Below are 576,716 nucleotides of genomic sequence, written 5' to 3'. Positions count from 1 at the left end.
GTTTGATCACTTTGCAGTCCAAGGGACTCTCAAGAGTCTTCTCCAACACCACAGTTCAAAAGCATCAATTCTTTGGCACTCAGTTTGCTTTATGGTCCAACTCTCACATCCATACATGACTACTGGAAAAACCATAGCTTTGACTAGATGGACCTTTGTGTGCAAAGTAATGTCTCTGCTTTTTAATATGCTGTCTAAGCTGGTCATAGCTTTTCTTCCAAGGGGCAAGCATCTTTTAATTTCATGGCTACAGTCACCATCTGCAGTGATTTTGGAGCTCCAAAAAAACAAAAGTCTGTCACTGTTCCCATTGTTTCCCCATCTATTTGCCAGGAAGTGATGGGACCAGATGCCATGATCTTCGTTTTCTGAATGTTGAGCTTTAAGCCAACTTTTTCACTCTCCTCTTTCACTTTCATCAAGAGAACATGGGTTTGGGTGGACTCTGGGAGCTGGTGATGGACAGGGAGGCCTGGTGTGCTACAGTTCATGGGGTCGCAAAGAGTCAGACATGACAGAGTGACTGAACTGAACTTATGATGTCTATAACATACATGAAAATAAAATGTATAAAAGCAATAATATAAATGTGGGGGTGGCTAAATGGAAGCACCGGAAGATTCTTGAATTATGCATGGTGTAGTATAGTAACACCTGAAAGTAAATTGTGACAACTTAAAAATGATTATCATAAATCCTAATTCAACCACTAAAATGACAAAATAAGGAGCAATAGCAAATAAATCATCAAATAAACAAAATGGAATAAAAATAATTAGTCCAAATAAAGAAGAAAAAAGGAATAATAAAGAAGATGGGACAAGACAGAAAACAAACCACACAATGATAGATTTAAACACAACCACAGCAACATAAACTGTAAAAGTTCTAAATATACCAGTTAAAAGGGAGAAAATATGATTGTCAGACTGGCTAATAAAATAAGACTCAACTATATATATGCTGCCTACAAGAAACATACTTTAAATAAAAAGGCACAAGCAGAAACTGACTCACAGATATACAGAATAAACTAGTGGTTACCAGTAAGGAGGTGGAACAGAGGAGGGCAAAATAAGGTCAGGGGATTAAGAGGTGCAAACTACTAAGCAGAACATAAATAAGCTACAAGGATATATTGTATAGAATGGGGAACACAGCCAATATTTTATAATAACTTTAAATGGAGTATAATTTAAAAAATATTGAATCACTGTGATGTATACCTGAAACTAATATTGTAAATCAATTTACTTCAACTAAAAAAATGAAAATTAAATAATAATTTTAAAAAGTAAAGATGGAAAAATGCATTAGCCAAAGACAAGCTGGAAGGAGTATTAGAATATGCCAAACTAGGTAGATTTAAGAGCAAAGAATATTAATATAGAAAAAGAAGGTCTACTTTGTGGGAAAAAAAGTGAATTCATCGAGAGGACATAACAATCCTAAATGTTTATGCTCCTAATAAGACTTCAAAATACATGAAGTAAAAATGAAGAACTATAAGGAGAAACTGACAAATCCACAATTATATTAAAAAATTTCAGTAACTCTCTCAAAAACTGATAGAACAAGCATACAAAACTAGCAAGGACAGAGTGGCCTCGAGTCACACTGTCAAGCAACCTGATGCGGCAGAGCATCTATTCTTTTCAAGCGCACGCTGAACATTTACCAAAACAGACCATTTCTAGGGCATTAAAAAAAGTCTCAACACATGCAAAAGGGTTCAAGTCATAAAAGTTACAGAATTAAATTAGAAATCAATAAAAAAAAACTCTGGAAAATTATCAAATATTTGGAAACTAACAGAGTTATATAAAACTCAGTGTCACATAAGAAATCAAAAGGAAAACTGGAAAGTATTTTGTACTGAATGAAAATTAAAACACAGCATACAAAAATTTGTGGAATGGTGTTAAAGCAGTACTTAGGGGAAATTTTATAGCATTAAATGACTATCTTAAAAAAGAAGGGCTCAAATCAATGACCTAAGCCTTAAGAAACTACCAAAAAAAAAACCCAAAATGAAACAAATTAAATCCAAAGTAGGCAGCAGAAAGGAAATAATAAAGATCAGAGTGGCAATCAATCAAATAGAAAAGAGCAAAATATTACTCTTTACATGATAACATGTTTAGATAATTTTCTATGTAGAAAATCTTACGGAATCTACCAAAAAGTTTTCAAACTTCTACAAAGTTAGTTTAGCAAGGTTGTAGGATACATGATTAGTATGCAAAACTCAATTTAATCTTTCTAACCTATCAATGCACAGAAACTGAAATTTAAAACACTATCTTAAAATGCAATAATTTTCTAAAAACCCAATCTCAAAATGGGCAAAATAGCATATTATTCACAACAGTCAGAATGAATCAAGACAACCTGGATACCCATTGGCTGAATGATAAACAAAACATGGTATATCCCATAGAATGAAATATTATTCAGCAATTAAAAGCTATGAAGGAATGATACATGCTACAACATGGATGAACCTTAAATTATGCTGAGTGAAAGAAGCCACATAGTGTATGATTCCACTGATTTGAAATGTACAGAATAAGGAAACACAGGGAAAAAGTAGATACTGCCTAGGGCTGGGAAGGATGAGAGAGTTGGGGATAATGAGTAAGGGACTAAGACCAACAAAAATGTTCTATAATTAATTACAGCAATGGTTGCAGGACTGAAAATATACCAGAAGCCAACTTGAATTGGAAGTTGTAAATGGGTGAACTGTATTTAAAGTGAGCTATATCTCAATGAAGTTGTTAAAGAAACAAGCAAATGAAGTCGCTGTGGTCTCCAAGGGGCAGGATTCCCAGGAACTGGTCCTGAGCCATGAATCACCATAGAAGCCATGGATGAGACCCAGTTGATGTTTCCTCCCCTTTCAACCTCCCCATCCCTCCTTTTCCCTCCATGACAAGCCTCAGAAGCCTAGGTGTTAATAACTCACCACCCGAGCCCTCAAGAAGGTGGGTGGCAGCTTCAGATCCTCAGCACAGTGCATCAGAGGAACTTGCTGGCAGACGCTCACACCGCAGGAACCAAGCACTTCAGTCCAGTGATGAAGCAGGATTCTCCGAGAACAGGCAAGGAAATCACATGCCTCTCCTTCCCCATGAGCCAGTCATCCGATGTGCAGTGCTGGCTGCCAAGCCAAGATTACAGGGAAGGCCACTGGCCCCCATTACATACAGTGGAGCACATCAGCCAGCCTGACCGTTGCTGCCTGGGAGAGGCTGGGGTGCAGCAACCTGAGATAGAGGCGGGGATGGAGTGTTGCCCCCAACATGCTGAGAGCAGAGTGGGGAGCCCATGGTACCTGCAGGAGATGTGGGGTAGCATACGAGAGAAGCTGAGGCATTCTGACAACTTCTTGAAGTTGGAGCAGGCTGACCCACTTACCCATGTGGCTGCCTGGAAGCCTTTCTAGGCAAGAGCCCTGCCTCACGGGTAAGCAGAGAAGGAATCGTGCATCACCAGGCCATCTGGGAGCTGACGGGAGAGCACTTTCCCCCATAGTCCTTCCTAATTTTAGGTGCTGTTTTATACAGTAGAGCTCCGGCCATCTTCTCCTCCCAGGAACCCAGAGGGAGCAGAGGTGGCTGCCCTGAGATGATGGAGCACTTGGCCCAGAGCAGGCCCTCTACCCCTGAACCAACACGAGGGTCTTCCTGGACTCTGGTGAAGTGACTGCTGTCATCAGGACACGGACAGCCCCAGAGCTCCTGGCACCCACGAGAGGGGACTGGCTCTGAAATGTCAAAACAGGCATTAGGAATTGTGGAAGTAACTGGGAACTGTGGGACATTTTGCACAGAGAAAACAATTTCTGATCAACCCCTTCCAGTGATATGTAGCTTGTACTCAACTACTCACAGAAGACTGTTTCAAGGACTTTATTTTAAATTGATATAGAATCTGTTCAGTTACAAAAGCCATTTATTGCATTCTCTCCATTTCATAGCTGGAATTCAGTGTTAAGATTCGATTTACTCAAGTGAAAAAAAAGATCAAGAAATCATCTGTAAGAGCTATTTCTGAAGAACATGCCCAGTATTTTATTGTTCTGTGCCTTTAGATTACAGTACCAACGTCCTGCTTCCAGTAAAGTGTGAGACATGGGTCTAGCTAAGGACCACATGAAACTTCGGCAACAAGCAATCATGTAACAGCTGTGACATGGGTGCTGGCCTCCAGGCCTTGTGAGTTAAGACACCCTGCTTGCCTTTCCAGAAACACAGTGGCTCTGGACATCTCAACTAGTCCCTATGGTAGAGGGATTGAAGGATCCTTTTCTGAACTTGGCTTCTCCATGAAAGAGACAGGAGAATGGCTTAAATATTAATATATCCTGAAACTTACAAACAAAAACAAACAAATCTATGTCTTCTGCAAAGCTGGTGAACATGTGGATGCCAGTGTTTTTAGAGTGAGATGTTTTAGGGGCAGTGGGTAACTGACTGAGGATGCTGTGTAAAATTTTTTCTTTTCCTGGAAAGGCAGAAAAGACTGAAAATCAGTTAAATGTAACATTTAGAATGTAACATCTTCACTTGGGAAATTTATGAATATGAAATCTACACGGCAACAAAACACCATCTTCCAATGACTGCACTGGCAAAGTCACCACACTAATTTCTGTTCCGCTTATTTCTTGGCTCAAGCTCAGCACTTTCAGCTGACCTTGTGCGACGATTCTGTCCAAGACTTATTTCTGTGTCTTGAAGATCATTTCTGAAAATGGAAAAAAGAAAATGCCAGCTTAGAAAATGATGATTATTATTTTACAGCAGTTTCTGGTTTATAAGTGCTTTCCCATGTGTTTTTATGTAATCCTCCAAATAGCCTTCCACTCCACTGACAAGTCTACTATGATAATTCTTATTACTTTTATTATTATTTCCACTTTACAACTGAGAAAACAGTGACTTAGCAAAGATCACAAATCCTAAATGATAGAGTTAAGAACTGAATCTCCTTCTTCTCAACCAGAATCTAGCAGTTTTTTGCTTCTGCTTCACATGCAGAAAGCTGCAAAAAAAGTGCTTCCATCGCAACAAGACGAAGTCAGAGAGTCTTAACAAAATCATAACTTATCTCGTCAGAGAGCTGAGGTTGTAAGGGGACCAAGAAAATAAAGTCCCCTCCCAACAGAGATGGGCCATGCACATCCCCTCACTTTGGGCAGAGCGCTGGGGGAAAAGAGGTGGCTGCCATTCAAGTAGGTGGGAAGACAAAAGCAAACTTTCTCTGGATTCTGGAGCACATGCAGAGACCAAACTACATAGAACAGGCTCCCACACTACAAGGAAAGAGAGAGAAGTCCAAACATCTCAGTGGAACATGGCCTCCATCTGCCCTGCCAGTGGGCTATGTGCCACATAAATGACCACCCGCAGCCTGAGGCCAGCCCAGACTGAAGAAACAGAAGCAAATAAAATGGCTGTGGTTTAAGCTTCTAAGTTTCAGGGTGATTTGTTACATGGCAATTAAAAAACTAAACAGAAACTACTTTTGTTCAATTCATTCTGCTTATCTACCACTACATAACCACCATTCTCAGGAAACAAAACAATTGTTTATTTGGTCGTGATTCCAGATCTGGGCAGGGCTCAGAACAGACAGCTGAACTGAGTTTGGAGGATTCACTTCAAGGACGGCTCACTTGTCTACTGGCAAACTGGTGCTGGCTGCTGACTTGAAAACTGGCTGGTGAGAGGGCTGCCCCTCCCCATTCTCCTCCAACTGTCTTCTCCCCATGCCCAGGGTGGGCTTCTCACAGTGGAAGGGCTGGGTCCAAAGGGAAGAATCCGAAAAGTGAGCATTCTGAAAGGACAAGCCCCACTGTGCAAACACTACCCAAGCTTCTTCTCATATCACATGACCAAGTCCAGAATCAATGTGGGCCTCGAGAGTGTGAGTACTGAGAGGGTGTGATTCACCGCACCCACCAAAATAACCCTAACCCTGGATATATTCAGTTGGAAAAATCCATCAAGCTGTACACTTAAGATGTGTTCACAATAACAGTTCTTAATAAATAACAATGAATAAAGTCCCCTCCTCCAAAAAGAGACAGCCAAATTTTCAAGTCGTCTCTAGAAAATATGTTGGGATCATTAGTGTACTGCAAATGACTTCTCATGGGGTTAGGATGAAATGCAGGTTACCAACAGAGAAAATGATTCTTCCTTTTCTGATTTTATAATATTAGAAAAAGCTATTCCCTAAAAAAGGAACTAAAAGATAAAGCACAAGAGATAAAGAGTTAAGAAAAGACTTTTAAGTGGCAACCCTTATTTACCAGGGAGTGTGTTCAGATCCAAAGAATGCTGACTGGCATATTCAATCACTCATATGCCTACTGAGTGCCCACCATGAGACTCCCCTCCCCCAGGCACCCTGCAGGGTGCGGGGCCTAACGAACATCCTCTCTAGGAAGCGAGTCGGGTTTAAGTGCAAACAGAGTGCTGCCAGATCAGGGGAGCAGTCAGGGGCTTCTGAGCAGAGCTGTCAAGGAAGGAACCACAACTCCTGTGTGGATGAAAAAAGGAGAAAAGGCAACCAAGGTGGAAGCAACAGCAGTATAAGGCAGTATGACTCTGAAGCAAAGATGAGTAGCTCAGCTTGGCTTAACAAGGAAAGAGGGGTGGGGAAGGACAGTCCAGGAGCCAGTGGGCAGGCTGGGGCCGTAGCTCACGAGTCCCCACAAGACTTCAAACTACCACAGAGAACACGATGTCTTTCAGGTCTCACTAGCAGAATGAAGCATACTGGCTAGAGGCAGAGAGACAGCCAGCCAGCCAGACGGCTGTCGCAGGAAGCCAGAGAGAAAACAAGTCTTATGCAGACTGTGGCACAGAGGGGCTGACAAGAGATAGTTCAGGGGTCGCCCACAGCCCCGCTCCTCAATGAGGGGCCCCAGAAGCAGCATCAGCAACCACGGGGAGTGTTAAAATGCAAACTCCTGCACCCCAGCCCAAATCTCCAAAATCTCAATCTTGGGGTTCAGTGGAGCCCAATAATCTATTTTAACAAGTCCTCCAAGTGATCTTGATGTACATATAAGTCTGAGGACAACTTATCCATAGGGTTTTGCAATCAACTGCATCTGAGACGTAAGAGAGAGTGAGAAGTTGACAATGATTCTTCAGTTTCTGGCTGCAGCAGTGGGGAAGACTGTTAACACCACTGCTCACTGAGGGAGGAGACGGTGGAGGGGGAGCAGGTCTGAGAGAAGGGACTCAGATTCCTGGAGGCAGAAACATTTCCTCCACAATTTCATGTGGAAACTGAAAGCTGGAAACATGAAACTTGAAATGATTTACCTGGACCATTTTTCTTCCTATTTTCATCCTCTTCAATGTAAACATATCCTGTAGCTCAAACTGGTAAGATGAACCAATAATCACAGATAGAAGAAGCTGAGACCAACCTACAGAAAGCAGGGTCTTGTTTGGGGTGGGGTTTTGTTTTTTTGTTGTTTATGAAAATACTGCTTTATATGGGGCACTGTGTTACTAAAAGAACCTCTCAATCATTTATGGAATTAGAAGAATGTACTGGGACTGAAATAGCATGTTCTAGGACTAGTATCTCAAATATGTCACTTGCAGTACCACAAAATACCTATAAGTTTTGTTGTTATTGTTCAGTCACTGTCGTGTCCAACTCTTTGTGACCCCATGAACCATAGCACGCCAGGCTTCCCTGTCCGTCATCATCTCCTGGAGCTTGCTCAAACTCATGTCCATTGAGTCAGTGATGCCATCCAACCATCTCATATTCTGCTGCCTCTTTCTCCTCTTGCCCTCAGTCTTTCCCAGCATCAGGGTATTTTCCAATGACTTGGCTCTTTCCATCAGTTGGCCAAAGTACTGGAGTTTCAGCATCAGCCGTTCCGATGAGTTTCAGGGCTGATTTCCTTTAGGACTGACTAAGGTTTGATCTCCTTGCTGTCCAAGGGACTATTAAGAATCTTCTCCAGCACCACAGTTTGAAACTGTCAATTCACTGGCGCTAAGCCTTCTTTATGGTCCAACTCTCACATCTGTACATGACCACTGGAAAAATCATAGCTTTGACTATATGGACCTTTCTCAGCAAAGTGATGTCTCTGCTTTGTGTTGATATCTCAACACTGTCTAGGTTGGTGATAGCTTTTCCTCCAAGGAGTGAGTGTCTTTTAATTTCATGGCTGCAGTCACCATCCGCAGTGATTTTGGATCCCGAGAAAATAAAATCTGTCACTGTTTCCACTTTTTCCCCATCTATTTGCCATGAAGTGATGGGACCGGATGCCATGATCTTTGTTTTTTGACTGCTAAGTTTTAAGCCAGCTTTTTCAATCCCCTTTCACCCTCATCAAGAGGCTCTTTAGATCCTCTGCACTTTCTGCCACTAAAATGGTGTCATCTGCATATCTGAGGTTGTTGATATTTCTTCCAGCAATCTTGACTCCAGCTTGTGAGTCATCCAGCCTGGTATTTCGCATGATGTACTCTGCATATAAGTTAAATAAATAATATGCAGCTTTGATGTACTTCCTTCCCACTTTGGAACCAGTCCATTGTTCGTATCCAGTTCTAACTGTTGCTTCTTGTCCTGGATACAGGTTTCTCAGGAAGCAGGTACAGTGGTCTGGTATTCCCATCTCTTGAAGAACTTTCCACAGTTTGTCATGATCCACACAGTCAAAAGGCTTTAGCATAGTCAATGAAGCAGATTTTTTTTTTTTTAATTCCCTTGCTTTGTCTATGATCCAGCAGAGATGTTGGCAATTTGATCTCTGGTTTCCCTGCCTTTTCTAAATCCAGCTTGAACATCTGGAATTTCTCGGTTCACATGCTGTTGAAGTCTAGCTTGGAGGATTTTGAACATAATTTTGCTAGCATGTGAAATGAATGCAACTCTTCAGTGATTTGAACATTGTTTGTCATTGCCTTTCAGATTAGAAAACTGAACTTTTCCAGTCCTGTGGCCACTGCTGAATTTTCCAAATTTGCTGGCATCTGGAGTATAGAGAGCACTTTAACAGCATCCTCTTTTAGGATTTAAATAGCTCAGCTGGAATTCCATCACCTCCACTAGCTTTGTTCATAGTGATGCTTCCTAAGGCCCCCTTGACTTCACACTCCAGGATGTCTGGCTCTAGGTGGGTAACCATACCATTGTGGTTATCTGGGTCATTAATACCTGTTTTGTACAGTTCTTCTTTGTATTCTTGCCACCTCTTCTTAATCTCTTCTGAATCTCATGAACACTATGAAAAGGCCTATAAGCTTAAGATACATATTTGCAGAGCTATTATTTTGTTGAGACGTAAAGCCGTGGGGTCCTTTCCTAATTGTTTCTTTTTTTCCATTCTGATTATTTTTTAAATATAAATTTATTTTAATTGGAGCTTAATTACTTTACAATATTGTATTGGTTTTGCCATACATCAACATGAATCCGCCACAGGTGTACACGTGTTCACCATCCTGAACCCCCCTCCCACCTCCCTCCCCATACCATCCCTCTGGGTCATCCCAGTGCACCAGCCCTGAGCATCCTGTATCATGCATCGAACCTGGTCTGGTGACTCATTTCACATATGATATTATACATGTTTCAATGCCATTCTCCCAAATCATCCCACCCTCGCCCTCTCCCACAGAGTCCAAAAGACTATTCTATATATCTGTGTCTCTTTTGCTGTCTCACATACAGGGTTATCATTAACCATCTTTCTAAATTCCATATATATGCGTTAGTATACTGTATTGGTGTTTTTCTTTCTGGCTTACGTCACTCTGTATAATAGGCTCCAGTTTCATCCACCTCATTAGAACTGATTCAAATGCATTCTTTTTAATGGCTGAGTAATACTCCATTGTGTATATGTACCACAGCTTTCTTATCCACTCATCTGCTGATGGGCATCGAGGTTGCTTCCATGTCCTGGCTATTATAAACAGGGCTGTGATGAACATTAATGCACGTGTCTCTTTCAATTCTGGTTTCCTTGGTGTGTATGCCCAGCAGTGGGATTGCTGGGTCATATGACAGTTCTATTTCCAGTTTTTTAAGGAATCTCCACACTGTTCTCCATAGTGGCTGTACTAGTTTGCATTCCCACCAACAGTGTAAGAGGGTTCCTTTTCTCCACACCCTCTCCAGCATTTATTGCTTGTAGACTTCTGGATAGCAGCCATTCTGACTGGCGTGAAATGGTACCTCATTGTAGTTTTGATTTGCATTTCTCTGATAATGAGTGATGCTGAACATCTTTTCATGTGTTTGTTAGCCATCTGTATGTCTTTGGAGAAATGTCTGTTTAGTTCTTTGGCCTATTTTTTGATTGGGTCATTTATTTTTCTGGAGTTGAGCTACAGGAGTTGCTTGTATATTTTTGAGATTAATTCTTTGTCAGTTGCTTCATTTGCTATGATTTCCTCCCATTCTGAAGGCTGTCTTTTCACCTTGCTTATGGTTTCCTTTGTTGTGCAGAAGCTTTTACTTTTAATTAGGTCCCATTTGTTTATTTTTGCTTTTATTTCCAATATTCTGGGGGCAGGTAGAGGAGCCTGCTGTGATTTATGTCGGAGAGTGTTTTGCCTATGTTCTCCTCTAGGAGTTTTATACTTTCTGGTCTTATGTTGAGATCTTTAATCCGTTTTATTTTTGTGTATGGTGTTAGAAAGTGTTCTAGTTTCATTCTTTTACAAGTGGTTGACCGGTTTTCCCAGCATCACTTGTTAAAGAGATTGTCTTTTCTCCATTGTATATTCTTGCCTCCTTTGTCAAAGATAAGGTGTCCATAGGTGTGTGGATTTATCTCTGGGCTTTCTATTTTGTTCCACTGATCTATATCTCTGTCTTTGTGCCAGTACTATACTGTCTTGATGACTGTGGCTCTGTAGTAGAGCCTGACGTCAGGCAAGTTGATTCCTCCAGTTCCATTCTTCTTTCTCAAGATTGCTTTGGCTATTCGAGGTTTTTTTGTATTTGCATACAAATTCTGAAATTTGTTCTAGCTCTGTGAAAAATACCGTTGGTAGCTTGATAGGGATTGCATTGAAACTATAAATTGCTTTGCGTAGTATACTCCATTTCACTATATTGATTTTTCTGATCCATGAACATGATATATTTCTCCATCTATTAGTGTCCTCGTTGATTTATTTCACCAGTGTATTATAGTTTTCTATATATAGGTCTTTTGTTTCTTTAGGTAAGTATATTCCTAAGTATTTTATTCTTTTCATTACAATGGTGAATGGAATTGTTTCCTTAATTTCTCTATTTTCTCATTAATAGTGTATAGAAATGCAAGGGATTTCTGTATGTTGATTTTATATCCTGCAACTTTACTATATTCATTGATTAGCTCTAGTAATTTTCTGGTGGAGTCTTTAGGGTTTTCTATGTAGAGGATCATGTCATCTGCAAACAGTGAGAGTTTTACTTCTTTTCTAATCTGGATTCATTTCTTTTTCTGCTCTGATTGCAGTGGCCAAAACTTCCAAAATTATGTCGAATAGTAGTGGTGAAAGTGGGCACCCTTGTCTTGTTCCTGACTTTAGGGGAAATGCTTTCAATTTTTCACCATTGAGGATAATGTTTGCTGTGGGTTTGTCATATATAGCTTTTATTATGTTGAGGTATGTTCCTTCTATTCCTGCTTTCTGGAGAGTTTTTATCATAAATGGATGTTGAACTTTGTCAAAGGCTTTTTCTGCATCTATTGAGATAATCATATGGCTTTTATTTTTCAATTTGTTAATGTAGTGTATTACATTGATTGATTTGCGGATATTGAAGAATCCTTGCATCCCTGGGATAAAGCCCACTTGGTCATGATGTATGATCTTTTTAATGTGTTGCTGGATTCTGATTGCTAGAATTTTGTTAAGGATTTTTGTATCCATGTTCATCAGTGATATTGGCCTGTAGTTTTCTTTTTTGGTGGCGTCTTTCTCAGGTTTTGGTACTAGGGTGATGGCAGCCTCACAGAATGAGTTTGGAAGTTTACCTTCCTCTGTAATTTTCTGGAAGAGTTTGAGTAGGATAGGTGTTAGTTCTTCTCTAAATTTTTGGTAGAATTCAGCTGTGAAGCCGTCTGGACCTGGGCTTTTGTTTGCTGGAAGATTTCTGATTACAGTTTCAATTTCCGTGCTTGTAATGGGTCTGTTAAGATTTTCTATTTCTTCCTGGTTCAGTTTTGGAAAGTTGTACTTTTCTAAGAATTTGTCCATTTCTTCCAAGTTGTCCATTTTATTGGCATATAATTGCTGATAGTAGTCTCTTATGTTCCACTGTATTTCTGTGCCGTCTGTTGTGATCGCTCCGTTTTTGTTTCTAATTGTATTGATTTTTCTCCCTCTGTTTCCTGACGAGTCTGGCTAATGGTTTGTCAATTTTATTTATCCTCTCAAAGAACCAGCTTTTGGCTTTGTTGATTTTTGCTATGGTCTCTTTTGTTTCTTTTGCATTTATTTCTGCTCTAATTTTTAAGATTTCTTTCCTTCTACGAACCCTGGGGTTCTCCATTTCTTCCTTTTCTAGTTGCTTCAGGTGTAGAGTTAGGTTATTTATTTGACTTTTTTCTTATTTCTTGAGGTATGCCTGATTTGCTATGAACCTTCCTCTTAGCACTGCTTTTACAGTGTCCCACAGGTTTTGGGTTGTTGTGTTTTCATTTTCATTCATTTCTATGCATATTTTGATTTATTTCTTCTGTGATTTGTTGGTTATTCAGCAGCGTGTTGTTCAGCCTCCATATGTTGGAATTTATTTAATAGTTTTTCTCCTGTAATTGAGATCTAATCTTACTGCATTGAGGTCAGAAAAGAGCTTGGAATGATTTCAATTTTTTTGAATTTACCAAGACTAGATTTATGGCCCAGGATGTGATCTATCCTGGAGAAGGTTCCGTGTGTGCTTGAGAAAAAGGTGAAATTCATTGTTTTGGAGTGAAATGTCCTATAGATATCAATTAGGTCTAACTGGTCTATTGTATCATTTAAAGTTTGTGTTTCTTTGTTAATTTTCTGTTTAGTTGATCTATCCATAGGTGTGAGTGGGGTATTAAAGTCTCCCACTATTATTGTGTTATTGTTAATTCCCCCTTTCATACTTGTTAGCATTTGTCTTACATATTGTGGTGCTCCTATGTTGGGTGCATATATATTTATAATTGTTATATCTTCTTCTTGGATTGATCCTTTAATCATTATGTAGTGTCCTTCTTTGTCTCTTTTCACAGCCTTTGTTTTAAAGTCTATTTTATCTGATATGAGTATTGCTACTCTTGCTTTCTTTTGGTCTCTATTTGCATGGAATATCTTTTTCCAGGCCTTCACTTTCAGTCTGTATGTGTCCCTTGTTTTGAGGTGGGTCTCTTGTAGACAACATATATAGGGGTCTTGGTTTTATATCCATTCAGCCAGTCTTTGTCTTTGCATACTGAGTGCAGCACTTTCTCAGCATCATCTTTCAGGATTTGAAATAGCTCAACTGGAATTCCATCACCTCCACTAGCTTTGTTCGTAGTGATGCTTTCTAAGGCCCACTTAACTTCACATTCCAAGATGTCTGGCTCTAGATTAGTGATCACATCATCACGATTATCTGGGTCATGAAGATCTTTTTTGTACAGTTCTTCGGTGTATTCTTGCCACCTCTTCTTAATATCTTCTGCTTCTTTTAGGTCCAGACAATTTCTGTCCTTTATCGAGCCCATCTTTGCATGAAATGTTCCCTTGGTATCTCTAATTTTCTTGAAGAGATCTCTAGTCTTTCCCATTCTGTTGTTTTCCTCTATTTCTTTGCACTGATCACTGAAGACGGCTTTCTTATCTCTTCTTGCTATTCTTTGGAACTCTCCATTCAGATGCTTATATTTTTCCTTTTCTCCTTTGTTTTTCGCCTCTCTTCTTTTCACAGCTATTTGTAAGTCCTCCCCAGACAGCCATTTTGCTTTTCTGCATTTCTTTTCCATAGGGATGGTCTTGATCCCTGTCTGCTGTACAATGTCATGAACCTCAGTCCACAGTTCATCAGGCACTCTATCTATCAGATCTAGACCCTTAAATCTATTTCTCACTTCCACTGTATAATCATAAGGGATTTGATTTAGGTCATACCTGAACGGTCTAGCGGTTTTCCCTCCTTTCTTCAATTTACGTCTGAATTTGGCAATAAGGAGTTCACGATCTGAGCCACAGTCAGCTCCCGGTCTTGTTTTTGTTGACTGTATAGAGCTTCTCCATCTTTGGCTGCAAAGAATATAATCAATCTGATTTCGGTGTTGACCATCTGGTGATGTCCATGTGTAGAGTCTTCTCTTGTGTTGTTGGAAGAGGGTGTTTGCTATGACCAGTGCACTTTCTTGGCGAAACTCTACTAGTCTTTGCCCTGCTTCATTCCACATTCCAAGGCCAAATTTGCCTGTTACTCCAGGTGTTTCTTGACTTCCTACTTTTGCATTCCAGTCCCCTATAATGAAAATGACGTCTTTTTTGGGTGTTAGTTCTAAAAGGTCTTGTAGGTCTTCATAAAACCATTCACCTTCAGTTTCTTCAGCGTTACTGGTTGGGGCATAGAATTGGATAACTGTGATATTGAATGGGTCCTTGTTAAATCTTTCTTGCATCTTCTCAATCCTTGTCTCTAGGCTATTTATCTGTGATTCCATTTTGTTTTCAACATTTTGGATCATTTTCACTATCATTATTCAGAATTCTTTATCAGGTAGATTCCCTATCTCTTCCTCTTTTGTTTGGTTTGCTGGGCATTTATCCTGTTCCTTTACCTGCTGGGTATTCCTCTGTCTCTTTATCTTGTTTATGTTGCTGTGTTTGGGGTGACCTTTCTGTATTCTGGCAGTTTGTGGAGTTCTCTTTATTGTGGAGTTTCCTCGCTGTGGGTGGGATTGTATGGGTGGCTTGTCAAGGTTTCCTGGTTAGGGAAGCTTATGTTGGTGTTCTGGTGGGTGAAGCTGGATTTCTTCTCTCTGGAGTGCAATGAAGTGTCCAGTAATGAGTTATGAGATGTCAATGGGCTTGGAGTGACTTTGCGCAGCCTGTATATTGAAGCTCAGGGTTGTGTTCCTGTGTTGCTGGAGAATTTGCATGGTATATCTTGCTCTGGAACTTGTTGGCTCTTGGGTGGTGCTTGGTTTCAGTGTATGTATGGAGGCGTTTGATGAGCTCCTGTCAATTAATGTTCCCTGGAGTTAGGAGTTCTCTGGTGTTCTCAGGATTTGGACTTAAGCCTCCTGCTTCTGGTTTTCAGTCTTATTTTTACAGTAGCCTCAAGACTTCTCCATCTATACAGCACCGTTGATAAAACATCTAGGTTAAAGACGAAAAGTTTCTCCACAGTGAGGGACACCCAGAGAGGTTCACAGAGTTACACGGAGAAGAGAAGAGGGAGGAGGGAGATAGAGGTGACCCAAGTTAGACGAGGTGGAATCAAAAGAGGAGAGAGCAAGCTAGCCAGTAATCACTTCCTTATGTGCGCTCCACAGTCTGGACCGCTCAGAGATGTTCATGGAGCTACACAGAGAAGAGAAGAGGGAGGAAGGAGACAGATGTGGCCAGGTGGATAAAGGGGGGAATCAAAAGAAGAGAGACAGATCCAGCCAGTAATCAGTTCCCTAAGTGTTCTCCACAGCCCGAAACACACAGAGATTCACAGAGTTGGGTAGAGAAGAGAAGGGGGAGGGAGGAGATAGAGGCGACCTGGTGGAGAAAAAGAAGAGTCCAAAGAGGGAGAGAGCAGTCAAGCCAGTAATCTCGCTCCCAAGTAAAAATGGGTACTGAAGATTGGGTTCTTAAATGTACAAAATTTATAACAACTACCAAAAAGCAAAGATTAAAAATCTAGAGTACAGGTTGGGTTTTCAAAAATACAATATTAAAGAAAAAAAAAGTCACAAAAATTATAATATATATATATACATGAAGTTTGCTTTAAAAAATAGGGTCTCTCTTTCTTTTGTTGCAAAGTAATAGCAGGTTATAAAAATGAAAATTAAAGGTATAATAGAGGGCTTAAAAATTTTAAAAAAATAAGGAATGATAGTAAAAGTAGTAAAAATATATCTAGGACTTTCTCTGGTGGTGTTGTGGGCAGTGTGGGGTCAGTTCATTTTTGGATAGTTCCTCGATCCAGCTTATATTTCTCAAGATCTATAGGTCCCTTCCTATGTAGTCAGTACAGGGTTTTAATCTATTGAACCTGTCACTCCCAAGGCGGTTCTGTCTGTTTTAGCTTCTTCTGTTTGCTGGTCGCTTCAGTGTCTAATTTCCGCCCTGACAGAAGGGGGCGGTGGTGAACCCTTTTTTAGGCTCACTTGTTCAGTCGTGCTGTAGGGAGGGAGGGACGCTGCAAACAAATAACACTGGCGTGTCCTCGCAGTGTCTCGGTCACACTGGGCTTGCCCCCACTCACGGTGTGTGTACTTTCCCTGTCAACACTGCTTAGGCTGCTCTGCCGGGAACTGTCTGAGGCCGGCCCTGGGTTGTATGCACTTCCCAAGTCTAAGCCGTTCAGGTTCAGGTACTGGGGTAGTCCTCAGAGGCACAGACTCGGTTGGGCCTGTGTTTTGTGCCCTTTCCAGGTCTGAGCAGCTCAGGTGACCACGTGTTTGGTGAGCGCGGTCGCTGTGACTTATCACCTCCCCCGTCCCTGCCGCTCGGTTTTCTAGGTGTACAACTGGCGCACCTTCTCAGGTGGATGTTGGCCGTCCAGAATTCCAAGAAGTCTTAGTTAGCAACGAAAGCCTGCTTGCAGTTCGGTAGATAATGCCTCTCTGGGGCTGCGATTGCCCCCTTCCTGCTCTGGCTGCCTGTCACCAGAGGGGGATGGTCTGCAGCCTGCTAGCTCTGCTCAGTCATTGTTCTGAGAGCGGGCCTGGTGGTGTCTTAGGTTAGGGCTTTTCCCGTGGTAGCTATCCCACAGTCTGGTTTTGCTAGCCCAAGTTAGTTCCCTCAGATTGCCCTCAGGGCATTCAGGCCAGGTCCTTACTCTAAGCAATGCAGCTGACACCTCCCTGCCCAGCCCCCGCTTGCTAGTGGCGGATGCAGATATCTGCTGCTTCTCTGCTGGGGGAGTTACCATTGGGCATGTAATCTGTGGGTTTTAATTATTTATTTTTCCTCCTGGTCATGTTGCCCTCTTTGGTTCCAAGGCTTGCCACAGACTTGGCAGTGAGAGTGTTTCCTGGTGTTTGGAAACTTCTCTTTAAAGACTCTCTTCCCAAGACGGAGCTCTGTCCCTACCTCTTTTGTCTTTTTGTCTTTTATATTTTTTCCTACCTCCTTTCGAAGACAATGGGCTGCTTTTCTGGGTGCCTGATGTCCTCTGCTGGCATTCAGAAGTTGTTTTGTGGAATTTACTAAGCGTCCAAATGTTCTTTTGATGAATTTGTGGGGGAGAAAGTGATCTCCCTGTCCTATTCCTCCACCATCTTAGGCCAGCCTCCCTGACTGTTTCTAAAGCTGCACTGTGGCATAAGCTGGTTCAAACTGCTCCACATCCAGCTGAAACCAGGAAGCCTGGAATCTTACCCCAGCAGCATCACTAACTAGCTGTGAACCTTAACTCTGTCAGCTTACCTCTCTGGAGCTCAATGTCCTTCCCTATAAAATGAAGGGACTGGACTAGACAAGCACTCACATCCTTCCAGATTTAACAGTGACTGTCTGTGAGGATCAGCGATGGGATCTGTTTTCTAAGTGCTTTCTCATAGTAATGACTTTAAGAGGTTGGTTTTCATTGCCAAAAATGGGCTTAGACTCAGGAATTCTGGGTTTAAGCTTGTCACAGCCATTGATGTGAGGGTTTAGTTTAGCAAGAACAGGGTGATTCATGGCACAAGAGGAAGCAGTTAGCTAATGAGTGGTCTCTTCTCCCAAAATTCAAAGTTCAGAAATGCTCAGGTGAAAATAAGGCAGCCACAATCTCAAACATTCATAAGACACTACTGTTTGAGCCACCAAATACCTTTTCCATTCTCCCAGTGATTCAACTATAATACTACAAAATGTCAGCACCATAAGCCTCATTCTTGGGACAGACAATTTAGCTTAATGGTCAAAAGAGCTGAATTTTGACATGTTAGATTGAAATCTCAGTTCTACCACTTATCACTTATTATTAACTGACCTTAGGGTAGAGATTTACCTCTTTCAGCCCCAGAGAGGCTTTCAGAAACATGAAGACATCAAGAGCATCAGATTCCACTGAGAAGTCAAAGGAGATGCAGCCTAACAAGTTGTTCTTTGGACTTGGACACCTGGGTTTGATCCCTGGGTTGGGAAGATCCCCTGGAGGAGGGCATGGCAACCCACTCCAGTATTCTTGCCTGGAGAATCCCAGAGACAGAGGAGCCTGGCAGGCTACAGTCCATGGGGTCTTAAAGAGTAGGACACAACCAAGTGACTAAGCATAGCACAGTATAACATGGTCTTCAATGACTTCAGTAAAGGCTATTTCAGAAGAACTGATATGCCTGGCTGAGGATGTTGACAAGTAAACGAGAAATGAGGAATGCAAAGTGCAAGTAGAGGCTGCCTACTGAGAAAGGCAGGAGAGACACAAGAGCAGCTGCAGGAGAAAACTGAGTGAGAGGGGAGGCTAAGTGTTTATCTGGTTGGTTTCAAGTTGGGAACAATTCAGGCTTGCTGAAAACCCAATGAGAGGACTTCCCTGGTGGAGCAGTGGATAAGAATCCACCTGCCATGCTGATGGCCTGACGGCTGAGTTTTTTCACTCCTCTTATTTTGGGTGTTGCTAGTCGTAGCCAATGGGATTTGTGGGCTGGACCAGTGGCAACAGGGTTAGAAAAGGAAATGTAGGAATCTGGCTCTCAGAGACAACGTTTGCAGACTTGCAACAATTCCAAGATTTCCTAGAATGAAATAATTCCCAACTGATTTTGAAATTGGATTTTTGTTTAGGATCAAGATTAGGACAAGAATAGGTATGCCTCTTTGGATACATTTGTGTAACTTAAAGAGTGCCATCAAGCTTTTGGTCTCTTGGTAGCATGTAAATATCATAGTAGCAGTGTCCTTCCTGAAATCTACACGTTTAAGATCTTTTAAGTATGTAAACAGTACAGAACCACTGGTCTTAACATATCTTAAGTACAAATTGTACTTTTTTTGCACATTGGATTAGTTATTTCCATCAGCAACAAACAGTCTGTTTTTAACCAATATTAAAAGATTGTTAGACCAAATGCTTATATTCTTGAGTATATTTCATCATTGGTTACAATTTTAAGTGGAAGATGACTGCCTTTTCATAGCCATAAAGTGAATTATAAGCGCTGTTCCAATTCCAACATTTCTTAAGCAATATATTGAAATACCAACAATGGTTTGAATTATGTTCTATAATAAAGTATCAGTTCTTTTACAACGTAAAAAAGAAAAGAAAAGAAAAAAAGAAGCTGCCTGCCAATGCACGGAATACAGGTTCGATCCCTGGTTTGGGAAGATTCCCATGTGCTGTGGAGGAATGAAGCCTGTGTGCCTAGAGACTGTGCTCTGCAACAAGAGAAGCCACCACAATGAGAAGCCCAAGCACAGCAATGAAGAGGAGCCCCTGCTCGCTGCAACTAGAGATAGCTCGCACACAGCAATGAAGACTCAGTACAACCAAAAATAAATTAAATTAAAAAATAAATTAAAACAAAAAACAGTGAGAGAGAGAGAGAGAGGAGAAGCAGAAGTATCTCAACAGAGCAGAGAGAAGAGGTAATGTTCCTGACAAGAGGGCAGGAATGAGGTAGGAAAAACTGGACTCTATAATACAGGGACAATCCTTTATTATAAAATGAAGGAACTATAAAAGGAGGAATAAAATATGTGCAAAACCAGGCAGATTTATACATTCGATGTTGGAAGGGTGAGGATTCCCACACAACAGCTTCTATTTTCCCTACAAAAGAAGAGACAAGGTCTTCAGCTAGGTTTGAGCCACTGAGAACTGAGAAGGGTGCAAATAATCTCTGTGAAGAATAAGACAAAGAAATAATCACAGAAACAGTAACAGTGCTAGGCAGCTGTGAGGGCCCAGTTGAGGTGTGTGATTTTCCTGAAACTGCAGTGGAACAAATCTGCCTGAATGAACTACAATCTTATGACTAGTAATATTTAGGGAAGGATTAGAAGTTTTCTAAAGACCCTAAGCCAGTGCTTAAGGCCTGACTGTTAAGTTCCGACTGTAAGTTGCCCACTGGAACAATTTATCTTTTGAAGAACAACTTCTGACAAGTAACCAGAGTTATTAAGCTAGGATTCCATTTTTAAGCAGAAATATATAGAAACAAGTAGCGAACCAGAAATCTTTATCTTGAGATGCATGAATTATTACTTTAAGTCAGTAAGCACAAATATTCTTTGGTTTGCAAATCAACTGTATAGAACCATAATTTATCAAGTTAAAGTACATGACTATTTAGTGATGACGAGAACTCACTTATGTGATGCTTCCCAGGCTTCTTCTTCTTCTAGAAGATCTCTTATGATGTCTGAACTGGAACTAAAAGGATATGTAAGTCAATACTGCCTGATAATAAAAAGACTGTGCTTCCATTTATATAAAATTCTAAAAAATGCAACCTAATCTAAGGCGACAGAAAGCAAATCAGCAGACCAATGTACCTGCAGGGGTGGGCAGGGAGGGACTACAAAATGGCACAAGAAAACTTTGAAAATGATGGACAGGTCATCATCATCTTTCTTGAGTAGATGACATCACAGTATACATGTGACAAACTCATCAAATTGTGTGCTTTAAATATTTGCAGTTTAAAATGTCCATTGACAGAAGAATGTATAAAGAAGATGTGGTACATATATACAATGGAATATTACTCAGCTACTAAAAAGAATGAAACCATGCCATTTGTAGCAACAGGGATGGACCTAGAGAGTGTCATACTGAGAAAAGCCAGACAGAGAACAAAAACACTGTATGACATCCCTTATATGTGGAATCTAAAAAGAAATGATACAAATGAACTTACAAAACAGAAACAGATTCAGAGACTTCAAGAAGGAGCTTATGGTTGCTGGGGGGAAGGATGGGGGAAAGGGATAATATGGAGTTTGGGATGGACTGCTATATTTAAAATGGATAACCAACAAGGACCTACTGTACAGCACATGGAACTCTGTTCAACGTTATGAGGCAGCCTGGATGAAAGGGGAGTTTGGGGTACATGTATTTGTATGGTTGAGTCCCTTGCCATTTACCTGAAATTATCACAACATTGCTTGTTAATAGGCTATATCCCAATAAAAAATAAAAAGTTAACAAAATAAATAAATATTTGCAGTTTATTATACATCAATTCAATGAAGCGGTGTTAAAAAAATTTAACTAGTAATAATAATGAAAAAAAAATCACTAAAGCTTAAATAAATCCCTTAATAAAAAACCTGAATTCAAATGGAATATAATCATGATCCTTTTTAATTTCAATTTATGGTAACCAAAGATCAAAGTATGCTTTAAAAATTGCATTTTAATGATGAAATTCAGAAGAGATATTAAGTTCCTTAGTGGCTGTTAGTCCCTTTATAATCAAATAAAGTACAGTGTAATTAATTTGAACTGTACTTAAGTAATCAAATAAAGTATAATGTAATTAATTTGAACTGTACTTATACTGTAATCTCTTATAATGCAAACTAAAGTGCTGTGTAATCTTTGGCTGATCTGTGCAGAGGGGCCAAATCAATAGAGTAGAGGGGGCATGTATTATTTCTTTAAAAGAAAAATGCTTTGAGGCTTTAAGCCTACCAAATATATATAAGATGTACATGAATATAAAAAAAAAAGCATTTCTTTAGACATCCAAGACAAAGAATGTCATGGGCATTGTATGAGACAAATTAGAAATAGTCATCACAATCCCCAGAATAGAGAAGGTTCAAACAAAGGAATAACTCTCTCTCAGGCAAGACACAACAGGTGTGGAACACAACAGCGCCAGTCTTACTTCTAGTGATATTCTCACAGATAACAAAAGTTTAAAAATTATGAAGATTTAAAGTGCCAATGAATCAGTCTCAACCACTTCTGACAAACTGCTTTGAAGCAGTGTTTGCCTATGATTCCTGAACAAAAAAAAAGGGGGGCAACAGGCAATAAACACAGCTCTGTACCAAATATTTTACTCAAGGGGTTTCCCCAATTCAGAAGACACTCAAGGAGCTACACACAGGGTGCCCCTGACTGTCATTTGTCACCCAGCACTATCCCCCAACCAATTCCCACCCACTAGGTGGCAAAATCGCTCCTACTGAGAACTCAGGAGCCCAAGGAAATGGAGGAAAGGGGTGGTCATATGGCTGTAGGTCCTTGTAGGTATCACATCACTAGAAAAACAGTAAAGTCGGCTTCTTGCTGACATCCTCTTCCCAATACACACAAACAAATTTTTTTTTAAACAGGAAGGTTACAAAGCATCCCCATTACTCCAGCTAAGCAAGCAGGATGGCCAAGCCTGTCAAATAACATACTAGTCTGTGATCAATTTACTTCTGGGCTTTCAAATCACCAGCACAAATAATTGATTTGTTGAAGGAAAATATCTGCAGTGTATTAATGATACAAACCTAACAGGTTTTTGCTATACTACCTCAGTGAGAACAGATGGTGGAGGAGGCGTACAAAACACACATCTCAGAAGTGCTCCACAATCTCTTTTTCCTCTGCTACTTTATGACCACCGACCAACATCATGCACGGCTCCTTGAATTCCTCAATTCTCATACCTTTCCTTCTATTCCAGCTTGTCACTAACCTGATAATAACCAAATCACTCAACTGAATGATACGAAATTTGGGAGGTCTGATGTTTACCTAAAATGAAGTTTCATCCTATTTTGCTGTATCTGCTGCTTCAAGTCACCACTACTAAGAAACTGCGAGTTGATGCTGACTAGCACAATTAAAACAGCAGACAGAAATGTCCATTCCTTTTGAAGAAAATGTGCATGCATGCTCAGTCATTCACTCCTGTCCACCTCTTTGCAACCCCATGTACTACAGTCTGCCAGGCTCTTCTGTCCATGGAATTTTTCAGGCAAGAATACTGTAATGGGTTGCCATTTCCTACTTCAGGGCATGTTCCTGACCCAGGTATTGAACCCACATTTCCTAGCATTGGCAGGTGGATTCTTTACCACTGTGCCACCTGGGAAGCCCCCTAAGGTAATGTAGTTAGTATATTCTACTCAAAAGCCACATTCCTGAAATTAAACACAAAGTTTCACAAACAGGATTTTACAAAGAGACTACTGGGTAAAACAGGCAGTGTTACTAAAATGACCACTCCCAATCTCCTCCTTGTGGACAGCAGTAATTAGTGTCTTTGAAATCTTAGTCATTTTAATATGGCTTGGAGATCAAAAATTCCTTTCACACACGTTCAAGATATCTAAACAACCCTCCATAAGAGAAAATAACTACTCACGCTGGTATACCCAGAGTCAGGGCATGCACAAGCCTACAAAGCTGTAGTTCTTAATTCTCAGACAAGAAATTTTTTCAGAGTAAACTTCAGATTCCCTACAATTTGAATTTTAAACAGTCCAATAGATAATGATTTAGAAGCCAGATGAATGTGGAGTCTGGACCTTGAAAGTTACAGCTCACTGTGGAAGGGTATTCAAATCATGCTCTGATATCACCATCCAGACAAGACTAGAGTGGATATGATTATGCAAACTAATACACAAGACAAAGATTCACAGGCAAAAAATATGAATCCTGAATTCTATGGAATCCCACCCCCTATTTGGGAAGAGCCTAGTAGATCTATTTGAAACACCCACACTTAATTTTTCATAATTTTTCTTTAGACTTCATTTTCAGCTCAAACTTTCAAAAGCATAAGCTTAGCTATTTTTTGTTTGCTGGCTGGTGGTTGGTCTTTATCCTAGTTGGTCTTCCTATAATTTATTCTTGTCATTCTCTGATCAAAAGTAGTGGCATAACATCTTACCAGGTGAAGGAAATAGTTTCTTTGCTTATTTTTCTGGCAGCATCTTATCTCATTCTACCAGTGAAGGTTTACACCAAGGCTGAAAAGTAACATACCAAATACCTCTGGCAAAAGTATGACTGGTCATACTACACAGAAGAAAAAAAGTCACAGATTTACGTATTAGACAAAGTTAAGGTTTCAGTCCTACTTCTGTCACTTAGCATGTAACCCTGGGCAAGTTACTTAATCTTTCCTCAATATTCTGGTCTCTAAAGTCAGGATCAAAAAAACAGTTTCAACTCTTTATGACCCCTTGAACTATAGCCCACCAGGCTCCTCTATCCAAGGAATTCTCCAGGCAAGAATATTGGAGTGGATTTCCATTCCCTTTTTCAAGGGATCTTCCCAACCCAGGGACTGAACTCGAGTCTCCTTCATTGCAGGCAGATTCCTTACCAACTGAGCCAGCAGGGAAGCCCATATATAGTTCACAGAAATACTATAAAGATTAATCAGTACTATAAAGATGAATCAATCACAGGAATACCATAAAGATTAAAACATAGAATGTTCAGTATACAGCTTGGCACATAGTAAGTGTTCAATAAATATTGAGTCCATTTTCATAAAGCAGATGGGGGTCTGAATTACCTAAATAGCTGCCTCAGCACCATGCTTCAATCTGCCCTAGGAGACCAGATAACTGTGTGCTGTTTTAATCTTTGATTTCTACTGTTTCTATGACATCAGGGTGCAAATTCATCAAAACTTGATGTTTATCCACCATGGCAGGTACACAAGGTACTGTGGGGTAGATAAAATGCAAACATCTGCTATAAAAGTCCTGTGGATTAAAAATTAATTACAAGTGGAATTTTTCTATTATCTAATAGCTGCTCTCCCTCAATTCCCGCCTCCCTCTCCAAGTCTCTGCTTATAATTGTGGCATTAATTTGAGCATGGTTGAATACATTCAACTAAAACTAAAACAAAAACCTCTTTAAGGGCCAATCATTGGAGGACCAATGAACTGCATAAAAACCCACCATACAACAGAACTTAAATAAAAGCTACCAGCTCCACGAATCCTTTCTCAAACCCCCTTTTCAAACAATCTGTTTTGTAGGGTAAGCAACAGTTTATGTGCTGAATATTTTAGCAGCTGGCTAACAATATTAGAATAGTAAACATTCTAGGTTGAAAAAAAATCACTCAGTGACAAAATCAAAAATTACCATTTTGTTAGCAACTATTACTACTTCTACAGATCACTGTGATGACTAGATTATATAATTAGCTTTAATTCATATTAGAACCATAGGTTTCTCTCTAATTGACAGATGGACAAAGGTTCAGATAAAGAGAACAGAGGGATGTTTTCATGCTCTCCACTAGATCTAGAAAAAGATAAAATGAAGAAAGCTTCAAATTCAGATACAAGAAAACGAGAATATCAAAAAGAATTTATTTATAACGAAATACAAGGAAAATCCTTAATAAGAGATGAAACCAAACCATAAATAAATTTATGTTCAATTTACAAAGACTTCGCAATCTTTAATCACCTCATTTGCTTTTCAGAATCACCCAGGGAGAATGGCAGGGCACCAACACTATCATTCCATTTTATCAACAAAGAAATTGAACCCCAGGGACAATGAGTCAATAATGTGCCAGGAATCCTTCTAAAGGAACAAAGCCATGACTGAGCTGATGAACAAAGACGATGCACAGCTAGGAACAGGGATCTGATGGACACGTGTAAATTTCAAGGACTTGATGTCATAGTATCTGAGAAGATAACACTGCCCCAGAACAACGCCTGAGGACTGTAGATCTCATGAAAGTTCCTAGAAACTTTCAACAGTCAAAATTCACCACATGGAACAAGACGAACCATTTAACTTTCAGGGGTATTCTGAAGTTCAGAAATGTTCCCGGGGTTGGGGTGGTGGGGGGAGCTTCAGGGGGAAGGCTGTAATAAAATAAAAAACAGTAATGCATATTAGTGGGAAAAGTATATTATGTAGCAACAAAAATGGGTACTTTGTGGCAACATTAAATTCATTCTACAACACATTGTTACAGTTAAAAACCAAATGTGTTAACCTTCCAAAGCAATTAAAATTTTTTTAAATAGCAAAGCTATCACTGAATTGTAGTAAGATACTTAGGATCAGTTACTTTGATAATGTTTTCCTTAGATACTGTTTTTTTTTAATTTGAACAGAACCTATTCAACAGTTTTCCTAATAATCCTAATGCCTCCTAAATTACAAAATCCCATTACTATATTTGTCTTACCTTCAGTTCAGTTCAGTCGCTCAGTCGTGTCCGACTCTTTGCGACCCCATGAATCGCAGCATGCCAGGCCTCCCTGTCCATCACCAACTCCCGGAGTTCACTCAAACACATGTCTATCGAGTCAGTGATGCCATCCAGCCATCTCTTCCTCTGTCGTCCCCTTCTCCTCCTGCACCCAATCCCTCCCAGCATCAGACTCTTTTCCAATGAGTCAACTCTTCTCATGAGGTGGCCAAAGTACTGGAGTTTCAGCTTTAGCATCATTTCTTCCAAAGAAATCCCAGGGCTGATCTCCTTCAGAATGGATTGGTTGGATCTCCTTGCAGTCCAAGGGACTCTCAAGAGTCTTCTCCAACACCACAGTTCAAAAGCATCAATTCTTCAGCGCTCAGCCTTCTTCACAGTCCAACTCTCACATCCATACATGACCACAGGAAAAACCATAGCCTTGACTAGATGGACCTCGGCAATGTAATGTCTTTGCTTTTGAATATGCTATCTAGGTTGGTCATAACTTTTCTTCCAAGGAGTAAGCGTCTTTTAATTTCATGGCTGCAGTCACCACCTGCAGTGATTTTGGAGCCCAACAAAATAAAGTCTGACACTGTTTCCCATCTATTTCCCATGAAGTGATGGGACCGGATGCCATGATCTTCGTTTTCTGAATGCTGAGCTTTAAGCCAACTTTTTCACTCTTCTCTTTCACTTTCATCAAGAGGCTTTTTAGTTCTTCTTCACTTGCTGCCATAAGGGTGGTGTCATCTGCATATCTGAGGTTATTGATATTTCTCCCGGCAATCTTGATTCCAGCTTGTGTTTCTTCCAGTCCAGCGTTTCTCATGATGTACTCTGCATAGAAGTTAAATAAGCAGGGTGACAATGTACAGCCTTGACGTACTCCTTTTCCTATCTGGAACCAGTCTGTTGTTCCATGTCCAGTTCTAACTGTTGCTTCCTGACCTGCATACAGATTTCTCAAGAGGCAGGTTAGGTGGTCTGGTATTCCCATCTCTTTCAGAATTTTCCACAGTTTATTGTCATCCACACAGTCAAAGGCTTTGGCATAGTCAATAAAGCAGAAATAGATGCTTTTCTGGAATTCTCTTGCTTTTCCATGATCCAGCGGATGTTGGCAATTTGATCTCTGGTTCCTCTGCCTTTTCTAAAACTAGCTTGAACATCAGGGAGTTCACGGTTCACGTATTGCTGAAGTCTGGCTTGGAGAATTTTTAGCATTTCTTTACTAGCATGTGAGATGCGTGCAATTGTGCGGTAGTTTGAGCATCCTTTGGCATTGCCTTTCTTTGGGACTGGAAGGAAAACTGACCTTTTCCAGTCCTGTGGCCACTGCTGAGTTTTCCAAATTTGCTGGCATATTGAGTGCAGCACTTTCTCAGCATCATCTTTCAGGATTTGAAACAGCTCAACTAGAATTCCATCACCTCCACTAGCTTTGTTCGTAGTGATGCTTTCTAAGGCCCACTTGACTTCACATTCCAGGATGTCTGGCTCTAGATGAGTGTTCACACCATCATGATTATCTGGGTCATGAAGATCTTTTTTGTACAGTTCTTCTGTGTATTCTTGCCACCTCTTCTTAATATCTTCTGCTTCTTTTAGGTTCATACCATTTCTGTCCTTTATCGAGCCCATCTTTGCATGAAATGTTCCTCGGTATCTCTAATTTTCTTGAAGAGATCGCTAGTCTTTCCCATTCTGTTCTTTTCCTCTCTTTCTTTGCACTGATCGCTGAAGAAGGCTTTCTTATTGTTAGGGACCAAACGACGGTCTCTAGGACCTGAGTCATGTTTACCAGAAAGAGACAGGATATGCGCTCATCCTGCCTGGCCAATCATGTAACGCCAGCTACTCCTGTAACTGAGACAAAGAACTGCCTGTATATAAGCCGCCATACTCCTTTGTTCGGGGCTCTTATCGGATTCCCTTGTGTAGGATGAGACTTGGGCCCTAGCGCGCTAGGAATAAACAAACTCCCTTCTTGCTTTTGCATTACTGTGGTGGACTTGCTCTCTCGGTCGGTTCGGAGATACGGGCTCGGAGCATAACACTTATCTCTTCTTGCTATTCTCTGGAACTCTGCATTCAGATGCCTATATCTTTCCTTTTCTCCTTTGCTTTTCACTTCTCTTCTTTTCACAGCTATTTGTAAGGCCTCCCCAGACAGCCATTTTGCTTTTTTGCATTTCTTTTCCATGGGAATGGTCTTGATCCCTGTCTCCTGTACAATGTCACGAACCTCATTCCACAGTTCATCAGGCACTCTATCTATCAGATCTAGGCCCTTAAATCTATTTCTCACTTCCACTGTATAATCATAAGGGATTTGATTTACTGCCTGCATCACCAAACTTCATTAACCAGTTTATAATAATGACACTGGTAAAGATGATGACGATTTCCAAAACTTTACTATAAAGTACTTACTCTTTTTTTTTTGCTAGAGTCAATTAATAATCTTTGCATGTTTCAAAATCAAAATGACATAAGAATATGTAAACTGAGAGGTCTCACTTCCTCCTCTGTCTCCTGCCAATCTGTTCCCCTCTATTTCCAACAAATAATCACTTAATAGTTTGTTTTTTTTTTCTTCTGATGTTTCTTTATGCAAAACCAAACAAACATAAGTATATCCAGTTTCTCTCCTTTTAGAAAAGAAACAAAACACTATCTATGCCATTCTGAATTCTGGTCTTTTCACTTACAAACATACCCTGGAAATCTCTCCACGTCAGCATGCAGAGATTCTCCTTTTAGAACTATCACATAGGATCTCATTGTGTGGATGTACTGGAGTTAAATCAATCAGCCCCCAATGATGAATACTCAAAGGGGTTCCCAGCCTTTTGTTATAATGAAAAATGACTTAATGAATAACCCTGCATGTAGTCATTTGTACATTGCAAGTATACCCATAGCACAAATTCATGAGAATACTGTGTAAAAAGCCAAACAACAGGACCTTTGGTTGATCTCTCCAGATTCCTCTCCTTAGGGACTGTATTATGCAGCATTTCAACCAGTAATAATTGAGAATGTGTGTTTCCCCATAGCCTTACTGCAGAGTCTATTATCAGCAACAACACAATCCCAGAAAAACAAACAACCTAATCAAAAAGTGGGCAAAAGATATAAACAGACATTTCTTGAAAGAAGACATACAGATGGCTATTAAACACTAGAAAAGATGTCCAACATCATTCATTATCAGAGAAATGCAAATCAACCTACAATGAGATATCACCTCACACTGGTCAGAATGGCCATCATCAACGAATCCAAAAACAACAAATGCTGGAAAGGGTGTAGAGAAAAGGGAACCTTCTTGTACTGTTGGTGGAAAAGTAAACTGGTAACAGCTACTATGGAAGACAGTATGGAGATTCCTTAAAAAACTAGGAATAAAACTACTATATGACCCAACAATCCCACTACTAGACATACACTCTGAGGAAACCAAAAGTGAAAAAGACACATGTACCCCAATGTTCACTGCAGCACTATTTACAATAGCTAGGACATATATATATATATATATATATATATATATATATACACACACACACATATATATGGAATCTAGAAAGATGGTACTGATGAACCTATTTGCAGGGCAGCAATGGAGACGCAGACATGGAGAACAGACTTATGGACACAAGCGGCGGGTGGAAGGAGAGGGTGGGAGGAACGGAGGAAATAGCGTGGAAACATATACACTACCATGTGTAAAATAGATAGCCAATGGGAATTTGCTGAATGACTCACGGAACTCAAACCAGGGCTCTGCAACAGCCTAGAGTGGTGGAAAGGAGTGGGAGGTGGGAGGGAGGAGCCAGAGGGAGGGGACATATGTATACCTATGGCTGATTCATGTCAACGTACGGCAGAAATACAATTTTGTAAACTAATTATCCTTCAATTAAAAATAAATTTAAAAAATTAAAAAAAAAGAAGTTTGCCAACCTAACATGTAAGAAATGGATATAATTTGCATTACTCTTTGGGCAAACTGTCTGTTCAAGACTTTTGCCCATTTTTCTTTTCTGAGTTTGTGGTCCTTTCCTTCTCAGTCTCTAGGTGCTCAAAAAGAATATAAAAATCTTGTATGTTTTTTTAAAAGTTTCTACTAAACCTCTACCCATGAGAAGAAAATATATTAGCATGGCATCTTTCACTGTCAAAAACATTTCTAAGTTAACGTTTGAAAGTTATACGTTTGAAGTTTTTCTTAGTTGATGAATAAGAATTCCAGAGCAAGCATCTACTCTATGGGCAATCCTCACTATCAGGTGATGCTACAAAGCTTAGAATCAAAATGTTCTGTTTCCCACTCTCAAAGACTCACACCTCAAATTGCCTACCCGCCAACCCACCCACACTCTCCGCTGGTGGAACTGCCTCAACCATATTAAGAAGGTAAAAGCAGGGGAGTTCCCTGGTGGCCTAGTGGTTAGGACTCTGGGCTTTCACTGCCAAAGCTGGGGTTCAACACTTTGCTGTTGAACTGAGATAGAAGCCATGCAGTGCAGCCAAAAATTTTATAAAGGGAAGAGGGACAGATAAAACCAATCTGGCAGGCACTTGCTGCACCTGCATCTGAACCTATCCTGTTTTCCTTGCTGTTTCTACGGGTGAATCAACCCTGCTCACTTGCTCCCACCTCGTGCCCTCTCAGGACTTTACTCAGGCAACTGGCACCCACTCCTCATCACTGTCCCCTTCTCAGCCACACATTCCCATTGACTCCTCTGTGGTTCCTCCACATCCAGGCCTAATCTCCACCACCCTGCACAGCAAAGTTCCTGAAAGCTGGCAGTAGGCATCCCTACGATTCCCCTCAATGTACACGAGTCAGGCTTCCAGGGAACCCTTCACTTGAGACCACTGCCAAGACCTTCCTGCTGCCCAAGCCCACAGTCCCTGCTCCAGTTTTGTCTTATTTGGCTTCTCATCTGCTTCCTTCTGTCCACTTCTATAGCATCGCCATGTCCTAGCTCTCTTCATCCCCCACTAGTCTTTTTCTCCCTGAATCTCTCTCGCTCAGTCTTTTCTAAACGTTTCTACTCTCTACGTCAGAGTGAGAGAGGGTTCAGTCCGCAGTTCCTTTTTCTTTTTCTGCACACCTGCACTGTTGGCTCTCAGCCAATACCCTGCCTTTACATGTATCTTGAACCCTGATTTTTTCCCTTACTCCAACTCCTTGTTTATCTCTACTTGGTTATCTCACAGGCCTAAAACAAAACCCCTGATTACCAACATTCCCTCCACCCCAACCTCTGGACAAACCTTCTCCTACCCTTTCTCAAATTTCCCATTTTACTTAGTAAGGACCACCGTCCACCCAGCTGCCAAAGCCAGCATGTAGGATTCATTCTCAAGGCTGAGCTTTTCCTGTCTTAAACCACCTACACATTCTGTCTATCCAATCTCCAAAATATAGGCTCAATCCCACCTATTTCTAATTTGACTATGATTGTCCCAATCCACTCTACCATGAACCTTGGAATGGACTGGAAAAAGCCTAACTGGTCTCCCTGCTGCCACCTGTTTCACCTCTAATCCCCATCCACTCTTCACAGCATCTAGAGTCATTCTTTTAAACCATAAAAGTACTGCATATTTTTTTTCAGGGAACAAAAATTAGGTTAATTCTAAACACTGGAGTCTGTTTGGCCCTATGGAAAAAAATTCCATTTCAAAATACAATCAAACATGTGTGCTTATGTTTAACTTAAGGGAAAAAAAGAAAAAGAAAAATGAAGATATCAACTGTGAGAATCTAATGTAAGGAAAAAATTATTTTAATTAGCAAAATTTCCACAGCTACAACTAGATACTGAATCAAAATCTGAAGTTAAGGGGCACAGGGACAAAATCATGATGCTTCATTTTGTTCTGACTCAACTATTAGCAGCATAAAGGGCTGACATAAATAAAACCCCAGTACTAGAAGACAAGGAGATCATATAGTAACAGGTTACAATACTCAGTCTTGTAAGGAGAAACCAATTAAAAGACACTATCTCAAAGACGAAAATTTCCTCTACACTTAAGAAGCATTCATTTGATTACAAGTTTCTTTGCTAGTAAGAGGCAGAGAGTAAAGCTCATGACAGAAGCAGCATGTCCTCTGCTCAGCCAAGCCAACCTCTACATCATCTCACACGGCTGCCCACCCTGAGGACCCATGTTCAACTGTGCAAACATGGGGTGTCTGGCCAATACCAACCACCAAATCATAGAAACCCAGTATCAAGTTAAAGTTCAGGCCATAAAACTCTAGTCTCACAATCTGTTCAGGGAGAAGGAGAATTTTATACTGTAGGACTTTAGGCAGTGGACACTGAACTGCCCTATGTTTCAAAAATGAGATATCAAACCAAATGATATAGTATATGAGAATTACCCCCCAACTATACTTACTCCAAACTTTAATGCTGATAAATTTAATTTTTTATTGTATTATTACCCATACTGCAATAACAAGATGTAAACAGCTCTAACAAAAAGTGCTTACCAGGGCAAGGTAAGCATAGTAAAAAGCACATATTAATGAAATCTTAAGGCTTCTACAACTGAATTCTGCAGAATTACCTAAAACAAATAATAAGCCTCTGCATTTGAGGCCCATCATATTTCAATGCCTGACTCTCTCTGAGATACAAGAACAATGTGTACTACTTATGTGGTAAAATCAGTAGGAGTAAGTAAAATCAGCAATTCAATATGTACCCATGTTCTAGAATGTGACTATTTGTGTGGGAGTCAAGAGAAGAGGGGAAGAAGTGCAAATTAACACTGCATGTCCTTCTTATGGGGCTACTATATACTCCACCATCTAAACCCAGACACACCTGGGAGAGTGGTACAGAATGCTTCTAACAGACACCAAGAGAAGAAGTGAAAATCAGCTGCTCTCAGAGAAACCAGAACACTTGGCCATTCTGTGTCTAACTCACATTTTAAATAATTCCCTTAAAGTGCTATGCTACTAATGAAGGAATCAATGGTGTCCAAGATAAAAATTCTGATGCAACTCATGCTATAATGGGCAGAAATCTGGACTGAGAATTACTGACTTCACCTCTATTCAGTGAATGACTTGAGATAAGTCATATCACCTCTCTAGGCCTCTGTTTCCTTACCTGTGATATGAAGCTACTATATTGAGTGATTTCTCAATGTACCTTTGAAATTGAAAATGTTTATATTTTTATCCTAACATGCCTTTTTCCCAGGTTCCAAAGGTCTCCAAGGAGATCTCATAACATCTGTTCTGATAACTTAAAGGCACAGACGGTATAAAATAAGAAAGCAGGAAAAACGCTCTGACTTTAATTTTCAAGTTGACTGTAACAAATTGTAAACTTGATCAATCACTGAAAAACAAAATTCCAATAACTTGATGTGAACATTACGTATCATTTCTAGTCCATCCAATTTCATTCACCAGAACAAGGCCAAAGGACTCTGATTCTGACATTTTGTTTTAAACTAGAGAAAGCTCCTAACTGGCTGCCTGTATCTGGGGGGGTCTTGGAGTGCTGATCCAAAGTAATTATTGATTGCATGTCTAACATTTAGAAAGAAAAGGTAGTTCCTTCAAGGGCTAATACTTACTCTGCACCAAGCATTCTGAAAAATACATTCTCATCTACTGCTTTTTTTTTTTTTTTTTTTTTTTAATGAAGAACTAAATTCTGAACAGGTCAAGATTATACTGGAGTTTTATGAATCAAGTCAAACACACACATAAGTATATCAGACAAGAATTCCCCTATACTTTAGAAAATGTCTGAAAAACTAAAAAGGAAAACACACTTTAAAAAACTTCAACCTTAAGCAAACTGCAGGTATTACTGTGTCATGCCAACTCAAACTCTCAGCATTACAGTCATCACACCAAACCCTGGGTGATAATCAAATACTGTGTGAGCTATGACAATGAATGCATCATGTGGTAAGTGTGGAACCTGGAAGGAACTGCCAATTTCTACAAGCAGTTTAGATACACAAGTTATCATCCACTGTGGAATTGTAAAACTCTCTCCTCAGACAGAAAACTGTAGGCGCAAAGTACAGAGGATCTTTATATCATGGCAGTTCATGAATTTGGTGAAAACAGAGAGTATCTGCCACCTAGGACTGATTCAGAATGCTGAAAACACATGAATGTATTATAAAACAAAAATGTAAAAGGCTGCTACAAAGAAGTCCATCAGATCATCCAATGAAAATGCATGATAAAAAAAAAAACCCAAAAGGTGTCAACAGGAAATGTCTGAGAGTAGAAGAAAACCTCATTATGTAACAGCAAATATCCTTTGCCAGTGAGAACTGGAGAAAAGATAAAAAGTATCTGTACTTTCACATTGTTCTGGGAGGATCACTATTCAAATCACTTGTACAAGTATATTTTCACTAATAAAAAATGGTAACTGAAGAAGACAAGGTCTATTGTAAATCGTCCACGTTTTCTCTTCTGATGAAATGTAAAGGCTGAGTGGGCTACATCCTCTGAGGTGAAATCACTCTGTAAAGTGAAAACATTAGTATAAGAAAGGAAAGCTGGCAAAACAAGTACGACAACAGGAAGGAAAACAGAAATCTTCTTTCATGCTTCATTTTACTTCCTTAACCTTTCCTGTGCCAGGATTCCAATCAGGACACCACATTACATTTAGTGGCCACGTCTCCTGAGGTGCCTCCAGATGGTGACAATCTCTCAGACTTTCCTTGTTTGTGATGACCTTGACAGTTTTGAGGCGTGCTGGTGGTCAGGTTATTTTGCACAATGACCCGCAACTGGAGTCTGTCTGATTTATTTTCCTCACAATCTGACTGAGGTTACTGAATTTTGGGAGAAAAGACCACGGAGATAACGCGTCATCCCCAGGGCATCCCACTAACAGAACACACGGGTGTGACGCTGATGTTGATCTCCTGCTGAGGTATGTGTGTTAGGTTTTTGCTTTCTCTTCTCCTCCCCTCCTTTTCCCTTTCCTTCCTCTCCTCTCACTTCTCTCCCTGCTTTCTGTCTCTCTCCTTCTAGCACTTCCTAGCTCCCTGCCCCACCCCTGGTTCAACCATTTCTCCAAGAAGCACTGGTTCCTTCTATTGTAGAATGTTACTAGAAACCAAGATCAGGGCACGAAGTATGTCCTGTGAAACTGTGCCACCTTGCTTCTGGGCTCTGGCAGCTCACAGAGAAAGGAAACATATATGTAAACTAGCTCACTTACCCACAGAGATCTGTAAGTATTTCTGTAAGTATCCATCTGAATCTATGTTAAGCTGAACAGAAATTTTAAGGTCTCCAATTTTAATCTAGTATCACATGGACAGTTTTAGCCTTGCCTGTAATCTCCCCTCCAATAGTGAGAAACCTGAATCCCATTTGTCATCCATTTTAAGACAAAGGCAAATAATATATATATTTTTTTCATGCTAAGCTACAGATGGTTAAGGTTAGACAAAAGTCTTTCGAAATAAGTCAGGGAGAAACTTCCACAAAGATTTATTAGAGAAACATTAAACGTTCACACATCCATGCAATCAAGCAGTTCAGAGACATATAATTGAAAATATTTTCTAATTCTTAAGCATGAAGAAGCAATTCTGTGTAAAAAACACTTAAAATAATTACCATTAAGTGTGCCAAATGGAAGGTTGGCTTTTTCTCCCCTTCAGATCCACAGAGGGTTCAAAGGCACACACGATTGTCACCTACTAATGAGGGTCTTCTAAAGACTTTCCCCAAAAAGACCAGTAGGTTTATGCCACCACACCAGGGAGAGGACATCCACATGTACCTCAAAGCCCATTCACAGCGTGCTCTAGTCGCTGCCAAGGAGAAACAAACCAGGACCATTAGGAAATATTCGTGATAAAGAACTCTAGGTTCTGGGCTTGTGATTTTTCTGCCTGAGACCCAGAGATTTTTATTTAGCATGTTGGTGAATTTCAGTTTGATGAAAGATTATTTCATGTTTCAGTTCATTATCTATTAATACAAGATGGAAAAGCAAGCAGTTTCTCATCAATAAACAACATTTTCTCCCATCAGTTTGTGGATCAATGCATTCGTCTCAGTGCTTTCTAGATAATCTGTCCCGTCCTCCCCCTGGCATCTGCTTGTCTGCCACTTGTTCAGACATCCCTCCCATATCCCTTCTGGGAAGCAATGGCCAAGTGAGCTTGGCAAACAAGGGCTCAGAGAGTCAGTGAGCTCTGGGTCTCCCCCACCAACTAATGCATCTCTCAGGCTAGAGATACAGGCAGACATCCACAGCATTACCTTATATTAGCAAAGCCAATGGAACACCAGACCATCTCCAACCTCAGCTGGAGTCACTGTCTTAGCAGATCCCACTGGTGCTCCGTCCCTTTCCTCTTGCCTTCACCCAATGTGCTTGACCTGACTCCCAATTGTCAACTGCCAGTGCCTCTGCCTGCCGTGCTAAAGCCTGCTCTGTCACCAGCATGAAAGGCTGGAAGCAGCAGCGAGCAGCCCCCAACCAAACAGGTAATATCTTTGGCCCTTGCCTTGGGTGGGACAACTCAGGAGAGTGTTTTAAAGCAGTTCCCAGTTGCTTACAGTGACATGTGGTTTGATAACCCACCCCTTAAATGCTGTCCTCCCTTTCCCACTTCCTACAGTTGTTCTTTCACCTTCCAAATTAACCACTTCCACTCAGATCCCTGTCTGCTTTTCAGCCCAACCATTTTAAGAACTGTAAGTTTAAAACTCTTTCAAGAATGTGAAGCTCTATCTGGCTTGGCCATAATTATTGTCAGTCAGGAGACCTTGGGCTCTGAGGTCATCTGGACCTGGGTTCAAATCCTGGTACTGCCATCCACCATGTATATAACCCTAAGCCACCTATGTGACTCCTTCAGCCTTTCATTTCCACTTCTGTACAGTGGGTTTCCCTGTGGACTGAGTGATGTGACGCTGAACTCTCCAAGCACTCACATAACATCTGTAGAAAACCACAGCACCCACAGCAACAAGATTTTACCATCTACTATTTCATCAACATAACTTGACTATTCCAAGAGACTCTTGGAGAAGATAAAAGTTGTGAATAACTTTTGTTGATCCAAAAACTTCCTATAAAACCCACCAGCTTTTCAACAGGAAGTATCAAAGGACATATCCCCAAGGACTCTTTGAATCTCCCTCCTCAAAATCCTCATCTGGCTCTACTCACCAATTCTGAACTGTGAGGTTTACCCAATCCTAACCAAGACCTGTGGGCTTCCCTGGTGCCTCAGTGGTAAAGAATCCACCAGCCACTATGTGGGTCCAATCTCTGGTCTAGAAGATCTTCTGGAGAAGGAAATGGCAACCCACTGCAGTATTCTTGCCTGGGAAATCCCTTGAGCAGAGAAGCCTGGAGGGCTACAGGGCATGGGGATGCAAAAGAGTCAGACACAAATTAGGACTAAACAACAACCAAGACCTGCACTGAAAGAACTGACTAAAACCGAAATGGTAACCTTAATACACAAATCAGCCTAGTCCCTCTGGCTGAGAGACTACTTTGCTGCTACAGGTCATGTTTCCGGTTCCTTTCAATAAGCAAAATAAGTTCAGCACGGTCTTCACAACAGGCAGATGGTGCCACTGTTCTACATTCCTCAGATGAGCGTCACAGTGGCATTTTTCTCTCAGGATTTCCCCATCATTCTCCAATTTTACATATAATTTAACAAAGAATAAAACTGAACTACTCTTTAAAATTTCCAACAAATGGTAGTCAAGATTTCTTCACATATTTCTAGGGTTTGTTTCAGCTTTCTTGCTCTTAAGAAGTTTGGACAGATAGCTCTCCAGAAAATGTCTGAAAAGTGAGAAAAAGTTGTACCAAAATTTATTAAATGCATGGTTGAAAATAAGCCTTTTTGCCAAAGTTTTCAGTGTTCTGTGCCTATGTGTGTGTTGGACTTCTATACAAATATGCTGCTATTGACTTAGCATCAGAGAAGAAGTGATGGTTTTGGCCAGGAACTGTGAAAAGTTAAAACACATTCATTCACACCTTATCTGACCCAGGTTCTTTTATAACCAACACTTGGCATCTGCAAGAAGGTTCATGTAAGTTACTGTTTGTTGCTGTTGTTAAGTTGCTAAGTCGTGTCTGACTCTGTAACCCCTGCAGCACGCCAGGCCTCCCTGTCACTCACTATCTCCTGAAGTTTGCCCAAGGCCATGCCCATTGAAATAGTGATGCCATCCAACCATCTCATCCTCTGTCGCCCTCTTCTCTGTTACTGTTACCAAGCAGTAAAATTAGCTGGTCTCTGTGATACTCTTTCATACAGAAATCACAATGTCTGCTTCATTAGGCCACACTCTCCTACACACCAAAGCTGAGATAACCATGTCGGATTGGTCCTGAACAGACTGACTGAAATAAATATGGCTTCAGCAATGGAAAAACCATACTCGGCATCCCATGTAGACTCCTGGCTACAACTATCTTTGGTCAATAAATCATAACTATAAATCAAATTTCCTTTAGAAAATCTTCTGGTGTAAATAAACTTTTTTGACTATGGGCAGTGAGTCTTTTCAATAATTTTTTTAATTTTAAAATTTCATAGTTACCAAAAAAAAAAAAAGACTCAGACCAGTCATCCAGATTTTCCAGTTGCTAACATTTTGCCACATTTGCTTTCTCACTCTCTGTGTGTATGTGTGTCTGCATGTCTGTGAGTGTGTGTGTGTACCCACATACATGTAAGTTATTTTTTTAAGTACTGAGAGTAAGTTTCAGCCATCATGTCCCTTTAACCCTTTAGTGTGCATCTCCTAAGAACAAATATATTCACTTACATGATCTTAATAAAATTATTAAAATCAGGAAATTGAATACTGATATAAGAAATTATATTATCTATGACCTTATTCAAGTTTTTCCAGTTTAAAAAGTCTCTTTTTAATTAACACTGCCTAGAATTCAAGTACAGAATTTTTTTTTTTAAATAATGACCTAAAGATTCTTCCAAAGAATAGCATGAGCACTATTCATCTCTACATGAAGATAAAGCTTCATCTCTAGGGTCACAATCAAAAGCATCTTTTCTTGTAAGTTAGCACTCAATAAAAATGCAGTTTTCTCTGCTTGCCAAAACTCAGAGAACAAGGGCCCTCTCTCCTTATGAAGAACAATAAGTTAATTTACAGAAATTTGGACAAGTCTCTTGAACTCCTGGAAACTGTCTAAGAGGTGTACAAAAATCTAAAATTCTTATCAACTTATTTATCCTCTGTCTTCATATTGGCAAGAAAGAAGCAATATAACATTAATAATTCAAACTCTAAGAGAAGTACTTATTTAAGAGCTGAGAATCAGATTAGCAACAAACAACATCCTAATAATTACATGGATTGGATAAATCTATTGGAACGTAAAATAAGATTATTCTCATCTGTCAGTCCGGCATATTACATAAAGTTCAAATACTGCTCTAACAGAAAGAAAAGCAATAGTTTATTCAACGATATAATAGTAAGATCTATAATCTGTATAACAGCACGACTGCATGAATTAAAAAACAAATCGCAAAATAGTTACACTCACATTAAACCTAAGACAATATGTCTTGTCTCTTAAAAAGAGAAAAAAAGAAGCATAAAAATTATGCTCTGTTTTAAAAATGCTCCTCTATCTATGCATCTATACCACTATCTTAAGAAGGATGTACATACAAAGGTGTTAATATGAAAAGTCATTTCTGGCTGATAAAATTATAGAATTTTACTTTTTATTTACCTAAACTTTCTATTTTCATGATAAATATGCATAACATCTAAATGAAAAGTACTTTGGAAAACTCTGTACTTTAGAACAAAAGGAATAAAACTTTCATTAAAAGAAAAAAATGAGAAAATTTTTGCAAAAAATAAAAGAAATAAAGATAGGAACACCTCAATATACAAGGAGTAAGTCTGATTCTAGAAGGTTGATTCATGGTCTGAAATGAACAAGTGGTAAAAAAAAATACAGATATGTACCAATGATTATTATGCTTGTCAAAAATGACAGTATTAAAGAATTTCACAGTTGGAAAAGATCTGAACAAAGTCACTGAGTGTTGTGCCCCATCTTCCTTCCAACTGATGTCTGAATATTAAGGAAGATAAAAATTGGACCAGACAAAAACCACTAATCTCTGAAATGCTTTGATTCTACCAAAGGCATTTGGTTGTAATGGAGGAAGTGGAAATTACTTCCTGCATTGTGGGAAGAATAAGAGAAGGCAGAGATAAGAAGAAGGGCTCAGAAAAAGGAGACATCCGAGAGCAAACTTAGGGAACAAGTGATGGAGGAATGTCTTAGAGGAGGTGGATGAATTTGTCTTAAGAAAGAATATGTCTTTAGAAATGACTTAGAAAATATATCTTTCTCTTACAATTAACAGGAAAGAAGAGGTCAGAAAGAAAACTTAAAATGGAAAGGAAAATCTGGAGACAGGTCAGATGACCTGCCTTGGTGAGCTGGGAGACAAGATATTTATTCAAAGTGAGGAAATAGACATGGACAAATGGGTTGGAAATGCAACAAGGAATAAAAAGAAGACTGTGTCTCGATGGTAAGTACCCAGTTCAGTTCAGTTCAGTTGCTCAGTCGTGTCCGACTCTGCGACCCCATGAATTGTAGCACACTAGGCCTCCCTGTCCATCATCAACTCCCGGAGTCCACCCAAACTCTCGTCCATTGAGTCAGTGATGCCATCCAGCCATCTCATCCTCTGTCGTCCCCTTCTCCTCCTGCCCCCAATCCCTCCCAGCATCAGGGTCTTTTCAAATGAGTTGACTCTTTGCATCAAGTGGCCAAAGTATTGCAGTTTCAGCTTCAACATCAGTCCTTCCAATGAACACCCAGGACTGATCTCCTTTAGGATGGACTGGTTGGATCTCTTTGCAGTCCAAGGGACTCTCAAGAGTCTTCCCCAGCACCACAGTTCAAAAGCATCAATTCTTCGGCGCTCAGCTTTCTTCACAGTCCATACATGACCACTGGAAAAACCATAGCCTTGACTAGACGGACCTTTGTTGGCAAAATAATGTCTCTGCTTTTGAATATGCTATCTAGGTTGGTCATAACTTTCCTTCCAAGGAGTAAGCGTCTTTTAATTTCATGGCTGCAGTCACCATCTGCAGTGATTTTGGGGTCCAAAAAAATAAAGTCTGACACTGTTTCCACTGTTTCTCCATCTATTTCCCATGAAGTGATGGGACCAGATGCCATGATCTTCGTTTTCTGAATGTTGAACTTTAAGCCAACTTATTCACTCTCCTCTTTCACTTTCATCAAGAGGCTTTTAGTTCCTCTTCACTTTCTGCCGTAAGGGTGGTGTCATCTGTATATCTGAGGTTATTGAATGCCCAGTTGAGGCCAATTAAATGAATTTTCAAATGAACTAATTAAGCCAGGCTTATAACTTTCTAAAGTTCAGAACAGAAGTAGGGGAAAAAAAGATAAACTGTGGAATTTACTCCTATGATACAGCTTAAGAATTAGAACGAAGGAATTGGGGACTATGAAAGCATTTCTGAAATATTCAGTCCTAGAAGCTCAAGTTTTCCAGTATTACTGAAGAAAATTCAGTTGATTTGATCTTTATCAAACTAGAAATAATCACCATATATTTATCAAAGACTCTTATTACATTTATTATCTCATTCCACCTTCCCAAAAGATCTGAGATAGAAGTTATTTATATATGCTTTTTATAGCTATGGAAATAGACTTCAAAGATGGACTCCAAAATCAGCCAGCAGACCCTGACTCGAAGCCAGTCCTTTCTGGCTGCACCACCGGTGCTTCCCTTGCTCACTTCCTCCTTAACAATCTCCAACGGACTCAGCGGCCCAGTGGCCTGCCCTGGTATCAAACCAAATACCACTTCACTCACACCGTCCCTTAGCTTTAGTTTGTAGATTGTATATAAGGAACAATCTTTCAAACTTAAAAATCTTAATCTGACAAAATAAAAGGGCAAATGAAAAGAAAGACTTATTCATAACTTGAGATAGAAGTAACAGACACTGACTGCTTTCTCAAGGTCACCCAGGCAATCCTTATATTCGGTCTCTAGAACCAAGGTTCCAAAGTTTGCAAGTAAAAGTCAGTTACTTTTTTCCTTGCTAGAGCTGCAATCAGAAACAACCCAAATGTCCATCAACTAATAAAAGAAGAAATTAAATGCAAATCCATACAATGGAATATTATGGAAACAAAAAGGAATATAGTACTGAAACATGATACAAAATGGATGAACCTTGCAGCCAATATGCTAAATAAAAGAAGCCAAGTTACAGAAGACCACACATTATATGCTCCCATATATATGAAACGTCCAGACAAGGCGAGCCCACAAAGACAGAGTAGATCAGTGATTGCCAGGAGAGCTGGGAGGAAACAGAAAGTGATGGCTTAATGGGGACGAGGTTTCTTTTGGAGGGTGATGAAAATGCTCTAAAATTGTGGTGATGGCAGTGTAGTTCTGGAAACACTAAAAACCACAGACTGTCACTTAAATGAGTGAACTGTATGGTATGTAAATTTTGCCTCAATAAAGTTGGTAAAAATTTGCAGTTAGCAGGTAGTTTCACTGGTCATAGTGTATGGGTGAATGTGTAAACATACATACATGCATTAAATTATAGAAGAATATAAGAGCTTACTTTAAAAAAATTTTTTAATGGTTTAATAACCCTCTCACAGTTCAGACAAACATGAATAAATTTGTCTGAGACCAAGACTGCCAACAAACTCTTCCTGTTTTCCACACTCTCACCAGTAGATAAAAATCCACCTGGCTGCCATATGCCTCCCCTTTCACTCTCCTCCATTCGCCCCACTACAAATTTATAAAAATGTCCCATTTCATCCTGGCATTTCAGAACTTTCAGGGATCTCATGACTATGCTTAAAAACTCACTCTTCTTTCCCAGGACTCAGTTTCTCTTCCGTTTCTACCCTGTATTTTGGTAAGTTTTGTGTTTAAAAACAACAATACCTACTGACCCAGAACTGTCCATCAGTGCCAGGTCTTGGAAAAACTCAGGCTACCATGTGTTCCACCCTTACCCAACTCAGGATGCAATGTTTCTGTATGCTCAGAGCAAAATGAGAAGATTCTCCATTCCTAATACTTGATTCTAAATAACCTGAAGCTGTTTCCCAAGAGCCCTAAGAAAATAGAGGATCTTTGGGTATATGCTTATAAAAATTTTCTTCTTAATTTGGTATTTTAGATGAGACAGAATCTACCGTTCTAGAGTACTGTTAACAATTTTTAAATGAACAAATAGCAAAGATCAAATAATTTCCAAGACACATTCACAGTGTAACGTTGCTATTACCATTTCAGATTGGTAGGATTTATTCAAAAGGCAACAACACCTACCACTGTCAAAACGATGCGAAAGATATTAGAAACAAAAGTTTTCTATAGGAAGAGCTCTACCACAGCTTTAGGTGTATAACAAACACTGAGAAAAACGTACAAACCCAATAGAAACTGAAAAGTTTGATCAATTATGGCACAGAAACCCAAGAGAATGCTGCACCCACTTGAACACAAAACGGTAACAATACACAGCTTAACACTATGTCATCTTTCAAAATCACATCATCTTAAATTGTCTTTTAAAAAACCACTTGGAAAAATGACTCACATTCAAATCTCTCATTTAAAAAAGGTTTCCCATCCATTTTATTTGCTCAATTAAATTATTCTTTTTGTCTTTCTTGTCATCTCTACTCTCTAGTATAGTTGTCTTTATCTCCTTCACCCATTCTCTTGATAAAAATTTTTACTGTCAATCATGCCTTCTTTTCTAACTTTAGGAAAAATATCTCTGTAAAGGCTATATTTACAGCAACATAGATGGACCTAGAGACTGGCATACTGGGTGAAGTAAGTCAGACAAAGACAAATACCACATGACAAACTTATAACCTTAAAAAAGCATAAAAATGAACTTATCTACAAGAGAAAGAGTTACAGATTTAGAAAATAAAAATATGGTTACCAGAGGGTAAGGGAGGGGGGATAAATTAGGAAGATAGGGACTGACATACATATTACAATATACAAAAGAGATAACTAATAAAGACCTACTGTATAGCACAGAGAATTTTACTCAATACTCTGTAATTGCCCATGTGGGAAAAGAATCTAAAAAAGAGTGGATACGTGTATATGTGTAACCAATTCACTTTGCTGTACAGCAGAAACTAACACAACATTGTAAATCAACTATATTTTAATAAAAATTTAAAAAAAAATTTTTAATTAAAAAAGAAAAAGGCTACAGAGCAGAAAACGAAGTCCCCTGTGATTGCAATACACACCCTCTACATTCTGCCCTGCTCCCTTTGTGAACCTTACAAAGTGGCAGGAGATGCTGGGAGGAGAGGAGGAACGGTGTCAGGCCTCAGCATTTTCTGGTTAATTTTGCCTGTCTCTTAGCATGCACAGAAAACAGAAATCTAAAATAATCAACTACTGCAAGTTTCTTACCTTTTGAATGAATCTGATTCTGATGAAGAAAGAGTTTCCTCTTGAATATCAGTACAACTGGAAGAATCATCTTGTCTGTCACGCTCTAGTTTCCCTGGGGAGTCCAGCTTTGATTGAGGGAAGCGGTTTGTTTTTACCGAGGGTGTATCTGATAGTTTCATTTTATTATCTTCCTGTCCTACAAAAGAAAAACGAAAGAAAGGAAAAAAAAAGAAATATTTAAGAGTACCTTAAAATTTATAACCTCTGTATATTTATTATTTCCACTACATTTAATATTGCTATTTGTACTTGGTAAAATAGAAGTTTATGTAACACTGACTCCAAAACTCTAGTTTTGGAGCCAGAGAATAAAGAATGAGCACTACACTTGTACCATTTGCTTATACTGTCCACCCATGCATTTCCAGATTCATTAATTCAAAAATAAAATTTTCTTTGAAATCAAGAGTAGGGAGAAACTTATAATTCTAATGAGGCTTTTATTTACAGTGAAAGTGAAAGTGAAGTTGCTCAGTCGTGTCCGACTCTTTGCGACCCCATGGACTGTAGCCTACCAGGCTCCTCCATCCGTGGGATTCTCCAGGCAAGAATACTGGAGTGGGTTGCCATTTCCTTCTCCAGGAGATCTTCCCAACCCAGGGATCCAAGCCGGGCGTCCTGCATTGCAGGCAGACGCTTTACCATCTGAGCCACCAGGGAAGCTCAAGAATTCCTGCATATTTCATAGATCAGAGAATAGTGATAAACATAGAAAAAATTACAAAAAAGGATTAAAGATTCAATTAGCAAGAAAACCACAATCTTTGTCACTGACTGCTGTATGGTAGTGAATCTTTCTGGTCATTTTCCTAAATCTGTTACACAGAATCTACAATTCACTGGAGAAAAGAAAAGCTAATCAGACATAACCAAGGTATCTGATTGATCCAACACACATCACATTTCTACTCACCCCTTGTCATATTCTAATTTCTGAGGTCTCTTATTGAAGATCAAGGCCCAGGACAGCTGAGGGGATACAGACAGTGTTTGCCAGAATGTGACCTGCAGGTGTGACCAAAGGTCTGCAAACAGGAGGGCAGAAAGTCATCTCCGTGCAGGAGTCGTAGGTGTGCAGACCCTCCCTCGCCATGTATGGCAGGGCTGTGCTGGGACCTCAGCTGTGCTGGCTTTAAGGTCAGGGACTGAGGGAGCACCTGACCCCCTTGACATGTGCCATGAGGACAGAATCTCCTCTCGTGTGTTTGCTCACAGGGAAGCAGAGCTTTTACACACCACTCATGCACTTGTGGAGACAAGTGACCTTTCACAAAGGACACCAACAAGAACTGTCAAAGTTTTGTTAATAAGGAGAAAAATTACAAAAAAGGAGTGAGACATATTCTTCAAACAAACAAACCTTCCCAACTTCACATGATCAAGATTTTTCCAAAAATAAGTATAACTTTTTGTTACACTGGAGAATAGCATACATCACACAAGAGTATAATTTCTAAAACTAAGCTCCTGATGTTGTCTGGCTTTCACTAAGCCTGCTCATTACGAATACAAGCCATATCCTCTAAAGTTTATCTGGGAAAATGATGGAAATGAGCAGCTAACTAAGACAGGATTTCTAGGATCTTCTTTTGCAAACAGACACCTATGACCAGGTTAAAAGGACACAATGACCCACTGAACCCAGGTGACTCTATCACTCAACTTTCTGGGCGAATACAATCAAGTTGGTAATCCAGGGAGAAGGAATTTAACATAACAGTATCTTTTATTTTTACACCTGATTTATATTCTCCTCTTACTTCTTTCACGTAAAGAAGATTTTAATTAACGTCTGTATTTTTGGTGTGCCGGGTCTTTGTTGCTGTGCAGGCTTTTCTCTAGCTGTAGCGCAACAGGCTTCTCTGCAGTGGGTTCTCTTGTTGCAGAGCACGGGCTCTAGAGCATGCAGGTTTCAGCACCTGTGGCTCCCGGGCTCTAGAGCACAGGCTCAACAGTTGTGGCACATGGTCTCCACTGCGCCTCGGCATGTGGGATCTTCCTGGACCAGGAACAGCATCCATATCTCCAGCACTGGCAGGCGGATTCTTTACCACTGAGCCACCAGGGAAGCCCCTTCCACTCTTAACGTAAGCTTATATAGGATAAGTTTCCTCTTGAGGACAAGCATCATTCAACAAGCATGGGCAGTGAAAGTCAGGATCTCAGGAAAGAACTCCAAATAAAGCCGAACGCATGAGGCCCCAACATTAAACTTCCCCAAAGACACGCATCAAAAACAGATGAAGGTTTTACTTAAGAAGACATATACCTCATGCACTTATGCTGGCACTCTGATGAGCCAATTATTGTAAAGAGCAAACGTTACACTGGCTGTATGACACTATGCAAAGCCCAACCTTTCAGCCTGTTCCATTCTCTCTCTCTCTCACACTCCCCACTCCTCCCAGACACACGCATCCACACACAGCAATCTATCGGCAGTGCTCATCTCTGAACCCTAGAGAGAGTAAAAGTCATGCATACGTACACAAAGAACATGTAACTCCTGAGTGCAAGCAGTCAGTCATCTTCAAAAGACAGTCAACCAATAAACAAAAACATTCTCTTTATCTGAGATATTAAGCTGGATTTCCTCAGGGATTAAACTGCTTTCTGACAACATATTTTAATAACAGCATGAACTAAGTTGCTGACAAAGACCACAAAGAATATACCTAAAAAACCTTGTACTCAGTCAGCAATCTTCTACACAACACCAGGAGAGCAGAGGACAAAAATAAAGAATGCGATAGCACCAAAAGGATAAACTACTTTGACGTCAACTAACCAAAGCAATCCAGCAATACAATGCAATCCCAATGGATTATTTTTTGACAGAAATAGAAAAATCCACCTCAACATTCACATGGAATCTTAAAGGAATCAAATGGCCAAAACAACCCTGAAAAGGATGAATAAAGCTGGTGAATTCATATCCTCTGACTGAAATTTATTACAAAGTTATGGCAATTAAAACAGCATAGCACTGGTATAAGAACAGATATACAGACCAATTAAACAGACACACAGTACAGAAATATGCCCTCACATATACAGTCAACTGATTTTCAAAAAGGATGCCAAAAGCATTCAATGGGGAAAGTATAGTCTTTAGACAAATGCTATTCAGAAAACTGGATTATCGACATGTGAAGAGGATGAAGCTGGACCCTTACTTATACGATATACAAAAATTAACTCAAACTGGACCACAGACCTAAATAAGAGCTAAAACTATGAAACTCTTAGGAGAAAACATAAAGGAAAACTTCATGACACTGATTTTCCCACAACTCCATGAATATAACAACAAAAGCATAGGCAACAAGAGAAAAAACTGATAAATTGAACTTCATCAAAACAAAGCACTTTTGCTTCAAAAGATACTATCATGGAAATAAAAAGACAACAGAGAAAAAGTTTATATAATGAATTAATATTCAGAATATTTAAAGAATTCCTAAAACTCAACAACAACAACAAAAACCAAGCCAATTAAAAAATGAGCAAAGGGCTTAAACAGACACTTCTCCAAAGAAGAAAAACAAACGGCAAATAACTATATTAAAAAATCTCAATCTCATTAGTCATTAGAAAAATATAAATCAAAACCACAATGAGATACAAATTCATATCTACCAATATGGTTTCAGTAAGAAAAACGAAAAATAACAAGTGATGAGTGTACAGAGAAACTGGACTCCTCAAGCACGGCTGAAGGGAATGTAAAATGGTGCAGCCACTACAGAAACTAGTTTGGTGGTTTCTAAAAAGGGAAACAATTATTTTAAGAACCAGAAATGCCACTGCTAGGTATTTACCCAAGAGGATGGAAAGCAGAGGCTTGAACAGATAGATACATGAATACCAATGCACACAGCACCATCATTCACAGTAGCCACAAAGTGGGAAAAAACCATTACAAATGAATGGATAAACAAAATATGGCCTATAGAGGCAATGGAATATTATTCAGCCATAAGAAGTAATAGATTTCAATATATGTTATAAAATGGGGACCCTGAAGACATTATGCTTAATGAAATAAGCTGATACAGAAAAAAAAATAATACATGATTTCACTTTTATGAGGTACCCAGAAGAAGTAGATTCACAGACAGAGAAAGTAGACCAAGGATTATACTAAGGGCCAGTGGGGAAAGTGAAAGAGTTATTATTTCACAGGTTAGTTTTGAGTGTAATAGTGGTGACGGTGACACAGCATTGTGAATGTATTTACAGCCACTGACTTAGGCTACCCACTCCAGTATTCTGGTCTGGAGAATCAGAATGCAAGTCCATGGGCTTGCAAAGAGTTGGACACAACTGAGCGACTTTCACCTCACTTAAAGTCCTGGCAATATAAATATAATATTAATTTCAAATGTTTACATGGGCTAAAATTAAGGAATGTGCGATGTATTAGCTTTAGATATTTTAGCAAAACAGCCCATCCAAAGTAAATACCAGTGAACTACAGTAGAAATAATTTATTCTCTGTAGGATATTTGAGGATGGGCAGCAATAAATCCTATACCTCAAGCTTAAACAACTAAGAAACTTCTGATTTATCATGAAAGGAAGAGGGATTTTTAGAAACTGTATCTTCAGGACACGCCCCCACTCATTTATTTTTGGAGTAATAAATCTGGTTTACATCCAACAACTGCTACATGTCTAAATATACTAATAAGTCCAAAGTAAAGTCTTTTGATTTTATTTTATATTAAAAATAGTAAAATTCAATATACTTCTGTTTTTAATTAAAGTCTCTTACCCACACATACAGAGGATAGTTTTTCTGTAGATTCATCTTCTCCTTTTGTTGCTTTTCTTTTGGACATTCCAACAGTCTTTCTGTATCCTTTTTTGGCTTGATCCACCAGCAGATGAAATTCATCCTGATGTTTTTTACCTGAAATTCAAAAGAGGTCAGTAAATCAGGACTATAAAAACTACATGCATGTCTACAATCGACAAAGTGAACATCAAGAATAATCAAGAAGAACATAAAGGTGCTCAAGAACAGCACCCTTTGAACTAATTTACAATGAATTTAAAAGGCCTGGGGTGGGGCAGGGGTCGGGGGGATGCTGTGGCAACCTTCTTTTATATTAGTATCTTCTCCTTTTCTCAGATACAGACTTGAAACATAACATTCCTAGTTTTTATCTGTAGGTTTCTTCCTACATCCCATACTCTTTTTTTTTTTTAATTGGAGGTTAATTACTTTATTGAAATTCTTTTTTTTTTAATTTTAAAATCTTTAATTCTTACATGCGTTCCCAAACATGAACCCCCCTCCCACCAAGTTTTTTGTTAGAGCATGAAAGAGGCTGTTTTCTTAAATATTTCCAAAAGACACCAGTCTAACTTCTAAGATATAACAGTACTAGAAGGAAGAATATTAACTGAGTTTAAAAGTAGAAGTTTCTAGGAAAGATGGATAAAAACAAAGAATACCCACTTTAATTCCCCCTTTTCCTTCACATTTCTTGCCTGTTTTCTAACAAAATCCCTTTGATAATCTAAGACCCCCACCACCATCAATCTATCTTGGTATATTATAATTAATCAATCTTAATTTACTAATATTTCAAACACCTCTGAAGATAATTTAAGCCTGACCTCCAGGTCACCACTATTAATGTATATTAATTTACTCAATAAAGAGTAGCCACTCATTGTTAGAGCATGGATTTGAGGACATCTATTTTTGATTCTGAACCAAGGTTCAAACAGCTGAGGTTGCACTTAAACACTGCTGCTAAGTCACTTTAGTTGTGTTAGGCTCCGTGCGACCCCATAAACAGCAGCCCACCAGGCTCCCCCGTCCCTGGGATTCTCCAGGCAAGAATATTGGAGTGGGTTGCCATTTCCTTCTCCAATGCATGCATGCATGCCAAGTCGCTTCAGTAGTGTCTGACTCTGTGCGACCCCATGGACAGCAGCCCACCAGACTCCTCTGTCCAGAGGATTCTCCAGGCAAGAATACTGGAGTGGGTTGCTATTTCCTTCTCCACTTAAACACTGTAGCAACCTTAAACACTTAAGTCATGGTCTAAAATGTTGTTGTAAATTCTATACAATTTTAGAGTCATACTGCAAATAGTTAAAAGTTTTTAAATTGTTTTCATCCAATAATCACCATTTTCTCTATAGTGAAATATCATGAATAACTAGATTTAGGGGGAAATTTGTGCTTCAGTTGAAAAACAATGCATTTTCTAAACCTACCGTTCCATATTTCTAGTCATCCCCTATGAGCTATGTTCAGCTCTGTAAATTGTAAATAACTAATGGTAATGGAAAATAATTCTTGCATACAAGTAGAATTCTGTCTGGTGAAGGCTTGACTAACTTCCCTCCCCTATTGTGGAAGAAGCTAGTTTTGCCTCTATTTGCACATTCATTTCAGTATTCCCTGATCTATATATGTGACTGTTCCTTGGACATTAGGGAGAGACTGTTCCTAATTCCAACATATTTATGTGTATGGTATGTGTATGCAAACTCCCAGTGAAACTAATGTGTTGGGCTGTAAAGTGTCTGGTAGGTTTTAAATAAGAGACTGGCTAAAATTTCAGGAACATATAAGTTGCCCATAAAGATTATTAGGAAAACTGAGCTCTTCAGAAACAGGTGAGATCTTATGCTTAGGCAAGGGTAACAGCACTATGGGGTCTACATAATCTAATCAGCTCTGTTAACAAGTCTCCTCCACTGTTAACTTATGGATTATGGATTTAAGAATTACTCAAGAAACTTCCTAATGTAATCTCGTAACAGTTAAGAAGGCTTAATGACTTTGTCTTCTGAAGGAATAAAATCCCAGGTTTAAGAAAGAGATTTTCTTTTTAAATCTAATTACCCCTCCAGCTAGACTAGAAACAAAAGTAAATGGCAACCACTACTGCAACTTTGGCCCAAGAAGTCCAACAACTCCTGCTCAAAAAGTGAACAATGCCAAGAGATTATGACTGATAAAATCATTCCTACTCATTTCTCCACCTCATTTTAGGAGCACTGCCATTTGGCAAGGAAAACTACAGAGTTTAAATTAAATGCCCTGAATTTACCTCTTTAAAGTTTTAAGTGGATCAGATAGTGGCAGGAGCAGATGAATAAGCTCCCATGCAACCAAGTCATATTCTTCAAGATTTTTAGTCCTTGAATCATACCTTCCTGCTTTGCCAAGTGGAAATATACTATTCTCCAGTGCCAAGTCAAGTCCTTCATGCCCTGACCACCTTCACTGCTCTTTTTAGAGCATATTTTACACCCAGAGTATCTCTGAGTCTGCCCATGAACCCAGGGGTGTACCAAAACCAGGATCCAAGAGTGGCACAGACTCAAGCCTGTACAGTGACACCAATGAGATACATACTCCTCTACTTCATATCACAGAAAGAGTTTGAAGTCAGGGTTTCCCAAAATAAAATTTCATGTCTTTTTTTTCACCAACTGGCTATGACATTCATGCAATGAAACATGGATGAAGAACAGATTAATAGTAAAAGCTAACACTCATTTTGGGATTATTCATTCAACTGTGAACTGACTAGCCTCACTTTAAATTTATGATCATAAGTCTCAAACAAGCACTCAGCACTATCATACAACTTTTCTACCTTTCTCCAGTAAACTTTTACAATTCTCAAAAATGACAACTTCACACTTCCGCCAAAACTGCAACGCTTGCTTCTCAGCTGTGCTCACATCACTCTGAAAATACAGATAAATTCTAACAGGAACTCTGACATCTTACAACTACTACTACTTCATCTGTGCACACATGATCTCTCTTCCCTCGCAGTGAGCATGCAAAGGCTGTCCTTGCTGCATTTAAGGACCAAGCTCTAATTTATGCTCTGGATTCCATTAAGGCCTTCTCAAGGATGCAATTATCCTTTCCTGTACCACCAACTTCTCCTCTCTTTTGAATCTTTCCCACTGCATACAAGTAAGCTTGGGATGGGATTGTGCTTTTGAAAGTGAAAGTGTGGGTTATGAATACAACTTAGTAGGTCCAGATCAGCATGTTTTTCTTAGTAAAACAAAAAGGATAGGATAAAAAGTGCCCAAGTGCATTAAAATGGAAAGAGGAAACAACCAAGAGGTCCTTCAGTAGGTTAACAGATAATCAATCAAACTGTGATATATCCAGAAAGTGGAGTGTCAACCAGTTCTGAAAAGAAATGAGCTATCAAAGCATGAAAAGACAGAAGAGCCTTACACGAACAGTACTAAGTGACACAAAGGGCTTCCCAGGCAGCACTAGTGGTAAAGAGTCTGCCGGTCAATGCAGGAGATGTAAGAGACATGGGTTCTATCCCTGGGTCCGAAAGGTCCCCTGGAGGAGGGCACAGCAACCCACTCCAGTGTTCTTGCCTGGAGAACCCCATGGTTAGAGGAGACTGGCAGGCAATAGTCCATGGGGTTGCAAGAGTTGGACATGACTGAAAAGACTGAGCAGGCACGCACATAAATGAAAGAAGACAATCTGAAAAGGCTACATACTATATGATTCCAGCTATACATAGGATATTCACAAAAAGGCAAAACTATGGAGACAGTGAAAAGATCAGGGCCTGGGGTTGAGGATGGGGAAGGGAGACGAACAGATGGAGCACAGAGGACTTCTGGGGCAGTGAAAACACTCTGTATGATATTATATTGGTAGATACACGTCACAAATTTGTCAAAACCCATAGGATGTACAACACCAAGTGAGAACCTAGAAGTAAACTACAGACTGTGTGTGATTGTGAGTGTCAATGTAGGTTCAACAACTGTAACAAATGTACTACTCTAGTGTGGGAATATTGGTATTTGCAGAGGTTATACATGTGTGGAGGCAAGGAACACACAGGAATTCTGTAATTTGTCCCGCTTTTAAAAATAAGTAAGATCAGTTATGGTTTAGATAAGCATAACCAAGTGGCTTTGGAAGTCAATTATCTCACTACTTTTATTTTTTCAAAGTCACTAAAGAAATTCTAAGAAAATATGATGGAAACCAATTTTTTCTAATGTTGGAGACAGTCAAGCTCAAGGAGGGTGCACAGGAACATCATCTGAAAATATCTAAATACAACCTTTTAAAACATGAAAAGATTAAAAACTATTTTGCAAAATTTATTTCAGTAATATGTGTGCATACAGGTAACAGTAATATAAGATAAATTTTTCACTGTGAGTGGCAGTAAAAACAGATCAGATAACCATTGGGTTAAGTATCTTCCAACTTTGAAGTGAAGGTGAAAGTCTCTCAGCCATGTCTGACTCTTCGAGACTCCATGGACTCTAAAATCCATGGAATTCTCCAGGCCAGAACACTGGAGTGGGTAGCCTATCCCTTCTTCAGGGCATTTTCCCAACCCAGAGATCGAACCAGGGTCTCCTGCATTGCAGGAGGATTCTTTACCAACTGAACTATCAACAAACAAAACCGTCCCAGGACCCAGCACCCACCTCCAGCTTTGACTTCATTTCTCACTCTTACTGACACAGCGAAACTTGCCCTAAGAGTTGTCTGCCTTCACAGCTCCACTTCCTCACCTCAAATTTGGTCTCAATCAATTCTAAGCGCTTCTGATGTCTCCTCTCCTGTGAAATCACTCTTGCCACAGTGTATTGTGAAACATGATTCATGAAATCAATTACCTGTCTCAGAACCTGGATACTTTTCATATATTTTACCTAAAACAACACATGACAACAGTTTAAATACAGAAGTTAATGTGAGTGAGAGTCAAGATGTCTCTAGTAATTAAGACATTAAAGAGATTTGCAAAAACAGAAAGGAGTCTTATTCTTCTCACTAAATTTTTAGGATCAGACTTACTGAAAAATAATTTGCACAAAAAATGTTTTAAGTGGACAATCTGATGCCTTTTAAAAGAATGTATAGTTGTGTTATCTACCAACACAACCATGAAACAGAAGATTTAAATTATCCACAGACTTCCTTTGTAGTCAGTCCCTGCCTTTTTCCATCTGTAGCCCCAGGCAGTACCACTTTGCTTTCTGTTACCATACTTCTGTCCTTTCCAGAAGGGTACAGAAGTGGAATTATACAGGGTGCTACCTTTTCAGTTGGGCTTTTGTTAGTATAATGTTTCTGAGATTCATCCTGTTGTTTCAAATATCAGGGGTTAATTCTTTTTTGAATATATTGCAATGTGTTTATCGATACTGAGATTGTTTTCAGTTTAAGATAGTATGAATAACCTGCTGTAACATTTATCTGTAACACTCATCAAACTGTTTACTTATAACTAATGAACTTTATTTATCCGGTCCCATCACTTCATGCGAAATAGATGGGGAAACACTGGAAACTGTGTCAGACTTTATTTTTTTCGGCTCCAGAATCACTGCAGATGGTGACTGCAGCCATGAAATTAAAAGACGCTTACTCCTTGGAAGAAAAGTTATGACCAACCTAGACAGCATATTCAAAAGCAGAGACATTACTTTGCCGACTAAGGTCCGTCTAGTCAAGGCTATGGTTTTTCCTCTGGTCATGTATGGATGTGAGAATTGGACTTTGAAGAAGGCTTTGCGCCGAAGAATTGATGCTTTTGAACTGTGGTGTTGGAGAAGACTCTTGAGAGTCCCTTGGACTGCAAGGAGATCCAACCAGTCCATTCTGAAGGAGATCAACCCTGGGATTTCTTTGGAAGGAATGATGCTAAAGCTGAAACTCCAGTACTTTGGCCACCTCATGAGAAGAGTTGACTCATTGGAAAAAACTCTCATGCTGGGAGGGATTGGGGGCAGGAGGAAAAGGGGACGACCGAGGATGAGATGGCTGGATGGCATCACGGACTCGAAGGACGTGAGTCTGAGTGAACTCCAGGAGATGGTGATGAACAGGGAGGCCTGGCGTGCTGCGATTGATGGGGTCGCAAAGAGTCGGACACGACTGAGCGACTGAACTGAACTGAACTAAACTGAACATCTTGACAAATCTGATTCTAAAAATCTGGATGTGGATATATGCTTTCACTTCTCTTGGGTAAACAGCTAGGAGTAAGTAGGTGCACGTGTCAATTTATAACAAACTACTAAACTGTTTATTTAAATGACTGTATCTTTCTGCAGTCTCACCAGAAATGTATAAGAGTTTCATGTGCTCTACATCCTGGTCAACACTTGGTATTGTTTTTTTCTTTTGTGTCGTTAAAATAAGCGTGTAGTATTATTTTACTGTTATTTTAATTTCTATTTTTCCAAAGATTCGTGACTAATGACTAACAAGACAAACGATATATTTTTATGTAGTTATTTGGCATATGAGTATTTTCTTTTCTTGAGGAATCTGTTGAAATATTTGCCCTTTTAAAAAATACTGGGATTGCCTGGCAGTCCAGTGGTTAGCACTCTGCTCTCACTTGCCCTTTTAAAAAATACTGGGGCCATCCATATGACTTCTTTGGAGAAATGTCTATAGTTCTTTGGCCCATTTTTTGATTGGGTCATTTATTTTCTGGAATTGAGCTGCATAAGTTGCTTGTATATTTTTGAGATTAGTTATTTGTCAGTTGCTTCATTTGCTATAATTTAGAAAGATGGTAATGATAACCCTGTATGTGAGACAGCAAAAGAGACACAGATGTATAGAACGGACTTTTGGACTCTGTGGGAGAGGGAGAAGGTGGGATGATTTGGGAGAATGGCATTGAAACATGTATACTATCATGTAAGAAACGAATCGCCAGTCTAGGTTCGATGCAGGATACAGGATGCATGGGGCTGGTGCACTGGGATGACCCAGAGAGATGATATGGGGAGGGTGGTGGGAGGGAGGTTCAGGATTGGGAACTCATGTACACCCGTGACGGATTCATGTCAATGTATGGCAAACCAATACGGTATTGTAAAGTAAAAAATAAAAATAAAAGAGCACACGCACAAATAAATAAATTTTAAAAATAAATAAATTTAAATTAAAAAAATAATAATAATAAATAAAAAATACTGGGGACTGCCTGGCAGTCCAGTGGTTAGGGCTCTGCTCTCACTGCTGGAGGCTTAGGTTTGATCCCTGGTTGGTAAACTAAGATACCAAAAGCTGTACTGCTACTGCTAAGTCATTTCAGTCGTGTCCGACTCTGTGCAACCCCATAGATGGCAGCCCACCAGGCTCCCCCGTCCCTGGGATTCTCCATGCAACTCCACACTGGAGTGGGTTGCCATTTCCTTCTCCAATGCATGAAAGTGAAGTTGCTCAGTTGTATCCGACTCTTAGCGATCCCATGGACTGCACCCCACCAGGCTCCTCTGTCCATGGGATTTTCCAGGTTGTACAGTATGGCCAAATAAAAAAATAAAAAATACCACCTAGAACATATTATTGAATTGTAAGAGTTCTAAATAAAATATAGATTCTAGCACTTTGTCAAATACAAATTTTACAATATTTCCTCATAATCTATTACTTGCTTTTTCATTTTCATATCCGTCTTCTGAAGAGTAAAAGTTTTTATTTTAATAAGACAGAATGTATCACTTTTTTCCTTTTCTTTTATGATTCATACTATTTGTGAAAGGTGATCATGTTTACTGTGAATAAAAAGTCGCATTTCTTCCTTTTACTCTGAGTATTCTTTCTATTTCTTGCCTTATCACACTGGCAAGAATCCACAGTACAGTGCTGAATCCACAGAACAATGGTAAGAGAAAAGAAGCATTCACTATTTCACCATTAAATATGACATTAGTTGTAAGTTTTTCAGATCTCCTAAACTGAATTGATGCTTTCAAATTTTGGACTCTTCAGAGTCCCCTGGACTGCAAGGAGAGCAAATCAGTCAATCCTAAAGAAAATCAACCCTGAGTATTCATTGAAAGAACTGATGCTGAAGCTTAAGTTCCAATACTTTGGCCACCTGATGCGAAGAGCAGAGTCACTACGAAAGATCCTGATGCTGGGAAAGATTGAAGGGGCGGCAGAGGATGAGATGATTAGATAGCATCACTGACTCAGAGGAAATGAATCTGTGCAAACTCCAGGAGTTAACGGAGGACAGAGGAGCCTGGCGGGCTACAGTCCAGGGAGTCGCAGGGTCTGACACGACATAGTGACTGAACAACACATACAGGATTAATGAAATTCTTGTTTAGTAAGAGTTCTTTTAATTACTGACTGTTCAATTTTGCAAATGCTTATCTATATCTACTTAAAAAATTATACAGTGTTTTTCTTCTTCAGTCTATTAATGCACTGAATTATGTTGATTAATTTTCTAACATTAAACCAGTCTTGCATTCTTAGAATAAGTGAAGTCGCTCAGTTGTGTCCGATTCTTTGCGACCCCATGGACTATAGCCTCCATTCATGGGATTTTCCAGGCAAGAATACACGAGTGGGTTGACATTTCCTTCTCCATCTTAGGATAAATCCCTTGGTTTTATAACTTGGTTATAATGCATTATCCTTTTATGTAATGTTGGAATTGATTTACCAAAATACTGTTAAGAATTTTTGCATCTATGTTCATGAAGAATACTGGTCAGAACTTTAAGGTAGGAAGTATTCCTTCCTTTTCAATTTTTTAGAAGAATTTTTTTAGAATTAGTATTATTTCCTTCTTTATGTATTTCACAAAATTCACCACTGCAGCCATTTGGATCTGGAATTTTCTTCCTGGGGATGCAAATTCAATTTAGTTCCCAGATGAAGGAATATTCATGCTTATCTACTTTTCCTTGACTAAGGTTTAGTAATTGGGTCATTACGAAATTTGTCCATTTCATGTATGTTCCCAAATGCATTGCCAGTTACCTGTAATACTTATTAATTACAATAAGATACTTAGTATCCTCCCTCTTTTATTCCTGATACCCACAATTTGTGTTTTCTCTCTTTTAGTCCTAATCAGGGTTGCTAGAGGTTTCTCAATTTTGTTGATCTTTTCAAACAACCAGCTTGAGGTTTCATAGATTTTGTTATTTTCCTGTCTTCAATTCCATTGATTTCTGCTCTTCACTATTACATTCTTCCTGCTTGCTTTGGATGGAATTTACCCTTTTTTCTAGTTTCTTAAGATGAAAGTATTAATGATAAATTTAAAACCTCTTCTCTAATTTTCTAGTATCAGCATTTAATGCTACACATTTCCTCCTAGGCACTGCTTCAGTTGCAACCCACAGTGATATGATGCATTTTCATTCAGTTCAATTTATTCCCTAATCTGCTTTTACTTCATCCAGTACATTTTCCAATTCAAGTATGTTTGTCATCTAAGGAATTCCATTTGGTCTTTTTTATAGGGTCCACTTCTCAACTCAGCAGGATCCTCCTTGATTCTTCCTTTTTGACATAAGGAGCGTATTTGTAAATGCTGTTTTAACATTCTTATCTACTAGTTTTACCAGTTCTGTCATTCCTGTGTGTTAGTTGCTCAGTCATGTCCGACTCTTTATGACCCCAAGGATTGCAGCCCACCAGGAGCCTCTGTCCATGGAATTCTCCAGGCCAGAATACTGGAGGGGGTTGCTATTCCCTTCTCCAGGGGCTCTTCCTGACCCAGGGATCAAACCCAGGTCTCCTGCATTGCAGGCAGATTCTTTACAGTCTAAGCCACCAGGGAAGCTCTGGTTCTATTAATTGATTTTTCTCTTTTCTAGGATCTTTTCTTTTTTTGCTTCTTTGAATGCCTGGTAATTTCAATAGGATACTGTTAATTTTATATTGTTGGTGGCAAAATTTTATTCTATCCTTAAACTGTATTGTAGTTTATTCTGCTGCTGCTGCTAAGTTGCTTCAGTTGTATCCGACTCTTTGTGACCCCACAGACAGCAGCCCACAGGCTCCTCCGTCCCTGGGATTATCCATGCAAGAATACCGGAGTGGGTTGCCACTGCCTTCTCCAATGCATGAAAGTAAAAAGTGAAAGTGAAGTCACTCAGTCGTGTCCGACTCTTTGTGACCCCATGGACTACAGCCCACCAGGCCCCTCTGTCCATGGGATTTTCCAGGCAAGAGTACTGGAGTGGGCTGCCATTGCTTTCTCCAGTGGTTTATTCTGAAGCACACCAAACTAGTTGGAGTCAACAAAATTATTTCATGCTTTGCTTTCAAACTTTATCAGGGCAAATTATCAAGAGAAGAGAATAAGAACACAGCCAAAGAAAGACTGGATAAAAATATCTCCAAAAGACGCAACTGGTAAAGGACTTATTCAAAATATATAAAGAACTTTTAAAACTCAGTAAGAAAATGAACACCACAATTAAAAAACAGGCAGAATATCTGAGCAAAAAAGATTTACCAAGGAAGATATGTAGATGGCAAGTAAGCATAGGAAAAGATGCTCAGCATCATGTTGTTAGAGAATTGCACATTAAAACAATGAGATACCACTCTACACCTAACAGAATGGCAAAAATCCAAACACTAACACCACCATATGCAGTGGGAATGCAAAATGGCACAGACACTTCCAAAGATAACTTGACAGGTTCTTAAAAAACTAAAGGTACCTTATGACCCAGCAACCACATTCCTTAGTATTTACCAGAATGAACTGAAAACTTATGTCCACACAAAAACTTGCACATGAACATTTAATTATAGCTTTTCTCATAATTGCCAAAAGAGGCAACCAAGATATTCTTCAGTAAGGGAACTGGTCATTGAACTCTGGTACATCCAGAAAATAGATTATTCAGCTCCCAAAAAACAATGAGCTATTAAGCCATGAAAAAACTTAGAGGAAGCTTAAATGCATTACTAAGGAAAAGAATATATACTGTATGAATCCAACTGTATGACATTCGGGAAAAGACAAAACTATGAAGACAGGAATAAGGTAAGTGGTTGTCAGGGTTAGGGATAAAGATGTGGCACACACAGGATTTTTAGGGCAACGAAACTATGCCTGTGTACCGCAACAGTAGAAATACAGCACTGGATGTTTGTCAAAACCCACAGAATATATACTACTAAGAATGAACTCGGGATAAACTGTGGATTCTGAGTGGTAACAGGTGTCAATGTAGGTCCATCAGTTAAAACGAATGTCCCACTCTGGCGTGGGGTGTCGCGAGCAGGGGAGCCTGTGCCTGTGTCAGATCAGGAGAGACATGGAACTGTCAATACTTTCCACTTAACTTTGCTGCGAACCTAAAACTGGGCTAAAAACCAGTCTATGAAAAAAATCTTTTTATTAAGGAAAATTAAAGCACAAGTAGCCTAGAGCAGGGATCGGCAAATAATAGTCCAAGGGTCAAATGCAACCCATGGCTAATTTTTGTATGGTCCTCAAGCTAAGACTGGTATTCATATTTTAGAAAGGATTATAAACAAACAAGAACATTTGACAAAGACCATATGTAGCCTGCAAAGTCCAAACTATGTATTATCCGGCCTTAAGGTAGTTAAGCTTTACTAATAAAGCAGTAATATCTTTCTGAGGCTTCTGCCTAATGCTTTACTTCTTACTAAGAAGTTTTTTCAACTGTGCCTGGCAGCTGTTGAAATTCAAGCTGTTTCCTGTCCTGTGTGAACTCCAGGAATTGTTCTGGAACTAACCTTTCCAAGTTTTTCTCTGGGCAATTTTCTCTCATTCAAGGCTAGAAGGCCAGGTAGCCAAAGACTTGCCCAGATCTTTCTATAGATCTTTAGAGCTCTGTTCTCTCTGTGGATCCCTCCCTTCTGAGACTCTGTCCTGTCACCCTGGTCTCCACAACTTTGATTTCTGCTGTACCTATTCAGTGATACAACAAGATAATTTTGGGCTCCCCCCACCCGGAGCCATTAAACTGCCTGCCAGCTGCTGGAGCTGTAAGGCTCATCATTTTATTTGTTTTCTTTCTCTCAGGGATAACAGTCCTGTGCTACCTTTTTTCCAATATCTGAAAATCCATTGGTTTATATATTTCATCTGGTTTTCTAGCTTCTAAGGGGGGGGAAAGTAAGTATAGTCTATTATTCCATCTGGGCTAGGAGTAGAAATCTCCATTTACTTTGATTTTTGTGTATTGGGAAAGTGTTTTTTTTTCTTACCAAAATATGATTTTTTAAAAAAAATTTTATTTGACTATAATTGTTTTACAATGTGTTAGGTTCTGCTGTACAGAAAAGTGAATCAGCTACTATTGCTAAGTTGCTAAGTTGTGTCTGACTCTCTGTGACCCCATGAACTACAGCATGCCAGGCTTCTCTATCCATCACTGTCCCCCTGAGTTAGCCCAAACTCAAGTCCATTCAGTCAGTGATGCCATCCAACCATCTCATCCTCTGTCGTCCCCTTCTCCTCCAGCCCTCAATCTTTCCCAGCATCAGGGTCTTTTCTAGTGAGTCAGCTCCTTGTACCAGGTGGCCAAAGTATTAGAGCTTCAGCTTCAGCATCAGTCCTTACAATGAATATTCAGGGTTGATTTCCTTTAGGATTGCCTGATTTGATCTCCTTACAATCCAGGGAACTCTCAAGAGTCTTCTCCACCACCATAGTTCCAAAGTGTCAATTCTTTGGTGCCCAGCTTTCTTCATGGTCCAGCTCTCACATCTGTACAAGACTACTGGAGAAACCGTAGTCTTTACTATAAGGACCTTTGTGTGCAAAGTGATGGTTCTGCTTTTTAATATGCTGTCAACGTTTGTTACCATGAGAAACGCTGGGCTGGATGAAGCACAAGCTGGAATCAAGATTGCCAGGAGAAGTATCAATAACCTCAGATATGTAGATGACAGCACCCTTATGGCAGAAAATGAAGAGGAACTAAACAGCCTCTTGATGAAAGTGAAAGAGGAGAGTGAAAATGTTGGCTTAAAGCTCAACATTCAGAAAACTAAGATCATGGCATCCAGTCCCATCACTTCATGGCAAACAGATGTGTAAACGGTGGCTGACTTTATTTTGGGGGGCTCCGAAATCACTGCAGATGGTGACTGCAGCCATGAAATTAAAAGATGTTTGCTCCTTAGAAGGAAAGTTATGACCAACCTAGACAGCATATTAAAAAGCAGAGCCATTCCTTTGCTGACAAAGGTCTATCTAGTCAAAGCTATGATTTTTCCAGGAGTCATTAGGGATGTGAGAGTTGGACTATAAAGAAAGCTGAGCACTGAAGAATTGATGCTTTTGACCTATGGTGTTGGAGAAGACTCGAGAGTCCCTTGGACTGCAAGGAGATGCAACCAATCCATCCTAAAGGAAATCGGTCCTGAATATTCATTGGAAGGACTGATGCTGAAGCTGAAACTCCAATACTTTGGCCACCTGATGTGAAGAGCTGACTCATTGGAAAAGGCCCTGATGCTGGGAAAGATTGAAGGCAGGAGTAGAAGGGGACAACAGAGAATGAGAGGGTTGGATGGCATCACCAAGTCAATAGACATGAGTTTGAGTAAACTCTGGGAGTTGGCAATGGACAGGGAAGCCTGGCATGCTACAGTCCATGGGGTCGCAAAGTCGTACACAACTAAGCGATTGAAATGAACTGAACTGATGTTTGTTGTAGCTTTTCTCCAAGGAGCAAGTATCTTTTAATTTTATGGCTGTAACCAACTGTCTGCATTGATTCTGGAGCCCAGGAAAATGAAATCTGACACTGTCCCACATTTTCCCCATCTATCTGCCATGAAGTCATAGAACCAGATGCCATGATCTTAGTTTTCTGAATGTTGAGTTTTAAGCCAACTTTTTCACTCTCAAGCTCTTTCCCTTTCATCAAGAGGCTCTTCAGTTCTTCTTCACTTTCTGCCATTAGAGTGGTATCATCCGCATATCTGAGGTTGTTGATATTTCTCCTGGCAATCTTGATTCTAGCTTGTGCTTCATCCAGCCTGGCATTTCACATGTATACTGCATATAAGTTAAATAAACAAGGTGACAGAATACAGCCTGGATGTACTCCTTTCCCAGTTTTGGATCAGTCCATTGTTCCATGTTTAGTTCTAACTGTTGCTTCTTGACCTGTATATAGGTTTCTCAGGAGGCAGGTAAGGTGGTCTGGTATTCCCATCTCTTTAAGAACTTTTCAGTTTATTGTGATCCACACAGTCAATCCACACATTGTCAATGTGTCAATCCACACATTGTCAATGTGTCAATCCACACACTGAATCACTTGAAAATATACATATACTCTCTTTTTCGGACTTTCTTCCCATTTAGGTCACCACAGGTCATTAAGTAGACTTCCTTGTGGTATACAGCAGGTTCTCAATAGTTGCCTATTTGATACATAGTGTCAATAGCACATATATGTCAATCCCAATCTCCCAATTCTCCCCACCCCCCATCCCTCTTGGTATCCACATATTCGGTCTTTACAGCCGTGTTTCTATTTCTGCTTTGCAAATAAGATCACCTATTATCATTTTTCTAGATTCAACACAGAGAATATATGATTAAAATACATTACTTATGATTGACGTTAACATACAGTGAATTCACTGTTGTTTATAAGTGAGTTAAAATATTTTTGAAATTTCCTGGTTTTAATTTTTCTTAGACCCATGTGTTATTTGGAACTGTATTATTTAGTTTCCAAATTATCTGGTGACTTTACAGAGGGCTTTGTTACTGATTTCTAGTTTGACTTCATCTTGGGGTAGAGAACAGACTCTTTGTACTGAACGGATTCACAAGGTGGGCCTTCTGCACATCCCCAGGGCTCGCCCTCTCTGTGCTACTTTCTCCTCTCCACACTCTATCTTGCAAACTTTAGCTCCGTCAGCTTCCCTGGTCTTTCTTTCTCCTTAACTCAAGAGCCCACCAGGCTCTGCCTGGGAACCCCTGCTCTCAGCCTAGAAACTGTTACAGTGCTTGTCTCACTTTTTCATATCTCAGATATTCCTGTCCTTTGTTATCGTTGTTTCTAACATCCTGAAAACTATGTCATGTGTTTTGCCCATTTAGGAGTGGTTGTTTTTTGGGGAGGGTGGAGAGGGGTATATACCAATTATTCTGTCCTAGCCAGAAGCAGAACCCCCTAAACTCTAATCTGTAATATGATACACACTGACAACTATAACCCACATAAACAAAAGTTCTTTGGTGCACTAGACAAATTTCAAGAGTGCACAAAGGCTTAGAGAACTGAGAGAACTGTTGCTCTAAACTTTGCAGTGTCCCAGGGCTTAGTTTTAGGCTTTGTTCCCCACAGCACTCTCCTCCCAGGTAATTTAGGTATACAATTTTAAATCACTCATCTTTTTAGTTAGGTAGATTAATCCATTCATACTTAATTCTCTTTTCCACTTAAATATCCACTAGAAACCCAAATTTAACATAGCAAAATAGGAATTCTGATCCCTTTCCCTATCCACAATCCTTGCCCTGTGAATTGTCAATTTTAGTTCTATGACCACTCTAGAAATGCCATATCTCTGGCCTAATTTACTAAAACAGCCTCACTTCCTACAGGTCTCTCACCTACTTAAGGGAATCTTCCTGGACCAGCAGCTTCATCACTTTCTACCCCTACCTGAAGTCACTTCATAGCACATAAGACGAATCTGACACATCTTATTCACTTGTTTACTGTCTGACTATTCCCAATATAATGTAAGCTCTGCTTGAGCTGAGACATTATCTGCTTTCTGAATGTTATATTCCTAGTATCTAGAATATTGTCTGGGATACAGTCACTCTAGGCGATCTTCCCAACCCCAGGATCAAACTCAGGTTGCCTGCACTGCAGGTGATTTTTCACCATCTGAGGCAAATAGAGGGGAGGCAGAGACCTTTTCTTTCTGCTGCTTCTCAAATGCCTTCTCCTCAAAGAAATATGCCACAGTGACATATTCTTGGGAAGCGGCATATTCTGCTACCCTTCACAACCACAGTATGTATGCTGCCTAGTTCAAACTGTATACCAACCTTATAAAAAAATTAGGACAATATTCAGAGATTGAGAGGAAAGCGAAGAATCATGATTTAAAATGGAGCTAAATTTTCATTTTTCAAATTAGGACTTCAATCAGTTGTTAACAGGGAAAACTGAAAAATTCTCCAAGAAATAGCAGAAAGAACAATCATTTATAAAAATGAAGGTAATTATTAAAACAAAATCCCAAAGGTTTGACAGTTATTAGTTCAAGGAAATGGAAATGGAAACAGGTTGGTGGTGGAGGAGGCAGATTTTTTAATATAAGCCTAATAGAAATGTGATCTAAAAAAAGTTTATTAAAACATTTTAAAAAATGTTTAAAAAAAAAAGAGCTATCAATGGCATATTTAGATTCTGATACTAAATGAAAATGTGACTAAAACTATAATGATAATAAGCACTTGAGCTTTAGTAAGTGTCCCCAAAGGTTTTTTTTTTATTATTATTAAAGTATAAACTGTGGAAAATTCTGAAAGAGATGGGAATACCAGACCACCTGACCTGTCTCTTGAGAAACCTATATGCAGGTCAGGAAGCAACAGTTAGAACTGGACATGGAACAACAGACTGGTTCCAAATAGGAAAAGGAGTACATCAAGGCTGTATATTGTCACCTGGCTTATTTAACTTCTATGCAGAGTACATCATGAGAAACGCTGGACTGGAAGAAACACAAGCTGGAATCAAGATTGCCAGGAGAAATATCAATAACCTCAGATATGCAGATAACACCACCCTTAGGGCAGAAAGTGAAGAGGAACTAAAAAGCCTCTTGATGAAAGTGAAAGAGGAGAGTGAAAAAGTTGGCTTAAAGCTCAACATTCAGAAAACTAAGATTATGGCATCTGGTCCCATCACTTCATGGCAAATAGATGGGGAAACAGTAGAAACAGTGTCAGACTTTTATTTTTTGGGGCTCCAGAATCACTGCAGATGGTGATTGCAGCCATGAAATTAAAAGACGCTTACTCCTTGGAAGAAAAGTTATGACCAACCTAGATAGCATATTCAAAAGCAGAGATATTACTTTGCCAATAAAGGTCTGTCTAGTCAAGGCTATGGTTTTTCCAGTGGTCATGTATACATGTGAGAGTTGGACTGTGAAGAAAGCTGAGCGCTGAAGAATTGATGCTTTTGAACTGTGGTGTTGGAGAAGACTCTTGAGAGTCCCTTGGACTGCAAGGAGATCCAACCAGTCCATTTTGAAGATCAGCCCTGGGTGTTCTTTTGGAAGGACTGATGCTAAAGCTGAAACTCCAATACTCTGGCTACCTCATGTGAAGAGTTGACTCATTGGAAAAGACCCTGATGCTGGGAGGGATTGGGGGCAGGAGGAGAAGGGGACGACAGAGGATGAGATGGCTGGATGGCATCACCTACTCGATGGACATGAGTTTGAGTGAACTCCGGGAGGTGGTAATGGACAGGGAGGCCTGGCGTGCTGCAGTTCATGGGGTCGCAAAGAGTCGGACACGACTGAGCGACTGAACTGAACTGAACTGACACAACAGTGATGTGCTCACATCTGGGACCTGTGCACTTCCTCCCTCCTCCCCACAGGTCACAGTTGGACCTGCCCCTTCAAAGTTTAAAAAGTGAAAAAAGAAAACAGTTCTCTTAGCACAACTAAGACATAGCATTTATGGGATACTTAATCAGCAAATATTAACTCTCCACCATTGGCCGGGCACTTTAAATGTAAATTTAAATTGGAAACAAACCAACCAACCAAAGAATAAACAGCTACCTAATTGACAAAACAGTAACGTGGTCACACTGGGAAAGATACATACAAACGTCATTAAGGAAAATGAAGTGATAAAGTTGGGAAGCTGGTAATAATGAATAAAATGAAAACTATTTTTGGCACAAATTTGCAAGCTACAGAGTACTGAAATTCTTTACAGAAAAGTCACTGTGTAGCCTGAGGTCAGGATGGTAAGTCAGGAATGTTTCCATTTGAATCCCATTTTCTTCTCACAGTGATGCTTTGACAGCAACTAATTAATATCTGCAAAATGCTTAGTGATGAGCTCAAAGTATAATGTGAGTCACAAATCAAAGAGCAGGCACATTTGACAAAATTCAGCACCCATTTATAATTAAAACTCTTCAAAAAACGGGCATAGAAGGAAACTACCTCAACATATTAAAGGCCATATATGATAAGCCTGCAGCAAACATTATTCTCAATGGTGAGAAACTGAAAGCGTTCCCCCTAAGACCAGGAACAAGACAAGGGTGTCCACTTTCCACCACTATTATTCAACATAGTTCTGGAAGTCCTAGCTACAGCAATTAGAAAAGAAAAAGAAATAAAAGGAATCCAGATAGGAAAAGAAGTAAAGCTCTTACGTTTTACAGATGACATGATAGTGGACATAGAAAACCCTAAAGATAGTATCAGAAAATTACTAGAGCTCATCAGTGAATTTAGCAAAGTTGCAGCATACAAAATCAACACACAGAAATCACTTGTATTTCTATGAACTAACAATGAAAAATCAGAAAGAGAAATTAAGCAATCAATCCCAATCACCACTGCAACAAAAAGAATTAAATATCTAAGAATAAACTCACCTAAGCAGACAAAAGAACTGTTTAGAAAATTATAAGACATTAATGAAAGAAATCAAAAAGGATATAAACAGATGGAGAGATATTCCATATTCCTGGGTAGGAAGAATCAATATTGTGAAAATGACTATACTACCAAACCCCATCTACAGATTAAATGTGATATCCCTATCAAATTACCAATGTCATTTTTCACAGAACTAGAACAAAAATTTCACAATTCATATGGAAACACAAAAGACCCAGAATAGGCAAAGCAATCTTGAGAAAGAAGAATGGAGCTGCAGGAATCAACCTTCCTGACTTCAGATTATACTACAAAGCTACAGTCATCAAGACAGTATGGTACTGGCATAAAACCAGAAACAGAGATCAATGGAACAAGATAGAAAACCCAGAAATAAACCCATGCACCTATGAGTACCCTATTTTTGACAAAGGAAGTAAGAATGTACAGCAGGGCTAAGACAGTCTCTTCAATAAATGGTGCTGAGAAAACTGGACAGCTACATGTAAAACAATGAAACTAGAACACTTCCTAACACCATACACAAAGATAAACTCAAAATGGATTAAAGACCTAAATGTAAGACCAGAAACTATAAAACTCTTAGAGGAAAACATAGGCAGAACACTCGGATGACATAAATCAAAGTAAGATCCACTATGACCCACCTCCTAGATTAATGGAAATAAAAACAAAAGTAAACAAGTGAGACCTGATTAAACTTAAAAGCTTTTGCACAGCAAAGGAAACTATAAGCAAGGTGAAAAGATAAACCTCAGAATGGGAGAAAATAATGGCAAATGAAACAACTGACAAAGGGTTAATTTCCAAAATATACAAGCAGCTCACACAACTCAATACCAGGAAAACAAACAACCCAATCAAAAAGTGGGAAAAAGACCTAAACAGACATCTGTCCAAAGAAGACATACAGATGGCTAACAGACACATGAAAAGATGCTCAACACTGCTCATTACTAGAGAAATGCAAGTCAGAACCACAATGAGAAATCACTTCACACTGGTCAGAATGGCCATCATCAAAAAGTCTGCAAGCAATAAATACTGCAGAGGGTGTGGAGAAAAGGGAATGCTCTTGCACTGTTGGTGGGAATGTAAATTGATACAGCTACTATGGAAGATGGTATGGAGACTCCTTAAAAAACTAGGAATAAAACCACCATATGACCCAGCAATCCTACTCCTAGGCATATATCCTGAGGAAACCAGGGTTGAAAAAGACACATGTATCCCATTGTCATTGCAGCACTATTTACAATAGCTAGAACATGGAAGGAACCTAGATGTCCATCAACAGATGAATGGATAAAGAGGTTGTGGTACATATACACAATGGAATATTACTCAGCCATAAAAAGGAACAGATGAGGTGGATGAACCTAGAACCTATAAAACAGAGTGAAGTGAGTCAGAAAGAGAAAAATAAATATCATATTCTAATGCATATATACGGCATCTAGAAAAATGGTTCTGAAGAATTTATTTACAGGGCAGCAGTGGAGAAACAGACATAGAGAATAGACGAATGGGCATGGGGCGAGGGGAGGAGAGGGTGAGACATATGGAAAGAGTAACATGGAAACTTACATTACCATATGTAAAATAGATAGCCAACAGGAATTTGCTGTATGGCTCAGGAAACTCACAAAGGGGCTCTGTACCAACCTAGAGGGGTGGGATGGGAAGGGAGACGGGAGAGAGATTCCAAAGGGAGGGGATATATATATACCTATGGCTGATTCATGTTGAGGTTTGGCAGAAAACAACAAAATTCTGTAAAGCAGTTATCCTTCAATAAAAATATAAATTAAAAAACAAAACAAAACTCGTAACTCATCAAAAAAAGAAAAGAGCAGGCACATACTTGCAAAAAAAAAAAAGTCACTGTCTAAATAAACATTCAACCAAAATTCAGTCTCTTAAATAATATTAACAGGAAAGTTTGCACTGAACATTAATATACAAAACACATTTTTTAAAAATTACTTAAGATCAAAAACTGCAAGCCAAGTCTTTCGCAAATAAAGTGTAGTATAACTTACGATATTTACTGTGAATTTCATCTATTTCCTTTTCTGTTTGGTCCTTTGTAAAAACCATTACCTATAAAAATGAAATATTCTTAATTAAAAATTTTTTTAAATGACAAAAAAAGTAGTACAGTAAACTTAAAAGTCTCTAATGTGGATGTTTAAAATTGAGGAAAATAATCTCTCATCCCTGTTTTATATAGACCAAGAAGATTAACTCCTATTTACTTCTTTTAATACTATAATTAATATATGTTTTACTTACATCAGTAGAAAATGCAACACTGATTCTACTAGAATATATAAAGTATTAACACAAAAATCAATTAAATTTCCTATGTTCAATATTTAATTTTTTCACATTTATCAGTACAACAGGTTACACAAGACTGAAGAGACATTTAGTAGGTCATTAATAAGGCAGATCTCCCTGTTTGTCTTCTATCTTTTCCCAATCTAACTCCCAAGTCTACCACAAAGGTAATATGTAGAGAAGATGCAATACAAGACTTCATATGTTAAATTTCTAGTTCACTTTTTAAAATATTAAACTTCAAAGATCAGAAACGTACTGACACAATTCATTATAGTTTCCCTCTTATAGTCAGCACACGGGTAATACCGAAATCAATGAAAATCTCATTTTTTTCCTATCTGATTATAAACTTACTTGCCTAAAGTTGCTGCTTTCCTTACAAACACACTACCAATGGCCTAGAAAATGTCTACATGGGAGAGCCCAAAACACTTCCTCCAGTGTCAAAGGACACAATGACTATTTTCTTCTTTGATACCCTTTCCTTAAGTTTTGGACCATCAAGCTAGAGGAAGGCAATAGTGAAGGAATTTAGGTCTCTGATTCCCTCAACAAGCTCAACAGATGCTCAATCCTCGTCAGCTCTTACAATTACTTGACTTCTCAACCAGTATAATCATAGAATTGCAGAATGCCAGCACTAAAAGGGGCCCTCAGAGATCATACAGTTCAACCCCTGAGTCTTACAGATGAAGATCCTAAAGGTCACACAGGTTAAATGGTAAACAGCTTATTAAATGCAACTGCCAGAGAAAGGGTCAATACCAAGGTTACCTGATGTACAGGCACATGACTTTCCCAAAAAACTGTAATTCGCTAATAAACTCTACGTTGGACTGATTTTGTGCCAGAAGACTGCTAAATACATTAGAATTCTGTACTAAAAATGAGCTGTAAGTGAATCATAATACATTAAATGGAAAAGTATTCTAGTACATTTACCACTGAACAGATTCAATACCAGTTTGCTTTAATTTCTAGGGTATTCCACTTTTCTTTCCTTCATTTTTACCAAGATACTTAAAAAGACCATCAACATACAGTTTCATTGAGTTTACTAGCTTCAAAACGCATCCGAGTCTTCTCCATATTTTCAATTTCTTGAACTATTTCAGCAGCTATTAAAACAAGGACATACAGTCAGTATTAATTACATGACATGGCTCAATGTACTCTAGTTATATGATCTATTAACACTGAAGCTAGATGATGGGTATACGTGAACTCCCTGTTTGGTCTTTATAAATATTTTTCTGTAAGTCTAAAGTTATTTCAAAATAAAAGGGGGAAAAAAAAAAAAGAACACAGAGTTAAAACATTTAACTTTTACACATGCAATTAGTTTAAAAAGTAACCAGAAGAGACAGCAAAGTCATTTTGCTCTTTCTGTTGAGTAAACAGATATAAACAGCAGTTCCAATGGAATACGAAAATTAATCTGTTAGTGTGAATTCTGTTCTTCTGGGATATCCACTCTAATGCCAATGTACAAAATGTTATAAGAAGGTACTTTTCAAAGAAAGTCAAAGGTCTATAAATAACAGGGGGGGAAATGTCCCAGACTCCAGAATTTTTGTCAGTACGTGTAGTTACCAATCATATACATCAAAGAGATCTGGAATATGCTCCATCTCATATGTAAATACCTTTGACTGCAAATACCATGAAATTTACCAATGCTATCTTTCTGCCTACTAGGCCAACACATTAAGACTAAAGTACATATAGTATAGGGGAAAGAACCACAAGCCCTGACACACAATTTATACATAAAAGGATACTATGTCTAGAAAGGAGTGTAAATGATGGACAACAAACACCATTAGGCATGGTTGACACTGTTTAGGCTGGATAACTGGTAAACAGGGGAAATCATCATATTCTTCACCATAAGAATTTAAATGCTATATAAATTTATACAAAATCCCTATTTAAAAGTTTCTTACAACACCCACTGTCCTTGAGAGGATCATTTAAGAATGCAATTATCTCAATTCAAAGTTTATTTTTCAAGGACTGAGAGGTACCCCTTGCCTCCCTAATATCATTAAAACCAGTAGAAACAATGTAAACAGTCTCTATGAGCTGAACAGCTAACATAAATTTACTGAATCATGGTATAACAGAAAAGCAAAGGGACCACTTGCATTCTGCCCAATCCACTCACCCAAGTATCACTCAAGATAGCATCTGGCATATTGCTCTCTTCTAAGATATTAAGGAGATTGTATTAGGACTAGATGCAACTCAGGAGCTTAAATCTTTCAGGGGGACTTCTGATTCTGTATAAGATATAAAGACCTGGATATAGTGTCACTCACACCCTAGTAACAAGAAGAGCCTGAATAACTTATAAAACTGTAACTCTTCTTGAATCCATCAGAGCTAAGCTCACAGAGAAACCAACTAGCTGGAAATCTAAGTCAAATGCTTCCGAGGAGAGGGTCATGAGTACTGGCTGACATAATTAAAACAAGGATCATCCTACTGCTGGGTAAGAAGATTTCAGACAACCTTTCCGATGGATTGTAAAAGGCCCAGGGTGAACCACCATAACTGCACAAAAATCCTGGGAAGCTTAGATGTGGGGCTCACACCAGATTCAAGGTTATTTTCTACAGACTTTACTGGGTATTCTCAAGAACTCCTGAAGGAAGGGTGAGAATCAGAAAAAGTATCCCTCCACATCCAAGCCTGGGAAAGGAGAACAGCCTCCACTGCAGGAAGGACATGAAGCCCTATTCCTCTAACCCTCTAACCCTTAGGAAACAAAACCGTTAAGCCACTGAGGGAAGGCCAGCAAAACTGAAGACCCCAGAGCACAGGTAAATGGAGACAGGAAACAAACAAAACCCTCTACTCTGGCAGAGAGGTCAGGAAACCCCGGGCCCTGATCACTATAGGACCCTTGCCCCTTGGGGAGGCACAGGGTCACTGAGAGCCCCACCCAAGACCCAGCATCAAGGGCCTGCCTAAGACAGAGGCTATGCTAGAACAACAGAGAACAACCTCATGCCCCCTACCATGAACAGGACCTCCATGTGATAAGTAGCTGTAATCAGCCACTGGAAGAGAAGTGAGCATGGAAAGAGACTTTTTCAGGTACAGGTTCACAGGGAAAACCTAAGTGTGAATGAGGCAGGAACATTTTAAAAACAAACTTCTGATAACTCAGGCACCAACCTAAGCACAGGGGATATGAAACTGGTGGTCAACTATAGATAACTACAGCAAAAAAAACCCTAACCAATGAACCACACACACAGTGACGTCCTAGCAGAAGAGGAGACAAGTCCATTTTTCAGTCATTCACACTATTTACTTCAGTATTTAGCATCTCAAATATTGTCTGCTTTTAACCAAAATTTACAAGATATATGAACAAGCAAGCAAATAACAATAACAAAATCAAACTCAGATATCACCCAGATTTTAGAACTACCAGCAATGAAATTTAAAATAACTATGATAATATGCTTAAATATCTAGTGGAAAAGATGAACAACATGCATTAACAGATAGGTCATTTTAGGAGAGAGATGACACCATCAAGAAGAACAAAATCGAAATGTTAGAAATAAAAAAAAAGTTTACAGAGATAACTTGACCCAGCTAAGGAAAGAATTGGTGGACTTGAAAATGAGATTGATGGTATTACCCAAACTGAAACAGAAAAAAGGGGGAGAGGGAAACACACAGAAAAAAACAGGAGTATCTAAAAACTGAGGGACAATATCAAATGGTCTAATAAACATGTAATAGCAACCCCATAATAAAAAAGGGAGAAGAAATATTTGAAGACCTAATGGCCAGAATCTACTAAATATAATGATGATATCAAACCATAAATGCAACAAGCTCAAAGCATATCAAGCAAAATAAATAACAACAACAACAAAAAATAACACAACAAAAACACAACAATATAGACAGAGAAAATCTTGCAGCCAGTCAGAAAAAGGGATTTACTATACAAAAAAAGGCCAAGTATTACATCATGTTTCTCATCAAAAACTATTCAACCCAGAAGAAAATGGAATGAAAAATTTGAAATGCTGGGAGTGGGTAAGAACCCACTGACCCAGAATTCTAGGTCAATGGAAATATGTTTTAGAAGTTAAAGAGAAATAAAAACTGAGACAAACAAAAACTGAGAGAATATATTATTAGCAGACCAGTACCACACTGAGTGTTAAAGGACATTCTTCAAGCAGAAGAACTATAAAACCAGAAATTCATCTCTATAAGAAGAAACAAAGTGCTAGAAATGGTAAAAATGAAGATAAATAGGAAATATATTTTTCTTATTTTTAACTCCAATACTTTGGCCACTTGATGAGAAGAACTGACTCACTGGAAAAGACCCTGATGCTGGGAAAGATTGAAGGCAAGAGGAGAAGGGGACAACAGAGGATGAGATGATTGGATGGCATCACCAACTCGATGGACAAGCTCCAGGAGTTGGTGATGGACAGGGAAGCCTGGCGTGCTACATGTAGCAAGCGGTCACAAAGTCGGACACAACTGAATGACTGAACTGAACTGAACTGACTCTTAACTGCTATAAAAGATAATGGTCTGTTTAGAGGAAAGTGTCTTTGTTCAGATTTCTTACTAGGAGTAAGGAGGAAACTACACAATGAAGACACTGACAAGGTGATCAAAACTGCCATCACAAAAGAAGGGCACAAAGATGTCAAATCCCTCTAGATGAGATGTTCTGGGAAGGACAAAACATCACTTATATAGTATTCTGGCCACAAATGCCAACCTGAATGTAATTATAACGAAACACAGGGCAAAGCCAAAATGAGAAACATTCTATTTGGGAAAAAACCCAACAATAACAAAGACTGTATTCTTTTAAAATGCCAATGTCATAAAAGACCAAGCAAGGCTTAGGAATTGTTCCAGAATGAAAGAGATTGAAAGGATATTACAACTAAATTTAATATTGTGATTCAAACTGGATCATGTACTGGAGTGGGGAAACAAAATCTATAAAGGCCATTTTTGGGTCAACTGCTGAAACTAGAATAGAGATGAAAGTTGATACTTGTACTGCAGCAATAAAAGAGAACATCTCTTTTTCTAGGAAATACACAATGAAGCATTTAGCAGACAAGATTATACGCCCTATTCCCAGTTTAAGAGAAAAATATGTGTAAATAAAGAAGCACACACACAAACACATATACATTAATACATACAGCAAATGGGACAAAATGCTAATAGGTGAATCTGTGTGCAGGGTATCTATGTATCCTTTATGATAATGTTTCAAATTTCCCATACATTCAAAACTATTTCAAAATAAAGTTTTTTTAATGCTAAATTAAGACTTTCAGACAAATAAAAGCTGAAGGAACTTGTCTCAACAAAACGTGTGCAATACAAGATTAAATGAAGATTTTCAGGCCAAAAGAAAATGACATAAGATAGAAACCTGGTTCTAAGCAAAGAAATGAAGAATAACACAAACAGTGAAAGTATAGGCATATAAAGACTTTCCTTCTCAATTTTTAAAATCTCTTTAAAGGAAAATTGACAGTTCAAAGCAAAAATGGTAAAGTATGATGAGATTTATAACAAAGAAGAAAACTCTATGACAATAAAACCGGAATGGATCAAGGTTAAAATGATGGAACAGGAGGATCTGGGGTCTATTCTTCCCCTACATCAAGAATACAACTACAAGTGGAAAAATTTGCACAGAGCACCTGCTGAACACTAGTAGAGGACCTCAGACACCTAAAACCAAAGACGGAAGGAGTGAGGTCCTTATGTCACACACATAGTATGTTATTTGAATGTGGACTATGATAAGTTGAAGATGCAAATGGTAAACTCTAGAATAAACACTAAAAGAACAGAGATATAGCTAATAAACCAATAGTGAAGATAAAATATAGAATTAAAAAATAATCTAGAAGAAAGCAAGAAAATAAAGCAAAAAAACACAAATGGACAAGACAAATAGAAAAGAGCAAGTTGGTAGACTTAAACCCCACCAAACAGATTAAATGAAATGAAAAAGTTCTAAACTCTACAATTTAATGGCATATCTTGCCAAATTAAATTTAAAAAGCAGATTCAAACCATATCCTGCTTACCAAAAACCATAGTTTAAACACAATATGTTTAAAGAAAAAAGTGAAATAAGGTTATTACTCACGGAATACTACCAGAGACTAAAACGACTATTTAATTATAATAGATTAATTCATCAAAGACACACCAATACTAACTGCACAGGCACCTCAAAAATGTAAAGAAAACAGAATATACTGAAAGGAAAAATTAAAAACCTATAAATATCCTTCGAGATTTCAATAATGTTCTCAGTAAGTGACAGAATCACTAAACATAGCATCAGTAATGATGTAGAAGACTTGAGTATGATACCTTAGCAACTTTACATAATTAACATTAGAGATCATTGAAAAATAAAGCAAAATTTTCCAGGGTCTAAGGAACACTTACCAAGGAAGACCTAATGCTGCATTATAAAACAAGTCTCAATAAATGTAAAGGGCCCAAAATCATACAGAACTGCTTCAATGGAATCAAATTACAAAGAATAAAAAAAAGATATCTGAGAAATACTCAGATATTTGGAAATTGAAAACACTTCCAAATAATCCATGGGTCAAAGCAGAGATCACAACAAAAATCAGAAAATATTTTAACTGAATGAAAAGGAAAACGCAAGAGAAATAAAAGCATATGGCTACATACAAATCTATAAGCCCATGTTCATAGTAGCTTTACCCAGAAGAGCCAAAAACTGGAGTCAAGTCCAGTTGCCTATTAGTAGTCATTTATTCATCATTTCAAAATCTAGAACATTTCCTTTACCCTCTAAAGTTCTTCTGCCCAGTAAGTTCCCTCCTCCTTACCCTTAAGCCCTGGGACATACTGATCTCTTCTATGCCCCCAAAGTTTTGTCTTTTCTAAAATGCCAGATAAATGTTTTCAAAATATACAGCATGTAGTCTTTTGTATGTCAATGCTTTTGAAATTTATCCACATTGTTGCATTTATCAGTAGTTGATTCATTTTTATTGCTAAGCAGTGTTCCATTGTATGGTTCCATCACAATTTGCATACAACCATTCACCTATTAATAGACAATCTCAATAAACAACAAGACCTACTATAAATCACTCATTAAATAATTAAGACATTGCAGTAGTGGCACAAGGATAAATAAATGACCCAATGGAACAAAACAATGTTCAGACCCACACATAACACAGCTGATTTTCAACAAGAGGTACTAACAATTCAATGTGCAAAGGATGCTTTTTCAATTAATGCTGCTACATCAATTAGCTGATCATATGGAAACAAAAAAAGAATCTCACCTCTCACCATGCAACATATGCTTAAACCAATTTCAGATAAATTGTAGGCTGAAAGGTAGATGCAAAAAGAATAATGCTTTCAAGGGAAAAAAATGATCATGTGGTAGGCAAAGACATAGAAAGTAGTATCCAATAGAAAAATGCAACAAATTGGATACAAAATTTAAAATTTCTACCTCTCAAATGAAGCCATTAAGAGAGTGAAAGATGAAAGGAGATAAGCAAATATACACACCCAGGAAGATTTGTATCCAGAAAAACTCATGTAATAACAGAAATAAATTAAGAAGCAATAGATCCACAACATAGAAAAACTGGGCATAAAACTTAAATGGATATTTCACCCAGAAGAATATCTAGATGGCCAATTATTATATAAAAATATGGTGAACACTATAAGCTATCAGGGAAGCAAAAATTAAAACCATAAGGAGATACTGCCATGGACGCACTAGAATGGCCAAAAAGGAAAACTCACAACACTGATGATGATAATGATGTGGAAAAACTGGAATTCTCATACCTTCCTGATGAGAGCATACATTGGCACCTGGGTTTCTATCTGTACCCAGGAAAGCTAAACGTCTGCAAAAACAACAATTTCACACGTAGGCATACGTAATGCCTAACTCTGTGTGCCTATGACTATCAAGAGACCTGTGAAAGATTACTCATAACAGCATTATTCTTCAAGAGCCAAAGAGTGGAAAAACCCAAGCGTCCGTCAACCATGGATATTTGTGTAATATGTCATATTCATATAATGGAATACGCTATAGCAACAAAAATTTTTAAAAAATCACAACTGTACACAAAAACATGGACAAATCTTATAAACATAATGTCATAGAAAATTAAGCCAGACTCAAAAGAATGTATAAGCTACTTATTATTCCATATTTAAGATAAAATATAGGCAAAATGAATAAATGGTTTTAGAAGTCAGGAAGATGGTCATCTGTGAGGATAAAGGTAGCAACTATTGGGAGGGGTAGGCTGGCCTTCTAGGATTCTGGCAGGGCTCTGAGGAGTTGTTACAAAGGCACCTTCCCTAAACTTTGTGATAACTTGTGTAATTTTCTGTTTGTATATTACACCTTAACTTTTTTAAATCAGGCAATTCTATCCATATGTTAATAACTGAAAGAACTCCAAAATTTGTGTGAGGTGAAGTGGAAAGAACAAACTATTAAGTAGTGTATCTGTAAAACAAAATTTTGATGAAATAATAATAACCACATTTATTTCTGGGTATAACAATCTTAATAATCTAATGGTAACATCTATCCTATGCTAACTACCTGCTAAGGTACAATGCTAGGACTTTATAGGCATTTCATCATTTAGTCTGCACAAAAACACTATGACCTAGGTAGTATTACAACCCTTACTTAATGGGAGAGAAAACCAAGGTCAGATATAAGTAACTTGCCCACAGTCACCCAGTCATAAAGCTGCAAAACTAGGACTATCTTACAGCCATGCTCTCTCAAGAAACCCTCATACACATAAGAAGCTGGTAGCGGTGGTCGCCTCTGAAAAGAGAAGGTGGACAGAGAGACGAGCTGAGAGAAAGGTTGGCTTATCACAGGACACTCTAGATATATTCCAAAGGAGTGTATTTGAACGTCTTGGCTATTATCAAAAATGTGTTAAAATTTTCTCTGTGGTTTATAACCTCTGAGTCATACAAAACTGCTTTATCCAGAGGGTAAATAAAATTCATTATTTTATTACTTTACCTGATTTAGGATGCAAAGCATCACACTGGGCATTGTACATGTGTACAAATTCTTGGTGTCTTTTAATGAGCTGCTGTTTATTTCCTTGAACAGATAATCCAAGCTGTTTTAGCTTTTTCTTTAAATCTCGATCTGAGAGCAAGTTATATACAATTTTAGGCAGCGGCTTCCTTTTGTGAACAGAACTGAAAAGGAGGAAAAAAGGGATCACTGAGGGTCACTGTGAATTATTAAATGCTTTTTACGTAAAACAGTCATTTACCACCTGCTCAATAGCAAGGTGACTGGGAGAATTGTAGAAACATTAGAATAAAAATGGAAAAAAGAAGCATCAAATTTGTGAATCAAATTGACAGTATTTGCCTGACAGTGATGCATCTGAGGTGGTGGTGGGACACTCAGACAGAAGGGTCTAGGTGGCAGCCAATACTTGGAGAGTCAGGTCTCAGAGAGAGATCAGGCCTCAAGATGCAGACCTGGGACTCATGCAGAAGACTATGGACTAAATGCTATGAGAGCGTAGCATCACACTTATATGAAATCATTCAACTCTTCACCTCTTTAAAACATGTTTTTCCTAAAATCTGCCCATGGTTTCTAGGGAAAATCTTCCATAAAAAGCTAGCTATCTCAGGTAATTAAGAGTACAAATGCTATCAAGGGTCAAGCTATAGATTTTAGAATATTATCATACACAGCTTTCTTAGAAAAAAATCTGATGCTTAGGCAAAACTGCCCTCTTAGGCCCAAGGCAATCAATCATTTTACAAAAGCACTAGATGAAATAAAAGACCTGTTGGGAGAGTTAGGTTTACCAAACTTATGCCCATGAAAGAAAAGCATTCAGAGTTGATGAGTGCATAGTATTCTTGTGGGATCATCCTCAAAAGAAGATAACTTTAATGGCAAGAAACACAGCAGTGGTTTTTTTTCAACTTCAATTAGTTATATTAACAAATGCATAGGCATTATAAAAAGTGTATTAGCAAATGTAATACAGGGAGCCCAGCCTGATGCTCTGTGACAACCCAGAGCAGGGATGGGGGCATGGGAAGGAGGCTCAAAAGGGAGGGGATAAATGTATAATTATGGCTGATTCGAGTTATATGGCAGAAACCAATGCAACACTGTAAAGCAATTTTTTCCTTCAATTAAAAAATAAAAAAAGAAAAGAATAAGTGTATAAGCAAAATCACCACCTGGGGACTTCCCTGGCAGTCCAGTGGCTAAGACTCTGCTCTCCCAATGCTGGGGGCCCAGGTTTGATTCCTGGTCAGGGAACTAGATCCTGCATGCTGCAACTAAGATCCAGCACAGCCAAATGAAAAATCAGTAAATATATATTTTTTTAAATTGCCACTTGGCTCTTCATTGTATCTTCATGATGAACACAATGATAAGCACTGAGCTATAATTATAAATATAACAAAGCCCAATCAAATGACTTTCTTCTACGCCCTCCAAAAAACCAATTAATAAACATTACTTCTTTCAATGGAATATGCAGAAATCAAGCTACCTAAGAATATTAATGACTTGAGAAAATGTTATAGACAGGAACTCCTTGACGAATTTTAATCGATCTGATTATAACCTAGCTGAGTACATCACTTGGCTCAATGCTATAGCAATTAGGTGCTTAATAAATATGTATTCAATGTAGACACTACAACTGCAATCATTTTTAAATGAAATATCAAAATTTCAGGCAATAGTTAAAAGAAACTGGACAATAATATGCTTATCCAAAAAAAAAAAAAAAAAAAACAACAACAACAAGATTTTACAAAGGACTTGCATATACCTAGTGGGCACAAGGCCATGCTGCTCAAACTTTAAAGCATCTCAGAACCATCTGGAGAGTTTATTAAAAATGCAATTTTCAATCATTTTGCCACAGCAACTACCAATTCTGACTCAGCTCAGCTCTTAAATGGAGATCTAAAATCTCTATTAACAAGGTTCCACATGGAAATCTAATACAAATGGTCCATGACCATACGAGAGAAAACAGCTGAATACAGACTGAAGACAATCAAACATTTCTCCATTAACCAATACCACCATTTCCTGGCAAGATTAGTTCTTTTATGCACCATCAATAAAGACTAAAAGTCAGAAATAACTGTTTAATTGCAGAAAACCCTTAAAACCCTCAAGAGATTACATTTTTCTGAAGAGTGTTCTTATAATGACAGCCTGCCTACTGGACTCACTGATTATAGTAACAGTATAAGTCGCACAGACGTGTCCAACTCTTTGGGACCCCACAGACTATAGCCCACCAGGCTCCTCTGGCAGGCAAAAATACTGGAGCTGGGTGCCATGCCCTTCTCCAGGAGATGTTCCCAATCCAGAGATCAAACCTAGGTCTCCTGCACTGCAGGCATATTCTTTACCGTATTATAGCTGAATAAAAAAAATCACACGAGGTAGCAAGTCCTAAAAAACATTTTGAAGGAATTTATACAAGAATACTGTAAAGGACAATTCATTAAGTCTATACCTAAAACATGTATTTTATTAAGGATACATGATTAAGCTTATGACTGTGAAATTCTAATGGAAAACTATTTGTTCACTGGCATTTACATTGAAAAGCACTAGCAGAAATCAACAATTTCTGTCAAGAATTTTAAAATATGATGTACACACTGCTATATTTAAAATGGATAACCAACAAGGACCTACTGTGTAGCACAGGGAACTCTGCTCAGTTGTTATGTAACAACCTAAATGGGAAAAGAATTTGAGAAAGAACAGATACATGTATACGTATAACTGAATCACTTTGCTATACACCAGAAACTATCACAACACTGTTAATCAACTATCTTCCAATATAAACTAAAAAGTTTAAAAAAATTTAATATGAAGTCTGATAAATGTTTCCTAAAACATGAAAATGACACTGATCTTTCTTCTATGATTTGGTGAAACAGTAATTCATTTAAGGGTTCTCAAAATCTGAGGACAGCAAAAGGAAAAGTATTCTTTGATCACCTCTGATATGAATCTACCAAGGATGGGTTAAGGGCTATCATCCACATTAAGAAATGACCTGTTGGGATAACTGTGGAGAAACTTTTTTTAGTATCGTATACTCTTTTACATGACCAGAGTCCAAGATCAGGATGTCACTAAGGAGAAAGGTGGTTCAATGTCTCCCTAAGTGTATCTTCACAAATGCAAACTTTGTAAAATGAGTTATGAGAACAAAAAGGTTTTAGGGTTAAATAAATTTAGGAATTACTGGATTAAACAAAATCCAACAATTATGTTTGATATAGGAATTCTCAAAGACTTCAACACACTAACTTGTACAGTGAACCTTCCTGTAAGAGAGAGAGACAGAAAACGGTGCTCCTAAGTTGTGCTAGAGTAACTGGCAGGATTACAGTAATTCCACAGAGCTCTTCAGAACCACAGTTGGAACCTGAACTTAATTATACATGGCTGAGTATACCTTTAGATAAACTAACGAGCTAAGTGTGTGAGAATATGATGGATGCATCTAGAAAAAGAGCAGTGCAAGCAAAATTATCAGTGCTGATTCCTTACTCTTCAAAGAGAAAATGCCCAGCTTCTATATTCCCAACTCATTCTTTAGGGAAAAAAAATTTCTAAAGAAATTAGAAATTAAAAGATTAATCAAATGAATTAGAATGAAAGAGTCTTCATTAGACCATTAGATTCTCACTGCTTATGGGAAATAATCCTTGTAATGATCCAGTTTCTTTATCCCAAATCTCAACCAGGCAGCCTAAAAATCTATTCTCATCAACAAACTTACCCACTAGGGGTAAGTACTGTGCTTATAAGACCTCACAGACATCTGTCGCAAGGAGCTGAGGACCACAGTGGCTATCAGACAGGGATGCAGGGAGAAATGGGGGATGGGGACAGCACAATTCTCCATCTCCACTTTAATGGGCAGGGCCAATTTTATCTGTTCTATATGTTATGGTTCACCATTTTCACTTGAAAACAAGGTTCTAGGAAAAAGGTTAACTATCATGCTTAAAAACACCAAAGTAAGAACTGTCAATTGGTGCCCCTCACTGTAAATCAATAAAGCACTGCTGTGCTTTATATGTCAGCTTTTGTAAATTGTAACAGCAAGAGTTTGTCCCTCGGAACCTGCATTCACTGTCGATTTACTCATAAAATCCAAGCGACACTATTTTACCTTTAATCACACACACACACACACACACACACAAAACCCAACAAAACAGTCCTACCTTATCAGCATGGTTTCTGGAAAATACTCTTCCAAGTTCTTCCAAACAAACCAGACATGAGAACCAATCATTCTGCTCATTCCCACATCCCATTAATTTCTCCCATTTCCTCCCTCTCCTCCCCAGATCTCTGAATTATCACCTAGTCCCTCCTCTTTCCATCCTGTTTCAGAAGAAAGGCTCTTTCTGCATGTCAAATACACTTCATTACTGGACTTTTGCTCTCTTGCTCCTTGTATCATCTGCCCTCTCCCTGGAGATAGTATAAAGAAGGAAGTTAAAGGCTTATATAACTTCCATTCTAAAAAATAAAATCTTCCCTGATCTTGCTCCTTATTCCTTCCCCAAACTGCCGTCTCATCTCACGTCTTCCCTTCAGCATCAGACTCATCTAATTTGTGGCTTCAGCTGCCTTATTATCTTCATTATCACAGATTCTATAACACCTTGCAAGGTAACTTTGATTAAAATTTGATTAACTTACACGTGTAACAATAATGATCAAGTTTAATAACCTATCGTGATTTTGATATATAGGGGAGGCAAAGTAGCGTGAGCTTAGGTAAAAATACTGGGTTGACAACTTAAATTATCTCACCCGGGTAGTTGGCAGGGGACATACACATAGAGATGCGCGCGTGCGTGCGTGCGCGCACACACACACACACACACACACACACACACACACACACTGTATTTCACACATTCCCTTTTGAATCTGCCCCACAGACAAACTATACAACTGCAAACTTACACATTAACAATCACCAGGGAAAATCATTGCCTTCAAAATGCAAGCCTACTGATTACATCCTTCCAGGAAAAAATGGGTATTAAGGGAAGAGTATCTGATTTTCATTCACCAATGCTTAACAGAGCCTGGTACATGGTTATGTGCTTAATAATTATTTGTTGAAAGAATAAATGATTCTGTATTTTCTAAAAAAAAAACCCTTCTATATTATTTAATGTCATGTGAGAAGACAATGGCACCCCACTCCAGTACTCTTGCCTGAAAAATCCACGGACGGAGGAGCCTGGTAGGCTGCAGTCCATGGGGTCGCTAAGAGTTGGACATGGCTGAGCGACTTCACTTTCACTTTTCACTTTCATGCATTGGAGAAGGAAATGGCAACCCACTTCAGTGTTCTTGCCTGGAGAATCCCAGGGACAGGGGAGCCTGGTGGGCTGCCGTCTATGGGGTCACATAGAGTCAGACACAACTGAAGCGACTTAGCAGCAGCAGCCGCAGTACACAGTATATCATGTGTATACAGTAATTATTCAGAATTTTTGAAAAGTTAGATTTTACTAATTTAAACTTATAAGATTCTTAAGAACCAAAAAAACATTTGATGTGTTCTATATTCAGAGTCTAGCCTTGCTTTCTCGGGCCAAGGGCTTTATGGTAGTTCTAAAATTCTAAAAGAAGAAAATAAGCCTAAAAAGAACTGAATTCTAAATCAAATTTCTTATTAAGTCAAATTTATTAGCATATAGTAAAGTTAACTATATTTGGCAAGGTGGGAGTTGTGGAAAGAACAAGGAGAGAGAATGGACAGTCAGCTAATATTTTTAAAAGCACAAGCTAAAGTGACTAATGTGGCTCAACAATCATGCTCCACTTTCTTACCTTCTGAGGCTTTCTTTCTTCTCTTCACGTGATAAACAGCTGTCCAAGTGCTTATTAATATGATTTTCTGGAATTTTAACCCCACAAACAGGACAATCCACTGTATTTTTCAAAAAGAGAAAAAGATTTTATTATTTGTAGAAAGAGTAAAAACAATACAACCAGGTATCTTTCAACAACTAACATTAAAAAATGAAACCCAACCTTAACATGCACTTAGAAAAGCAGAAGAGAAAAACAAGACACCTCAGGGCAGCAGGGGGGAACAGACTGCTTAAGTGGAACAGCCCTTACAAGGGCTACATTGTGGAAAATCACATAATTAGAATCCTAGCCTAGAAGAAGAGATTTCAAAGAAGTCTGGAATTACTTTTATTAGAAAGTGCTTTAGTTAAATCTTTTGTACCAAGGCATGACCAAGCTATAAAACTAATCTTGAGTTTATACTAAGTCTTAGGAACCATTCATGTACAGCACTGAAGCAGTCATAACAACCTGAGTAAGATAAAAATATTTGTCAGAGGAGCAGAGTTGGGGAAGGGTATATAGAGCTGATAGAAACATGAACTGGTTGGACCAACTACTGTTCAAATTATTAATGACTACAAATGTGTTCATTTAGCCCTCATTTGTAATGAAAGGCATACCTCATTTTATTGTACTTCACTTTATTGCACTTTGCAGATACTGCATTTTTAAAATTTTTAACAAACTGAAGATTTGTGGCAACCCTGCATTGCCAGATGGTGGTCAACATTTTTTTTTTTAAATTGAAGAACAGTTGATTTACAGTGTTGTCAGTTTCTGGTATACAGCACAGTGATTCAGTTGTGTGTGTGTGTGTGTGTGTGTGTGTGTGTGTGTATATATATATATATACATACACACATATGCCTTTTAATGTTACTTTCCATTATGGTTTGTTACAGGATATTGAATATAGTTCTCTGTGCTACATAGTAGGACTTCATTGTTTATCTTTTTTATATTGAATAGTTTGTATCTGCTGCTACTGCTACGTCGCTTCAGTCATGTCTGACTCTGTGTGACCCCACAGATGGTAGCCCACCAGGCTCCCCCATCCCTGGGATTCTCCAGGCAAGAACACTGGAGTGAGTTGCCATTTCCTTCTCCAATGCATGAAAGTGAAAAGTGAAAGGGAAGTCGCTCAGTCGTGTCTGACCCTTAGCAACCCCATGGACTGCAACCTACCAGGCTCCTCTGTCCATTGGATTTTCCAGGCAAGAGTACTGGAGTGGAGTGCCATTGCCTTCTCCGAGTTTGTATCTACTAATCCCAAACTCCTAATTTATCCCTACCGTACTCCCTTCACCTTTTGGTAACCATGTTTGTTTGCTACATCTGTGAGTCTCAGAAATAAGTTCACTTGTGTGTATTTTAGATTTCACACATAAATGATATTATAGGGCATTTGTCTCTTTCTGATGTACTTTACTTAGTATGATAATCTCTAGGTCCAACTATGTCGCTATAAATGACATTTCACTCTTTTTTATGGCTGTGTAATATTCCACCGCATACATGTATTATACCTTCCTTGTCCATTTATCTGTCAATGGACATTTAAGTTGCTTCCATGTCTTCCATGGTCATGGCTATTATCAACAGTGCTGATATGAACATAGGGGTGCATGTACATTCTTGAGTAAGAGTTTTCCCTAGATACATGTCCAGGAGTAGGATTCCTGAATCATATGACAACTCTTTATTTTGTGTTTACGGAAACTCCATACTGTTTTCCATAGCAGTTGCATCAATTTACTTCCCACCAACAGTGTAGAAGGGTTCCCTTTTCACACACGCTTTCCAGCATTTGTTACTTGTAGACTTTTTAACAATGGCCATTCTGATCGGTGTGAGGTAGTACCTCATCCTAATTTTGACTTGTATTTCTCTAATAATCAGCCTAGAACCCTAAGTCCTAAAAGATGATGGTGTTAAAGTGCTGCACTCAATATGCCAGCAAATTTGGAAAACTCAGCAGTTGCCACAGGACTGGAAAAGGTCAGTTTTCATTCCAATCCCAAAGAAAGGCAATGCCAATGAATGCTCAAACTACCCCACAATTGCACTCATCTCACATACTAGCAAAGTAATGCTCAAAATTCTCCAAGCAAGGCTTCAACAGTACATGAGCCATCAATTTCCAGATGTTCGAGCTGGATTTAGAAAAGGCAGAGGAACCAGAGGTCAAATTGCCAACATCCGTTGGATCATCAAAAAAAGCAAGACAGACCAGAAAAACTTCTACTTCTGCTTTATTGACTATGCCAAAGCCTTGACTATGTGGATCACAACAAACTGTGGAAAATTCTTAAAGAGATGGGAATACCGGACCCCCTGACCTGCCTCCTGGGAAATCTGTATGCAGGTCAAGAAGCAACAGTTAGAACTGGACATGGAACAACAGACTGGTTCGAAATTGGGAAAGGAGTACATCAAGGCTGTATATTGTCACCCTGCTTATTTAACTTTTTTCCAGAGTACATCATGAGAAATGCTGGACTGGATGAAGCACAAGCTGGAATCAAGATTGCCGGGAGAAATATCAATAACCTCAGATATGCAGATGACACCATACTTACAGCAGAAAGTGAAGAAGAGCTAAAGAACCTCTTGATGAAACTTAAAGAGAAGAGTGAAAAAGTTGCCTTAAAGCTCAACATTACGAAAACTAAGATCATGGCATCTGGTCCCACCACTTCATGGCAAACAGATGGGGAAACAGTGGGAACAGTGGCTGACTTTATTTTGGGGGGCTCCAAAATCACTGCAGATGGTAACTGCAGCCATGAAATTAAAAGACGCTTACTCCTTAGAAGAAAAGTTATGACCAACCTAGGTAGCATATTCAAAAGCAGAGACATTACTTTGTCAACAAAGGTCTATAGAGTCAAACCTATGGTTTTTCCAGTAGTCATGTATGGATGTGAGAGTTGGATTATAAAGAAAGCTGAGTGCCAAAGAATTGATGCTTTTGAACTGTGGTGTTGAAGAAGGCTCATGAAAGTCCCTTGGACTGCAAGGAGATCCAACCAGTCCATCCTAAAGGAAATCAGCCTTAAATATTCATTGGAAGGATGGATGCTGAAGCTGAAACTCCAATACTTTGGCCACCTGATGCAAAGAACTGACTCATTTGAAAAGACCCTGATGCTGGGAAGGATTGAAGGCAGGAAAAGGGGATGACAGAGGATGAGATGGTTGGATGGCATCACCGACTCATTGGACATGAATTTGAGCAAGCTCCGGGAGTTGGTGATGGACAGGGAAGCCTGGCACGCTGCAGTCCATGGGGTCCCAAAGAGTCAGACACGACTGAGTGACTGAACTGAACTGAGTAATCAGCCATTTTGAACATCTTTTCATGTGCCTACTGGCCATCTGTATGTCTTCTTCAGGGAAATTTCTATTTAGCTCTTCTGCCTATTTATTGATCCACTTGTTTGTTTTTTATTATTGAGTTTTATAAGCAGTTTGTATATGTTGGAAATTAAGCTCTTATTGGTTGCGTCACCTGGAAATATTTTCCCCTAGTCTGCAGGTTGTCTATTTGCTTTATGATTTCCTTTGCTGTGCAAAAGCTTATAAATTTGATTAGGTCCCATGTGGTTATCTTTGCTTTTATTTCTGCCTTGGGAGATTGACTTAAGAAAACTAGTACATTTTATCTACGTTTTCTTCTAGGAGTTTTATGGTGTTGTGTTTCATAGTCTTCAAAACATTTTGAAATTACTCTTGTGTACAGTGTGAGGGTGTGTTCTAATTTCACTGATTTACATGTGGCTGTCCAGCTATCCCAACACCACTTGCTGAAGAGACTGTCTTTCTCCTACTCTTGCCTTCTCTGGTGAAGAGTAAGACTGTCAGCATTTTTAAGCAATAAAGTATTTTTAAATTAAGGTGTGTACTTTTTTTTAGAAATAATGCTACCGCATACATAACAGACTACAGTACAGCATAAACATAACATTTATACACACCGGGAAACAAGAAAGTTCAAATGACTCACTTTATTGTGGTATCGGTCCTATTGCAGAACCAAACCTACAATTTCTTCAAGGTATGCCTATATAAGTGTAGCATTAAAAAGCAGAAACTGATAGAGCTTCAGGGACCTTTGGAGGTGCCTCAGGGCCTAGAGGCCACCATGGATAACAGGCAGGGATATCGGGGAGTTGAGGCCCTCCATCTCCACTTTAATGGAGCAAAGCAAATTTTATCTACTTTACATGCTATGGGTTCACTACAAGATTTCAGGTTCTGCTCAGGGAAAAATGTTATCTACTTAAAAACACTATAATAAAAACTGTCAACTGATCAAAAACTGACCAAAGATAAAATATGCTAGGAAATACAAGTGAAAATTCACGTATCTATATGAAATGTAAACACTCAAGTACTAACGAATTAATTTCAACCTGAGTTTGGTAACCACTAACAGCCCTGCCGTCTATGGGGTCACACAGAGTGGGACACGACTGAAGTGACTCAGCAGCAGCAGCAGCAGCAACAGCCCTGCACTGTGTGGCATCTTTGGCATACCAAAGATGTCTAAGACAAGAGTTTCTGCCTAAAGGTGTTCTGAACTTCACTGGCAATAAGATATGGAAACAAGAGGTTAAACAAGTTGACCTAGTCATCAAAAAGCTAAGTAAACTGTCCAGAAAACAAGTGCCACCACACTTTAGTGATGTGAGAGACCAATACTATATAACATAACTGAAGAATGGTTAGACCTACAGAGTCTGGAAAGGCGGAATGGGGTTGGCAGACATTTTCAGTCAAGGCTCAGGTAGCAAAGATTCAGGCTTTTGGGGGCCAGATGGTCTCTGACCCAGTCAACAAACTAAGTCATTAGCGTGAAAGCAGCTGTAGACAACAGGTAAACAAATGGGCATGGCTGTGTTCCAGTGAGGCTGTGTTTATAAAAACAGGTGACAAGCTATAGGTTTTTAATCCCTGAGCATTTTCAAGGAATAAAGGGGAGATCAGCTTGGCTAGAGCAGAAGGATTTTTGAGAGGAAGAGATGAGAAACAAGGATGGACAGGCAGGGTAGCAGTCAAACTGTCCAAGGCTATATAAATTCCAGTCAAAACAGCTTGGAAATATTCAAGTGATGATATAATAAGATAAAAAGAGCTCTTCAATTTTAATGGAGCTGACATGAAGGATGCAGGGGGGAGAAAAGCTGAAAAACACAAAGCCATATGTGAAGCATAAACTAACTAAAAATGCTTACTTTTTCCTGCCATCAGCCTGAATTCCTATTCTATGAGGAGAAAGAGAACGTATCTGGAAGCACTGCCTCCATCCATGTGCAAGGCTGTTACGAGGTCTGCCCTTTCCCATCCTTTCCCCGCAAAAATCCTGCTTATTCATTATATCATGCGGGATAGGAAGGTTTCCACTAAGAAAATAAAACATGTGAAGATAATTTCCTACCTTTAGTAGCCTGTTTCAAGGCTGATGTAGAGGGTGTCTCAGGAACACTGTACTCTGAGAAACCTGGAGCTGACTTTTCTGCAGAAGGAGTCCCTCTGGTCTTCGCAGGAGAGCTCGGCTTTTTCTGAGGGCTTAATTTGCTTTCATTCTCTTTTATCAACAACTCTGACGTAGAACCACCACTTTCTCTGATCAAGAAATTCTCCATTAACTTGCTTCCTTGTTTTAATGAATGTCTGAAGGCTACAGCAGTGTCTGTTTTGGTGGCCAGGTTCTTTGAAGAGGAGGAAGCAGCAGAGATGGGTGGTGACTCTAAGGCAAACTGCAACAGACGATTCCTTGAAGCACAGAAAACACAACAGATAATAAAGATGTCAGCTTACATATACACAACTTAACTGACATAAGCTGTTTTCTCAATTAACATTTGTTTCTGTGAAATACAGAACTTACTGCATAATGGCAATCAGTGTTTCTTCTAGAATAAAATACAAAGCAATAAATCTGACTTTAAAAGCAGTTAATCTGTCTATAAAAGATAACAAAGGGACCTGAGTTTCTGGCCATGGAGAATAGCTTGTATGAGACTTACTCTCCAATCACAAATAACTTTAAAATTTCAACAAAACATACAAAACCATTTATAAGCATAATCTATAATCAACACAAGGCTACTCTCCCTGAGAAAGAAGAGAAACTTGAGGTGATCCAACATTTCCACAAGAATTTCCCATGGAAGCATGCTCTGGGAGTTGGGTATTAAAGTCAAAACAGGGACCACAGATCTCTCTGGGTAGAGGGAATAGAGATTAGAGCTCTGGACAAAAGTTGCTAGGACTGGAGGCACAGGGTGCTGAGCAGGGAGCAGCCACAAAATACCCTAAAAATCTGCTGAGAAATGTTCCTTAATTATTGATCATCTCCAGGGCTGCAGAAGCATAAGACGAAGTCACAGAAGACCTGACAGGAAGCAGATGTCACGAGGCTAAGATTCTCAAGGTCAGTACAGGGAAACTGTTGGAATCTGAACCCAGCCAAAGTCGAGAGACTCTGGTAAAGATTCTAGACATTCAGTTGAAACCCCACAAAGGCTACACCTTAAGAAGAAGGATCCTCCTCTAGAAATAGAAACAAAAGTGAAACAGAGCAAATCCAACAGAAATTAAACCAGGGCTTGACGGAATAAGTGAAGAGCTAGTAATTTAACCTGTCAGAACAAAATTCAACATCTTTCAAAGGAAGACAATTCACAGCCTCTATAACATTTCATTCATAATATTCAACACACATTTTAAAATTACTAGGCATGCAAAGAAGACATTAGCCACTAACTAAGAGACAAAATAATCATTAGAAGCAGATCCAGAAGTGATCTGAGTAGCATTAGAAGAATTTCAAAAGAACTCTGACCAATATGTTAAAGAAAAAAGAAAAAATAGGCAAATGAATAAAATAACGTATACTCTAAGAGGGAATTAAAATCCATCCCAAAAGGATAAACAAAGAAAATGAAATCTAGGCAAACATAACCAAACTACTGAAAAAAATACAGAGAAAATCTTTTAAACAACCAGAGAAAAATAAGATATACTACCTCTAAGGCACAGTTCCTCAACCTTGGCGTTATCAACACTGAGTCGAATAATTTTTTGCTATAGAGACTTTTCCATGCCTTATAGAAATGTCAATAGCATAACACCCCTAACCTCAGACTAGGACAACCAAAACATGTCCAGACATTATCAAATGTTTCCTGGAGAAAGAGGTAAAAAGAAAGCAAAATCATTCCCAGTTAAGAACAATGGCTCTAAGGAAATAACAGTAAGAAATATCACTGACTTGTCAACAAGACTATAGAAGAAAGAAGATAACAGAATGTCATCTTAAAAGTACAGGTAAAAAAATCAAACTGAATCCTATTCCTATTGAAAATATTCTTCCAGAAGGAAAGCAAAATACATTCTCAAGCAAACAAAAGCTGTAAGAATTCTTCATCAGCAGACAAGAAATACTGCAAGAACTGTTATTGAGCATAGAGAAAATGATTATAGACAGACGCATATAAAGTGTCCACAAGAATCAACAGCTCCAGAAAAAGAAAATATGTGGCTAGACCCAACAGTATTTATTGACTTTTAAAATACACTAGCGATGTCTTAGGGAATTTATAACATACATGGAAGTAAAATAACTCAAGACAGTAAAAAAAGAGGAATTAAATAATGCAAAAATATTACTGTGACCAATTAAATACAATGATACATACTCCAACTGAAAGACAAAACTTGTCAGACTAGATTAAAAAATAAAGTAAAATGCAGCTATATACTATTTAAAAGAAACCATTTTTAAAAGATGCAGAAAGATTCGAGGAAAAAGGATGAGAAAAGATGTACCACGTAAATAAATACAAACCAAAAGAAAGTCAATGTGACAACACCAACAACAGACAAAATAGATGTTAAGGCAAAAGCACTGAGAAAGAGGTGCATCTCACTTTGACAAAATGATCAATTTAATTAGAAGCCATAAACTCATAAACTTTATTCATTTCATAGCATAGCTTCAAATGTATAAAGCAAAAATTGACAGAACTAAAGAGAGATATAGCCAATTCACAATAATCGTTGGTTTAAATAAAAGCACATATGCATTTAAACACATCACTCTAACAAAACAGACAAGAATCAGTAAGAATACAGAAGATCTGAACCAATCCAATTAACCAAATTGATACAATTAACAAATTAAAAACATCACATCTCACCAATGGAGAATATACAATATTCTCAAGTATACAGGGCACATTCATTAGCATAGATCATGTTCTGGGCCATAAAGTAAATCTCAAGAAATTTACAAGGAATGAAATAATTCAGTATATCTTCTGTGACCACTGTGAATTCACATAAAACTCAATAATGAAAAAATAACTAGAAAATCTCCAAATGTTAAGAAATGAAGCACCACACTTCTAAATAATTCCTTAAGTCAAACAACAATGAAGATCAGAAAATATTCTGAAGTGAACAACAGCTTTGGAGTTCACCAAAACAGTCATTAGTGAACAATTTATAAGTTAATAGAAAAACTGAAAATCAATGTCCTAAATTTCCAATATAAAAGGTTAGGAAATTAACAGCAAATTACACCCAAAGAAGATAGCAATAACAGATACTAGTGAAAAAGTAAGCATACAAAAAAAAACTGGTAAAGCCAAAAGCTGGTTCTGTGAAAAAATGAACAAAATTAGGAAAGCCCTAGCAAGAACAAGCAAGAAAAATGAGTAAAAATACAAAACACAAAAGCAAAGAATTAAAAGGAGATATCACTAAAATCCCCACAGAAATTCAAAGATAATAAGAGGATATTATAGACACTTCATACCAATAAAGCTATAATTTTAGATGAAATGGACAAATTCCTTGAAGAAGACTACTCATCAAAGCCAACAAAGAAACAAACAGAAACTTGAAGAGTAGTATTATATATTAAAGAGATTCAGATATAATTCAAAACATTCCTACAAAGAAAATACATCTTTGTGACAAAACAGAAATAAAGTAAAAATAAAGAACTGCAATCATTACCAGTCCTTCTCTTCTAGGATCTGGGTTTGGTTCAAAGAAGGTTCTCAGAAAAGCTTTCATCTCATTATAACAAAGTAAAAGGCACACTATTCAACTGCTGGATAAAACTGTCACGGATAAATCACTTCCAAGCTACTACAAGGATACACCTGTCAGCAAAGTGTCTGTACTAGAGAGAACTCAGATGCATCTTTCTCTTCCGATTTGCTCTCTTACTTCAATACATACCAAAAAAATAACGTGGCAGAGAGTTGCACCATGGCAATAATAACGTTATGCCTCATGCTAAAGTCAAAATTCATTAACTTTTCCATGTTCCTGCTTATTTCAGCAGTGGAAATATCATAAAGAACAAAACAGTTTCTATACTTTATATATATGTATACTTTACTATAGTAAAGGAACAGCGAATAGACACTCTCAACATAGGTAAAAAGTACTATAGGGTGGAAAAAAAGGAAGCTGACAATGAGGAGGGGATGATACTCTTTACAGGATGGTCATAGAAGATCTCACTGAGAAGATGCCTATGAAAAACAGAGTCCAAAGAAAGTGGAGAATTCAAGGATGTGAACATCTAGGGAAACACTGTTTCGTTTTTTAAGTACAAAGTCTCTAAGATCAGAGTGTGATCACCATGTTTGAGAAGCAGGGAGAGGTCACTGTGACTGGAGCAGAATGACCCAAGTGGAGACAAGCAGGTGAATAAGTCAGGGAGCCTGCTCTGTAGGGCTGGGAGGACTCCCACAGAGACAAACAGGGTTTTTACTTCAACGAGACAGGAAACCACCTCTGAACAACATGCAGTATGACCTACTTTTTATTTTCAAGGATCACTTAGGTTTCTGTCCTTAAAAGAACTGAAAGAGGACAAAAGAAGAGTTAAGAAGGCCACTAAGAAGTTAGCATCGTACCGAGGCTGACGCTGGCTGGGAGAGGATAATGTTGGCACAGTGAGGGAAAGTTGTCAGATTCTGCAGCGACAGCGAAGATAGAGCCAATGGGATTTACTGATGAAACAAAAGAGTGAGTGTGAGAGAGAGGGGTCAGGAACGACTTTAAGGTTTTTGGCCTAAGCAAATTAAAGGAGGGAGCTGCCATTTACTAAGAAAAGGAAGACCATGCAGCAGCAGATTGGGAGTGGGGTTTGTGGGGGCAGCAGATGGAATTAGAGTTTAGTTTTGGTTTTAAGAGGTCCAAGCAGAGGCAAGTGAGACAAGCAGTTGGATACATGAGGCTGATATTTTGGAAAGAGATCTAGCTGAGGAGCCATTCATGGCTTCCAGCCATAAATCTGGAAGCCATGAATGTTTAATGGATATTTATAACCATGAGACTGTTTATGGCAATTTACATAACTTATAAACGAGCTGTGTGAAAATATTAATTCCAAAACTGATACTTAAAGTTGAATTGCTAATCTTTCCTTCCATCTCCATTACTCCTATATATTAAATTGAGTTGGCATTACAACACCTCACAGCATTCATCACTGACATTCAAACTGGATGAATTGTGGACTTTCAAAATAATTGTGACTCAATAAAATATAGGAAAATCTTGCCTGTTAGTTAACTATACAATAACTTCACCTTTTCAAAATGTGGCTAAGAATCAAAAGTGAAAACAGGTCTCTGGGTAAACATGGGCAGTCATAAAACCCATGCAATCAAGTCCGTGGACTTTGGTAACTAGTCAAAGTCCCTGCAAATACTTGTTATAACCCAGGACATGCAACCTGGGACCATTTGGTTAAACAGGCAGAGGCCCACCAAGCACAAGTTCTTACCAGCTCCACAGGGCGTGCACATACATATATCAGAGCAATACAATATAAATATATAAAATACATAGGATAGTAATGATAGGAACAGTTTCTTAGGTTCCTCTGTTTCAGATACAGTACTATGCTGGGTATCTTTTAATATATCTCTTCATTTCTAATCCTTACAGCAATTCCTCAAAGTGTGCACAATAGTATTCCCATCTTTCAGATGTGGAAAAGAAGCTAAAAAGGCTTAATATCTTGATCACACTCATATCAAAACTAGTAGGGTCTGAAGTCTGTGCTGATGTATGGTAGCACCCATCACAATATTGTAATTATCCTCCAGTTAAAATAAAATTTTAAAAAAAATCAAGTAGGATCAAGATGGAAACCTAGTTCTACCTGAATCCAAACCCAGTCTGCTTTAAACTATACTATAAGGAAAGGTGAAATGATATTGTACATCCTCTTTGTTTAAATTTTTAAACTTGAAATAAGCATCTGGAGAAAAATTCATACCTCAACAGTGGATAAACCAAAGCAATAAATGATGCTCTACATGCTGAAGCTATAAAAACTATAATACAAATGCAGACTGGCTGCTATGCAAAAATACAAAAACAACATTTTCTTACTTAGGTCAAGAATAAAGTCCCACTTAGACAACCCAATATTCTAAATAAATTTCCAAATAAATACATTCTAAATCTATATTTAAAAATCTAATAAATATATTCTAAATGTTTTCTTAAGAATGTTATTTTAAATAAAACTGAATCACAGCGGGGAACAAACTTGTTCCTTGAAAATAAAAGGTAAAAGAAGAAAATATAAGATCTGCATGTCAGCCCTGTTCCCAAAAACCTCTGGAATTATTTCCAATACTCTTCTGGTATTTGGTTTAGAAGATTAGATTTTCAAAAATCATAATATCATAAAATGGCAATGACAGATGGGAAAGAGAGGAAGAAATAAAATCAACAAACTATAAATATCTTAGATTTTATTCATAAAATTAAACTTCCTCCCTCACTGATCTTAATCGAGATTTCAAACAAGTAATGAAACTGAATAGCTTGAATTTTATCCCTACTAATTTTACAAATGAAGTACCATAGCACTTTAGATATGACAAATGTCCAAGAAATGTTCACCATGAGGAAATTCCAAGAAGGCAGACGGAGAAGCAAATGATAAAACCCATCCCAAATCTACAGAGAGTGCTTCCTACCTCACCAAACTCACTATAAAGAATACTTAAATACCCTATTTCTTCAGGGAGGAGAGAAGAGACTGCAATCATTCCAAGGCTTCCTTTAAGTTACCAAAAGATCTATGAACCCAAAGATATCAATAACTTCTTTTCAAAACAGACGCTATTCTTTGTAACACTCCCTGTTTCCTAGCAGGGAGGTTAAGCTTTCAATATCAGCTGAGGAAAAAAAGAAGCCATGCGATACAATTTTACCATATGAGAAAAAAGCAAACAGTCCATCAATTCCTTTTCTTTTTTAATCCCCAATCAGTTCCTTTCTAAATATACAGCTCCATCTCTTCTCATTGACCTCACAAAATCTAACCGATGAATGACTTTGAAATAAGAAAAGCAGGACTTCCTGGATGGCTCAGTGGTAAAGAATCTGACTGCCAATGCAGGAGACATGAGTTCAATCCTTGGTCCAGGAAGATCCCACATGCTGTGGAGCAACTAAGCCCACGCACCACAACTATTAAGCCTGTGCTTAGAGTCCTGGAACTGCAACTATTAAGCTCACATGCCACAACTACTAAAGACTGTGCATCCAAGAAGCCAGTGCTCCACAACAAGAGAAGCCATCACGATGAGAAGTCCACGCACTGCAACTAGAGAGCAGGCCCCGCTCACCACAACTAGAGGAAGCCTGTGCAGCGACGAAGGCCCAGCACAGCTAAAAATAAATAAAAAGGAGCCCAGCACAGCTAAAAATAAATAAAAAGGAGAAAGGCTATCACTTTAATTATGAGCATCAGAGAATCTCAGAGTGTCTTAATCTAGGAAAGTATACCATCTTCTCATGATTTTGCTTAAGGAAATAACCAGCCAGTCAATTTCTAGAATGCCACATTAGGCAAGTTCAAAGGAGTAAATCTGATCATCTTTAGGATGCAAACCAATGAAAAAACTCGCAATTCTATTGAAAGAAATTTCTCTACAGTTTTGAGAGCAATGTAATGTACCTCTAAGAATATTCCAACAAGCTTGGAAGTCACTGAACTTAAGTATGCAGCCACCTAGCCATTAACTAAACACAGTACATTTCTACTAAAATTTCTTGCTTGGCTTGAATGATTAAAACTAAAAGTAAGTCAACATATCATCTGATAAAACATGCCTTTTTAAATTCCTCTGGGTGACCATTCACTAAACACCATCAAGCATTTGACAGTTAAGAAGTAAAGCTACACATCATAAAGCACCAGCAATTACATATTTCACATTCCACATCATTTTATACATGCTGAGCAAATCAGAGTAAGAATTAGTGGATTAATATATAACAGGCCCAGAAACCATAAAACATACATGTGTGTACACACACACACGCATATGCCACCCAGCTCTGCCCACTGAGAGGGTTTAGAAGCAATGACACCCCAGTAGTAATGAGCATTCCCAGCTCCATCCAGATCCTGATTTCTAAATACCATTCCCCAGTGAAAGGAACCAGGGCTCCTTGGGAACATGGCTGATTCTAATGCTGGGCACAAAAAACAAAAGATGAAGCTGAAGCATTTCTGAACTACTCAAAAGTAAGTGCCCAAATTTACATTCTAACTTGTTTTTTGACTTTCTGTTAAGTAAAAGAAGAGACTCTTATTATGATCAGATTGTTCACATGTGATTAACAACTGTGGTCGAATCCTTTCTTTTACCCCTAATTATGCAACACTGCATTCCCTAATCCTCAAAAGCTCAAAGAGCAAAGGGAGGAACACATATCAAAGGCAAAAGCAGTTAGGGATTAGTCACAAAATTAAATCATACCGTGCAAAATTCAAGCTTTTTACCAGTTCATCTAAAACACGGTTATTTTTCAGGTCCGGCTCTGTAACTGTCTAGAAAAGAAAAACAACAGATGGAAAAAGGTCAGCAACAATAATTAACTTGTCATAATCTCATTTTTGAAAATGTGTGCCCCATCCTCCTGAGACTCCCCATCCCACTAAGTCTTCCAGGAAAGCCTCAAAATAAAGTTCATTTATCTCATACTAATATGGAATTTTAAAACAGTGAATCACTATCTGCTGACTGGAAGTCTGATTCAAAACTCTCCAAAGCATCTGGTAAAAACATATGCACTCTGTACTGCCTAAAATAAAACCTAATATGAGCAAGAATCCTTCTTCAAAATGGCAGCACTGTTTCCCTCAAAATTTCTCCTTCAAAGAACAGAGATGCTCTTTTAAGCAGTAATGCAGGAGGAACCTGAGGTGCTCAAAGAGACTTTAAAAACAAGACTGGTTTTCAGGAATGCAAGAGGAAAACAATAAACCCAGTAGTTATCCAGCATGAATAATGAACAGTATGAATATTTTGCATACAGTTAATCTGTGTTGACACCACCTTGAGGACAGCAGCATCCCTCATTGTTGTAAAGAGATTAGACTTGAAAGCAGAGCGAATTCAATGACATCCTGACACCAACAACCTACCAAACTAGAACTGAACCCTTTAGCCCCAGTGTCCTTTCCACCAGATTCTATGACTTCTTTTTCGTTCTTTACTCCTACCTCCATTTCCTTTCCCTTTTTACCTACCTTTTCACCTATTTCAACTACATGGAATGTTTTGGAAACTTTAACAAATTTTCTGGTGTTTTCCCTGAAGGTCTGATTTGGGCAAGAGGTAAGGGGCCAGTTAAATTAAATCTTTGCCTGCTGCACAAATACTAAAATATCAATCCTTTGCAAATAAATGATCCTTCCATCAGATTTTCTACCCAAGTTGAGAAATCTTTAAAAATGAGGAGCCATAAAAAACATAGTTCATAAATTTAAAGTGTGCTATATCCTGATCTTAAAATTAGCTTTTTCTTCCTAAAAAAATTTAAGTTATCAAAAATCTTAATGAACAGTTGAACAAACCCCAGTTCTCCACATATGTATTTTAGAAGTCTTTTCTGAAAATGTTTTTGATATAGCTTAATTCAATAACCATGCATCTTCCCATGGCTTATGTGTATACATAAAGCAGAAATATCTGTACCAATCAGTTAGCTTTAAAGGAAAAAATGAAAAGAAAAAAACTCACCACACAACAAGTCGGACATTGTGTTTTATAGGACAGAAATTTTCTTATACAAAGAGAACAGTCTGCAAAAACACAAATGCAACATAATGAGTTAGTTAAGCTGTATAATAATATTGGAACCGAACTTCTAACGTATTTACATGGTGGCTCAGACAGTAAAGTGTCTACTTGCAATGAGGGAGAACCGGGTTCGATCCCTGGGTCAGGAAGATCCCCTGGAGAAGGGAATGGCAACCCACTCCAGTACCCCTCCCTAGAAAATTCCACGGATGGAGGAGCCTGGTGGGCTACAGTCCACAGGATCACAAAGAGTCAGACACCACTGAGCAACTTCGCTTTCACTTTCAGCTTCTAATAAAAGTTGATTTAAGCCCTAGAATATTTCCACCATCTAAGGTCTATCATTATAATCTTAAAATTCTAGTACATGGACTCTTAACTATACACAGTTGCAAATACGACTTAGTAGCATTCTTAGGAAAGGGATACATATCAAATAATAGTAATCAAGAGTCCCTAGCACATCACAACTCTATAAGCAACATGTATCTCTCTCTGTATCTTCCATCTGTAAAATGAAGGAAACATAAGGTAAGAACTAGGATAGTTTTGTATAAACAGGTCAGATATCTCCACTGCCTAACATTCTAAAATATAAATTTTGAAACAAGATTTATACATGTGTTAAGAAATAATATATACCAGATTATCGAATTAGGGATTTCTACATTCTAACTCTGTAAATAATGTCCTTCATCCTGCATTTAACAAATACTCTTGTAGCAAAAGCTGTTATAAGAAAAGGTTTTTGACCTCAAGGAAAGCAGTGAGGCAATTACATATAATTCAGTGTATTAAGAACAATGCACTAAGTTTTAACAATTGAAGTAGAAATTGGCATGAACTCAATTCTTCACACCCAAGGCAGTGTAAAATTATCTCCCCAAGCCTGATAAATTGAATGGTACTGTACTAGTAGCTAATGTGTTAATAGCACAAATTCACTTTAGTGAAGGGGATCCATAGTGGCTCAGGCAGTAAAGAATCTGCTTGCAATGCGGCACACCCAGGTTCAATCCCTGGGTCGGGAAGATCCCCTGGAGACGGGAAGGGCAACCCACTCCAGTATTCTTGCCTCGAAAATCCCATGGACAGGTGAGCCTGGCGGGCTACAGTCCATGGAGTTGCAAAAAGTCTGACATGACTGAGTGACTAACACACACACACCCGCCCCTTAGTGAAGTAGTCTAATAGGCTCTATTCCCAGTCGTACTGAATCAATGAACTGTGACCAATAAATCACATCCATAGTATGTGATTCTGATTGAATAACAATTATTTTTTAAAAATTAATAGTTTTTGTTACTAGGATGAACCATAAGAAACTTTATGGTAAGTCAAAAGAAAAGAGACAAATATTGGCAATTTCATTAACATAACATTGTGCACTTACTGCGTGCTCTGTTTAAAGCACGGTAGATGTAGTAACACTTTCAATTATTACAGCAGCTCTGAATCCCATTTAATAAGAAGGAAAACACAACATAGAGCTTAGCCAACTTGCCCAAGATCATGGTGTTAATAGGTGGCAAAGGCAAGTATCAGAGTCCATGCTTTTAACATACTTCTAACTAATTATTTAATATATTATAATCTGCTTATAACACATACTTATTATATATACCTATATAGTATCAGTAAGTATCTAATCAGTACCTCCACGTACTAGAGTATGTAAAATGAGGCCACTTCTTCCTCTTCTGCATAATATGATATGTGCTTTCTTCTGAAATATGGAGACCAGACACTAGTCTAAAGTAGATGAAGCTCTTGGCTTACTTTCAACTTCCCGGTCTACTACCAAATATGTGCTGGTGAACTGCAGACCAGCATAATTTATTCTCCAGTGAGCAACCACATTTCAAAATAGAGCAGCTGAAGACCTTCAAACAATGTATTCCTAGGCGGCTTTATTTAAATCACCTGTGAAGTGTTTTTCCACCCCAACCCCCCCCCACCCCCACCCCAAAGCTCAACTGTGAGCCATGTGTATAGGGTGGAGGAGGGAAGAGTAAAACAATGAAATACAGGGTCGCTTCAAAGAAACAAGCAAGCCCAGGGAAAGAGGTATTTCTCATCTCCAACAGGATACAGCCATCTGCTGGCTTTTATGCATCAGAAGAGCATAGCATCCTGACAATAAAAATCAAGTTTCTAAAACCTAAACCAAACCTTTGGCATGTGATCTTAAGGATTTTATGAGAAAATAAACCATCTCAAAAATAATTCTGAAGTGTCCAATTAAAAAAGAGAAAATCCAGTTCCAAGTTTGAAAGGAATAGGAGATCCTTTCAAAGCTGACCTCTGCCTCCAATTCCAGTGTTAAGTGACCAGTGAGCTGATAAGAGAATAACATTCTTTCAACCAACGACCAGCACTGCAGCATTTCTGTAAGTGTGGTTCTGTATAATTGCATGTCCTTTCCGTATATGTAACTCTCTCTCTTCTCCCCGTCTTGTTTCACAATGCTGCCTCATAAGAATGAAAAAGAATAACACTGATTATTTGTCTGAAAGAATATTACATTCCTCCTAATTGAGCAAACGTCAATAAATGGAACACTTCAAATTTCTTTTTTTTTTTTTAGTAAAATTAAATTGCTTTTTATTCCAATATAAGCCTCAATTAATTTAGTGAGTCAAAATTCACAAAAAGAAAAGAAAAATGGCTGCTGGTTCATCTCTAAAATAGTGGTAATTTAATAGTACCTAAAAGCGAATGATCTCATCTAGCAGTAAATATTTGAGCCTCTCCCACTATCAAGCCAGAAAAACTGTGCAACTGCAAAGCAAACAGGCACTTGAGCAGATCAGTCTATTAGCGAGAACATTTCTCACTTAATGGTGTTTTATGGATTGGAGTAAGCCCAGGCCCTCTCCCCGCAAAAGTACTCTTTAACAACACGAATTTGGATCAATTGCCCCACATTCTGCCACTGCACCTCACTCAAACCTTAATGGCAGCAGATATGCAATGTAGTGTTTGTTACCCATACTGGAAAAGCTAAACATAGGAAAACAGAATAAAGGAATTTAAAAAGACAAATCCTGAAATGTTTAAGGACCAGCAAAGTGGCTAGGATTCTGGGTCACTAATTCCAGTCAATCCAGGATGACAGCAGAACACGACAGCTGTCTGGCTCCTACTACGCTCTGGGGGCCTTTGTGTCATTAACACAATCATAGACCCAGAGCAACTTTTAGTCTTGAGGGAACCTGTGACAATGGGTGATTAGCAGAAAAGTGTACTGAATCATGACAGGTAGAATATGAAAAACAACCACTCATAAAATAAATTATCATTATTGGAAGTACTCTCCACCGACTTCTTGGATAAAGAATGACATCAGTGATAACTGTATGTGACAAAGAAACAAGAAAAAAAGAGAACAGAAGTAAAGACCAGTTTTTCAGCTAAGTAGGGTTCACGAAACTAATTTAGAAAGTCATCTTTCTTTCCTAAAATGACATAATTAAAATCTACAGAGTAGACTTCCATGTCTGTCCAAGAGAAAGTAACCAATATTCAAAGTTACTCTCCTTCTACAAACAACTAAAATACTGGGGGGAAATATGAAAAAAAAATTCTCTATTTTCAGACTTTGGACAACTATAGAAATGAGAGAAGTTCAACCACAGCTCAAGATACCTGCCCATAGGCAATTTCTTGACCACATAGGCAATTTCTTGACCATAGCACAGGAAGGAAAGCCAAAAGCCCATCACTCTTGCTAGTTGAGAAAACAAAGATCAGAGTTCAGGGCAACCCACGCAGCTATAATTCACACAGCAGTGTACCAAAAAGAAAGCTACATATATGTAAAGACCTCCAGAAACATGCATACATCTCTACTCAATTCTATGACCAAACTTAAATCTGCACATATACAGGGATCCATGAGGCTAGATAAAGATCAACTTCCAGGGAAAGAACCATAACTGGAGTGGTTACAAAGGGCCAAGAGTTCATAAAATTTCTAGCAGCCCCTTTAGAGAAACCTCATTAAACACTTGGGCGTTGAGTAGACACCCCAGAGCATCATACCTTAGTATGAGAGAAGATTAGCCAGAGCGAGTGGGTGATGTCAGAAAGATGGCAGAACAGGAAGCCAGCCACTGTTCTCCCCATGGTAACACAAATCAGCAAGAAAGAAACCAACTCCCTTTATGAGAAATACGGATACCAGTTCAGATGCTCACATACCCCAAGACAAGCACAAAATCAGCCACATCAAAGCTGGTAGGAAATATGTGGCCCTCACTTGCCAGAGTTCCTATCCCTGGCTCAGCACCACATAATCAAAGAGAGACTCACAACTCCTAGCTTTTCCCAGGGGAAGGAGAGAGAGAAGACTGAATCACAGATGAAATGTTCAGACTTTTCATGGGGATGCCCCAGGAACTGGTTTCTACCATGCCTGAATCAAAGCACTGATAAGAAAAAGAACCAGGTCTGAGTCACTGAGAACAAAGGTTTGGATGAGGACTCAATCATTCACCACTACTCCTCCCCTGGGAGTAGAGAGGAGGAATTCCCAGCTCTCGGCTTCTCTTCAGGGAAGAACATGCATCCAACATTCCCACTTTTCAGCAGGCTGCCTAAGAGACTTGTTTCTATCTCACCTAACCCATAGTACTGAACAAACTTAGTCTAGAAGCTGGGAGACTAATCAGAAGAGAAAAGAGCAGGGCCGCTGCTCCAGAGGACCCACAGTACAGATGGAGCCTCATACAGCTCAGTGGCTTCTCCTTTGGAAAGAAAGAGAAGAGAGAAGGATGCGACCAGTATCTCAGCTTCTCCAGAGACTGCCTGAGGGACTGCTTCTACTTTGCTGACTCAGAGTGCTGATGGGTGCCTGGGGGCCACCAAGAACAAAAGATAGCTGGACAGTTTGCTGCTGTTCCAGAAGCTGTGCAGTACCACAGATATAAGAAGAAGCAAAAGATTATATATTGAGGACAACACTGTTAAGATGTTCAGTTCAGTTGCTCAGTTGTGTCCGACTCTGTGACCCCATAAATCGCATGTTAATTATCCTTAAATTGATCTCTAGATCTAGTGCAATCAGGAAATGGCAACCCATTCTAGTACTCTTGCTTGGAAAATTCCATGGACAGAGGAGCCTGGTAGGCTACAGTCCACAGGGTCACAAAAAGTCGGACACGACTGAGCAACTTCACTTCACACTAAACATCCCAGCAGGCTTTTTTTTGGAAAGAAACTGACAATCTGATTCTAAAATTTATATGAAAATGCATACAAAAAGCAAAGATCCTAAAAGAACCAAAACAATGTTGATAAAGAAAAACAAAGTAGGAGTAGTGACAATACCTGACTTGAAGACTTACTAAAAAGGCTACAATAATTAAGACAGTGTAATTCTGGCACAAGGATATAGACATAAAGAACAATAGAACAGAGGAGAATCCAGAAACAGATCCACACGTAAATTCCCTGGGGCCATACTGATTGACATGGAAAGAACTCTATCTAGTGACAGAAATGTTCAAGCTTAACCATAATCATCATATGGTATAAACATTATGTTCAATACAGGATACAGGATGCTTGGGGCTGGTGCACGGGGATGATCCAGAGAGATGATATGGGGTGGGAGGTGGGAGGGGGTTCATGTTTGGGAACTCATGTATACCCGTAGCGGATTCATGTCAATGTATGGCAAAACCAATACAGTATTGTAAAGTAAAATAAAGTAATAATAAAAATTAAAAAAAAAAAAGAAACTTACTGACACTTGTACACTTTACTGCGCACTTGAAATGGATGCCTTTTGTTACATGTAAATTATATCTAAATCAAGAAGATTTTAACACAGATTTAGAAACAATCCCCAAAAACTTCTGTTGGTTCCTAATACGAATCTACCCTAGAAGGAAACTAAGACTTATTAAGGCCCTATAATGTGCCAGACCCTGGACTCTCTACATCTGACTCTCCCAATCATCTCCTAAGGCAGGAACTACTCTCTGAAGTTTCACATTTGAAGAAATGACAGGCATTTGCAAACTCACCCACCTAGTAAGTGAAGAGCTAAGTCAAGCTTAGCTTCTCTATCAAGCCCATGTTGCTACCATAAGTCTTCTTTATGGAAACTTTTCCACCAAAGCTACTGCTACCCACTAAAGCCATTTTTAAGCCTAAATTTTTTTTTTTAACTTTCCAACACAAACCAACTCAAAGATAGAGAATAAGAAAATCATAAGCCTAGATAAGCCATAAACTGGACAGCCAGATACTGAACAGGACAAGTGCACCTCTGTGTACTAAATACATCGAACTACAGCATAAAAAAATGCGTACATACTAGACTCACAAAGAGAAGTACAGACACATTTCAACATGTGAGTCTTTCCACCATCACAAAGCAAGTTAAGTGATAAAACTGTCTGTAATACTCTTCAGTGGGAGAACTTGTCCACCAAGGTTTTTAAACTTTAAAATTCTACACCAAGGACTAGTTGGTTGAACCACCTATCTCTTACCCTGTCAAAAACAAAAATTATGAAATTTAAAATCTAAAAAGTGCTGGACAAATAACCATATATAGTGATCAAAATCTTCATTCCCATAAATGTTATAAAAGGCTTAAAGTATCCAAGAGGGAGATAGTGGAAAGACCTTCCAAAACTTCAACACAAAGGGGCTAAAGTTGTAAATAAATATGTGTACTTATCTTCGGTGTCAAATTAACACTACGTTATGTAAAAATCACATTTTTCTAACTCAGAGAAACCATGCATACTTACAGTTATGTGAACACTGAGGAATCATCATTGCAATGTTGAAATATTCAAAGCAAATTCCACACCGCAGCAAATCATCTACTGTCTGAAATACAAAAAAATTTATATATACCTATCAGAAAGCCACCAAGATTGGAACATCTGCCACCTGGAACATCTGCCACAGAATTCTTTCTCCATCCCCTAAAAAAATAAGTTAATAATACTTCTGTGTCATATATATTAATTTAAAAGTTGCTGCTGCTGCTGCTACTGCTAGGTCACTTCAGTCATGTCCGACTCTGTGCGACCCCATAGATGGCAGCCCACTAGGCTCCCCCGTCCCTGGGATTCTCTAAGCAAGAACACTGGAGTGGGTTGTCATTTCCTTCTCCAACGCATGAAAGTGAAAAGTGAAAGTGAAGTCGTTCAGTCATGTCTGACTCTTAGCAACCCCATGGACTATAGCCCACCAGGCTCCTCCATCCATGGGATTTTCCAGGTAAGAGTACTAGAGTGGGGTGCCATTTCCTTTTCCGATTTAAAAGTTAAGTCCATGTAAAGTGCAAGGTAGAGAAAAACCTCCTCCATATGACTTATTCAGATTCCCACTCCATACTGCCAGCCCTTCACAAAAAAAGAGGCCTACTCTCTTCTTGTTCCACTTGCATGCGTTTCCAGCTTCTATCCCAAGCCTTCTCCTCTTCAGACCCCACTCCCAGGCCTACAGTCACTGCTGGGTGAAAGGTCCTCAAATCAGGGAATACTACAGACAAACATCAGAAAGTATCCAATTAAAACCCTTGCTTCACAAATGAGTCAACATGTATCTAGAGCAGGCTACTACACAGTGCACATCAGCCAATCAGGACTAAACTTCCAGCTTCCCTGCTGCCTGTCAGTCCAGTGCTTTCTGCACGGTACTACATGGTGGAGTCCTAACTGCTCCATCACCAGGCAAGCCACTGTTTCACATACTTTTTGAAACATGTGAGTGTGTGACCTAAATTTAAAAGTTGTTGTTAGTTGCTAATTCATGTCCAATTCTTTGTGACTCCAGAAGCCCGTCAGGCTCCTCTATCCATGGGATCTCCCAGACAAGAATACTGGAGTGGGTTGCCATTTTTTCTCCAAGGGATCTTCCCAACCCAAGGATCGAACATGCTTCTCCTGCTTGGCAGGTGGATTCTTTACCACCTGGAAAGCCCAAATTTAAACGTACAGACAAAAAGATTAATTGAAGAACAAATATACAACAATAATACATAACAACAGAACTATGTATTTTAATATCTTAGGAGGTCTATAGCATCCATATGCCAATTTTACAGATGAAGCCTATAGAGATTACAAATGGAGTCAAATCCAAGAAGTTGACTCCACGGTGATTCCAAATTTTAAATACATATACACATTGTGGGTATGTGTGTGCATAAGCAGACATGAGAAAAACTGAAGGACAATAAGAGAAAACATTAAACAGTGATTCTCTCTGGATAGTAGGATGCTACATAACTTCATTTTTCTCCTTTATCCCACTCTAAATTTTAATTTGTTCTACTATCTACAAACATCTATAATCTGTCAAAAACAAATTTCTGGAACACTAAAGCAGGGAAATAAACATTCAAATGCCCAAATCTACAATTATTTTGGGTGGTAATCTACCACTGATGCAAAACGCTAGAGGATTGTGCTAAAAATCAGTTAAGAGCAGAGGCAGAACCAGAAGCCAAAGACCTGGTACCTGGTCTATTTGCTTCCTTCACTATTGCCATCCACTCCTAGGAGTGGTTCTGCCAGATGTGCTGAGCAAGATCCATGGAAGGTGAACCACATCCGAGGAGCTATAACATTCCGGTACAAACATCCAGTTCATTGGATGCCCTAAGATTTCCTCAACCTAAGAGAAAGTAGAAGGGGGAAGTACAAAATAGGTGAGAAGACTGAATCATTCAAGCAATGGTTCTTAAGTTTTCTGGATCACAGATCCCTTTGAAAAATAAATGAAAATTGTGAATTCTCTTCTTTTAAAAAAAATACATACAGAAAACAATATACCAGTAATTCCAAACACCAAAGTTTTTCCATGGATCCTCAGTTAGGAATTATGGATTTGGGGTCTGATTTCTATTCATTATAAGAAAGAACTCCAAATAGAGCTACTTCTGGAAACAGCTAATTCTTTGTCCCTGGAGAAGTTCAAGCAAACACCAGGAGAGAAATGGATGGACACACTGTAAAAGGAATTAGAATAGTGGGGGGTGGGGGAGGGCTGGCTTTCCAAACTTCAGATTCCATGATTCTAATATGGGCTCAGTCAGTTACACCACTGAACACTCTCTGGTACTGAATCCTACTCAGGCTGCTGTGCGACAGCCAACCCAGAGACATGGAACCTGCCACTAAAGGAAACTGTGGAAGTTTTGTGGGAATACATAAAACATGCTTAAATCTACAAAGCAGGCAGCTTTACAAGTTATAGAGCTTTCACTTCCCTTACTCAATTTATAATCTTTATGACAACAAATAAAAAGCAGGGGGAGAAATAACACATTATGTGTTGATAATAATAATAAAGATATATTAATTTAATGCTTACTACCTTCTAGATGGTCTTTCCAGATGGCTCAGTGGTAAAAGAATTCACCTGCCAATGTAGGAGACGCAGGCTCGATCCCTGGGTTGGGACAATCCCCTGGAGAAGGAAATAACAACCCACTCCAATATTCTTGCCTGGGAAATCCCATGGACAGAGGAGCCTGACTGGCTGTAGCTCATGGGGTCACAAAAGAGTCAGATACGAATTAGCGACTAAACAACAAGAAAACCTTCAGTCGATAAGCAAACAATTTTTGAGCGTCCACAATGTGCCAGGCATTGTGTTAGGCACCACGAATAAACCAAACAGGATCCCCATCCACATACATCAACTCATTTCACCAACTATATGAACTATTTCTGTCTCCAATTTATAGATGAAGAGATTCAGGCTCAGCGAAGTTAAGTAACTGAATCAAGGCCACACAGTTAAATAGGAGGCAGAAACTAATTTAACACAGAAGCACTGGAACTCAATATACGCTCTTCTCCACTGTACATTGGTGCCAAGGCCACCACAAACGCAGAACCACAGCTTTCCAAAATCCTTCCACGATGTCAGCTTTTCACTATGGGGAGATCTCAAGTCACCAGGCACTTCAGATGATACTGAGGACAGCAGATATTAACCTCTTCTAAGTCCCTTCACTTTATCCTCAAACTCATCTTATGAGTGAGTGGGGCAGATACCATAATTCCTAGTTAACAAAATGGAGCAACAGGAGAATGTGATCCTGCTCAGTCACACTGAAATAATCACAGAACAAGGAGAAAAACCAGGCAACTGATTCTTAGCTAGTACAGTACAGTGTATTCGCTCTCGATCAAACACTGTACGAATCCAGGACTCACTACTATTGTCCACGGAGCAAAAATGAATGTTATTTAATAGTAAAAGACTTCAATAAAATGAAAGGCTGGTCTAAGTGAGAATCCAGATTTGTTTGAGAGAGAAAGTGATGCACAAGAGTTAAGAGTTAGAACACAGTTAGGGAGGACTTAACGCAAATTAGCACTAGGCTTCTTGAGCGTAATTAAAAGAAATGAGACAGCAAAAGAGACACAGATGTATAGAACGGACTTTTAGACTCTGTGGGAGAGGGAGAGGGTGGGATGATTTGGGAGAATGGCACTGAAACATGTATACTATCAGGTAAGAAACGAATCGCCAGTCTATGTTCGATACAGGATACAGGATGCTTGGGGCTGGTGCACGGGGATGACCCAGAGAGATGATATGGGGTGGGAGGGGGGAGGGGGGTTCAGGATTGGGAACTCATGTACACCCGTGGCTGATTCATGTCAATGTATGGCAAAACCAATACAGTATTGTAAAGTAAAATAAAGTAAAAAAAAAAAAAAAAGAAAGAAAGAAAGAAATGAAAGAAAATGTAAAGGAGACACCTGCTTTGCTAGGTGATTAAATAAATGTTTCTTGATGCAAGATCCACCCAAACTCTGTCCGGTGTCACTGTGGGAGATTCTCCACTAAAGTACTGGGAGAGTTTACATAATGCTTGACACGCCATGAGCTCTAAGAAAAGATTAGAGCTCTGTTGTTAGATTAGAGCACTGTTGTTTCCACTGTTTGGAGTAATGTTTCTCTCAGGATCATTGTTGTTGTTGTGACTGAACCGCAGAGTATCCCGTTCCACACGACGGCCAATCTCGGCTCACCATCAGTGACCGAGGCCTGTTCCCGGCACTTGCCGGAGGAGGAAACAGGCCCAGCGTCACGCGATGGCAAGCAGCGGGGCAGGGCAGAGTACCCTGGCCCAGCTGGCCGCTGGCGCCCGGTTCTTTCCCCTCAAGGTGGGGCTAGCCTCCCGCGGTCGCCCAGACGGCCCCGACCTCCCCAAGGCACTCACCTTCATGACTGCCAGGGCCGGAGGCCACCGGGGCTCGACCAGGGAGTCCATGGTCTCCTCTAAAGAAACTGAGGGGGTCCGCTACCCGCTGGTCTCCTGCGCTCCTCAGCCACTCGAAATTCCCCGCGCTACCGGGCTACGTCATCAGTCCGCGACGCGCCCGACGCGTTTGCAGAGCATGCTGGGAGTTGCAGTACGTGGGCGGAGCGCAGCCCGCCCTTATTGCTCTTATTGCTCAAGCGCCAGGCTCCCGCAACGGCTCTGTGCGCACCTATGCGGTTAAAAAGCCCGCAGGCGGGTTTTGTAGTACACGCTTACTAAATGAATGCCTGTTGAATTTTAGAAAAAGACAGCCTAGAATCAAACCGCATCCAGGCCTTGTCAAACCTTTCCAAGTCTAGGCTCATGCCTCCTCATTTCGGTCGCCCTCTCTGATTGCCATAAAGATCTGTCCCTTCTCACTCCATCACAACATTGTGAGGTGAGTATTATCATTATTAGTTTACGCAGGAGAAAACTTCGGCTCAGAAAAAGTGAATAGAGTTTCTTTGAGTTACACAATGTCTTTGACCTGGCTACAAATAGAGCCTCTGGACTGAAAATAGGAGTTCTTTTCTCACATAGGATGGTTAACCTAATTTAACATCTTACCTTTGGAGCATAGCCTTCCAAATATTTCCTGTGCAGAAACACAGATACAGTGGGTTTTTTTGCCACAAATGTTATTATATTAAATGCACACCTCTGTCAACTTGAATTTTTGTTTGTTTACCTACAGACATCCTGAAATTTCTCCATGTTAATACATATAGATATACCTCATTCCTTTTGCTAGCTATGTAGTCCGTAATGCAGATGTACCACAATTTATTTACCTATGCCCATCTGACAACCATTTAAGTTGTTGCCAGTTTTTCATTATTACAAACAGTTGTAATGAACACATTATCTATATAAATCTTAGCATACCTGAGCCAGAATATCTGGGGATAATTTCCTGTAAATGGAACTACTGAGTCAACTTGTGTGCTCTTTTGACACTACAATAGCGAGCACCATATGACTTTCCGAAAAGGCTGAACCGATACATTTATACTCTCACCAAGTGAGTATGAGTGCTTGTTATCCAAACATGAAGCACTGACCAGCACATCACCCAGACTGTCTGCTCAACTCAGCACTCATGGATAGGCTGCCTGATGTGTGCCTCACACATGAGATCTCATGAGCAGCAAGTCAGCACGGTTATATTGCTCAGGAAGACCCCTGCGGCTTGCCACTGCCACCACATGTGGTCCATGCATCCATTCTTGCAATCATTTTTTGAAGTGTTTACCATTGGCCAGTCACAGCTTCCCTCTGAAGTAGGCAGAAGTGAGGCTGCCATTGCCTTTTTAAAGACAAAGACACTGAGGCTCAGAGAGGTTAAGGCTTCACTACTTTGGACCCTCTTCATAAGAAACTCTGACCAGAGTTTGTATTTAATTGAGCCAGAGATGTACTTAATGATTTTTCCCAGTCTATGCCCAAAGACTCACTAGGCAGTAATGATATTAACAGCATTTGGACAGAGGACTTTAATATCCTTTATAATAATAGCTGACACTTATGAGACCCTTGTATACAAAGCACTGTTCTAGATGTTTTTACACATATTGACTTATTTCAGGCTCACTCCAATCAAATGAGGAAAGGGAAATATACAGGTTAATTGACTTAGGGAATTCCGCTAGTAAGTGGAAGAGGAAGGACTTAACTTGGCCAGTCTACCTTATGAATCTCTATTAATCAGTACAGAATATTCTCATAAGGCCCTCATCATAAGAATTATTCCCCTTTTATAGATATAGGAACTGAGCCTCAGAGAGGCAAAAGGACTCATTCAAGATCACACAGCTCATCAGTGGCATTCTCATCTTGAATCTAGATCTTTTAGCACCAGAGCAGAAGGGATCACCCATTGACACTTTATGGAGGAATAACTGAGCAGACAAGGCCTCAGGGCAGAGATCTAAGAAACCCAGGATGCTGGACCTAGTGGGGCTCCAAAAGGAAGATGGACAGTGGCAGGTTAGGGGGTGCAGTGGGTTTGTGTCAGCCAATCAGAAAAGGGAATGTAAATGAACTCCAGGATGCACTGGATACATTGGATCCAGGCTTCTTTGGATGCACTGCCTAGTTCTAGATGCAGGGAGAGAGGGTAGGCTTGGGAAGATAAAGAAAATGAGACCAAGAGCAGATCCCAAGTCTGCATCAGTAATTGTTCCTTTATGGGACTAGTTGGTTACACAGTTTAAGGTAGCAAAGCACTGAGGAGGTGAGAAAAGGATAGAGAGGAGATGAGAAAAGAAAAAAAGGAATGGGGAAGGAAGGGGAGAGAGAAGACAGAGAAAGAAATGCACGCTTCCCGTTCAACTGGGCTTCCCTGGTGGCTCAGATGGTAAAGAAACTGCCTGCCATGCAGGAGGCCCAGCTTTAATCCCTGGGTGGGGAAGATCCCCTGGAGAAGGGAATGGCTACCCACTCCAGTATTCTTGCCTGGAGAATCCCATGGACAGAAGAGCCTGGCAGGCTACAGTCCATGGGGTCGCAAAGAGTCAGACTCTTCATTCAACTATGAATACAGATTTTAAAGCAGGCATCACTTGTTGAACCTTGGGGTCCAAATCCACCCACGGCTCTGAAGAGCCTCCAGGGCAGCACCCAATGCCATTCACCTCTGAGTTCCTGCCACCAGCTGCTTGGTGAAACTGAATGACTGAGTGAATCACCGGAATAAGTGCACATTCCCATAAATCTCCTCCCTGGCTGAGCAGTTCCCTTCCCACCCTCTTCCACAGCACCAGCTCAAGCCCACCTCTGAGCCCAGGGAAGGAAAGTCCACATGAGGCCACAAGCAGGTTCTGAAAGCCACTTTGAGTTCAGGAAAAAAAAGCATCTGTCTTCCCTCCCCCCATGGTATTTACCTACCCGTGGGAGTCAATCTCCTATAACAAGCTGCTGGTTCCACAGACATTCTCCTTCTATTAGATCAATAAAGAGATGATCTAAGTATTCCTTATTCAGAAGTAAAGTAAAGTATTCCTTATTCAGAAGTAAAAACAAAATGTTCTGTACAAAAAACTCAAGTCAGTGCTCAGTAGACTCTCCTATTGTGAGGATCGGGACAGGGTTGCCAGATTAAGTACAGAAAGTGAAAGTGGCTCTACCGTGTCCGACTCTTTGTGACCCCATGGACTATACAGTCCATGGAATTCTCTAGGCCAGAATACTAGAGCGGGTAGCCTTTCCCTCCTCGAGGAGATCTTCCCAACCCAGGGATTGAACCCAGGTCTCCCACATTGCACGTGGATTCTTTACCAGCCGAGCCACAGGGAAGCCCAAGAATACTGGGGTGGGTAGCCTATCCCTTCTCCAGCAGATCTTCCCAACCCAGGAATTGAACTGGGGTCTCCTGCATTGCAGGCAGGTTCTTTACCAACTGAGCTATCAGGTCAGGGAAACCCTTTTAAATATAAGTAGATCCTAAACATGGCATGTGACATACTTAGACTAAAAAATTATTTACTATGTATCTGAAATTCAAATTTAACTGAGCACCTTGTAGTTTTATTTGCCAAATCTGACAACCTTAGTCAGGGGAATATCTTCCAGCTAAATACAGGGCCTGGTCTGGTTATATCTTGAGAGGTCTTGGCCCTCTCTGCACCTTCCTTTTTGGGGTCTCTCTTCATCACACTCCTCTCTGTCCCCATTCTTCCTCCAGGATCCCTGCCATGCCTCGAATGAGGATGTGTGGATCACCTGGCCCGGAGACTCTGGGACACAGACAGTCCCACAGCAAAGCTAGGGACCACTGGAAGGAGGCAGGCTGGGAATCACTCAGGACAGAATTCTCTGTTGACTAAAGGAACAAGATTCAGAGTCACACAGACCTCAGTTTTCATCCACGCTCTGCCACTGACCAGGTGATTTGGATGGGTCACTTACCTTTCAGAGCTTCAGTTTCCTTTTTCGTAAGATAAGAATATAATGCCTGTGTCCAAGGGCTTTTAGAATAATTTTGTTCTTTAAATGTTTTTTAAATGTTGGGAGGCACCTACTAAGGTATCTGACACATTGTGAGTGGCTGGTTATGGCAGGAGGAGTAATATAATAAATATGACTATTATTATCATTAATACCCATTGTTAACCAGAGGGCAGAGCGGTTAAGAGTACCAGCTCTGAAGTCAGACTGCCTGAGTTCAAGTCTCAGCCCCACCATTGACTAGTGCACAGGTTGGGGGGTCCCTAAATACTGTCCCCATGAAGAAGAATAGGGCTCCTTGGAAACGTGGCTCATTTTAGACCTGGGGCAGAATAGGAGAGGAGCCTGGGAAATCTTATTGTGCCCAAATGAGAGAGTTGCCCAAAATGAATGGAGCCAGCTTAAAGCTTCCCCTGCTGACCTAAGCCACAAAAAGAATATTGACTGTAACTCACTGGAATGCATTGACTGTTTTAAAATCCAGGAATTTATAATGGGTCTCAGCAAAAACAAAGAAAGTCCTCATTTTCTGCCAATGGAGGTAGGGATTGTACTGGTTTCTTACTCTTAAAGTTGATAAATAAGGAGAAAGAATTAAGCATTTATTCTTCTCTTCCAGAATGAACTGTATTTTAAGCAAATACTAGCCTTTGTTGATGAGAATTCTAATTGATCAATGCAGAAGAAATAAAATTATAAAATCATTGTAAGACCATTGGGGTTCTTGGGGGGTGGGATACTTGGTTCCAAATGATCAGGCCACAGTGGAGGGCTGAGGGTGAACCCCCCTGGACCTACCGACCCGCCTCAGCAATCCTGAAAGGGAGAGCCAAACAGCACAGAGCGCTCGATGTGACATGATGTGGAGAACACACCCTCCAGGAAGCGTTGCTGCCCGGAAAGGGGGAAACTGGACCTAATCAAACGTTGAAACCCAACTCTCAAGTTACAAGACTGAATTAGATGAACTATTTGGGGAACACTCAACTGCTCCCTACTGCGTCTCTCTTGCCCCGAGTTTCCTTCACTAGACACACAGGACACTTCACTTTGTACACTTCTGGTCACCAAATGTGTGGGTTTTCCTCACAATAAGCAATCCTCTACAACCCCTGTAGAGTGTCCTACAAGTCGACATAGTTCTGGCACTGTCTACCCAGAGATGATGTCAGATCCTGAGGGTTTAGTTCTCCCAAGACTCCCTCCCTTCAGATGCCAATCAGAAGCTCAAGTGATCATCACCAGGGCTCTTGACCAATAAATAGCCTTAGATCAGAGACCATGGATCCCACCTGCTATTTTACAAATGGCCACATGATGGCAGTAGGGTATTGAGCTGGATGTGGGCCCAAGCTTTGAGGAGGAAATGCAGAGGCGAAATCACCCCATGTATTCCACAAGTATTTATTTCATCTGATCCTCGCATTTAATCGAGCGTTCACTAAGGGGCCTGTGCTGGGCCTCTGAGCATCAAAGCATCACATTCAGCCCTGATCCTGCCATCCTGCAGCCACTCGTCTAAGTAGTGTCTGTGTATCTGGGGGCCACCAGGAATCTGGAAGGGTCCGTACAGACATGGGTGTCTATGTGTTTGACATTGCTGAAGTGGATACCTAGGCTGGGCATATTGGAGGGACAGGGATGGGGGCCCAGGGGGTAGCCAGCCACCTCTGTTGTTTTGAGTTGGCCTCTTCCACAGGTATTCATGTTTACCGTTTTTCAACTGTGTGCTCTGCAGAAAGTAACTACTTCTCTGAACCTGATGGGGCTTAATAATAGTTAACACCCTATAGTTTCTCTGTGGGAGGAGAATGAGATCGTCCATGTGAGTTGCTTAGAATGGTGCGTGGCACACAGGAAGTGCTCGGTACAGATGTTTTATAAACATGTATGTTCTCATTTGGGGCCCTGCACTAGAAGCAGTCAGTCAGCTTACACAAAGGCCCCAAGGCCCATTGTGGAAACGGACAAATTTGGCTTTGGGCCTGGGGCACTGGAATTAGGACTCTCCAGAAGGAAAGATCATCTTTATAGCAGTTACATGTATTGAGAGTTTTCTCTGTGCCAGGCACTGTCCCAAGCACGTCTTATGTACTAACGTACCTACTTCTGACAACAAGCCTCCGCAGTAGGTACTGGTACTGTCCCTGCTTTAGAGGTGATGAAACTCAGGGGCAGGACTGTAGAGAACTTTCCTGAGGCTTCTTGGCTGGTAAGGAGGGGAGGGCCAGGCGATCTGGCCTTAAAGAGTCCTCATTCACATGGATGGGGATGGCTGTACTCTTCTCAGGCCATGGGTGCTGTGGGGAGGCAAAGCGTTTACCTAGAGATGGGGGTCAGGGGAGCAGAGCAGATATGGAATCCTGGACTTAAAGCCCTTGCACGTGACCCTCCTCATGTGTCAGATAGGGATGCTCACAGAAATGACCCCTGTGGGTGGTCTTAGGTGTTCAGGGAGGTGGAGTATGGGAAGTATTCTGCACTGTGTTCTGGGAAGAACATCCAGCATATGACCGATGAGTATTAGCTTTATTATGTACTAATGCTAAATGCAAAGTTGGAATGTATCTACATGAGCATTTTTCTAGTGTATCAGTTAGCTATTGTTGCGAAACTAATCACCCTACAACTCAGTGACCATTTATTATTTACCACGGTCTAGAGTATGAGGACAACCCCCAGGATCTCCTGATAGATAGAAAGTATGGGTGGGGTTGACACCACCCTGGACATTGGGGCTTGCTTACCTCTAGCTGCTTCAGGGATGACCTGCAGGGCAATTCTGACTAAGGTGAATTAAACTTAAGACTTTCCTTGTGTTGAAGACGAGGAGGTGCAGGCAGGGGGAGCTTCTGTAGCCATCGGGCAGTCGAGAGATATCAGAGTCCCTAGGCTCTGTTTAAGCTAACAGGCAGAGCTCAGCAAAGCCCACCTGAGAGGAAGGGATGGTGGCTAGAAGACAGCACCACGCTCCGAACATCTGTGCCTGGACCTTGTTCTATCTAGCCTGGAGTTCCCAGCTGTGTGGGCCAATATATTCCTTAAGGCTGTTTGGGTTGGATAGTTGGTCATTCACAGAATCCTAAACGGACATGCCCTGAAGTAAGCAGTCCAGCAATGGACTGCTTTTTGGCTGGCAAAGCCATCAGGCAGCTAAAACATGCCTTTTCTTTGTGCCTCTGTGGGTCAGAGATGCCATCATTTTGAACACTGTCATAAGGAGCCAAAGTTGATTTCAGGATTCTGGAGTGATGGTCTTGTGCAATTAGACTGTGAGCAACCTTAGGGTAGGAAATGGGTCTCATTCATCTGTTTCCCCAGCAGCCAGCTTGGGGCAAGGCTCACACAAAGGTGCTTCCCACATCCTTGCTGAATGAATGAGAGGCTTCTGCTTTGGGGTTCTCAAGTGAGCATGGTTGCTTTGAGCCAGTAAACAGATTACAGAACGCACCCCAAATCCAGCCCCTCAGCAGGTTTCACCCTGTCAGAGCCTGGAATTAGCTAGAGGCCGCCACGGAGTGTTGAGTAGCTATGAGGTTACTGATGGACTCCCTGAGGCTGGCAGAAGATCTTGTTCTCTTCAAAGTCAAGATCAGAGGGCTCATGGGAAAGGCAAGGCCCTGGAGACTTCCTGGACTTACGCCCACAGAGAACTACCTTAATCATGGGAGTCTGCTGCTAACCCTGCTATGATGAACTTGCTCCAGGGCAGGCAGGACAATGAATGTATAAGGCTGCAGGGTTAGATGGACTGGGCTTAGATGAGGGCTCCTTCACTTCCTGGGCTTCCCTGGTGGCCAGGGAAAAGGGTAAAGCGTCTGCCTGCAATGCAGGAGACCTGGGTCCAACCCCTGGGTCAGGAAGATCCCCTGGAGCAGGAAATGGCAACCCACTCCAGTGTTCTTGCTTGGAAGCATCTGCCTGCAATGCAGGAGACCTGGGTCCAACCCCTGGGTCAGGAAGATCCCCTGGAGAAGGAAATGGCAACCCACTCCAGTGTTCTTGCTTGGAGAATCCCATGGACGGGGGAGCCTGGTGGGCTATAGTCCACGGGGTCGAAAAGAGTCGGACACAACTGAGCAACTTCACTTCACTTCATGCTGGGAGCCGGCGTGAGGAATTCCACCCGTGACAAGGTCATGCGGCAAGAGCTCTGATGGCAAGGCTAATCAGACCTCAGGTTTTCCCCCTGGAATTTCCTGAGCATCCAACCCCCCAAAAATAAGAATCTGCTCTGCTTTTCCACTTTTCTAATATTCTGTGGAAAAAGTCAACTCAGGGCTTTAGTCTTCTGCATTTGAAAGGGATGTTTCAGTTAACCCCCTCTGATTGCTCTCTAGCTTGCCTAACAGGTTCCCCGGACCTCTTACAGCTTGTGAACTGCTTACAGTCCCCCAACCTCGAGAGGCACAAAGCTTGAAAGCATCTTAAAGATACAGAGCCTTTTCTAAAGAGTTAAAAATTATATTGGTAGAGGGTTTTCACTGTTGACTCAATGACTGCTGCCAGGCCTCCATATTCTTTATCTTTTAGGCACCTGGAAGGATGTTACTCAATTTAAGCAGGATGTAGAAAAAGATGCATAGTAGTTTTGATGTTAGCAACACTAGACTTTTGAGTTAATTGCTTCTCTTTTGCTGTAAATCACTGTACTCCCTCTACTTGTTATAAGTTGCTGTATCTTTGCTGTGTAAGAATGTAACTTTATTTAGTGCTTTCTGAGAGTGGCACCAGACCTTGGGAAGATCAACACAAATAAGTCTTCTAGTTAACAAACCCTTATCAGAAAAAAGGCTGTAAAATGCTAATTGGCCCTTCTTAGCCAGAAGATGATGTAAATCACCTAAGACTTGTGTGTACAATTAGGTATGCAGAGAGAGAAGCCTGGTTTTGATAAGAGTCTGGACTGCTAACGCTGCACGACGTTGTGTTACCCATTGATCTCCATGTTTTATCAAAAGTATAAAAGGCCTTCTGAACAATAGGGGCCGGAGCTAGTCGCTGGACTCGTTTCCCCCGTGTCTCTCTCTTTTTCCTCTCTACTTTAACTTCAGGCTGAATTCCCATCTGGGGCGCGGAGGCTCGCCAAGTCTACTTACTTGCCCTGGCTGTTAAGACCTGCGCGAAAGGGAGCCTAAGGCGAGGCACCCTTAGATATTCAAGCGAGCGCCGGTGGCCCAACATAGATGGTGCAAATTCCTTGTCTGGGATTTTATTGGCCTTCCGTGTAATCCAAGTTATTCAGCCCTCTTTCTCCACTTAATTTTCCTACTACACTATTGTTTCTTAATCTAATCTTATATTAATAAATAAACAAGTCTTTCCTCGCCAACGCCGTCCACCCTTCGAATTCCCTGGATCCACCCGGGGCTGGACCCCGGCAACTTCACTTCCTAGTCTGACCTTGGACAAATTGTTTAGTCTCTCAGAGCCTCCGTTTTCTCTTCTGCAGAATGGGGTTTAAGAAGGGTTTGTTGTTTAGTCGCTAAATTGTGTCCAACTCTTTGCAATCCTATGGACTGAAGCCCACCAGGTTCGTCTGTCCATAGGATTTCCCAAGCAAGAATACTAGAGTGGGTTGCCGTTTCCTTCTCCATAGTATCTTTCCGAACCAGGGATTGAACCCTTGTCTCCTGCATCTCCTGCATTGCAGGCAGATTCTTTACTGCTGAGCCAACAGGGAAGCCAGTTACTTACCTTCAAGGGTGGTTTTGAGAATTTGATGAGAAAGTGCACATAAAGGGCTTAATCTAGTGCCTGGGCAAGAAACTGCTCCCAGGTGACCCTAGTGGTAAAAAACCAGCCTGCCAATACAGGAGACTAAGAGATGCAGTTTTGATCCCTGGGTCAGGAAGATCCCCTGGAGGAGGGCATGGCAACCAACTCCAGTATTCTTGCCTAGAGAAACCCATGGACAGAGGAGCCTGGGGGTCTACAGTCCATAGCGTTACAAAGAGTCAGACACCACTGAAGCAACTTAGCACACATGCACAGGGCAGATATAAGTGATCAACGGACACTTCACACACACATAAAAAAGTCCAGGGGCTGTATCACGTGTGTAGACAACAGATGCTACAATGCTACGTATGTTCACGCTGGAAGTAGTATCCTGTGGCCTCTGGTGATTTGTCATAAACTCTGGAAGGCCTCTCTGCAGATGGCAGCTCCCTCTCCTACTTGCCTCTACTCTGACAGTTCCCAGCAGGCACCCCTCGCTTACCTCTTCCAGTTAGCTCTGCAGCAGACGCAGCCTTCCTTGGACCTTGGCCTTCACCCTGTTGGGTCTGAGCTAAGGGCTACTTCAGGGATGCTTCCTGGTTGGAAGCACACAGACCACGAACTGGAAGGTAGGAACACCTGTCCCCTCCCCATCCCCAACGGGCCACTTCACCCTTCCAAAAAGCCACCAGAGTACATTTGGGAAAAGTTAAGCTGTTTTATTTCACAGGGTAGCTCCACGTCAAACCAGCAGGCACCATGAGAATACGCAACAGAGGATCCAGTCAGACACTCTACGGCACGGGCGCTGGGTTGTAAGGGAGAGAAACGATGTCCGGGAGAGGGCAACACTTATCACCACATGGGGACAGGCAACCAGCAATTTCCTAGGGTGGTTTCAGTTTGATTTTCCTGACAGTATGGGGAGGAAGGAAACCAAAGGAAACTAAATAGACCAGCCACTCTGAAGCAATCAGAACCGAACCTATTGCCAAACCATGTAAACAGTCACACTGCCGGGGACTAGAGCCTGAGCAGAAACCCTGGCCAGAAGCTACTTCCTTCCAAGGAAAGTAAAGTGCACCCTGGCCGTTCTGGTTCAAGGTCGTCGTTTGCCTCGGACAGTTCACATGGAGAGGAGGCATCAGGAAGGAGCAGTCCCAAAGGATGAGACAGCAGGACGCTGGCAGATCAACTTCGGAGAGGCGAGGAGGACCCCGAGCTGGCAGCAAAGTCCCTCGCCCACCCCCAGCTCCCCCAGCAGCTTTGGATATGTGGGGAATTCTCTATGCAGCTGCTCAGAGGAGCGGGGACCCCAGAGAACCAGGGAAGTTGACATGAAACATCAGCACTAGCTCTGCACAGCAGAAAATCATCTCAGCAACACCTCGGCTCACCCCTTCCTAGCTTTTCCTCCTGACCCCTCCTCCCTGAACCCAGCAGCCTTCCCTCCCCCCACAGTCGTGAGCCAGCCGTGTCTTCTTTCTGGGTTTCTCGGGAGGATGAGGCATTTTCTCTAGTGTGAAAAGTCAGGGACAGAGAGACTAAGAGGAAGAACCATTACATTAGTCCTCGTGGTTTTCCAACAGCCACGTCCACGCACTGAGCGCCGCGTAACGACCAGGACCCAGGAAGTCCTCTGCATCCATGCCTCCTGAATGAGAAAGAAATAACCCCCCCGACAAGGCACTCTGAGGGCCTCCAAAAGGGAAGCAAGCCCCGCGCCAGGCTCTTCCCCGCACTGGCCCCACATGGGTACCACCAACCAGTTGGGGAGTGTTTATAAGGCAGATCACTGAGCTGCTGGTTCCGGCCGGCAGCCGAGGGATGGCTCCACTTCCCTGCGTCTCTTCCCACTCAGATTTCTTCATGGGATAGGAACCTGGTGGGAATCCATTTCTCTCCTGCCCCTGAGGGCCCAGTGACCTCAGAGAAAAGACCCCCCACACACACACAAGTCTAATTCCCAAGCTGACAATTCCCTCCAGTTGTGCGCTCTGTCCGGGGTTCAAAAGGCGCTTCAAGGTGAGAAATCGTTAGCACTGAAAACAAGGAAAGGCAAGAATTTTTCACAGAATCCCACAGTTCAGAGCAGCTCTTTTAAGAGGAAAGGGGACTAAAGGGAGAGAGGGGGCGTGGGGTAGGAAGCACGGCTCGTTCTCAATTTTATCCAAGAAAGGTCCTTAGCGGCCGGAGGCTGGGCCCCAGGCCCAGGAAACTAGACCAGGAATGAATTTGTTCTTTGGTCAGTTTTAAATGAACATCTTGCTGGTTCATTCCTAAAAGAGACTGAACACCGGTAACACAGAAAGACAAAAGGCTTGACCTCAGGGTAAATTGAAGGTTAAGAAATCATTCTGTGAAGAGCAAAACAAAAAACAAAACCAAAAAAAAAATTGCCCGTTATCAATGAACTGATCAGTACAGCTTCCAGTAATGGTGATGGACAGGTAGGTAAACACCACTTCCCCTTGTACAATTGGTTATACTGAGGACTACTAACTAGGTTACTACATTTCCCCCACACTCACTGTACAGTTAGGTTTCTGGTTTTTGTTTTTTTACATTGATCTATCTACTAGGTGCAAAGATTTGGTGAGTGGCATTGGCTATAATTTCATTGTAGCCTTTTTAAAAATTACAGTTTCACATTTTAACAGTTACTTTCCAGCATTTAAGCAAATACAGCAATATATAGTGGACTAACACAGGCAGGAGTCAGAAGAGAATGCCAATGCTCATGACGGTGGGCGGGCCTGGGTGCGTGTGGAGGGGGCCTGAGACATGCAGAGTGCCAGATGGGTGGGGGGTGGTGGGCAATATTTTTCCATTTGGTTCTGCGTCGAGGCTCAGATTTGGAGCTGGATGAGTGGGGTGTGAGTTTGCCTAAATGTGAGCTCATCGGCCACTTCCCAGTTGAAAAACAGGTGCTTAAAGAAAAGAGAAAGGCCCTGTCCTTCAGGTAGGTCAATTCGGTGAAAGGCAGGCCTATATTCAGTAAGGAAAGGTGAAGTTAGTCAGTTCAGAGGAAAACCCACATGACCTGACCGGTGTTATGTATATCAGGCAACAGATCTGTCAACTCAAACTTTCATGTTTCATCTGGTAGTCATGGCAGAGAATGGGATACTTTGCACAGGAGGCCACTGTATTTAAGGTCTGGGAGTCTCTCTGGGGTAGAAATGAGAAGTCTCTTGTCCTGGCTGGACGTCACAGAATCCTTGCAAATAAATGGCTTTAGGAGCCAGACCCAGCTGCACCCTCAGCCATCTATTAAATCTTGGGCAAGTCATAGCCATCCTAAGGCCTTGTTTCCTTCACTAAGCTGTAATGCAGTGGAGGGGGAGGGGGGATTACTTTATATGCTAAATGGCAGAGGGCTCCTAGCTCCATCTAAGGCTCTTCCATTTCCAACTCTAGGCAAAACAAAGAAGGTCGAATTTATCACTAGCCTCTCCCTGGCATTCTCTTTTTGAGCCCTTCTTATTCCTCCCTACTCTCGAGGCCAGTCCTTCAGGCAAGGCAGTGTGGCTCACCATCCCTACACGTACCCAGGTAAATGTGGCTTCATATGACTCCCTCTCTGGGGACCAGAGGAGAGGGCAAAACTTGATCCAGTGGGCTGACATGGTAATGATGGAATGTCAAGAGGTGACTTATCTGCAGGATTGTGCTTCACGACTCTTATGAAGCTGGTACGAAAATTCCACTGCCCACTTCTCAAATGCCATTAGGAGGTTTCAAGAGGAAGGTGCTAGGTGGTTTTCACCTTACTGATGACCATGAAAAGAGCAACCGTGTCAGCACAGAGCTTCCTAGGTTGCATGGTTTGCTTGCTCACATTTTATGGAGCAGGAAACTGAGGCTCAATGAGGTGACACGCCCCCCCCCATTCTTTCCCCATATTTTCAATTGTGTTAAATGCGCTGGAGGAGGTGGGTGAAAGGGAAAGGAAGGAGGAGGAGGCAGCTATTTCACTGCATAAACTCCACCGAAGCATTCTCTTGGATGGCAGGTGACAAGGACTCCCTCCCCAGGCCTGGTCTGAGCTGCGTACTTACAGCCCAGTGTGCTTCATGCAAAAGGCCGCCAGCCAGAGCGCGTCACGGCCTGATTTCAAATTAAAAAACGATGGGACTCAAACTCTCCTTGCCTGTTTAGTTCCAGAATCTGACACAGTATAATTAGTAGAAAGAGGAAAAGAAAAAATTAAATATTTTGAAAATGGTATAAGTTAAACCTCTACAGTTACCGCAGAATTGTTCCTACAGCGTTTCTAGGTTTTGAAGTGTTCCACACCACTGTGTTTGGTTTTTTTGTTTTTTTCCTTTTTCCCAACCACACATAATACTGTGCTACGATGGGGCTCAGGCTCTCACCATCCCCTCTTCTACTAACGAACACAGGCCGCTGAGGTCAGGGCTCTTCTTGCCAACGTCCTCCATGCTTTTGGGGGTGCAATTGGTCTTGGCCTCCGGGTGGAAAGGCAGGGTCTCTGAAAAGGCAGGGTCTCTGGGGCATGGATGGGGAGGGGGCTCTGTGAAGTGGTCCCCACCTGTGGGAGCAGCCTGCCCAGGGTGTCGCCTGCCCCACACTTCCTTTAGGGGCAGACTGTTCTGGAAGGCCACGACTTCTGGAGACAGTGGGAGACTGGTTTTGTTTTTCTGCAGGTTAGTGGTATATTGCTTCATTCGCAGTTACTGTGGGCCTTTAAATTCTCCCAGAAAAGTCCCTGCAAATCCCACCAAATAACTCAGCGGGAGATGTTTGGTGGCATGGGTCTGAGGTAAATCTAAGTTTCATAAAAAGAAAAAGGAGATCCTATATACATTTTGTATGTGTGTCCAGATCTAGTATATGTATATAGATGCATAAATATATATATATACACACACCTACAGACACATACATTCATACATACGTGTACATATGCAGACGCATACATATACACGTATATATGCATGTAGAGAGAATGTCGAGGGAATAATTTTCCAGTGACGATATGCGGGCGAAGCCATTTAACACTGGCCGTGATCTCGGGAATCGCTCCAGCCGGGGTGCCGCTCCTCACCGCTCGCTAGGGTGTCTGTGTGTACCAGGGAGGGAGGCGGGGGATCCACGTGACTGAAGGCGCGCTGCGGCTCGGACCTGGGACTCAGCTCCGCACAGACCCGCTCCCAGGCTGACCTTCTGGTCCCTGCCCGACAAAGCCAGGAGCCCTGGGAGGGCGCGGAAGTCACTGAGGCCGCCCTCAGCCACGGCGGGGCCGCAGCGGGCCAGGGCAGTGCCCGCCATCCCGCAGGTCACATGGTGCCCGACTTGTCAGCCGAGCTGTTGGGGAACATCTTCTCGGTGGGCGTCACGGCTGGGCTGCCTACTCCCGAGCTGCTGCTGCTGCTGGACCGATGCTGGACCACGGGTCGCACCGGCCGCATGGGGGGCGGGCGCAGCTGGGCGCCAGCCAAGCGGGCGGACAGGGCTGGCTTGAAGGTGGTCATCATCTCGGTGGAGCTGCTGCTGCTGCGGCGCATGGCGGCGTCGGGGTCGCGGATAACGATGGTGTGCAGGGGGCTGGCCGGTTCCGAGCTGATGGGGCCTGGCGGGTTCTTCAGGGGCTCCAGGGTGTCCAGCACCACGTCTGGCGCCTGCTTGACCGTGTTTTGCCTCTCCAGCTCTCGAAGCTCGTGCAGAGCCGTACTCATGGTCTTCTCAATGTCCTGGGGACAAAGAGAGCTCTGGTTGGCACAGAGCTGGAAGCTTGGGGCCTGACCCTTCCCGGGTGCTGTCCGACTTGTGGGTTCCTTAGGGAGGCTTCCCCACAAATCTCACTGGCTGGGCAGGAGAATCAGTCCCAGGGTGTCTCATAACCATAAGGGAAAATCAATATGAGCACTGTAGATCTCGCAGAGGCAGGCTCCACAGTCAGACAGACGTGTTCAAATCCTGACTCTGCGGCTTCCTTGTTGTGTGACCCTGGGCAAGTTACCGTACCTCTCTCCGTCCCAGAATTCTCATTTGAAGGTTAAGTATAATACTGAACTCAGGGAGTTGATGGGTATGAAATGATATGGCCCCTTTGAAGAGCATGGCATGGCACCTGGTACATACTGTTGAAAGTGTAAGTGTTCGACTCTTTGCAGCCCCATGGGCTGTAGCCTGCTAGGCTCCTCTGTCCATGGGATTCTCTAGGCAAGAATACTGGAGTGGGTAACCATTCCCTTCTCCAGGGCATCTTCCTGACCCAGGGATTGAACCCAGATCTCTAGTACTGCAGGCGAATTCTTTACCACCTGAGCTACTAGGGAAGCCCCAAATGATATGATCCCTTTGAAGAGCATGGCATGGCATCTGGTACATAGTACTTCCCAAATAATATGGAGGTAACACCAGAGCACCAGTGTAAGCCCCCTCCCTAATAATTCATTTAATCCTCATACTTATCTGGTAGGAACTACCATTATGCTCACGTCACCCATAAGGAACTGGAAACTCAGACTTGCCCAAGGTCACACAACTACTTAGCAGCATAGCAGTCTGACTCCAAAGTTCATGTGCCTAAGCACTGACATTAACAAATCTGTTCATATCTCTCCTTCATCCACAGGAAAAGTGTTCAGAGGTGATACATTAGAACATTCACAATGCTCACCCCAGGGTGATGGGACTGTTACTTGCTTCTATTATAATGGGGTGTTTTTTTTTTTTTTAGAAAAAAATGAAAAAAATTGAAAGGCAACAGAAATCCTCATCTGCCTATGCAGTTCCTGTGGATACTGAGACATTGAAGAGCTCATCAGTGTCAGAGCAGTTTGAATGACACTCAGAGATTCTGACAGCTCAGAGGGTTGGCCTGGGGCTCAGCATTCCAGGAGGGGGCGCTGGAGCTAGACTGTAGCATTTAACCCGGGAGCTCTGGGCCAGGATACAGAGCCTGGGGTGGGGAGGAGAAAGACTGCTTTACCACTGCCACTGGGCAACCTCGGGCAAGGCTCAGTCACTCTGCACCACACCTGGTCCCTGAGCTGAAAGCCCCCACTCGCAGTGAAGACAGAGGAGACAGCTGACGTGGTGATGTGTGTGACCTCTGCTCTCCCCCAGCCAGAGTCCTCAGCTCCTGTGGGGTTTCCCAGGGATGCCTCCACTCAGGCTGAGCTGGGCCACCAAGGGGACAACGAGGGACAGTGCTTAGAGCTGGTAATGGAAGATGCTGGCCCCACTTCAGGCTCCACATCACTATTGAGACACACTAGCTTTTCCGCCCTGGGGCAACTCTGGAAAAAAAATGCAAAGTGTGGTTAGACTGACAGGGCTGGTGCCTGGAGGTCTCCCGGCCAGCCTCTTCCCCACCCAGGTCTCCCTTTAGCTTCTTTCCTCCCCGTCCACAGGTGGCTCTTGCCTGCTGGGCCCCCATACCAGGCTCCAATCCATCCCAGCCTATCATTTTGCTTTGTGAAGAGACCACTGGCTAACAGGTCCCAGGTGGCACTAGTGATAAAGAACCAGCCTGCCAATCCAGGAGATGTAAAGTGATACGGGTTCAATCCTTGGGTCGGGAAGATCCCTGGAGAAGCAAATGGCAACCCCCTCCAGTATTCTTGCCTGGAGAATCCCATGGACAGGGGAGCCTGGCAGGCTAGAGTCCATAGGGTCGCAAAGAACGGGACATGACTGAAGCAACTTAACACCAAACACAATATTAGCATATATGCTTTGCCAAGATACTTCATCCTTTGCCCACAACACTGTCTACTTTTAGAAGACACTGTTTGTGCCTTTATCCACAAGGATTAGTGGTGGTGGGGGGGTGGGTCCTGCACGACAGGAAAGAAGGCAGTCCTGTCCCCACTTTTGCTACCTCCCACCCCTGCAGAGATAAATGGCCACCTTCCACGCCCCAGGCTGCTTAAATTAAGTCCCCCACTGATATCACTGCTCAGTCTGCTCTACTCCAGCAGCACCCAAAGGCAAAACTAATAAGTAAAATATAATTATCGCCCCTTTACCACCATCCCTACCATCCCCACCACTCCACCCTTGCAGAGTGTGGGCCAGAAAGACAGCAAGCTCAGAAAAAGATCAGCTGAGGTGTTTAGGCACAAGCCTGGTGTTAGTCTGAGATGTGATGCCATGATCTCAAAGTGGAGCTGCAGAGAGGCGCCAGGAAGTGGGGACAGTGGCGGGGCAGGGGGGCAGGGGGCAGGGAATGACCACTTTTCACTTTGCCCTGAGTGAGACCTTCCCACCTTGGATGTGTGTTTCAAGGTCCCCAATTCCGCTCTTCGCAATAGAATCCTCAACGCCCCAAAGATTCTGATTGTCCCTCTTAACAGGGAGAAAACATTGGGAAGGGGATTCATAATGGGCTGCCAGCCAAAGTCCAGGGAGAAAAGTGGAAACTTGAACTATGATAAAACTGTCAAAAGCACATGGAAGTAGTTATGCAAATTATTAAACAAGTCAAACAAACTGTTTGGTAACAATTTCTTAAATGAATTTGTGTGCTTTCTTTGGCAAGTATAAAAATCACACAGGTTTCTCATCCAAATTTTTAAGAAGTTATCTAACAAAACAAAACTCTAGGCACTTTGGAGGAGCATGGAACATTTTCTGCTTCCAGCTTCAGCTATTTTGTCCTGCCTACCCTTTGGATCTTGGTACTGTCCCCCGCCCAGAGACATCTCTCACTGCCTATAAGCAATCCACACATTTTAGGCTCTCGGAACACAGAGTTCCACTCCTTCAAGACTCCTGACCCAGCTGCCATTTTTACAGCTGTGTGTGTTGGTGGTTGCCATCCCTCTCTTCTCTAAACCCTAAGCTCCACGTGGGCAGGACCTGGGTCCACTTTAGGTCATTATTACTTTCTCAGTGCCAGCCAGTGATTGAGCACAACAGATGCTCCATCAGTATTCATCAATAAATAAATGAACAAATGAATCAGGGAATGAACGAAAAGATGAACAAATGAAAACATGACTAGCACAATCTTGCCATCTTATGGAGACACCTGCCACTGCCACAACCCCTATCTGGGAATCCCACCTCCAGCCTAGACACTGGGGCCTTGACACAGCCTTGACACAGGAGACCTAGCCAGGAGCTATTCCCATCTAGCTTCCGCTCCCAGGGGGAGGCCAGCAGGGGGACAGGAAGCCAGCTCACTATCTATCCTGTGTCCTAGCTCAGCCTGACCTGGCGTGAAGGGCAAAGTGACTTCCCAGTCTGCAGGGGCCCACCCCTACTCCTCTGGGGGTGTCAGCTGGTGTGCCTGCTTCTTGCTGGCCCTTACTTCTGCCAGGGCCTCGGCCTCCAGGGACTTGTGGTCCCCCAGGCTGCTGTGCCTGGTGGAGCCGCACGTCGACCGCATGCTGTGCCCTTCGGAGAGCGCCTTCTTCTCGGGGTAGTTGATGCTGCCGGCGCTCCCGAACGTCGCCATCCTCCGCTTCTCGGGGCTCTCGATCCTTCCCCGGGTGAGGGGGATTTTGTGGGGGCTGCTGGGACAGGCGGCGGCCCGGGGCGGTGTGTCTATGCTGGGGCCCAGGCCCCGGGGCGGGCTGTGTGCGTCGCCCCCGCTTCGGCGCCTGGGGATGGCTGCTCCGTCAGATCGTAACCGCACTCTGCAAAGGAGCCAGGGGGCAGGGGCATGGGGCAGAGGTCAACCCTGGCCGGTGTCACATGGGTCAGCAAATCCCCCAGAGTCCAGACATGCTACACACTAGTCTAGGGAGTGGGTATAGTAAAGCCTCATTCAGCCAGACTTGGCAATTCTGCAGTGAAGAACTGTCTGAAAACAGAACTCAGGCCCGCAAGTTTAACCTGCACACACGAAGGAATCAGGCCTTCTGCTTCTAAGCTGCAGTCGGTGGTGCTAATTACACAGCGAATCTCGTCTATATGTTAAGTCAGAGCCAGGAGGATTGCAACCTGGGAACACTTTGCTCATGGTTAGTTGGGTTCATGATATGTTTTTAAGCGGTTTAGATGTCTCCATGATTCCAGAGGGCTTCTGATTGGTTTGAGGCATTGAGGCTTGACTGTACCACAAGTCACCAGCTCCCTACAAGCACAGTAGGGCCCCTGGGAACTCAACACAGCCCAGTGTTGTCACTGTCCCCCAATCCCCCCAAAAGGGCTGTTTTCCATGAGGCTTTTCCAGACCTTGAACATTTCCAATCATTAAGAGAAAAACCTGTATCACTGGAATGCCTTTTACACATTTGGATACCTTTCACCCTTCAGGGAGGCTGTGGCAGAGAGAAAAGAGCCCTAAAGTATCTATCTGGAAGGCAGACTCTTGTCCTGTCTCTGTCACTGACTTTGCAGCGACTTCTTTCAGACCCTCTTTATTCATCCGTTAAATGGGTCTAATATTCCTCACCCAGCTTCAAGGGAGGTTCAGTGGGTGGGGGACCACTCTGAAGCAGTTCTACCCACCGGGGATTCTGCTCCAGCCTAGGGAGGTCAGCAAAGACCTGAAGGCACGGTGAGGAGAGGAAGGCTGGGAGGGGTGTGGGGTGCGGAGGAGGGACAGAGTGCGGGGATGGGTTGTGACGGGGACCAAGCTCAATGCAGTCAGCAGTGCTTTACACCCTGTGCCACCAGCCAAGCTAAGCATTGCCTGTGCTCACCCCAACAGGACCACAGCATTGCTGTTGGAGTGGAAGAGTACTGGCAAAGAAAGGAGAAGAGGAAGGCAGACAAGGGAGGATAGAGGGAGAGGGAAACTGAGGCAGGAGAAGGTGCGGCCCCCCTCGATGTCAAGGGACCTCAACTCTGTCATCCACCTACCCCAACCATACACTTCCCCTGATTCTATCTGCTGATTATCGACACACTGAACTGAACAGAGTTCACTGAAGAGAGGTACTGGGACCTCTGCTGAAATAAATTCATAAACCTAGGTTCCTATTGCAGCTGATTTCTCTGGCTCTGTCTGCAAGCACCCAGCGTGTGGGCTGATCCCATGACCTCTCCATCGAAAACAGAGACTATGACATTTTGATAATCTGATTAAGAAAGCAGTGAGAAACTGCCAGCTTTTCTTTTCTCCTCTTTTCCTTATCGTTTTTTTTTTTTTTTAAACCAACAAGTGCCTTGGACTCTACCTGTAGACACAGTGAGGAGCCCATCTCCTTACCTGGCAGCAAGGTCATATGCCAGTCCTGCCCACACGGGAGTGATGAAATTGGCAAACACACTCCCACCAAATATGTGGGTGGAGCCGAGTGTCAATTCCCCCCCCCCCCCTACGCAATGTGTGTGAGACTTCTACTTACGTGGTTCGCTTCAGCGAGTAAGACAGCTTTACATTTTAAAATAAAACAACTTAGGTTTTCAACAGAAAGTGGGGAGGCGGAGAGGACTGGAGAGAGAGGAAAAGTACTTGCCAATTTGTAATTCTCCCTCCCCCATGTTATTAGTATTTTAAGTAAAAGGACTGGTTGCCTGTATAAGTCTTTCCTCTTTCTCCTCCTTTGTCCCAAGCTGGATCGCTTTTCTACCTGCCATTCGAGGCCAGTTCCAGCCAGCCCAGCAGGCGTGCCCAGCGTCACATCCTATGGGAAACAACGGGCCACGACAGCCTCCCTCTGTCCCTCCCTTGCCCTTCCTTCTCCCGAATCAGGCCCGAATGGGCACTGCACGAGCAGGAAAGAACCCGAGTTTCCTACCGGCCCATCACCCCTCCAAAGCCGTAATCCGAGATGTGCTCGGTGGGGGACTGCAGGTCGTTTTTGGAGGAGGCCTTGTCGTCCAGCAGCGGCCCACTGCTGGCCTCGCTGTCGGCCTTTTGGCTCAGGCTGTCAGAGAAGGCGTCGTCCCTGGGGAGAAAGACAGATGTGAGCTGGGAGAGCTTCGCTCCCAACAACCCGGATGTATTGAGACCTGAGGGGCTGGATCCACACCCACAGCTCGTGGTTGCGCCGCTGCCGCTTTCCCAGCAGGAGGCGCTCTGGGGCACCACTCTCCCGTCGACTAAACTGGTCTCTCCAAGCTGCTCTGGGCTAGGACAAGCTGAATGCCGGAGGGTGTGAAGGAAACATGGGAGAGTGGGCCTGCAAGCTAAGCCCTGCGCACTGAGTCTCATGTGGCTCGGGGAGCAGCAGCTTGGGGTTCAGCCAGGGAAGAGGAAGGCATTGCCATCCCTCCCCCGCCCCTGGCTTTGGACAAATGTGAAGGGGCTGGAGTTTGTTGGGGTGCTCTTTCCACTGCTCCCTACGCCCTCTCCCTTCCTCTATCCTTCCTGTCCTTGTCCTCAGAGGCCTGGGGACGTCAGAGGGCTCCATAGGGTTCTTCTGTTGTTTGCCTGACCTGGACTTTTCTCGGGCCCCAGATGGTCTGCTTTGCCATCAAGATGTATGCCTTTGGCCCCCTCCCCTTGAGGCCCAGCCTGCAGCCTGGTAAATCAGTTCAACCTGAGCCGGACTGGAACTCAGAGGGAGTGTACACAGGAACTGTCAAAGCTTTTCCAAGAATGGAAGGTGTCTACTTTCTGGGCCTGATGCTGGGGCTAGGTGTTTGGGATGTAGAGCTTTTTTTCTTTTTTTTTTTAAGGCCTAAACTTTTTTTTTTTTTTTTTTTAATAGTACCCTCTTAGCTGGAAATGAGAGGATGATTGTTTCTGCCCCTCTCCTGGGAGAGCTATCTCAAGGCAGAAAACAGTGGGCAGTTAAGAGGGCAGTTGGATGGCCACTGGGTTACAGTGGAGGCCCTGAAGGGCGAAGGTATATGGCAAGATCCAGTGGACACTGAGAACCAGAGTGGGTGAGAAATGCCCCGGAGGCTATCAGGTGGGCCAGGATGGCAAGCCAAGAGCACAAAACACTGTCCCTGTGGACTGTGAAGTATGAACAATTTGCTTATATGTTAAATCAATCACCATTCAAAGGGAGCTGAGACATAATCCATTCTCACAGAAGACCAAGTGTGTCACAGCAGGGAGAGCAAATCGCTGGCATATAATCCAGAGCTGCTGTTCCTGTGCCCCTTCCAGACATCACTAATCCATCTTGACACTTCACAGAAGGTCCCAACGCCCACTCACATGTCCTGTACAACTATGTACTGATGTGGGATGAGCCCGTCCACGCCGTTGTGACGACCCTCCCACCAGTCCTCGGAGGCTCGGTGGTACAGCAGCAGTGAGGCTCCCTTCTTGAAGGACAGCTCCCGCGGGGACCGCCCCACGTAGTCAAACTTGGCGATGGCCTCGATCTGCTCCACTTCTGGAAGGAAAGCAAGGGCAAGCACATCCATGAGGACAGCAGAAGGCAGCCCAGGAGCCTCAGTCAGAGGGCCCTGGCTCCGTGGGGCAGTGCAGACAGCATGCCTGGTGAGGGTAGCATAAGCTGGGGCTCAGGGTACTGGGCTCTAGGCTCAGATCTGCTCCCCATGCTGACCTCAGGCAGGCCACCTCACTTCCCAAGATGGAAAGTGGGGTCGAAATACTACATCCTTCCTTTCCACTGCCCCTTTTCACATTTTAAAAATAATAGAAGAAAATTCTCTTTCTTCTGTCCCTTAAATACCAGCTCTGTTTCCATTTTCCCATGAACCCCTTCCCTCTTTGTTCACATATCACACTGTTGGTGCTTCTTACCTTGTAGGAGGTCAAACAGGTGTTGTGTGTGGATTCTCTTCCATGTAAAATGCTGTACATAATTTTTAAAGGTTCCCAGAAGCTTCTCTCCAGAGCTCATTGTTATAGACTGAACTCTGTCTTCCCCCAAATCCTAACTCCCAGGGTAATGGTATTTGGAGATGAGGTGTTTAGGAAGCAATTAAGCTTAAGTGATATATGATAGAACTGGTGTCCCTCTGAGAAGAGGAAGAGACAGCAGAGAGCTCTCTTTCTGTCTCTGCATGGGCACAGTGGAAAGGCCATGGGAGGACTCAGTGAGAAGGCAGCCGTCTACAAGCAAAGAAGAGAGGCTTCAGCAGAACCCAACCCAAACGGCACCCTGACCGTGGACTTCTGGCCCCCCAAACTGTGAGGAAACACATGTCTGCTGTTTAAGCCACTCAGTCTGAGGCAGTCCATGATGGCGGCCTGAGCTAACATGCACAGCCACAAACTTAATTTGGGGGGAGGGAGAATTCTTACTGGGGCTACACGTCAAGCATAGCTCTTTGCATACACACATCTCCCCATCAGGGCTGTAATCTCTGGTCAGTGACAGGCCCTGCCCGGGTTAACCAGTGAGAACACAGTTCTTGTCCTTGAAATGCTCCTACTGCCCAGCTGTCACCTCTTGCTTGTGTGACCTCAGGCAGATTACATAATTTCTGTACACCTCAGTCGCCTTTAGAGGATTAAACGATAAAGCATGAAAGAAGACATACAGATAGACAGGCAACAGGCATATGACAAGATGTTCAACACCGTTAATCATCAGGAAAATGCAAATCAAAACCACAGTGAGATACCAGCTCACACCTGTTAGAATGGCTGTTATGAGAAAGACAACAAACAAGAGTTGGTGAGAATGCAGAGAAAAGAGAACCTGTGCGCTGCTGGTGGAAATGTGCACAAGTGCGCCTACGACAGAAAACACTACGGAGGCTCCTCAGAAAATGAAAATCAGAACTACCATGTGATCCAGCAACTGCACTTCTGAGTATTTACCCACCGGAAATGAGCACATTTGACTTGGGAAGATACGGTGCAGACCCCCATGTTCACTGCAGCACTGTTTACAATAGCCAAGATACGGAAGTAACCGAAAGGTCCGTAGACAGATGAACAAAGAAGATCGGTGTATGTAGACAATGGAAAATTGTTCAGTCGTAAAAAGATGGAAATCCTGCCATTTGCAGCAACATAAATGGCCCCTGAGGGCATTATGCTGAGTGAAAAAAGTCAGACAGAAGACGACAACGCCGCACGATTTCACTTACTTATGGAATCTAAAATCAGGAACAAACAGAACTCACTGATACAGAGACCAGACTGGCAGTTGCCAGAGGTGAGAGGTGGATGAAATGGGTGAAGGGAATCAAAAGGCACGTGCCTCCAGGGGCTAAATAAGGCACAGGATGTAATACTCAGCATGGTGCCTATAGTCAATAATACTATGTTGTATATTTGAAACCTACTAAGAGAGTAGATCTTAAAAGGTCTCATCACAAGAAAACAAAATGTGACTATGTGTGGTGATGGATGTTAACCTGACTTATTGTGGTGATCATTTATATCAAATCATTATCCCATATACCTTATATTAAAACTGTTATATATCAATATATCTAGATAAGAAGAAAGACTTCAATATATTAAGGAAAAGAGAATATGTGAAAGTTCTCAGCATAGCACAGACATTAAGTATTCAACTTATAGCGGCTCTTGTGATTATGATTATATAATTACTAATGGACATGAGTTTGAGCAAGCTCTGGGAGATGGTGAAGGACAGGGATGCCTGACATGCTGCAGTCCATAGGGTCGCAAAGAGTTGGACACGACTGAGCAACGGAACAACAAAGAAACAACTATGGCTTTAGCTAATGGGGTGGGACCAGACAAAGAAATCTGCGCTGCAGAGAATTTAAATGTTTGCTCAAGACCATGCAGCTAGTGATCTTTGGGAAGGAGACTTTCAGGGGAGCAGGACAGTTATTTATGCCTACAATCTATTTAACTTGTGTTAAAGCCTGTCTACTGGAAAAATCACAGCCTTGACTAGATGAACCATAGTCGGCAAAGTAATGTCTCTGCTTTTCAATATGCTATCTAGGTTGGTCATAACTTTTCTTCCAAGGAGTAAGCGTCTTTTAATTTCATGGCTGCAATCACCATCTGCAGTGATTTTGGAGCCCCCAAAAATAAAGTCTGACACTGTTTCCACTGTTTCCCCATCTATTTCCCACGAAGGGATGGCACCGGATGCCATGATCTTTGTTTTCTAAATGTTGAGCTTTAAGCCAACTTTTTCACTCTCCTCTTTCACTTTCATCAAGAGGCTTTTTAGTTCCTCTTCACTTGCTGCCATAAGGGTGGTATCATCTGTATATCTGAGGTTATTGATATTTCTCCCAGCAATCTTAATTCCAGCTTGTGTTTCTTCCAGTCCAGCGTTTCTCATGATGTACTCTTCATATAAGTTAAATAAGCAGAGTGACAATATACAGCCTGGACGTACTCCTTTCCTGTTTGGAACCAGTCTGTTGTTCCATGTCCAGTTCTGACTGTTGCTTCCTGACCTGCATACAGATTTCTCAAGACGCAGGTCAGGTGGTTTGGTATTCCCATCTCTCTCAGAATTTTCCACAGTTTATTGTGATCCACACAGTCAAAGGCTTTGGTATGGATGTGAGAGTTGGATTGTGAAGAAGGCTGAGTGCCAAAGAATTGATGCTTTTGAACTGTGGTGTTGGAGAAGACTCTTGAGAGTCCCTTGGACTGCAAGGAGATCCAACCAGTCCATTCTGAAGGAGATCAACCCTGGGATTTCTTTGGAAGGAATGATGCTAAAGCTGAAACTACAGTACTTTGGCCACCTCATGCAAAGAGTTGACTCACTGGAAAAGACTCTGATGCTGGGAGGGATGGGGGGCAGGAGGAGAAGGGGATGACAGAGGATGAGATGGCTGGATGGCATCACCGACTTGATAGACGTGAGTCTGAGTGAACTCCGAGAGTTGGTGATGGACAGGGAGGCCTGGCGTGCTGCAATTCATGGGGTCGCAAAGAGTCAAACACAGCTGAGCGACTGAACTGAACTGAACTGAAAGCCTGTACCCTAAGAGATGCAAATGGGTAGAAATGCTACGTAGAAAATTGGTCATGTATAAGTGTTAATGTGCTTGTATTTTAAGGCAAGCACAAAGATGTTTAATACTATAAAAAGAAGATATATGCATGTACCTATATAAATAGACAAATCTATTAAATGCTAATAAACAAAAGAGTGGTGGCCCCTGCTCTCTCTAGCCTGCAGATATCTTCCCAGTGCTGAGCATCCATCAGGACAGTCTCTTCTCTTGTCCTCATGGATTATCTTGATCCTGTCCATGCAGCCATCTACCTGTCCGTCATGGAGCTAAGCCGACAATATCTGGCTTTACCACTTTTTTGTTTCTACCTGGGTGACCTTGACAATTTGGTTCTGTTTTCTAAGTCTCAGTTTTCTCACCTGTAAAATGGGAGTGATAAGAACAGCACCCACTTTATGGGGTTGTCATAGGACTAAACAAGTTATTACACATGAACAGCTTGTAACAGTGCCTGGAACACAATTAGCTTCATATGAGATGCAGTTGTTGTTATTATTAATACCGGAGTTAATGACTCCTAAGGGCCATGGACAGCATGGAAGTCATCCCTCCCTGTTATTCCCCACCCCACCCACGCACATTAGGTCTCTTCTCTGTGAGTAGCTGGCTCAGAAAGACTGGGCCGGTGCCCCCGTGAGATGCAGTGGCCTTTGGGTGAACCCAGTCCTCAGTGCCTGGGACAGCCTGCTGTAGAGAGCAGGCGTCAGACAGTTAAGCCAGCTTTCCCCAGCTGGTTCCCTGACAAGTGTCTTTGCAAGCTATTCTGACAAAGTTGACGCAAAATGATAGACCGGCTAAATGGGTCAAATAAACTCAGATCTTGACTCAGAGTCACCTTCTCAGTAAAATGGAGAGATCTCTGTACTCTCTGCTGCATCTTTGACTCTCACACCATCCCTATGTTAGCAGCACCTACTAACCTACGTGTCTGCCTGGCTTTAGAGAGAGAAAGGCCAGAGGGTTTGCAAGGCCAAGAGCTGAACCCCGAGGGCTGGGTGCTCCTGGGAGTGGCCCCACGGGCTTCTTCTGAGCCCACCCTTTGCACTGCTGAAGGAACTGCCCAGGGCAGAGACTCGCTCAACTCCACTGGCTCCAGCAGTCACTGGTGGTAGACTGGAGTAGGGGGCGGGGGAGTGAGGAGAAGTGGAAAATGTAAGGGGGAGAAAAGAAGAGAAGATGAGGAGCAGAGCTGAGCTGCAAGCTGAGAGAAAGCTCGTGTGTTTGCAGATGTCGCTGTGCAACCGTGTGGGGTAGAAACAGGGATAACAGCTACCATTTATTAGGAAGTCTGTCATTTGGGTTCATCACACCTAAAATAGAACAGCTTACCAAATCTCCCTCACACCCCTCCCCAAACTTGCTTCATCCCCTCATCTTCCCCATCTTAGGAAACAGAACAACCATCTGCCCACTCCCTCAGGCCACAGAAGCTAACTCATCCGCATTTCCGTCAAATTGTCCCCTGAATCTGACCAGCCTCACCACCTCCAGTGCCACCCTCTCCTCGCCCGTCCAGGCGTCGCTGTCCTTCTCCCTGGCCACCTTGCCTTCATTCTTGCTTGGTAGAGTCATTTCTCCCCACGGCAGCTGGAGGGATCTTTTAAAATCATAAATCACATCATGAGACTCTTGTTCAAATTCCTCTGAAGGCTCCTCTCTGGTGGGGTGAAGCCTCCCCGGGGGGGTCCTGAGGCAGCAAGCCCCTGTGCTCTCTGTCCATCCCTCTCCATGGTCCTGGTGCCCACAGCACCTGCCACCTTGCAGTGAGGAGACGGGGTGGCCACACAGCGGGTGCAGGCTGACTGACAGTGATCTGAGGCCCCAGGAACACTGCAAGGGGGCGCCTGACCTGCCTCCCCACAGACACATCTGCCTCCACCAGCAGCAGCCCCGACAGGTCTCAGTGCTGATAAATCAGTCTATCTTGTTGGACAAGAGGTGCTTTCCCCCAGTAGAAGCGGAAGAAGAAAGCCTGAGAGTAAGATCTAGAACAAGATGTACGCACACATGCACATAAGCAGGAGTCAAAAAGCCACAGATGGAGAGAATGAGAAGGGGGCTATTAAAAGTGACAGCGCGAGGAGGAGGACGAGAGGTGGTAGGAAAGAGAGGACAAGAGGAAAGAGAAGAGCACCCCACTGCAAACAGAAGGTGGCAGCCTTCATATCTCCTGAAGCAGGCTCTGCAGGACATTTTTCTCAGCTCGGGGTGGCTTTAATCACTAAGAATTCTAGCAGAGCTGAACATAATGCCCCGATTTACTTTCCTGCCCTACGACCCAGGCCCAACCCATCAGCTCCCTCTCAGGCCACAGTGACGGATTCTTGCCCGGCTGCATGACTCAAGGCAGTGCAGTGAGACTCCAACCAAGGAACTCTACTGGAATCATTTTGAAAAGGAAGCTTTTTGGGTAAAAGGACAATGAAAGCCTGGAACTGTCAGAGACCACCGCAAAAGGAAGATCCCCTCGGAGGATGAAGTCGACTCAGGGAAGCAGAAGAGCAAGGTGGAGACACATCCCTGACAAGGCCAACTAAGCTCCTGGATCCAGCCGTGCCTGAAGCCATGCCTACCCTGGGATTTTCAAGTGTATGATCTAAATCCCTTTTATGCTTACGTCAGTTTGAGTTGAAGGCTCTGTGACTAGCAACTGAAATAGCCCTACTAGAATATGAAAACCCACCTATGTAAGAGTCTTGCCTCTTACACCAACTCCCAGGAAACTTACCAGAGTACATCCCAGCTCTCCTGACCCAAATGGTGGCTAACAGGGCCTGGGACTGCCCCCAAGAGAAACACAAAGGCCAGTAAGAAAACTAGTAAATAATGATTTTTGAACAGTGAAACTATCACAGGGAGAAAAGAGGACTGTGCTCAGTGCTCAGGGCAGCACTGGGGTCTCAGGCCCGAGGTACCCTTGCTTGCCCGGGCCCCTTCCTCCACTAAGAAAATATCAGAATTGTATCTTATGACTGCACTGACATAAAGATGAAAATAATCCAGGCTCACATTGTTTTTAAAATTTAGTTTGAAATGAATTAGAACATTCTCATGGGCCCTGAAAGCAGCACTGTGGGTCCTGGGCAGTGGGCCTGATCTGCCTAATGGAAACGCTGGCCTCAGGCCCAAATCATCCAGACTGCTCGGCTACACAGTTCACGCTCCCCAGAGGTTAAGTCTGATGCCACTTCCTTATCTAGAAGCGGTGGAAGGTCTGAGGAGTTGCTCAGAGCCCAGGTCGGCCTTTCTCCCTCTACCTGCACACACTCTTCTGGGTCACCACTGTCTGGCCTTGTCTTCAGGGAACCCACTGCACCGGTCACTCCTGTAGTCTGGAATTATCACCCTGCATGGTGGGGAGCTGCTCTCCAGCTGCCAGGTGATAAGACCAGGAGCACCTTGATGACCATGTCTGGTTCATTGGGTGCCCCACATCCCAGCACATGCTGGGTGCAGAACAGAGCCCAGCATGGGGAGGGGCAGCGGACAGAGCCTGCTTTCCACTCAGGACACCCTGGTCACTTAGAATTTGCACTCAGGCCAGGCAGGACACAGAAGGAGGGAAGGCAAGCCATGCTGGGATGTGGTGAACTGGAGGTCTTTCTGGGTCTTTCTCTCTGCTGTCAAGAATGATGTGCTGACTGGCAAAGCTGGCAAGGTGGGGGTGGGGTTTGCACAGATCAGTGCAGCAGGCGGACAGGCATGAGCGGGCAGGTGGGGACACAGCGTGAGAAGGCCCCCAGGTGAGCTCCTCGCCCTGACTCCCCCTCACTCACCTTCGTCACTGGTGTGAGGCTCGGTGCCGTTATCATGGTCCACTTCATCAATGGTCCCTGGCTCGCTGTGCGGGCTGTCACTGCAAGGAAACATGGGGAGGGGTCTCTTGGGGGACTTTGTACCCTCACACTGCCCTCAGCTTCTCGCAGGCACTGGCCCAACCCACCTCTGAGCCTTGACCCAGATCACATCGAGCCCACTTCATCCCATCTTTTCCAGCTGACCACCCACAGACCTTTCTAACAGAAAACCACTCTGGCCCCCTCACCCATCAGGAAGCTTCCCTGAGTAACCTCCTCCATTTGCCCCAGCTCTAGAGTTTGCTGGGCTGTCTTCTTGGCAATGGTTGCTGATGCCTAAGTGTTCTGTAAGATCTCGAAGGCAGTAAAGCCCTGGTGTTTATCCTTGAAAAGACCCCAGGGCAGAAAAGAAAAGAAAAGAACTTTGGAAGTGTACTGAGAGTCATTCAAGTGGCCTGGCTTTCTGTCTTAGAGCAGAGGTGACATGCTCAGTGAGGTGACTGAAGCTCCCAAGGAACAGGCTCCTCAGGGCTGCTTCTCAGAGTGGCCTGCAAAACCCACAGCAGCCTAGGCGGCCAGCAGGCTGGCAACCATCATGGGCACAGGGATAGAGTGACTCCAGGCCTGGAAAATTCAGTATTAATGCATTGGGATAATTTCATCAGCTGCTGCCCCTTCACTGGATTATAAGCTTCTTGAGGCCAGGGATCATTCACAGAGTCAGCTGATCAGTTTTTTTTAATCAAGTCATTCATTGAGTTCTGATATACTAATATATGCCAGGCATGGTGCCAAGTAGGAGGCATGCATTGATGCATAGTACAGATACAGACCCTGCTCTCATGGGCTGAGAAATAAAAGTGCCGCAATTTGAAATGTGTTATATAGGCACAAATGAGCTGAGACAAGAGCTGTAAAGGGACCTACACAGGGTGCCAAGGAAGGCTTCTTGGAGGACGTGATATTTACAATACCATTTAAAGGAATATGGGCTTTATTGTGAAAAATTCTCTTGGATAAGGTCCAGACTACACAATGGTTTAAGACCTTCCATAACCTGGCTCCTGCTGGCCCGCGGGGCCTCCTCCCTCACAGTCCCCTTGTCACCTGCAACACTGCAGTCAAACAGAAATGCTTTTTATTTCACTGCATGCTCCAGGCCTGGCACATTCTTTGCCCACTCTTGCCTGGCTGAGCCCAATTCATCCTACAGGTCTCAATCAAGCCACTGTTTCCTTCAGTCAGCCATTCTAACCTCCCTACGTTGGCTCCAGGCCCCCTACTCCTAGAACTGCCTGTCCTCCCTCCCCCGGCCGTGTCAGGGGTTAGTTCTGGCTGGGTTACCTCCCTGTTGCCCAGCCTAGGGCCTGGCGCAGGACGGATTCTCAGTAACCATACGGGAAATGAACGAATGGTGTCCCCTTTGATGAGACCCTCAGCCAAATCCTCCTTTTGGGCTTTGAAAACTTGTCCAAAATTACCATGTAATTAATAGTTAATGGGGCACAAATGGGATTAAGAAAAGCTTGGTTATTGTATGTAGTGCTCTGGTAAGTATGCTATGATCTGTAGGTATCTTCCCAGAACACTAACTAACTAACTCTATATACATATATATACACTGCAGCAAGAAAAGAAAGCTGGTAATGGCTACAAAAACTTTTAAAACTGAAAAGCTTTTCTTTGTCCTAAAAGCATGCTTGCTGGCTGTTGGATCTCTGTTACAGAACAGGGACAGACCTGCTCCTGGGGCCTCAAATCAGATTAGAGAGCAGCGGGCCCAGGTTTCTATGCAAGGAGGTGTTGCAGAGAAACGATGGGGCTGGAACGTTTCCTTTCTTTGAAGCAATTGCCCAAATGTGCCCACAGAACTAAGCGAGGCAAGAGTCCAGGAATGCTCTGATCATCAAAACACAAACTCCCCTGTAGCACCTGGCTGAAAGCAGGGTGGGTAATACCTAAATAGACAGCTGAATGTTGTCCTGGATTGGGAAGAAAGAAAGACTAGGAGCCCTTTGGCCTTTGTTGGTTGGTGTTCTGAATTTTCTGCCTCCATCTCATCTATAAAAAATGTCCTATTTTCACCACATTTTAAGGTTTTAGCTTTAGGAAGGTAGTCAAGCCTGAGTTTGGTAAGATTCTAAAATGCTCCTCCCAAGGGACTTTCCTGGTGGTCCAGTAGTTAAGACTTTGCCTTCCAGTGCAGAGGGTGAGGGTTTGATCCCTGGTTGGGGGAGCTAAGATTCCCAAATGCCTTACGGCCAAAAAATTAGAAAAAAAAAAAAAATTAAAAAACCCATACAGTATAGTAAAGTAAAATAAAAAAATAATGAATGAATTCAAAAAAGACTTTAAAATACTAAAACCATCCTTAAAAAATACTGAAAAAATAAAAGAAACTATTTTTCCCAAGACCCAGCATAGCACCAAGGCACACAGAGGTGCCCAACTAGCACCCATTGACCTGGTGTGGAGCTCTCCAAGAATGTGAACTCTCTCTGCCAGAAAAAGAGAACTCTAGGTGGGAGAGGACAAGTGTGGGAAGTGGCATTCTCAGTGCAAGAGGCTGAGATGGGGCTTGTCCCCTGCCCTGCTGTCTGAGGTGGGCTTGCAGCTTACCTAGCCAATGGCAGCACTGCCTCTCCTAACTCATGTGTTCAGTTCACCAGACCCCAGCTTCAGGAAGAGACAGAATACTTGAGTTTGTGTTGAGGCATTTGGGAAGGAAAAGCTTTTTTCCCACTGGGGATGCTGAGAGAACAGGCTCTAAAAACTGGAGTTATCAGGTGCCTTCTTGAAACTATCAAGGGAGAGGCTGCCTGAAAATAAAGCCAGTGTAGAAGAGAACAGAGCTGGGACTGAGAATTACAGGCCTGAGTCCTGACGATAACAGCTGAACCCCCAGATCCAGCTACACCCGTAGCCATGACCCCAGACTTTTTAGTTAAAAATAAATTCCCATTTAGCTTAAGCCAGTTTGATTTATATTTCTGTCCCTTATAAACCAAGAGAGTCTTGACTGATGTATCTATCCCTCATATAAGGCTACTATGAATCTCAGATGAGAAAATATATTAGAAGTATGGACTAAAAAGCAGTAAGAAAATCAAAGGGTTTCTCACTGTTCTGGCATAACAGCAATAATAACAAGAACAATGATGATAATAATATTAAGAAGAATGGAATCTTACCAATATTCTTCCCCTCCAGCCATGCATTTCTCATACACAGGTCCCTCTAGCTCCCGGGGGCTGGGGAAGATGGCTTCATGATGGATGATGATGGTTTTGATGACTTCGTTGACGTGTGCCTGGCAGGACACAGGGTCTTGCCCATCGGGGATGTGCATGAGGGTGGGCCCAAAGCAGATGGCCAGGTTGTAGGGATCCATCATGTTCTCGTCGCTATACTGTGAGAGGCTATGAGAGAGGAGTACCCATGAGCCAGGGAAAGGTGAATCTTCCCCTGTACTTTCTTTCTTCGGGGGGCTCTACTCAAGTTCAGGAGGGTGCTATGTTCTGCAAAAGCCCCAGGATACCCGCCTCCTCAAGGAGGCCAGGGCTGAGTCAGAGAGGGGCCCTTGTTGGCCAGGCAACTCACTGGTTGAGGAAAGCGAAGAGGTATCTCATGACCACAATGACCACGCGGGGAAGGGTGATGAGGATCTGCTGGATCTGGTGCACCCTCTCAGCTGGGTTCTCCAGTTCTGTAACAAAAGGGGCTTTTCAGGGCATCTTTCATCCTCACAGACCCATGCAAACATTTGTGAGCCTACCTGCGAGGTCTCTGTGGCTCAGACGGTAAAGAATCTGCCTGCAATGCGAGAGACCTGGGTTCAGTTCCTGCACTGGGAAGATCCCCTGGAGGAGGGCATGGCAACCCACTCCAGTGTTCTTGCCTGGAGAATCCCATGGACAGAGGAGTCTGGCGGGCTACAGTCCACGGTGTGGCAAAGAGTCAGACATCACTGAGCAACTGACACTTTCACTTTCACCTGTGAGATCAGCCCATGTGGTTCAGGGGGAGGCAATTGTACTTGGTTCGAGAGATAGAAATATGACCCTGGCATCATGATCCCCTGGGCATGGGGCGGGGCCCAGGGAGGGGTCCACGGCCTAGTCAGAACCATCAGGGTTGATCCTTGGGACTTGGCTGGAGAAAATACAGAGAAAAGTTCCCTCTTGAAACCAGGTAGAGGAGCAGCTGGGGGCTCAGTGGGAAGAAGATGATTCCCAGGAGCGATGGCATCACAGACATGGAAGGGACAGACTCCTGCAGATGTCATATGAGGTCCGGGTCCAGCTGGGCCTAAACTTTTCAGGTATATGAGCCAATATATCCCCTTCTACAGGTTACATCAGTGTAAGCTGAGTTTCTGTCACCTACAAGCTATGAGTCTCGACAAACACAAGCAGGGACCAGGTTTCATCAAACTCTTTAAAAAGATCAGCTGCAGCACAGGCCCGGCACAGAGTAGGTGCTCAGGAAATGAACACTGAATAAATAACCACCTCCTGAGCTGTATGTTGTTCAAAGAGCCTGGTGATGCTTGGGATCTCATCTCTGACCCCTGTTTTCAGGTCAGCCCTAGAGATACAGACATTTTATCAGTCAAGCCAGAGTTGGGGCTAGTAAGGAGAAAAAAGTGCTTTGCGGGCTTGTCTCTGTCGAGAGAGAGAGAGCTCGTGCTAAGCGTGAGCTATAAAAGCTGCAAGGATTATCTGCAGGGCTGATGCATAAACCCAGGTCAATTTCCTTTTCAGACAAAAAACATGATTTTCTCTCCCAGTGTCCCCTCCTCTCTCCAGCCTCCACATTTTGTCACCATGTTCCTTCAAAAACACAGTTCTCCGCCTTTCTCCTCTGCATCCAAGGCCCTTCATGATGGCGCTTCAGCCAGCCTTGCCTGCTGTATCTCTCAGCTGCCGCCCCTTCTCAAAGTGTCGGAGCCACGTTTCCCAGATGAAGTGGGAGGGGACCTCGGGGGCTCTTTCAAATATGCAGGACATTCTCTGGTGTTGTCAGTGACTAGAGGATGCCACTGGTATCTGGAATCCAGGGGCCAAGGTGCCAAGTGTCCTGAATGTGTGGGATACACAAAAGGCACTGCTCTACCCTAAACGCCAGTGGTGCCCCATGGAGAAGCTGTGCCAGGCCACCTTATCTTCTTTCCCCTGCCCGCCAAAGGCTCCCCTGCCCCAGGCCTTTGCACACACTGGTTATCTGTCTTCTCTGCCCAGCACACTCCAGCCTGCTTTCACCCACAGCCTGATGCCTCACCCAGGTCTCCACACAGAGGGGAAGACTCACACACATACTGCCCCTCATTCGGGCCCCTCCATTCCACGGCTTCAGTCACAATGCCCTAGACCACCTCCATCACCATTTCTTAATACTGTTTTCTTGAATACATTTCCTTAAAAAAGGAGACTTCACCTCACTCTGCAAATGAGAAACCAGGATCACTTGCCACAGTTACAAGGTAAGATAAAAACAGATACCACAAAAGCAAAACAAAGCTACCAAATGATAGGCAGACACTGTTTTGCATACAAGTTTCTGAGCCCGAGGCCCTGCCCTTTCTGATCTGCAGGGAGACTGACTTGTACGGGTCCCTCCTTGATGCAATCAAGGCTTTAGGAGGGAACTGAGAAAGGACTTCCTCTCTCTTGTGATTCAAGGTACACGATGCCGTGACCTTGTACCAGAGGCCGAAGACCAGGTCTGCTGAGGGCCCTGCTCTGGAACTGGACTAGCGGAGCTTCTGGAAACAGCGGCTGAGTGAGGGACACCGGGCTCAGACAGGGATGTGCCTTTGTGGCCTGGGATTTCTGAGACGTGGTCTGGAGCCTGAAGTGGATCTGGAAAGATGGGCAGGAAGTATGAGGGCAGAAGTGCGGATGGAGGAAGCGTCTTTCACTCAAGGCAAATAAGAGGTTCAAGCCTCCCTTGGCGCTTATCAAATCCTGGCACACCTTCTTGGCTGCAAATATCCCTCAGAGCATTGTGAGAAGCATCCATATGTGAACCTGAGTGTGGGGCAACTTTTCTGCAGCTCAAATTAAAGAGTTTATTTCAAAAAAAGGGTTTATTCCAAAATACTAGTATTCTAGTATTAGTATACTAATATTCTAGTATTCTAAAATAAGAAGTTTATTTAAAATATATATATATATATATGTATTTCCAAAAGGTTGCCTTGGATTTCAGCATCGTACAGTCAAGGTGCCTTTACTTCAGCTCTGAGATTGGGCTCTTGCCTTTATCCACAGAAAATACCAGTCAAGAAGGACTCTGACGGCTAGCAAGATCAGAGGAAGCCCCCAGTCAATGTATGTTTTTTTATCATTTCCCTTGTTTGTCAAGTTGTTGACCTCACTCCCAAACCTTCCATGGCTCCCTAATGCCCAAAGGGAAAAGCTATGGAATCCTTGCAAGGCATTCAATGTCTTCACTTTCTTGTTGCATTTTACCCTTCCAATCTCTTAATACCACGTACTGGGTGGGACACCCTCCCGCTGGTCCCATTGATCTGTGTGTCTCCAACCTTCCCAGGATCCCTGAGTCCAGTCCTCCTGGAAGACTCATCATTCCCCCTCGGGGGTGATCTGAGAATCCAAGGCTCCCTTGGCCTCTTCTCTTCTGAGCTCCTCCTATACCCAGAGGTGCACCATGCCCATGAGCCCTTCTGTTATAAACCATCTTGTTATTTCCACAGCTAGGTTTTAAGTTCCAGGAGGAAAAGAGCCATATGGCGTCTTTCACAGCACCCCTCCTGCAGCGATAAGCCTGGAGTGCCACTTCGATAAAGACTTGTCAAGGAACTGATCATTCCACTGGGGAAATACTTACTAATAGTAGATATCAAATCTTGAAACCTTTCCTTAGGAAAGAGTGGGTTTTCCAGTCCTCGGAAATACAGTTTTAGAACACCAGCAACTGAATTGATGTCTCGTTCATTTTGGTCATCCACAAGGGGGTCTTCACCTGAGAGGAAACAGGAGATGACAATTCAGTGTGGTTAGGAGGCAGGGTGTGTGCAGATGGCAGGTGACGGGACCTGCCCCAGCCTGAACTGGAGGACAGGCAGATGCAACAGCCTCCCCAGCACAGTGTACTTAGAGGCCTCCCTATAACTGATTTTGAAACTGTTCAAATCTATTAGAATATTGTAGAATGAAAATAATGAACATCCATCATCATACACTTAAACTCATCTTGCCATATATGCTTTCTCTCCCATTTCTCTCACTTATTATTGCTCAATTATTTGAGAGTACTCTTTAGACATTATAACACATCACTGCTAAATACTTCAACTCATTTCTCCTAAGCATAAGGATCTTCCCCTGTATAACCACACAACACACAACATTATGGCACATAAGAAAACTAACAAGAGTTCCAAACACCATCTCACGTACAGATTCTGCTCAAACATTCCCCCATTGTCCCACGTCTGTCATAGAATTTTTCAAAAGCTAAGATCTAATCAATGTTCACATCATTCATTCAGTTGTTATGTTTCTTTGGCCTTTTTAATGTAAAATAGACTCCAACATTTTTATTGTTAGTTTGCCTTTCATAATAGTGGCTCTTTCGAAGAGTCCCGGCCACCTGCCTCGTACAATGTCTCACACTCTGGGTTTGTCTGATGCTTCCTCATGATTAGAGTCAGGTTAAACATTTTGGGTGAGAATGTGATGTGGATGACGTCTGATCATTGGGTTAAAGTGGTGGATTCCAGATCTCTGCATTGTAAAGGTATAATTTCTCCTTTGTAATAATCAGTATAAATAAAATATAAGATATTTTTATAAACAGTAGTGATCTATGAGCCTACCACCATACTCAACATATTTTACCCAGTGTTTTGAGCATCCAGTGATCATTTTTCCATCATCATTCCAAATCAGTTATTACCCTGGGGTTTCAACAAAATGGTGATTTTTTTGATTCTGTCATTCCATCTATAGTTACTAGCTGACATTCTTCCACAAAGAAAACCTTTCTCCGTATTCCCACCACCTGCCTCTTAAAAAAAAAAAAATTTATGGGCTTGTTTTTATAATTTTTAATTCAATGTGTTTAACCCACTACCCACTATTCATTGGGATGCTCAGATTTTCCCCAAATTTGGCCAGGGGGAGTTCTTTCTTATCTCCTTTTGATGTGATCTCTACTGTGATCTCTTCCTTGCTTTCTGGCATAAAAGATGTCTCTGAATCCTTGTACTTTCCTTGACCCAGACCTGTAATAAAAATACTTCTTCAAGGAGCTCTGTTTGTTTTTCGTAGGGAATGGTATTTAGAAACCAAGATCTAGGTTTTATGTGTGTTCATTGCTACAAGAGTGTTATAAAGAACTTCTAGGCTCTTTCAATAGATAGAGAGTGTATAGATATATATGTGTGTATATCTATTTTTGCAGGGCTTTTGTTTTTATATTTTAGGTTCTCCAAATGTATCTCACTAAACATGTATGATCAAAAGACAGAAAGTAGAGGACTTCCTTGGTAGTCCAGTGGTTCAGAATCCACCTGCCAATGCAGGAGACACAGGTTCAATCCCTGGTCAGGGAAGATGCCACATGCCAAGGGGCAAAAGGCCTGTTACAATTACTGAGCCTGCACTCTACCACCTGCGAGCTGCAACTGCTGAAGCCTGCATGCCTTGGAGCCCATGCTCTGCGACAATGCAATGAGAAATCCGTGCGCTGCTGCTAGAGAGTAGCCCCCACTTACAGTGACCAGAGGAAGTCCTTGTGCAGTAACAGAGACCCGGCACAGCCAAAAATGTAATAGATGAGTACATTTACTAAAGCAAAGAACACAGAAAGTAGATTAGCAACGGGGACTGGGTATAAACGGTATATGGAGTAACTACGAACGGGTACAAGGTTCATTTTAGGGATGATGATAATTTTCTGAAATTAGATTTTGGAGATAATGCTGTTGTTCAGTCGATAAGTACCATCTGACTCTTTGCAACACCATGGACTGCAGCATGCCAGGCTTCCCTGTCTTCCACTGTCTCTTGGAGTTTATTCAGATTCATGTCCGTTGAGCTGATGATGTTATCTAACCATCTCATCCGCTGCCACTCTCTTCTCCTTTTGCCTTCAATCTTTCCCAACATCAGGGTCTTTTCCAGTGAGTCAGCTCTTCGCATCAGATGGCCAAATAATTGGAGCTTCAACTTTAGCATGAATGAGTCCTTTCAATGAATATTCGGGCTTGATTTCCTTTAGGATTGACTGGTTGACTGGTTTGATCTCTGGATTGGCTAGTGATGAGGTACAATTCTATTAATATATTAGAAACTACAGAAATGTACACTTTAAAAATAGGTGAGCCTTAAAGTATGAAATTCAACAGAGCTGTTAAAAACTGTATGACCAGAGCACATGGTGAAAAGTTATTCTCTGTATGGTTCTCAATCTGATATACAGCTTATTTGTTTCTGTTTCTATTCAATTTGGGGGATTTTATTTTTTTATAAATCTTAAAAAAACTTCGCAATTTTGAAAAAACATTTATGTGGTCCAAGAGTCAAAACCAGATTAGAAAGTTGCTTGCAGAGGAGCCCTATTCTTATCTTTCTCCCACCTACACCTTACATTTAACCATTTTCATTAGTCTCTGATTTGCCCTGCTATCTTTCTTTTTGCAAAAATAAGCAGATACAATACATATATATATATATATATATATATATATATATACACAACATTTTTACATTCCCTCATTTCTAACCATAGAAGTAATACCCTCTATTACTACATATACTTGTTTTTTCTCTTAACAGTAAATCTTAGAAATCCCTCCATGTCAGTTCACAGGAATCTTCCTCATTTTTTAAAAAAATGTTTTTATACTAAGATTTTATTATATGCTGCCACCAGTGTATATAAAATAATTTCTTGTGAAACAGAAATTCATGAATATTCAGAAAGGTAGACGTTAAGAACTAACAAAAGTAGAAGTTTGTATAGTACGGCCCATGTTACAGCGAGAGACGTTTGTACAGGCTTCAAATTTAGCTTTCCTTTGAATATTCACCAGCTTATGAAAAGTGGTTTTAGAAAACCATGTAAAGATTCCTTTTGCTGCAAAAAGGAACAGACTTTCTGGGGTCTGGAGGGATTTGTCCTTGAAGATACTCCAGTCAGCAGAATGCCTGAGCATTCAGCAGACAGAATTGTTTCAAATCTGCAGCTGACTGGGAAACCTTCACCCAGTCGAGTCCAGCCTCCAGCCGGAGCTGTTGAACCACTTTCTTCATAGTGGCGATGCCGGAGAAACCAGGCCTGGAGTACTCTGGGCAGATTGGCGGTCCATCGGCCCCTGGGTTCACTGGGCCAGGCGCTGGGCCTTCCCCATTTTGTTTAATGGCTGCAAAGTATTCTGTTTCATGGATAGACCATGACTTAGTCAACCAGTCTCCCACGGATTGGCATTACAATCTTTTGCTGTTACTAATAAAGCGCCGCAACAAACAGCCTTCTAACTGTGCTTCCTATTCCTACCACACGTCTCTGCGGTAGGTTCCTGGAAGTGGGATTGCTGGGTCAAAGGGTAAACTAACGTGTGGTTTCATCAGATAAAGCCAAATTCTCCTCCAGTGGGGCTGCACCATTTCTCTCCTCCTGCCAGCAACACAGGAGAAGGCTGCTTCTCCACAGCCCTGCTCGTGGGATGTCTTTTAAATTTTTGCCAACTGCAGAGGGGAAAACATCTCAGGAGAGCAGCACTTCTTAGTTTCATGGGGGCTGCTGGAGCTGGCAGCAACCTGACACCTCCTTCAACCTCCTCCCCCTTCCAGAACAGCCCAGAGCAATCTAAGCCTGGTAAGCAATGAAGAGCAGAATGGGAAATTCATACTTGGATCTCTCTATACTCTGCCTCTGTGGGAAGAGAATGTGTGTGAGTGGCAGGCCTCTGCTAGCCCCAACATGCTTTAGTGCAAATTAGAGAAAGCACCCCACCCCCACCCCTTTCTGAACCACGACGTGCAGCTTCCAGGGCCTGAGCCAGAGTTCAGCTCCCTCCTGCCCTCATGGATGAGTGCCCTTGTGCAGTGCCCAGCCTGAACGACCATCCACGTGTGGCAGCCCAGGCACTGCATTCCACCGCTCAGATGTTCCCACAGGAGGAGATGCGAATGCTTACCCCACAAGACTTTCTCATGGGGAAAGAAGAGAGAAAACATTGAAAAGTATATTGCTTTACTAATGTAGCACTTTTCAAGTGAGAAGCACACTGGCACACGTGACGTCTCTTAATCCTCACACAGCACCACAGGAGGCATGGTTCCAGCACCACCCCTCTCCTGGGAGAAAGCTGAGGCCGCAAAATCAAACAACTTGCCCGTGGAGTCAAAAACAGACACCAGCAGCTCCCAGGTCTCATGATGCCTGGGAAACATCCCTTCTTCTACCTGTGGTTTTCAACTCTGTCTGCTGCCTGTCTGCCCACGGGCCTACGTATCTATTTATGTATGTACCTATGTATCTATTTATCTATCTATCTATCCACACATCTGTCATCTTCCTTCCTTTCCTCCTTCTCTCCCTCCTTCCTTTATAGTAGAAACCCAATTTTTTTTTTTCCTTTCTCAAGAAAAAAGTTCCCACGGATGAGCAAAGCTGCCGTGATTGAATTTAGAGAAAGGTCCAAGCCCCACCTCCTCAGCTCCCTTCTTTAACCCAGCAGTAACCCTGAGGCCCCTCTGAAGGACCAGAAGAGTCTGAAAACTCTGTGCTGTATCAAGCTGTTTCCTTGTTGTACCATGCATTACTATTGTGGTCTCATGATCCAGAAGCACATGGATTTTATTCCCTCCATATAAGCTCCCTTTGTCAAGTATGGTTAATATATTGACTACACACTAACAGACACAAACACCATGCATTCTTGCTCTTCCTTCCAGAAGGCACTTCATGAGCCACCAGGGAAGCCCCTCATTCATAAAAGTGAAAATGAAAGTCACATAGTCATGTCCCACTCTTTGCGACCCCAAGGACTATACAATCCTTGGAATTCTCCAGGCCAGAATATTGGACTGGGTAGCTTTTCCCTTCTCCAGGGGATCTTCCAAACCCATCGAACTTAGGTCTCCAGCATTGCAGGCGGACTCTTTACCAGCTTGAGCCACAAGGGAAACCTTCACTCATAAAAGGAGCCATCAAACATTTTTCCCTCCTAGCCCAGGCCTTCGGCTCTCTTCAAAGCTAGCCAACTTGGCTCCAGAAGAGCTCGAGATGAGCAGGGTGGTGTGTGTGAATGACGGCTTCCTCCAGGAGAGAATTAGAGCTAAAATTCCAGGCACATATGAGAGAAAGTTGCTGTTCCAACTTTGCTAGCTAGTTTCCAGGGAGGGAAGTAGAATCATTACCGAACAGCCCTGCCTGCACCCTGCTCTTAGCCAGGTCACCCAGGCATTGCTGAAAGGCTGTAGGCAGGGCTGTACCCAGGGGAAAGTGAACGCACAGCGCGTGCTCAGGGCTCTAGGGGAACATGCTGCTGGATGGGGACCTGGCAGGAAGACCACGGGTGGCCTCAAGGGTGGGGCTCCGCAACGTGACAACCCCTCCCTGTGTTTCCTGCTCACACCCCTCTTCCTTGGGCAGGAAACAGATCTGAGAAAGACCAGGTCCTGAGTCTAGAAAGTGTCAGACCCTATATGCAGTGATTTCAGCCCCAAGTCCAAACTCTATCTTGATCAGCACAGGATGAAAGGGCCATCGACTCCTGTTCCAGCCACTCTTCCACATAAGGAGCAATCACTGTCAGCTCTCTCATCTTTACATAGAAAGAGGACAGGAGATTGGTTTGGGGGGAATCAGAGACAGAAGACTAGCCTGGGAGAAAACAGTGAACCACAGCTCTCTCCTCGGAACAACCACTGACTCCTACCTTTCCATGATGTCTCTCCTTTATTTTCCCAGAAGATTACAGGAAAAATCTCAGACCTCAGTGAGTTTAAGATGTATTGACGGCAAAATATAACAATAAAAATCATGTGTGTGTGTGTGTTCAGTTGTTCAGTCATGTCTGACTCTTTATGACCCCATGGACTGTAGCCCGCCAAGCTCCTGTGTCCATGGAATTTCCCAGGCAAGAATACTGAAATGGGTTGCCATTTCCTTCCCCAGGGGGATCTTTCCAACCCAGGGATTGAACCTATGTTTCCTGCATTCTACATTGGCAGGTGGATTCTTTACCACTGAGCCACCTGGGAAGCCTCAATGAAAACCATAATCCCAACTAAAACTGTGGTTTGACTCATGTCAAAAGAAAAAGAACGTGGGTTTAGGAATAATAAGCCAAGAGTGGATTTCCAACATGTAATTATTCAGAAACTTAAGGAAAAGAGATCTGTGCTCCTTTCAACAGGAATGTAGGTATGTAGGCAAGAACTTCACCCAGAGAGAAAGAAAGGGGCCAAGGAGGAAAAGACCCCTATCTGTTTGAACAAATGACAAAGGACAGGCACCCTGCAGGGATTAGAGGGTTTAAGATTTTAAAAATAAAAGGAAGAAAGGAAAAACACACAATGCTCTGGCTTAGAGAGAAAGTTCCATCACACATTAGAGCACATGGGCCCTGAGGAGTGGGCTTGGGGCACCTGGTTACGGGGGAGCTGCAGGGAACACAGCATCCAGGCATGGAGAGGGAAGCCAGTTTCAGGAGAAGGGGGAGGAGAGAAGCTGCTCTTGAGGATCAGCCAGGTCAGGAACCCAAACCCAGGGTGGTGAATGTCAAGAAACAGAAGGTAATTTATGTGAAATCTAGGCACCAGGTGCCTAGAGAATCCAGAAGGGTGTTCTCTAAAAGAGACATCCCAGGGACTTATTTTAGAATAAGCCATGCTTTCAGGTAGGCTCAGGTGGAGCAGAAGGACGAGGCTGGCAAAAGAATGAGATTCATTCTGGAGTGAGGGTGAGATGGAGAGGAGCCTCACTGGACACACGAGGCAAAGAAAAAAGCAGTTTCTTCAGCTGAAGTTCAGGTCAGGTGATCTCTGCGGTCTAAGGCTTGTTAGGACCAGAGAATTCTAATGTGCACATCACCCCTCCAAGGCACCCAAGCAAGTAAAGGAGGTACTGACCTTAGAAATCACATTGAGGAAGGAAAGAAAGCAGGGCTGCTGGGATTGGGCGTGGCTGCCTGATACAACTGGGTACTTACTAATAAGACACTGGCAAGTAAGAAAATGCGAGGGGGTTGGGGGCAGTCAGCAGGCTGAGGCACCAGGCAGTGAGTTTACTCACGAGATAAAAGGAGTTCTGTATAGTAGGATGCTCCCAGGAACCAGCAAAGGGTCCAGAGGGTCCAGCTCTGCTCACTTACAATGAACACAGGGCAGCAGGGGTGCTAAGGAGTTAAAGCAAATAAAGAAACCAAACCCCGGCTGGGCTGGCCGGCGATGCCGAGAGGAGCTCAGGGAAACGAGGAACTTCCAGTCCTATCCTGGAGGATACCTCTTGCTCTGTGGGCTCTGCACATGCTGTTCCCTTGGTCCGGAATGCCCTTTCCCCTCTTCCCCTGACTCTTACCCTTCAAGCCTCAGCTGAGGCATATCCTCCTCCAGGAAGCCTTCTGAGGCTTTGCTATTCCTCCCCCTTCACCCGAGCTGAGCTCGTGGCTCCCACCCACCTCTTACCCCATCCTTGCACTGATCGTGCTGTTTACCTTCCCAGCTAGCAGTGACTTGTCTCTTGTTCCTGTTGTATTTCCAGACCCCAGTCCATCACCGAGTGCACTGCAGGGCTCAATGGAGGCTTGTTGAGTGGATGAATAAATGCTTCAGTAGGAGCATGGAGCAGGGCAGTTCTGGAGCTCTCTGGTTCTAAGTGCCCCAGATCCTGGAGTGGAATCTAAAACCTAAGCTTCCTGGGACCCTAGGAGGTCACTGAGAGTCACATCCAGCCCAACCCTGCTCTCCACACCCGGTTCCAAGCCAGAGTGCCCAGGGATGTTAGGCTCTGTGCTAGGGGCGATGGGGGTGACAGGCTGGTGTTTCCTCCACCCTGGAGCTAGGTCTCAGGATCGAAGCAGGAGGACAGGGCAAGGGTGAATCAGGCCTGGCAAAAGGCAGGAGAATTCTAGGGCTGGAGCCTCGGGGAGAGGCCTGCTCAGAGCACAACCATCAGGGACAAAGTATACACCTTCCAAGGCTATTTGTAGGATTATACAGAAGAATGGGTAAGAAAGTGCTTTGTAATTAGGGAAGTGGTGTACTGTGAGGAAATGGGTTTGGGACTGGGGTCCTCAGACCAAACTTGGTATCTAACCGCTCAGAGAGAAAGGCAGCAGATCACAGTTGAGGAATAAACTATGGAGATGTGATGCCTCCAAATGCTGTGAGACTACAGCAGAGGTTTGCTCAGGACGCCCCAACACTGGCTTTTCTCTCCTCCCCAGGATGGACTTTGTTCAGTCACCAGGGAACATGATGTTAGAAGCGGCTTCCCAGGTGGCACTAGAGATAAAGTACCCTCCTGCCAATGCAGGAGACATAAGAGGCATGGATTCAATCCCTGTATTGGGAAGATCCCCTGAAGGAGGGCGCAGCAACCCACTCCAGTATTCCTGGAGAATCCCATGGACAGAGGAGCCTGGCGGGCTACAGTCCATAGGGTTGCAAAGAGACAGACACCACTGAAGCAACTTAGCGTTCATGCACGATGTTTGAAACTATTTCTTTGAACAGAAATGCCCAGACTCTAAGTTTCACTATAGCAGCAAGATATGTACTAGTATCAAAATGGCAGAGCTTTTCCTGACCCTATTAAGTCCTTACTTTGCACAGGCCCTGCCACTGGCTGGCTGTCCGCATCAGGGATCCTGAGGCCAAGGGAGGCTGAACCAAGTAAGCCACTTTCTGGTGGACATTTGATTTCTGATAAGCTTTTATATCAAAGTGGGAACTAGGTAACCTCCCCAAGGGAAAGGGGGAGTCTATGATCTCTTCCTCCCAATGCATAGCTTTGCCAAGAACACTACAAAAAAAGTGAGAATTAAGATGTTCTAAGCCACTCCGTATTATATATATTCTTCCAACTTTTCTAAAACACAGAAGACTTTACAGATTTGCATAATAATTCCAAACCCCCCTTTCCCCAGCAACCACTGCAGAGTTCACCAGAGAAAGTCACCCATGTGTAATTGTAATTGAAAGTCACCCTGGTAATTGTTCAACAGTGGGGAAAAAAGAGAAATTAAAAGGTTTTAGTGTTGCCCAGTTTCTGTGGTGTAAACTCCCGCCTTGGGTGATTTCAAGGTACCAAGGTAAAGTCCCTGAAGGTGAAGCTGGAAAGGGATGTTGATAAAAGCTGCCCCAACAACACTGGCTCCAATAAATGCATTCATACCCACCCTGGCTTCCTCTGGACACAAGCTGGAGATGATCACTTCGTACTTACCTCTCTCAAAGGAATTTTTGATGTCATTGACTTCAACCTGAGATCCTGGCACTCTGAAGATGCCTTGCTGCTGGAGTCCTAAAAGAAATAAACAAAAAGAAGAAGAGGAAGTGCCTTGAGCTCATCAGATCACTGAGAACATGGATGACCCTCCCCACTGCTGTCTCTCTCTCCCATCATCCTTTGTAAGAGCCATTCACAATGGCCATCTCCCAATGGAAGCCCAAAAGGAGCCTTTACAATGAACTTTTTAGCTGGTCCAAATTCTCAGCGACATTCTGCTTTATATGTCTATGGCCTCTTGTTCAGGCTTGAAGGAAACAAGAAATTTATATCAACACTGGACCAGTGAATAACTTCCACTTTAACTCCCAGGTTAGCTCAATCAAATAACTGGGTAGTGAAACATTGCCTACCAAGCTCATCAGTTGCACTGTTCCAGGTAGCTTGACCTGAGTTAACAAATGCCACTGGGGTTTAACAGTCACAGAGATTTTGAACAAGAATGATTAATATCATCCCTTCAGCCATCCCCTCGCCCATCACAGACTCTGTCTTTCTTCAAGAAAATCTAGAGTCTAGACTGCATGCTAACTTGGGATCGAGGAGTTTGGGGAAGGTTCACTTATTAAAGAGACAACCTCATTTTTCTTGTGTTTCTACAAGGCCATAAAGAAGAGCCGACCTTGCTATCTGACACAGCTGTAACGACAAAACAGTGACCTACAGGATCGAAGATTAGAGGACCTCGCTCATCTGAAAAGGAAATTAAGACGGGGATCCTTTCCCCGAGATTCAGTTTTCTACAGCAAACAACTCTCCACGTGATAATTTACGGAAGTGTTTACCCTTAAAGGCAGGCTTTACAGTTTGGTCTGTATACACAGTATGTGCTCAACAAACATCATTCATTTCTTTTGTTAACCAATGCTGAATTTCTACCACCTGGGTCTCTTACCGCATCCTCCTGGCTCAGTCCTGTCCAGGCACGCGGGCCTTCCTCCCCGTACTAGGCCAGGACACTCGCCATTCTCTCCACCTGGACTGCCAAGCTTGGCTTCTACTCAGATACCACCTCCTCGGAGACGGCTCTCCTCACAACCTTAGCCAAGTCAGCCCTGTCCTCCTCTAGCCATTCTCTGTCCCCTTAGTTAGTTCTTAGGCATTATCACTAGCTGAAATTAGACTATGTATCTCTCTGCTCATTCATTTCCTTGCCCTTCTAATTGGTCATGTAAGCTACTGAGGGCTGGCAGCCTGCTTGTCTTGTTCGCGGCTGTGCTGCCCTTGTCAGGAACAGTGCCTGCTCCGCACTCTGGAAATATATTTTTGGAGGAATGAATAAATAAATAGATGGAGGCACACATTAAGTGCTGGGAACACCATGTAGCAAATCCCAGACACTCTTATTTCCTTCATGCAGCTTGCCACAGTCTAGCAGTATTAGCCGACTGGATGGCCAACCTCAGTCAGCGCTCAAAGTGCAGAGCTCTGGGCTTGGGTGGGAGTGAGGAAGGAACTAACATGGTTCTCCCGTGAACCCCCCTGCTCCACAGTGTTCCGAGTCCCCAGGTCTTCTCACCACCACCTTCAGTCCCCCGAACACAGGAGGCTCCATAGACAGCAGTCAGAATAGCAGCTGTTCTACGGAGCATAAGGAGAGCAGTAGCGTGACATCTACCAACACGAAATCTGAGTCTCATCTCTGATGAGAACAGCCAGGCACCTGTCCTTGAAAGAGCTGAAGACACGGCCCTGAGATTAAGCTTACCATATAAATTGATGTATCGGATACAGCTCTCGACGACCAGTGGTATAGCTTGTCCTGAATCCTTAAGAAAAAAAGTCGTGAGTTGTATTGGACTTGGCAACCACCACAGGAGAGAAGACACTGCAAACACAGATTACGAACTCAAGCCAGAATATTAGTACCATCGGATTAGTAAGAAAACAAGCAAGGAACCACTAATTCTAAAGTCTCCACAAACAGTTAAAATAGGAAGTTTTCTGTTATTGCAGAAAAGGCATAGTTATGATAATTTTAAAGAAATGCTCTGTCTCCTTACTCAGCTGGGAAGGAATCAGGGCTCGGGAGGCCTCACAGGCGCATGGCGGAAGGGGAGGGAGCCCTCCGCATGGAGGGAGCTAGAGTCTGCTCTCCAAGACTTCTCTGCCTCCCACTCCCCTCAGTCCCAACTCAACTCCATTCTCCCAGCATTCACGGAAGGAGCAAGGACTCTGCCTAGGACTGTAGGACCTGCTGCCAGGACCTGCTGCTGGCATGAAGAAGGGCTGGCAGGAGAAGCAAGGCCGGCCCCAGGGGTCCTTCTGAGCTCTGAGAAGGGAAGACCAGCTCTATTCATGATGTAACAACCTAAACATCCAGACAGATAACTTGGTTTAACAGTACACATGTTACAAGGAAAACTTCTAGAAAAAATTATTGTCAGCCACTGACCACTGAGTGGTCACCTTAGTCAGAAAGGTTGGCTAAGATGCAGCTCTAAACACATGTATCTGGGGTGTCAATGTCAAGTTCAATGACATTTCCCTAGGCTGGCCCAAGGCCACAGAGAGCTGGGTAAGGGATCATTTTCCTTTGGATTCCATCATTGGTTGACCCTTCTGCTATTTTAGGCAACTTACAGAGCATACAATCTTAAAAACAAAAAACAAACAAAAAAAACCCTCTTTTTAAAAATGGACCAAATTAAATACTAGCCTCCTCAGAAGGTGAGGAAGCAGAAGGCACATGTACTGGTATGCTCACGTAAAAGGGACAGGGGAAAAAAACATGAAATCGGATGGTTTTGTGGCTCTTCCACACCCCACCTGGGAATTCTTAACTAGAACACCTTAACTCTTAACTAGAGTCACAGAGAGGATAATAAAGTGGACTCATTGGCAACAGGCAAGGCGGGCCCTGTGCTACAAGTCAGGACTAAAGACAGTTTCCATCCAGTTGAATGGGGCTAACGGACCTTTCCAGTAAATACCTGGTTCCTGGTTCGAGCATTTCTTCTTCCTCTGATAACAAAAAATAAACAGGCAGCAGAGCAGGAGAAAAAGAAGAGATTATGCAGGAGTAAGATCAGTTAGAGTAAGCAGATCCTTCAGAGTCCGGGAACGCCGAAATGCAATGGCAGCCACTGAAGGGCCAGGGAGATGGCAGGCAGCCTACGAGGCTCAGGAGCTAGGGACCTGCCCCGCCAGCCTTCCAGGGTGGCTGCTTTGGACACCAGAGGGCAAAGAGGCCTCTTTCAGTCCTTGTCAAAGTGCAGGAACAGTGAGCACTAAACCCTTTCCTAACCTCAAGTCTACCTTCTCCTCAACACAGGGGCTGTTTATTCACCAGCAATGAGAGCCCACCTAAGACCCCTTAAGGTGAGCCCAGCTGCCCACAGAAAGGAGGGACACACCCTCTCGGGTATCTGCTGGGACTGTCCCTGCAGTCAGCTCAGGGAACCTCGATCTTAGCTCTTAGTTAACCAAGACTGTATTTCGCAGGGGCCCTCTGGATAGGACTCAAGGGCAAGCTGCCCGGTTCCAACTTCACATGGCGGACCATGCTTTCCCACCAAACAGCTGAGGCAGCAGGTCCCAGGTACGCGCTCAACTTTGATCTCCTTCTGCCCGAGGACCCTCACCCTGGCACTGAAAAGCCCTCAGGGAACCCAGAACTGACAAAACCTGGAGTGAGGGAGGGCCATATGGTCAGAACACCTTGGTGATCTCGCAGGCAGAACCAGAGCCTTTGCTTTCACTCAAACCGCCCATTTGTAGAGGAGAACTGCCTTCCTCTTTTTTCCTGTACAGGCAGCAGGTCAGGCTCTGGGGTGCGTACTGTGTCTCATTCAGCTCCTGGTGGAGGCCACCTCCCTGACTGAGAATTAGGAGGATGTGAGCCTCCTCCCTGGTGTCACCTATCCAGCCCCTGGCATCTCAGCTGCTAGGGTCTTCCTACGTTGGCTAAGCCCACCTGAACCTAGGACAGCAGTGACAGATGGTCAGATGGGGACCATGGGCACCCTCCAGAAAGCCCAGGCAGCACTCGAAGCTGACGCTCCCCTGGTGCTTACTCTGCACCAGGCAGAGCTACTTATCTGATCCTCGTCACACACTCACGTGTGTGCGTGTTCAATTGCTTCAATTGTGTTCGACTCTGTGTGACCCTCTATGGCCTGTAGCCCACCAGGCTCCTCTGGCCGGGCAATTCTCCAGGAAGAATAACTAGAGTGGGTAGCCATTCCCTTTTCCAGGGGATCTTCGTGATCCAGGCATTGAACCTGGGTCTCCCGTATTGCAGGCAGATTCTTTACTGTCTGAGCCACCAAGGAAGTACCCTTGTCCCTCTAAACCCTCATAACCATGGCATTTCCATGATGTTATTTTACTGATAAGCCTTTCAGAAGTTTGGCATTTCAGAGATGGGGATTCTTAGTTCATGCTGAATCTTCTTTCAGATAGCATGAGAATCATAAGAGGAAATTTAATTCCGTTCATAAAGGTTGGAGGACTGAGTGCATCACACTGCCTTTTCATTTTCTGAGAGTTAACCATCCTTGAGATACTCTGTCCCCAAACTGAGCTCAGAGAGGACGCACAGAAGAGCTGGTTGAACTGCACTGATAATAAGTGGTACAAGCGCATGTGTCTACAAAGAAATGCAATCGCTTAACAAACAAACTTTGTTTCAGTCAAACTATCCCCTGAGGAAGCTGTGCTCTTATTCCAGGGACGTGCTACTGCCCAGCTCTCTACGGTGTCCCTCTCTGGGGGCTCTTTTCAGAGCCAGTCTCCTGGCGCCCAATGCAGCCTATACCTCTTGCCATTCTGTGGCTCCGGTGGCTGCAAAGCTGGACTCTGAATGACACTTCTCATTCCAAAAGACCGTGCACTCAAAGACAAGGTTTTGGCACCGCTGACAAAGATTGTTGCAGGCTTGCAGGAGACTGACCAGGTGCAGCAAAGCCTATAGATGCAGAAGGACTGACTTCCTCCAAGGGGCAAACACCCCATGGGTGTTGTGATTGTCAGGGGAATAAAGTCAGATGACTTGATTGTCACACATTTTATGTAGGAGTTCTCCATTCAGAAATTGTTTCACTAAACAAAACACCTTTGCTTTCAAATGCAATCAGGTGAGAGAGCCTTCCAGGCGTCCTGACAGATCACCTGTTTTCAAAACACTAAGTGTGTTCCAAAACATGTCCGTGTCTCTGAGGTTCCGCTCATTCTCTTCCTTCTCCAAGCAGCTCCTCCATCCATCCTCCCCTCTGCAGACACCTCCTTCAATGCTGCCTCTGCTCCGGTGCTCACAGCTCTTCCTGGTCTAGAGTGCTCACAGAACTTATTTCTGTACCAATCAGTCACCAAGCTCTCATCTTGAATCATTTTCCACGTTCAGCTTCTGTGTCAAAAACCTACTGCATGACACGATGAGGTCCTCGAGGGCAGAGAATAGCAAATGGGCCTCAGTCTCCCCTCAGCTCTGGAGTGCGATTTTTTGAGAAGGAAGTCTTGTAGGAGCGAGGACGGAGGATGAAGGAAGGGCTCTTGACACAAGCCTCTCTTCCCATGACCTTCAGGGTGGCAAACTGCTCACTTGGGGTCACCTCCCAACAGTGCCCCTTTCCTGCTGCACCCAGCAGCAGCACCCTGCCTTTTGGGGTCCTCCAGGCCTCCCTCCTTTGAGGCATCTGAGAGCAGTCGCTGCTGTTTCCCACCCCTTGGGCACCCCCAACTGGGGCCCTCCTGTGCCCCTTTCCCTTTCCCAGAACTCAGTTCACAGGCAGAGACAGCCCTGGGCCCCAGGCTGATCCCACCCGCACCCCCTCCCACACCTGAGGCCGGTCCTCCCTGCCCAGTAAGTCCTGTGAACGTCCTGTCTGGGGGATGGAGGAGAGAGAGCTGGAGCAGAGGCAGCCTCCAACACTCCAAACGTGTCTCAGGCAGGGCCTGGGAGCCTTCAGGGCCTTTTCTCCCGACTGACATGAGTCTTATTTTCTGCAGTGAGTGTCTTTGTTAGAGGGTGGTGGGCTTCCAGTAACTGGTAGGGACCTTCCCCTTGCTCCCCTAAGTAACGTTCAGAGTGCATCTGCCCTTCCCTGAGGATATTTCCCACCTGCTATCCTTTCCAACTCCATCACTGTCTTAACTTGCCTTGAGCTGTTCTATCTGGGACAGCTTGATCCTGCACCCTTTGCAACCGAGAAGCAAGAACAGCGAAACTCACTGAAGTGAAAACCTTCCTTTTCAGTTTAAGGTGTAAAGGGTTAACCTGGACTTCTAAAGGAACTACTTCATCTCTTTTCCCTTCTCCCAAACTGCCTCACAAGAAGCAAAACAAGGTGGAAGGGTTGTCTCTCACACAAATTGTATGTGTTTCCTTTGTTGGTCTATTCTCAACTTTTAGGGAAAAAAAAAAAAAAAACTTGTATAAAAATACACTGTTATACAAAGCAGCGTTTTCCTTTGTGTTGCTTCCAACCAGTCTGCTCCTGGGAGATGTGTGTGTGACGGGAGGTGAGGGGGTTTCTCTAACTGTCCCTCAGCCTGGTCAGGACTGCAGTTCCTCAAGCAGGGGAGCAAGGCTGACAGCCCTTCCCACCCCCAACTCAGCCAGGGCTGAGAAGCAAGGGGAGGCGCTCTTAGAAGCCACTGGCCAGAGACAAAAGTGCCTCTGAAGCTACAAGCAGGCCACCAGGAGGACCAGCCAGCTACACGGCCTGGCCAAGGGCCCGGATGGAAAGTTTCAGTTGGTCAGATGCCAGTCTGTCAGTAGGCTGGGGCAGGGCTGCTGGCCGGGGTAGGAGGTGGAGGGAGGCTGCCATCACATTGGGCGCGTTCGCGGACTCTGTGGCTCCCCAGCAAGTACCTTAATGAACGTTTCCATACAGCCGTTAAATAGTTTATGGCTACACACTGAGAGAGGCCTAGGTCTCCTCATTTTCTGTGGTTTAGGGGGAAGACAGGGGGGCCTAGGGGAAAACGGAACAAAAGAAATCAAGAGAGCAACCAAGGTAAACATTCAACGGGGGAAGACGCTACTGTAACCCACGACTGAAGGAGAACACAAAATGCAAATGGAAGGCCTGAACCCCCAGTGCATTGGTGCCCAATGCTCCATCTGAAGGCTTCTGGATGTTCAAGGGTGTCTTAACTGATCCACAATGAGAGGCAGGACCAAGACTCATGTAACACAAATGCATTCTACATTATGGGGGGTACAGCACGTGTCCGGGAAACCACTGAAACTCCACTCAGAGGCTGCCATCCTGCAAAGCTACCCAGATGGAGGGGGAGTCAGGAGTGAGATATAACCTGTAGCTGAAGAAAGCAAGAGACTTTCAAAGATGATTGGAAGGGTTAATTTTCATTGTTTTGGCTTAAACACATCACCGAGTCTCAGCTCCCAATGTACCGGGGCACTGATCTTCCTAATGCTGCTAAGCATTTCAAATGCACTTGACTAATCTTTATTCCATTGATCTAAGAGCTGGGCAGTTATTATTCTCATTTTAGAGATGAAGAAACTGATGCCAGGAGGGAAGCTGCAGCTTCTTCGGGGGCCCTCAGGGACCCAGGGTGAGGACTATCTCCTGTCCTTTAGTCAAGTACACTTTCAGTTAGTGTTTTCAAATCCACTGTCATACTTAACATCAGCTTAACCCTGCATGTGTGGCCCCATTTTACAGAGGCCTAAGCTGAGCTCTAGAGTGGGGAAGTGGCAGCACTAGACCCCAAACTCAGCCTCTTTGGCTCTAAGCCCAAGATTTTTCCCACTGGGTCAGTCATGGAGCCTTAGGGCACTTTCCCATATCCAGCTCAAACTCATCCATTCCATTAACCCTTGCCAGCAGAGGACTGGCGAGGGGGTTGTGGGGTGGGGATCGGGTTGAAAGTGTCTTGCTTGACTTTAGGATCTCCATTCCCTGTGCTCGCTCCATCTCGGACACAGGGAGGGGCGATCACACCACAGTTCTCCAGCAACAGTGAAACAGCCACAAACACTGAACCGGTCTCCAGAGTTGCTCACATGCATATGCCTGTGTTGGCTTATTTGCTCACCTTTCACCACCCAAGTTGGCCTGACTCAATGATGCCAGTGTTCTAGGTCAAAGGACTTTCAAAGGTTAGGAGGTAGACCCCTAACCAAGAGACACAGTTCACTTTCAACTGGCTGAGCTCACAATTTGGGAGGTACCGAGGGGGGACCCAGCCTGACACAGATAAAATCCATGTGTGATGAACAGAGACATGGGCCCCCCACATCCTGATTTATTTCTGTGAATGGGCAAGAAATCATACGTGCTGTGGAGCCCATCAAGGGATGAGACTCATGCTGCCTTGCTCACTGGCCTTGTTCGCCTGTCTGCTTCAGCAGCCCCACCATCAAGGGAACTCAGATCAGCTTCCTCTTGGTGTCTGAATACTGAGCAAATACTGCTAGCTCCAGGACATGCATGGGCAAAGACACAGTAGAATCCAAATCTCATGCCACCCAAACATTGGAACCAAAAATAACAGCACAGACCAAAACTTCGAAAAGAAACAACAGGCAAGGTTATTTTGAGCCCATCTTGGATCTATGTCAATTTGGTTAGCTAAGTCCATGTCATTTCTTTTTCGCAAGTTACTTATTTTTTTGAGGATAAGGGCACGTGAGAGTGAGTATTTCTTATGCTAGATCTGCTTTTGAATTTATATATGCCAAAGAGAGTGCCAGAAATGTAACAGGGGGCCATAGGTTTTTCGTTTAATAACTGGAGGGTAGCAGCTGAGCCACCTTGTTCCCATGGTGATTTGGGTTTCTGTTTTTGAACATTGTCCGATCATTTCATTATCTCCCACTGCACGATATCCTCACAACAACCCTGAGAAGTAGGCAAGAACTATTAAACCTACTTTAAACATACGGCAAATGAGCCACTGAGAGATTAAGAAACTTGCCCAAGGTCACAGGAATAGAATTCAGCTCTTCCTATTCCAGGTTCTGGTGTGAGTATGGACATGGGGAAATGGGTTTTACCACAGAACACCCAGCAGTAGCATTAAATTATCTATTAAACGCTCATGGTCAGCAAGAGTAGAGACTCAATGCAGGTGCTGGACACCAATACCAGAAAAAGTCTAGGGTGCCTTTAAAATTTATTTCATAAAGTTAAGTCCTAAGGATTTTTTTTTTTCCTATGAGTTATAAAATTTCTCCTGCCCAATCCAGAAAGCAAAGGACTGTTAGAATCACATCAGGATTTCTTCCTTTAGTGTGGTGCTCTGGGCACGGAGCAGAATCTCTGACAAGGAAACGTAGCTATCCCAACTTCGCATGACATCAAATTGATACCGACTTACTGAAGTGCTGGGTGGGGCACAAAGTGGGGAGCAGAGGGGCAGCTCAGCCAAGGAAAGTGGGGCAGCCTAAGCCTTCCATCTCTTCTGCTGCTCAGTTGCAGAGCAAAAAGGAAAGAAAGAGAGAGAGAGGCAGGGAAAACAGGAACAGAGAAAGCCACGGAGAGGAAGAAAGAGAAACCAGAGACCAATGTCCCCTTTCTGCCTTTCAACCAAGATGAAAATTAGCACACATTAGCAACACAGAACTTGGCCTCAAAATTATTCTGTGACCAAAAGGATGGGGATTTTCCTAGACAACCTCACAGACGTGGGAGTCAAAATTCAAAATGGCAGCAATATTATAGTTGGATGGTGGTCAGGCCCTTGGAGGCTGCTCATGGGTGTGCATGGGGTTGCATTGTGTGGACAAGAAAGTTTAAATGATTCCACTACTGATTCAGACGTGGACCAAGTTCTAGGTTAGGGAAGCCAGTCAATGGTTTGAAAAACCATAATCAAATGTTATGTTCGCATTTGGCTTAGCCATTTACCATACAACTTTCAAGTGCATTATTGCGTCTGGTCAGCCTAATTTTTTTTACTGTTTAGTCACTAAATAGTTTCTGACTTTTTGATACCCCGTGGACTACAGTGCATCAGGCTTCCTTGTCTTTCACTGTCTTCTGGAGTTTGCTCAAATTCATGTTCATTAAGGCGGTGATGCTAATTACAGGGTTATTATGAATTGGGGCTATTCTAAGATAACATTCTAAAGTGTGAGAAAAAAATACAACGTGTTGCAGCCCATGTGCAAAACTGGTCTATCTTTACAAGGCCAGTGGCAGCTTGTTGAGAAGATCTGCTCAACCAATCATCCAAAATGACACTGACCTTTGACAAGTAACTATGGGAGATAGAGAGGGCCACAGTATAGAAATAGCTCACCCAGGGCATTTAAGATTAATTTCAAAAATACTTCCAAGTTAGCAATGCACTCTATAATACATTAAAAATGATTTTTAGAAGTAAGAGGAAGCTTTTAGTTTACTAAGAGAGTTGCCTTTGACCTTGGCCAAGGGCCAAAGTGCAGATATCTGGATTTACAGTTTAGTACAGTGCAGTGCAGTATATCTAAGTGGGAGGTCTGTAATCCTAGCTTGGATTTCCCAGGCCCTAGGTCCATGAGGGTGTGGAAGAAAACATCTCAGGGGACTTTATTTTTTAAAAAAGCAAAACCCCTCAACTTTTCTCTAAGGAACACCCTGGGACCTCGCCAAGGGTTTGATGACAGATCTCTCCTACAATCTGCTGGAACCACTATTCCCGCATGAGTTCTAGGAATTAGGAAGAAGTGAGGGATGGCTCAATTCATCCCCCATCTGTTGCACTGTTTGCAGACTTTGGTGTAAAATGTAGCTTCTGTTGTTTGGGGACTATGACAACACTCTCTCACCACAAATAAATTTTAAAAAAAAATTTTTTAAGGGACAACACTCTCCTGCCATAAATAAATAATTTTTTTAAAAGGCAATACTTGCCATAAATAAATTTAATTAATTCATTCATTTTTTTAAAAGGAATTTGTTTCTAAAAGATTCTTAGAGAGTAAGCCTGCACATCTGCTGGCCCACATGCTGGGAAGGCCTCCCCCGGCATCACGAATCATCCCAGTGTTCCCAGACTGCCAGGTCCGAGAGGAACAGCTGCACAGACAAAGCTTCTGGAGAGTCCCTAGTCTCCTCCACCCTGGGCTCAGTAAACTGAAAACCCCAGAGCTTTCCAAGCCTCTTCCCAGCCAACTCCCTTCCAGATGAGGAGGGAGTTGAGGGTTCATCCTTCTTGTTGCCAAATAGGACAGCTTTCCAGGATTCGGAGCCACTGGGAAGAACTTGTGGGGAAAGGATGTCACTGGGTCACTGGGCCCAGGATGAGGCAAAAACCAGACCTCAGTGATCACATGATGGAAAAGTGCAGGCCTTGAGGCCACCGGCTAAATTCATGTTGGACGGTGGGACAGGCATTGTTGAGGATGGGAAAATGGATGGGCTCTAAGGTACCCGGGCAGCGATGGGGCTGCTTAGGGACCTAAATTCTCTGCAGGTAAAGGAAAGGTCCAGTCCTGAAGCCAGACCCTCAACTATCCGCTGCTGAGTGAAAGTGTTCACTGGTTCTGGTCTGCTCCGGGGAAAGCGCAGAGGGTAATGGTGAGCGAGCTGGAGAGAAAGCGAAGCTGTCCACTGTTACTTCCCGAGCAAGCGGCTCCGCCACCAGTCCATCCCAGTGCAGTGAAGTCGGAAGCCAGTGCGGGCGGCGGCGGGCGCTGTGCGTGCTAGTGTGAATATGCGCATGCGTGTGCCCGGCGGTGCTTTGGCTACTGCGTCCCGCCCAGCACCTCCCCACCAACCCTCCTCAGCAGTTTGCTCAGCAGCCATAGAACGGATGGGGAGACAGGTGGACAGCAACCTGATCGCCTCCGGCTTCTGGTTGCCCTCAACCACTCTGCAATATATATTACGGTCCCTTCCTCCCACCTGATGGATAGCCCCACCGAGGGACCACACCCACCTCCAGAGCAGCTCTGAAAGGCTCCCTTCCTGTCACAGTCTAAAGCTGGAATGAGCGGAGCAGCCAAAGGCCTTTGCCTCCCCTCTCAGCACAGCCACGGCCCCGTGGGGACACTGGGGAGGCGCTGCTCCCTAAGACTCTGCTGCTCCTGCTCCAGCACCGTGCCCGCTCCCTCGCCCTTCCTGCGCCTCCCGCCTCCTCCCACTTCCCACCTCAGGCGGCAGGTGCAGGAAACAGGATCCCCGGCTCTTACCTGGTTGTACCGCATTCCGCTCTCTCGCCTGGAAAGAAAAGTGTACATTAATGTTTACTTGGTTTTGGTTTTGTTTTTGCTTGCTTGTTTATTTTGCTTTTGACCATGCACATTCGTCTTTTTCTAAAAACATGAAACAACTCACACTTGAACTTAATTATTTATGAAATGGGAAATCTAATTATGCCTAAGGTGTGGTCTGCTGGGAAGAACTGAGTCTTATTAAATCCTCCGTGCCTCCTATTTGTAGGGCCATGTTCACATATATTTCATTTCTTATTGTTCACATACCTAGGCTTTTGAGGTTCATCCATAGCATGACTGAGTAATTCATTCTTTTGTGTGGTGCTATAATAGAGAACCTCTAAGTCAGCACTGTCCCATGGAAATAAAATGTAAGCCACAATTTCTAGTAGCCACATTACAAAACTTAAAAAGAAATATATATATAGTGAAGTCGCTCAGTCGTGTCCGGCTCTTTGCAACCCCATGGACTGTAGCCTACCAGGCTCCTCTGTCCATGGGATTTTGCAGGCAATAGTCCTGGAGTGGATTGCCATTTCCTAAATAGGTGAGATTAATTTTAAGGATATATTTTATCTAACTTATGTCAAAATGTTATTTCAATATGTGTCAATATAAAAAATTAATAAGATGTTATAGGTATATGCAGGCATGCGTGCTAAGTCGCCTCAGTTGTGTCCGACTCGTGCTATCCTAGGGACTGTAGCCCACCAGGCTCCTCTGTCCATGGGGATTCTCCAGGCAAGAATACTGGAGTGTGTTGCCGTGCCCTCCTCCAGGAGATCGTCCCCACCCAGGGATCGAACCTGAGTCTCTTATGTCTCCTGCATTGGCAGACGGGTTACCACTAGCGGCACCTGCGAAGCCCATTTCAGTTATATATACACATATAAACATATGTGTATAGTCCTAACTCTTTGAAATCTGATGCTCATTTTGCACATTTCAATTCAGGCTAGCCATGATTCAAGTGTTCAATAGTCACTTATGACTTGCGGCCACCATACTGGACCACATTGCTCTAGATTCTAGAATTGCATTCAGTATTCACATGAAGAGACTTTCTAGAAGAAAGAACTGAGTCTTTATGCTTCTCTATGGAAAACAATGCTGAATGGAGCTGGGGAGGAAAATGAGGGGAGGAAGACAGTGAGAGAAGTCTGAAAATAAAACTTGGAGCAAGTCAGTACACAATTCCTTAATTCCTGACCAAAGCCACAAGCAGTCACAAGAGTTACTGCAGGTGGTTGAACTGAAGCCAAAGCAGGAAAGGAGAAAAGTGAGGTAAAACAAGAAAATTTGCTCTACGTAATTTGACTGTGTGTCTGGGGTCTGAGGCAAATTCCTGCCAGACACCAATTGGAATTACATTTTCACGTAGACCTAAGACCCCCAGTGAGAGCTAATGGCAACTCACCTAGGAAAGGGTCAGCCAATGGCCTGGGTTGATGATACAACATGTCATTTCCCTTCAGGATGTAGTTAACTGTGCACCTCTGACTGACAGAGGGGCCCTAGGAAGAGGCTCCGGCTCCACCTCTTCGTGGACTGGCGCACTCCTCTGTGTACTCACTGCGGTCCAGGCACAGTGCTCTTCTCTTCTTCTACCTCACCTCATCCCTTCCTGCCTTCCCATAGGCTGTTCCCTCCGCCCCATCACTCTTTCCCCAGGTTTTCATGTGGCAGACACATTCCCACCCCTCAGAAGTCTCAGCCTAAATGTCCCCTCCCCTTAGAGACCTCTCTGATCACCTACGTTAAAGCAGGTGCCCATGCTCCTCAACCCTATACACAACTATTCTCTATATCAGCCCAAATTTTCCACTCAAGGACACTTACCATAATTATAATTCTTTACTTAATGGTTTGTTTCCTGTTTGAGGTCTCTCCTCCCCCAGGAGGGCAGGAACCTTGTCTGTCTTATATATACTGTACCCCCAGTCCTAGCCAAGCACAGAGTCTGTGCTTTTGATGGATGGATGGACAGATGAATGGACAAACAGGGGCCAGGAGGGAAGAAAGGGATAGGGAGGAGTCAAAGGGTCTGGGTCCCAGAAGTAGAATGTCAGAACACACTCAATACAGACTTTGCTCTGGCAACAAATGGAATCGATTCTCCTTCAGCTTTGACTCACATTCCAGCTCTCAAGAACCACTCTACTAACATCTTTTGAAATATGGTGTTTCAACTTCTAACAGAAATAAAAAATGCTATGCCCTTTACTATCTGAGACCTCCTGGGATTGTGAAAATATTCTTTATTGTTGGTGGCTCAATCCTTTTCCAGAAGGTCAGACTGTCTGGTCCTGGTGGACATTTTGCTCCGTAATGGACATTAAATCTTGGCCTGAAAAGGTTATGTCTCATTCCTTTTTATAGACAATGCACCATCTACCCTTGAGCAGCTAGAGTAAATTGAAAAACCACTGTATCTTAGGTGTAAACCCTGGAACTTACTGATTACCCAGAGCAATATAAAAGGTCAGAAATCTAAGGCTCAGAGATGGTAAACTAAGAATTCTCTGGCCAATAAAATGACGTAGCAACAGCCAAAGGCCCATAAGGGTGTGCGCTCTTGTTTCCAGGATGTGGCAGTGACATTTGTAACAAGGAAGGCCAATTTGCAGGGCACCTAGAAGCACTTTGACTTGTATGCCTGGGGTCAATTATGTTCAAAAATTCACCTCTCAGTGAGGGTGACCCAGAAGACCTAGACTTTCCTCCAGCTTGTGGTTTCTCTGAGGCATGCTGTCAAAAGAGTACTCGAGAGAGACTGAGGCACTAGACATGCCATTTCATTTCAGTTTTTGAAAAAAACCTTGTATCTTTCCTAGCCAAAATATTTCGCTTGGCCCCATATTTCTTACCTGTTTTCAAACAACCAGATTATTCCTTCCAATACAAGACAGCTCTCAGATGACAGAAAAAGGCCACTGATGCAGGTGTCACTGTACCCTAGCCCCACTCTCACAAGAACTTTCTACTGAATGGAAGAGTTAACACGTCCAGGTAGAGAGGACTCATCTGATGACTCTCAGAGGAGTAAATTAGAAGGTTCTGAGCTTTATCAAACTAAATCAGTGCAAATTCTTCCCTGTCCCTCAATGCCCTGCTGCTGCTGCTAAGTCACTTCAGTGTGTCCGACTCTGTGCGACCCCATAGACGGCAGCCCACCGGGCTCCGCCGCCCCTGAGATTCTCCAGGCAAGAACACTGGAGTGGGTTGCCATTTCCTTCTCCAATGCATGAAATTGAGAAGTGAAAGTGAAGTCGCTCAGTCGTGTCCGACTCTTAGCGACCCCATGGACTGCAGCCCACCAGGTTCCTCCATCCATGGGATTTTCCAGGCAAGAGTACTGGAGTGGGGTGCCATTGCCTTCTCTGCCTCAATGCCCTAGGAATCCACATATATCCTTACCGTGCAGGGGAAATACAAAAAAGACCGAAGATTTGGTCTCAGCTTCAGTTTTTTCAGTAATTCAGTAATTCATTAACTTTAGTTAATAATAATTTATCAGTATATATTAATTGTGACAAATATACCACATTCATGTTAAATGAAGATGTTAATAATAGGGGAAGTTGGATGTAGAATATATGGAAACTGTACTGTCTTTGCAACTTTACTATACATATAAAACTACTCTAAAATAAAAAGTTTATCAAAATGAGAAAAAACTTCCCCAGAACTGACCAGTCTAACAAGACCTGTGCCAGATATCAAAAGCACCACAGTGGACTTTACTCACTGCTGGCTTATGAGAAAACAGGACTATGGAAACTTTTCTAGATGGCTCTTTTTTAGCTGCCATTGTACTTCTCAAGTTGCATTTCCTGTTTTTTGTTGCTCTTCAGCTCAAAACTCAGGAGAAGGACTCATATATCATATCTCAGAGCAGGACGCAGCTGAAGTCTAAACACACTTGGAAGACCAAATGGGTCAGGAGTCATACCAACCAAAACTAATTATTATTATTATTTCATTAAGGCCACTCAGGCAGGGGCAGCAGTAAAAGCTTGCATCTGGTAGCACTCACAGGGAAGCTCGAGAGAAACACTTTCTCATCTGGGATCTTATTTTTTAAAAGAACATCTTGTTTTCTAAATCCAGGGAGTCTGATTTCGAAAACATAAGTAGTCAGCAACTCACGTGGACCTGCCTTCTGTTAAATGGCTCATGAGAAACACCCCTCAGCGCCCAATCCCATGACCAGAAAAACCGATCCTACAAGCTGTGAAAGCTGCTCCATCACACACTCATCCAAGCTGCTCTCTAGGCCTTTCTGTCTCGTCCCGTTCCCTCCATTCTCACTGTTTTGGTTCCCTCTGTGTTATCCACAGTCCCCCATGGCCCCACTCTCCTGGTCCAATGCTGAAATGTCAGGATGGGCAGAATATAAGGGTTGCCAGGGGTGGGGGCGGGGGCAGGGAAAGAAGAAAAAGCTCATTGCAACTCACTCTTCCCCCCTCTTCCCCTCAATCAATGAGTTCTGTCAAATATAAACACCCATGTCTAACCTCTACCCAAATCAAGAAACAGAACGTTTCTATCATCCCCAAAAGATTCCCAGCTGTCACCAGCTAGAGCAGACAAATCTAGTCTGTGGCGACAGAAATCAGGTCAGTGTGGTTTCAAGCGGAGATGGGGGGCGGGGTGAAGGTGGACTGCAAAGAGGCACAAGAGAACTTTTGGGTTGTCGCTTTGGGGCTGGAGCTTTTGAGTGCTGGTTATACCTGGGTGTATGTGTTTGTCAAAACTGATGTCTACACATAAAATGGGTGCATCTTATGGGATTTCCATTATATGTCAGTAAAGTTGATTGAAAAAAATTCCACTGGTATTAGTTTCAAAGTCTTGGCTATTCTTTCAAGCCCTAGTTATTCATCTTCCTAGAAGCCTTTCCTGGTCTCTTGGGCCCACGGTGAAACCTCCCTTCTGGGACTCACAGTCCTCAGAGCCTGAATTGTCCACCTGGCAATTTATTCAGTATTTCTGTGTGACAATGTTATCACTATTTAATTTTTTAAAGAATTCATGAGTTGTCTCCCAGCTAGACTGCAAATGACTTGGGGCTGGAAATGGTTTCATTTCTCACCGGTTCCTCTAAGGCATGGGGCTCATACATGCCAAGCACCTGCAGAGCCTGGCAGCTCCCTGGATAGCTGCTGAGTGAACAGGACTTGTGTGGCTCAGACACAGCCACTAGAACGTGCACACACAGGGAGAAGAGAGCAAGCCAGTGAAGGGTGAGGGTGTACCATGGATGGCAAACCCCAGCAGCAGTGCCCACCAGCCCACAGCCCAGCACAGCTCTTGTCCTGTCACGCTCATTCCCCAGAATCCTGGGACATCTCTAAACTGCTTCAAGCTGCCATCTCAGGATCTAATGGCACTGAGACCTTGGGAAGTCCCTTCATGTCTCTGATATTGGCCCCATATTTCCCAGACCCCATGCCAGTCAAGCACATCCTTCAGCCAACAGCCCTCTCCAAACAGAACAGGTCTATTCTGAATGTGGCCTAACAGCTTCAAAAGCCCCAGGTCAGCTCCTCTGCTCAAAGTTAAGCCTCATACCAAGCTCCAGGGCCACCAGGACTTGCTCTAAACCACCTGCGCACTAAAAATACCACCTACTATATCAGGGAGGATGTTGCGCCCATCAACCACTACAGCCAACTGTGACGGACAGCCCCAAGGGAACTCAGGATGAAAACACTATGTCCACCACTGAATCATCAGACGCTGCCGCCACCAGCCCTGGCTCCCTGCAGTGGTGCACCCTGAGGACACCAGGATGAGAAAACACAGGATGCTGGCCCCAGAGAGCTGAGGCACACATCAAAGGAGTGATTTCAGTGAGCCCAGACTCTTGCACCTTCCCATAAATACAAGAGCCCAAATTCCTTCACTTACGATGTCAGGTTTTCTTTGATTAACACCAATCCTTTGGTGTTCTGACTACCTTGTCTTTGTTGCAAAAACTCCTAAATGTCCTGGTTCCTCACTTTGCCTCATTTCTCACTTTGCCTCTACAGAACAGTCTCTCAGAGTTATCTAAGATACTGCATCCTGGGCTTAAGGCCTCAGTTTTTTCCACCTAATAAATAAAATATAATTTTCAATTCTTAGGGTGTGCCTTTTTTGTCAGTTGAAACATCCTTGATCTTGAATGGTTTCTAGTTCTTGTTCTGGTGATCTTTCCGTTCAACATTCGTTCAGTGACTATTAATTGAGTGCCTATCATGAGCCAGGCACTGTCCTAGGCACTACAGATAAAGCAGTGGACAAAACAAGCAAGGAAGTTCCTACCCTGGTTGGAGATATAATGCTATCGGGTGTGGAGGTGTGATCAATGACAATAAGCAGGTGAACGGATGATAAAGAGGTTGAATTCACATGATGACAACCAAGATGAAGAAAATCAGACAGAGAGAGTGTTGGGACAGAGGTGATGATCCCCTGAGGCTGGGACAACAGAGTCTCACTGAGGAAGTGATATCTGTGCTGAGCCAACCACACAAAGATATGGGGTAGGGGGCATTTCAGGCAGCAGGAACAACAGATGTAAAGCCCCTGAGGCAGGAATAAGCTGGACGAGCACTGAAGTGCAGGAGGGAGCTCAGCGCAGCTGGAGTGCAGTAGGAGAGTGGAGGAGAAGTAGATGAGGTTAGGGTAGCATGTGGAGGTCAAATGATTTCAGGTCTCATGTGCCACTGAAACAGATGGGACTTTATTCCAACAATCGTTGGAAGCTTTTCGGGAGTTTTAATTCTAGCGCCCAGGTCCCTCAAGGACCACACTCTGCCTTACATGTGTGAATTCTTCTTGGACCTAGAATCCTGGCCCGGCATTCCAATAGTATTCCTGGCAAACAGAATCTGCTAAAAAAGCATCAGTCCAGAGCCCTGTGCCCTGGATCCCACCCTTAACCTATTGGGGACCCATTATCACTTTTTCTGGGACTCTTCCCCACAACTTAAACTCAGACTTGTGTTGGCCCCATAGTTTCGGCAACCAAACTACACACCCCCTCAACATCTGTACCAGTCTGTTTCCCCAGCTCGCTTGTCCCAGTAGGTGGCCCCAGTCCCAGGCCTCATTCTACCAAGTACCTGGGATCTCCATCTGTAACAGCTCAAGGGGCCACACAAGACCCAGTGGGGAGGACCCTCCAGTGCTCACCCCCACCGCTCAACTCACCTTCGCCCAAAGTCTGCTTGAGTAAGTCGTGCTTGGCTTGCAGCTTAGTGATGAGGTTACTGCCATTCACATACTCTTTAAATTTCTGTAAGACACAGGCACAAGGACGTTACAGATTGCAGGGCCAAGTCCTGGCATCTCTGCCTCTGTAACAGATCTCGGGGTGGGAAGCCACCCTCAAGGCCCCAGGCATGGGTGAAGCAGGGAGGGATCTCCACATCAGTTCCATCAGGTCCCCCCCTCTGCCGAGCGTGGCTGTCCAGTCCTATGAAACATTTCAGGTCAGTTTCGGAACATAAAGAAAGCTGGCAGAGGTGGGGGATGGGCAAAGTAAAAGGGGCTTTTGTCACGTGAGGATGGCAGGAGCTGGGGCAGAGGGCTTTTTTAGCGATCAAAGTTCCTCTGTGCTTCTGGGCCAAGGGCATGCAGCTGAGGCAAGAGCGTGTTATCGGATCTGTCAGAGAGGAGCCTCAGAACACGTCTTCTTTCATCTGGCTGAGAACTGAAGGAGGAAGGGCACTGCAGGCCTCTGGAGACATTCCCATTAAAATAACCCAAACTGCACTTCGGGGATATGATTTTCTTCTTTTTACAGATGAGAAAGGTGAGGCTCACACAAGAAGTAATTTGCCCAAAGTTCCTGGGATCCAGGCTGCCTCCAGTTCAGGGGCCTGGCCAAACACAGCGCACTCGCGTGCAGTCCAGGGAACAAGGCACCCAGAACAGAAACACATTTACCTGCCCCCAGTTTAGCACGGCCTCAGCCACGCCTCCACACAGGTACCAGCTTCCCTTGGCCCCCCTCGCCCCGCGTCACCCAATCACAGGCTGGGAGCCCTCTCTGCTGGGCCAAGAGGCACTATTGGCATGGTCCACACCAGTTCCCTTCTGGATCCCTGGTGCTTACAGCTGCACCTGACATGTAGTAGGTGCCGAGAAATTCAGCTGAACCCCTGACCTGGCGGCACTGACATAGCAGAGTAGGAGCAAGACAATGAGCTAACAAAAATGTAAGTAAAATATACAATAGGTCAATGGTGGTGAACGCTAGGGATGGAAACGAGGCAGGAATGGGATCTGGGAGTGGGAGCAGACCTCACTGCAAAGCTGCTATTTCAGCCCCGGCCTGAAGGAGGTGAAGAAGGGGCCACGAGGGTGCACAGGGGGAGGGGGTCTCAGCAGAGGGGAATGCAATTACCAAGGCCCTGAGGGGGAAAGCACAGGGATGGATGTGATTGCCCCAAATCTGCCAGCTAATTTCTCACCAAAAATCCATTCTATGCCTCAGCCAGCAGGCTCAGATGGAGCACAGAGGAGCAGAGAGGTGAGCCTCGGCAGCTCAGGACACATGGAGCATCACTCTGCCCGCAGAAGACAGGTCTGGGGTGAAGGCCCACATGTGCCCGGAGAAGCCTGAGTTTGGTGAACCCTGCCCCCCACCGCCCGGCGGGTTTCTGGAGGTTGGGCATTCTTTATTCTTGGCCTTGGTCTTTCTTAGCTCCTAGGGCCTTGTCTTGTGGTTGTTAAGTCATCCCCATTGTATCTGTAGATGGTTTTCCAACAGGTATATTTGGTCCTCACTGCAATCTCAGATCATAAATGACGGAAGCATCGCTGTTCTCATTCTAGGCAGAGGGAGAAACCGCTTAGAGTGGTGGCCACTTCGTGTGTGACCTTGATCAAATTTCTGAACATTTCTGGGCCTCATGCCTTCCTCGGGGTAAAGTGAGGAGACTCATGGTGCTTCTTCTAGTGTGGTGCAGGCACCAGCTGGGGAGAGTGTCCACAGGCAGATTCCTGCTCTGGACTCCTGTGAGTCTAACCCTGGGAGGACACCACAGAGGCCCAGGTGTCCTCACATTTCCAGGGTGCCATCTCAGGGAGGGTAGCAGTCTGGGAACTTGTGCTTTCAAGAAGTTTCTGACAAAATTCAAAAACACACTTCCGTTTGATAGTTACTCACCGAGAGGCTCTCTGGATGCTTCCAGTAATATTGCCCTCTGATTTTATCCTGTGTTCAAGAATTCACCATGAAAGCTGGAGCTGAGGTGTAAGTAAGTGTTCTCTCATCCTGCCTCAGTGCCCCAAGCAGGTGGAGCTCTAATCCCAAACTTGTAACTCGTGCTTTGGTGGGTGACTCACTGGTTAGTGTAAATCACAGCCTGGGGCTCTGGGTCCCTGACTACTGCTTCTATGCTTCACCTAGGCTTCATGCGTGAAGGAAAAAATACCATCGATTCATACTGATGTTTGCTTTAAAAGGAGTGTTACATCCTTAAAAATACCTAAATAATGTCGCAGCATCAAATCATGAGATGCACTAGCCAATCAGGTTGACAACTTGAATATTCAAATCAAAGTACAATATCCACGACCTCCATAATGGATGCTGTCTTTTCATTTCAAGCAGGCTGAACTCTCATCTTCGACTCTGCTGCCAAAGTGACTTAATGCCCATCCATTTTCCTCCCTTATCTTTGTAACCTATAAATTCTCTACAAACACCTATGCCCCCAGTGGGAGTGGTGAACCCCCGAATTTGGCATGGACTCATTCACTAAGTCTCACTTTGCTTTCTTTCTTGAAAGCCACAAAGCTGATCAAGGAAATGGAGTATGCGTCAACCACTGGCTTTCAACAGATATTTGATGAGCAAGAAACAGAGCTGGATGTTAAAACTGGGTGGGTTTGGTACTGGTTAGATGAACACAATCTGACACTGCTAATTAATGGATTAATATCAGCCTAATGGCATGTTTTGAACAACTCTGTCTTTGGCCTTGGCCTTGGCCTAGCAATTCCTTTCTTGTTTGTTTGTTTGTTCTAACTGATAAACTTTAAGGTACAGAAGCCACACTTACTGAATCTCTAGACACGAGGTCTGAAGAGACAGCACCTGTGATGAGCACCTGAATAAGGCTTGTGACAGCTGGAGCCATGAGCTGAATCCATCAAGTGGAAATCAACCTGGTAATAAACGTACAATCCACCTAAGTATCACCTACACATCCCATAGGAGGACGGTTTAATGGCGGTATGCTGAGAATAGAGATTTACCTGACACTAGCTTTAAAAAAAAAAACAAAACATAGAATGTAATCTTAGGATGTATGAAAAGAGAAGCATAGCCCCTAATGTGGAGGGAGGGGAAAGTTTAGCCTTCTTCTGTGCTGGTCACTCCACTGCTGGGAGTCTCTTTTCAGAAGAAGCACTGACAAACAGAACGTGGTCAGGAAAGAGTCGATGCTGAGGCCACGCAAAACAAAAGCTTAAGAGGCCAGATTAAAACAAGTAGATGTGTTTAGCCTAGAGAAATAAAAGCCCAGCTCCTTGCAACCCTGCCAGACTGTCAAGTAGAATTAGCCTCTCTCTGGGTTGCCCCAGAGAACAGAATTAAGATCAATGACCAGAAATCCTCGTGAGGAAGCTTTTTGAAGATAACAGAGATACGGGAAAACATTATAATGTCCATAGCCAGCCACAAGCCAAACAAAACAGTTGTTTGGGGAGGGAGGGAGCTTTTAATCTGGGGCTGTTCAAGCACAATCTGCATGACTCTGGGGCAGGAACAGGGTGGAATAGGATCCAGTGTCAGATGGAAGACCCTCTCCAACCCAACACTGCATATTCTCTAAACACCCATTGAACCAAAGCCCCGATGCCTCTCATCCCTGTCCCTCCCTGGCCAAATGGAATATAAGTAATTTGGGATTTTACATGAAGGGCTGGCAACTCACCAGCTATTTGCAAAAATCACCCAGGGCATTGTTTGCAGAGTCCAGGCCCAAATTTGACACAACTTGACATGACAACCATACACTTAACTTGGGGGTTGTTACTTGGGATGCGCATCTGGCTCTGTCAGCCCTTTTCCTCTCACCCTACTGAGCACAACCCTCTCTGCGTTGTTTCTAGAACAGGAAAGTTGCAATAACTGTCAATCCAAGATCAAGGCTGATGATACCCACTGGTTAGCTCACTTTCTGCACTTCACAAAGCCAAGACAGACACCTTATTCTGAAGAGCATGTTGGAGGAACTGTAGGTCTAACTGACCCATGCAGTTCCTCTGGCTGCCACTAATTTGGGCTGCTCCCCGAAAGTCACTGCCAGCAGGGCTGCAGACAGCAGGTTCTCAATCAGGATGCCACTTACCGTAAAATAGAACATTTCTGTCTCCTGCTGGTTGGCTCTCCTCTTGGCAATGTTGATCTTGCTCATGTAGGTCTCAGAGGCGGCCGACTTCACAGACTCCGTGGACCGGCTGTGTTGGAAGGCGTCAGAGACGTCAAAGTCCTCCACAGTCAGCATGTCCTGCAAGGTCTGCATGGTGGCATCCAGAGTTTTTCTAACCTAGAGAAACACCACATGTCAACAAAAGTCCTTTAGTCTCAGAATGTCTGGACACCTCAAAGTCCTTTCCAAATCATTCCTTTATTTCTTCCACGTAAAGCCCCCAGAGGTGGGCTGGACAAAGGTGCTCACTTCTGTTAATGGTGATGCGGAAAATAGGGCTGGCACTGGTTGAGGGGAGAAGCCAGGTCACCTAAGCTCAGTCATGTCACGGGCCTACTTCTGGCACTGAGAACCTTGGAGAACACTGTGACCAGCAAGGGACTCAGGTTTTGAGGTCTGGGTCTGTCTGTGGTTACACAGCCCCAGAGAAGCTCCTCCTGGGGGGCAGGGCCCTGAGGAGGGACAACCCTGGAAGCACTCCCTCTTCTCTTCATCCTGAGCGGGGAGAAGACAGTCTGGATACAGGGAGCTCCATTCTCAGTGGACAGACTCTCATACTGTCGGCCGCTGAGCCCACACAAGCCTGACTGAGAAAAGAGAGCTCGAGGAAGACAGCCCGTGACACGTACGGTATGCTTGGTCCTCCATGCCCGACTCCTCTCCCAGAACCAAGCAGGACCCCCAGAGGCTTCACACACAGGCCCCAGCCTCCCCACAGCCCTTCAGTGAACGGTACCTAAAGGGCGGACTCGAACTTGAATGGAGGGTGGTTTCAAACACAGTCCTGGGAGAGCCTGCATCCACACTCACTGCACAATGATTGCCACTCAGAGCCTCTCTTGGCACTCAGATCTCGACTTAAAAGTCGCCTCCTGGCCACAACTGCATTCTTAACTTACTGGCTGATACTTCATGTCCTCAATTTACTGTTTGCTTGCTTTTGTATTTCAATTCTCACCTGCCTTTTCTCACCAGAATATAAACTCCATGAGAGAAGGTACTCTACACTGTCCCATTCACTCACTTAACTCGGCACTGGACACAACATTTAGAGTACGTGCTGAATCGGGCTTCGCAGGTGGCTCAGTGGGTAAAGAATCCGCCTGCAAAGCAGGAGACGCAGGCAGGCATGAGTTCAATCCCCGGGTCGGGAAGATCCCCTGGAGAAGGGCATGGCAACCCACTCCAGTATTCCCGCCAGAAGAATCCCATGGACAGGGGCGCCTGGTGGGCTGCAGTCCCTGGGGCTGCATGACTGAAGCGACTGAGATGAGCACAAGCATGTGCTGAACAACGATTTGTTGAATGAATAACAGAGTGACTCAGTTCTTTCCAACACAGCCTCACAGAAGCCCAGGCTCAAAATTAAGTGTTTCCCCGGCCGTGAACAGCCTACCCAGAGGAACATGTGCTTCACCCTCCTTTCTGTGGTCCTGACTTCCAACCTAAATTCCATCACCATTATTACACATATATACCACATGCTGTTCCATGTAGACAATTTAAGATGCTGTGGGGGAAGACAAAGGGCATAAGGAAAGGAAGAAAACACTCTGTCCATATCCTCTCTCTTCTCAGGTTGGAGAAACAAATTCATAGTTTGTCTGTAACCTCCCCAGGATTTGTTCATCCTGACCTACACTCTGGTTCACATCTGTCCTGGTTCCATCCTCTTTCAAGACACAAAGCAACCTGCCCTCTCTGTACGAGACAGCCCCCTCGAGGTCTGAAGACAGGGACCATGACTCTCCGTCTCAGCTCTGACTGCACTCCTCACAGATGGACCTGCCCACAATCTTGGGTGACACCCCCATGTCCTGGTGTCCTCCACTTGGGTGACATCCTCCCTGCGTGGGGGCACCCAGGCTAGAACAGGAGGTCTCCAGTTGGCCGCATCAGTGCACATCAGAACGGAGCTCCCAGCTGGTGCTTCCACTTGTGCCCACCTGGTGGGAGCCCTGAGCCACCAGCTGCAGGGAGGTGTGCTGGCCACAGTGAGACAGAAGCTCCGTGGAGCTCAGAATCTGTGACACATTTAGTGTGTCCTGGGTTGTTTTGCTGTGTGATTCAAAATACCTACTCTTATTTCTGATGATAAAAAAATAACATAAACTCATTGCAGAAAAGAGAGAAAAGCACAAAGAAGAAAACAGATATCACCTATATTCCTGTAACCCAGACAAAACCACTACCAGCATTTCAAAGTATTTCCTTCCAGTCTTCTTCCTACTCCTGTGAATACACTCAGAAATATGTACACAGACTTTAGTATACCCTGGTTAGAATAGTACTGAACACAGAGTGCTACTTCCTCTTTGCTTTCCTTTAACATCTTGTAAGCATTTCCTGGGCTTCCCAGGTGGTTCAGTGGTAAAGAATTTGCATGCCAATATAGGAGACGCGAGAGACAGGGGTTGGATCCCTGGGTCAAGAAGATCCTCTGGAGAAGGAAATGGCAACCTACTCTAGTATTCTTGCCTGGGAAATCCCATGGACAGAGGAGCCTGGAGGGCTACAGTCCAAGGGGTCGCAAAAGAGTCGGACATGACTGAGCATGCACACACAAGCATTCCCCCTGCCATTAAAGATTCTTGGCGGGTATGGTTTTAATGGTTGTGCATCTTACAGATAAACCCTGACTTCTCACATCTTCCAAGGCAAGAGTGGACAGCCCCCGAGCAGCCGGGCCTTTGTAACGAAATCCCTCACGGGGTAGTGGGCTCACTCACCTCCTCGTTCTCGATCTTGAGAGTGGCCAGTCTGGACTGCAGCTGGTGGTACCGCATGAGCAGTTCTGTCTGGACAGGCTGCTGGGCACTGACCTGGCACACCTGCAGAAACGACAGCCACCGCCTGCGGTTGCCCCAGGCCCTTGGCACCTCTGCGGAACTGGGGCCGGGCCGTCACTAACATCCCCATCAACAGCTGCGGAAACAGGCCTGGAAAGGTTAAGCTACCTGCCCAAGATCACACAGCTCGTACTGGGCAACAGCAGAGCCAGCCAGGAGGCAGGGGCCACCCTCTCACAAATCTTGGTCTGTGTTTGTGTAGCACACGATGGCTCACTGCTGACATGATGCCATTAAGTGAGACTAACTGGCTAATTTCCAGGCAGGAAGCAGTGCCTTAGAGTAGCTAATGAAAAGAAGGAAGGATGGGAAACAGTGGAATGCGCCCAGCAGGAAGGTGCTCCAGACAGGCAGCCCTGCAGCAGCGATCCTCTTGCTGCACTTCTCCCCACGTGGGCTGACTGAGAGAGAAGGGGGGAAGAGAGGAAGACGAGAGAGAGATACAGTTCTCCTACCCTCAGTCCAGCCAAGGCTCTGACTACCATGGGCTGGGCTGCCTGGCGTCACCTGGCTGAGCTCATAAGAGACAGTGGGCCTCTGTTTTTTAACCCAGCCTCCAGTCACCAGACGATGAGTCAAAGGGCTGGACACGAGGGGCTGGGATGGTGTGGGAGCTGTGGGGAAGCCCGGCAGAAGGCATCTCTTGCAAACGACAGAAGTTGGTAGGGCCGCGGGAGGGTTCAGCTGAAGGCACCTTATAAGGTGCCTCCGGGCTCCTCCCCGCCACACAGGTGCAGTGACAGCCCACACGAGCTCCCACCTGGATCCAGAGGCTGGCTGGGTCCCTCTCTAATGTGCCCGAGTGGCGTATCTTAGGTGGAGGGAATGGGGCCACTAGGAGAAAGTTCTGGGCACCTATCCCTGGAGGTAGAGATGGGGAGCCAGATATGACACTGTGGCTGTCCTCCGTTGTTCCAGGGACCAGGGCACAGGGACCAGAGAGGGAGCGATGACATGGAAAAGCTCAGGAGAGATTTTTATAAGAAGTTTTGTGAAACTTGGGTAACTAGTGTGCTGCTTTGGGGCTAGTGACGAGTGTCTTTTCCCATTTTTTTTTTTTTTTCCCAGAACATCATGAGGATGTGAGCAGCACAAGCCCTGAAGGGAACTCAGCTGGCTGGTGCGCTGAGGGCTCAGGGTACTGGAGCCCAGGCCAGCGAGGCTCTGCTGAGACCCCACCTTCGGTGATCCAGGACCATCTGAGGGGAGAATGCGAGATGATGGGCGAAGTGTAGGCGTGGGGCTCCCTTGGGGTCTTCTAGACACAACTATGAGGGGTTTTATGCAAAGCTAAGGTTCTGCAGTTCTGCAGGCAGGGGACTTGAGGCACCAAGATTAGGGGATTCGTGGTAAACTCCTCTGCTGGGGAAGCCCACGCGCCAAGAACTTGACCCCAGGCCTCTGAGCTGACATTCTCCTCCCCCCAGGACTCTGGGAGCTCATGGCAGAGGGATGGAAGCAGCCTCCAGCAGGGGCTCCTGGGAGAAGCCTACCTCGTCCCCCATGTGGGGCTGAAACTCGAACTTGAGCGGGGGACAGAAGACCTGGTTACACATGTCCATGACCGTGTGCTTGTCGCTCCGGGAATCGAGGTTGTCCACGGCATTCTCGATGACGTCCAGCCCCTCGTGGCGAGAGGTCTCCAGGTTGTACTCGGCTGAGAGGTAGGTCCGGAAGGTGCGGGCCAGGCTGGCGTGAAAGCCCAAGTCGCAGCACTTGGAGAGAAGCACAAGAGGGTGTGCGGGTGAGGGTGGTGATGTGGAGAGGGGCCGTCGCAGTGACTTAGGTTACCTCCTGCTCCACAGCCAACCCTTCCATGCTGGAAGCCCTCCTGCACTTCGGAATCTCACCACACAAGTCTTGCCAAAGCCCTCGGGGGGAGCAGTGGGATTACAATCTGGGCAATGACAGTGCTTTTCTCAGCTCCCCACACTCACCGTGTTCTCTCTAATCTCCATGCCTTCACACACTCATACTATCTGCCTGGACGCCTCTTCCTTTCTCTTCCTGTCTAAATATTCTTCCCTTGGGTTCCAGTTTAGAGGTCATTTCTTCCAGGAAGCCTTCCTTGATGTTCTCCCCACTCAGAGTTTACACCAGGTGTCCCGTATCAGGGGTCCACATCTCCCTCTACTTCCCGCAGTGTTTCACACCTGCCACTTGGCATTACATTTGCCTCTAAAGCAGCAGGGTGATGCAAGTTGAGATTCATGAGAACAGACGCACTGGCTCTTGTCCCCTGTTGCACCTCAAGACCTAGAGCTAGCAGGTACTCAGTACAAACTTGGTAAATAAACAAATGAAAGGGCTGTGTGAAAAAGCAAGCTGAAAGGGAGGAAAAAGGAGGGTTCCTGCCTTGGAAGCAGGAATGGTGGGTATTTGAAGACAGGGCCAGGCAGCTCCCTCTCTTGGAGGTGGTGATAATGACACTAATGCATCCCTTTGCATCTGAGGGAAGAGCAGTGCCCGCTGGTACACCGGGGCCAGAGGAAAAGGATGCCCTCACAGAGCCTGACCAAGCACCTGCTGGGCCGGATACCTGTCTTCATGAAGACACACCAAGCAACTCCAGCTCCATCACAGCTGACATAGGAGCTGCCCCAAACCTGGTGCTCACAGCATTCCTGCCCAAATCTGGTTGTCCCACCAGTGCGTTCTGCACAGCTGGCACTCAGGAGCCAGTGTTCCATTTTCCTTTTACTTCAACTGCCTGATTTCTCCCAACATAACATCCCCAAGTAAAGCTGATCTGCGTAATTCTGTCTCATTCATTATTTTCTTCCCTATGTCTGGAGGACTGAACCCCAGGGGTGCTGAACATATAACCGTCTTTACAATCGTGGGAAGTCCCCAGGGCATGAACTGTGTACAATCACCCCTCTATCCCCAAAACCAGTAAAGGACCTGGTGTAGAGGAAGGTGTGCCTGGAAAGTGCACACTGAACTACAATTGCCCAGCCCAAATGTGCAAGGGCCGCCAGAGGCCCACTCCCACTCGGGGAGGTAGAAGCCACGGGGTGATACTCCTCTCTCAAATGCTCCCTGCTTGTCTCCCCCATCAGGGCTCCCAGGGCCACCATCCACCCCACACGTCAGCAAAGAACAAGGGCCAGCCCTCCCACAGCTGATGACTCTCGCCAGGCAGGTCATCAGCGCAGGCTCCCCAGGAGCTCACGTCGATGAGGTCAGAGACGTCGTGGATGTAGTATTTGCTTATAGCCGCATTGGTGGCTGCCAGATTCAGCAAGTAGTCGTTCCGGGCCTTGGTGCACTTCAGCTTGTTCTCAGAATATTTTGCCTGCCTCTGGAGGAAGGGAAACATGGATGTGAGGGCAAAGCCACTGATGGGAGGGATTTGGGAGTTTCTACACGGCCAGTATCTGCAGTCAGCCCCTCATATGGCCCTGGGATGCCTTACTCCACGTGCTGGGTGAGTAGGATCTAGACCCCGTACTCAGAGAGCTCCACCTTATACCACACATGTGCAGCCGACAACAGCACTGCTGGGTAAGCTGCAGGCTTTTCCTGGGTTTGCCAGAGCGGAGTGTAACTCACACCTCCAGGGCCCCCTACTCAACATCCCCCAGAGGCTGCTCAAACCCCGATGATGGCCTGTGAAACCCTCCCGACCCGGCTCTTCGTCCATGTTCCCATCCTTTATGAGGTGCTCCTCTGTCCAGCCTTTAGAGGCCAGGTCACTCCCGCCTCTAGACTCAGACTCCTTCCCTCCACATGGCAGGCCATCCTTCCAGGTCCCTGCATGGCCTGCTTCTTAACGTTATTCGGGTCCTTAGCCACGGTCACATGCATCAGTGTCCCCAGCATCTTGCCTGCCCCTTCCCATGCTCTATTCTGCCCTATTTTTCCCATTTATTTAATCTTTATTCAATTTTTAGTGATTATTTTAAATTTTAAAAGACTTTTTTAGAGCAGTTTTAGCTTCACAGCAAAACTGAAAGGAAGGTAAAAAGACTCTGGGCATGCCTCCTGACCCTGACACACTGCCCCCCAACCCTCACCACCCTCTACCAGGTGGTACGTTTGTTATAATTGGTGGACCTATACTGACACATTGCTATCACCCAGAGTCTACAGTTTACCCAAGGGTTCAGTCTTGGTGTATATTCTGTGGATTTGAACAAATGTTTCCATCCTTACAGTATCAGAGCAGTTTCCCAGCTGGAAAAATCCTCTGTGCACCACCCGTTCATCCCGCTCTCCCACGTAATGGTTGTAAGCACTGATTTTTTTTTTTTTTAATGTCTCCATAGTTCTGCCTTTCTTAGAATGTCATATAGTTGGAATCATATAGTATGTAGCCTTTTCAGATTGGTTTCTGTCACATGCATTTAAGGTTCCTCTATGTCTTTTCATGACTTGATAGCTCATTTCTTTCTAGTGCTGAATAACATTCCATGGTCTGGATGTACCACAGTTACTTAGCCACTCAACTACTGAAGGACATTTTGGTTGCTCAGTTTTTTTCATGAGTACTTTTCACCACCCTAAATTATATTTTTTTACCTCTTTACTAACTCGCTGATTTCCAGTGTACCCTGTGAAGTCAGGGGCTTAATGGTCCCTGTTCATGGCTGGGTCTACAGCACCCAGACCAGTCCCTGCATATGGGCAGCATGAAGTGATTGGCACTGGCTGGATGTGAGTGGTGAGGTGAGGTGGGGTGTGGCGGCCAGACGTGCAGTCTTGACCCAGGCTGAGCTGGACCGCCTCCCTGGGAAGCTGCTTCTGTCCTGGGTCCTCCTGGGCAGGAAGCAAGAATGAGTCCTTGGGTTGGAGAGCTGTCTCTTCGCCCCCTTCAGACAGATGAGTCCCACTGCCGAGGAAGAAGAGAGCCTCCTTTGAAACAAGGCTGCTTCCTACCTAGGCACTCTCAACCTTCATTGCTGCAGATCACGTTCTCCTGTTTAGCAGAGACACTCCATTGTCAGCCTTTTAACTCTCCTCAGACATCTCTTCTGACCTTTATTCGGGGTCCACTTATTCTTGAAATGTCTAGCAATAAGCTTTTGGTAGTCATACCCTGAACCAGCCACACACCCAGCCTCCACAGAGAATTTTGATATTCTTGGCCCATTTCCAGGGGGCTACTATGACCCTGAGACCATTTTCAGCCCTTCATGGACTCATAAAAGTTTACACCTGGAAAGGATCTTGAAGATATCCTAGTTTAATTCATCCATTTTATAGGTGAGGAAATGAACACTGAAGAGAAGTAGGTTGTCCAAGAGCCAAACGATTGATTAGCATACAATCCTGAACTCAAACTTAAGCTTCCAGACCTCTCTAACCAATGCTGTCCCTACCCCTCTATAGGTCCCCTTACGCTGTAGCTCTGTAGTGCCCTGCCTGGTTATCTTACTTTTGAAAGTCTATTTCTAATGTATTCTCAGACATATTGTATCAAAGTATATTCCCAGAATATTGTATCAATACAGCCAGCACCACTATCTAAATTTAGAGTATTTTCATCACCCCAAAGGAAACCCTGTACATTAGCAGTCACTCTCCATTCTTTTCTGCCCCAGCTCCTGACACCCGATAATCTGCTTTCTGTCTATATGCACTTGTCTACTCTGGACATTTCAAATAAACAGAGTCATATAACATGTGGTCTTTTGTAACTGGTTTCTTTCACTTAGCACGCTTGTTTTCCAGGTTCATCCATGGTATATCTTCACGGCTGAAGATTCCATCATAGGGATTTACCATATTTTATGCATCAGTTGACTGTTTCTACCCTTTGGCTGTTATGCATGAAACTGCTATCAAGTTCCAGGAGTAGAATTGCTGAGTTATATGGTAACTCTATGTGTAACATTTTGAGGAACTTTCAGATTATTTTCCAAAGTGGCTGTACCAGTTTACATTCCCTCCAGCCATGGATGATGGTTCCAGTTTCTCTGTATCCTTACCAACACTTGTGGTTATCTGACTTTCATATTTCAGCCACCATGGAGGGGGTGAAATGGTATATCACTGTGCTTTCGGCTTGGGATTTCCTTAGTAAAGAATGATGCTGAGCATCTTTTCATGTACTTATTGGCCACTTACGTATGTTGTTTAGAGAAGTGTCTGTTCAAATCCTTTGCCCATTTCTTAACTGGGGCGCTGCCTGTTTATCGTGGAGCATATTTTTCCTTGGCTTTGGAAAAGACTCTGATATTTTATTTGCCTCTGGTTACTTTTCCAGCTTACCCAGGTCCTGTTGGATTTTATTTCCACTCAATCTCCTATAATGAGAGCTGTAGGATCATATAATCGTCAGTCTCACAGAATTAGTCTCACAGAATTAGTCTCATAGAATTAGTCTAATAGAAGCCCAAATAAACATCTGATGCAATGTTTGGCAAATAGAAAAAGCTCAGAAATGTTTGCTGATTGTATGGAATGAATGAATGCAGAAAATTCAACAAGAAAATCATAGCCCTTTAAGAAGTTAGGAACCTAAGAAGTAACCTAATCTAGGATGAAAAACAGCAGGATGCACACTGCCCCTTTAAATTCCCTGGCCATGGCAGGCAATGTCATTAACTGATCACCATACTATCTTTAACTAAAGCCTTGTGGGGGCTCACAATCCTCAACATAAGGCTCTGGGTGCATGTGTGCATGCTAAGTCACTACAGTCGGTCTGACTCTTTGTGACACTACAGACCACAGCCCACCAGGCTCCTCTGTCCATGGGATTCTCCAGGTGAGAATACTGGAGTGGGTTGCCATGCCCTCCTCCAGGGGATCTTCCTGACCCAGAAACTGAACCAGTGTTTCTTAGTCTCCTGCATTGGCAGGCAGGTTCTTTACCACTAGCGCCACCTGGGAAGCCCAGGGCTCTGGGTAGCCACTACCAATTGATGACAGTTCATATGAGAAAGGAGATTTGTTGTAATCACTGTCAAATTTTAAAACTAAAGTTCAGAGGCTTGTTATAAATGTGGCATCTTCAAAACTCAGCCTGTCTGACTCCAAAACTAGCACTTTCACCATGTCCCACAAAAGCACTTCTCCAGCATCAATACACAAGGATTCTGTATGGCCCAGCTTTGGCCTGGCAGTGGCAATTTCTTCAGAATGGTTCTTTAGCTGGTTCCCAGGTGTTGGTTGGTACCCCAGTGCTGTTGCCTCTTGTTGGGACACATTAAGGCCCAGTCAGCACCCTTGGCCACTAAATCGACCTCCAGGGCAGGCTCCACCCACACTAATGCCTGGTGATTCTTGCCAGAAGATGCTCCCTGCACAAGAGTCTCATCACAGTTCAGCTCTCCAGCCAGCTGAGCATCTCTCCTTCTGCTGACCTTGGCCAGAGGCCTAACAAGTGCTAGCAGAGGCATGGCCAGCCCTGCCTCCACCATGGCACTGCCCCCCCCCCCCGAGGGGAGCAGCTGCCGACAGCATTAATCCACCCCCAGATACTCAGGGTGCAGAGCGGGAGGCCCAGGCTGGAGGGAGCTTGACCCCCCCCCTTCCTGCCCCGTCCCAATCCCCAGGGCCTCCGCTCGCCTTCTCCTTCATCTTCTCAATCTTCTTCACAGAGCTGCGGCGCTGGGGCCGGTCCTCATGCCGGAGCAGGTTCATGCTGAGGTCTCCCGACTTGTTGAACTGCTTCTCCTCCTGCTTCTCGGCCTCCTTCAGCTTGCTTTCCGCACTGATGCTCTCTGCGTGGTACATGTGGTAGGTTTTCATGACCTGGGGACACATGAGCGCAGCAATCAATAGACTGTTACAGCCCAGCATGGGTGGCCCTTAGTGCTGCCAACTCCCTTCCAACTTTGGTGTTCTGGTCAGCTCTGCCCCTGCCCTCTTCCCATGACATGCTCTGAAACCTCTAGGCTCTTCATTTTTATACAAACTGTTTCTGAGGACTGGAGGTGATGACCATCATCATTAAGGCCTTACTGAGTGCCAGGAATGAACCAGTAAAGAGGAAATTAAAGGGCCACTGCAACCCCTGAGCTTCTAGGGGCTCTGGGAAGTGATGTAATGAACGTGGCCTTCCTCAGCTGGCCCCCCCACCCACTCAGCCCTGCCAGCTGTGTGGCTTGCCTCCCATCCCATCCCAGTGTCATTGGAAAAGGCTCTCCTTAGGTACTCGTGGGATTTCAATGGGATCATCCTTCTTACTTACACACAAATCATTTTCTCAGCTGTTTCCTTGAGTAAATTTGGCCTGCAAATGGCTCTGTTCCCAAAAGGAATATTATTGGGTAACCTAATAGATATTCTATGCTCTCAGAGATAAACTCATCCTTAGCTACTATAAAATTAATTCCTTTAAAGAAAATTGCACTGTGCTACCCTAATTCCATATTAAGAATTAGATATTGCTATAACAAGGGAATTTTTGAGTCAGAAGAAATTCTTCCCACCATCTACTCCAACCACCAAGTTTTACAAACAGGAAAACTAAGGTGCAGAAAAACAAAGTGGCTTACCCAAGATCATACAGTATTATCAGTATGGTTTCCAGACTTTATATCCATGTGATTATCTTAAGAATCAAGATACCGAACACTCCCATCACACCAACAAGATCCCTTGTGCTCCTTTCTGGCCCGTCCCCACCACTTACCCCAGCCCCCTGTAGTCGCTGATTTGCTTTCTGACACTGCAGACTGATTTTGTGTGTTCCAGAACTTCATATATATGGACCTGTAGAGTATAAACTCTTCTACAACTACCCTTGCTCACTCAGCATATATTTTTCGAGATTCTCCCATGTTGCTGCATGTATCGGCAACTCTTTTTTATTGCTGATTAGTACTCCCTTGTATGGCTATACCACAGTTTGTTGATCTGTTCACACGTTGATCACTATTTGGATTGTGTGTAGTTTCCGGCTATTATGAACAACGCTGCTGAGAATGTTCACATACAATTCTTTCTGTTGATGGACGTTTTCGTTACTCCTAAGTAAATAGGAGTGGAATAGAGGGTCATAGAGTAAGTGTAAATGATATACGTAACCACAGTAAAAATTTGGTCTCAGACTTTTAATACTATCATATCATACTGTCTCCTTCATTCATTACCATTTGCTCAGCAGATTTATTTGGAGCAGCTTTAGAGCAAGCGAGGCCAGTCCTATACCAACAGTATTCTATCTCCCAGTTCCCAACTAGGCGTATACTTTCCCTTTGCAATATCAAGTTTATGATCGTCTTTCTATGCTAAAAAACACAAGAAATTTCTGGAATTCATGGCTCCTGAGCCTTGTTGGTCCTTTTCTCCTGCTGTTTGGACAATTAACAGCAGCTAATGGAGCAGAGGTGATCCCCCGGGGATGGGACATGCTTCTGCCTAACCAGGCCCTTTAAGTCAAAAAACTGGCCAACGTTATTATCTCCTTCCCGTCAAAGTCCTGTTAAGTTAGATTATTAAAATGGGATTCTAATAAGATTCTGTGATTCTTACCATGAAATCACAGCATTGATCTGTTGTTAAGGAAGTTTGTCATACATCAGGAGTCAGCAGGGTCAACACCTATTGTAAAGCAGGTTAGGTAAGAATGTGGACTCTGGCCTAAATATCTGGGCTGAATCCTGACGCTGCCACTTACCAGTTGTGTGATCTTGGGCAAGTCACATAACCTCTCTGACCTCTGCTCCCTCATCTATAAAATGGGGATAATAATAGCACCTATCTCACAGGTTTGTGGTGAGACTAAATAAGTTAATTTTTTGAGATACTGAAATCAATACCAACTACACAGTAAAAGCCATATAAGCATAAGCCACTACCATTGCCACCACCATCTACATGTTTGATTTGGACTGAGGGTTTGAAAATCTTGAACTTACTTATTTGACTTCAGAAAAATACAAACTCTAGAAAACATTAGCTAATGTGGGAAAAAATGTTACTCTACACCACATTTCTCCCTCCTTTCATCCTGAAGACCTCCCCAAATTTCAAAACAATAAATGAAAACTTGTAGTCAACTTGTCTTCGTGGAACTTGGTGAGAAGACTTCTCTGCATCCGGCCCTTTTTTTTTTTTTTTTTTTTCCCCAGTTGCTCTAAAACCTCTAAAGAGGCCCTTCTTGCTGGTTTCCTCCCTTCCTTCATCCCCTCCGACTTCTCTAAGCTTACTTCTAAACAACTCAATGGGCCAGAAAGTGTGCCGGATCAAAGCGTTTTCGACATCTAGCGGCCAAAGGCGATGACTGCAGGTTTACGGATGACCAACGTAGTTGCCCACTTCCAACAATCTTTAAGCCATGGCTCCTGGAATGGAACGTGACTCAGAGCTCGGAAGCCTGCTGAAGGCCGTCTCTGGGCCCCTTTCCCATTCTCAAGCCTTTCCTTGACCCCTCCACCTTCACAGATACCACTGGCGTCTGCATTCCTGCCCCGTGCTCCTGGTGCTGTTCGTTTCTGAACTCCATTTCCTTTCTGGGTTCAAGGATTCCTGCAAAATCCTTTTTTCCCCCCATTTCAGCTGCTGAGGTCTGCTTATCTCAAGCACTGACTTATCGTGTGTGTTGGGTAGTTCAGAGGAAGAGACAGCACTTCAATTTGCACCTAGAGCTTCCCATCCAATCATCCATGCATCCATTCATCCAAGTGGTCAAGGTCAGCATCCCGGCTGGGCTTTCTCAGCCTCCCACATTTTCCTTTGGTTACTTTTCTACTCCTCTTGAACCTGGGATATTTAAAAACTCTGTTCTTGAGTTGGGTATTGGATTCAGTGATGCTTATTACTACATAGCTTAAAATGAAAAATCAAATAAGTTGATAAATAAAAAGGATTGCAGCTTTTCTACCAATTATGAGAATCTGATATGATTCACGTTTATGATTAATCTGGCAGTGCAAAGCTCACGTCCCTTTAAAACCATCTACTGTAGACTGTGTAGAATTGGCTCTTCCTCTATTGCATGAACATACCACAGCCAACTCAATTATTCTCTAATGGCCAATCTCTTAGCAGCTGCCATTGTCAGTAAAAAGCACAAACATCAATATAAATAACTGTTGAAGTTCATGTTCTCAATTTGGGAAGTTTGTTCATGGATTTTCAAGAATTTTTTTTTAAACTGGTTTCACATATATAAATAAAATTAAAGAACACCAAATGTTGATCAAGAGGGGGATGTTATGTACCAAGGTTCATGATTAATAATTTTTAGGGCCACAGAATGTTCCATTTTGGAGAAGGCAATGGCACCCCACTCCAGTACTCTTGCCTGGAAAATCCCATGGATGGAGGACCCTGATAGGCTGCAGTCCATGTGGTCACTAAGAGTGGGACATGACTGACCGACTTCACTTTCACTTCCACTTCCTGCCCTCCATCAAGCCAGATTCCCAGAGTAGTCTCTGAACTGCATTCCCAAAACCCCACGATTGGAGAACACAGCTCAATGACCCTGGGGTCAAACTCTATGCGATTCAATTGGTAATTCCTGATCCCAAGAATCATAGTGAACTGGACTGCCCAGGGACACATATGTTAGACAGCTGCTACAAGGAAGTTCACCTGGGGACCTCTCTGAAGTGAGTCTATTTATGCTCAGAACCCTCTAGATGCTTCCTTTATTTAATTACCCGAAACAGGGGCTTTGGCATGAAAGGCCCTTAGCTCAATGGTCCAGAACAGTCTGCTTAATACTGCCAGTCCAGGAGGTGCTGAATAATATTTAAGTTTACCTATTACTTCAGACTTTGCAAACCTCTCTTTTTGCTACCCATAAGGAGCATTTCAATTAATCCTGGGAGGCAGCAGAATAATAATAGCAGCTGACATTTACTGAACACTTACTACATGCCAGGCCTCCTTCTAAGCACCTCACAGACGTGGATTCACTTATTTTTCACAAAACCCCAGTGAGGTAGACTATATTCTGCCTGCCTTACCAACGAGGAAACCACGACACAGGGATGAAAGGGCGCTCTGCACCATGGAGACTCAGGAGACCTGCTTCTGAGACTGGACCCTCCCACCACTTGCCGGTGGCTGTGTGGCAGAGGCCTGACCTCTCTGTGCTGCCTGGCAAAGACCTGGGCAAGCTGTGACTGCAGAGTGGCAGGCTGCCAGCAGTGTGGGGGTGGGGAAGGGAGCAGAGGAGGATGCAGGAGTTCGCTCAAGTCACTGGGACACAGTCTTGAACCTGGGATCTCTGGAGGGGCCTCAGAGACACCCAGAGGCTTACTGCCAGATGGGACTTCACTTTCCAGGCCTTGAGATCCTATCAGGAACAGCCTTTCAGAAGAAGTCTAGCACAGGTTGAGAAGTACTAGGCAGGGATACGTAAGTGGAGACCACTGTTCTTGGCCCCAAGTCAGTTTCATAGGTTCTCAGAGACGGTCCAGAAACCTTGATAGATTATCCTGTCACTGAAGGAGACTGAGGCCCAGAAATGGCAAGTTTGGGGCCCAAGTCATACAGCAAGCCAGATGGCGGGCTGTCAGTATTTCCTCTTCTGGTGACCACGCTGTGCACGCTGTGCCTCCTGCATCTTCCCAAAACCTCAGATCATGAAAATGCTGCTGCTAAGTCGCTTCAGTCGTGCCCGACTCTGCGCGACCCCATAGATGGCAGCCCACCAGGCTCCTCCGTCCCTGGGATTTTCCAGGCAAGAACCCTGCAGTGGGTTGCCATTTCCTTCTCCAATGCTTGAAAGTGAAAAGTGAATGTGAAGTCGCTCAGTCGTGTCTGACTCTTAGTGACCCCATGGACTGCAGCCCACCAGGCTCCTCTGTCCATGGGATTTTCCAGGCAAGAGTACTGGAGTTGGGTGCCATTGCCTTCTCCAGATCATGAAAATAGGAAAGTATTATCTGTACAGTTCTTCAAATCCAGATTTAGATGCAAAAGAAGGCAAAGGCAATCTGGAAGTTCACATCATTAATAAAGGGACAGGCTGGGGCAGGATAAGGATCAGTATTTAGAAAAAAAGGTTCTCAACAATGCAATTCTGTGTACGTGTCCTCCACCCAACAGGAAGGGCCATCCCTGGGCCACGCAAGAGTTGTGAATGAAGTGAGACCCTGGGCCAGAGCATAACAAAGACATCCTTAAGGAAAAGAGAAGTACCCAAACTTCAGTCCGACCACCACACTTGTGCTGCCTACGTTCTCCGCAGAACTTCTAATCACTGTCTTATTCATTTTTCACATTTATAAACTGCCTCACCCGACTCGAGTGCAAAGTCCATAAGGGCCAGGACACCGTCCATGATCATAATCCCTGTATTAGAGCAGAGATTGGTACCCAGCAAGTATCAGTGTATATTTGCATGAATAAATGAATGACAGCTAGATGGCTGGCTGGATAAAGTGGTGGCTGGATACGTGGATAGGTGGGTGGGTGGAAGGATGCATGCAAAGATGGATAGATGGGTGGCAGGTGGATGAATGGATGGATGGCTAGATAGATGGGTGAGTAAGTGGAAGGATGGGATGGACGAGTTCTATTGCCTTTGCTCTAATGAATATATCATCTTTGGGGGTAGGGCAACAGCTACACCTTCAATTGTTAAATATTTATTGAACAGCTCATGATGGGCCTGGTACTGCACTTGGACCTATACGAGGAAACACTACAGTGTATAAGACAGAGGCAGTCTCACTGAATACACACTCTAGTAGGGAGACAAACAATTATGCAAGTGATTATCACAGCATATGAGAAGTGCTATGATGAGGGGAGTAAGGGCTGCTAAAGGAAGGCTTCTTAGAGGAGAAGTGATATCTAAACTAAACCTTGAAGGAAGAGCAGCTGTCAGATGGGTGAACAGGGTGTGGAGTGGGGGAGGATTGTTCCAAACAAAGGGAGCAACGTCAGTATTAAGCCCAGTAGAAACCTGAGCCAAACAGGTTTGAGGAACAGCTTATAGGTAGAAGAACACCAGGTGCTTGTCTGAAAACCAGCCAACGGAGCCACTTTCTTCTCCTGCCGAGCTTCTCCCCCTCAGCAGACATCTGCTGTTTCTCTCTGTCGAGGATCCTCCAGTCCTCCTGGAATGCCTTCCTGATTTTCTTTGAGGAAATCCCCTGAATTCCCTTCCACCGTTCTCAGCCCATGTGGTTCAAGAGAAACCGACACTACCCTCCAATCCTTGCATGTGGGCAGGAGACCCAGGCCTGACCTGTCAGTAAACATGATGTTAATCTGGCTGCAGCAATGGGACCCCCCCCCCCCCCCCCCCAGCCTGGCCAGTTAGAAACAGCCCTGGGGCTCTGCTGGAGACAGGGGAAGGCAGTGTTTGCTGTCCACTAGGAGGCGCTGAGCTGATAGGATGTGAGCCTGCGGGGGTGGGGATGGGGGTGGTGGACGTGGGCCAACTTTATCTCCACAGGAGAGAAGCCTCCTGTAGAGAAAAACACCACCAAATGAGGGAGGGGATGGTGGAAGGAAGGAAAGAAGGAAGGGAGGGGGAGAGAAAGAAAAGAAGAAAAAGGGAGAGAGGGAATAAGACAAAATGGAGGCGATGTCGTTCTGCCTTTGCTCCGGTGAGGATACTGGTGGGGTGGGGGGCAGCTACAATTTCAGTCATTAAGTATTTATTGAACAATTTATTATGTGCAGGCACTATATACCAGGTGCTGCAAATTCTACCGTGTGGAAGACAGATAGGGTCTCTGCCTTTAGATTACACACTCTGCTGGGGAGAAAGACAATGCAATCAGTGGGTCAGCCTCCGAGACTCAGTACGGTGCCACTTCTACGTGCCAGGCTGTCCTGGCTTTCTCTCTTGCTCCTGAATGAGTCCCAAAAGGCCGCCTTCCTTCCCCACTAGGTTTCCCACCACCCAGCTCAACCCTGGCCCCTCCTGGGCAGACTTAGTGTCTGACTCACACTGACTGGTTCAACAGGGGCCACTCATCTCATGTCCTGGCTTCCTGCTTCTTTCTGTGCCTCCCTCTCCACCCAGGAAACTCCACTGTCATTCAGCTCCAATCCATCTCTTCTCCGCTCATGCTGTGTCCATATCCCTGCTGACACCTGTCACGGGGCTTCGCCATGACCCATCCTCTGGACACACAAATCATCAGTAAACGTCAGCTGTGTGAAGGAATGTCTCCATGGGAGAGCTGAGAGGGGTGGGGAGGTTGTCTAGAGGGAAACATTATTGCCCTCATTCTTATAAGGACCACTGCCAGCCCTAGACGGCACTGGGCACATGCCTGGCCAACAGGCTGTGACAGTCTGGCAGGGCCTGCCCTGCCCTGAATCAGAGCCGTGCCCTGGTCTCCCTCCCAGGGCGGCATGAAGAGACAAGCCTGAGAGTATCCTCAGAGTTCCTCTAGCTTTCTGCCTTCATCCTGCAGATGTGGAATCGAGGACCAAGGCCCAGCTAACTTGCACTGCATCAGGGTTTCCCAAAGTGTGCAATGGGAACCACTTACTTGTGTTAGAGAAGTGATTTCAGGTGTTACAGATATGTTATTAACTCTTTTTAGTTCTCTTGGAATCCTTCTGATTATATTAGGGGGAAAAACTTAGCTCGGCACTCTCATATCTAATGCCTGCCTTGGAGGCGGATGGACATGTACACACTGCTATATTTAAGATGGATAACCAACGAGGACCTACTGAATAGCACAAGGAACTCTGCTCAGTGTTATGTGGCAGCCTGGATGGGAGGGGAGTTTGGGGAAGAATGGATACATGTTTAGGTATGGTTGAGTCCCTTTGTTGTTCATCTGAAACTATCTCAACATTTGCTGATCACTATACTACAATATAAAATAAGTTTTTTAAAAAGAATTAACATTGTTTTTTCTCCATTTAGCTAATGGAAACCTTCTGTTACGCCAGTTTGTTTTCATTCACCAATGTGAAGTGTCATTTCCAAAATAAATATATATGAGTGTGTGTGTGTGTGTGTGTGCGCGCGCGTGCGCGTGTGCGTGTGCGTGTGCGTGTGCTCGGCGCTCAATCATGTCCAGCTGTTTGCGGTACCATGGACTATAGCCTGCCAGGCTTCTCTGTCCATGGAATTGTCCAGGCAAGAATACTGGAGCAGGTTGCCACTTGTTTAATATGTGTGTTTATATAAATAGTTGAATGTATTTATGTAAGCAGCTTCTGTGAGTAGACTTGGAGCAGGCCCTGCCAATCCCCCACTGGGTGGCCTTGGGCTGGCTACCTGGTCTTTCTGTGCCTCACACCGCTTGTCTCTAAAATGGGGTGGTAACAGCACCACCTACCTCAAAAGTGAACTGGGAATGACAAGAATTAAGACACTGGGTGTTGAGACCCATTTCTGGCATGTGATAAGCACCGTGTAAGAGTGGAGGCTCTAACCCCTAATGAAATGAAACAATCTCCAAAACATAACTACAATAGCAAAACGCAGAGTGAGCTGCGCAAGGCCCAGCTGGTGTCCCTCGTGCAGAGTATGTGTGTCCATATACCTTGGTGATGAATTAAATATCTCTCCAAGGAGTCACCCACTGAACTAGAAACTAATAACTGGGCATGTATGGGAGGAGGGGGAGAGGAGACACACTTATCACTTGGTACCTTTTTGTACTGTTTAACTATCAGGGATTTTCTCCATAGTGCATGCATTATCTATTGCTAACTTTAAATATCCAACAATTCTTTACAAATGGTCTCTCTGGCTCGAGCATGAAGGATGGGAGGATGGGAGATGGGAGAGCAATCAGGAGGTGGCTGAACTTTTTTAGGCAAAATATTCTCTGAGCTCGAGCTAGCCTAGTGGAGCTGTAGGCAGGAGGAGAGAGGGAAGGAAAAATGAAAAATATTTATGCTTCACTTTCATAAACATACAACGGTTTAACACTGATATTTGCCAGGCACTGTGCTATGCTCTATGCCACTCACTCATGGAATCCAGAGGATGAGGTGGTGAATCCCCGTATTCTAGGGGGCTGAAACTCAAAGGGTTTGACAAGTGACAGGGCCTGGAACCCAGGTCCATTTGGTTCTAAAAATCTGTATTCTTTTCAGTACACATGGCTGCTTCTCCACAAATTAATTACAACAGGGAGAGGTGTTTTTTTTAAGAGTTGATTTAAAGAAAACCATTAAGTAAATGGCACAAGGCCCAATGGCATGATGAAAGCACGATGGTTATACTTCCGTGATGACAGATGTCAATCCAGAAAGATACACAGTGAGGCTGGCATGGAGCTGAGGCCAGAACCCAGGTTGCAGGATCCCATCTCAAGCTCTCTCTACTATTGCATCCCTGAGAATGGTCATCGATAGGGAGACAGGGAGACGCCACTACAAAAATTTACCTGAGGGCCCAGAATTGATTTCACATGCCTAAGCCCAGTGCAAATCAAATAGAAGATGGAGTAAGTAAAAGGTAGAACCCATCTGTTACTCCAATCAGTGTCCACCTGTCACCAGCAGTGGGCTCGTGTGGATGCTCCTCAGGCCCCCTGCACGTCGCCCTGAACCAAGTCTCAGGGCCCCGCTGGCAGTGCTGGGCTGGGAAGGCAGACCCAGCAGCCCTGCCTGGAGGAGCCTCAAACGGAGCTCCTGAGCCCGGAGGAGGGGCCAGGTGACAGATGCTCCAATGTTTGTTGGTGCAAAGCACAACAGGTGCATTTTGTGATGTAGAACTATTGAAAATCTGAACATATTTTTAGCTGAACAACAAAAACAGAATGTGTTGTTTCTGTTTTGTTTTGGCTTTGCTTCTTCCAGAAAGACTGGCACACTGGCCCACATTCTTGACCTCTGCCCTTCTTTCCTCCCAGGCCAGTACATGATGAGCAAGAGCCATACTGCGTCAGGCTGATGAGAGTCCAGGGGAAAAGAGGTGAAGTGTGACGCGGGGTGTGCATGTGTGTGTGCGTGCGCCCTGGCATGTTTTAGAAAGAAGGGCACCTCAAGGTGATGAGGACTAGGCAGAGGGAAGCCTTGTCAAGTGAATGAATGAATGAATGAACCAATGAACAAATGAAGTAACAAAACGCCCAGCCCTGCAGTCTTCTCAGTGTCCTCCTGATCCCAGATGGGGACAAGTCTTTTCCCTAAAGTGGGATATGGGTGACCATAAGCATTCATCCCTATCATCATTATGGCCTTACCATCTCTTCTATAAAACATTACAAGAAAAGACATGGGGTTCCTGGACAATCCTTTCTCGACATCATTTCCTTTTTACTCCCTGTGGTCATGACTCGGACTGGGGGAGGAGGGACCATCTAAAGGCTTGCATAACCAGGCATGGTAACCAGAAAGAAATCCCCAATGACAAAGCGTGAAACTGGAGTCCAGAGTGCCCTCAGTAGTGGGGTGCTTCGGTAAATTGTTTACGAAGCTGGCCACAGCAGTGGCTCGATGGCCTCAGGGAGATCACTTTGCGCTGGCACTTCAGAAGCAGTTTACCTCTCCATCCTACAACTATGGACTTGGCTGTGCGACTTGATTTGGCCAATGAGCTGTCAGCACATATGACACAAAGGCTTGAAACCCCACTCGTGTTTTCCCATTTGGAGCTCTGTTTTTTTTTTTGATTGTTCAGGAAATTGTAGCCATATCACTGGCTCCAGTGGAACCCAGCCCAAATCACCAATCCACAGAATCATCAGCAAATAAAAGAGTTGTCATTTTCAGACACTGAGTTTTGACATAACTTGTTACACAGTCATTGATAACTGATAAAGCCTTAAGCAAGGCTTTATTTCTTTGTGCCTCAGTTTCTTTACCTGTAAAATGTGTGTTAATTAAATGATACATATAAAGTATCTGCTGCTGCTGCTGCTGCTGCTGAGTTGCTTCAGTCGTGTCCGACTCTGTGCGACTCCATAGACGGCAGCCCACCAGGCTCCCCGTCCCTGGGATTCTCCAGGCAAGAACACTGGAGTGGGTAAGTATCTAAAAGTGTGAAATACATTCTGGCCATGGTTGTTATTACTATCCTTGTTTTGACAATAAGGAAAATGAGGTCCAAGGACGATATTTGACTTGGCTGAGCTGGGAGGTCGTGCAGCAGAAATTCAAACCCACCTGCCCCTGTAATGTTTGCTCTGCTACGATCCTGTGTTGTCTCCCCTACTGAGAATTCCTTTTCTCTTCCTCTCTAGCTGTCTGCTTTGCTAATTCCTACCATCTAAAGGCACTGGGCTCAGAACACCCTGGATTTCAGTAAGCCACCAGGAGCCAGCCCTTCACCTTCTGAACCCTCAGTGAGTCTCTCATGAATGCCCACACTCCCCCGTCATCACCTCACTCAGCCAGTCTGTACCGACTGCCTTCTAGGTGGCAGCACCACCCTCGGGGACAGCGGTGGGGACACTGCAGAGAACCTGGAGCCATCCCCGGGGATCCCCAGTCTAGGCGCCCTCCCTCTGAGTCCACATATCCAGCACACGCTAGGCTCTGACTAGTTCACAAGCTTACTAGCATCTTCCTGTGCAGGTTCTAAACTCCTTGCAGACAAAACCAGTTTCTTTCATTTATTCACAGATCCCTCCTTCCATCCTTCAATAAGTACCCTGGGAATAACAGGGATGTACAAGACACTTCAAAAACCAGCTCTTGAAATGCTCACAGCCTGCTGCTCTTCCTCCGGTGGTGCTAAGACCATAGAAGGCAGTCCCAAATATCTGAATTTAAGTGAATTTCTGGTCAACGACGGAAAACTCAGTACAGACAACAAATGCCCTGATGGGGGTGGGGGTGCTGCGGGCACTGCCAGGGTCTCACTTTTCTGCAGCAAGTGGCAAAAGGAAAGAGTGGGGAGGGGCTGCCCCTTCCTTCCCCACCAGTTCTGAGGCCACTGAGAGGCAGCTGGGAGATGGGAAGAGGGACCAACCTGCCTATCTGGCCTGTTTGTCTAATACCAAGGGCATGCACTTCTGTCCAGCCACCCTGCCCCACGGCCAGCAGGGACACACATGTGTAAGCATCACCCTCTTAGTCCCTAACAACTGCCTGCCCGATCCAGCCCACAAAGTGGAGAAAGCTCCTATTGCCAACCCGAGTTTCACTGAGAGCTGAAGTAGCCAGGTGTGATCTGAGGCTTTAGGGGTCAAGTATAGTGCTTCTCACCAAGATCTGACTCCAGGGAGTGAATATGCCAGCTGAACAGACAGGGCAGAGAACGTCAAGATAACACAAGGAGGTTTTTAAAACAGGCCCAGAAGTGACGGCTTTCTTAAGGTTGTGGAGCTCGGTCTGGGTTTGCAAACTGAGTATGACGCAAGTATAAGAGGAAAGAGGGCAGTTGTAGGCAGGGGGAATAACAGGGGTGAAGGAGCCAAGGTAGGGGGAATTGGGGGTGAACAGAGAGCACCCAGGAGGGGCGCCCAGCGGAAGCCCAGAGGAAAGCTTCGAGATCTGAGTGGGAGCAGCCAGGGTCCCAAATACAGACTCAGGTGCTGGAATATGCTGGAATACCATGGAGGTGAAGTGCCTGAGAAACAGGGAAAGGTCCTGGATGGAGAACAAGCCCTCTGCAGAGAAACATTCCATCTGGTCCCCGGTCTCGCTGCTTTGTCACCACGCTTCCCCGCCGCAGGAGCGCACAGCCTGCCTCACCCTCACACGCTCCAGGGAGGTGGAGACAGAGCGTGAGAGAGCTGTGGGCTCCAACACATTGTGCCTCTGGGCTCTCTTTCTTCTGGGTGTTCTTCACATATCTTCTCTTTTGTTCTCACAACGGGCTATAATAAGCAGGTATTGTTACTTCTGCCTATCAACTGGATCTGAAGCCAGGTGTCCGGCTCCAGAGTCTGTACTGTAAACCACGAGGTGGTTTTCCCCCACAGTCCCAGCTGCCTCAAAGTCAAGTCATGTTTTCTTCATCAGCAGTGCCTCTTTTCACCCGAAGCAATGATCTAATTAAAAACTGTCAGGGCTCAAATTTTTCTCCTTAACTTGGAATCATAGAAAATATGTGTTTTGACGTTGGTAGACCAACCACTAGGAAGTCTCATCCCCATTTTTCTGATTGGGAGACTGAGGCCCAGAAGAGAAAATGCCTGGCCCAAAGTCTCTCATAGCTGGTTGGAGCCTGGGCAGGACTTCTTATCTGAAGTCCAGGCTCTTGGGCAAAGGCTCTTAGCCTCTGAGGGGTCCACCAGCTACTAATCACACAGGATGTGGCCTGAGAAAGATAACAATATCAACAAGAGGGGCCTTCTCACAGCCTGCTCTTGGTCCTCTCATACCAGGGATTTTCAAATATAATTTTAGCCTCAGAATCCTCCCCTTTTAATGAGACACTTGATAAGTAATCTCCACATACTTAAAACATAACGATTTGATTCCAGCCTGGTGGCCTTAGGGGTGGAAGTCCTGTGGTTCTGTCTGCTGGGCCTCCCCACCCCAGGACTGTCCCTGGGGCTCTCACTCCTCCCCAAGGCAGCCCATGGCTCCTCAAAGCATAGGCTGTAACTTCCAGCACCATTAACCAGTGAACTTGTGTTCCCCATTCCCTCACCTTCTTGGATTCTAACACCCATCCCAAACCCAGTTAGATCTCAAGCCCAAACAGGCAGCAAGGTTAATTCTGAGCCAAATTGTGCACATTCTGAAATTATTACCCGGAGATCCCTGAGATGGCAAGGCATGCTTATCAACCCCATTCCGGCCTCATGTGACCCTTCGAATAGTGCTCCATTTTGCAGATGAGAATACTGAGACCCAGATGAGCTCCACGCCCCACAGTCAGTAAGAAGTGGGCCTCAGCTTCTTCCTGTCCTACCTGAGCCTGGCTCTCCCTACCTCAGCTTGGCATCTTCTGCTTTGAAAGGTAACATGTTCTCATGGCTTGCAGGTAATCTGAATCTCTGTGAACTTTTACAAACTAAATGTGCCCAGGGCCCCTCCCCAGATATTCTGAAACAGAAGCTGGGGCTGTGAGCCATTTCACCCCACCCTGATAATCCTGCTGTCACTCGGGCAAAGGACAGAGCGAAAGGGCCCAGGGTTACCCCAGACCACTGGTCAGCCTCCCTTCAGTGCTGGGCATGGAAGCAAAGGGGGCTCAATCGCAAACAGTAGCAGAACCCAGGGTGAGACTTACTGTGTAGAGCTCGTTGGTGACCTTCAGTAGCTCCTCGTGCATCTGCAGACCAATCTCCTTGCTCTGTAACATGGAAGAACAAAAGTCAAGGGGGCAGAAGGGTGCTGGCTGCACTGACCAACTTCCTTTTCAACACAGGAAGGGCAGCAGTTCTTGGGGTCGTGCGAGAAGGGATACAGAAATCCACATAAACCTCACTGACCCAGATCTGAATTCTTCAACTCATCTCCATGAAACAAATCTCTCAGAGAGAGACTCCTTACAACAGGAATTCCAACTCCGTACAATCTCTCAGAGACAGACTCCTTACAACAAGAATTCCTGGACCATGTAAGCTGGGGAGCTCTATATATCACCTCCCTACCTTGGTGATTCACAGGGACATCATACTAAAAATTCTGAGGAGCTCCACAGCCAATCAACCTGTTCATCTTTCTGTAATCCTGGATATCCTAAGCTGATGTGGTCAGAATGTGTGTCCCTAGCTCAGCATTCCTTAACATCTCATGAGACTGGGGTTCCAAAGAACCTGGTTTAACAAATAATTATCTAGCCTTTCAATTCAGTGAACACCCCAAGTAAACAGAGAGTCCACTGGAGCATGAGGCAGGGCATATGGGTTCTAGCCTGGCTGCATCACTGTCTGGCCCCATGGCCTTGGAACTGAAGTTATTGAATATATATATATATATATATATATATATATATATATGTATGTATATATGTATATATAAAATATATATATAAACTTTCAAAAGTTGCTTGAACAAAATGAGACAGGTTTTCTTACTGCAGAACTTTTCAGAGGCTTTCATCCCCTCATATGCGTGGACTTTCTAAGGCGGGGTCGGGGGGGGCATACAGCATGCAAGTGTAGTTGACCTCAACCCAAACCACAAGGTGACATATATATTTAATACATTGAGGGACACAAGTCAAAGAAGAATGAACAAATAATTTCCAGGTCCCCTCCAGCCTGAAGAGTCCAGGATTCTGTTATTTTGTGTATTATTATTATTATTACAGTCAGCCAAGTGTTCTGCATCCAAGGATTCAACCAACTGTAAATTTAAAATATTTGAAAAAAAAAATAATCTAGAGAGTTCCAAAAGCTTCGATTTGCCTTGTGTTGCCAGCTATGTACACATAATTCTATTCACATAGAATTCACAACTATTAACATGGTATTTACATTGTACTAGGTATTGTGAGTAATCTAGAGATGATCTAGAGCGTATATTTAGAGAATGCACATCTATACGCAGGTGCTATGCCATTTTATACAAGGATCTAGCGCATCTTTGGATTTTGGTGGGGCCGCGGTGGGGCGGGGGGAGGTGGCGGTGTTGATGGTCCTGGAACCGAACTCCCCATATTGCTGGATGACTGCATTGTCATTATTAGTTGAGGGGAGGGAAAATGCTCTCCCTGTTTTCCCAGGCCATCATGTGAAACTTCCATACTGACAAAGGGAGCTCTGCCCCTTGAGAGGAGAGCCCTTCTGTCCTTTCTCTCAGCTCCCTCGGCCTCCAGCATGGTCAGCAACTGACTTGCAGAGACCAGCCTTCCTCTAGTTCCTGCATAGATCAGAGCCCCGGACTCTGGGGTCGCTAGGAAGGTTCAGCACCAAACATCATGCCTTCCTAGGCTCTGCTTCAGGCCCATCTCATTACCCTCAGCTTCTAGGCCTGGCAGGGCCAAGAATCACCTCTCCAAAGGCAGCCCTTACAGGTGTCAGATTTCCTAACAGAGAACAAGAGCTCTGGGGCAATTCCAGAGATCTGTTTAGATGTCCCTCCGGCTCTGCTGACTAAAGCAAGGGGACCCAATGCAGAAGCTCAGGACTATCTCAGCAGAATTTTCTATGCAGAGCTCCCAGGGAACCTTCTGTCACATCACGGGCATCTACAGAGGCACCCAACAAGCCGTTCCCATCTCCTTCCACTCTCCCTGAGTCTCAGCAGCTGCCTCGGTTTCTCCTGAAGCCCCTCCCCCTGAGGTTTGCTTCAGACTCTCTGACACCCCTCAGTGACCTCCTCTTGGCCTGGCCAACGCCTCTGACACCTAAGACTTCATTTCTTATGTATTTATTTTTATGATATAACTTTTTGCTAGGTAACAAGTGTACATGGTTAAAGAAACTAACTAACAGCCAGCAAAGAAAAAAGTGAAAAATAGGTCTCTTGAGTTCCCAGAACCCCACTCAGAAGCACCTACTATTAAAGGTTTCTTCTGGTGCCTTCTAGAAACAGTCTATGAATATACACACATACAGCTGGATAGCATATGTTCTCTTTTTAATATAAATGAAAGTAATCTACACAAGCCTTTGCACCTTGTTTTTTTCCACCAAACAATATATCTGACAGATTGTTTTCCTTGACAGGCCATGTAGCTCTTGCATTCTCCTTTTCTATTAATAATAGCGCTTGGGGTTCCATACACCAGATATGTCATAACTAATTAACCAGCCGGTTGTTTCCAGTCTCTTAATATTCCAAACAAGGATGCAGTGAACATCTCTGCACTCTGTCACTGTGCTCATGGGCAGGGACCCTTGTCAGATAAATTTCTTAAAGCAGCTCTATTGGGAAGAGTCTGGCCTTCTCAGCTCTGCCCCAGCCAGCTTCCCACGTGCTGCTGACTTCCGCTCCCACTTCTCGGTGATTGGCAGCCATGTCAGCACCTCCACGGCCCTCTCTTGGGCTCTGTCTGCACGACCCCAAAGACCCTATCTTCAGCTGCTGCAAAACAGTATCATGTGGATGACCCCCTCATCACATCAAATTCAAATTATCCAGAAGAAAATGTGTGATGTTTCCTCCATCTCCTCAGGTTCAGTCAATGGGATAATATCTTCCCAGACATGGCGACTGGAAATTTGGAGCTATTTTTGACACTTCAAAAAAATTCCTCCATCCTCAATCCAACTTGTCACTGCATCCTACCATCAAACTGCCCGGTACTTTGTTCTCTGCAGCAGACAATGCCAGCTCCCTCCCCAGCATCCAATCTTGCCTTTCCTGATTCCTAACAGAGCCATGAATTTGGCCTGTGTTCATCTCTCCAGCCAAGTTCTTTCAAGGACATAGCCTACCCCATCCCGACTCAAGATGGTGCGCTCTGTATGTGTTGGTAGTCCAGGGGTGAGTATGTGACAACTGCATGGAAGAGGACTGAGAAGATGGAGGGGAGGTTTTCAGCTCTTCTACTGAGTGGTAGCAAAAGTGCCGGGAGCCTCAGTGGCTATCAGCAGACCTCTTAGGACCAGGAGAGGAAGCAGCTTCGGGTGGCAGAATGAAAACCTAAATCCTAATGACCTCCCTGAACCCACAGGCTGTCTCCTGCAGAACTTCCACTTCTGTGGCTTCACTAGTTAAGTTATTTAAAAGCTGGAGTTTCTGTCACTTGCAGCCCAAAGCAACCCACATTTTCCACCCCCAGTCCCAGAGCAACCAATGGCATCACTGCAGGGCCCAGATTCCTGAAGCTGCCCCTCAACAAAGCCCTGACTCTAGCCCCCAATTCCCATGCCCATCCCAGTGTCATTTCCTAGAAAAGTATTTTACCGTGTTCCTCCAAAGCTGCCTCAATGCCTACGGGATCGAGACCCAGCTCATTAGCTTGACTTTAAAGGCTCTATGTGACTAGCACAGGGTGGTATGCTTGTGTGCTAAGTTGCTTCAGTCGTGTCTGACTCTTTGGGACCCCGTGGATCATAGCCCGCCAGGCTCCTCTGTCTATGGGATCTCCCAGACAAGAATACTGGATTGGGTTGCCATGACCTGCTCCAGGGGGTCTTCCCAACCCAGGGATCAAACTTGCATCTCCTGCACTGCCAGGCAGGTCCTTTAACATTAGTGCCACCTGGGAAGCATAGTTACTAGGTGGAGAGGGCTCAAACTCAGAGCCAAAGGGACGGGGATTGGAGATAGGATGTTAAGAACCGTTTAACCTCTCAGCACCTCTGCTTCCTCGCCTGTAAAAGGAGTGCCTGTTACTGCCCTTCTCTGCACTTATAATGGGAAGCATAGTGACCGACTTGTTTACGCACTTGTCACTTGTTTTCCCCATTTGAAGGTAAACCCCATGAGGTCAAAGAGACTTTCTCCCTGATGAGAGATGTCCAGACCCCCTCGTTGCTGGGACCACTGGCAGCAGACAACCCCCCGGCTGAGAGCATGCTTCAGTGATGGCATCAGAGGGCATGGTGACAAACCCTCCAAAGACTGACGCCTCATCCAAAGAGATGAGGTGTAGAAACCAGTCTCTCCTGTTTCAACCTGGACAGCTTTAAAGGGCCGTTCTATCTTTAGAACTCCTTTTAGGGCTGGCTAAGACCTTGAGTAAGACTGCCTGCATCACAGCCTGACTTCACTCTGCTCCCTCCTCCACCCTCCCTAGGGGTGGATCCCAAGTATCTCCCTGTTAAATTTATCTGCTGTTAAATTTAGGCCTCAGAGTCAGTTTCCCGGTCCCCAGCTTGCAGTGTCTCACTTTGCCACTCTTCCCGCGATGCCACAGAGCCTGTCACCCAGTGGGTGCTCATTAAATACGCTTGCTGAGTGAACCTATGAATGAATGTAGTGACGATTCCGCTAAGCCTTACTCTCCTTGTGCATAAACATGGAACGATGCCATGGTGCCATGAAGTCCTTGTGAGCTGGAAAGAGGTGACACGTATGGCAGCACTGGTATCATACCAGACACAGGTGAAGAGCTTGGGAAGTCGTGTTACAGCCTGAATCAATACCCACTGGATGCCAGGGGCAATGTGAAGAGGTTGCCCAGGAAAGGGAATTCATACCTGAATTTTTTATCAACTCTTCCCAGTTTGGTGGGCTCAAGGGTCAAGAACCAAAATGGCATGATGTGGAAAAGGCTTCAAAAGAGTGAAAGAGGTGATATGGGATGAGGGGATAACGAGGCTGGAGGGGCCACCTCACCTTGCACGGGTGGCCAGAGGTGGCATTCTAGGCAAAGGCCACAGCCTGAGCAAAGGCGTGTTCCCCAGGAACAGGGGGAAAGTGTGGTTTGCCAAGAGAGGCGCATAACAACAGAAGAACAGAAGACATGGAGGCTGGGCCCGATCACAGAGGCTGACAAAGTGGACCGGAGCCTCTGAAGGTTTGCAAGCGGGAGTGTCTGATGGGCAGTCTGTGCTCTTCCAAGAAGATGAAGCTGTAGGTAGATGGAGGGTGGGCTGGATGGAGGCAGTAAGTTTCCAGAGGGAAACTGCCTGAGTCTCTGCTCTCTCCCCATCAGCACCAGCCTGGGTGGGACTAGCCACAGCGAGTGCTCAGCCGATAGTTACTGAACTGTGAAGGACTAAAGGCATTTTATTTTTTATGGTTGGGTTTTGTTGGGAAAGGAAATAGTCTCAACTACAGTTCCAGAAACTACTGAATGAGGAACCCAAACCAAACATTCCATCATGAACGAGAGGCCAAATCCCTGATCATCCCTGGCAAACATCATGCCCAGCCCTTGGGGACCCCAGGGACAGTGTATTCACACTCTCTGTCCACATTTCTCGCAAGACTTTCACGCCTATAGAGGCTGGGGTGGTGCGTTGCTTCCTTCATGCACAGGAAGTATGCAGACTGTAAAATATGATTATATTGGACCACCGCAGGTTCAACCACAGCAGCCCTGGTTCCTTGGGGTTGGAAGGACAGAGCCCTGTCTCTTTGACCCCAAAGTCTGTAAAATCAGGTGGCAGGTGGCCCTGGCCCTGCCTCTTTTTTTTTGCCCACAGCAAAGGACAGTTAAACTTCCCTTAGGACCAGATAACTCTGAAGGGGATTGGGGAACTGTCCTGGGCTTAATTATAAGATGCTTAGCAGCCTTCCTGCCCTCTAATCTCTAGATGCCATAAGCACCCTCTACCCCAATCCCAAGATGCAACAACAGAAATTATCTCCAGACATTGCCAAACATTCCCTGGGGGACAAAATCACCCTGGGTGGAACCGCTGCCCAAGGGCTCCAAGTGGCAGCCTCTCTGGCCTACAAATGTGTTTTATTTGGCCATTCAGAGTGTTCAAAAAATCTGACTCTTCCCAGCATTTAAAAATGAAAAATTCTCCTTACATGTCCAGATTTTCAGCTTCCCTTGCAAAACTAAAAGATCCAGAGAGGCTGAGCTCCCCAAATTGGAGAACAGGGGCCCCTCTGGATGGGTCATGCTCTCCGGTTGGCCACAGAATCTCCATTCATTTGTCCATTTGAGTTTATGACCCAGAAACCAGTGGGGTCTCCCTGGGGTGGCTGTCTGTATCCTCCTGGTGCTCATCCCGACAGCCATCCCAGAGCTGCCGAATCTGAACCTGTGAGAGGATCTTTACACAAGCACCCTTCTTGTGTCCCCGCCTCTGAGAGCTGCCGAAGGGTCTGCTTCCTGAGAATGAACCTCCTGACTCCCCTGTGGACCCCAACACCACCACCTTTGTAGAATCCCACACCCCTGAACCCATCCTCCTGCTTGTACTACTGTTTCCTGGAGCTCTGTGGCCAGGTCCTCACCTGCCTTCAGTCTGATTTACACCAGCATTTGTTGAATGGCCTACTAGACAACAGCCTCCATGAGGCACTAGAGACTCAAAGCTGACTGAGACCTGGCCCCTGTTCCATCAGCCACAGCCAGCATTTCTGGAGTACATTACAACAGTAAACACCGTCCAAAGTCACCTCCATACATTATCTAAAGGAAACCTTTAAGGCAGGTACTATTATACCTACGTGGCAGAAGAGAGCTGGCGGCTCAAATGAGTTAAGCAACTTGCCCCAGGCTATACAGCTAGGAAGGGGCACAGCCAGGCTCAGGTTTTGGTTGGTCTAACCCCAAAGCTGGAGAAGGCAATGGCACCCCACTCCAATACTCTTGCCTGGAAAATCCCATGGACGGAGGAGCCTGGTAGGCTGCAGTCCATGGAGTCGCTGAGAGTTGGACATGACTCAGTGACTTCACTTTCACTTTTCACTTTTCTGCATTGGAGAAGGAAATGGCAACACACTCCAGTGTTCTCGCCTGGAGAATCCCAGGGATGGGGAGCCTGGTGGGCTGCGGTCTATGGGGTCGCACAGAGTCGGACACGACTGAAGCGACTTAGCAGCAGCAGCAGCAGCAACCCCAAAGCTGGCACTCGTAAGGACCTTCTGTGGCCTGTTTCCCCAGCACCTAGACGGGATGCGGGCACATGGGTGAAGAGAAGCCACTGGAGTGCTGTCACAGAGATGAGTCCAACCAGAAGTCCAGGCTGCAAAGGAAGACATGCCCTCTGGACTCCACCTGCCCATCGTGTGCACACTGTCACCACCTGTGCAAAAATCTGCATTCCCCGGTCCTTGCCCTCACCTGCAGGCAGCTCAAGTTCCCCTTGACTTGGTACTCCTTGGCTCACTTGCCCTGCTAGGCCTAAGTCAGCCATGCTGATCATCTCTGGCTTCTTCCTTCTTCCTTGCTCTGATAATAAAAGATGAGACATGGGAGGAACTGACTGCCGCTTGCCTTGTCACGCCAGATGGTCCATCCGGCACGGGACCTGGGATGACCAGGTGCTCTAGTGCCTTGTGTCTAGTGACTGGGTCAGAGATGGAAACATATTTCAGGCTGAGCTGATGAGAATCTTCCCTGAAGTTTTCTAAGAACCATATTCTCAGATCTTCTTTCCTCTGGGGTTGCTAAGCGAGGACGTCAGGTGTCTTGGGCTGCCCACCACAAGGATTGTCGGGGTCTTGACAACAGTATTTGTGTCCTGATCTCGTGATGCTTAGATAAGATCTACCTGTGGACTTTTCCAGCTTATAGAATCTCGTGAATTTCCACCTTGGCTCATGTGAAAGAATACTGATGCATTCTGTGCTTATTTTAGCATGAAGACACCACAGTGACCACGGGGCAAGACAGTTTTCTGAAAACCCTCTACCAAACACCAGTTTTCAAACAGTTTCTGCAAGAGAACAACTTTCCAACCAAGTAGAGAGAGTGTAAGCCCCTTCAAGGCTGGGGCTCTGGCTTCCCAGAGTGCTGATAACAAAGATTGGCAAACAAAAGGAGCTCCGTAACACCTGTGCATGAGCTAAGCAGAACACAGACACTAAAAGGAGGCCACCTTCGACTCACTTTTTTGCAAAAATAAAACAAAACCAAACCACATACATTCACATCAAGATGGCATCAGCTGACATTTTTTGACACAATGGTTCTGGAGTGAAATCAATGTTTTCACCAAAAAAGTCCTGCCATGGATGACTGGATTTGGTTTTCAATGCAGAGCTAATCTCAGTTTTAAGAGGAAACCCTCAAAACTGTTACTACAGATCCTAAGACTTTATGAATTATATTTGAAAAGTCTTCTTCAAGGGTATGTCTCTGTCTCTCTCAAGTTAAATGTGGAGCTGGTCACTCTGAACATTTAGAAAACATAAAAATGCGGAGTTTCAATCACAGGACTCCCTCTCACTGATTCAGAGGTCATGGTTCGAAAAAATGCTTCAGGAAACTGCAAGGCAGGGAGTAAGGTGGAGCCATCCTCAACTCCAGATATCTCATCAGGAGCTGAGTCAGCAACATCTGTCTCCCTTTTCTCTTTGCTTGATATTCTCATGTCCGGTTTTCCCCCTGTGGGAACATTCCATGGCTTCCCTAGTTCTGGGGTTCCAAACAAACAATGGGAAACCAATACACAAACCAAACAAAGTAAAAACCAAAAACTCTGTCTCTTTTCATTCTAATCCACTGCTTTTCCACACTCCAGCTTGTTTTCTCATCAAATAACAAAACTGGAGACGCACAGATGTTCCCTATTTAAATAAATGATATATGTGAGCACTGACCATCTCCCAGAGAGACTGTGTTTTTATTTCTAAAGCAAAGGCCTTAAGGGTGTGTCTCGGAGGGATGGAGCATTTCCAAGTCTGTCCTGGAAGGCTGGCTCATCCCTGAACACGGCCGCTTGGACAGCTGACTGGCTGATTCCTCCGAGTAGTACCTAGCTTGCTGGTAACTTAGCAGCCAGCGCTCTGGCACGTCCCCACCCCTTGCCTCCCAACATCCTCCTCAGCCTACCCTCTGCCCTCCTTCCACCTGGACCTCTGTTACCCTTCCCCTCCCCCCACCCCCTTCCTTTCCCTGCTCCTCAAGACCTCTCTTCTTTCCTCCCCTTTGCAGACTGATGTCTGTCTCCTGTGGCTGCAACTCCAAATGTTGGCACCGACTTGTTTTCACAAGAAGCTGGAACATCCGGGCTGGGAGGTCGGGCTTCAAGGAAACAGGAAGGCCCTGCACCCATTCATCAAATGCCCTGGACAGAGGTGGGCCCCACTGGTACCTCCCCAGGAGCCCTGCGATGGTCTGAGGCAATAAGCCTGGCGTTGTGTCTGTCTAACCCCTTAATTACTCCCACCATCTCTCTGGGACCCTGTTTGTGCGAAAGGCTTCATTTTCAGAAATGCTTAAAATGACAGGTCTGAAGAAGCCCAAGGATACCTTGAAAAGGCATGACCAAGTGACCTGATGTGGTCAAGACAGGAGTTTCTGAATCATTCCTAACAATACTAAATATTATTAATAAGTTATCACCGTTAGTAACAATGCTTAGTACCAGCACTATAATACTTATCATTAAGGATAATAACAACAATAATAGCTATTGTTCCTTTGATCTCTTAGCATGTACCAGGCCCAATGATAATTGCATTATAGACAATACCTTACAAAAGCCTAATATCAGGAATTTATGGGATATAACCCCTATTGTAACCCCACTTTAAAGATTAGGACAGAGAGCCTCAGGGAGGGTGAAGAATTTGCTCAAGATCACGGAGGTAGTAAACGTGATTCTCTCTCAACCATTCCACTCTGTTGTTGGGAGAACTATGACTCTATGTGCCTTTAGATTTTTTTCCCCAAATATTCCAAAATAATAATAAAACACACATATTCCTCTGCCTTACTGTAAAAAGCACGCTGCTATTTAAGAGGCTCTCCTTTAGGTCACTGTCAGTATCGGACAGCACCCTTTAGTAGAATCTCCTGTTTCTATGACCAAGTCCTGGCCCCAACCACTGGCTTCCTGGCCAAGGCAGGAGAACAGGGCATGGACCCCTGGGCTGAGTCTCTGTGAAAACAGAACATACTCAGGAACAGTCTTTCCTGACCATGTCTCAGACTTCCTTTTTTTTTTTTTTTTTCTGCAAGGGTGAAAGGACATGAATCTCTTGCAGATCAGCGTCAAAAGGCTCAGGGAATGGTTGAGGGTCTCTGTGTCTTAAGGAGTGTGACAAACCTGTCTTTCTGAAAAACCCATAGCTACAACAACCGAAAAATCCCTCAGCCTCGAGCTGTTTTCTCCCCCTCTGCTTTCTCTTCAAAGCGGATATGGATGTTGTCAGGATTATTTGTTGGATTTAAAACATTACTGATCATTTATTCCTGCTGAATCACTGACCTGAGACGACTCTCCAACCTCCTTGTCATTTTTTAATCTGATCTTCTACTGTATTTGCATTGTTTGTGTAGACGATGTAACAGGATTGCATTAGCATTTCAAAAATGTCCCTACCCATGTATCCACCCATCAATCCACCACCTTCCCACCCATCCACTCACCCATCCATCCATCCATCTCAACCTCCCTGACCCAGGCCCCTGTTACCTTCCACGAGCAACTGGTGCATTAGTGTATATGTGTAACAACCGAGTTCAGCAACCCTCTTTTCAAAGCCATCAAACACACCAAATCAATCATCCTTAAACTTGGCTCTGATCACATTACCCCCTATTCAAGAACCTATCTTAGGTCGTACTTAGAAGTGGAACTGCTGGGGTGCAGGCTGTCTACCTCTTCCTTCTCTGTCACTGGGCACTCCCACTCTTCTCCAAAGGGGCGTCCAACTTACATGCTTATTAGGAGGACGCAAGTGGCTCTGCTGTGTCGCATTCTTGCCAGCACTTGGACGGCTTGACCAACCTAAGAGGAGTCAAACTGTGCTTCATTTTGTTTTATTTTACCTTCTTCTAATTACCAGTAAGTTTGAGCATCTTTTCTTATACTTTTAACCATTTAAATTTCCTTTTCTGTGATGCACTTATTTATATCTTTAACCCATGTTCTTACTGGGTTGTTTGCCCTTTTCTAATTTTTTTCTGGTAGGAGCTGATTTTTATATTCTGGTTATTAACCTTTTATTAATTCTTTGCATGCCAAACATCTTTTCCTTTCCTAGTCTGTATCTTCTCTTTATTTATTTGTTGCAGTTGTTATTGTATAGAACATTTAAATAAAATTTATATAATGAAATCTATCATTATTTTCCTTTATGGTGTATGCTTCTTTTGTTTTGTGCTTTATGTTTAAGCAACTTTTTCCTACCTCTAAGGTTTTAAATAGAACCTTCTACTATATCTTCTTCCAAAAGTATTTAGTTTTATTTTTTACCTTTAGCACTTTAACCCATTTAGAATATTTTTTTGTTAACTAAGGTGGAGGTCTAATTTTTTTCCATATGGAAATAAAAGTGTGTATGTGTGTTTAAACCAGTTCCTAAAAAAATAACAAGAAATGGACAAGAAACCAGTGGAATCAGCCCCATTTCCTAAACAAGCCATCCTTCCCCCCAGTCTGTAATGCACTGCTGCCATACTGCGTTCCCATTTGTGGGGGGCTGTGTTTCTGAGCACTGATCTGGCCCCCCTGTTAGTTTGCCTAGCACTGCTCTAGCACTACCCATTGTACTATCACATAAGAGGAAGTCTTGATATCTGATAAGGCAAATGCTCCAACAAATACCCAAAAAATATAACCTACTTATTTTCTTTTTATAAGAAAATATTTTCTTATAAATATTTTCTTTTTTATGGGGCAATCAAGCTAAAAATTTAAAGCAAGTAGATGGTTTCAAAGAAAATCTTTGAAAAAATCTTTGGAACTAAAATATGAATAATTCTGAAAAATTTACGGGGCATAGAAGAAACTGCAAAATGGAAATTATGAAATATTTATACCTGAATGACAATGAAAATATCACATCAAAATTTCTATGATGCAGATAATTTATAGCACTAATGACATTAATTTTCAATCATTCTTGTATTCTAATATATGCATTTTTAAATTACATTTTCTAGTTGGCTATGACAAGCATACAGGAACATTATTAATTTTTGTATATTTATCTTGTAATCAGCCATCTTGCTGAACTCTTTAACAGGAAGTACAATATTTACTGGTGGTTTTTTGGTAAATATTCTTTATCAGGCTAAGGAAGTTTCCATTTATTCCTAATTTGCTAAGAATTAAACGGTGAAAAGTTAGAAGCATGCTTTTTAAAAGTCAAGAATGTATTGAAGGGGCTATGAGAGTGGTCTAGTGGTTAAGAATCCATCTTGGAATGCAGGAGACTCAGGTTTGATCCCTCAGGGAACTAAGATCTCATGTGCTTCAGAGCAACTAAGCCCTCACACCACAGCTAGAGAGTCTGTGTGTCACAACAAAAGATGCAACAAAGATGCTGTATGCCGCAACCAAGACCCGATGAGCACTAGGTCGCTTCAGTCTATGGGATCCTCCAGGCAAGAATACTCGAGTGGGTTGCCATTTCCTTCTCCAGGGGATCTTCCCACTAAGACCCAATACAGCCAAATAAACAAATAAATATTTTAAAAGAAGTGTATTCAACATCCTGTGATAAACCATAATGGAATATGGTTTATGATGGAATATGGTTTATTGTTTACGGAATATGGTTTATGATGGAATGGAATATGAAAAAGAATGCATATATATATATAATTGGTATATGGCACAAACCAAGACAATATTATAAAGCAATTATCCTTCAATTAAAAATAAATTTTTAAAAAAGATAATATATATGTATAACTGACTTACTTTTCTGTACAGCAGTAATTAACACAACAGTATATTAAAAAAATTAAAAAATTAAAATAAAAGTTAAGAATGCCATTTCTCTCCCCATTTTCCTCTACTGAACCTATTTAGGTCCAAAAGGCAAGTAAAGGAAATAAGAGGTTATTTAAATTAAAAAAAAAAAAGACAATAAGTTAGAAGCAATCAGTGAATGATTTCTGACCCTTTATTTAATCTGTGTGCCCTGAATGTTTCTTTATCCCATCTCTGAACTTAATTCTCACTGCATTTTTCCTCAAAGGATTATTATTTCCCAATAATCATCCTAATAGTAGTTAATATTTAATGACTACTTACTGCATACCAGGTAGACATTTTATATCATCACTTTTTAATCCTTACAATGACCCTAAGAAGGACATTTTTAATTAGCTCCATTTTGAAAATGTTGAAACCATGAGGATTTAGGGATTAGGTTGAGTTCACGCAGCTAAAAAGTAGCAGAACAGGGACCCTGCAGTCTGTCCACAGCCCTAACCATAGCACCATGCTGCAAGGCTGGCCGACCTGCTCACAATACAGGACCAGACTTTTCTGCCAATGGACCCTTACTTCGGTCTAGAATCCTCTGACTTTTCCTGAATTTCTGCATGTCTGCTGGGGACACAGTGTGGCACCCCTCAGAATGCCTTCAGGATAGGGGACATATTCCCTCACCTGTGGGGAGTACTGTCTGTAGACGCCCCACTGTCAGCCCTGTTTGGAACAGCCTCACAAACAGGCATTTGCCCAAGGCCACATCTCCCAGGAGCCACATGAAGGTAGAAAGGCCCAGCTTCCTCCCCACAAACCAGGACAACCTGGAAGGGCCAGCCTAGCCTCAGAACTCCCCAAGGAGTCATTTGAGGCCTTTGTTGTAACTGCATATTCCCTGAGTCCTGCCTCTCTCCCTTCCTTCTGCAAGGGGATGGACTCCAAGAATACTGGCTAACATATCCCTGCAACATAATCCCTGTTTTGGAGTCAGCTTCCCAGGAATCCAAGCTGGTATAAATCCTAAGCCTCACTTAGAGATTCACTACAAATGCTGCATCCCCTACACAAGACCTTCCCCAAACTGCCCCCTCAGCCCAGATTAAAAGCCCCCCTTCTTCTGAATACTGATATCACACATACACGCCTGTCTTCACTTCCACTGTTCACTGTGAGCTGGGAAGGCACTATGTCTGACTCATCCTTCTACCTCCCTTAACGCCTGCCTTTTCCATTGAGCATGGGCTCTGGGATCAGACAAAGATGGATTCAAATCCCTTCTTCACCTTTATTGGCATCAGTTTCCTCATTTGTAAAATGGGAGTGATGACAGCATCTTCCTCTAAGGCTGTAAGAAGTGAATGTTTAGCCCAGAACCCAGCACACAGTAGGCACTGATTGTTTGTTATCTATGATTACTGTGTATCTATTGTGATGAGAGCAATAGCGCGTGTTTTCTGAGTGAGCTGGGAACTCCTGACAGCGACCAGGTCAGCAGGCTGCACTAGCAGGGTGAGCGCTCACAACTCATCTCCCTGGGAGACAGTGGAGACAGCTGAAGGCTCCGAGCCCCTGGCAGTCTGCCCGCGTCGCTCGCTCTCCGTGCAGGCCTCAGAGCTGAACCCTCCAGCATGCAAGCCCTCACTCTCTCCTGCAACCCAAAAATTTTAAAAAAAAATTTAAATAAATAAACTTGGCTTTGAATCCAAGGCTATTGGTGCTTTTGATCTTGGTTACAAAGCAAGGCAATTATTAGATACAAAAGCCCTGATTTATTTATGAAATGCGACGGATATCTTCAAGAAGGGAACGAGAAAGCTCACTCTAGACCAAGCCTTTATTGCCACACCGTGAATGGCTGCTTTCAAACACAGGGCCCCCGAATGCCCTCTCTTCTCTGCTAAGAGTCTTTTCTCATTAGCGCTTGCTTCAGAACACCACAGCTTCCAACAATCAAACTCACTCCAGGGCTGGGACAAGTAATTAAATTCTGCAGGCATCCGAGCAGAGGATAATGGATGGCTATTGTTAAGGAAGCTGAGGCTGGAAATGAAATGGGCTCCAATGCTCAACCTCAGAAATGGTTGAGGCGGAAAGAGAGAGCAAAAAGGACGCAGATGGACCCTCCCTGCTGGTGCATCACAGAGGGCAGTGGAATCAGGGCTGGACCCGGAGTAGGAAACCTGCGTCAGGGGCCAAACTCTGCTCTTACTGGAAAACCAAGAGGTGGGACTAGGTAAATCATTCCCCGTGTGTGATTCCCAGGTCAGCAGCAAAAGCAGCGCCTGGGAACTCGTTAGAAATGCAGGTTCTCAGGCCTCACTACCACCTGGGGCATCAGAAGCTGTGGGCTTAGGGCTCAGCAATCTGTGTTTAATAAGCCCTCCAGCGGATTCTGACGCTAGACTTGAAGAACCACTCCTGTTTCAGAATGAGGCCAAAAACTCAACTGCACAAAGGACCAAGGAGCTATTAAAATAAAGGGGTTGGTGTTGTGCGCCAGACAGTGCAGGGGCTGTGAGACAGTGGAGTGAGTGTGCCCTGCTTGAAGGGCCAGCAGCCTCTCAGCTCTGGACAGCCACATATGGATCTGGGACTGTCAGAGTTGGTTTTTTGAGAGAAATACAAAATTCTGATTTTTATGCGAAATTTCACAATTTTAAAATATTGGTTGAAGTTTTCTTAACAAAGTGAGGGCCAAGCAGGTTAAACTTGAGAACCAAGTTCAGCTGGGGACCACTATTTTGCAGCCTCCATTCCAAGCTGCCTTGGACCCCCATCGTTGACATTCTGTCCACTGTGCTCCAGCCCTTGTCCTAACACTGAACTCCTAACCTCCTTTCCCCACTTGGGAGACTCCTATTCATCCTTCAACGTCCAATTCAAGCATCACCTCCACTGCTGAACTCATTCTCAACTCTCTGTTTCACTTTCTATCGTCTCCACTATGCAAGTAGAAAGGAATCAGATGGGGCCAAAGAACTAACATGAATAAGAAGGTAACACAGAGGAGGAAGGCATGGAGAAGTTAAAACAGCCTTTTCCCACAGAGGAGGAAAGAGGAAACTCCTGCAAAAGGGACCATTTTTGCTGTTTGAAAAAATCACTTAAATAAGGACACTGATCCCATATGGCCAGAATCTAATAAAATGAAGTTTTAAAAGGGCAAATATAAAGAAACACAAGTGCAGAATTCATAGGATAGATTAAAAAACATTTGGTACAAAATCCCCAGGAGATTTGAGCTGACAGTTCAGAGTGAGTCAACCATGTGATGAGACGATCATGAAAAAAGCAAGTGCCTTCACAGGTTTCATTATTAGAAATAAAATGTCTAGACAGCCCTGCTCTCTTCCTTGCTGCTCAGAGCTTCCTGTAGAGTTCTGAGTGGTTCTGAGAATTAATTTCTGTAGTTCAGCGAAGCCCTGACGTCTGACCCAGGAAGAGAGAAAATGCAAAGCCAAGTTACAAGGGTCAACTGAAGGAACCTGGTGTGTTCACCCAGAGGCAAGATGGACCTGGGTATGCGGTCATGATTTCTGTATTCAAGTAATGGATAGATTTCCATGTGGATTGATGTAGTGAAAACCCTGGAAGATTTTATCTCAACATTGGGAAGAATTTTCTATTGATCTCAGTTGTCCCTGAATGGAATACAAGATAACGAATGCCCTTTGCAGGGGCCGAGTGGGGGGTGATCTGGCAGAGAAAGAACAGCTCAGGAAGAAGATAATAAAAGGACTGGAAGAGAAGACCTAGAGGACAGCCATTGCTTTATTTTTCACCCCTCTTGTAAGGAAAAGCACTCAGTTTTTCTTGGGCAACCACCCTCAGCCGTTCTCTGTCCTCTATATCCGGGGGAGTTGAGTGTACTCCCAATTTCAGGGATGTGTTTCCCAGGCCTGGCGGGTCTGCACTGTGTCTTGCCAGAACAGGTCCAGCTTCAGGAGCACTCATGTGATCCACGCTGGGTCAGTCGCAACCTGGGAGACCCAATTCTGAGAGAAGGGACCTCTCACTTTCCGCTGGACTTGAAGCAGGTAGGATGTAAGCCTGGGGCTGTGGGGGCCATGCTGTCATCACAGAGACTGACTGTACATCAGCCTTTCTCCCACCCTTCTTAAAACAAAACAAACAAACGAACTGGAAAACGGAAAACATTGGAGCAGAGTTGCAGAGAGACTAAGTTCTGACAACACCCTTTGTGCCCTTAAAGCCCACATGCCTGAAGACAGTCTTGGCTCAGAAGAGCAGATAAGCTCCCTTTCCACCCTCAAGTCAGTGGAACTGGGTTTCTGTTGTTTGCAACCGTAAGAGTCCTGATCACTACAGTGAGCACTAAGATTTCATACAGTTCCACTCTGGTGGATCCACTTCTCACACTTAAAGCAACAGCCACCTGTGTGCACAAGTCCATTTGCCCAGAAGAAGCCTAGAATGGCTATGGAATGGGAGCCGCTGCCTCCAGGCATAACACACTGCACTGCAGAAGGGAGAATGGAGAACCAGGAAAGGGTGAGTTATTGAGTCAAAGAGCATTCAGCACTGCTGAGAAGCTGGCAGGGGCCACTGTCCCAGGCCCAGGCCCAGGAGGGACACCTGGCCTGGAAGCCACTCCTGCAGAGGCAATGCGGGAATGTGACTTAGCAGATGGTAAAGGAATTCCTTGCCGCCATGTGGCACTGTCTCCATCTCTACTTCCCACATGAGAAAACTAAGTCTCTGAAAGACCTACTTAGGGTCTCACCATCAGTGAGAGGCAATTCTGAGACAGATCCCAAAGCCCAGGGTTGGTGCCTCCTGCAGACGATGACAACTGGCCATTCTCGGGCTTTACCTTCTCATCTGTAAAATGGGCTGAGTGATGATCCTGTTCCCTAGTCTGACGAGAGACCAGACTCTGCAGAACTATCCCTTATGTAAGGATGCGGGCCTTGATGCTGAGATCATCCATAACTGATAGGATACACAGGGCCACACTGTGCTAAATCAGCCCATCAGGCTCATCCTCAGCTCTCTCCTGGCCCAGAGGGGCCGGGTCATTTCCTTTGTTCTACAAGCACAGGCCTGGTAACAAGGCAGCCAGGAGCTCAGCTGTAGACATTTCTTCATTATTTTCCACCCTGTTAACCTCCATCACAAGTGAGGCTGCTGTCAGCCTAAATGAGAGCTGAAAAGATTTATCTCACTTGTCCAGGGCTCAGCTCATGAAAAGACCCTCCATTTCCTAAAGGCCCTAATGACCTTTCTCTGTGAGTCCCTCTCGCCCAGGAAAAAAGATGTGATGGTGGTGGCTGCAGGCGGGGGCCTGTGATGGGACCAAGTAGTCTGAATCACTTCTGTATGGCTTTGCAAAGCGCTATGTGAATGTTTCTTATGATACTGGATTTACCTTCCTAATTATGTTTGCTTATGCAAATACTGAAGTTAGACTACACTTCAAATAAATAGAATAAAAGCAATAGAATGGAAAAGACTAGAGATCTCTTCAAGAAACCTGCAGGATATCAAAGGAACATTTCACGCAAGGGTGGGCACAGTAAAGGACAGAAACGGTAAGGACTTAACAGAAGCAGATGAGATTAAGAAGAGATGTGAAGAATACACAGAACTCTACAAAAAAGGTCTTAATGACCCGGATAACCACAATGGTGTGGTCACATAGCTAGAGCCAGACATCCCAGAGGGTGAAGTCAAGTGGGTCTTGGGAGGCATCACCATGAACAAAACTAACGGAGCTGACAGAACTTCAGTAGAGCTATTTAAAATCCTAAAAGATGATGCTATTAAAGTGCTGTGCTCGATATGTCAGAAAATTGGGAAAACTCGGCAGTGGCCACAGGACTGGAAAAGGTCAGTTTTCATTCCAATCCCAAAGAAGGGCAGTGCCAAAGAATGTTCAAACTATTGAACAACTGAGCTCATTTCGCCTGCTAGTAAGGTTTGCTCAAAATCCTTCAAGCTAGGTTTCAGCAGTACGTGAACCAAGAACTTTCAGATGTGCAAGTTGGTTTTAGAAAAGGCAGAGGAGCCAGAGATCAAATTGCCAACATTTGCTGGATGATAGAGAAGGCAAAAAAATTCCAGAAAAATATCTACTCCTGCTTCATTGACTACACTAAAGCCTTTGACAGTGTGGATCACAACGAACTGTGGGAAATTCTTAAACAGATGGGACTACCAGACCACCTTACCTGTCTCCTGAGAAACCCATGTGCAGGTCAAGAAGCAACAGTTCAAACCAGATATGCAATAATGGACTGGCTCAAAATTGGGAAAGGCGTTATGTCAAGACTGTATATTGTCACTTTGCTTATTTAACTTCTATGTGAAACACCAGGCTGAATGAAGTTCAAGCTGGAATCAAGATTGCCAGGAGAAATATCAATAACCTCAGATATGCAGATGACACCACTCTAATGGCAGAAAACAAAGAGGAACTAAAGAACCTCTTGATGAAGGTGAAAGAGAAGAGTGAAAAAGCTGGCTTAAAATTCAACATTCAAAAAACTAACATCATGGCAACTAGTCCCATCCCTTCACGGCAAATAGAAGGGGGAAAAGTAGAAGCAACGGCAGACGTTATTCTCTCGGACTCCAAAATTGCTGCGGATGGTGACTGCAGCCATGAAATTTAAAGACCCTTGCTCCTTGGAAGGTAAACTATGACAAAGCTAGAGAGCATATTAAAAAGCAGAGATATCACTTTGCTGACAAAGGTCCATCTAGTCAAAGCTATGGATTTTCCAGTAGTCAAGTATGGGTGTGAGAGTTGGACAATCAAAAAAAGCTGAGCGCCAAAGAATTGATGCTTTTGAACTGTGGTGTTGCAGAAGACTGCAAGGAGATCCAACCAGTCAATCCTAAAGGAAATCAGTCCTGAATACTCATTGGAAGGACTGATGATGATCCTGAAGCTCCAATACTTTGGCCACCTGATGCGAAGAGCTGATTCACTGGAAAAGATCCTGTTGCTAGGAAAGACTGAAGGCAAAAGAAGAGGGTGGCCGAGGATGAGATGGTTGGATGGCATCACCAACTTAATGGACATTAATTTGAACAAACTCCAGGAGATAGTGAAGAACAGGGAAGACTAGCGTGCTGCAGTCCATGGGATTGCAAAGAGTCGGACACAACAGCAACATCTCACAAACACGGCCCCTGCAAGAAATCAGAGCAGACTGTGTGGCAGGAGGGAATTAGCTTGCAGTTACAATTCTGCCAAAGAAGACATCCTCAAAGCGGACAATCCACATACAGACCAGGGAGAGATGACTGTACTTCAAACCAACTTGGCATCTTCCTCTGTGTGTCTGGCAATCCCATGTCACCTCTTCCCTAAAACTGGCACCAGGCAAAAACGGATGAGCTGTGTCATTTCAATAGTAATTGTCTCCTCCACTAGCATAATAACAGCCAGCTTTCCTCAGCATTTATTCAGTGCCAGGCTCTGCTTTCTATGCTTTACAGGGATTAACAACCCTCTCAACCCAAGCAGCTGCCCTGTGGGTATTTCTATCCCCATTTCACAAATAAGGAAACTGAGGCTCAGAGAGTTTAAGTAACAAACCCAAAGACATACAGCTAATAAATGATGCAGCCAGGAAAATGAACTCTGAGATTTAAGAATTCTGGGCCCAAGACAACACCCTGAACCACCTGTCAATAACAGCCCCCTCCTTCACATGCACCACTTCATTAAACCCTCACACTGCCCTGGGAAGTAGAGGATCTTAACCTCGTTTCACAGACAAACAAATGAGCAAACTGTGACCTTAAAATTCCTGTTATAGAAATTGATCTTAAGAAAATAGCAGTAGCCCATCAAATGATGAATGAATAAGAAACTTGTGGTGTATATATATATATAAATAGAATATTATTCAGCCATAAAAATGATTAAATTCTTCTATTTGGAACAATGTGGACGAACCTAGAGAATATCATGCTTAATGAAATAAGTCAGAAAAGACAAATACTGTATTATATCATTTATACATGGAATCCAAAAAAATAATACAAACAAATGTATATGCAGAAAAGAAACAGACTCACAGATACAGAAAACAAACAACTGGTTGCCAAAGGGGAGAGGAGCAAATAAGTGGTATGAGATTAAGAGATACAAACTACAGTAAATGAAATTAATAAAAAATAAGGATATACTGTATAGCACAGGAAAATATAAACATTATCTTGTAATAACTTTTAACAGAGTACAATCTGTAAAAATACTGATTCACTATGCTATATACCTAAAACGAATATAATGTAAATAAACTATACCTAAATTTTTAAAAAATAGCAGTGAATATGACAAAGGTCTATATAAAAGACGCTCACAGCAGCAATATTTAAAATAATATGGAAATCACTGAAGTGTTCGACAATAAACGATTGGTTAAATAAACTAGCGTATATCTATATGATGAAATACTATGTAATCTTTCAAAATGTTATGGAATTATACTCATTGATATGGAAAAATTTTATAATACAGTGGTATCCAATTTGTTAGGTAACATAAGGAGTAAAATCATATGCAGTCTGACCTCATTTGGGAAAAGTACACACATATTCTACAAAATGTATAAAGACAAGCAGTCATAGAAAAGGTATTTACATATGTACATATAAAGAAATTCTTTTGACAACCAAAGTGATTATGGCCGAGAGATAACATTTCAGGTCATGTTATTTTCTATGTGTGAGCTCATCTGTATTTTTCCAGATTTCCTAGGAAGAATGTACAACTTACCTAACCATGCAAAGGTTTTTATTTTTGTGGTGGTGGTGGTTGCTGAAGTGGCTGAGATCCCAGCCACATCCAGGACTCAAACCTGGAGCCTGGGGGCCCAAGTCCAATCCTCAGCCTCTTGTCCCCTTCAGCACGCCTGCCCCTTGGTCCCATGTTCCCAGACCACACCCTACCCTTGGCAGTCTCACCATAGCCAGCCTGGGGCAGAAACCCAGGTGGCCCAAGTACCCACCTTTTTGAAGAGTCTGATGACATCCTCACTGATCTGGGAGAGGCGGACAATGACATTGTTCATGAAGATGTCGTTGAGGGTGGCATGGTCTCGGCTCTCCCGCCTGGTCTGGTGCAGGACTAGATACCAACAGTTCACGGGCGAGAGGAGATACTGGTCTTTCCTATAGAAACCAAGACAGCTTATTGGAATTGTCATCCACAAATGTTCTACGTTGTCACCCACCACAGCTCTTTTGACCTTAGTGTGGCCCTCTCAAATTCATTTTCCTATAACACATTTAACAGCAACAGAGACCATGAGGGCTGAAGCAATCCTCCCAAGGTCACAGAGCAGTGCTGGGGCCACTTTGCATCTGTGTTTCCTTAAGAAATGAAACATTTCTGTCTTCTCTGTGCTTTACCAAAGACCCCTCTGTTAGCCTCAGTAAAGTGTGTATATACCCTGGTGTCCAGGAAGAGTGAAGGACAGTTAGAAACCAGTGTCAAACCAATAACCCCATGTTGCCACACAGGGCATCAGGGCTGTGTTCTTGACCTATAACCCTTACTCCACTTTCCAAGGTGGGAAGGTGATGTTGAGGCAGAGGCTCATTCATCACCTTAGGGTGCCTGGCCCAAGGTCCAATCCCCCAGGCCTGCCTGGCTCCCCCGGGGGGCTGGCCAGGGTTCTCTCAGGAAACGCAGCCTCCTATCAGCACTTTTATTTTTTTTTCAAATACTTTATTTTACTTTACAATACTGTATGGTTTTGCCATACATTGACATGAATCCCCATGGGTGTACATGCGTTCCCAAACATGAACCCCCCTCCCACCTCCTTCCCCATAACTTCTCTCTGGGTCATCACTGTGCACCAGCCCCAAGCATGCTGTATCCTGTGTCGGACATAGACTGGTGATTGGATTCTTACATGATAGTATACATGTTACAATTCCATTCTCCCAAATCATCCCACCCTCTCCCTCTCCCTCTGAGTCCAAAAGTCCGTTATACACAGCTGTGTCTTTTTTGCTGTTTTGCATACAGGGTCGTCATTGCCATCTTTCTAAATTCCATATATATGTGTTAATATACTGTATTGGTGTTTTTCTTTCTGGCTTACTTCACTCTGTATAATCGGCTCCAGTTTCATCCATCTCATCAGAACTGATTCAAATGTATTCTATAGAAAGCCCAGAGATAAATCCACTTTTTAACAACACTATCAGCACTTTTGAGGAGGGGAATTCAGCTGACTCCCAGTATGACCATATCATCTTCCCAAAGTCAAGTGGAAGTAAGGGAGAGGGGAGCCCTGAGGGCCTCTAGGCAGCTATGACCGCCCCCCCGCACCCCGCTTACTCCACCCAAACCCTGGGCTTGGGAAAGATAGGTGAGGAGAGGTCAGTTGACTTTTCTGTCACCAAATGGGCTAAAAATCTGTCCAGAAAACAGGAATCTGGGAGAAGGGAATTTGGTTTAGACAGAGGATAGCTAGGTTAAAAACCTCTAAGAGAAAGAAAGGAGACATTATGCTATAAGATAAACGAAGCATCTTCTCTTTTGCTTTCAGCCTAGAGAAAAAGCCGGGGCACCGAAAGCCAACAGCCAAGCCTCCTATCCTCCTAATCCCTCGACATTTGCTCCACGTCAGGTCTCAGGTGACTGTGGCACAAACCTGCCTCCCAGGGGCTCCTAATGAGGCAGTGAGGCAAAAGGATTACAGTGGAAGGTGCTGAACGTTATGATGGAGACGTGCAGGGCATCCGTTCTGCATGAGAAGTTGGAGAAGACGCGGAGTTCCGCCTGCGTCCCCGTCACATCATCCCCTGTGCTTTCCTGCCAACCTCTCCCCACTGGGGACTTCTGCATTCTGTGCCTCTGGAGCACATGAGCCCCACTTTTCTCCCTGTCTCTGGGTCTCAGCCTAAACGATACTCTCTGGAGAGCATGCCTCTGACCTCACTCTAGGACTGGAGTTCTCAGAGGTGGAGCCCAGCCCAGATGCATCAGCTCCACTTGGAAATTTGTTGTAAATGCAAACTCTTGGGGCTACCCTAGACCACTTAATAAGAAGTCTTGGCCCTGAGCTCAGCATCTGTGTTTTGACCAGCCCTCCAGGGGACTGTGATGCATACTCAGGTTTGAGTATTTCTGCCTTAAGGAGCTTCCACTCCCCACCCATTGCCCTACTTGAAGTTCTTTGAGAGCAGGAAGTGTTTCCCTCTTAGTTACCATAATCAGTGTCCAGAAACATGCCTGACACACAGCATATGCTATGGAAGAAAAACCCAACAAGAAGGTCACATTTGTGCTGGGTCCTGAAGCATAGGTAGGAGCTTTCCAGAGGGGCAGAGAGAGATGGAATTGCAGGCAGAGGGACCTGTGGATACAAAGGAGTAGCTCCGCAGAGCTAGAAGCAGGAGAGCAGAGCTAAATCCTGAGTGTGTTAGGGGAGGATATAAGGATAGGGAGATCGGTTAAAGGTTTGACTGTGGGGAGCTGAATGCCAGCCTAATGAGTTGGGGTTTTATCATCTAGGCCATATGGTTCTCAACTCGAGTTGCACACTAAAATCGCCTGGGAAGCTTTTTAAAAACACCAAGATTCAGGCCCCTTCCAAGACCAATTAAGTCGGAATCTCTGGGGGAGAGACTTGGTATTGGTATTTTAAAAACATTCTCCAGAAGGGTCTAACGTGCACCCAATGTTAAGAATGCCTGCTGTGGGCAGTGGGGAGTCATGGAAGTTACTTAAGCAGAGGCATGATCTAACCGACGTGTATCTTACAAAGATCACTGAGGGCAGACTGGAAGATGGTGGATGGACGGGTAGATGGGTGGAGGGATGGTTAGACAGACGAGCGCAGGGGTGGGTGGGTGTGGACAGAGGCATGGTGCTGGAAGCAGGAGGACCAATCAGGAGGTGACTCCAGTCCAGGAGAAGAGAGATGATGAGGGCCTGGGCGGCGGCCAGAGAAGGGCAGATTTAAGAGACTGCTCACCGGGAAAGATGAGAATCTTGAAGACTTCCTAGAAAGAGAGAGGAGGTGGTGGCTCAGATGGTAAAGAAACTGCCTCCAAAGCAGGTAGGTCCAGATTCAATCCCTGGATTGGGAAGATTCCCTGGAGAAGGGAATGGCTACCCACTCCAGTATTCTTGGGCTTCCCTCATAGCTCAGTTGGTAAAGAATCTGCCTGCAATGCAGGAGACCCAGGTTCCATTTCTGTGTTGGGAAGATCCTCTGGAGAAAGAAATGGCAACGCGCTCCAGTATTCTTGCCTGGGAAATCTCATGGACAGAGGAGCCTGGGAGGCTACAGCCCATGGAGTTGCAAGAGTTGGACATGACTTAGCGACCACCACCAGGAAGCGGGATGTGAACGGTGATTCTAAGATCTGATCTCAGGCGGCTGGGTGGATGCTGATGACATGAACCAAGGTAAGAACCGCAAGGGGAGATGTGGATTTGGGAAGGAAATAGTTTACATCCTATTTCCACTGCTTCCTAGGTGGTGATGGGAATGGAAAGATTAAAGGTGAGATGAGATAACCGAGTTGTTACCTAAATTACTTCAGGGGCTGAACTCAGCCTGGGGATTCAAGAACTGAACAGTATCAGGGAAAGGAAAGTGCAAAATTTATGGAAGTCACACCAGAAGGTGAGTTTCAGAGGGAAGGAAAAAGATCTTGAAAGGGCGCAGAAGTGCTGGGACAGCTTGGGGACCGTTAATTAGGTCACCTGGCCAGGGAGGCTGCATAAGAGAGCAGAAAGGAGCTGCTTTCCTCGCTGTGGACAGGAGGCAACACAGCCTCACACAGGATTGCAGGGGTGGCAGAAGGAGCGGAGGCAAGGAGAGAATTACCTGGAAGCAACCAAGGACTTGTCAAGCTAAGGTAAGAGGCTGCTGGGAAGATGAAGGCCTTGGTTCCTTCAGGCTTGCACTCATTCATTGTCTGTCTCTGTGTGGATGTACCAGACAGGCGGGCGAGGGGCTAGGCATGCACCAGTGACCACAGCAAGTGTACAAGCCTCCCACTCAAGTAAGGAAAAAGAAGGCGACGATGCAGCCTCATAAACGTAGTGACAGGAAGGAGATTATGGGGCGGAGAAGGCCCCCTCACCCAGATCTGGCGGAAGGGTGAGCACGGGTGGATCCTTAGGGAAGCACTTGCTAGACTGAAAACTCAAGGCTGGAATGGAGTTTGACAGGCAGAGTTTCTAGGTGGAGAAATATAATGAACAAAGGCCTAGACAGAGCAGATTAGTGAGTCAAACCACACTTAAGGGGGTTCGAGCATGGTGTCCTGGAGTGATGGGGGGGGATGAAAAACGAGGCTGGAGAATTAGGCAAAGGCCACACAGGCCTTTAAGTCACAGTAGAGAGTTTGATCTTCATCCTGATGTGGGCCATGACTCCATTGAGGGGTTTAGAGCAAGGGAGTGAAAGGGTAAAATTTCACTTTCAAACTCTCACTCTGGCTACTGTGTGAGGATGAACTCGAGGGGGCCGCAAGGGAAGTTAACAGATTCAAGAAACATTTAGGTGGTAAACTGACTGCACCCTGAGATTGGCTGGTTGGAAGAGAGAAGAAGATGCTCAGAATGACTCCAAGTCTCCCAGGTTGGGCTCCTGAGAGCGGGGTTGGCATTTACTGTGATGAGGGCACTTATAGCAGAGCAGGAAGGGAAGGTGATGGGTTCCTTCTAAAGGGCGTATGGAACACCCAGAGGATGGTATCTGGCCTAGAGAGACAAATGTGGACGCTGGCAACAAGCCCTTGGATGATATTGGAAACCATGGGGTGACCTGGAACTCTTTACAAATGCACGTGGCCACATGGCAGAAGAGGCCAATCCTCAGGAGGCTATGGCTGGGGGGTGGGGCAGGGCTGGCCTCCTCCTGCCCTGGTGACCTGGAAGAAGTGCAGGATGCGGATGAGGGGTGAGCCCATCCCCTGCAGAGATACTGTCCCAGGCCTGCCTTCCAACCAGCAGGCCCATCCTCTGGGTCCACCCCACACAGGAGGCTGCTCTGGCTCACCCCGCCTTCTCCCATCCCTGGCTCCCCTCCTATGGGGCAGCTCACCTGTAAGACTAAAAGACTGGAGTGAACAGGGCTGTCCACAGCCAGGGTCAGGGAAGAGTTGACCACTCTGTGGAGAGCTGCCATCTGCGATCCTGCCACAATGGCACCTGGTTCTCACCACATCAGGAGGAAGAGGGAAGGGCCAAAGACTGGGGCCTAGTCAGCGAGACAGAGAGACACAGCCAAACAGAAGCACGCCTGGACCTGGCTGGGGTGTGGGTCTTCCCCTGCGTCCATACTGCCTGTGTGACTATATGTAGGTCCCTTAACCTCTATGGCCTGGCTACTCAGACCACATTGTCAACCTTGGTGTTAAACACCAGAAAACGCCTCCACCATCATTTGCTCACGGTCACTCAGCAGTTTACCCACTTGATGCACTCTGATCGAATATTTCACATGGACCAGTCTCCAGGGACATAACACGAAGGATAAGAGACACAGTTCCCACTTCCACGGAGCTCACAGTCCAGCAGGGAGACAGGTAACCCCCAGAGCGTTCAATATGTGCAGATGAAGTCACAACTGCACAAAGTGTTAGAGAAGAGAGTGTGGTGCAAGAGGGCCCACAACAAGTGGACCTGGCCTGATTTCGGGGGTCACTGAAGTGTCCCTAAGGGAGAGGACCTTTCAGCTGGGCTCTAAAGGAAGAGATGGAGGAGCCAGATGAAGGTGGGCTCGGGGGAGAGGGTTCCAGGCAGAGGGAACATGACAGGCAATGGCTCACTGGGGGACAGGGAGCTTGGGGCATTTAAAGAACTGAGAAAAGGCCAGTGTGGCTGGAGCCCAGGAAGCAAGGCAGAGGCGGGGGCAGGAGCAGAGTCCCAAGAGTTCTGGCCAGCACAATGGCTACCATCCCACTGGCCATCTGCAGTGTACCTGGACCGCAGGAAGAAGCATGCAGGCCACGGATGGCAGAGCTGGATACTGACTTTCTCTTTTCTCTTTCCTTGTCCCTTTTGAAAACAGGATCCCTTTGACCGGAGACCCAGCTCTCCACATTTACAGCCATTTCGCCTGCTGCAGCCACACTTCGGGAAGATGCCAAAATTAATGTGGGCAGGCGCTCTGTCCTCTATGGTACATCCTGAGGACTTTTCTGCTTTCCCAGTCCTGCATCTCTGTGTCTACGCAGCACGTGGAAGCTGCTGAGCTGAGGTAAAATCGAGAACTTTCACATATACATGTGTGTTTTCCTTTTTACAGCCAGAAAATAGCAATGACAATTTCTGGTGAGTCACAGCTTTCTTTCCTTGGCTAGGAGAACTAGGTATGAGGCTCCAAGTGACTGCAGCTAGAGGAGCTAGGCCTTGCCAAGCTGGCGAGTTGGGAAAATGAAATCAGCAGTGAGCCAGCTTCTCCCACTTCCCGGCTGGGGGCCGAAAAATTCTGCTTAGCAAACAGTACCCACTTTCAAGCCTGCTGAGCCCCGCTTTGCAGATGAATCCAAATCCACTGCCTTGGGATGGTGGACCCTCTAGGAGGGAGGGGAGCCCCTGAAGCTCATCCCATCCCCAAGATGCTGAGTCCCTGCCTCTGGCTTCCTGCTCCCTTCCAAGACATTCCCGGGTCTTGCACCAGGCTTGCTTGGGTGGCTGCCAGCAGAGCTCAGGAAAGCACTCTCTCAATCAGTTCTGGGGCCCAAGAAGTATGCTTAACCTCTTGCTACCTAAGTTGCCCCAAGGAGGATTTGGTATTCCTTGTCCTTGCTGAGAGCATGAATGATTAATTATGCAAATATCAACTGGGTGCCATCTTTTGTGCCAGACAGTGGGAAGTAAAATGAGTCATGCTCCCTGACTGATGGAGCTTACAGTCCAGTAGGGGCCTCAGAAGACAACCAACTAAGCCCATAACTAGACAGGAAATGGCGTCAGTGATAAGAGCTATGAAGGAGAAAACGCATGGTGTGTCCCCAGTCTATAATGGCAGAGGTGGGGGTGTGCACCTCACCCAGGGAAGGTGGCGGTTCCTCCTGTCACCGAGACCTGGTCCCTCTTGTCCCTGAGAACTTAGCTGAGAAGTTTCTCCTCACTGAGCCCTTCTCTGCCCCCCAGCGGCTCCCTGGTCTCTAGCACACTACCCTATTTTTACTGTTATTAAACCACTACCATTGCTGGCATCCGCCTATTCATTTATTTATTGTCTCTGTCTTTGACTCCTTTATAGCTTATGTCTGTCTTTTTCTTTCTTTTTTTTTTTACAGCAATATTCTTGCTGTCTCCTGCCCTTCCTCAGATAAGACTGATACAGGCAAACAAAGTTTAGGTCTATCTTGTTCACTGTTTCTCTGGTGCCAGGAAGGTCTGGGCACACAATTGGCAGATAGGAGAAAAGTGCCTAGAAGGATGAGCTGGGACCAGAAAAACGGGTAGGGTGTACGGTGGTGGCCGAGGGATCAAGGGGAGAATCCCCCGAAGTCCCCGAGGGCAGAGCAGGTGGACGAGGGGCGGAGGCCTGGCCAGGGGGGCAGAGTAGGCCAGGGCTGGAAGGGCAGGATGAGCGTCTGGGTGGTATATTGCTGGACACCAGGCTGCTGTGTGTCCAGACAGCACCACAAATGACTCACTTCAACAGCAGAAGTGTACAGTCTCCCAGCTCTGGAGGCTAGAAGTCTGGGATCGAAACACTGGCAAGGGTGGTTCCTTCTGAAGGCTGTGGGGGAGCCTCCCTGTTCTGTGTTCTTCCCACAGCTTCTGGGGGTGGGCTGGCCATCCTTGGTGTCCCTTGGCATTTGGCCTTCACCTTCATGTTCACATGATGTTTTCCCTGGATGTGTGTCTATGTCCAAGATCCCCTCTCTTTATGTTATAGGGACACTAGTCATGTTGGATTAGGCCCCACTCTAATGCCCTCATCTTTACTTGATTACCTCTGATAGAAAGACCCTATCTCCAAACAAGGTCACACTCAGGTACTGGAGGGTTTAGGACTGCAACTGTAGATTTTGGGAGGACTTAATTCAACCCATCATAGGCTGCTACCCCAGGTGGATCAAGAGTCTGAGCAGAGTTTGAGTGGTAACTTAGGCATCTTCCCTGGGGTTCATGAGGGAAGCAAATGGACCTTGACATGGAGGATAAAGTCTGACCTCCTCTGCTGGCATTTGAGGCCCAGCCAATCTGCCGCCAGTCCAGCTCTTCCCCTTAACCCCCTCTCTGCTCCAGGCAGTAAGTAGGGGAAGCTCTGAGCCAGGAATGGGTTTCTTGGCTTATTTATTTTTCGCCCTTAAGGAATCTGAGGCCATTTTACTGAGAGTTGAGGAGCATGCGTCAGCTTGTGGCCTTACTTTGCTAACTGGCTGTGTGTTCTTGGGCTTGCAGCTCAAACCCTCTGAGGCTTTCCTGCCTCATCTATCGAAATGGGTGGGTGAGTGATGGAGTGGCCAGTGAGGGCCTTTCAGACCTCTATGACAACAGCCAGTGTATGTTTCAAAACCGAAGGTACACATGTGATCTCACAAAGGATTTTTTTTTTCTCTAATCCCACAACTTATCTGATAACAAGAAGCACAAAAATGAAAATGGTGAATGGCTATTACCTCCCTGTTTATGTATCTAGCCTCTAAGACAGGGAAGGGAGGCTGCTGAAGCCTGGGAAGAGGGGTAGCTCTTCCGGGGTCATGGGCATTCCTGCCTCGCTTCTTTGCCTTCACTCACTTGGAATGCCTTCCCCTCCTTACTCCACGCAGCAAAATCTACTTCAAAGGCCTTTCCTCCAGGGGTCATCTGAGAGCCACTCAGTGTTCCATCTGAACCGCTCACGTCAATCTTCTTACATAGTTACTTCCGGATGACATTTTATCTTCGTGCTTAATTCACTCATCAGTCGTCCTTCACGCGTGTGGGCTTGTGTCATCACTTAGCCCCTGTGAGAGCAGGAACCATCTCTCATATCTCCCTGTATCCCTCTAGAGCCATTCACTCATTCACTCACTCTTCTAATATCCTTTGAGTATCTGCCACATGCCGGGAACTGTCCAATCCCAGGGAATTAAAAAGATGACTGGATGAGCCTTGAGAAGGCTCACAATCTAGCAGCCAAACTTAAGCCAAACCAAGAATTCTTGTGGCCACTGTCAGAACTCCTTTAGTTGAAGTGATAGAAAAACTTACTTCAGGCTGACTTAAACAAAAACGGCAGTCATGGGAGGAAGAAAAATTTTAAGGGTCAAAAATTGTAATAAAAAATTGTAAAGAGGCATAGCTACATCCAGAGGCTGAAAGAAGGTCAGCAAGACTGCTCTGTCTCTGGGCTCTGCCTTTGTCTCTCTGTGCTGGCTTCGCTCTCAGGCAGACCCTCTCCAAACGGCAAGTACTCTGACCCCTCACACCTCACACCTCACACCTCACACCTCAGTCGTTCCACCAAAAGTCCTGGAATTGCATGTTGCTAGATTAAAGTGCCGTGACCAAGAGGGTGCAGTGCTGGTCACAGACTCACCACTGTTGAGGGATGATTCCCCAGAAGAAAATCAAGGTCTTGTTATCAGGAGAAGAAGGGAGGGATGCTGATCAGCGGAGAGTACCAGACGCCTCCTTTGTTATGCTGTGAAGAAAGGGGACCTCAGAGGAGGTGGGGAGGGAGAGGCTCATTCTGCCTCAGGGTGGATGGGGAATCATGGAAACATATGCAGTGGGCTTAAAGTACATGTGAGAGTTTGCTGGGAGGGACATGCAAAGACGGGCACATTCTGCAGGCAGAGAGAAGGCTGAGTGTGAAGCTGTGAGGTCAGACAGGACATAGATGTTCCGGGGCCGAAGAAGTTCTGTCGGGCTTGGGCACGGGTGATGCAGGACGTAGTGAAGAGGAGGCAGCTGCGGCAGGAAGGGAGGAGCCAGACCATGAAGGGCTTCCAAAGTCAAGGTCAAACGAAGGTTCTGAATGGACCAGTGATATGGTCACTGGGCGGGAAGACCACGTGGGAGGCAGAGCAGCTGCCCAGGTGAAGGGGCAGAGTGTGATTGGGCTTTGCCTGGGAGTCGCTTGGTGGCAGACAACTGGTGTGAGGCTTTGGGGCTAGGGCAACCCCTTCACTCAGCTGCAGTCTGCTGACTTAGAAGCTGCCTTCAGCTGACACCAGCCCTGAGACAGTCAATCCAAAAGGGAAAAACTGTATTAACTGCGTCACCTGGCTGAAGCAGGTTCTGCTTACCCATGCTGGGTGCTATGGCATCAAAGGCTGGGCTCCAAATACCCAGTTCTGCCCCTCACCGTCTGGGTGGACTTGGGAAGCTAGCTAAACCTTTTATTTTCCTTATCTGTAAAGCAGGGTGTAAAACAGCTAACTAAATTTAAGTGCTTTAAGGATTAAATGAGGAAATTCATGAGACACTCTCAGCATCAAACCCAGCATCTGATACTAATGATAATTATTACTGGCATCACTGTTATTATAACCAGCAAGTCACCAGGTCACTGGGGAAATTCACTGACTGATGTATGTAGATGTAGGGCCCACAGTAGGTTTGCTATAAATATTGATTTTCCTCCTCCCATTACCACCTTCTCCCCTAGGAAACCCTCACGAGTATTTCAAGGCCCGGGGCCAGTGGCCTAGAGATGCCCCACCTGCCTCCTCCACCCTAACGTAGAATTAGTCACCTGCTCGCTGGCTCAGTCCTCACACCTCAGAGTGCAGGCACACTGAACCAGTGCCCAGCAGCACTGCTGAGCTGCCTTTTGACTTGCTGAACGGACTCTGAGTACCAGGACAAAGGCCCTGCCTCGTTAGGCAATGTCCGGGCAACCTCATCTTCTCCTTTCGCTTTGGTTTATCCACCTGCCAAACGGGTGCATCCCATAGTGTGCGCAGCACTCTGCAGACAAATGGTGCTGACCCACAGCTCCTCTGGTCAGCTCTTTCAACAATCAGTGCGGGATCTTAAGCGGGACCCACCCTGGCTAGCCTTTGGGTCCCTTGCCTGTTAGATGGGGATGACAACACCGTCCCTGACTCCCCAAGCCCCACCAGGATTCTGGGAGTATTTAAGCAGCCAAAGGCTGGGGAAGTCCTTTGCAGAGTGTAAGGAGCTATATAATCTTGGAAGGTCATTATTATACACTTTGCTTAATGGAATGGAGTCAAAACTAAACCCCTGCATACTACTGCTTGTTAATTCTTAGTAACAATAGTTACTGCATACTACTTAATTACCACAATTTTACCTTTATTACAATATCTATTGTTCATTTTTAAAATAAAATTGAAATGATAGGCATGTATCTACGTATATTAAGCATTCATGCACGTGTACTAAGTCATTTCAGTCATGTTTGACTCTTTGTGACCCCTTGGACTGTAGCCCTCGAGGCTCCCCTGTCTATGGGATTGTCCAGGCAAGAATACTGGAGTGGGTTGCCATGCCCTCCCCCAGGTATCCAAATATAAGTAAATCATGTCCTGGTTAATACTTTGGAAGTTGCTGATGAGTCTCTGAAGATTCCAGGACACTGGGTGTAGGATCTGGGGAGGGCCCAGGAGGAAAAACTAGGAGGAAAAGGGGATATAACCACTGCAAGGACTACTCAAGAGGCTGACCCTCCTGCCTTAAAATCCCTCCCAGCAACAAAGACAAAGGTGGAGGATGGAGACAGCAGAGATGAAAGATGTTCACTTCCCAAGAGCCAGGGGCCCTCAGGGTGTCTTATGCTTGCTTCTGGATTTCTGCCACCCTGCACAACACACCTCCCTGCTCATTGCTTCTTTTTACTTAAATGGGTTTATTTACAAAGGGCTTTCCCCAGTCTTGGTTAAAATAAGAAGTTTTTAAAAACAGCATCACTTGCCCTAAAGAGAAGGTAACTGAAAAAGTAAGTGCCAAACAGTATCATTCAATCCTGGGCAGATGCTGATGCCCTGAGTTTGCCATCTGTTGGTTAAAAGGGGGGTTAGAGAGGCGTTAGCAACACACTGGAAACAAACTGTAACCACAAAGAGTAGAAGAGGATTGACTAATCAGCCAGTATTTATGGCTCATGGGCTATGGACGATGCCTCCCTCATTTTGAGAAACACCAATCCATCTAACTAGCCTTCATGTTACAGACGTGTGTTCCTAAAACACCTGGCCTTTGTGCACACACCTTTATGGATTGGGAGCTCACACCTCCCAAGGCAGCCCCTTTAATGCTGGACAGTTCTGGCTACAGGAACATTCTCAAGGTTGAGTGAAAATCTGCTTTTCTGAAAATGTTATCCTTGGACCTCACATCTCTGCTGTGCAGCCGCACAAGGTAAGTCTATTTCCTTCCATTTCTGAAGGAAGTTTTTGGTAGTATCTTGGTCTTTTCAGTTATTCATTCAAAATCCTTTGATAGAGTTTCTATCTGTATGTCAGAGAGAGAGGGGGAGACTGCCTAGAAATGGTGCCTTGCCTTCAAGCAGCTGGCAGTTTCAAGTGGGAGAACCAGACACACGAACTGGATCATTCCTTGATAATCTGACCCGAGCCCCAGGACAGCCTCCTGTGGGAGGCCAGGGGAGGAGCCGCTGACTATGGGGCTGTGCAGAGGAGGTGAGCCCTGAGCTGGCCCAGGGGTGACAAGCATGAGCTGACCAGCAGGAGAAGAAGAGGCCCTATGATACCCACACAAGGAGGATGTGGTCTGGGCTGATGGGTGACTCTCAGGAAACATGAACCCAAACCAGAGCAGCGAGGGGCACACCCAGAGTCATGCAGCCAGAAGCAGTTTTGCATTATGGAGCTAGTTAAACCAAGATTAGAGTCTTAGCTCTGCCACTTACCTGCTCTGGCTGTGTCCTACTGGACAAATTACTAATTTCTCTAAATCTCAATATTTCCAACTAGAAAGACAGTACCTACCTCAAAGGTCACAATGTCTACCATGAAGGTTAAACGAGATAATGCATGCAGAACATCTAGTAGAGACCTCACATTCGGTGATGTGGACGTTGGGGGGGGGGGGAGGCGGGGAGGTATCTGAAAGATTAAACACCCTGCACAGCACAGACGCAGAGCCCCCGGGAAAGACTCATTTGGCAACCCAGCCCAGGAGAACACCAGCTCTGGAGAGCATTGCTGGAAAGCCCTCACTGGTGCAACAGGAACCACAGCGACAGCAGCAGCTATGAGACGCGGGTCCCACCTGGAGGACCTCGCCCATCGTCCCCACCTTAGTCTCAGCAAACCTTTCCATTCTGAACCCTTTGCACATCGATAGGCTCAATTTACTCACTACAGAAGTCCTTCTGTCCCCAGGACTCACCTGGAAGGTTAAGTCTAAATTGTAGCATCTTTTTAGGGAAATGCTACATCTGTGGAAACAAAACATCCCCCCAAAGAAGCGTTTTCTTGGCAATCGAGTTGGTTACTCACTGAATCCTCCTTCTCAACTCCCCTGTGAAGCTGAGATGCTCCAAACCTACTTCACAGAGAATATTAAACATCATTCTGAATGACTGGCCAACCACCTTCCAGCTTTTTCCACACTCTGAATTTCCCCATCTTAAACATATTTGAATAGAAGTCCCTGTTCCTTTCATCACAGCTGTCCAAATACTAGCAACCAACACTTAACTTCCGAAGAGAGCATTTTTATCAGGTATTTCCCCAGAAGGTCAGGGGTTTCAAAAACTGAGTGAGTCATAAATAGAAGGGGACTCTCTCACCTCCCACACTGTTTGCATGGAGCTCTAACATTCCAAAGGGGAATCCAGAGTTTGTCTCAATGGAGCTTTTCAAACTGGGTCCCAGAGAGTGCTAGTTTGGTTAAAAAAAAATGTGGCGTAGTGGTAAAGAATCTGCCAGCCAACGCAGGAAACACAAAGAGACACAGGTGGATCTCTGGGTTGGGAAGATGCCCTGGAGTAGGAAACAGCACCCAATTCCAGTATTCTTGCCTGGAAAATTCCATGGACAGAGGAGCCTGCTGAGCTATAGTCCATGGAGTCACAAAGAGTCAGACACGACTGAGTGACTGTCCACACATGCACACACTGGGGAGGGAGAATTCTGTGGTCTAACAGCTTCAGAAAGAAGTCAACAGGCTTATTTACTATAGAATCTCTCAGAGCCTCCCATGTCCTAAGGACCATCAGGAATCTGTGAGGGGAGGTAAGAAGCAGGCAGTCTTTCACCTCTACTCATTTTTTCTCTCCTCACCTCCCCTCCCTCTGACCAGACATCTCAAAGTGTTGGGGTTTCAGAAAACACTTCTCTGCAGAAAGAAGAAGTCCTAGTTCCAGGAAACCCCTAGTTTCCTAGAACTACCTGGGTTGTTTGGAGGATACCCACATATCTTCAGAGGAAGGATTTACGCCCCCGTGTGCCGCTTGCCATGCTGCTGCTCATGAAGGGCTCCCAGCTCCAGGCCTCAAAATGGACAAGGCCAGTCTAGGTCAGGCCTGGCTGCAAAAGGGCACTGGATTATGGATTTTACCCTTGGGGAGCTGAGGGATGTGGAAGGCTGGCATAGGTTGACAGTGAATTGTAAACAGTTTATCATCTAGAAAGTCATCCTCTTGTGCAACTCTTCAACGTGAATGGCCATTGGAATCCCCTGAAGGACTTGTTAAAATACAGGCTGCTAGGCCCCACCCCCAGAGCTTCTCATTCAGCACGTTTGAGGGGAAGCTAAGGGCTTCACATTTCTGACAAGTCCCCAGAGGACGGGGACGCCAAAGCTGCTGGTCAGGACCACACTTGGTAAACTAGAGTGCAGGCCCTGATTCCTTAGTCAGAGAGACCACTGTAAAATCCATGCTGTCCTCTCAGCAACTCTGTACCTGTGCCAGCTACCAGAGTGTGTGGCCCTTCACCCAAATAGCCTCCCCAAGCTCCTAACGCAGCCAGAAGACAAATGTCCCCTTCCTTGACTCCCACCACCCCTAGCCCAGAGCCACTCTAATTACCGTCTGACCTTCATTCATTCAATAAACATCCAGTGAGGGCTGATGCCAGGTGCTAGAGACCCCACGTCAACAGCCACCCATTCTGCCATCCTGGAGCTGGCGGCCCAATTGTCAAAAGAGGGGCAGACAAGGAAAATAGATAATTACAACACAGGGTGGCATCTTCTGCCACATCTCCTGAAGTTCCTTCATCTCAGGTCAGATATGGATTCCTCTCAGTTCTACCTCTGAGAGAGTTCCCAGCACCTGTCCACTTTCTCTCTGCTCTGCTGTCACCCAGGCTACCATCACGCCTGCCCGGAGAGCTGTACTCCTATCAGCCTACTGGTCTCCTCAGCGTCACTCTTGCCCCCTCCAAGCCAGGGTGACCTTTTAAAATTGGAAATTAGATCATGCTACTCCCTACTGAGGATGCCTCAGCGGCTATGGCTTCCCTCATCACACTGGCCAGAACCACTGGCCTCTCTTCCCTTCACACTGTCCCCCGCTGCTTCTTCTCAACCCTCAGCTCATGTTTTTGCTTAAATGCCACTTCCTCCAGCAGCCTTCCCTGACTGCCATTCTAGCTCAGTGTGGAGGATTCAAGGGGCCGCAAATCCTCTGAGGGTCCTCCAGTGAAAGCAAGACTTTGTTTTCCCTCCTCTTGAAGCTGAGCTGGAGCTCAGACCACTTTGATCAACTGAATCTGGGCAGGGGATGGAGGTGGGTATTCAAAGAGACTGCAGCTCCCCCACTGCCACCTCAGGACCCTGAGCTCCCATGGCTGAAGTGAGACTCTGACCCCATGAGGAGAGGGTAGCAGCCCAGCTGAGCCCAGCATATAGCTGTCATCACCAAAGTGCCAGGAAAGGTAGGGGAAGCCGTCTTAGACCTTCCAGCCTGGACTCTAGCAACCATTCCATCCTAGCAATCATTTGATGGCAGGCTGTCTTTCATTTATTTGCATATGTTTGATGCCACATCTCACTCCTCCATGAGATGGTAAATCCTACCAAGGCAGTAACGAAGTCTGTCTTGTTTGCCATTATAAGCCAGCACCGGGCATTGGTGGGTACTCAGTAAATACTGGCTGAATCAGCAAATCAACAAGTGCAGAATATCGTGGACACACACAGGAGGGCACCAGGTTAGACTCATGGAAGCTTTGCAGAGGAAGTGACACCTAAATGCTAGGCCTGAGGAGCAAGCAGATGGCAGGGTTCAAAGAGCAGGGCCATAGGGACTGGGAGTCTGCCCCAACCACATCACCTATGGACACTGCCCAAGCTGTGTACTCATAAGAGAGAAAGAGGAGGGATTGTGGCTCATTCATGCATGTGTCTTCAGCAAGAAGCACGGTCTAGGAAAATAAGAGATGCTTGATATACACCCATGTGACTTCTTGGGGAGAGAAGTCTGAGCTGAAAGTCAGGAGCCCTGGGTTTTCTCACTCAGAAGCTCATGGTGTATCCTTTGGTAACATCCCACTTAGCTTGCCTGGTGATCAGATGGTTTGAGATAAAATCAATGACTCCCTCACTACATCCCTGGGTTATCATGAGGATTATAAGAGAGCAAAGAAGTCAGAGTGCTTTGAAAAACGTGTGTTAGAACAGAAATATGTGATGGTGGAAGAAGACACACGTGATGGTATTGTTTTCTGAAAGTTCAGCCTGCCGCAGGTGAACCCTCAGGGCCATAGGCTGAGCTTTTTCTTGAATGGGGTTGCCACATGGAACTCAGCCTGGGTGAGTCTAGCCCCGACTCCTCTTGGGCATTCTCTGGGGAGCTGGAAATTTTTCAACCGCCCAGGTGGAGACGAAGCAGCTGGGGCCTTAGAAAGACAGAACCCATAGAGCAAAGTAGGAGCATTAGACTTGGCGCAAGAGACATGAGTTTCTGTTGAGGACTGAGTGTCTGTATTCCCCCAGAAGCCACATGTTGAACTCTACTCTCAATGTGATGGTGTTAGGAGGTAGGGCCTTTAGCAGATAAGAAGGATTAAATTAGGTCATGGGGGAAGAAGGGAGCCCTCGTGATAGGATCAGCGCCCTCGAAAGACTCTCTAGAGCTTGCTTCCTCTCTCTGTCCTCCACTCCATGAGGACACAAGGAGGATCAGCGTCTACAAGTCACAGGAGGGAGCTCACCAGAACCTCGTCATGCCGCCACTGGCACCCTGATCTCCAGCTTCCGGCCTCCAAAACTGCGAGAAAACCATTGCTGTTTACAAGCCACCCAGTCCAGAATACTTTGTTATAGGAGCCCAGATGGACTGTGCAGTGGGAATAACATGACCAGACCTGGGCCTGGGCACCGCCCCCCTCACCCTGAGAGGCTACCTGGCAGATAGGTGGACCTTCTTAATGAAGGGCCTACAAGATGTTAGGACAAGGCTTCTCTAGACAATCAGAATGAAGCACCCAGAGCACAGTCCAGACCTTGTGCACTGAGCTCCAAATAAGAGGCAACCAGAGGTCAGGCTGGTTGGCCCTGGGGTCAGAGCGCAAATCCAGGCATGCCCTGGAGACTTGCACTTCCAAAAGGAATGGGGGGACTCTGCGGACACATCAGCCTGGTGCCCAGGGCCCACAGCAGCTGCACTGGCTTGGCCACACCCTAATTAGACTTTCATGGTGTGTCCAGCAGCCTGCTGGGCCCGACTGCCAGCTGGGGCTCCCATTCTGTCTAGCGGCCTCAGTTAATGAAGCCATGAGGGGCCGACTGAGCTCATTACAGGCAATGCGAAGGAACAGGGTACCCCTGCACATGCTCCCCCAGTGCCTCCCTCCCCCGTGTCCACACTGAGAACAGGAAGAGGGACCTGAATCCAAATCAAGAGGAAGGAGAGGGGAGGAAGCTGAGCTCTAGCCCAACCACGCAGCCTGAATGGCTCGCGTAACAGCCCAGCCAGAGATGTGGGTTTCTGTACGTGTGTCTGAGTCTGTGGTTTCAGCCGAGTGTTCAGAGCCCATGGCTGCTCTCAGACCACACCCAGGCCTTTCTCATCTCAGGCCAAGCAGGCAGAATGAGAGTGAAGGTTCAAATTTGTCACTTCCCAATAACTGGCCCACAGACATGTTTGTACAAGCCTTTCTGCCATCTCTAAGATGGGATACTGATCTGACTCGAAGCAAATGCTCAGTCAATGTGCTCAATAAATTATTACTGTTGTTGTTACTAAAAGACAGTCACGAAAAGGAACCAAAGCATGAGCTTCTGAATGGCAGGTGAGTGATTTTTTTCTTTTACTTTTCTGCATTTGTAACAAAAAGTGTTTTACTTTTATCTTTTAAAAAAGTACATGCTTCTTCCAAAACATCAGAAAAATGAGATTATGTATGAAAGGGCCCAGACAGTGCCTGGGAGGAAGTTATTAACAGAAGTATCCTCCTGCAATGAAAGTTTGAACAGATGTGATTGGGTAGGAAAACGAGCATGGCATTTGCAAACATGTAATAAGTTGTTGCCCTTTAATAAGGCATTTCTTCTCCCCAAAGGTCAAGGGAAGAAGGCACAGAAGTTGAGAGCTCACAACGCTGAGGCGCCCAGGTAAGGAGATGTTGAGGGGAGCTTGAAGGAAGAGCGCTCCCTGGCCAGGGTAGAAGGCAAAACACAGAGAGAGAAGGGGGGACACAACTGAACAAAGGGTAGTCTACACACAACAGAGTCTCGTTCACTCTTAAAAGGAGGCCCTTCTGACCTCAACACGGGTGAGCCTCGAGGATATTATGCAAAGTGGAATAAGCCACAGTCACAAAAGGACCAACACTGTATGCTTCGCATACCTGAGGTCCCTAGAGCAGTCAGATTCATAGAGAGAGAGAGCAGAAGGGTGAGTTCCAGGACGTGGGTGGGAAGGGGAAATGCGGCATTGTTCATGGCGTGCAGTTTCACATTAGTGAGACGAGCGCTGGTGAAGGATGGGGGTGATGATTACACAACAGTGTGGACGCACTTGACGCCGCACACTTGTACATTTTAAAATATTTAAGGTGGTAAACTTTGTGTTATGTGTAGTTTACCACAATCTAAACCTATGTAGAGAGAAAAAAAGAGATTGGACCCAGAGGAAAAAGGAACAGAGCAGACAGGATGGAGCAAGTCTCTGGTCTCCCGGGGTTGAGGGCCCTTCACTGGAGAGATGACTCACAGAGGATGGGGACCTCCAGGAAGCATGGCCGAGGGGGAAACAGATGTAGGCAGGGGGCGCAACCTGGTAAGGTCATGGCTTCTATCTGCACTTGGCCGCTGGCCCCTCACGGTCCTGAGCTAGGGGGCATTTACAGCTCGAGGACTCAGCCAGAGATGTGCCCAAGAGGATCAAGCCTCCTTTCCTTCTCAAAATCCGAGCTTGGGGTGTGAGAAATTAGGACCTGGAGGATGTGTGTATACAAATAAGCAACTAAGCCTGGCACCATCCTCCAGGGGAGGAAGGAAGAGGAATACTTTGAGCATCTATTCCAAACAGAAACAATTCTGAGGCCACTGTGCTGAAGGAATGCAGACATGAGCTGGCTGATCCCCAGATAAAAGAGAACTGGGTACAGTCAGGATGTCCTGAAAGGTGATGGGCTGGCACCTGGGCCCAGATGGAGGCAGAGCCTGGTGCTTGGTTGCATAATAACAACAGAACCATTTCTTGAGACTTCCTGTCTGTGACAAGTGCTTCTCTCGGTCCATCGTGTATTCCTTTCAGCATCTTTATGGGTAACAACTATTTCTACCCTCACTTTACACCAAGGAAGACTGAGGGCTGGAGATGAAAGTCACCTGCAGACCCTGGGCCTTAAAAGCCCACCATCTGCCCCCAGGGAGTCCTGGTTTCCTTGCTGCTTCCCCTCCCAGCATTGCCTCCCACCGCCCAAGACCCCGAGCCCCTTCTCACTTGAACTGGTGCTCCCGGGAGCTGCGGATCTTGGAGGAGAAGCGCTCGGCCAGCTTCTCCAGGCTGCGGGAATACTCAAGCTCGATCTCAGCTTTCCGGCGGAAAAACTCCTGGAGGTCCTGGAGCAGCTGCAGTCTCGACTCCGACTGCTGCTCCAAGCACTTGAACTGCTCCACCAGCTGCGTGCGGATCTCTGTGGGCAGAGGCAGGAGCGGGCTGTGAGGTGGTGGTGGGGACAGCAGGGGGACCAGCCCGGCCCACCCACCGCCAGTGGCCCAGGCACTGCGATGCCAGCAGCCCCCTCCCCACCACCCACTACCCAGAGCCTCTCCAGGTACTGGCAAGACGATTGAGCAAACGCCAGGTTTTGCCACAATGTAACCCAATGTTTGCCAAAGCTGAATCACTGCATGTCACCACCATGATTTTTGCCATACCCACACATCACGTGGGTTATTATTTCTTCCATATGATCTAGTAAATTCACTCACTTTTCTTACTGAAAACAACTTACCTAAACCATACAGTTTAATGTCATTATGGCAAGGGTAAAACTAGAACCACTTGCCGTCTTGGTACACAGAGACTTGATTCAACAAAAAACAAAAATTTTGTTAAAATTCTCTCCAGAGACTTTTGCTTACCAAAGGCCCTAAGCCTAAGCTTCTGAGTCTCCATCAACAAGAGGAAAACGGTAGCGTGAGAGGAGTTAAAGACAGACTTCCTCCAGGTGTAGTCAGGACTGAGCAAGGGCTGAAGGGATGCCATTCACCTTCAGGTTTCAGGGTTATTTAAGGGCATGTGTGTTTTCCTCTCTCAGTCACCTTGAGATTCCATGCATCACCATCTCAGGTGCCACCAGAGAATGTAGTCCAGGCTTCAGGAAATCCTGACAGAGCAAACCAGGTCTGTGCACCCAGGGCAAAATTTCACAAGCAGGGGCTCGAGATGAAAATCACAGCCAGATCCCAGTGGTTTCGCCACTGCTGCCATCACCACACAGTAGCCTCTTCCCCACCATCCCACAGGCTGCCCAGCAGATCAGTCTCTCCACACTGTACTCACACCAGCTCCCCGCTCAAAACTCCCCAAGGCCCTCCTCTGGCTGAGTATTAAGCCCAACTCCTTAGCACAGAATTCAAGGCCACCCACTATCTGACTCCAAACTTCTCTGTATCTCCCCACAGTGAGCTCGCTATTCTTTCAAACCAGTCTCTGAGATGTCCAATCCTATTGTAGAAACAGGCCTCCTGTCTGAAAAGGTGGCCAGTACCATCTTAGCATGCTTCGGAAAAGGGGTCTTCAGAGCATGCAGTCCTACTCTGGGGCGCTGGAAGCCTTGCCAGGGGGTGCACAGCAGGAACTGTTACAAAGGCATGGTTTGAGATCTTACTTCCATTCCCACTCTTCCTTTGCCTGACAATGTACCTTGGCAACTCTCCTTTCCCACCTGCCTCTTCACAACCATCCTCTCTACTTGTAGAAGACCATCTTCTCCCTTATTCAGAATCTGATTATGGCACAATTTCTCAAAGAATCAAGGTAGAGAACAGTTAAAAACGTTGGCGCTAGCAAAACCTCTTTAATCTAGGGACCATGAACCCTTGCTACAAAAAGTGTGGTCCATAGACCAGCAGCATCAGCATCTTCCATAGCCTTTTTAGAAACACAGCCCTTGGTCAGTCCTGACTATACCTGGAGAAAGTCTGTCTTTAACTCCCCTCCCACTCCCATTCTCCCCTTGTTGATGCAGACAGAAGTCTTAGTCTTAGAAACAATACCCATAGACTTATTAGAAACCTTAGGCCCCAACCCAGACCTTCTGAATCACAATCTGCATTTTAACGAGATCCCTGGATGGTCCTTATGCACCTTAAAGCCATCCCGTCCATCTCGTTCTGAGAAGCACTTCCCATTCTGTCTTACTTTATATTTTTAGTAATTATTTATCAAATTATAAAACACTGATATTATTTTGATGAACTGAATGATAAATGAATATGAAATAAAGATACTTAGGGTTTATGGTCAAAGCAAATTTTTCAATGTCCGTTTCAATTTACATACATATTTTGGACAAAAAGAAAAGAGAAATCAATAAAAAAAGTTCAAGCATGAAAACATACTGTGTAAACTTCTGTGAAGGAAGTAGAAGGGAATTATGAGTTCAAGAAGGTAAAGATAGGAACAATATAGCAATACAATTTCTGACTTGCACAGGTAATTTTTGGTGAGTGGCGGTGGATACAAATGTTTTGTGGTATTTATCTTCAGTTCAGTTCAGTCGCTCAGTCGTGTCTGACTCTTTGCGACCCCATGAATCACAGCACGCCACGCCTGCCTGTCCATCACCAACTCCTGGAGTTCACTCAAACTCACGTCCATCAAGTTGGTGATGCCATCCAGCCATCTCATCCTCTGTCATCCCCTTCTCCTCCTGCCCCCAACCACCATGCAATTCCACCCATAGATCATATCTAGAAGAAATCAGTGTTTATGTCTACACCCAAAATATGGAAAATACTCACAGCTTTATAGCTAAATATTAGAAACAACCCAAAATGTCCATTAAGAGTACATAAGATTTTTTTTTCAAAGGGGCAGTTTATTTCAAAATACTTGTCTGTCATAAAATATTAATAGTAAAGTGAATTTATGCAAGGAGTAGATAAGATTTTTTAAATGTGAGATATTCATTCAATGGAATACCATATGATAAGGGAAAAAATGATCTACTGCTACCATGCTGATGTCAAGAAGCAAGGAAAAAAATTAGATCATGCAAAAAATAACTTATGGTGACTGAGTTCAGAGAAATGATCACCTTTGGGTGTAGTGACTGAGAGAGGGTTCAAGGTTGCATTCTGGAATACTGGGGATAGACCATTACACCTTCATCTGGTAAAAATTAACTGAGCATTCTACTATACTTAAGTGACACATCAATAAAAAGGCAAGCTAAAAATTGCTGTTATTCAGTCTGCATTTGATACAGTTAAGAGGGTAGCCTAATTTTATTCTACAAGGTTAATATTTACAATATGGCAGAAATGATATCCTTCATAACTCTTTAAATTTCTGGTGAACATTTCAGATGTCAAGTTAAAATGTGTGAGGCAAAAGAGATTTTTTTTCCCCCCAAAGTTCATGTAGAGGGTAGGCAAGCAAAAAAGTTTTAAAACCAGTGTTTTAGAGGCCAAGCACTGCTCCTCCCAGGAAGTCCTGGCTGGCTCAGCCCTCATGACCCCACTCTGAACTCCCATGGTACTTGTAATTGGTCTCAGAGCGCCTTGTGCTGTTTTCTCTTAATTCTTTCATGGACACATGTCATATTAGCTCCTACAAAAGAAATTTAAGATCTGACAGTGGATTCTCCCAGCACAAATATCAATATCTATATAGCAAATCCCTATTTACCTTTACCAAAGTGCTTTTACCCAAGGACATTAAATGTTGTGATTACGGGAATCACCCAACACACACCACCTATGCACACACACCCACATACAACGCACACATCACATTCACATGCCACATGACCTCACAGTTACACACATCACACACATCTACCACACATACACATACCAGACACACACCGCATCCATATACCACAGAAACTCACATACTGCACAAATACCACACATACCACACAATCACCACAACCACCACACACATTCAGACACACATACCACACACCCACACCACTAACACACCACATCCCAAACACACACCACACACAGTCACACACGCCATGCATATACTATACTCATACCAGACATGGATATATTATTGTTACTTCCCTGGTAGCTCACACGGTAAAGTGTCTGTCTAGAATGTGAGAGACCCGGGTTCGACCCCTGGGTTGGGAAGATCCCCTGAAGAAGGAAACGGCAACCCACTCCAGTACTCTTGCCTGGAAAATCCCATGGACCGAGGAGCCTGGGAGGCTACAGTCCATGGGGTCACAAAGAGTCGGACACGACTGAGCGACTTCACTTCACTCATTTTTACAGTTGAAGAAACCAAGACTCTGTAAACAAATCAGGAGCTTGTCCAAGGTCACATTTTGCTCTATGAACAATCTACACAGGCACTCCTTGATATGGCTTACTTGTTAAACTGGATTGAGATGCCATCACTCCCACAAGCACAAGCCCTGCCATATTAATACATAGTTATAAAAATATTATCTAAATATTTTAAAAATTTCTTTTAGAACATCTACTATTTGGGACTCAAAATAACCTTAATAATAATCGTGAGTACTTACAGAGCACACCATGTGTTCCATGCCTGATGTTGAGTTCTCTGGATATTTATCTCACATAATCTATATAATATCCCCCCTAAAGTGGGTGCTACTAGTATTTCCCCAGCTTTTCTCCACAGATGAGGAAGTGGAGGCTCAGAAATAAGTAGCCTCTGGTCATAACAGCTGGTGTGTGGCAATTAAGCTAGGAATCAAGCCTAGGTCCTCAGTTGAGAGCAATGACCCTCCAGACACCTCACTAAGAGGAGGCCATATTATTTTCTTTCAAGATTTTAATCCATCTGTATTCAATTTCTTGTATCCTTTCTGTAACAAGATGGTGGGCTAAAGAGATAGTATTTATCAAACATGCTGCAGCCACTCCTTTCCTCCATTACAGGGAATTATCAGGAGCCAACATTCTCCTGTTTTAGAGGGAAATCTCATAAATCACACTTCGCTGACAGGAGACAATTTGGAGAGAGCAGAGAAACCTCCCTCAGTTCACACAAGCAGCTGGAGCCTGGAGCAGCTTGGACAGCTCACAGTCAAGCCTCTCTCACAGGAAACGCCCTGGCAGGAGCGACTGCTGCCTGCCTGCCGATGCTGTGGAACCTGCTGGGATCTGATTACTCATCTCCTTATTTCTAACTCCCTCCCAAGTTGCTCCTCCTCAGAGCCAGCACAGATTTGACTTTTCTCATCAGAGATTTCAAAGAGAGAGAAAAATAAATAAATAAAACAACTGCGTGCAAGGCACAGACTTCAATCAGAAGATGGTCCCCCTAGGAATGGTTCCAATCTCGGCACAGCACTGAGTAGCAGAAAAATAATGGGGGTTGGGCAGGGAGGATAAGGGGCTTAGAGAGCTGGGAAAGGCCTTGATATCAGAACTTTTAGAGCTGCAGGTGACCGCCCTGACTCCTCGCACAGCCTCCTGGTTTTACAGAGGCGTGAGGCCCAGAGAAGTTCTCCTGAAGCACAGCCTCCCTGTGTCACTCTCCATGGAGTAATAGGAGAGAACAAATCTAACTCCATATTGCCTCTGTCTCTTTTACATTTTTTTTCTCGTCAAAAGATCAAATTTATTTAACTGGAGGTTAATTACTTCACAATATTGTATTGGTTTTGCCATATATCAACATGAATCCGCCACAAGTATACACGTGTTCCCCATCCTGAACCCCCCTCCCTCCTCCCTCCTCCCTCCCCGTACCATCCCTCTGGCTCGTCTCAGTGCACCAGCCCCAAGCATCCAGTATCATGCATCGAACCTGGACTGGCGATTCGTTTCATATATGATATTAGTATACTAACGCATATATATGGAATTTAGAAAGATGGTAACGATAACCCTGTATGCAAGACAGCAAAAGAGACACAGATGTATAGAACAGTCTTTTGGACTCTGTGGGAGAGGGAGAGGGTGGGATGATTTGGGAGAATGGCATTGTCTCTTTTACTTTAACCTTTGCCTTCTATTGCTTTTGCTACAAGTTAATCGCAAGTTTATTAAGTTAATTTAATAATGCCTAAAGCCTGAAGTATACAGGATAGCCCATTCTCAAGGCTGTGTCCCAAAAATCCCCTGTGCTCCACCTATTTATCCTTTCCTCCCTCCTTGCCCCAACTCCTAACAACTACTCTTTTTTGTTTGTTTTACTATCGCTGTGGTTCGGTCTTTTTCTGAATGTCATATAGTTGGAATCATTCATTATGTAGGCTTTTAAAACTGCCTTCTTTTACTTAGTAATATGCACTTATAGTTCTTTCATGTCTTTTCATGGCTTTTTTTCATGGCTTGATAGCTCATTTCTTTTTATTGCTGAATAATATTCCATTATCTATAATAATATTAATGGTTTCTTTATCCATTCACCTTTTGGCAATTATGAATATTTTGGGCAAGTTTTTGTGTGAACATAAGTCATAAGACTTCCCTTGTGGCTCAGCTGGTAAAGAATCTGCCTGCAATGCAAGAGACCTGGGTTTGATCCCTGGGTTGGAACGATCCCCTGGAGAAGGGAAAGGCTACTGACTCCAGTCTTCTGGCCTGGAGAATTCCACAGACTATATAGTCCATGGGGTTGCAAAGAGTTGGACACAACTGAGTGACTTTCACAAGTTATCCTCACTCCATCTGGATAAATACCTTTTTGTTAACTAATAAGCAGATGCTCCAATACTTTGGTGTGAAGGGCCAACTCACTGGAAAAGACTGATGCTGGGAAAGGTTGAAGACAAAAGGAGAAGGGGGCAGCAGAGAATGTGATGGCTAGACAGCATCACTGACTCAATGGACATAAATCTGAGCAAACTCCAAGAGACAGTGAAGGACAGGGAAGCCTGGCCTGCTGCCATCCATGGAGTTGCAGAGTCGGACATGGCTTAGTGACGGAACAACAACAAGACTAAACTTAACAGCAGTTTTAGGTTTATAGAAAAAAGGGGGAGTTCTAGTTTTTAAAATTAGTACAAAATTCAAAAATTAGAAAGGGTATAAAGAGAAAATTCTCTCTCCCACCCTTGTTTGCCAGCCATCTGGTCCCTCTCTAGCAAGGTAACCACGTTTCCAAGTTCATGTTTCTAGAAATAATGGCACATTTGAAAAATATTATCTCCCATTTTTATACGTATTATAGCATGACATTCACAGTGTCCTGTACTTTTTTCTTTTAAAGAATACTTCAGGGCAGTGGGAGGTGGAGACTTCCCAGGTGGCCCAGTGGCTAAGACTCTGCGCTCCCAACGCAGGGAGCACAGATTCAATCTCTGATTGGGGAACTAAGAGTCTGCACGCTGCATGGAGCGATCAAAAAACCAAAAACAAAACACGCATGCACACACACAATACATTGGGGAAATCAATCCACGTAATTTTATAAAGAATTTTCACATTCCTTTTTAAAGCACTATAGAATTCCATATTCTATATTCCAAATGTTAACTTTTTTTAGCCAGCCCCCTTTCCTGGACCTTCAGTTTGTTTGTGATCATTTACCACCATAAAAAGTGCTGGAATAAACAACCATATACAAGCCTCACTTTGCACACATGTAGAGATGTGATCTGTGTGATGAATTCTCCACCTAGCAGTGCCAGATCGAAAGGCAGTGATTGGTCTTAGTATTCTGAGACTGCAAAAGTGCCCTTCCCTGAAATTTCATCAACTTGCACTCCCACCAGAAACTTATGAGAGGGTCACCGGCACAATTAGAAAGCTGACATGCTGGGATTTACTTCAAAATAACCTTGATGGGGGACCAGGGAGTGGTCATACTACCGGTAAAAACAAACAAACAAAAAAAAAAAACCATGATTGGCTTTGAGTTGATTGGAGAAGTTTAGTTGCGGTGAAGAACACGGGGAAGAGGCTTCTTACACTATTCTACTTTTTGTAATGTTTGAAACTTTCCACAATAAAAAGCAGAGCAAAGAAAGTCAGTCAAAGCCAGAAATGGGATACAGATCCTGCAGCTTTGATTAACAGGTCTGGCCAGTTAGAAATTAAGAATGCCAATAACTTGTCCCCAGAGGCTTCTGCCCCTAGCCCGGGGAGGGCTCTCCTGGGCTAGAGGGAGAGGCCAGAGAATGACTGCAAGAGCAGGCCCCACTCAATTCTCATCCTTGCACCCTGTCCTGAAAATGGGGTAAGTTTTTTGACACTCCCTGGGGCAGCAAGGCCCCACTTTCACAGTCTGTATCCATCCTAAAAATCAAGTGAGTGTGTGTCCCTCTGGTCCACAGAGGCAGCTGGTGTATCTTCCTCAGGACGAAATTTCAGGAGTGAACAAGGAGAATGGTATGTTACACAACTGCACATTCCTGCCTGAGTCTGGTACTGTTCTCACTCCTACTTTATAGATGAACAACTGAGACTCAAGGAGGGGGTGTGAGTACCTAGGGTCACCCAGAAAGTGGCAGAGCCAGGGCTCAAATCCAGAGAAAGGGGTAGACAGGAACCAAGATGACGCAGTCTCCAGTTCAGGGTGCTTTTCCTGGGGTTCTCCGTGCCTTCCCTTCCAAGGATCGTGTCCCACTCCATCTCCAGTCTCCACCCCACACTGCAGCTGTCATCTCAGTGCCATTCTCACTGGCTCTGGCTGTCACCATGTCCCCCACTGCAACCTGACCTTGACCTCAGGCCCTCCTGTGGTGGAGAGAAACATCAGTTCAAATCCTGGCCCTGCAACATACTTAGCTGGTGGACTTGGGAACATTTCATTTCTCACAGTCTCATTTCCCCCTGTAAAAATGGGGATGTTAATAATATACCTCAGATTGTGGTCTTAAGTGTTGATAAGTGACCAAGGAGAAAGTTTTTCATATAGTGCTTCATATACATTAGCACTGAACCTAGTGGCTACTAGCCACACGTGGCTCTTTAAATTTGATCAAAATAAAAAATTCATTCCTCAGTTGCACTTGCCACATTTCCAGTGCTCAAAAGCATGGCTACTATATTGGACACTAAAGAATACTTTCATCACTGCAGAAAATTCGACTGGATAGCGCTGTATGAAAGGCTCGACAACGGTTAGCTATGATTGTCATTCATTATTATTGCTTTCTGTGGCCATTTCTCATCTTCTCAGGTGGAATAAAGACCTAAGGCAAGAGTGACATCCATGCTTTATTACTCAGATTTTGAGCTCAACCCCTCCAACTAGAGCCGTGTAATGGGGCCCGCGAGGCCCGCAGAACAGCAAGATGGAGATCCATTCTCATTGCTGCCAGCCCAGTGCACAGCATCCTGAGGGATCAACTGCCATCCTCCTCCGGCCTGACGAGAGACAGCGTGGCAGAGAGGATGGACGCAGCAGAGCCTGAAGCCCAGCTGCTCTCAGGAGGTGGACTGCTGTCTCTGCCAGAGGCCACTGTGAGGTCTTGGGCAGACAAGTCATTTTCTCTGAGCTGTTTTCCAGTCTGTGAAAGGCAGGTAACTACAGATATCCTGCAGAGCTGCTGCAAAGATCAGACTAGAAATAACCTGTGGGCTGTGCCAGACGCCTAGAAGACCCTCTGCAAACAGCCTCCACGGAGAGGTGGCAGGACATAGCAGGAAGGAAACAGCCTATAGGCTTTGGGGAGAGCCAGCCTGGGTTCCAAACCTGGTTTTCTTCACTTTGTATAAGTCTCTTTGGCTCTCTGAGTCTCTTTTCTAGTCTATAAAATTGGGAATAACAATACCTTCCTGGTGGGTTTGTCAAAAGGGCGAGAGGTGGTGTGCACATGAGGCTCCCTGTGCCTGGTACCTAGCGGGTAGGAAATAAATGGCAAGAAGGGGGCGTCACTGCCGCTGCAGCCGCGCAGAGTGAGCAGAGCTAGCTGACTCTCAGGCCCAGGCCGCGCCCTCTGTCCACAGGCCCTCAAGGACTGTGCATCGCCCCGCGACAGCCCGGTGAATCATCCTTCAGCCTCTTGGCGCTGGGTTCCCCCCCTCCTTCCCCGCCTCCTCGCCAGCCTGGGCCCACGGTTCTTTCCTTCTCTGAGTCCTGCACCGAAAGCTCCACGGCCCCGGCGCGGGCCCTGCACGCTAGCCGGGTCTCCCAGCCTCGTGTACCTAAAAAGGCACCTTGTCATGGGGCCCCGAAACCCAGAGGGCGCCCGGGTCCCCGCTCCGCGGGCAGGGGCGGAGAGCACCGGCTGCCAGGCCAGAAGCGGCTCCGCGCCGTTTCCCCGGCAACCACAGCCGGCCGCGCGCCCGGCCCAGCAGAGCCCGCCTACCCTCTAGAAGCAAGCTCATGTCTGCAGACTCCAGCAGGCTCACAGCACCTTCTATTAAATTATCTCTCTCATTTTTCCCAGGACCCCTACCACTGACATCAGTCCGTCCCTGATTAACTTTGACCAGGCCCTTTCGCATCCTTCATCACTTCTGACCACAGAAATGGGCGGCAGGGAGCGGGTGGCTGTCCCACCATTTTACAGGAAATTGAGGCCCACGAGAAGGTAAAGGACCTGAGGGAATCGCAGGATTCAAACTCCGCTGGCCTGACCCTGCTAGGCGTTGCCGGCTAGCTCTGCTCCCCACCCACACAAGGGATCAGACCCAGAATGGGATTGTTTCTCAAATCTTATCAATGCCTCAGCCCTGATAAATGGGCCACTGGGTGATGCGGTGCCAAGAGCTGAGTCTGGGACCAGACTTGCTGAGTTCAGAGCCTGGCCTTGAAGCTTGATAGCTGCGTGAACTTCAGCAAATCAGTTAGCCTCTCTGGGCCTTGGCTTTCCCATCTGCAAAATTCTGGAAGGAAAAAACAGCAGAAAATGACTGCTTGGTGCTTCCCACAAATTGTCTCCTTAGGAAGAAGTCCCTACTACTGTTATTCCCTTTTGCAAAAAAAAGAGATTGAGGCACAGAGAGGTGAAGTGATTTGCCTAATTTCACCTAATCATTAAGCTCTAACTCATGTATCACTTGCCAGAGATGTTTCCTGGGTGCCTGTGTGTGTGTGTGTGAGTCGCTGGGCTAAGTCACTTCAATCGTGTCCGACTCTGTGCAACACCATAGACGGCAGCCCACCATGCTCCCCGGTCCCTGGGATTCTCCAGGCAAGAACACTGGAGTGGGTTGCCATTTCCTTCTCCAATGCATGAAAGTGAAAAGTGAAAGTGAAGTTGCTCAGTCGTGTCCGACCCTTAACGACCCCATGGACTGCAGCCTTCCAGGCTCCTCTGTCCATGGGATTTTCCAGGCAAGAGTGCTGGAGTGGGGTGCCATTACCTTCTCCCGGGGATCCTCTCGACCCAGGGATCGAACCCAGGTCTCCCAAATTGCAGGCAGATTCTTTACCATCAGAGCCACAGTGGACTCCTGAGCACTTACTATATGTACTATTCCAAGTCAGCCAAGCTTCGATACTCTGTCTTTATCCATCTCATATTACTCAGGGTATTGAAAGCCAGGCTGAGAATAGATGATCAAATCACACTGACTCAAGTCCTCCTTGAAACAAATTATGTCCGCTCCCAGCTTACTGGGGGGTGAAAAAACACATATGCTGGAAAGGAGCTGGGTGAAGTGACTGGCATTTCCCTCTCTGCTTCTCATCACCAGACCCTCCCCCAGAAAGAAAGCACAGGACATGGGCTAATGTTTTGGAAAAAAAATAAGAATTATTTAATGATGGTGATGACCATGCTATTTGTCAACCAGGAAAATCTTCCTCTAAGAGGAAATTATCCGGTTCCAAACAAACTAAGGAATTACAATCATGGTTGACAAGATGAGAGATGTGACCGCCACTCCCCACTGTGATCCAAAGCACAGACCCAGCTCTGCAGCATTGTAAGCCTCCCTACCTCGATTGTTAAACCAGGTCTCTCAAGCAGAGTTCAAAGCCAAGTGGGTGGGAGAGGGGGTTTCCCTACAGCATCTGGGCCGTGTCCAAATAGCAGCCATTCCTTCTCAAGAAGAAGTTAGACAGAAGTTGCCTACCCACCTTCCAGATGTTCAATGAAAAGCAAAGAAAGGTCAGAATAAGGCCATGGCTCCTCCTACCAGAAGCTGTGAGTTAAAATGGGACGTGATCAATTTTCAGCACGAGGTTAATATTCACGGCTTTGCTGCTCAATGGTCCTTGAAAGATCAGCTGCATTTAAATGGGAAAAGATCAGGAATCATTAATTCCTGAATTTCCAGCTGCATCCTCTGACCAAGGGCATTTTCCTTTATGTTTCCAATCCTACCCTGCTCCTAGAATCCAGAAGTCATAGAACTAGGGACCCCGGGAAACATCTAAGTGCTCCCCAAAGTTCAGAGTCATTCCCACATTTCCCATTCTCTAAAAACCCTCTATCCTGTATTTTTTAAAATATATTTCTCTACATCACCTCACTTTTTACACGGGATACTTTACAGTATTGCCATAAATGGAAAAACCTGAGTCACTCTCCATTAATGGAAGGTAACTGTAAAAATAAATACAATGACCATAAAATAATGTTATTAAAGTCTACCTAGAGTCTGTAGCTGAGACCAGTGTTTTGTTTTGTTTTGTTTTTAATAAAAAGAGTTTGGTAAGTATTAGAGGAAGTGTTGAAGATACTCTAGCACCTAACAGCTATTTTCTCCTTAAGAGGTGTTGAAGGAGAATTAAAAAAAATAAGTATCTATTTGTGTGAGTCAATGCTATTTAATTCTGTCTCTGTGAACCACCTAAAATTATCCTATATATACACACCATCAGTGGTGCTCGTCCCTCACTTCAGGGAACAATTGGTCTAGCCCCTTAATTCGCTAAAGGGAAACAGGAACGGAGACCCTTACCCCAAAGTGGTACCAAAATCTATGTCTCCCAGCTTTTTGGCCACTGCTCTTTTGATTACAGTTCTTCATATCCAAGTCCTTTCTTCTCTGTTGTGACGACAGGCACCAAGCACAATGTCAGTGTCAACCACCAAGTTGGTTCCTTGCAAATAGCCGGTCAAAAGAAATGATGTGTTGTAGAAGGCTGAATAATGAAGTCCCCGCTAGGGATTCAGTTCCTAATCCCTGGAACCCGTGACTATCACCTTAAATGGCAGAAAAGAACTGTGCAGATACAATTAGGTTAAGAATCTTGAGATAAGCAGATTATCCTGAATCATCCAAGCAGACTCTAAATGGAATCACGAGTGACCTTATAGGAAAGAGAAAGAAAGAGACTGGCACAGACAGAAAAGCAGGAGGTGATGAGGTTACAGAGGCAGAGACTGGGGTGATGTGGCCACAAGCCAGGGAATGCCTGCAGCCCTAGAACCTGGAAGAGGCAAGGAACGGTTCTCCCCCAGCATCTCTGAAAGGAGTAAGGGGGGCCCTCTGACGCCATCCTAACTTTGGACTGGTGAAACTGACTTCAGATTTCTGGCTTCTATAACTATGAGAGAATTAATGTGTGTTAAGTCACCAAATAAGCAGTAATTTGTTACAGCAGCCATGGGAAACTTATACAGTGTACATTACACCGTTTTGAAAGCTCTAAAGAATGATAGAATATGGTCTAAGTAGTGAGTGATATAGAAATTCAGATGACCAGAAGGAGGAGGGACCTTGGGGTGCTGAAGAGTGAGCTGAGACCTCACAAAGGAGAAGAGCTGAGGTGGGATTTATAGGATCCAGAGAAGCAGAGAGAAGTAGCTGGGCATCTATTATACAAACCCACAAGCATTTACTGAATGCCTGCTATGTCTGTGTTAGAGGACAAGAGGAGGTGTGGTGGAAATATGTTTACAACAGGATCCCTGCCTTCAAGGAACTGCCAGTGTACGTGAGGATAAGGCATACCTAGGTGAAAAAATAATATGCAACATGAGATGAAACAATTCCCTTTCTAGGATCAGAGGCACACACCAAAAAAAGTATGTGCAGAAATTTATATCACAACATTATTCGTAAAAGTAAAAACTTGTACATGACATAATCCAACAACAGGATATTGGTTAAATATCCTCATACATCCATCCAATAAACTTCTCTGCAATTTAAAAATCATGCTGTTTACTGTTTACAGCAGCCAAGATATGGCAACCTAAATGTCCATCGACAGAGGAATGGATAAAAAAGATGTGGTACATAAATACAATGGAATATTACTCAACCAATAAAAAGATGAAATAATGCCATTTGTAGCGACATGGATATACCTAGACACTGTCATAGTGACTGAAGTAAGTCAGACAGAGAAGGAGAAATATATCCCTTATTTGTGGAATCTAAAAGGAAATGATACAAATGAACTTACAAAGCAGAAACTCAGTCTTGGAGAATGAACTTACGGTTGCTGGGGGAAGGATGGTAGAAAGGGACACATGGGGAATTTGGGATAGACCTGTAGAGTCCCTTGGACTGCAAGGAGATCCAACCAGTCCATTCTGAAGGAGATCAGCCCTGGGATTTCTTTGGAAGGACTGATGCTACAGCTGAAACTCCAGTACTTTGGCCACCTCATGCGAAGAGTTGACTCATTGGAAAAGACTCTGATGCTGGGAGGGATTAGGGGCAGGAGGAGAAGGGGACGACAGAGGATGAGATGGCTGGATGGCATCACGGACTCGATGGACGTGAATCTGAGTGAACTCCAGGAGTTGGTGATGGAGAGGGAGGCCTGGCGTGCTGCGACTCATGGGGTCGCAAAGAGTCGGACACGACTGAGTGACTGAACTGAACTGAACTGTACACACTTCAATATTTAAAACTGATAACCAACAAAGACCTATGGTATAGCACATGGGACTCTGCTTAATGTTAATGTGGCAGCCTCGATGGGAGAGGAGTTTGGGGAAGAATGGATACATGTACATGTATAGCCGAGTCCCTTCGCTGTTCACCTGAACTATCACAACACTGTTAATTGGCTATACCCCAATACAAAATAAAAAATTTTTTAAATAAATAAATAAATTGTGCTGTATAATACTTAATCATATAATGATCTAATAATTATAGTTAATATAGTAGTTAACATGTAAGTTAATTGGGAAATGTCCCTAATATATAGTTAAATAACAAAAGTGGGTTACAAAAATAGGAGGTATAGTTTAGCCTTCCTAAAATATAACTATATATAGCTATTTATAAACAGAGAAAAACTAAAGAATATACACCAAAATGTGAATTGTGGTTATCTCTACATGGTGGGACTACAGATTAATTTGTTTCTTGGATAAATATTTCCTGAGCACCTAGGTGCTAAGCTATGACTTTCTAAACTTTTTCATAAGGGGCTAGAGAATAACTATTTCAGGTTTTGCAGGCCATACAGTCTCTATCGCAACTACACAGTTCTACCCTTGTAGCAAAAGAGTAGCCATAGACAGTATGGCAATGAATACAGATGGCTGTGTTTTAGTAAAACTTTATAGAAACAGGCAATGGGCCACATTTGACCCCTTGGACCTACGTTTCCAATACCTGTACTAATGACTGTGCTTTCCTACTTCTGTATTTTTCAAATCCTCTACATAATGGGCCTTATCTAATATAGGCAGGGTAGTAAATTTTTTAAAATACTATCAATAGGCCCTTGAAAGGCCATGGTTGATTCTAGTAAGGCAGCATCTCCTCTAGGGTGACAGCCTCAAATATATCCAGGGGTTAAGCAGGTAACAAAAATGTGATTAGAGAACTGGTATAAGACAATACAGAGCACAGATCTGACCAAATATACTAACATTCACTCTTTGATGTTAATGCTGTATCTGCTAAACAAAAAGGATCTATAAACCTCTGGTTTATGACTCTGGAAAGTCTTCCCAGCAAATGTCACTTTAGCAGGTGCCAGCCCTGATGGATTGGAACCCAGAGCAGGGCAGATCCCACTCTGTCACGGCTGTCCCCACCTCGACCCCATTAACTCATGCTGAAATGACCAGTCGGGGCCAGAGTGCTAATCTTCATTGAAAAGGCGCCTCCAGCCATGTGCGCATTCACCTGACAGTTACAGAATGCAGGACGAATTTCCTTGACTTTCTAATGAGAATGCCACATGGAAGAACATCCAAGGCCTCGGTGAAGCCCGAATACCCTGTGCACACTGCAGCTACTGCTCACCGAGGCTTGCCTGGGATGGAAAGGCACCACATCAGGCTGAGTGATTTATGTTTCTGAGAGTCGCATGAATTATTGCCCATTACCTCATCCTGGCGACTTTGCAACTTTTTCCCAATGATTTTTAGAAAGGAGAGAATGAGAAACAAGATGGGTTGGGCCAGTATGCATCCGTGTGTGTGTGTGTGTGTGTGTGTGTGTGTGTGTGTAAAATTCTGCAAGTTTTCAAAGGGAATCTTTGTCCATTCCACAACAGAGGCAGAGGTTAAATTTTCAAGGAGGCCAGAGAGGGGGCCTGTTTATTTGAAGGAATTTTATTTTTAAACTGTACATCAAGCAAGTCTTTACAATCACCACTCTCAGTTCCTGTTGTCAATCAGGAACCTTCAAGGGAATCTCTTCAGGAGACTTTCCATGCCTCAGAGGACAGAGAGGGTACATAAGACACGACAAAAGGAGTCCAGTTATGTGCCTTCTCAAATGCTGTGTCCAGAGAACTTTTAAGAAAAGGCCCAGAAAAAAAAGTACAGAATTATTATGGTTGCCAAATGGCTTAAAAATGGGTTACAAGCCTGAGCACAGATAATGTTAGCACATGTACATGCTGTGGTCTGGTAAGACTATTTCTTACTCAAACATGGACTTGAAAAAAATAGATTCTGAGTTAATTCTAGCTCTGTCTCAAGGTATTAACCTTATCCACCAACTGGGATTTATGAGACTTACCTATGAATTGTGGTAAAAATCAAATTAGAAAATATATACAGACATGAAAGAGTTCTGTAAACAGAAAAGTTAAACAGGTATGATTCTTCTTCATAGTATGATTATTACTACACCTTGTAAGAGTCCATTACCTGCAAATTAGAACAAAATGTGGCTGCGTGTCCACCAACTGCAAGAGTGACACAAGCTCAACCACAGAGGAGGAGGCTGCAGTGTCCTTAGCAGACACGCCTCCAGTGGTACAGCACATATCGTCAGGCCGGAATCCCATCATTCACACTTGGGCTCAGAGCAAGCACTTACTACCTCAGTATAAATCCACTTGTCCTTCTAATGCAATATGGAACTCTCTGCCAAGTACATATTTCATGTCTTGGGTCCTATTACCAAAGAGGAAAAACACCTCATGTTTACTTGCTTGCCGCTTGGCAGCAGAATGTAGTGGGTTCTTTCTGTTCCTTGCTGGGGCCATAATTCTTCATGAGATGGTGGCCAAATAGCCTCACTCTTCTCGGTCAGTGGGTCAATGAATTGCTTTTTTGGTCCTACTCATTAGAGTCCCTTGGACTGCAAGGAGATTCAACCAGTCCATCCTAAAGGAGATCAGTCCTGAGTGTTCATTGGAAGGACTGATATTGAAGCTGAAACTTCAATACTTTGGCCACCTGATACAAAGAGCTGACTCACTGGAAAAGACCCTGATGCTGGGAAAGATTGAAAACAGGAGGAGAAGGGGACGACAGAGGATGAGAAGGTTGGATGGCATCACTGACTCAATGGAGATGCGTTTGAGTAAGCTCTGGGAGTTGGTGATGGACAGAGAGGCCTGGCGTCCTATGGTCCATGGGGTCGTGAAGAGTCAGACATGACGGAGCAACTGAACTGAAATGATGGATCAAACTCTGGGCTTCAGTGAAACTCTGGGCTTCAAATTCCACAGAAAGCCAAATGGGTGTATTAAGGTCTGCTGCTGCTGCTAAGTCGCTTCAGTCGTGTCCGACTCTGTGCGACCCCATAGACAGCAGCCCACCAGGCTCCTCCATCCATGGGATTTTCCAGGCAAGAGTACTGGAGTGGGTTGCCATTGCCTTCTCTGGTATTAAGGTCTATTTCAGCATTAAGAGCTTACTGAATATTAACCAAGTGGGCAATTTCTTAGTATAATACCCCTCTGTGGCCCGTTTGGGCATAATTCAGGTTATGTGCTCTATAGTTCTATGGGAATCACCTCCCAGCCAAGTGCCTACCGCCGGTACTCTTTGCATACAGACGAGCTCCAGCCGCTTGTCCTTCCTCTTCCTCTTCCCTTGGCCTCTAGTGATTTATCCCAACAGTGAGGTGAATTGCTGGCAAGAACACAACAATAGCAGGTTCTAACTTCCAAAGCACTGCCTGTTCCCTTCTGTTCAACTCCGATATCCTCCTTCTTGAATGAGGGTGGCTACTGTGGGTCACCTTACGGGGGGAATGAACATAAAATGTCATCTTTGGATCCTGCACTTCATGGTAGGAAATATATGAAATGTCATCAAGGAATACAGGAAAAAATACAAATGCCAGTGGTGCTGATTCCTTTTCAGTATCTGTCTTGGAGAGGTTGAGGAGTGCGAGGCAAAACCAGTCTTTATGAGGCTCTGGGTCCACTGCTTCCCATAAGAAGGGGACATAATGGATCTATAAGCGCCTGCGAGGGAGGGGGTTGATCTGACCTGGGTCCTACTTTCTGGAATTCCAGGGACCTCAGTGATGATCAAAGCCAGCGTTTCCTCCCAGGGAGTTCCACAGTCCTGTGCCCATGAGCTGTCCCTCACTCCCACCCTGAACCTTCTCTCCCCACATATCACCTAAGTGAGGACACAGCACGTTGAATCCCCTACTCATTCAAGTCACAAACTGGCCAGCACCTTACCTCCCCCTTACACCCCCACCTGCATCCCAAGTCCTTCTGCTGCCCCAGGACTTCTAGATTCATCTGCTTCTCTCCACCTCTACCACAACCCTGGTGAGAGCCTCTATCATCTCCGACCTGGAGAACCACAACAGCCTCTCCCACCAGTGTCCATATCACACTTGTCCCATTTCCAATGTTTTCAAATCAGTTCCTCTTTGGGAAGTAAAAATCTCACTCATGTCACCAGCAGCACGTCCCTCTCCTCCCCACTCTTCACCTCCAGCCTAAAACCCTTCAGTGGATTTCGTCTCTTTCAGGATAACAGACCAAGCCCTGGAGCGGCTACAAGACTCCCTAGGATGTGCTTTCTCCATCTAGCATCGCATCACCTGGCTTGTCTGCCCCTTGTTCACTGCCCTCTGGCTCCCCGGCTTTCTCTGTTGCTTGAGCACACCAACCCCTTTCCTGCCTCAGAGCCCTTCACTTGCTATTCTTCTGGCTGAAATGCCCTTCTCTTCTCTCTAGTTCTCTCTCTTATCCTCACTAGCTCCTATTTATCCTCATGTTTGGAGAAATGGAATAACTCCTTTATGGTGTTGTTAAGATCATTAAAGGAAGTTATGCATGTAATGTGCTTGGCCTGAGTATCCAATATATGTTACATACACACTATCCATATTCATTTATTTACTTTGAAGCTGAATTTTTATTCAGAATACAATTTAGAACACATTGCCGGAAGAAATACATAATCATTAAGATATAAGAAAATTGATATTGAGTGGTATATTAGGGCACTATCCATATTTAAATCTGAAAATTCATCCTTATTCATGCCCATGTATTCTTCTTTTCTTTCTTCTTTAAGTTAACTGCTTTAGCTTCACCTCTAGCAAGTCTCTTCAGAATGTTCAGAAGGGAGATAAAAAGTTTCTTGTTTCCACCTAGACCTGGAAATCTCATGGATACTTCCTTTTCTCTCAATCTTATATAAACTTTTACATTTTACTCAAATCAAATCAAAATCCTCCCTTCCTCCTAAGATGTGGATGACCCAATTCATATCTAACTTCCTATTACTATATTCTATCACTCATTTACACTTTCATTCAACATGAGTTAGCATCTGCCAGGCTCCTTGAGAGGACAGGAAGATACAACAACAGGCCTACCCTTGAAAAATTCAGTGGAGACCAACAAATACACAAATTACAGCAACGAGCTAGGATGGAGATGTGCAAAAGAGCCTAGGAGCCCACTAAGAAGGAAGCAGCGTCTCTGCAGGGAAGATGGTTAATGGCCAAAGCCATCAGAGGCTTCACCTGGCATCTGAGCCTGGCCTTGAAGAGCGGATGGTGTTCACCAGGCGAGGCAAGAACAGAGACAGTGGCGGGAGTAAAGTCAGTGGGTGAGGCCCCAAGGTCTGGAAATGGCCAGCATGCTCAGAGACTGTCAAAAGGCTCAGGGAGCCCACAAATTAAGGAGTTCACAGTATGCAGAACTCATCTGGGAAGGGTTCTTCTGAGCCAGGTCGTGGATGACCTTGAAGGCCATATCTGAGGCCTCATACTCTACCCCACAGTCAATGCAGCCTGGGGAACAGGTGAGAGGAGATGGGAGAAGAGGAGACCAGTCAGGAGGCTACTGTGATCCTACACTCAAAGACAGGGAGGCTCAGCCGAGAGAGAGATTAAGTTCCTTCCACAGAGTAGTCATTGCTTGTGATGACTGACAAATCCTTCTTTCTTAACTTTTATAGAGCCCTGGGCATGCAGTGGCACCAGGCCACTTTCAAATGCGGGGTTTCTGGCCGTAGCCACCACACATAGCCTCTCCTTTACCGTGTCTAGCTCAGAGTTCCACTCCAGCTTGGCTGGTGGTGATGAAGGCCAGGATGTGATGTGCTGCCGCTGCCACACGAAGGCAGTTCTGAGCCAAAACTAAGACCAAAGGTGTCAGGCAGGCAACCCCACATCTGCGTGTGTAGCTGAGTTCATAGCCCTATGAGAAGCAGGCTAAGTAAAATATGGGTATTACATTTACGCCTCACTCTGTGAACTCCTACTCATACCTCAAGGCCCAATTCAAATGTCTCACGGGAGACCCTGTGAGACTTCATGATAAAGCTTAGCAGAGTGAGAGAAAAGGGCTTCTCCCACTCACTGGCTTAGAACTGAGATGGCTCTGGGGACAGAGCAGGATCACAGGGGTGCCTAAGGGGATGCAGCTCAGAGAGCACTGCACCAGCCTCTGGAACCTAGATGGTGATCCCATAAGGGCACCCTGCTGGGGGAAGGGGGTGATGCTTCACTCTTGGTTTCTGGCAGGAAGCAGATGTCAACTACAGCATGAGCACACACTTGTTCATGGCACATGTGAGGGACCTTCTGGACATCCGGCACTGCTGGGCCCCTGCCCGGATTTCCCCTTCTGTAAAGAACTTGAACTTGCCATCACAGGAGTCACTGGAGAAATGATATAAGAAATCCAAGGTTGATCCACCTTGAATCAAATTCAAAATCTACCTGCTGGAGGCAATCTAACACAACTGATCTCACTTAGTGTGACTGCACACCTAGAGGAGCTTGGGATGAGGAAACTGAGGCTCACTGGACAACCACCCCAAGGCCACGGGGCTGCCACGAGCTGCGGCCAGAACCTGAGCCCAGGATGGGTGAGCCCAGGAAGGCTCGTTCCCCTAGTCTCAGAGCCTCGGCTTCCCACTTACCAGGGTACCAGGGTCCCCAGTTCCGGGGACAGAACCGTAAGCCAAATGAACCGCTCCTGGCTAGATTCCGGACACAATGATTCATGAGAAAGGGAAGAGAAAAATAACACTGTGCTGTCAGCAAGAAGTGTTCAAGCGCTTCCTCTTGCACTTTTGTGGGACCTGGACGTGCTCTGAGCCAGGTGCTTCCACATGACGAGCCAGAAGCAACGGCCTCCGGAGAGACGTGAAGCCTCTTGAAGGACTGCAGCCTATGCTGGAGCCACAGCAGCAGATGTCAGAGTGCAACCCGGAGTCGTTGTGGGCTCAGAGGGGCCCGGACCTTGCACCCAGACGTTGCATTAGTTTCTCTGACCTCTTCCTCCCATTCTGCAAGGCCCATTTTTCAGAAGCCCCCTTTTCCAAGTTCAGCAATAAAGGTCCGAAGCCCCACCTCCCACCCCCGGGACTGTATCCAGAGCCAGAGAGGGCTGCTGTTTTGATCGAGGTTTTCCTCCCAAGCCAATGGGAGAAATGCCCATGGATCCAGTTTAGCCCCAGTGTCCAAGTGTACCTCCCATTAGCATTTCAGAGATGCTAATTACCAAGAGCCATAAACTCAAGGGAGGGTAGGAGAAGAGATGAAGGAAACGTATGCTTTTCCTCCAGACACATGGACTTTTATCTGAGGGGGTGACCGTATAGGACTGAAAAAAAGAAAATGGGGAGAAAGCACCAACATAGCATGTCTCTACTCTGGGCAGGTGGCAGGCAGGGGAACCTGGGGCACAACCAGCAGCAATTCTGCAGGCAGAGCTGCACAGTGCTCGTGCAGAAAAAGGACACCCAGCAAGAATCACTTGTCATTTTCTTGGGCTATGGAAACATCTTTATAGAACAATTCACTCCCAACCATCTCATCTTCTGGGGAGACAGAGGAAGTGCCATGGGGTAAAGCCAGACTCATCAAATAGCTACTTTGGCAAAGGTGGCCCTGTGTCTAATAATACCTTACAATCACATAATGCTCAATGCTTTTCAAAACCCATTTACATCCATTATTTATTAAACCCCACGTGGCCTCCAGTTCACAATGGAGAACCTGAGATGTGGGAAACCGAGGATGTGGGGCCGGCAGACAGGTTCCTGGTCTCGCCACCAACCCCTCCTTTGCCCCACCTTCCTCCCCAGTTCGGTTGGGCCAGTGCCCAGGGGAGAGCGATCCTGCTGCCCACATCACAGCACTGTGAAGATTAAAAACTGCTTCCCAAACTCTGAGAGTTGGCCAAAGAAAGAAAGAATGAACTCCTTGTGATTATGAGATGGGCAGGGAGGACAGCATCATTCCCATTTTCCAGGTGAGGAAACCCACCTGATAGGTGTGACCTCCCTGAGGCCCCAGCTAGCGGTGAACTATGCCCAGCCTGCCAGGTTTCATTAAATGCCCCAAACTTCTTTAGCCCCTCCCTGTACCCACTATCTTTGTCATGTGAATTGACAGTTCTTTTCTCACTAAGGGGTAAAGTCTATTTCCCCACCCCATGGGTCTGGGCTGGCCTATGACTTGCTTTGGTCGAGAGAATGTGGTGTGTCAGGTCCAGCCTGGGCTCCAGAGGCTCCAGAGGCCTTGGGTGTTTCCACCTGATCTTACGCCCCTGCCCTCGCCAGGAGCACGTGCCCGGGCTAGCCTGCAGGATGACAGGAGACATGGGAGTGCAGCTGCATCGCCCTGGTTGCCCTAGACCCAAAACATTGCCCCAGTTGTGCCCTTGGCCCATGTGAGTGGGCCCAGCGAAGATCAGCAGAGCTGCCTAGATGACATCCAGCTTACTCCAGATGCTCCTGAGTTATGTAGGCAGCTGTCATGCACGCTTCTGTGGCAGTGACTAACAGGCACACAGTGCCCGTTCCATCTGCCCATCCTCCTATGCCTCCATCCATTCACTCAGCAGGTATCTGTTGAGTGCCTACCATGTGTCCAGTGCTGTGCTCAGCACTGGGGACACAGTGGTGAGCAAGGCAGACCCTGCCATACCTTTGTGGAGTATGCAAATCAGGGAGGAAGCCTGATAAGCAATTAGAATTCATGGAGAAGAGGGAGGTCCAGGAGGCTAGAGGGATTCCTGGAAGGAGTGACACCTCAACAGAAATCTAAAGGCTGAAGAGGAGCCCATGGGTCTAGGAGGGGTGTCACGGAGAATGTTCCCAGTGAAGAGTCAGCCTGGCAGAGGCCTGATGAGGTGTCTGGTGCTGGAGCCTGGAAGTAAGAAGGTCGGAGAAGAAAGGGGACTCCAGAGGGACCAGCATAAAGAGAGAGCCAGCCATTGCCCCAGACACTTTTTCCATATTTACTTTCAAGGCCAAGTGCAACCGGAAGAGGAAACAGGAGCATTCTCCATGCACAGATGGAGAAACAAAGGCAAAGGCCACAGAACAGTTCTGGTGCACACTCAGGGGAGTAGGGCCCATAGACAGCCCGCTGAGGGCAGCAGCCAGCAGCAGCAGTTCTTGAGTTTTGATCTAAGGGATGTTTGCTACCTGCCTAAAGCTGTAGGTTTGTTGCTGTTTCTCTCACAAGACAGAGTCAGGAAATGAAAGCTTACTACTGAAATCTAGAGCACTCCTCTAAAACAGCCAATCAGAGGGAGACAAAAGTGTGCTCATCTCCATGGAGAAAAAAAAAAAAAAACAACAAACCAGAAAATCTCAGAGGGGGTTGTATGTTGTGGCATTCATTCATTCATCCATCACCACCGTTCCTTCAGCCAAGTCTTCCCTAAGAGGCCACATTCTGCACCTTGAGGAGAACTGAAAGATGACTGGCTCTTGATCCTGTCTGCAAAGACCTCCAGTACAGAAAAAACTGGGGCAACTCCAGACTTTCTGTACAAACAGAGCCTCTAGGTGGCAATCTGCTGGAAGAGGACACATGGAAAATTCCTTTGAAGCTGGCTGAGAATAAGGAAAGCCTATTTTCTTTTAGATTATGTATTTATGTGGGGTGACTTGGGGAGGAGAGGCTGAAGCTACCCTTTGGCTCAGCTACTAGGTAGGGGAGATCAAGTATGCGTGGAAGGGCCTGCAATACAATTAACAAGTGGGAAGGGATGGCAGTGAGATTTAGATAGAATTTGAAGAGTTCAGAAGAGGGCAAGATGAGCCATTACTGGCTCAGTGAATCAGGAAGAGCTTCTAAAAAGAAAGACAAGTTAAGGACCAAGGAAAATAAGGGAAAAGTCGAGAAGAGGAAGGAACCACCCAAAGGTGTGCAGGTAGGGAAGCCTGGAACCAACCTGGCGACTCTTTCCAGGTGCCTGGAGCATCAACAATAGGGAAAGTAGAAGGTCAGCTGGACAGGCAAGCTGAAGCCAAATGAAGGAGGTTCTGAGATACCAAGAGAAGGAAGCTGAACTCTATCCAGAAAAGAATTGAGTCAAAGAATGTGACATCAGTAGTGCATTTCAGGAATATTAATCTGACCAACTAATGGGTTGGAAAGGAGAGACTGGAGCCAAGAGGAGCAGTTAAGAAGATCTTGCCAGAACTGGTTGGAGGAGACAGATGTGAGAAACAGACTCCAAATGACTGTACAACTGGCTGGATGGAAAGAGCAGAGCTGAAGATCATCCTAAGGTTTCCGTCTATGAAGATTACTGTGAACTCCACTGCAGGAGGGAAGACGGGAAAGCTGCTGGTTTACGGGCCAAGGAGATCAGACATGGTGGGTTGCACTTCCGGAAGGATGGCCAGCAGGGAGCTCAGGGGAAAGCAGAGGTAAGAAAGATGCTGCTACTGAAAGACAAGCCAGGTTTGGAAATGAGGAGATGGTATTTAGCAACAGGGAGCCAGTCAGAAGGAAATATCTGAAAATGCAAGGGAGAGAGAAGATAACAACAAATCAGGCGCTCATCTCCTTGCTCCCCAGGCACGTCATCACCTGTGCCCCATGGGAGTGCTGTTCAAGGTCCCCAGGCCCTGCCTGGATTGGGTCTTATTTATTTCTTCAGTCAGTCTCCCCTCAATAGAACATGTCTCCATGAGGCTGTTATCAGCTGGATTTTCCGCAATAGCCTCTGTACCTCGAATACCACCTGGCATGTTGGAGGTGCTCCTAAGTGTGCCATAGACATGTCTGATGGAGCCTAACTTGGCCACAACCCCTGGATAGAAGAGGTACAACATGCCAGCTCAGTGACTGGACTGGCAGTGGATGGTGATCCAAGCTGGAGGTGTTAAGAGGGTGTTCACTGACAGGCTGGTCAAAGCCAGCCAGTCTCTCTCATACACTGAACTAAGACACAGGGGTTGAGGGCAGCCATGATGGGCACTGGAACCTTAAACTCATGCAGGCTCTGAGCTGGTGGCCATCGTAGACCTTAAGCAAAGTGCACACATAAGAAAGCCTGTGGTCAGAGAGGCAAGAGAATGGGGCAGAGAGAAGCAGATTCACATGGTTCCTGAGAAATGAGCAGCACAGCCTCCCTTCCTAACCTCCTTGCTCCAACCCTGGAAAGACTGGCCTAATTTAGCTCTCAGCCCCTGAGCACTGGTAGGGGCACAGAATCAGCCAACAGACTCTCCTGAAAGAAAGGAGGCTTCATCTCCCCCAGCAGTTGGGAATGCTTCCAGAAGACTATTCTAGGCTGCCAGCTCCTCTGAAGACTGGAGAATACTGCCTTGTTCCAGGTCACGTCCCTTCCAGTGGCAACCCATGTCCATGACTAGTCAACATCCCATGTAAAGTTCTGGGCTCCTTGCTCCAGCCTGCAACAACACTGAAGGGCCTCTCCAAGTTCCAGAACATCCCATGGAATGGGCTGAGGCCTTCACTGGGACTGCATCAGAGTTCAGCTGCTCCCTCTGACCATTCCCACTGTCTGGGCTTCATCTCCGCAGGGGATGACCCCAATCAGACTCCTCAGTAAATGCCCTGCATACCAATCTCCATCCCAGTACCTGTTTCCCAGGGAACCTCACCCTCAACAGCCCTAATACCGCCTATTATATCCTTATAATAAACTCTTTATATACTAGCCAGCACAAGTAAATCTTGATTAGACTAAGGGTACCAGTTCTTTTTTATTCGTAAGAGCACTTCCTATGGTGTTTTGCAAATAATCAAAAAATCATAAGAAGAAGAAAGGGAGGCGACAAGGAGGAAGAAGAGGAAGAAGAAATCTTTATTGAGCAAAAACTATAGGGAGGCCTGGCTGCAACTCATGGGGTCGCAAAGAGTGGGACACAACTGAGCGACTGAACTGAACTGAACTGAATGTCCTGGGCATTCTTCTAAGCATGTACCAGAACCATTTAAGCTTCACAGCACCCTTATGAGGCAGATACTATAATCCCTACTTTACAGATTTTAAAAGAATAAAACCAAGGCATACTTTCCCAGAGCCACCCAATGAAGTAAGAGTAAAGTCAAAATGAGAACGCAGTCAGCCAGACACAGAACCTGTGTCCTTAACCACAATCAACCCCGCCACCTGCATCAAGGACACACAGTCATAATGTAAAAAAATAAGTCAATGGTTTTGAGCTGACTAGGGGCCTGTAAATTATCTGGGCCACTCATTTTACTTTACTGAGGCTCAAAACAATGATTTTTTTACACTCAAGGTTATACAATCCAGTTCAAAATACACATGCAGCAAAAAAGGGTTGATAAAATTATAGTTTTAACAATGTAATTTTCTCCATAATTAATGATTTTGTTATATGGACTCTACTCATGGTACTTTACTATATACATTAAACATATACACACATTACTGTATAATGTTACACACACTAAGTCATATACATTCTATTTTAAGGGCGATATCAGGGACTGACATCACCCAGCATGCTGACTTTGGGACCTAAATCCCTGTAAGATGGGTTTCTCCTCGGAAGGAGCTGATGACAAGAGCCAGACTAGAACTGGGGTCTCCTGATTCATGATCCAGCTTCTGTCCCCCACTCCCACCCACATCCCCTCTATTTGTTTCGCTGGTGTTATTTCAAAGAAACCAACCGGTTCAGAGCATTGCAACAACTGCCATTTAGAAAAACTCAGAGCCGGAGACTCAAGCTATCGAGAAATCCATGTGAATTACCACACTGCAGCCATGCTTTCGAGATCACTGTTTCTAATTAGAAGACCGGCTGACACATTACGTAGCTCCTTGGGAAGCATCCCATCACACCACATAATCTCCCAGATGTCCCTGCATTTCTCCTTCTTGCCTTTTTCATTGGTGTTCTCACCCTCATTACCAAGTAGTGCTCATTTACTCACCACTGCCGTCCCTGGGGAATGATGTAAGACAGTGAACTATGTGACTCAAAACAGACCCAGCTTCCCAGTCTGAAGGAGGATACAAGGATTCAGGACAATAGTCAAATATCTCTGGCCCCAACCAACCTCACCTCCTCCTCCCAAACCCCACTGCCACTGAATTATCTCCTGAGCCACTACAGATGTATTCACACCTCAAGGTCCCAAGTGACCTTCCTGGGACTTCCCTGGTGGACCGGTGGTTAAGACTCCATGCTTCTGATGCAGGGGAGTGTTCCCTTTGCAGGAATAACAACAATCCGTGGTTGGGGAACTAAGAGCCCACATGTTGCACGGTGTGCCCAAAAAATAAAAAGAAAAAAAAAATCAAGTGCCATTCCTGCTCTTCTCCACTTAATTAACTCATATCCACTCTTCAATTTCCAGTCCAAGCACCAGCTCCCCTGAGAAAGCATATCTGCTCATGGGATAGAGACAAGAGGGCCAAAGGGACATTTAAGTATTGCCTGTACCTGAGGTCACAGACTGAATGGCTATACAGTGTCATGTATTATACATGGCTGAGGTTTTCTTGAATCTTCAAAGTGTTAAAGAGCTTGGTGTGTTAAAAATTACTGAATTCGTTGCAAATCCTTAAAACTCAGGAGACTTCACACAGAAGTTCTGGCTTTGTGGCTTGTTTTAAAAGACCAGCTATCTGGAAACACTGGCTTGCTTCCTACATGGCAACAATCAGATGAAAAGGAGTAGAAACTGCCCTCTCTGCACTTCTTTTTTTTTTTTTTTTAGGCCCAAAAGTTCTGATTTTGCACTATGTAAAAACATAATCAATGGCTATGTGAATTTGCAATCAAACTATTTCACCAATTTCTAGGCTCAGGTTTTTTCTGCATGCTATTTTTTTTAATTTTCATTTTTACTTTATTTTGCTTTACAATACTGTGTTGGTTTTGCCATACATTGACATGAATCAGTCACAGGTGTACGTGAGTTCCCAATCCTGAACCCCCATCCCACCTCCCACCCCATACCATCTCTCTGGATCATCCCTGTGCACCAGCCCCAAGCATGCCATTTTTTAACCTCAATATTTCATCTCACTTTTCTTCTCGATAAAGCCAGTATTTCTCTCAGTAAGAATCAGTGTGTACTAAACCTTCTTCTTTCTGTACACCTGAAAATGCCTATCATCCCCCCTCTTGAGTGCTGGTTTAGCTGAACAGAGGCTTCTGCACTGACAGCTGTACTTGCTCAACTTTTTCAAGGTGCTTCTTCACTGTCTTCTGGCAGCTGCTGCTGCTGCTGAGAAGTTCGCCGTCGGGCTAGCTGTTATTCCTTTACAGGTAATTTGTCTTTTCTCTGCAGAGCTTTTAAGAGTTTGTCTGTGTTCTTGAGGTTCTGAAGTTGTGCTACAGTAGGTTCAGATGTGAGTGCATTTTTATTTGTCACTCACGGCTGCTTTTCTCAATGCTAGAACTCACGTCATTCTTTGGTTATGAGACAACGTGCATTCACCACCTTATCAAATACTGCTTCTCATTCATCTCCTCTATTCTCTTCTTCTGAAACTCTGACATACATAGAACCTTTTGATCTATTCTCCTTGTCTCTCAACTGCTCTTTCATATTTTTAATTTCTCACCCTGGAATGGGTCACTGATGAACTCCTCAGTGCACAAGTGCCTGCTAAGTCACTTCAGTCATGCCTGACTCTTTGCGACCCTATGGACTGTAGCCCACTAGGCTCCTTTGTCCATGGGACTCCTTAGGCAAGAATACTGGAGTGGTTTGCTGTGCCCTTCTTGAATTCCTCAGTACTGACTTTTAATTCACCAGTCCTTTCTTCGGTTATGTCCAGTATTGAGGTCTGTCCAGTTTCCTGTGGTTTTATTAAGAAATTCAAAACTATTTATTTCCTGATTTCTAATTGGTTCTTTTTATATTCTATGTTCTTGTTTTGTTTCTGCTTACTTTTATTTCATTTATTCTTTTTCTTTTTATAGATTCTATTCCTTTCTTCTGTCCTTGGAGGGTCTTCCTCATACATACTCTGCAGACATCATTAGCTTTAGCTCTTATTTCATAGAGTCTAAAGTGAATTCATTTCCCTATTGTTGACTGTGCCACCTATATTCCTTTCTTTCTTCCTTTTCTTGGAATAGCGTTCCTCCTTGGAATTTGGAACTATAGGCTTACCTTGAGCGGGAGATTTGTTTTCTGTCTGTTGCATTCTCCAGTTATATATTTATCTGGCATTTTACACTCCACTTTTTCGGGACCACTAGAATCCCCAGTGCAGACCAGACTCCAGTGGGAGCTCGGGCCTTAAATCCCATGGTGACACTGGGGACACTCAAGCTTACCACTGAGTACTAGGGGACTTGATGGGTACTGTCTGCAAGGATATATCAGTGTATCACTTTGTATTTGACAAAGCTTCAGCCAGCAATCAAGAGAAGTTTTTTTCCCAGTCTACTTTTCTAGGTGAGGGAACCCCACTTCAGCTCCAGATTTCAAAGAATAAACCCTGCCTCTCATGGGGCACTTTGAATTTCCCATTTTCTCTCCATAATGTATTCCAGGAGAATATTCCTGGAGAATATTCCAGGAGAATTGGTCTTATCACTGAAGCACTGAGGCTCTAGCCAGGAGTGGGGAAGAACTGTACTGGTCAAAGGAGCAAGATCTATTAACATATTTCCCAAGGCATTTCCCCTAGATCTGGGAAAGTGAGGGCAGCACAAAGAATCCCAGGTATGTATTTCAACACACAAGATGCAGCCAGGGAAAACAGCAGGGCCTAGCACCTCAAAGGGGCATCCTGTTGTACACTTCAGTCCCAAATAAAGAAAAATAGTCATTAAGACTATACTCTGTACCCCCAAGTATTCTGTTTTCTTTAGTATTCCAAGCATGGACCCATGGTTATCTGAACTTTCCAATCTGCTTGTATTTCAGAGGCACATATTTTTCTTGAGGGTAATGAATACCATATGTGCTACTTGAAAAAGAAACCTAACATTCATTGAGTGTTCACTGTGTACTAGGTACTATCTAAGTACTTTAAACACATTAGCAACTTTCAGCCTCAAAGCAACCCTGTGAGTCAGATATTGCTGTATTCCTTATTTATTTAAGCAGAGAAGGAGCTTGGTCAAGACCCAAGTTAGCAATGGTAGAGTCTGTCCCCAGAGCTCCCACTCTTGGCTATTACATGACCAGCCTTCTCTAGTTTGCACTGGAGGACACCAGAAACTAAAGTAAGAGGACCCTGAAGAAAATGAAATCCAGATCAAAGGGTGGAAGACAACTTCTACATCTCTAACCCACACATATATAGACATCAAACAATTAAAACACAAACTGCTGTAGGCTAGAGGGACAACTTCCTGTTTCTTGGGAGCACACAGGAAGTAATCCTACAGGAGTATTTTTAGGCTCAAGGGAAAATCCCTTCAGGGGAAACTCATACTCAGAAGTTGCTTGTGTATCATTTAATGAATAACAGCCATTGTCATTCTCACCTAATCCTTATGTCAAAGTCCTAATCTGTGAAAGTCCAACTAAAATAACTCTTTCAGATTTTATCAAGAAGTAGTTAACCTAGGACTTCCCTGGTGGATTCTTCCCAGTGGTAATGAATCTGCCTGCCAGTAAGGAAACATGGGTTCAATCCCTGGTCCAGGAAGACCCTGCATGCCATGAAGCAGCTTAAGGCCCTGTGCCACAACTATTGAGCCCGTGCTCTAGCGCCCAGGAACCACAACTACAGAGCCCACATGCCGCAGAGACTGAAGCCTGGGGGCCCTAGAGACTGTGCTCTGCAACAAGAGAAGCCTCAGCAACGAGAAGCCTGTGCACAGCAACAAGAGTTGCCCTGTTCATCACAGAGAAAAGTCCGTGAAGCAGCAAAGAGACCCAGAACAGCCAAAAATAAAATGAATAATTTAAAAAAAAAAAAAAAGGAGCAAGCCTGGCTGGACCTGCCAGAGCTACACAAAAACAAAGCCCCTTCCGATCTGGGGTGAAACCATGGGGCCCAGCCAGGGATTCTATGTGGGTGTCTTGTCTGCTCAAACCTGGGAGGGTTCTGTAGGACATTCCCACAGAGAACACTGGTCCTTGACAAAGAGGTGGAGGTAGGGAGGATTCCAGTCAAACTGGAGGTTGTACCAACCAGGATCATCTTGAGTTTTTGCTCCCTAAGCCAAGACATCGTGTTTGTAGCTCCCCCAGGACATCAGTTCATATGTATAGAGGTGCCTGGTGACGATATTAAGATCTTTCAGCTCTCACTGGTTTCAGTTTGTCTCACAGTAATACTCCCTTAGGTTCACATAGCACTTTGCTGTTTGAACAATTATATTCGCATGTCTGACTGAATTGATTCTCCCCAGAACCCCAAGAGGCACATATCAACCATCCCCATGTCCCAGATGAGGAATTATCCCATATCACCTGCTGAAGGTCTCACAAGAAGGAAGTGGCAAAACTGGGGCTCAAATCACAAGCTTAAATCTCCTCTGCAGGGAAATTTAAGAAGCTATTCCCTCTCTCTGCACAGAAGGAAAAGTACAGAATTGCAGACAAGATTCTACAGCAGTCATGTTCACTGGGTCTCTTGTCTGCAGTGTCGGACTGGGTGTCTCCTAAGGAATTCAACACTAAAAACTCCTGGAGAACAGGTTCACCTTCACTCTAAACTACAATTTGGACAAGTGAAGCCCTCAGAAACCTGCAGGACAAATTGCAGGGGGTTGGCCCAAGTGAAACCCTCTCCCTTTTCCTCAGTCCTTGGACATAGCCCCTTGGCAGCCTAAACTCACTCCAGTCTTTTCCTATTCATATCCCTAAGAGTGAGACCCTCAGACACTAGTTTAGGCCTAAATGAGATTAAAAGATATCAAAGGGCAAAGCGTACCTGTCTCAGAGTCTGGTCCACATCTGTGCTCTTATCCTGCCCATTAGATCCAGGTTGTGATACCTGCTATCTAGATTCCCTTTCCAGACCCCTCCTGGTTTCTGGTATTTCCCTGTCCTTGAGTCCTCAGCCCATCTCTCGATGCTTGTCAATCTTCGTAGATCCCTGATGACACCTGCTTGGCTGCTGACCTCTGTTAATTCTCCTACCTAATCCTGTCTTCTGAAGCCAGATGCTTTATAATATTCACCTCCCCTGCCTGGTTTGCCCGGCCTCACCAGCCACCTCTGTCTGTCTCTGCCACCCATGCCATGGTAGGGTAGCTACATTCATTCCCTTCACAAACAATCAGTAGGCAAAGCCAGGCAACCTGCTGGGCACTGTAGTGGAACATGAGGGCAACCAAGATACAAGCCTTGATTCTGCCATTTAAAAGGTAATTACATGTAACCCAGGTTTTAAATAATTTCATGTTTATGTTCTTGTCTTCCAAATGAACTCCTGAGGGTAAAGACCATGTCTCATATGATCCCATTTTTAGGTGCCCCACGCCAAACCTTGCCCTAATGCTTTGCCAGGCAAAAGAGGCCTGTACCACCATCCTTCCCACTTTTAAAAATTATTATTTACACTGCTTTTCTCTGTCTACCTGCAAAATGAGCGGATGGAAAGCAGCGGGTGGAAAGCAAGGCCTCCTAGCTGCACAGGGAGAAAAAGGATCCACATACAGGCCCCAGAAGAGAAGGCAGTGGGGTTTCCCATCACCCGGTACCCTGCTGCATGCTGCCTTCCACAGCTAGGGAGGATGCACCACGTCTCTTACCCTTTGAACACCTTCAGGAATTCTCTGGTTCCTTGCTTCTTCATCTTAACAAAGCATCCAAGACCCTGCCAGAACAGGTATTGGCTGAGAATGTGGGCCCTGGAGCTAAACTGCCTGGGTTTGAATCCCAGCTTTGCCACTGGCTGCATGTGTGACCTTGGCCAACTGGTTAGAGTAACATCTACCTTACAGGTTGATGTAGTATGGATGAAAAAGTCCACAGAAGTTTATGTATTTTGAGGTAGTTTTGCAATACGATCACAAATTCTTTGATTCTCCTCTCTTCAAAAGGGGCCTACAAACATCCTTTATTTTCCCTTAAGTGTGGGATATAGTCAGTGACTTGCCTCTAAGGAATGGACTGTGGCAGAAATGATAGTGTATGACTTTCGAGACGAGGTCACGCAAGGCACTGTGGTTTCCTCCTTACTCTCCCTGCAGGATCGCCCTCTCTGGAAGCTGGCTGCCACCTTGTGAGGACTCTCACACAGCCCTGTGGAGGGGTCCCTGTGAAGAGGAACTGAGGCCTGCAGCTAACAGCAAGGTGAGTTCAGTTCAGTTCAGTTCAGTCGCTCAGTCGTGTCCGGCTCTTTGCAACCCCATGCACTGCAGCACGCCAGGCTTCCCTGTCCATCACCAGCTCCCAGAACTTGCTCAAACTCATGTCCATCGAGTCAGTGATGCCACCCAAGCATCTCATCCTCTGTCATCCCCTTCTCCTGCCTTCAGTCTTTCTCAGCATCAGGGTCTTTCCCAATGAGTCAGTTCTTCGCATCAGGTGGCCAAAGTATCAGAGTTTCAGCTTCAGCATCAGTCCTTCCAATGAATATTCAGGACTGATTTCCTTTAGGATGGACTGATTGGATCTCCTTGCAGTCCAAGGGACTCTCAAGAGTCTTCTCCAACACCACCGTTCAAAAGCATCAATTCCTCAGTGCTCAGCTTTCTTTATAGTCCAACTCTCACATCCATACATGACTACTGGAAAAACCATAGCCTTGACTAGATGGACCTTTGTTGGCAAAGTAACATCTCTGCTTTTTAATATGCTGCCTAGGTTTGTCATAGCTTTTCTTCCATGGCTGCAGTCACCATCTGCAGTGATTTTGGAGCCCCCAAAATAAAATCTGTCATTGTTTCCATTGTTTCCCCATCTATTTGCCATGAAGTGATGGGACCAGAGGCCATGATCTTCATTTTTTGAATGTTGAGTTTTAAGCCAGGTGAGATAGGTTATCTTCAAAGTGAATCCTCTAGCCCCAGTTAAGCCATTACATGGCTGCAGCCCTGAGATCTCAGCTGAAAGCCCATAAGAGAACCTCAGCAAGAACCACCCAGATAACCCACAGAAACTATGCGAGACGGTAAATTTTGGTTGTTTCTAAACGGCTCTGTTTGGGGATGGCTTGTTTCATGGCAATAAATAACTATTATATATGTGAAGAATTTATATATATATAAAGAGTTAATAAAGAAACTTACAGTGCCTGGCACATGGAAAGTGCTTAATATTATTATTATTTTGTATTACAACCACAGGAGTTTATGTATTATTCTCCGAGTGACATTTTAAAATTTATAGAAAAATGACTTGAGCATCAAATAATGAACTGTTGTGGATTACAGCCCACTGAATAAAATAGAAATTCATGAGTTTGTGCTGATATAAATGAATGAATGGACAAACAACTAAATAAAGGAGGGGTGAAGCCTCGAGCATGTAGTAAAATTTCAAATAATAAAAGGAGAAGGAATTATAGAATCATCATTTGGCAAAACATGATGCTAAAACTAAAGGGTCAAAATTTGATGAGGAACAGAATATGTACAAGGTCTCAAAGTAGTTTCCACAAAATGCTTTTTAAATACTGATTTATTAATGAGGACAAAATACTCATTAATCAACTTTGTAATGGAGAAACCTGGCAAACAGCATCTTAATCAACTAATAAATGTCAATACCCACAGTAATAGGACCAATCAACATCATGTGCCTCTTGACAGGATGCTCTGAGAAGAACTCCCACAGGCCAGAGCCTGTCTTGTTAATTTCTTCATCCCCAGCAGTGCCTCGCAGAGCAGCAGCTCCTGCTGTCTGGCCGCTGGGCGCCTGATGCTGCCCCTGACGCGCTGGACACATATCATCCCATCCGATCTTCACAATGACCCTAGGCTCTGAGAAGCAAGAAAAGGACCCAAAGCCACACAACCAGTGAGGCAGAGAGGTAGATACACACTCTGCTCTGCCCATCTCCACACTGGACTGGCTCCCATGGGCACTCAATAATTGTTGAATCCAGTCCTCTCTGCAGCTCCAGGGAATTTCTGAACACAGGGCAGTTGCCCCCAGGCCATAGCAGCATTCTCCTCCCTTCCTCCTTCTAAATATCAGAGCCAACAATCAGAGGGAGAGAAAGCACTGGACACAGAGCTTGAAGGCTATAATATAAGGCTCTGTCCCTCACCTTACTCATGCTTGCTGCTGCTGCTGCGAAGTCGCTTCAGTCGTGTCCGACCCTGTGCAACCCCATAGACAGCAGCCCACCAGGCTCCCCCGCCCCTGGGAGTCTCCAGGCAAGCACACTGGAGTGGGTTGCCATTTCCTTCTCCAATGCATGAAAGTGAAAAGTGAAAGTGAAGTCGCTCAGTCATGTCCGACTCTTAGCGACCCCATGGACTGCAGCCCACCAGGCTCCTCCGTCCATGGGATTTTCCAGGCAAGAGTACTCATGCTTACTCATATCCATTTCCCTCAATTTTGGTCCAATGCTGTGGTTTTCAAATTTCTTTTAGCTACCTCAATATATCATTGCAGTGTTATTTGCAATAGTCAAAAGGTGGAAACAACACAGATGTCTATGGAGGGATGAAGGAATAACAAAATGTTCTCTATACATACAGTCTTAAAAAGGAAGGAAATTCTGACATATGCAACAACATGTATGAACATCAAAAACATTACACCACATGAAATAACTCAGACAAATATTATATATTCTATGATTCCACTTATATATAAGGTCCTTGGAGACAGAAAGTAGAATGACGGTTGTGGGGGGAAGGGGGAAATGAGGAGATAGTGTCCAAAGAGTCCAGAGTTTCAGTTTGGGGAGATGAAAAGCTTCTAAAGATGGATGACGATGATGATGGCTGCACAATAATATGAATATAATTAACGCCACTGACGTGTATACTTGAAAACAATTAAACAATTTAAATAATTAAAGTGCTCAATTTTATGTTACGTATCTTTTGCTACAATTAAATAAATGAATACCTCAGTGTATGCAACAGATGAAGCAAAAATAAGAGAATGGAGTATTAAGATGCTCCCTTAACACCACCCCACCCCACCCACTTCCGTGACTGCAAAGAATCTCAGTCCCTGACGAGCACATGGACTATTTCAATCCTAGTATCTGGGGTTCCTGGAGCGAGGTCTGTCCGTGGAGCATGCTACCTACAATTTCAACCCTGAGCAGCCCCTGCTCCCTCTGTTCCCTTCGCCAGCTGCAGCAACGAAGCCCAAGAGTTAAACCACAGTGAGGACAAGCCCCCCCAACACAGGGGCAGAGGCTCCAGGAGGATCCAGCAGGTGGGAGCACTCCCAGGGAAGTTGGGTGAAGCACATGAGGGTGGCAGGGGTGAGGAGGCAGGAGCTTGACAACCTAGCGGCACAGCTGTACTCATTATTCCACAGTTTCCCATCCAGAGCCTCAGTCTCCACTTTTGTAAAAAGGGAACAGTAATAGCAGTAGCTGCCTCAGAGGGTGTGCTGAGGATTAACTGAGATAGCAGACATAAAGGTGCCTGGCCTAGTAAGTGATTCAAACAGGGTGATGGCATGTGACAGGGGTGGTGCCTTGTGGCGGTCAAGGGCTGTGCTTTGGAGGCAGGCTCTGTCACTCACCAGCTGTGTGATTTTGAAAGAGCCCCTTACCCTATCTGTGCTTCACTTTCCTCATCTATAAAAGTGTACCTACTTCTTAGGTTATTAAGAAGATTAAATGGGCTGATTGAAATAAGATTGTTAGGACAATGCCTGGTCCACAGCAAGTGCTCAACAGATGTGAACCATCCTCAGGACCATCTGACCAGACCTCCAAAGGCAGCAGGCCCGGCTGAACTGAGGGGGATGGAGCCCATGTAATGAGGCTGGTGTGACTGAGCCAAACGCAGATTAGACCGGCCAAACCAAACACAGGCCATGGGGGCCTACTCCACAGCCTGGGGCCCCCACTCCTGGGAGACAGAATGGCTCCAAGCTGCACAAAGTTGGGGCGGTGGGCAGGTCGGGGGGTCAAGGGTGAGTCAGCTGGGAAAGCAGAGGAGCAGGAAACAAGATTGTTCTCCAATCTTCCCTCAAAAACAAGCAGAGGGCGTGGACCAAGAGCCTCAGAGCTCAGATTTGCTGTTTACCATCCTAACCAAAGGTATTTAGAAAGCGTGGCTGCCTTTTCGTTTTCCCCTTGGCCTTCACCTGTGGCTCACTGCTGAAGCCAGAGGGCTAAATTTAGGCTTCTCTGCTGCTCAGGTCCAGCAGGAAGGCTGCTGCTTTCAGAGTAAAGAGGGGAGGGGGAAGTGGGGGCTGAGGGGGTGCACAGGAAGAAGGAGGCAGACTCCACCAAAGGCTTCTGGATGCCGCTGGGCTCCAGGCCATCAGCCTGGCCTGAAGCATGGTGAGGATCTCGGTTCCAGGCCTCCAGCAAGCCACAGCCTGGGGCAGGTTGTAGACCTGGGCCCTGTGCACAAGCAGGGCTGGGGTGAGTCAGAGACCCCGAGATCCCACCCATGGAAAACATCCAGAGGAAACTCTGAGACTCCCAGTGGAAACCCTTGTCCTTGTCACCACCGCGATAGACTCATCTCTTTACAAACAAGGAAGATGAGGCCCACTGAATGTGCACCCACCATTCCAGCACTGCATGAAGCACCTTAGGGGCAGCATCCCCTTTAACTCCCAGCAGTAACTAGTATTTCTATATTATTATAAATCTAGAGCTGGTAAACAGCTCAGCTGATCTTTCTCATGACCTTGTGCACTTAAACATATAAATTGGGGAACCGAACTGTTCAAACCTCCCAGCAAGTACTGCTGGTGCTGAGCTTGGATCCCTAATCCCCTGACAACCAGACCAATTTACATGCACTTATACACACAGATTTATTCTGAAAAATCTCCCTAACGGAGACATTGGGTGTGGCCACTGCTAGGCCTCTCTTTGCCTGCTGAACTCTACCATCTTCTTCCCACACAATGGAGGCATTTCAGGTGGATGGCATAGCCACGCCCTACTCCATACAGTCTAGATGGTTATTCTCAGTATCCACAATATTTATACTACACCTCACTTTTAGCGGACCTTCCCTTTGATCCTATAAAAACTCTTCTTTTACAGACAGGAAAACAGGTAAAGTCCCAGGCTTGCTAAATAACCCAGATGGAGACTCACAGTTTCACACCCAGTTCCAGATGGAAGCCTGGAGTTAATGAGCCCCCTTCCTGTCTTTCCATCTGCTCCCCACCCCTCCTGTCCCTGTGAGCCACCAATCCTGCCCAAGGCGTCCCTCTGTCCTTCCTGTTCTCTAGCCCTTCTGACCCCTTCCCAATCCTTGTCCTGAACCTTCTGTCTATCCTGCTGCAAAGACACTACCTCGTGGGTTTAGCTCTTCCCAGGGTTCTGATCATGTCACTCCATCTGCTTCAAATTCATCCTTAGGATAAAGATCAAAATCCTAAAGAACATTCAGGTCCTGTGTGTGCTTGCCCAGGTTACCTTTCCACTGCCCCTCCCCAGGACCACCTCCACCCTGCCTCAGCCACTCTGGCCATCTTTCAAGTCCTCCATCCCAGGGCCATGCTGTTCCCTTGGTCTGGCCGTTCGTTAACACCTATTCATCTTTCAAATCGTCATTCCTCCTTCCCTGAACCCTCTGTCTGGGTCAGATCCCTTTGTTAAACGCTCTCACAGATCTAAATTCTGCTCCTTCAAAGTCTTACATCAGGTATAATCATCCATCCCATGCCTGTGATTACCTGATAAATGTGGAATAAATCCTATTAGGAGGAAAACCCAATGATAGTGGGCACTGTAACTGTTCTCACTTATCACTGTATCCCCATCACCAAAAGACTGCTGAGTGAATCACGGATGACTGAATGAATGAACAAATCTCCCTCTCCCAACTGCCGAAGCCCCAGTCTCTCCTTCCTTGACAGCATTCTTCCCTCACAGCTCTCTCCTGTAAAGACCACCCACCTCCCTACCCTCACCTGGTTTGTCCACAGCTCTCACTCATCAGCTGTCTCTTCCTCCTCTGAAGACCTCACCACCCAGTAGGCTGTGTGCCCCATTAGGGCAGGCACTGTGTTTGTCTCCTTCTCCTCTGAAATTTCAGGACCCAGCACATAACAGATGCTGAATAAATATCTATTGAATGAATGACTGTCCATCCTTAAAACCACCTGTGCCAGATTGCCAAATGGTCCCACAAATTTTATTCCTTCCTTCACCCGTAGGGATAAAGTACTAACTGAACTCATAACTGCCCCAGAGAGAAATTTTCCAGCCTCCCTTGCAGTTAAAGGTGACCTGTGACCAAGTGTTTTCCAATGGAATATGAGTGGTTATCATGGGGCCCAGAAACAACCTGTAAGTAAACGCAACATCCTAGAAAATGGCAGAGCCATAGTATAAAAGTCCCACGCAGGCTTCATGGAGCAGAGCTTTGCTGACTGCCAAAGCCAGCAAGGTTGTCACATGAGAGAGAAAAGTACTTAAGCCTAGTATATTTGGGTGTCTCTATCCTAATCAAAGGGATTCCCATTCCATCCTTGGGTTGCGAATGTCTTTTGGAGGAGAAAGTGGCAACCCACTCCAGTATTCTTGCCCAGGAAATCAATGGACAGAGGAGCCTGGTGGGCTCCAGTCCATGGGGCCTCAAAGAGTCAGACATGACTGAGCAACTGAACACACACACACACCCTAACCAACACACCATTATTTCCAGACCTCCAGCCACACCCACAAGAGCAAATGTACACTTGGCTGCTGGTACACAGCTTCCTCATGACGTGCCCTGTTGCCCTTCTCTGAAACCAGCTGAACACATCACAACGATGACCAATTATCACTCTTGCCTTCAGTTTTGCTCTCACTAATCTAATAGTCTGTTCTGCAACTTCTCAGAGCCCACTCACGCAGCCCCACCCCAGCCTTGTCAGCTCCCAGGAACTGCCCTGCCTCTGAAATCCTCAACTGGAAAATTCCTCTTTCTAGCTGCAGCTCATTCATTATTTCTGCTACTACCTGACTCCCAACAACCCCTGTTCTCCAGTCTCCTAGAGACCTCAGGTCCTGGGTTCTCCTCTTGTGAACCATAGCCTTGAGAGACACGTTGAAAACTCTCACTACCAATGGAAGCTCACTGACAGCAGTGATTTCCCACAGGCAGAGAGAAGGGGGCCATTGGTCCTCAAGGGGCTGGGCGTGCTCCTCCGTGGGCTCTTTCCAGCACCCATCTGCCAGCCCTCTCTGTGGCCCCTGCTAGGCCACCGTTTTCTCCCACCACTCAAACCACAAGAGGCCACTGCTCATCTTGCTGGCTTTCTGTCTACTCCCTCTCTACTCTCCCCCTCATCCTCCACAGCTAGTTGCCTTGTGAACTTGACACTTGGTTCCCTGGCATCAATTCTCTTGCTCTTCTCTACTCACATCTCATGTTCTCCTTAAGCAGCCTTGCCCATGCCTGTGCCCCAGCTTCACATACTTGCTGGCAACACCCACATCTGTGCCCCATCCTCTGACCTTGCACCTGAGTTCCAGGGGCTGATTCCCTTCCAGGCTACCAGATGCTCCTCACCCTTGGCATGCTGAACACCACTTAAGATCCTCTGCTCTCTCCCTAAATGTGAGCCTTCTTCTCCTGGGTTCCCTGTCTTGAGGAATGGCACTCAGTACATATTGTGGAATGAATGGAAGTGTGACTAGTTCTGCAGCACGGATTTTATTTGGACAGGCGTAGGAAGTATGTGCTGGATGGAGGGAACATCAGAGCTAGAGTGCGGAGGTGGGTGTGAGCATGAAGCAATCGGCAGACGGCAAAGAGACCAGCCTAGAAGGAGAAGTGAAGAAGGAGAGGGAAGCTGAGATCTGCATGCCCTTGCCAAGTCCCTGGCCTTGGGCTGGCTTCAGCCTTGGGATGTGCTAATTTTAAGGAACATCCCTGGACAACCAGGATGTAACATAAGGAAGAAGGAGAATCCAGCTTCCAAACTTGCATCTTCTGAAAACCATCAACTTTCCCACTTCAGACTGAAAAAAGCAAAACCTGTTCTCTCCACTTCTAAACAAAAGCCTCAGCCTAAAAATCTCCCATCTTCTGCCTGCCTTGCTGTTTTCTTCCCACCCTCCTCCTCTGTCGATACCACCTCTGAGCATATTCAGTAGATGCCTCTGGGAGCAAAATGCCCCCAGGGAATGGCAAGAAAAGCCACCTAATAACAAATAATGGTAGTTAGAGCATCTGCACAGCCCTTTCCAACTCACAAAGTATGTGTTGTTTTTTTTTAACAAACATTAGCTCATTGACTCCCCACTACAATCCTCTGCAGGAGGTGACGCTCTCCCCCTCTGCTTGGAAGTAAACAGAAGCCCAGAGAGGTCAGGAGACCTGTCTAGGGATGCAAGGAGCAAGTGCCAGGCCTGTGTCAACAGGAGGTGTTACAAAGTCACAAGGCAGGAGCAGAATGCACAGCTCGACTTTTCAGCCCAAAAGTCCATCACAGAGAACTTGGCCCCAGGCCTCTCCAATCTCTTGCTTTCTCTGTACAAACTCAGATATATGTACAGGCATTTCATCCTAAAGACCCATTTTTGCCTGTCACAGAGGCCCAACCATCAGCTCTACTGTTACCAGCTGCTCCAGGTTCACTCAGAGAGTCAGCAGGGTGGGCAGCAGCCAATCCATCCCGTTAAGGACCTGCCAAGGCCCCTGGAGAACTGAGTGCTCGGGCATCAAGACTAGAACCAGGACCACCATTCACGCACCGGCAGATGTGCAGCTGCTGCAGCTGCTTTCAAAACAAGCCTTTGTTTCAGTTCACCTGTGCCTTTTCAAAACCCATTTAATAACTGTCAAAGGTCCACATTGGGAGAATGGACTTTTTTAGGAAAACTGTATAACACTTAAGAGGTCCAGATGGAGATTTCTTTGGGGGTTTTCAGCCATTTCTTTGTACCTGCTACAAGGTAAGTCAACTAAAAGATGTGCTTCTTAAACCACGTAACCTGTCACGTGATGACTTCCTGCAGTAAAAAGGGAAGGAAGAAAAAGGAAAACCCTACTGGTTCATAATCTCCCTTTCATTTACATTTGGGCTCCTATTCTGTACCAGAGACTAACAATATGAATATACATGTTTATATTCCTGCAATGGCTCAGTGATTAAGAGCCCAAACTCTGGAACCACACCCCAGAGTGCCTGTGTGCCCCTTCCTCCCAACATTTACAGCTCTGCATCAGGGAGACAGAAAGATTTCAGTCTCAACTGGCCCCTCCCCTTGATGCCCTTGGGCAGTGCTCAGCCACAACTGTACATGAGAGCACTGACTTGAATCCTGACTCAGCTGCCTACTGTGTAACCCTGGGCAAGCTTCCAAGCCTCTCTATGAATCTCGGAATTAGGACAGGTAGTGGTGTCTACCAGATAATGTCATGAAGGACAAAATGAGATAATGCAAGGAAAGTGTTAGCACAGAACCTGGCTGCAAGAAAGCACTTATATATTTAAATACTATTATTGTGTATATGCCAAGAAATTTGGAAAACTCAGCAGTGGCCACAGGACTGGAAAAAAGTTAGTTTTCATTCCAATCCCAAAGAAAGGCAATGCCAAAGAATGTTCAAACTACCGCACAATTGTACTTATCTCACACGCTAGGAAAGTAATGTTCAAAATTCTCCAAGCTAGGCCTCAACAGTATGTGAACCGAGAACTTCCAGACGTACAAGTTGGATTTAGAAAAGACAGAGGAGTCAGAGATCAAATTGCCAACACCCACTGGATCATGGAGAAAAGCAAGAGAATTTCAGAACATCTCCTTCTGCTTCATTGACTACACTACATACTTTGACTGTGTGGGTCACGACAAACTGTGGAAAATTCTTCACGAGATGGGAAGACCAGACCACCTGATCTGCCTCCTAAGAAATCTGTATACAGGCCAAGAAGCAACAGTTAGAACTGGACATGGAATAACAGACTGGTTCCAAATTGAGAAAGGAGTACGTCAAGGCTGTATATTGTCACCCTGCTTATTTAACTTATATTAAGAGTACATCATTTGAAATGCCAGGCTGGATGAAGCACAAGCTGGAATCAAGATTGCTGGGAGAAATATCAATAACCTCAGATATGCAGATGATACCACCCTTATGGCAAAAAGTGAAGAGGAACTAAAGACCAACTTGATGAAAGTGAAAGAGGAGAGTGAAAAAGCTGGCTTAAAACTCAACATTCAAAACACGAAGATCACGTCATCCAGTCCCATCACTTCATGGAAAATAGATGGGAAACAGTGGAAACAATGACAGACCTTATTTTCTTGGGCTCCAAAATCACTGCAGATGGTGACTGCAGAAATGAAATTAAAAGACACTTGCTCCTTGGAAGAAAAGTTATGACCAACCGAGAGAGAGCGACTGAAATGAACTGAACTGAACTGACTGTGTATAAGACATTGTTCAGGCCCTCATGGAGTTTACCATCTAGTGGGAGATTGTAGAAATATTACAACTATTTATGACCAGCGCTGGAGAGAAGAGCAGTAGGACAGGAATCAAGAAGCTGTTCTTGAAGGATGAGTAGGAGTTCACCAGGCAGAGAATGAAAGGAGGCTGGGGTCAGGAGGGAGAACACGAAAGGCTTTGAGAACAGTACATACAAATGAAATGAGGTGTTACATGTCATTACATATTCAGAGAATGGTGAGACGTTTCCACACTATTAACTACTAATTAGGATTTTTGCTGAGCTCAGGTGCTTGGTAGCAGAGCAAACAACTCCCTCAGGGTGAAAAACTTATGAGTCCAGACACTTGATTTTGAAACTCAAAGTAGCTCTGCTTTGGGCTAATTAGGCCAAAGCCTTTTGAAGCAGACAATGGCGTGGATTAACCAATAGCACCTTTCTCGAGTTTAACAAACACCTGGGATGTAACCGCAAGAGCATGACTCAATGAGGGCTCCTGCAGGTACTCACTGGGCTGCTCCTAGTAGGGGAGGAAGGGGCAGAGGAGATGCCCTAGAAGTCAGGGCACCTGGGGTCCAGTCCGTCCTTCCAGGAAGTCACCATCCCCCCTTGCCAAGCCTCAGTCACTCCACCTGCAGGATGAACGGACTGGGTGAGAGTTTCTTCAAACAGGAGGTTACACCAGAATTGCTTAGAACCTGGACTTCACAGTCAGGTGTTTGATGTTCAAGAGGAATAAAAGAAGGATTTAATATATGTAAAGCACCCCACACGGTGACAGACCCATAGGAAGCACTGAAGAAAGGACAGAGGGTTTTAATCACTGCACTGAAACAGCACTGGCCCGTGGGGTGGACGCGCCAACAGAGGTTTTAGAACAAACAGCCCCTCAGTCTCACCCGCTGGAGAGTTCCACAACCCGCAGAAGCCCCGTGCCAGGGCAGTACAACCAGCTCCATCAACTTCAGACTCAGTGGTATCATCTTTCTGTTTGGCTTGAATGGGTTTTCCAGAGTTTTTTACATGGAAAACACTCACATGACAACCTCAGAGCTGTGTGGCAGTGGTGGGAGGGGGTGAGGAAGACAGAGTGGAAAGAAACTCTCTGGTGATAGAAACCAGAAGAGTGTTCTGAACAGGCCAAAAAACTGCAGAAGAATGTGAGTCACACCCAGACACAACAAGAGAGGCAGAGGAGCAGGGCAGGACTGCTGGTCAGGAAGCAGCCAGTGGCCCCTCACAGGAAAAAGCACTTATGGTCTTTGCCCCAAACACTCCAGGCCGTTCTCTGTTCTCCTTGCTGTGAGCAACACTGAGGTCAACATTAGGAAGAGCTCGTATTTGTCCTTGCCTCCTCGCCTCTGCCAATGGACGCTCTGCTCCAGCTGCTTCACAAGTGTGGGCCCTGCAGGGCAGCGAGGTCAAAGGAGACTTGCCTGGGGTCACACTGTGCGGAGGCTTGAACACAGGCCTCAGACCCACGCTTTACAGCCATTCCTCTCCCCCAGGCTCTTCACGTATTAGAGAGTAATTGGCACTTTCAAAGTCCCGAGAGAGCTGCCAAGTATCCTGGGACCACACAGAGTCTTTGCATTCCAGGTTGCTAGGAGCCCGTGAGACATGGAAGGGGACCCCTCACCATGCGATGAGAGGCAATCCCACGCCCGGGCAGCCAGCTCCCACCTGGAGCCTCTCCTCACCTGCCGTGTGCTGTAAATGACCCAGCAGGGCCCACTCTCACAGTGGGACCTTTCTCCAGCAGAACCCCAAGAACCAACCCCCTGTGGTCACCACAAAGTCCCATGAGATCCCAGTAATGTCCTGGCAGGCTCATGTCCCCTCTTTCTTGGTCTTGAAAGAGGATCAAAAGACTGTGTTGATCCTTGGGCCTCCAGGCAAGGGCTCAGCTGCCCTTGAACTGTCCCATCTGCTCCAAGTTCAGGGGCAGCTGTGAGGGCATGGAAAGAACACGAGAGTCAAGTCAGAAAGCTGACATTTAAACCCAGCTCTGCCGCTTAAGACAGTTATGGACCATCTGCGAGCCTCAATTCTCTCCTCTCCAAAATGGGAGTGCTCACAGTGCCAACCTCACAGGGCCACTCTGACGGTCAAACGGGCTAATAAATAAGAAAGCTTTTCATAGACTGGAAAGCCCTGTAAAAGTATATGTGGGATTATGGGTTGTTTTATCCTTTGCCCAGCTCTACACTGGCTGGAAGGATATTAAAAAGTTCCTTATTAGAATCTTATTAAGAATTCTCATTAGAGTCTTATTAAAAGCTTTTATTATTATTATATATTATTATATTTATTATTATAATATTATAGTATAATATAACATAATTATATTATTACACTCTGCCCAGATACTTCAGAGTAGCCTCCATATGTTCAAACTAAGTAAGATGGAAACAAACTTGATAGTCAGAGCATCCTGACCATAATCAGAGGTGAGAGGCTCAGAAGGTAATCAATATTCGTTTCCTGGGGCTGCCATATGAAAGTGCCACGAGCTGCACAGCTTAAACAATAGAAATGTCTTGCCTCTGTTCTGGAGGCTGGAAGTCCAAGATCGCGGCATCGCTCAGGGCTGGTTCCTTCCGAGGGCTCGGAGAGAGCCTGTCCCCCAGTTTGTGGAGATTTGCTGGTGACCTTTGGCACTCCTTGGTCTGCACATGCATCTTCCCTTCTCTGCCCTCGTCTTCACATGGCACCCTCCGTGTGTGTGTGTGTGTGTGTGTGTGTGTGTGTGTGTGTGTCTGTCTGTCTGTCTGTCTGTGTCCAAATTTCCCCTTTTTATAAGGATCTAGAAATACTGGATGCGGGCCACCCTAATGACCTCATCTTAGCTTGATCTCTGCAAAGACCCTATACCCAAATCAGGTCGCAGTCACAGTTCTTGAGGGCTCAGAACTTCAGTGTCTTTTGGAAGGACATGATTCAACCCATAACAAACATCTTCCCCAACTCTCTAGGGCTCTCAGAGCCTGCATACCCAGCTCATGTCTGCCTCCGCCTGTGTCTATCCACTCATCTGTTTTCAGTCAAGCTCTGGGCTAGGCTGCTATGGAATGTTCATCCCGTGACTTCAAGATCAACCCCACAGGAGTTGGTTCCTTCCTGGGCACTTGATGGAGGAGCCCCAGATACAACATCATGGGTTTCACATGAAAAAGTACACTGATCCTCCTTCACAGTGGTAGAGAGCACTAGGGGTGGGGTGGGGAGTGTGGGCTGAGAGGGCAAGCCAAAGACAGCACACGCTCTGGAATGAGGCCACCAGGAAGGGCCCAGTGCAGGGGCTTCGTCTAGTGCAACAGATTAGACTGGAGGTGGCACAGGGACGCTGCAGGCAGGGAGGCCAGAGACCAAAGTAAACAGAGACAGAAGTCATGTGAGAGGAAGCTGGGAAGCTACCAAGGCCAACAGGAGAGGTGGCGGGGCCTGGTTCCCGGCCACCAACCCCTGAATGCTGTACACTGTGGCCAGGCCGAGTTGGCCAGGCTGGTGCAGTGAGGCTGGACGTCTGTGGGCCGGGGCAAATGCCGCTGGCGAGGTTTGGCCACATCTGGCCCGGCTCTGGCAGAATGCTTCCCACACTCCCTGCTGAGGAGGCCACAGCGCAGGAAAGCTTCTGCCTGCCGACACAGCCAGCCCCACACACTGGTACTGGAGAATGTGAAGCACATCGAGGTAGGGGAGAGCCAGAGGGAGAGCTTCCATGCTGAGTCAATGTGCGCACGCTTGTCCCCTGCCCAGCTGACAGGCCCCAGATGATGGGGGGAGGGGGGGCTCCTTGTTTAGATGGTCTGGGGACACTGCCAGTGAAACAACTGACCCCTCCAGGGGAGTGTCTGTTGGAGAGTCACTGACATCTACCAGGATATCCAAGGCAATGAACAATAGTTCCTGCATCAAGCATCTTACTGACCAAGAGGAGAAACAGCTGAGCAAAGGGGCAGTTTGAGTGCACTGGAATAGTCCCAGGTGGAGAAAGTGATGGGGGAGAAGAAATAAACAAGTCCTGGAGGTACCAGGATGCTCACCAGAGGAAGGTACAACCAAGTGACATTGTAAAGACTGAACTTCTTTCAACTCCTCCAACTTGCCACCTGTCACCCTTCAGCAGCTTCACACATTCTGTGTGGACCTGCCCGGCTCCCCGCCCCCCATCTCCCCATCCTTCAGGCCACTTCCTGAGGAGGAATCTCCCATTTGGTGGATGAGGAACCCCAGGCCAATGAAATGAAAAAACAACCTATGCTTGTCCCTGGGGACTCAGGTGAGTCATCTGGGGACATGGGAGTGATCTGGCAACACCGGACACCAGTAAGGCTTCCTTCTGTGGGCTGGGGGACAGTGGGCAGGGGCAGTGGGAGATGGCATTCTGTGCACATGGACGTCTGCTGCCCAAGCGTGGCTGGCATAAGAGCCTGAGGACATGTGTTAAGCCAGCAACTCATTTCCACGTCCCTCCCCACCCTGTGGGGCAGGTGGGCAGGAATCCCCTGGGTGCTTCAGAACACATGGCTGCTCACTGGTGTCAGCCAAACATCTGAACTTGTCCAGATGTTTCAATACCATTTAGGCATGAGCTTAAATCCCAAACCAAAATTAATTTTAGTCAATTTTTTAAATTGCTTTTATCTCAGAATTTACACAGCATTTCTCAGTCTATCTTGTACACTTTTTATGATTTCCTATGCATTGATCTGTCTCCCGCACTAGATAATGGATGTCCTGGGAAAAGGAGTCACTATTTTATTTGCCTGTGGATCCCCAATCCCCAACACAGGTCCTGGAGCACAGAAGGTCTTCACTAAACATTTACAGAATGAACGTGTGTTTAGCAGTGAACTAACTCATGGACGTGACTCGGGACGTTCTCACTGAGAGAAGACACAGCTGAATGGTCCAAGGAAGTCCCAGAGCCAGGCTCCTGGTGGGGCAGCCCAGGAGCAGGCTCTGGGCAATGCGGATGTGGCTGTGTGCCCACAGGCACCAACCCTGGCACAAGGGGTACACTGGGAATATTTGTGGAATTGAGTCTGTGCCAGGTACACTCTTCTGGTCTCAGTGCTACTCCACACGGATTAAGACTTCACCAGCATGTCCCAGATTACAGGTGTAGTCCTTGAGATCTTCTGAGTGTTTGCAGAGAAAAGGGGTTCCATTATCAATATATACAGATTCAGTTCAGTTCAGTTCAGTCGCTCAGTCATGTCAGACTCTTTGCGACCCCATGAATCGCAGCACGCCAGGCCTCCCTGTCCATCACCAACTCCCGGAGTTCACTCAGACTCACGTCCATCGAGTCCGTGATGCCATCCAGCCATCTCATCCTCTGTCGTCCCCTTCTCCTCCTGCCCCCAATCCCTCCCAGCATCAGAGCCTTTTCCAATGAGTCAACTCTTCGCATGAGGTGGTCAAAGTACTGGAGTTTCAGCTTTAGCATCATTCCTTCCAAAGAAATCCCAGGGTTGATCTCCTTCAGAATGGACTGGTTGGATCTCCTTGCAGTCCAAGGGACTTTCAAGAGTCTTCCCCAACACCACAGTTCAAAAGCATCAATTCTTCGGCACTCAGCCTTCTTCACAGTCCAACTCTCACATCCATACATGACCACAGGAAAAACCATAGCCTTGACTAGACGGACCTTAGACGGCAAAGTAATATCTCTGCTTTTGAATATACTATCTAGGTTGGTCATAACTTTTCTTCAAAGGTAAAGTACTTCCCCCATAGGACTTTTCATGTCTTCAGTGATTAAGAAGACTGGACACCTATCAGATCACTGGGATTTGAGTTCCATATCTACCACTTCCTAGAAGATAATCTGGGATTCTTAAGCCATGCAAGCATTCTTTTCTCTTCTGTAACACGGGGTGATGAGGGCATCTATTGCATAAGATTATGGTGGCTTAGCAGTAAAGAATCCACCTCCCAATGCGGGAGACACAGGTTTGGTCCTTGGGTTGGGAAGATTATCTGGAGGAGGAAATGGCAACCCACTCCAGTATTCTTGCCTGAGGAATCCCATGGTCCATGGGGCCACAAACAGTCAGACACAACTTACCGACTAAACAACAACAACAACATAATGAGATTACATGTGAAAATATGTATGAAGGACCCAGTAAGGGACCTAACACACAGCAAGTCCTTGATAAATGATAGTTACACTAATGATAATTTTAAATATATTACTATTATTAATGTATGTTGTAACTCTCCAAGAGGAGGAGGATATATCAGATGAGACAGTCTTCCCCAAATTTTTTAATATTTGACCACAGTTTCACCCAAACTAATCATCCACGGCACTCCACTTAGAACACATCAACTTAAGTCAGTGGCACCTAGATTATCAGGAAATCTGGCCCAGGTAAGGGGGAGGTCCTCATTTGCAAGGCCCTGCTTTAATGTGAGCTGACTGTCCAATGCCTTCATTTTTCCATTTTTTATCTTTAGATTCTTTAATCTGACGTTCAGAGACTGACTTTAGGAGGGTGTATGCCACTAAGACCACTCAGAAAAAATCACATCTTTAAAGGTAAATATTAATCTGTCTACTAATAAGCATCAACTACATGCCAGACACTCTACCGGGTACTACAGATATAAAGGGAAACAAAACCAGCGCCCTCCTCCACAGAGTCTCCATTCTGCTGGAATAGACAGATATTAGCCAAATAACCACACAAACAATTTTAAACTGCTCTTGAATTAGGTACCAAGGACAGGTTTATGATGCAGTGCAAACAGACACAGGGGTAACATTAACTCAGAGGGAACAGCGAGTCCAAAGCCCTTTGGAGGGAAGCCACATGGTGAGAACAAGGAGCAGCAAGAGGCCAGAGTAGCCAACTGGGTGTCTCGGGGAGGCAGGAGAGACCAAACAGGCAGCACTTCTGAGTCTAGGCTATGGAGTCCTGTGCGTCTTTCTGGGGTGGGGGGCACGTGTCACGGCTTCCACGGTAGTCTCAAAGGGGTCCATGACCCTAACACAGTTCAGAGGGCTCCTGTTGTCAGCAGCTTCATTCTGACACAGGCAGGTCAGCCCGTGGACGCTGAGGAGGGCTTCTGCAGTTTTTGCCTGCCTGACATTCATCCCCCCGTCTTCTGGGATCAGCCCTTCTATGTTCCTCTGGGGAAATCATCCCCTCCCATTCTCCCTCCATGTGATTTCTGTGGGACTAACACTATCTTCAACTCCAGGGGAGATCATGTGACCCTGTCTGGCAACTTAAGAGGCAGGCATCCTGGCCACAAGACCACACAGACCAATGAGTCTGCCCTAGAAGGCTTCTGCAGAAACTTCTGACAGATGGTTTCCTATTGTGAGTTGCAAGGTCTGTAGAAGATAAGCCTGGGGATTCTGGCAGTCACCTTGAGATCCTGAAGGGTGAGCCTGCCTGTGACCCAAGGCATCTGAGTGGAGAAGAGAGCAAAAGATGGAGACAGATACAGCTGATGATACCATCTGAACCTCCAGATCCAACCATCCCTAGAATCAGAACTATTCCTGGACTTTCCAATCACATGAGTTGGAATATTGTTTCTGTCACTTGCAACCAGTGATTCTTACTGATACATCTCTTGAGTCACAGTTTAGAAAACTGAGGCCCAGAGAGGAATCTATATTCCAACTTCACAGTGCTACACAGGGTGCAGCATGTGAGTTTCTAGACTCACAGAATCAGCGCTGGATGCCTGGGTCTCCTGACCCCTCCCTAGGCCTGGGTCCCCTCCACTTTTCTTCCTCCTCCCTGACTGTAGGAGAAAGCAGCTCTGTTCCTCGTCTTCTCTAGTTTCAAGGCCCAGACTGAGAAATAACAAAAAGGGTATGATCTTTGTTCCTCCCCAGACCCAGAAACATCTCTGGGTATTAATTTCCTTCGGTGGCTATGGCGTGGGCAGCCTGCAGCTGCTGGAACAAACTTCAGCTCCTTTGCTGCAGGTAAAGCCCATCTTATCTCTACTGCTCCCCCAAATGCACCCACCAGCCAGAATTTCCTCCTCGTCTTCCTTCCTTCCCCAAGCCCTCTATCCATAGCAGCCTCTGCTCTTCTGAGCTTCCAATCCTGCCCATTGTTCAAGATGCACTTTCCCAATAAATCTCAGCTTCAGGAAGCCATCCCTCCTGATGCCCACAGTCTCCACTGCATGGGGTATACCTCTCGGGAGTGGTGAGGAGGGTTGTGATTACTGCCAATCTACCCTCTTCCTACTATCTTGTATAACTTCTGGTTATTTTGGGCATGCCAGGTTGATATGATCAGCTGGATAACCAATAGCATAGAGGTTACAAGTCCAGACTCTGGGGTTAGACACATCTGAGTTTTGAACCTTGACTCTGCCTCTTCATAGAAAAGTGACCTTGGGAAAATGACTTATCCTCACTGAGCCTCAATTTTCTTATCAGGAAAGTGGGACTAACAATAGGCATGTAAAGGATTTAGCTCAAAATTTGACAGATAGCAAGCAGTTGACGAATGTGAGGTTATGAAGACTGTGCTGTTGAAAATGTCACGAAACACTATCACCGGCAAACTCCTGGGCAACAGTACACAGTAAAACAGAATCAAGCCACAGCTAAGTAGCTGAATATTTAGTTCCTGTTCCTGTTCCTGCTCTTAAACCCCTGGGAGGCCTTGATTTCTCACCTGTAAAATGGGTATAAGAACTGCTGCTGCGCCTACCTCACCAAGTAACTGAAAGAATGAAGTGAGGGGATAAGAATTAGCAGTACTCCCTTCATAGAGCTTATAATTTACAACACGCCTACAAAGTGTTGTAGTCAGTCAGTGTAAGATGTGACTGAGACACATAGGTGAGGTGACAAGCTCAGGGTCACCAGCAGGGGTGGCACAAAGGCTGGGACATGGTCCTCTGCTCTTCAGTGCTATGCCCCTGAGTCCTAGCACAGGGCCAGGCACACTGCTGCTGCTGCTGCTGCTAAGTCACTTCAGTCGTGTCCAACTCTGTGCGACCCCATAGACAGTAGCCCACCAGGCTCCCCCGTCCCTGGGATTCTCCAGGCAAGAACACTGGAGGGGGTTGCCATTTCCTTCTCCAATGCATGAAAGTGAAAAGTTCAAGTGAAGTCACTTAGTCGTGTCTGATCCTTAGCGACCCCATGGACTGCAGCCTACCAGGCTCCTCCATCCATGGGAGTTTCCTGGCAAGAGTACTGGAGTGGGGTGCCATTTCCTTCTCTGCAGGCACACAGGAGGTGCTTAATAAATACCCATTTTTGTCCACATCCCTGGGCTGCCTCCTGGACTGAAGCCTGTGAGGCCATCATTTCCAGCCATCCCCATGGTGTGTGGCACGGGGGTTAGAAAGACCTCTTAAACTGAAGGGCGCTCCAAAGGGCAGGAGGAAGGACTCTTGAGAAGGAGCTTTCCAGATCCAGGGAGTTCAGGCTTGGGGAAGGTATACTCTATGTCACCTCAGCCATGCAGGGGACAAGACTGAGGAAGGGATGCCCCAGGTTCAAGAAGCACAAGTGGAAGATTGCTAAGGAGCCTTTAATAGGAGGGCAGCTGCCCTCAAAAGACAGGCTATCTGGTTCCCACCCACAGAAAGACAAAGAGAGTTAATAAGAGTTATAGAGGGTTAGCAGGGAAGCCACAGGAAGCCAGGCTGGGCAGGAAGTTATTCTCCGCCTGTGTTTCCCTTACCCCCCTGCTCTCCCACCACTGTTCTTTTGGGTGCAACCGCAGGGTGTACCCTCAGCCACCACGATGGACTTGGGTGGGGAGGGCGGCCAAAGGGCATGAGGTCCGCTCACTTCAGGTCTGACCAAGTTCTTGCCTGAAAGTTTCATCAAAGGAACTGGAATCAGAAGCCATGGGCAAGAGGCATGCCCTGCAATCACGCCAGAAATCTAAACACAGCCATCCCCTCCAAGTCCTAGCGCAGATCAGCCTCCTCCACAGATCTTCTCCAGGCCAAGACAAGTTCCAGGGAGCTTTCTCTCATCTGAACTGCGGCACCAGAAGCTTATCCCACCCCCCACTTGAGATCCTGAATTGAAAAGGGCATCAGGAGGCACCTCCCAGTATCCTTCCACAGGTAGCAGGGATCCCTTCCTCAGCATCCCAAGTAAATCGTCCACCAGCTTCTGCTTGACCATTTCTCACCAAAAGGAAGCTCACGCTCTCACACAGGGCTCAGGCCATCAGACAGCTGTAACTGGGTCCAGACATCAGGTGTTTGGGAAAACAGAATCAGCCATGGGCTGTGGCAAAAAGCGCCTGTGATTTGGAAGAGGAAACCTGGCTTGCAATCCCAATTCTGTGAGGCCTTGAGCAAATCACTTCCTTTATTAAATCACATGGTTTCCTGCCTTGTAAAGGGGGAGAATAATATCCCTACATCTCACAGGTCTCCTGGGAGAAGCAAGTGAAATTTTGTGAGGAATTCACTGGGAAATAACACATTCTGAATGGGGTGACAGTATTATTCACAGACTCAAGAAAGTAAACATGAGGTCCCAAGAATTTCTATCACCAAGTCTTTGCCTTAAGGCACTGAAGGGCCAGGGAAATGGGAAGGTAACTATTCCTTTTCTATTACTGCTAGAACAGATTCCTACTAACTCAGCAACTTAATAAGCACAGATTTATTATCTCAGAGCTCTGAGGCTCAGAAGTCCAGGTTGACCCAGCTGTCTTTCTTCTTGCTTAGAGTCTCACAAGACTGAAGTCAAAGTATTGGCTGGCTGGGCTCTTATGGGAAGATTCTGGGAAGAATCCATCTCCTTTTGGATTGTGACTGTGGCAGAATCTAGTTCTTTGTGGTTGTAGGTTTGAGGTCATCATTTCCTGGCTGGCTGTCAACTGGGGAGCCTAGTCTTTGTCATCTAGTCTTTGCCCTTGCACAGGCCCCTATGTCTCAGAGCCAGGGGTGGTGCAGTGGGTCATATCTTTCTAACTTCCCCTCTGGGCACCTCTCTTCTGCCCACAGCCAAAGATAGCTCTCAGCTTTTAAGGGCTCATGTGATTAGACTGGGCTCCCCAGATACTACATGATAATCTCCATTTTTTATGGGTTATATTGTGCCTCCAAAAAAAGATATGTTGAAGTCCTAAGCCCCAAATATCCCAGAATGTGACTTTAAGTAGAAATAGGGTCTTACTGAAGTAGTCAAGTTAAAGTGAGGTATTTGGGTAGATCCTGATCCAAGTTGACTGGTGTCCTTGTGAAAAGGGGAAATTTGGACACAGAGACAGACATACACAGGGGTAAGACAATGTAAAGACACATGGGTGCAGACAGCCATGTGACCGGGGTGCTGTGTCTACAAGCCCAGGAACGCCATGGATTGCTGGCAAACACCAGAAGCCAGAAGAGGCAAGGAAGGATCCTCTCCTAAAGTTGGCAGAGAGAGCACAGCCCTGCCAAGGCTTTGATTTCCAACTTCTAGCCTCCAGGACTGTGAGCCAATAAATCTTTGTTCTTTTAAGCCATTCATTTTTTTTTTTTGGTGCTTTTTTGGTGCAGCTCTGAGAAACTAATGCAAGGATCTTAACCATAATGACATGTGCAAAGTAATTTTGCCATGTGAGTAACACAGGCTCCTGGGGAACCAGGGCCCTTTCGCAGAGGAGGCATTATCCTGCCTACCAAACTCATCCAGTTGATGAGTGATGATCAATCCTTATGCTAAAGCATGTCTTCTTATCAGAAGAACTGGAAGAGGAGGAGAAGATGGTGAAGGGGCCAAGAAACAACGTGAACACGACCAGCGGGGACACATACGCACCCTGCAGTCATATTTTCACTCACCCACCCCCACTTGCCCCAGGGACCTCACCAAGTCCCACTTCCCCCACCTTGTGAATGGGCATCATGACACCCACACTTCACAGAAATAGAAGAATGAAATGAGGTCATGAAAATAAAGAACCACCTCACACTTACTATCAATCCTAGCACATAGTAAGCATTCAACAAAACTTAGCCACTCCAGTTACATATCTAGTACACAAACATTTAATTATGTGTCTAAAACAGTACACACACACACACACACACAGTAGTCTGGGAGATACGTCGACAATGTTAACAGTGAGGATGTAGGGTGGGTGTCAAGAGCTTTCAGTGCTTTATTTAGAAGTCTATAGGTTTTGATATTTGAATTTTTATTGTATATTTGAATTTTTACTTTTATAGTTTAAAACTATTCTTCATTAAAAACATATATTTCCCTGGGAAACTAGTTTTGAATGCCTTTCCACATCACACACACACACACACACACACACACACACACACACGCTGTAATGTTCCTTAATGACCTTGTCCCTCTCATGGGCCTTCACCCCCAGTCCCAGCCCTGGCCCCTCAGCCCCACAGCGGTGCCCCGAGATGAAATTCAACGCTCTTTAGCAAGGCTTAGGCAGTGGCAACTCCAGGCCCTCCTGCTCTGCTCTCAGTCTGCAAGGCCCACACCCCTTTGAGCCCCTCACCTCAGGAGCTGTGCTCTGAAAGGCTCTTTGTTGCTCAGCAGACTGCTTTCGGAGCTGTTTGAAAAACATTCTCTGCAGATGTTTCCATCCACTCCCGGGGCAAGGAAGGAAAGGACACTAGTCCAGGTACCCAGGTGGTGCAGCCCCTGAATCTCCAGCCCTATCCCCAGTTCAGTCAATCAATTAATTCACGTACAGAGATTATAAGCAAAGTGATGCTGTAGCTGAGGTGAGGAAGAAACGTGGTAATGCACTGCTGAGCTCTGGCTTTTAACAAAGACCAATATTGACAAATTGGAATGATTTACTTCTCAGCATAGCACAGGAATTAAAAATACAGACTTTGCATGAGACTTCACTTTAATTTGCACTGCAACAGTTACTAGCTGTGTGACCTTCAACACTGAATTTTAAATTCTTTGAGCCTCAGTTTCTTGAAAGGGGATAAATTTGCCTAAAAGTCTTAACATGAGGACTGAATCAGTCAAACATGTAAATCTCCCAGTACCTGAAAGACCTCCTTGATAAATGGACGCTGTCGTTGACGGTCTTCTTCTTACTAGACATGCAGGCGCAGATCCTGCCCTGTTGGGGACCACCTGTGGTGGTCTAGGTGGGAGCTAGGTAGAGCCCCTGAAAGTTCAGTGAGGACTTGGCTACAATGTAAAAGACATGTGGAGACCAAGGGTCTAACAAATAGGAACAAACAGTAAAGAGGGAGCTACTCGCTCTGCAGGAGAGATTAGAAGAGGGAGCTTATTCCTTTTGGCTTGGCTCCTTACCTTTGCATCTCTCCTCCCAAGAGCCTTTACCCAGCTCCAAAAAGACCCATACCAGATAGAAGGTATGAGTCAGCTCTGTCCCATCCTCTCCTTCCCGAAAGGCTCCCAGGAGGATTAGATGGAGGAGCAGGGAGTGGGCCAGCACACAGGGTTCAGGGAGGCAGAGTGCTGAGAGCCCTCCACTTTCCAACCACACCAGACAGCACCTCATTCTCCAGCCTCGTCACCCCTCAAATGCTGGGGCTAGCGCAAACAGTCACCAAGTCTGTTTCACTCATGCCACACCACACCAGCGGATGCTTCCTTAAAGAGCACCAAGCTGTCTCCATCCTCACTGCCCTTGGACTGGCAGTGTCCTCTGCAAGGAATGTCTCTTCTCTGCTCTTGTTTTCAAGGTCTAACTTGAGAGACTCCTACTCTAGGGAAGCCCTGTCTGTCTTTCCCAGAGAGAATCCATTGCCCCATCTCTGTGTTCTAACAGAACTCAGAATGCCCCTCTATTACAATGTTTATCACACTGCCTTGTGATCATGTCCTGAGTATTATTTATATGACTCTCTCTGTATTGCTGCACTGCCAGCTCCTTAAGAACAGGAGTCCTATATTATTCATTCCAGAACAGCACCTGGGACACTCAATAAATGCTTGCTTGTAGCATCATCAATACCACCTCTTATCAAATGCCTGCTACATGCCAGAGATGACACTAAATTTGTGAGCTAGAAAATCTCATTTAATCCTCATATAACTCTGCAAACTTAAGTATCACTTATCCCATCTTATTGTTAAGGAAGCTGTTCTTTGGACAACCTCAGCGAAATATGTGGGGAAAGCAGGAACCCCAGCTAAATGTGTGCTGTGTCCTTAGGTAGCCCAAAGTAGATGATATTTCTGAGTATTGAAATCTACTCAATTTGAGTCAGCCCAATCGATAAGCGGCTCTTGAATAAACATTGGGGGCATCTGTTATTCCACAGAGGAGCAGCTTGTCATGTGGACAGCCCCAGAGCAAGGTTAATTAGACCTTTCTACAGGCAGTGGGTACTAAATTCTCCCTGTTTCTTACTTTTTCTTCAATGAAAAGAGCTTTAATGGCAATCTCTCTAAAAGGCAATGTGCTTCCCAGATAAAATGTGGAAGCAAAGTGCCAGTTGGTAGATTAACTGAGGAAGGGGCTTGGCAGGATTTAATCATTGTCATCCAGTAATTGAGGGTAGATGAGAGGTAATTAGGGGGAGAACCACACCAGCACACACACAAACTCGATGCCAAGCGCCTCTCATCCATTTTTCTCTCCACACATCACCTCCCTTTCACCTCTTCAAAGAAGTATCATTTCACCACCCTCCTAATCCCAAATCCAGTGGGCTGTCTCAGCCCTGGTCCTCCTCACCCTCTCTCTTCCTTGCAGAACACACCGCCCTCCGTGAGCCCCACCTCCACTCCATGGTTCATATGAACCTGGGCTCTGCTGCTTCTTTCTCTCTGTTGCTCCTTCTCCCAGCATGTGCTCCATTCCACCTCACTCTCCTCCTTGGGTCTCCTTTTCCTTTGCCACCCTCTTCAGACAGGGCCTCTGTCTCATTTCACTGGATGTCTGCTCCCTGGAAATCTCATCCAAGCGTGTGTGAGATGAGGCTTATACCAATCAGTGAAGCCTTCAGAACACTTGCAAATCTTCGCATTAACCATAATGGAGATTAGCAAACAACTCCCTGCCAGGTGCCTATGGAACCAATCGATGGGACTCCTGTTCCAATCTCTTTCAGTGTCCATCCCAAATTAAAAGTCGGTCGAGGGAGGGGAAAGAGGACATAATAAAATGATCATAAAGGGTCACACTGTATGCTTATTAAACGTGCTTATCTGTATGTATATTACACTTTACAAACACAGGTGTTCAAAGACCTCCCAAATGAAAAAACAAACTGCTGAGAAATCCCTAGCCTAGATCAAGGTCACTGAATAACTGAAGCAGGAAAGAGAAACCGAAATATTAATTCACTTTCCTTTTCCTATTAATGCCCAGGAAAAGACTGAACAAGTAAAACCTTGTGGAATAGGAGCAGGTAGCTAGTATGTCCATCTGTAATGTCGCATAACTATTAAGTCTTCAAAAAAACTTTGGCAGAGAGTTGCAGACCTAGAGGGAGGAACCTGAAAGATCACTAATCTACCTTTTCATTTTACAGATGAGAAAACCGAGGCTCAGAAAAGGACCGAGTCTTGTCTCAGCCCAGTGATCATCTCTCTACAACTCTTGCCTCCTCTGTAATCTGATCCACGGAGATACTGACCAAAAGTGTGACAAACGGGCCCACAGAGGTCCCAAGAGAGCTGAGATGCACCTGTCAATATCCCCTGGGCTTAGAGGAAAGCTCACAGCAGCCTGACATGGCCAGTTACAGCGAAGCACATCCCATCTCTTTGGTGCCATGTCTTTTTTTTTTTTCCTTTGATGTATGATCACTTAATTCCCTCCTTGATTGCTTTTCAAAAGCAATCTAAATTAATGCGAACCCACAAAGGGCAAGACTCTCTGTGCATAATTAGTGCATGATAATAAATGCAAGTAGGGAAATTTGCAAAATGGGGCTAAGAACTAGTGCTCCCAGCTCTCCCCACTCACTTTCTTCTCATTGGGAATTCTCTTTACACCATTAAAGAAAGGGTTTTGAGGAAACTTGAGAAAGGGTGGTGTTTTTAAATAGGTCACTGAAGGAAGGCCAGAAGAAAAAAAACAGAAGCTGAAAGAATCAGACCACTGACTGCTGCCTTTTTCATAGCTTCTGCTGACAACAAAACACTTGCCCAAATTTCTGCCATTTAGAGAGGAACTATCATCACATTCAAGGATCCGCCATCACTTGTTCCCATCCATGCAGGATTTCCTCCCACAAACCTTTAGTCAAGCCTATTTTGTCTCCTTTCTATCTCAGCCTATAAGGCCAAATGGTTCCCACTTTATTCCTGCTTCTAACCCTGTCTGAAAGACCTTCCCTACTGTTTTAGACAAATTCAAATCATATACATCTTTTTCAGAGCCCTCTCTGACAACTCCACACTTTTGGAAGGGAGTTCCTGTGATTCCAGGGTTCAAGACAGAAATTGCTAGAGCCCACCAATATATCTGCATCTCTTCCCTCCCTCTTGGGCACACAGTTGTCTTTCCCAGCCTTCCTTGAAGTCAGGTGTGGTCACGTGCTTGGGTTCTAGCCAATAAAAGGTGAGCACAGTAGTGGATGCCTTTCCCAGGCCTATCATATACAGAACTCTCAGACATGGTCCTCACTCACTTTTTCCCCAACTATGGCTGAATGGGAAGGACTCGACAGGCCTCTAGGAATGGCCAAGTCACAAAGATGGAAGAAGCCTGGGTCCCTGAATGATTGTATGGAACAGATTTCCCTACCAATTCAACGTGAGTTTGAAATAAACTTCTATTGTGCTTATATTGTTAGATTTTAAAATATTCTAAGAAGATAGTATACCATATATACAAATGTGTCTGATAATTTGTTATGTAAGAGGATATCATGAAAATGAGAACTTTTTGGTTTGATCTGTTTTTCTCAAAAAAAGAAATAACTAGTAACATTTTGCATGAAGTTTACAAAATTTGAGTTTTTTTCTCCATGAATGCAACTAATTTTTATAAGTAAATACTGGGTTTTATGGGCTTCTCCAGTGGCTTGGTGCTAAAGAATTCACCTGAGGTGCAAGAGACATGAGACCCGGGTATGAGCCATGGGTCAGGAAGATGCCCTGGAGAAGGAAATGGCAACCCACTCCATTATTCTTCCCTGGAAAATCCCATGGACAGAGGAGCCTGGTGGGTTACAGTACATGGGATCGCAAAGAGTCAGACACAACTGAGCAACTAAAAAACAAAAAGTCACTGAGACTTTGAGATTTATCCATTACAGAAGCTAGCTTTACATATTTCAACTACTCAAATGACATATAGATTTTACTACACATGCCAACTCTGACCTATGGTAGTGGCTGCCTGGAACTCCATGTAGAAAAGGATTATTGAGCTTACTAGGAAAGACTACAGTGACTGATTCGTTATGTCTGCCATGCTGTGTTTCTCTTTGATTCATAATGTATGTTTTAGTCTTAAACTTAGCAGCTGATTGCACACAACTTGGTGCTGGTTTTTCAGCCTCAATCCTACCTATAAAGTTATAAACTCCTTCAGGCCAGAGGCCAATCCCTGTCCACATTTGCCTAAAAGAGGACTTATAAATGCAAATATTTATAAATGTGACTCGACTGCGCGAACCCCGAGATGGCAGCGCACCAGGCTCCCCCGTCCCTGGGATTCTCCAGGCAAGAACACTGGAGTGGGTTGCCATTTCCTTCGCCAATGTATGAAAGTGAAAAGGGAAAGTGAAGTCGCTCAGTCGTGTCTGACTCCTAGCGACCCCATGGACTGCAGCCCACCAGGCTCCTCCGTCCATGGGATTCTCCAGGCAAGAGTACTGGAGTGGGGTGCCATTGCCTTTTCCGGAACTTCAGCTAGACTACCTTGAATATTATGCAGAGAATACTGAGGTTTAAGAAATACTGCATCCAGTAAGGCAAGCACCTGCTCATCCCCAGCTAAATGGGATACAGTGAGTCCCTTTTGGAGGTTAGTTTTTATCTAGTATCATACTGAATAAGCAGAGTTACATGGGAAGGGGATGGACTATTTGTGGAACCTGAAAATTAGGCTCCATGCACCCCCTTTATTTAAGATTTTAGATAATCAGAGCTGGAATATCATCTAATTCAGGGACAGAAAACAGATTTCAAATCAGGTACCATCTAATCAATTCACAATGACTGCCTTGAGAGCTGTATGAATGAGAAAATCTGGAAGCTCTATGCCCTTCCTATATCTGTTATTCCTGATCTAATCCACCCTCATCATTTTACCATGACCAAATCAAGTCCCAGGAAGAAGAAATGACTTACCCAATGTCACAGAATAAGTCAGTGGAAGAACCAGGACTCAAACCCAGGTCTTCCGGCATTTCCTATTTTCCTAGTATTCCAGGGTTTAAGATAGGACAGATGTGAGAGTGTAACTTAGAGCCACAGGTAATCAGAATACTCATAATCATTTATTAGCACTTAACTATGTGCCAAGTACTGTTCTTTATTTTTCCGAGTTCCAAAATCACTGCAGATGGTGACGCAGTGATTAAAATTAAAAGACGCTTACTCCTTGGAAGGAAAGTTTTGACCAACCTAGACAGCATATTCAAAAGCAGAGACATTACTTTGCCAGCAAAGGTCTGTCTAGTCAAGGCTGGTTTTTCCAGTGGTCATGTATGGATGTGAGAGTTGGACTGTGAAGAAAACTGAGCACCAAAGAATTGATGCTTTTGAACTGTGGTGTTGGAGAAGACTCTTGAGAGTCCCTTGGACTGCAAGGAGATCCAACCAGTCCATCCTAAAGGAGGTCAGTCCTGGGTGTTCATTGGAAGGACTGATGTTGAAGCTGAAACTCCAATACTTTGGCCACCTGATGCGGAGAGCTGACTCATTTGAGAAGACCCTGATGCTGGCAAGGATTGAGGGCAGGAGGAGAAGGGGATGACAGGATGAGATGGCTGGATGGCATCACCAACTCAATGGACATGGGTTAGGGTGGACTCCGACAGTTGGTGATGGACAGGGAGGCCTGGAGTGCTGTGGTTCATGGGGTTGCAAAGAGTCGGACACGACTGAGCGACTGAACTGAACTGAAGTACTGTTCTATGTGTTTTCCACATATAATCTCTTTTAATCCTGCCAGAACAATGAGAAAGGTGCTCTAATCACCTCCACTTTACAGATGAAATTGAGATGCAATAGAGGTTAGGTATCTGCTCAAAATCCCAGGATTTAAACACAGAGGGAAGGAAAAGCTCAGAAAAGAACAGAACCAGATTTAGAAATATCCTCACAAAATCCATGGATGAGTCAGTAATTTCACCAACATTTACAAACTCAACTGACATTGGAAAAATATCCCAGGAAGCCTTCGTGATCTTTTCAAAGCTCCTAGAGGCTGCCGAATTAGGAGTGAAAAGTCCTGTCGCAGTGACAGGGAGCAGCAGAGAGTGACTGAGAAGACAAGACTCATGTAGGACACTGAGCTCCCGGCATGAACACACAGGTCTCACTACGATCTCAAGCATGACAGGCTGGCCCCTAAAGGTCTCATTTTGCTCAAAAGACCCCTTGAAATGAAAAATGTGGTGCATGGAATAGCACTGACTGGCTCGGTCTCCAGGGCTGTTTCAGAACAGAAAGAGATGCCCACCAATACATTTATAGGCTTAAAGCTGGCATGTAGCTAAGCTACCTGGGGCTGCTCGACATCTGTTTCAGTGCACATTTCCCCCCATTTTTTTTTGTTTGTTTGTTTCACTAGGTTTTAATCAGCCAGTTATTTTGAGCCTGAACTGCAAATTTCACACATATCCAGGGCCAAATGACATAAAAAAAATAAAGAAACCCCATGACCAAAACAGAACTCAGGGCCAGCAGCTCAGCAGGGGCAGTCCCCTGGGAATAACCCCTGCCTAAGATCAAAAGAAAGGCAAATGGTGCGTCATATCTGAGGGCTGGGGGTCTCTGGGTGTGTCATATCTGAGGGCTGGAGGTCTCTGGGCCCTCAGTCTTGAACTAGCCAGCACATAGCACATAGCTCGTCACTGCTTTGTTCCATGACCTTGGCCTGGAAATCTTTTTCCTCCCCTCCTAAACCCTCCAGTTGCTTTAAGGCCTAGCCCAAATGTCAACTTCTTTAGGAAGTTTTCCCTCACTCCATCCCAACCTCCTCCTCCTCCTCCCCCATGTTGCCAGTGACCTCCTCACACCATGGTGAGCTGTCCAGGGCCTGTCTCCCCCACCACACTGAGCTCCCCAGGACAGGGCCTGCACTTTCCTCAAATCTATGTCCGCAGCCCATTCCCCATGTTTCTGCACAAAGGAGAGAGGAGGAGAGAGAGAACAGTTGAGAACCCCCCTCACTCACATCCTTACAGAGACTGAGGCAACACGAGGCAGCAACCTGGGGGGCTGAGGCAGGCCCAGACCCTATGCTCACTAGGGTTATCATGTGGAAAGCACTGGGGAGAAAAGGGTGAGAAGGAATGTGCACGCTTAGCCGCGCAGTTGTGTCCAACTCTGCGACCCCATGGACTGTAGGGCACCGGGCTCCTCTGTCCATGGGATTCTCCAGGCAAGAATACTGGGATGGGTTGCCATTTCCTCCTCCAGGGGATCTTCTTGAACTAGTGATCAAACCGAGTTCTCCTGAGTCTCCTGCATTTGAGGTGGATTTTTTTTTTTACCAGTGAGCTATCAGGGAAGCCCTGAAAAGCAACATACTGCCCGAGTTTTTCTTCCCTGCCCAAGTATTACTTTTATCAACAGAAAAACACAAAATAAACATTATTTTTAAGGGACTATGTGTTCTCTATCCTAAAAGAACATACAGTGTTTTCTACTGTGTGGGAAGTAGGCACTGAATGAGCCATGATAACAGAGACATTCACAGAGCGCTATCGGTGCAAAAGTCGGCCTGCCTGGGGGCATCAGGGAAGACTTCTCACGGGAGGAGATGCTTCCCTGGAAGCTTGAGGCTGAGTGAGAGCATGGCAGGTAGACTAGGGAAGGAGAGGTGCAGCAGAATGCAAGGCAAAAGGAACAGTACCTGCAAAGGCACGGAGGCATGAGAGTGCAGGCTAAGTGATCCAGCTGGAGGGCTGGCTGCATGGGGAGAGTGGTGGATGTGCATTTAAACGATGTACAATAAAGGGTTCACTCAGCAGGCCTGGGGTGCTCCAACCCTGCACATTCCAGAGAACAGACTCATTCTTGACCAGCTCCTAGGAGCTAACCTTTGAGCTCTTGGAATATCCTACCTGTATAACAGGGACTTTGGGCCACACCAGATGGTCTATGCTAACAAGGCAATTTACAGTGAAGGCCTGGGTTTGCTTCCTAAGTCCAGTCACATGGGTGATCCATGCCTATGTGATGGACCCCCAATGCAAACTCTAGACCCCGAGACTTGGGTGAGCATCCCTGCTTGGCAACACTTCATGCGTGGTCACACATCATTGCTGGGAGAATGAAGTGCTGCCGCAGGACTCTCCAATGAGAGAGGATCACTGGAAGCTTCTGCCTGGCGTCCCCTGGCGTCCCCTGCACACAACTTTTCCTTAGCTGACTTATCCTTCTGCTGTAATAAACCATAACACAGGAGTAACAGCTTTTCTGAGTGTTGGGAACTCTTCTAGAAAATTGTCTGGCTGAAGGGTGGTCTTGGAGACACTCAGTACACAGGGTCAAGCAGGAGCAGAGCAAGAAGAGCTGTGCCTAGAAGGCTAATGACTTTGAACTTCATCCTGGAGGCAGTCATTAAGGAACTAAAGGGTTCTAACCTGGGGCTGGCATGACAAAATCAAAAGCACATTCCAGAAACACTTTGCACAACAGGTGGGGAAGGATGGGAGGAGGGGACATGGCTGGAAGCAGAATAGCCAACACCAGTGAGGAGACTGCTAAACCAGTCCAGGCAAGAGCTAGCAAGCCCTTGGTAGTGGGCAGTGGCCATGGAGAAGGACTGACATCAAGACAGATTCAGAGAACAGATGCCACAGCTAGACTCCTGGGTGAGGGAGAAAAGTCAAGGCTGACTCCCAGGTTTCTGACCTGAGCAATGGGATGAATGACGGTACTACTGTCTAAAATGGAGGATCCAGGAGGGAAAAGTTTGGGGGTGTCTCAACTGCCTACATGGCTTCTCTCACTACTCATTTCTACCATCCAGGGCAGACAGACTGCCTTGTCCATTCTTTTTTCTCTTCCTGAAGCCATCTCTTCAGCCCTTTGCCTTCAGTGATCACTTACAGATTGCTCCTCCTGAAAAGCCAACAAAAGGTATACTTGGCAGATCTCCCTGACCTCAATTTCTCTGCTGGCAGAATCACAAGGAAGGCATTAGTGCCTGCTGTAAAATGGGGAGCCAGGCAGAGGAGACACCCAGGCTGGGTGGCAGAAGCCTAAGGAAACAAGGGACACATGAAGAGACTTCAAACACTGGGATGGCATCTTAGGTCAGACCCCTGGGAGGTGAAACTCAGATTCCTGTCACGTGGAGTGGGGGTGTGGGGCTGAAGGAAATAGTGAGAAGGAAAAGCTTGTTGGTCTGCACAGAAAATCTCCCCTTGCCTGGAGCTAAGTTGCACTTTACAGGTTTCCAGGTGGCAAGGAGTAAGTGTGAGTTGTGGTCCCTCCACACTTGGTCCAGGACCAGACTTCACAGAGAAGCCGGGCCTTCTGGGTGCAAGTGATCCGAGCCATTCCTAAATTAAGGATGAATCCCACACCTCCTGGCTGCGCTCTGCCAGCCCAGTAGCCCCCATCACAGCACAGAGTCTGCAGCGCCCTCGGGCAGGCATCACTAAGAAAGGCTCAAAACCAGCCTTCTTTGCTCCTCTGCCCATCGCTGTTGTCCCAGACAAACGGTGGAGAGCACAGTGGGCTTCCAGCCTCCTGGCCTTCCTCCTTCATATGCTTATTCAACAGTTACAAAGGCCCAGGCTGCAAAGGGCTTACAGCTCACTCTACCCAGAAGAGGGTTCAGGGAGAGAAAGGCAGAGAGTAAGTGGAAAGGAGTGGAACCAACCAGTTTCTAGGTTCCAGGTGGGGACCCTGATACAGCAAGAGCCATGAAGAAATACTTTCCCAATAAGGGCATGCGGGAAACGATTGAAAACACAGGCACTGGAATCCAGTAGACTGGGCCTGGAATCCCAAAGAGGCCATTTACTAGCTACGTGACTGGACAAGTTACTTAATATTTCTGAACCTCAGTTTTCTCATCAGTGAAATATAAAGAACAAATGAACCCTTTGTCACAGGGCTGATACATGGATTAGATGAGTAAGATCTAAAATGCCTCGTATACAGTAAGTGTTCAATAAATGCTATCTATCGTTACTATCTAAGCCTGGGGATGAGAGAGGAGACTTTGGAGTGTTGGGTCCTACAGTACTACAATGAGACATGGTTCCTGTAATGCTCTCAATGCAGGCCAGGTGGTAAGAGGATCACACCTTTTGAGGCTGTGCAAAGCCAGAAGCCTCCTGAGAGACCATATGATTCCTCGTTCCATAGGTGAGGGAGCAGAGATGTCCAAGAGCTTTTCCAAGGTCATACAACAAAGCAGTAGCAAAGCCAAGACCAGAACCCAGGGCTCTAGGTTTCTATTCCATTTCTTTCTCCTCCATGAAAACTTATATAAACAAAAGAGAGGATGCCACAGGTGGAATCATGGATAAAACATCAAATGACTTGCTGTTAGCACCTGTCCAGATCATCTCGTCCAGGCCATGCTTCATCTGTCTGCTGCTATGAGTGCTGACTGCCAGTAGCTCACTCCTGCCTCCTTCTCTGGACAATCACTCCTGCCTCAAAACCCCTGTCCTTGCCCTGCTGGTGGGAGCTGCCTCACCCAGATTATAACCAGTGCTATCTTCTTGGTGGCGGGGGAGAGAGGGGCCCCAGACTGCGCGTTTGCCACTTTCTGCAGTGCTAATACTCCCACCATGGCTGATTTCACTCCCACCAACATGACATGAGTGACTGTGGAGTTCTGAGGGGATGCACAGCAGCTCTCCATGATACGGTATTTCCACCATAAAGACAAAATAGACAAAAATAACCAAAAGAGCAAAGGTAAAAGAAAACTGTAGAAAAAATAAGTAGGAAGTGATGAGGTTTGAACATTTATTGACATTGTTTTTATTATTGGTTATTTAGTTACATTTATATACCTTTAATAGCGGCTCATACAATTCCTAAAACTTTGACAACTGGTTCCTCTGAGGCCGGTTTTAGCACACCGCTGATTAACATTCTACCCCATTCCTAACAGCTCAAGGCCAGTGACTGACATGAGGATGTAAAAGGCTGACCCCCCCAATCTCATCTAGGGAACAATTCTGTAGTGTGATTCATTCCAGAGCTGCCAGTGGATCAGGCTAAGGCTAGCCTTTACATGCCGCCACTTTCCCCACTGGTTCCTCCTCCTCTATCTGGGTCTCCTCATCCCTTACACATTTCTCCTGATGGGTACTCCTTCAAGAAATCACTTGCACCCAAATCCCATCTCAGGCTCCACATCTAAGGAACCCAATCTAAAATGCTACAGAATAAATATTTAGCGAGAAAGTAGACGGGATCACTTGACTTTGCAGGAATTCCAGGAGACTCTCTCAAGGAGGTAAGATTCAAAGGGTGGGTGGGATTTAGGTTTGGAAAAGAAAAGTAAGACAATACTCCAAATGGAGGAAGTGGTTTAATCCAGGTTACACCCACCACCATGCAGATGGCAGACCCCTCTACCAAGCTGGGCAAAGTTCTCACAGGCATGGACCCTGAGACCACCAGGAGAGCTGCAGGAGATGGTGTTTACATGGCTATGGTTGGATGGAGAAAGTTAAACTGTTCCTCTGTTAAAATGGTGTGGCTCTCCAGAAATGACATTATGGCATCCTGGTCGGCACTAAAACATGAAGCAAAAGGTTGTTTTCAGACCGTCTAGTCTCTGATGAAGGGACGATCTGAAGTGGTACAGGGAAAACATTACTTATTTTAATGTTATATGGTCTTCGCATTGGATTTTAAAAAACCTTAATTGTGGTAAAATAGACATTAACGTAAAATTTACCATCTTAACCATGCTTTGTTTTTGTTTTTAGTTACCTTCACTATCTAGCAACAATGCTCACTTTTCCTTTGCAGAAATCTGTAATGCGGCCCTTTAAAATTTCTAGAGAATGGATCTGTTTAAAGAAAAACACGCAGAAAAAGGTGACAGAGATATGGAAAATTCACAAAGGCAAAACCCAGAAACCATACATTTCTCCAACTAGTCCAACGCTCTCATTTTAAGATAGGAAAAGTGCACCCAGACAGGGCAAAGGAGCTGCTTAAAGGATTGCACAACCAGTTAGCTGAAGAAAGACGACAAGAACCAGGTCTTCTAATTCCTGCTTCTGTGTTTTCACTCTGCACCGCGTCTCCTTTAAAGAAGGAAGACAAAATAATGTGTTGCTTTCCAAAGTTTCTGCCCTCCCTCCAAAAGGTACATTTCAGAGAACCCACCAGGTTCTTTGTCATTCATGAAAGAAAAAAGCCACCTTCCCTTTACAGTCAACCTCACTGATGGTTTTCTGAGTAGAGAGGGGATCGGGTGTGCTGACCTGGAAAGGACACAAATCCTCTTGAAATCTGCCACCTCTGAATTCATCATTCTGTTAACATCAGATGTCAAAGCTGGAAAGGAAAGTTGGCATTTTGATGCCAGCATCTGCCTCCAGCTGCTCCATGGGGCATGCCTGTCAAAGAGGTAGCCTATTTATTTTCTAAACTAAAATGTACAAGCAGAGTTGGTTTAAAATCCTTCTTGATAAGAACTGTGACACAAGAAACTGACTACTGTTGCCATTAAATATGTCTGGAACTTTAGGCTCCTGCCTTAATTTCTCCAGGACTCAGTTTAGCCAGTTTCAAACACAGAAAATCATTCTTGTTTGTCTCAATATTGTTTCAATAACCACTAAATGCTTTCCAGGATGACATAAGAGTTAACATAAGGTTTCCTCAGACATTGTCTCATTTAATCTCTATCAGTTCAGTTCAGTCACCCAGTCAAGTCGGACTCTTTACAACCCCATGGACTGCAGCACACCAGGCTTTCCTGTCCATCACTAACTCCCGGAGCTTGCTCAAACTCACATCCATCGAGTCGGTGATGCCATCCAACCATCTCATCCTCTGTCGTCCCCTCTCCTCCTGCCTTCAAGCTATTCCAGCATCAGGGTCTTTCCCAGTGAGTCAGTTCTTCGCATCAGGTGGCCAAAGTATCAGAGCTTCAACTTCAGCATCAGTCCTTCCAATGAATATTCAAGACTGATTTCCTTTAGGATGGACTAGTTGGATCTCCTTGCAGTCCAAGGGACTCTCAAGAGTCTTCTCCAACACCACAGTTCAAATTAATCTGTATAATTGTTATTATTTAATGGATGGGAAGAAAATGTCCAAAAGTGGCCGTCTAACTTGTTCACGGTTATGAGTCAAATCCAGATCCTGTGTCCCTAGACCATCCATTTTAAAAGTTTAGAAGTATATCACCAACATTTCCCAAAGCATGTTTTTCTTTTTTTTTTTTTACTTTTTTTTTCATTTTTATTTTTTTTTAGTTTTTTATTTTTTTAATTTTAAAATCTTTAATTCTTACATGCGTTCCCAAACATGAACCCCCTCCCACCTTCCTCCCGATAACATCTCTGTGGGTCATCCCCATCAAAGCATGTTTTTCTGAATCCTTATTGATTAACAGATAGAGTCACCAGTTATTATTTTTTAGAAGAGTTATTTTTAAATTTTAATAACTAGTTATTTTTTAAATAACATTGTACTAGAAGTGTTAAGGGCTTCTTTGCTGTCATGGGACTTTCATATGAATAGTAAATCTCCAGGCAGGACCAAAGTATGAAACATTTCTAAAAGTGATTTGTCAAATTACCAATTCTGTCAAATTCCTCTCTCTAAAAACTAATGTTCTAGAGGACATTTTGGGAAATGTGATGCCGTCCTATTGTATTCTTAATCTATCACTATTTTCATTAGGTTATCTGTTGCTTTATGGAAAGTGCTAACCTCTCTACTCCATGTTAACATACAGAAAACAGGCTTTCTATAAGACCTTTCAATCCAATAATAACTAAACTGATCAAAGCCTATCCATTGACTCCACAAGGCAAAACTTGGAATGACAAAGCTTTCTTTCATCACATCCAGATATTCTCAGAGAAGTTGAGCATTCTGTGTATGTCTGTGTGGTCCAACTGCTTGTCTCAAGCAACCAATATTTATTTATTATTTATCGTGCCTTTTATGTGCATTCAATTGTCTTTCTGTAGGCCAGAAAGGAAGACACTTTCCCCTTCTGAGGCTGCTCAATTTCCACACATAGTGATAAGAGGATTGGGGTAATAGGGAAGGAATACATTTTTAATCATTTTTGAATAAGGGGTCCCATATTTTTTATTTTGTAACAGGCCCTGTAAATTATGCAGCCAGTTCTTAACAGCCAGTGTTTAAATGTAAGCTCTGTGAAGGGAAAGACCATATCTGTCTACTCCCTAGCATCTAGCATTGTGCCCAGCACAAAAAAGGTGCAAAATATGTATGTACTGAATGAACAGGTGCAAGGAAAGGGCTGCAGAGAGGAGAAACCTGGTCCTCCTTCTTCCCAACCAGGCATAGGACCCTCTCCCCTTGAATTTTGAAGGGCACTGTAAAACAGGATCAGTCATTGAGTGAGAATGAAAATTCATACACAGACAAGCTGGAGGAATAGACCAGCACATGAAATTAAAACCCAGCCTGTACGAAAGCAAGTTAGCAAAAGATAGGAAGCAGGCAGACACACTGTCCTCTCCCCAGATAAGGGGACATTTTCCACCGCTTTGCCAGGCGACAGACACTATCAGAGAAGAACGCCAACCTGAATGCGATGCATTTTCCTTCCAGTCCCCATCCAATATCTGTCCCCCCTTCCTTTCCTTTCTAAGCCAGCTATCTCCGATCCCCAGAACCTCTCAGCTGCTAAAAGCCTGAAATGTTTAATCTCCAAGAAGGATGCTCCAGGGCTCTGTTATCAGAGTTACTTAATTCTGCATTTGCCACGGGCTTAATCATCCACATCAGACCACACTCTCGTGACTCATGCACACACACCCGCTTTATGGGAGCTGAGGGTTGTTCTCACTTCATCAGCACCTCGGAAGCACTAATAAAGTGCAAATGTGCAGAGGCAAAGGTAGGGCACAGGAGGGGTTCAGTTTTCTGTTTTTGTTTCCCAGTAGTATTGATGTTCTAGCTAGCAACAGTCACTGAAATTGAAAAGAAAAAGTTCATGGCATTTCACCCCAACCACAAACTGAAAGATATTCATTGTTTCAAGTTTCCTTCCTTATTCATCCTGTATCATTGCCATGAAAATAAAATCTTTTACATGTTGCTAAAATATTGCATAGGCCCATAGAATCTTAGGTCCATGAATCAAGGTAAACTTGAAGTGGTGAAACAGGAGATGGCAAGAATGAACATAGACATTTCAGGAATCAGTGAACTAAAATGGACTGGAATAGGTGAACTTAATTCAGATAACCATTATATCTACTACTGTGGGCAAGAATCCCTTAGAAGAAATGGAGTAGCCCTCATAGTCAACAAAAGAGTTCAAAAGGCAGTACTTGGTTCAATATCAAAAATGCCAGAATAAGCAAACCATTCACTATCACAGTAATCAAGGTCTATGCCCCAACCACTAATGCTGAAGGTGAAGTGGAATGGCTCTATGATGACCTACAAGACCTTCTAGAACTAACACCAAAGAAGATATCCTTTTCATCATAGGGGACTGGAATGCAAAAGTAGGAAGTCAAGAGACACCTGAAGTAACAGGCAAACACCCTCTTCCAATAACACAAGAGATGACTACACATGTACATCACCAGACGGTCAATACCAAAATCAGATTGATTGTATTCTTTGCCTCCGAAGATGAAGAAGCTCTATACAGTCAGCAAAAACAAGAACGGGAGCCGACTGTGGATTCAGATCATGAATTCCTTATTGCAAAATTCAGAGTCATATTGAAGAAAATAGGGAAAACCACTAGACCATTCAAGTATGACCTAAATCAAATCCCTTATGATTACACAGTGGAAGTGACAAATAGATTCAAGGGATTAGATCTGATAGAGTGCCTGAAGAACTATCGACAGAGGTTTGTGACATTGTACAGGAGGCAGTGATCAAGACCATCCCCAAGAAAAAGAAATGCAAAAAGGCAAAATGGTTGCCTGATGAGGCCTTACAAATAGCTGAGAAAAGAAGAGAAGCCAAAGGCAAAGGAGAAAAGGAAAGATATGCCAATCTGAAGGCAGAGTTCCAAAGAACAGCAAGGAGAGATAAGCCTTCCTCAGTGATCAATGCAAAGAAATAGACGAAAACAACAGAATTGAAAAGACTAGAGATCTCTTCAAGAAAATTAGACATACCAAGGGAACCCTTCATGCAAAGACAGGCACAATAAAGGACAGAAACGGTATGGACCTAACAGAAACAGCAGATATTAAGAAGAGGTGGCAAGAATACACAGAAGAACTATACAAAAAGATCTTCATGACTCAGATAACCACGATGGTGTGATCACTCACCTAGAACCAGTCATCCTGGAGTCTGAAGTTAAATGGGCCTTAGGAAGCATCACTACAAACAAAGCTAGTGGAGATTATGGAATTTCAGCTCAGCTTTTTCAAGTCCAAAAAGACGATGCTGTTAAAGTGCTGCACTCAATATACCAGCAAATTTGGAAAACTCAGCAGTGGCCACAAGACTGGAAAAGGTCAGTTTTCATTCCATTCCCAAAGAAAGGCAATGCCAAAGAATGTTCCAACTACCGCACAATTGCACACATCTCACACACTAGCAAACTAATGCTCAAGATTCTCTTCTCAAGCAAGGCTTCAACAGTATGTGAACCAAGAACTTCCAGACGTACAAGCTGGATTTAGAAAAGGCAGAGGAATCAGAGGTCAAATTGCATCCAACATCCGTTGGATCATAGAAAAAGCAAGAGAGTTCCAGAAAAACATCTACTTCTGCTTTATTGACTATGCTAAAGCCTTTGACTGTGTGGATCACAACAAACTGTGGAAAACTCTTCAAGAGATGGGAATATCAGACCACCTGACCTGCCTCCTGAGAAACCTGTATACAGGTCAAGAAGCAACAGTTAGAATCAGACATGGAAAAATGGACTAGTTCCAAAATGGGAAAGGAGTATTTTGAGGCTGTCTATTGTCACCTTGATTATTTAACTTGTATGCAGAGTACATCATGTGAAATGACGGGCTGGATGAAGCACAAGTTGGAATCGAGATTGTCAGGAGAAATATCAAAACCACAGATATGCAGATGATACCACCCTTAAGGCAGAAAGTGAAGAACTGAAGGGCCTCTTAATGAAAGTAAAAGAGGAGAGTAAAAAAGCTGACTTAAAATTCCACATTCAAAAAATGAGGATCATGGCATCCAGTCCCATCACTGCATGGCACATAGATGGAGAAACAATGGAAACAGTGACAAACTTTATTTCCTTGGGCTCCAAAATCACTGCAGATGGTGACTGCAGCCACAGAATTAAAAGATGTTTCCTCCTTGGAAGAAAAGCTATGACCAACCTAGACAGCATATTAAAAAGTAGAGACATCACTTTGTCGATAAATGTCCATTTAGGCAAAGCTATGGTTTTTCCAGTAGTCATGTATGGATTTGAGAGTTGGACTATAAAGAAGGCTGAACATTGAAGAATTGATGCTTTTAAACTGTGGTGTTGAAGAAGACTCTTGAGAGTCCCTTGGACTGCAAGGAGATCAAACCAGTCCATCTTAAAGGAAATCAGTCCTGAATATTCGTTGGAAGGGCTGATGCTGAAGTTCCGATATTTGGCCACCTGATGTGAAGAACTGACTCACTGGGAAAGACCCTGATGCTGTGAAAGATTGAAGGCAGGAGGAAAAGGGGACGACAGAGGATGGGATGGTTAGATGGTATCATCCACTTGATGGACATGAGTTTGAGTAGGCTCCGGGAGTTGGTGATGAACAGGGAGGCCTGGAGTGCTACAGTCTGTGGGGTCGCAAAGAGTCGAACATGACCTAGCAACTGAACTGAACTGAACTGAAACTTCTCCAATCCCTCTGACACATACTAACCTTTAAAACAGTCGTACCAATGATACAATCGTACTTACTAAGCACAAATCAATTCACAACTGCCCTTTGAGGTAATCAGCTGCCAATGGTCTAGAAATGCATCAACAGAGGCCATGAAGCAGGAGAGGGATGAACATGTAGGTACCTCCTTCAAATCACTTCCAGAGACTGGTCCACCCCTCCCCTTGACAGCCAACCAGGCTGGCCCAGATAGATATATTCCCTAAACAGGCAGACGCCATCTTGTTAACTTAAAATCAGTTTCCCAACAGGAAAACTCAGTAACAGCAGACCAGACATGAAGGACAGTGGCAGGAGACAGCCATGCCCCACACTTCTCCTCAACCACCACCTCTCTCACAAATCAGACTGGAAGACCTCCAAGACCCTGAGTGAGGAAAAGGAAGAGAGGTCCTCTGATGTCCACTGGTGGTTGAACCAGCGTTGAAGCTCAGGTGATGGAAAAGCCCGGAAGCCAAGGCAGATGTTCGGCCAAATTAAGTGGCTCCAGGAGAAAATGAAAGCTTGCCGGCCGACACATCTGGTGTCCATTAACCTCCTAAGCAGAGCTGCAGCAGAGCCATCTGCTGGAATAGACTCTCTGGAGGCAAGAAGCCTCCCCCACCTCCGTGTACCTCAGCATGCTCCCAGCAGAGGCCTGGCCTTAAGAAGAGAGGGAAAGACTCTGGTCCATTTGATTCCTTCAAAACTCGGGGGCCAGCAAAGACAATGGTCAAGAGACACCCTATGAGGCTGCAGTCATAGGATGTGATGCTTGCCATCAGGCAAAGTAAATTGACATCAAGGAGAGCTTATTCACTATCAAGTGTCCACGATACTCAAGGAGACGCTGTACCAAGCCTGAGTTCTACTGGAGAAATGTAATTTCTAAGTGGTGCAATTGATCAATACAGAGAGAGGAAAGAAACTAACATCTAATGAGGACCCACCATGGGACAAGCAATGAGCTAGGCATCTCCACATACATTTATCTCATTTAATCCTTACAACTCTACGCCCTAGATGTTAAATTATTTGCATTTTACAAATGGCAAGACTGGTATTCAAACTCACCTCTCCTAAACTTTGAGGAAAATTTCAATACTTCTTTTGCTAGACGACTGTGCCACAATTAAGCCAGTTTCATTGGTTGGGAGGATGGGTGGGAGGGATGGGGGAAGGGCTATAACAAAAGCTATTTGTGGGACTATAACAAAAGATTATGCATGGATGAGGTTTGCTGCCTTTGATGCTTTTGAAGATGACCAGACTGAGGCTTGAAATGTATCCATGGAAACAGCTACGGTAGGAGCGGAGGCCAAATGAGTTCACCCTTGAGGCAGTTGGGCTGGGGACTCTAGAGACTTTTCCTTGATGCAGAGAGAGAGAGTAGTGTCAGCTCCCACTTCATCTTCCAGGCTCTGCTTCCCCTTTCCCCACAGCTGGACCACTGGAAGGCACAGTCTCCTCACAAGACACCAGCCAATCCAGATAGCAGGCTTTCTACGAAGCCAAGCCTTAATCGCCTCAGAGCCCCCAGTTCCAGGGGGCCAAAATCCCTCGCAGGGAGGCCTGAGAACAGGCTGCCACTCTGGCCTGTGCTCGTCTGCCCTGCTCCTCTAGCAAAGACCTGGGCCCCACCCATGAACTCTCGTCTGGAACAGAAGATTTTACCACACCTACTCAGACCTCCATAGAGAAGCTATCTGCCTCACCTTGAGTCCCCTTCTATATTCCTGCCTCAGTTCTGTCCAGCCCCTAGGAACCCTTCTTTCTCTCTGTGGGAACACCCAAACTGACATTTGACCTGGTTCTCCACTGAGTACACAGGCCTTGGGCTTTGCCTTCGCTACCTAGCTCTCTATTGTTTCTTCAGCATCCACTTCCTACACTAGGATGGCGGTACCGTCCCCAGCTGCCCGCAGGATTGGCAGCCCAAAGTCCTCAGCTGAGCCCATCTCTACATGTGCTCTGCTGCTGCTGCTGCTGCTGCTGCTAAGTTGCTTCAGTCGTGTCCAACTCTGTGCGACCCCACAGACGGCAGCCCACCAGGCTCCGCCACCCCTGGGATTCTCCAGGCAAGAACAATGGAGTGGGTTGCCATTTCCTTCCCCAATGCATGAAAGTGAAAAGTGAAAGTGAAGTCGCTCTAGGCCTCTCCAAAGGTCATGGCCTCTTTTGGGAGAAAACCAACCCCAGCAACAGGTCACTGTAAGGGTGTAAGTTCGGCCACCTCCACAATTCTCAACTCTGTAGGCCATTCCAATTTCGGTGCTCGCTGTGAGATCAACTGAGGCTTGATATGACTGCAGAGCAGGTCAGGTTCTCTCTCTGCTCAATCCTGCTTCCTTCCCTCCTGTACAGATGTGGATCCTAAGCACAATCCTCAGAAAGCTTACTGCACAGAAGTCTCCGACTCGAAGTCTGTTTCCCAGGGAACCCAGGCTCATAAAGACATTTGTGCCCTCTTTAAACTAGAGAGCACCATGTCCCACGCCTTTCCCAGCTTGTCTCTGCAGCTGCAGTCTGTCCCTATACTGCAACAATCACCTACTCTCCCAAGGTCATCAAAATCACCTTGGGCACTGAACCTAGATTCTGATCCTAATTCTGCCATATACTTGTTGAGCCCCTTAGGGAATTACTTAACCTCTCTGGTCCAGTTTCCTATCTATAAATTAATAAATGAACATAAAGGCAGTTATTCTTACAGCTCATAGCAATTTTTAATTATTCATTTAATTATTCATTCATGTATTGAAAACTGACCACATGTTTTCACCCCTCAGATCGCAGGCTGGATGTCACTTCTTCTAGGAAGCCCTCTCAAACCCCTAAGCTGAGATATATAGTTCTTCTGTGTTCTCGCAGCCCCTGATCTTACCTTTCCTGTACTTTTTACCCCTTAAATTGTAATCACCTACTTTATGATTTTCCCTCCATTGGACCATGAGGGCAGGAAAGGTATTCATTCACTTTTATATCTTCCATGCCTAGTCCAGGGCCTGGCCCACAGTAAGAGTACAAAGATATTTATAAATTAACTAATTCGGTCATTAAGCTCGGGGCTCCAGGAAAAGCAAAGACAATATCCTGTGTTCACATGGCCCTTCATGGTGTGCAAATTGCTTTCATACTCAGGTCTCATTTGGTCCTTGTAACAACCCGGTGGGTTAGGCAGGGCTGGAACAGTATTCCCAGTTTGTAGATGAAGATGCAGAGGCCAGCATGTCCAAACTGACTTACACCCTGCAGGAGCTGCACCTCTTGACTGCTCGGCACTCTCTCCCTTCTATCCCTTTCCCCTACAAAAGCACAACGTGGTGGATTTCCCTCATCTGGAGACCACCATCAGAACAATGAGTGAAGGAAGCCATGAGGCATCCCAGACCCTTGGAAACTATGACTATTTAGGCCTCAAGGCAGAAAAGCACATGTGACAAAAATCCATGTGACGCTCAGGAAAGCTGGTGAAAGAGAGCGCTGCCACAGGAGTGGGGCCTGGTGCCTGGCCTCTCAACTCCGGACTAAGCGTTAGTATGAGAAGCGCCCCAGGGATGCTGGTGCGGGGGTTCTCGCCCCACTCCCCCATCCCCCAGGCCTGAGCTAACTGTGCGTTTTCTCCCACTGGCTTCACCTCCGAACTTATCTCTCTCTCTGTGGAACACTCACTGTCTCAGCTGCCTCAATATCCTATCAGCCGGGAGATAAAATGAGGAAAGAGGGAGGGGCGTGCACACAAAAGCTCTCTTGCAGCTGCAAAATAGAAATTCTTTTCTCCTTCGCCCCATAGGGGAAAAGAATTCTACACCCAAACATGGTACCAAATGAATCTTAACTCTCCCTGCAGTCTTTTTATTTTTAAAGTCCTAAATAAATGCATAATTTTTCCCTAAAGAAACTGTGATAATACAATTAGTGATACACAGAGGCTTTAGCTGGGAAATCACTGGCCCTCCCCACACCCCAACCCCGGCCTCTGTAGGAGTCAGGCTTTGAAAAGAAGAAATCTATTGTCACTGGAGAACACGGAGCTGAATCACCAATCCCAGCAGAGTGGCGACGCTGAAACCTCCCTTTGTGGGGGGAACCAGGAGGCTGCACGTTAATGGCTGGATGTTATTTGCAGCAACGCGGGGCCAATTCTTCTCTCAGCCTGTTTAAGCTTCCATGGGCCATAAACATTGATCACCATTTAGAGTGCAGCACCTTTGTGATGTAAATCACTTGTCTGCCTGGAGCTCTGGGACAGAAGCTCCTTTCAGACCCCAACCAACCATGGGAGGAACACACAGGGAACTGCCGTTTGACATCTGAGGATAGGCGGCAAACTAGACCAGAGCTATCCAATCAAAAAATTTGAAGTAAGCCACAGTGTCATTTTAAGTTTTCTAGGAGCCACATGAAAAAAATAAAGAGGTGGGAGGGGGACAAGATAGGTGAGAGAATTGAGAGGTGAAAACTACCAAGTATAAAATAAATTACAAGGATATAAGTATAGCACAGGGAATACAGTCAATATTTTAAAACTTTATAAGGATAACTATCCATAAATAGAGTGATTACCATGTTATACACTTGAAACTAACATAATACTGTAAGTCAACTACATTTTTACTTTAAAAATAAATTTAAAAAGGTAAAATTACTTTAAATAATATACTTTGCTTAATGAAGAAGAAGGAAAAGGCAATATATCCAAAATATTATGTTAATACATAATCAATATGAAAAGTTATTACTGAGATATTTCACACTCTCCTTACCCGATATTTCATACTCTCCTTCCCCGATATTTCACACTCTCCTTACCCTAGACTAAGTATTTTGCTTTCACAGCATGTCACAATTCGGACTAACGGCATTTCAAAGCTCAGTAGTCACATGTGGCTGGTGGCTCCCGGATTGGACAGTATAAGTCTGAAGTTTGCAGAATATATCTATTTTGATCTTTACAACAAGCCCCCTGAAGTAGATATTAGCATCCTCGTTTCATAGATGAGAGAATTGGAGCTCAGACAGAATGAAAGAGTTGGCCTATGGTATATGCGTACAATGAAATATTACTCAGCCTTAAAAAGGGAGGAAATTCTGACAAACACTATAATATGGATGAACCTTGAGGACATTACATGAAGTGGAATAAGCTGTCACAAAAAGACAAGCACTGTCTGATTCTACTTACAGGAGGCCCCAAGAGCAGTTAGACAGAGAGACAGAAGTTGAATGGTGGTTGCCAGGGTCTATGGGACGGTCATTTGTTTGGTCACTTGGTCATTTGATGGTCATTATTGTTTTAATGCAACCTGATGGGAAGATGAAAAAAGGCTCTGGAAGTGGGCAGAGCATAATAATAATGCATAATAATATGGATGTATTTAATGCTACCAAACTGTACACTTGGTCAACTAAGACTCCAAAAGCCAAATGGCCCCTCCCCCAGCAAAAAAAAAAAAAAAAACAGTTTAAATGATTAATTTTCTGTTCTATTTTACCACAGTTTTAAAATCAGCTATAAAAAGAAAGGCAAGGGCTGTGCTAAACTATGAGCATTATCACATCTCTCCCTCCTAACAAACCTGCTGGTAAAGTAGATGGGTTATTATCGCCAAATTACTGTGGGGGAAGTTGAGACTTAAACACATAAAGCAAATAGTTCAAGATGCTATGGCCAGTGAGTGGTACAACCAGGATTTGAACTCAGGGAGTCTGATTCTCAAGCCTGTGGTTTTAAATATGACATCCTCCACAACATCCTCTCTGACGGTACCCAAATAGAAACAGAAATATAAATAATCCAGGAAGGAAATGGAAATGACATGTCATAATCTATTCTCAGCATATAACAGTCACAAATCCTCCTTTGAAACATAAACTTGATTGTGCCACTTGCCTTCTCCAAACCGACTTGCAATAAAACCCAAGTTCTTTATTCTCAGCCCCCAGGCCCTGCAGGATTATGGTCCCTTGTTGCCTCTCCAATCCCCTCTCCCCCTTGGCTCATCATGTGCCTGCCACTCACCTCCTTCATCTTTCTTAAACCTGCCAACGCCCAGGGCCTTGGCACATGCTATTCTGCCCTCCTGAAAGGCACTTCCTCTGGCATTTGTATGTCCAGTTCCTCTCTACATTCAGGTCTTTAGCCCTTTGGTTTTCTTTGTCCCCTGACCCTAAACTAGGATGCTTACTCACCCAGGGCCCAGCACCGCCATCCTCCCATTCTCTTTATTTTCCTTCATAGCATCTACCATTGCTTGACATTATAGTGTGTGTGTGCTTAAATAAAAGAACAAATGTGGTTCATTGCTGTCTGCCCCAACTCTGCTGAAAGGACGCTGAGTAGGCTCTTCAGGTTGTCCCAGGAAGGAACCTAGGGGTGGGAACAGGCCACGATCAGAGGCAATTCTCAAAGAGGGCTGACAGCCAACCGTCCTGGAGGGACCAGGGGACAAGTCCTTCAGTTCTGAAAGGGACTTCCTCGCCCACCACTCCTTGCAACACACATGGCACGAGCTCAATAAATGACACTGTTGTTGTCATTATCATAGGACACAATTCAAGGTCAGGTCTATCTCACTGTGAAGTCGATGTTCCTTCTGCTCTGCCTCCCAGGCTCTTTATCTGCAATTCTCGTTTCACCACTTCTGCCTGAATTCGAGTCATGTCTGAATAGATTCCATTTTCCCTATTCAGGTAGTGAGTCTCCCTGAGAGCAGGCCCCACACTGACTCATCTTCGTACCGTCTCCCACAGTTGCCCTTGGCACCCTAGACTTCCTAGTTAACTAATACATGAGCAAGAGCATACCCATACTTTCTTGGATCCCCAAGATTTTTAGGGTCTTTAGTACACCATTGCCTATCCAATTTAGGCAACAATATCACCCAGGGCCAAATGTCCCAGGCAGAGCCATTCTCATCTAGACATCATTTGACTTTAGAGCTGGAGTGCAAAGCACCTCTCTTCTCCCACAACCCCCATCTCCCTCCATTGGGCCTAGATTTAATTACCAGTAGCCAGCTCACTCCTACCATGGAGCAAATAGAAAACCCAGAAGGGTCTTGGGTTCCACTCTTCCTGCCCACACCTCCCCAGACTCTGCTGCAAATACATGCCTTCTCTCCTTACAAGAGTTTTGAAGAGTTAAGACTAAAGCCCATAGATCTTGCAGCTCAAGTTGGTGGCCTTCTCTCTATACCATTCCACTTTCCTGAGGCTCTACAGCCTTTTAATTAAGGCCTCCTCAAATATCTCCTTACTGGTTAGAGTTAGGTCAACTCACTGAATGCTTTAGAAGGAAGGATGAGGGAGTCCTGGTTACGCACAGACTCTAGGGTCAGGCAAACTTGAGCCTGAATCCCAGCCACAGCATTTGCCAACTGTATGACTGAGCAAGTTATCTGAAGATCTCTGTGTCTTTATCCCTGAGGAAATAACTACCTATACCATAGAGTAAATGCAAACATGAGCAGGAACACACGGCACACAGTAAGAACTCTATTTATGTCAGCTGTCATAATTATTACTAGCAAGGGGCTGGGAGCAAAAAATATCCCTGATTTAGTTCTCAGGTTTTGCACGAACATGTGGAGGCTGTGCTTATATGACACCAAAACAATTCTGCAGAGTTGAAAAAAATCTCACCCATTTAGTTCTTTGGTAGATGAAGCACATATTCCATTCCTCAGCTTCTCGCCTATCTCCTTCTGGGAATATTACAAATATCTAAGTGATACTTGTAAAATGTTCACAGATCCTTTTTTCCCTGACAGATATGGGGTACTTAAAAATGTAAAATCTCTGTATAGCACCATTATCATGAGCAAAGTTTTTGAGGGCAAAAAAAAAAAAAAAACCAGGATAAGCTGAGGAATGAAAAATCTGCAGTTCATTTTACAAGCCAAGAGCCAATTTCCTAAAATACAAAGGGTTGTTTCAAAGTTTAGAGAAAAGATAAACAACCCAGTAAAAAATAAAGAAACTGACATATAAATGGTCAACAATTTCCCCAATAACGAAATACCAATTTAAATGACAATGAAACATTTTTCATTTACGAGATTAGAAAAAAATGAAAATGTTCATTCTTGTACATGACAAGTACATGGGAAAATAGTTACTCTCATATGCTGCTGGGGGTGGGTGGGAGGTATAAATTGGTACAGCTTTTCTTGGAAGACAACTTGACACCAGCTATTGAAATGTCAAATGTTTACATCTGTTGACTCAGAATTTCCCCTTCTAAATATATATCCTTCCAAAACATCCACCCATATGCACAAAGATGTATGAATAAGGATCTCTAAGACAGCATTATTTATTCATCAAGAAAATAAAAATCCAAGTAAATGGCCATCAGTGGGGTTTGGCTAAACACACTGTGGCACAGACATAAAATGAAACTCTATACACACACTCAAGAAGAAAGAAATATATCCACACAGAGATTTGTACACAAATGTTTGCAGAAGCATTATTCATAGTAGCCCAAAACTGGAAATAACTCATAATTCACCAACTGGTAAATAAACAAAATGTGGTACATCCTAAAATGGAATAGTCTTGAGAAGGAACAATGGTTTGCTACATGCTACCACAGGACAGAACCTCAAAATATTATGCTCCCTAAAAAAAGCCTAGGGGACTTCCATGGTGGTCCAGCAGTTAAAATTCTTCACTTCCAATGCAGGGAACTTGGGTTCAATCCCTTGGGTTGGGGAAGTAAGATACCACATGCCTTGCAATGAGGCAAAAAAATAAAAATAAAAAAAGTTAGACACACAAACACTATATATATGTCTAGCTTTTTTATTCTATATTATACATTTGTATATATATATACCCTGTGTTTACAATTCCATTTATGTGCAAACCCATAAAAAGGCAGAAAATATATTACCTTATAATAAAGATGAGGATGGTGGTAACAGCAGACTGACAAAAGGAATCTTTTGGGGTAATGAAAATTTTTTAAAATTGGACTGTGGTGTTAGTTGCACAATTCAAAAATTTTACTAAAAATGTAATGACTGCACACTTTGTTAAATTTGATGGCATATAACATATACCTCAGTAAAGCTACTTCAAAAATAAAATGAAACAGAACAATAAATGATCACATGCAAAGATGTCCAAGATACATTGTTAATTTTTTTAAAGGAAAACAGTATGAATGATACTATATGATTGTTAAGGGAGTGAAAGTTCTTCAGTCATGTCCAACTCTTTGCCACCCCATGGACTGTAGCCTGCCAGGTTCCTTCGTGCAGGCCAAAATACGGGTACAGGTAGCCGTTCCCTTCTCCAGGGGATCTTCCCAACCCAGGGATCAAATCCAGGTCTCCCATATTGCAGGCAGACTCTTTACCATCTGGGCCACGAGAGAAACCAGTATTATGGTTAAAGCAATCATAATAATATGTCTTCAGGTATGCATGCTCAGTCAGTTCCATCATGTCTAACTCTCTACGACCCTATAGACTGTAGCCTGCCAGGTTCCTCTGTCCATGAGATTCTCCAGGTAAGAATACTGGAGTAGGCTGCCACGCCCTCCTCCAGGGGACCTTCCCAACCCAGGCATCAAACCAGACTTTCTTACATCTTCTGCATTGGCAAGAGAATTCTTTATCACTAGTACTGGCTGGAAAGCCTAATATATCTCTATATGTATATAGATAGAAAAAAAACCTGAAGGAATATAAGACCCTTTCACTCTCTTTATGGGACACTTCTGATACATGATTTCTTTTTTACTTAAATATTTTTGATATATGTTTGAATGTTTTCTCAATAAAACGTTGGGGGGAAAGAAGACATTTCTTTTATAATCTTAAAAAACACAATATAAATATGAAAATGAATAAGTAAATGAAAGAGCATTGTTTAAAACTGTTTTGCTGATACTGCCAAGTCCCAGTTTAAGATGCCACATCTGGTCACAAGATGTATGGAATCTCTCATTCTTCTGGCGCTACCACTGCCTGGAAAAAAAAAATCTGAAAACCACCCAGCTCTCTTTCATTCCAAGCTCCCCAAACAAACTATGACTAATTCTGTTTCCCAGCCACCTTGAAGCTGGGGAGAATGAATGCCCAAGAGAGGTGATTCCCCCCGTGTTAACCTATTGATGGATGCCAGGGCTTATAAAGCAATTTTTGTGACTTTGGCTGGCAAAAAAAAGGATTCCTCAAAGGCAGATAAAATCATCTGATTATTCATGAAGCTGAAGAATTGAGTCAAGGGCCTGAGGACTCTCTCAAGACACAGAGACCCCTGGGAGGCCTGACTTATATGCCTGACCCACCTCCCTGTCTTGATTTCTCAAAAACGCAGATCCTGGAAGCTCAACAAACTTAAGTAGCTTTTCCATAACATTTTATTAAAGTGTCATAAACATACAGAAAAGTGTACATATTTTATGTGGAATATTTATGAAGACTCTAAGGCTCAAGGGTAAATCTTATCCTTTTGCCAATGGTGTTTTCCTTTTGGCTTCTCCTAACAAGAGGTGAATGAACTAGCATAGCCAGGCTGGACCCATCTCCTCAGAAGACTGCGCTCAAGCGCATGTGCCATTGTTTCCCAACCCCAAGAGGTGCTTCCAAGTCAGAGGCCAACATTTCACGTCTCTGAGAACAAGGGCTGAGATCAGCTCAGGCTTCCCCAAAAGAAGCTCTCCACAGATGCCATGAAGAAAGATGGAATGACCTCCACTAGAGTATAAACTCCGGGAGGACAAGAAGCATGTCCGTCTCTTCATTAATAAACCCAATGCCCAGTACATAGTAGGTACTCAATAAATGTTTGTTAGAACAAATGGTGACTGACTGGAATAGAAAAGGCAAAGACAGGCCTTGGAAACTGGGCCACAGAAGCAGAAGCTCCAAGGGCTGGGAAAGGGCTACAGCTAACCCAGCTGAGCCCTGGTGTCAGTTGGAAAAGGGCAGCCCTTTCTCCCTGCTGATACACTTCCATGCCAGGGCAAATGCTTAGTGCATGGAGTTTAAACTGGGTTTCAGGCCACATCTCTCAGCCAAGTGCCCTTGTGCAGGGCACAACCTGCACTGCCATAAAGGGGCCTTGCGTTGCTATCTCTACTGCTTCTTGTGCCCATTGAAAATACAAATCATGCAGACTATTCCTTGGGGGCTTCCCTGGTGGCTCAGATGGTAAAGTATCTTGCCTGCAATACCAAAGACCTAGGTTCGACCCCTGGGTCAGGAAGATCCCCTGGAGGAGGGAATGACTAGGCTTCTAGGCAGATGCCCAGTTCTGTCCACAGGAAAAGCTGACCTGAAGCGAAAATCAAAGACCTAGAAAAACCTTCCTCTAGTCAATAAATGCTTGTTGATTAATTATAGGAACATGTAGCCCCAAACCCTGCATCATTTGAAAAGGAAATGCAGAATTTCCCTGTCCCCACTTCAAAGCAGATGGGAAAAGGAGAGAACATCCTGCTTCGCATCAGAGACTGTCCTTTTCCTGTGGAAACAGTGTGTGAACTTCATACCCAGACGTCTCAAGGATGCCTTCAGCTGTGCATCTCGTGCTGTGCGGGCGGTCCTCTCTTGCCTGGATAACGCCAACAGCCCCTAAGTGGCCTCACTGCTTCCTCTCACCTAACCACAATCGATTCTCCACATTCGAGGAGGAAGGATCTTTCTACAGGAGAAAACTGCTCATGTCATCTCCCTGCTTAAAATCTCTAACTGCACACGGAATAAAATACAGGCTCTTAACAAGGTCCACAAGGCCCTCTATGACCCTGTTCTGGAAAGTCTCTCCCAGTTCTTACAGCATTCTTTATCTTGTTCACTTTATTCTTGCCATACTTGCTTTGTTACAGTTCCTTCCCCACATTTCCTTTTTAATTCTCCAGACTTCTTGTTCCTGCCCCAGGGCCTCTGCATTTGTTGCTTCCAAGGCCTGGATTCTCTTCTCCAGCTTTTCACATGACACCCAGGTATCAACTTAGGCTTTTCCTGATCTTTTATCAGAAATTCCAACAATCCCCCTGTATTCTCTATTCTATTACAGTTTTGTTTTTTTAATGGTTACTATTACCTGAATTTATCTTGTTTACTAAGTTAACCTTTTTATTGCCAGTCTCCCTGCCTTCCCTTATCCCTCGACAGCACCCCCACCAATACACATAAGAATATAAGCTCACTTCCTACTCTATCTCTGTATCCAGAACACAATAGAAGTCTAATAAATACTCTTTAAAAGCTTTACAATAATTATAATTGCAAGGCTCTTAACAGGCTTCCCAGGTGGCTCAGTGGGTAAAGAATCCACCTGCAATGTAGGAGCCATGGGTTCGATCCCTAGGTTGGGAAGATCTCCCAGAGAAGGGCATGGCAACCCATTCCAGTATTCCTGTGGAAAATTCCATGGACAGAAGAACCTGGCGGGCTACAGTCCATAGGGTCGCAGAGAGTCGGACATCACTGAAGCAACTAAGCACCCATGCAAGGCTCTTAACAGTTTGCAAAGTATACACACACTCGTTGCTTTACTTAACCTTAAAAACAGCTCTACAGGGCAGGTAGTGCTCATTTTACAGATGAGGAAACAGAGGTTCAGAGAGGCCTAGCAGCTTGCCAAAGATCACACAGCTACAAAGCAGCTTATTCTGTACTCAAACCCAGGTTTTCTCCCCCCCAGTCCAGAGTTCTTCCCTCAGTATATGTTTAACATTCACCAGGGCTTCCTACTCCATGAGCAAACTTGGAAACACCCGAAGAGGAACAAAGCAGTTACTTGCTGGATTGAGTTAAGCTCCAAGACAAAAGAGAACATAAGGATATGAAACCATTTTGGAAATCATCAAAATAGACAATTATGTAAAATAAGCCCCCTCTGAAATCCATGGAGGGAGAAGCTGCAAGGCGTCCAGATGTCATATCTTCAGTTTGATCTGTGCTTATGGAATTCCATGATTCAAATGAAGGATGGGGAACTTAGGAGTGGGGGAATATGGAGAGAGATGAAAAGGGTTGTATCTCTACCCAAGAGTGGCAAAAAGAAACTATGACTAATAGGGAAAATTCATTGTAGGAAACTAACCACATGCTGTAGGAGGATCAGATTTCTCACCCTTCAGACCAGAAAGTTAAAGGCATAACAACCAAAACATGTCCAAAACTATCTTCACAGTCCCAGCTCATAAAGAATGAGAGTAAATATCTCTGAGAGGATAAGCTGAAGTGGCCTTTGGGGAAGGGGAGCTGGGTAGATGGGACTACATTCCACTGTATTTAGAGTGCTTTATATACATACTCAAAAATGAACTAAATTTAAACAGGTAAAACGAACAGAATGAGAGAGTTCAGGAAGGAATGTCAGCAGGTCAGCTCTCCCCATCCATCCTTCCTATCAGATTTCATCTTTTCCAACCCAAACAAAGGTGAGCAGCCAGCTCTATCCTTCCCTCTTCAGAGTGTGACATGTAGGGAGTTCTTCCTTCGGTCTCAGCCAAATCTAAGCCAGCTCCCCTTAGAATCGTGGAGCCACCTTCTCCATACCCTCTTTTACAGAGATAGTCTCACAGTCCTCCAACTAGTTAGTAGCAAAACAGGAGCTTTAATGCAGACCCTCTGCCTCCCGGTGCTGTGTTCCTTCCGAGACACCAAGGCTCCCTCTCTGTGCAATACCCAGAGGATGCAAACACCAACTGCTAATATGCGCAGGTTAAGGCTATCACTCACCAGGCCATTCTCTACAGACCCCTCTTTTCCATACTGCATCCACTTCTACCTCTGACCATTCCAGATCACTCAGCTGGTGACTCTCACCTAGAGGCAGGCTCATCCCCGCTAAAGGCAAGGCAAAATCTGTGGGGCAATGTCACAAAAGTGGGGTGCACTACCAGCATTCAGTGGGCAGGGGGCAGGGGACATCTGTGATGTAGGGGACAGTCCACGTAGAGACCTGTCCCCCAAAATGCCTCATGGGGCACCCCTGTCCTATCATCTCTGCATCAGTCTCTGAATCTTCCCCCACCCTTCAAAAGCTGAATGTCCGCAGGGTAGCAGAAACCCAAAATAATGATTGGACTGGCCGAAAAGTTTGTTTCGGTTTTTCTGTAAGGAACTTTTTAACCAACCTGATACAATCATGGGCAGTGTTTGATGGATCTCATAGCTAAACACTGTCAAAGACAAACATTTCTTACAACCTCGGAAAAAAGAACCCAACTGTTCCAACTCAACAGACAAGGAAACTGAGGTACTGAGGGGCTAAATCAATTGCCAGAACCACACTGAAAATTGACAAGGCTGGCACTCATCAACTGTCTCCCAAATTCATGATTCCAAACACCTTTAAATAACCTGGGCTGTGGGAAATCTAAACTACTGATACAAGCCATCCATGCCCAGTCCCGTGCCTCCAGGGCCTCACTGGGATGACAGACTGGATCTTCCAGACTCTCCAGAAGGCATGGTGACTCCTAATGGGCCTCACCTCAGACAAGCCTCTAGTTTTCAGATCAGATTTCACAGTTCAGTAAAATCCACCCCTCCACCCCCCCAAAATGGGAGGAGGGTCTACAAAGGGTGGCCAACACTGCAAAGTGAATTAAGGAGAAAAACTATCCCAACTGTTTAAGAAAGGGTAACTTCACACACACACACACACACACACACACACACACACACCCTAGAAAAGAAGAATATAAATTAAAATAAAGGATAAAGGACAGGTCATCAGTTACACACAGTGAGTTTTACAAGGAAATCCCTGAATCATCCTTAGGTTTTCCATGTTGCTGCAGAATGGGAGACACTTTAAGGACTGACAGCGGTCCAGGGACCTTTTAGGCAGACAACCTCACAAGGAGGCTTTGGACCTAACTGTACTGGCTGCAGGAGCTAGTTCAGTTGAAGCCAAACCACTGAGAGAGTCACAGAGGTAGCAGAGAACTGTGATGGCAGAAAGAGGCTGCGGGGCCCTCCCGTAGCCTCAGCTGAAGCTCCCCTCCCCCACCCCGGCAAGGAGTCAGGTACCAGTGGTCTACCCACGAGACAAATGGAGGAGAGCAGAAGGGGCTGGCTGGTGCACCAGGGGCAGAGATGTTGCCCCAACTGGGTCTGGCTCTCCTACCCTTTCCCCTCTGCCCTCCCCCATCTCCTCCCACCACCCTCAGAATCAGGAGTAGAGTCTCTGAACTTCAGCTTTATAAACACAGAGAAAAAGCTAATGCAATCTTTCAGCTGCATTAGCAGTATCAACAGATATGTGATGAGTTTTGCTGGCTTCCATATTGTTCCAAGTACTTCTGAAAGACAGTGCTTAGCTTGGGCTACATATTTTAAGGGATATTAATAAATTGGAAGGTTTATCAGTGGGCTGTAGACTCAGACAAGGTCCTCCTCTATTTAGAAAGAGTTTCCAAAATATACTGCTCTACTAAAAACCCCAGTCCGCCAGCCCAGTTGGTTAAATCCACCCTGGAAATGAAATAGGTGGAAGATCTGGCAGCCAGATGGCTTTCAAATCATTGATAAGTTGAAGTGTGGCAGGAAAAAGAGAACAGAAGGTGAGGGAACAAGTCACCTCAAGCACAAAGGAAGAACCTAGCCTGAGAATGCTTCAGAGAAAATGAACATCTTGTACATAACCCACCACTGCTCACCGGCCCCCAGCAGATGTGACCTTCTCCTATCGACCCTGGAACACAGCATCAGAATCCATATCAACACAACCCTCCAGCGGCCACCACCAACCTGTCCTCACTGGCACTCGGTTGGGCATTGTTCTCTTCCCAAAAGAGAGCTCTCCCCACAAAGGGGCACAGATGGCACGTAAGATATGAACTAGTCCCCATCCCTCACTTAGGAATACATGAAGGCGGTCCTCACATCATGGAACTGTTACCATGGGAATAAGCTTAGACTTATTTTGGTCGTTCCAAAGGAGGTGTCTTACAATTCTATTCAAGGAAGATCCTTCTAGCAAATCTTTCTAAAAAAGGGGATAGTGTGATGCATGAGGTGGTCAGTGCCTTGCTATGGGAGGTTCCAATCAGAAGCTTCACAGTTATTAAGAGATTCCTGCATAGGATGGGGATTCAGGCAAATTCTGGGATTCTAAGTAGGAATCGAGGTTTAGATACAACATGTATGTACTGAGCATCTAACGTGTGGCAGGGCTGTCTTGGTGGATACCGTGACCCCACTTACAGAGGAGGGCACTGCGCCTCAGAGGGACTGAGAACTTCACCCAGTGAGGGAGGAGTTGATCAAGAATCCAAATCCCTCTCAGCCCCAAATCCTGCATGCACACACACACACCCATCTTTCCTGCCAACCCCCACCCCCACATCTTTTAGCTGCAAATGAACACCCAGAGAAGGCCTCCTCTGAAGCTAACTGATCCTCAGATAGGACCTATGCTGGCTGCTTTTTCCTCCTAAAGATGTTGCCCAGTTGTTATGTGATGGCCCCACACGTGCTGATCTAAAAGTGCTCAGTCCAGGGTCAAAGCACCTGGACAGCTGGCATCTTCTTTGCGCATTCAATCCCCAAACAAAGGGACACCAATGGAACCTTTGATGTTGCACCTAGTACAATATCTCTGTCCTAAAATCCCAGGCACTTTCTGCCTCTTGGTTTGAGGCATTTGGGGCTTCTGTTCCAATGCAAACATCTCTAAAATGAGTGTCGCTGCTTCGATCACTGACTCCCCAGATGAGTAGCTAATCATCAACTGTTGAGGTCCTGAGCAATGGGAGGGAGAACAGAGAAGTTTCAATGAGGGAAAGGGAAGAGAAGAGTTTGAACTCTGTTCTCATTGCTGGCCCTGCTCTGACATCATGACCTGATTCAGATTCCCTGGGATTCTGTCTGGTACCTCAATCCCCGCTCTCTCGAGTCCTGCCTTGTCTCACCCTCTGGCAACAGTATCTGCCTTATTCCCCAGCGCAGGAGTGCTGTCTCTGAATTACCCAATCCCTTGGTCAGGTCTTGCCTTTCACACTGTCTTGCTAGTAGCCACACAGAACCCCATTCCAGACACCTAGGACTCCCACCTAGGTAGACCCACACCTGCTTGGACTCCCCTTGCCCCTGTAGAGCTGGGGGCCCCTCCCCTCAGTGGGGGGGATTTCTAGCTTCCAGGCCCTCCTGTTACAACCCCACCTGCCCCCTCCTGCTGCAGTGAACCAGACCCGTGGACCATGCTTCCAGCCATGTTTCCCACTTTCCTAAGTGTGCTTTGCACTGCATTAAAGTCACCTCCCCAATCTTGTTAACAAACCAGACCACACTCGTGTCTGTAATTCTATGTCTTTATGTATACCCTTTATGTATGTATCTCCCTAGTCAGAATTTTTTTGCTTCCCACTTGCCCTCAGAGAACATATACTTGCTGCCTAAAACCCTTCCTGGTGATGCCAGCCGATGACAGCTCTTTTCTATCTTTTTGCACTCAACATCTGTACAGCAAAATTAGTCCCTTATTTATGCTATTACCTTCTTCACTGCCAAATGAAACAGTTTAGCACATCTGCCATCTTCATTGCCACTAAGTGTTTTACTTTCCAACTAGTTTATAAATGTCAGTGAATAAAAATAGTCTATTTCACCTTGAACCTACTTAGCCAGGGCGGAACTGTATAGACCACTCAACTTGGGAAAGTGCCTGCCTCATCAACAGGAATAGCATCCTGACTGGAGTTCTATTGTTAGCCCCACATTCCTGGTGACAGTGACTGGTTCAGGGACCACCTAAGCTGGGTCAATCAAGTCTCTTCCCCAGCAACACTGAGGGAGGAGGAAAAGAAGGCAAATGAGACAGAGAGACAATCTTTGCCCATGTTCACTCCAGCTAAAACATGAACTTTGGAGCTGTCTACCTGTCATGTACAAGTATCAGACATTGCCAGTTTGCTAAGAAGGGAGAGTGAAGCTGATGCACAGAGAGAAGCCAAAATGAGAGAAAGTACATCAATTAACGGGCTTCCCTGGTAGCTCAGCGGTAACAAATCCATCTGCAATGCAAGAAATGTGGGTTCAATCCCTGGGTCAGGAAGATCCCCTGGAGAAGAAAATGGCAACCCACTCCAGTGTTTTTGTTTGGGAAATCCCATGGACAGAGGAGCCTAGTGGGTTACAGTCTAGTCCATGGGGTCGCAAAACAGTCAGACCCAACTGAGCAACTAAACACCACCACCACAATTTAATTTCTAGAACAAACCAGGGCTCCCTAGCACCCTGTTTCTGGTCCCAGGTCAGCCCAGGGCCAACTGCACGTTCTCACCTGGCTTCCACAGAACATCCTGCATCTTCATAGTAGACTCCATTTTCACTGCCACCAGCTCCATCTGGCTTTAGTTGTACAACCAAAAGTTCTGCTTAAAGTGAGAGCACATGTTAGGTGTTTAGTCTATTCTTATACATTAATTGGATATATTCCTGATTTCTCACCAGAGACATCTCTGACAGCAGTTGGAAGTTATATACTGGGCAAAGCGTCCAACCTCTATGCCACATTCAATGAGACACAGGCACCATGTCACCTGTTCTGGGGGTTGGGAGGGAAGTTCCTACCTAGGACTCTCTGGACACTTCAAGCAGCTTGTCCCAAGGATGTCTGTTCTAGAACAGGGATCAGCAAACTACAGTCCATGAGTCAAATCTAACCCACAGCTTATTTTTGTAAATAAAGTTTTGCTGGAGCACAGCCATGCCCACTCATTTCTCTATTGTCCACGGCTGCTATTGCACTCAAGAGCAGAGCTGAGTAGTTGAGACAGAATCATATGGCCCACAAAGCCTGAAATGTTTACCATCTGGCCTTTTACAGAAAAAGTTTGAACATCTAGAGAATGACAGTATACTGTAAAAAGAAAAGGGGGGGGGGGGGAAGTACCTCAGTTAATGAGTTTAAGAAACAATGCATTAAATTTCTTTTTTTTTACAAAACTTATCAGAACCTTTAATTATGTAGCCATGTGCTATAACTCTCTTAAGGAGGGAACACACTAGAATGCTTCCTATGCTTATTTGAATACACAGTCCTTTTCAGAGCAGACATCTTGAGGGACTGGTGTTCTAGGGTGTAGAGAGTTCCTCACCTGGAAAACAGAGATAATAACTCAGCTCCACCTGCTCCACAGGCTGTGGAAGATGAAATGCAACAACGATGTGAGTGGGTTGAGCAAACCACAAGCAAATGAGAATTACAACTTCATCCCAATAACTTGGAGGCATTTTCTCTTCATTTCCCACCAGCCACTCTGAGAACAGACACGAATATCTTTAAGGAGTCAACTATTTCCAAGAACTTGAAGAGTCTATAAAAACTTGCCTGGCCTCCACAGAAAAATGAACTACTAGAAGCCTAATGGGAAGGGTTTCTGAGAGATTCGATTTGTTTCCATTAGCCAACATCAATCAATCTCGATTCTGGGTGGAAGACAGTCATCTCTTCTCATGAAGTTTTGATTAGCTCCCCACACCACAGGAACGACATGGGCTCCAGACAGGTTGTTTCTTCATGCAAAGCTGTTCCACCAGCCACGGTGTTCTGATGGGGACAGAAGCTCCTCCAGAAGGAACATCTGCTCCCCTACCTCAATAGACTCCTCCTCATACTCCACACATACATGCTCTGTGCCCCAAGCTTTTCCGTGGAAGGCCTGTAGTACCAACTGGATTTTGTCACCAAATATTACCCAGGGTGCCCAGATCAAGGAACAACTCTTTGAGACACAGGACCTCTCTACTGCTAACTCAGATGAAAGGAAGTACCCAGGGAAGGCTGAGCAGGTTAGGAAGGGAATGGGCAGGGCCCCAGATTAAGAAACAATGATGATGTTATACGGAGATGTCATGCTATTTACCAATGGATGTAGCCATTTCTCTTTACAAAACAAGAAGTGAGAAATGTGGGGAAGCGGATAGAAGGAAGACAGTAGGAAGAGAGACAGACCTTATGGAAAACCCCACCCACTCACTCACCACCCTGCACTGCTAACCCTCTCCAGGCAGTTCAGATGACATCTTCTCCCCTACCATAGAGATCCAGCATCTTCCAGATGCCAAGTAGTCACAGACAGTCCCTGGCATTCCCGAGAGATAACTCTTCCTGGAATTTCCACAATTCACAGATATCACTTCTATCTGTGGAAGAAAGATCCCAAGAAAGGGCAAGTCTTTAAAAAAAAAAATAGGGAAAGGTGAAAGGAAAATAACAGGCAAAGATGACTCAACACAAGGATACACGGAGGCGACTACAGTAAAAACAGAAAACTAGAGCCAGATGATTTGTACCGCAGAGAACCAGACAAGACCCTTTGTCTACACGAGAAATACTCAGACCAGAAGCAAGGAGTGGCTCGTTCTGCAATGAAGTGGTCTTGTAGGGAGTTCCTAAGGATTTTGAAGTTCCAGGTTGGACAATTTTGGTCTGAGTTCCTAACAGCAGAGAGACAGGCTCAAGCAGAGTGAGGGTCTAGCAGATTCCACCTTGGGGTGGGGCAGCCAACCAATAAGCCCACAGTGGACCTCACTCCCCTGATTCCTAGCAGCCCTTGACCATCCTCTGCTTCTGGTGAAGATCTTGCAATTTCAACCACCAAATACCAAAGTTTCCTATGAAGATTCCGTTATTCTCAGTCTCCCTCAGACCCCACCAGCTGGCAGAGAGTTTCTGAGGAGACTTTGGAGAGGAAGTTGCTTCATATGAAACTCAGGCTTCCAAGCAGAAGCGGCCTAGCTTGAGAGCCATGTGTGAACATCACTTCATCCACCTCCACCTGTCTGCTCCCCCACCCCTAACCCATCTCCTCCGAGCAGAGAAGGTCAGCTAGCTCAAGGAAGAGAGGAGACGACTAGGCAGACATCTGCAGGGCTGTGCCGTGGGAGGGAAAACTATCATTCTCCATGGCTCCAGACTAGGCCCGAGGAGTGGAAGATATGAGGATGAAGACTTGGGTCAGTAGAAAGAAAACTATCAGAAGTCTTGCATGTATTGCTGCTCAGTTGCTTCAGTCATGTCCAACTCTTTGTGACGCCATCGACTGTAGCCCACTAGGCTCCTCTGTCCATGGGATTCTCCAGACAAGAGTACTGGAGCCGGTTGCTATGCCCTCCTCCAAGGGATCTTCCCAACCCAGGGATCAAACCCATGTCTCCTGCATCTCTACATTGCAGGTGGATTCTTCACCTACTGAGTCACCTGGGAAGCCCTCAAAAGGCTTGGAGCAATTTAAAGGAAGAGTGAGGGCTGTTTGCTGAGATGCAAGAAATGGGGGCCAATGGTATATGAGCCACAGTTATTCTTTAGGAGCAGCTCCAAAGGCATCTCAGCTGCCTCCACCCAACTCCCAACCCTCCCCCATGACCCCCAGCTCCTTGCCACACCATTAGGGAGATGACCAAGAGGCATCCAGGACTCCACCTAAAGGATGCCTCTGACCATGCAGGACATTTTGATGTGGCCTTGAAAACAAACCACCGCCTAATGTGCTGGTCATGCTTATATAAACAAATAAACCTCTTCTGCTTCTCGGAGTAAGGCATCCTCTGCAGAGTTAGGAAAATTTCAGTTTGACACTGACGGTGGTGCTTTTTTGCATTCTTGGTCTGCACGGTCTTAGAATCTATAGCAAGCCTTTCCTAAAACTCAGACTTTATTTTATCTTGGTTCCACTGCTCTGAAGATGTCTATTCCTCTTTGAGGTGCCCTTCCCAACCCACATCCTAGAAAGTGAAACCCAGGTAAACCACAAAGGCCATATTTTAAGTTGGACCATCCAAACAGGATACTCCCTTCAAAGTTGGAGAAAATCAGTGGCTTTTACCTAATGAAAATAAAGTTTAATGACATTTTGATTAAAATAAACAACCACCACAACACTGTACCAGGGGTCACTAACGCCAGGACCTACAAGGGCCTAGGAGTGGGGCAGTCAGGTGAACCAGTGGAGCAGGCAAGGTTAGAAGGATAAGGACAGTGCCCAAGTACAAGACAAATCCTGTCTAGGAAGGGCTCTGGTGCTCAGCACCATCGCGTGCTGCCACGTGGGAATACAGGCCCAGAGCTGCCAGACCTTCTGACTTTTTTAAAAGGTGCTGGAAGTCCAGATTTTATGTGAAATCTCATTTTTACTTGTTGGCATCTAATTCACATTTTTCAAAGACACAGTCCAGGCCAAATCAAACACATCTGAGGACTGGATCTGGCCTGTGTGCCGTCAGTTTGCAAGCTCTGCATAAAAGTTCAGCTTAAACAAATTAGCAGAATGTGCAAAACAGATCCTTCCCCACCACCCCCTCTTCTTTGAGAAATGAGGCGGGTGTCAGGATGGTGCTGCAGGTGAGATGAGGTTCAGGGATGAGGCAGGGCCAGGGACATGTGTTGCCCAGATTGCTAGGTAAGAACTAGGAGTTTATATTGCCATTTTGACAGAACCTGAGCGAAATGGCTGCCTCTTCAGTATGTTCTGCTTTTCTCTATCAGAAAGCAAGGTTTTTACTTTTGTTATGGAAATTATCTTCTTCCACTGGGCTGCAGGAAGCAGAATCACAGGGTTGGCAGAGACCTTATTTGTCACATAGGACAAACCTCCCTCTGATGCCTAAATCCCCAGTCTGACAATCTTTTCCAGGGGCATGTCACCCAGCTTCAAACACCTCCTACACCAGGGAGCTCCAGGCTTCCTGAGGCTGTCTGCCTGTCCTTTCAAGACAGCTCTAATTGTTAGAAAGGTCTTCCAGACACTAGACTTTCATAAACCCAGCCCCAAATCAGATTAGGTTTTTTGGCAGCTGCCTCCCTATGACTCACACCAAACTTAATGTCAACGAGAATCTTGAGTCTTTTTCACCAGTGCTCTGCTAAACACACCTCTTCCCGGTCTGTACTTGGCCAGCTGGGTTCTTAGACAGAGGGCAAGCTCTACACTTTCCTTCTTCTTAACTTTCAGCCCACGTATGTGTTGCAATAAGGTGGGCATCCAGTCACAGGTACAAATCTTTGTCAGTGTCCTAGATTCTTTTAAGTTTTGTTGTTTGTTGTTTTTTTTTTTTCCTGATTCATTGGTTTCTGCTTTTATCTCTATTTCTGTTGCAGTCCCTCAGTTTTTTATTTTTACTTATTGCATTTTTGGCCACACTGCACTCTATAGCTTGTGGGATCTTAGTTCCCCGACAAGATATCGAATCCACTGGAAGCAAGGAGTCTTAACCACTGGACTGCCAGGGAAGTCCCCTAGATTATTTTAAGAGAAACTTGACCTTACCTGTGCCCTACAGATTTTTGGAGCTGAGGGCCCTATGCATAATAGATACCACAGAAGGGACTGGGGCATTTGCCAGGAAACATGACCTGCTGTCTCCTTCTCCAAAGCCTGGTTGCTAGAAATACTTATGGAAGATTTAAATGAAGGTCAATCCATTCCTCCAGATAAAAAAAACTCAAATGCCCAAGCAAGTAACAAAAAATGAGTGAGGTGGGCCAAGAACAAAGTGGAGCCCATGCCCCAGTTGAGGGGGGCTGCCAAATCTTGTCTCTGTCTGAAAATAGAGGCCCAGTGTTTCTAGATCTTCCCATTCATAAGAAATGCCAGAAATCTGGATTTGTATGTAAACTCTCCTGATTTCTTAAAGACTTTCTTAATTTTTAAATGTTGGGAATTCATCCACCTTTGTAAATGTTCCAAAGGCCAAACAAAACACACTAGTGGATTTAAGTTTGCCTCCAAGCTGCCATTTCTGCCATAAATGTTCTAATCTCACTCCTGGATCAGATCAAGCCCTCCAGATCTCGGGAAGCATAACAGTTTTGCCCACACTACAGACACTTAGCTAAATACTGAATGAGAATTATGTCATTTAATCCTCACAAGAGGTACCCATTTTAAGAAGGTGGAAGCTGAGGCAGAGAGGGGTGAGATGACTTGGCCAAGGTTAACTGATTAGTGATGAGGCTGAAATTCCATTCTAGGTCTGTCTGACTTCAGAGTTCAATGTACAGTTTCTGGACCACACTGTTTAAGCAGAATTTTGCTTTTAGTGAATCGTGCTTTGGTGTGCAAACTATCAACTTACATTGAGGGATTTTTTTAACTACTAAAAACGTGTTGTGGTGACAACTACAGGGGTGACTAAGGCCACCGTCCACCACATCACCAGGTCCTTAACAACCTCCCACAGCTGAAGGACCCTCCAGCCCACCCGTCCCCAGTTCCCCTCAGGGATGGATCAGAGGCAAACCCCACAGCACTTCTCCTTGGAGGACAGTGTCTTGCCCTTGATTCCAGCTTGGAACTCGTCCTTGAGAAGTGAAGAAGGAAAAAAAAGTAATGGCAGGGAGTCTCGATTGTGAAATTTGAAAGGATGGTGGCAAGTAAGGCATTTTCATTTCATAGATATTGAATCATTTGTTTCATAGATACTGAATCATTTGATTCTCATTGTTCAACCTTATCTGATGAGCATAATTTGAAAGACAAGATAGAATATGTCTTCTTGGCCTTATTAAGAAGTGGCAAACCCAACTGTACATAGACAGAAACCAGGGAGCTTGGGGAAATGAGTGAAGCAGTGGGTGTGAGATAAGGGGGTGTGGGGACCCCAGAGCTCCTGGCCCAAGAAGTGGTGGAGACTTAAGAACGCAGGCCTCACCTAACAGTGGCAGCTGCCACTCATGGCTAACTGGCTGCCATGAAGGAACGGAGGCCCAGTGCACCAGATCATCCAGTTTGTCTCGTAAGAGTCAGAAATACAGAAATACAACTTCTTTTCTATGAAGTTGCTCAACTTTATTGTGCATCTCAATAAAATTCATCACTGGTCTGCAGACCACCTCTTGCTTGTATGGCAATCAGTGACAGTCTGGAAGAAAACAAATTGACTTTTTTAAATTTAGTTTTGAGCTGCTTTAAACATCTGGAGAAAGAGGAAGGACATCAAAGAGGCATTCTTAAATCCCTGAGGGCTAAATACTCAGCTCCTGGCTGCACAGCAGGCATGCTGCAGAGCAATACTGAGGGTGCAGACAGGGTGTCACTGATTCTCCACTGATTTCTTCCACAGAAGAAGATAGGAAGGAAATTATATTATGGACTTTCCAGGTTCTAGGCACTTTCATGGACCAAAGTTCCAAAAGGTTGTTTCCAAGGAGGTCAAAGATTAAGTCTGGGTGGGTCTAGGCTTTTGACTGTCTCTGCTCCCTTGGGTCTGGTTAGGCCTGTTGGCATCTCAAGAGAAAAGGCAGGGCGGTTGTTCAGACTGGTCGCTACAGGGAAGAGGCAGAGGGTTCAAGCTCCAGATCAGCTTTGGTTACCCTGGAGCAATAGAAACAAGATTCACATATGGCCTTGGAGGGGGAGGCCTATATGCCCAAGCCACCTGGGCCAAACGAGTTCACATACAGCACAGCTCGCCAGACTTCGCATCAGGGCACTAAGTCACAGCTTTGAGACAGGTGTTCATTTCCTAGTCCATGGCCTCTATCATCTATTTCCCTGGAACCTTCTGGAGAGAGGCCAAGAAGCACTTGTATGAAGGACCAGGCTAGAACCAAGGTCCAAGGTCTGGCATCCTAACCAAAGGCCTATTTTTTAGGCCTCACACTGCTATCTATTCAAAAAAGAAATTTCTTTCAGGGCTCAATATTTTAAAATGTTTCTTTCTTTTGAAGAGCTGGAGGCTTTCTCTTAAGGATACTATTACACTTACATTTTTAGAGTTGTAACCCCATCCCATTCTCTTAAGACTGCTCAGCTTCCTGGTTTTGTTTGCCACACGATGGGCTGTTTCTCTTCATGGCAACCACTGTTTATGAAGCATCTCCTGTGTGTCTGGTCTGGCCTGAATTCTTTACAGAAATGCCCAAGGTAGGTATTATTGTTCCTATTTTACAATGGTACAGAGAGCTGAGCCTCAGAGAGGTTCAACAATTTGTTTACAACTAATAAGTGGTACAGCTGGAATCTGAGCCCAGATCTACTGGACTCCCAAGCTGGCCATACTAGTCTTCTAGTTATGATTACTAACAATAATAGCTAACACTGAGTCCTTACTATGTGCCAGGCACTGTGTGGAGGGCTTTACTTCCCTTATCTCACTTAACCCCCCAGATAACTCTTTGAGGTTGGATAATTATCTCCACTTTACAGATGGGGAAGCTGAAGCTCAAAGAGATGAAAAGACTTGCCCAAAGTCACACAGTTAGAAAGTACAGAAGCTGGGCTGCAAACCTTATTAGACAGTTCAGTATCAACAACCATGTCCTGATCACTAAGCCTGCATTCCTTGGTTTCCTGACATTCTCAAACTGGATGGGCATGCTCATGTCCTCAACCAAATACTCAGTTAAAACAATGAACAGGACAGAGCCTTTTGGCAAGCCACTAGAGACTTCACCTAGGCTGATGATGGTCCACGAAACAATCAGTACTTGTTTGGACAATTATGAACCTATGTAATGGTGCTCTCCAGCTGTTCTGGCTTAGGCAACTGGTACAGGAAAGGCAGAAGACAGTGCAATTCATGGCAGTACTGGAGGATGGTCCAGATTACCAGAGCTGAGACTGGTCCCTTCTGTCCTCACTACAGATCTAGAACAGGGCTGTTTCCAGTCTTGGCCCCAGTCCTCCCCTCAGTCCATTCAGATGATAATTATCTGGGTCTTAGAGGTACCAGAGCCCCCTAAATTGGGCCTCAGATAATCCTTTCAATTTTGTCAAGCAATTTATTTTCCAGGGGAAATAAGGGACTTTGTGGTTCACCAGCCAAGGTCTGGGGTAGAGGCCGAAGAGGCTCTTTGTCTGAGGATTCCAGAGAAGGTTTATTCTAGGGCTCTGACAAACAATAAAGGAAACTGGTAATCCGGGGGCATTTCTGTTTCTTGGGAGACTTTTCTCAAGGAGTATCAGGATTTTCCTTTTCAGAATCTTTTTTCATTCATGTTGTCCTCCCTGGAAACAGCCATCCTGCACTTGACAGTAATGAGGATGGAGAGTTGTGGCCGTCTCTTTAGAAACTGGGCAATTAAATTTTCCTTAATAAAATTCTTTACCTTCTGTGAGCAATATCACTGCTGTTGCGGACTTGAGTGAATTTTTTAAAATTCCTTTAAATAGAAGTAGAAGACAGCATTTCCTGGAAGAACATCTTAGTATTTTCATAAGCTGAAACCTAACTGTGCATGTATTTTTCTATCCTTGATAGCTATTCCAGAACTTGCTTTGAATGCCTCTTGTGTGGCAGGCACTAGGCATAAGAATTTGGGGAATGAATAAAACAAGGCCCCTGCACTCAATGAGCTCACAGGGAGACAGACACATAAACAACCCTGCAGTAATAGCAGCATGAGGGGGAGGGCATTGGCAAAAATAGAAATAATTAACATTTCTGCAGCACTCTAGAGTTTACTCTCTCATACAGCACCTCATTTGATCTTCACAGTGACTAGCCTTAAAGGTAGGGAACACTCTCATCGTACGGATGAGGAAACAATGATGCAGAACAGAGATGTGCCTTATTCAAAAGACAGATCACAGATGGAAAACCAGGTCTATGTCTCTGAATCCCTGAATCTGGACATAGCACCACAATGGCTTCTGATTTAAATCCAATAAATTAAATGGTTGGGCTTGACTATTCCCCCTCCATGCCTATGTCTTAAAATTTTGAAAGAGAGAGAAGGGAAAAGCACTTTCCTTGCTACATGGGGAAATAAACCAGTAAAATAATAATTTCATTTCAGCAAGCAGTCTTACCCTACATAATGAATACCATAAGAAGTAAAGCATAACTTAAATCTCTTACAGGTGTCTTTCTTTCTTTCTACCATTCTTTCTTTATTTTGATAAGAAAGATGTTTGAACATCTTCCATAGCAGGAAAATTTGTCAAATGCCTTACTTATTGTCAAGTTGGCAGGTTTTTTAATTAGAAAAGTAATCAAGCTCATTACTTTAGAAGTGAATCAATACTGACCAATATAAGGGGAAAAGGTCTCCTCCTCAGTGTTCCCCGTCACTGCCATCCTGCCCCTATCCCTGACCTCCACCTCAATCCCAGTTCCCAACAGTAAACATCATTACCAGTCAGTAAGAACTATGGGACTCTTTACACACGTAAATATATAAAGACACGTTTTCTTTTTTCTAATTTAAAAAAAAAAAAACAGGATTTTAATACACACACACACATGTACACAGTGCTCAGGTTTGGTTCTTTTTCTCATTCATCAGTAGTCTACATGACAGTTAAATGTTCTTTTGCCTTCAAAAAAACGATACACAAACAGCCAAGCTGGTGAACTCACTACAGACCAGATTCAAATATCCCAAGTTCATGAAAACTGGGACACTTGTAAAATGCAGATTCCTGGGTATCAAACCCCAGAGATTCTGATGTGGGTGGCCTAGAAGCCACCTGGGTAAAAAAATGCAATTGGGCAAGAAAAAGCATCATGCTTACTTAAGGCATGGTGCCTAAGACTTACTAGAGCCTTCCTCTTCTAGCTGCCCATACTTGTAACCCATCATCTCCTGATGGTTTTCAGTACTGCCTCACTCTCTTCTCCCCCTAATCTGGTGCATTCACTAAGGGTTTCACCTGTAGGCTTGGGTTCACTCTCCAGGACTCAATGCTGGTGACCTTCTGACAGGTTGAGCTAACATTTCCACCGTTCAGTGAATGTTCGTATGTGCCAAGAAGCAGGCCAGAAATTCTGATTTGTCTTGTTTCAACTCATTCTCTCTCTCTCCCACCACCACCTCCCGCTCTGTCTCACACACACACACACACACACACACACACATGAAGGATTACTATCCCCATTTTTCAAATAGGGAAACTGGCAGGATATTATCTGTGTTTTCTTCTCTTTCTTGTATATAGAAAGACTTATCATTATGCTAATAAACCACAAGCCAAGACTCAAACCCAGGTCTGTGCAATTCCATCCAGAGAATGATCCCCACCCCATCACAGCTGCCTCCTTTTACAATCCGTATTCTTGTCTCAGCCATTTTCTGTGACTTTAGCATAACTCTATCCAACCAAGATGGATTTCAATCCTCTTCAGTTGACCCCTGGCTTTAATTTCACCTTAAAAGCACTTATCCAATGATTATATTTACCAACTTGAGTATAACTATTATGAAATCCCCTTTCTGGAACCATTTTTATCTTTTACACAAAGAATTGTGTGTTTCTCTTAGAAGTACCCATCTTCCTGACCCCTTAAGTATTTTGATGGCTTCTGACCCTCTCCAATGGAGAGATGGCTCAGTCTAAATATTATATAACTCAGAAAATAATGGTGGAAAGGTAAGCTTAGCCAATTGATTCAGTTTTATAGACCAATATCAGAAATCACAACATTGTCAACCATTTAGATCAATTTCCTATATGTTCCCCGAAGACTTCTAAATCACTCTTTCATAATACTCAGTATTTTTGTAATTACAAGTTAAAGTTTGTTTTTCTCACAGCACTATAAAGTCTATGAGGTCAGGGAACATAGTAGGAACTCATTAAATACTTGTTAAACTAAATCAAAGTGAACTGGATCACTACATTCTCAACATTTCTTTCCCACTATTCCCAATGGTCTGACAATTCTGTGTTTCTGGCATAAAACAATAGGGCCTCCACCATTTTTGACACAGTTTCGATGGCAATATTATGCCAAGTAGGAGATCCAGCAAGACAGAGGTACTCAGAGTAAGGCCTGAGACAGAAGGATCAGTGCAAAACAAAAGCCCTACAGTAGCTTTGTCAAGGGACAAATAAACTCAAACACAATCAGGCAAAAGGTCAGAAGTCCAAAAGACCAGGCTGGGAAGGCAAGGAGTAACGGATTACCAGGTGTCAGAAGCGAGAGTGGCTGTCGTCCCGCCTTGGTTTCTCCAACATAACATATCTTCAAGAGATTCAAAACATGCTGTCTGGAGAGACCACTGATCAAAATAAAGATTCTGTGAACTAAAAAGTAACATGCCGGTAACTCTGCTTGGAAATGTCCTGCTGAGATGACAGCTAGGAAGCAGCCACGTTGTGCTCAGCCAATTTGTGTTCTTTAGTACAAACGAAATCAGAGAAGAGACACCTGCCGTTTTGTATCCCTGAAGGTGGCTAAGGTGTTTTACTGGGAAGTTCCTTTCGTGGCATCTGTCTCTGGTTCCACGTAAGGCACTTTAAGCTATGGAAGATTCCCCTGTGGAGCTGTCCCCTCCCACTGGGGACAACTCCTCCACGGGAACTCTACCCACCGACAGGGATCCAGGACTTTCTATCTGGCAAAGGATTGGAAAACTTACTGATCAACAGTAAACTATACTCTGAAAATACCCTCACTAGCCATCAGAAGCAAGGGGAATAGCAAGGTACCACTGCTGGGAGCAGACCAGCAATCAGGAATCCCAAAAGCACCACTGATGACCAGGGATGCAGGCAGAGGAGCAACAATGAGGGAAAGCACCAGCGGGGAGGCGGAACCTGCTGTGGAGCCTTAAGTCTTTGCCTTTGACAGGATTCTCCTTTTAATACTTCCTGCCAAAGGCAGGAACAGCTGCCTGGGTACCAACAGGGAAGTGAGACTATGGGGGACAAGGAAGGGGAAATTTTTTAGCTGAAAGTAGTAGGAACAGATGTGGAGAGAAGTTCTTGATGAGCCTTATATAAATCTGGTGGGACAGAAATGGCCACACAAGTCTATCACCACAAGAAAATGGTTTCCAACAAACAAATCCCCAGCCCTCCCTTGTGGACCATCAAAACATATGGGAGGTCATGCATATTGATTGATGTTCTTACTTAGCAAAGTCTCTTTATTGTAAAGACATACTCTATTTCAAGCCGTAGTCCTACAGGCCTTTGATGATGTGCCTCTCAGCTTTATTTTTATAACTTTTAAAGACCTATTAAAGACCTATGATCCCATCATAGATGAAAGTGAAAGTGTTAGTCGCTGAGTTGTGCCTGACTCTTTGCGATCCCATGGACTGTAGCCCGCCAGGCTCCTCTATCCATGGGATTCTCTAGGCAAGAATACTGGAGTGAGTTGCCATTTCCTCCTCCAGGGGATCTTCCCAACCCAGGGATTGAACCTGGGACTCCTGCATTGCAGGCAGATTCTTTACTACCTGAGCCATCAGGGAAGCCCATTTTTTATTTTATATATATATATATATATATATATATATATATAACAGATTTGATAAAGGTATGAAATCTAAAAGGTAATACATTGAATTTTTATAGTGATTATCTCAAGTAGTAGCTTCTAGATTCTTTTTCCCCCTGTATTTTCAAAACTTTTAAAAGAATGAGCATGTATTACATCCAAAATCAGAAAAAAATATTATCAAAAAATAAGTTTCATCCAGTATCTCCAAGATCAAAGACTCACAGAGCCAATGGCTAGAAATGAACTTTAAACTCCTGTCACTTCTGGTCTCATCCCCTACCCCCACTCCATTCTACTTACTCTGGATTTTAGCGACATCAGACTTCTCACCACTGTCCAAGTACCCAGGACATGGGTACTTCATGACCCCCATGCCTTTGCACATGCTGTTCTCTCTTCATGAAATGCCTTTCAACACTTGGAGAGCTTCTACCCATCCTTCAAAGCCCTGCCTAAAAGTCATTTCTTCCAGAAGATCTCCACCTCTCCCCAACAAAGCTGTCGCTTTCAGTCTGTTTTCACAGTGTGATTCCAGCACTGTCCCAATACTGACCACAGTGTATCATAACCGATTCATCTATTTTTCTTCAACTACCTTTCCTAGAAAACTGTGAGTCCATCAAAGACAGGGGCAGAGGCTATATTTTATCCCCTTTTGTGTCCCCCTTTCAGCTACACACATACTCAATTAATGGAAAATATTAAATTCCCTGTAGTATCCTTGCAAGCCCCCTGGTCTCTCTACTTCATTCCCTTCTAAGCCAAAGGTTGGATAGTTTTACAGAGACACAACTGCCCCTTCTTTGATTCTTCATCTTCTTGAATTACCTCTTGGTCAGGGTTTCAGAAAGCTTGAATCTGCTCCATTTTGTGCCTCTAAACTGTAATTTCTGGTACAAATCATGCACCTCAAAGCAGAATATTTACATGTTCTTATGTACACAGTCCAGAACAATGACATTTACTCTCACCATTCACTCACCAAATCCCACAGTCACCTATTACACACCAAATGTTGTTCTAGGTACTAATAAAACACAAATGAACATGAGAAACAAGTCTTGTTCTTATAGACTTTCAATTCTGGTAAAAAAGAAAAAAAAATTAAAGAGGAAAAATATCATAGAGCTGTAAGTGCTCTCCTGAGTCTTGGGTGATCAGAAAATAATAGGCAAGGCAAGGGTCAAATACCTAGAAGGAGCCAGCCATGTGACAATACAGGGTTAATAGGGTTCCAGAAAGAAGGAAAAGTTACATGCAAAGTCTCAAAATGGTTACAAGTTTAGAGAATTCAAGGCACCTGGAAAGTGGAGAGGTGAGGTGTCCAAGATGGACAGAGCATGGCTTCATAAGCCCAGCTAGGCATTTGGATTCAATTCTTGAACAGTGAAATTCTACTGGAGGGTTTGAAACTAGAAAGTGACATGATTAAATTAAGTTGTGTAAGGATTACTGCTGGCTGCTGTGGGGAGAACAGACTCTGAAGACAAGAGAAGAAGCAGGGAGATCAGTTAGGAATAGTGACATTCACTTCAGTTCAGTCACTCAGTTATGTCCAACTCCTTGCGACCCCATGGCCTGCAGCACGCCAGGCTTCCCTATGCATCACCATCTCCCGGAGCTTACCCAAACTCACATCCATTGCGTTGGTGATGCCATCCTACCATCTCATCCTCTGTCATCCCCTTCTCCTCCTGCCTTAAATCTTTCCTAGCATCAGGCTCTTTTCTAATGAGTCAGCTCTTCACATGAGGTGGCCAAAGTATTGGAGTTTCAACTTCAGGACTAGTCCTTCCAATGAATATTCAGGACTGATTTCCTTTAGGATTGACTGGTTGGATCTCCTTGCAGTCCAATTCTCAAGAGTCCAACTCTCAAGAGTCTTCTTCAACACCACAGTTCAAAAGCATCAATTCTTCAGCGCTCAGCTTTCTTTTTAGTCTAACTCTCACATCCATACATGACTACTGGAAAACCCATAGTTTTGACTAGATAGATCTTTGTTGGTAAAGTAATGTCTCTGCTTTTTAATATGCTCTCTCAGTTGGTCATAACTTTTCTTCCAAGGAGCAAGTGTCTTTTAATTTCATGGCTGCAGTCAGCATCTGCAGTGATTTTGGAGGCCCCCAAAATAAAGTCTCTCACTGTTTCCATTGTATCCCATCTATTTGCCATGAAGTGATGGGACTGGATACCATGATCTTCATTTTCTGAATGTTGAGTTTTAAGCCAACTTTTTAACTCTCCTCTGCAAGGAGATCCAACCAGTTCATCCTAAAGGAGATCAGTCCTGGGTGTTCATTGGAAGGACTGATGTTGAAGCTGAAACTCCAATACTTTGGCCACCTGATGCAGAGAGCTGACTCATCTGAAAAAACCCTGATGCTGGGAAAGATTGAGGGCAGGAGGAGAAGGGGACGAAAGAGGATAAGATGGTTGGATGGCATCACTGACACAATGGACATGGGTTTGGGTGGACTCCGGGAGTTGGTGATGGACAGGGAGGCCTGGCGTGCTGCGGTTCATGGGGTCACAAAGAGTCGGACATGACTGAGCAACTGAACTGAACTGAACTTTCATCAAGAAGCTCTTTAGTTCTTCTTCACTTTCTGCCATAAGGGTGGTGTCATCTGCCCATCTGAGGTTACTGATATTTCTCCCGGAAATCTTGATTCCAGCTTGTGCTTCCTCCAGCCCAGCGTTTCTCATGATGTACTCTGGATACAAGTTAAATAAGCAGGGTGACAATATACAGCCTTGATGTACTCCTTTCCTGATTTGGAACCAGTCTGTTGTTCCATGTCCAGTTCTAACTGTTGCTTATTGATTTCTCAGGAGGCAGGTCAGGTGGTCTGGTATTCCCATCTGTTGAAGAATTTTCCACAGTTTCTGGTGATCCACATAGTCAAAGGCTTTGGCATAGTCAATAAAGCAAAAGTAAATGTTTTTCTGGAACTCTCTTGCTTTTTCGAAGATCCAGCAGATGTTGGCAATTTGATCTCTGGTTCCTCTGCCTTTTCTAAATCCTGAAGCCTGGCTTGGAGAATTTTGAGCATTACTTTGCGAGTGTGTGAGATGAGTGCAATTGTGCAGTAGTTTGAGCATTCTTTGGCATTGCCTTTCTTTGGGATTGGAATGAAAACTGACATTTTCCAGTCCTGTGGCCACTGCTGAGTTGTCCAAATTTGCTGGCATATTGAGTGCAGCACTTTCACAGCATCATCTTTTAGGATTTGAAATAGCCCAGCTGGAATTCCATCACCTCCACTAGCTTTGTTTATAGTGATGCTTCCTAAACCCCACTTGACTTCACATTCCAGGATGTCTGGCTCTAGGTGAGTGATCACACCCTCGTGGTTATCTAAGTCATGAAGATCTGTTTTGTATAGTTCTTCTGTGTATTCTTGCCACCTCTTCTTAATATCTTCTGCTTCTGTTAGGTCCATACCATTTCTGTCCTTTATTGAGCCCATCTTTGCATGAAATGTTCTGGTATCTCTAATTTTCTTGAAGAGACCTCTAGTCTTTTCCATTCTATATTTCTTTGCATTGATCACTGAGGAAGGCTTTCTAATCTTTCCTTGCTATTCTTTGGAACTCTACATTCAAATGGGTATATTTTTCCTTTCTCCTTTGCCTTTAGCTTCTCTTCTTTTCTCAGCTATTTGTAAGGACTCTTCAGACAACCATTTTGCCTTTTTGCATTTCTTTTTCTTGGGGATGGTCTTGATCACTGCCTCCTGTACAATGTCACAAACCTCTGTCCATAGTTCTTCAAGCACTCTGTCTATCAGATCTAATACCTTGAATCTATTTGTCAGTTTTTTAGTGGCATTAACTGGGGCTTATTTCCCCCCAGGGGACATTTGCCAATGTCTAGAGACATTTTTGGTTGTGACAACTTGTGCGGGGAGGGGGTGTTGCTGCTGACATCAAGTGGGTTAGGTCAGGGATGCAGCTCAACATCCCACATGGTGCAGGACAGCTCCCACAACAAAAAAATGATGCAGACCCAAACATCAGAAGTTGTGGAGGCATTAAAAAAAAAAAAAAAAGAAGTTGTGGAGGCAGAAAAACTCTGAGATAGGGGGATATTGCCATGGTCCCAGCAAGAGGTGGTGATGGACTGGGCCAGGATAGTGTAGAAAGGGATGGCGTATTGAAGGTTTTTCTCTCATATTTCCTCAGATTTCCTGAACATTACTGAGGCAGGGAGGGCATTCTCTGCTCAGTGCCTCAGGGATAATACAGGGAAAGAGCCAATTCTTGGCTTTTGACTTTCAAAACCCTAGTTCTCAGGGAGAAGAGAAAGAATGTGGGTTATGGACAAAAGATCTGAAAGAAAGTCTTATGACAAAGAGCCAGAGGTCCACCCCTATTAGCCCCCTTCCCCTCCCCTCCCCTCCTCCTCACACAGATACAGATTTCAGGAGATTGTCAGGCAAGGTGTATGTAGTTTTTATGGATCTTTAAGAAAATAATCCCCACCCTATCTCACCTTAGACAAGCCCAGGGAGAGTGGGTGATGACAGAATGCCCACATATATTTGCAGAATCTGAGGCTGGAGGAGCTGGGCCACTTCCCCAGGTGGCACCCTAGGGAGGCCTTGGAGGAGAAGTAAGTGGCAACATGAGCCTGAGGCAAATGTCCAGAGACTCTCACGACCCAGCATGGTACGGGAGCCCCAGGACGACTCCTGGTGCCTGCATATCTCATAGAAGGAGCTGAGGGGAATGGGCAAAGTGGCCTCAGGTTTGGAACAGAGAAGTATCAGTGCAGGACTGACCACTGCAGATCCAGCAGGAAGGAGGATATCTCAGTAGCTGCCAAAGTAGGCTGATGATAAACCACAACAGATGTCCCCTTGGCACTACCCCAGCCCCCCTGGACCTAGGGCCACAACGCTGGAGAAAGCAAGAAGAAACCAATCCCCTTAGATTTATTTCTGTCATTTCCAGCAGAATAGAGATGTGAAATGTAAGTCAAGTTACAGAAAAATAAAGAAAAGCATATTTTTATTGCACCTGGATTTGGGGCTGAGACTGCTTCCTCTGAGGCTCCACAGGCTGTGGGCGTCTGCGTGTCCATCTGCACCATTATCACCTGGCATCGACTGCGCTATCCCAGGGGTAGCACCCAGGTCCATTCAAGGCCCCTTGAACGCTGCCTGTAGCTGAGGGCACCCCCTAAACTGTCACACACAGCCGGGCACACGTGCACATGCCACACATATTGATCAGAAAGAGCTGTCGCCAAATTACCGTTTAAATCAATGGTTGAGCGCCCAGTAATTGGAAATGTCAAAACCCACATTTTCTAAGTGACCTCAAAACACCACACTGAAATCATTTATCTGAGCTGGATACACAATTGTTTTATCTCTTCCCTTCTCCACACTGTCCTGTTAGGAAACTATAAAAATTAGGGAACTGGGTAAAAGGCAAAAAGAGAAAGAAACTGGATAACCCACAAACTATAGCCCGACATTGTCAACCTTCAGAACACAGTCTTGTGGATATTATTCCATGAAGGTTTACAAGACTGAATAAAGTTTGAGGAACATCTGTGGCCCCTTCTTGGCAGTTCATACTTAACACATTCAAGGTTCCCATAAGTCCTGTGGGAAACAAGCCTATTTAACTCACTTCATACTAGAACTTCCAAAACGTATTTGACCACAGAACTATTTTTTTCCACCCAATTCCTCTTTACATCCAATTTCATGGAATACACCTCAGGGAACACTACTCCAAACATAAATTGGCCTAATGATTAAACAAATTAAGAGAACAGAGCCAAAACCCCACTCCTGGGCCAGCCAAGAAATTTTATAAACACCAACAAGCCATCAGGAACAAATCATTTACAAGGGAAGTAAAGCCCAGAATACAGCCTGCTGTGGCCTGTATTAGGCCAGAGGTTCTGAATTTAAACTCAGCACCTTTAAGAGTCAGCCCCTATCCCCCCAACTTCCTGGCAGCTACAAGGACAGGACCCAGTTTCTGAACCAGCCTAACCTCATGTCCTCCTGACCTCTTCAATCCTTACCCTCTTCTATCCTCACCTCATTGTGTTTTCTAAGGCACTGCTCTGCTCTGCCTCCCAGGCAACCACCACCACCCAGGCTTGCCCCACCCACTGGAGCAATTCAATGCAATATCATTATTGATCACCAATGAGATGCTAGGCACAAGGTTACAGCAATGAACCAAGCAAAAAAGCTTTTTGGAAATATGGTCTAGAAGTGCCTACAAGCCAGAACTCTTCTCTGAACATCAGTCTCCACATCTGGAGGGAAATAAAAGAGTGGGAGCATTGGACTAGCAGACATCTAAGATTTCTGGTTCTGTGTTTCCAGGTTGGTGGAGCCTCTATCAATTCTCCAGTAGGTACTTTTTCAAAGATGACTTCCTGGGGTGGGAGAGAGGGATCTCACACAGCTAACCAGCCTCAAGTTGGGGGATAGGCAAGGTTTCATCAGAAGGATTGTAGAAGGGCTAGGAAAGGCAGGAAGTCAAAGACTAAGACCCGTCCCAGACTGGCCCCCAGTGAAGAAACCCCTGGGTTTCAAAGCAGAATTGCCCTGGCATATTTCTTGCCTCCCTGCACAGCTGGAAGTCAGACCCCTCCAATTTCAACCTTAGTTCTGCCACTATTCACTGTGCAATCTAATACAACATATTTCTCTGGATTTCAGGTTTTATCTATAAGATAGTAATAATGATGACTATTTTCCAGAATTTAGGGGATCACAAAATGAGACACCATACGCATGACTGAGACTTAGAGATAAATAAAAATTAATTACATCCCATCGCTAAACAAAACTGTATAGCCTGAAGCATGGCTTGTAACAGTCATTGAACGAATGGTGAGTGAATGGATGAATGAATAAATAATAGAGGTTTCTGGAAAGGAAAAGTAGCCCCTAACATATAAACTCTGGTGGTGAGAACTCCAATACACACCCCAGATCCACTGATTTCCTGACTGGGAGGCACCTGATGTGCCATGCTCCCCAACCAACTTCCCACCATGAACATGATAGACATCACCTTGACTTTAAACACATCACCCTTCATCCAATCTTCATAGATAAATATCTCCCCTATCAGGGACAAACAAGGAAATTCATCAAACCGTGAAGAATATTCCCTTAACAAATAAAACCCCTACTTTCAATGGCACAGAAAATATGATGTTGTTAGGGGTTGAATGCTTGGTGTTTCCCCTTAAAATTCACATGTTGAAGCCCTAACCTCCAACATGATGGTGTGTGGAGATGGGCGGGGCCTCTGGGAAGTGATTAGGTTCACATGAGATAATGAGTGTGGTGCCCTCATAATGGGATTAGTCCCCTTCTAAGGAGAGGAGGACAGAGAGCTCTCTCTCTCTCCACACAGAGGAAAGACCATGTGAGCACAGCAAGAAGGCTACAAGCAGGACAGCGTGCTCTCAACAGGAGCCAAATCTGTGGGCACCTTGATCTTAGACTTCCCAGCCTCCAGAATTGTGAGAAGTAAATGTCTGTTGTTTAAGCTTCCCAGCTGCCTGTGGTATTTTGTTATAGTGACCCAAGCTAAGACAAATATCAAAGAAAATATAACTCCAACTTGAGCTTGGCTGTGAGTTAGAAAAGTAAAACTTCTTCTTAGTAATTATTAGCCACTGCTTCAACTGAATGTACACCAATCACATGGGGGAAATGAGAATCACCATAAGCATTTCTCAAGAGTTCGTGGCCAAAATACTGAACACAAAATTGTAATGAAGGATAATGAAATCCAGAAAAGAAAGGCCGATATGATTCTGGAAGAGTTATTAGGAAGGTATCATGCAAGAGGGATCATTTGAGCAGGCAGTGAAGGATGGTCAGGAGCTGGCCAAACCAAAAAAGTGGGGGGGAGAGGGAAGACATTTTAAGCAGAATAAAGGCACAAATGGGGAAATATTTGGAGGTGGGAAAAGGTATGGAGGAGTCAGAGACAAGGAATCATTCTAATGTGGTTATGACAGCACAGGCCTATTATAAGGAAAACTCCTGAAGACGAAGCAGGTAAACTGGATGAGGTAAACTCATCAGCAGGTAAGCTCCCATCAGCAAGACCCTTTTCGGACTTCAACTTGTAGGCCAGAAGGTGAAGACTGGTGGGCATGGGCTGAAGCTTTCCTACCGACAGATTCATTCAGAAAGCAAAGTATTTCTTATAAACTGGCACTACCTCTTAAAAATTTGGAGATTTTCATCATGGCCTTGGATTTGGCAAAGAATCCTTAGCTATGACACCAAACGCATGAAAAAATAGATAAAGCTTCATAAAAATTAAAAACTTTCGCGCTTCAAAGGACTCCGTCAGAAAAGAGAAAAGATAACCAACAGAATGGAACCAACAAATCTTTTATTTCATAAGGAACTTGTATCCAAAATGTAGAAAGAACTCTTACAGCTCAATAATGGAAAAAACAACCTCATTTTTTAAATGTTTTAAAAGTTAAACTTCTAAATATTTCAAATAAAAATTAGGAGATTTTGTTTTGAAATCCAGATGCTCTGGAAACACTGAAAGAACTAACCACTCTGGGCTTATATCCCTTTGCAATAATGACAGGAGAACTGAGCAGGGGCTGCCTCCTCTAAATGAGCTCCCTAGTCAGCCACAGTCCCCACTACTCCCCAGTGTTCCCCAGCCCAGCCTACTTTCCTCACTGAAGCCAGTGAAGGTGATGATGGCTCTTCAGGTCGTTGTCCAATCACTCTATGGCATAATCTCCTTAAGATGAAATTCATTCTCATGCTAAATTGGGAGTTTCTTAAATTTTAGATTTTTCTTTCTTTTCCTTCACTGATTTTATTGCCATATTCCAAGAAAACTCTTGGAAGTTAAGGATGTATTATATATTTTGCATCTCTCACAACACTCAGCACAAGGCTAAGAACAAAGTCGACACTCAGTGTTCACTGAGTAAATGTGTAAGTGAGTGAGTAAATAAATGCTTCTCTGTGGTCGTCTTCGCTACCTGCTCTTCTTCCCCTCAATTCTAGATTTATGCCACTAAAAAGATGGCCTAAAATGAATATGGATGTGTAATTAAAAAAACAAATACTGAAATCAGTCACTGAATTTCTATTTTCATTTTCTATTAGGATGAAATGGAAATCTGAACTCTGAATAAACACAGAACAGACCATTATATCTGACAGCAGATGAATTAGAACCCAGGTTACTGGAAAATGCTTGTGAATAAGATTACCAAACACTATCAGTGATCTTTGAGGATACTGTGAAAGATAGGATAAGTGCCAAAAAGCTGGAGATGGGAAAATGTTCTGATTTTCAAAGGGGGAAAGAAGTCTGAGTTTGCCAGTTTCAGATTGGAGAATATGGTGTCACTCTCAGCAGGGTTCCTGAACAGGTTCATAAAGGAACACTTGTGAACACCTCAGACAAGAAACAATATCCATTCGGAGCCGGCACAGGGTCACCAAGAACAAGTCCAATTAAATTCATTTCATTTTCTTCTCTCTGATAAGGCTCCTAGCCCAGTGGGTTGGAGAAACATAGCAGATAAAATATATATGGTGCAATGAGAGAGTGGGCAGTGAAAAGGGCTAATTCAACCCTTGAGCTATATTAATAGAAGCATTACATACACCATAAATTAGGAAGTGATGTTGTTTTCTTTCTCTAACCACATTTAAAGCGTCTCACTTATAACTTAGTATCACTCTTGAAGAAGATTTTTGACAGTACAGTCTTCTGCAGGTCCATTCGGCAAAATCTCTTTAAAAGCATAAAGCTTTAATCCAGATTAATGGCATCTGTTGAAAAACTGAAAGATCTGGCTGGGCCTACATTCTAAATGGTAACAACTGGTTGAACCCAAGTAGTGACTGCCCATTTGGACAGGACATGTGTTCTCAAGCCAATCATAATCACCACCCCCCTTCTTATATTGCCCTGGCTGAGGTGGTAGGCCAACTGCCACAGATAATCTTACTTGGCCAGCTTCACTCACTTATTCTCTCTGCCAAGCACTCAAAGGCCTGGAGTTTGCAACCCAGGATGCAGAAGATCCAAAAGAGAGTTAAGATGATAAAGCAGCAGTGAATCACCTTGCATGAGCAAATGAGAATCATGGTTCAGGGTTGATGACCAGAGTCTGCAAATATCCAATGGGCAGTCATGGGGAAAAAGCATCTGTCTCATTCTATGAAGTCCCAAGGTATAGAACCAAAGGGTGGATGAGAGACATACTTAACCCAACATAAAAAACTCCTTACAACAGCCAGAGTGGTCTAAAAATGGAATATGTGGGCTTGGGAAGTGGTGAGTTTCCCATCACTGCAAATGTGCAAGCATATGGTGTCTATTGTGTCACAGGTATATAATTAAAGGGATTCAAGGGTCTGATTAGGCAAGAGAAGGCATGAGTCTGAAATTTTTCACAATTGGAAAAAGAACTTGGAAAACAGTCCCCTTTGTTCCAGTCAGTAAATTCTTCAAAAAGAGAAAAAAGGGACTAAGCCAACAAAGAACTCAGTATCACTTTTAAAAATCAAAAGCCCCCCCACAAAATGCACAGAGGACAAAATCCGTCAGACTAGGTGGAATGTTTGTGCCAAACTGGCCAAATGATATCCAAGGTAATTGGCGTCAGGCATTATTTTTGATGACTGGTCAAACGCTCTTCAGAGGCCAGCAACAAAGGCAAGGGAGGAAAGTAAGAGGGTAAACAATGGACTGTGACTGGGAGGCAGCCGGTCCCCACCACAAAACTGCCATCTGCTACTGACATCAGTCCTTCAAGGGGCAGCTTCAGGCAAACAATGTATCGGGGACACTGGGCCTGAAAGGAAACCAACTGCCTTCACATTTCCCACCTTGTGACCTTGGGCAAGTCATTTAACATTACAAGGTCTCCATTTCCTCATCTCTAAGACTGAGCTCCTACAAACTCTGTCTGTACTTTGCATAAGCCCAGAGGGGCGAGGTCTGGGAGTGAGCCATGGAAACTATCGAGCCCTGAACGCACATCAATAGGTGATGATGATGATGAAAAAATAGAATTTTGACAGAAAAGATTCCAATTTCAGGCACAGTAGCATCCTGATCTAAATGGTGTGGATGTCAACCCTAGAGGAATAAAATGAAACTCTTTTAACCAGAATGCAAAGACATTTAGAGTTTAGAAGAGATAAGATCATTTGGACAAATTTCCTGCTGAAATGCATTACCCTGCCCTTGCTATTTAGACGTTAAAATAAACACAAAAGGTAAAAAGTAAAAGAATCACTCAGAGCTACAAATGCTTAATTGATCTTCAAGCAGAGTTCACGGTCCAGTGGTAGCAATCCTTCAAAATGAGATAAGTACATTTCCTACCAAGCCGATGCTTATAAAAACCCCAAACTATCCCAAGCTCCGCCTACCCTTCTCTCTGATGGCATTTTTCATGGGAAACTCAGTTTTTAAAGAAAAAAATAAATATCAGCCTGATTAGTCTTACAGAACATAAACTCCCTAAAAAGCGTGCAGGCTTCTGTATTGAGCAGTCAGAGAATTCAAATCTCTGACCAATAAAACGGTGGATTTCTAAATTTTCAGCAAGGCTGAAACCTTGTAAGTCACTGTTTTCCACAGTGAACTGAAAACTGCAGAGGAGGAGCCCAGGGAAGAGCAGGGTTTTCTGCTCATTTCTCCCTGGGGTCTACCGAGAGGTGATTTGCATGCTGGGTTTGACCAGAACTAAAAGACACAAGACGGTTGGCAAGGCTGGAAAAAAAAAACAAAGCTCTCCCCTGATGGGCTGCTCCCCTCCCAAAGTTTCCCAAGCATCTGAAGCATGGACAGCAGCTGTGATGCGCGACCTCCCAACGCTCCTGGGGAAGCCACCCGACTTCCTGGGTCACTGAGCCTTGAGCAGCAGCAGCACCTAGAAGTAGGTGTGGAACCTCAGGTCACCAGAGCAACAAATAACCAACTTGCACAATAGTCCTGGGGTGGGGGCAGGCATCAGCATCCCCTGAAGATGTACTCGGTCCTTACTCTTTCTACAAGAGATCACAACACACCCTATGTCACAGCAAGGAGAACCATGACCAGAAGGAAATCAGATGCCGAGAGGCCCAGGATTCCCTTAGGGTATATCCTAAAAGAAACGGTGAGCATGCTGGATGGTGCTTTCATGGTTTCCTTGCCAAAGCTGAGCCTAGGACTCACAAGGGTGCGAGAAGCCCCAGTCTGGCCTGAACAAGGAATCTACCTGAATTTGTCTATGCAATTGTGTCTGGTTTCCTCTTTCCCCTTGCTAGTGTGGATTTAGGGAGCGGCTTCTGAGAGGAGTGTGCACCCCGTGAGTGGCACTGAAGCTGCAACAAGCAGCCAGAGGTCATCTCAGCCTCCTGGCAGCTTTCACTGGCACTACGGAAGCCAGGCAGCATCTACCAGCCGGCACACTGAACTGCTGGTTTTCAATGAAGGCTGATGACCCTAAACACTAACGCACAGACAGTGATGGGGGCCACACACTGCGAGACAATACATTTTCTGCACTGAGCTCCCTCTTTATGCCTAAATGCCTGCATTAGTTTGGATCAATATGCTCCATAACAGTTAATCCATGGCAACCCCGACAAAGAAGTGCAGCCCAGGGATGCTGCTTCCCATAGTATACGCATGTGAATTCCAGACCAGAGAAAGGGGCAGAGGCAAAGCAACGACAAAAAACAGAAAGGAGAAAGAGGAAAAAAAAAAAGCAGATCACAAAAAATATACATCTTATTATGGGGATTTTTGCATGGCGGGGGGAGGAGGTAGTGACTGTCTTTGGCAGTGACTGTCAAAATGGCCTGAGAGTAACATGCCACGGCCAAGATGATGGAGTATCTGAGACACTCCTAAAGCCGGGTGTAGGATCCTCCTCACACACCTGCAATGCAGTGATCGCCGCCCGTTCTACAGTCCATACTCCCAGCGCCAGCGCTCTCTGCAGTCGAAACCAGTCCGGACTTGTGCAGCTGCCACTGTTCCTCCTCACAATAAGATTATTGATGCATAACAACATTTCATGATGGCAGGGAGGAAAAGAGGGAAAAAAAAGCCAAAGCAAGAGAAGGAAAGGGGAGGGGAGGCATGACTCCCCAGCCCGAATCTCACCTTTTATTTGGGCTTCATATTCGGCAATGATCTCTTTGTCTTTCTTGAACTTAGTTTGAGATGACATCTTCCAATGTGGCCAAAGGCACTGACAGGCTGTTGGATTTATTGCTCCTTTTCTTCCTGAGTCCTCGCTCCAACCCTAGTAATCACACGGCTCTGGTCGATTTCACAGGTGTAGGGGGCTAATCTCTTTCACTCAGATGCAGAGCCAGCGGAAAAATCCCTCTCGTTCTCAGAGGAAATTTCTCTTTACTCGGAGAGAAAAATGTCTCAAGTAGCTTGGTCTGGTCAACTCCTCTTGCAGAAGAACCACCACCCTAGGAGCACAGTAACCTGCCCAAGATTTTCAAGATTTTTCTTCCAAAAAAATAATAACCAAGAGCACTCACCCTCACACACTCTCTCTCTCACACACACACACACACACAGTCACACACTCACGCGTGCACTGGTGCACTCATCCAGCCATGCACACACGCAGTCGTGATGCACACTCACACACCCTCACACCCGCTCACCCTCTCACACACACTCACACACACACACACACACACATCCACAAGAGGCGCGGCGCCTCCTTGGTCCTGCAGTCAGCCTCCGGCTGGTTTTCCAAGGCTCTGTTAAAGAGATGGTCAGGTTGCCAAAGGGCCGATCATCTCGCATCCTCCCTCCCTTCGGCGCCTCTGGTCCAATATACAGTGAGGCTCAAAGCCAGGAGAGCGAGGTGGAAGTTCTCCTGCTGCAAGACTTAAGCTCCGGTGAACCGGAGGCTGGACTGCACGCCCTGCAGGGCTGGCTGAGCGCTCCCCCACCGCTCTCGTCATCAAGCTCCACCTCCCGGATTTTATAACAACTGACACATTGTAGCCTACAGGAGAGCAGAACTCACTGCAAGCAAAAAGAGGAAGAAAGGCTCACAAAAGGGAAGGAGGCAGGAAAAAGAACTGGGCTGGGGAGGCCTGAGAGGCCCCTGAAGACTCCTACCATTGGCAGTTGGGTTAGGAATTCTTCCTCCAAAAACTCCAAAAGGTCCACCTTTTTCTTGCAACATGCAATTTAATTCAATTTCTCAAGCAAAGGCTATGTGACAGTTTGTCACTCTGCCTGATTGTCTAGCGGAGGAGAGGGGCTGATCCATGTAGGCAAGCTCATTAATATTTGTGGAGCATTATGGGGCGGCAGGGACAATGCCAAGTGTCTCAGACATGCAGCTTTGCAAAGCCGTTGGGAGCAGGCTTGCTGGAAACCCAGCCACCTCAGGACAAGGGTTTAGCAGGACGCAGGGCAAATCAATAACTCATTGAGCCTCAGTTTCCTCACCAGTAAAATGGTTCTTTTTGGAGGATTTTTTCATTCTTTCTTTCAACATGTATTTCAGTTTAATATAGGTCAGGCATCGTTCTGGGTATGGGGACATGGCAATGATCAAACTAGGCAAAAAAAAAAAAAGATTCCCCACTTCTGGAGCTCCACAGTCTCCACATCACCCAACTCTGGGAAGTCAGCACTAGTCATGGTAATAATCTCAGTAAAATCAGCCCCAAGCAGAGCTCAGAATGCATCGTGAATGGTGCCTTCTGGAACTGTGCAAGGCAAGAGGCCCTAGGAGGGGAAGATGAAAGATAAACAAAATGAGAAATTTATGTATGATAGAAGATGATAAGTGCTGTGAGGAAAAAGTATTGCAGGGTAGGGGCCTTCAGGAATGAGGGAGCTCTTGGGGGCTCAAGTAAGAATGCGAAGCTAAGCTTAGCACGGAGCATGGTAATAAGCACTCAGAATACCCCTCAGCAAACCCATAACATAGTGCCCGTGAAGGAACAGGAACAGATACGGGAGGTGACTTGCCCAAAGTCACCAGCATTCGCTCCCGTGCTGTATGACACCAGATTCTGCCCATGAATATGTGCAAAGTTTGCTGCATTCTACTGGAGAGTAAACGCATTTCACACGCACTCAAGGCAGAATAAGATCTGTTCCGTAAAAATGAAATCAAGCACTACAGGGTTGCTGCTCCTGGAATTTCACATGTTAAGACAGTCATTAATATGTTCAGTTCAGTCGTTCAGTCGTGTCCGACTCTTTGTGACCCCATGGACTGCATGCAGCACGCCAGGCCTCCTTGTCCATCAGCAACTCCCGGAGCTTACTCAAACTCATGTCCATCGAGTCGGTGATGCCATCCAACCATCTCATCCTCTGTCGTCCCCTTCTCCTCCCGCCCTCAATCTTTCCCAGCATCACAGTCTTTTCCAGTGAGTTGATTCTTCCCATCAGGTGGCCAAAGTACTGGAGCTTCAGCTCTAGCATTAGTCCCTCCAATGAATATTCAGGACTGATTTCCTTTAGGATGGACTGGTTTGATCTTCTTGCAGTCGAAGGGACGCTCAACAGTCTTCTCCAACACCACAGTTCAAAAGCATCAATTATTCAGTGCTCAGCTTTCTTTATGATTCAGCTCTCACATCCATATGTGACTACTAGAAAAACCATAGTTCTGAATAGATGGACCTTTTTCAGCAAAGTAAGGTTTCTGTTTTTTAATAACATGCATTGCCTCCCAAATTTGGTATTTTCACAAATTTCTAAAAATAATCTTCGATTTGCTTTTTTCTGAGTGTATAATGAATGATTTGGTTGGGGTTCAGAAATTAATAGGTTATCCATGCTAGTCCACTGAGGCTTCCTAGACAAAGTGGCAGTTATAGTGAGTCTCCACAGGTCTGCAATGGGGAGGGGAAGGGCATTCCTATGGTGCAAACAGTATGAGCATGGTTGGGAACACACGGGATATGCTTGGAGAAAGCAGGAGAGAAGTCCAGCTGGTGAGTCACGGGGTTTACTATAACTTTGTGCCCAGAGACAAGAGATTACAGGGTTCACGAGTAGATGCCACTGGCCCACAGTCAGTGCCTTCACCGCCTGCCTTTCCCTTCCCATAGCACACTCAGGCCCTCTACAGCAACCCCCACTTTGGACCGTTTTAAAACAGTGAAAACCACACTTGTTACCTGAGACAGACGTGCTCTGAGATTAGCACCCCTGCCTCAAGGCTAGACTCTCAAAGGAAAATCAAAGCTATTAACATGCATTTTGGGATGTGACAAACTGGATTCCCTGCCCGCCTCTGTGGTTCCAGCTTACAGGGACCTTAGGTAGCTTCTATGCCTTCACTGAGTCTCAGTTTCCTCATTTGTAAAACAGTGGGGATCTCACTCTTTGCATAGGATCTAACAGGAAATTTCAAGTGCCTGGAACACAGCAGAGGTCCACGGAGTATTCCTTTTTAGCATCCAACCATTTGGGGTCTAGGACCAGAGGTGGGGCTCCACAGATGCCTGGGATAGGTGCAGGAAAAGAGGAAGAAGAAAGGGGTTGTGCCCCCTGTGAATACATCAACACATACCATGAAACCACAGTACCCAGAATCTTCCCTCCCCAAGAAGAGGTGGTGTGACCTGGGCAGGCCCCTTGCACAATGCCCTTGCTCTTTTCCTTCCAATCCTCTGCACAGTTCACCCCAGTCTCCCAGCTGCCCTCTGTGACCACATGAAGGGACCATTCCCTTCCATGCGACCTCTTCTTCCTCACTTATGAGAACCAACTGCCATTCCTGGTGATTATCCTTCACATGGTATAAAAGGAAACCAGATTGCGGCAAAAATAAATGTCGTAGGTGGCAAGGTCAGGGGCTCTGCCATGTGCTTTGATCTGTGCCACCCCTCCTCCAAGGATGGGAATACCCCTTGGAGGGTATATTTCACTTTCCTCAGGCTCATTTCCTGGATTCTTTTAAATATTCCTGAATTATACTAATGTTTAATATTTATCAAGCCCTCATTCTATACAGTCACTGGGCCAAGTTTTCTACAGAAATGTTATCAATGACATAGATTTTATCAGTGGGTCAGGGGCTATAATCACCCTTGTTTCGCAGATGGGCAAACAGGGAGGACAGAGCAGTGCAGCAATCTGCCCAAGATCACACAACTAGCTAATAACTGAATCATTTGCAAGCCCACATCCGGCCACATCAGAGCCGAAGGACTCAACCAGCAGACTATTATATCCCAGAACAATAAGCGTAGGAATAATTGCTGTCAAGTAGTGACATTTTTCTTCAATCAATACCGTGTTCAATCTGAAGTTTGCCATTAAAAAAAAATGTGGAGTTTAAAATATAAGGCAAACATGTCACAAATGGTCATTGATGAGGCTTAAATTACAATTACAGCTGAATAACATAAAACCCACTAAACTGGTTTCTTTTCCTGGTAGGGGAAAAAAAAGACTCTACTTGGAGGAAGAATGACCAATAACTTTTGGTTTAAGGCATTTTTATTTTTCTGGTCGAATATGAAACACTCCCAAGATAACTAATAAGAATTGATATCTTTTGTGACATTCTCCAATGCTACCAACTAATGCATCCTTGGCTGACTTGGTGAATAATTCTGCCCTTCAATCTCTGCTCTGGAAAATGAAAGCAACAACAGAACTCAGCTAGTTAGTGCCAGAATTGGATACAATTAATAGTGATGATGACAACATATCTTGTGTGTATATACTGCTTTCCATTTTAGAAAGCCTTTTCTCTTATTTGGTCCTCACAGTAACCCCGGGGTAGGGTGGGGGCCAAGTGCAGCCGTTTTTAATCCCTGTTTCACTGATATGAGTAGATAAGTGGCAGTTTTAATGGAAGAATTATTTTATAACCTCAAGCATAATAACATTCCTGTGTCACAAGACCCATAAGCCATAAAAGCCTGACAGATTCAACTACAGAGCAATTTCTTCAAAATTCTGCCTGGCCAAACCCATCATAAACAAAGTCAAAGACAAACTGAAAACTGAGAAACAACAATCCCAATACCTACCATAGACCAAGGACTCATTTCCCCAAGAGACAATTCAAGCATGTATTTGTACACGAATGCTGCAGCAGCACTGTTCACCACAGCCAAAAGGTGGAAATAATCCAAATGTCCACCAACGGATGAATGGATTAACAAAATGTTTTATCCATATAACGGAATATCATTCAACTATAAAAAGGAATGAAACCCTGATGCTGCTACAGTATGGATGCCCTATTACACATTATGTTAAGTGAGACAAGGCAGACACAAAAGGTCATCTATCGTATGAGTCCACTGATATGACATATCCAGAATAAATAAACCCACACAGACAGAAAGCAGATTAATGGTTTCCACGGACTCAGGGAAATGGGGAATGGGGAGAAACTGCTTAACAGATCCAATCTGGTGAGGATGAAAATTTTTTGGAACTAGATAGAAGTGGTGGTTGCACAACACTGTAAATGTACTAAATGCTACTGAATTGCATACTTAAAAATGGTTAATTTTATATTCTGTGTATTTCAGTTCAGTAAAAAAAAAAAAAAAAAGATACCAAAAGAATTTCCTTCAAATCTATGAGAAAAACACCAACAGTCTGTCAGAAAAATCAAAATGAAATGCTAATCCACCTCATTCACAATGAAATCAGGCATGGCTGGGTCCAGGGGCTCTAGCAATTTTAAGAGGACATATCTTACTCCAGCTCTCCATTCTGCTTTCCTGTATGGTGGGAAGCGCTCCCCATAAGATGGCAAAGGTGGCCCCCACCAATCTTAAATCTCCAAGTTCGGCAATTCTGGCAAGGAAGGCAAAGTCCTTCCCAGGAATTCCAGCAAAAGCCCCAGGAATGGTCGATTGGGCCAAGCTGGGGCACATGGCAATCCTTGCAACTGACTGTATGGCCAGAGGGATAAAATATTCTGTTTGGTCAGGACTGGATTGTGGGCCTGCCCCTGGAGTTGTTGGATGGGTCAGATTCGAACAATCCACATGGCCCAAGAGATTCCCCAGAAAGGATCAGGGTACTGTTCCAGAAGAAGAAAGAGAGGATACTGGATGAGCAATCAACACCTATCTACCATGAAAAGGATATGGGAAAGAAGAAAGGGGGATTCACAGAAAAGATTCATGGAAAATATGATAAAGCTGCTTGGAATTATCCGGCTTTGTTGTTTATAAAGCATGGTCTTGTCCATAATCTTGATCCTCACACAGTCTTTTGAGATAAGTAATTTCACTGCCATTTTACAGATGACTGAATGAAAGGAGAGGGAGGCTGAATGACTTCCCCAGCCTCCTATGGCTAATAAATGAGAGCCAAGCAAGAAACCAGGACACCTGACCCATCTGATATTCTTTCCCCATCCACGTAGGAACCACACTCTACTGAGAGACAATGAGATGATACACACCGGAACTCTCAGGCCCTGGACACATGCCCACTTGGCTCTGTTAAGAAAAGGACACAAATCAGTCTCTTAGCAATCAGGACCTGTCACTAAGTCTGAGGAGGGCCGCCAGTGATGCTACAGAAGTCCTCTGGATTTTAAGAAGAGCAGTTTCTGACATGCAGCCCAGAGGTCCTCCTGTCCCTCCAAAGGCAAGGCAGTCACAGGCACAGGGATTCACAGCTAGGCCTCAGAATCTCAACTCTGGAAGAACAGAGAGAAGGACTTGAAAACCCCTGAGCCCTTGACTCCACTGCCAGCAGAGTTTGCCCACTTCAAGGATGCTAATGCATTGGCCTCCATGGGTTTCAGGGGAACATTTGTTCCACCATTCATTTCACCTTAGCTCAGTGAACACTTTGGCCATTCTCCCCATCTCTCACGCACTCTTCCCAGGAGGATGAAAAAGTAACTTAGCAGATCGGTGAATATGGAAGACGAGACCGAGCTCACCCCCTTAATCTTCTCTTTTCAGGTCGCCCTGCTTATAGGAAGGACCACCCTTACAGAAGGAGCAGGGTTAGCTCTGCCCCTGTAATATGCCTATGAGGGCTGAGACCAGCTAAAAGAGTCAATTCAGCAATAGAGAGTTAGTTCATCATTTTGGACATGCACCTAATCCATGTTCTCCACTGTAATTTTATAATGAACAAAGCTTACAATTTAAGAATCAGAATAACAAGAAGTTTCTGGAGCTGGGTTGGAAGCCTGGTTCTGCCACCTACTAGCTGTGTGGCCATGGGCAAGCTGATGGCTGGTACCTAGGGAATCACCTATGTGCTTGTTATATAAATAATAAGATCTCCCTCTGTGTTTCACCTTTATCTACTGATACTTCTCAGTGGGTTCCAAACTTGAAAAGGGAAAAATAGGGCTTGATACACTGACCCTATGAAAGTCCAACACTAGAGTACTTAAGCCTTTTAAAGGTTTTTAATTCTAAGGTATGGGGCAAGTCACAACAATGCATAGTCACCGGTGCTCGGTGAGGTAGCCCAGAGTCTTAGCCTGTTCAGGCTGCTATAAAAAAACCACCACGGACTGGGGGGCTGACAAACAACAAACACTTCTCATAGTTCTGGAGACTAGGACTTTGACACAGGGGCGCTAGTCTGATCAAGTGAGGGCCCCCTTCCAACTCAGACTTCTTGTGTATCCTCACTAGGTAGCAGGAACTAGGGAGCTTTCTGAGGTCTCTAACACAAGGGCACTAAACCCATTCCCAAGGGCCCCACCCTCATGACCTAATCACCTCCCAAAGCCCCATCTCCTAATAACATCACATTTGGTGTTAGGATTCCAACGTGTGAATTTTCAGGAGACACAAACATTCAGACCATAGTACCAATCTACAAGGACTCAGGCCAGAGGTAATGATCAGTGCAGGTTGGAGCCTGAGCTCAAAGTGGAGCCTAAATGAGCTGATCCCTGAAAGAGACAAGGGCCACAGAGTGAAGAGCCTCCTAAGCCATGTTAACAAGTTAAGAGTTTAGCTGAGGTTCAGTCGGGAGCCTCTGAAGGGAACTGACCTCTTCAGAGTTGCCTTTCAGAAAAGGTGATTCCAGTGACAGTGTAGAAACTGGGCTAGATGAGGCAAGACAAGAGACTAGAAAGCAGAGAGGCTGTTACCATCATCCAGGAGAGCTATAAAGGGGGTTAGACAAGATAATGCCACATACTATGGTGCTGTGAAGACTAGGTTCATCACAAATGTTGCCTCACTCTATCCTTGTATCAGTAACAGCATACAGTGGGTACTATTGTCCCCAAATGAGGAAATTACCTCTCGCAGAGCTACCTTTCTGGGGTAGCTGCTGACCTTAGCCCCTCATACCAAGACCCAGCTTCTTTTACCTGAACAGCTTTAATAGCCTCCTTCCTGGTCCCTTTGCCTCCAGCTTTGTCTTCTTACAATCCATGACCAACCCAAAAGCCAGAGTAAGCTTTTAAAAAATAAATCAGATCCTGATGCTTCCCTTTAAAGAAGTCTCCCACCACACTCTTCTCCATGACCCAGGCAACTGGGCCTCAGCCTTGCCCTTGATCCCATTTCACACTGCTCTCCCTCTTGTTCCCTACTCCAAGCCACAGCAGCTTTCCTACACTTCTAGAATGCTCCAAACACTTGCTGTCCACCCCAGCGCCCTCCAGGCTCTTGACCCATCTGTCAAGGCAAACAGGGGCTCAGTGAGCACTTCAGTAATTCTCAGAGAAGCCCACCCAGACCACCCTCCTCAAAAGGCAACTCTAGCCCATTCCCCTGTTTTATTGTCTTCATAGTACCAGTATGTTCAACATTACCTTATTTACCTATATGATTGTTTACTTAATGACCCTCCGCACCCCACCCACTTTATTATGGTTGCATGGCATCACCAACTCGATGGACATGAGTTTGAGTAAGCTCCAGGAGTTGGTGATGGACAGGGAAGCCTGGCGTGTTGCAGTCCATGGGGTCGCAAAGAGTCAGACATGACTGAGCGACTGAACTGAACTGGAGTGAGGGACCTTTCTGCCATGACAGAAATGTTCTTTACTTGCACTGTCCAATACAATGACCATTAGCCTGTGAGCACTTGAAATGCACGCCTGTGGCTACATAACTGAATTTTCAATTTGATTTTGTTTTAATGAGTTTACATTTAAATTCTGTGGTTACTGTATATTGTTCTAAAACATAGGCTCTAAGAAGGCAGGGAGCATGTCTGTCATTATATTCCCTGTGCCTAAACAGTACCAAACCTCTAGTAGATGCTCAATTAAAAAAAATATTTGAGTGAGTGGACAAAGATAGAGCAAGTGAACAATGAAATCCCTTCTGACCTCCTCTTGGCTCTGCTCTCCCCCTCTCACTAGAGGCCCTGAGGCCTCCCTCCACCCAGCCCAGGAGGGGGGCTTCTCTGCTGCAGTGACCTCAGGGATTTGGCAGAAACACCAGGTGCCAGGGAAGCAGAGTCAATTACTCCCTCCACTGCACTCCATTTGGAGCTGAACTCCCCCTGTGAGGAGGTGGGATGGTAATGATGCTTAACCAAGCCCCAGTAAATACTGCAGCTGTTTCCTATGCAGCCATTTGGGCTTTACGGAATGTGGAAGTGGCTCGGCCTAAAAATTCATGTGAATCGCTTTATTTGTCTATTCCTCCTCCTCCTCCCTTGTCTAATGTTGGAAGGCACTGGGAGGGAGAACCAAGTCAGTGTCAGGTCAAGAGGCTGAACTTAATTAAAGTCTTATTCAGACCCAATCTCTTTTAGGAAATGAAATCAGCATTGGGCTGAATAACATTTTTTGCAAGTTAGGATCCCTCCTGGGCTCCGTTTAGGCAGAAAAATAATTCAGAACAGACATTCAGTCTGATCTTATTTCTGCAGAGCGAGGATTAGGACATCTACATGATCCCATGACAATAAGACAAAGTTATACTTCCCCCTGTAATAGCCCCAAATGATGACTGAGAAAGACATGGCTTCCAAGGTCTCTGGAAAGCACCACTTCACCTTGTCAACTGTGCCCAGGGTCCGATGGGAAAGGAGCAGACACAGATGCCTTGAGATAGTACCGAGCATGAGTCAGAGAACAGACAATGACTTAAGAGACAAGATAACTGAGCTGAACTGAGCAAACATGGCTCAAGTTGAACTTCCCGGAGACTCCATGTCATTTATGGTCAGTAGATGCTTTCAAGGATCTGGTTATTAGGGGTGTGAAAAAAAAGAAAAAAACACTCTTGGGCCTGCTCTAAAAAGCTGACATGGAGGGACAACAGAACGTGTGACTACAGTATATGTCAAGGCACATCTCTGAAAACTGCCAGTCCCATGGTCTGAGATGCTCCAGGAAAAAAAGCTGTATTTTCTCTGAGGTTTATGAACCGTCCTTAACCTGGAGAAGACTCTGTGTTATAGTAGGGGACAGGGGACATAGCCTTATATGCAATCTGGACAATAACCAGGCCCTAGAATATCAGATGCCTAAGGAATTATAATAGTAATAATAGTCACCATTTAGGAAGCCCCAACAAGGCACCAGCCTCTGTGCAAAGCTATTAGGTTGGTACAAACATAATCGCTGTTTTGGACCATGAATTTTAAATCATAATAACTAAGCTCAAACACATCTTTATTAATTAAAATAGGAACCATTACAAACAACAGATTTTTGCCAACAAGAAATAAGTTTGTCTGTTCCTGTAGCATAAAAACCTGTGCTTCCAGATTCAATGAACTCTTGGAAAGTATTTTCTATATCCTGCTGGTGTGGAAGCGTTTCCCCTTCAAAAAGTTGTTGAGATACTTAAAGAACTGGTAGTCGGTTGGCAAGAGGTCAGATGAATATGGCGGGTGAGGCAAAACTTCAAAGCCAACTCGTTTCACTTTTAAAGTGTTGGCTGTGCAACATGTGGCCAGGTGTTGTTGTGGAGAAGACTTGGGCCCATTCTGTTGAATAATTCAATGCATCAAATTGCTGAGCATACTTTTCAGATATAATGGTTTTGCCAGGATTCAGAAAGCTGTAGTGGGTCAGAGGAACAACAGATCACCAGTGACCGTGACCTTTTTTGGTACAAGTTTGGCTTTAGGAAGTGCTTTGGAGCTGCTTCTCCATCCAACTACTGAGCTGGTTGTCACTGGTCAGCACTTAAAATCCATTTTTTGTCACATGACACAATCCAATTGAGAAATGGTTTGTTGTTTTTATGAACAATAAGAAAGACGCCACTTTGAAATGACGATTTTTTTGATTTTCAGGCAGCTCATGAGGCACCTACTTACTGAGCTTTTTCACCTTTCCAATTTGCTTCAAATGCTGAATGACCGCTCATCAAGGTTGAGTTCTTCAGCGACTTCTCACATAGTTCTAAGAGGATCAGCTTCAATAATCCTCTCAATTGGTCATTGTCACCCTCCAATGGCCAGCCACTGTGCTCCTCATCATCAAGGCTCTCATCTCCTTTGCAAAACTTTTTGAACCACCACTGCACTGTACGTTTGTTAGCAGATCCTGGGCTAAATGCATTATTGAAATTGCAAGTTGTCTCTGCTGCTTTATGACCCATTCTAAATTCAAATAAGAAAATCGCTCGAATTTGCTTTTTGTCTAACATCATTTCTATAGTCTAAAATAAATATAAAATACACACCATGAGATAAACCATTAGCAAAAAAACACAAAGAAAGAAATGCACATTAAAATTATCTATACTATAACCACATTTATTTAAGACTGTCTTCTAATATAAAATGGCAAAATTCAACAATGCAAAACCTCAACTACTTTTGCACCAACCTTTTATACATTATGTCAATGAATTATCATAGTAACTCTCGGGGAACTATAACTATTCCCATTTTATAGTGTAGAAAGGAGGATGATTCAGAGAAGTCAAGTCATCCCACTTATCGGAGAAGCTCATGTGGAAGGAAAAGAGGGTGATGTCTGACTGACAGGCAGCAGGGAACTGAGGCCTTCAGTCCAACAACCCACAAGGAACTGAATCCTACCACGTAAGCTTAGAAGCAGATCTGATATGAACTGAGCTGTGTTCCCTGAAAATCCATATGCTAAAGCCCCAATCCCCAAAGAGATGGGACCTTTGAGAGGTAATTAATCAGGTTTCAGTTCAGTTCAGTTCAGTCTCTCAGTCGTGTCCGACTCTTTGCGACCCCATGAATCGCAGCACACCAGGCCTCCCTGTCCATCACCAACTCCCGGAGTTCACTCAGACTCAAGTCCATCGAGTCCGTGATGCCATCCAGCCATCTCATCCTCTGTTGTCCCCTTCTTCTCCTGCCCCCAAGCCCTCCCAGCATCAGAGTCTTTTCCAATGAGTCAACTCTTCGCATGAGGTGGCCAAAGTACTGGAGTTTCAGCTTTAGCATCATTCCTTCCAAAGAAATCCCAGGGCTGATCTCCTTCAGAACGGACTGGTTGATCCCCTTGCAGTCCAAGGGACTCTCAAGAGTCTTCTCCAACACCACAGTTCAAAAGCATCAATTCTTCGGCGCTCAGCCTTCTTCACAGTCCAACTCTCACATCCATACATGACCACTGGAAAAACCATAGCCTTGGCTAGACAGACCTTTGTTGGCAAAGTAATGTCTCTGCTTTTGAATATGCTATCTAGGTTGGTCATAACTTTTCTTCCAAGGAGTAAGCGTCTTTTAATTTCATGGCTGCAATCACCATCTGCAGTGATTTTGGAGCCCCCAAAAATAAAGTCTGACACTGTTTCCACTGTTGCCCCATCTATTTCCCATGAAGTGATGGGGCCAGATGCCATGATCTTCGTTTTCTGAATGTTGAGCTTTAAGCCAACTTTTTCACTCTTCTCTTTTACTTTCATCAAGAGGCTTTTTAGCTCCTCTTCACTTTCTGCCATAAGGGTGGTGTCATCTGCATATCTGAGGTTATTGATATTTCTCCCAGCAATCTTGATTCCAGCTTGTGTTTCTTCCAGTCCAGTGTTTCTCATGATGTATTCTGCATAGAAGTTAAATAAGCAGGGTGACAATATATAGCCTTGACGTACTCCTTTTCCTACTTGGAACCAGTCTGTTGTTCCATGTTCAGCTCTAACTGTTGCTTCCTGGCCTGCATACAGATTTCTTAAGAGGCGGGTCAGGTGCTCTGTATTCCCCATCGCTCTCAGAATCTTCCACAGTTTATTGTGATCCACACAGTCAAAGGCTTTGGCATAGTCAATAAAGCAGAAATAGATGTTTTCTGGAACTCTCTTGCTTTTCCATGATCCAGTGGATGTTGGAAATTTGATCTCTGGCTCCTCTGCCTTTTCTAAAACAAGCTTGAACATCAGGAAGTTCACAGTTCACGTAATCAAGTTTAGATGAGCTCAGTTGTGTAAGGTCCTCGTGAAGGGACTAGTGTCCTTATAAGAATAGACCAGAGATTTGCTCTATCCCCCTCCAGTACATGAAGACAAAGCAAGAATGTGGCTGTCTGCAACACAGGAAGAGAGCGCTCACCAGAGCCCACTATGCTGGCACCCTGATCTCAGACTTCCAGCCTCTGGAACTGTGAAGACACAAATGTCTTGTTTAAATCACCTAGTCTGTGGTACTTTGTTATGGCAGCCCAGGTTGACTTGTAAAAGTCCTTTCCCCAGTTAAAGTCTGAGACCTCAGTACCAACTGACACCTTAATTATAGCCTCATGACAGACCCTGAAGCAAAGGACCCAGGGAAACCAGACCTCAATTCTTGACCCACAGTAACCATGAGATAAGAAATGTGTGTATTTATGCCACACTTTGGGAGGTAATTTGTTACTCACCTAGAGATAGCTCATACAGTCACACAACCTGTAAGTGCCTTATCTCTGACTCTAAACCAAACCAACCCACTCCCAAAACCCACCCACACTGCCTTCCATGTTTCCTTCCATCACTTTTCCCCAGAAGTCTCAACATAGGCCACTATCACTCTGAAACAGTCCGACACTGACCCCTTTCCTAATGCCCTGTCCACCAGGCATAAGAATAGGACCACATGCACTCCAGGAGGCAATACCGACAATAGAAATCAAGCTGAATCTGGAGTTAGGTGATTTCGACTGGAATTACAACACTGCCAGCACACGTCAACTTTGTGACCTAAGTTACCGCCCCAATCTGAGTCCTCACAAGCCATCTACTGAAAGATGTTTTCTTGTGAGATGACTATAAAGCCTTTCTATGAAAGGACATTCTCAGGACAACTGTAGATAAGGTCTCTTGCCCTTTCAGCCTAAGAAATAACACCTCAAGACAAAAAGATATAATGGGCATTTTGCCAGGTAGACCAAAGTCAGGACTGTCAGTCTGGACTCCCTCAGTAGACACAGTGTTTATTAGCAGAACTGGTTCATGAGGCAAGATGGAGGGTTATTGTTCAACCATAAGCAAGGGCCTAGACAGTGTCCCCAACAGAGCCATATAGCTACTTTTCCTTCAAGATGTCTCTCTCCTCTTCTATTGGCATGACTGTGCTGACCGCCAAGACTTCTGAAGACCAACTCTTATTTGGGAACCAAGTGTCAGCCCTCTGTATCATTCGCCTGGATAGAATTGTTATTCACCAGTTCTGTACCAGATGAGGTTTGTTTGTAAATCTTCCCAAGTACAACTGGAATCATTCCACCCAAATACATTTCCAGCCTCATCATTGCTAAATGGTGATGAGAGCCAGTAAAGGAAGCTGCCCACAAATGTGGTCAACTTGGAAAGTAGTTATCCCAAGAGATGGCAAAAGCCAAAACAGGCCATAATTAGCTTCTTTACTGCACTTACAGACCATACTGATTTTTTCTTAGTCTGGATAAGTTAACTCATTACCTATCATGACATAGTAATGTTTCTGATAAACTGTTTCATGAAAAGGTAGACTGTAAAAATGTGAGCACATCTAAGAAAGAAAGGAAAGAAAAACATTCTGAGGAAATGATTCTCAAATACTCATGCATCAGAAACACCTGGAAGACTTCTTTAAACACACTCCTGGGCTCCAACTATAAAGTTTCCAACTCTGAAGGTCTGGGATGAAGCTGGTAATTTTGCATTTCTTACAGGTTTCCTGATGTTGTTAGTCTGGAGACCAGACTTTGAAAACAACTGTTGTAAGAAAATATGCTAAGATTCAGCAGTTATCTATGGGGAATGGATCTAAGAACAATAATTTTTAATGCTGCCTAAACCAGTCCATCCTAAAGGAGATCAGTCCTGGGTGTTCATGGGAAGGACTGATGCTGAAGCTGAAACTCCAATACTTTGGCCACCTCGTGCGAAGAGTTGACTCATTGGAAAAGACTCTGATGCTGGGAGGGATTGGGGGCAGGAGGAGAAGGGGACGACAAAGGATGAGATGGCTGGATGGCATCACCGACTTGATGGACATGAGTTTGAGTGAACTCCAGGAGTTGGTGATGGCCAGGGAGGCCTGGTGTGCTGTGATTCATGGGGTCACAAGGAGTCAGACATGACTAAGCGACTGAACTGAACTGAATATTATTCTATATTTTCAGATGTTGTTAATAAAAGAATATACTTTTCACATCCAGAAAGATACATTAGCATCAAAGAAAGGGGAAAAGGTGATTTTTTAAATATGTGTGTATTAAAAGAGTCAATCCTCTATGCTTCCTTTCATATAAAATTCAAAAACAGACAAAACTAATCCATGATGATAAAAATCATTGTCTTGGCAATGATTTTCTGGATATGACACCAAAAGCACAATCATAAAATAAAAAATAAAGAGAGGCCTAAAACTGCTTCTGCACAACAAAGGAAACCATCAACAAAATGCAAAGGCAACCAAAAGAATGGGCAAAAATATTTACAAATCATCTCTCTGATAGGGGTTAATATACAAAATATATGAAGAACTCATACAACTCAATAGCAAAACAACAAACAACCCAATTAAAAATGAGCAAAGGACTTAAACAAAGGTTTCGCCAAAGAAGCTATACAAATGACCAACATGAAAAGTGCTCCAACATCTTTAATCATTACAGAAACACAAATCACAACCACAGTGAGGACTTTCCTGGTGGTCCAGTAGTTAAGAATCTGCCTGCCAATGCAGGGGACACAGCTCCCTGGTCTGGGAAGATTCCTCATACCACAGGGCAACTAAGCCTATGGGCCACACTACTGAGTCCAGCACCTAGAACCCATGTTCCACAGCAAAAGAAGCCACCACAGTGAGAAGCCCATGCAACTCAAAGAACAGCCCCCTCTCACCAAAAATAGAGAAAGCCCACATGAAGCAACAAAGACCTGGTGCGGTCAAAAAAATAAAAGCAAAAAATTAAAATTAAAACAAAAAAATCCGCAGTGAGATACTACCTCATGCCTGTTAGAATATTAGAATGGCTGCTATAATGGCTATTATAAAATAGCCATTTAGAATGGCTATCTTAAAAAATAGAATGGCTATTATAAAAAAGATAAAAGATAAACTTTTGGCCAGGGTATAGAGGAAAGGAAACCCTTGTGCACTGTTGGTGGGAATGTCAACTGGGGTAGCCACTGTGGAAGAGAGTATGGAGGTTCCTCAAAAATTAAAAATAGAACTATCATATGACCCAGCAATTCCACTTCTTGGAATGTATCTGAAGAAACAAAAAAACACTATGCCAGAAAGGAATCTGCTCCCACCCCACCCGACTATGTTCAAAGTCCAAGATCTGGAAACAACTTAAGCGTCTACCCACAGATGAATGGATAAAGAAGTTGTGGTATTTACATAAAATGAAATATTATTTGGCCATAAAAAAGAAACAAATCTTGGGAAAACTAAAAACAACAACAAAACCAAACTCAAAAAAGATCAGATTTGTGGTTACCAGAGACACAGTGGGTAAGATGGAAGAATTGAAGGAAGGTAGTCGAAAGGTACAAACTTCCAATAAGATAAATAAGTACTGGGGATGTAATGTACAACATGATTACTATAGTTAACAGTGCTGCAGAGCATATATGAAAGTTAAGAGAGTAAATCCTAAAAGTTCTCGTTACAAGGGAAAAATTTTTTTCCTCTTTTTTTTTGTGTGGGTCTGTATGAGATAACTGATAACTAAACTTACTGTGGTAATCATTTCACAATGTACGTAACTCAAGCCATTATGCTGTATCAGTTCAGTTCAGTTCAGTTACTCAGTTGTGTCTGATTCTTTGCGGCCCCATGGACTGCAGCACGCCAGGCCTCCCTGCATTGAGTTGGTGATGCCATCCAACCTTCTCATCTTCTGTCGTCCCCTTCTCCTCCCACCTTCAATCTTTCCCAGCATCAGGTTCTTTTCAAGTGAGTCTGTTCTTTGCATCAGGTGGCTGAAGTACTGGAGTTTCAGCATCACTCCTTCCAATGAATATTCAGGACTGATTTCCCTTAGGATGGACTGGTTGGATCTCCTTGATGTCCAAGAGACTCTAAAGAGTCTTCTCCTAGTTTTTTAAGGAATCTCCATACCATCTTCCATATTGGCTGTATCAGTTTACATTCCTACCAACAGAGCAAGAGTGTTTCCTTTTCTCCACACCCTTTCCAGCATTTATTGTTTGTAGACTTTTTAATGAGGGCCATTCTGACCTGTGTGAGGTAATAGCGCATTGTAGTTTTGATTTGCATTTCTCTAATAATGAGTGATGTTGAGCATCTTTTCATGTGTTTGTTAGACATCTGTATGTCTTCTTTGGAGAAATGTCTATTTAGGTCTTTTTCCCACTTTTTGGTTGGGTTGTTTTTCTGGCATTGAGTTGTATGAGCCGCCTGTATATTTTAGAAATTATCCTTTGTCAGTTTTTTCATTTGCTATTATTTTCTCCCATTCTGAAGGTTGTCTTTTCACCTTGCTTATAGTCTCCTTTGCATGTTGAAGCTTGAGAAAACAGCAAAATTCTGTAAAGCAATTATCCTTCAATAAAAAATAAATTAATTTAAAAAAAAAAAGTCTTCTCCAACACCACACTTCAAAAACATCAATTCTTCAGTGCTCAGCTTTCTTTATAGTCCAACTCTCACATCCATACATGACTACTGGAAAAACCATACCTTTGACTAGACAGACCTTTGTTGGCAAAGTAATGTCTCTGCTTTTTAATATGCGGCCTAGATTGGTCATGACTTTTCTTTCAAGGAGCAAGCATCTTTTAATTTCATGGCTGCAGTCACCATCTGCAGTGATTTTGGAGCCCCACCCCAAAAAAAGTATGCTATATACCTTAAAGTTATACAGGGATGTATGTCAATGATATCCCAACAGAACTGGAAAAGAAATGTTTAATAAACCAGAACAGGAGTTGCCTATGGAGGTAGGGATAGCTCCTCTAGGCCCTCCTGCGCCCTCGCAGCCACCGCTCCTCGGGTTGCTCCTGCCGGCCGCAGCCCCTGGCCTCGGGCACAAGGTGGCTTCTCCCGGTCGCCCCTGACCTAGTACGCAGGGTGTCTCCTCCCGGCCGCCACTCACCTCGGATGCGGGGTAGCTCCTCTCGGCTGCCACCCCTGACCTCGAACGTGGGGTAACTCCTCTCGGCCGCCGCCCCTGACATCGGACTTGGGCAGCTAGCTCCTCTCGGCTGTTCCTGCGCTATCGCAGCCTGGCACTTTCGGCCGCTGCCCCTGACCTCGGACTTGGGGTAACTCCTCCCAGCCGCGCTTAGTGTGACGGGTCGCAGCCGCCCGCGCTTAGTTCTCCAAGCCAGGCTTCAGCAATACGTGAACCGTGAACTTCCAGATGTTCAAGCTGGTTTCAGAAAAGGCAGAGGAACCAGAGATCAAATTGCCAACATCTGCTGGATCATGGAAAAAGCAAGAGAGTTCCAGAAAAACATCTATTTCTGCTTTATTGACTATGCCAAAGCCTTTGACTGTGTGGATCACAATAAACTGTGGAAGATTCTGAGAGAGATGGGAAGACCAGACCACCTGACCTGCCTCTTGAGAAATCTGTATGCAGGTCAGGAAGCAACAGTTAGAACTGAACATGGAACAACAGACTGGTTCCAAGTAGGAAAAGGAGTACGTCAAGGCTGTATATTGTCACCCTGCTTATTTAACTTCTATGCAGAATACATCATGAGAAACGCTGGACTGGGAGAAACACAAGCTGGAATCAAGATTGCTGGGAGAAATATCAATAACCTCAGATATGCAGATGACACCACCCTTATGGCAGAAAGTGAAGAGGAGCTAAAAAAACCTCTTGATGAAAGTGAAAGAGGAGAGCGAAAAAGTTGGCTTAAAGCTCAACATTCAGAAAACAAAGATCATGGCATCCAGTCCCATCACTTCATGGGAAATAGATGGGGAAACAGTGGAAACCGTGTCAGACTTTATTTTTGGGGGCTCCAAAATCACTGCAGATGGTGATTGCAGCCATGAAATTAAAAGATGCTTACTCCTTGGAAGGAAAGTTATGACCAACCTAGATAGCATATCGAAAAGCAGAGACATTACTTTGCCAACAAAGGTCCGTCTAGCCAAGGCTACGGTTTTTCCAGTGGTCATGTATGGATGTGAGAGTTGGACTGTGAAGAAGGCTGAGTGCCGAAGAATTGATGCTTTTGAACTGTGGTGTTGGAGAAGACTCTTGAGAGTCCCTTGGACTGCAAGGAGATCCAACCAATCCATTCTGAAGGAGATCAGCCCTGGGATTTCTTTGGAAGGAATGATGCTAAAGCTGAAACTCCAGTACTTTGGCCACCTCATGCGAAGAGTTGACTCATTGGAAAAGACTCTGATGCTGGGAGGGATCGGGGGCAGGAGGACAAGGGGACGACCAAGGATGAGATGGCTGGATGGCATCACGGACTCGATGGACCTGAGTCTGAGTGAACTCCAGGAGTTGGTGATGGACAAAGAGGCCTGGTGTGTTGCGATTCATGTGGTCGCAAAGAGTCGGACACGACTGAGCGACTGAACTGAACTAAACTGATGGAGGTAGGAGGGCTTCCCAGGTGGCACTAGTGGTAAAGAACCTGCCTCAGTGCAGGAGAAGTAAAAGATGAGGGTTCGATCCCTGTGTCGGGAAGATCCCCTGCAGGAGGGCATGGCAACCCATTCCAATATTCTTGCCTGGAGAATCCTATGGACAGAGGAGCCTGGAGGGCTACGGTCCATAGGATCGTGGTGCATAGGGTTGCAAAGAGTCAGGCACAACTGAAGCAACTTGGCACATGGAGGTAGGAACTAATCAGGTGGGTCACAAGGAACTTCTCAGAGTAATGGAAATGTTTTCTCAGCTAGGGTGATAGTTACTCAGGTATATACATTTATCAAAACTAATTAAACTGTATAATTAATATATTTACATTTCTCTGTATGAAATTTAACTCATTAAAAAAATAACCACTGTGATTAGGAAAAACTGTCTTGCTTATACACATATAATACAAACATCACATACACACATATATATAATATCTGTAATCTTAATTATATAAAACTGGTATGTGCATAAGGATAATCTGACCAGATAACAGCACAGCAAGTGAAAACAAGTAATTCATAAGGAAGACAGGGGTTTAAATTTTTATTTCTGTTTTTGCTGTATATTGGTTGAACAAGAGATTTTTTTAAAGTTAACAAAAAATTCAACTCCTGTTTTTTTCGACTCCTGGTATTTTGTACTACCTTTCCAGGAAATGGCCTAAACCTTGCACCAGGAATTCCTGAGGACCAAAGCAGAGTATCCACACAGTGCCTGTGAGTCTGCTGTGCCACCCGATCCCCAGCAGGACTGATTGGACTGATTGGAGTGAGTGGCTGTTGAGGAGTGGTGGCTGTTGAGGGCTCCCAACTACAACTCGCTTCGGGTCTTGATCTCACCCAAGCAGACCACTCATTCCAGGTCATGCCCTCTCCTCAGGGACTTGCATTAATGCGTGTGGCACCGGTGGTCACATCAAACTTTGGACAGCTCTGAAGGACCATTCCAGCTTCAGAGCTTCCCAAGGATTGATTCTGCTGGACTCACTCCCTCAGAGGTGTTGCTGCTGAGAGCAATCCCATAAATCTCTACACAAGCCTCCAAAAAACTTAGGACAGCTGGTTTCCCCACTGAATAAAAGGTACCGTTTTCCAGGGTCAATTTCCACCACATCAGTTTCGCTAACAAAACAAAATGAACCCTACCGCCAAAGCATGATGCCTGAAGAAGAAAGCACAGGATGTCAGGGGATGGAGAGAAGAATTAGGAACATACACCTCTGTCCTATCTCCTAGAATACATGAAGTCCATAGAAACTGTCTCAAAACTGAGTGAACAAATAGGTACTATACACCTCTCTCTTTCACGGCACTTCTCATATCGTAATCACAGTGAAAGATCATTTGCATAGAAGGATTCAGACCTGCTTCACTCTGACCTGCTCCATTCTACTGACAATAGCTCTGGGGTTTGGATATCTCAATGCAAAAATCTGTTCAGTTTGACAATGATCAACCTAAAGTCGCTTTTGCCTGCCACAACAGATAAATGTTTGAAAATGATCACAGTTTCAGTAGTCACAAGTCCATTGCATTGGTATGGCCATTGTCTCCAACAATTTACCTCTGGGCAGCCATCATCAGTCATTCATTCACAGTTCACTAGATCACAGCATCTCTTCATAGTACAGTGTTTTCAGTCTTTACAATGGTGTGATTTTTCAGTGAGTGATAACTTTTTTATTAAAAAAATTTTTAACTGCAGTAAAATACACTTAAGGTTTATCATCATAACCATACATTTCCCAGTATGCTGTTCAGTGACATCAAGTATGTTTACTGCTGCTGCTACTGCTAAGTCATTTCAGTCATGTCCGACCCTGTGCAACCCCATAGACAGCAGCCCACCAGGCTCCACCATCCCTGGGATTCTCCAGGCAAGAACACTGGAGTGGGTTGCCATTTCCTTCTCCAATGCATGAAAGTGAAAAGTGAAAATGAGGTCACTCAGTCGTGTCAGACTCTTCGAGATCCCATGGACTGCAGCCTACCAGACTTCTCCATCCATGGGATTTTCCAGGCAAGAGTACTGGAGTGGGGTGCCATTGCCTTCTCCGAGTATATTCATATTTCTATGCAATCACCACCATCTATCTCAGGAATATTTTCATCAACCCAAACTGAAACCCTGTACCTATTTCCCCAGCTCCTGGGAAACTCCATCTTACTTTCTTTTCTCTGATTTTTACTTCTCTAGGTCTCTCACGTATGTGGAGTCATGGAGTATTTGCCCTTTTGTAACTAGAAAATTTCACTTAGAATAATGTCCTCAAGGTTCATCCATGTGGTAGCATGTATCAGAATTTCATTCTCTTGTTAAGCCTAAATAATATTCCATTGTTTGTATAGACCACAATTTGTTTATCCATTCCTCCATCAGTGAACACAAGAGTTGTTTTCACATTCTGGCTATTGTGATGAATGCTGCTGTGAACATTGTTTTATAAATATTTGTTCACTCCCTGTTTTCAATCCTTGTGTAAATATATCCAAAAGTAGAATTGCTGGATCATATGGTAATTCTATTTTTACTCCTTTAAGAAACTGCCATACTGTTTTCCACAGTGGCTGTACCATTCTACATTTCCACTAACAGTGTACAAGGGTTCAAATTTCTCCACATTCTCAGCAACACTTACTATTTTCTGTTTTTATAGTAGCCGTCTTAATGGATGTGAAGTGGTACCTTATCATGATTTTGATTTGCATTTCTCTAGTGATTTTGTGGTGTTGAGCATCTGTTCATGAACTTACTAGTCTTTTGTTTTTCTTCTTTGGAGAAATGTCCTATGTCCACTTTTTAATTAAGTTGTTTTTTAATGCTGTTTTTCAGTTATAAGAGTTATTTGTGTATTCTAGATATCAACTCCCTATCAGATAGATGATCTGCAAAATATTTTTCCATTTTATTCATTGCCTTTTCACTCTTTGTTTCACAAAAGTTTTAAATTATGATGTAGTCAAATTTATCTATTTTTTGCTGTTGCCTGTGTTTTTGATGTCATATTCAAGAAATCACTGCTAAATTCAATGTCATGAAAATTTACCCCTATGTTTTCTTCTAAGAGTTTTATAGCTTTAGTTCTTATATTTAGGTCTTAAATTCATTTTGAGGTATCTTTTTTTATGTATAAAATAAAGGTCTATTTTCATTCATTTGCATGTCAATATCCAGTTTTCCCAAAATTCTTTGTTGAAAAAAAACTGTCCTTTCACCCTTGGATAGTATTGGCACTCTGGCTGAAAATCATTTGACCATATATATGAGGGTTTATTTGGGGGCTCTTTATTCCATCGGTCTACATGTCTGTCTGTAAGTGAATGATCACATTAAATATCCTTTTAGAACAACTCTGATGTTCAGTCTCCCAGATGAAAATCTCCCACTGAAACTGTTTCCATACATTCTCTGCCAAAAGACTGTACACTTTTTAGGAGCCAAGACCAGTGCCTGACACTATATCTGGCACACAGTAGGTGCTCCAAAAACATGTTCCAGATGTGGCAAGATCCTGGTGGGCAAGTTTTGCTGATCATATGCCCAGCTTGACCTGGGACTCACATTTCAATGCATTCCCAAAAGAGGTTAAACTCCATAACACATTAATCGGTGGGGAGGCAAAAAGGAACATTTACATGCATATAATATGATGGGATTTCATAAAAGGGCCTTTAAATATTTTTCTTCTTTTCCCTCAAAATCTTCTCCCCTGCTAGTTAGTTCATTTTTGCTCCTTCTCACCCTCTTCCATTTTCTCAGCCTCTAAAAAGCATGCTCCATTTTTCCAAAGCTTTCAGTTCTTAACCTGAGAGTGTCAACCCACTCAACTTAATATGAGCCTGATGGTTAGGCAATATAGCAGACCTATCTACATATTTTTCTTCAAGCTTAATACATAGGAACTCATCTTTACCTCCCACCCCAAGCAGCTGATCAAAGTGTTCACCCATCTACATGGGTCTCCTGAAATAAGGAAGGATGGGCAGTGCTGAGAGGAAAGAACCTACTGCTTAGAAAATAAGACTCTTCTCCATTGGGTTTTAAAGATTGAGTGAATGAGGCAAGATTATCACTATCAAGCCTCAGTCAATGTTAAGATATAGCTGCCTGCCAGAAGCTGCAGTTCCTAACCCCTTCTTCTGCAGGACCCTGGACAACCACTCTTAACAGAAACCACAGCAAAGTTCTCGGCTTGAGATAAAGAGCCTTCTAGGTCACTAAGGTGTCTCCTAGGGTGCTTTCTCTGGCCCTGTGGGTCTCTAGTTCCTGAGCCCACTTGTCTTGCTAGGCCTTCCTTTATTGGCAGTCAGGCCCCACTTGTCTTCCTGGTCTCAGATACCCACAAGTGCTCTGATCATCATTACCTCTCTGGTATGGCCTCCAGCCCACTATGATCTGTCCACCCAGACATGGCCTTATTCTGCCCTAGAGCCACTGCTTCAGTTCTGTCCTGAATGCCAGATGCTGAGCTTTGCAGAGAAATGGAAGCAAGGTAGAAAATAATTCTGTTATCTAGACACTTACACTATGATGAAGAGCTCTTAACCAGCAATGTTTAGGTTGAATGGTGCTCTGCCACTCATGAGATATGTGACCTTGGACAAGTCATTTACCTTCCTATGCCTTGGTTTTCTCATTTGGAATGCAGTGATAAGAATATTAAATAAGATAGTAAATGCTCAACTCATGTTCACTGTTTATATTATTATTACTGTTGCTCACATGCATTGACTTCATTTAATCCTCACAGAAATCTTACAAGGTAAGTATTATTCTCCCTCATAGGTTTTACAAAAGAGGAAACTAGAGTTCAGATACAGTGAGTAAACTTGCGCATGGTTATAGGGTCAGTAAGTGGTAGAGCCAAGATCCAAATGTGGAACTGTTTGACCCCCAGACCCTATGCCCTTGCCATTGTGTCAGACCTCCTCCAAAGGCAACTACCTCCAAGGTATAGAGTGGTCAAGGCTTCCTGGGGGCAAGTAGGAGACAAGAGGCCAGTAGCTGGGGCAATTCAGGAATGGAATGATTAAACCAGACTTAAAATAAGCAGCTCCACATAGTCACTCACATGCAACCAGTGTTCAATTCTCTCATCTAGAAATTGGGAATGATATATCATATTTATAACAATAAAAATAAATAACCGTGTGGTGGGAGCAGTAAATTGGTCTGTGGTACAGGTCCTGTGAAAGGACTCTGCATATTGTGAAATGTGTCAAAAATATAAGACTACTATTCAAAGCCAATACAGGACCGCAGAAAAGACAGTCTTTAGAGACAAGAAAAATGGGGTCACATCGCAGTAGCTGGGTATCCTGCTCAGGTTATTTCACTTCTCTGAGCCTTAATGTCCTCTTGAATCTTTAATAATATATCAGACTCTGTCACTTATGTCAGAAAACCCTACTCCAACAGGTATTTGCATAAAAAGGGAATTTATCCTGACTCAAGTATTTGGATTACAGCTGAGGCACACAAAAAGCGTCGCCTTGCTTTTTGGTGGAATGGATGCTGGGCCAGCAGCAACAGATGTCCATGACAGAGGATGCTGCGGCCACTTGGTGGAGTTGCCTCTGGGTTTGAAGGAGCTGTATACATAAGTAGGAGATTGTGATGAACATAGTGGAGGACAGGTCTCTACAAAGTAACATCCAAGCTACTGAGAAGTCAGTTCCGATGAAAATAAAACGAGTGCTCTGATGAGGCCAGTGGGAAAGTCCCAGGACAGGCAGTAAGGTAGCAAACCCCACACTGGACTGGCGCTGGGACAGAAGTCAAGGTCATCCCACAAGGGACAAGGTTTAAGGCTCAGAATGGGCAGGTGATGTGATGTGGTTGGGATTGTGGCCAAAAGGCCAATGCTGGCAGAGCTGTGCCCCGGGCTTTCGGTTGAGTGGACAGCTTGTCCCCCTAAAAAGGCCAGGCCCAGCAGGCGAAGGAAACCATAGCAACCACAAGTTAAGGAAGATGGATGAAAAGCTTGTAAACATAGCTTCCAGCCATGTGGCATAGCTTTGGGCTCCTAGGAGACAGCCACATAAAGACCAGTCTGGCTCATGGAGACTAGGCATAGGGGACTATTTCTGGACTCAAATGTGGGCCGACACAGTCTGTAAACCAGACAAGCAAACAGGCAACACAAACGGACACCACTACTACAAAAGCAGAGTTTCTGTGTACCACACTTCCAGCTGCTCATGGGTGCCAAGCGGCAGGTTGCTCTCTTCACCCTCCTCCCCTTCCTGTCTCCATGCAAACTTCTGACCGAGCCTCAGCGCTGGGTGGAAAGTCACTGTATATAGAGTGGAGGCAACTAGGAAACCTACTAAGAAGCTCTGTGTTTCTCTGTCATAAATAACCAGCTGTCTCGTGCAATTTCCTGAGCTACAAAACCGGCAATGACAACCTGCCTTTCCATCCATCATCAGGCAGTGATTGTGGGTCCTCAGCAGGACGCTGACAAGTCCATTTCTCAAGGCTGTGGCCAAGCCTGCTTTTCACCACTGGAGGGTTAACTATAACTCTGCAATGCTGGGCATGACAGTACCCACCCAGAACGGACATATAGTAGGAAAAAATCTGTTTTTTCTCCCATGTGATGTTCCAAAGAGAAAAATCAGCAAACTCTTTTTTCCTGATAAATCCTTGAAATTTTAGGTGCACAGAACCTAAACAGTAACTATGGCAACGCAAGCCACTCCAATAAGACTAACACAGATTATTTCCAGCACAATAGCTTGGCTTGTGCTCAGAAAGCAGAGGTAATGTTGGCTGAAAGTAATTCCTGAATTGGGCAGTGGGGGGCGGGGGGGGGGGGGGAGGTGGAATGCAGGGCGGGATAAAATCCTCTGGCAGTGGAACAAGAACTAGGTTTCCGGTTTCAGGCCTCTAGGATTCAGTGGCAAGATAAATTAACTACTGGATTAATATCTTGCCACTCCACAGTAATGAACTGGCAGTCTCTTCATCTGCTTCGGTTTCTTCACTTACAACCACAAAGTCATTCAAACCCCAGGACTCCTAAGAACAGTAAAAAAGAACACGTGCTATGAAAATTACAGAATTGGGCAGTTTGAACAGACATTAGAGATCACCTGGACTGGGAGCCTCTGGAAGACAGGAGAACAAGCTACATGTTTTACACAGAGCTGAGGACCTGATCCAAGGTGGGTGAAGCTCTCTCTAACCTCATTTGTTTTACGCAGAGAGAAACTGAGACCCAGGAAAATGAGGAAATTTGGTCTTGCTCACTCAGAATCAGGAGACAAAAGGGACTTCCTGGTTAAGACCAGGACAGAGTGAAGTTTGCATCATGGCTATTAAATTCCAGGCAAGTCACTTAACTTCTCTAAACCTGGGTTTCCTTAAGATCAACAATATTTACAGTGATAAAAATAAGAATTAAGCCTACTGTTTAAAGATGTTGTAGGAATAAATGAAGCATTTCACGCAGACTCATGTAGTATATTTAGCTTACAGTTTCTGAATGTGTGCTCAGTTGCCCAGTTGTGTCTGACTCTTTGCAATACCATGGACTGTAGCCTGCCAGGCTCCTCTGTCCATGAAATTCCCCAGGCAAGCAAACTGGAGTGGGTTGCTATATTCGACTTCAGGGGACCTTCCCAACCCAGGGATCAAACCCAAGTCTCTGGTGCCTCCTGCACTGGCAGGTGAATTCTTTACCACTGCGCCACCTGGGAAGCCCATGTAGCATAAAATTCAGGCACCAAAAATAACTATTACCTTTAATGGCAAAGCCAGAACTAGACCCGTTTCTCCCTAGAAGACTCGTGCATAATGCAGGAGGAAATTCAACTTCGTCTTAACCTACAGGACCACCTCTTTCCATGCCCTGTCTTAACCCATTCACATTCAACAATCTTTCTTTAAGTCCGTGGCTCTCAAACATTTCGGTGTCAGGATCCTTTTCCACACTTAAGAACTATTGAAGATTCCCAAAGAATTTTTGTTTATATGGGTTTTCAAAACTATATGTTAGTCTATTTTAAAATAATAATAATAACCTCATTACACTTGAACATTAATACATATTTTCATGAAATATTACTATTTTCTAAAACAAAAAAAAGTTTAGTGAGAAAAGTGGCATTGTGTTACATTTATGTGAATTTCTTTAATGTCTGGCTTGATAGCAGCTGGGTTCTCATATCGGCTTTTGCATTCAATCTGTTATAATAGGTTGTTTGGGTTGAAGTATATGAAGAAAGTATGGTCTCACAGAGTTGGAATAGGAATATTTAATAGACTTCAGAAAATTGTGAATTTTCTTCTTTGATAATCAACTACATCAAAACTCTGCAAGTGTCAATTTCTTAAAGATTAGTTGTATGTACTATTTAAAACTGTATCAGTGAACTCTGTTATATTAAAATCTATCAGCTATCCTTTTTTACCTATGCGTGATTTTTCGACATCATGCATTGGTCATTCGGAAAATACTGGCCCACTGAGTTATGCAGACCTTCCAAATGTTGTCACATTTCACTATACAAGATCACATTCATTAACATCACTGCCAATCTCAAGAGATGAGTCTTGAAGTGTTAGGAAGCTGTCAAGTTCATAGTGGCAGATATTCTAATTTTCACTTGAAAGCTTGAATTTGATCTTTGGTAACAAATACTGTCAGTGTTTACTTTGACAGGCTCATTTCAATTATTTTTTGAGAAATTCTCTACTACATATCTAAACTGAAGTAACTACAGTTTTTTGTTAAAAGATAATTTTTTTTAAAAAAAAGATCAATCATAACTCTCATACAGATATAAAACAACCACATTAGAGATTTTCTTTAAGTCCTAATGAGGGAGCCAGGCAGATGTTTGAACCTGTTCAAAGGAGAAAGCCAAAGAAGCACAAATCGGTAATGAACAGAAGAATGCTGAAATGAATGAGCACATGGCACAGAATAGAGGGGGATGGGGTATCCTTCCACCAGACACAAGGCATTTGCATTTCTATAGAAAAGAATTATTTTGCATTGCTATCAGTTATCTACAACTTACAGAGTTGTAAAATAGCTCCATAGAATCCTAAGCAGCAAAGCATGTGGTATAGACAACACACAGTTTTCCTTTGAAGCACTAACCTTCCCCGCAGTCCTCTGTCACTCATTCTTTTGAGTAAAAAAAAAAAAAAGGTGTTTTGTGAAAAAAGCAGCTTGTTCAACTCACAGCTTAACAGTTGCAGGAGTGCTCTTCCTAAGACAATCATGCCACTTTGGCACGCAACACAAGTAATACTAAGAAAGACTGGTGTCACTACCGTGATTGCTCCTAAGGTGCCGACAGCTTCAGTCACCAGCGTTTTTGCACCATTGGGCCTTCCCTAACGGCTCAGACAGTAAAGAATCCACCTGCAATATAGAAGACCAGAGTTCGATCCTTGGATCAGGGAAGATCCCCTGGAGAAGGGAACAGCTACCCACTCCAGTATTCCTGCCTAGAGAATTCCATAGACAGAGGGGCCTGATGGGTTACCATCCACGGAGTGACAGAGTTGGGCACAACCAAGCGACTAACACTTTCAACTCACTGAAACGGCAAATGATAGATTAATATTAATCGAAGAACAGTTTAGATCTTGAAGATCCCCTGACAGGCTCATGAGAGTCGGTGAATGTTCCAGAATCACTGCCCTAAACTATGTTGTTGATCACGGTAATGGCCTAAAGAAGAATGAGCAAAAAGAAGCAGAGAGACGGATACCTGCAAACTGAAAAATCAGACCTCACATGGGTCACTGCTTGAGGAGAGGAAAGTAATCAATGAGAATCTGGGAATAGTGGCATGGAGTTGGGGGAATAGAGGATGTAAACAATGATAAAACCCACCAAAAGTTGGGGAACTTTGTTGTTACTGTGTACCGGCAACTCCAAACAATGCCATTGATGAAATACTCCTCTCCACACAGGCGGACCATTCGCACTGCCCTCCTCTTGTTCATCACTAACCAGAAGTATAGCCCTGAGTGAGATACAGGAGTCCACTCACATTAGAGCTGCAGACTGTATAGGGGAGAGATGGCAACCATCCTGTTCCTACTCTTCTAGTAACTGACAAAGAAATCTGGCAAGCACAGATACTTGTCAAAATCCAAATCGATCAGTATTGTGATCCTCCTCTCCCTCAAAATATAAGTATTATAACACTTCAACTTTAGTCACATTCTCCCCAAATTTTGAACATTATACTTCAGTTTTCTCTTGTTTTTTTTTAACCATATAAGACCTTCTTTTTGTCTTATAGAGGTGAATTTTTTCTGTTCATGCTCATATATAATATTGTGTTTGCACTTCACTTCTTCTTGCGTCTCAGACCAGCCTTCTGCCTAAAGTATATTCTTGAGAATTTCCTTTGGTGAGAGTCTGCTGGCAATGACTTCTCATAGATTTTGTCTGCAAATCCTCCTTTAAAAATATTTTTTGCTGCATATATAATCCTAGGTTAAGTTATTTTTCTCTCAGCATATTTCAATGACAGAGATATTTCAATGATGTCTTTCATTGCTGTTGAGAGGACAACTGTTGGGATAATTACTATTCTTTAAAGATAATCTTTCTGATTGCTTTAAGATCTTCTCTTTGTTTTGGTGTTCTGCAGTTTCATGTATGCTGTTTGCAGGTGTGGATTTCTTTCATCTTACGTGAGATTCGCGAGGTTTCCCGAAAGTGTAAATGGGTGTCTTTCACCAGTACTGAAAAATTCTCAACTATCACCTGTCCAGATATTGTCTCTGCAACATTCTTTCTCTCCCCTTCTTCTGGAACACCTATACGTGTATAAAATTATTTCATTTTACCTTCCAGATCACTCAACCTCTCTTTCATGTTTCCCATCCTTTTGTCTCTCTGTGCTACATTCTGGACACATTTTTTAGAACTCTCCCCTAAGTTACTGATTTTCTCCTCAGTTGTGTCTAGTTAACTGTTGAATCCATAATTTTTTATTTCCAGAAATTCTCTTTTAAATATACTTTGTCAGTTTTACAGTCTGATTTTTATTTATAATTGTATTTCTTATTTCTTTAAACATATTAAAATACTTCTTTTATATGTGATAATTCACTATCTACAGTCTTTATGGGTCTGATTCTGCTATCTGATGTTTCTGTTGTCTGAGTACTCATATTACCTCACTTTCTTAGGTATTTTTATCATTTTTGAGCATGAGTTAAAATTTCTTTAAAACTTTATCATGAAGAGTTCCTTAATTCCTTGAGGGTTAGGGAAGACAAGTTCTTCTAAGAGAATGTACATTTGGTTCCGCTAGGCACCTCGAGGACACTACCAATGTAAGTCACTTTGGTTGTGTGAATTCATGTTATAGATCCTCATAAGAGTTGACTTGTGATCACAAATTTTCAGGGAAGATATTTTTTTGACCCTCTACCCAGCCCCAATGTTTAAGACAAGCAACTACTTTTATTCTTCAGGTGACCGGTTTATTCCTAAATTACCCATGCACTAAACTGCCTATGCACTAAACCGGCCTATGGACATTTGAAGTCCTCACTTTATAGAAGTGATCCTCTTAGACTCCTATCTTAGGAATATTCTGGGCTTCACCTTCTGTTTCCCCGTGAAAAACCAAAGTTCAAAAATTAAGTCAGTTCAGGACTTCTCTGGTGGCACAGTGGATAGGAATCTGCCTGCTAATACATGGGACATGGGTTTGATACCTGGTGCAGAAAGATCCCGCATGCTGCAAAGCAACTAAGCCTGCACTCTACAGCCTGTGAGTCACAACTAGCGAGCCCATGAGCCGAAACTACAAAAGTTCATGCACCTGGAGTCTATGCTTTGCAACAAGAGAAGCCACCACAATGACAGACCCATGCACTGCAAGGAAGAGTAGCCCCTGCTCAGCTCAACTAGATAAAGCCCACTTCCAGTGCAGTTCAGTTCAGTTCAGTCGCTTAGTCGTGTCTGACTCTTTGCGACCCCATGGACTGCAGCATGCCAGGCCTCCCTGTCCATCACCATCTCCCAGAGCTTACTCAAACTCATGTCCATTGAGTCGGTGATGCCATCCAACCATCTCATCCTCTGTTGTCCCCTTCTCCTCCTGCCTTCAATCTTTCCCAGCATCAGGGTCTTTTCCAATAAGTTAGTTCTTTGCATCAGGTGGCCAAAGTATTGGAGTTTCAGCTTCAGCATTGTTCCTTCCAATGAATATTCAAGACTGATTTCCCTTAAGATTGCTGGTTGGATCTTCTTGCAGTCCAAGGGACCAAGAGTCTTCTCCAACACCACCACAGGTCAAAAGCATCAATTCTTTGGTGCTCAACCTACTTTGTAGTCCAACTCTCACAACCATACATGACTACTGGAAAAATCATAGCTTTGACTAGATGGACTTTTGTTGGTAAAGTAATGTCTCTGCTTTCTAATATGCTGTCTTGGTTGGTCATAGCTTTTCTTCCAAGGAGCAAGCATCTTTTAATTTCATGGCTGCAGTCACCATCTACAGCGATTTTGGAGCCCCAAAAATAAAGTCTCTCACTGTTTTCATTGTTTCCCCATTTATTTGCCATGAAGTGATGGGACCAGATGCCATGATCTCCATTTTCTGAATGCTGAGTTTTAAGCCAGCTTTTTCACTCTCTTCTTCCACTTTCATTAAGAGGCTCTTCAGTTCTTCTTCACTTTCTGCCATAAGGGTGGTGTCATCTGCATATCTGAGGTTATTGATATTTCTCCTGGCAATCTTGATTCCAGCTTGTGCTTCATCCAGCTCAGCATTTACCAAAAATTAAAATAGGGAGAATGGCATTGAAACATGTATACTATCATGTAAGAAACGAAATGCCAGTCTGTGTCCAATACAGGATACGGGATGCTTGGGGCTGGTGCATGGGGATGATCCAGAGAGATGATATGGGGTGGGAGGTGGGAGGGGGATTCAGGATTGGGAGCTTGTATACACCCATGGTGGATTCATGTCAGTGCATGGCAAAACCAATACAGTATTGTAAAGTAAAGTAAAGTAAAAATAAAATTTAAAAAATTAAAAATTAAAAAAATTTTTTAAAAACGAAAAATAAACAGTAAAAAAATAATTTAAAAAAAAAAATCAGCCGGTTCAACAAATATTCTTGAGGCAAAAGCGACCTTTTGGGCTCTCCTTACTTTATTTGCTTAGTTTTTGGTCTTTCAGGATTCTCTAACAACTTGCTGACTCATCAGGAACACATTTTTAATGGCTTTTTATGTCATTGAGCACATTTAGTTGTTTTCAGCAGGAGGATCAGTTAAGAAAAGCCATTCCACTATACTGCAAGAAATGAAAGCCCCCATAAAAGCATGTGGTGCATTAATGATGATTTATCTGATGCAGTTTGGTTGCGTGGAATAGGAGTGAGGGCCAGGAGCAAGGTTGCAGCTGGAGATAGACTTGAAAAGCTCATCAGGAACTAGCCAATGAAGGGCCTTGACTAACATTCTATAACTGAAATTTATCTAGCAGGTAATAGAGGTTCTTCCAACTTTGGACTACAATATCCATAAAGCTTTTCACATACTAACATCTAAGGCTTCTATTATTTTTTAATATTTATTTTTATTTTTTATTTGGCTGTGTCAGGCCAGGCCTTAATTGTGGCACACAGGATCTTTAGTTGCAGCATGCAAATTCTTAGTTGTGATATGTGGTGGTTCTCAAAACGTGGCCAAGTTCCACCTGCAACAGAATCCTCTAGTTCACTTATCAAAACTTGCCCTCCCCTATACCAAACCTACTGAATCAGTATCTCCAGAGAATGAAGGTGGGGAAGAGACTACTAAGGGATAAGAAAATCACTTTTAATGAGATAAAACTGAGGGAGAGCATATCTCTTGCTATACAGATGAATGTTACTTTATTAAACCTTTGTTTAGGTATTAAAAAGTGTGTGTGCATGTGTGTGTACCTGTGTGTGCACACACACTGGAACAAGCTGTAAAATGTGTTTTATGTGTTGAAGTCAAAGAAGTTAGAGAATCATCATCTTAGAGGAGGTCTTTTATACTGCTTTTCATCAGGCTTTACCTGTAATTAAAATGTTGTGAGAAAAGGAATGCAGTATAATTTCTCCGTGAATAACCCTACCCATAGCATGCTGGGACACATTCATGTTTGTACATAAATCAATTAACTTGGGCACTTCTTGAATCAAAATGAAGTGATTAAAAAGCATCTCTATGAATCTGGTATGGGTAGAAACACGATGTTAATTGTCACCTATTCAAGAACTGTTTTCTTCTTTTCCTCAAGAGATTACAAAGCCTGTGTTACAGCTCTCATCATCTCAGCAACCCTATACTTCGGGAAATGAAGTATCACAAAATCCTGGCACAACTGACTCAAAGAACTAAGTGGGTCCTTTTGCCGAGCAATACTAAGTATTGCTCCCACAAGTAGTCATAGCTTGTTGCCTGAATGCCTTTTGCTATTTGGATACTTTTTCATTACACTTGTGCTTGCTTCAATCTGTGGCTTATTCTTTCAAAAAAAACAAATAAACAAGAACAAATACAAAGTCATCCATTCAAACATCACCAACACAAATACACATACAAACTGTTGTCTTAAATATACTTTGCAATGTCATTCACCACAAGCCTTTAGTATGTTTTCCACTTCCCATACCTCTAGTACTTTTTTCTTTAATTTCAATCACATTTTACATAAAGAAGTTTTCAAAGGGAATACTTTATACTTCTTTTGCAAAAGGAAAACAAGCACTTGCCAAAAGGGAAGATAAACATAAAAATAAATGTGAGGGAAGGAAAACCAAGTTATTAGAGTCATTAGAATTATCTAAAGGCCAAGTTATCAGAGTCAAGTTAGATTCCATTACTTGCCAGTCCTCTGAACCTGAATGCAGTTTATTTTCTCTGTTTAAAAATAAAAGCAACTTCATGAAGCCATGAAAATAATTAATTATTTTTTAAAAGACCTCTAAGGACCAGACATTTTTTTCCCCTGATGCTATCAAATGACATGAGCAATGGGAAAAGGAAATAACTTTCTTGATAGTGGTTCACTTTGTTTCAAGGCTGAACAGGTATTTTTAGAACTGTCTCCCATTTCGTTAGTATTTCAGACTTTAGGAAAGGATGGTATAGACTTGGTTCTCAAGGTGCAGTGTGCATTGCTATCACCTAAGGGCCATTAGAACGCAGATGGCTGGGCCTCATTCCCAGTTTCCGATTCAGCAGATAAGGCCCAAGAATTTGTATTTTTCACAAGTTTCCAGGTGGTGCTGATGCTGTGGGTGCAGACCACACCTTGGGAAATACGAATCCTGCACATCTTTCACAGTCCTGTTTAACAGGGTCCCTCCTTCTCTGCAGTCTTTGTCCTAATCACTTCCTGTCCATCTTCCTTATTCCCAGTCTTTTCACCCAATTTACTGCCCTCCCTTCATAAATCCCAAGCTTTGAAATACTTTTTGTCTATCGACCAACACACACTTATCAAGTAATAATTCATTTTCTCATGTTTCATTAACCAAAGACAAGGGTAACCGCCAATCAGAGCTCCCAGTCAGCATGGAGTAACTGGTGTTTTTATACTGGCTTGCTATAATTCTAGCCCAGAAAAAAGAAACCTGATGTTTTAGTTTAAATAGCCTGTGCATCTAATCTCTGATATATATGAGCGTTTTTTGGTCCATCTTTGTGAAGTACTGAAAATAGCTCACAGACACCCCCTCCTTCTTCCCCCAATACCCCCATGAGGCTGGGAAGCTCAAGTTGGGACCACCTGGTATCTATCACTCATCTGGTAAATAATCACTGATTGTCTTCTATCATTTGTCCTATTGTTATCCCTTAACAGCATGAAGGGACTGCATCTGGCCCTTCTTTGTTACTTGCACAGTACCTTGCTTAGGGCTTTAGAATATTAGCAACTGCCCCTCAAAAAATGAAAAAAAAACTGTTTATTTAATGTTTGACTATACTACAAAAATATCAGGGGAGAGCAACATAATGAAAGAATATTTGTAGTAAAACAGACAGTATAGAAGACAAACTCAAAAGTTACCCTTCGGGGAAGGAAAATGAGTCAACAAAACAATTAATTTCCAGGGTTGGTAAAGAGACCTGAAAATAACTGCTTTCCTGATTAAGTTCACTAGGATATGATTCCATTGGATTGCTCTGCCTGGGGCCTCCTGGAAGGCTGTTAGGAGGAAATGCTGGAAATGAATCTGATTTAATCACAAGCAGGCAAACTAGGGATTTGGAGTGATGGTAAGGTCTTAATGAATCAGACATAATTATGCCTTCCTCAAGAGTATGTGACTCTTCCTTTTTCCAAAACTCCACTTAAAACTCTTATCCTCTTAGACACCATCCCAGGTGATGAACACTACCATCCCACCCTGACCTGATTCTGATCACATTTCTTTCTGAACTCCCTTAGCAATATGGACTCCCTGCATGTTACATTGAAACCACTAATGAAGCTTTTTCATGTGTGTGGGGGGCGTGGGGTGGGTAGGTGGGTGAGTGTGTGTGTGTGTGTGTGTGTGTGTATGTATGCGAAGAAAGTGCCCTTCTTCCCTACAAAAAATAGCCCCCACACATCTGTGACAAAGACCTAAAGCTTGCCTGTGATAATTTCTTTATTGGATGACCTTATTTATGCCAAGCATCTTCTTTCAAAATGCCAGCTACAGTAAGCTGTTATCCATCATTAATCTGTTTGTGCCCCTTCCTTCCCTTGCTGATGATGCTCAAATAGTACTCTAGCACTGCTTTGGATAGTTCCACCAAGGGAATTGCAAGGAAATCTTTTGACTACTGACAACTCCAGAAAGATGCAAAAAGCAAGGTTTTAAGTTGTTGTTTTACATATCCCAAAGACTTATTCAGCTCAGTTCAGTTCAGTCGCTCAGTTGTGTCCAACTCTTTGCGACCCATGAATCGCAGCGCACCAGGCCTCCCTGTCCATCACCAACTCCCAGAGTTCACTCAAACACGTCCATCAAGTTAGTGATGCCATCCAGCCATCTCATCCTCTGTCGTCCCCTTTTCCTCCTGCCTCCAGTCCCTCCCAGCATCAAAGTCTTTTCCAATGAGTCAACTCTTCGCATGAGGTGGCCAAAGTACTGGAGTTTCAGCTTTAGCATCATTTCTTCCAATGAAAACCCAGGACTGATCTCCTTTAGAATGGACTGGTAAAGACTTATTAGATATAGCTAATTAAACAGCTTATCAAAGTAAAAATCTGGGTGCTATGTGATGGTCTACCCCCTCATTCATGCTTGATTGAATAATATGGTTCAAATCCAAGGAGCTCCTCCTCTAATGAAGTTCCTGCTTTCGTCTGTTGCTACAGCAACTTAGGGCCATAGTCCAAGATGACAGCAAATGTATCAGCAAATCCATTTTCTCCCTGCTTTAATGACCTCAGAGCCAAAACTGTATTTGATAGTATAGAAGTTTAGAAGAAGTATTGTGCCTATAATTTTTTTTCCTTTTCCAATATGGAAATCAATCATATTTATATTCCTGAGCACAGTGCCATCCATATAATAGGCATTGAAAAAAAACTTGATGGAAATTAGTTATACATGATGAAATGACTACACAGATGTACTATCTCTTTTTCCTGAGACCCCACCAAAAATGACAGTGAAAGAATTTAAAAGGAATATATTCTCATAAGTGAAGAAAATGGGAAATTACACCACTGTAAGCAAGTGTTTTCCACTCTTTTTTTTCAGCATTTTAAAAGATTGTGGTAAAGTATGTACAACACAAATCTTACTATTTTATCCATATTTAAGTATACAGTTCAGTGGTATTAAGTACATTTACATTATTGGGCCCCATCCCAAAGTAAAACCCTGGAGCCATTAACAATGCTCCCACTAAACCAAGGCAAAACCCTATTCCCCCTCCCTCCACTCATGGTAACCACTAGTCTTTTTTTGTCTCTACATATTTGACCACCGTAGGTACCTCATATAAGTCGAATCAGATAATATCTGTCCTGGTGTGACTGGCTTATTTCACTTAACATAATGTCTTTAAGCTTATCTATGTTATATTAATAGCATGTGTCAGAATTTCATTCCTTTCCCCCTCTACTAAATCAGACATATTTCATTTTTAGTTTTATTGAGGAATAATTGATAGAATTTTTTTCCAGGCTGAATGGATATTACCACCCTTTATTTATCCATTCATCCATCAAAAGGCATATCGGCAATTTCTACCTTCTGGCTATTGCGAATAATGCAGCCATGACCATCGGTGTGCAAACAATTATTCAAGTCCCTGCTTTCAAAACTTTTGTGTATATACCCAGAAGTGGGAATGCTGAATCAAATGGTAATTCTATGCTTAAATTTTTGAGGAAACATAGTTTTCCACAGCAGCTATACCATTTCACATTCGCACCAACAAGGTGCAAGAGTTCCAGTTTCTCCACATCCACCTCAGCACTGTTGTTTTTTTGTTTGAGGGACTTTTTATGATGTCAGCCTAATGGGTATGAAGGGGCATCTCATCATGGTTTGTTTTTTTTACTTTATTTTACTATACAATACTGTATTGGTTTTGCTATACATCAACATGAATCCACCACGGGTGTACACGTGTTCCCAATCCTGAACTCTCCTTCCACCTCCCTCCCCATACCATCTCTCTGGGTCATCCCAGTGCAGCAGCCCCAAGCATCCTGTATCCTGCATTGAACCTAGACTGGTGATTTGTTTCTTATATGATATTATACATGTTTTAATGCCATTCACATTACGGATTTGATTTGCATTTCCCTGATGGTTGGTGACATGGAGAAGCTTTTTATGTGCTAATTAGCACCTTTTCTGTTCCTTTTTTAAAACATAGAAACCAGATGGAGGAATAGTAATGTAGCAGAGCAAAGGAAGGCGAGCGTGGAAGCGGGGTTACAGGTGAGAAGCAAACTGATAGCCTCACAAAACCTTTGAAAGATTCAGGCCATGATAAATGGGTGGACCAAGGTAAGGATCAGAGCTGAAGACACCCTCTGCCCTTGAAGCCAAGCAGTTTCTCTTTACCTAGGCAGGAGAATGGAACCCTGATCCCTGGCAAATCCGAAGTGGGGAGGCCCTAGATTCCAGTACAGCTGGCACAGGAGCCAGCAGGCGTGAAATAAGGTCTGGAAATGGGGAAACTGAGCAAGAGTGCATCCTGAGCAGTGGGGTCCCCAGCCCTCTTCCTCAACTCTGCTCCCCAAACGTAGGCAACACGTGTTACCCCTAGACAGTATATGAGAGGATTCTTCTCCTAAGAAACTGAACTGCCCCACAGGAAGAAAATCATGGATAATACCACTTGGGGTTCCTGTAACAAAAGAGCAAGATCCCCACAAAAACCCAAAAGGAAAGGCTCCCACTTGACAAGCTCTGTATACACACATAGAGAACTTCCAATTAGTCTTTTTTTTTTTGCCTTTTTTCTTAATTGAAATATAGTTGATTTATAATTTTGTGTCAGTTTCAGGCATATGGCAACTTGACTCAGTTTTATATATATATGGGAAAAAATTTTATATATGTATATATTTGTGTATATTTATATTCTTTTAAAAATTATTTTCCATTATAGGTTATTATAAGATACAGAGTATAGTTCCCTGTGCTATAAGTAGGTCAATAGATAACAAGGTTGGTGATCTATTTTATGTATTGTAGTACGTATATTTTAATCCCAAACTCCTAATTTATCCCTTCTCCCTCCAATTAGGTCTTGTGCCTTACTCTTCAATATGAAGTGACCACTAAGGGTCACCAGACACCAGAGAAGAGCCCCCATCAATAAAAACAAAGACCAAAACAAAGTCTCCAGATACCTGGATAAGGAAGAAACAGGTGATGCCAGAAACAGAGATACCTTCAAATAAAAATTGCAATTAAAACTCCTAAAGAGTTAACAGAAGACACTGCATCCATCAATTTTTTTAAAGTAGTATACTATGAAAAACAAAAAGAACCCTTGGAAATCAAAAGTGCTCATCGACGTTAAAAAGTTAATAGGTTGGAATTAATAAAAAGGCAAAATTGTGGAAAATAATAAGGGTAGTATAAGGATAAAATATTTTGAGTATCAATTGAATTCAACATCGAAATTAAGAAAACAGAGGAGGAAAACATTATCAAAGAAATAATTTAAGAAAAATTTCCTGGAACTGAAGGACACGAGTCACCAGTTGACAATCTAATGAATGAAGAAAGATGAGTGCCAAGGTTCAGCATACCAAGGACACAGAAAAGAACTACAAGTGTCCAGATAGATAAGTCACTTACAAAGAAACAGGATTAGAAATGGTCTCAGACTTCTCAAAAATGACCCTAGAAGCTAAGAAGACAATGGAACAATGTCTTTAAAGGAATATAATTTGCGACCTGAATTCCATAGGGCCAAACTGAAAATACAGAGTGAGGGTAGGAAAAAAGACATTTTCAGATAAGAACAACAACAAAAAAAAAAGCCCTATCTCCCATGTATCATTTCTAAGAAAGCAATAGAAGGAAAGTGTCATAAAAACTAGGAAGGAAAGCAAGACATGGGACCCAGGAAACAGGGGTTCTGACATAAAAGAAAAGAAAATGCCCAGTATAATAACTAGGTGAGAGGCCCAAGATAAAACCTCTATCCTGGAGCAGGAGGACTTTACAGAGGAAAGTTCCAGATAGAGTGGCACACACACTTGGGCATGAAAAATGACTGATATACCATAAAAGTTCTAAACAGAAAGAAAAGGCAACCCACTCCAGTATTCTTGCCTGGAGAATCCCATGGACAGAGGAGCCTGGCGGGCTACAGCCCATGGGGTCTCAAGAGTCAGACACGACTTAGCGACTAAACCACCGGAGAAAGACTACCCTCAATTTGGCAGCAAGTGACAACTGTCCTTAAGATTTTTTTTTTTTTCCCCTGATAGAAAAAGAAAACACGTGGAAAATGAAAATAATAAATTTTCTATTCAAACATAAAATAAAAGAAAAGGACATGTACATAGGAAATAATGCAAGTAGAAACAAACAAACAAGCAAGCATTATCACCTCCAGAAAAAAAAAAGATACACAAGGAGGGCTTTTTGGCTTTGCAATACATAATAATTATATAAACATAACATGATATCAATAAATACTGATAATAATGGCTTTCAGGAAAGGGTAGAAGGCAAGTAATTGACACTTTTATCTCAGATAACAGCAAGTCAATCAGTTCAGTTGAGTTGTTCAGTCGTGTTCGACTCTGCAACCCCATGGATTGCAGCACACCAGGCCTCCCTGTCCATCACCAACTCCTGGAGCTTACTCAAACTCATGTCCATCGAGTCAGTGATGCCATTCAACCATCTCATCCTCTGTCATCCCCTCCTCCTGCCTTCAATCTTTCCTAGCATCAGTCTTTTCCAAGGAGTCAGTTCTTCGCATCAGGTGGCCAAGTAATGGAGCTTCAGCTTCAGCATCAGTCTTTCCAATGAATATTCAGGGAAGGGCAGGGGCTCTGGGTGCAGCAGACCTGGGTATGGCATAAGCCCTCTTGGAGGAGGTCACCATTAGCCTACCATAGAGCCACCAGAACTTACAGAGGATTGGGGAAACAGACTCTAAGAGGGCACAAACAAAACCTTGTGTGCACCAGGACACAGGAGAAAGGAGCAGTGACCCCACAAGAGACTGACCAAGTCAATAGGTGGCTTCTATAAATGGATAAATGATACATCAAGAAAGTGTTTTATTTTGAATGCAGCAACAAATATCTTGATGGTTGAAACTGAAAACTTTTGGATAAATGATAGCCTAACATGTCCTTTCTGACTTAAGTATCTTTTTATGGAAACAGTGTAGCTTCATTCTTTTTTTAATTGAAGTATATAGATGATGTACAAAATTATATGATACAGGTGTACAATATAGTGTCAAAATGGCCATACTACCCAAGGCAACCTACAGACTCAGTGCAGCCCCTATCAAAATACCAATGGCATTTTTCACAATATTTTTTGGATCTGTCTCCTAAAGCAAAAGAAATAAAACCAAAAATAAACAAATGAGACCTAATTGAATTTAAAAGCTTTTTTATGTAGCAAAGGAAACCACTGATAAAATTAAAAGATCTATTGAATGAGACAAAATATTTGCAAATAATATGATCAATAAGGGATTAATATCCAAAATATACAAATAGCTCATACAGTTCAGTTCAGTCACTCAGTCGTGTCCAACTCTTTTCAACCCCATGGACTGCAGCATACCAGGTTTCCCTGGCCATCACCATCTCCCAGAGCTTGCTCAAACTCATGTCCATCCAACCATCCATTCAAAAGCATCAGTGCTTTTGAACTGTGGTGTTGGAGAAGACTCTTGAGAGTCCCTTGGACTGCAAGGAGATCCAACCAGTCCATTCTAAAGGAGATCAGTCCTGGGTGTTTTTTGGAAGGAATGATGCTGAAGCTGAAACTCCAATACTTTGGCCACCTGATGCAAAGAACTGACTCCTGTGAAAAGACCCTGATGCTGGGAAAGATTGAAGGCAGGAGGAGAAGGGGATGACAGAGGATGAGATGGCTGGATGGTATCACCAACTCAATGGACATGAGTTTGTGTAGACTCCAGGAGTTGGTGACGGACGGGGAGGCCTGGTGTGCTGCACTCCATGGGGTCCCGAAGAGTCGGACATGACTGGGTGACTGAACTGAACTGATCTGAGGTTGGTCATAGCTTTTCTTCGAAGGAGCAAGTGTCTTTTAATTTCATGGCTGCAGTCACCAACTACAGTGATTTTGGAGCCCCAAAAAATAAAGTCCCTCACCGGTTCCGTTGTTTCCCCATCTATCTGCCATGAAATGATGGGACCAAATGCCATGATCTTAGTTTTCTGAATGTTGAGTTTTAAGCCAACTTTTTCAGTCTCCTCTTTCACTTCATCAAGAGGCTCTTTAGTTCTTTGCTTTCTGCGATAAGGGTGGTGTCATCTGCATATCTGAGGTTATTGATATTTCTCCCGGCAATCTTGATTCCAGCTTGTGCTTCATCCAGTATGGCATTTCGCATGATGTTCAGTTCAGTTCAGTCACTCAGTCGTGTCCAACTCTTTGCGACCCCATGAACCACAGCACGCCAGGCCTCCCTATCCATCACCAACTTCCGGAGTCCACCCAAACCCATGTCCATCGAGTCGATGATGCCATCCAACCATCTCATCCTCTGTTACCCTCTTCTCCTCCTGCCCTCAGTCTTTCTCAGCATCAGGTTCTTTTCCAGCGAGTCAGCTCTTCTCATCAGGTGGTCAAAGTAGTGAAGCTTCAACTTTAGCACCAGTCCTTCCAATGAATATTCAGGACTGATTTCCTTTATGATTGACTGGTCTGATCTCCTTGCTGTCCAAGGGACTCTCAAGAGTCTTCTCCAACACCACAGTTCAAAAGCATCGACTCTTCAGCACTCAGCTTTAGTTATAGTTCAACTCTCACATCCATATATGATCATCGGAAAAACCGTAGCCTTGACTAGATGGAACTTCGTTGACAAAGTAATGTCTCTGCTTTTTAATATGCTATCTAGGTTGGTCATAACTTTTCTTCCAAGGAGTGTCTTTTAATTTCATGGCTGCAATCACCATCTGCAGTGATTTTGGAGCCCAGAAAAATAAAGTCAGCCACTGTTTCCACTGTTTCCCCATCTAACTGCCATGAAGTGATGGGACCAGATGCCATGATCTTCGTTTTCTGAATGTTGAGCTTTAAGCCAACTTTTTCACTCTTCTCTTTCACTTTCATGAAGAGGCTCTTTAGTTCTTCTTCACTTTCTGCCATAAGTGTGGTGTCATCTGCATATCTGAGGTTATTGATATTTCTCCCAGCCATCTTGATTCCAGCTTGTGCTTCTTCCAGCCCAGCATTTCTCATGATGTACTCTGAATATGTTAAATAAGCAGGGTGACAATATACAGCCTTGATGTACTCCTTTTTCTATTTGGAACCAGTCCGTTGTTCCATGTCCAGTTCTAACTGTTGCTTCCTAACCTACATACAGATTTCTCAAGAGGCAGGTCAGGTGGTCTGGTATGCCCATCTCTTTCAGAATTTTCCAGTTTATTGTGATCCACACAGTCAAAGGCTTTGGCATAGTCAATAAAGCAGAAATAGATGCAGGATGTACTCTGCATTTAAGTTAAATAAACAGGGTGATAATATGTACTTGATATACTCCTTTCCCGATTTGGAACCAGTATATTGTTCCATGTCCAGTTCTAACTGTTGCTTCTTGACCTGATCGTACAACTCAACATCAAAAAAAAATCAACAAGGAATTACAGCATAGATTCATTCTTTATCAGGTTCCCAGAAGTGCTATGGAAGAATAACAGTTATGAGTACATATTCTTACTCTCACTCAGTTGTGTCTGACTCTTTGCAACCCCATGGACTATACAGTCCCTGGAATTTTCCAGGCCAGAATACTGGAGTGGGTAGCTGTTCCCTTCTCCAGGGGATCCCAACCTAGGGACTGAAGCCAGGTCTTCCACACTGCAGGCAGACTCTTTACCAGCTGAGCCATCTGGGAAGCCCAAGAATACTGGAGTGGGTAGCCTATCCCTTCTCTAGTGGATCTTCCCAACTCAGGAATCAAACCAGAATCTCCTGCATTGCAGGCAGATTCTTTACCAGCTGGACTATCAGGGAAACCCCATTCTGGACTCAGATGACCCGAATACTCAGCTTAACTCTGCCACTTCTTATTAACAAGGTGAATTTGGGCAGGTTAATGCACCACTCTACCTCAGTTTCCCCATATGTAAAAGAGGAAGCATAATAATACCCACCCAATGGAATTATTGTGAGAATTAAATAACACATGTAAAGCACTTGGCACTCTGCCTGGCACACTGGAGACATTCATAAAGTATTAGTGATCACTAACACCATCCCCCAGGAGGGTTCTATCTGGATATGCCACCCTGCCACCTTTCAGTACCCTTCCAAAAAGATCACTGTGATAGAATGACAGGTGAAGGACGCAGAACAGCTAACTGGAATCCAAGCCCTGCTCCTCAGTCAGAAATAACTAAGTTCTAAATGCAAAGCTCTATAGCATTGGTATCTTCCTCCACCTTGTTCTTTTCTGCTTGGTAATGGAACTGAAAACAACTTAGGGTGATACTGTAAGGAGTAGTCAACAACAGGAGCCTTAAGTCAGACAGACCAGGTCTAATTCTGGCCTCCCACCTATTAACTACATGAGCAGAGGCTAATCACCTGACTCTATGGGCTGAACTGTAGCCTCTCAAAAACTGTTTGTTGCAGCCCTAACTCTCAGTTACCTCAGGTGACTGTATTTGGAGACAGAGTCTTTAAAAATGTGATGTAGGTAAAACGAGATCAGGCAGGAGGCCCCAATCCAATAGGACTGGTGTCCTTATAGGAAGAGATTAGAACAGACACAAACAGGAGAAAGACCCTGTGAGGATACAGGCAGAAGACAGCCCCCTGCAAGCCAAGGCAGGAGGCTTCCGAAGAAGCCAGCACCTTATATTGAGTGTCTAGTTTCTAGAACTCTGAGAAAACGTTGTGTTGTTTAAGCTACTCAGTCTGTGGTGCCTTTTTACGGCAGCCCAAGGTGACTAACACACTTGATCTCAGTTTCAGAAAGGTAAAACAGGAATGCATCTCATGGGCTAACCGTGAGGATTAAATTGTATAAAAATGTACTTACCACAGTGCTCAGCATATAATATGTGCTCAGTAGATGTAGGATAGTATGGTTACTGGCTTATTGTTATTAACAAAATAATTACTCCAGTCTTTTCCATTCGTTGAGTGACCAATTCAGTGAAAGTTGTTGAAGCCATTACAGTGACTTCATAATTCACCTTCGTGTCTTTGATCTTGCCCTCTTCTCCGCATCTCCACCATATTGACAGAACATTCTTTCTGGAATGAAAATCTGGCTGTGATATTCAGTATCCCAAAGTGGCCCCAACTATTCTACTCCTGTGTGGCACACGTGTGCCTCTTCCTCTTCCAGAGGCAGACCCTGTGTCCCCTCCCTGTGAGTCTGGGCTGTGCCTGTGGCCACTTTGACTAGAATAATGCAACAGAGGGAATGACATCCTGGGACTTCCAAGTCCTCTTGGTGGCAGCCACTGAGCGACCAAGAACTGAAGAGCTTCGTGATAAGGGTGAAAGAGGAGAGTGAAAAGCTGGCTTGAAATTCAACACTCAAAAAACTAAGATCATGGCATCTGATCTCATCACTTCATGGCAAATAGATGGCGAAAAAAATGGAAACAGTGACAGATTTTCTTTTCTTGGGCTCCAAAATCACTGTGGATAGTGACTGTCGCCATGAAATTAAAAGATGCTTGCTCCTTGGAATAAAAGTTATGACAAACTTAGACAGCATATTCAAAAGCAGACACATCACTTTGTCAACAAAGGTCTGTATGGTTTTTCCAGTAGTCACGTACAGATGTGAAAACTGGATCATAAAGAAGGCTGAGCACTGAAGAATGAATGCTTTCGAATTGTGGTGCTGGAAAATCTCTTGAGAGTCCCTTGGATTTCAAAGTAATCAAACCAGTCAATACTAAGGAAATCAATCCTGAATATTCACTGGAAGGACTGATGCTGAAACTGAAGCTCCAATACTTTGGCCACCTGATGAGAAGAGCAGACTCAATGGAAAGACCCCGATGCTGGGAAAGATTGACGACAGGAGGAGAAGGGGTGGCAGAGTATGAGATGGTTACATAGCATCACCGATTTAAGTGACAAGAGTTTGAGCAAACTGAGAGACAGTGAAGGACAAGGGAGCCTGGCATGCTGCAGTCCACGGGGTCGCAAAGAGACACGACTTAGCAACTGAACAACAACAATGAGACATTTTTGGTTGTCACAGGACTGAGGGAGTGCACTGGCATCTACTGGGTAGAGGCCCAAGATGCTGCTAAACACAGGACAGCCAGATGCTGTCAGACAAAAAGGAATTATCCAACCCCAAATGCCACTAGTGCTGAGACTGAGAAAGCCTCATCACTTATGAGAAAGAGAGAGCACTGAATACACATACACATAGGGGCTTAGATGCACATCCCCACCCCTGCCTCAGCTCAGCCCGCTTCTCAGCATCCCTGAGAGCTGGAGGTACCAGGAAAGGTACCAAGGATAAGTAAGGGCTTAAATCCAGGCACCTTCTTTCCTGCTCAATGTGATCCTGACCAAGAGATTTCCTTAATCAGGGTCCTTTTCTCTCCATCCTGTGGTCACTTCTAGGCCTGACTGACATTCTGTAATTCTGCAGTTGTATGTTGGTGCGTGCTGTTTCTTTCTCGGCTAAAAGATGTCAATGCTGCAGGCTCTCTCACATGCCAAGAGAGGAGAAGTCCCAGATAGGCTGGTCTGAGTCACTGAGAGCTCACATTACATCCTGGATCGCCCAGAACTCAGTGAACTCAGCAGGCACAAAGGCTGCCCAGGTAAGTGGCCTTCAAGCTGCAGAAGAAACGGGAGGCTGGGAAGGTGGCCACTGAAGGCTGGGTGGCTAACTCAGCTCTAATCTGAAGAGGCCTCCTTGTCAGTCAAAACATGCTGTGTCTTTGCCAGGAAGCAGGGAGACCTCTGTGAAATCTGCTTCTTTGCCTCCCAGGGTAAGAGTGCTAGGAAACCTCACCCTGCCGAAGGATTGCTTCTGAGAGAGAGAGGTCCTGCAGAGAGGCAGTGAGCAGAGCTGATGCCTGGGGCCACTCCAGGGGCCTGACTTTATTGTTTCTAATTGGCTTCAAGAGGAGGTCAGACCGTGTAGTGGTAAAAAGCCTCAGCTTTCACATCACACAGGCCTGAATGTGAGTCTAGTCTATCCCTTTCTGTGTGACCCTGGTAAAGCGAGCCTGCCTTAGTCTTGACTAATCCTCAGTCCTGATTTGGGAACAATAATAGTATCCACGTTGCTCTGTGGATTAAGTAAGACAGTGAAACCACAGGTTTATCATACTGCACAGCCTAACTGCAAGTAGATGGTTATCATGAAAGGATACTACAGACCAGTGAATAGCTGAGGAGTATGATGGAATTCTCACATCAACTCCTGTATCCAGGTAGGATGCCAGATGATACTGAGAACTAACACTTTGATGGCAATTACGTACTTACAACTATTTCAAGTGCTCTGCACTTACTAACTCAAACCTCACAAAGACCCCGTGTGACAGGTATTTTATAACCCTTGTCTTACAGATGGGACAATGAGACACAGAACTGGTAAGGGGAGGACGAGGGTTTGGACAAAGGCAGCTTAGTTCCTGAATCCCTGCCCTTAGCAGTGCACACAGCACCCTGAAAGACTCCAGAAAATGGTAAGAAATGCAGGGGGAGGCCTCCCCAGCCTGCCTCAACCCTTGTCCTGCTACCAAATACCTTCTTCACCCCTAGGCAGCAGAGCCCTGCAAATGCCCAGCAGAGAAGCTCCCAGCTCTGCAGGGCAGAGTCCAGAGTGTCTGTTGGGGTGTGGGCAAGGAACGACACAAGAAGGCAGGAAGCAAATGAGATTCGGAAATGGGCAAACATCCCAGCACCATTTGGTGGCTGTGGGTGACTCTGGGCCCAGAGACATAATTTCTCAGCGCTTTATTTCTCTCCCTTGTAAACAAGGGCTCACAGGTGGTCAAACTCCCTACTAGCTCTAGAACACTAGGTTTTCCTAGTGAGAAAAGGCTGCCGGTGGAGTCTAGGCTGGATCCTATCTCGGGTGAAGAACGCCCCCTGGCGGATACTTCCAAGAATGTCCCAGAGCGCTGGGTTGGGACTCAGAGAGGACTTGGTTGGGCTGCTCTGCCCATGTAGCAGTGTGGGCACACATGTAGCTGTGTGGTCCCTAGCAAGGTGCTTCGGCTCTCTGACTCTCCGAATTCTGATCAGAAAATGACACATAAAAAACTACCAGTAATGGTAATATTTATAATATCTAACACTTTTTCCCCACACACATTTTTTCACCACTTTATTCTGAAATAGTAATGGGTTCTAAACCACTGTGAATGATAAATTTTAGGAGTTACGTATTTGTTCTTGGCACTCTATTATAAGGTTATAACACTGCCTCTGTTTTTCCTATACTTATTTTTGTCCTTCGTGGGGTTTTTGTTTTGTTTTTATTTCAATTTGGGGGGAATGTATTTAATTGCAATAAGAACAATTCTTTCTTACAAGAAGAATGTAATTGTGGTGAGATCTATTCTCTTAACAGGTTTTTGAATATACAACACACTGTTAACTATAGTCACTATGTTATCTAGAACTTACTCATCTTAAATAACTGAAATTTTATATCCCTTGATTTACCTAAGACTTTTTGAGTGTTTATGACATGATAGGTAGGCCCTGTTCTAATAATATATATATTTAGTTAATCCTCCACATAACCATGTAAGAAAGTTCAAAGACTATACAGCTCACTACAACAATCCACAAGAGACTAGGCCAATTAGAAAAGTATACAATAATGACATTTATAAGGTGATGTACATTTGATAAACATGACCCCATTGACTCCACACAACCACCGTTTCATACTTGTTTACAGCAAGGAGACAGAAGACCACCGCACCACGCCCTGGAGGCACGCAAGAGCAGGGTGTTCGGGGGTCACGTCTCACAGAGTCCCATCTAGCAGGGAAGGGAGACACCTTTTAAGGGCCCATGGGGTAATGGTGCACTATGGAAAAACCGAGAAGCTACAGAAGCTTCACTCAGTCTGGGAGGGGAGAAATTGCAAGAACCGTTCCACCCATGGTCATAGGCTCCCAAGCTTTGTCCGTCGCCATCATGGGACCCAGTACACTATTAACAGAACAGACCCGTCGTCTACCCCTGGCTTCTGAGTCAGTATCTGAGCCCCTGAGGAACACAGCCTGTGTCCTGATCACCTTCATAAACTCAGCACCCAGCAGAGGGGGTGTCATATGGTGGCTGCTCAACAAACATTTGCCAGTGAAAGCCCTACTCCTCTTCCAAGCCCACACACCCTTCTTCCTTTCACACCTTGGACATTCTTCTCCTTCACAATAACCCACAGAGATCAGGATAGTGCCTCCTTAGTCCAGGCCCTGACCATAATTCTCCAACACAGAGAAGTTACACTGATGTTAACTATTCCAAGTGTAATAGAATAAAAGTGTTGGCAGGGGGAGCGGGAGATGGCCAACAGTTTTCAGACACTTACTCTGTGCTGAGCATTCTATCTTTATCGCTGTAAATCTCAAAGCAAGCCTCAGAGGTAAGCAGTGAGTGACAGGGCTAGGATTTGCATAGAGGAGCCTGGCTCCACACCCTTGCACCCATGTTCACCACATTCCACTGCCCTGTGGCTCTTTCCTCCAAGGTTCAGTGAGTGACCAGTGCTACTCTCAGCCAAGGAGAAACTTCAGAGACAGTCCATTCAGGCTTTTTGCCCTCCACATTTGGACCTTCTTAGAGTCAGAAGATTCTTCTGGAAGGTCTAGCCTCACTTTCTGAAGGCCATAAAGTATCTTCCCATTATTTCCCATTTTCATTTTCTAGCCTTTTGTTCCTGAAGAAACCCTGAAGGACACGGGATATAGGGGCAGTCCACTGGGTTGAACCAACCAAGGAAACTGATACCTGAAAGATAGCATTCTCCATCTACTTACCTGGGGAATAAAGTCATTGAAGATGATAATAACAGAAACAACAATGCGTATCCTTGACTGAGTCTTAGTGGATACTGGCCTTTGGCTAAGCCATTCTCAAATATCATCTCATTTTAGTCCTCACCACAACCTTCTGAGGTATGTCCTACTTGATTTCCATCAGGTAAACTTCTGGAGAACAGAGCTTTATTTGTCTGGGCCATCCAGGGAGCTGATAGCAAGACAGAATTAGACATACAAGAGACTTAATGGGAGACCCATCTCTGAAAGATGAAGGAGCAGGAGCAGGAGTTGGCAGGAAAGCTATCCACCTTGATACACATCTGACCCATACGGAGACAGAAAGGGAAGGAAGGACTGGACGAGGAGAGCCCAGGCTGCAGTGGCCTACACCCTCACAGTAGCCTCTGGATGAACATGGTGGTGCAGAGGAGGCATGCTTAAGTTAGCTGCTTCATGGTTCTCAAGAGTTCCTCTCTTAAAGGTGCTCTGAACAGCATGAGCCCGTGGCTGCCACAAATAACACTGTTCCCTGCTGATTCCTCAGCACCTAGAACAGTGTCTAGCACACTGCATTCAATAAATACTTATTGAATCAATCTGTTACTTGAATTAATCCACTTTTATGTATAAGGAGGCTTGAGTGCAGAAAAATTGAGTGACTTGCCCATGGTCATGCAGCTGCTAGGCTGTCTGGCACAGACTTGAATCTTGGTTTTCCCATTCCAAAGCCCACACACCTAAGGCTGTGTGTCTCTGTAACTTGGCCTTCCCCACCTCTTTCCTCATCCCCTGCACTTAGCACCGAAACATTGCTTGACTGGAAATATCAGGATTTTTTCCTTGCCTTTACTCACTCAGTCATTCATTTAGCAAACATTTCTCAGATACTGCACAGGACACCTGGGTGACACAGACCAATAGGATAGGCTCCTCCTTTGAGATGGTCACAGCCCAGGGTAGAGAGGCAGTCACATAACAAATGATTAGTGTGCAATGGGACAGGGTTAAAATAACAGGGCACTGCCCAGAATTCCATCTCGGGATGAGGCGGTGAAGAAGTGGAGCAGAAGCCCACCTAGGCCACTGCCCACCTCACACCCTACCCACAATGCCAGCCAAGGCACAGAACTTCTGGAGGGAATTTAACCCCTGAACACCCAGGCCAGCCAAGGTTCACTGGGGCTGGAAATGCTATGGTATGAAATCACTTTAAGGAGTGAATGGTAGCAAGCCTGGTAACCATGGTTACACACAATTCAACTCAACAATACAAAGGGAACTGGCCAGCCTAGGAACCTGCCACACAGCTATTCAGGTGATGGTTTAGTCAATCAAATGTAGGCTACATGTAAGGAAAAGACTGAATGAGGCCTTTAAAAGTCTATCACACATTACTTGAAAACCACTTAGAAACTCCTATCACAGGGCTAAATAAAACAGATATCAATGATCAAAACTGACAAGACAAAAATAGCCGACAAAGATAGCATCTTCAGCTAACTAGAAAAACATGTCCCAGAGAAAATGGAAAACCCCTAGGGTGGGCAGTTAAAATCAGAGAATAAAAAATTATCTAATCCTAGTTTAAAAATTAGAAACAAGCCAAGTATCCATCATTGTGGGATTGCACAAATTTGAACATTCACAAAATGGGATTCTAAAAAACCAGGTTACATCCCAGCACCAGTTATTGTATCATGTACATATACCCACTGAGGGATGTCTGAAGACTGTTTATGAAAATGTTAAGAGTGATGCCCTCAGGATGATGGAATTTTGAGAGATTTTTACACTTTTCTTTCCACTCATCTGTGTATTCAGGTATTTCTAAACAAGCATAGATCATTTTCAAAAAGAAGAAAATGTATAAAGTAACATGGCATCTGGTTCCCATCACTTCATGGGAACTAGAAGGGGAAACAGCGGAAATAGTGTCAGACTTTATTTTGGGGGGCTCCAAAATCACTGCAGATGGTGACTGCAGCCATGAAATTAAAAGACACTTACTCCTTGGAAGGAAAGTTATGACCAACCTAGGTAGCATATTAAAAAGCAGAGACATTACTTTGCCAACAAAGGCACATCTAGTCAAGGCTATGGTTTTTCCAGTGGTCATGTATGGATGTGAAAGTTGGACTGTGAAGAAAGCTGAGTGCCAAAGAATTGATGCTTTTGAACTGTGGTGTTGGAGAAGACTCTTGAGAGTCCCTTGGACTGCACGGAGGTCCAACCAGTCCATCCTAAAGGAGATCAGTCCTGGGTGTTCATTGGAAGAACTGATGCTGAAGCTGAAACTCCAATACTTTGGCCACCTCATGTGAAGAGCTGACTCATTGGAAAAGACTCTGATGCTGGGAGGGATTTGGGGGCAGGAGGAGAAGGCGATGACAGAGGATGGGATGGCTGGATGGCAGCACCGACTCGATGGACATGAGTCTGAGTGAACTCCGGGAGTTGGTGATGGACAGGGAGGCCTGGCGTGCTGCGATTCATGGGGTCCCAAAGAGTCAGACACGACTGAGCGACTGAACTGAACTGATTTCACTCTGAAAAGCAAAATAATCAGAAAAGCAATGAAGTAATTCCAAACACCATGGACAACAGGGAGATAAAAAGGAAGCTGATAGTCTAGGAAAGACTATCTAGAAGATTTTTTTATGAACATCTTTAAAAGGAAGCAGTTATCACAGCCAATTGTTAAATAAGATTCAGTGAGTAGATTTCAGGGTCCTCTCCAGAATGTCATTAATGCCTGTGATACCACATGCCCAGCACATGACAGGTACTCAGCAAATATCTGTTGCATGAATCAATGAACAATCATTTTGGCAGCTATCTATTCCCTGTAACGCATCTCTATTCCTTTCAAATTTAGGTAATCCATTGGTCTGCCTAATGGATTCACTAGATTTTATTTCCTTTTATTTACAATGTCTGTAGTAATTCCAAAATTTTTACCTAGGTGCAGCTTGAAAGGAAGCAGTCTAGCTGGAGATTAAGCCTGGAGGCTTATCTTGAAACTGTGTTTGCACAGTACCTTAAGTAAGACTGAGAAGATGCCAACTGTTCACATCCAAGGAGAGAGGATGATGGAAACGATGAAGAACTACAGTCCTCCCAAGTGACCCCTTGGCTCTACCAGAGGACAAAGTTAATCAGCTCGGTCACAGGAATGTGGTCAACATTCTTGACCTGACCTCTCTCCTCTACTGCAGCCCGACCCCACAGCCCATCAGTCATGTACACCTCTTGCCTCACTCTCTTGATGAGTTTAGGCTCAGGGTCCCTGAGCCCCTGCTGTGGCCTCCAGTGACTCCTGCATCCTGATAGTCACATTCTTGGATGGACTCAGTCCCACACTGACTCTGGGGTTGGCCACAAGGCTTGCTTTGTTTTTGGCCAGTGGAATGTGTTTTTGGCCAATCCCATAGACAAACGTGATGCAGGCAGAGGCTAGCTAAGCACTCACACATTGGGGCTGGTCCCCTTGGAATGCTCCCTTTGGGGACCCATCTGTCACATAAGAAGGCTGGGCCAAACTGGATGGCGAGAAACCACAATGGGACAAAAGCCCGACCCAGTCATCCTAGTGTTCTGCTTTATCAGCCACATTAGGGACCACAGGGTGAGACCAGCATAACAACTGCCTGGTCAAACCCCAGAATTGTGAGAAATAATTAACTGTGTTGTGCCATTAAGTTGTGGAATGGTTCCTTATGCAGCAGTAAATAACTGCAATAGCCTCTGGTCCCTGTTCCCCTGTAAACCCTGTGATGACCTCAGTGGCCACTCCTCTCCCTGGAGTTTACTCTGCTCTACTGACACTGGTAGGCTTGCTGTTTCTCAAACATACCAAGCTCCCACTCCAGGGCCTTTGCACTTGCCGCTCCATTCACCTGAAGAGTATCTCCCCTGAATACTAATATGGCTTATTCATTCATCTCCTTCAAACCTACTCAAATGCCGCCTTCCCAATGAAGTCTTCCCTTAGCCGTCAATTAAAAATTATCCCCTTTCCCTGTCAGTCCTTGCTCTATTCTCTTTCCCTGTTTTTTCCCCTTTGCACATATCTACGTTTTAAAAGTTTATAATTCACTTATTTTATCGCCTGTCTCCACCTGTTAGAATATACTGTAACTCCTTGAAGGCAGGTATTTTTGTCTTGTTCATTGCTGTACCTTCAGAGCCTAGAACAACACTTGTACATGGCAATTACTCAGGTTGTTGAATAACTGAGTGAAAATATAATATGAAAAATGTGGTGCTCCGTACATAAAAGAGCTTACAGGAATACTGAGGAGAGATGTCTAACCCAGTTGCGGGAATTAGGCAGAGAACAAGAGGGTGGAAAGATGTTCAGGGCAGAAACCCAAAGTAAAGACACACTCTCTGCTCTTGTGGGCACACAGAGTCGGAGGGAAAAAAGAGCCTGTGCAATGAAAGAGCTGTAACATGGCATTAAGTTTCTGTCCTACCCTGCTGCTGCTGCTGCTGCTAAGTCGCTTCAGTCGTGTCCGACTCTGTGTGACCCCATAGACGGCAGCCTAACAGGCTCCCCCGTTCCTGGGATCCTCCAGGCAAGAATACTGGAGTGGGTTGCCATTTCCATCTCCAATGCATGAAAGTGAAAAGGGAAAGTGAAGTTGCTCAGTCGTGTCCGACTCTTAGCGACCCCATGGACTGCAGCCTACCAGGCTCCTCCATCCATGGGATTTTCCAGGCAAGAGTACTGGAGTGGGGTGCCATTGCCTTCTCTGCTGTCCTACCCTAGCCCCTCACAATATGAGTCCAGCCTGCTCCTCCACTCCCCACAGCTGAAAGGATGTGATCCCCTACCTCCAAGTCTGGTCCTACTCCTAATTCCCAGGACAAACCTGACCTAAGATGGTAAGGACATACCCCTCTGTGGAAACCAGCATCGAGTCACCCCCTACCCTGCCCCACCCCACTCAGGCAGTAGCCAGGTGTTAGGGGGATCAGGGTGGCATTGAGGCCACCAGACTCCAAGCTCATTCCCAGCACCTGGAGCCTTGTCTTAGTAAATTCCCAATATCCTTGGACTCCAGATCTGCCATGGCAAGACCACTTTTAAAAACAGAAAACCTAAACACAATTAGCTTAAGCATTAAGGAGATTTGTTGAGTAGAACAATTAAACATTCTAGTGGTAGGGCTGGCTTCAGGTACACGGCTTAATGATGTTATCGGGACTGGGTTTCTCTGCATTTCATAGCTTCAGTGGAGTTCACTTCATTCATCCTCAGGCTCTTTAAAAGGCCTCCAGCCTCTACCATAGCTTCAGCCTCTCACTTCCGGGTGTCAAATTGGCTGCTGTGTCTCCAGCTCCACCTTCTCCCAGACTTAGCATCATCAGTGGGAGGAGGGCACCTGTCTCTCACCCACCAATCCCAGAAAAGTTCCCACTGGATTTCACTGGCTTTGGCTATGTCATGTGACCCACTCCTAAACCAATCTCTGTGCCTTTCCCCATTGCTGGGAGGGAGAAAGGATTTGCTAATTTGATCTGCAGGGATCATGTGTTCCCCACTGGGTGACAGTGGAACCTCACAGAGATCCACTGGCTGGAATTGGAAGGGAAGGGAATGCTGCTGAAGGGGCAGATAATAACCTCTTACTCCAAGTTTAGTTCCATAGCCTGGCCTCCAGCAACCTGGCCAGAGAGATAACAGTCTTTGACTGAAGCATGTTTTATACCTTTCGCCACATTCTACACAATTCAAAATTAATGGTGAAATCATATCTTTTATGATGAAATGAAAATCAAAGATGCTCAAATATACATAAACCACTGAAATATATGGGCACCAAATGATGATAATGATTTTTCAATATAATTTGCTCCTAGGAATTTTTTTAAAAAGAATGTGATGCTATTAATATTCATCTTTGAAAAAGTAGGATAAAAATCAGAAAGGGAAAACAGAGATGACCTAAATCATGTCTATTATCAAAAACTTATTTCAACGGATTCCAAAGGCTGTCTGGATTCCTCTCTGGCAATGTAATTTTGCTCTGTCAAATATTTTATGAAAGTGGGTCACTGGCTAGAGCCAAACACAGGTTTTGTTTTTTTTTCTTTTTTAGTGCACCAATTTGTCCCATGTGATTTGTTTTAAAGCTGGATTTTTTAATTGAGTCAATATTTTTGTCCATCTGAAAGAATGTATCAAATGTATTTGTCTAGAAATCAGCTGTCCTAACAACTTTTAAAATTGTTAAAGAAATATTTGATATAATAACTGTTCTTCCCCTTAACTACTTTCTGCTAAGCATCTTAAGGCAGAAGAAGTAGGAGGTTTTATTTTTTTAAGCCTGAGAAACTGGGACTTCCCTACATTTCAAAGCACAAAGGCCTATTATTCAAGGAAAGGGGCCAGGAAGGCAGAGCAATTCAATTTTGAAGGCTGCTCTGTACTTCTTCCTTTCTCCTGCCAAATTAAGGCTCACCCCGGTCCCAAGTGGACTACATGCAGTGCAGCCCTCTGTGAAAAAGTGAAAACAGTCGAGGAAAAAGAAGAAGCAGCCAGCCAGGACAGCCTGGGGAGCACTCATTATATTTGAACAGAGCCAGTGAAAGGGGCTCTCTGCTGAGCTGCCTGGGTGGGGCCACTCCATTCAGGCTCCCATTGTAAATTCCATCTGTGTGCTATCATTTCCTGACCCACAAACAGGAAAATGTTTAGGCCATAAATTTCCCCAGGACCTTGCTTACTTGGCCACAAAAATCATTCCCTCTGAAGTTCATCAGCTCCAAAGGTTTAAGACCATGTCTTTCTGTGATTCCCTCTGCCTATTTACTGAAGGGCCTTCTCCCCATCTTTCTATTTTCCTTCCAGAAACTGGATCCTCCATGAAGGGAAATGAAACTGAAATGTTTATGAGGAAAACTCGGGCAAATCAGAAGCTCTCCTGTCCTCATGTGAGAAGCTTGAAATGTCTAGCTGGGCCAAAGCTGAAGCTAGTCAAGTGTCAAACTATAACTTGACTGAAAAACTGAGGGTGTTGAGAGCAGCTGTTCTCAAACTTGCAGTTCAGTTCAGTTCAGTCGCTCAGTCGTGTCCGACTCTTTGCGACCCCATGAATCGCAGCACGCCAGGCCTCCCTGTCAAACTTTAGCATGCATCAAAAATGACCTAGAAGAGTTTCTGATTCAGTTCTGGTTCAGGGCCTGAGAAAGTGTGTTTCTCACAAGTGCCCAGGGACCACATTTTGAGAACCCTTGATGTAGGGGGTGGCTGTACCAGGCCTCAGACATCAAGCAGGACATTATATTCAAAGGCTCAATAACATCTGGATTCGGATTCAGTAAACTTAGTCTGGTACCTACCTACAGACACAGGTTAAGTGCTTTCTACGGTAATGCGGTTATGGCTCTCAATCGTGTCCGACTCTTTGCGACCCCATGGACTATAGCCTACCAGGTTCCACTGTCCATGGGATATTCCAGGCAAGAATACTGGAGTGGGTTGCCATTTCCTTCTTCAGGGGATCTTCCTGACCCAGGGATTGAACCCAGGTCTCCCGCATTGTAGGCAGACACTTTACCATCTGAGCCACCAGGGAAGTCTCATTTCTAACACACAGTTATACACAAAATATAAAGATATTTTTATAGCTCAACTTCATTCTTAGCCTCTATTCAACCAGAGTGGTAAAAATGTGACCTCAACTAATTACATTCTTCCTTCCACCTGCAGAGAATGTCTCTAGGCTCTGGGTGTTTATGGATAATCACTGGGGCTAGGGGAGGATCAGGACTTGCATTCTGGTCCTTGCTGTCATCTATCCACACAGCTGTCAAATGAAATCGCCATCACCTTGCTTGGCCTACAGGCTTCAATCCTCTCCGATCATCACTGACAAGCCCCTCACCTCACGATGCATGACCCCTTCTGGCCCAGCACTATTTCTGGGCCACACTGGGAACCTGGAGACTGCCAGCCATGTCCTTTCTGCTCCCCAGGGTTCTGCCCAGAAGGCAGGGCACAGGGTCCCGCTCTGGGGTTTGCTGCATCTTATTTTTATCAGACTCGCCATGTTTCTTCTCCTTCCAACTTTTACCTCCCCTTCCTCTGCCAAGAACAGTGGACTCTGCTCATCTGAGGGAGAATCTCTTCAAAACTCTTGCCCCCACTCATTCTGGCCAAATCCAGAGTTCTCAGTGTTCCCCTAAGGGCTTTAGACTTCTGGAAACCAAAGCAAAAAAAGATTCTTATTTGTTTTTTCTGCCCTGACATTTCCTTCCCTTGGTTAATGAGCACAGAATGACCTTACTGCTTAAAAACAGGGAAGACTGCATAAACAAAAGAGCCATAAAAGGGTGAAAAAAATTGAAATACACATTAGCATTTTAGAATTAATATCTATTATTATTTTATACCAATTTGGAGAGAGGGACTCCAAAATCACTGTAGATGGTAACAGCAGCCATGAAATTGAAAGACGCTTACTCCTTGGAAGAAAAGTTATGACCAACTCAGACAGCATATTAAAAAGTAGAGACATTACTTTTCCAACAAAGGTCCATATAGTCAAAGCTATGGTTTTCCAGTAGTCATGTATGGATGTGAGAGTTGGACAATAAACAAAGCTGAGCGCCAAAGAGTTGATGCTTTTGAACTGCGGTGTTGGAGAAGACTTGAGAGTCCCTTGGACTGCAAGGAGATCCAACCAGCAATCCTAAAGGAAATCAGTCCTGAATATTCACTGGAAGGACTGATGCTGAAGCTGAAAGTCCAATACTTTGGCCACCTGATGCAAAGAACTGACTCATTGGAAAAGACCCTAATGCTGGGAAAGATTGAAGGCAGGAGGAGAAAGGGACGACAGAGGATAAGATAGCATCACCGACGTGATGGACGTGAGTTTGTGTAGGCTCCGAGAGTTGGTGATAGACAGGGAAGCCTGGCGTGCTGCAGTCCATGGGGTCACAAAAAGTTGGACATGACTGAGCAACTGAACTGAACTGAACTGATTATCTTACAATATCTGAATTCTCCTGTTTAATTTTCAAGGCAATCCTGTTAGGTAGATATTATTCTTCCCATTTTACAAGTGAGAAGATTGGGGTACAGAGAGATTAGAAAGCCTTGCCTCAAGTCACATACGCCAGATTTTGAACTGAGGGCTTCTGGTTCTGAATCCAAGGCTTATTCCACTGTATTGCAGCTTGTTCTCCCAAAGAAGAAGGGGAGAAAGGGAAGCCTGTCGATGGAGAAGGCATAGCCCAGAATACTGATCAGTGTTAGGAAATTATTTGGCCGATTAGATACGACTAATCCAAGGCGTAGTTACCATAAAGCAAAGTAATAAAATAAACAAAGAGACAAGATGCAAGGGAAGAAGACTCCAAGTCAAGGCCACAGGTCAAGTGGTAACTGCTTCTGGACTATAAGAGACAGGTTAGGAGTACAGAAAATTAAGACCAAAACCAAAGTGTCCTATGCTCCTCAAATCTTAATCTGGTCAGGGGTCAGGAACGCAGGAGTCACAGAAGTAAATTAAGGCACTTACAGTAAGAGCTGGACCGTAGACTATGAGACTATCCTTCTTATAAGAGGTAGATACCCCGTTCCTCAAATCTAAGCTGATCTTGAGACTTGCACTGACAGAATATGGTAGAAGTGATGGTATGTAAGTTCCAGAACAGTTGCAGCTTCCACCTTCATCCTCCTGGAGCCCCAAGGCCATGGAGGTAGGAAGCAGCCTAAAATGGAATATCACACACAAGGAGAGGCCCAGACGTTTCTGCTCGCCCAAACGAGCCCATCTCCCAGGTGACCTTCCAAATGAACGTAGTCATGTGAGTCAGCCCAGGCAAAATCAGCCCCAGACTACCCATCAAACCCCCAGAATAGTGAAAAGTAATATACTGCTGTTGGATTAAGCCACTAAGTTGTAGGGTGATTTATTATGCAACAATAGCTAACTGATACAACTTGAATGTATAAGCTGAGAGCCACTCTCAAGTAATTGAGGTGCCTATGTGGATTAATGCTGCAAAAAATTACTACAGTAACACAGTGAAGTAAAAGCCCTTTTAGTGAGGCTCCCTTGCACTTCTTTTCCTGATATACAGATCAAGTGTACACTCCATGCCCAGAGAGTGATTATAGATTTTATGCTCCCTTCTACACAGACCAAAGATTTCTTCTGAAAACAGAACTACATACAACCAAACAGAAACTAGCAAGAATGTGTAGAAGATTATTCAAAAAAAGAATGTTAAGAGAGCTCTTTCTACATGAAAGCAAGGAATTGTTTACATAGGAAAATGTGTGCTGAAACCAATTAATTTCCTTTTTTTTTTTTTTTTTTGCTTTTACAGCACATTAGGTTCTACTTTCAAGATTTATTGAGTCATGAAACATGTTAACTGTGGCAGGCTGAGTTCCAATTAAAGACAGAAGGCAAGGGTCATTTACCTACACCTAAATGCTTCTTCAATAATAACAGACTCATGAACGAAAGGAACTTGCTCCAGAAAGAATATGACAATTTGTGAATATAGCTGTCATTTTTATTCAGACACAAATGGCTCTAGACCAGAAAATTGCATTAGCTCAAAACATGATATGGAACCCACTGCCAACAGGAAATGTTTCTTGCACGTGGGTAATTCCCTATCAAAATCAGCAACCATGATGATAAAAAACTACTCTTGCTTCTTGACTTATCATCTCTCTTGACAGGATGCCTTGGCATATTTTAGTTTTACAAAATACCAGAATGTTTTCACAGAGTAATCAAATTCCTAAAATAAAATTATATACACTTTAAAAGCAATACTATCACAAAATACTGCAGTGGTGTTTGGGGTTTGATGATGACAATCTTTTTCAGAAAAAAAAAGCATCTCACGGTTGGGGCTGGACAGAGAATACAGATGGTGTCTGGTGGCTCCTTCACAGCGGGTCACTTTGCACTCCTTAGTCTCTTTTAAATGCTATCTACAAGCGCCCTCTCAGTCTTTTCCTTCCTCTCCCTTTCTCGTATTTCTTGGCCTATTCCCTTTGTTGATTTCAATCACTTGGCCCTTTCTATCCCCTCCTTTCCTTGAACCTTAGTCCTCTCTTTACTCCCTTACCTGATACACAAAGAGTACAACTGCTCATCACATGACAGCCCCGCATTCTCTGGTATTAGCACAAAGAAAGAATTCTCTCTCAGACAGGGTATGGTTACCCTGCAATTTCCCACGTCCTTTTCTCAAAGATACAGTCAGTCCCAGCTCCCGCCCCCCTCTGTCTCTCCATCCAATTTCTGATGAAACAATGAGTATATTTGGTTGGTTATATTCAAAAGCCAAAGCCTTTGACTGTATGGATCACAATCAACTGGAAATTTCTGAAAGAGATGGGCATACAGACCACCTGACCTGCCTCTTGAGAAACCTATATGCAGGTCAGGAAGCAACAGTTAGAACTGGACATGGAACAACAGACTGGTTCCAAATAGGAAAAGGAGTACATCAAGGCTGTATATTGTCACCCTGCTTATTTAACTTATACGCAGAGTACATCATGAGAAACTCTGGGCTGGAAGAAGCACAAGCTGGAATCAAGATTGCCAGGAGAAATATCAATAACCTCAGATATGCAGATGACACCACCCTTATGGCAGAAAGTGAAGAGGAACTAAAAGCCTCTTGATGAAAGTGAAAGAGGAGAGTGAAAAAATTGGCTTACAGCTCAACATTCAGAGAACTAAGATCATGGCATCTGGTCCCATCACTTCATGGGAAATAGAAGGGGAAACAGTGGAAACAGTGTCAGACTTTATTTTGGGGGGCTCCAAAATCACTGCAGATGGTGACTGCAGCCATGAAATTAAAGGACGCTTACTCCTTGGAAGGAAAGTTATGACCAACCTAAATAGCATATTAAAAAGCAGAGACATTACTTTGCCAACAAGGGTCCGTCTAGTCAAGGCTATGGTTTTTCCAATAGTCATGTATGGATGTGAGAGTTGGACTGTGAAGAAAGCTGAGCACTGAAGAATTGATGCTTTTGAAAACTGTGGTGTTGGAAAAGACTCTTGAGAGTCCCTTGGACGGCAAGGAGATCCAACCAGTCCATTCTAAAAGAGATCAGTCCTGGGTGTTCTTTGGAAGGAATGATGCTAAAGCTGAAACCAGTACTTTGAGTTGACTCATTAGAAAAGACTCTGATGCTGGGAGGGATTGGGGGCAGGAGGAGAAGGGGACAACAGAGGATGAGATGGCTGCATGGCATCACTGACGATGGACATGAGTTTGAGTGAACTCCGGGAGATGGTGATGGACAGGGAGGCCTGGCGTGCTGGAATTCACAGGGTTGCAAAGAGTCGGACACAACTGAGTGACTGAACTGAACTGACTGAAATGGAGTCAAAGTAGACTTAGTCATAAGCAACTTTTAAGTGGTATTTTCAAACATTTCCCTAAACTGGTAACAGACACAGCTTCTAACATATAGAAGTGGAAAAATATCTTCATATCAAGAATTACTGAGTGTCTGCCACCTGCCACATCCATGCTGGGGATAAAGATCTACGTAAGGCTTAGGCTCTGCTGTTAGAGAGAAACCCTTGCATAAATTATATATAATTTTTTATATTAAATATAATATGCTGATGCTGATGCTGCCGTCCCTGGGATTCTCCAGGCAAGAACACTGGAGTGGGTTGCCATTTCCTCCTCCAATACATGAAAGTGAAAAGTGAAAGTGAAGTCGTTCAGTCGCATCTGACTCATAGTGACCCCATGGACTGCAGCCTACCAGGCTCCTCTGCCCATGGGATTTTCCAGGCAAGAGTACTGGAGTGGGGTGCCATTGCCTTCTTCATATATATAATACAAATATAACATAAATATTATTTTTATTTATACAAGAATATAAAAAGAATAGCAATCAACTGTTTGATGGAAAACCTGACAAACATCACCTAGTAACACCAATCTGAGAGAATTCAAGACACTGAGCTTCATTTCTATTCTTAATATGGTTATAATAATGTTAATAACAACACTTGCTTTGCAGGGAGATTATTATAGGGAATAAAATTAGAATATGATTGAATGTCTTTTGCAACTGCGCAATTGAATTTCAATTCCATTCAATGAAATTCCATTCCATTCAACATTTAGGTAGCACCTACTTTGGACCAAGTCCTGTGCTAGAGAGATTGGAAATAAAAATAATCCCTAGAACTAAAACACTCAAGGACTAAGGGAGTAAGTGGAAAGATACATTAAATGATAGAGTATGATTATGTGCTATAATAGAAATACAGAAAATTACTAGATCTTAGATGAGAGGTGAAAAGTATCCAGCCAGGGGTACAGAGAGTAGGGAAAGAAGGTAAAGGGCATCACGGGATGCTATAGAGACAAAGTGAGAAAGTGAAAGTTGCTCAGTTGTGTCTAGCTCTTTGCAATCCCATGGTTTATACGGTACATGGACTTCTCCAGGCCAGAATACTGGAGTAGGTAGCCGTTCCCTTCTCCAGGGGCTTCTTCCTAACCCAGGGATAGAACCCAGGTCTCCCACATTGCAGTCTGATTCTTTACCAGGAAGCTACCAGTAGATAATAATAAGAGTAACTATCTCTCATTAAGACCCTTCTATACACTAGGGGTTTCTTCTTGCCTTTTTTTTTTTTTTTTTTTTGCCTTTTCTTACTGTTACGAGGTTCTCAAGGCAAGAATACTGCAGTGGTTTGCCATTCCCTCCTCCAGTGGACCATGTTTTGTCAGAGCTTTTCACTATGGCCTGTCCATCTTGGGTGGCCCTGCATAGCGCGGCTCATAGCTTCATTGAGTTATGCAAGCCACAACAAAGCTGTGATCCATGAAGGGGTCAAAGCTATGGCTTCTCCAGTAATCATGTATAGATGTGAGCGCTGGACCGTAAAGAAGGTTGAGCACCAGAGAATTGATGCTTTCCAATTGTGGTGCTGGAGAAGACTCTTGAGAGTCCCTTGGACTGCAAGGAGATACAACCAGTTAATACTAAAGGAAATCAACCCTGAACATTCACTGGAAGGACTGATGCTGAAGCTGAAGCTCCAATAGTTTGGCCACTTGACGCAAAGAGCAGACTCACAGGAAAAGATCCCGGTGCTGGGAAAGATTGAAGGCAACAGGAGAAGAGGACAGCAGAGGATGAGACAGTTTGATAGCATCATCAACTCAGTGGATATGAATCTAAGCAAACTCTGGGAGATAGTGAAGGACAGGGAAGCCTGGAGTGCTACAGTCCATGGGGTCGCAAAGAGTCAGACTAAACTTAATGACTGAACAACATATACTGGTTAGTAAATTAAGCGCTTTACAGAAAATATTCACAATAAATCAAAACAAGATAGAGGGCTCCCCTTTTTGAAAACATGGTACCCTATTAACTTACAGAGTCTGGCTTTGGTGGCAGCCAGGTCTATTGGCCTGGAGAGAATGGCAGTCAGTTGCCCAGATGGAGGGGAGAAAACATTAAAGCATAAGTGAAAAGTGATGTTTTCTCATCCTGCTCTGTCACTGTGTGGCTCTAGGGATGCCCTTTAGCTCCCTAGTTCTCATCTGTAAAATGAGGACATAATACCAGCTGACCTTGTGGGGTTGGTTGCTGGGATAATGGATGTATAAAAGGCTTTCAAGTTTGTTGAATGCTCTTCAGGGTAAAGCTCAGGCTAGAAACTCACTTGCGTACAGGCGCAGGGAATTAACATAAATGAGTAACATAACTGAAGCAGGCCTATGGGGACTGTACCAATTGTATCAGTATTATATCTGTCAACTATACTCCATAACAAATCACCCCCACAAGGTAGTTGCTTAAATCAACAACAGTATATTACTTTTCACTATTTTATGGGTTTGCTGGGTAGTTTTTCTGATGGTTTTGCCTGGGCTCACTCATATGGCTACATTTATCTAATATGCTGGCTGGAGGCAAGGCTCGTTTGGAATAGCAAGCAGCACAGCTACTCTTTGTTGGTTAATGACAAAGATTGCCAGGTAGGAAACTGGGCGCCTTGCTGCCAACTTATTTTTCTTGAAACATTGAAAGATTTGTCTGTGTGTATATCCGTAAGTGTGTGTGTGTGTGTGTGTGTGTGTGTGTGTGTGTGTGTGTAAATCCCTGATTTTTAAACCTTAACTAATTTCCTTTAATGGAAAACACTGTGTGACCTTACAAAACATATCTATGGACTAGATTTGGGGTTTGGACCACCAACTGGTAACCTCCACATAAACTAATGTTTTCAGCCTTGCAGAAGAAAACATGAGTGTGTTAGTCCTAATTCCTCCTCAAGGGATATATATAACAATCTGATGGATATCTTTGAATTCTGCAGAAACTAAGACTCCACTCAGATGGAGGATGGTAAGTACATGCTGACCATAAACACATAGAGCCCAGACTGGTTGAAACCAGAAGGTTAATGATTAAGATTCCTGAAACATCACCCCATTACCTCACCACCAACCAATCCAAAGAAAGTCATGCACCTTGAAGCCCTCACCCCAAATGCTGCCTTTAAAAATCTCTGTCTCTGAAAGCTATTGGGGAGTTTGGGTCTTTTGAGCGTGAGTCACCTGTGCTCCCTGCTGGGCCCTGCAATGAACATTATACTTCCTTCACCACCCAGTGAAGTAAGCTGTCTTCACTGCATCGTGGGTAAGCTGACCCGTTTTATCTGGTAACAATAGGAAACTCCAGGGGCTTCCCTGCTGGCTCAGTGGTAAAGAATTCACCTGCCAGTGCAGGAGACACAGGTTTGATCCCTGATCCGGGAAGATCCCACATGCTGCGGACCGATTAAACCCATGCACCACAACTACTGAGCCTGTGCTATAGCGTCCATGCTTTGCAACAAGAGAAGCCACCACAATAAGAAGCCAGTGCAGTGAAACTATAGAGAGAATAACCCCTGTCGCCGTAACTACAGAAAAACCCATGCAGCAACAAAGACCCAGCACAGTCAAAAATAAATATGAATACATGAATAATTAAGAAAAATAAAACTCGAAAGTTGAAGCCTTGATAAGTGAAAGAATATGTAACCACTAATGTAAAAAACCGAAAGACTGCTTGATGGGCAAAAATACAATATGCTTATTTTCCATTGCTGGTTTCAGAGTCATGGTACACAAAGGTCTGTAAGAAATACCTAACAGTTCTTAGAATTATAAGACTTGTTTGAGAGCTATCAAAATTATAGATCAATATAGGAATAATCAACAAAGAGTTAGAAACTTAGCCACAAAGATACCCTCTTCCCCCACTCCTCCATTTCCCTCAGCCAGGCCAATCCCTTCTCACTGAAAGGGACTTCATTTTGAGGGGCATGTTTCTTATGTCTGCTTCAAGTCCTCTTCATAAGCCTCACTAAAATCACTGAATTACACGTATCCTTGAGCATAGCTCTGGGCTCCAGGATAGTAACCCAGCACCTCAGGACATAGTTTAAGCCCTGGAGGAAGTTCCTTAGATGTGCAAAGAGAATTAACTTTGGGATTTTACCACATTTATGGGACAGCAGTCAACTGCAGACAGAAGCACCATGGCCTTCTTGTCACATGTCAATGGTTGCCCTCTACTCCAGAGACTTAATGGTAAAATCCCAAAGTCCAAGGCACCCACTCAGACACCAGGAGGTTTTAAACAAATTTCAGAAGCTAAGAGAAAAAAAAAAAAAAAAAAAAAGAAGCTAAGAGATATGCTTGCAATCTTCTTTTTGTACTCATGAAAATATGTCTACACGTCTTCAACCAGTTTAGTAAGTACTTACAATGTACCTACCATGCACATGGCCCTGAGTGACCCATGGGCTTGTCCTTCGCAGTGGACCTCTGGAGTCACACAGCCTCATCTTTAAATTCCAACTGCAACCTCTATTGGTTCTATGAGTCTGACTAAGTTATTTAACTGTTTAGGGCCTTGGTTGTCTCATCTACAAAAATAGAATTAAAATGCTACATTCATATATTTATGTGTTCATGGGTACATTTATCCATCCAAAACTCCTACCATGTAGCTTTGACTATACTGAGTACAGGGTACTCTCACAGTGTTGAGGGAAAAGATTTTCTTGACCCTCTTAGGGTGCCTAGCTGGGTCTGAAGGTTAAACTGATATAGACAGACTAACAGGAGAAAAGAATACAAATTAATGAAAGATAAGTTTTATGTTGGGGCTTCCCAGGTGGAGTTAGTGGTAAAGAACCCACCTGCCAGTGCAGGTAGACATAGGAGATGCACGTTCGATCCCCAGATCAGGAAGATTCCCTGGAGGAGGGCATGGCTACCCACGCCAGTATTTTTGCCTAGAGAATCCCATGGACAGAGGAGCCTGGCAGGTGCAGTCCACAGGGTCACACAGAGTCAGACATGACTGAAGCAGCTGAGCATGCACACATGTTTTGTGTTACATGGGTGGCTTCATAAGGAAATGAAGACCCAAAGAAACAGTAGGACCTGAGATGTTAGTGCTAGGTTTGACAGAGAGGGGACAGTCAGGGAGGAATAGGGAATGTTAAGTAATAGGAAGGAAATCAAGCAAGATCTGCTTGTTGAAATTCTCAGGATCCCTTTGTCTTCAGAAATAAGGATGCACATTTCCTTCAGGTACAGATATGCCGTGCTTTTCGAAAGCTCGCTTTATGCCACGTCAATTTTACAGAAGACCCGCATTTTCCTGCTTCTGATAACTGAGAGAAATCTGAAAAGGATCTTCATTTTAAAAAAAAAAGGAAAGAAAGAAAAAGACCCCCCCCAAAAAAAAAATGAAAATAGCACTTAGCATTTGTTTTGAAGCAAGCACACACCCAGAGCAGAGTGGCTAGGCCAAGCTCCTTCCCTGGGAACTACACTCAGCATCTCAGCATCTGAGCACCCTAGCTTTGAACAATGTCTGTGAGTATCTGTGCTTTATCTTGACTGACTTTGTGCATCCATTAGCAAGATGTGTCCTAAGGTAATTGCTTCTTCACTTTATGCCACTTCGGCTTACAAAAGATTTTACAGGAATACACTACTTTCAGTAGCAGGGGAAATCTTTACAGGGAGGATACTTCTCTTATGAAGGTTTTATGACCTGTTCTGGGGGAAAGGGCAGGGAGAAGGGTGGAGTGATCTTCCTGTTTCTGCTGTGTTCTCAAATTCTTTCAGCTTAAAATATTCAATATGCCAAGGTGCCATATTTTGAGGTAGCATGTCCTGAACCCATAACAGGCATGGTTCCTGTTGCACTGGAGCTCAGATCTTACTGAGCTGTTAGGAAATCAAGTGAGATCATATGTGCAAGTTACAAGACACAGTGGTTCATGCATAGAATTCAATAAATGCTAGTTTCTTTCAGAAGAGTACCATAATATGCCATTCAAAAATATGCCTTTTTGGCATACTGATTATTTTAAGTTAAAGGCAATTGGAAAACCAGCAAAAGCAAGAAAAGCTCTTCATCTTCTCAACTGCTTAAAATTAGAGTATATTTCCCCTTTTGTAAAGGAAATTTCTTTTTATGAAGGAACTTTCCATTTATAAAGGTGTCTTTGTACCAGGAAGAAAGACAACTTTTATTACCTAAGAAACTCTTATCTACATAACGAGACAATTATATTTCCTCCTCTCACTTTGTCATAACTTTCATCTCCTATCCAGAAGCCCCCAAACCCCTCTTCCTTTGTCTAGCCTCAGTCATGTGGCCACTTTCTTGAGTCTTGTTTCTTTGCAAAACTTCCACGTGTACCTATGTAATTAAAACTGGTTTTCTGCTCTTGTTAATCTATGTCTTATCAACTTGATTCTCGCGCAAAGCCATGAACCCAGGAGGGTAAAAGAGAAAAGCTTTTCCTCCCCTACACCACCTTCCTATAGATCATGGCACAGAAACTCAGGTGCCACTGGTGGCCAACATAAATGAGTGCAGCACCCAGGACTGTGGCCACCTGGAGAACCACGTCCCCACCAAATGACAGTGACCCAGGCAGCATCAGCCCATCATTTCTGGGAGAAGTTGTTGGGCCAAACTTCCAGGTCTTTCAGTTTTAAAAAGAAACAGGAAAATTGGATATGGAATATCCCTATTTTAAAATGTTGGCACCTAGTATCCAAACCATAGGTAGACCAAATAAAAGACATCAGACCCAGGGCTGCCTGTTTAAAACTTCCCAAAGAAAGCCAGGCATTCAGGGCAACTCCCAGTTGTAAGCACCATCTGAGGTACTATTATGTACCAAGACCAAGGGACTCTCTAGTGAAATCCTTATTTCGTTCCAGCTTGGTCTCAATCAATCAGCCTAATCTTCACACTCCAGTGAAACAGGAACCTGGTGTGACAGGGTCATTATCAACAGAGGAAAGGACAATCTCATCATGGGTCATCAGCCTGCATTATATAAATGAATCTCAGGGCACAATATGAGGAAACAATGGAAATGCACTCAGCAGGGCAGTGAGGCGCAAGCAGTGCAGGAACCCAGTTGTGCTGATCGGACATACAGGACCAACCGCAAATAGAGCAGGAGCATTCAGTCAGCACTTTAAGGGGACATTTTCCCAGTATGACACTCCTGCTTTCATGCTTCCTGCATCTCTGACTCATTCTTTCCAGTTCAATCTATTTTGTTTATGGATTTAATATTTGACACTATTTCTCTAAAGATCTCACTAGTTCCCTCTGTCTTCTCTTCCTCCTCCTGCTCCAGAGCAGGGCAAATGGAAAACCAAATAATAAACAATGACAGACGTAAAAAGATATTGATATTTATACTGCTTCAGTTCGGGGCCCCAAATGAAGCTGGCCCAACAAATGTAAGATTGGAGTTGGCTCATCCCTTGCAGGAGAGTCTAAGCATTATGCTGCTGTTAAGTCGCTTCAGTCGTGTCCGACTCTGTGTGACCCCATAGACAGCAGCCCGCCAGGCTCCCCGATCCCTGGGATTCTCTAGGCAAGAATACTGGAGTGGGTTGCCATTTCCTTCTCCAATGCATGAAAGTGAAAAGTAAAAGTGAAGTCGCTCAGTCGTGTCCGACTCTTCGCAACCCCATCGACTGCAGCCCACCAGGCTCCTCCGTCCATGGGATTTTCCGGGCAAGAGTACTGGAGTGGGCTGCCATTTCTGACAAATGCCCCGCTTTATAAAATCCAGTACTTTTAATTTATTGCTGCAGATCCACACTTTCTATCTGAATGTATTTCTTTTACTCTACCACTTAAGGGCAAGAGCATTCCATGAGTCAGGGATGACCTGATAGATGTGAGTCACCTAGAAGTCCACTGTACACTCTGAGAAGACCAACATCCCATAGTCGTCTCACCTGGTAGGGAGGTTCAGGGATTATGAACTTGGCACCCAGCTGCATTCCTGGATGTGCATGGGACACGACAGCCTCATGGAAAAGATGTTGAACACAGCCCACAAATGGAATATGCTACAACCTGCGTGATGGACCTTTTAGTTCCTTTAAAAAGGCCCAACTGTTAGAGGGACAATAGGACACTAAGAGAAAATCATCACAAAGGAGGGAGTCTGGCAGGGTGGATGTCTTAGTCCTCTCAGGCTGCCATAACAAAATACTATATCTAAAATAAATATTTGGATTATATTTCATGAGACTGAAAATTATTTTCATGGGAATCTGAGCTTGGCAGTACCCTATGTATATGGTCGCAAATAGCCCTAAATTGCCATATGTAGTATATTACTTCACCTCGCTGACATCTGATATTGTTGACAATTCCTTCCTTGAAATTCTCCCCTCCCTTAACTGCCTTTTCCCTCCGAACCCCTCTGGCCACTTTTGGAATGCCACAGCCAACCCTGCATGGCAGTAAGAAGGGGCTAAGAGGCAGTAAGAAGGCAGAACACACGAGAAAGTGCCTGTGAACAGCAAGCAATTGCCTTAAGTAGTAATACCTGGATCCTTGAGGGCTGTTGGCCCCCTCCCCAGCCTGAAGAGCCGTGAGGGGCAGATCAGACTTCAGAGAGAGCACTGAGCCCTGAACTCTGGTCACACAACTCCACGAGGAGCAGAAGAAACCCCAGCATCTATTCATTCAGTGTTTGCTTGCACATTAGGGAGTAAGCTAAAATGAAAGCAACCTTGAACCTGTCCAGCTGGTCATTCCTGCCAGGCTCTGAGCCTGCAACAGGCTTTGAACCGCTCTGTTAGAGGCTGGCCTAGTTCACCACTCCTCAGTCTTCTCAGGGGTCTCCTCTTCTCCTCCTGCCCTGAACTGATATGGTTCCACAAGGTTCCCTGCTCAGCCCTTTTCTCGCTGTTCACTCTCCAGGTAACCTTACCAGCCATCTGGTTTCAACAAGCATTCATTTACTGATGATCCCTAATTCCGTGTCTCCAGAAATGAGCTTCAGACTCATGTACCACAGCTTAGTACACATCCCCCAAATCCCTCAGGCTCCACACATCCAAAACTCGATTAATTTTCTCCTTCCACAATCCAGTCCTCCTGTTAATTCTCTTTCTTAGTCAACTGGTTTTCCATCAACTCAGCTGAATAAGCCAGAAAACCAAAACCCTATCATCAGAGATGACTCTCAGTTTCTTTAAACGCATATCAGACGGTACTATAAGGATACAGGGAAGATCCCTTGGAGAAAGAAATGCAACCCACTCCAGTATTCCTGCTGGGAAAATCCCATGAACAGAGGGACCTGGTGGGCTACGGTCCCTGGGGTCACAAAGAGTCGGACACAACTGAAGTGACTAGCATACAGCATATAAGGATACAGATGAATCGTGTTGGCTCTTTAAAAGATGAGTGATATTACTGACTGGGAGGTGTGGTGTATTCATAGTTCTCAGAGGATTACTGAGCATGTCTCCAGTAAGCCTTTCCTTCTCTGTCTGCACTGCCGTATTCTTCACATTGTCTTTCGCCTGATTCACTGCAACAAGCTCTCACGCAATCTCCCTCATTCATATTCTTACAACCACTGCTGCCAAAGGGATGTATTTCAATTTTAAATGTGTTTAGATAGTTTTTTCTTATTACAGAAATTAATACATGTTTATTGTGTACATTTGAAAAGAGTTTGTAATAACACAAAAAAGATAATCAGTTACCATTGCATTATATATACCTCTGTCCATTTTCTAAAATATAAATCTTTAGATAAAAATGATTATACCATACATACTTTATAGCGCCCTACTTTTTAAAATTAGTGTTATGAAAATAAATAAATAAAATTAGAGTTGTGAGCAAGTTTCTAGTATAAAATTATCTAATACAAAAATATTTTTTAAAAGATGCTGTAATAAACATCTTTGTACACATATCTTTGGTCATATCATAAGTATCACTTTTGGAGTAGAATTGTCAGGTCAGTGGGGATGCATATTTTTAAGACTTTGAATTTCAGCCAAATACTCCCTGGAAAGGTTATATTCATTTATTATATTTCCACCATAGAGTTATCATTTTAATGCAGAAATCAGATCATTACAAAAAGACTTGAAAGAAAGTTACAAGTTCAAAAATACAGAGCAGAGAAGGCTCAGAAATAAAGCTGTTATGGTCATTTGGGCCAGCAAGTTTCTTAGTTGTAGCCCACTAGAGTCTTCCTGATGAAACATAAAGAGGTCAAAATATGAAAGTTCTTTCTTCACCTCTTACAGCAAATGCCATGCAAGGCCAGGGACTTTCATTTCCATGTATGACTAAGTACTTAATAGCTTCCTTTGTTAATTATTAAGAGTGATTAAAATTTTATATTCTCCAAAAAAATAAAGTGCAGTGCTGCCCATTATCAAAAACGTTGGCTGCCACAGAAAGTTTGGCAATGACACAAATTTCCTGCCATGCATATGACAATATAGATTACTGAAATTTCCATAGTTTTCAAAAAGAATGATTTCAAGGGGGCTAAATCACTGCAGATGGTGACTGCAGCCATGAAATTAAAAGACGCTTACTCCTTGGAAGGAAAGTTATGACCAACCTAGATAGCATATTCAAAAGCAGAGACATTACTTTGCCAACTAAGGTCCGTCTAGTCAAGGCTATGGTTTTTCCAGTGGTCATGTATGGATGTGAGAGTTGGACTGTGAAGAAAGCTGAGCGCTGAAGAATTGATGCTTTTGAACTGTGGTGTTGGAGAAGCCTCTTGAGAGTCCCTTGGATTGCAAGGAGATCCAACCAGTCCCTTCTAAAGGAGATCAGCCCTGAGTGTTCTTTGGAAGGAATGATGCTAAAGCTGAAACTCCAGTACTTTGGCCACCTCATGCGAAAAGTTGACTCACTGGAAGAGACTCTGATGCTGGGAGGGATTGGGGGCAGGAGGAAAAGGGGACGACAGAGGATGGGATGGCTCGATGGCATCACCAACTCGATGGACGTGAGTTTGCATGAACTCCGGGAGGTGGTGATGGACAGGGAGGCCTGGCGGGCTGCGATTCATGCAGTCGCAAAGAGTTGGGCACGACTGAGCGACTGAACTGAACTGAACTGAAGGAGATTTCACAGTGTCTTAAGTTTCAAATACAGCCCTTCTTGTATGTGTTATTTCATGGGTCAAATGTAGCTGTTTTTCTGGTTTCACCATATAGTTCATACATAAACCTTACGACGTTGCCATTTAGTGTAGCTATCTTGTTCCTCCCTAATTCTTTGCTATTATCAAACTCTCCTCCCACAAGAAGTGCAATGGAAGAGTTAGGTGTATTATGGGTCTTTTGCACCAATTAACATGTTTGCATATCATTGGTCTGAATGCCTCAAAATCTCACTACCCTGAGTCTAGGTTAATTCATTGGGTTGATTAACCTAGTAAAGAGGCCTGGTAAATTACTGCCTATAAGATGAGCAAATGTTTGAGGTAGAAAATAAAATAGAGTGGCTAAAAGCAATTTTGAGAAAAAAAATGATAGGGGTTTCACAGATTCACTCTTTCTCCTCTCAACTCTCAATTTTTGAAACAGAGGTCTTATGTAACAGAATATATGCAGGAATATATATTATATGAATATATATACGTATACATATATGCATTGTTGCTGTCATTTAGTTGCTAAGTCATCTTCAGCTCTTTGTGACCCCACGGACTGTTCCTGGCCAGGTTCCTCTGTCCATGGGATTTCCCAGGCAAGAATACTGGGATCTTCCAGTCCAGGGATCAAACCCGTGTCTCCATTATTGGCAGTCAGATTCTTTACTGCTGAGCCACAAGGGAAGCCCATATATATGTATATGTATATATTAATATCTATATATACAGGACTCTCTTAAGCATTAGCAGGACTAAGAGGTCTGAACCACCTATTAGCCTAACAGAAACAAAAACGAGGCTGTGTTGAGGACTGCACCAATACTGTTTTATACTCAGCTCAAGCTATCCAGCCGTTGACCTACAGATTCATGAAACTTCTGCTTTGAATTTGAAAGACTAGCAGGAAAGAGGAGAGAGATCTTCCTACATGAGTGATTACTGGAGGAGATAAAGACATTTGTATAACTGGTTCTGATGATCGGTTCAAAGCTTCCCTATGATTTTAAAATATATAGGATTTACCTTGACAAACAGCTCATAAGAGGATCTGAGAATCTGGTATCCACCAGTCCAGCTTGCATTTCAACAGGAATTCTGTAATGTTACCAGCCTGAGAAAGAACTGCTCCACAATGCGCGGCAGTACATTTCCACTCCCTTATGGAAAAAGAGGAGAAGAGAAAATTAGCTAAATCAATTCTGCTTGATTCTGCTCACATCTCTACTGCCAAGAGTAGCAGTTACTCACCAAAAGGCACTAGAAAACACCCACAACACCCAGAAACATGTAAAGTCAGGCATTTGTTAGACTATAACTTAATAAGCAGGTTGTTTTCCATTATCTAGGCCTATAGTTAAAATATCCAGTAATACCAGAATTTAACTCACCTCAGCAGCAGAATTTTATGTACAGTCCTAAGTCAGTTATGAGCCATGAATAGTTACTTATCATCCAAGACAAAGTTCCAAAACCTCTCTCTGCCCATCCTCTAAGGTAGGGTGAAACACCACCAGCGAGAGTCACTGAGCGGCTACAGGTAAGGCAGGAGGATAAATGCAATGGCAGAAAAAGAAAAGAAGGGATAAAGTGGAAAGAAAAGTGAGGAAAGAACACAAATAACAGAACATTTAACAGATAAATGTGAATGATTTCATGTGTTACACTACTGAATTGTCATAGGTTGTATTTATTCAGCATCATCTACCCTGTGCTGGACACTATCCTAAGTGCTTTTACATGCCTTATTTAATTCATTCAACACACTATTGTGGCACACTTTCTGTGTGTGAGGCATTGTTCTAAGTAAAGAATGTTCTGTAGAGAACAAAATAGGTAAAAATCTCCTTCTTGAAACTTACATTTCGGTAGAGAAGATCTTACTTAATCATTAAATAAAGAAAAGAGAAAAGAAAGGCATGTAAGAAGCGACAGAAAAGAGAGTTAAGACAGAAAGACACAAAGGGACAGAAAAGAAGAATTTAGGGAAAGAGATATAAAGGAGATAAAGGTGAGAGTGCAGTGTCATTCTCAAGGCTTCCAATGCTAGATTAAGAGGATAGGTCTCTGTTCGTGCCTCAAATCCTCCAGTATTAAGGTTTTGGAAGGTCCCACCATAATCAGTATGGCTTCAGCAATACGTGAACCATGAACTTCAATGTTCAAGTTGGTTTTAGAAAAGCAGAGGAACCAGAGATCAAACTGGATCATCAAAAAAGCAAGAGAGTTCCAGAAAAACATCTACTTCTGCTTTATTGACTATGCCAAAGCCTTTGACTGTGTGGATCACAATCAACTGTGGAAAATTCTGAAAGAGATGGGCATACCAGACCACCTGACCTGCCTCTTGAGAAACCTGTATGCAGGTCAGGAAGCAACAGTTAGAACTGGACATGGAACAACAGACTGGTTCCAAATAGGAAAAGGAGTATGTCAAGGCTGTATATTGTCACCCTGCTTATTTAACTTCTATGCAGAGTACATCGTGAGAAACGCTGGGCTGGAGGAAGCACAAGCTGGAATCAAGATTTCCAGGAGAAATATCAATAACCTCAGATATGCAGATGACACCACCCTTATGGCAGAAAGTGAAGAAGAACTAAAGAGCCTCTTGATGAAAGTGAAAGAGGAGAGTGAAAAAGTTGGCTTAAAGCTCAACATCCAGAAAACTAAGATCATGGCATCTGGTCCCATCACTTCATGGGAAATAGATGGGGAAACAGGGTCAGACTTTATTTTTGGGGGCTCCAAAATCACTGCAGATGGTGATTGTAGCCATGAAATTAAAAGATGTTTACTCCTTGGGAGGAAAGTTATGTCCAACCTAGATAGCATATTCAAAAGCAGAGACATTACTTTGTCAACAAAGGTCCGTCTAGTCAAGGCTATGGTTTTTCCAGTAGTCATGTATGGATGTAAGAGTTGGACTATAAAGAAAGCTGAGCGCCGAAGAATTGATGCTTTTGAACTGTGGTGTTGGAGAAGACTCTTGAGAGTCCCTTGGACTGCAAGGAGATCCAACCAGTCCATCCTAAAGAAGATCAATCCTGGGTGTTCGTTGGAAGGACTGATGTTGAAGCTGAAACTCCAATACTTTGGCCACCTGATGCGAAGAGCTGACTCATTTGAAAAGACTCTGACGCTGCGAAAGATTGAGGGCAGGAGGGGAAGGGGACGACAGAGGATGAGATCGTTGGATGGCATCACTGACTCAATGGACATGAGTTTGGGTGGATTATAGGAGTTGATGATGGATAGGGAGGCCTGGCATGCTGCGGTTCATGGTGTCGCAGAGTCAGACATGGCTGAGCAACTAAACTGAACTGAACTGAACTGAACCATAATCAATTAGTAAAAAGTCCAAATTGTAAATACTTGAAGATATATGCTTCTATATTATTTCAAATATATACAGCGATCTGAAACACTAACAAAGTCTTTCTGAGTAGATATCCGGCAATATTCTGTATTAATAAATATACAAGATATGCCTGTAATAAGCAACACTCACTTGCACATAAAACTCATGTTTCTCTCAGCCTGTTTCAGTGAAAGGAGGAAAAAAAATAAACAGTGACCTAAGAAAAGATAAACCAGACATTTGGTTGAATCCCTCACCAGCATCAATTATAATACTAATTGATGTCATTTAGTATTATAGATGTCATTTATTGAGGACTTCCCATTTGCTGCATAACAAACTATCCCCAGACTTAGTAGTTTCACAGCGAGTTATTTTTTTCTCATGATTCTATAGGTTGGCAGGTTAGTTAAGGTCCCAACAGCTCACTTGCATGACTGCATTCAGCTGGGACACTGGCTCCCTGGTGCCTCGTGCTCCATGTGGTCTCTTACCAGTTTCCTTAAAGGGTGACATGAGTGATCCAAGAAAGCAAAAGTGGAAGCTGCCAGGCCTCGTAAGATCTAGGCTTGGAACTGGCCACATTCAAAGACACATCTGCCACATTCTACTGGTCAAAGCAAGTCAGAAGCCCAACAAGATACTATGGGAAGAGAAATAGATTCCATCTCTTGCTGGGAGCAGTAATGATCCTTACAATGATTAGAACTGCTGGCAACCATTTTGCAGGCAAGCCATCTGATTTGCCACATGTCAAAAATTGTATATTATCTCAATGAATCTTCAACAGCAGATTGTGAAATAGTCACCATTTTATCTCTCCCCTAGTTTACAATGAAGGAAAATTAGTTCCTGAAAGGTTAAGTATCTTCCTACAAGTAAGTGGCAGATCTAAAACCAGATCTTAACCACCTTTAGAGCTCGAATGCACAACTATCCTTCAATACAATAGTCATTAGAGGAGTTGAACCCCATGTTTTCTCTCCCTTTGGGAAGCGGCTGCTGCTGCTGCTGCTGCTAAGTCGCTCTAGTCGTGTCCGACTCTGTGCGACCCCATAGATGGCAGCCCACCAGGCTCTGCCATCCCTGGGATTCTCCAAGCAAGAACACTGGAATGGGTTGCCATTTCCTCCTCCAATGCATGAAAGTTAAAAGTGAAAGTGAAGTCGCTCAGTCGTGTCCGACTCTTCGAGACCCTAGGGAAGCAGGAGAGCATGGTAATGAAGAGTGTAAACTCAGATCAAACTGCCTTGGCTCTAAGTCTCACTAGTTCTGTGACTTTGGGCTAGTTAATTAGGTCTTACGAGGCCTGGGCAGCTTCCACTTTTGCTTGCCACTTATGTCACTCTTTAGGGAAACTGGTAAGAGAGCACAGGGAGAAAGAGGCACCAGGGGGCCAGTGTCCCAGCTGAATGAGTTCATGGACTCCTAGTCTATCATTATTTTTTCGTTAATATCTAGGATTGTAGACACACCATTTGCTTTCCAGTGAGGTCCCAAAAAGTTTTCTTGGAAAAGATCGAATTTCAGTAGCTTCTTGAGTGAGAAGCAGGAGTAGGGGCATCCTTTTTTTTTCAATCACATCCCCACAGAAATCCAATTTGCCAAGTGGAATCCTAACAAAATAGGTTGGGAACTATAAAGAAGAAAGGTAGAGAAATGTATGTACAAAATGAGTAGAGGAAAGAAGTAGAGAAGAAGTAGAAATATGAGGGGCTGGTAGAAGAGCAGAAGAACAGGGCTGGTAACAATGTCCACTCCACAGTACTGTTACGGGATAATGCATGTCAAGCACTGCCTGGATAGAGTATGTGCCTTAGAGTGCTGGACAGAGTATTTTTGTGATTTTCTGAGTTTTTCCTGAATCAGGCAGTTCCACGGTCCCAAGACCATGGTCTCCATGGCTGTTGCTGATCCTGTCTATGTGACTTCATCATCATTGTCCCCACTGGCCTTTCTTCTAGGTCTGCTCTGCCCCTGGCCCCATGTTGCTGCTGCGCGACCACTGCGGAGGGTCCTGCCTCACTGCAGTCCCTCCCTGCTCACTTGTTGCACTTCCAGCTTATTTATGGAGCTGCTACTTCATACTAGAGATCTGGTGGCAGTCCGTGTTCACCTAGCAACATTTTCCGTTTGTCAGCGCCCTGCTAATTCCTCTGATCACACAAAGGAAGAACCGCTCTCAGAGACTAATTCCAAGGAGTAATTCTGTTAATACCTTGTTTCATCAGTGACTATTTAAAAAAGACCCAAGAACATCCCTTTCTAGCAAAGGAGGAGGGAATGGAAGTTTCCCCAGTTCAGACCATTTGCCAGATGTTTCCTTTACCAATTCAGTTCCTTTTCAGCTGCCCATGCTTTGAAAGCACGGCCATGTTTCAGAAGGACCACTAGGTGGCAGGAGTGTTCCACTCCCCAGCTCGTTTCTGTCTTTCTGCTCGCAATCTCAAATTACAGCCAAGATACAGTTCCTTTCAAAATGAATGAGTTGCTTTTAAATAAACGTAACTTATCCACATGAAGTTCAAGGTGAACAATAAATTTCAAGTACATTCTTTTGAAAATTCACTGTGATATCACTAACTGTATCAGAGAATTCTCACAAGAGTTATGTTACTAAAGCGGTTTTATAGCCTTTGGCTTGAGAGAGCATGGGAAACGTAAATAAATCTCATCTTATTTAGGGCACAGCCAAAGCTGATTGTTTTCCTCTCTAGTTGTTATCACCTGACAGACCAAAGGTCTGTTGGGTTAAGAGTTTATGGACTCCGAGTCTATCATATTTTTTCATTAATATATAGGATTGTAGACACATCATTCACTCTCCAGTGAGGTCCCAAAAGAGTTTCTTGGGGAAGATGGAATTTCAGTAGCTTCTTGAGTGAGAAGCAGGAGTAGGGGCATCCTTTCTTTCAATCACATCCCCACAGGAATCCAACCTGCCAAGTGGAATCCTAACAAAATAGCTTGGGAACTATATAGAAGAAAGGTAGAGACATGTACAAAATGAGTAGAGGAAAGGCCAGGAATGATGATTAAACCCTTGCCTTACAGTATGGGGAATCAAGAGATACTGTCTACTGCTGATAAAACAAAAAGATGTCTTATGTATCATTTATCACTTATATGACCCATTAAATAACACAGAGAAACAAACTATATTGGATTGTAACTTTAATGGGAGGAGTAGGGAGGGGAGAATAATGTGGTGGGACATTAATAGGCTAAACCTCAAGCACCATAACAGACTTCACAGATAATGTTTAAAATTGAAAAAGCAAGATATAGCACTATAAGCCTGTTATTCGGGAACATGTAGGAAATCACCTTGTGAACAAAAGGCAGACGTGCTTAACAGCCCTTGCTTCTATAGAAGAGCAGAGGGAGGGACCCGGCTGGGGATTGGTTGCACTATTTCTAGCTTTCTAACCTGGACACTGTTTTACCCTTAAGAATTGGCAAGGATAGACAGCTATTAGGGTAAAATAGATGTCTATGTTCATGGGAGCAACTACCACTCATTTTGTAATCTGCATCACTATATCTGATAGGAATCATTAAATTTAATCATTTGCTTATTTACTTAGGAGTCACTTTAGTTTCCTATAAGACAACTATCAATTGGAAAGAAATTAGAGGTTTCAATTTCCACAAGTAAATGTTATTTATTCAAAACTGGCATTTTCAGGACTTCCCTGGTGGTCCAGCGGCTAAGACTCTGTGCTCCCAATGCAGGGGGCCAGGGTTCAATCCTTGGTCAGAGAACTAGATCCCACACGCTACAACTAAGACCTGGAGCAGTCAAATACATACATAAAAACAAACAAACAAAAAAACTGGCCTTTTCAAGCAAGGACACACTTAGTCAACATTTTCACAGCAGTTCATTTGTTTCCACGGCAGTTCATTAGCGTTTTTCTGATATAAACTAAAATACTATTACTCTTTGCAATAAATGAGAGTTAAGAACGTTAAAGAGCAAATGTGTCCATTTTTACCTTCTCTGCAGCATTTTAGCCTGAACTCTTGAGCATTCATCCCCCAGCAGAATATGGGCACTTCAGATCAGCAAAATCTGCTCAGCCTTAGCCTTAAACGTCCTGCTTTTTACCTTGTTTTCAAACCCACAGTTAATTCATAACTAATAACAGGTCATTCTTCAAAATACACCAGAATCTAATTCTCACCACACTCACATCCAACACCACTAATATCCTAGTTTGAATCATCATGCTCTCTCACTTGGACCACTGAAATGGCCCAAGGACTGCTTCCATTCCTGCCCTCTACCATTCTCCATACAGATATACAGAAATCAGGTTGATTATATTATTTGCAGCCAAAGATGAAGAAGCTCTATACAGCCAGCAAAAACAAGACTGGGAGCTGACTGTGGCTCAGATCAAGAACTCTTTATTGCCAAATTCACATTTATATTGAAGAAAGTAGGGAAAACCACTAGACCGTTCAGGTATGACCTAAATCAAATCCCTTACGATTATACAATGAAAGAGGCAAATAGATTCAAGGGATTAGATCTGTTAGACAGAGTGCCTGAAGAGCTATGGACAGAGGTTCGTGTAATCGTACAGGAGGCAATAATCAAGACCATCCCCAAGAAAACGAAATGCAAGAAGGCAAAATGGTTGTCTGAGGAGGTCTTACAAACAGCTGTGAAAAGAAGAGAAAGTGAAAGTGAATTCACTCAGTTGTGTCCGACTCTTTGCGACCCCATTGACTGTAGCCTACCTGGCTCCTCTGTCCATGGGATTTTCCAGGCAAGAGTACTGGAGTGGGTTGCCATTTCCTTCTCCAGGAGAGTTTCCCAACCAAGGGATTGAACCCGGGTCTCCTGCATTGTAGGCAGACGGTTTACCATCTGAGCCACCAGGGAAGCAGAAAAGAAGAAAAGGGAAAGGCAAAGGCAAAAAGAAAAGATATACCCATTTGAATGTAGTGTTCCAAAGAATAGCAAGGAGAGATAAGAAAGCCTTCCTCACTGATCAATGTAAAGAAATAGAGGAAAACAATAGAAGGGAAAAGACTAGAGATCTCCTTAAGAAAATTAGAGATACCAAGGGAACATTTCATGCAAAGATGGTCACAATAAAGGACAGAAATGGTATGTATCTAAAAGAAACAGAAGATATTAAGAAGAGGTGGCAAAAATACACAGAAGAACTATACAAAAGATCTTTTTTGACCCAGATAACCATGATGGTGTGATCACTCACCTAGAGCCAGACATCCTGGAATGTGAAGTCAAGTGGGCCTTAGGAATCATCACTATGAACAAAGCTAGTGGAGGTGATGGAATTCCAGTTGAGCTGTTTCAAATCCTGAAAGATGATGCTGTGAAAGTGCTGCACTCAATATGCCAGCAAATTTGGAAAACCCAGCAGTGGCCACAGGACTGGAAAAGGTCAGTTTTCATTCCAATCCCAAAGAAAGGCAATGCCAAAGAATGGTCAAACTACTGCACAATTGCACTCATCTCACACGCTAGCAAAGTAATGTTCAAAATTCTCCAAGTCAGGCTTCAACAGTACATGAACCATGAACTTCCAGATGTTCAAGCTGGATTTAGAAAAAGCAGAGGAACCAGAGATCAAATTGCCAACATCTGCTGGATCATCAAAAAAGCAAGAGAGTTCCAGAAAAACATTTACTTCTGCTTTATGGACTACGACAAAGCCTTTGACTGCGTGGATCACAACAAACTGTGGAAAATTCTTAGAGATGGGGAATACCTGACCACCTGACCTGCCCCCTGAGAAATCTGTAGGCAGATCAAGAAGCAACAGTTAGAACTGGACATGGAACAACAGACTGGTTTCAAATCAGGAAAGGAGTATGTCAAGGCTATATATTGTCACCCTGCATATTTAATTTACATGCAGAGTACATCACGTGAAATGCCAGACTGGATGAAACACAAGCTGGAATCAAGATTTCTGGAAAAAATATCAATAACCTCAGATATGCAGATGATACCACACTTAATGGAGAAAGTGAAGAACTAAAGAGCCTCTTGATGAAAGTGAAAGAGGCGAGTGAAAAGGCTGGCTTAAAACTCAACATTCAGAAAACAAAGATCATGGCATCCGGTCCCATCACTTCATGGCAAATAGATGGGAAAACAATGGAAACAGTGAGAGACTTTATTTTGGGGGGCTCCAAAATCACTGCAGATGGTGACTGCAGCCATGAAATTAAAAGACACTTGCTCCTTGGAAGAAAAGTTATGAGCAATCTAGACAGCATATTTAAAAGTAGAGACATTACTTTGCCAACAAAGGTCCGTCTAGTCAAAGCTATGGTTTTTTTCAGTAGTCATGTATGAATGTGAGAGTTGGACTATAAAGAAAGCTGAGCATTAAGGAATTGATGCTTTTGAACTATGGTGTTGGAGAAGACTCTTGACAGTCCCTTGGACTGCATGGAGATCCAACCAGTTCATCCTAAAGGAAACCAGTCCTGAAGTCATTTGAAGGACTGATGCTGAAACTCCAATACTTCTGCCACCTGATTAGAAGAGATTAGAAGAGCTGACTCATTTGAACAGACCCTGATGCTGGGAAAGATTGAAGACGGGAGGTGAAGGGATGATAGAGGATGAGATGGTTGGATGGCATCACTGACTCGATGGACATGAGTTCGAGTAAGTTCCAGGAATTGGTGATGGACAGGGAAGGCTAGTGTGCTGCAGTCCATGGGGTTGCAGAGTTGGGCACGACTGAGCAATTGAACTGAACTGAACTGAACCATTTTCCACGTAGTAGCCAGAGTGATTCTCTTAAAATCTACGTCATCGTGATAATGTGTAAAACATTGGCCTATACAGCATACTCACCCTATCTCATCTTCTCCCTCATCCCCTCCTCCCTGGCCATGCTGGCTGGCCTCTTGTCTGGATAGTCCTAAACCTTGTTGAACATGTTTCTGTCCTCAGCCTGGAATGCTCTTCACCTAGATATCCAAATGGCTTGCTTTCCTTCAGGCTCTGCTTTGTCACCTTATCTCAGGTTTTCCTGACCACTTGATATTAAGTAGGTTTTCCCTTCCATCCATCTAGCACTCTTCATCTCCCATCTTGCTTAGTTTTTCTCCATAATACTTATCATCATAGGAATGTGATATGTATTTTTCTGTATTGTCTTTTTCATAGAATAGAAGCTCAAAAAAATTCATTTCTAGATCCTTAGTTCTTGAGAGTGCACGACATGTAATGTTCAAAAGTCTGTTGTTTAAACCACAGCATGACATGTATTGTTCAAAAAAGTCTGTTGTTTAAACCACAGACCTAACAAAACACTGTGAGTAGATACTGTCTTAGGGTAACTTTCCCCATGTATGTGACTTTTTCAAGAGAGATGATTTTTAAAAAGGTATGCATTAAATAACACTGAATCAAGAGGAAAGAATCTATTCAATTTTAATCCCTCTCGTTAAGTCAAAAAGGTCTCACTTTGTGCAATTTTGTCTCTAACACTTGATAATTTGCCCTTCTAAAAAGAGAATGGGCCTTAACATTTACAACCTTTTGTAGGAAACACTATTTGGCCAAAACTTAATAACCTTGCTTTGTTTCCACTGTATTTAAAGGCATCATCTATTTTAATTATGTCTGGTAACATGTTGATCTCATTTAAATCCTCTAAGAACTCTTATGAGTGAAGTATCATTTTCGCACATGATGAGTTTCCCATGAGACAAAAGTTTCCTTTAAGATAAAATTCACCAATTTAAACTGCACAATGCAGTGTCTCTTAGCATCGTCACAGTGCTCTGCAACCATCACTATCTAATTCTAGAACATTCTCAACACCCCCAAAGAAACCCCATACCCTTTAGCTATCACTTTCTAACCTCCTCATTTCCCCTAGCCCTAAACAACCACTAATCTTTCTGTCTCTAATTGCCTATTCTAGACGTATCATACAAATGGAACATGTGATCTTTAAGGACAGGTTTTTTTTGAGGGGGGGGGGCTTATTCCTGTTTTTCATTTTGCATGTTTTCAAGTTTCATCCATAATGTAGCACGTTCCAGGATTTCATTCCTTTTTTCATGGCTGAATAATACTGTATTGTGTGGATATATCACATTTATTCATTTATCAGCTGAGGGGTATTTGAGTTGTTTTCTCTTTGGAGTTATTATAAATAAAGCTGCTGGCACATTTAGGTAGAAGTTTTTGTTTTAACATGTTTTCAGTTTTCTTGTATATACATACCAGTAGAAATGCTGGACCATATGGCAATTCTGCTTAACTTTTTGAGGAAAGGATAAACTGTTTTCTGAAGTGGCTGTACGATTTTGCATTCCCACCAGCAACACCCAACTGCCCAACTGTTCCATTACTTCACACCCTTACTGAAACGTGTAACTGTACTCTTTTTAAAACTTTAGCCACTCAAATAGGTATTTCATTGTGGCTTTAATTTGCATTCCCCTAGTGACTAGAGACCTTGATCATCCTTACATGTGATTATAGACTATATGTGTGTCTTCTCCGGGAATATTCTATTTTTTGCCCATTTTTAAACTGAACTATTTTTTTGTTGCTGAATTGTAAAAATTTTTCTTTCTAAAGTATCTCATTAAAACTATATATTTAGGAACTTCCCTGGTGGCCCAACAGTTAAGATTACTCACTTCTAATGCAAGGGGCCAGAGTTCAATCCCTGGTTAGGAAGCTAAGATCCCAAAAGTCCTGCGATGCAGCCAAAAAATTTAAAAAGAAAGCAAGCCGCCCAAAAAAGCAGAAGTTTAAAAATTATATATTTAGAGAAAAATGTTAACAACAGTACAAGTGGGCAAAAATAATGAAGGCAAAGTTCAACTCAAGGCCCAGTTTCAGCAATACTGGCTCACACACTAAAGGCAAGATTTCTGGCCTCACAGCCGCCAGGTTCAAATCCCAGCTCTGCCTCTAAAAAGCTGCCTTTTAGGCAAGACAGTCCACCTCTGTCAGACTCAGTTCCCCCGGCTTTAAAAAGGGTGGCACCTGCCACCTGAGAGCTACTGAACAAATGACGCGTGTGAAGCGCTTACTCAGTGCCAGTGCCACTAGCGCTCTCTAAAATTAGTTACAGTGACGACCGGCGACGAGGCCTGCGGCCTTCCCGGTTCAGTTTGCTGAGGACTCAGTCCCGCAGGGCCGGTCCACCACAGATTCGGCGCCAAGGCATACAGGTCTTTATACGCATGCGCTTCCCTCAGCGACCTCTCACAGGCACCTGCCCCCGGCTCGGAGCCGTTATGGCCGCGCCACCAGACTTCCGCTTCCGGGTCACCGAGGCGACTTCCGGTAGCGTGACCGGGGCGCGCTTGGCCGGCGGGGTCCCGGAAGCCGGAAGGGTCTGCGCTGACGGCCGGTTAACCGGACGCTGGGAGTGGCCAGGTGGGGCGCCGCTGACCCTCGGCCGGGAGGAGTGACCTTCGTCTTCCGACCCGGACGGGCCACTGGCTGCATTTCAGCTCTATCCGCAGTGGACCCCTTCTAATTCCCTTTCCCTGGGCTTCACGTGCTCCCCGGGATTCCTGTGATTAGGGCCCTTCGGGTGGGAGTCGGGAGACGTGGGTTTCATTCCCGGCTGCGCCACTGGTTGGCACTCTGACCTTGGTTGGATACGCCCTTTCGTGGGCTTCCGCTCCCTTATTTAGTGATTGTGTGCTCCTTAATGGCAGGAACAATGGACTTCCCTGTTGACTCAGCTGGTAAAGAATCCGCCTGCAACGCGGGAGACCCGGGTTTGATCCCTGGGTTGGGAAGATCCCCTGGAGAAGGGATCGGCTACCCACTCCAGTATTCTGGCCTGGAAAACTCCATGGACTGTATAGTCCATGGGGTCGCAAAGAGTCGGAAACGACTGAGCGATTTTCACTAATGGCAGGAACGGACTTTTATTTGTGTTAGACAGTGTCGCCTGTCCCGGGTACAGAATAGGGACAGTGTAGGAACTCCGTGTCTGCTTAAGTTGTTTGGGGTTACGAAACTGAAAATCTGGCGAGAACTTTTGATCTCCACCTACCAGCTCTCCAGTCCACCCTGCCTCCCACATACCAATGCTCAGATAAAGGAAATTTCGCTTGCAGTTAGTTTCAGATAGTTCACAGATCTCTATTGATGTCCATTCATGTATCCCAGAGCCTGTCCTGTCCTAGGCATTCAAATATTTGTAATCACAAGACAGTAAATGTTCAGTTAATTATTTTTTTAAATGCATGAGTCACTATCCATTTCAAAGAGGAAGATAGACATCCTTAATTAGCAAGTAGGAACTGGCAGTAGTATGCCATTCTTGCATAAGTCTTTTAATAACCCTAGGAGAGAGCCATTATTCATTTCCCATTTGCCAGGTGGGGAAATAGAGGCAATGGAAAATAAACTTATTTTAGGTTATTCAACTTTTGAATGTCCAGGGCAAGAATTCAAACCCAGCTCTGAAATTCCAAAGCCCCCTGTCCTTAACTACTAGCTGAAGAAGGATTAAATGCGGGAATATTTTTAAATGTGCCCTAGCAACCTCTGTTTTGAGATTAACTTACGTAGTTATGTGATGACTATCATCAAGATGGGTGATCTCAAACCAAATGTTGCATACTGTGGAAAGACTTGTCTGTCTACATTTCTTTTATAGTATCTGTGTTGCTTGTTTAATAATACTGTATTTTAAATCCTCCACTTTGACCCATGTTATTCAGTCCCTATAACTTTGGTGAATACTGATTTGGTTATGTTGGATTGTTCTGCTAGACTTCCAAATTAGATATTTTTAATTATAGTTGAAGTAAGAGGTGATAATGTGTGGGCATTATTTCTTTTTCTTTTCTGTACTACTTTTAAAGGGACTATATTCAGTATCTTGGAAGCACTGCCAATATGTCTGATGTTCAAGAAGCCACTAACCAGCTCCTGGATGTGAATCTTCGTGAGAACCAGATGTCTGTACAAGTGACTGAAAGTGGCCCCAGAAGTGAGTCTGAGCATCTCCAAGTCACTATTGGTGCCACTGTGCCTACTGGTTTTGAGCAAACAGCTGCAGATGAAGTGAGAGAGAAATTGGGGTCATCATGCAAAATCAGCAAAGACCGGGGCAAGATATATTTTGACATTTCAGTGGACAGTCTGGCTCAGGTTTGAATGAAGCAATATTTAAAATGGCTTTCTAAATAGATGATTTTATGTTTACTTTCTTAGTTTACAGACCTCTCTGGAATCCTTACTGCTTTTCTTTGCTCTGCCCTATATCAGGTGGTTTTAAAGTATTCCTGCATTTTCTGTTGGGTACTGATTTGTAAGTTTGCTTTATTATTATTTTTTCTTTTAGAATTGATCCTAATATTTCCTGAGGATCAATTCACCAGAAAAAATCCTGTGAGACTCAGGAAGAAATTCTTAGTATCTGCTATTCCTCTTAGAATTTATTTACTTTGGCATGTAGCTGAAATTTAGACTTCAGTGTTGAAGCATAAAGGGAGAGATTTTTCTATCTGTGTCAAATTTATTCATGCTCAAAAGTAATTAGGATCACTGAAGGTGAGAAGTGAAGGTCAGCAAACTGCCATCCCTCTAGAGTGAACACTAAGCTGTATCTCAATGCCACATAAGCAACACGAGGGCAGGGATTATTGCCTGTGTTTTGGGGTTTTTTTTGGTCATTTCCCAAGCTCTTAGTGTCTGGCATATAGTAGACCCTGTATTTTTCATCCAATGTTTAGTTGATAACCTCAGCAGCTTTGTAAAGATAGGCACTATCATTATCCTCATTAATCATTAAGCTTAATAATAGGTAATTTGCACAAGATTACTTAGCTAATAATCACCAAGCTGAAGATCAGACCCTACACAGTATACCCCAGAGAGCCGTGAAGGCAGAATAAAGCCCTATTTCACTGCTTCATCTTTTCCTTCTCCCCTAACTCATGTTGTCCACAGAATACTTCTAGCTTCTAGTCTTCCATCTGTGTTTTTTCCTTTTCTGTAGGGGAATAGAACCTGATGGGTAGCCAAAAAGATGGGAGGGTGGGGAAATGGGAAAAGTTTTAAATACAAATTATAGGTATTAGCTGCTTTAAAATCTTTGTACCTAATTTTTATATTTAAATGCTGATAGTTTATGCACTTCAAAAGCTTGCCCAGAATTTGTCTCTTAACATTTTTTTTTCCCTACCCAGGTTCATTGTCTGAGATCAGTTGATAATTTATTTGTGGTTGTTCAGGAGTTTAAGGATTACCAGTTCAAAGAAACAAAGGTAAGCTTTCCTAAACATGGAAGCTAATTTTCAGCCATCTTCCCAAAGAGATTATTTCCACTTTTCGTATTCTGTGTATCATTTAACATTACTGCTGCTTTTATGATAATAGAATGCTGCTGCTACTGCTGCTAAGTCTCGGTCAGTCATGTCTGACTCTGTGCGACCCCATAGACGGCAGCCCACCAGGCTCCCCCGTCCCTGGGATTCTCCAGGCAAGAATACTGGAGTGGGTTGCCATTTCCTTCTCTAATGTATGAAAGTGAAAAGTGAAAGTGAAGTCACTCAGTCATGTCTGACTCTTCGAGATCCCATGGACTGTAGCCTACCCGGCTCTTCCGTCCATGGGATTTTCCAGGCCAGAGTACTGGAGTGGATTACCATTGCCTTGTCCGATGATAACAGAATACTGGGAGGCTTTTACAGTAAAATCCAGAGATTTGTTGATAATCCATTTCTAAAAGTTGCTTTTAAAAATTATTATTGCAGGGTGTGGGGAATGGGTGAAGGAAGTCAACAGATACAAATTTCCAGTTATAAGAGAACTGAACATGGTGACTGTAGTTAGTAATACTGTACTGCACATTTTCCAATTGCTCAGATAGTAGATCTTAAGAGTTGTCATCACCAGAAACCTGTATGGTGACAGGTATTAACTAGACTTGTGGTGATCATTTTCCAGCGTAAACAAATACTGAATCATTTTGTATATACCTGAGACTAAATTATATGTTAATTATATCCCATTTTCTTTTAAAGGGGAAAGAATAACAGAAGAAATAAAAATCAATATTGAAAAACAAAAAAATAAATCAATATTGAAAAACAAAAACTTAACAAGAAATAGAACAAATGATTTGACTTTCTGACAAAAGAAAGGCACCTTAGATGAGCTTTCCTGATATATATGGATTCAAATAGAATTGCTTCCCGGCTGTGAAGCAAAGAGCAGGCATCAGTTTGTGTCATCTACCAATAACACTTTCTCTCACCATTCTGTTTTTGCCCTGCTTTCTTCTCTAACTTGTTTTTTGAAATAAAGCCAAAGTAATATCTAAATACTCCTTCAGTTGTTAGGACAACAGCTTTGTTCCTAACTTGTATTTAGCATCAGATTCCTAAATATTGAGATGCTGCCTAAGCTGAAGGCTGAAAATAGATTGCAGGCCGGCTTTAGTATTTTTCCACATTGCTTTTTAAAGGTCTCATTTCCAGAGTCAAATGCTTGAAAACCTTTTTCTTTCAGTTTTATTGCCTATATTAGAAAAAATCTTTTTAAAACTATGATGTGCTGCCTGATTGTCTAATTTTTATTTATTGGTAACAGGTTGGTTTCCAAAACATCATTCAGAAACCAGTCAAACTGATATGAACCCACAACCTGGAAAAAAACAGACCAAAAAGAATTCAGACTGAAAATAGATGATAATTTTATTAACTAAAAATGTTTAACTTTTAACAGTAATTTTGTAACCCTTCAGCCTTCTGATGGGCATTGCCAACCAAATCATATCTACAGAATTAGTAAATAACAGGCAGGCTGCTGACAATCTTTGCTCTTAAGTATTTCAAAATTTTAATAGCTGATTCTATACATGAATAAATGTTGACATATTTTAAAAATATGTGTCCATCTTAAATTCTTGCCTCTAACCTACTAGGGTATTATTAATAGTATTTTCTTCAATTGCCATGTTTTTGCCATCCTGGCATTTGTATTATTTTGGGTATTCTTGATCTCTCTAATTGGAGGTGAATTTGATATTATGGAGCCATGTTTCCAGAGCTGCCTTCTAAGTAACTGCAAAGGAGGTTACTGGTAGAAGTCCCAGAAGAAAACAGCAAGGATTAAAGTAGATTTTCAGATCTCGGCAAGGGCAACTTCTGTTGCATATGACCATGAAAAATTGTTAAGCCCTTCGTGGACTTGAGTTGCAACATGCCCCCAGTAGAACCTTGTTTTGTTTGGCTTCTAGTTTTCATTCTGTTGACCATCAGTTTTTTCCTTTGTTGCATTATACTTTCACATGTCTATAAAAACCTGTTCGTTTAAGCATCCTAATGGGTTCTCTATTTTTAAATACTCAGATGATATCATGAATTCTATTAGCTTTTTTATTAACTAATTTTTTTAAAAGGGTAACAACTGTGATTTAAATTGTTTAGCCAGTTTATATATTTATTTAGAACAAAATTGTAAAGATTGAAAAGATATACAATGAAGCATGTTCCTCTGTCTTCATACTATCCGTTTCCCTTCTTGAAGGCAACAGTTATTACCAATTTCTTAGATATCCTTCAAGAGATATTTTAATATGTGTATTTTTTTTACATATTTACACAAATGGAAGTATACTATACATACTGTTCTGTTCTGTGTTTTTACTTGTGATCTTGGAGATCACGCCACCATCATTGTTGGATTTGACTGCATCACAATTTAATCAGTCCCATTTTAGGACATTAGAATTTTCCACACTCTCATCATTACAGTAGTGCAATGAACATCCTACATACATCCATGTACATGTTCAGTCTGAGGATCATTTTCCGTTTGATAAGTTTATTCCATTGATAGGACAGAGATGTTTGGTCTTGGTTCTGTCATGATCATTTTCCGTTTGATAAGTTTATTCCATTGATACGACAGAAATGTTTGGTCTTGGTTCTGTCATGTTTATGTTACACACATTCAGCTTTTTAAAAATTTACGTGTTTGCTTTTTCCGCATGCATGTGTTTTAAAATATTTGGAAAGTTTGTGTTCTTTATCTAGCTGTTAACTTTTATAAATACTGTTTACACAGTATTTCTTGAATCTCTCCTAAGAGCAGTGATGAAGTTGGCATATTTTCCATGTCTCCCCTCCGTCCCTTTCATCCTCCAGTTTTATAATTTTTCTTGGTGTTGACTCATATGCCTTTAAATCCTTTAAGTATACTTTAAAAAACATTAGCTTTAATTTCTATCCTTTGACCTCAGGGTATAAGAGAAGAAGATATCAGTGTGCTTAAATTACTTGCCATGTTCTGTTACCTTTCACTCCAAGGATACATCCCTTTGTAACATTTACATTCTGTTTTGCTGTCATAATCCGTGTGTTTGTTTTCATTTTAGTCTTTTCGTTAAATTGATTATAGGCACACTGCTTGTCTTTTTGTTACAGGTTTATCTCTTGGATGGCATGAGTTCAGAAATGTTTGTCTTTCACCTCTATACTTGATTAATAGTTTGGGTTAAAAATTGGGAGTCATGCTGTCCTTCCTTAAGAATATCATAGACGGTGTTCGTTCTCTTCTAGCATGAAATGTTGCCATGGAAAAATCTGAAGCCAGCCTGTTATTCCGTCCCCCTTATTTGTTGCTTTCTTGTTATTTCTGCTTGATGCCCAGATGATTTTTTTTTTTTCAATCTTTGAAGTCACCGGAATATGTCTCCTTGTTGATAATTCCTAGTTAGGACATGTCAACTATAGAGTAATTCATATCCATTTATATTTAAGTTTTCTTGAATTATTCTTTTAATATGTTTTATTTTAAATCCCTTTATCAGGGATAAACCAGTTATACATATGTAGGATCTCTTTTGATTGTCTTTGATGTTTTCTGTTGTTCTCTCTAGTCCTTTTAAAAATCTTTGCTCATTTTTACTGTATTTGCTTTGTTTTCCTTCACATCCCTTACTGTATTTTCAGCAGTGGTTTTCATAAGTGGTGCTTTAAATGTGGTCTTCATTTTTGCAATGGTTTTGTTTTCTCATTCAACTTTTTCTTTGAACTTTACAAACTCCTGTTTCATCTTCTTCTGGCAGCTCCCCTCATCTTTTTCCTGCTTTTATATCTCTTCTTTGAGCTCTTACATTGCAGAAGTATTTCCTTATTACATATTTTTGATTTCATGTCAACATATCTCATCATGGATTTCAGTTGCTTTGTGTCAGTATCTTTCTGGTCACTGGTTGTTTTCTGCTGTTTGTTTTTCTGTCCCTTGCCTCCTTTTTTCCACTCATGTAAGTTTGGTGCTAATAAGTTTTGATAATTGCTCGTCCTTGAAAGAGGGAGTTCCTTCTTGATGGGAGATTCAGGAACTGTTCCAGGCCAGCAAGAAATCCCCCTGATTCACTCTGAAGTTCCTTCTGGCAAAAGGTTGTGGGTGAATGAGTTCTCCTTTTCCTTTTTTAAAATAGCTTTATTGAGGTATACTTTCCATACCATTTACTGAGTTCTTTTAACCATTCCTTCTCCCTAGCTGGAAGGGTTCAGGAACTTAAGGTTATTTAGTATATAGAGTATTTCTGCACATCCCTATTCTTTCTCTCCAGCAAGTAGAGCCAGTCGCTGAGATTGCTTTTTCAGCCTCCATTTCTCGCCTCTGCTGCTTTTGGAAACAAACAAGATCCGGGGAAACTCCCTCTTGATGCACTCTCTTCTTCCCTGCTTTTCCGAGAAGAATTTATTTATTCCTCCTTTGGAGACTGCTCCCCCCTTTGCCTGAGATGTGTAGGTATTCTTCCTCAGGTGTCTTCCTACACCTCTGCTTGAGCTTCCGTGCACTCAGGAATTCTTATGTTAGAATTCTTATGTTCAGGTTCTAGGTTAACAGATACCATGTAGATTCTATTACTATCAAGTTGGTATGTCTGTTGTTCTTTTTCTTGTTTTGTTTTTGTTTTTCTTTTTGGCGATGCCGTGTGGCGTGTGGGATCTTAGTTCCCTAACCAAGGACTGAACCTGCACCCCCTACACTGGAAGCTCAGAGTCTTAACCTCTGGACCGCCAGGGAAGTCCCAGCACTTACCTTCTGAGAGGGGCCTTGGTAGTGCACCTAAGAACTTTAGATGATGCTAAGTTATGTAAAGAAAATAAAATGAGAAGAGAGTGACTTGAGGGTAGAGCAGGTCTCTCAGAAGATGTGCTTTTTAAATTGCTGTTAAATAATGAGAAGGGAACCAGCAGTGCAGAGAGGCTGTGTGAAATACACACCTTCACATGTGACGCAGAGGTGGGGAGCTTGGGAGAGATGATCCTGACATGATACAAGAGAAGGAACATAGACAGGAGTTGGGTTATTTGGGCTTTTTAGGGAATTTAAATTTGGGGGGATGTAATAAGCTGTTGAGGTACTTTACACATGATCAGATTTACTTTTTTCACAGATGACTGTAGATAATATATAGATACTGGATAGATACCTCTTTAATTTTTAAAGTTTGGGGTTTTTCTTTTCAAAACTATATAGTATGTATATACAGCCACAAAATTAAATAGGAAGTCAGTCATTGAGAGGTCTGCTGCCCTCTCATGTCTTTCATCCACCCACTTCCCCTCCCTAGAGGTAACCACTGTTAATAGTTCCTTATTTGCTTACATTTTAATCTAGAAGCCCAGCTTGTAATCTACCATTTTATCTTGTATTATTCTGTAGTGGCCTTAATTTGTATAAATCTTAATATTCTCAATTAAGGCTTTAATTTCCTCAGTTACAGGCATATTATTTACTCTTTTGTCCTATATTCCTGCCACCCCCAACATAGCAATTAATGTAGTCCATAGGCAAAGTAGGAGTTTATTTGTTCAATTAAAGTGGTAAAAAATGAATGAAATTAATGGATTTCATTCTCTGTCTTTTATAGGAAGAAGTTCTAAAGGATTTTGAGGAATTGGCTGGGAAGCTTCCATGGTCAGACCCTTTAAAAATATGGAAAATTAACACATGTTTCAAGAAAAAAAAAACAAAGCGCAGAAAGATAAATCCGAATTCAAGTAAACAGAAGATTGATAATGGACGAGGAGACACAACAGTTGAGAAGGATGTTAAAAAAGAGTTCACTAACAGTGTCTCAGATTCACAGATCTTAGACTGTTACGAAAATCCAACCATCAAAGAAGAGGTATCAACATTAATAGGTGATGATTTGACATCTTGCAAAGATGAGACTGAGGAAAACTCAAAAGAAGAAGGTGATCCTGAAGTGCTGAAGTTTAGAGTCACATGCAACAGGGCAGGAGAGAAACACTGCTTTTCTTCAAATGAGGCAGCAAGAGATTTTGGGGGTGCTGTTCAAGATTATTTTAAGTGGAAGGCTGATATGACCAACTTTGATGTGGAGGTAAGTGCATGTTCTTACTGTGATGATTCAAGAAGGTTGTCATAACAAATTTGTAGAATTTTCAAGACTGACTTAGTGTTATGGACAATTAAACTGAGGTCACAAAGTTAATGGGGTATCATTAACAAGAGTATGGGCAATGGAAACAGCTAAATCCAGATTTGTACTCCATAACTGTGTAGCTTTGGACAAGATATTCTCTCTGAGCCTCTATTTTGAATTGGAGCCAATAACACTTTATACCTGTGTGTCCTAAAGGTTAAATGGGATTATACTTTTGAAGTATCGGGAATGATACTTGGTCTATACTACATGCTCAGTAGGTGGGGGAGCTATTGAGATTTGAGTTTTCTAATTTCTAACCTCATGCTTTTTCTAACATGGTGTGGACATTCAGATTATAAAATTCAAAACAATTAAAGCAACTGTTTTGCTGTGTGTCTTGGTTGCAGACTTTACTACTGAAGTGGAGTATATTTTTAAAACAAACCTTGACCTTCTAAAATGAGGATATCATTGCTAACACTCATCCTGGAGCCGGCTCTCTTCTTTCTTAGATTGTTCTATATTCCCAAGCTCAGATCCTCCTTTTTAACATGCTCACTCTCCTTGGTCTCAATCTTCTGCTATATGGGTGATTCCATGTGGGCCATACTGACTAATCTTTCCATCTCCCAACAGTTTAAAGGCCTCTGGCAGCTGATGTTTTTACCAAGGGGTTGTTTACTGTTGCTTCAGGGACACTTGAATCTGGGGCAAGTCGTTATTCTCTCTGTTATTTTTGCATATCGAATTGGAAGAACAATTCCTCATTCCTTTTTCTTTGTAACAGTTGTTATGATGAGGAACAGGCTAACTAGAACAGTGATGTCCATAAGTTAGCAAAAGGGCTCAGAGGACAGATTGAGGAGCCATACTACCTGGGATTATTTATTTATATTATTTGGCTGTGCTAGCTCCTAGTTGCAGCATGTGGGATCTTTGGTTGTGACATGTGAACTCTTAGTTGCAGCATGCAGGATCTAGTTCCCTGACCGGGAATGGAGCCCTGGCCTCCTGCCTTGGGAGCGCAGAGCCTTAGCCTCTGGACCACCAAGAAAGTCCCACTAACTGGGTTTAAATCCCAGTTTATGAGCTGTATGACTTTGGGCAAGTAAAAGTGACCTCTTTCTGTCTTAATTTCCTTGTCTATAAGAGGAGGATAATAATATCTAGCTCAGAGGGGGTGGATATGAATGAGGTAACAAATATAAAGTGTGTAGAACAGTGGTTTGCATAGAGCTAGGTAAGTGTTAACTGCTGCTGTTGAGATCATGATGAGGAAATTTGAGGTGGAAGATAGAAGAACCCATTTTTCTTTTATTTGAATAGTTAATATTTAACTGTGTGTTAGAAAAACTATAACGAGGACCAAAAAAATTCTTTCACAGGCATTACTTATGAGTCAAATTTTTTTAAAGTACTAAGAAAATAATAGGTGTTAAAGCATATGTAGCCTGGCATTAACAGTTGGTTAATCTAAATGAAGGGTATACTTAGAGTTCATTTTGCCAGTATTATTGTAAGCATTTCTATATGTTTGGAATTTTTTCCCCCAAAGTTAAAAAATTTTTAAATGCATTTTAGAAGCCTGAAAACTTTCAAAATATGTTTCTCTTATAAAAATCGGAGGAAATCTGGTTATACCTAACTTGTGAAAACAGTGAATCAAAAGGAGAATAAAATAATTCTAAAGTAGTATATACTTAAATAATTTCCTTTATATGAAGCTCAAAAAAATTAATTTATCATGATTATGGTCAGATTAATGACAATTTGGGATGGGTTCTGACTTAGAGGGCAAGAAAAACTGTCTTTTTCTGGGTGGTGGTTACACAGCATATACGTGCAAAAATTCACTGCACTACATACTTAAGATTTGTGCATTTTACTGTATGCAAGGTATACCTTAGTAATAAAGTAACAGAAATTCATGAAGCTTCAAATTTTAAAATCTTAGTAATAAGTATAATTTGAACTCTCTTAAAGCTATTTTATTCTGTCTTATTTTATTTGTAGGTTCTTTTGAACATCCATGATAATGAAATTGTTGTGGGCATTGCGTTGACAGAGGAGAGTCTCCACCGAAGAAATATCACACATTTTGGACCCACAACTCTTAGATCTACTCTTGCCTATGGGATGCTCAGGTAAGAGAATGAGTTAGCCTTGTAGGTTCAAGTGACAGTTTGCTTTGAATTTTCCCTTCAAAATCTTCTGTGAGGTACTGTGTTAGAATCTAGTAGATAAAGAACAGGATGAAATGTTAAAGATCTCTTTCTTTGTATCCAGTGTTGATTCCTTGAGATTCTGAAAAGATCACATAATTAATATCTCAATTTTCTTGATTTAAAATTAGAATCATAGTTTTCATCTGCCTTTTGAATATAGTTGTCACATTTCTGTTTAGAAAGGATATATTCCATGTTGAGAAATAGAACAAATTTTGTTCTGTTTCATTTCTGTGCAGTGAAGCAGATGGATAGCAGAGATTTCGTAAATGTGTATAATGTATAAATGAACACAGAGAGCTTTTACTTATATGTTAAAATTTTATACTCACATAAACCCAGGAATCATCCTGGAATTTTCTACTTTACAAAGAACAAAATGGCTTTCTTTCTTCTTTGCTTGTTTCCCTTTGACTGGGTGTTTCTTTCCACCACTAGGACAAGATGTCTTCTCTAGGTTTCTGTTTGCCAGACTGCAAAATAGGTTTGATGTGAGACTTAAAGGATTATGAGTGAGGAATAAATGCAGAAACAGATGCAGAATACCTGTTACATACATTACCTGGCACATCTCGTAGTTAATTCTATTTCCTTGTCTTCCAATCTTTGCTTCCTCTTTTCCCCTGCTCATCCTTGGAATCCTAGTTCCTGTCAATTGGAACCTGTCAATTCAATGACAACAGTAGGAAAACTGGGCCCATTTGATTAAGTAAGAGCTCCTAGTCATCATTCATTTAACGAACATTTATTATCTACTGAAGGCATTATGGTAGGAGCCAGGAATATAGAGAATTATTATGGGTGCAACTGTTAGAAACCTAAATAAGCTAGTTTAAAATTTTAAAAAGTGATGATTGTGTGGGAGTGGGAATTAATGGCAAAATACTGAGATGTCTTAGGGAACCCACAGAAAAACTGAAAGCCATGTCTTAAGAAAAGTAGAATCCTGGTCTTAGAGAAAACCACCAGAAACCTAGACAGTCACTTTTATCTCCCCTGGGAGCTTATGGGCTCTTGCCTCTACTTATCTCTATAAATGGCTCCCCCTCATCTAAATTTATATGTTTCTGATTTTAAATAACCAGGGTTTCTAGCTCTTTGTTTCCAACTGTTAGAATCTGATTGACAGTTTTGGTCATGTGTTTACTCAGACCCAGCAACAGTGGCTGGGAGTGCAGAGTTGCTTACTCCCAAGAGGGTTGCCAAGGATTCTGTTGCTCTGTGTTTTGAGGGGCAGGAATGGGGAAGTAGAGCTGGATAGTTCAGTTCAGTTCACTTGCTCAGTGGTGTCAGACTCTTTGCAACCGCATGGCTTCCCTGTCCATCAGCAGTTCCCAGCGCCTACTCAAACTCCTGTCCATTGAGTCAGTGATGCTATCCAACCATCTCACCTCTGTCATCCCCTTCTCCTCCTGCCTTCAGTCTTTCCCAGCATCAGGGTCTTTTCCAATGAGTCGGTTCTTCACATCAGGTGGCCAGAGTATTGGAGTTTCAGCTTTAGCATCAGTTCTTCCAATGAATATTCAGAACTGATTTCCTTCAGGATTGACTGGTTGGATCTCTTTGCAGTCCAGAACTGTGGTGTTGGAGAAGACTTTTGAAAGCTAGACAGGAGTTACAATAAGAATCCAGTATTAAAGCAACTATTTATTGGAGAAGGAAATGGCAGCCCACTCCAGTGTTCTTGCCTGGAGAATCCCAGGGACGGGGGAGCCTGGTGGGCTGCTGTCTGTGGGGCTGCACAGAGTCAGACACGACTGAAGTGACTCAGCAGCAGCAGCAGCAGCATGGTGGTTTAGTCGCTAAGTCGTGTCCGACTCTTGCCACCCCATGGACTGTAACCTGCCAGGCTCCTCTGTCCATGGGATTCTCCAGGCAAGAATATTGGAGGGGTAGCCTTTCCCTTCTCCTTGGGAACTTCCCAACCCAGGCATCAAACCCGAGTGTCCTGCATTGCAGGCAGATTCTTTACCAACTATAAAGCAACTATACTCCAATACAAATTAATTTAAAAAAGGAGTCCAGTGTTAGTCCTCAGGAATCTCAGTTTTGTGAGGGAGAACCATAATAGAATGTGGAAAGAATAGCAGGACAAAAGAAGGAAAGAAGAACCTTGTCACCTGTCTGAGGAGGAGATATTTCATAGAGGTGTAACATTTAAGCCACTAACAGTAATGCCTCTAATTCTGACTCTGTCACCTATTAGCTTTGCATCCACAGATGGATGGGTTTGCATCAGCTTATCTGTAACTGAGAATAATAACAGTAACCTATCTCACAAGGCTGTTAAAAGGATTAAAAGAGATAATGCATGCAAAGACCTTAAATCTATGCCTGGCAAATACTAAGAGCTGAAAACTAAAGTAGTTATTTTAATAGCAACCTTTATTGTCTTTAAAAGTAATTAGGAAAGGAATCCTGAATGAGTAATTGCCAGTAAACTTGTATTGATACATGTTGTACTTGACACGTTTGAGTTTTCAATGTAACAACATAAGTTTATATACAAAATAACAGGTATTTTCTAAAAGCATATGTACACACACACACACATGAAAAGATCTACAAGCCAAATTCCATTCAAAGTGAAAAAGAGATTTTGGATGATAGAGGACTTTTAGTTATGTGTAATTTTTTTTAAGTGTGAGGATATAGACTCAACATATAGTTACAAATTTATCTTTAAAATAAATACTGATTGTTGTTTCTTCAGGCTGGCATAACAGACCTGTGATCTGACAGCATCAGGAATAGTCATTGCGGGTGTCTTGGCTGTTGACATCTGTTCACATAGGCTGTTTTCTTCTCTAGGCTCTGTGCACCTCAGCCCACTGATATAATAGTTGATCCGATGTGTGGAACAGGGGCAATACCAATTGAGGTAATAACTTTTCTTTAGCTTTTAGATAAGAAAGTGATGCATCCAGAATGTTCTAGAACTAATGGGTAATGACCAAGGTTAAGTCCATGGACCCAAGATTTGAGTGAATTACACTAGTAAGGCTGGAACTTTTGTGATAAAGATGTAGCCACTTACTATAAATAGCCAAGGACTAGACTTTAGATTAGAAGTCATGTTTATTCACTGGATTACAGAGAAGGCTGAGAATTACAAACTGATGAGTCCCATTTCTGTAGACAAACGGGTAGACTTGAACAGAAAAGATAATTGAAGGCATAAGCATAAACTGGAAGAGGGCATTTAATCTCTATAAAGTGAGATTATGTTTCCTAATCTACTTAGGTTCTTGAGGGAGTAAGTATAGTAGTATGATGAGGAAACCTAGGAACATTATTTCGATTTTTTAGGATGTTTAGCAAGGTTCAGTTCAGTTCAGTTCAGTTCAGTCACTCAGTCGTGTCTGACTCTTCACGACCCCATGAATCGCAGCATGACAGGCCTCCCTGACCAGCACCAACTCCCAGAGTTTGCTCAAACTCATGTCCATTGAGTCGGTGATGGCATCCAGCCATCCAATCCTCTTTTGTCCCCTTTTTCTCCTGCCCCCAATCCCTCCCAGCATCAGAGTCTTTTCCAATTAATCAGCTCTTCACACGAGGTGGCCAAAGTACTGGAGTTTCAGCTTTAGCATCATTCCTTCCAAAGAACACTTAGGGCTGATCTCCTTTAGAATGGACTCGCTGGATCTCCTTGCAGTCCAAGGGACTCTCAAGAGTCTTTTCCAACACCACAGTTCAAAAGCATCCATTCTTCGGCACTCAGCTTTCTTCACAGTCCAACTCTCACATCCATACATGACTATTGGAAAAACCATAGCCTTGACTAGACGGACCTTTGTTGGCAAAGTAATGTCTCTGCTTTTGAATATGCTATCTAGGTTGGTCATAACTTTCCTTCCAAGGAGTAAGCGTCTTTTAATTTCATGGCTGCAGTCACCATCTGCAGTGATTTTGGAGCTCAAAAAAATTAAGTTTTTTTTAATTTTTCCCATCTATTTCCCATGTTTTCCCATCTATTTCCCACTGTTTTCCCATCTATTTCCCATGAAGTGATGGGACTAGATGCCATGATAGCAAGGTTACAAAGTTTAAAAAAAAAAATACCATCACATTGAGAGGACTCAAAAACTACCTAAAGCAAAGCAAGAAATGGAAAGGCATCTTCTAAGTGGAGAACATGTAACAGGAGTTTGCTTGAATCATTGTTACTGAATCAATATTATCTAAACTTTTATAATAATGGAGAAGAGGGCACCCCCAGTAAAATTGCTTAAACTTGTGAAACAGCAAGTTCCTTAAATATAGTATATGTAAAGCCAATGGGTGGGGAAGGCAGTGGCACCCCACTCTAGTACTCTTGCCTGGAAAATCCCATGGATGGAGGAGCCTGGTGGGCTGCAGTCCATGGGGTCACTAAGAGTCAAACACAACTGAGCAACTTCTCTTTCACTTTTTACTTTCATGCATTGAAGAAGGAAATGGCAACCCACTCCAGTGTTCTTGCCTGGAGAATCCCAGGGACAGGGCAGCCTGGTGGGCTGCCGTCTATGGGGTCGCACAGAGTCAGACATGACTGAAGCGACTTAGCAGCAACAAAGCCAATGGGAAGAAACTTCAGGGAGATACCACAGATTCTGAGTGAGCAGAAACTGGACACATGAACAAGTCCAAAGCAACCTACAAAGGGAAAAATAATCCAGAGTGCACTTAGGAAAGGACATCTGCCACTTGGGAATTAGGATCCCAGAAGGAAATCACAGTAGTCCAGATGATTGCTGTTTTCTGTTAGTATCAACTAGAGAAATTTACTCTGGCTCAGGAGCCACACAGAGGAAAATCAGTTGTTGTCGCAAAGAATTCTGGAAACAAATCAGAGTGTTCTCCAGCTGTAAACCATGATGTGTCTGTTGTCTGGAATAGCAGTGAAGTTCAATACATGTCAAGAAATACACAACTAGAGCTAGAGACAGTCCAGAAGAGCCCCTGGCACTGCCGATAAAAAGAAAATGTTTGAGGCCTTTCCATGTAGGGGTAGACATGAGAATATCAATGTAGAAAAACCTAGGCTGATATATGATCCAAATGAATGAAATTATGAAAGGAATTGACAGGTTATAGGACACAACTGAGCGACTTCACTTTGACTCTTCACTTTCATGCGTTGGAGAAGGAAATGGCAACCCACTCCAGTATTCTTGCCTAGAGAATCCCAGGGATGGGGGAGCCTGGTGGGCTGCCATGTATGGGGTCACACAGAATCAGACACGACTGAAGCGACTTAGCAGCAGCAGCAGCAGCAGCAGAGACAGTTTGTTCACCAAAGTCTAAAATATTTAATTTAGAATACTCCCTTTAAAACTTGGAAGTACTACAAAAGGCTTGTCTTTCAGGAGCTGAAAATCTATATAAATAGGTTTAGAAGAAAAAATTAATATTGGGCAATCAAAAAACACCCGAGGCTTTCATCAAACTCTTCATCCTCCTCCCGACATCGCCTTTCTCCATTACCCTCAAGGATCTGGGCAAAAGAAACAGCTATGAAGCACTGTGTCCATGGATGAGGGGGTATTACTGTTTACCAAGAAAGAGGTGCTGTTATTCATCCCTAAACCAAGGGCAGAACTGTTTGTGCTTTCATGTCAGAAACCTGTTAATCTGCACAGAACATTGTTCATGCCTAGGGTAGTGTGTCACCTCACTGCACAAATAATACGAAAAGCTCAGGGTTTATGTTCTGTTGACATATTTTAAACTTACAAAATCCTTTCAAGAATATAGTGGTTATCATTCAAAAGCCCATGTAATGAAGATTACACTTCATTTAAATTCTTAAGTATTCGTTTCTCAGATTATATAAAACTCCCATAATCACAAAAGGGTATAGGTTAGTCAGTTTGATTTGGTTAACTTTTTCAGAGTACATTTAAAGTCTGCAAGGCTTCCTGTGTGGTAGGGAGTACTGGGTGAAGGATTGAATAACATACCAGACCTATCCTTAAGGAGTTCCCAGATTTGTTGAGGACGAGATAGGTACAGAAGTATGAAAAAGGGAACAAGTACAGTGGCAGATACATGTACAAAGTGCTTTTGGAAAGGCAAATGAGAGACAGCTTGGAGAGCTGGGGTTGATGTCACAGAGGCATGACGTTTGAGCTGGGTCTTCAAAGATGAGTGAGAGTTGAGCAAACAGAACAGGAGGGTGTTACAAGCAAGGGAAGTAGGAATGTTGACAGCATGCAGTGTTTCGCCACTTAAGAAAAGCATTGGATTATTGACTTGGATTGTCTTGAATATTGACAAGTGGTTGAAATGATTTTACCTTTAATCATTTTGGGTTTTTTTTTGTTGTTGTTGTTGTTGCAGTTTGCTAATTCTGTTTTAATAAATACTCTTGTCTTTTAGGGGGCTACAGAATGGTCTAACTGTTATCATATTGCTGGTGATAATAATCCATTGGCTGTGAATAGAGCTGCAAATAACATCTCATCTTTATTGACCAAGATCCAAGTTAAAGAAGGGTAAAAATTTAAAAGATTTTGTAGCATCACTTAGACTTAGATAATCAAATTTCATATTGGCTTTATGAATTAATACAACCAGTGCATTGTGACATTATAACCAAATATACATACTGTGAAACTCCATTTAAATTTTAAGTTGACTGAAAGTAATTTATATTTTTAAAATATTTTAACTATAATTTCCCTTATCCTAATGCAACTATTTAAATTTCTGTCTTCCTTCTTATTCCTATATCTTCTTTTCCACATAGAAGAATTACATAGATTCATTTTAATTAAGTTTTCCATTATGCGTGCAGGCATCCAGCTGGGGGCTTAACAGAGACACAAGGGATGTTTTATTGAGTAGGTAATGTACTTTGGAGAAGGCACCCCATGCAGGGGTGAGAGAAGGGGCCTTAGCTGTCCTCCCAGGTCTTAGGGAAGAGGAAGGAGATGGCAGTGGTGCCCTTTTGTCTGAAACTTAATTGAATACAAACAAGGAACTCTAATCTTGTGCTAAATGTTACAGGAATTAGAGAAATCCAGGGGGAAAAGTCACCTAATACCAAATATTTGCCTATCCCACCCATATAATCTTTAATGTCTTCTTATTGGTATGCTTCAGGACCACTTTTGATGGTTTCATAGTCTTACAGGACCACGTGTATCCCAAGATTTGATTCATTCATAACTCAGACTTGATAATCATTTTTTCATTTCAGAATCTGTTCTTATAAAACAAGTACATATTAAAATATTTTCTTATGCAATTAAAGTTGAAAATCAGTCTTAATTTCTAAATTTACTTGTTCTTACATATTGTCATTATAAATGTTTTAGCTTATGATCTGTGCTTTCCACATACATGCTACCGTAAACATTGTTACAAAGTTGCAGATGTCACGGATTTCATTTTAATTTTTGGACATTATAATAGTCTCTTGAGAAGTCTTTTTAAAATTTCATTCTTCAGGATATGCTGAAGCACCTTTTCTTTTGTCCCCACAGCAAACTGTCCTTGGGCTTGCCCATAGATACTATTCAGTGGGATATCTGCAACCTGCCACTAAGAACTGGCTCTATAGACATTATTGTAACAGACATGCCATTTGGAAAAAGGTGAGACTTGTAAAAAATGAGTTTGTTATTGTATTAGTACCCACATGTCTTCTAAGTCTGTTGTATTTTCTTTGAGCTTATTCTGTCAGAAATCTTCAGTTTCTTTTTGGAGACTTAGGTTTTTACTTCCTTTAACAGTATGATAGATTCACCCATTTTGTTTCTTCTGAGAACTCAGAAATGTATTAACTACACTTTGATCCTGACCATCACAGGAGGTTCATCCACTTTGTAGCCCATTGTTGAATTACATTAATACTTCAGAGAAAGGTTGAGGAAATCTCAGGATGTTTTTAATCACTAGTTTATATGGTTTCCCCAGTGTTTCAGCTAGTAAAGAACCTGCCTGCCAATGAGGGAGGTGCAGGTTTGATCCCTGGGTCGGGAAGATCCCCTGGAAAAGGAAATGGCAACCTGCTCCAGTAGTCCATCATGTTGTAGACTCCGACACCACTGAGCATACATGCATCTTGGTTTATATAACTGCTTATACTAGGACAACTTATTATTATAGTTGTCAGTGTCTTTTTCCCTTAACCAGTTCATCCCATTCAAGATTCTAAGCAATTTAGTAGTCTGATCATTTATTTCATTGACACATAAATGGCAAAGCTGTGGCTTTAAAAGGCAACTTTTTTCATACTTCAGGATTTTCTTATTGCAATGAATTTTTAATAACTTCTCATATACAATCCTAGCTATTTACCTTTTGCAAAAGTAAGTGACTTATTCGACTTCCTGTTATAGGATGGGCTCCAAGAAGAGAAACTGGAACCTTTATCCAGCTTGCCTGCGGGAGATGAGCCGTGTCTGTAGGCCAGGGACAGGCCGAGCTGTACTACTGACTCAGGACAAGAAATGCTTTGCCAAGGTGCTGTATGTTAGCACAAAACCTCAGCCTGTGACAAATTTGGGACCTTTTTAACTAGATTTGGGGATATTTGACTAGGAAATATTTTCTCTTCTCCCGGTGTTTTTTTTACTAAGACCTCTGTGTGGTAGAGAAGCAGTTATCAGCTAATTACTTTTCTTTTTGTGTATACACAGGCATTATCTGGAATGGGACACCTATGGCGGAAGGTGCATACCGTTTGGGTCAACATAGGGGGTCTTCATGCTGCAGTTTATCTCCTGAAACGTACACCTCAAAGTTTTGTTCATCCTTCAGAACAAGATGGAGAAAGATGTCCTTGGTAATACAAAGATCGAAAATGATTACTAATATCTATGATATCAGCACGAAGAACTTGCTTTGAGAGAAAAAATAGTATTAATCAAAGATTTGGTATAAATCTCTTCACCATAGTTAGGAAAAGGTATAAATGGAATAAGTCTTATAAGAAAGTAGAGCTTTTCTTTGGCGCTGTTTGAAAGGGGTAGTTGAGCAATTAGTACTTTTCTTAAAAGGCTTTAAAGATGCTAAGCCTACTAAAATGTTCCGGGATTTGGGTTTAGAACATTTTCAGGCTTTGTAACAGTTCCTGTTTTCCACTGTAGGTGGAAAGTTACTCTGGCCTCATGGAAAAGCAGAGAGCCTAATCAGAGCATGAGGTTACATTTCATTGCCTGTGCAGCTTTGCTGTTTAGTTACTCAAGTTTTTTACATCAGTTTCTAAAAGTGAAGCATTATTATGCTTTGTAAAATAGTGTTTGTTCCATGACAAGCTAAATCTTATATAAGTCTTATATCTGAGACTTAGAGTTTACTTTCTGCCTTAAAAGTTATAACATCAGTGAATAATACATTAATCTGAAGATAGACACTCCTGTTTGTAAACAGCAGCAAATACAATGGTAAATGAAAGAAGGGACCAACAAGCCATACTTAAAGAAATTTTATTTTTTTCTTTTAGTACACAAAGGTGATGCTTTTCAAAATCAGACATAAACCTGTCAAAGTATTTTTGTTGGCTTTTCTAAAGGATTAGAGAACTGATGAATTAAAAACTTCACGCAAGTCCTGTTATTTTTCTCAGTCACTCTGCTGTGCCGTGCTTAGTTGCTCAGTCATGTCCAACTCTGTGAGGGTCCATCGACTGTGTAGCCCTTCCAGGCTCCTGTGTCCATGGGGATTCTCCAGGCAAGAATACTGGAGCGGGTTGCCATGGCCTCCTCCAGGGGATCTTCACGACCCAGGAATTGAACCAGAGACTCCTGCATTGCAGGTGGACTCTTTACCAGCTGAGCTACCATATTTGCTTTTCCAGTCCTTCCCAAAACAGTGGAAAATGAAATAACCTAAAAATTAAGTCGTGTGAAACCAGCGCTTCCCTGGGACAGATTAGATGTGCAGTTTTATGTGGGATTCTGTATTCAGTTTATCTTGGAGTTTCTGGCTACATTCAGCTTAGATTTTTCAGTGCCATGTTAGTTACATAACAGTGCTGTTCATAATTAACTTTTGATGTCTCATCTAGAATAAAAGGACAGTGTTTATTTCCTTTGAAAGAGAAGTTCAGATTAGCAGCATAATCCACAGTCTTTGTATGGTTTCTCTCTGATGTACCTATTTGAGTATGAATTGGAAATGAGACATTTATAAGGGTCTTATATCCTAGACTCGAGTTTCTACCATTATCAGAATGCATAGTTGGACTATTATAGGTTCAACATAAAATCTTTCAACATAAAATCTTTCATCTCACAAAATGTTTAAACCTTTTAAAACTGTTAGTCTGCAGTCCACGGGAGTAGAGTTCAAGGAACATGTCTGTTTTCTTTGCTGCTTACCAAGTGCCTGACACATGTACCTACCAGCATGGACATTTAATATTTGTTGAACATAGACATTTTTGCATATTGGCTGTTCTTGAGTATATCAGATTTGTGCTGGATCTATCATAGCTTTAGTCCTATTAATACCATTGTAAAAACATGAACAGATTGGTTTAAGATGATATATGTAGTGAACACTATAATGGTTTGTCATCTTCCTCCCTAGTATTGTTTTGTAATCTGGTGACAAGAATAGGAAATGTGCTACGTGAGGGATTCAGGAAAGCTGAGATGAGTTATACATGACACTGCCACCTACTAGTTGCATGATCTTGGTTTTTCACTTTTGAAGTGGGCCTGCTGCACCATGGTAATGTCAAAAGATGGGGAAGGTAATCTTAATAATCTGAACAAAAAATGACTTGAGGTAATAGACCAGACATTCAATATATTTTAGAGGGAGGAGAGAAATAACAGACATTGAGACAAATTTTTTAAGTTTAATGAAAGGAAAGGAAGATGGTTATCTCTGAGACTGACAATGTACTAGTGGCTAGAGAGAGAAACATTTGTTTAAACATTTCTTTTCAAGTGGTAATAAGACTTTTCAGAAAATTTTAGATTCTTAACATACCAGTGTCAGACATGGTTTAAGTCTGCACTACAGGGACTGTAGAGTGAAAAAAAGGAAGTATTTTAAAATATCTGTAAAATACCTAAAGTACATTAATGCCCACAAGTGTATATTATTAGTGAGTTAGGCAGAGAAAAGCCTTTTCCAAGTTTAGGTGAGGTGTTATGTAAGAATATAAAGTTTGAAAATTCTAGGACAAAAAGTCAAAATTATTGTACCTTGGTTACATTTTTAAGTTCAAGAGAAACTCTCCTGTACCAAATTTTTAAATGTGCACAATGTGGAAAAAACTATAAGCTTGCTATATCAACCCTGATACCTTTGTCCTAAAGGCTAACACAAATACCAATCAGTTATGAAGTAACAACTGTTTAATTATATATTCCATGATGAAAGAAAATTTTTACTGGGAAGGAGGATGGTGGTGGTGTTTTTCCCAAGCCCAAATTTTGAATTTCCAACTATCTACTGTTACTTGCCCTTTCTCTGTATGTCCTACCTAATATTAAAACTCAACATGAACCTCTTTCCCCACTAAAACCTGCTCCCTGTCCCAGCATGCCCATCCTCCCAGTAATCCACATTTAACTCTGGGAGCCACTGTAACTACATTGACATATTCGACAGGTATGAATGTTTATATATATATATACACACACACACTATGCTATAGCAGGTTTCTTCTCAGGAACTCTTTACATTCTTAAAAATTCGGGGCCCCAAGTAGCTTTGTTTACCAGTATCTTATCATATTAGATTAAAACGAGAAAAAAGGTTTCAGTAACAAATATGTAACATTAACATTTTCATAGAAGAAACTATTTTCCACAAAGACTGGCAATGTTGTGTATTTTTGTAATTCAGCCTGAAATCTCTGCCTTAAGAGAAGGCACTGTGCTGGATTTTTATCTCCTGCATTCAGTTGGTTGAAATGTTACTTATTTGCAATTTTGTTATTTTATGTATTGCCCATGTAGAAATTAGTGGCTCACCTTAGTTACAGAAATATTCCAAGTGTTGGCCCAGCTTATGACATAGTAGCTGAAATGGTTACATTAAAAAAACACTAAGTACCGAAAAGATGTCAAACTCCTTTCAAGCTCCTTTAAATTTTCCAAAAGTTCTACTCTTTACTTCCAAATTTGAAATTTTATCATTGATAACTGTCAGTTGTTTCCCCTGAAAAGATTACCTCCATCATACTCAGAAAAATGTCTGCCGAACAGCCAACTCTGACAACAAAAATTTGACAGTCATTCTTTGGAGTAAAACTGGTATTACAAGAAAACAGGAGCTAATTCAGCCTGCAGTTCAATTGCATACTTTTTCTTGAGACAACCAGAGTACTTTAGCATGTAGCAGAAGCACCACAGGTAAACTTTCCATCTCATAACTTAAGTTTTTGGCCCAGATTTAAATAAATAATTTTACTATTTTCACAAGGACATCACTAAATGAAACATGAAACTCTGACCACCACACTGCAAATGGGTGGCAGTAAAGAATGACTGCTAGTTTGGGACCACTGTATTATGCCAAATGCTGGCAGTTTTAACTACCTTTGCTTTTCAACATTAGTGAAAATATCAGAATAAACTGAGATTTTAAAGTTATTCAACACTGTCTCAGGAAATGTGTTTATTGTGCATCACGTAGGATAGTTTGACGCTGCTGCTGACAACTAAAAGCAAAATAACAAAACACAGCCATGTTTGTAGATTCATCCACTGTAAGGCGTTAAGTATATTTCTACGGATGAGATATTCACACACACTTCCTTCATGTCTGACGACAAATCTTAAACTCATTGTTAAAGAGTAGCATTACCATAATTTTAAATTTTTCATCCCACACATATTTAGGAGCATCAACTATCTGTAAAGTTTCTCTATCACCATGTATGTATGTTCCTTTAGCCAATGCCATATAGTAAATTGTCCTTTAATATACTTCAGTAGATATTATAGTTTTTTTGGAATTGATTCTCCCTCAGACCACTGTGAAATATTAACCTTTTTAGCATTTTCAGACATAAATGGTATAGTTGTGCATTGAACATGTAGTCTTACAACCAGTCTTTTAAGCCAATGATTCATTCTTAAATAAGAAAAATATAAATTGGTTTATTATGAGAAAATTTATATTCTAAAATTGTAATTCAATATAAAAGTTTATAAGTTGTGAGAAAATATTTAAAACCTTATTTTACAACAAGACAACAGAATGTATTCATATTCATGCTTAGGCACAAAGTCTACAGGATTTTATAACAACTGCATAATACTGAAGTTTGCTGGGATTTTGAAGGTATAACCTAAAGAGTGAGTTAACTTGTATAGATGCAGACATTCATACTTAAACCTCAGGAAATTATAGTAAATTGAAGAATATACAGCACCATTCAATTAACATCAGTGATGACAGTACCACATACCATGTAGCCTCTACACACTTGTGAGAATAAGTCAGAAAGGTTAATGAGTTTCAAAAAGTTTGTTTCATTTTAGTATAGTATTTCCGCTACATACAAATGAGTTTCATTCGGAGAGCAAACTGGTGAATCTAATTTGTTTGTAAGTATAACAAAGTTAGCCTAGGTATTGTTATGCCCAAGTTGTGAAATCTCCCAGGGACCACCATGGAACGGATGTCCGATGCAAAAGCAATGGAGTTTTTATTACCAAGCTCAAGCTGGGGCCCCCATCGTTACCAACACAGTGGCTATGGGAAGGAGCCCCGAGTTTTGGGTTACATTGCTTATATAGGGTATATTCATGTAAAGGGGAATTTCCAGGCTGGAGGACATCTGATTGGTCACCCTCTTTCGAAGGGTTGTGTGTTGATTTCTGATTGGGTCTTATTACCTAGGCAAACCACAAATTCCTAAACGTAAAGTCAGGAGATTTTGGTCTGAGGTCTGATTGGCGCGTGGATAGTGGGGTGAGATCGGGTGATTTCCAAAGTCTTTTTCTGGGAACCTCACAAAATGGAGTTTCTCTTTTTGACAAGATGGAGTAGCTTAGGTTCTTCATTCCCCCATTCCCAAGGATCCAGGACAGACCCAATCATGGGTCTGTAGTCAGATCTATATTGTCTCCCGCTAAGGGGGCTGTTGGTAGGGCTGTATATTGGGACCTGAGCACCATAAGCTGCACCATGTTGATGCAGCTTTTCATGAAGGTTATTAGTTTGTTTAGTAAACATGGTCCGAAGGTGAGTAGCAAAAGCAAGATAATCAGAGGCCCTGCCAAGGAAGATATGAGGGTTGTGAACCAGGGGGATGAGTTGAACCAGGATTCAAACCAACTCTTGAGACATTTCTCTTTCTCTTTTTCTCTGATTTAGCCCTTCCCTTATCTTGGCCAGGGATTCTCTGGCCACCCGAGTGATCTACATAAAAACAGCACTCTTCTCCTAATGCGGCGCATAGGCCCCCTTCTATTTTGCAGTACTACTTCGGCCAGGGAGCTCAGCAACTCTTGGAGGTGGCTGATTGAGCTTTCTAGTCACGCGATACCAAGATCAATGGCTGCCCTTAGGCTGGAATAATGTTGATTCTGTAATAAAAAAGAGGATATCCCGGTTCCTGCCTCAGCTGTTCCTAACCCCAACAAGACTGTGAGGGTTAAAGCCGTGACCGGTTCTCTCTTGGGCCAGTGACAGTCTCCTAGTTGTTGGAGTTCATCATTGGAGTGATAGAACAGTCGGGGGACTAATAGTACTAACACACAGAAATCTTTTGAGTCATTTAACATCTGCCCACGTATACAAGGTGCTAAGCCTGTGGAGCATGCCCACCAATTTTCTTGGGGAGGTACCAGGTACTCAGTTGTTTTTATAGAGTCTGTGGCACTGCAGAGGTATTGATAGGTTTGGGGGACATTCCCTATGCAGAGGCCCTGTCCAGTCACTCATTGGAGAGTTAATCTTGCATCCCTTCTTTGCTGCCATCAGCAAGCTCTGTGGTCTCTCGTTTGGGTGTAATTTCCCAGGATGGCTATGTCTTCATAAGGGGGTTTGATGTCATAACATAACCAGCAACTATTAGGTCTGGGTGGGTGGAATTTAGGACCTGATAGGTACTATCATGTCAAATAACAGGTCCTGACCATCTTTAACACTGGCCACTGTTAAGTTGAGGGAGGTTGTTTGTACTGGTAAACCTGGGCCCGGGAGGCGTCCAGGTAGGCTCTCGGGGCACTAGGACAGAATTACGCCCTATGCCTTAACTTGGGCCTGTCTGTATGGGCTCTATTTTTAGCCTAACAGTGAATAATAATCCATTATCATATCCTGATTGATATAGCCGGAGGCCCCAAGATTGTCCTGCCTCCCAACTGGGGAACTTTTTTCCTTCGGTTGAAAATTTGAGCCTTACCAGGTTGCAAAGAAACCTCATACAAGGCCCCGTAACGAGAGATCCCCTCCCATGTCCCCCAGTTAATCCGGTGGGCCCTGGGACGCGACTCAAAGTAATCAAGTCTCCTCGAGTAGGAGGTTCCCAGTCGACAGTCCCCGTTGACTCGCATCCCCAAGTGGCACAGTAAAATTTGTCAGCGCCCCCGCAGTTATTGACTGTTACCCGGTCCCGGTCCCATCTTCCCACGGGGCATACATAGAAGGTAGTGTCCCGCAAGGCTGCTTGTTGAATGAAATGACTGCATCCAGGTCCTGAGTTGGTAGGGGGTCGGGTATTGCAACGATTAATGCCGGCCCCACATTCTGGTTTACCGGGCGTTCTTACCTCCCAGTCACCGATGTCCCAAGATCCCACGGCCAGAAGACAGATGTCAAATTCCAAGTCTGGCCACCAGGTATTTTTAGGATAGATGGCCGAGGTAGAGTTAATTACCTCTCCTGTGGTCGTACTTAAAACCATCCAAGTCAGGTTCATGGGTTGACGGGAGTTAGCGGCAGCATCAGGCCATATAGACAACAGCATAAACAGTATTTTTATCATCCTTGTAGCTTGAGCTTGAGATTTGTCTTGTCCAGCCTGGCATTCCATTGGGGAAGGAACTCTTCTCTCAAGACAAACAGGTATGCAGGCCATACGTGAGTGTAGTAAACCCAAGTGGATATGCTGTCAACCTTGAGTGCGGTGGGCGTCTTCAAGACAACCAGGAAGGGTCCTTTCCATCTGGGTTCTAGGGTCTCCTGGTGATGGCGGTGCACGAACACCCAGTCTCCTGGCCGGTAGCGGTGGGGTTCAGGTGGCAGGCCTGATTCATACAGAGCCTTGAGTCTCTTCCATGTGTCCCTGTGGGAGATGATCAAAAACTACTCTTTTGTCTCTGGTCATCTATTTCTTTTAGCACCTCTGTTTTTAGGTTAGGAATTATTGGGGGAGGTATTCCATACATAATCTTGAAGGGGATAAGTCCCAGTTGGTAGGGGGAGTTCCACACCCGGTATAGGGCTAAGGGTAGGAGAGCCACCCAGTCCCCGCCAGTCTCAGCAACTAGTTCTGTTAATGTTTGAGTGTTCTATTCACCCTTTCTACCTGTCCCAAGCTCTGGGGCCTGTAGGCGCAATGCAACTTCCATTTAGCCCCTAAAGCCCGGGCTACCCCCTGGCTTACCTGAGATACAAAGGCTGGCCGACTGTCCGACCCTACCTGTGCAGGAAAACCTGAACCGTGGCAAGATGTCTTCAGTCAACTTTTTGGCCACCACCTGTGCTGTTTCTCTTTTGGTGGGGAAAGCTTCTACCCAACCTGAGAAGGTGTCTATGAATACCAGTAGATACTTGTATCCATATCTACCCAGTTTTACCTCCGTGAAGTCCGCCTCCCAGTAGGTTCCTGGTCGACTTCCACGCTCTCTAGATCCTGGGTTGGTTGGGTGCTGGGCAGCGTTGGTGAGCTAGCAGGCGTTGCATGTAGATACAGTGTTTTTTATTGTTGGTCTGACATCTCTCATGGTTATTTTGGCATGTCTAATCAAGTCCTGCATCTTGCAGGTCCCCAGGTGAGTGGCGTGATGCAGCTTCAGTATTTGTTTTCCCAGCTCTTCTGGGAGGATCAGGGAGCTATCCACTGCCCGCCACCACCCGGTCAATTGTTGGGTCATGGGCAAACTTTTTATCCAGTCTGTCTCTTGATGAGTAGTCGGGCTGAGCTGGCAAAACAGGACTTTCAGGGTCAGGCAGTTGTAGGGTGCCTTCTATTACTGTGCCCTGGGCAACATCTCGGGCTGCCTTATCTGCCAAGTTGTTTCCCTTTGATCGGAGTGTCCGACTTCTGGTGTCCCAGGCAATGTATTATGGCTAGTTTTTTAGGAAGCCATAATGCTGAGAGGAGGGCCTTTTATTTCTTCATTTTTGATTGTTTTACCCTCCGCCATGAGGAGGCCCCTGAATATGAGCGGTAGCAAAGGCGTATCGGCTATCAATAATGATGTTAAGTTTCTTGCTCTCTCCCAACTGGAGAGCTTTTGTTAGGGCGATTAACTCAGCCTTTTGAGCCGAGGTGCCCGGAAGTAATGCTTCCGCCCATATGATTTGGGTCTCAGTGGTTACAGAGGCCCCTGCACACATGAGTCCATTTTGGACAAAACTGCTCCCATCCATATACCAGGTAACTTCAGCATCCGCTAGAGGGCGATCTTGCAAGTCCTCTCATGTTCCATGTACCTGGGTTAGTATGTCACCGTAGTCATGGATTTGGGCTTCTAAATCCGGGTTAGGAAGCAGTGTAGCTGGGTTGAGAGCAGTAGGCTGCAGAAAGATGATTCTGGAGGGGTTTAGCAGTAGTCCCTGGTAGTGGGTAGGCCGAGCGTTGTTGATCCATCTATCTGGAGGTTGTTTTAGTATACCCTCAATGGCATGGGGGGCGGTGATATGCAACTCTTGCCCCAGTGTCAGTTTATCTGCATCCTTGACCATTAGGGCCACTGCTGCAATCATGCGGAGGCATGGTGGCCAGCCTGACGCCATGGGGTCTAGGTGTTTAGACAAGTAAGCCACTGGCTGCTTCCAAGGTCCCAAATGTTGCATCTCCTTTTGCCACTCCCTGTTTTTCATCTACATACAGGAGAAAGGGTTTTGTAACGTCAGGCAACCCCAGAGCGGGGGCTGACAGCAGGGCCGTTTTAATGGTTTTGAAAGCCGTCTCCATCTGTTCCGTCCAGCTGAAAGGGGTGGTACTCTTTGTGGCTTCATATAAAGGTTTAGCCAGTTCCGCATAATTAGGGATCCAAAGGCGGCAAAAGCCAGTGGACCCCCAAAATTCTCTCACATTTCAAGGTGAATCTGGGGTAGGGACTTTGAGTATCATCTCCTTTTGTGCCCCCAACAGCCGTCTCTGGCCCTCTTTTAATACATAGCCCAGGTAGGTGACCTCCGGTTGGCATATTTGAGCCTTTTTGGCTGAGGCTCGGTATCCTAATTTTCCAAGGGTCTGCAATAGTTCTTGGGTGCCCGTGAGGCAGGTTTGTTGATCCTTGACTGCAATCAAGAGGTCATCTACATATTGTAACAAGGTTAGTTTGGGGTATTGTCTGAACTCACCCAGGTCCTCATGAAGGGCCTCGTTTAAGATGGTGAGGAATTCTTGAATCCCTGCAGCAGCCGGGTCCAGGTCAGCTCGCTGTTAATTCCTTCTTCCGGGTCGGACCATTCAAAGGCAAAAAGATCCTGGCTTCTGGGCGCCAGGGGAAGGCTGAAGAAAGTGCCTTTTAAATCTAGGACTGTATACCAGTGTTGGTCTGGTGGGAGTGAGCTCAGGAGGTTGTATGGGTTCGGCACAGTGGGGTGAATATCTAAAACTCGGTGGTTGACCTCTCGTAGATCCTGTACTGGCCGATAGTCATGAGAATTGGGTTTTTTGACCGGGAGGAGGGGGGTTTTCCAGGCCGACTGGCAGGGTCTAAAGATCTTCTGGGCCAGGAGTCTGCGGATATGGGGGGTGATCCTGTCGGGCCTCCAGGGTCAGGGAGCATTGTTGGACCCAGACGGGGTCGGCCCCTGGCCTGAGATCTATGTATATAGGAGGGCGGTGTCCAGCAAAGCCAGTTCCCCGTCTTGGCCCATGCATCGGGGAATTCATCTAGCCATTTCTGAATGTCCACTGGGGATGATATAGGTTTCTGGTGCAACTGATATTCATCTTCTAATTGGATGGTCAGTACTTGGATCGGTCTGCCCGACTGGTCGAGTATTTTAGTTTCCCCTGGGAGGAAATGAATCTGGGCCCCCATTTTGGTCAACAGGTTTTGTCCTAACAGCGGGAAGGGGCATTCCGGAATGACCATGAAAGAGTGGGATACCCATCCTGCACCCAAAGTCCACTGATCTTCGGGTAGTCCATTGATAGTTTCATTCCAGTAGCCTCCCGCACCCAAGAGGTGTTTTCGGCCGGTTTTCCCTGGGGCTCTAGCAAAACCAAATATTGAGCCCCTGTGTTGACAAGAAGTCAATTGGGGTCCCCTCCACTTTTAGGGTTACCCTGGGTTCAGGGTGGGGCGCTGAAACCCGTCCTCCCTAGTCACTCATTTCTTCGATGGCCAGGATGGGGGTGTTTCATGGCCCCATTTTTCCTTGGGACATTCTTTGGCCCAATGTCCCTCTTCTTTACAATAGGCACACTTTTTTTTTTCCCAATGCTGGTCGCGTAGGGGGACGATTCTTACCTTCAGTAGCTAGGTGGCGCAACTTGCACTCCTTTCTCCTGAGTCAGGAACTGTAGTGGCCAGCAGGATGCGTGCCATGTTACGGGTCTGGCGGTCTGCTGCTTTGGCTTGTTTTTCCTCGGGGGTCTCTCGGGTGTTGTAGACTCTCTCTGCTAGTCGTTAAATCTTGGCTACTCTTTTCACCCAGGTAGTCTAGTTTTTGTAGCTTTTTTCTAATATCAGGGGCCACCTGATTGACAAAGTGCATTATCAAGGTGGCCTAGGTGCCTTCTGCTTCTGGATCCATGGGGGTGTATTGTCTAAAAGCTTCCATCAGCCTTTCCAGGAAGGCTGCTGGGCTCTTGGTGGGGCCCTGTTGAACATCTACTCTAGCTAGGTTAGTGGGTTTCCGTGCAGCTGCCTTAAGCCCCCGCCGCCCCCCCCCCCGCCCCCCACCAAGAGTCTGGCGGTAGACCCTGAGCCTCTCCTTACCTTGCGCTGTATTGTAATCCCAGTCAGGTCGTGATAAAGGAAAAGAGGCATTAATTTCATCTATATTAGTGGTGGGTTCTCCATTTGCCCCTGGGACCCTTTTTCAGGCCTCATTTTGTATTCTCTCTCTTCTGTGGTAAAGAGAATCTGGAGCAGCTGTTGGCAGTCATCCCAGGTGGGCTGGTGGGTGAAGAGCACAGTCTCTAGAAGATTGGTTAAATCTCTAGGGTTATCTGAGAACTTGGCATTTTGGGATCTCCAGTTATATAGGTCACTAGTAGAGAAGGGCCAATATTGATGAGTTTGGTTTCCTTCCTCATCGGGGGGGCCGGCCACTCGTAAGGGGAGGGCAACGGTTGAGTCTGCTGGCCCCTCCAGGGCCATGGCTCACCGACGGCGTGTATTTTGTGCAGGCCCCCCTCCCTGTGTTTCGGCCCTGGGTAGAGGGATGGTGGGGGCAGGCGGTGGTTTGGGGGGTTGGTAAGGGGGAGGGAAGAGGAGTTCTTCTTCTGTTCCCTTCTGCAGAATAGGGTAGAGTGGTGCCGTTGGTTCAGGCTCCTTGGGATTCTTCAGGCTCTTTCGGGTCACTAACACCTGATTGATGGAAAATCCCTGTTGAGGAAAGAAAGGTTTTACCAAAGGAGAGGGGGGGCAACACAGTATTTTCCCATATGATGATATAGGGAACTTGGTCAGGGTGTCCGATCCATGGTCGGATGATATCTCGGACTCGGTGTACAGTTTCCAAATCAAAGGTGCCTTCTGAGGGCCATCCTACATTCAAGGTTGGCCATTCTGCACTGCAAAAAGTGATTAATTTATTCTTTTTGACTTCCACAGAGGTCATGAGTGCGCATTCTGACCTCCTTGAAATGATCAGTAATCAAGGATAGAGGCGTGGGGCTAGAATGGCGTTGCCCCATCGTCCCTGGATCAATCAAATGTTGGTAAATTAACACAGCCAGACAGACAGACAGAAGAAATATACCTCCGGGAGTTCAGAGGCAAAACTGAAAGTAAGACGACAGCCTCCAGCTGTTCAGCAGGAGCGACCTGCTATCGTCTACAGAGAACAGGGGCACTCCGTCCCCTCCGAGGGGGTCAGGGACGTCTCCCAACGACCCACACCAGCGACCCGTTGGCGCATCTGCCTGAGTCATATACCGGTTTCAGAAAATAGGCCTTATCAGAAACGAGGAAAAAGAAAGAAAAAAGCTTACTGGCTGCAGATGACTCTCCGGATCCGTCCTCCCGTGGAGCCGGTGAGAGATCCTGGACGAGCCCCCAAATGTTAAGCCCAAGTCTCGAAATCTCCCAATGACCACCAGGGAGCTGATGTCCGATGCAAAAGCAAGAGAGTCTTTATTACCAAGTTCAAGCTGGGGCTCACACCGTTACCAACGCAGTGGCTATGGGAAGGAGCCCCGAGTTTTGGGTTACATTGCTTATATAGGGTATATTCATGTAAAAGGGGATTTCCAGGCTGGAGGACATCTGATTGGTCACCCTCTTTTGAAGGGTTGTGTGTTGATTTCTGATTGGTTCTTATTACCCAGGCAAACCACAAATTCCTGAAGTCAGGAGTTTTTGGTCTGAGGTCTGATTGGCACGTGGATAGTGGGGTGAGGTCGGGTGATTTCCAAAGTCTTTTTCTGGGAACTTCACAAAATGGAGTTCTCTTTTTGACAAGATGGAGTAGCTTAGGTTCTTCAGGTACCTAACTAACACAATTGACTATATTGTATTATACTGAAACAGGTTTATAATACTTTTCACAGAAACATTAATACATAAACATTTTTTCAGTACCCTGAAAAGTACAATAATATAGTGCAAAGGCTGGCATAAAGGGCTGGCATCAAGGGAACAGGCAAGACTTACTGACTGGAGGGAGGAGAGGAGGTGGGAGATAGTAGAGTTGAAGGTTATCAGCAATAGGAGATGGAAAGTAAGCTGCAGTTTCTGTGATACCTGACCTGGATGGCACAAGTTCTGTTTCCTTGCTGGATTCAAGTCTATCTGAATAGCACAGATTCTGGTTCTTCGCTGGATTCAATTCTGTCTACCCTCTTGAATACCTGATCCAGTGATGTCTGGGTAGTAGCTCTTTTTTTCTCATCAGAGAAGACACAATAGCATTGGATTGCATTAACAGTTGCTGCAACCTCTATGTACTGGTCTACGTTTGGATCCTGTGTCTCAAAGAGTACCAGTGCCTCCTCAAAGAAAACCCCTACATCATGACAATGTACACAAGACATGTGAACTAACTTACATGAATGGAGAGAAAGTTTGCAACTTGAACGTTCATACGTAAGGGACTTAACTGTATTACAAAAACAGTTTTGACCCTGAAGACCTCCATATACTTAGGCAACAGGGATACAGCCATAAACAAGCAAAGTCATGCCCTGAAGGAGCAAGCTAAAGAAGTATGCAGAAAACACCCCAATTAATAATTATAATTGTGAGAAATGCTATGACACCATTCAGTTGGGGAACCCAATATACTGGAGTTAAGGCATCATGGAAGGCTTCCTTGAGAAAGGAATCTGTTGAGACTATTCTTTTCAGTGACTGACATTTAGCTAGTCCAAGTCTTTGTCTTTCCATCTTGACTGCTACCACTGTATATAAGCCCTTATCGTTTCCTGTTTGGACTACTATAAAAGAACCAAAGTGGTCTCTCTGCCTTCAACCATACAGCCTATCCTGTATGTGCACCTAGATTAAATTTTCTAAAAGACTATTTCCATCAGAAAAGACAGTACTCTAAATTGGTAATAATAGCTAAGCAAGTCAGACCAGAGTTTGGATCCCTGGCCCTTAATAAATTGCTGTCTATAGGAAAGTTGTTCAGTCTCACAGCTTTAGTTTCCTACTCAGTTAGATGAGGTTTTATGTATCAGAACCACCCTAATACACTGGCCAAAATTCAGCATACTATCCAGTACACAACTGGAACTCAATATTATTAGTTCATTTCTTCTATCCTGTGTTTCCATTAGCTTTGCCTATAGCACTAGAGTAAGCTGCCACTGCTTATTATAGTAAAACATATGGGATGAGATTTTGACTGAAGGTCAGTAAAAAGAAAAAAGTTTGTAAAGAGTGTTGACTGAACTGACCAGAATCCATTCGCTAGACATGCTTAGTTAGCTGGTAAAATAACTAGTTCTACAAATGTACCTGAAAATGTGTTACTGTTGTCAGCAGGAAGAGCCCAGTATAAACAACTTTTTCAAAAACCCGAAAAACTAGAAAACAGGGTAATCAAGTACTACTACAAACCAAAGGTCCAGGAAAAAAACTGGAAAGTAGGATTATTAAATGTAACCATGACTTTTAGATATAATCAGAGAGGAAGAAATAGTCTCTCTAGTCACCAGTAAGGGTATACTTTACTGGTATACCTTCAACTGTGGCCTACATAAATCTAAATATTTTATTCCATCCATTAACAGTTCTCTAATATTCCAGTTTCTCACCCATTCCATCAAGACTCCATGGGGGTCATGGATAAGAAAGTCTTCTGGAGTAATACATTCTCCAATATAAAGTAGTACACTATCAGGTAACTAAATCAACAATTCTCAGTCTGCAATCTAAAGTACCAGACTTCTGGGTACATGACCTAATGATGTGTTCTATAATTAAGGTTGGCCTGTGAACTTCCCTGGTGGTCCAGTGTTAAGACTCTGTGCCTCCAATATTTGGTGAATTAAAATCTCACATGCTGCCTAAAACAAACTACTCTTACCCTCCTGATGCTGATCCCTATCACATTTTGTATTAATAGTTGCAAACCATAATTTACCGTACCTCTTCTGTACACAAAAAATATGATAGAAAAATTTATGTTCAAATTTTATAAATCTTTTAAAAAATTAAGAGCATTTACAAAATCTTCAATTCTCTCATGCAAGTATGTTTTCATTCTACTCAGTTTTTGTCCTAGGAGTTTAAGAAATAATATGGCTCTACTTCAGAAGGAGCTAAGTAGTGGGTTTGTTTAAAAAATTGTTAATAACAGTCTAAGGAATTCAAGCACAGGAAGAGGCTAAGTGCAAGGGTTTGTACAGGAAACCCAAGGAAGAGCTAAATGGCCAACAAATGTATTCAGAGACCATGAGGTATCAGTTTCCTTTATGAATAGAATATTAGGTAATTTGGGTTAAGTTTCTCCATAAAAGCAGCATTGTTTCTGTGGACTTAAAACTCTTATCTGAAAATCAATTTCACATATAAGTCAATAAAATCAACATTTATTGAGTACTCAGCTCTAGCTTCAGGCACCAAGGAATCAAAAACAAATCCATATCCTTGAGGAATGCATGTAGTGGGAAAATAGACAAAAAAGGAAACGTCTTTCTCAAAAAAAAAAAAAAAAAAAAAAAGATTTACTTGAAATAGTCTAACATTCCTTCTAAAATAAAAACAAAACAATCTGACCTATAAGCTTCTGAAACTAAAGACAGGCATACTGTAGTCCCACAGGACTGTATTTATAGTGTGATTTCCAGCCTACCAACATCGGAAGGATATAAAAGACACAGAATTCTAATGCCCCCCCCCCCACCAATCTTAACTGAATTCAGAATCTCTGGGTGTGACACTGGGAGTCCACATCTCACATTTTAAGGAAAAATTTTAAGTTAAAACATTTCCCTTTTAAAGTCCTATTCCTCACTAAACTTCTGTTGTCATTATGGTTTAATGAAATCCCACTTTCCTAAAATTCATTATGTATTATTTTTTGAAACACAAAACACATCAATACTTGCTGTCTCAACATTGTTCAAGGCAGGTTTATCTTTAGAAATGGTTTTCTGGATTTAGCTGTCAGGAAATGGCAACCTGCTCCAGTATCCTTGCCTGAAAAATCCCATGGATAGCAAAGCTTGGTGGGCTATAGTCCACCAGGTTGCAAAGAGTCAGACATCACTGAGCAACTGAGCAGGAGAAGCATACAAATAGGTATTGGGTTGGTCAAAAAGTTCATTTGGGTTTTTCCATATCATACGAAAAGCCCAGATGAACTTTTTGGTCAATCCAGTATTAAAACCTGCCAGCCAACCAACCAACCAACCAACCAACCAACCAACCAACCTGGCAGGAGTCAGGGGTGGTGTGGGAGGAACTTAAATGTGCCAGAGGTTCCTTACTGCTCTGTATGAAGAGAAAATTATCAATGTCCATATAAAGATTGAAGGCAGGAGAAGGAGATGACAGAGGACAAGATGGTTGAATGGCATCACCGACTCAATGGACAAGAGTCTGGGCAAGCTCCCAGAGATAGTGAAGGGCAGGGAAGCCTGGTGTGGGGCAGTCCATGGGGTCGCAAAGAGTTGGACACGACTGAGTGAGTGAACATTAAGTATTCTGCAATCCAGAGTCTGTAGCTAGAGCCTCACTAAATTACAGCAGTAATTTAAATTATATAAAATTTAAAATTCAGTTCTTCAGTCACAACTGCCACATGTCCAGGGCTCAAGAATAACATATGGTTAGTGGCCATCATATCAGCACACTACAGAACATTTCCATCACTGCAGAATCTTCTACTGGACAGTGCTAATCTAGAACACTGGCCAGCACACAAAGAAGTATTAACAGAGGACAATCTATCAAGCCTTATAGAGACATCTACAAGTCACTCACTCTGTTTAAGGTTGGCTAGCCATCAAGGAATATACTAGGAACTTAGGTACAACACTTAACAAGAAGCTCAGAATAGTTAAGAGAACTTAAATAAGCACTGACAACCACCTGAGAAGTGCTATGATTCAACCTGCTATGGGACCAAGAGAAAGGGGATTCTAGCTTAAAGCACAGACCACAGAAGGCAAGATCATAGGGGAGATGATATTTGAGTTTCAACAGTCTTTACTGGAAGGGTAAGGACTATCAAGAGTAGCATTCCAGGAGGAACCACCCTACAAAGAGGTCTAATAATGTTTGGGTTATGTATGTGGAAAACTGTCACAAACAAAAAGGCTGTTAAGATGAGGTTAGTCCACTGAGGGACCTTTCACATCACGTTTGTGATGATGGAATTCATCCTGTCAGTAGTTACCACCCAGTAAAGGAGTTGATCAGTTACTTCCATGCTGTATCTTTGTATGAGAACAACTGTCCTGGACACATGAAAGTTGTATCAGCAGATACCAGACACAAGAGATACTAGTTCGGAGGATACTAGCCTTATGGCAACTGAGCTTGATTACTAACTGATGAGCATATCAATGAAAATGGATTGAAAGGTATTCTAAGGATATAAAAGAGATGCTGCTGAACCTCACGTCCAGTTCTCAGCAAAGCAGTAGTCAAGATCATCTGGACTACTAAGAGGGACAGTAGAATCCCAGCTGAGGTTAAAAAATTAAATGAATATCAAGGTAAAGACTCAAGAATATCCATAAAAGAGGAATAAACGCATTGCTGGGCAAGAGTGAAGCCTATGCTCGAGCTAGGTAGCCTTAATTGGTGGTGAAACCTGTCTAGTTTCATGACTCACCGGGATACCAAAAACAGGAGAGGAGAAAGCCAATGGTATGACTGGGACAGGCTGAGCAAGTATAACAAACAGAAAATGGGCTGAAAGTATGAGTGAGAGTTGCTAAAAGGCCTGACTCTGAGAATGCAAGGGTGGGGAATTAAATTTTTAAGATCTAATCTAAGACGCTCTGTTTTGGCGGTGTAGCAACGGTCTCAAATGGGGAACTCAAGAGATCATGCCTTTAACCTATTTCTCAACTGTCTCAAACGGGGAGAGTATAAAACTCAGGAGATCAAGCTTTTAACCTCTCTCTCAATCTCCTGGAAAAAATGCAACAAAAGGATGTTAAGTAGTAACACGCAGTCTCGCTGCATAAAATCAGTCCCAGGTGTTGCCTGGACTTCATTTCACTCCACCACCCCATTATAATTATTTTGTGACACAAACTCAAGTCTGTGGGAAGATAAAGAAATTGGGTTCGTCCTCTAAATCTTATACCTGCTGGATCCACTGCAGGACAACGCCCAGGATTAAGGTTAAGCCTGGGCAAAAGAATCCCGCCCATAATCGAGGAGAGACTCGACATGGAGGCGATGACGAGATCGCGGGGGAGGGAGGGATTCTTCTAGGCCCAGGGCGGTCCTTAGGAGGCAGGAGGCAGCAGAGAACTCCCATAAAGGTATTGCGGCACTCCCCTCCCCCTGCTGAGAAGGGTGCGGCCTTCTCTCCGCCTCCTCCACTGCAGCCACCTCAGGATTGCAGCTCGCGCCGATTTTTGGAGAACATGCACCTCCCACCCACAAGCCAGCGGCACCGACCCCCACTCCTCCCTTCAGCCCCACGGGTCCAGGAGCAGGTCGGGCTAGTCTTGTCCTTCAGGCAGCGGGCGCCCAGGGCGGAGCCGAAATCGCCACCACCCAGAATCCTCGGCCCGGCAGTCCGCCCCCACCTCCAGCGCGCGCTTCCTGCCACGTTGCGCAGGGGCCCGGGGCCAGACACTGCGGCGCTGGGTCTCGGGGAGGACCGTACCAACGACCGCCTCCCCGCCGACCCGCGCAGTGGTTTCGCTCATTTGGGACCCGAGCCAATAACAAGGGGCCGTTCCCTGAGCTTCAGCAGCCAATCAGATGCCGAAGCCAAGCAGGCGGCGGGTAAACCGACTCCCCCGAAGGAAGGGGAGGGTGGTAGGACGCCCGCGCGAAGCCACTTTCACTGACCCTCCCTTCCCACCCCCACCCCTACCTCCCCGTGGGAGGCCGACCGCGCCTGCTCATCCAAGTCTCTCTCCACCCTACCTACCTAAGCACCCACCCAGTGGGCAAAGCGAGAGTCCCTAGGCGGCTGCGCACTCCCGAGGCTGTAACTGACAGGCGCTTTACTCCAACCAAAACCCGCCATTTGTGTTTTCACACACGGCGGGAGGAGCAGCAACCAATCAGTGACAAGACAAGAGCCGGAAGCGCTCCTCCCTCTGCAGGAGCAATGGCTCCGTCCGGATTCGAGCCTTTTCCGCTCCCTTCTCCCTCCCCCTTCGGTTGCCGCAAGGGGGGCCGCACTCTCGCCTGCCTCTGACCACCTCTTTCCCTTTCAGCGTAACAAACGCTATGCTCCCGTCTTCCCACCGGGGAAGGCGACCCCCAGATACCGGCCAGACGACCTCAGCCACCCATCCCCCCACCAATCCGCCGGACCCCCTCCCACCAGAGTTCCGCTCCCCTACCTAGCCGAGGCTCTCTGAGGAGCCGGAGCCCCAGAGCACAGCCTCTTCTCTAGGTGGCCCCGGCGGCTTCCGCTGATTGGCAGCGAGTTGGCCAATGGGTGCGGGGCGGTGGGCGGAGGGGCCAATGGCGCGGCGGGAGGGGGCGTGTCCCGGGTGCCCCTGGCGCCGGCGCTGGGAATCCCCGTGCGGTCAGTGGCGTTTCCGCTCGGGCAGCGGGCTGAGTGAGCTGCTACCGCCGCCGCCGCCGCCGCCGGGGGAGGGGCGGCCGCCGCCCGCCTGCGCTCAGAGACTCACGCAGCCCCAGTCCCGCCAGTCCGCCAACACTGTAGTGCCGGCCCTCCCTCCTTCCCTGGCCCTTCCCCCTCCCCGCCTTTGGCTCGCTCCGCCTTTCTGCCCCCCACCCCCACCTCACGGGCACGGGCCATTCCCGGCCAGGAAACGCCGTGGCGCCGCGTTGGGCCTAACTCGAGTCCTGCTGCCTCCCGGGAGTGCCGTGCGCCGCAGCCCGGGCCCAGGCCTGGGACAAGGTAAGGGTCCAACAGAAAAGAGAGACCTACCCTCACGACCGGGCCCCGGGGGAGGGAAGGGTCACCTCCTCCGTCTCCCCGCGCTTGCTCTCGGGACGTGGGCCTGGCCCTCCCCAGGCTCTCAGTAGGAGGATGCTGCCCCTTCTCATCCCCCTCGCCGCCCCCCACACACCGTTGCACCCCTTTCCCAGGCGGAGAGGCCCCATCCGTAATCTCGTCGACCCCACTACCCTTTTCACGTCTTTCCTGGGTCAGGACGCTTCCCCTCCCCCCACGCCTCTTCACCCCCTTTCCTGGGAACTGCCTACTCCACGTTTACCTTTTACTTGAGGATAGGCCTCTCACTGCTCTCCTCTCAAAATACACAGGCACACTTTTTTTCCCCTCCCCAAACCTCACCCCCACCCCCATTCGCGCGGCCTTGTGACAACTCTGATCCTTCTGGGGGGGGCTTCGATCTCCCCACCCTACCCCCAAATGTTCCTGGACGCCTTCCCCCTCGTCCTGGGGTCCCCATTCCAGATGATTGCTTCGTTTCCCACACTAAGGACATTACCTTCGCCACCCCCACCTCGCATTCTTGGGCTCTCAGTGGCGTAAGCCCCAGTATATCTGAGATGGCCTCACTGGATTTGTAGGGTTCTAGCTTGGAGTTGAGCCAGATTGTGTCGTTTTCCCTGCCTTGGGCGTGGAGAGCGATCATTTGCGAACGTCTTTAAAGGCAGAAAAATGTAGCCTTTATGAATTCTCTTTCCCTCTGCGTGGAAGCCAGGGATGCGAAGTGAATGGTGATGAGAAAAAGCCCTGGTTTTTAAGTAGGTGAATCGCGTGAGAGGGAAAGTTTCTGTTGGGAAAGCCCCTTCTATGCTAATTTATTCTACAGAGCTCCTTTGCTCCTCTCACTTCTTGGGAATAACTGGTCTTTCCCTTGGATACTGATGCTGCAGCCAGCTCTGCTGGTCTGGGTCAGGGTTGCGTGTATGACCTGCATTTTCTGCTTTCTCATGTTACTTGTGCAATGTGTTCACCACTAACTCATTTCTTGCCCAGACCTCTGGGTTGCATTGGGCTTTGTCTATACTTAGTTTATTTTTCCAGTTTTCCCCGTTCTCATAGTACTAAAAGAATCCCCAGGTCCTCTGCAAATTTCCTTTATCTCTTGATGAAACGAGTTGCATTTAATGACATATTTATGACCAAGGTCATATTAACATTTTTGTTGGGCAGATGTTACATATTACATAGCAATACTGTGATTAGGGTGGATCCAGCTGAGTTGAGTGTCCTGAGCTTTTCAAGAGAATTATGTACCCCCTATTTGGGAAATTTTCTTGATTAGTTTTATATCAATGTTTGTAGGTCACTCTGAGAGGAAAATTATAAGTGGTAATTTGAGGTGTGTGGAATCTGAGATAGTAAACCTCACCTTTTCAGAGGTTTCTGGGCCTGTTGGAGGACAAGAAATTTTTTTATTAGATTTCTACCAGTTTTTTCAGGAGGATCATTAGTTTTCTTCTGTAGCCAAAAATTCTGACTCGTTATGGGATTAGAATCTTTAAAGGTTTACTGAAGATGTCACTGTGTAGAAAAATGATTATGTCCTTTCATAGGACACAACACAAGCTTCTGTCTTTAACTGCAAATTTAAATTTGACTGTAAAGAGAATGTTTAGCAAATAGGCCTTTTAAAGACTAAAGGTTAATCTTCACTCCTAAATTGGTGCCTTATTAAGTGTATATTTGGAATTTGGTAAATGTTGGTTTTTCTAATAAAAAGCCACAGTTAAAACTAAAAGGGTGACCTTAGGATTGTTTCTTTCTAAAGGCATAATTCCAGCCCTTCTGGCATGGAGCACTGGTCCAAAAAAAAAAAAAAAGAATGTGTAAGGAGTGGGGGTGGGGTAAGAAGGTTGTTCCTTTGGGCTGGATCACAGGGGTGAGTATACAAGGCAGCAGCAGCTGCTGGCTCTGGAGCTCTGGTTGCTACGTGAGGAGCTTGAGTAGTGCTGGCTGCTGTCTCCAGGGAAGGACAGCAGTGCAGCGTCCATTAATGCTGTTGGCTGCAGGGAGCTGCACTTAGGCAATGGCTGCTTCAGGGCTAAGACGGAAACCTTGCTTTCCTGGGAATTTTCACTGCTGTGCTGGTTTGCATTTTATTGGTGGGGAAATGAGAATTAGCAATTCATAACCTTCTACCCATTTATGGATATCAGCATTTGGAAACTGAATCGTAGTTAAAGACTTTTATGTTTGGTTTTTGTGGCAGATTTTTTGTTTTAATCTGGGGATTTTGCTTGGATAGGACCAGAAGTTCCATTCGAGTTTTAATTTTTCAATCCTTTTAAAACCAAGGTAATAAGAATTTAAGGATCTTCATGAGAACCAGAATGGAGAAAATATCAGTTGATTTTTCTGCAGCTGGCATGTTTTCCTCCATCTTTTTAATCATTAAATCAATTTTAATACTTTACTTGTACGTCTTCTTCCTTCCAGTTGTTAGACCATAGTTACCTTATTGAACAGATGTTTTGCTAAACATTTTACTATATTTAGGGTCTTAAACTCTAGAAACAACTGTCCTTTGCAGAACGATTTCTATGTATAAATATCAAGTATTTTCTTATTTTCTGTATTAGTAATAGATTTCTCCAAATTAGATTATTTCTTTAGAATTTGACCTGTGATATTGATTTATAATATGTGTTGAGTATAGTTGTCTAAGATCACAAGGATCTATGTTTGACAGTGATCCATTTGAAATATGACAGACTAGAAGGAATACTCAGAAATTGAATAAATCTAGTATACAGGATACTTGAGATGATAGCATCTAGGCCCCTTATGTAGTCTTTCTTCCACGGTTCCCACAGTTTAGGAAGATCTCTGATTAAGCAGAACAGTTTGTTAAATATGGAAGTACTTGAAGGAGAATCACCAGCCCAATATACCATCAGTTACATCCGATACTTATCAGATAGATACCTGTTATTGTCTCCCCCTAAGACTCAGGCATCCTATATATATATATTTTTTTTTCCTTCAGAATTTTAGTATGTTTGGTTTTGTGTAAATGAACCCAGTCATCTATAATGTGTAGTATGACTCTGGCGTTTGTGGCGGGAACCAGAAAGAATGGAAATGAGTTTTGTCATTCACAAATGTTAACTTGCATTGTCTTTCAGTGTTGCAAGGGGAATAATGAAACAGAACCTTTAATGGATAACATTTTAGGTGGTTCTAATTCTTATTACTATCACATATAAAAGATGCCATATCAGATAAGTATGGTGTCACTCATACTGGCTGTTTAACATAGATACAAATGTCTGTAAGTTGTCTTTTATATAATATGAAAGCTACCTTATAAAATAATTGCTTTTAACTTGCATTTCCTGTTTGGAACCCCTTTGCGATCTTAACGTAAGATCATTTCCTTAAGAGCATAGAAGGCCTTTTCATAGAATTTATTTTACCAGCATGCTTGAAATTTTTACTGTCTTCTGATAGTGTTTTGTGTCCAGAAATGTACATACTTCGGGGACTTATTTTGGCCTTTCTGGAGGAGGATGGCCACTTCATTTTTTCCCTTTGGACAGGAAAATAATATTGTTCAAAATGCATATGTGCAGACAACCACTTTTACGTTATCCTCTTCATATTCACTTAATTTATGAAATGTTGGGCAGAAGCTAAAGACAATCAGTGATTGTTGGATACATCTTACCAGTGAAAAAGTGGATTATGAATAAAGTTTTCTTATTTTTTGTTATTTAGGACAAATGAAACTTCAACCCTGCAAAATTATGAGATATTATATATTTAGTAATACAACTGGCGGTTATTTGTAAAAAGAAAAAAATTCAGTCATTCCTCAAAGTGTAATGTACCTATGATAAATAACGATTGACACCATTACTTGCTGCCAAAAATTCCAAAGTATGTGATGAAATGGCATTTTTAACCTTTCTGTTGAAGCAGTGATGTCTCTTGTGGTGAAGATGCAGGGTAGTTCATGAGAGGTTGATAGATTATCATTTCTTTAATTTCTCAGTACACATTTTGTTTAATCAGTTAGTCTTATGAAAAATGTTCTGCTGTATATTCATTCTGAATTGAGTAGATACCCCATAGCTTGGTGAGGGGGTCAGTGTGTTGGAAAGCATTGCTTTAGAGAATTCTTATTCTGACAATATATTAAACTCCTAACATTTTTGAAGAGAAGTACAAGAGATAAAAGGAACAATGAAGCAGAATCTCTGTCTACTTTATATCCGCTCTTACCAAGCAAGGAATTTGTAATCCCATCCTGCCTCACTCAGTTTTTCCATCATATTGATTTTGTTTGCTGAATACCTCAGGGAGAGATGTAAGGGTCACTTTAAGTATCTTTGACATAAAGACAGGGATAAGGAATTTTTTGCATATTGGAATAATGTCTTAGTATTTTTAAAACACTAAGATTATTGGATGTCTTTATCTGATATATGTGACTTGATAATGATCTTACCGGTATCTGTGCTCTTCTGCCTTCCCTTGAAGTATGAACATTCTCAGGAGTTTTGATGGCAGATTGAAGTAGTAATCATTTCCTGAGCTGTGTTAGTCATGTATATACACCTAGAGCTGAGGATACTCCTTGGCCTGTGTTACGAGTCACAGAAAAAGCAGTAGATGTAGGACTTTACTCAGTGTTTCTGTCTGGGGAGTCAAGTTTCTGATGTGTTACCTAGTTGAGGGAAAATGCAGAATTCCTTGCTGTGCTGTTTGAAAAATAGATGGAAGGATGGGAGGAGCCAGAGATGCCTGCAGCAGGACTTGGTCTGAGTAGAAAAGGAAGATTTTTGTTTCAAATTGCCAGCTGCTTATGGCAAACTGACTCGCTTATTATGCCTCTAGTTGGCCTGTCAATATGGCCAAACAGCTAGATAAGTGCAGGGCAGGACAAAGGGCTCTTTGCACAGCAGGGAGGCAGTGCTGGTGGGGGAGGGGCAGGAGGTGGGAAAGGCAGGAGGAGGAGGTTCTTTTCCCTGGGAGATGATTCAGTTTGGCTTACAGTTAAAGAAAACATTTATAGTTGCTACTCAAGCATTGAATTTGTGCCAACCATATAATGGTAACCCAAAATTTAGTATATCCCTGAATATCTGGTAGGAACCCATCCCTTCCTCCAAGGAAAAATGAAATCTTAAAGCTTTGTATAGATTAAAAAAATAAATCCCTGTGCTCTACCCCCTAAATTCAAATCACCTCCCCAGTAGACCAGTTCTAGAGCATCTGAATGTTGAATTCTCATTTAAAAATAGGAAAGAATATTGTATCTGAATAAAACCTTTATATTTCAATATTTGATTGTCCATATTTGATTATTGGGTTAGACCAGAATAGTAGAATAATTTGTTTCCCTTTGTAAAATAGTTACATATTGTTAGCTGCAATTTTATATCAGTATTATGAAGAGCACCCTTCAGCATTCAAGTGTTGGGTTGCCATCATGTAAAATGTTAATTAAAGAAAGGCTGATTATTATTTCAGTCTCATCGCTACTTCCTGGACAACCTGATATTCCCTAGAGATTACCCAACCTCCCTTTTAGGTTAGGCACAACCTTGTTTGATACGTAAGTGCTCAGCTCCCAGCTGCAAGTGGGGTGGTTGCATCTAGCTTATTAGAATTAATATGAATCACAGAGTTGGAAGAGATCTGACATTATTCCTTTATGCAAAATCATAATGAACTACTTCAAAGTTTGTGTAAGTTTGCATTAAAATTTTAAAAGGATCAATGTCCTAAACAGTATTTATAGTTACTTTTAAAATGTTGAACAGTGCATGTGTGCCTGTTCTTTTTGTTTGGTTGAATTTTTGGGCCAGTTGTTTTTAAAAAACCAAAATATTGAAGAATTGCATTTACAGACAAGTTACACAGCAATTATTTTGATTGCAAAAGGATTCCTACATTTAAAAATATATATATATATTCTTTTAAATGCTTAATATATTTTCCAAGAATATGATTTTTAGACATAATTGATTTGAACTCAGTTTTCTAAGAGTACATCTGTTGCCTGGATTGAGATACCACCTGCATTGCAATGTTATTAAACCAGCCTTAGAGTTTTCCCTTATATCCAAACTGCAGGCGATAACAAAGGAAACTGGAGTGTTAATTTTTTTTCTTACGGATTCAGAGCTTGTGGCTGTTAGCAAAGAAGAGGTGTTTCAACTCAATAGAATAATTAAAAATACCTTTAATGCACATTTTAATAGTAAGCAAGCCTGACCAAGTTTTGTGTCTTCTCCCTTAGTAAAAGAAATATAAATGTGTTACCCACTTAACATTATATTTTTATGCACAGTGGTCTTGGCAGTAATGATATATTTTGACCTGAAAAAGGAAATTTGAGTGACTAATTATTGCCATTAGACTATTTTTCATGAAATAGTAACAACATTAACATGAGATTTAGTGGGCTGCATTTTATATTATTATAGAAATTTAGGGTAGTCATTTCTTCTCTTTAAAGTTCATTCACATGGATTATTTCCATGGATTTGTGTGACTAAAATAGAAGCAGTCTAGTTCAAACTCTGGCCTCCATTTCAGACAGTTTTCTCTACGTGTCCTAAGACTAACCTGGCTAGCACTAGAGTAAACATCCTTTGTGCATATACATGTGCATGCACACACACACAGGAATGTGCACACCACTTTCCAAGTAATTAGAAAGCGTGTCATCCTGGCTTCTAGTACTCCTATTACCTGAATCTTGCCAGGGTCCCTAAAAAGTTCAGGCAAAAGTGGGGAGGAGGCACGATTTGATCCCACAGGTGTTGATAACTATCTGGCTCCCCAAACAGCTCATCCCATTTGCAGTAAGCCATAGCCAGCAGTCGGCTAGAATGGAGGTAGAATGCAGTGCTGTACCTCTTGTCTGTGCAGCTGCTCCACCTTATTTCCTGCTATTATCCCACAACGCCTCTCCCTAGCAAAAAAAATAAAATAGGACAAAGGGGAAAAATTGGGTTGGCAAATATGATTTTTATTATGATTAGATTGTGTGCTTGTTTTTTTATGTACTTAAATACAAAACTTATTTGTCCTATTCTCAAACAGTTGTCCAATTCTCAAAAGTCCATAGCAAAAGAGATTTCATAACTAAAGTATCTTCTATTCTCTTTCTTGATAAACCATTCCAGTTCTTAGCCTTCTGGGGAAAAAAGAAATGTTTTTAAGCATACTTGTGTTTCATTGGTTGATAACACAGTCACTATTAGCACCAGATGCCACCATATTAGCTTGAAGAAAGAAAAGAATTTCTTCTGTAGATAATATTTGGAGTTTGAATTGGGAATTACTAACTTGTATAACTCAGATGCATGATAATAGTAAGGTTAAAAAAATTAAACCTTGATGAAACCCCTTTACCTTAGTGGAAGTGGAATTGTTTGAATATAGATTTTTTTTCATCCTTCAGAGCTCTTTTCTTCAAGCTGCTAATTTATGTTCTGCAAGCCTTGTTTTTTCCGTACAATTCCCCCCATAAGAAATGTTATTGTTTTCTGATGGTGAAATTTTCTCATCCTCAGTCCTGAAATGTGAAGACTCAAATAAAACCTAGTAGTCTAATTAAGGCATCTGCACTGCTGAATATAGTAAGAGGATTATTTCATAATTCTTAGAAATTATGATCTAGTTAGGATGTTCCAGTATAGTGTTAGCATATTTAATAATATTAACTTGTTAATTTTGGTGTATGTCCATATGGATCTCCTGGTTTTATATTCGAACCCATTGTTTGTCATTTTGTTTAAGGTTGTTTTGTTTTGGTTTGGTTTTTTTTTTTTTTTGGTCCCCCTGTCTTTGTGGGTTTTTTATTTCTGTCCTGTTATGATCTTTGGCCTGTGTTGAAAAATTCTGTTTCCTTCCACCAACCTCTGTATTCCTCAACACATAAAATTTGTTTTCTCTCACAGCTCTGTGAAAGAGGATGATCTGCAGTTAATAATCAACTGTTCAGGCATTCTTGATATCAAAGGAATGTTTTTTTTCTGAGGAATAACCTGGAAGGACCTGTTGACAATTACTTTGCCTGTATGTTACATTTTCCTTCATTGATGTAGGCTGTTAAGAATTGACTTATTTTATAAGAGAAACCAGGTAGAAATGGAAGAGCCACAGTTACATATGATTAATTTAAAAATAAATGTTTAATATGGTAACATTGGGATAGAATCTAAAAGGTACTTTTTTAAAAAAAAACCTATATTTTCTAAAAACAAAGGTGTTTAATCACCTAAAGTAAAATCAAGAGAAAGACTTTTGAGGCACTGTGATTGATTGCATGCTGAACATTTAGATTGCATGCTGTAGCATTAGATTGTTGGATGACATAAACTTTTATTTTCTTGATTTCTGTGGTGCGGTCTGCTATAACCATGCAAGTTAAATGTCTTTATGCCCACAGTCTGGAAAATATAAGGTGAAATGACTTTAAGAAAACAACAATAACAGAAAACAGATTTGAAGAAATTGTAGAAGTCTAAATTTTTGAAATCTGTTTTTAATTATTTTTATTCTTAGACTCATTTATGGCAATTGAAACTTTAATGTTATAACTCAATAATAGAACAGAATAAAAGGTTGAAATCATGTCAGTGCACATTTTAGGATGGGGCTAAATTATAGGGCTCCGTGGTGAAGAATTCATCTTTCAAGCAGAAGATGCAGGTTCAATCCCTGGAGAAAGAAATGGCATCCCACTCCAGTATTGCCTGGAAAACCCCACGGACAGAGGAGATTGGCAGGCTAAGCATGGCATGGGGTTGCAAAGAGTCAGACTACTAGCAACTAAACAACAACAAATTGTACCATATTGTTGCATATTTTCGTATTTAAACTACTTTCATTGGAAAAACTTACAAATATTTTAAAAACTGATTAAATGGGATAAAGTATTTAGAGCTTAAAGGTACTCATTTCTTGGTGGCATATATTATATAAGCAATATTAAAACCAGATATTTGCTAAAGATTCTTTTTTTAAAAAATTATGCCAACATCCTGTATGAAACTCTGCAGTTACTATAGCCATACCGCTTTAGATTAAGTAGGTGATAATAATGCCAGTGCTGTTTGGAGCCTAGGCCAGATGAAATATTTTTGCTTTTTCTTCCTTACTTTACCCTTAGGCCATTAAGATTTGAAGTGTTGCTACTTGTAAGGTATCCATTCATAAATTGAGTAGGAGCCTGATTAGGTCTTATGTGGAGGTCCATGGGAAGACATGTATTTTTAGAAAAGCAAGGCTCTGGGTAAGTGTAGCTTTCCTTTCATCATTTATCATGCACAGTTGGTATGAAAAGGAATGGCTGGATGTTTGTAGAATATACTAAGCAACAAGAGGAAAAGTAAACATATCTCACTTTATGATACAACTGTGTCAGGCAGGAAGGATGAAACATAATTTTTTTGTATAGAATACCTTAGCTCTTCTGAACTCTGTAATACTAGGAATATGGTTCTTTGGAAAATAGTTAACCCAGAGGATTGAGTTGAATATCTACTGTGAAAAATGATTTTTTTTTAATTTAATATTTTATGGATAGAGTGACTGTGTCTTGTTTCCCTGGGACTCTCCTGATTTATGTCTCCCAAGTAATTAGTAATGGCACCCTTTTCACTCTCAAAAATGTCCTGGTTTGGGCCATAAATTATATCCTCACCCTAATTATAGAGGATCGAGGGAACTGTTTATCACTCTGTAGCAATGCAGGTTTTTTTAGAGCTCTTCTGATTGTCTTTGCTAGGATTTTTCTGTTTGCTTCTCTGAACCCTCATATTAGGGTCTTCCCTAATAGCTCAGTTGGTAAAGAATCCACCTGCAATGCAGGAGATCCTAGTTCGATTGCTAGGTTGGGAAGATCCACGGGAGGAGGGATAGGCTACCTACACCAGTATTCTTGGGCTTCCCTTGTGGGTCAGCTGGTAAAGAATCTGCCTGTGATGCCGGAGACCTGGGTTTGATCCCTGGGTTGGAAAGATCCCTTGGAGAAGGGAAAGGCTACCCACTCCAGTATTCTGGCCTGGAGAATTCCATGAACTACGTAGTCCATGGGATCACAAAGAGTCGGACAGGACTGAACGACTTTCATTTTCTCTGAACTCCTATTTTCATATGGACAGTTTTAGAATGGAGAAGAAAATGGCAGCCCACTCCAGTATTCTTGCCTGGAGAACCCCATGGACAGAGGAGCCTGGCAGGCTCCATGGGGTTGCAAGAGTCAGACATGACTTAGCAACTAAAGAGAGTTTTAGAATGCCCTTTTTCTTTTTAGTGGTAGTGAGGAAGGAAATAGATACGGATTTAATTTTTTGTTATGAAAAACTCCAAATACAACAAAACAGAGGGGAAATAGAAAAAATGGGCTCCCTTTGAATTTTAATGAAACCATTCCATTTGATCAAGATAAGGTCCATACACTGCACTTGGTTGATGTTTGTCTTTCTAATTCATAGATTCTCTTTTCCTCATATTATACACTTAATGAAATTTATCATTGTGTTGAGTTCTTACTGTTGGATTTTGGAAATTATGTCTCCATGTTCTACTATTAGATGACACCCCCCCCCCCATATTCTGTGTAAATTAGCGATTAGATCCATTGCAAGTATAGTGACCATAGTGAAGTCGCTCAGTCGTGTCCGACTCTTTGCAACCCCATGGGCTGTAGCCTACCAGGCTCCTCTGTCCGTGGGATTTTCCAGGCAATAGTCCTGGAGTGGATTGCCATTTCCTTCTCCAGGGGATCTTCCCAACCCAGGGATCAAACCCGGGTCTCCCGCATTGTAGACAGACGCTTTACCCTCTGAGCCACCAGGGAAGTCATACTTTATAATAAAGTACTAGGTACTTTCCTTAAGAGTTACATAATGTCTGCTTGTCTGTGTATTGTTAGGCAGCTGTTCAAGGCCCCAGAGAGTTTCTGTTTGTATAGTTTCTATTGAGATTTACCATACTAGAAATTAAAATAGAGTATTTTTTAATGTTATTAACTAATTTTAGAATAGCAATAACAAATCCTGCTGATGTATGTAACATGATTATGAAAAATAACTTTCCACTTTTTTAAATGGTATTAACATTTAACAAATCTCTTTGGTGATAGAAGACAACTGATTTCTTATAGTCCAGTTCAGTTCAATTCAGTCGCTCAGTCGTGTCCGACTCCTTGCGACCCCATGAATCGCAGCACGCCAGGCCTCCCTGTCCATCACCAACTCCTGGAGTTCACTCAGATTCACGTCCATTGAGTCAGTGATGCCATCCAGCCATCTCATCCTCTGTAGTCTGCTTCTCCTCCTGCCCCCAATCCCTCCCAGCATCAGAGTCTTTTCCAGTGAGTCAACTCTTCGCATGAAGTGGCCAAAGTACTGGAGTTTCAGCTTTAGCATCATTCCTTCCAAAGAAATCCCAGGGCTGATCTCCTTCAGAATGGACTGGTTGGATCTCCTTGCAGTCCAAGGGACTCTCAAGAGGCTTCTCCAACACCACAGTTCAGAAGCATCAATTCTTCGGCGCTCAGCCTTCTTCACAGTCCAACTCTCACATCCGTACATGACCACAGGAAAAACCATAGCCTTGACTAGACAGACCTTTGTTGGCAAAGTAATGTCTCTGCCTTTGAATATGCTATCTAGGTTGGTCATAACTTTTCTTCCAAGGAGTAAACATCTTTTAATTTCATGGCTGCAATCACCATCTGCAGTGATTTTGGAGCCCCCCAAAATAAAGTCTGACACTGTTTCCACTGTTTCCCATCTATTTCCCTTATAGTTACTTCTGCATTTAATTTGTTGTGATAAATTGTTTTGGTTGACAACTGAAGAAAATCTGGCCTCCCACAGATACATAATTGAAGGGAAAAAGCCTTTACTTGCTCCTTGAAAGAATCTAAGAACTTCAGAAGTTCTCAGACCACACTTCGAGAAGAACAGGCTTAGATTCTATCACTGCTTAATTTATTTTCTGTAATACTCACCCTCATTAATTATGTGGGTCCCCTAAGGTAACAATTTGAATAGGAAAAGCAAAATCAGTGCTTGCTTTTTTCCCCCTTACTTACTAGTTTTTTCAAGATAATGGCTTGGTAACTTAGCAACCTCTAGAGCTGAGCCATGAAGAGTCATTATTATTGTGTACTTAGGGTTTTATACCTGTTTGATATGTTTCAGTCTCTTTTGGTCATTAATGTTGACATTTAAAAATGGCCCCACATTTGGCTGTTAGCTCCAAAGCCTTTTTACTCCTTATCAGTTGTTTCCTGACTTGCATTGCTTGATTTGTTGCTTTCTAGTGTGACAAGATATTCCCGGATCATTTTGTATATTTCCTGCTCCAAACCTGGACTTAACTCATTTCTTCAAAACTGATTTCTTTTAGTGGGAAATGCTATTTAGAGACCATGGTTTGGGTGTTTAGAAGTGTTTGGTTGTAGACCATTTCCGTGAATAGAACTAAAAAATGGTTTCATCCTTTCCTCTTTTTTTCCTTTTTCAAAATACCAGTTGTTGATACTATGTGGCAGCCTGGATGAGAAGGGATTTTGGGGGAGAATGGATACATGCATATGTATGGCTGAGTCCTTTCACTGTTCACCTGAAACTGTTGCAGCATTGTCAATTGGCTTTACCCCAATACAGAATAAAAAGTTTATAAAAAATAAAATATCAGTTGATATTTGATAATTTTTGTTTTGAATTTAGTGCTCCATGATATTTTTATAAATGTAATCTTTCCCCATGCCCCAAATCTCAGTTTCCACTAATACACAATGTAAGTATCATGCTTTGCCCCACATACACACACAGCAGTTTAGAATGGCAGAACAATGTGATTACTGGAAAGTGAGTTTGTTTGTTTGTTTTTGCCCTTAGGATATATCTTTCCAGAGATATACAGTCCAGTCAGATTACAGTGTTTTAAAATCCCTTGGGATAGATCTTTGTGTGGTTATGTCACCAACTTGATAAACAGGTTAATTTGTTGTATTTCACTTTCAGGCTTTTCAGGGATTACTTTCTGTTTTATAATTATATAAAATATGGTTTCTAACTGGAATTTAAAAATTGAATATAGTCAGATCTAGCTTCTAGATTTTTCCCATTGTCTTCTTTTCCCATTCCTATTATGTAAGACAGATAAATTATGAATGCTGTTTAAAGTGAAATTTTGTCATGGTACTTCTATTATAACACAAGAAGCATTTAAGTTATTTTATTTACTAAAATTATCTGCTTCTAGATTTTTCAGTTAATGGTAACTTTTAGGCCATAGAAGAGGAATATAGACTTTTTTCTTCTTCTGTTGTCCAGAATTTCTTGACTTAATATAGCCAGTTCCAGATAAAAGACTTCCTTTCTCTGGGAAGAAAGGAAAACTTTCTTTCTGCATTTGGGGCGTGGAAAAAGATTACATTTATAAAAAATACCATGGAACACTAAATTCAGAATAAAAGCTATCAAATGCCAACAACTGATATTTTATTTGTTATAAACTTGTTATTTTGTATTGGGGTAAAAATTCTCTCTCTTGAAATGCTAAATCATTTTCCATTTATCTTTGATGATTTCAGATACTTGAAACCTGACTAGCACTGGGGCCACTGGTACCACTTGTAATACAGAGATCATCAATACCATTTTTTGAGTGATTCACCCTTAGACCTGAAATTTAGATATTATCTTAGAAAGTATGACATCTGATTTTTAACTTTTGTCATTTAAAAGTCAGATTACTTGATTTTATATGTTTTAAGTTAAAAATCAGATTGTTGAAAATCTGAAACCTGCTAAATATTAAAACTGTTTTATCCTTTCTAATTATAATACATAAAAGAAATTACCACATCATTTCAGCAATCTATCTTACATTCTAGTATATTTATTTTTATTGCTGCTGCTGCTAAGTCACTTCAGTCGTGTTCGACTCTGTGTGACCCCGTAGACGGCAGCCCACCAGGCTCCCCCATCCCTGGGATTCTCCAGGCAAGAATACTGGAGTGGGTTGCCATTTCCTTCTCCAATGCATGAAAGTGAAAAGCGAAAGTGAAGTTGCTCAGTCGTGTCCTACTCTTAGCGACCCAATGGACCGCAACCTACCAGGCTCCTCCATCCATGGGATTTTCCAGGCAAGAGTACTGGAGTGGGGTGCCATGTTAAATCAAGATATGCCAGATGGTGACATGATAGTAGTTAAAGGTGTGAGTGTTCTGCAGTTGGGTAGATCTTGGTTCGGGTTCTAGTTTGTGGGTTTTCTTGCTCTGGCCTTGGACAAGGTTCTCAACTTGGTGAGTTTAATTTTTTGGCTGCATAAATTTGTTTTGGGCATTACATGAGCTGGTGCATGTAAATTGATTTAGGACACAATGGCTTTAGAAAAGGAACATCCTATCAGTGTTAGCTTTTATTTTGGAAGTTATTGTTAGGAATATTTGATCATTTCTCTAAACTCTAATCTGCATCTTAGGATAAGTAATGTAAACATAGGACCTAATTTTCAGGCCTCCACCAGTTACATGAAAAGAATGAACTGGTAAAGGAATAATTGGTGTCTAGCTAAAATTTGAGGCTTCTGACTACAGATATACCAGTGCTTGCTCTATGAATATAATTACATTAGAAATGTTAATAGAGAAGGGAGCTTTAAGGAAACAAAGCTTCTTTTCAGGATCCAAGGTCCCTTTCAGACATTAGAAGTTGTTTTATATGAACAACTTGTATAGTGACTAAAGTTAAAGGGATTTTTTTTAACTCTGGAGTTTTAAGGTATATCTTGAGGCCTTTTAAGTGCCTTCAGATAAAGCTGTATAACTCCAGGTTACTCATCTGGTCAGATGTTTGGGAGGTTTTTGTTTTTAAGCTCTATTGAGGTATAATTGACAGGTAAAATTGTGATAAATGTATAGCATACAACTTGATGACTTGATATATGCACAAGTTGTGAAAAGGATTCCAGCAACTGAGTTAACACTTTTCATTCATCACGTTTACCTTTGTGTGTGTGAGAGAGAGCCTATAAATTCTAATCTCAGCAAGTTTCAGTTTTATAGTGTGTGTTATACTTTAGATCCTTAGCTTTTTCATTGAAAGTTTGTACCCTTTTAGTGACTTCCCATTTCTTTTACACTCCTGGCAGCCACCATTCTACACTCTGTTTCCGTGAGTTTTTGTTTCTTTTTCCATAATTCCATATATAAGCAATGATTTCTCTGTCTTCACTTAGCATAATGCACTCCAGGTTCCGATGTTGTAAAAAATGGCAAGATGCCCTTTTTTTATGAATACTGTTCCATTGTAGGTAGGTAAGTAGATAGAGATCATGTTTTTTTAATACATTCATCCTTCAGCAGACACTTAGGTTGTTTCTATAACTCGGCTATAGTAAGTAGTGCCACAGTGAACACGAGAGTACAGATAGCTCTTGAAGATAGTGATTCTGTTTCCTTTAGACATAATCCCCGGAAGTGGGATTGCTAAATAAAATGGTAGTTCTACTTTTAATTTCTTGAGGGACTGCCACATGGTTTTCTGTAGTGGTTGCATTCATTTACATTCCCCCCAACAGTGCATGGGGGTTCCCTTTTTTCCCACATGTTCATCAGCATATATTATCTCTTATCTTTTTGGTAATAGTCATACTAACAGGTGTGAAATGATGTCTTACTGAGGTTTTGGTTTGCATTTCCCTGATGATTGGTGATATTGAGGACCTTTTCAAGGATCTGTTGGTCATTTTTCTGATGACAGAGGATGAGATGGTTGTATGGCATCACAGACTCGATGGACATGAATTTGAGCAAGCTCCAGGAGTTGGTGATGGGCAGGGAAGCTTGGTGTGCTGCAGTCCATGGGGTCACAAAGAGTAGGACAAGACTGAGCAACTGAACTTAGGAAAGTACCTATTCAGATCCCTTGCTTTTTAAATTTTTTGATTAACTTGGCTGTGCTGGGTCTAGTTGCGGCACTCGGAATCCTCGATCTTGTGGCATGCAAGATCCTTAGTTGCAGCATGTGGGAGCCAGTTCCCTGACCTGAATTGAACTCAAGACCCCTGCAGTGGAAGTGTGGAGTCTTAGCCAGTGGACCAGCAAGAAAGCCCCTGCCTATTTTTTAACTGGAATTTTTGTTGTTCTTTTTTGGCTGTTGAGCTGTATGTGTTCCTCAGATGTTTTTTATGTTAACCCCTTACCAGCTGTGTGGTTTGCAAATATTTTCTCTCATTCCATAATACCTTCTTGTTGCAGTGTTGGTTTTTTTGCTCTGGAGAAGCTTGTAGTTTGTTCTAGTCTCACTTGTTTATTTTTGCTCTTGTTGTCTTGGCCTTTGGTGTCAAATTTTAAAAAATTTTAGGCAATAAGATAGTGGTACACACATACAATGGAATATTACTCAGCCATAAAAAGGAACAAAATAATGCCATTTATGGCAGCATGGATGGACCTGAAGATTGTCATACAGAGTGAAGTAAGTCAGAAAGAGGCGTATCATATAATACCACTTATATGTGGAACCTAGAAAAATGGTACAGATGAACTAATTTGCAAAGCAGAAATAGTCACAGATGTAGAAAAACAAACTTATAGTTACCAAGGGGGAAAAGTGGATGAATGGGTGGAATGAATTAGGAGATTGGAATTAACATGTATGTACTGTGCTATGCCTAGTCGCTCAGTCATGTCCAACTCTGTGATGCTGTGGGCTGTGGCCCACCAGGCTCCTCTGTCCGTGGGATTCTCCAGGCAAAAGTACTGGAGTGGGTTGCCATCCTCCAGGGGATCTACCCAACCCAGGGAGCAAACCCAGGTCTCATGCATTGCAGGTGGATTCCTTACCATCTGAGCCACCAGAGAAGCCAACAAGTCTGCACTATTGTATATAAAATAGATCATTAGTGAGAACTACTGTGTAGCAAAGAGAACTCCACTCAGTGATCTCTGGTGACCTAAATGAGAAGACAGTCTAAAGAAGGGTGGATGTATGTGTAACTGATTCACTTTGTGGTACAGCAGAAACCACCACAGCATTGTAAAGCAACTATACTCCAATAAGAATTAATTTTAAAACCTTACTGGCAAGATCAGTGTCAAGGAACTTACCCCTCATTTCTTCGAGGAGTTGTATGGTTTCAGGGTCTCACATTCATGTCTTTAATATATTTTAAGTAGATTTTTCTATGTGATATAAGATAGGGGTCTAGTTGCATTCTTTTGCATGTGGATATTCTGTCTTCCAGACACCATTTATGGTGAAGAGAGATTATCGTTTCCTCATTGTGTATTTTTTTAATGAATGAAATTTTAATTACTTGCATTTTTATTTTATATTTTAGTTATATGCAAATCAAAGAGCCACTTTTAGTTTCTTTTACAACTACCATAATTTACAGAAAAATTTAACACCAAAATGCCGTTGTATAAATTTACATTTAAAGTTAAATTCAAACTTAAGCAGATTTGTATAGTTAAACTTTTTAAGAAAAATTATTCCATCAGAATCATCAGCTTTAGAAAAACTGATTTATATTTTGATATGATTTACTAGAAATTTATTCCTTGTATCCCTTTTCTCCTTGGTAACCATAAGTTTTTTGTTCATGAGTCTTTTTATGTTTTGTAGATAAGTTTGCTATTTTTGAAATTCCACGTGTAAGTGATACCATAAAGTTTTGTCTTTGTCTGACTTAGTATGATAATCTCTAGCTCCATCCGTTTTGCTGCAAATGGCAGTATTTCATTTGTTTTCATAGCTGGGTGATATTCCAATATATATATACTGTATCTTTATCCATTTACCTGTTTACGGACATTTAAGTTGCTTATGTGCTGTCATAGCCTATAAAATATTCTTAACAGCCCTAGTAACAGAGAGGCTTCTCAAAATTAAAGACTATCCAAAAAAAGTCCTGATTCATAGCTTTTGCTGAATTTCTCCCCATTATAAATTCTTAATATCGTTGCTGAAAATTAGTGTGCCATATATGTATGCATTTATTTCTGGGCTCTCTAGTCTGTTCCACTGATATATATGTCTTTTTATGACAACACTGTACTGTAATTTTGTAATATAGTTTGAAGTCAGGAAATATGATGCTTCAGATTTCTTTTTCTTTCTCAAGATTGCTTTGGCTCTTCAGTAAAAAAATGCCTTTGGAATTTTGATAGGGGTTGCATTGAATCTGTTGGTCACTTTGAAGAGTATGTACACTTAGCAGTATTTCAGTTGATGAGCATGAGCTATCTTTTCGTTTGTGTCTTCAGTTTCTTTCATCAGTGTTTTATGGTTTTCATTGTACAGATCTTTCACGTGGTTGAATTCATTCCAAATTATTTTATCCTTTTTGATGTTTTTGTAAATTCGATAGTTTCTTAATTTCTCTTTCCTGTAGTTCGTTGTTAGTGTATAAAACAATTGATGTTTTAAATGTTGATTTTTGTATTATATGACTTTGCTGAATTTGTTTATTCTAAACAATTTAGGTGGAATTTCTAGGGTTTTCTAGATGTAACACCATCATCTGCAAAGAGATGGTTTTACTTCTTTTCTTTCTTTTTTTTGCCAGCCAGTGGTCTGTTTTATTGACAGCTGGATGCTCAAGCCTTAACTGCATACTTCCGGAGGGGGTACAGCCGCTCCTTCCGCTGCTGCTTCTTGGCCTTCAGGGTCTTTTCATGCTTGTTGAGCCGGCGGCGCATGGCACGTGTTTTCTTGGGCCGCAGATCCAGAGGCTTGTACTTCTTGCCCTTATAGAATTTCCTGAGGTTCTCTTTCTGAGTCTGGTTAATGACGGTCAGTACACGGGCAATGGATTTACGAACCACTCGGATCTTCGAGTTTGGAAGCCGCGCCACCTGTCAGTTTGGCCACCCGCAGCTGGGACAGCTCCACCTTCAGGTCTTCCAGCTGTTTTAGCAGCTCCTCCTTCCTCTTGCCGCGAAGGTCTTGAGCCTTAATCTTGGCCATGGCTGTAGAGTCTGCCTCCGCTGCCTTCTTGGAGGGAAAGAGGAAGGGGCGAGGCTGACCTCGGCAACTACTGCCGGGTGGCGGCGGGCGTGGTCAATAGAGCGGCCTACTTCTTTTCTGATTTGGATGCCTTTTCTTTTTTCTTGCCTAGTTGCTCTGGTTAGGACTTACACTAGTCAATAAAAGTGATAAGAATGGAAATTTTTGTCTTGTTCCTTATCTTAAATAGCTTTTAGCTTTAGCTTTTCTCTATTGAGTATGATGTTAACTGTGGGTTTGTCATACATGGCCTTTATTATGTTGAGGTACATTCCATTTGTACCAAATCTGTTGAGAAGTTTGGTTTTTTGTTGTTGTTTTCTACTTTTTCTGCATCTATTGAGATCATACAGTTTTTATTCTTCATTTTGTTAACGTGAATCATGTTAATTTGGGTGGTGTCTGGCTTTGGTATCAGGGCAAAATGAGTTTTGAAGGTTCCCTCTTTTGAAAGTTTTTTCTTTTTTTGTTCTGCTTTAATGCTTTTGCATTAGAGTGAGATTGAGAAGTGCGATGATAAATTCAGAGTGGATGACAGATACAGGAATTGGGAGTTCTAGGAAGGGACAAAATAATGGCTAAAATTATCTCTCCCCACCCCCAGAGGGGGTAGGGGATAAATCAGAAGATTGGGATTACTATATACATACTACTACATATAAAATAGTTAACTAACAAGGACCTACTGTATAGCAAGATGACTCGACTCGGTGCTCTGTAATCCTGTATGGGAAAAGAATCTTAAAAAGAGTGGCTATATGTATATGAATAACTGATTAACTTTGCTGTACACCTGAAATTAACACAACATTGTAAATCACCTCTTTTCCAGTTAAAATTTTAGAAAACAATGATCTTTCCCCCAAAACAAAACTACAATCCACGCACTCTTTTTTTAAAGACTCTACCTTTTGGCAGTGCATGCTGAAATATTTGTGAACAAAATGATGTTACTGGTGTTTCCTTTAGAATGAAGGAGAAGGGAAAGATGAAACAAGATTGACTGTGAGTTGGTAATTGTTGAAATGATATACATAAGTGAAGTTCCTTGTAAAATTTTACTTTTTATTACTTGTCTGAAACTTTTCACAATAAAAAAGTTTAAAGGTTAAAGTAAACGTATCAACTTGGCTGTTTTAAGCCTTGTTAAAGAAGGTTAGTAACATACTCAAATGTTTTGGTTTCTCCCCATTGGTGCTACTTGACTTTTGAGCTCAGTTCCTCTTGTGACTATTACATGATGTTTCCAATCAGTGTAAAAACAGGAGTGACTATACAGATATATAATGACTTTGAACTAAAAAAAACTTTAATATTTTTTAAAAGTCTTTATAGAATTCAGGAAACTCTTCCTGACAGGAATTGTACAGGATTGAGGAAGCAAGTGGGTAAATTAATAGTATATTCAGTATACAGATTTCATTTTACAAGATGGGTGAATTTCTGAAAGGGTACATTACAAATAGCACATCAATGCCAGAGAGTGAAGATTTCTCTAAGAAAATTAATAGAATATTTGACTAAGAGTGCGAATTATTCTGTGACTGTTAGCAAGTCTTAACGTTAGTAGACTTGGGGAGTTACTAACAAAACTGTAGATTTCTCTCTTCCACTAAATACTATTGCCTTGGAAGCAGGAAAGTGGCTCCTATTTGTCTTCCTTTTGACCTCTATTTGCTTCTTTAATATTGTAACTCTGCATACCAATGTGCTAAGTGATTGGGTAGTTCAAATTTTTCTGTAGGATATAGTAGAAAAACCCGATCTACCTTTTTGGCCCAATTTCTTGCTAAGTTCTACTAGTGTTATTTTACTTCATTCTCAAAGTAGTGTTATAGGGTGGTCTCAAATGAACAATCAATCAGTGATTGCACGAGTAGTAATAAGGTGAGTCAACTCTGTATGGTTCCAGGATTTTTTTCATTATACTACTTTACTTAAGGAAGGCTCCACCAATATAATCCGCCCTTTCCTCTCCTCCTGACTTTCCGTATTGCTGTCCATCTGTAATTTTCCCCTTTTTCCTGTAGGATTGTTTGCCTAAAATTGGATAGAGGAAATGGATGAGGTTTTATTGGACTTTGTCCCCTACTAGACAGATTGTAAATTCTGACTTCCTTGATATTTACCAGGGTATTTACCATTCAGTCAATTACAGGCTTCCTTTATCCCAGACTGCCTGCAGTGCAGGAAAGAGTGTAGATCAGAGGCTGTGAATCCCTGGAATTTTTACCTTGAGTTTTGTCTCTGCATTTTTCTGAAGGAAAGGTTCATAAGCTTGATAAGATTCTCACAGAAATATGTGATTACGCCTCAAAAAGGTTAATAACTATAAACATCCTAGGATTTATTCCTAAGAGAAAAACTTGACTCGGTTGATTTCTTCTTCAGCCTGAAAAAAGGCCCCCCTTTGACCTGTTGGGCCAGGCAGCAAACTGTTACAGAGCCTTCCTGTGGACATATTCAGTACTTGTTTTCTTATAAAGAATCTGGAAGTTCTTGTATTTTTGAAAATTCAAATAATTTTGCTACTAGAGATCAAAACCTGCTTGTATCAGATTGACATAGATGCACACTCAGTTTTGCTTGGAAACCAGTTTTTTCCCAAAGAAAATACCTTCTGCAAAGGGAGTAAAGAAAGGAAATCATTAATAATAAGGCTAGAAGTCAGCTAAGACTTCTTAAAGGAATTGAATTTCTGTAGAATAAGGAATGGTGTCAAACAGCTTCCAGACATCTTTAAAACTTATTCGACTTGTAAATTAGGATTTGTTTTTCATTGTAATAGACTGATAGCCAAAGAAACATTCATTGTAGGTCCCCCTCGAAACAGACAAATATTGTTTCCTTTTAACAGTTCAGTAATGCACAGTTGGTAGGAATTTAATGAATATGTATGCTCACATAATGGCCAAGAAGTATTCTGCTAGAAAAACAGTAACAAGGTAGATATACCTCAGGTGAATTTTTAAATATTAATGCTAAGGCAAATGGAGATCCTGCCGCATGGATTTGCTTCTTGTTTTCATATACATATAGGGGAAGAGTTGGACTTTAAAACGTGAAACACAAACTTGAGTCTTAGTGGATTCTTAGGAAACTAAATTCATTGATGAGCCATGCATTGTGTGATTTTTTTTTTTTTTTTCCCTGCTTTAACCAGGGGCTTTATGGTGGTTTGGCCCAAGAGGTCAAAGGACAGCACCTTCTTAGGGAGCTGCTTTGTTTCCCGTTTTTTTTTGGGGGGGGTCACACTTAGTAAATATCATCTGATATATTTATCAGAGTATAAATTGTTTAGCCCCAATTGCAAAAGATCTAATGTTTGCTGTTTGTTTTACTGTATTTTCCTAAATGGCAATTAAAATTTTTGCACTTTTCTTTGAGGCTAAAACTCTGAGATCAAGGTGTTGGCAGGAGTGGTTTCTCCTGAGGCCTCTCTCCTTGGCTTGCAGTTGGTCACTCTCTCGCCTCTTCGTGGGGTTATTCGTCAGTGTGTACACGTTCCTGGTGTGTCTCAGTGTATCCAAATTTTCTCTTATAGGACACCAGTCATACTGAATTAGGGCACATCCTAATGGCCTCATTTTTTAGGCTGTTTTTTAATTGAGACTAAATTGACATATTTCAGGTGTACAAAATGATGCAGCCTAACATGCTGCAGTCCATGGGGTCACAAAGAGCCAGACACAACTTGGCGACTGAACAACAAAAAAGCATAATGCTTTCAAAATGATTTGAATACAAAGTCTTGTTAACACATCTCACCTTAAATAGTTCTTCCTCTGATGAGAACTTTTAAGATCTCTTAACAACTTTCAAAGTTGCAGTACAGTATTAACTAGTCACCATACTATAGATTATACCCCCATGGCTCATTTATTTTATAAATGCAAGTTTCTACTTTTGATGCCCCTATAGCCATTTCTTCCACCCCTAAAATTTTTGCAGTTTTAAAAAATGGTGCCCAACAAATTTGGGAACCACTACTCTTTAAGTAGGGGTGGTCTACAAGAGATTTATCAAAGTCTGGGGCATAGGATTTCTTATTTGTTTTAGTTTTCATATTGGTTATCAAGCACTAGAAAAGGATATGTACAGTATTCAAAACCAGTAGCATTGAATATTTAGGAATATTTTACTTAGGAAAAAATAAGTTTGTAAATAGAAGATGTTTTAACAAAAAGGAAAAGTGGAGGGTAAAACCTAAGATGCTTCATGTTCTCCACTTGATTCAGTGCTGGAATTCTGGGCTTTGCTTAGGGTCAGACTCTGATAGTACCGAAAAACTGGCAGAGGCGATTGAAAGAGATGGTAAAATACTTCAGGAATTTCAACAGAGCTTATGGTTGTGATTATATTTTGCATAAGAATTTGGAGCAATTTACTAAACTCTTTGTATTCATTTAAAAGTAGTGCTTTGACTGTGCCCTGGGGCTAATTTAAGTATTCCTAAATGAAGGGCCTTCCTGGTGGCTCGGTGGTAAAGAATCTGCTTGCAATGTCGGAGACCCCAGTTCGATCCCCAGGTCCAGAAGATCCCCTGGAGAAGGAAATGGCAACCCACTCCACTATTCTTTCCTGGGAAATCCCATGGACAGAGGAGCCTGGCGGGCTGCAGGCTATGGAACTGGAAGAGTCAGCCATGACTTAAGGACTGAACCCCCACCATCATTCAGTAAAGAATCTGCCTGCAATGCAGGAAACTTGGGAAGATTGTCTGGAGAAGGAAATGGCAGCCCACTCCAGTGTTCTCGCCTGGAGAATCCCATGGACAGAGGAGCCTGGTGGGTGAATCATGCTGTCACAAGAGTCTAAACCACCACCACTCATTAATGAATGAGAATTTTGGCCCCAGTATAACTGAAGTGTTTATTGAAACTGGTTTATCAAGGTTTTAATTTTTATTTCTTTATATTTTGGCCACACTGCACTGCCTGCAAGATCTTAGTTCCCCAGCCAGGAATTGAACCCAGGCTCTCAGCAGTGAAGGCACGGGAGTCCTACCCATTGAACCACCAGGGAACTCCCTGTATCAAGGTTTTAAATTATTTTTCATATTAAGATTTCCAGAGAATAGTTTTACAGTTCATAAGTTAAATATTTTTTATGTTTTGCAGATACATAACATTTCTGAGCCTCATAAAAAATTACTAGCTAGTTGGTCCAGAGATGTTCAGCTTCTTCTAGGGAAATAATGTACTTATTTTTCCAGAGCTTTCATTCTACTCAGTAACCTACTGTATAAGTAAATATAGGCTAGTTTCTTGCTTAGACACACACAAAAAAACCACTGGATACGTCCCTGTTTAACTTTACTGTTATCAATACAGTTTATGGCGGGTAGTTTGGTAATAGAATGTTTAATGCTATATATTTGCATTGACAGTGATTTGGGCCTCTTTTCCACTAACTGAATCATCAGATATCTCTGCTTTGTGGTTCATGTAGGAATCAGCTATCTACATCCCACCTGTTTCTTTTCTTTGACACTCACCATTGTTAGTACTGTGACCCTTACCATTATTGGTAAGTTATTTTTTTGACTGTAAAGTATGTCTTCATTGAGTCGGTGAGCTTTTTTAACCCTAAGTTTGTCATCATTCTAAGGTTCTCGTACTCCTTAAGAAACGGCTCATTAAGAACAGCTGGCCAACACCTCAGATATGAGCCATTGCTACTGTGATAATAAAGAGAAGGATAATCAGTCCTCCTCTTTTTAATGCTCTGGTTTCACTTATTTTTACTTATTGGTGTATAACATATACTTACAGAAATACTATGTCACAGACTGGCTTGTGTGTCTGCTTGTGCTTAACTCTGCTACAAGGAGAAACTTGCATTCCCAAGAACACAAGAAATCTTATCGTCAACAAACTCAAATCAAAAAATAATTGTATACAGGGACTTAACTTCCCTGGGCTTCTGCTGTAGGGGACTTGGTCCACGGGGGTTGCGTAGCAGCGGCACACCAAGATCCCACATGCCCTGTGATGCAGCCAAAAAAGTTTTTATAAAATGAATCATAAGTGACAAAAGCTTTTTTTTTTTTTTTTAAATTTCTTTCAGTCCTTTTTTTTTTTTTTTTTTTGGCCACATGGTTTGTGGGATCCAAGTTCCCCAACCAGAGATTGAACCTGTGTGCCCTCCAGTGGAGGCAGAATCCTACCACCAGGGAATTCCCAGTAATTTTTTTCTTAGGGAAAAAAAAAAAAAAAGACATTTTTTCATAGCCATGTGTGTATTAACATTACTCAGCAAATCAGTTGATGGGTTACATTAAGCTTTTTATCCATTTTCACTTTTGCAGTGAAATGATGGTCTTTCCATATCACTGCCACCTGTCATCATATGCTAACCACTCTCACAATATTTAAAATAAACAAGGGACAACTTTACTCAGCAGATGTAATACATACTACTTGTATTTCTGAAATTTACTTTAAAATAATAGTGTAGAAGAGGAGAGGTTATAAATAAGATTGACTGTGAGTTGGATGTTCATTAAAGCTTGGTAGGATCTGTATCAGTTCAGTACAGGGTTTTCTGTGGTTTTATATTTGTTTGAAATTTCTCATAATAAAGTTTTTTTAAGGTGCAAAAAAAACACAAGCATATCAGACAAGTAGTGTGAACAAAATTTTGAAAGAAAAGGAAAAAACAAGGTTAATATCTAATTACCAAAGGCAATCTTTTATTCAGGCAGAGTCTGAACTAACCCCATAGATATTAGGTAGCCATTTTAAGTTTTAATAGTAGAATGATAATGACCATAATTAGGCCCTAGAAGGATTAGCATTATGGGAAAATGAAGAGTTGAGAACCCAGAGGCCATGAGAGTAGTTCATTGCCACCTTGAATCGTGTTACTGAATGGATGGAAGACAATTCGTGAACTATTTCAAAGGAGAAAGAATCGCTGTTCATCTAGGCTCTCAGGTGCCAGTGCCAGCACAGCGACAGGGAGGGATGTTCTGCCTCATTTGGCACCCACTCCAGTGCTCTTGCCTGGAGGATCCCAGGGACGGGGAGCCTGGAGGGCTGCAGTCCATGGGGTCGCGAAGAATCGCACATGTCAAGCGACTTCACTTTGGCTTTTCACTTTCATGCATTGGAGAAGGAAATGGCAACCCACTCCAGTGTTCTTGCCTGGAGAATCCCAGGGACGGGGGAGTCTGGTGGGCTGCCGTCTACGGGGTCGCACAGAGTCAGACATGACTGAAGCGACTTAGCAGCAGCAGCATGAGACAACTGTAAAAAAGTACTTTTGTTCCGTAATAGTACCTTATCTAAGTTTTACTTTGAATATCCCAGCCCAAATTTAGTGAAAAAGTAACTAAGATCTCCTACTCAGTATAAAAGAATTTCAGAGGTCATCCAGTGCACTCAACAGTATGTGAACTGTGAACTTGCAGAGGTTCAAGCTGGATTTAGAAAAGGCAGAGGAACCAGAGATCAAATTGCCAACATCCGTTGGATCATCAAAAAAGCAAGAGAGTTCCAGAAAAACATCTACTTCTGCTTTATTGACTATGCCAAAGCCTTTGACTGTGTGGATCGCAATCAACTGTGGAAAATTCTGAAAGAGATGGGCATACCAGACCACCTGACCTGCCTCTTGAGAAACCTGTATGCAGGTCAGGAAGCAAAAGTTAAAACTGGACATGGAACAACAGACTGGTTCCAAATAGGAAAAGGAGTATGTCAAGGATGTATATTGTCACCCTGCTTATTTAACTTCTATGCAGAGTACATCGTGAGAAACGCTGGGCTGGAGGAAGCACAAGCTGGAATCAAGATTTCCAGGAGAAATATCAATAACCTCAGATATGCAGATGACACCACCCTTATGGCAGAAAGTGAAGAGCCTCTTGATGAAAGTGAAAGAGGAGAGTGAAAAAGTTGGCTTAAAGCTCAACATCCAGACAACTAAGATCATGGCATCTGGTCCCATTCTTGGCAAAAAATGGGGAAACAGTGTCAGACTTTATTTTTGGGGGCTCCAAAATCACTGCAGATGGTAATTGCAGCCATGAATTAAAAGATTTGCTCCTTGAAAGAAAAGTTATGACTAACCTAGACAGCATATTAAAAGCAGACATTACTTTGCCAACAAAGGTCTGTCTAGTCAAAGCTATGGTTTTTCCAGTAGTCATGTAGAGTTGGACTGTAAAGAAAGCTGAGCATGGAAGAATTGATGCTTTTGAACTGTGGTGTTGGAAAAGCCTCTTGAGAGTCCCTTGGACAGCAAGGAGATACAACCAGTCCATCCTAAAGGAAATCAGTCCTGAATATTCACTGGAAGGATTGATGCTGAAGCTGAAGCTGATGCTGATGATCTTCAACTGATGCAAAGAGCTGACTCATTTGAAAAGACCCTGATGCTGGTAAGGATTGAGGACTGGAGGAGAAGGGGACGACAGAGAATGAGATGGTTGGATGATATTACCGACTTACTGGACATGAGTTTGAGTAAAGTCTGGGAGTTTGTAATGGGCAGAGAGGCCTTGCGTGCTGCAGTCCATGGGGTCACAGTCGGACTTGACTGAGCAACTGAACTGAACTGAGTACACTCAATCAATAGTCTTAATCACTGAATTATTGAGAATTCGTAGTTAACTTTCATTTTAGGATTTTCTCTTAGGCAGTAGAGAGTCTCTTCTAAGGAAGAGACTGTATGAAGACTGTTAGAATTGAAATTATTTTGAAACTTATGAGAAAATACAGCTTTCCCACTGCGTTTATGGGAGTGTAAAATGGCTTTAACTTTCTGGAGTGTGGTTCAGCATCACTAGTAAATATGCTTGTGCCCTTCTGGTAGTTCCACTTCTAAGAATGTCTCCAAAGGAAACGTTTATACACGTGTATACAGAAAGGCATATGTACATGCATTCAGTGCAGCATTGTGTATATTGTGGAAAATTAGCAACAGTCTAAACATCCACCTGCAGAGGATTGATTTGAATTATAGTAGATCCGCAGAATAGAATACAGTGTTGTCATTTAAGAGAAATAAATTTGTACTTATGCATATAAATGTCCAAAACTAAATGAGCCAGATAGATTAAAGAACAGTAGGGTTATCACTTTCATCTTTGGGAACTAGACTTATGTGAGAATTTCACTTCTACTTTTTATGCTTTTGTAATGTTTGTATATTTTTATAATACATTTTATATTATATAATATATTTTGTAACTTTATTTAAAATAAAGCACTTAAAATTTATGTTGTTATATTATGATATTTATCTTTTTATTTATAAGTCAATAAAGATACGGCTCTTGATCAGGAGAGGATCCCTGTTGTGCATATCAGAGTTACTAAGCTTTAAATTCCTTTACTGCCATATACTTTGGCACCTCGTCAGCCAGATAATCACAGGACATGTATGGTCACGTTCTGTTTGTGTTTTGAAGGTTCTTGCTGCCCATTGTTCATCATTCTTCATTCTTAATAGAAAATTTCATGAGACCAGTCAATGATAAGTTTTGTCTAAACAGTTTAAAAGATTTATTACAGAAGAATCTGTTTCTATGCTCCTCCGTGTCACTGCTAAACTATGGAGTGGCTTGGGTTTTCTTTCTTTGGGGGCAGGGTGGTGTTTTCACTTCAAGATGACTCATTAATTGTAGAGGCACACTTTAGGATTTTCTATTGCCTTCATGGTTGTGAAAATGAAATACTTGGCACACAGGCAAACCAAAAGAGTTTTTACTGAGTACCTACCCTTTTCTAGTTGGATAAGAGCAACATTTGTAAATAGCTCTTAACATTGTTTTTATACATAGTATAATTATATGAGTAGTTACTTCATGGTTATTGAATGAATGGATGAAGAAAACCCTGACAAATTTAGATAATATAACTCCCAAGAATCAGGAATGTTGATCTGAACTTGTTTGTCTAACGTAGAACCAGTAACAACTGGTGCTTAATTTTTTTTTAAATTTCTTTTAGGAAATTCCCTGGCAATCCAGTGATTTGGACTCCATGCTCTCACTGCAGAGGGCCTGGGTTCATTCTCTCATTGGGGAACTAAAATCCCACAAGCCGCTGAGCAGCCTCCAGAAAAAAAAAAATTTTTTTAATTCCGATGTTGGTATCTAATTTTCTTTCTGTACTCCACTACTGAGTATGTGGCTTCTTCTAAGTTAATATTTTTAAAGCTCTGGGGTTTTTTTTCATCTATTTAGAATAGTGGATTAGACCTAAACTTAAAACTCTGAATTTTTTATCAAGTAGAGAAATTTTGCTTAAACTAAGGAAAGAATAAAATTAATGCCTTATAAATGTGCGTAACCTACTATGTCAGGAATAAATAAACGTTGTTCCCGTTTCAAGGTTTGGAAATGAAAAGGTATGATTGAGAGGAGGAGGCAAACAGAGAAGTAGGAGAGGTGCTTTTCCAGTCTAATGTAGAAATGGCTCTAAAGCATGATCAGAGGCTACAGAGTAGAACAGAACCTTTAGGAAGTCTTTTGAATATAGCTCTTGAAAGAGATAAATCAAAGTTCATTGAGGGCATCATCTTTACTTGATACTTAAAAAACTAAAATTTTCCCAATTGATTATTTCTAAGGATAGAAAGAGTCTGCATCCTTGGTTAGTTTCACAGTAAATATCTGTTTACCATTGTTAAATGGGTTATAAATAAAATACTTTTTTCCTTAATGTAATCTAAAAATAATTTAAGATCGCAGTAGTTCCATTATTCACAGCCATGTGCTCTTATCCTGTCACCCTCCCCTCCCTCCCAAGTACAATGAAGTATGTCTTTGTCTCTATAGTATTACTGTTAATGAAGTTTTTCATGGGGAAAGAAATTTTTACTATGGACTGAAATAGGGGTTTTGTTTTTTGTTTTTTACTGGGTTTTAATTACCTCCTATTCTAGTAAATTTAGAGCTTTTATAGACATCAGTTTATTGTGCCAAACCCATTTGTCCCTAGATTGAGTATAAATTTAGGTAAAGGAGCCAGGGGATAAACAAGTGTTGAAGGAGAAGAGGTGGGAGAAAAGGAAAACTTTATCTTGACTCTACATTACTAAATCATGGTCTTTCGTTAGTCTCTAGTTTATCACAACACGTTTGTCTTTTCTTCTCTTCAGCCCTGCACTTCTAGATCCTTTGCCTGTATTAACTTGCTTCAGATTGTAAGCCTAACTTATACTTACACTACCCCAAGTATGTGAACTTTCCCCCAGAACTCTGAGCTCTCGAGTTTATGTCTTATTTTCCATTAATTCTTATTTATTTATTCTAATGCTTGTTTCTTATCTCTCCTAGTTTTTTTTGCATGTTTCCCACATATCCTTTGCTCACATTTTTACTGTAGGAAAGTTGAAATACACACTGTTGGAAATGAGTGAAAATAATTTTTAGCCATCTTCAGGTTATTAATAGCAGCTCCTCTCTGTTTACATATATTTAAAAGTTACAGCCGTTTAAATTCTTGTTTGCTACAAACATCAATCCATGTGCACCTCTGAGTCAGCAGAATAGGTATTCTTTCTGTTGTACAATGAGAAGATGGACTTTTAACACATTGCATTAATTGTCAGTGCCAGGATTCACAGAAACTTAGAGCATGAGGAAACCCAGTGAAGATTTTAGAGGAATTTAAGGTTCATCTATAAAATGTTATTTTTCTGAGATCACCAAATTAAATAAGTCGTAGGTTAGAACTCAAATTTCCTAACTCCTAATATACTATTTTTTCATGTTTTTTCTTGTCCCAAGATAAAAAGCTTTTATGTTGCTGTAAAACGGCAGTGTTTTTCCTCAATATCTCACTTTGGATTGGAAATGGAAGATAAGTATCTAAGGTAGCTGCCACATTAGTTCTCAAACAAGTTGGTCATTTATATACAACAAGTTGTATATTTATTGCATTCTTAATTATTGTGACTTAAAAATTAAGTTGAAGGTAATAATCACCAAAAAGTCTTCTCAGATACTTTCCCCATCTTCTCTTTTTACTGTTTAGTCATTCAAAAGTAAGAAATTTAAGTAAAGAACATTTAAGAATAAATTCAGCTTATATGTATAATAAAATTTTGAATAATCAGATTCAGAAATTAAATCTTTAAATTAATGGTTATTTCCTTTTAACTAACCCTTATTGAAAATTTTTCTGACATGTTTTCTTCTTAACTGAGTTGGGTTTATTGGCCTGTTAAAAGTCTTTTACTGCTTCAGAGTTATTCTGTTAATCTGTTGATTTTTAATTTAATGTTATTTAATAGTTTAAATATTAGGATAGTAGATTTGACTGAACACATTGGTTTCAGAATGCATTTTAGAAGCTTGTGTTTTTAGTGAACCCCAGTTTAAAGGTTATTGCTTTCAGAAAGAAAAAATTTGGTTAGTTGTGGCTTCTGGCTAAAGAGTTTAGAGAATAGAGTTGTCTAGTATACAGCCTTTTATTTAGTATTCCGGTGAAGGAGAATCCTAATAATTTTATAGTAACAATACTGTGTTAGCAGCCTGATAGCCAAAGCTCTGAAAAAGAAACCAGATCTAGGAGGTGAATCTAGGGAGTATTTAAGTTGATTCTAGAATAGTAAGTTGTGGCTAATAGGATGAAAATAATCATTACCCCCTCTTAAAAGATTGATATCACTGCCCTTGAGAAAAGTGGGCATTGCATACTGTAACTCAACCTACCTTTTATGTCAGCCTAAGTGGGAAGAGATTATCTCTTTTTCTGTAATACGTGCCTACTTTTAACATACTGAGTTTAACATAATTTCAAAAATACCTATAAAATACACCTTTCTGGCCCTTAGTTAGTCATTGTGCATAATTTATCTTTACTCTGAAATCTCATAATTTTGCCCTAAATTTCAAAGTGATTTTAAAACTTAGGAAAGCTACTATACCTCAGAACATATATTTATGAGAATGAAGGAAAAAGGTGTAAAATTTCAATGTAAGTAAGTACCTTGGTGATAACATGAGAATTCATAAAATACAAGCAATCTCAATGTTTTATTTCACATTGAATGATAGAGGATAGATATTATAAAACCAGAGGAACTAAAAAGGGACACACTGAGAAAATGGCGTGCTAGTGTATGCCTAAATATATATTCACTTACATGCTTTGTCAGAGACCAAAATTTAAGAAGAAATTTGACTTTCTGGTGGTTTGTGGAGAGAGCTGATCAGAGACTGCTTCTTGGCTAAGTTTCTGTCTGCATAGGCTGTTAACAATTGTTTCTCTGGCAGCAGATCTTGTTCATCAGGATTGCATCATTTCTGGGAGAATGGCCAAGGTCCACAGCCACAGTACAAAGACTGTCTGAAGCATATGAGGCCTGTTCTTTTTCTGAAGCGGCACTCCTCTTCCTGCCAGTCCTCTTCACAGGATTACTGAAGCAGATTTGTTCTGAGTTTCTTTCATCGGATTGGCTGTTTATTGGACTCTTGTCTCCCAGCTGCTTCCGGCTCACCTGGCTGATGCAATTTCTTTTTCTGAAGTCTCTTAAAACACTTATTGTCTGTCTCCTCTGAGAGTGACCTGGCAGACCACACGGGTCTTGTGCTTTCAGCAAGTCACGTAGAGAAGAGACTGTCAGAAAGACAGATACAGAGACTGCTGACCATTTCTGAACCCAATTAAAAAGACAGGAGTAATGATAAACCGTTTCTGGCATGTTCTTAACAGCCTTTTCCTTAGAAACTGTAGGTATCAGTAAATGGTGATTTCTCAAAGAGTACTCAGGACTGGGAGACAAGCTGATTGTGTTTTTGAGTCTAAGAATTTATTACTGTTCCTAGGGGTTCTGGAGGAGTGTTCTAATTGTAGTTAAATTGAAATTCCAGAGCATTCATTTTCCCCCTGTTGTATACTCATGTATTTATTTCTCTTTTTACTCCTGTCATTTTTTTTCTTATTTGTTGTTGCTAAAAGACTGTATTTCTTCCCTGATGTAATTTCTTCCTCTCATTTACTATTACCGTCATGCTTTTCATTTTTATGACTTCCCTGGTGACTCAGACGGTAAAGCATCTGCCTACAATGCAGGAGACCTGGGTTCAATCCCTGGGTCGGGAAGATCCTCTGGAGAAGGAAATGGCAACCCACTCCAGTACTCTTGGCTGGAAAATCCCATGGACGGAGGAACGTGGCAGGCTACAGTCCATGAGGTCGCAAAGAGGTGGACACAACTGAGCCGCTTCACTTCACCCTCAGCCCTTTCATTTATATAGTTCTGAATATGGTCCTTTAAAATGGTTTCTAAAGAATAGTTTATTTTCCAGGTTTTAATCAAGTTAGAAATCCATAAGATATCAGCATAAAGAACATTTACTCTACTGCTTGGTACTGGAATCCCTCAAACAAGTATTTTCACATATATGATATATTAACACTTCAGATATTGATACCCTTTTCAGGCTACTGTCAAATTGACTTTGTCCCCCTCCCCAAAATCCTGGGTCATCACCTGTTTTCCTTTTCTTTTTAGAGTATAGAAAGCAAATTAAAGCTCTATTTTCTACATGTCTTCCATTGTGTAGTTGAGAAATTGACTTGTCAATCTTTCTGTAATAGGATAAGAGGATGGAGAGATGTGTTGGGGGAAGAAAAGAGTAATATGAACTTTAATAAATGATGGCGAGTCCCTGTTTGACTGGAGAGTCACATGGACTTGATTAAAGAAAAGCCTGTGAATTTAGGAATGGGTCAGGAAAGAAGCACCTTCTCAGATCGAGAAAAAGAACGAATCCTTTGGGAAATGGAAGAGAATTCTAATTGGATGGAAACAAAAGGATCACCCAGAGACAGTACTTACCACTTCTTAACTCAAAGACAATTGCCTTTTCTACCTTTTATTTAGGTTCTGGGTTTACAGGAAAAGAATGTGATGAGTTTAAAGGACAAAGATAAAGCACTAAATGGAACATAGTATTGTAAACAAGGCAGAATACAGAAATGAAACAAAATTGCTGTTAAAATATTATTTCTCTAGAATTCCATGCTGTGTGTCCATCTTTGTTATTTCTGTCTATACTAATTCGTTTCTCAACTTTTTCTAGGTCTTCACAGCTACTGGCAGATAATTTGGGGGGACTTCATATTCAGAGGTCTATAAAAAGGTGACTGAGCCAAGTAACTTTTTTTGTTTTAACTTTCGCACTTTAATGAATACTAAGTTTAATTTTGATATAATAGTGATCATAATTTATTCAGCAAATATTCTCAAAAATCTCTGTGCCAGGAAATATTCTCAAATACTTGTTCTAGACTTTGGAACTACAGCAGAGGATAAAACACAGAAATCCTTGTCCTGATTGAGTTTATATTTTGGTAGGAATAGAGACAAATTAACAAGTAAAAGAAATCTTGAAACTGTTCCACAAAGAGATGTTAATTCTTATCACTCTTTCTAGGACATATCTCCAAACTGTGTGAAAAGTTAGTAACTGCTATAACTGCTAAACTTTGTAAACTGTAGTAGGAGCCTGTTATGTTATAAAACTAGAGTAATTATAATTACATATTACATATAGATAATGTTAGAAGTTCTTCAGTTAACATTTTAATAGCTACATTTTACATGTTATTTGGAACAGGAACTAGGCTCAGGGTTATATGAGAAGTTTGATTTTGCCATCTTTTTTATTATTATTAAAAAGGCCCAATATTATGAAAGTATTACTTGAAGCAAGATAACCATGCTAATCTAAAATGCCTTCATCAGAAGAGTGGAAGTGGTCATGTAAAATTACAAAAAAGTTTTATTTTTTCTAGACACCTGCATTTTTTTAATGGTTATATAACAGTAATGGCTATGACAGGATTTTTTAGTGGTGTTGAGTAATTGGGGGTTATACTGAAATATAACACGTGATTCGGATTCAAGTATTGGTCAAGCGACTTCACTTTCACTTTTCACTTGCATGCATTGGAGAAGGAAATGGCAACCCACTCCAGTGTTCTTGCCTGGAGAATCCCAGGGACGGGGGAGCCTGGTGGGCTGCTGTCTATGGGGTTGCAGAGTCGGACATGACTGAAGTGACTGAGCAGCAGCAGTATGATTATTATTAGATTGTGTTGTGGTTATTAACTTAAGTAGCCTTTGGATTTTTTATTTATGTTTTTAATTCCAGAATTATACTGTGATATCAAATAGAGAAAGAGTTGTAACCAACAGCTCCCAAAGTTCAAAATTGCCCTTTTGGACTTACTTGATAAGCATTCTCTCTTCTGTTTTTTTGTAGATTTTATTTCAGTTTCCCAGAGGCTCAGAGGGTATACAGATCCACTCTGTTTGAATATATTGTTAGGGAAAAGAAACATTTATGTGTAGGATGGGCCCAAAAGCATAAAGTTACGCTAGTCACTTTTTTTTTTTTTTTTTTACAAGCTGTAAAGACAATAGATAGGAAGATCTTCCTTTTTCATTTCAATCTCAAGGGGAATATGTCACCCCAAGTGGAGTAGGAGCAAGCGTATTGCCACACCCAGATTTTGGAGCATCCTAGATCAATTGGTGAGATCCAGCTCTTTCCACTGCAGATGCCAGGGAGGACTACTTAGTTTACAGCTGTTCTAGCACTTTAAAATAATGATATAAAACAGAAATATTATTTTTATGTGTTCTTAAAAATCTTGGCCTGATTCACTGTTCACAGTTGGTTTTCTTTTCCACATTAATTTGCTTCATATTTCAAAATAAGAGTCAAGCATCTCAGATCATCTTAATCATTTTAAAATTTGTATTAATCCCCTGGATTGACTCAATTAATATGCTATTACTTTTCATTTGATTTAATTTTTTAGTGTAAATGATCATTTTCTATTTGTCTTATCATGAATCAGTATTTCAATCATGACTTCTTACTGGGTTTTTTTTTTTCTTTTTTGCAAAAAACCTTTGTTAACCTGAACCTTAACAGTCACATTGAGTTTCTTTCCTCCCACATAAAATACTTCTTGTTCCATTCTTTTAATGATTTTTTTTAACAAAGCTGTAAAATCACTAATGTAAAAATCAGAGTACACTTTTTCCCTTTGCACCATATTTCCAAATCTCTTAATCTGATTTTGTTTGTTTGTGTTACTGAGCTTGTCTTTCTGCTCCCAAATTCCACTGGCTGTGGTCACCAACTCAAGGTATCCTCACTGCTTTTCCATGCAATATTTTCTAATTTTTATCATGAAACTGTACACTTTGTGTTTTATGTTTTTATTCATACATAGCGGTAGATGTCACCTTAAATATATAGTTAATCATTACATTTTCTCCCCAGATTATAGTTATTTTAAAAAGTTTAAAAATAGCAAAAGGGTATTCTATGTCAAAAGAAAGCAATAAAAAACAGCTATTTTCAGTCAAATATAAATAAATTGATCGCTTTTATCATCCTATTTAATTTGGAAGGAATAACATTAAACTGTGATAATTCTTTTACCATTATCTGACTTAAAACTCATTAGTTAGGTCCTAGAACATCTTGTTTGATAAGCAGTTGTGGAATGGGAGAAATGTGCTTATTGATGAGCAGACTATAACTTTTTCCTTTATCTGAAAAGAAAAAAATGAAAATGGAAATGAAAAGAGAGCATAATTTTTGTTACCTCACTTTGTGGAACATTAATGCAGAGCATAGTAAATGGACAATGCTGATTCCTTGTACTTTATATCTATCCCTTAAAAACTTTGTTCAAAAAAAATAGAAAAATATTCATTAGCATTTGCAATAAATTTAAAGAACTATCTGGTTACTAGATATTTTCATTTTTTGTGCTAGGATTCCTCATGTCCATAACATGTTGGTTGAGGCTCTGCAGCTCACCCCCACTCTCAGAGTGGCCAGTCTCCAATAATTGGACCCCGTGATTTCCACTCTCTGCTGTGCTGGACGTCATGAGCATTGCAATCCCTCTGGGAGTCACCACACCAGATACATCCTACTCAGATATGGCTGCTGGATCAGAGTAAGTGCTGCTTCCTAGGTAGTAGGTACATTACCAGTTTGTATCAAGACAAATTTCTTATGGGCATCTAAAAGTAAATATGTAGTATTTTCTACACCCAAGCCTAGCCCATTATAAATGACATTAGACCGTTCCCTTTCCCCTGTAGAAGCTGGAGGCAAAAAAGAGTTAGAAGGGGGAGGAAAAGAATTTGGGAGGGGGGAGGTATTTCTGAGTAAATAATTAATAGAATTAAAATTTCAAGATAGTGATTATTTTCATTTGTTTTGATGGGTAAGGAAGACAAGTAGGTGTCACTACCTGCTTCTGTAGAGTTAATGATTATCTGATGAATGGAGGATAAAGAGGAGTTCTCTCCTGCTGATTTTCCTTGAAGGCCTCTTCCTATGTACTTCTCATTGTTCTAGAGTAAAGGGGCTGCTGCTACTGTATGGGCAGGTTACTTAGACCTTCTGATATTTGGGATAGAAAATGTGGAAAGAAGTGTCACCTGTTTTTTATAATATTCATTGCCTAGAAAGAGGACCTTCAAAATCAGTGGTACCAAACTTTTTTTTCAGCTAAGAGCAGCTTTAGGAGTTCAGAATTTGTCGAAAAGTCCAATCCCTAAAATAGACTCTCAATTCTTGAAGAATTTAAATGCCAAATGGCAATGAAGGTAGGCCTTCATTATAAAACTTTATATATTATTCAAAGTTTTAAAATTTTTAGCCTTTTGTATCCCTTCTCTTTTAAGTTGTCCGAGATTCCCCCTGCTCACAGATTCCCCCTCTTGTCCTTTTACCTCCCTTGTACCCAATCTTCCTTGCTTACAGAAAGGAAGTGGAAGCCCCCTACCTTTCAAGACGAAGTGGCACTACACCAGGATGTGAAAGTCCAGCGAAAGAGACCCAAGGGGCCTAGGGGGCAGCACACCCCCAGAAGCCAAGTCTATTCCAGGCAGTACCAGGGATTAGGGTCTGGGCTGGAAAAATCCTGGTGTTTTGAATATGTTCAGGTCCAGTTCAGACTCTTGATCCCACAGCCACTTCTTGAGTGAGGTGGGTGTTGCTCTAATTCCCCTGTTTCTCTTGCCATTTTCACAGTCCCTGGGGATTCTTTCCCCTTCAGCAAAGTAAAGAAACTGTTCCAAAACTCTGGGTTCAACTGCATCCCTGATAATAGTGGTTTTCTTCCTGGAAACTGAGAATATTAGTAAAGAGCATGTGTATTTCTTCACAAAGCCACCTAGAATAACTGTTTGATGACTTCCTTAAAGAGGAAGACTTAAAATGAAGCTACCCTAAGAGGCAGTCTGTTATATATTCTGGGGTAGTCTGTAATTGAAAGCAGTCTGGGGCCTTATTCCCATATAAAAAAGAAAATGGAGGGTGGGGGGTGGGAAAGGGTGGATTGTGTTACTTCCAGAGCCCTTTTTCTTGTTTTGTTTTGTTTTTATTTTTTTTGCATGCCAAAGAGATTTAGTTACACCAATAGCTGAAGCTTCCAATTTTATAACCGTTTCCCAGACAAAGTACTTAAAAACTTAACTGCATCAGTAGGTAATTGTATAATGTTAATAGATTTGTATAAAATCAACCACTAGCCTCCTATATGGAATGATTAACAAACTGTATAAGTAGACAACTAACATTTTTGAGAAATTTCAACAACAAAAAAATTCAGTGTTGATTAACTCATCGAGATTGGGATTCATAGCTAAGAAAAAGACTTAAAACAGTTATTCTTAAAACATGTATTTTTCCCATAGTACAGAGGTGACTACCCATAATTGTTGCTTAGGGAGTCCAGAAATAATTACAGAATCAAAAAATATTTCTGGTCTAAAAATTTGACTGCAATGTTTCTATCTCGTGAAACATTTTCATCTATGATCTCCAGACAGATTTCCGCTACTGTAGTCATAGCTAATTTTTCAGTTTTTCATTTTGTATCCCTACAAGGCGAGAGAATGTCAACAATTAGCTTATATACCATTCTGTTACATAGTTGATGACATTTGTTAATGCTTCATTATGCGTATGACACGGTCACGCATATTCCACCGTTTTGGGCACTCTGAGATTAAACCTGGTATTAAGGGCAATATACTCAACTAAGTGAAAAGACCTAGACCTTACTTTATGGGATTTTAAATCTGATGGCAGTGGTGTACATTATGTTTTGTTTTTGTTTTTGTTTTTTTGTATATTTGTAGGAAAACCTCTAGATGTAACAATAGAAGGAAAGACTTTTCAGAGTTTACTGTCCTGCCATAAATGAATTTCAGAGGTAGTGTTACAACAACAGGCTGCACATTGTACTTAAAACACAATTGATGGAGTATATCTGTTGTGAGCATGCCTTCTGTGTATGTGCCCAGCTGTCATAGAAGTTTAAACATAGGGGAAGAAAGGCTCCAATTATATTTTCATAAAACAATTGGCTAATAAAGAGATGCAAACCTAATACTCAAATTCTTTATCAGTATTTTAAAATGTAGAGATCTGGTATATGTGTATATGTCAAGGAATATCCTAGGAAATCCTGTAGTTACCTGTCAACGTGTAATTATGCATTTAATCTGTAACCAGTATGGAAATTGCAAAGTTTCCTCATCAAAAGATATGAGCTTAAATTTTAGTATTTGTCACACATAAATAATATATTAAGTGCTATGCTTAACTACAAAGTATTATGACCATGGGATGGCCTTTTAACCTACACAATATACATTTTATTTTTATTCCCTAGACTTGCACATGAAGTGCATATGTTCATATTTACCCAGTTTGGAGATGGGTAAGATACAACCAGCATAGCTCCATCTCCATGGCCATCTTTTATCTCATGCCACTTTCTTTTATCCCGTCCAAAAAAAAAAAATCCATTTCTAATAAACAGCTGTCATGTTTCACCCCATGTGTTCAGTGGTACAAAATCTTTTACATAAAATATGTACAGCTCTTTGAAATACTTATTTATGTAGTAAATTAACAATGCTGTATGAAGTTATTACTTTCTCTTAACTGTCCATCATAGAAACTAAATTCTACCTTCATTTTATTAATGCTTGTTTGCCTTTGGTTTCATTTAGGAAACTCCACCTGTTTCCTAATAATCAGAGCTGATTGCCTCTCAGTGAGCCATATTCAGATCATCTATTTCTCAAGAATACTGACCTGCATTCTTGATGTATTCCCCCCCACCCCTGTGCAGTTCCCATCTTGCAGACACTCTTTAAGTAATAAAATGCATGCACTTCACTAACAGAGAATACTTTCCTATGTCTAAAGTTCTTCTTCACCTAGAAATTACCTTTGCTGTTATTTATAAGATCCCTTCTCACAGTTTTGGAGCATATAACTGGGTGAGTTGGATACATATCTCAGAATTTTCTTTTATCCCTCACTTCTCAGCTGACATTGCACCACATTGAACTGCACACTTTATTCCACCCAAGTCCTATATTATGTATATTTCCAAGCAGGAAAAATGTTTATTACGTGATACAAACAGTAGTCATTATTTGATTCCCTAAAAGACCCTTTGAGCGATCACCAAGGCTGAATTATGTGTGTCTTCGGAGTTTCTAATTTATGAATCTCAGTGCACGTTTGCTAGTTAATTTAAATGACAGATAATCCATTATTCAATTTTGCAAAGTCAACAGTTGCATTCCTTAATAATCTTGCAGAATTCTCCAAAACCTAACCAGTTACCTAAGCAATCAGTTAAGTTCTTTTTGCCCCAGAACTTGAATTTTGTCCTTAGCCACCTCTATCTTGTTATTATCAAATAAGGGCTTACATTAAGTTTCTTAACTTAAAACACATTTATAATTATTTTATATTAATAAATTGTGCTTAAACAGTTTATTTTCCACTCAGTGTCAGTACAGAAAGATACTTAACCAAGCTTCTCAATAAGCCTGGTTACTTAAGATCTTACGTCATTTTCTTTAAAGGAAGAAGGTTATCCTGGTTTCCAAACTAGTTAGGTGTAGTGGAAAAAGCATAGATTTTGGAGTCACACATTGACTGACTGTGTGACCTTGGTAAAGTTATATAATCTCACCACCTCAACTTCACATTCTGTAAAAATAAGGTGCTCTTTACCATGTTTAGTAGTTGCAGAGTAAACAAATTAATACTGTAAATCTCCTAGAAAATAATAGACAATTCAGAATGGTACTTAGTCCTACTGTTGTTATTTATCACTAGAATAAACTTCTGAGTGCAGTTTTGATTAGTTTGAAGTTCTGTGGTATTACCATGCAGCTATTAAATAATTGTGTCCTTGATATGCTTGCATGTCATTGGTGGATGAGAAATTATTATTCTTAATATGTGGAAGGTGTTTGGGGGTTCATCAAGATGAGAGGTATGATAAATATAAGATGCCATTGTTTTTACCTGTACTTTCTTCAGGGTATCCTGTCTTGGTAGTGAATGGAAGAGGGCCTGGTCCCTGGGGCAGTGCAGAAGGCACTTTCATCATCTCACTCACTGCAAATGTCATGTGAGGTTTCATGGAAGTATTAAGAGAGCCAATTAAGAAGAATAGTTCTGAGTCTAAACCAGCCCAGAGTGGCTTCTCTAGGGGAAACTCCCTGCTCAGCTGGTACGTTTGTGTTTGTCATTAGGGACACCTTGTATCCCAGGTGCCTGCTTTGAGACATCTGCCTATATTGGCTTCATGTTACACACAAATCCACATTTAATAACACTCCTACTGTTATTTATAGGCTTAGTTACGTTGATGAGATTGTTTCACTGAGTTCTTTCTCTTACTCTAGTGGCTGGTGGTTGTGGAAAGAGGAGGGGTTAGAATGGGAAGTTAAGTCTTAGTTTAAGGAAAGATTAGGTGTTATGCTATCATGCGTTGCTTTTCGCCTTTGTGCAGCCCTGAATCTGTGGAGGCTAGTCCAGCAGTTAATGAGAAGAGCGTGTATTCCACTCATAATTATGGGACCACTCAGAGGCATGGGTGTCGAGGACTGCCTTACGCTGTGAGTATGCATTTATTTCTCTCCAGAGCAGTGATCTTCCTGGAGTGTAATCCATTCTTATACATTGTGACTTTCTTGAAATGTTTATATGCAGCATGACGAAGTTGCCCCTTTTGCACTTCCCTGCCTCCAGCGGACGTCTAGCCCTGCATCATTGTTCTTGTTTTTATGTCCCAGTTGACCTTGGCATTTTGTTTTATCACTTTCCTGGTTGAAGCCAAAAAACGAAGGGTACTACTTTCTTCTTTCTTTCCATATGTACCATACTTTAGGGGAGAGAGGGGCCAGTGTTTGGACACTGTTGATTTAAAAAATCTTATTTTCAGGATCATAATTACGGAGCCCCTCCTCCTCCGACACCTCCTGCTTCTCCCCCTGTCCAGACGATCATCCCTCGTTCTGACCTGAATGGCCTGCCGTCGCCCGTAGAGGAACGCTGTGGAGACAGCCCGAACTCAGAAGGAGAGACTGTTCCTTCCTGGTGTCCTTGTGGTCTTTCTCAGGATGGCTTCCTTCTCAACTGTGACAAGTGCAGGTAAGATCGTGTTCCATCTAAATCCAACCCTGGGTTACTGGGATTAGGGTTTCTTATTAGTAGGGAAAAGCTCAAAGTATTCTTTCTTGTGTTTGTTAATGTAGATGATTCCTTAGTGCTCCTTGGCTCGAATTCTCTGCACTAGGTGAGAATTGCTGACAACAAGGAATGAGAGATTGATCTTAAAGCTATTGAATTTGATATGAAATTTAATGTCCTGGAAACATTTGGTAGGTGGGAGGAAGGGGGTAGTATATGCAGAGACACTTCTCCCATGTGTGCGATGACGTGCTGCATGCTGTTGGAGGGACTACTTTAAGTTTGTTTTCCCTCTTTAGGGGAATGAGCAGGGGGAAGGTTATTAGACTTCATCGGCGGAAGCAGGACAACATATCAGGTGAGCCAAAGATGGGTTAGGCCCATGTTTTGACACATACTATTTTTGGGTTTTAATATTCATCCTAAGAACCCCTCTTGAAAGTTCCCATGGTCCCCAGCTCTTTTCATGGATAGTCATTGAAATCTTCTCAAAAACCGTTGTAATTCTGTTGTTATGAATTAATTGTATCCAGAATCAAGAGTTTAGGCCTATACTAATCAAAATATTCCCTGTGAGTGTACACACACACCTAAGAACAGATCCTTTTCTGTGTTACATACACATCAAGGCAAGGGAGCCTGGGGACCAGATTCAAGGGGGGAAGTACACATAGAGAATAGAATTTGTATGTTTAGTGAGAAAGATACAGATAGAATTTTGTTTTCATATGGATTGTGGTATTTATGTTCTAATAGAGTAGGTAGAAGTAATGACTTACTGAGTATGGGCTAGATGTAAAGAAATGAGCTGTTTTTTAATGTACTTAGGATTCTTATGCACTGTGAACTGTGAACTGACCTTTTTCCAGGTGGGGATAGCAGTGCAACAGAAAGCTGGGATGAGGAGCTTTCTCCTTCCACTGTGTTGTATACAGCAACACAGCACACACCTACAAGCATCACCTTAACTGTTAGAAGAACCAAACCCAAGAAGCGGAAAAAGAGTCCAGAAAAGGGTCGTGCAGCACCAAAGACGAAGAAAATCAAGGTATGGAGGGTAAAAGTATCTTAAATAGAAATATATCTGAAATAGCCCAAATGTTGGATGAAGAATACACCGAAGTTCTCTTAAGAAATTTGATCCAGATGTTTGATGGGCCACTTCTGCTCTGTTTGCGAAAATCAGCTAATCTGTGTTACTCACATACAGATCAACCTCTTTCTGCCACTCCATACCATCACAACTGGCACATAGTCTCTTTTACTCCAACCCCACATCCCAGGTATGAAATCCCAGCCCCACCTGACACAAGTCCATGTGTACAGCTGCCTCCAGTCTAGGCTTCCACTGTCCTTAAAGTATCTCCTGCCTCCTCAACCCCAAAACCCAGTCTGAAATTCTTGTGCTGGTACATGCCTAGTTCATGTTGTTGGTTGATTGTTTTTTCCCTTGTTTCCAAAAATTCAGGAAACGTCTCTTGAATGGTCTAGGCTTACTCAGTGTTGTGGTTACTTTCCTGTATTCTCAACTAAAAAGTCTCCAGAGGAAACCTCTTCTGTTTTGTGTTCTTTCTTCCCCATCACAGCAACTTTGTTGCTTCTAGGTGACTTGCCCACCCCTTATTAAGGGGATTGGTCTTTATTTCCTTCTTAATTTCAAACTGGTAAATCTGTAGCCTTACTTAATATTTTTATATACTTTTTCTTTTAGTGTCAGGGGTGCATATAGGGTTTAAGTGATGCATGCTCTTCCCTGTTAATTACCTAATTTCACAGTGGAAAGTACTGTTATTAGCCTCAGAGTTCACTGGCCTTATGCCACCCCTTTTCTTGACAATAGTGTGGGGAATTCCATTGTATGTGTTACCTAGAGTAAAGGGGACAGACCAGAACACTAGTTCTTGCCTTAGTTTTAGTCTCAGATAGGTGTAACTGTCATTCTTGGTACCAAGTTTTGTTTTGTTCTACTTGTTTTCCTCTTTGGGATAGGCATTTCGAGAGGGATCCCGGAAGTCCTTGCGGATGAAGGTAAGGGGTCTTCTTCTCTGATGCTGTGTTTTACTTCACTGTGATCTTGCATTTTGGTCAGCTTCTTTCCTGACATTGATGGTCTGGGAATCTTGGATTCTGCTTTTTGTTAGTTTTTAATTGTTGCCATTCAGATTTCATAGAGCCTTTCTCCAAAGTGGATTTTCTTGGCCATTTTCTAAAATATTTTTTCCTTTCTGTAATCAGGCTTCGTTTACTGGTTTTTCATTAGCTGCTTTTCTTGGGGTACAGGGTAACTGACATTTGGCCAAACAAAATGAGGTTGATGTTTGGCCTCCATCTGATTGGCCTCCATCTCAGGAGTGAGGTTTTTCTAGTGATAGGGGATCTCTTGTGCGTTCACCCTAGCATCATGTACACTATAATCACCAGTTGGAAGGATAAATTTCATCAGTAGGAAAGTAATAGTGTTGATAAGAATTATTCTTATTGGAATTACTTACTTTTGAGCTGTTTTCTCCTGGCATATCTACTTGGTATAGAAGACTCAGGTGATGTTAGTGCACTTCTTTTCTTTAGTTATCAAGTAAAAGCTTATGAGACATGATTTCAAATAGTAGTTGGATAATGCAGAAATTATGTGCAATATTTAAAGGAACTTTTAGCCGATGAAGAGTTTGCCCAAAGGAAATTTGAATATACTGTCTGATATCTTCCCTTACCTATTTGCTTATGTAGGATAGTGTACCTCCCAAACCATTACTTATGGCTTCAAAGTATTTAATTAGAATTAAGGTCTAGTTTAGTTCTGTTAGTATTCTTATATGTGGATGTGTAAATGATATAAAAGCAGAATCTTTCTTATTGATCATTATAGGGTAAACATTAAACTCTTTAGTGAGGATAAGCTTTCTTAGGAAATATAGATATAATACGCATTTATATGTGGAATACCAAATTGACTCATTTAAAAAGATCACAGGTAGCACTTTGTATAAAATTACAAGGCCTCACCTTGCATATACCCATAAACAGACTTGTAAATATCTGTATAAAAGATGGGAGAGGACTTAGAGCCCAAGACCACCAGGATCCTGGAATGTCTTGGAACACAGTTACTATTTCTTTGCTAGATCATTCTCCTGTAAGGAGACCGATGCTTAGAGGAGACCTTGAATAGATTTATGGGGCAGACATAGCCCTTATCCCAGGTGTTAAACCCTTTTCTCTTTTATCAGCTATTGTAACTTGCCTCTAGAAGTTTGAAACTTTCTGAAAGCTATTGACTGGCTTTCCCAGAAAACTACATGTTAACTCCAAATATTGCTTGCAGTTTTTGAGATGTTGACAGCTCCATAAGCATGTTAAAATTTAAATAATTAAAAATTAATGGTTTATTTTGATTCTTGTATCATAATTCTGAGTTATAAATTCTGTACTCGGAATTAATTGTTACTAAGAACCTTACCAAAGATCTGAGTGGGAACCATAGCATAAGAATGAGAAGAATCTATCATTTGGCTTTTTAACCCTAAAGTTGAATTTCTCTACTGGAAACTGGTCTAAACCAGGGTTTTTTAACCTCAACACTGTTTGAACCAACAACATTTGAACCAAATAATTCCTTGTAGGGATCGGAGCTGTCTTTTGCATTATAGTAAACTGTGTAGCATCATCCTTAGCATTTACTAAGTGCCAACAAAGCCACATATTAATCAAAAATAACTTCAGGTATTACCAAAAGTCTTCTTGGTGGCAAAATCCCCACTGGTTGAGAGCTGTTGCTCTAAACCCACTGAGATGGCATCTCTAGTACTCAGAAGAACAGGATAGCAGACTAGACAAGAGTTGTGTTAGTGAGCAATAGCTAAAACTATGACACAGGCTTCCAGTATACATTGTTTAACAAGTCAGAAGTTTAGTGATCAGTACTGGATGCTTAAACCTGGGAATTCTACTGGGGCACCCCTAATCCCCAGTCTTATAAGCTCCCTTAAAGTCTTAAGTTTTGCACTTTTTCTTTTGCTCAGCTGCTACTGTCCACCTCAAGCAGGCAGTGTTCTATTCTCAATGTGTTGGCCTTAGGTATTTGTTAGATCCTTTTGTTTATTGTTCATCCTTTTGGAATCTAGTGAGTAATGTGAAAAACAGTGGTATTAAATTTTTCCTTCCATTTTCCTGTTCCTTGGGGGAAGGATGGTAGACAATAGTCAATCAAAACTAGTGACAGAAATGAAAAAAAGCTATTGTTACAATGGGTGTAAGTGTTTTCTCTATTGTTCGTGGAAACCATATTAATTTTTGTATACCTGTTTTTGCAAGTTTAAAGTCGACATGGATTTATAAGTAGCTTTGGTATTAGTGTCTTTTCCTTCTAGTCATCACTAGTGTGAAATCATCACTATCAGTGTTTGTTTTGTTTTCTGATAACACCTTAAGTCCTGAACACCGTGGAGGAGAACATATATCAGACTTCAGCTGTGTCTGTATAGCAGAAGTACATATAAAAGTATTTAGGAAGATGTTGCCAAGATATGATGTTTCCTCAGTACTGTACTGTCATAGAGGGCAACGGTTTTCCGAGTGAAGTGTAGCAGATTATAAGCATTTCCTACACTGCATCTACCCGAGCCCCTCCCCCACCATACCTCTTCATTGTATGGCTGTTTTGCAATGTCATAAATAGCATGCTAGAAAGATATACTGAATGATAGCTTTTTCTGTGGGAGGCAAGATTATGAGTTACTTGTTTATTTGGGTCACATGTAGCTTTTAAGTGAACATAAATTAATTGTATAATAAGACATGCAAAAACATACTCCTGGATAGTAGTAAAACTACCAATTTGAAATGTCATACTGATGTTTGATAAGTATTGAAAACTTAAGCAATGTGAGTATTTTGAAGTATCACTGTTGTTCATTTTTATGAAGATTTTCTTACAAACCTGATGTCATTCTTCTGATAAATTTGATTTTTATGACATAAAGATGGTCATAAAATCATAGTGATGGGATTGAATTGCAGTCCAGATTGATTTCTCACTTTATAAATAAGGAAACTGAACCTCCCAGCTTACTGCTAATAAAACCATGATAGAAGCCAGATCCTGACTTCCCAGGCCATTGCTCTTGTGCCACACAACTGCCAAGTGAAAACTAATTTTCTCTGAATGGTTAGCCTGGCAGTCCCCCACCCCACCCCTTCCTGTCCCATCCTGTCCCTTTTATGGACTCTCCTAATCTACTTGACCTTTGTTCTCTACAGAATTCTCCTTCTGAGGCACAGAATTTAGATGAGAATACAACTGAGGGATGGGAAAATCGGATAAGACTATGGACTGATCAGTATGAAGAAGCCTTCACTAATCAGTACAGTGCAGATGTACAGAACGCCCTTGAACAACATCTACACTCTAACAAGGAATTTGTGGGCAAACCTGCTATTTTAGACACTATTAATAAGACTGAATTGGCCTGTAATAATACAGTTATTGGGTCCCAAATGCAGGTAAGGATCAAAGGGTTAAAGACTCCTAATTAGTTGAGATTTTAAGAACTCAGGAAAAGGATGTATTTTGAAATTAGCCTATCTTTCAGATGTATAAGACCTTAGGGTAACAAAATAGCCATCTATTGAGGAGCATCTTTAACCAAAAGCAAGTTTTGCTCACTTGAAAACTGTTCAGATACATACTTTAAGATATATATCTTTATTAATTAAAAATAGATAAATTAGGATATAGAAAATTTATACCACCTCAATAGAGATTATTAAGATTAATGGAAACCTAAGCTCTTACATTACACATAGAGCCACAAAAATTTTAGTCATATTTTCCTTAGATTTTTTTTTTTTTTCCTTTTCTTTTCTTTGGGGGTAAGGGGGTGGCAAGTTCACTATACAGAACCTATTTCCTAGAAATACTAAGATTTTATCAAATTTTAAAATGTCTCATCATTGAGGTAAATAACATAGACAAGTAAAACCTAAAAGTATTAGTGCCTTTCCTGCAATTAAGAGATAATTTAAATATCTACTTAGCTCCTGTTGATAGCATCTAATGTCAATACTCTGATTTTATTTAGCTACAATTGGGAAGAGTCACTCGTGTTCAGAAGCACCGGAAGATCCTGAGGGCTGCAAGAGATTTGGCTTTGGACACTCTTATAATAGAGTATCGAGGCAAAGTCATGTTACGGCAGCAATTTGAGGTCAATGGGCATTTCTTCAAAAAGTAAGACATCATTCATTAAGTATTAAGGGCTAAAGTGGGTCTAACAGCAGTATAGCTGTAAAAGCCATCCTTGTGGGTAGGATGCTCTTGCAGGAAAACTCACGCCTCTCTGCTATTTGTAGAGAAGTGCAAATAAATCTGCAAGTCGTTTAATCTATGAAGTGGTGATGACTCCTTTCTAAACAAAGCATTCCTTGCTTTGTGCTTTTTCTTTAATCAAAAGCAGACAAGCATGTGATGTTTTCTAAGTTCAGGCATTGCAGAGGGCTGCTGCCTCTCCTGTCATCGTGTGCTTCATATTTGAAATCATGGGGTAGCCTTTTTATTTCTGTTGAGAATTACAGGAATTTTAATTATATTCCTAGACCATACCCCTTTGTGCTCTTCTACTCAAAATTCAATGGTGTAGAGATGTGTGTGGATGCACGTACTTTCGGTAATGATGCTCGATTCATCAGAAGATCATGTACACCAAATGCAGAGGTAAGATTTCTGTAGCAACTTCTCTTTGAATGGAACCACCAAAAGGACAAATCAACTAAAGAAACAGTCTGAAAACTTCTTCCAGATTAAGGTCTGTAGATGGTGCTCATAATATTTCATTGTAAGAGATGAAAATCAAAAGTAATGGTTTATTTATTCTGACAGGATGAGGTCAAGGAGTAGATTTTCTTTAGAGAAGGCAAAAATGCAAAAAAGCAAGTTGGCATTTGCTAAAGAAAAAGAGCTAGGCTGGATAGGAAGTCAGTGAGGTTATATTAAAGAATTGTCATACAAAAGATTTATCATTGGGCCAAAACTAAGGTGCATGGTTTCATTTTTTAGATTTTAGGTGATCAGGTTGAAGGAGTGATTCTAGACATTTCTAAAGTTGATTATTTGGTGCATAATGAACACAGCCACATTAAATACAGCAAGAAAATTCACAGAGCTTTTTTTATAGACTAAGAATTTTAATTTTCTGGTACAGCTGAAAATAGCTTTAAGATGTAGATCAGTGTTCTTCCTCTGATTGCTAACATCTAAAAATTTATTTCAAGAAATATCATAAATTTTCAAGCAATTACTGTATGATAGTATCAAATGGAATAACAGACTACCATAACTAAGTGAGGAAATATTATTTGAGTAAAAGGTTTTTTTTTCCTCTTACAGAAAGTTTTTGTTGTTTTTGATAAATCATAATCATTAGCCTTGTTCACACAGGTGCGACACATGATTGCAGATGGGATGATTCATCTCTGTATCTATGCTGTGTCTGCTATCACCAAGGATGCTGAGGTCACCATAGCATTTGATTATGAGTACAGTAACTGGTAAGATATCAGCCTTTCCTAACATGAGTGGCCTTGTCTTACACTTTAAGCTGTTGTTTCTGTTCAGTCTGCTTTCGTGCCTTGCCATTTCCTTTTTCTTTTTTTTTTAACCTTTTGTTTTCATGAATAATGCATTTTCTGCCTAGAAATTATAGAGGGAAAGACAGAATGAGGGTGTTGTGTTTAGTTTTAAGAGAGACATAGTGTGATACTGCTTACCAGTCTTCTAACCAAGGGTGTTTTGGCCTTTGCCTCTATGTAGCAAGAATAACAAAAAGAGTATGTATGTAACACTCCTAGAAATTACAGTAGTTATCTATTGTTACACACACAGCTGTTGTACCAACTATCACACAGAATAAGAATCTAAAGATTCACCTCATCAACTCTCATCATCCACTCAGATCATCCACTATAATCCAGCTGTATATGTCAGTGCAGAAAAACAGATAGTAAGTCATAGATGATTACGTGATGGGTTTTGTAAAATGACTGCTTCTTTTGCCTTGGTCCTTTTAGGCAATAGGGTCTATATAGTAAACTGATGTCCGGCACAGGTGCATGAAGAAAAGGTATTAATAATAAGTAGGGAATCAATAGGCAAGAGTGAGGACATGGGGAAGGCAGACACAAGGTAAGTATGACTACTTCAGACTCTGTCACGGATTCACTGCCTTTAAACAGCACAAAGACAGTTGGGAGAACTGAATTTAGTGAGGGCTTGCTTTCCCATCCACTGAGTAAGTTTGGATTATATAGAGAAATGCAGAATATTGAAAATATTTATAGGACTCTCTTAATGACTCTATTTAACTTGTTCAAAAATAGTACCAAAGGAAATTACTATACTAAAATTTCAAGATAATGAATAGATAATATAACTGATTTTCAAGGGTACTGAGACAAGCACTTTTGGTTGTTTCTTTGGAGCAGTAATTATAAAGTGGACTGTGCATGTCACAAGGGGAACCGGAATTGCCCTATACAAAAAAGGAATCCCAATGCTGCAGAACCACCGCTCCCACCTCCTCCAAGTCTACCTACCATCGGAGCAGAGACAAGACGTAGAAAAGCACGACGGAAAGAGCTAGAGATGGAGCAGCAGAATGAGGCCCCTGAAGAGGATAACAGCCAGCAACCAGAGCAAGTTCCTGAGAAAGTAACTGTATCCAGTGACCATGAGGTAATCTTCCCTGGTCAGAAGATGTTGCTATGGTGTTGATCCTCTTCATATGAAGTGGATCCCAGCTTGCCACATGTTGTTTTATGTAGGGAATCTATGTTAACACTTAATACCCTTCATATCAAGGTGGGTATGCATTCATTCATTCTGTTTTGTCTTTTTTTTTTTTTTTTTTTTTTAAGCAATGTCAGGAGCATCCTTTTGGGTACTTACCAGGTTTCAGTGCAGTAAATTGTATTTATCATCTGTGTTTACCATGTGACCCCCATATAAGTAACACTAAAGCACTGGAAATTGTTTCTACAGAGTTTTAAGCTCCCAGGGAAAAACCAGGGGTTGATTTTTTTCCTAAAGTTTAAGAATACAGCTGAATATTGCCTCTATCTTAAAGGAAATAGACAATCCAGAAGAAAAAGCAGAAGAGGAGAAGGAAGAGGTTGCAGATGACCAGGAGAGCCCAGCTCATAGCAGGAGGGTGGGTACCTTCTAACATTTTTTGTTACTGCTGATTCCTTCTACCTATGGCATGTGAGCCCCTCCAGAATTTATATCATTTTATTTCTTCAGTAAGTTCCTATACCATCACCTTTAGGTCACAATTTGGGCTTTTTCTATAGAGTAGATTTTATGTTTATTTTTTAAACATATAGTTAAACACATAAAGTTTATATATAGTTAAACACATATATAGTTTATATATAAATATATATAAACACATATATAAACATATATATTAAACATATATAGACAGACACACATACAGTTCTCTAGTGGCTATTATCTGTTGATGGGTTTAAGAGGTTTCTTACTGACAGTTTGGTTTAAGAAAACTGTCTTGTTGAAACAAAGTATCTTTGTTTGGGCTAACTTAGTAATTTCCTACATTTGTGTGACTTGACATTTAAAAAACCAACAAAACCTGCAGTCATAATGGATTCAAAAGTTCTTCTTTATGGCTGCAATCAGTCATGTTTATTTTTGTCCTTGAGAAGCTGCTGAAGAAAATCTACTTGATTTTTTTTTTAACTGAAAATGCAGAGAAAAATTAGTTTTGATGGCTATTTTTCTTTTGTATTAAAAAGTTTCAAAATAGCTGACCTCTTTTGAAATAAATGTCTATCAGTTTGCATTAATAATACTTGTGAAAAGCTGTTGTCTTCTCCTGGTAGAGGCTTCCTTCTATGCTAATGTCTTTTCTTTCTAGACCCGGGAAGATAGGAAGGTTGAAGCCATCATGCATGCTTTTGAAAACTTAGAGAAAAGAAAGAAGCGACGGGATCAGCCCTTGGAACAAAGCAGTTCTGACGTAGAGATTGCTGCCACCACCTCAGAGATTCCTTTGGGAGAGGAGACAAAAACTGAAGCCCCTGAACCTGAAGTTAGCAACCCTGCTTCAAATATTGCCATCACAAGCAACCCACAGAGTGTTGGAGTGAACACCCGGAGGTCTTCCCAAGCAGGAGTAAGATTAAAAGACTCCAGGCCTTAGATAACTCTTGTTAATATCAGTTGCCTATCTTTTGGAATGGCTATAATCAGCGTTTTCAGCTTTGCCTTATTTTGCAGTAAATAAGCTGATTTGCTTATCACTTAGCTGATTTGTGGAATCAGGGAAACAGAATTTGAATAACTAGGTACTCTCAGACTAGAATGGGACTGTCTACAATTTCTGCCAGATAAATTGTTGGTGGTGAATTCATAAAGATCTTATGGTTTCTCTTTGGCCATCTTTGTAGCATAGTTATGTACCTGACATTTCATAGGATCCTCAGAGTAACTCTTCCTTTTCCTATCTTTGCCATAAATTCTAAGCCTTAAGCTAAAACCTCAGTATCTGAGGAAAAAACAGAGGAGGATTTACCTTCCCTGCTAAGAACCTAAAATTTGGTGGCTACTTTCAGCTGACTTTTGACCAATTTTATAAATACTTTTTGGAAAAAGAAGTAACGGACATCTTCCTGTAGGCTTTCTGGCTGGTTTAAATGTATCAATTTTGTAAGGATTATATTTGAAATTAATGTTTGTTAATGCTCAGTTTTTTTACCAGTGAACATTCAGAGTGCTTAAAGTGAATAGGAAGCGGGATAAAATATTTGCTGATATTTCTAGTAAGCAGTTAACTTTGCTGTTATTGTAGGATATTGCTGCAGAAAAACCAGTCCCCAAACCACCTCCAGCAAAGCCTTCTCGGCCCCGACCGAAGAGTCGAATTTCTCGGTACCGGACCAGTTCAGCCCAAAGACTAAAGCGTCAAAAGCAGGCCATTGCACAGCAGGCAGAGTTGTCACAAGCTGCCTTGGACGAAGGGGGAAATAACAGCTCAGTAACTCCTACTGAAGCTGGAAATGTAGACAGTTCAGGAGAAAACAGGCAATTAACAGGGTCTGACCCAACCGTGGTATCAGTTACTGGATCCCATGTCAACCGTGCTGCATCTAAATACCCCAAAACCAAAAAGGTAAGTTACAAATCCATCTTCCTAAGTGTAGTCTGGCAAAAGCTGTTCCTTCGTAAAGTAAAAGGGTATATAATCCTCAGGGGAGAAAAAGCAGTCTACGAATTATTAGATTTGAGATAAAATGCTTAGACACTGAGTCCATGCTGCTACTTTACTTTGGTTCCCATAATTTTTAAACAGAGCTTAAATTACTGATAGCTGAAATCATTCCTCCCATAATGATCATGGAGAGGGTGAGCTAAGATGCCCTTGTGCTCTGATTATGCGAATCATACTCTGCAGCTGTTTTATCTACCTCAGTCCTAGTTCCTAGATGAGGATTGTCTTTGTGAGTTACACTGCTGCCTCTGGCCTTTACATCTGCAACATCATCAACTGACAGTCTCTTTTTTAACTTAGTATCTAGTTACAGAATGGTTGAATGACAAAGCTGAGAAGCAAGAATGTCCTGTTGAGTGCCCTTTACGTATCACCACGGACCCAACTGTACTGGCAACGACCCTGAACATGTTACCTGGTCTTATCCATTCCCCGTTAATTTGCACCACCCCCAAACACTACATTCGCTTTGGCTCACCCTTTATCCCTGAGAGGCGTCGAAGGCCACTTCTGCCTGATGGCACGTTCAGCTCCTGTAAAAAGGTACATTTACGTGATTTCTTTTCTTTTTTAACCTAGGATGCCTGTAATGGTGACATATCAAACACATTCTCTAGATGAGCACACTCTGCCCATATGAGTTTATAATGAGTTAGTTGTTAAGCCACCAGTATTGGTACATCAAGAGTCAGTGAGACTAAGGTAGGATGTAGACTACATTTTGGTGCTCAGTTTGTCTTAGCAACTTTGTCTTTGTGTTCACTGTTATCTTAGCAGTTGGTGACTGGGTAGAAAGGGGTGTTTTGTGTGTGCTCTTGTGATACTGGTTAACATGTCCATTTGTGATTATTCTGTAAGATTGGGCCCCAGGTACTCTAGAGCACTGTTGCACAAGTTAAAGAATGATCAAATTTTGTTTTGGATTAACTCAGTCACTATTATCATTTGATTGAGAGTAGAGGAAAAGTCTTGTCACAACTGACAGAATTCCTGTTCCTTGATCAAATGAGTGTTTATTCCCTAGTGGTTATGGAACCTAGTATAAAGTTTTCTGTCTCTCTCTCTCTCTGGTTTCTCTTCTGTAGTTAGGTTTTGCTTTTGGATCTAGTGGCAGTCATATTTGATGGTTGTTTATTTTTGGAATGCTTTCTTAATTCGCAGAAGCCCTGCTTATTTTCCAAAGGTGTCTCTCAAGAATAGATCACACCCTCAGATCTGTAATGTCATTTTCATGTTTCTAGAAGTATAGGACACCCTTTCATTTGGTACCTTTGAGGTAGAGTCTGTTCCCTGGAACACCCTTTTCTCTTATCCTCAGATCTGGATTCAGGCTGCCTTCCTCAGTGTCTGCCATTGCCCTCCTCCACTGGCATCACGTACATGAGGATGCTGCATATAGATTATTTGATGTGATGAAGTCTCCAACTCCAGGCAGGTCTTCCCTGACTCCTCAAACTTAAAGCTTTTCTCTTTTCCCAAAGAGCAGATACTATTTCTTGGGGGAGGGGCTTAAAAGATGAACCCAAGTGTTGGGGGATATGGAGGGGAGGAGGGCAGCAGGGATCTACACACAAAGCAGAGGCGCTACCACTGAATGAGCAACATACAGTGAAGAAAGTCTTTTCCTAATCTTAATCCAAGTGTTTGAGTCACTACTGATTTATTTAGGGGAAATTCCCAAGTAGAACAGCTCCTAAAGAGAAATTTGATCATGAGATCTTTGCCAGAAGGGTTTGTGGATAATAGAGTAACATAACTTTCAGTTGTCAGAAAAGAAAACAGTGACATCTTTAAAAAGAAAATAAGACAAGATATTTACTAAAGGAAATGAAGGTTAGGTCTCTGGGAATCCTTTATTCTATACCAAGTTATTTATCTTGGATCTTATAAATTATCTGAGAAGGAAAAAAATATATTTGCCATTTAATGACCATTATTGATTAACCTTGGCTTCTCTGGTGACTTGGTGGTAAAGAATCTGCCTGCTTTGCAGGAGACTTGAGTTAGGAAGATCCCCTGGAGAAGAAATGGCAACCCACTCCAAATATTCTTGCCTAGGAAATCCCATGAGCAGAGGAGCCTGGCGGGCTGCAGTCCATGGGGTCGCAAGAGTCGGACACGACTTAGCGACTAAACAACAATAACAATGATTAACCTTATTCTGTAATAATTGGCGGATTTCTTTAACTCTGGTATGGCATGTAAAACTAATCTTACCATTACTTTTAGCTCAGTCCCTCATTAAGGGTAATAGCCCAGAATCTACATTTTCAGAGTAGTATCGAACAATTAGAGAAGCTGTCTTTAGTTTAGAGGAACAAGTCAAAAGATGGCTTAATATATGAAATAAACTTCTTCCTTTTGTTCTGTCTTTGGATGGACATAGTACTAGACTTCTAGGATGTTAACTGTTGAAGTATCTTATCAAGTCAGATAATAGATTTTCTTTGATCCTTTAAGAAGGGCTAATAATTATTAATACAGAATAATAAAGAAGTCTGAACTGTAAATAGTATGGACTACTTTCTTGAAATGCTGCCTTTATCATTCTGATGCTAGGTTGTAATCTTTCTATTCCCATCTTACTTTTTTCCAAGTAGCAGAGTTCTGTGAAAATCAAAAAGTGTAGAAATATGACTTCAAATCTGATAGAAAATATATTTCTTAGAGCCCTTTTTACCTGGTTATGGTTTCAGACTTACATCTGTATCTCATCTTTGTGTCTCTCCACTGGCAACAGTTAGAAATCCCATTTAATTCATATTCATGTTATAGTCTCTACATGTATCTGACCATCCTTAGTCTTGTTTTATACAGGCTCTACTCAGACACTTTTATCTATTTGTGTCATATTAGTCTTTAAGAAGAGTTCAGGCTATGTATGTTGACACATAGCAAAGTATCTTACTTAAGTTGAGTCTTTGAAAATTGTTTAAATCACAAGTTTAATATTTGCTGATAATGTATCAAGATTATATTTCAAAACAAGACTATAACTTTATGGGACAAAACTAATGAAATTGGGTCCTATGTAGAAATTGAACTCAGGTTTATCCTAGATGGAGATTTTTTTAGACTGGTTAGAAAATACTCACATGGTGCAGAACCTAAGAAGATTTCCATAATAAACTTGTAATAAATTTCTAAAAACCACTGAGAGAAGAATATAGTTAAACAGAGAGATGAGAACAGTCGTCCTCCATGGGATTAGTTATGTTTAAGAGTGTAAAGTTGCATGTGTATATTTGCACCCAGATTTTTAGAGTATTTGGCAAAATGTTTTATGACGTCGCTGTAGTTTCTAAGTTAAATCAATTCACAGCTCTGAACTAGCATGTTATAGTATGTCTTGTTGAATTTTACTTAACTTGTTCTTTTGAAATGGAAGCATTTATGAGTGGCTAACAAGCCTTTCAATAGTATCTCTCCTTGTTCTCTCTAAATCTCTGAACTCACCTTGTAGGCATGATACGTGTGGGGCATTCGATCTCCCATTTAGACTGAAAATGAAACACTATGCTTTGCATTGATATTTTATTGTGTGCACTGGAGTGATATTAATCTGTGTACTCTGTACATAGCCTGAAATTCATTTGAACTAGTTCTCACTGAACAGTGTGTGCCCAGTACTGTGCTACAAGCTTTCTTCACATGCACTGTCTCACTTAGCATTCATGATAACCCTGTGAGCTTGGGATCATTGGGTTCAATTTACAGATTCAGAGGCTTTGGCTCAGACGTGAAAGTAACTTGTCCAAAGTTAAGCATCTAGGAAGACGTGCAGCCAAGTTTCAATCCATGTCTTTGGACTCTAAAACCCAAATTAATTTCTTTCCCTTTCCCCATCATTATGATACTCTTTAAAACATTTCTATTGCCCATCTCTGAGCTTCCTAAAAATCTCTTCAATACAGAATTCCAGAGAAGGAAGAAATGTTCTTTTGACCTTAATAACTGTAGCTAGAACTTAGGGAGAAGGGTCTAAAGTCAATTTATTATCCATAGGAGTGATTCAAACTTGTTAGATACAAATAACTGTTGTTGTTCCTTCTTTATGGGCCCTAAAATACTGTGTAGACAGACAGTAGGGCCAGGAGGAAAGAGTTGATCAAGTTGCTGGGTTCGACCATAAGCTAACCAGAGCAGCATCGTATTCCTTAGAATGCCCCTGTCTTGGTTTTAATTTTCCTTTTTGTAGTCATAAGATGCAGAGAATTATTTTATGAGTGCACCTATTTGACACTGGAAATTAACTTGCCTTGGAGAAAAGCACAGTGACCCCAAATGAGTCCTGTCATCTGCTCTGATAAGGAAAACTTATAGTAAGGTATCTATATAACAAAGAATTTTCCCTAATTTTTGGTCTCCTGAGCCTAATTTTTCCCCATCTATACAAGAAATACTTTGGACAAGGTGACCTCTGAGGTCTCTTCTATGTAGGGAGTTATAGTTCTGACAGTTCGTCTTCACATCAGTATTCTGTATGTAGGAGAGTAAGTTCATTCTTGGTCTTATTTTGGCTTCAGAGACTAGATCAAATCCTAATACGTGATTCAGTTGATGTTACCTCTCTTTTAGATATTCACTCTCTATCTCTTCATGTTTATACTTTTGCTTTTATTTGGCAGACCACAATGCCATTTACATGGTGTAAATGTTTTCTTGGCTTCCTCACATTATTTCCTAAGTTCCTATTAGAATTGCTATCTTTGGTAAAGAGAATATTTACTTACCTGTAATATTGGTTCTCTAAAGGTGTAAGTTACAATCACCTTTACTCTTCCTATTTGGGATATGGTCTGACTCAGAAATTGATGTTTATCAAAATTCGATCTGTCTTGTGTCAGGGCAGGAGAGCCACAGAGTGGTGAGCAACCTACAACTGTGTGAGTGTATCTTAAGAGAACATAATTAGAGGTAAGAAATCTTCTCTCTTCCGCAGGTTGCGTAATCTTACTATCCTTATCTCTGTAGGCTTCCTTTCTGAACAAAGTTTGTTTCCATCATTTTAGGTTCCAATATTCATTACAAAAAAAAGTGACTGATTAGAGAGCTCTTTTTGACTTTTTTCCCTTGATTTCTGCAGAAGGATTCTGGTAATGATTTGTATTATTCATGCATAATTTAACCAAACTACTTAACAAGGAGGGAAAACTCATAGGATATTGAGAGTAGTCTTTTTGGAAGCATTTTGGCACTTGTAGTAAAGAGCTATTTATTCTCATCCACAGTTTTCCTGTGAAACTTTTCTGTTGTTTCTTCAGATATCCCCAGCACAGGACAGACAACTCTTAAGAGATCTATCTTCTTTTTACACACTTACTTTATGTGCTAGCTTTATTCTGTGTGATCGGAGTCTCTTATGTGAACACTAAGATTTCTTCCTTCTCTTTTCCCATTTATTCCATTCTAAGCAGTATGAAAAGTTAAATAGTAATCATTTTTATTGTTTGGTTTTTTTTTAAGTGGGACTTCATTATGTGTAATCCAGGCTTTCTCAGTTATGCTCCATAGAAGGAATTGATGGGGCAATATCCTAAAATGCTGAAACACAAGACAAAAAATACTTTTGACTGTGGACCTAAATGAATGTGTTGTATTAATATCTGTCACCAGTTGATATATAGTGACGCAGTTGATGCATTAAAAATAAATAGCCAAATAGTTTTAAATGATTGTTGATAATTCCCTGGTTCTTTTCCCATTATAGCGCTGGATAAAGCAAGCCTTGGAAGAAGGAATGACCCAAACATCATCTGTACCCCAAGAGACTAGAACTCAGCACCTATACCAAAGTAATGAGAACAGTAATTCTTCTAGTATCTGCAAAGACAACGCAGGTACGTATGGCAAACCTTTCTGAATACATGAGCAATGATTACTTTGGGTCTACATTAAAAATTTCACTGAATACTTTAAAAAGTATGATACCAAAAAAAAAAAGAGCATTGTTCTCTAAATAGTTACTTTACGTCTGTCTTTACAGAGGAAGAGAGAGATCTCAAGTCAGGGATCAGTATTCCCAGGACGGCAAAGAAGGAACTAGACAGTGTACAGATAACAGCAGAAATGGTTTTTAAAAAGGTTAGATATATTTAAAGTAGTAAGTTTAGGAGCTCTATATCCATATTTATAAGAGGGGAAATAAAAAAAGATGTGGGGCACTCTTCGAGAAAGAATCAAAAATGTAGGTGATTGAGTGGGGTGGGACTTGTTGAAGGGGCACAGGGTGAGTAAAGTAAATGAGAAATTATTATGAATTGGTTGTTTTCAAAAGAGCTTGCACAATTAGTGTAAATTTTTTAAAAGACATGACCTTGAATCCAATTTAAAGTACTCATGAATTTTTAAACGGGAGGGTCATGAAAAGTCATCTGGTCCGTTGGTTTTGCTGTAACTCTTGCAGGGGTCTTGATTGTAGTTGAAAGCACAGGTGCATGAACTTGATACCAACTTATTTGGGGATATTCTTATTACCAAGTTTCTCTTGGCCAATATTAATTTAATTGAAAAGTTCTGTGTGATTTCTGTTTCTTTATCTCTAAATCAATTTTGTGAATATTATGCAATCAAAACAAAATACCAAAATAAATACAGTGCTAAAAGTCATGCAAGTCTGTATCTAACATAGTAATATTTCAAATTTTCATAGAAACCTCTTGTTCATTGCCTAAGTAAATATGAACTTGAATTAAATAGAGATTTGTACTAGTAATATCTGTTTTATACTAAAACTTTGTGTAAGATTATATTTGGAAAAAATAGGCTGCTAAAAATAGGGGTTTTTTTTCAAGTTATTGATTTAGTTTATTTTTCTATCCCTAGACTGGATTATACCTTATAAGTTATCACATATATAACCTCAATATAATAAAATCTCAGTGTAGAACATCTGGAAGATAAATGATACCATATATTTAAAATACTTTATTCTCTTCACCAGTGATTAGGAAGATTTACTTGAACCAGGTTAATATAAAGAAATGCTGGTAACAGATTTTCATCAATTTTATCAATTTATTGGCAGCTTTTACAATACAGTGAGACTATAACAATTGGAATCTTACGTGTAGAACACATACATATGTATATGTAGTCTGTGTGTTGTGTATGTTAGTATTTGAGATTGGGAAAGGGAGGCTGTATTAGCAATTCATGTCTTGACTGGCAAAGATTCATAAGGAAGGAAAGTGCCTTCATTATTACGTGCCCTAGTTAGAATGGAGTTAAGACTGGTGTCACCAACCTTTATTAAAGTTCTCTTGTCTCTAGCATCGAGAAAGATTCAAATCATACACTTTGCCTTTAAGCAACAACATAAACTGGAAAATATTTAATTGAAATCAAGTAGTACTCAAATGAGCATCTTGGTATGTTGCTACTAATGTAAATCCTGAGGAGTTATTTTTATTTGTTTCTTTGGTTTGGGGTTTTTTTATTTTGTTTTTCTCATCTCAGAAAGACCAAGGAGATATTAATCAAGAAAGGGAGATAGATTGATACAGTGGAAAGAATCCAACAGACCTGAATTTAAAGATCATCTCTACCCTTTACTAGTGCTGACTTCCCTGTAGCTCAGATGGTAAAGAACTGCCTGCAATGCAGGAGACCAGGGTTCTATCCCTGGGTCGGGAAGATCCTCTGGAAAAGGGAACGGCGATCCACTCCCGTATTCTTGCTTGGATAATCCTATGGACAGAGAAGCCTAGTGGGCTGCAGTCCTTGAGGTTGTAGAGTTGGACATGACTGAGTGACTAACACACACACACCCTTCACTAACTCAGGCAAGTTATAAAATATCTCTGAGGCTCATCCGTGAAACAGGTGTAGTAATATCTGCCTTGTAGAGTTAATATGAGATTAATGTACATAAAGTGCAGTATCATACCCTCATTATTATACACACATTTCTTGTTGAAAATTTATGGAAAATTTACAGAAATTAATCATATACTAGAATACATTAAGTTCCTTAAAGCTAAAGTTGTGTAGAAATAAACAGTATTAAGTCTGCAGACAAGGGCAAGTATAATGTTCATTATTTGTAAATGATGTGGATATATACCTAGGAGTCTAAATATATTTATTATTTTGAAAAAAATAAACTGCTAGATATGTAAAAATTAATAGCATTTATGTACCAAGAAAATAAATGAAGAAAAATTTGCATTGCTGAGCTCAACAAAATGAAGAAACTGCCTAGGAATAATGATGGAGACATGTAGAACAAACCATCACTGAAGAATATTTTTTAAGTCTTGAGGAAATAAAGGGAACTTCCATATTCCATTCCAGCGCTTCTCTGGTGGCTCAGATGCTAAAGCGTCTGCCTGCAATGCAGGTGAACCGGGTTCGATTCCTGGGTCGGGAAGATCCCTTGGAAAAGGAAATGGCACCCCACTCCAGCACTCTTGCCTGGAAAATTCCATAGACGGAGGAGCCTGATAGGCTACAGTCCATGGGGTCGCAAAGACTCGGACACAACTGAGCGACTTCATTTTGACTTTCTTCCATAATCCTTAATGGAAAGAGGAAATATAATGAGTGGGTTTTTTTTCTTCATACAGTTTCCATCAAGCTAGTTTGTTTGGGGGTCTGATTAAATGGTCTTGGAAGTTTATCATAAAAAATAAACATGAAAGTAACTAAGAAAAATTGAAAAAGTAATGACGAAGAAGTACCTAGTAGTATAAAACTAGCTTCTAATGTGATGCTGTAAATTGGTAATTAAATTAGTACAGATTCAATAATGGATATATATGTGGAACAGAATAGCCAGAAACAGGCTTTATGTAAGTGAAAGATTTTGTAAATTATAATTTTTACTTACGTGGGAGATGGGAAAGAATTAGATCTTTGCCAGAGTAAATTCTGTTGTACATTCACTGTTTGGCTTTGTTTTCTTTTTTTAATTAAAGTTTCTATATCTTTAGCTCTCTGAACTGATAGAAGACAAAAATACTGGGAGAAAGGATTTGCAAAAATGACAGGGAAATAATATCTCTACTAGAAATTTGAGAAGATTTATCATATACATTTTTAAAAACCTAGTTGTAATTTTTCTAGTACTTATTGTACAGAAGTAGGTGTGGACTAAAAGTAGGAGTAAACTGTGGACTCTCGCACAGTCTTAGTCATGAGATGATTAATAATTGCCAGTAATACAGAATAAAGGTGACCTGGGTTTCAGTGAATAAAGAAATGGTAGAATTTGTGGTTTACCTTCTATTGCCTATACTTTTGATGAAATACTATACAGTAGCATTAAAATTTTTACTGTTGATTTATCAAATTAACCTCCTAAAAACAGTACAGTACTACTTTTGAATTAGATTTCAGTCATCTGAATCTTGAATCTGTAAGAATACTATTATTATGACGAAATAAAAATTTTCCATGGAATGTAAAGGAGGTTCAGTACTTGAAATTTTATTCATATAATAATTTATTAGCCAACCAAATGGAGGAGGGGGGAGTAATAGCATAGTAAATGTGATTTTAATGATAAATAACATACTGAATGATTTTCTTATTTTACATCTATCTGAAAACAGTTGCCAGATATACTTCATGTTGAAAAATATATTAAACCTTTTAAATGGGTTATAAGATTATCCCAGTATTACCATTCTTATTTAACAACATTTAGAATTGTTGTCCAAACTGATTATCAAAAAAAAAAAAAAAAAAACTAAAAAACAATGATGTAAAGTTTTGGTAAAGAGAATGTATAGGTTATCATTGTATGCAAATAATATGCTTACCTCCTTAGAAAAGCCAAAAGAATTAACTGAAAAACTGGTAGAGGTCAATAGGGTAGCTAGATACAAAAATATGTAACATACTGAATGATTTTCTTACATGTTAGCAATCACATTTAACTAATATATAGGGAGAAATACATCTAATTCACAGTATTGACGGAAAATACAGAACACTGGAGAATAAACCTAATTTAGAAATGCAGCAAACCTGTAGTGAAGAAGTATAATATAAGGGATTCTCCGGCGATCCAGTGGTTAGGACTCCACGCTCTCACCGTTGAGGGCCTGGGTTCAACCCCATAGGCTGCCCAGATATTAATAATGATGATGAAGAGGAATATGAATGAAGGCATAAGTAGATAAAAGATCATGCCACAGTGCTCAGTGAGAATTCTCCACAGAATACTCATGAATTTAATACAGCCCCAGTCAGTCTTGGGAAGGGGAAGTATCAGCATAGTTGACAAATGATTTCTACAGTTCATTGACATGGAAAGTATGCTAGAATAGGCAAAATAATTTGGAGAGCTAGAATAGAATAACTGGAATTGTCCAAACAATTTTACTAAAAGTGTACAGAATAACATTCAGAACTAAACTCAGTATCTAGTAGGATAAATATCATGTTTCAAATCAGTATAGAAATATTATTCTATAATTACAAAATAATTTGGAAGAATATGCTAGCCATTTGCCCTGTGAAAAGGTTAGAACATTCTGAGTTAAATTTGAAAATTAAATATGGAGATAATGGGAAAATAGGTCATTTTTATAGTCTTGGGGTGGGGTAACCGAAGACATGTCTGAGGCAGAAAATAAAGGAAATAGTTGATACATTTGACTAAATAAATACAAATATAAACTTTGTATAGCCAAAAAAGACTTAATAAAATTAAAATATAATTGTTAACATTTTTGTCATTGTAATGGAAAGATTTTTATTATGAGTGAAGATAGCAGGTTATTTATTCAGTGTGATTTAGACAAAGAATCAGTAAGGCCATGTCAAGAAAGAGATTGGGATGAAAATACCCCAGGACATTAGCAGTGCATTAATTTGTGAATATGATTTCAAGTTAAGTATGTGTTTCAATATGTGGATGTTTGTTTATATATCTTTTACTTATGAATTACATAAGTAAAGGTACAAAACAATAAAAGATAGATTTAACCAAGAGATTTGATAACTGTGTATGGCAAAAAGAAGAAAAATGAAACTTTAAAAGAAAATTTTGTAAATATAGTGTTGTTCATAGAAAAAAGTAGGCACATTACCACTGGCCTGTAAACTTCATAAGGACGAGTGCTAGGTCTCTTTTGTTAAATATAATAAATATTCAAAAAATATATTTTAAATGAGTAACCTTTAAGTTGATTTGGAGATGGGAGAGTTCTTCTGAACTTCATAACTTTTCTACAATGAGCTTTGTAACTTACATAATTGCTTTTAGTAGTTACAGTGTTGGACCTAGCAGTATAGTGGTCTTCTAAAAGATTTCGCTGTTGAAGACTCTTGAAATATATAAACCTAAATGTAAGTTATGAATCACATGTTTGTTTTGTTTATACCTAGGCACTTTTCAAAAGGAGAAAAGAAAAACATAGTATCTGGAACAGAAGGAAGTTACAAATATACTTCTAATCTAGGAAAATTTTTAATTTTTTAGATATCTGAAAGGAAAAATATGTATCTCCAGTATTTTTTGCTTTTATTTTTTTCTGTTTCTCCCCCTACTGTGCTAGTTTAGTGCTTCATAACTCTTTCTGTGTAACTACTCCATTAACTCCAAATAGTTTCCCAGTGTTCATTTTCATGCTAACCATTGCTACCAGGGGAATTGTTTTGAAGCATAGCCATGCTGCTGTCCCAAAACTTTTCCTCAATGGCTTGGGAGGAAACCTAATCATTTAACCTAATGATTAAGAATGTAGATGGGAACCAGATTGTCTACTCCTTTAAAATAGGAATGATAATACTAGTACTAGATTTATAGAGTTATTCAGGTTAAACCTGCTAATTTACATGAAGCACATAGAATAATGCCTGGTATGTAATAAGCCCTTAAAAGCATAATTTTTTTTTCCTTATGCATAGTAGTATGACCACCTCTGTTGAGGTTCTTAAATTTATATTAAACATCTTTTATATATGTTTTCTTTTTCTTATGCTTTCATAAACCCTTTTAAAATAGAATATATTTTTAAAGTATATGATAACCATTTTCCCACACATACCTAGTTCAGTGGTTTCCATTTAAGAGGTACTAAATAAATAAATAGATTAAACGAATAAAAATAGATTTTTCCTTTGAGAAAGTGAGATACGTGCATTGCCTTGAGTAGTCACTAAAATTTAAAGCATGTTAACTTTCTTTCAAAGTGGAACTAAGAAGTCCACCAGAGAAAGTAGGATATTCCAATCAGAAAAAGAGTACCAGCCTAGTTTTTGAAAATGAGGTTTATGTAGAAATGATTTCACACTTTGAAGCACTCTAAAACTAAGTACTCAGTAAGGATCAGGTAATCATGTGTAACTCCCTCTTGCTGAAGCAGAATATTATGTAAAGAGCTGCTAAAGAACAGAAAAATATATAAAAGCTTGAAACTGAGTTGGTGAACCAACAATTCAACAGAGAGTGATTTTAACAGAGACACAGATTTGAGGGTTTTTTTAGAATGTGAAAAATATAAATTCATGTTTTCCACTACAAGAGATTAAATTATCTCCAGGGATTAGTTATTTAAAGTGTCAGATTCATCTGATGAGTTTTTGGGAGGTTACAGAGTTTTGAGAATCACTTTTAAGTGTGGCAGTTAAGGAACCTTTGGGCTTTTGGTTTGATTGCAGGAGATAACAGTGGAATGAGGCGAAGGTGGAGTTACGAGCCATTGTGGGCTAGAGATTAATGGCTTCACTAGGAGTATCCCTTTAGGCTGTAATTTCAAACCTCTCATCCAAGCTTTGTATTTCACAGACTTGTTGAGCCCATTAAAGAAATGGAAGTCTCGCTATCTGATGGAGCAGAATGTCACCAAGTTACTGCGGCCTCTTTCTCCAGTCACACCACCCCCTCCCAATCCAGGCTCAAAGAGCCCCCAGCTGACCACACCTGGCCCATCTCACCCGGAAGAGGAGTGTCGAAATGGATACAGCCTCATGTTCTCACCAGTCACATCTCTTACTACTGCTAGTCGCTGCAATACTCCTCTGCAATTTGAGGTGATTTGGGTTTGCTTGTTGGGAGTTCTGAATATGAAAATCATCATTTGCACCTCCTCATTTCAAATATAATACCATTCCAAATGTTTCTTTACCATGTTCTTTGCCCACCTTAGCAAGAGAATGGGAAACCTCAGGGTCATTGTGACCTATTACCTGGTAGCCTCTCATCTTGGCAGTCTCTATACTTCCCCAAATAGGAAGAGCACTCCCACAGGTGATACTCATCTATCTTTTGCATGCAGTTCATCAACCTCCATACCTTTAGGTGGTAGTCTTGCTAGACCTTCATCTTTATCTTTACTGTATGCCTTGGTTAAAATTGACCTCTAGTTTCCTAGTAACCATTAAAATGACACCAGCCTGAGAGTGCAGATTATAGTGATTGGTTGTGCCTCCATTTCTTGGCCTTTAAGTCAGTGAAGTGTCTTTGTTATTTTGCATTCTCTGTGTGGCCTCAGTAAACAGATTTGGAAAGCATTGAGGTATGGTTTATGTCAAGTTAGGATTTTCATTTCCAGGTTACTTTCCCTTCTTGTAATAATGTGTTAGAAATGAGAAGTAGAAAGAAGCTAGCAACATGCATTTATAAAAACCAGATTTATTGCTCACTCTCTGGTCACCTGTTTCAAAAAGTTAATTCTGAATTGCGTTAGTGTTCAAGTTTGAGTGATAGTAGGTTTATGGAATAGAATCCACGTGGGTGCGTTAAAAAAAAAAATCTACTGCATGTTGCTTTGACTTCTAATTACACAGACACTGTTCCTTCTCAGAAAAATTTGTTTTGATGACTAAACACAGCTTGTACTTCTCCAGATGTCTTGTTTGATAGAGGTGAATGTTCTAATCAGTGTCATCCTACCTATTCAGTTTTTAAAAGAGGACGGGAATTAAAAAGACCTGAACCTTTAAATAGCTAACTCAGAAAGGTAACTAGCAACCTTGAAAATAAGAGGAAGCTATATTCTATGCCTAAACTACTTTTGGAGCAAACATGTTTCTGAGAGGGGGGATAAAAAACCTTCCTGGTCACATTTGATTTCTAGGGAAGTTATCCTTTACCAAAGTCCCTGTGACATTCTTTTAAGCCAGATCGCAAAACATCTGATATGGGCCTTAGTTTACTTAGATCTAATTGCAGTTGACTTTTTATTTAGCAGCTGAAGTTCGATGGTAAAATTTCATGAGAGGACATTCTCCCTGTCAGGCAGTAGACTATAGGAATAGAATTTCATAGTTTATTATATTATAATTAAAAGTAAAATTAGAGAGGGGAGTTGCCTTCTAGAACAGACAGGTTTTGCACTCAGTGTATGCCCTGCTCCTTGTAGCATTTCGGATAACTGTGAAACGCTATGCAAATGTAAAGTTTTTTGTTTTTTTTTTTAATCAAAGATCATTTAAGTGATGCATAGTCTGAGCATAATGTTAGAACACCAGGAAAGAAAGAAAATATTATAGTATATTAAATAACTCATCCCTTCAAAAAGTTGAGTGCGTGTTTTCACTATTTTAGTCTCATGATTTAACTAAGAAAATTTGGCCTGTTTCATCAATTCAAAAAAAAAAAACAACAACAACAACAGATTTCATCATCCTGGCCATCTTTATCACCATTTTAATTGCCATACACTTTCCTATATTCTAGTATGGGGAAGTAGGGAGCCTTACTTTCATCTAAGACTGTGACACACAAATAGCAGAGAGATGGCACAAGTAAAGATCAGTTTGTTGGGGAAATAACATTTTTAAAAGGAAAAATAACCTTCCAGAATAAAACTGAGAAATGCTATGCGGATGAGTTGAAACAACATGTAATAAAAAAACAAGATCATGAGAGGGAAGCATCAAAAAAAGAGTAAAGCAGCATTGGGAGGGCAAGCTTAATGAACCCCTTCTTTCCACTGAAATAACCTTTCCCTTCCTGCCTTGAGAGCCATACCCCACTATCCATCCCATACATATAGCACCCCACCAAATGAAATTATTAACAGCCAGTAGCCCTGCTGACACAGCCTCATTTCCTCTACCACAGAATTGTTCAGCCACCCACGCCACAGCTATCCAGAGGCTACAACATTAGAAACCCTCCTCTTTCCTTGTCACAGCTACCACCATCATTCCCTGCTTTCCCTGCTTTTTCCCTCCATATCTTCCTATCTAAACTCACTGCCCAGTTACTATTTCACTCAGGAGTGCTGCTTCAGGCAAAAACCCTAAGGATAAGCCCTTGTTCAGGACCAGAGGCTTGAAGGGTACACATCTGCCTTTTTTTTTTTTTTTAATCCTTTTCTCTCTGTTCCTCAAAGTACAGTGGATTATGTTACGAACCATCTAGCCTGTGAGCTGGAGAATCCATCAGTCATAACTCCTGCAACTGTCATTCAAGAGGAACTGGCCATCTCCCTAGCCCTGGCACCCCCCTGCATGCTAAGCAATTCCCCTGGGTAAATATGGCAGGCCTGAGTCACACAAGGGAATGAGAAAATGTGACGTTCAGAAGAGGGAGTGGGGTAAAGAGGAAAGGTGCCCTGAAGCATGAGGGATGAGTAATAGGATGCCTATCAATAACAAATACTACAGGTTACTAAAATCTCATCTAACATAGAAAGACATAATGTAACAGTATAAAATCTCACCAATTTAACTCTTGTTATCCGTTTGAGATGTTTACTTATAGCATGAAACATAACCAGTTTATCCTTAAATGCTTTCAGAGACACCAGGAAGCATTTTAACAAGTCATTCTGTCCATTGAGATGATTCTGCATTTAAACATTTCCCTTGTGCATTCTTATTCCTCTCCCTGCCCCACCCCCACCCCACCCCCCCAAATTTGTGGCTAACCATCTATGCTTGCTTTTGCTTTATTTTTTGTTTGTTTTGTTTTGCTTCTTTGAGTAGATGAATAACAAGATGCTTTTCCCTCCTCTAGAACATATCCTCCCCTGAGAGTTCCCCTGCGAATAGGCCCGAGTCCCTGTCACCCGAGGTAGTTATCACACCATCTCAATCACACTTGGAGGCTGTGAGTGAGTGGGCACGAGTGTGTTCCTGCGTGTGTGGGGAGGGCTTGGGGGATCCGAGTGAATGGGGTGATGGGCTGGAGGGTGGCCGATTGGTCACTGTAAGGTGAATGAATCTTCCCATGTGTGACTGTGGTTACTCAGAATTCTCAATGTAGATGGAGGAAAATGAAGTAGGTGTGTGTGTGTGTGGTGGGGTTTGTTTTTGTTGTTTTTGAGGGGAGGGCGGTGGGTATGGCTGAAGAGTTCTTCTAAAGTAGAATAGAATCTAGAAGTCAAGTTTAAAGGAGCTGAAAATGTGGGAACCTTGTTAAAGTCTAACAAAGTGTGTTTGTTAAGTAAGGAAGGTTAAATCAACAGTTAGTAGGAGCTGTCTTTTGATATTTATTATCTTGGGCTTGATGGAAGGAGCAGCTTATATTGAAAAAGTTAGGCAGTGATTTATGCTTTATTCCAGAGTTAATCTGACAGCTCTGTTTAACTGGATGTTTTGAGCTTTGGTTGATATATTAAGCATCTTCTTTAGAAAGGCAGAGTCATAACTCTCAGCTTAAATCAGCCCATGGCTTCTATAACTCAGGCGTCCATTCTACAGTGGTTGAGGAAATGGTTGCTGTACAGATGGTATCTCTTAGAATATCAAATCTTACTGCTATGGAGATGTTAAATTCACATGTGAGTGCTAGAGTTTCTTAACTTGTTACAAGATTTCGACAAAGGTAGCAATGATAACTCCATGAATCCATGTGGAGCCTTACTCCTCTTGAAAAGAAAGTTACAGTCGCTCATAAACTTTTAGAAATACAGAACTTTTATTCCCACACCCTTCCAGTTAGTGCTAAACTCAGTGACAGGTGACTAAATTCTGAATTGGTAGGATTTTATAGATCAGTATGGAACTAAAGATTATATTCTAGTGTACTAGAGGTTTTCTAAGTAGTTTTTTTAGTCTTATTTTATAAGGAACACAGAGCTCTCTCTCCTCAGTTGCTAAAGATTCTAAGATAAAATAATTTGGAGGCTGACAATGGTGTATTATCTGGGTTTCTGATTCTATTCTTTCTAGAGAGTTAGCTATAGTGGACATAGTGGCAGAAAATCTTTGATGTTAGGAGGTAATGATGACCAAGTAGATGGGTTTATTTTTGGTACGTTTCAGCATTTCAGATACTCTGCAGTCATGAACATTAGTGGTCTTTTGGTATGTTGACATACATTAGAGGATGCAGAAAGAATTGAGTGACCAGAAGGTTTATGAGAAACACACATACTTAATAGTGGAAGTGAGTGAAGAACTGGTTGGTTGATGTCTTCAACTAATAACCATTCTCCTTCCCTGAACCAGTAACTTAAAGACTTGACTTTTCGTCTACTTTCTACTTTTTTTCACCTTTTTCCCTCCTCCCACCTTCCATCAATATTAGTTTAGAAACGAATAACACCAGAAGCCAGTTATCTTAAGACACCATTCTCATCTCTGTGGCTCCATGGGGCTCAGGTAAATCCCTGATTATACTGCCAGTCCCTGAATGTAGTGAAAGGTGACTCAGCAAACCTGATGAAAGGCTAAGCAGGCAAAATAGTCACATTTGGCCAATTATCTGATTCTGACTTTCCCAGTATTCTCATCCAAAGACTTTAAATCAATTTGGGAAAGGCCAGGATCCTTTGGTAATCTGGCATGTGTACACTGGTGCTACATGGGACCTTTACAGATGTTAATGGCTTTCTCTATTCTACTTTCGTCCCTCTTACCTTTCCTTATTCACCTGTGCCCCCTCACTTCCCTTCTTTTCTGCCCTTTGACTTTTTCCTTTCTCCCCTACCCCATGTCTCCGTTGATTTTTATTCTTTCAGCTTTGTCACCGAAAAGACCTGGACCTGACAAAAGTAGGCTACCTTGACTCCAACACTAACAGCTGTGCTGACAGACCTTCCCTGATCAACTCGAGTCATTCTGACCTGTCTCCTCATCCCTCTGTCGGACCCACCTCTGAGACTGGTTTTACAAGCAGGAGTGGAGATGGACATCAGACTCTTGTGAGAAACTCGGACCAGACATTTCGGACAGAGTTTAACTTGATGTATGCCTACTCCCCATTGAACGCTATGCCTCGAGCAGATGGATTGTATCGAGGGTCTCCCCTGGTAGGGGATAGAAAGCCTTTACATTTGGATGGGGGCTACTGTTCCCCTGCAGAAGGCTTTCCCAGCAGATACGAACATGGTTTTCTGAAAGACCTCTCTCGTGGATCCATGTCACCTGGTGGCGAAAGGACTTGTGAAGGAGTCCCATCTGCCCCCCAGAACCCACCACAGAGGAAAAAGGTAAGTGTTTCACATTTCATAGACACTTTTGAAGAACATTAACTGAATAATTCAGTAAGTAGTCACTGAGTTACCACTATGTTCTCAGCACTGTCCTCAGTGTGAGGAAAACGAAGTAAGGCGCAGTCTTCTGGCATGTTCAGTGAAAGACTATATATTAATACAATTTGATGAGTGTTGTAAATATTAAGCAAATTTAAATGCTTCTCATGTATGTGCCATATAGTTGGCTAGACAATTCAAAGGATAAAGCAATGAAAATGAATAATGCTACTTTACATGTTTTATGCTACTTTTCATGTTCTGGGCACCATTAGGCTCTTGCGCATTTAGCCTCACAATAGTCCTATAAGATGGATAATTTCCCATTTTGCAAATGATGGAATTTAAAACCAGTTGCATAACTTGCCCATGGTCACACAGATAGTATATGATTGAGCTAGGACACTCCCCAGGTCTGCCTGATTCCAGACGGTATGCTCTTATTGCCACCATGCCATATTGCCGCTTCGATTTCGCCCTGATGGAGCTTATAGCAAGTGAGACTGAGCTTAGCAGATAATTATATTAATGATGAGAAAAAAGAACAACTTAATAGAGGAAACCTGGCCAAGTTGGATAGTAGAGGGTGCTTGAGGACAAACAAGAGGTTCATAGCCAAGTTTGCGAGGAATAGCGTGAAAGGTGACAGGTCACTGGTTTGGCTGATCTCAAATAGTAAGTGATCAATCACTCAACATATTGAGGGGATGAAGATGCTGCAGAACAGAGCATAACAAGTAACTGTGACACTCCATTGAGCGGGCAGCAGGAATGTGATACGATTGCAGTTCAGTGTTGCTGTGGTAGCAGGTGAGAAGTGATGAGAATAAAGATGGACAGGGCCAGGTCACAGAGATCTGGTTTGGGGCTTGACTTGTAGGTGATGCCTGTTCTGGAAATTACGAAGCCAAAAGTTTGCTTTTTATGTCAGTGATTTTCAGCTAGGTTTATTTGGAAATGCACAGGAGTATTTTGAGCTGTCCAGTAAACTTCCATTTACTGGTCAGATCTAGAGATCCTTAAATGTCCTCCGTGTGTGACAGTCTCACGTAACTGCCAAGTGTCTATGGTACTCTTGTTCACATGTAGGCTGGGGCTTTTTATCTTTGCATTGCAATGAAATACATTACCAGAATTCTTACACTCCTTTCTGTGATTGTGTATAGAAATTGCATACACAAAATTGTCTTACTTTGTGTTTTTGTTATATTTGAACAGAAAATTGAGAGCCCTAAGTGATTAAAAGAAGGAGGAAACACTGGCAGATAATTTGTAATAAAATAGCACTGGGGGCACTGCCCTGGCAGTCTAGTGGTTAAAACACTGAGCTTCTACTGCAGGGGGCTTGGGTTGGGTCCCTAGTCGGGAAACTAAGATCCTGCATGCCAGGAGGTACGGCCACCCTGCTCCCACACCCCACCAAAAAAAAAAAAAAAATTAGCATTAGGTTTAGAATACTGTTGCATGAGACTCACAGATTTAGAGAACAAACTTCTGGTTGCTGCAGGGGAAGGGGGACAGTCAGAGAAGTTGGGATCGACACATCTGCACTGCTGTATTTAACATGGATAACCAGCAAGGTCCGACTGTATAGCACAGGGAACACTGCTCAGTGTTATGTGGCAGCCTGGATGGGAGGGGAGTTCGGGGGAGAATGGATGCATGTATATGTATGGCTGAGTGGCTCTGCTGTACACCTGAAACTGTCACAGCATTGTTAATCAGCTATACTCCAATATAAAATCAAACGTTTTTTAAAAAAAGATCACTCTTGCATGAACAGTATTGACTAGCAGGAACAAAAATGGTAACAAGTCTTTGGATTTCTGGTTTCATTTGTTGTGTGCAAAAATGATTGAAATCATGATCTGTTACTTCAGAAATATTGTTGAGCACCTGCTATCAGGCAAGTTCTGTGCTGGACATTAAAGACAAAAAGCCAAACAAATTTGTTCTCTGCCCTTGTAGAACATAACAGCTTATAAGTATACAGGACACTGTGTTAGGTCGAAAGCCAGTGTAAGCACAGTGTGCTGTAACAGCCAGAGGCGGGTGTACTCGCTGGGGCAGTCAGGAGAGTGTAAGGCAGAGGAGGGGCGAGGTGGAGAGAAGTTTCGGTGGCACAACTGTAGGGATTTCTGGGGATTGAGGAAGAGACTTTCTCAAACTGCACAAACTCCCAGCTCTTTACCTTCCCTTTTCATGTATTTTTGTTTGTTTTTGGCTATGCCACACAGCATTTGGTATCTTAGTTCCCCAACCAGGGGTCGAACCTGTGCCCCTGCCTTGGAAGCACAGCATCTTAACCACTGGACCAGCAGGGAAGTCCCCCACCTTTCTCGGTGCTACCTTTGTTGCAAATAACTGTGATAGCACACTTCTGTTACATGGAACTGTGATCTCACTGGTTTTTCTGAAGGCAGAATAAAGGTTGTGGTCTACTTGTAAATGCCATTTTTCAAAAATGTCATATCCTGGTATATTCTGTTTTTCTAACCAGCTTCTCACTGATTTAAATATGTAGCTGTGCTCTGGTCTCTCTCACACCTGGAAAAAGTCACCTGTTGGTGCCTGCTTTGTTTGCCTGGCCTACTAGCGGTTTCCTAGGGTTCCATGTTCTTTCCCCGTTGCTAGTGATCCACAAATGATGTCTAGCTGGAGTCCTGTTTCTTTTTTCTTTCCTAGGTATCCCTGCTGGAGTACCGCAAACGGAAACAAGAAGCCAAGGAAAATTCTGCTGGTGGGGGAGGTGACTCTACACAGAGCAAAAGCAAGTCTGCAGGAGCTGGGCAAGGCAACAGTAACTCGCTTTCTGACACTGGTGCCCATGGTGTGCAGGGATCCTCGGCCCGAACCCCATCTTCCCCTCACAAAAAATTCTCCCCGTCTCATTCCTCTATGTCTCATCTGGAGGCGGTAAGCCCATCAGATTCCAGAGGCACTTCATCTCACTGCAGACCTCAAGAGAGTATCAGCAGTAGGTGGTAAGTTTAAGTTTGACACTCTTATGATTAAATTCAGGAGGGAAATAAACGTCTAGACTCTTTACCTAAGATATATGGAAACACTTACTTTAGAAAGCCAGCCAGCAGTACTGTGTATCATATTCGGCTGATTTAATAGTATCAGTCACAATCCCCGAACTTTACAGAAGCAAACAATTGCCACCGAGCCTGCAGAACAGTATGTTGGACGGCATATAGTTGTGAACACAGAGGAGCTATTTCATTCACTGGGCACTAACACTGCCTCTTCTATTTTCTCATTTCATGTGCAAGGTAAGTCAGGAGATGAGCTCAGTTCCACTGAAATTAACATCAGGTATCTCAGTTCCACATTGCTAGCATATATATATTTCAGACACACTCTGAAAGGATTTGTCTAGTTTAAGATAGATGACAAATAAATAGATAATGTTGTCAGGTACTGAGTATCAAATGAGTGAAATATAAAGAATGAGGCATTTTAGGGATATTGAACTGAAGAAATGAGGTCTGGGAAAGAAGAGACATGGCTCAAATGAGTAATGTTCATTAATCTGTGAGACATTACTACTACCTACCAGTCACATGACTTCACAGAAGAGAAAAATAGCATTTCAAGATGGAGATTGAAGGCAGTAGACATCTTTAAATACCCCTTCTCCTTGATTGTGTTTTCTTGAAGTGTTTATTCTTAAGTGCCTGACACAGTTTGAGGCAGAGAAAATACCTTGTTTTAAATTGGTCATGAAGAAAATGTTTTAAAAGAGGATATTTTAAGAAACATGGTACAGCTGTTTGTCAGAGCCTTGTTTGTTCCGTACTCTTAACTCTCAAGTCCTGTGGCATAAGCGTACACCCTGTTGCCTTCACAGGATGGTTCCCACATCGGTAGAACGACTCCGAGAAGGAGGGAGCATCCCCAAGGTCCTCCGAAGCAGTGTGAGGGTGGCCCAAAAAGGAGAGCCTTCTCCCACATGGGAGAGTAACATCACAGAGAAAGACTCAGGTGAGCCGATGGCCTTTTTCTGCCAGCCAGGTTCAGGGCCACATGAGCCAGGCTCCACACAGTTCACACCAAATGCTGGGCTGAGGTGAGTCCATTTCTTAATGAGGTTGGGCTCTCTTACATGCAAAGTTCCAGCGCAGTCTTGCTTTCATTTTCTTGGGCAATAGCAATCTTAAGGTCTAGCATTGCTTGCTCTCTGTCTGCTCTTTTTTCCCAAAGGATACCTTTCTGTAACTCATCTCTCCAAAGCCCTGGGAATCACCTTGATGAAGGATGAAGAGAAAGAAGGAGACAGAAATCAGATCAGGCATTTAAAACAGCCCATAATTAACCACTCATTTTGCCCTTGTGGCATGCTGCACTCAACTGATTTATCAGAGAGCAGCATGGGTTGGTGCTGGCATTGGTGACTTGAATGAACAATTGCTCTTTCTCACTCATTCTTAGAAAATGAGTTGATTTTGTATTACCTTCCAGACCCTGCCGATGGTGAAGGCCCAGAGACACTGAGCTCAGCACTCTCTAAAGGAGCAGCCGTTTACAGCCCTTCCAGATACAGCTACCAGGTGAGGCAAGAAAGTGCTCATCTCTGGGCGTAGGAATGTGTTCTGGGTTCCAAATGTTTTGTGATCCTGGCCGTCCTTTGCAGTTGAGATACCGTCTTTGCATATAGTTTCAGCAGCCTTGGAAGTAAGTCATCATCAGCTCACCTTCAGGTAATAAATCATGCCAGAAAATTGAAATGACCAAAGACAGCCATTTTACTGTCTTTGGTATCCTAAAAAGAACAAATGTTGAAGAAGATGAAGAAGAAGAAAAAGAAAAAGTAGGGTCTTTTAAATTTCCACGAGCCTAAAAGGCTTAAATAGGGACGTTTTCACCTCCTTATGCTTTTCCTCCCAACTCTTTCTAGCTCCTGCAATGTGATAGTCCACGGACAGAATCACAAAGCCTCCTTCAACAGAGTTCCTCCCCCTTTAGAGGACATCCCACCCAGTCTCCGGGATACAGTTATCGAACTACTGCACTGAGACCTGGGAACCCCCCTTCTCATGGTTCTTCAGAATCCTCCCTCTCTTCCACGTCCTATTCCAGCCCCGCCCACCCTGTGTCCACAGACTCCTTGGCCCCATTTACGGGGACACCAGGGTATTATAGCAGCCAGCCACATTCTGGAAACAGCACCGGCAGCAGTCTTCCAAGGAGGAGCTGCCCTTCTAGTGCTGCTAGCCCTACCCCACAGGGCCCCTCAGACTCGCCGACCTCAGACTCGGTTTCCCAGTCCAGCACAGGAACTCTGAGTTCCACCTCCTTTCCTCAGAACTCTAGGTCGTCATTGTCATCAGACTTCCGGACTATCAGTCTGCCCAGTGCTGGGCAGTCAGCTGCCTACCAGGCCTCCAGGGTATCTGCGGTTTCCAATTCACAGCACTACCCACATCGAGGGAGTGGGGGTGTGCACCAGTACCGACTCCAGCCACTGCAGGGGTCGGGGGTCAAGACTCAGACAGGACTTTCCTAGGGCTTCTGGATTTGGGCAAACAGAACTTGAATGAGCCCATAGCTGCTTCCTTCCAGCTGCCTCTGGAACCTAGGCCGAGCATATTGCTGGGGAAGGGGGTACAAGGTGCCAGAGGATTGGGTCTGGTCGACAAGAAACAAGACTTGTGGTCACGACTGGCTCTGGCCCTGGAGAAAGATGTAAATCTTGTCTGAAGCAGAGACTATAAAGAAGTTGCTCCCTGCTGTTAAGGGTACATTGTTGACAAGCAAATGGTGTTTCGGTTAGTAACGATTCTAAGTGCAATGAGTTGTGTTGAAGCCTCCATCTCCCATCCTTGCCTGTAGCCTGTAGTCACTTGTGCAGTGAGGACATCTTTTTAAATCCAAAAAAGAAAAAAGTTTTCAAAGGAAAAAAAAGGTGAAAAGAGCCAATCTCAAAGCCCCAAGCCATCTGAGTAGTGTTAGAGTTTTATGCACTTAAGAAAAAAGGTGGGTATATAAAACAACCATTCCAAAAGCAGGTATCTGGCCAAGGTGTGTTCACTGAGAATATTCCTTACCTTTGTCTTAAAAACACCAAGAGGCAGGGATAGTGAAGTTTGGTGTGTGCTCTGAGGGGGTTCCTGGATCTCTGAAGAAATACTTGTGGTCAGTTCTTGATTATTCAGAAGCAGATTATTGTAGTAGATTGTCTGAGCCCCCAGCTGGTACCAACCCACTCCCCTTCCCCAAGCTATTTCACAGCTCAGTAACCCATGAAGTAAGTAGGGAAAGAAAAGAGATGGGCCAATTACATTGCTACTTACCAGCCATTGACAATGCGTTTAATTAGGAAGAGTTCCAAGTAGTTTGGGAGTTCTTTGAATTTTATTTTTTCTACTCCCAGTTAATCAGGAGTTGCCAATCCCCAGAGTAGGACCACCTCCTTGATTGGAGAGCATGCACTCGTGACTGCAGGGTAAGAGTGGAAAGCTTTGATTGTGGAATGGCACCGACAGGACTGTGATTGTGTGTGGGCATGTCCCACGTTTCTTTGGGAGATGCTTATTTGAGAGTGGCCCAGGTGAGAGTGTTTTAAAGCCACCCACACACCTAATGACACCTGTTCTGGATGAGAGATGAGAGCAGACTGGCTTCTCCCCATCAGTGCATTGTGCCTGTTGTACACCCCTGGAGGAGCCCTGGGCCAGCCAGGTGGGGTACACAATCTTTTTAAATTCCATACGGTTGCCAGCTTATTTCTTTCACTTGTTTACTGTAATATCTGGCGTGTTTTTATTTATCTAATTTTTGTATTCAGTTATAACCATGGTAGGGGTAGCAAATATCTGACAGGTGTAATCCCTGGTGCTGCAGTGGACCTTACTTCTTTCTTTTGGACAAGATAATACTGTGAGTCTCCCTCCTTCCCTCCAATTTGTTTTTTCCTTTTTTCCCTCAGCCTCTTGCATCCCCTTTTCTTTCTGCCCTCTCCTACCACTATCATATGCACAGTCTTCTCTCTTTGTGTGTGACTGTTACAAAATTTCACTTTTTCAAAATTCAAATCAGGTGTTTGCTCAAATGAGGGGAGATTTTTTTTTTAATGCTGAAACGTCAGCAGAATACTTTTCTTTATGTTGTTTCCCCCACAAACCCATCAGTCTGGGAGAGCGTTGGAGTGGAAATCATGTTGCCTGGGATGCTGGTTTCTTTGTATATTATATAAAACGTATGTAAATGTCTCTCCATTTGGGCTGGGGTTTGCATTCTCCCCTTGGCTATTAACCAAGGGGAGAGGCCAGCGGGCAGGCGGCCCTCACCCTGCCTGGCACGTGCAGAGACCCCAGCCACTCTGTGTGGGCAGGGTGCTGTCAAGACCAGACCTCTGGGGGGGGGTGGGGCGGGGGGGGGGGGGGGACTCTTGGAAGGGAAGAAGTATCACTTCTTTCTCAAGTGGAGTGTTTACACCTTGCTGTAACATTTGAACTTTCACAAGAGATGTAATAATTTTGATAATAAAATTCTTAACCATAATAATCATAAGTTGAGAACTTCTTTGTCCAATTCTGTAACACTGCCTTGCTTAGTTTTCCTGAAGCTGTCCTTAAAGGGAGCAAGATGGACCCACATTCAGGAGAGTGTGCTCTTGATGGAGTTGTGTTGCCCATAATGGGGCCAGGAATACAGTTTGATCTTCCTTCACCATTTTATGACTAAGATCAGGCAATAAGTGGGACTTCTCTGTTGGTCCAGTGGGTAAGAATCTACCTTCCAATGCAGAGGACCCAAGTTCAGTACCTGGTTGGGGAACTAAGATCCAGCGTGCTGTGGTCAACTAGCCGCACACTACAACTAGAGAAGCCAGCATGCTGCAGTGAAGAGCCCACGTGCCGCAACAAAGACCCAGCCTGGCCCAAACCATCAGGCAGTGGTCCTTTACTAGAGAGCTGCTGGCTGCTAAACTGTATATGAGGTGCTGGGAGTATGAGGTCAGACAGCCACCGGCTCCATTCCGAGGTGCTTTGCTTTCGGTGTGACGCAGATGTTAGAAGCGGAACTGTGGTAAGGAAATAAGCAAGTGCACGTTGTATTCAACTTCATGGTTCACCAGATTCTTCCACTTAAGTCATTTGCTAGCTCATTGATCCTTAAAATGTATAAGGTACGTATATTATTCTCATTCTATAATTTTTTTTATAAGTTTCAGAGGATACAATATGTCTAAGATTTCTCTCATCCAAATGACAGGCTCCAGCTGACAGTCTTGGAAATTTTGCAGTTTACCCAGGAGACAAATAAAGATGCTTTGAAACTAACTAAAAATCACTTAAGTAACTGAAAAGTTGTATCATTTTCTTTCTTGCCTTAAAAATAACAGTCCAGCCTTTTTAGCTCTGAGGAATCATTTTTATGGTATAGGTTCTCTGTTTGGCACAGCTCACCCTGAAGAAAAAAGTGCACTGTTCTCCAAATGGACTATGTATTTACTTCAAAACCACACTGACCATCAGGGCATCAACCAGAGCTGGAACAGCCTTCGTAACCTGCTATGAGGCTGAGACAGAAAAGTTCCTATGCTGAAGATCAGTAAAGGAAAGAGCTTAGAGATAAGCATAGCTACTGAAGGAGATGCTGTGCCTGCTCCTACACTCAAAACTTAACTCTGGGAAGATAATAGTTTTGTATATTTCTCAGGTACTCCATAAAAGCACACTGGGCAGTCACGGTAGCAGAACAGAGCCTTGGACAACTTTATGTTATAGGAAGCCTCCATATCCCCATCAGCCGCAAAACGAAGAAAGCGTGAGACGTTCGTGTTCCCGTGTCCTCTCCCAGAGGAAGCAGTGGCATGTCTGCTAGGTCTCGGAACTTCAGATGAACGCTCACCTGGAAGTTCAGCAAGGCAGTGTGAGAACAGCAGTCAAGCTAGCCTGGGTGTGCAGTGTGTACAGAAGGTGAATGGTTAAGTCTGAAGGTGCTGGAGCAGTCTGGGCCCAAGAAAATTCTAAATGGAATTTTGCAGGGGTGAAGGATCACGTTAAATGAAGTATTTTGAACAAGTAAAACTAGGATTGTCCGTAAAGGTGTTAAATAACTTTATTTTGTTTTTAACTCCTGAGAGAAACAGTTGGTCATAAATCGGTCAGCTGGATTTCATCAGCTGTTTGCAAAGTCCATATTTTAGTATTTTGCACGCACAAAATATGTGCTGTAGAACCTTGAAACTGGGGGTAGGGGAGAATCATTCCTCCCTTTATTGACCCATTAAAAGTGGGTAATAGTACCACAGTCAAATTCCAAACATTTACAAGAAAGGAGCAGAATAATATCCCCACAGACAGTAAGTGCATACTAATACAATATGACAGGAAAAGGAAATAACAGTATACAGATGGGTAAGGAAGAAATAACTGTTCACAGAGGACATAAATATCTTAAAAAGAAATGACTGCT

General features: G+C 43.0%; 4 protein-coding genes, 3 long non-coding RNA genes and 1 pseudogene across 55 annotated transcripts; 4 read left to right on the top strand and 4 right to left on the bottom strand.

The window, feature by feature from the left end:
* Positions 1 to 3,898: 3,898 nt before the first annotated feature.
* RAD18 (RAD18 E3 ubiquitin protein ligase) lies at positions 3,899 to 112,236 on the bottom strand. Of its 3 annotated transcripts, XM_004018298.4 has the most exons (13): positions 112,099 to 112,236; positions 107,654 to 107,735; positions 100,827 to 100,888; positions 99,561 to 99,631; positions 91,178 to 91,515; positions 85,711 to 85,810; positions 79,834 to 80,018; positions 71,766 to 71,842; positions 70,421 to 70,481; positions 49,701 to 49,838; positions 44,882 to 45,059; positions 20,497 to 20,559; positions 3,899 to 4,752 (listed from the first exon to the last, which is right to left on the bottom strand). In XM_004018298.4, exons 1-13 carry the CDS (start codon positions 112,147 to 112,149, stop codon positions 4,650 to 4,652), a joined length of 1,509 nt encoding a protein of 502 aa, XP_004018347.1. In that variant the 5' UTR covers positions 112,150 to 112,236; the 3' UTR covers positions 3,899 to 4,649. The 3 variants fall into 3 exon arrangements, with proteins under 3 accessions (XP_004018347.1, XP_011954968.1, XP_042091854.1); XM_012099578.3 differs by lacking the exon at positions 20,497 to 20,559; XM_042235920.2 differs by lacking the exons at positions 3,899 to 4,752; positions 20,497 to 20,559 and adding an exon at positions 21,344 to 25,991.
* A 10,316-nt stretch (positions 112,237 to 122,552) lies between these two features.
* SRGAP3 (SLIT-ROBO Rho GTPase activating protein 3) lies at positions 122,553 to 369,066 on the bottom strand. 4 transcript variants are annotated; one of them, XM_027958129.2, is made up of 22 exons: positions 368,287 to 369,066; positions 248,982 to 249,174; positions 229,173 to 229,335; positions 207,279 to 207,341; positions 192,821 to 193,006; positions 188,478 to 188,606; positions 186,796 to 187,017; positions 185,183 to 185,284; positions 182,373 to 182,570; positions 178,219 to 178,303; positions 170,995 to 171,022; positions 165,721 to 165,823; positions 160,615 to 160,675; positions 158,844 to 158,921; positions 149,268 to 149,402; positions 146,016 to 146,121; positions 145,607 to 145,834; positions 142,395 to 142,474; positions 134,891 to 135,071; positions 133,518 to 133,667; positions 131,138 to 131,465; positions 122,553 to 127,565 (listed from the first exon to the last, which is right to left on the bottom strand). In XM_027958129.2, the coding sequence occupies exons 1-22, from the start codon at positions 368,351 to 368,353 to the stop codon at positions 127,152 to 127,154; spliced, it is 3,300 nt and encodes a 1,099-aa protein (XP_027813930.1). In that variant the 5' UTR covers positions 368,354 to 369,066; the 3' UTR covers positions 122,553 to 127,151. The 4 variants fall into 4 exon arrangements, with proteins under 4 accessions (XP_027813930.1, XP_042091852.1, XP_014957806.2 ...); XM_042235918.1 differs by lacking the exon at positions 165,721 to 165,823 and adding an exon at positions 161,825 to 161,870; XM_015102320.3 differs by lacking the exon at positions 165,721 to 165,823 and adding an exon at positions 161,840 to 161,870.
* LOC121817216 (uncharacterized) lies at positions 247,026 to 248,987 on the top strand. Its single transcript, XR_006057019.2, has 3 exons — positions 247,026 to 247,323; positions 247,594 to 247,645; positions 248,793 to 248,987. It is a non-coding gene; the product is annotated as an uncharacterized LOC121817216 (long non-coding RNA).
* Positions 369,067 to 394,955: 25,889 nt separating the features above from the next.
* On the top strand, positions 394,956 to 425,011 carry LOC105603417 (uncharacterized). The gene is made up of 5 exons (XR_001022532.4): positions 394,956 to 395,253; positions 406,953 to 407,017; positions 407,832 to 415,575; positions 416,333 to 416,451; positions 421,730 to 425,011. It is a non-coding gene; the product is annotated as an uncharacterized LOC105603417 (long non-coding RNA).
* A 29,942-nt stretch (positions 425,012 to 454,953) lies between these two features.
* THUMPD3 (THUMP domain containing 3) lies at positions 454,954 to 478,826 on the top strand. 2 transcript variants are annotated; one of them, XM_012099569.5, is made up of 10 exons: positions 454,954 to 455,044; positions 456,493 to 456,781; positions 457,822 to 457,899; positions 463,530 to 464,006; positions 466,065 to 466,195; positions 469,088 to 469,157; positions 472,640 to 472,755; positions 473,749 to 473,859; positions 474,607 to 474,730; positions 474,907 to 478,826. In XM_012099569.5, the coding sequence occupies exons 2-10, from the start codon at positions 456,527 to 456,529 to the stop codon at positions 475,054 to 475,056; spliced, it is 1,512 nt and encodes a 503-aa protein (XP_011954959.2). In that variant the 5' UTR covers positions 454,954 to 455,044; positions 456,493 to 456,526; the 3' UTR covers positions 475,057 to 478,826. The 2 variants fall into 2 exon arrangements, with proteins under 2 accessions (XP_011954959.2, XP_011954960.2); XM_012099570.5 differs by having other exon boundaries at positions 454,954 to 455,361.
* On the bottom strand, positions 475,680 to 494,603 carry LOC105603415 (uncharacterized). Of its 7 annotated transcripts, none has more exons than XR_009597404.1 (4): positions 494,529 to 494,603; positions 487,530 to 488,026; positions 486,310 to 486,921; positions 475,680 to 486,067 (listed from the first exon to the last, which is right to left on the bottom strand). It is a non-coding gene; the product is annotated as an uncharacterized LOC105603415 (long non-coding RNA). The 7 variants fall into 7 exon arrangements; XR_009597402.1 differs by having other exon boundaries at positions 487,530 to 487,641; XR_003586086.3 differs by lacking the exon at positions 487,530 to 488,026.
* A 116-nt stretch (positions 494,604 to 494,719) lies between these two features.
* SETD5 (SET domain containing 5) lies at positions 494,720 to 574,799 on the top strand. Of its 37 annotated transcripts, XM_060402152.1 has the most exons (27): positions 531,935 to 532,061; positions 532,622 to 532,719; positions 532,877 to 533,101; positions 534,795 to 535,410; positions 536,471 to 536,663; positions 536,946 to 537,051; positions 537,378 to 537,586; positions 537,925 to 537,983; positions 538,495 to 538,673; positions 539,615 to 539,653; positions 542,882 to 543,124; positions 543,703 to 543,851; positions 544,217 to 544,334; positions 545,058 to 545,167; positions 546,101 to 546,350; positions 546,742 to 546,825; positions 547,555 to 547,812; positions 548,488 to 548,808; positions 549,208 to 549,450; positions 554,618 to 554,747; positions 561,647 to 561,891; positions 564,827 to 564,883; positions 566,775 to 567,245; positions 569,973 to 570,271; positions 571,144 to 571,277; positions 571,755 to 571,843; positions 572,191 to 574,799. In XM_060402152.1, exons 5-27 carry the CDS (start codon positions 536,572 to 536,574, stop codon positions 572,797 to 572,799), a joined length of 4,494 nt encoding a protein of 1,497 aa, XP_060258135.1. In that variant the 5' UTR covers positions 531,935 to 532,061; positions 532,622 to 532,719; positions 532,877 to 533,101; positions 534,795 to 535,410; positions 536,471 to 536,571; the 3' UTR covers positions 572,800 to 574,799. The 37 variants fall into 37 exon arrangements, with proteins under 37 accessions (XP_042092537.1, XP_060258140.1, XP_060258131.1 ...); XM_042236603.1 differs by lacking the exons at positions 532,622 to 532,719; positions 532,877 to 533,101; positions 534,795 to 535,410 and adding exons at positions 494,720 to 495,055; positions 529,157 to 529,216 and having other exon boundaries at positions 531,875 to 532,061; XM_060402157.1 differs by adding exons at positions 494,720 to 495,055; positions 529,157 to 529,216 and having other exon boundaries at positions 531,875 to 535,410; positions 537,435 to 537,586.
* On the bottom strand, positions 513,670 to 514,107 carry LOC114109404 (large ribosomal subunit protein uL29-like; annotated as a pseudogene).
* Positions 574,800 to 576,716: the final 1,917 nt, after the last annotated feature.

This window comes from Ovis aries, chromosome 19 (assembly GCF_016772045.2).
Source record: "Ovis aries strain OAR_USU_Benz2616 breed Rambouillet chromosome 19, ARS-UI_Ramb_v3.0, whole genome shotgun sequence".
Taxonomy (NCBI): domain Eukaryota; kingdom Metazoa; phylum Chordata; class Mammalia; order Artiodactyla; family Bovidae; genus Ovis; species Ovis aries.
Note: the sequence above shows the minus strand (reverse complement) of the source record. Positions and strands in the feature narration are given on the sequence as shown.

What these genes read in the sequence shown, in the direction of transcription:
- RAD18 (XM_004018298.4), bottom strand. Translation starts at nt 112,149, where the DNA reads ATGGACTCCCTGGTCGAGCCCCGGTGGCCTCCGGCCCTGGCAGTCATG. An exon ending in GAATCAGATTCATTCAAAAG is followed by an intron (nt 20,560 to 44,881) that starts GTAAGAAACTTG and finishes ATATCCTTTTAG; the next exon opens with TTCCAGTTCAGACATCATAA. An exon ending in GCCTGGGAAGCATCACATAA is followed by an intron (nt 4,753 to 20,496) that starts GTGAGTTCTCGT and finishes TTCCATTTTCAG; the next exon opens with AAATGATCTTCAAGACACAG.
- SRGAP3 (XM_027958129.2), bottom strand. Translation starts at nt 368,353, where the DNA reads ATGTCATCTCAAACTAAGTTCAAGAAAGACAAAGAGATCATTGCCGAA. An exon ending in TCAAGATCGAGAACGAGGAG is followed by an intron (nt 182,571 to 185,182) that starts GTGAGTGAGCCC and finishes GTGTTTCTCTAG; the next exon opens with GTTAGAAAAACTCTGGATGC. An exon ending in GCCTCACACCAGTGACGAAG is followed by an intron (nt 135,072 to 142,394) that starts GTGAGTGAGGGG and finishes CTTTCCTTCCAG; the next exon opens with AAGTGGAGCAGATCGAGGCC.
- THUMPD3 (XM_012099569.5), top strand. Translation starts at nt 456,527, where the DNA reads ATGTCTGATGTTCAAGAAGCCACTAACCAGCTCCTGGATGTGAATCTT. An exon ending in CAGTGGACAGTCTGGCTCAG is followed by an intron (nt 456,782 to 457,821) that starts GTTTGAATGAAG and finishes TTCCCTACCCAG; the next exon opens with GTTCATTGTCTGAGATCAGT. An exon ending in TGACCAACTTTGATGTGGAG is followed by an intron (nt 464,007 to 466,064) that starts GTAAGTGCATGT and finishes TTTTATTTGTAG; the next exon opens with GTTCTTTTGAACATCCATGA.
- SETD5 (XM_060402150.1), top strand. Translation starts at nt 536,572, where the DNA reads ATGGAAGTATTAAGAGAGCCAATTAAGAAGAATAGTTCTGAGTCTAAA. An exon ending in ATACTCCTCTGCAATTTGAG is followed by an intron (nt 561,892 to 564,826) that starts GTGATTTGGGTT and finishes TCCCTCCTCTAG; the next exon opens with AACATATCCTCCCCTGAGAG. An exon ending in CTTCCAGATACAGCTACCAG is followed by an intron (nt 571,844 to 572,190) that starts GTGAGGCAAGAA and finishes AACTCTTTCTAG; the next exon opens with CTCCTGCAATGTGATAGTCC.